The sequence below is a fragment of the Chiroxiphia lanceolata genome, chromosome Z (assembly GCF_009829145.1).
Source record: "Chiroxiphia lanceolata isolate bChiLan1 chromosome Z, bChiLan1.pri, whole genome shotgun sequence".
Taxonomy (NCBI): Eukaryota; Metazoa; Chordata; class Aves; order Passeriformes; family Pipridae; genus Chiroxiphia; species Chiroxiphia lanceolata.
In genome coordinates this window covers 16671985-17248700 of record NC_045671.1, presented here as the reverse complement: position 1 = coordinate 17248700, position 576716 = coordinate 16671985, and the positions used below count along the sequence as shown (strand labels likewise).

The following is a 576716-nucleotide window of genomic DNA, read 5'->3' as shown; positions in this document are numbered from 1 at the left end:
GACAGTAAATAACCAAAACAAAGGCAGGAGAGTGTCTGCCTATATTGAGGACTTTTTTGTTGGAATTATGTTTACAAATTCTTAATACATTTCTTGAAGAAAACCTATAAGAATTTGAATAAATGCTCAGCTGTCTCTTACAGCAGGTACGCTCTGGATGAGATGACACATGTAAGAAGAGTCCATGGCTCTGTTATTGTTGGTTTTCTGTGGTGTAGTATGGCAGAATCCACTAAGAAAATTAAAGCTCCCCATGCAGCCCCATGTACCATCAAAGTTAGGCTTCTAGTGAGCTATTTTGTCTGTAGGCTGAGAGGTTTGAAGACTACAAATGTAGACCTTTGGATCCACCTGAAGACACTCTTGCTATGTTGCTCATCATCATGTTTCCTGTACTGACCAAAAAGTCTGCTGCTGAGTTAAGGGATTGTAAAACTGGTTCTTATATTCCTTCAGGCAAAGTCAGCTGGGCAAGATTAAACACCTGATGAAGGTGGTTTGAATTATCTTAACTGGCCTGAATTTTGTGAGTGCTCCATAACCCTTCCACCCCCATCCCTTCCACTGACAAAGCCACTGATTGTGTAGATTGTGTAGATGGATGGTAAAAAACAGCTGAGGGACAGGAAATGCCTTCAGTTATGACAGATGTCTGCTAAGTTGGGTGTTGATTTATTAGGAATTATTTAACAATTCTTTAGACTAATAGTATTTCCAACATGTGCTGTGCTCACATCCAGAGGTTGTAGTGTGTAACTTATGCTAGTAAGTACCATTCATAATTCTGCTTCAAGATCCGTTTTATATTGTACAAAAATAATAAATAGACCCCAGACATTGAGAAAACAGATAATAATAGTAGGCAGTCCTTAATTCTTTCCACATTGCCTTGCACAAATTCTACTGTGTATTCATGCTTATCAACTCTCCATCAGATTGTAGTTTTGATTTTTTAAAATTATTTTTTATTTTCATGAAACTCTTTTGATCCTGTTCTGATTATTAAACTATATAACTAGGATAGTCACACTTTCAAGGAGTTTTTCCTTTGAATCCAGTCATGTTCATGTCTCTCTGAAACAAGAGCACCCCAGTTTCATACAACTCTTACTGTGTTAGGTTTTTGACACACCAAACTTGTCTGGCAGATTGTCCTACTGCTCCTGATTGTATAATCATAGAATGGTTTGGGCTGGGAAGGACCCTCAAAGGTCATCTAGTGCAGTCCTCCTGAAATAGACAGGGACATCTTCATCTAGATCAAGTTGCTCAGAGCCCCTTCTAACCTGACTTTGAATGACTCTCAAGCTTGAATTCCTTGACCCAGTGTTGGGACATCCAATATCTCTCTAGGCAACCTGTTCCACTGTTTCACTTCTCTCATCATAAAAAATTTCTTCCTTATATCTAGACTGAATGTACCCTCTTTTGTTTAAATCCATTATCCCTTGTCCTATCATAACAGGCCCCATTAAAAAGTCTGCCCCCATCTTTTTTATGGGCCCCCTTTATGTACTGGAAAGCTGCAACATGGTCTCCCTGGAGTCTTCTCTCCTCCAGACTGAGCAACCCCAGATCTCTCAGCCTTACCTCACAGAGATGCTCCAGCCCCCTGATCATTTCTGTGGCCTCCTCTGGACTTGCTCCAGCAGGTCAATGTCCTTCCTGTGCTAGGGACCCCAGAATTGAACACAGTACTCCAGGTGGGATCTCACCAGAACAGAGTAGAGGAGCAGAACCCCCTCCCTTGACCTTCTGGCCATGCTCCTTTGAATGCAGCCCAGGAGACAGTTGGCTTTCTGGGCTGGGAGAGCATGTTGTCAGCCCATGTCCAGTTTTTCCAACACCAGTACCCCAAGTCCTTTTCTGCAGGGCTGCTCTTGACCTGTTCATCCTCCAGCCTGTATTGCTAGGGGGTTGCTCTGACTCAGGTGCAGTACCTTTTGCCAGGCCTTCTTGAATCTCATGAGATTCACAGGGGCTTCCTTCTTGAACTTGTCCATGTCCCTCTGGATGGCATCCTGGCCTTCTGATGTGTCAACAGCGCCATTCAACTGGTTTCATCTGCAAATTCACTGAGGGTGTACTCAATCCCACTATGTCATTGATGAAGATTATTAAACAATAGTGGTCCCAGTATGGACCCCTGACTTGTTCTCCATCCAGACATTGAGCTAGTTCCTGCTACCCAATGGATGTGACCATCCAGCCAATTCCTCATCCACTGAATAGTCCATCCATCAAATCTGTCTGTCTTCAATTCAGAGAGAAGGATGTTGTGGGGGATCATGTCAAAGGCTTTACAGAAATCCAGATAAATGACATCCTTAGTTCTTCTCTTGTCCACTGATGTAGTCACCTCATCATAGAAGGCCACAGAACTTGCCCTTGGTTAAGCTGTGCTGGCTGTCTCGAATCACCTCCCTGTTCTCCACAAGCCTTAGCATAGCTTCTAGGAAAATCTATTCCATGATCTTCCCAGGCACGGAGGTGAGGGACGGGTCAGTAGTTCCCTGAGTCCTCCTTTCTACTCTTTTTAAAACTAGGTATAGTGTTTCCACTTGTCCAGTCACCTAAGGCTTAGTCTGACTGCCATGACTTTTCAAATATCATGTAGAAAGGTTTGGCAACTATATCAACCAATTCCCTTAAGACTCTGGGATGCAAGGATGGCTGTTAGTGTTCAGAAATGTCTTTCAAACTCAGTTAAGCAGCTTGTATGGAGTTGTCCATAACAGTTTCATCTTTGCTTTAGAAATGTGATGGAAGCTTGGGGAATATGAGGGTGAGTAGGGGAAATATTTTTAAAAAGACTTTTAATACATAAAATGTATTCCTTGGTGTAGTGTCTCTCACTGGAATGTTTGGGGTATATGTTTTGTTTGTGAATACTCTCCCTTACTAGCAAGGATTTTCTGGGACAGTCTGACAACGCTAACAACTGTAACAATTTTGCAAGGTTTTTGAGACATATTTGCAAGTAACAAGCATTTAATGCTGCCTAAATTACTAGTTAACCACATTTCTTCCTTTCTGAAGTGACAAGTAAAAAAAGATAGTGCTTGAGGGGACTAATTTCTGACAATCACTACCAGCATGAGTCAATCTCTTATCACCAGATGGAGCTGCGGTTATGCAACTCTGTGTACCCACAGCTGAATGAAGGAGCAACTAGAACTCTATTTCCCCAGGCCTCAAGGCAGGTGTCAACTTTTCTGATGCACTTGGTAGTCTTGGAAATGTTCTATCATTCTCTATCTAAGAGCCAGTTACCTGGTACAGTAGTGGCAGTATTTAAAACAAAATGTTTTTCTTCTGTATTTTTTTTAAATGGCACAATTAGAACTTGAAAAAGTTAACTAAGCCAGTTCAGAGTTCATTTTGGGGGAAGGAGGGAAACCACTTTTCTCCTCCACTCTTCTCTTCTTTAAGGAAAGGAATTTAGAAAGCTCTGGCTGTCATTTTCTGTGCTTTTAGTGCAGAGTGGGGGTGGAAGTAAACACAGCTCTTTTACAGGATAGAAAGGAATGGCCTTGCGATCTGAAGTTGGTAACTGAAATGACAAAGCATTATAATAGTGCCTGCAGCTGTTATCTTGTCATGAGGAGAAAAAAGTCCTGTTATGAACTCAGTATTTTGTGTTCAGACAGGAACAGACTGCTTCTGTATGTCTGCAGGAAGCAGGAAAAAGACATTGCACTTCTTGTTAACGTAGTAACCTTCAGGTTTTCTTGGCTCAAGTCAGAATAGTCTCTCTGCAAGTCTGATTTAGTGTGTTTAACCAAGGCTGACATTACTTGGAAAGTATTTTTTGCAAACAACTTAACTCTGAGTTTGTAAATACTATTTTTTTTTAAATGACAATTAATGGAGTAGTTGGACTGTGGTAAGAGAAAAAAAAAAGTAAGGAAAAATAAAAGGTAAATAGCTGCTATCTGAAGTGATTTGAATATCCCAGACCAAAGTTTGGATTTACTTGTATGCCATCTCAGTCTGAGTAGATCATGATACAATTTAATTTTACCAGATTGTCAGGAATCACATTTTATTGAGTGTATTCTAAGGTGGGAGTGACTGAAGACGCAGCAATAAGTAGGCAGTATTTAATATCTGAGGAGAAAGGCAGCTGGCAACAAGACCTGCATCTTTCTCTATGTGGTTTTCCAGTCATGGAGAGGAGAACTGACTAACACCAGGGTCCCTCCATCTTAGCATGTCTCTAAGCCTTCAGCATCATGGAAACACTTTACACATAATGATTCCTCTCTAGTCTCTGAAAATCTCATTAAGGGAGCAGCTGAAGCTGTGGTGGTGATTACATTATTTTGATTTTAACAGCTAGTTGTAACCTATTTACATGCTAATCTACATCTCTGATAGTATCAAAGGATATCTCCCATTTCTTTAACCTGAAACCGATGACTAAATTTGGTATGAATTCACAGATAATATTGATCCTACTAAAATTCTTGGTATTCACTGGAATTCTCTAGTCAAAGATTTCTCTTCATCATGGTCATGAAGGTCATGAATCTTAAGGTCAGAGCCTTTTTGATTGGAAGTCTTGCTATAAATGGATTTGTTTTTTCTTTCTAGTTCTTTTTTGCCTGGATTTGTTCCCTTTGGCTGTCACTGTGTTACTCAGATTTGAAAACATTCAAATTCAGGAACCTTAGACAACAGAGGAAAGTGTTTTCTACTTTGCACTGACATTTCCTTCAGAGTTCAACCAATCCTTCAAAATGTTCTTGTATCTCTGATAAGCTGGTATAAATTTCTACTTTTCATTTTTAGCTGCAAAACTATGACATACATTGGTCTTGGGTTTTGTTATGGTGTAGGTATCGTTTCACTGCTCCTCAGCTAGTAGATTCAAGAAAGAGTTGAAAATAGATATGTTAAAGGGCAGACTCTCTCATCCTCTGTAGTTATCTCCATGAAGTGTGTGTGTAGTTGTCAGTGTCTGACAGATAGTATTGTATTATCTGGATGAAGAGAAAGGAGATGTCAAAAATGCTTTCAGGTTGTGTCTATGTACCTTGCCTTACCAAGTAATTTTTATTACACTTGTTCCATATTAGAGCTATTAAACTACTTATGGTAGGAACTCGTCGCTTATTTTATTCAAAATTCGCTGAGGCTTATTAATGAACAATTCATTTCCCGAATGAATTTTAGATTTTTCAATGGAGTCTCCAGCATTAGATGTATTTTTTGCTCACTTATTACTGTGGCTAGTGGAGCAATCAGCAACAAAGCATTCTTTCAACGCTTTAACTTGGCAGAACAGGATAAAAAACCTTTACTGTGGTGTTGATTCAGTTCAGAATATGCACATTTGACAGAAAAGATGGCTCATACCATGTGAACTACAAAAATGCTTATAATTCCACAGATGGTTTTCAATGTATTTACTTTAACTTCATGTAGCAGCAGCGAAAGTGTGTAGTTTGTTGTCTTCTCTATCTGTACTTTTAGAATATACAGAACCTATAGCAATAGAACAAAAGATTACAGATTTCAGTGTTTACATTTACTTGGAAACTTTAACACACTCCAGAAATGATCTTCACAGGATGTGTGTCCCTTTGCATATAAACCTTCATTTCTGTTAGGCGGAAATTGGAATTTTGTATGAACTTCAACTGCTCTGTATTTCTTGGTTGTCTATTTTCAAGTTATCTCTTCCTTTTGGCCACCCACGAGGACTCTCCGGTGAGTTTTTTCTGGCAGTTTCCTGCTGCTCCAAGGCACTCCAGCTTGTTAGGTAGCAGACAGATACCGGGAGAGCGTGGGTGTAGAGCAGCAGATGGGTTAATCAGCTGTGTGGCCTTCGTTATGTCAGAACTGCCCCTGAACACACATCCTGCAGTGTCCTAATTCAAAAGGAATGCAGAACACTTGATGCAAGGACAAGGACGAAGGGAGCATCTGGAAACACTGCAGTAAGCAATGTACTTTTCTAAAACAGATTTCAACAAAAACCCCAAAGCCAAAACACCACCAAACAAAAAAAAAATCAAAAAACCAAACCAAAAGAAACCATGGCTAAGTAGAATCTCTTGTGACATGCAGACTCTTCTTCCAGGCCTTTCCCTTGCACCAGACAGCTAAAATATTCAGAAAGAAAATGTGACTTGTATTAACATATTGTGGTTTTTTAAGTGTGAAAGAAGAATTGTTATCAGATAATCAGCCTATACTCATATGAGAGATGTAATGAATTTGTTGTAACCTGTATAATATCGAGATGTGTGATGAAAATTCTATTCTCTTAAAGGTTTGTACTAGAGGACAGAAGCATGTATGTGAGTACTCAAAGTCCAGGACAAAGCATCAGAAGTGTATTGGTTGTGTTTCATAACTGAAGTGGCTATGTTCTTTTTTGCTCCCCATAAAGATGTGTTTTTTCAATTTACCACAACTGTGTATCTAATTTTCTACATTTTTTTCCTGTTGTATAGAAATAAAAAGAGTAATTATGGAAATTTCAGAGGAATTTCTAGTCAGTGCAATGGCTCAGAAAAAAAATGATGCAATATACTATTGCATAGAAAAGTATCAGTTACTTTAAGCTGACATAATTCAATAGCCACAGAAAATCATTGCCATCTTAGAACTACTTGCAGGCCACTTTGAAATGAGTTGATAGCTTTACATTTCTGCTTTGCAGGTCTGGGTACTGAAAGCAGCAATCTTGCAACTGTGATTTTTTTAGCTATTTAATGAAAGACTAAGGGCTGTTGTTCTGTGTGCAAAAATACACTTTTCCTTTTCACTGGTTTTGAATATAGGGCAATACTGCAGTGAGTCTGAACCTTTAATGGCATGTTTTGCATGGACTCTGAACAGGACTCTTGACAGGTTGAACACCTCCTAGGTATAATTGGCATTCTGAGAACAAGAAAGCTAATCTTGTACTGTGGTTTCTGGTACAAGAGTTTCTGGATAGACCTCAAACCACCACAAAGGTATAAAAACAAACAATGACACTGGATGCTCTGGAAAAACACAGGGTACATTTTTTGCCAAAGAAGGATGGTGTTTATCTGCTTGAAAAAACAAGACCTTCTTTCCTTCAGATGAAATAAATACGAATGGAGCTGCTGGCAGCTCCATCCACTCTCTGCTTAAGACTGTGGAGCCTTTCCCTCACTTAAAAGGCTTTTAAAGCATCTTAGGTTTATGTGCAGTCAAATTTAGCAGCATATATCATCGATGCGGACAGTGTGGTGAATGTTGCAGAAAGCTAGCAGCTGAATTGTGGCTGTTCTGCAAATGTCACACCACAGATAAATCAGAACAGCTAAGTACATACATAATAAAAAACTCTCAAACAAAACAAACAAACAAAAAACCCGCACAAAACCCCGTACACCTCTTTTTCAAAACATAAAGCAAACAATAGGACTACATAATGCAGGTTGCTAGGAGCAAATCTTCAGTGGTAGAAACTGTAGTTCGTTGCTGCAGCACAGTCACATGTACTGTGTGGAGTGGCAAATTGTGCTGACCTAGTATTTCATAGCAAATATTTATTTTTATCCTTATAATGAAAGATAAACCCATTTCACCACAGCACCCTCCAGGATAGTATTTTTGTTGATTAAAACCAAGAAACTCCTCCCATACTTCTGGAAAGTTTCTTGTTAATTGAGGTTAAAGGTGATTGCTCCTACTTAGCTGTGTCTCTGGCAACACTGGACCAACAGCATTTGACTACTGTATAAGTGATTCTACAGATTTAACTTTGAATATATTTTTGGACTGAGAGTGCAAGATTCCTGTTAGCCTATCCATCTAGGGCACTGGAGTATGTCTGGGGTCCTTTGTACATTCTGATTTATATGTAATTTATTTATCTATTCTGTTGCTGTTTCAGTCCTAAGTGTTTCAAGGCATAAAAGCATGAAATTTCTTTTGAGAAAATAATGGTGAAATAAAAGTTCAAACCTTTTATTACAGTGGCAGGTAAACAGGCAGTTTTGACTGCCACCTTTAAAATTGTGGTAGATGTTATTTATGCTGTTAGGTACTCGCAGAAAGAACCATATCTTGCAAAATACACCATCTAAGGAGTCTTTCTGCTGCGCCTTTTGCAATCGGATATGTCTGTCATGTATTGGCCTCGTAAGCCACCAGCGTGCCTGCAGCAAATGTGGATAGTGCCTTCCCAAATCTTGGTTCACAAAGCCTAGCCATGATATGATGATATGTTAGGTACTCTGCTTCATCTCTGTCTTTTCTGAGACAGTTTTATATTAGGTGGTGTTTAAGGTATTTTAGTTATAACTGCTCCCTTTCGTGCTTACACTGCTCTACTCTCTTCTGCTGCATGGTCAGATAGATTACACTGCTGGATTTTGTGCTGAAATGGAAGAGAAGCACTAAATATCTTGACCAGAGCTTGGTCTTGGTGATTAAATGTGAGATGATGTGAATCACCATCCAAAGAACAGCGTATACAGGGTGTTCAGCCTTCAAAAGGACAGCTTACTCACTTCTACGTCCTGCTCATCAGAGGGCTGGATCAAGAGCCAAGGCTGTTTGAACAATCTCTGAGTTATAGCTGATGCTTGGACTGTAACAAGGAGGCTCTAACTAAGCGTGCAAACTCAGCCTGTTCTTATGTGCCTCTGCTTAGCTGGCAGCCTGCTTGGCAGGCTTTTGGCGCATGAATTGCAATGAGTTTTTGAAAAAATAAAAGGGATACTGCATCGAATGAAGGGTTAAATGATGATTGCACGTGAACTAGAAAGTGTCTTCAGCAGTAGGCAGCGGAATAGGAAGTGAGTAAACAGAAGCACTGGAATATGCAATGCTTGGGAATTATGGGATTGTACCCAGATCATTATCTCAACAAAACTCAATTGCATCTTCACTCAACTAACATACTTAGCTGCCTCTTCACCGAAAGGGGATCATTTGGAACTTATATAACAGAAAAGTACAGACTTTAACTTCTATCTACCCTTGTGGAGGCTGAAAGAGCACATTCAATATATGCATGATTATGATGTAATAGTTAAAGATTATTGTAAAAATCGGTGTAGGAGCAGAGAGCTAGTCTATACTGTGAAAATAACCCTTACCAGGAGCAAGAAAACTATTACCACTTACTTCTGAGGACTGCACAACAAGGGTGCCTGGGCTTAGCTGAGCAGTAGGGATGGAGTCACCTGGAAGTGACAGGGTTTGGTGGACTTTTTGGGTTGGGATTGTTTCCCCCATCCTTCTGTCCTCCTCCTTTAGCGACAGATTGAAGGACTGGGATGGGGCAATCCTGGTTGTGTATATAGACTAGGGAATGAGAGGCTGGCACCACAATATAAGAAAGATATACAGCTATTAAAGAGTCTCCAAAGAAGGGCAACAAATATGGTGAAGGGCCTTGAGGGAAAGCTGTGTTAGGAGCGGCTGACATCACTTAGTCTGTTCAGCCTGGAGAAGAGGAGACTGAGGGGAGACTTCATTGCAGTCTACAACTTCCTCATGTGAGTAAGTGGACCAGCAAATACTGACCTCTTTACTCTCGCGACCAGTGACAAGACTCGAGAAAATGGCATGAAGCTGAGCCAGGGCAGGTTTAGGCTGGATATCAGGAAGAAGTTTTCACTCAGAGGGTGACTGAGCACTGGAACAGGCTCCCCAGGGACCAGAAGTACCAAGCCTGTCTCAGATCAAGAAGCATTTGAACAATGTTCTGATAATCCATGGTGTGATTCTTGGGGTGTCCTTCACAGCTCCAGGATTTGGACTTAATTATCTTGATAGATCTTTTCCAACTCAGGATATTCTATGACTCTAAGAATATACTTTTTAATTTTTAGAAAGAAACTGACATTCAGAATATGTGCATGCACTGGCTTACTGCACAAGAACATGCAGTTCTCTTCTCTGTGGTGACCAGTGACAGGAACCAAGGGAATGGCTTAAAGTTGTGTCAGGGGAGGTTTGGGTTGGATATTAGAAAAAGATTCTTCACCCAGAGTGTGGTTGGGCACTGGAAGAGGCTCCCTAGGAAAGTGGTCACAGCACCAAACCTGACAGAGTTCAAGAAGCATTTGAATGATACTCTCAGGAACATGGTGTGACTCTTGGGGATGGTCCTGTGCAGGGCCAGGAGTTGGACTTGATGATCTTAATGAGTTCCTTGCGATTCAGCATACTCCATGATTCTGTGATTCTGTGATCCTGATAGGTTTTTTTTGCATTTCAACCATAAGTATAAATTAGCAGCAGTCATTGACTGCTCTAATCTGTGCTCCTTCTGTTTCAGTTTCACTATTTGTCATTTCTGGTAATTGTTCCTGTTCGAAAGAAGAATTAATATAAAGCCTGACACACCTAGATGGGATCCATCTTAATTGGGTACCCATGGATACGCACGCATATCCTCTCCCCCAGGTCACGATGTCCACTGGTCCTGATCACTGTACTGATATTAAGTCTTTTATCATGACCAGTGGTTTGGGAGAGGATAGCATCCTGGACTCATGTTGACCCCTGTATCCACTGTAACCTGTGTCATTGCAGTTTAAAAAGTTAAAGACATATAATGCTTTCCATGGGTGTTCCTGTGGACTACGGATGGATTGCCCCTCTTTTTGTTTTTGTAACATTTAATGTGTGGTGTGCTCTCTCGACAGTAGCTTGTCCTGTGGGTGAGTGTGTAATTTGAGATACACCCCAATCTTTAAGAAATGTTTTACCTTTCAATGAGCAGTAAGCAGGACCATTATCTGTTTTTATAGTTTCTGGGACTCCCAAAACTGCGAAACAGTAAGCCAATGTCTAATTATAGCTTATTAATATAATAAGTAAATAAACCATATGGACCCAGCTAGCTTGGGGTTCCAGCAACCAAATCCCTTTATTCAAAAGAGACAACAGTAGGTTCGGATAGTAGCACGTCACACCATGTGACCTTAACAACCAATCACACCAAGGCACTTTACTGCATGTGTGACAGGGTACTTGGGAAACTACATCTCCCAGGGTGCTATTTAGCACCCTTCCTGAAACCCGACTTGTACATCTAATGACATCTCTTGCCCTCTCCCCTGTATGTGCAGTGGTATTAATATACTTAGAGTGGGTGTTTACGGTGACATGTACGTAATTTACTTGACCGAACTCAGCTGTATAAGTGACATCAGTCTGCCATATCTCATTAGCTATTGTGCCCCGGGGATTAACCTCTTCCTTAGATGTCGTTGGGGCAAAATGTTGCCAGTCAGGACATGACATGATGATGTCTCTGGCCTGGTTCATGGTGAGTTGGAATTGTTTTTTTAAAAAGCATGCATTTTGATGGAAAAAGAGGTGAGAGAGTTTAGCCTGCTTGAAAATCTTGGGAACAGCAGCTATCATAGCGGTGGCATGTGCTCTTTGATTGCCTTCCGCTATGGGTGCTAGAAGCTCTATATGAGAACGGACATGCAATACATAAATTTGGGCTTTCTATAATTGATAAGGAACCATTTACCACTCTTTTTAGGAATACAGAACACAGGAATATTCCACAGACTACAAGTTAGTATTATGTGTCCAGCACTGAGCTGTTCCTGCATGAGGCTTTGTAGGTGTACTAGCCATTCCCTTTTTAGGGGCCATTGATCGACCCCGATGGGGTCATCTGTTTTCCATTGTAGCTTTACAGTTCTGTGGAATGGCTGACCAATGACCCCTACGGAAAAGCCCGAGCATTTTTTGTTGTAATCTGCATAACTGTGCCGAATTGTCCTAAGGTATCCCGCCCCCGTAATGTAAGTGGTATGGGAGCTATAAAGGGAGCAATCTAGGCAGTCTGTCCCTCTGGCCCCATACTATTTGCAGATATGCACTTTGCCTGGGCCTCTGCATGCCATCTACTCCCAGAATGGTCAAGGCAGGGAACACTGTGGGCCAGTCAGAAGGCCATCCTGTGTCTTTAATTATGGACACGTCCGTACCGGTGTCCACTAGACCTTTAAATCTGCACCCATCAATACGACGTATTATCGTAGGCTGAGGTTGTCTTGGCCTAAAAGATCTGGGGCTCACATGTGCTTCCAAACGCCCCAGTGCATCTCTTGCCCTTGCCCGGGGGGGAAGCACCATAAAAAGGAATTAACTGAGTGAGCTGCTACCCTTTAGGAATGTGACAAGGTGGCACCGGCATCCAAGTCGTGATCTGAATCTTGCTATGAGAATCAGAATCAACCAACCTCCAGGTAGAACAAATAAACCCATCTTTGTGGTAGATGAACGGCCAATTAAGAGGGCATGGACCCCGGTCCCCAGGGGCCCCCATACCCCAGTGAGTATCAGGACCGCTGCAGTGGATGTTAAAGTCACTGGTTGGCTGGAGGCCAGGTCTAGACCTGTGCTGCCAGTGGTGGTTGTGAATAAGTATGGCCAGTCTTTGCGAACGAAGATTTGGGAAGGGTCTTTGCCCTTCGAGCCTGCGCAGTGGATTTTTTAGGTGAGACACAGTGTGCGCTGAGCTGAGCCCACCCTTTAATCCTGAGGTTCATCTGCCGGGGCCGAGCAAGCTTGGACGGTGGCAGTGAGGTCCTCAGGACGTAGGTTTGTATAGAGTGACCTTCTCTTAGATGGATGGCCTTACAGGGCTAACGAGCTCCATCTACCCGGGGGACTTTTTCTCTGACCGGGAATCGAACCCGGGCCACGGCGGTGAAAGCGCCGCATCCTAACCACTAGACCACCAGGTGGTTGTGAATAAGTCACTGGCCAATTGCTTTGAGCCATTCTTCTTTGATTGGCAGGGGCGCATGGCTTCACACCTCACCTTCAGTTTTCCTGCGGTGCAGGCTCTCCTCTATAGCTGACCCGGGATCTGCATTTGCCAACCCAGTGCTTCCCTCTACCATATCTGGGGCAAGATTTCAGAGGGATTCTTTTAGGACAGCTCTTTATAAATTGGTCAGGTGCTCCGCATTGGAAACAGCGGTTCCTCCCTTTTGCCTCTTCAGGTACTCCCAATTGGGCAGCTAAAACTGTGGCTAGTGAAGCCGTATGGTGGTCAATAGATTCCACATTTTGGCAAACCCGTACAATATCAGCAACTGTGCAATGTTCTCGCTTAGGAATAGATTGCAAAGCCTATTGGCAATCATTATTCACATTCTTGTAAGCGAGCTGTCTAAAAAACCACTCCCTTGCACCCCCATTCTCGATCTGTCTTCCTAAGGAAGGCTGTAACCAATCTAGAAACTGGGTATAAGGTTCAGTGGATTCTTGCAGAACCTTAGCAAAAGACAGACTGGTATCTCTATCACTGCTCAGGAGTTTCCGTACCGCTCTTAACACAAGCTTCGCAATAGATTTCATGGGAGTAATCTACTTGGGATCCAGGCGCTGCATACTTTCCTTCCCCTGCTAGATGGGCATAAGTCATCCCCGCTTGCTAATTGCTCTGGTCAACAGCATAAGCCGTGCAGCTTTCCTGAAAATCTGTAAGCCAGACATCATTGTCAACACCATTTTTAACAGTGCCTTCCAGTCATGAGGCGTGAACACATATGTGCTATTTAATGTCTCTAGGAAGGAAAACATATGGGGCAATGAAACACCACTCTCTTTAACTATCTGCCTCAGTTCCTTAATAACCTCATACAATAGTCTTTGGAACTGAGGGGGTTGTAGAAGGCGATAGATGACAGGGCATGCATTTACCACCTTCTGATCGCCCACATGTAATGCTTCTTCCCGGCACCTTTCCTACATGCCCATAGAAGCACCACTGCACGACCACCTATCCTCATTAGGAGGGGACATGACTGATTCCCTCCCTGCGTTTTCCATAAACTCACTGCCTACCAGATCATCATACTCTTCATATGCCTCCTCAGGCAGGGACACATGAGAACATGTTGGTAGGGGTGGAAGAGAAGCCTCCACTTCTGCCCCACAGCGGGAGCAGCATGGCTGATCCCTGCCCTCCAAGCAGCCGCCACAAACTCAACGGCTGTGAGTCAGGGGTGAACTCATGGCTCCTTAGCAGCCTCGTGGCAGGACTATAATAGCTGCCCATCTGTAACAGCTGTGCAACACGAGTGAGATAATGGTTCCTCAAAAACCGCATGCCGGTGAAAAAGTGGGACTGAGCCAGGCAGCACGCTGTTCCCCTCCACCTGTTGGCGGTGGGAAGGTGGTTCCGGGTTGGGCGGCATGCTATCTCCTTCCCATTCTGCCTTCTCCCTCGGTCCAGAGGGCCCTCCTGCACTCCCACATTTGCACCCCATCTCTGGGGGAACCCTAGGGGAAGCAGGGGTAGCAGGAGGAACAGGGGGAACAGGAACCACCGCAGCAGGACCTAGTCTCCTTCATACCGTTTTCAAAGCATCCATTATTTCCGCCCATGTGGCTACATTCCTAAATGCCTCTAAGTCTCCGAAAATAGGTTTCTCGTAAAGTCTCTTGCCAATTCTTAGCCAAACAGTCATTTGAAGGGTTACAGCCAGCGGAAATCCTCGTACAGTTATGGCAATCCATTTTAAAAGTGCCACCAGCTTGGCTTCCGTAATTTCTTTTTTCTGTCTTTTTAACAACTGGCGTAAGGCTTCAGCATTCTGTTTCATGTCTCGAGAATTACCTCCTCCCATCCCTGGTTTATCACCTCCAGATCGCTGAATGCCGAATTTTCTTCTTTTTTTCCATATCTTTATAATTCTAATTCCTATAGTCCTGTAATTCTGGAGGTACACGCAATGTCCTTGAGGAGCTCCTACTTTCCTTTGAGTTCAGCCAGGGGCTGTCACCGGTCAGATGTCCCAGCAGCTCTCTGCCCTGGTTCCTGATGTCTCTCCTAAAGTCCCTGTTCCAGGGACACCATTATGACAGTAATGCACAGACTCACCAGATTGAGTGCAAACTGGCAAATCCTTTATTAACGGTCAAGTCCATGTTTTTATACCCCTCAGTTACATAAGAGGTTACATAACCATAGAACATATGCTACTCCTCACCAGTCATTCTCAAGCTCATCCATTGGGCATGTGCAGTCGAGCACTCTCTTCAGGGGGCTGGTGCAGAGACTACATTTTGCATCCTTCTTTGCGACAATCTTCCTTTTCCCCACATGTTCAAAGATTCTCTGATTCTATGACATCTCATTATCTCGTAGATGTTACAAAGAGTCGATTCAGCTCACATGAATCAGGGTGAGACAGGATAAATTTCAATGTATTGTCCTTGAAGGCAGACCTTCACTTGCTATAATTGGGTGTTTGCACTATTTTTTTGAAAGGCTCTGCAGTTGCATGTGACTGGAAGGTGAATAAAAATAAAATCACTGTGTCTTAAGGTTGAACACTGTTCATTTCTCTGTCTGAATTTGGGCTGTAATTAATGTGTAGGGAGCTTCCATTATAGTGAGAGCTTATCTGCCCATGATCTAACTAGCTCACAGCATTATGGTGTAGTCACTGGTCTGGAAGAGAATTTGTTGGCTACTGCTTCTGTCCCATGGCACGGGTAAATATACCTATATTTCCACTCAAAATAGAAATTTTCTAGGAGTACTCCAAAGAAAGAAGCCCTATTGTTTTCATGTAATGTATCCTGTTACACTGCTTTCTGTGTTGTTAGAGTTGCTAAATCCAGCTTCTTATCTTTCTTGCTTAAATAGATGGATTCAGTTCAGTTCTCCAAAACTGGTCATAGTCTTGCAAAGAAGACATTCAGCTACCTATATTCAATTTATTTTAAACATTATTTTGTTAAATATTGAGGGAATAGTGTTCAATATACTTGTGGAACATTCACTGTTTGATTGGTGATTTCCTTTGCAAAATTTAATTATACAAAACTACAAAAGGCTTTTTTGCTTATGTCTATCAAATTTTGATGCATATGTATTTCTAATCCATAAATCAGTATTGTGAGTTTGGATGTTTGTAACTGGAATTTAGGGTCCAGATAAGCCATAAGAAAAATTATGTGTACTCTGGCTATTCCTGCTGATTAGAGGTGTTGGGTAGTGATAAATGTCCCAGATATGGTATGTAATTTAGATGATCATGGCAGTGGAACTTGCTGTTGTGGAAACCAATTTCTTTCTCTCCATTCTCTTTCTAATACCGTCTTCGTGAATCAATTCACTAATTCCACTGAAAATCAACTTGAATTTATGTATAATGAATTCATGTAGTAGCACTCACAGTTATGGACACAAAATAGTATTTTGCCAGTGGTTGTCTTCAAGAATTGTGCAAAGTTCTCAGATTTTTATTTATTTTTTTAGTTGAGTTAAATGGATTTAGTTCAGTTAAACAGATTTAGCACATTGTTGGATGCAATTTGACAGTGCCAGAGATTTAGGATGTGAATCACTATGAAATTTGTTGAGGTCCTTGACTTACTTAGTAATGAATATGGTAGGATTATGAAACAAAATTTTTGAGGTATTTGATCTCCAAATTCATAAGAGAATTAACATGCCAGCAATAGTGGAAAAATTTGACTCAGTTTTTCACTAAGGTCCCTAATTTTTGCATCTGGTTATTTTCTGTCTTGTTTTCTTTTGTTTCAGATTTTTTATTGTTGGTAAATAGTGCATTTCCCATGAAAGTAGGATCATGTCCTCTAATATATTATATTACAGTTGTATATCTTCCTTTCACTTATGGTATTTTAAGCAAAAAGTGGGTAGGTGCTTTTGCCTTTGGGGCAGGTACTCAGCATAAAGTTCACGTAGAAATTCAGTAATATGAATAAGTTGCTGGCATTTTCAGCTTTGCATGTTACCACACATGGAAGCATTTTTGATGTATGATTTTTCACTTTTATTTCCACTCTTAATGATACCTGCCTTGAAGGTGTATGTATGTGCTGCTGTTCATACTAATTCTTTGTAGATGAAGGCTGCAGAAAGAACATTATTGGCACCTCTGCATTTCATTATATTTTAAATAGCGAAGTCACTCATTACGAGTAAATATTGCTTTTACTAGACTGTGTAAATGAGAATGTTGAAAACCATCTTTCAGTTTTAGTCCGTCAGCAGATAAAATGTTAGATTGTTAAATTAGTGCTATCATGTCTATAGCATATCATATTAACCTTTAAAAGAAAATTACTTATTTAGCTAAATCAAATAAGAAAATAAAGTTAAAGTATTATCAGAACATGTTTTCTAGATAACTGTCCAATTTATATTAAGTTTATTAAATGTTTTCTGCTTCTCTGTGGTTATTGAATGCAAGTAATTTAATCTTTCTTCAAGTGTACCTGACATGGAAAAGAAAAGTAATTTCAAGAAGCACAAGTAGTTCCATTTCCAAAAATGAGGTCTACCGAATTTTTGTGCAAGTGCTACTTTGAAAACATTGGAGATTTTTTACAACGTTGTTCAAGTAAACTGTCCTGTAGATTCAGTTTTATAGTAAGGTTCAAATTTAGGTTTGAAAGAAAATATTCCTCTTAGACATTTTCTTGATCCATTTATCAAGTGGAAGAAGTGCTGCAGCATTTTTGAGATCTAATAGCATTACCAGACCTGTTTTTGTGCCTGATGCATAGAAAAGCTCAAACAATAAATAGCTTAATAAATGATCTATGATATTCTATTAATACTGAGTTATACTAAAGAAATCTGAATCTCCTCTGGACATTTGGTTCAAAATTCTGAAAATACCTTATGCCTGTTTTTCAGAAGTAACTACTACCCTAGACGACAGTTTCTTTGTCAATAGAGTCTCGCAGACCCCTACAGACCAAACTGGGCAATTCATGGACTTCAAAAAGTACTTATTCCAGCAAAACCCATTGAAATAAATGGAATACTGATGCCTTGAAATTTTTAAAGCTCTCACTAGGTAACTTTTGCAACTAGCAATTCTTTTAATATCTTTGATGTTAAAGTTTGAGTCCTTTTAGCCTGATCTGTCCTAACAAGAATCAAGGTCTGATGAAGTCTTTAGTTAATAATGGACAGATAAATTAGAAATTCAGGTAACATTTTTTTTATTAAAGGGGAACTTATTTAAGAGATGTAATAACATGAGATAGTATTAAGATTGTGGTAAAAAAAGCCGTCAGAGAATGTCTTATCTTTTGCAAATGTTTATTATACAACTGTTTAAAAACACTTTCTAAAATGTCTGTGTTCTTTAAGGTTGCTGCAGCTGCTTCCAAGTGTGGGGTCATGATTCATAGCATCTTGAATAATGATGTGTGAAAAAAGACTTTTCTTATATAAATGGAAGTAGCTGATAAAACATAGTTCTTATTTCTGGACCAATGAGTACCTGGAATGTGCTTGGTTTTTAAAACTATCAGAAGAAATAACCCTTCATCTTTATTTTTCCTAGAAAACTAACTGCACACTGGCCAAAAGTGAATAGTATTTGATACTCATTTTATGGGGCAGAGAATAGATGGGGGATAGAGCAAAATTTCAGTGCATTCCATTTGACTGGAAACCTGACAAAAACAATACTCAAAGTTTTGAGGGACTGGTGCCACTGCAGGGAGGTTAGTTCATCCCTGTTTTTAAATATAATGCAAGTTTCCTGTCTGTAAGTATAACCAATTGGGTAGTCAAAAAACACATCTCCTCTTAAATATGTCTGAAGCCCAGGTTACAAATCCAGTCTTCCTAAACACCTGGACAAGGTTAAGATGTTAACTTGAAGTTCGCAGTAGCAAAAAAGCAAATTGTGGGCTTATCTGCAACGTCCCAGCTCAGCCAGCTTTCTCCTATGCAGAAATTTGCTATCCCATCAGTTGCATAAGGAGACCAGGCTGCAAGCCATTGAACTGCAAAGATGTGGAACAAGGCAACCCTCTACAAAAACCGTGGGGTGAGAAAGGCATCTTTAGTCATTTCAGTGATCTGGTTTGAAATGGGGTTGTGATGACTGTGTTGTATTGGTATAGTTGTGATGAGACAAACCCCAGTGACACACAGCTGGAGAGGTAGGGATAGGAGAGCTTTCGAATGCCTTTCAGAAGACCAAAGTGTCTGCCACCCCTACCCTTACATTGTATGCACTGGAAGAGCTAATGGCTATATCAGTACCTCACATTGCCCAGTTATATCCCTCAGATAGATATGTGAAACAAAATGGTGTGGATACCCTCTGTACTGATTTTAAATTATAAGAATAAGCTATACTTATTAATGTAGGAAATGGAGAATTTGTAATGCAAGGTGTATTGTCCATTAATTCCTAGTCCTTGGGAAGAATATTATAGAACACCTTAAAAACAAAATAGTTCATTAGATGGAAATAATGGTGATGCATGGTGTTTCTCTTCCCCGGTTTAAAGAATGTAAGGTTTCCTTTCATTCTTTTGGTATAACTGCTATACGGTAAAATAAAGGTTTTGAAAAAGCTAAAATGAGATGTTACACATACTGACAACAGAAAATAAGTTGGGTCAGATATTGCTAATGAAAGAGAATAATTGTTTCTGCTGATAGCCAGTTTGTATTTGTTACCTTTTGGTAATTGTTTTGCACTTAAGTAAAAAGAAATTAATACAAAGGAAGATTATTTAAAAGAGAAATGATATTTTATTTTCCTATAATTCATGACTTGGAATGAAGACTGAATGCGTTTGTAGGTGAAGAACTTCTAGTCTCATTCTGACAATGTTATCATTTCAATTATGTGTCATTTTTCTAATCAAATATGAACCAGATCATGTTATCTTGTACCGTTAAGGTTAGAAAAGTGCCTGATGCAAGTTAGAAAATTTAAAAAATGCAAAATACTTGAAAAGCCTAAAGGAAAATGTAATACTTGAAATAGAATCATGTATTTGAACTCTTTAAGGTGGTGAACTATCTTTTTGAACCATAATTTGTATGATGTGCGATTAGATAAATTTGAAAACAAAATTATTTATTTGGTTGTAGACAGTCAGAAATAATTCAAGGAACTTTTTAAATCGGTTATAGTTTTGCCCAGCTATTCAACAAATGAAATATAAGGAAGTGGAGAGGGGAAGTAGGAAATACAACATTTATTTAATTATTTGTTTAACACCTTGTAGGTGTAAATCCCTGCAATATATCTCCCGTGTGCTTAAGTATATCGTCCTATTGTAACCTTTTCACCACAATTTCTGAAATTGTAGTTTAGTCATTCCAAACAAATGAGAAACCTTAAGTTTTCATTTAATTTTGGAAAATAAGCTCACCTGATGATAATAGTCCTATGAATGTCATTTAAGCAGAGAAATATATATAAATAATTATTGTAAATGATGTTGTATTTTTACATGTTACTGAAAGACTAGTAGTTCCAGAAAGAGAAACTAAGGCAGAATGCATCATAGTAACTTAGACCAGTTATAAACTTACCAAGATAGCAAGTTTATGCTTGTGCTACATGTTTACAAACTGAAGTAGAGAAAAATCTGATTGTCTGTTGCACTCCCTCTAAACCACAGAAATGTGAGGGATCTAATTCAGTTTCCTAAAGTCCAACCTTGACTCCTGCAACAAAGCTAGCTTCTTCCTAATTTTACAGTTAGAGTAGTTGCTAAGCCATGCTAAACTCATGGGCAAAGTCTGAATGCATGTAATTGATCATATAAGAAAAATCAGCACCAACATGATCAGCATTTTGTAACTTCCTCACTTGTTAATCTTCTAAAGCAGCACAATTGCATTAGAAAGGTACAATTGAGTATTTCCTTTCACTGTGTTCCTTCCTATCTCAACTAACTCCCTAGCAGAGATGTTATTTGCATGACCTAAATCAGACCTTGCTCAATATCTATATAATGGTCTGAAAGAGCAAGATATACTTTAGTAAAGGAGATGAACCTGGGGCCGTAAGTAAAAATGCTGATGTCCTAGTGAGCTGCTTGGTTGGATTATTCCTAACAGATATTCTGTTTGAGGTGTCTCTCTATCTATTCTTAAAGTTACACCTTTTCTCCTAATTTCTGCCTTCTGTTGTCCTAGAATTTTACCTGATGCAAGCCATATCCTTCTGTCTGGGCTGAGACAAGCTCTTCAACTGTCTGAAGCTCTTCAGTCTGCTACTGTTTACACATAAGAACATGTGAAGTTACATTATTGTCTTGGCAGTCAGTATGTGTACCTTTCCAGAGGAATGTTTCAGGTGGTTTCTGTTGGTTTCCTAGAACGAAATTAGAGTTTTTGGAGATACAAGTTTTGCTCAGAGCTCTTAGAGAATGGATTTCAAAATAATCATTAATTAACAAATCTCACTGCCTTTTAAAGCACACTTGCTGGACTAATGAATCTACAGAATATAAGGTTATTTATTGTGAAGGTTGGTCTGGAGTGCATAGATTACTTGCATTTACTGATAAACAGTTGCAGCTCTACAATGACATGTTCATGTCCCTAAAGGCATGAACATTATATATTTGCAATATGCATTGTATATAAACAGAATACTTTTAAAGGCTAGAAGGTATCACTAAACTCGTATAATCCGACCCTCATAGCACAACTCTAGTAATCCACAGTAAGTCTTGCACTGGAATAAAAACTTCAACTAAGACTAATCAAATGTGTCCCTTAATAAATATCCCAATGGTTACTTAACCTTCTTGTGGTTATTTCTTGTAGATTGAACCTATCTAATATTAGTTGGATCCTTCTAATTGTTAGATTCCTCAACACATCTCTCAACATGGATTCAGTAGCAACACCCTGATGTTAAGCGATTGTGATGAGAAGATGGCAGTAGGGTTAAAATATAAGTAAGAAACAAAAGAAGAAATTAGTAGTCAGCTCAGGCACATTGCATCACATCAGTGCTTTGTGCTTAAGTGGTCTGCTAAAATCTGAACACATTTTCTGGCCTTAAAAAAGTGGTGACTTGTTGATGAGTACCTATTTAGATCAGAGACTCATTTCTTTACAGTTCTCCCTAATATGACAAGATTGCTTCAGGTACCAGTTAGGTCTCCCAACAGATATTACAGCAGAGGAATGCAAATTTGCTTTGGAATATTGAGTGTACAGTGAAATGATCTAGTCGATGCATAGCTAACCTGAATAAACCTTCTTTTCACCCTTTCTGGAGCTGAAGTTGATACTCAAGATAGTGAATGCCCTCAGCTAGTGCTCTTGGAAATCATTGAGTAGGCACATCTGTGCAAACTCATAATACAAGACCGTAGTGAAATTCCTCTGTTCCTGCTGGTCCAGCCGGAGGCCCTCTTGAACAGCAAGTACAAATTGTGCTAAATAAAATGTGTGGTTGTTTTTTGATATGCACAAATGTTAATTAATGTTTAGGTTGTGGTCTATTTTACCTTTCCAAGTGTCTGGTGAATTTTGCATTATTTACTCTGAAAAATATTAATTATTGTTTACTGGCTCACAGTTAAGCATGATGCACTTGCCAGCTTGTGTAGCACAAAAAATAAAGAAGGCATTTACTATGGTTCTGCAGCTCTCCTCCCAACATATAAGGTTCAGTAACTGTAAAAATATTTTCTCTAGACAAACAGGAAGAAATTTTTTATGGTGAGGGTGGGGAAACACTGTAAGAAGTTGCCCAAAAAGTTGGTGGATGCCCCATTCCTGGCACTTATTTAAGATCAGGTTGGATGGGGCTCTGAGCTACCTGGTTTAGTTGAAGATATCCCTGGCATGGCAGAGGGGTTGAACTAGATGACCTTTAAAGGTCTCTTCCAACCCAAATTATCTTATGATTCTAAGAAGTAGCTCATAGATATATATTAATAAATGATGGAAAGTTTTAAAAACTTCAATAAATGACACAGACTGACTTAGAAAGTGGAGACTGAGCTTCAGCAAAGAGATACTGTGAAGCCTCAACAATCATTTTCTTTCTTGTTTCATGTGTGGATCATTTTTTTAAATTTTCTTTTCACTTTCATTAGAGCTGGTGCTGCTTCTGTGGTAACAGGTCCAGCCCAATACAAATGTGCTTTAATAGAAAACTGGCAAGGTGTTCAGATATTCCCAATTCATAAATAAAAGTTAAATACTTCATATAGCATTTTTCTTTTGAAATTGAGCTGTCTGCAAAGAGTATGGGTAATCACAGATGAAGACATTTCAAATGGAAAGCCTTATTACTTTACCTCAGTGCACAATAACTTTCTTTTAGAATGCTGGCCTGGAAATAGTGCTCTAATTCCAAATGTTGCCTCTTAGCTAAATTATTAACTGAAAGGCTGTCTCTCCTCCACCTTCCTGTGCTACCTATTGCTGTTTCAAGTATTCAAATTCTTTGAAGTAATATTTTTTTGGAAAGAATTTTACTCAGGTAGAAAAGGCATTAAGAGAAAGCTATTTATTAAGCAAAAAATGAATGCCTTTTTATGTCTTTATAGACTATTTGACTAATTCCCCCTTTTGGGATGCTGGGTCATATATGGGTCTTGGTTTAAAATCAGACATTTCTGTAAATGAAAGAAAGGCAGCATGGACAAACAATATAGCGGAAACCTGCCAGTTTTTCTTGGTTGCAGATGCTGTCTCATTTTCCATAGTTGCCAGCTTTTTTTTTTTTATCCCCCCGCAGTGGTTCCCTGAAAAGACCTGATTCACTGTGTTAGTATCTGGGCATTTCATTATTCCATAGACTTAAAATCTAACATGGTATATGGATTCCTGTTGTGCTTTTGAGTAGTCATGACTCTGAGCTGAAACTACCGTCTGTTCTGCAGTATTAAACAGTGCAATTAGCTTATTTACAAAGGAATTACATGCAGATTAACCATATTATCAATGTTCACACTTACGATAAAGATTTGGGAGTGAACTTGAGATTGAAGATGGTGAAATCAGGTATTAGGGTGGCCAAAGGATTTCCTCTAATTATTTTTTAAAAACTATAAAACTGTAGCTGTGTATGCTTCCCATTTACAGTGGTAGTTTAGAATGAAGACCAGCTAATGCTAGCCACATCTTGTCTGGGAGCTAAGTGTAATAAGGTTATGAGTTTATACGACCTGTTTTTTATTTTTGAAAGTTATTTATATTTTTAATGCAGAATTTCTCAAATATTATTCTTTCTCAGATTTTAATGGCAGTAACACAACCACTGTCTTTCTATTATCAAGAATACATGGTAACGCACAGTGGAGTTTTATTAATAATTAACCTACTGATTTATGTTTTTTTGGGGGACCTCTGTGATTTCAGGAAGAATTTTTAATTTATTTGGATTATGTGAAAGATTTTTTTAGCTGTGTGGTGAATATTCTCAATTAATTATCCATTAATTTCTTCTGAGAAAAGAAGAGTAATAGGCACAACATTTCATAGCCATGAGATGTAGCTCGTATAAAGGATAACTCTCTTATTTTAAGTAGTTTTGTAACCATTTTAGGTGGTACCTAAGTGGTTTAGCTATATCTGGTTGGCTCTATATAAAGTATTTTAGTGTTGTGTGGCAAGTGGTAGTCATTTTAGGAACAGTCTTAAACTAAAAAATGTTGCAGGCCTTTATTTGTCAACCTTTCAGGAGCAAGACTTAAATGGAAGGCAGAGAATGAACACCTACACTGCTGCTATTACATGTTTATTTCCAAAAATGCTTTTAAAAATCTGTCAATGCCTTAAGAATTCACATTCTGTTTAAGCTGAAGCTGTTTTTTACTTGATGTTTTGTCAGTACATTGATGCTCTTCGGGAGTCACATTTTTCTCAGCTGAAAACTCAGTTGCCTTATAGATGATTTTGTAGTTGGCATTAAATGTTCCATGAAGCAGAGCAATGAAAATGAAAGCAAGCACATCAGACTTTAATAAATGCAATGACAGTCCATGCAGTGGTCTGAGGCTTCAAAAATAAACTGTGACTAATCAGTTTGTGACCACATTGTTGTTCTCTGAAATCCCCAGCAAGATTGTTCGTGAGGTACTCTGAAATGTGTCTTCTTGGTTTCCAAAGTGTGACAATTTGTGGTTTATTTCTATATGTACATTTCTGTGCCCTGTTCTTTTACTGATGAAAGTGGTTCTAAAAATGTCAGGAAGGGCTGTGAGAAGCAGTGAAGAGAACCCCTCTCTGTGGGCCTGCGTAGAAAATTGGCAACAAGTAAGGGGAAAGGACAGTACCTTCTGTGATCCTTTCCTTTTCTCTTTATCTTTTGCCAATATATTACATTCTGGGGGAGAAAGGACATAAGCAGAAGTATGTCAGGCTTGCAGTGATAAACTAATGTGCTTCATAGTTATATTTTAAATAGTACTTTTGATTTTTAGTAAGCTGGTTTAAACTGCTCTGCAATTACATGTAAAGTCAGAGTTCCTTAGTTTCACATAAATAGAATGAAATCCTTTTCTTCTTAATAACTTATTTTCTTGCTTTTTTTTCTTGTGTATTGTGATAGTATATTGAAGAGAAATGTGAAGAGTTCAGCTGAGCAGAGCATCTTCCAAAATCATATAACCCCTAAACCGAGCGTTGCCCTTTTAAAAAGTAGAAGGATTTATGACAGATATAAAGTCTTGCTGCTTAAAACTTTCCAATAAATGGCACTTATCATGCTAGTGATGAGCTAGTCAATTTTTTGGTTTATTTGTTTGGTTGATTGGTTTTTTGTGTTTGGTTGCTTTTCCTTGGGAGGTTGTGTTTCTTGTATGGTTTGAGTCTTCCAGTTTAAGCCTGTCAAAGCTAAATTAAATCACCGAGTTGCTGAACGATCCTCCTGTAGATAATTTGCAAACCTGGCTTGTCTGTGTTTTTTACTGGAAGCTATACAAATGAAAGGAGAAGAAGCAATGCTAGCAGCAAGGAGAACAATTGCTGCTACATTTGGGTCACTGACACTGGTCTGGAAACTGCAGCCAAAGGCCACCTATTCTGGAGCACTGATCTGAGGAAGCCTCTGTCACTTTCTCTTTATCCTGACTTGACCCATGAAGCCTGTGCTGTTTCTTTCCACTTCTTGAGCTTCTATATCTTTCCGGAGAGATCTTACCATCAAACACAGTCCAGCTTTTTCTGCTGGTAGGAAACTTCCTGTATACTTAGCTTGCTGCACAAGCATGTGTTACTAATTACAGGTAATGCAAACTTGCTCTGCAGCTATATAATGAGGTAAAAGAAGATATGAAAATAGAAAGACTGAGGTTTTTGTGCTTAGCTGAAGGTCCATGATACCCATTTCTGAACGTCATGAATTTTTAAGAAGTTACTGACTTGTGTACGAAATCTAACTGCATTTCAAGTAATGTCTTTAGTCTTGTCCAAATACAAAATTATAAAAGAATACACAGCTTTTATTGCGTCAATAATCCATCACTTTTACATGACAGAAGTGTGAAACTGAGGTCCTGTTCACTTTTGATCATTCAAAATGCCATAGATCTGCTGAAACAAAACAAGGATAAAAAACTCAGTGTTCAGATCAGTACATGGAACAAGCATTTATAACAAATACTCCATTATTTAAGGTTTTTGTCTCGTAAAATACCTTAAGAATTTTCTTGATTAAAAGGCAAGATTATTTAATCTCATATGGTCTGGTTCTCAGAAGTAAGGAGACATAAACTCTCAGGTTAGGTTCCTTGCATTTATCTCTATTCCTCAAAAGAATAATGCTTTTTTCCACACCTTTGGCTCATGTACACATGGTTGCTTTGTGTAGAAGTACTTGTAGAATGACCTAGATACAAGACATATTACATTCCTGTACTGTGAGAGGTTTTTTTCCTTGAGAAGTCCAATTGAATCCAAAAAACTTGGCCCGAAAAGACTGCTCAGAGACTTTTTTTATCTTTAAGCAGCAAGGTATTTGTTTATTCAATGTTGGAGCAAGCCAGCTCACGCAGGACAAACTTTCTCAGCTTGAAAGTGTAAAAGCAAGTTGTTTTATACACTTTAGATACATGGTTACATCATTTATTATACATATTAATATGTAGGCTAGTCTCTGGGCGGAGTCTTTCCAGACATGCGCAGTCTTCTACTGTGGGGGTCTTCTCCTCAGCCTTCATCCCTCTGGTGGTCACCATGGACATCTTCCTCAATTTGACCTCTTCAATTAGGTGACTTAAATTCTTCAAGCTTGCGAAATCCTGGCTCTGGGCTTTCTAGATCTTATTCAAACGTCTAATTTACCTGATTTATCACTCTGTGTGTACTACTGCTATTCTTTCTATAATAAGGCCTTTGTCCAGTGAGCAGAACAGAACATGATATTAACCAGTGCTCCTAAAATGTTCTTCTAGCAAAACAGGTATTGGGGTTTCTTAACAGGCCAAGATATCTCAGTTAACTCTTTTAGTTAAAATCACAGCCTATTATTTTAGTAAAATTACAAACACAAAAATTAGTATCATTCACTACTTCATGACAAGTATCTATGGTAAAATTAACACAAAAGGTTCTAACACATACACATCCATTTCCTACGTAATAGACTTGTGATTGGGTTTTAGTATGGGGAAGCATCTCAAAGGTACACACGCTATCTTAAGTATCTAAGCATAAACCTTCATTTTCTACTACAGCATTTTCACAGATATATCCTAATTGTCCTTTAGGAATACATGCCTCAGTATCGACTGACTGCCACTTTTCTTGATGTGGTCGTAACTTGCCCAAACATTGTGGCCTATGGGTCTGATAATTATGTTTTGGTGTATGGCTCTGTTGTGGTTTGAAGCTGGCTCCCTGCCAAATCTCCAAAACTCACCACAAGAACTTCCCCCAGCTCCTGAACCAAGGGAAAAGAAAAAAACCAAGAGAACTGAAATGAGAGAGACAGCTAAAGCAATATATATAAATATATTTACACTTATATTACAGTTATATACAATTGAAATATATGTATACAATTTGAAAAGGGAAAGGGAAAGGGGAAGGGAAAAAAGGAACAAAACCAAAATAAAATATACACGATCAATAGCCCAAGATTTAGCAACTAAAAGAATTAGCAAAAGAATATCTTACTACTCTCCTTGGGACCACAGAAAGTCACACTGGAACGATCGCCAGCAACCTTTGTCTCCCAAGGTCGGCAAGGCCTACCAGGCCTCACTCCCCAACACGATAGACTCAACAGCAGGGAAACCTGCACCTCCAAAGCTGCAGGAAAGTAGGAAAGAGAGGCTGAAGGCCTTTTCTCCTTTCTTCTTATACCCCAGCTTACGTAAAAATACCGGATAAATCTGGGCACTTCCTTGGTTACAAAACTGGTTACCAAGGAAGGCCTAGACTAAACTGCCACAGGCTCCTAATGTAAAGATAGGAAAGATGCCTTTTCTTTGGCTGCACTGATAGTGAGTACATAAGCTTTAATTTGTTCATGTTGAGGATTGTAAGTGAAGTTTACTAACTGCCACCATGCTTAGTAATTTTTCTCAAATTGTGTAGTGGAACTGTTTCTAGCTATTATTTCTCTTATATCTTTTGGCAGTATTCCTGAAGTTCCTTCTCTTAATATTCCTGCAGCTACAGATTGTACTCATTGTTGAGTTTGGATACATGAATCGCAAGTGCAAACCTTTTATGGATGCTACCAGCACAGTCGGCAATATTGGTAAAATCTTCCGCAGTGTGGTTAGCTACTAATGTCAACAATCTGACTGCCAATGATGGTGTTTCTGCCAAAGGAGCAAAGGATGATCTTAAAGAGACTTTGAGTTTTCCCAAATCAGAAGTGATGGCACTTAGTTTTTCACTAACACTTTTTGGTCTATGATGTTTATTACACCTAATCCTGTGCCAAACCATGCATTCCAGCCCGTAAGACTTTGCTGAATATAGGGCTGACAGTCTTTTTATATGTGTGATATGTTTACTTGAATGTTTATTTGAACTCTTTTCTGTGAATATGTGGGATCTAACAGTAGCTTCTGCTCATCCAATTGTCTAATTATGCAAGGTCCAGCAAAAGTTAAATTGTGGACACTCTCACCGTGTTAAAGAAGGAGTTGTAGAGCTGGTGGTGGCCTTAGTCAATGGGGTGGTAGGATATTTGGTAGTTGGAGTACTGATGAAGCATTAATTATAAATCTGGTTATATTTCCTTCCCTGAATGTCCACTGACACATCACAGAAACTGATTTATCTAGAGTGAAGGTGTGCCAACATTGATAAGAATCACCTGCATGTCCACTAATTTACATTCCATAGTCATACGGTAGGTAAGAAATACTTTCACAAAGTCCCGTACAGTAATGTCAATTTTGGATGACCATCTAATCTGTGAAGGTGGTTTATACGCTTTGCATCCAGCAAAGTTTGTTCTCCAGTTTTTCCTATTAAAACATTTGCATTGTATGGGGTACCAGGATTTTACCAATTAGGCAGTACCCTTGTTCCTTGGAAGACTATAACAGATGCATTGTATTGGTTTCATTGGTTCATTTGGACTGGCTGAGGCAGAAGATCTGGTTGTAAATAAAATAATAGACAGAGACCCATTATAGGCCTGAGACCATAATGAGTTCTGGGCAAGGGTTTGATCTAGCACCAATGTCCTTATCAGTCCAAAGATCAGCATTGAGAAGGCTTGAGAGTAGATGATTCCTCTCCCGAGTTCCATGCTTCCTCTGGAGCCCTCTTGACTCAAGACTAGTGGATCCACGTGGGTTTCTCTTTTACCCGGATTGCTGTGAAGGTTGTCCTCAGTACGTGGTAGGGTCCATCCCACTTCTCTCGTAGTGGTTTCTCCTGAAAGATTCTTAACATATATCCAATCACCAGGGTTGAATGGATGCAATTTACTATCAGGTTGTTGGGTTGGTGTTCTAACACCACCATAGCATTTTTCTGCAATTGTTTCCCTATAGCCATAACATAATCATACACATACTGATTACTGATTTGATCTAAAGCGTCACTATTCACAGCTTGCATTTTGTAGGGTCTGCCAAATAGAATTTCAAATGGACTCGGTTTCTCTTTTGATCTCGGCTTGACCCTTAGCCTGATTAAAGCAATAGGAAAGCTTGATACAATGAAAATTTGTTTCTTGACATATTTTAGCAATTTGTTCCTTAATGAGGTGATTCATCTTTTTCTACTTGCCCGCTTGCTTGTGGGTCTGTAGGGCATATGCAGTTGCAATTGATTTTTAGTGCTTTAGTTATTGCTTGTACAATTCGTGCACAAAAGTGTGAACCTCTATCTGAGAGATACTCCTCAGGCATTCAAAACCGTGGTATAATCTTATTCAACAAGACTTTGACCACTCCTTTTGATTCATTTGTCCTACATGGGAAAGCTTCAGGCCATCCAGAAAATGTGTCAGTCCAAAACTAAGAGATAACAGAACCCCCCCCCCTTTTCTTGGGAGGCTCAGGGAATTAATTTGCCAATTTCACCTGGGAAATGCCCTTTGCTTATTGCCCATTGGGTGTATTTTTGTTCCAGTATTTCAGACAAAGTTCCATTGGGATGTGACTTGCTCTACTGTGGTAAATAAATTTGGTCCTGTTTACTCTGGTCCTTAAATGCGAATAGAGTGAGTCTAAGCCCCAATAGTTTTATCATGTTTTACTTTTACAAATTGCCACACTAATTTTTCTAATAGTATTAAATGACCTGTTTTTAGTTAACCTCACCCATTGTCTAACAGCTTACCTTGTTTTCATGTATCCACTTAAATCTGTTTCGTGATATTCTACCTGTTGATCTGTGTCTAGTTCTTCTAGCACTAAAGCTGCTACTGGTAGTTCTTTACTTCTTGCAGCAGCTAATTCAGCTTCTGCATCAGCTTTTCTGTTTCCTATTTCTGGGACAGTGTTACCTTTCAGGTGTCCTTGGCAGTGCTAAATTGCCACCTGAGAGGGGAGTTTGTACAGCTTCTAGTAATCATAGAGTTTCTTCAGCATATTTCAACAACTTTTCCTTGATGAGATAAAAGTCCTCTTTCTTTCCAAATTGCTCCATGAATATGAACTATGCCAAAGGCATATTTGAAGGTCAGTCCAGGTGTTTAATTTGTTTTTCCTTCGCCAATCCTAAGGCTCGAATAAGAGCTATCGTTCTGCTTTCTGGGCAAAGGATTTGATTTGATTACCTCAGTAGTGGTGGTCGCAGCGATACCCAGCCATCTTCAACACCTTGTATTATGAAAGCCTGCTTGCCCATGGGTAAACCAGTCTTCTGCATCCAGGGGTGTTCTTCTTTAAGGTCCAGGCAGCTGGAGTGCACCACTTCAATGGTTTCCAGGCAGCCGTGTGTGACGGTACAGCCGAGATTCTTCCTTCTAGGAATGAAGCGGGTTAACAATGTTAGTCACCTGACTGGTTATGTCATCTGATTCAGCCAGGATTACCCGATATTTCAGAAACTGGGAGAGTGACAGCCAATGATTTCCTTTCTGTTTCCAGTACCATAGATACTGTGTGGACACTAACACAGTCCTTTCTGTCCTATTGTAAATGTTCTGGCTTCTTCTATATTTATGATCATTGTTGCTACGGCCCTTAGGCAGGTGGACCATCCATTGCTTACTTCGTCCAATTGCTTGGAGAAGTAGACTACTTTCTTTTGGATGGCCCTAGTTGCTGAGTCAGGACCCCTAGAGCCATTCCTTGTCGTTCATAGCGAGAACAACCAAAAGGCTTCGTTATGTCAGGCAGTCCCACCGCTGGAGTCCTTATGAGTTCTCACCTCAGTTGTTGAAGGCTCCAGTCAATTGAATTTGAGTGTAGCCAATCATAAAACGAGTTTTTAAGACTGCCATGGAGTCTTTACTGTGACACATTTAATCAACCTTGGATGTTTCAAGAATGAATCTTCTTATTCAAAGGACAATTAAATCTGGGGTAATCATTTAGTCTGGACTATGCAGGTAATCAAGTTGATCAAAGTGATACTCAAATTTTGTATTGATGTAAACCCATTTGAATTATAAATAGAGAAAGGGGAGAATATATTGGGATGTTGTTAAAGATTTCATGTGTATAAAATTTTTTTATACTCTTCAAAAGCTTTCCAATTAACTGCATAAGCTGAAAACTGAATCAATATCGAATTGTTTATACCGTGCATTAAATCTTCTTTCAATAAAAGAATCTGTCATGCAGGTTAGAGATTTATTTTCTGCAACTTTAAGTTTGTGCAGTATTTCTGCTCTTTGAGGTAAACAAAAGCAGTTTGTTTCAGAAGTTCTTATTTGTTTGCTGACATTTAGCAAGGCTGCAAGCAGTTCAATTAAAAACATATTGAGCCATACAGGGCATCCCTATATCTCTTCTCTTCTGTGAGACATGAGTGGTTCATGTCTTTATTAACACTTAGATACTGAGTTTTTTTAAATAAAAGTGGGATTTTGGCATTTATTACTCAAAGATAGAATTTCTTATGTCGGTTATACTCAAATTTATCTGCAAACAAACAGAGTGGGATGAAGACTTGATTTAACATGCCTCATGTTAGAAAGATTATCTTTTGCACTTTTTCAATCTCAGTGCACTGTCTGGTTTGGGGTTTCAATTTGACTATTATCTTAGTAGGTTCACAAGGTACTCAACATTTTATAGACCTGCACTACAATGTTGGTCTTCTAAGACGCTAAGACATTTTTTAATGTGTGACATCTTACAGGTGTGTTTCACCCATTTTTCAGCATAACAGTTCTATTTCAACTCATTAATTTGTTCTCTTTTATTTTCTGAGTTTGATCTATCTGTTGTTACAGTTACAGTTCTAAGGAAATGTTTAACAACTCCATTATTAATTCTGAATTTTGGCTTTTTGTCACAGGCACTTGAAATGTACCAAGCTGAGAGATACAGATAGGCTTTCCCATTTGTTTTTGATAGACTCCATCAGATTAACATCTTTACAATAGGTGAATAGTGTCTCTTTTGCTATTCTCAGGGTGGCACATAGCTATTTTCTCTCTTCATTTTAATAATGAGAAAATTCTTGTAAAGAGAGAAGAGCAAACATAGATGCAGTCTCACGAAGTATTGAAAGTTTCTTCAAAGACAAATATCAAATCCTCAATGCATTCTCCTCTTCACTCTTTGAGTAAGCAGACCTCTTTTTCTAGGAAGAAAAAAACATGATATATTCCAAAAGCCTTTCAGCTGAACTGAACAAATGTAATGACTTGCCATTCCAGTATTTTCTACCTCTCTTACTCCCTCTGCTATATTACTTAGATGCTGTCTCACCAATAATCTTAGAGAGAGCATTTTTACAGTATGGTCTTTTAGATTCAAATAGCTACTGGTGTATGGCATTATTTTATCAGTCTAATTGTATAGAATGCCCCTGCAACATTTATATTAACACACACTTTTGTCTTTTAACCAGTATATTCAGTATTTCTTATGCTTCATGTTAGCTCCTAAGAAGAAATAAAAATAAATTACTTCACTTCTGTCCAAGAAATAACTTTTTATGATCATACAGGCTTACAGTTTATCCTTCACTTTTTTTTTCTAGATAGATCTTGATAGAAATGGAAAATATACTATAATTTAGCCAATACTCTGGTATGTTAAAATAAGCAGGATAATTTTGTTTTGTTTCTTCAATAGAGACAAAGCATTTGCAATTGAAATTTAGCAGTTATTTTTGTAGTCTATAAATTTAAATGTATGGCATTTATGTTTTGATTTTCTGTGCATTGTAAAGCTGTATACATTGTAGGAAGACAAAACACTTATAACTTGGAATGTAAAAAGGGACCTATTCTATTACCCATGCTTATTGTTCCTTTGAAGTGAAAATATGTGAAAAGCATGAATATATCTCTAGTTTTCTATATGATGCAGCTTATGCAGTTTACAGGCGACAATTTATGCTAAACAAATCAAAAGCATTTTAATACAAGAACATTACTTCGCTGTAATGTTGTTCCTGAACTGGAAGTTGCTGGAGTCTCAGAAATTATGCAAGGAGAACATCACCTATGCTCTCACTGTGTTCTTCTGCTCTTCCATGGGTATCTAGTGTTGTCACTGAGAAAAACAAATAGATAAGGTTATGTAGACTTTTAATCTGATAATTTTGACCACTATATTGGTTTGTTTAGTTACAGTCATAATTTAAAAACCCCCACAAACCCAAAGTGTGGATAAATAACCTTATGCAAAAGTTTTCATGCTAACTGTATTTATAATTGGCATTCATAGTTTCTTTCCCTAATAACTTCCCTTACCATAAGATGAAGGATACAGTTAAATGTCAGACTCTGGATTTCAGTGAGGCAGCATAAAGTGTTACCACCCTTTCTTACGGTTACTACAGCACTGGCTGTGTAAGGAGTTCCATAGTAACATCTCCTTCCTCCTCTCAGGACAAATAAAACAACTGGCACAACTTTCAGTGCTGACTCACAGTGATTTTACTTTGCCCCAGACTGGTAATATTATCCCTTCTTAGAGTTTTGTGAATTCACCTATCTGCTGCATCTAAAAGCTCTAGATGCAGACGAGCCTCCACTCCAAGAGTGTGTGTCTGTCCCTGCCATAAACACCCTTCCAGGAGCTTGGCTTTCTCTTCTCCTTGTCAGAACCTTTACACCCATTCTCGCATTCAGGGTAGAATGGTTGGCTGCCAACCCCCATGATGGTAGCAATCAGTAATACCTCTGTCTGTGCGTGTCCCTGAGAAAGTAATTTGACTGGCATTCCTTGACTGGTGACAGATAGGTTGCTAGATAAAGGCCTTGTGTACAAACAGAAATGAATTAATTTAATTAAGCAGGTCAGACATTTAAGCAATTCTATATAATGCTCTTGGCTCCTTAGCTTAGCTAAGCTCCTTTTCTAGATGGATGACCTTTGTAAATCTTGATTTAACTTAATCACGGGCTGACAGAGGAATTACCTGAAATAAATACTTTTGTTAATTAATGACTTAAAATGTCTTCAATAAGTCAATATGAGGACCAAAACTGGCTATTGATTGGGCACAACCCATATTTTTCTCAGTTAAGATAAAGACACAATAGTAATGTCAGACTGTCTTATACAATGAGCTATAAAGTACCCTAGGAAGATATACATCTGCATTTTCATGCAGCGTTATTTTTCTGAATGAGGACTTACATTAATAAGTATCCATCTTTAAATAATTTCTAGTCTTGCATCTTGCCCTGAACTCTGTCCATAATCCTTTGATTGTGGTGCTATAGTGTTTCTAGATCAGTTATTGATGCCCCGGGAAGCTTTTGGTATAAATTGGGGAAGCTAGCCTGATCAGAAAACTATATGGTGACAATGATCTTTATTTCAAACACAATATCTTTTTTGATGTAAAGTGAAGGAAGTATAATGTAACAGCTGAAAAAAAGGAAGTAATGAAGAAGACTAAACATTTCAGTTGTATTTTATTTTTACAGGAGCATCTTCAGGGCCAGGGGTCATTGTTTATTTTGATAGGAGGAGTGGGGGTGGTCTGCTTTTGGATGGTGTTGGATGTTTTGTAGGGATTTTTTAGACTTGTAAATCTGGAGCAGGTTACTTTTACTGCCAAATCATAGTGTCCATGCATCTTTTTAATATTTTCAGATCTGCTATCATGTTCAGATGTTTAAAGATTAGGACGTGACACAAGGAAATATTCTCAACTATAACACATGCATCTTGGGGGAGAGAAGGTCATCTGAGCCAATCCGTGGCAGAGGAGAAATAAAAGAATGAATAAAATATTTAGAGGTGCCTGAAAAAACAAAGTGAATGAATGGATCTTACTCTCTCCATCAAGATTTCTATTTTGAGCCATAACTGGTTAGTGCCCTTGATATAGCAGCTACCTTTCTATTCAGTGAGAGGAAGAGAATCATCTCTTTGTCCTATAGCCACTCAATCAGTGGAGGCCACTGCCTTACAGATCTACCTGAAGAACAGACTAATTAAAAGATGGATTGTAGAAGCTGAAAGATTACTTCAACCTGGCAAATAAATGAAGGGGCTAGTGCTTTTAGAAAAGGCAGGAGAAAGCAGCAGAGCACAGGTCTAGAAAGATATGGGTATAGCAAATAACATTTGTAGCATGATCCTGGAGTAAGCACAGAGTGCTAAATAACGAGGTGGAGAAGGTTTTCCAGCTCCTTTTTATAGTTGGGAGTTAGATCTCTAAGGAAAGGTGCTGAGTTTTACTTATTTCTGATGAGCTAAATAAGAGGATTTTCACCTCGCCCACCTGCAAGAATAGTTGGGACTGCATAAGACATAAAAACCCCTCACACTCTTATAAAGCTTTTCTTTTTTTATCAATGATATAATTTGTGAATTTTTGGGTATGAATTCCTTGCAAATGCTGTAGTTTTACTTTGCAAAGCCTGTAGTCATAGTTGCAAATAGAAAATTGGATATCTATAAAAATTGTTTGCAACATTTTTGTCATTAAATGTATCATCAAATCACTTATTAACACTTCTAAGAAGTGGCATTTTAGATAAGCATATGAGTATGCATTCAAGATGTTGTGATAGTTTTTGTGAGAGGAGGAAAGAAATAGTTTTTTCCACTTTTCCCTGATGTGTTGTTACGAAACTATTTCTAATCTTTTACCACCCCTGTTCTACCTGTAGTAAGATTTGCTGCACTTTGTATGTGATAATACTTCTAATTCCAATGCTACAAAATCTCTGAAGACCCTCTAAAAGAGGACATTGTAATAAAGAGAGGACAAATAATAAAAATGTTTTTGTTGTGTTTCTTGTTAATCACGCACTGTACACAGCAAAGCTCTGTCTTTGAATTGTTTATATATTTTTGGTTCATTTAATCTCAGCAGAGAATTGTCATGATTGACTGACTCAAACCCGTGGATCCAAGAGAAGGTGCAAAAAACCTTTTCTCTATTCACTTCTAATTTCTCAAAAATAATTAATTCATCTATATTGTTCTTCATAGCACAGATGAACATAGGTGCAAGGATAGATGTTTCTAGTGTCATCAGTCATGCTGATACAAGAACAGTGAAGAAACTTGATTTGAATGACAGCTGCTAGCTGTCATTAAAATTTAGCTGTTCTAAGAGCTTGTCCTGTTACACAGCTGTAAGTTAGATATAAAAAGTAAGCTTTGGTATGGTCCCAGACAGAAGTTTACTATGAAGCAAGTGAAATTAAACAAGTTAGTGAATACAAATGATTAAAAGTATTCAGTGCTTAAAGGAAAATTTGTGAAATCCTTACCATTGAGGTCAGGGTTCACATGTCTTATTCTTGTCTGGTTTTGCTATTATTTTTTTTCTGTGTGGGAGGAATACTACAAGATGCTAACTGTCAGTCAGATTCTTGATGATTTTGTTACAACCTTTTGGTATAAAAAGCTAAGATACAGCTCAGATGGGCAGTAAATATTGGGATTTACTGAGAAAGTGGAAATGGAGGGCAAGTCCTTGAAGCTGATGAAAAAAGGGAAAGTAAGAGAACAACAAACTCCAACCAATGAACTTGAAGAAGCCAGACTTCAGACTTCAGAGCAGATAGAAAGCTGGTAGATGAAAATTTCTTGTAACACAAATTCAGGAAAAATTAAGCTATTACAGTGTAACAAAGTGGGAAAGGCAGCAAAGACGCAAACTAATAGCAGATTTAGTGAATGGCAACATGAAAAGAAATGAAACTATTTTTATTGTCCCCAAATGTCACTCATCACATAGGAATGCTGCCAGCATAAAGTGATGTTGCAGAGGAAGGAAGATGGAACATTTAGCAGGAATGGACACATGATAATTATACACAAGAAAAGTTATTCTCTGTGCTTTAACATAAATGACAATGTTTGAAACCAATTTACTGTGAGCTTTTCTATGTAGTTTGGTTGTTTCAGTACTAGGTCAGAAATACTTATTTTTTAAGGAATGCTTTCTTGAACTAAGTATGCATATATTTTGAAACCTGTCCATAAACAACAGCAGTTAGAGAATGTTTCCTTTTGGTTGCAATCTCTTCTTTGAGGCTTTTTTCTTTTCCTTTATGTGCCTAATAGACTTGAATTAAAATTTACTGCTTTAAGTAATTTCTTGAATTACAGGACTTGTGAAGAAAATAGGACAATCTTCCCCTCAATTTCTAATTTCAAGTTGTCAAGACAGTATTAGGTTTCTAGTTTTCAATATTACCTTCCGATAGTATCTGGTGGTGCATGGTTATATGTTGAGGCGAATGAGAGAGAGAAACAAAGAGAGAAGACCTTTTCCTCTGTATAGGGGTTCATGTTTCATGTACTGCAGTTTATATACTGAAGAAGTATAATTTTTTATACCTTTTGTTTTTAACTTATTAACATGGTGACTTTATAGCCTAGGAAGAAATCAATGTGTTATAAATATTTTTGTTTCAATTGTTAAGTGAATATGCCACATAAATGGTGTGGTTTGTGACAGAAGTAGCATAATGAAAGAATTTTGAGCAATCCTTAGTTCTGAGGATTTTAAATCTAAGTATACAAAATTATCGATTCAGGAGTTCTGATCAATGCAGATTCTCTTATCTAGTTGGGAAAACATTTCTTTTGGATGAGATGGTATCAGACGCTTCTCACCTTCATGTGTTTTGCTTGAGCTGCGAATTAAATTCCTTCTGGATGTAAGTATTGCTGATTTTATGGCCTCTCTTTAAGTGCTTTGTGAAGTTATAGTCATGCAAACTATCTTAGTCATAATCTAATTAAATACTAAGAAAACTGTGTTTGCATTTCAGAATTTGGTCTCCCATTCATCATAAATATAGCCAAATGTGCTGTATTTTTGCACAGGCAAATATATGTGTGGATGTCTATATATGAAAACATGTAAAAATATGACATGCCTCACAGATTGTTCCCAGAGTGAGCTCTCAAAAAGAAAGCAGTAGGGTTCAAAACTAGCTTTTGATAAAAACTATGTATTCTAGTGGTTTACTTGGCAATCCAATTAAATAAAAATCAACTGCAGATGTTTGTTACACTGACTGGGCTAGCAATTTAATGCTAGATAATATAAAAATAAGCATGTAGAATAGTTTTGTAAGATGATGATGTTTTATTGCTGGACATGAAGACTGTTCAGAAGACAATATTACTGCCCTGTTCATGTAATAATTCCTATAACAGTGGTTTGTAACAGTCTTTGAAATAAAGGTTGATGTTTTAGGAGAAACTTAAAGAAAGAAAAAATCTTATTATTTTGATTGGTGGAAAACAAAAAATCCACCACCTAACTCCAAAACATTATTGCTTGAAAACAAAGATATTGTAGAAATTAATATGAAAACCTAAACTTACAGATTTAACGTTCAATTTTACAATTGTACCAGGATGATTTTTATGCAGTACTGAGCAGCAGACATCTGATGAATAATGTTAAATTTGTACAATTATGCTTGTTTACTTTCTAAAGACCCACTTAGGTTAGTAGAATTAGAAAACAAATGTGGGTCTGTGCTGATGTAGATGTGCTGACGTAATTCCTACTATTTTCATTTTTTCAGACATCAACTGATATAGCTTTGGCAACTTTGACCACAACTATGCTTCCATTCTTAATGTACAGTTCTGCGGTATTTCGTAATCATCCTAATTCTAAAGAAATTTACCAAGATAAACTCATGCCATTTCTTCATCTGGGAAAAATGCACGCTTCTGAAATGTCAAGGACACACTAAATGGCATGTTCTTTGTTCGCCAGACATGCAGTGCACCAGGTGGTAAAGTTCTGGCTGAGTGGGTCAGGCCTTGCAGTCTCTGTGTAATCATTCTGATTATTGCTATTAGCCACAGTTCAGACGGTAACATAATCCGTTCAAAAGAATAAAATGAAGAAATACTGGCACCATCATCTATGTGTGCATAATAATAATTATATTACATTTGTTGTAACTGCATCTCTGCTATTTGCCTTCTTTATCTCATGTTCTGTGCTTTGTTTCATTTTTCCTAATATTTTTTTTACTCTTTGCACAGATACAATTTAGCAGTATCTCTACTGTCAAATCTGAGGAAGAACTTTAGGACCTCAAACTATCCAAGGAAGAACTTTAGGACCTAGGTAAATAATAGGTCTTATACTCTTGTAATAGGGTCTATGTATAGGCCTAAAGTGCTGATCCTTAAGTCTTTTATTCCCTGCTGATATCTATGGAGGTATCTAAATTTCACAAGTGTCACTCTCTGTAAAATTGCTACTGGACTGTAAACAGGCACCAGTGAAGAATTTGTCTATTAACGCTCTTCATGACTAGATTTTCATATGGAGTATTGCTCTGGTATTTTGCCCATGGGGATTAATCTAATAATCATTCTATGATTATGGGCTGGCGAACATGTTCTTGTGCAGTAAGCTGGTGGATGTACGTATTCTGAATAGCAGTTTCTTTCTAAAAATTAAAAGCATATTCTTAGAATTGTAGAATCAGAGAATATGCTGAGTTGGAAGGGACCCATTGGGATCACCAAGTCCAATTCCTGGCCCTGTGAAGGATACTCAAGAAGTACACCATGGATTATTTGAGCATTATCCAAATGCTTCTTGATATTAGACAGGCTTGGTGCTGTGACCACTTCCACTTCCCTAGGTAGCCTGTTCCAGTGCTCAGCCACCCTCTAGGTGAAAACCTTCTCCACATATCCAGCCTAAACATCTCCTAACTCAGTTTCATGCCATTTCCTTGAGTCCTGCCACTAGAGCGAAGTACTTCCTAGAGTGAAGTACTTGCCCCTTTTCTTTGCCTTGCGAGGATGTTGGAGACTGCAATGAGGTCTCCCCTCAGTCTCCTCCGGGGCTGAACAAACCAAGTGACCTCAGCTGCTCCTCATATGGCTCCCCTTCAAACCATTCACCATCCTCATGGCTCTGTTGGATGATCTCTAATAGCTTAATGTCTTTTTTATACTGCAGTGCCCAAAATGCCCACAATATTCAAGGTGAGGCCTGCACCAGTGCAGAGCAGAGAGGGACAATCCCTCCCTCAACTGACTGGAATCCTTTGCCCAATGCCTCCCCTGGCATGGTTGGCCCTCCTGGCTGTCAGGGCCACTGCTGACACATATTCAACTTGCGTTTGACCAGGACCCCAGATCATTTTCCACAGTTACTGCTCTCCGACCTCTTGTTCTGCAGTCTGTCTGTACATCGGGGTTGCTCCACCCCAGATGCAGAATCTGGCACCCTGGCCTTGTTAAGCTTCCTACAGTTGGTGACTGCCCGTCTCTAATTTGTCAAGGTCTCTCCGCAGGGCCTCTTTGCTCTTGAAGGTCCTCCCAATTAGTGGCATTGGCAAAGTTAGTATTCCGTGAGTCCTGGGTCCAACTTTTTAATGAAGACGCTGAAGAGAATTGGGCTGAGCATGGAGCCCTCTGGAACTCTCCTGCAACTGGACACCAGCCTGATGTTACACCATTCACTGTAACTCTTTGTGCCCACCTCTGAGCCAGTTGCTCACCCACTGGGTAACACAGTTATTCAGCTGTATATTGGACATTACATCCAGCAGGATACTGTGAGAGACAGTATCAAAAGATTTACTGAAATCCAAAAAAGATTAAATCTACTGGTTTTCTCAGATGAATTGAGTGAGTTACCCTGTCACAGAAGAAAATCAGGTTCGACAAGCAGGACTTTTCCCTCATGAAGCCATGATCAATGACTCCAGGAGTAGAATCTTTTCCTGCCCTTCTTGAAAATCAGGACAACATTTGCCAGCTTCAGTCAGCTGGGACTTCGCTGGATTCCCAAGACCATTCAAAAATCATGAGAGAGGTTTTACAATGACATCAGCAGCTCTTTGAGGATTCTCAGACTAATCCCTTCAGGACCCATAGACTTGTAGGGATCCACCTGGAGCAGCAGATCCTGCGCAATTCAAGGTTGGTTGGGAGTTGATCATTCTCACAGTCATGGTCCTTTTTATTTTTTAAATAATGAAGCTAACTAGAAAAGACCACAGGCTCTTATATTTGAGAAAAATAGCAGTCTCCATGTTAATCAAAAGGTCAAGGTCCAAGGTCCAAACGTCAAAAGATCCTTAAACCAGAGGAAAGGTTTTAGTATCTAGGAGATGCACTGTCTCAATTAACTCAAGTTCTAATTTTTTTTCCCCTTGTTTAACATGATTGGCTACTTAGTTGCAGATCATATCTTCACTTTAATTGTGTTTAAGAAGTATTTTTCAATGCTGAAATTAAAAACCTTGAAGTGCTCTTGCAAATTAATGCAGCATGCATTTTGTTAATACCCTTTCCTTCTTCAATAACAAATAGGCAAGTTGTGGGCTTCTTTTAGCTTTAATTTCTGTGATGGCTTTGAGTTCTCATGACACATGTGATTATTTTGATATACCTTATACATGGAATGTTTTCACTTTCTTCCCTGAATCAAAGCTCTGAACGAAGGAATCAGGATTTTTGACTAAGAAATACAGCACAACTGAGTTCTCTCTACTTTCTCAATTGCTCTATTTCTTCTGCCAGAAGAGGGAGAAACATATGATCAAATAAAACACTTTGTAGCCTTTCTAGGGTGTGTAGAGATAAGATTTGGATTAATTTTCTGTATCTAAAATCAGATGCTTGTCCTGAAGTTTGTTGTGACCACAGAGAAATCTTATCTGCAGTACTGGAGACGATAAAAGTTCTGATTACATGAAACTAGTGCTAGCTGTATCTATGAAAGCTGCTGTCTAGCTGAAGATAAAGAGTTAGGAAATTCAAAATTCTAGACTAGACTTTGGACATAGACGTAAATTTCTTCTTGGATTTCCCATTTGCAGTTGGTTGTGGTCTAGTATTTTGTTTTGTTTTTCTCTTCCCTTTTCTTTTGCACATCATCCAAATACTTCTAATCTGATACTTTTTTTTTTAACAGCAATGTATTTTATCTATGCTGTGAAGATTCTTGTGTTTTCTGTTTCGATCATATTAACTCCTCTTCTACAAGGAAGCTGTCTTCTATGATGGACAATAAACACATTAAACAGTATATTAAATTGTTTTGTATAGTATAATAGTATATTACAATTATGTATATTTTTAAAGTATTCATCAGTAGGTAAAAGAAATTGATTTTGAAATCTAATCTCTTTCTATTAAATTCAGCCAAAGGAAGAGTGACATAAACTTGTATTTATACACCTTCTCAGTCTAATATCAGTTAATAATATAATCTTTCAAATTTAGGTCTGTCCAACTTAAGGATATCTCAGTTTTAGTCACATGAAGTAATTCCAGAGTAACCTGCTTCTTATTGCTTGTATAATTAAATAAATGACATAAAATTATCAAAAGATCGATGTGTATCTTGTTTTGTAGAAACCAATGTTTTGTCATAATTATTTATGTTTTGAGTTCACAAATCAGAGATTAGCAATTTGACCCTGACTGTCACTAGCATTTGACAGGAATAAAACCAGGAGGTTTATCTGGAGTCAACACATCCAAGATTGTGTGTAGACTACAAGGTTTCCTAACTATGTATTCCACTATTAGACAAATAGCATTAAAATCATAGCCAATGTAGTTCGTTGTTCCCTTAGTTTAGATTTGCTGGCTTGATTTTACTGCATTGTTTCTGTAGCAAATTCTGTCCAATATGAGACAGAAAATTATAATACATAAAGGTTTATTTCTAGGTTTTAGCAAATCTCTTCATCTGTTCCCAGCCCTCACCTCTATGAAGAATCTTACTTGTAAACACCTGCCTTAATGGCACAACTGTTAGCCTTGCATAGCAAGTTACAAGGGTTTGTCACTTGTATCACACACCTCTCCCTAAACAGTATGCAGTGTGTTATGTGTTTTGACACAGAGCCAGACTCTGAGTTCCAGTGCCTTGCTACTTCAGTCTGGACCTGTTTCTCTGGAAATGCCCTGAAATGATAACAGCAAAAGTCTGAGCAGCTTGAGGGTGAAGGGATTAATTTTTAACAATCTTGAACTGTAAAATATAGGAAGTATATGCTGTGGCAAATATGAACAGAAGGAGGGAAATTATGAGGGTTTTGGAAAAGCACAGAATGTGAAGGAACAACAGTGCTTTGAGGCACAGGTGAAAGTTAGTACTGCCAGTTAAAAGAAACAAAACCCTTATACAGACCCTTTATACAGACACTGAGTTACCCCATAATATCATAATGTGAATGCATGTTGTGTGTGGGCATTGGAAAACAAACAATTACTGATGCCTTATAGTAGTCAAAACCTTTTTAAAGGAGCTAACGTATGCTGATTTTTATGTACATTCATTTTTTAAGTTAAAGTATCAAAAATGAATTTTGTGTGCTAGAACTGTATAAGTAAATAAGTAGTCATATCGAAAGAAAGGTGGTTGTGTTATTTTGAAATGGTGGTTTGCTATCCTTTATTCAAATGAGTATATGAAGAGATGGGGAAAGCCTGGAACAGTTCCAGAAAAAGATTTCAAACTTGTATAAGTGATATTCCACCTCTGCAGTGGTATTCTCTCAAGTGCTTTCATATTGCATGCAAAAATGAAGAAGAAGAAGAGGGGCAACATTTCATCCTGTGGATGAGCAAATCATGCAAGAACAAGGGATTTATTCTTCTAGAACAGAACAATTCTATTTAGAGGAATAGACTTCATCTGAACCTCAAAGGGAGCAGGTAACATATCAAATCAAGAGATTGTACTACAGTTTTAAACTCTCTAAGGCTGAGTTATAACTGAGGTTTTAAATCAAGATTAAGGAAATGAAGATAATTCTGAAAGAGCACACTTCAAAATGATGCAATCTCCTAGGTAATTTTTGTATCTCTAAAGAAAAGTAGAGTTAGAAAATTTTTATCAAATAGGAAATTTGAAAGGATAGAAAAACAGTGCCACTATTATTAGATACAGTGAGGAAGAAAATGACATGGTTCTATAAAAATGATTTTTTTGTGTGTCTGTAAAACTCATAGAAGCTCAAGAAAAACATTTGAGAGGATATGGACAGTTTAGCAATTTTTTAGAAAGCTGACATGGGGAAACAGTGAGATAAAGACAGTCCTCTCAAAGACATCCTTCAAAAAGTTTGAAGTTTTGCCCAAATGAGGAAATATAAACATAGAATATGAAAATGCAGTGAGTAAGACCAAAAAGAGTAATAAAACCAAAGGTATAAAGATATAAGAATATGCTAAGAAACCTCCTCCAGATCATGAAGTCAGCTGGAGACATTGGAAGAACATAAGTAGAATAAAAGGAATATTTACAAAGGATTAATGCAGGAGATCTTGCAAAGTCTCTTATGATAGGTTTTTTCCTGTAAGAGACATCAAACCTGTCCTAGATTTAGATAATAGTGGAAGAGCTTATTAAATAAACAGGTGAAGTGCACAAGCGTCGACATAACTCTTCTAAAGGAGCCCAGGAATTAAATGGATTAATTGCAAACTCTGAAATGTGAGCTTGCCAGGAGGCAGAGCATTGTGTTATTCTATATGCTAAAATGGTTGGAAAGAAAAAAAAGTTTGGTTGATACTAAGCTGTTCATGGCATTAAAGACAACTCTGTAAAATTGCAAAACTGTAGAATATGATAAATAGCAAATGAAATCCAACATGAAATTCGAAGTGATGTACTCAATGGGAGCAGGGCAAGGTATAACTTGCACAATGGGCTCAGAAAAAATGTTGCTGTGCAGACTGGGTCTTTGGGCAAAGTAAGCAGTTGTATGAATATGTTAGCTTGATGCTCGGATGTCAAGGAGAAAGCTGAAATGTTAGGAAGCATGTGGAAACAGCAGGATGATGAAGCAGAGGACTGTTATTATATGGTACATATGTACCAGGACCACTGCATGTTGAGCTCTGTGGGACGTCCTGGTCAGACATAGTGAAGAGCACCCATTTTTGTTAAATAATGTAGTATCCATTCAGTGCTAGGAGGATAGGCACATGCTGGAGGACTTGCAGACGTATTACAGCTATTTAAGTCAGTTCCTCCATTAAATAGGAAGTATTCTTAGAACAGTCATTACCCAATAGGCAGAAACCTGGGGCTAGCAGTGCCTGACCTCAGAGTGCTGCTGTGTGGATACACATAGTGTTCTCTTGCATGTGTAACAGTCAAAGAGTTGTGAGAGAAGGTGGCTCTCTGTTAGGTTGGGATAGAGCAGGCTAGAAGAGTGATAGGGATGATTCAGGATGAGCAAGCAGTTGATGACCATGACCAATTTAAGCTATGAAAGAGACAACAGAGGGAGATGTCCTTCTTCAGTGTTCCTGGTATGTTGTGGGTGTAGTCCTTTCTGTAAGATGTCCCTGCTCCCGTGCAGATTTCCACTGAGCTTCAATTCCCTCAGAGGGGCACCCTTTGGGGCAAGTGCCTTTTTTCTCCAGTCACACCTTCAACAGCAGCACCTTCAGCCACGCTTGCAGTGGTGCTCTGACCATCTCTGACTGACTGAGCCTGGACCTGAAGGGTGATGGCCACAGCTACAGAAACTGCTGGAGCTGTCTTGGCTGGCTGGCCACCTCCTATGCAAGACAAATCTGCTGCTGCTGCTCTGGCTCCTTAAACCCTGCTCTTTCCACCAACAGGTGACATTAAAAATGTTGGTGAGTGGTGATGGTCTGAGGTAGTGAGTACTTATTTTGAGGTTAACCTTGAGTGTTTTTGATACAAGTTGGCAGGCCTTGGCAGCAGGTATGTTTGGTTCAGTTTTTCAGGCCAGACATAGACTGATGCAACCCATCATAAATGTGTGTTTCACTTCAGAATGCAAAGGACTTCCTCGGACAATGAAGATGACATTCTTTTAGTTAAAACATTATTTAAGTAGGGGTTGGCATACATTATCAAAAGTGTTGATGGTTGATATCACTCTTATTTCCATCCGCTAGAAGAGGCAGAGGACTAGAGAAAAAGTACTTGTGATTTACTTGCTCTGATATTTTCTATCTCCATTTAATCTGTCTTCAGCAAAAGAAAATACTGAAGAAAAAAAGAAGGTTCTGCTGTTCCTTGACTGTAAAGTAAAATTCTGTGTGTTAAAAAGCATGCACTTTTTTTCTTGTGGTCCCACTTGGTAGTTAGCTGTGATGACAGGCTTCATGTACTTTGATGAAAGTCTGTCTTATTTAGTTCAGTTTTGATTCAATCCCTAGGACTGAATCAGACCAAGCCCCTGGCTGTGAGTCCTCAGTGCTAACACATAGAATTGACAAATAAAATGATCTGTTGACTTATAAATGAAGTTATCAATATACAGTCATAAGAAAATACATTTAGTGGAAATACTATTACACAAAATTGCTTTCTTCATACCCCCTCCCCAGATTCAATGCCTAGCTAATTTCCTCAGCTTTCATGTCTCTCTCTATCTGTTCTAAAGCATTTTTCTGGGATAAGTGCTGGACACTTACTCTGGGATGAATGGAAGTTGCTGGAAAAAAAAAGAAAATACAGTTAGTAGATGTAAGTTTCTCTCTAGAGGTCATGCTGTATTCTCCTAAACCCACACTCCCTCTCTCAGAAACACAACAAGGCTTTATGATTTTTCCAAGGAAAGAAACAGATAATCTAGCAATACGGGTATCTTTGCATTTCTCAGTGCTTTATAATCTACTGCAGTAATTTTACTCCATTTTTTTAATTTAAAAACCCAGAGTCCTGCTGGCCAGTATTCATATCCAATACATAGCTGTCATTAATGAAATTTCTAGTAACAAGTTGTCCAAGTTGTCTGGCATCAATACTTGCATTGTATCAATACAGCAGTATGCCATCTCAGAAACTTCTGAAATAGAAGTCGTCTTCTTCTTGTGTAAACTGTGAATTTTCCCAAAAAGCTTTCCTCATAACCCGCATTTCATGCTTTTCAATTGTTGGAGAAAGTATATAGGAAAGTAATTCTCCAATGTTGCTTAATTTGTTCAATAATGTCTTGGGAATTTACACTCCAGCCCAAAAAAGGGTACAGTACTTAACAATCAAGGGTTGAGAGTAAAAATATTCAGCATTACTGTAAAGTAAATAATGATAAATACTGTTTTTACTTTGAAAAAATGAAATATGGTTCTGAAAGTGTGATTAGAGTTCATGCCTATTCTGTTGAATTGAAATGTTTATGTTACCTGTTACCCTGTTCCCATTTTCTCCACAGGAGAGATTGTTTACATATGCCAACAGGAGAGGTTTATTGTAGAACAGGAAACTGATAAAAAAACCCCACTGAAATACAAAACCACTTATTATTTAATTCAGTCTAGTTGGTGTGTTTAAATGCTATTTTTATGTACTCTTCAGAGATGTTAATATTGTATTTAGTACATTTCTCCAGGTAACTTCCTTATGGTTTTGAAGCATTGGCTTTATAGTAGTGTTTCTTAACTTTCGTGTATATAAGGAAAGTAGAAATGATACAAATAAGATTTCTCTCACCTTTTTTTTGTTAACTGATGTAACATTGACTTTTTTGGATATGACATACAAGGTTTTGTTTTCTCTGAATTTAGCCAAGTCTAAAGAATGTGGAACGTTCACACTCATGCTACTTACGGTTTTTCATAATCAGTGTAAATGCATACATACAGAGACACTATTTACTTTCTGAGTCATATTTTGACGTTCTCCATAAGTTTCACTGTTCTAAAATGAATCAATATAAAATAAATTTCAGCATCAATTTCTGGATATTTGGAGAGTCAGTCTGGTTTCATCAAAGAGAAACCAACCTGATTGCCTTGTGTTTTGGAATAATTGGCTGGATAGACAAGAAGAGAAGACTGGATATTGTCTAACTGAATTTTAGCAAGGCTCTTAACAGTGTTCTCACAACATTCCTCATAGATAAACTCAGAAACTTAGACTATATGAGTAAGGTGGATTGAGAACTGGCTGAATGGCAGATTCCAGAGGGTTGTAATCAGTTGTACAGGGTCTAGTTGGAAGCCTCTCACTAGTGGTGTCCCCCAGGGTTTGATACTGGTTCCAGTATTAACTCATTCACCAGTGATTTTGATGAAGGAAACAGATGCCTCCTCAGCAAGTTTATTCAAAGGTGGGAGGAAGTGGCCAATACCCCAGAGGGCTGTGCAGCCATTCAGAAAGACCTCAACAGGTTGGACAGATGGGCAGACAAGAACCTGTCTGAATTTCCAGAAGGGCAAGTGCAGGTCCTGCACCTTGGGAGGAATAACCCCAGGCACCAGCAGAGGCTGAGGGCTGACCATGTAGGAAGCAGCTCTGTGCAGAAGGATCTAGGGGTCTTGGTGGACAAACAGTTGTCCATGAGCCAGCAGTGTGTCCTTGTGGCCAAGGCCAGTGGTATCCTGGGGTGCAGTAGGAAGAGCACTGCCAGCAGGTCAAGGGAGGTGATCCTGCCCTTCTACTTAGCCCTGGTGAGGCCTCATTGGGGAGTGCTGTGTCAGTTCAGGGCTCCTCGGGATAAGAGAGACATGGACTTCTTGGAGTGGGTCCAGCAGAGGGCTGTGTGAAGATGATTAAAGAACAGGAGCGTGTCTGTTACAAGGAAATGCTGAAGGACCTGGACCTGTTTTAGCCTGGAGAAGATCGAGAGGAGATTCATCTATGTATGCAAGTATCTGAAGGGAAGGTGTCCAGAGGATAGTAGTCAGGCTCTTCTTGGGGGTACTGAGCAGTAAGATGAGAGGCAACAGGCAGAAATTGGTGCACAGAACGTTCCACCTGAACATGAGGAAGAACTTCTTACTGTGCAAGTATTCTGTGTGATTCTATAATTTGATATGAACATTACCTTGCATTTTATTGTTTAAATTGTGTTTTTTCTGTTCTGAAGAAATCCATTGTTTTGAAAAATGCCTACAATGAGAAGCAAATTATAAAGAAAATGTATCATAAATGTATCATAACTAATTGAAGGAGATAAAAGCTAGTCTAACTAGGTAAGTTGACTGATTTCTAGGTTATATTTTACAAGACAAATATGTTAAGCAAATAAAAGACCAGTAGCATGATAATAGGAACATATTTGGCTTTGAATATTCAGGTGCTTGTTTGTACAGTTCTCTTTAATAATAGATTTCTCATGTTTCTGTTATATCCTATCTGTACAATCTGCTTTTTCCTACTCAATCATAACTAAGAAATACAGTGTCGTGTTTAGCATAGGAGGGAGGAAAAAATTGAGCATGTACTCTGGATGCTTTTGCCTTTCTTTCACATCTGTTTCAATTGTCTGGATCTTTCACAGGCTATTGCTTTTTGAAAATTCTTCAGTGCAGGTTAACAGATTCATTGGAGTGTCTTTGGTCTTTTGTTTGGGCTTTTTTTTTTTTTTTTTTAATACTCTTGTGCTGGGGAAGCAACTCTGACTGAAATTAAACAAACCAACATTAAAGTGTTCAGAAGTGGTTTCGGACACTGGATGACTCATACACTGCAGACATAAGCTCAGGCCTCTTTTATCCTCGATTGTTGTAAAGGAGCATGCTTTACTTGCCTCTGAGATTAAAATCAGTAAACAACATGGGGTTTTTTTTGAGCAGTGGCAGTTATCTTACAGCAAATCAGAGAGACAGAGGATCATTTCAGCGCTCTCTAATCCTGTGTTTTTCCCCCATATCTATTTAACTGAAAGAAATTTGGCTACCTTATCAGCCAAACTGCTTAAAAATAGGGATATGTTGCAGATAAACAGTATGAGTTCTTCATCTCACTCATGTTAAATGGATGTTGGGTAGCAACAGGGAGTAAGCTGTACCTCAAGTCCTTGTTGCACCTTTTATAGAAAAATTTTAGGCAGTGACTAGCAAACCAAATCATTGTTGGATATCTTTCTAGATCATGAATATTTCCGAATGATTAAACTATAACATTTGTGTAGTTGTCAACAGAAAGGAGGAGAAAACCCTGAAGTCTAGTGCCATATTTTATTAAACACAGCTCTGATGCAGACACAGGTGACATTAGTGTCAGATTTAGTGAAATAAAAAGTAGTACCATAAGCTTACTAGCTGCCAGTAGTCTGCTCCCCAAAATCACTTTATTCTACATTCATGTATTGAAACGCGTTTAATCAGGTTTTAGATAATTACCTAAGATAAGCAGACTTAAACTCCTTATGTAATGGTTAGCAAGCACAATATATAGGTATAGAGAATGTTAGCTCCTGATGAAGACAATGTCTTCACCTTAGTTTCTGTTTCCTAAATTCCTGGTAGAGGGTGGATGAACAGCTGTTGCACACAAGCATTAAACTCTCAGGCTGTTCATGGTCAAGTCATAAATATTAAAACAGCATAAGAGCTTCTCAGCTAGTTCAATGTATACTTGTACAAATTTTAGGGAATATTTTTGAAACAAAATACAATTAAAGAAATGTAAGGCTATCTAACAAGCAGGAAGAGTGCAAGTCCATCAAATTGGGCAGTAACTACTATTGGCAGTGTTCTATAGCTCTGTTTAAAGAAATATGCTTCTTCTGTAAGTAGATAGACATGCATACAAAACCCCAAACAAATAAACAACAATAATATCCTAGATGTTACAGGAACTTAACTCTTGTGATTCACCCTGAAATCTTCTTCAAGCAGTCTGTTAAAATTTTTTTGCTGTTTTTTAATTTCTTCTCTTACAATATCTCTATAGTATTTTTTTCTAAACTTCTTAGTACCTGAGGTGATTGCTTCAGTATTTTGTATGAGTGTGCCACTTTGTTCAATATACATTCACATTATGAAAACATCTTGAAAGGTAGTGAAAACATAGAGTTAGGAACAGAAAATAAATGGCAAGTTATTTCTATTATTTTATCATCTCTTAATCTCCTGTTAAAAAAAATTAAAAAAAGTTTTGTAATTGATCACCAGCTCAGTAGAAATATTTACATTTTAATGTTCCCTGTATTTAAATGCTAAGCAATATCGGAAAAATTTTCAGTTTGAGTCACTAGTTTTTTTTTTTAGTCTTTGTTGTGTTTACATCTTATATATAAATAATTATAGTAAGGCTTAATGACTAAGATGATTAAATAAAAGTGTATATATATATTGTTCTGTAGTCCAGTATGAGTAACTTCAGTTTGCACATTTTCTTTGGCTAATATTTTGGTCATATCCATCATGTTCAACAGGAATAAAATCCATGGTGCTTTAATAAAAACTTGGAAAGCTTGAAAGGTCTGGATAAGGACATCTGTCTGTATGACTCATGTGCCTGTTATAATAAACTACACTAATCTGGCTCTTGGAAGTACCTCTGGGCTAGTTCAATGAGGTCTCTCTTTTGATGTCGTGAAAATCTAGGTATTACATCCACAGAAAAATAGTGATCAGGGAATGTCTTCTTGACAAGAAATTTTCTCTTCAAACTTCATCCTTGTAGTGAATAGCCTTACTTTTTCTCTCGTATTCTAAGATTTTAAGAGCTTTACTATCCTGCTTTCTGGTTGTGATATGGACTTATGTATTACAGATATTCATAAAACATGCCTGAAAGTGTTCAAGACAGAAAGTCACACAAGATGTGAAAGAATATTTGACCCCGTTTAATGTGCTACTACCGCTTTCCTGAGTTAAAACCATAAATTTGTACCTTGATTTCATACATAGTTCTAGATATTTCAGATGACTTTGTGAATTTTGCCTAAATACATTAACTAGTTTAATGAGCATGCATATATAAGTACTGTTGAAATGGATAGAGCAATGATGTATTTACTTTTGAATCTGTTTCATCTTGTAGCTATTTTAAATTGGAAAAGTAATGTTAAGATACTCTTGTGGATACTGTTTTCTATGTAGACGTGACAAGATTTGACACTGAAAATTCATTTTTTTCTTTCCACAAATCATGGCTTTTGTGGAAAAGATAAGGATGCTTATACATATGCTTATATATAAAAGTATATGGCTTTTATGTATACTTCTATATATTCAAATACAGTAATGATAGTATATGAATAATTTAGAATAAGATATTTTTCTATGAAAGCAAATTCCCTTAATGAAAGCCTCTTGTAGAGGATCACTATAACAATATCTCAGAAATTGAATAGGTTCGTGTAGGGTTTTTTTCAATGCAATCTCCACTACTCATTCCCTGTGTACTCCCAAATTTACTTTTGTGATTCTTAGATTTTTCACACAAGACTTTTTTCCATGCAAAAACAATACGTACATTGGTTTTGCTTTTTTTCAGTGGATTCCAGAGAATGCTGGAATAAGATCTTTCTCTTCCCATGCATCCCTTCAGACATTCTGTTAGTCCCAACACTTTTCCTATCTAGTTCTCAAAGCATGGATATGATGTATTTCTGTCATTGGTGTCCACAACCTGGTGTACCCTGGGCTGGCAAATCTATACTGGTAGTCAGGGTAGGTGTTGATGGCAATAAAGGAAGTTGAACTATGGCTCTTGGAGCTGAAGATTCCTCTCCCTCCCCAGTCATTGCTTTCATTGAATGTAGGTTGATGGTAACTTCCTGGAGACTTGTGGGCATCTGGCCAGACTTTCATTCTGTGTGGAAGGGCAACAAACCAACAGTCTCTGAGTCAGTGAACTCCACTCTACTCAAATCAGTCTCCCCTTCCACCAGGCTTCATCTGTGATGTTTCTGATGGCCGCTTCATCTCACAAGTCAAATTGTTTGTGCGGGCCACCAATACAAGAGTAATTTGCACTGGCTGATGCATATTGTCAATTACAATGTGAAGCTGTACATAAACCTGACAGGACTAGCCACAGGAGCTCTCAGGCTAGGCCCAGCTATGTACCCATGGGCACAGATGGTGGTAATGGTACAAGGTCAGTGCCAGAATTTGTTTTACCTTGTAAATAACTATTGAGTAGGTGGTGAAGCCAATCAATAGGGAGGAAACAATCACATCTCCATCTCACTGGGGCAGAGACTGACATAGCTACCCTGAAAGAAATCTAGCAAGACCATAAGGAGGCATAGTCCTTGCAGCTCTATTTGCAAATTAGTTCCTCTATTCGTTTGCTGTAAAACTAACAAGAATAATATTTTTTTATATGATATCTAAATAGGAAAAAATTAGCGGCTTCCTCAACATTTGGATTTGATTTCTCTATTACTGAATGTTGCTTATAAATAATTAAATACATAAGTATAAATACATATTTATTTTTTTATCTGAAAGAAGTACCATGTTTTACAAAACAAATAGAAAAATCAAGTAATGTGCTAAAGAGTTGCTCATGCAGTGATATGTGTGGTTTTCTTAGGAAGGAAACTAGACTGTTACATTTGTCCCAGGTCATTATTTCTCCTGTAGAGGTAGGAAACTACACCTGTACATGTACATGGTTCTTAATATTGTACTGAGATTTAAGGATTAATTTTCCTTTTTGGCAGAGGTGGGCTTGAGATTCTCAAAAAACTTAGTAATTTAAAACCAGTTTGTTATGCTAGTAAGGCCATGCAAGTGTGGATGATGTCTTACCTTTTGTATCCATGTGAGTTGCATCAGGTGATCTGCCTACCCATGAAGGAAATAAACCACATCTGTAATTTTGCTGATGTGATTGATTCTGTATTAGGCGATTTTACTATAGCATCTTTGTTGGTTAGAAATTGCACTTTACCTCATCTTTGGCTGACAGAGATAAGGAAAAAAATGCGTGCAGAGACTACCTGGCTCAATGAGAACAAAAATCTTGAAGCTGCTGATTTCAGAGCATATGAATTTCCCTTTACTCTTCCATGGTTTTGTCTATGCACTTAGCCAGAAGCTGATGAATGGTGCTTTTCAAAAAGGTGCAATGCCATGCCATCATCATAGCTAGAGAGTTTCCCTTAGTTAGTGTCATAATACAAAAACCAGTTTGTCGAACTCTGACAACTATATGAAAGTATCCCACTACTGGTTTAAACATCCTTAGGAACCTGGATTTGAAAATTACCATAGCTAATCTTCTTTCCCTAATTATATATCCTGGTCTGAATAGCATATAAGTTAACAGATTCCCTCAAATTGAGAAACTGGATAAAAAGATTCAATGAGGTTATTTCATTATTACAAGCAATACTGCCAATATCTTGTTAACTGTGGCAAAAGCTCTGCCTCAGAAGCCTGTAATCTTTGTAATGGTTTTGAGTTAGTATGCATTTGTTATTGACAGAAAAACATTACTTTCATGAGTATGCTTGCTGTGTGGTTTAGAGTAACATCTGCTCTAGTGGATCTTAGAATGTTTGCAGCTTTTATAAACTCATGAAGTGTCTTACACCTGAATGTTGTACAACTTGAAAGGCCTTCATGCTAATGATATAAATTAATTTCCTTTCAGTATCTCAGCTGATTAGTTGGCTGAACCAGGGATAAAAACTCTCCTTTGAAACTCGTAAAACACTCCTGATTTTGTTTGTAGAGTCAACATGAGCAAGAATACCTGTAATTCCTACGTGGGAAGAGCAGAAGTGTAAGTATGTTTTCTTTTTCTTGCTTATGTTTTTTATTATCACTGTTCTTCCATACTACTTTTGTGTTGTATTAGCCTTTCAAATGCCACTTTTCTGAGAAGGATAGAAACTATGATAAAATACTTGTTAGTTGTACCCTATTCTTGCATCTGTAGCCTAAATAAATATGTATGTGTGTGACTTGGACACATGGAAATAACATTATTGGATAGTAGTATGGTTTGGAGTGATCTTTTTTTAAATTGAGACGTTCATTTTTGCAGTGTGTTTTATGAAAAGTTTTAAAAATTAGTATTTTCTGGAGGATTCCTAGAAAGGTAAGCTTATATAATAGCTATAATGTACTCAGTTGTAAATTTATGCCACTGCATTCGTGTTGGTGCCGGGGACTGAATCTGATTTCGTAACACATTATTGAAATTTTGACTCTGAAATGTTCCAAGAGATCAATGAGAAAATGAGCTAATTATACATGCGTAGATTTGGATAAGGCTTAATTTTGTTAGTTTTCTGGTCTTTGCTGTGGTTTTTTGTCCTATGTATGTATGCCTCTGTATCCAACAGTACTACTGAAACAGAGAGGCTTGGATGTTGCTATCTTCCAGATGCTCATGTAACATGTTAATGTGTGGTATTATATATGAATGACTCTGTCTTACAGGTACAGACAAGAAGTAAATGTTTCTTTCTATATGCTAATGCTATGTTTAAACTGCTGAGTATGGCTTTTCTCCTAATAGACAAGGAAACGTCATTGAAGTGGTAATAGGAAAGAAAAGTTCTAATGTGCATCTATAAGGTCACTGCATCTACAAGGACAGAGGATAAAGTTATAGTTCCTTGTTTTGTGAGAGGCTCCCAGCTCGTATGTAAACAGAATTTTCTTGAGAAATATTCCAAGTCACTCTGTATCCAGTTTTTCTATTTTCTGAAGAGTATCTTTCACTTTATCCTGTAATGAAATTGGGACTGCTGTTTCTGCTTTTTTGCTAATGTCCGGGTGTGTCTGCTTCCTTCTGCCCTTTGCTGCCTCAGTTTTTTAGTCCAATAGGCTTGGTTGTTGGACTAAGAGGTTCATCTCATTTGACTTTATTCAGAACTGCTCAAATTCCTCCCTGTTCTCTCAGGTGCGGGAGTGGCAGTTCAGACATCTCTGACCAAGTGCAATGTAAAGCTTCCCAAATGTGCAGGCTGTACTTGCTTGAGCTCCTAACTATTGGGAGCAGTTACTTTCTTTGGTTTATTCTTAAGAATTTCTTTTTAAAAAAGAGATCTCTCTCTGTAGATGACTTTTTTTTCCTTATGATTTTACCGCATGTGCTATCAGCATGTATATGTACAGCTGCAGGGGGAAAGGGAAGGGACAAAAGTATGCTAAATTCATCATGGTAATATGGTTTGATATGTGAATAAATGAACAACCTGATATGTCTCAACAAACTGAAGATACATATTCGGACCGCTTAATAAAGCTTCACTGTTGCTATTGTCTGACATGCCGGGAATTAAAGAACGCATGAGGCCATCCATAAAATTTTTAAAAGACCTCAAAGCATATATAAAATTTTAATATTTGTTGATCTAATGGGATTTGATCAAATTTGGAGGAAAGATCACTATTGTTGCAGTCTAAGTTAACTGAATAAATTTTTATCAATTATATTAATCTGTATTAATTCAAAGGGTCTTGTATTAATAAAGCATTCAAGAAAATATTTTCTGAATTTAAATTCTAAAAGCTTAGTAAACACATCGAACATTTCAGACCCTGAATGAGATATTTTAACATTCAAAATAAACTTCCTTATTTTAGTGTTAAATCCTAGCATATGTCAACTTTATGATAATTACTTGCATCTATTTTTCTTTAAACTGGGTGCATAAAATAGTTCCTACTGTTTGTTTGTTTGTTTGTTGTTTTGAAATTGCAAAATATGTAATCCTGGGGGAATTATTTTAAACCATGTGGTGTCATGCTGTTTAAATAATTCTTTGATTACTGCTTGTAGGGGGAGAATGAAACTATTTGAAAAGTGACTTTGGAAAAGTCTCATTAGACTTGTTGAGTATAGCCAAAGATTTCATATCACACATCAAATCTTCCATCGCTCTACGTGCCTGTCAATTTGAATTTTCATTGCCAATGGTATCCATGGTCTGCCAGACCAGTCATTTCATCCAAAGAACACCTCATGAATAAGTCGAAGTGTCATCATTTGAACTGAATAATCTTAAAAGAAAGTATCAGCTTTCATTTTTATTTCAGGGGATGTTGTCACAGAGCTTTTGAAGAGGTTTTTGTGTTTCTAGGAAGCATGGCTATCAAAATTTTGGTTCAGTGGTTTCAGACATCAGTGAGCACAATTTACCTAATATAGAAGATGAACTTGCAGATATGTGTAATCATTAGGTATTTTCACCAAATATAGAAATTGTGCATTGTGAATAGCTGAATCTTAGTTTAACAGTGTAGCATAACAGAAACTACAGATAGAAAAGACATTAACATTTCCATTTTTTCTGACAATATAATATCTCTAATACTGTTAAAATAATTGCAAGTGATGTTGTAATTAAAAATATGTTGTTAATATTTTAATATTTATTGTTGTACTTTTTCCAGTAGACTTTTATTCCACTGCTTGAACTTCATGTCCTCAGACAGAAAATATGCCTAAACCTGGTAGTTCTACATTCTCTCCATCTGGTTTGCATTGTATTGCTATTCATTCTTCTTTTGGTAACCTGTGGAGTTGCATACCTATGTATGGTAGGCAAATCATATGAATGCAAAACAGACAGGGAGTACCCATAGAGATGAAGTGCAAGGGAAGCAAGAGCTATTTGAAAACAGCTGACTCACTACGTTTTCATGCAGAGTTCTTAAGGCTGGATTGTCATAACCTTTGCTTATGGTGTGGGTGAATGAAGAGGAAGTTAAAGACTTCCTTTATTCCGATGCTCATTTCTGCTTTGATTATGAGTCATAAAGAAGACATGAGCCAAGAGCTTTTTGTCTGCCACTCTTCCTGTAAGCAAATAGTGAGGGAGAGAGAATGTCATCCTGTCTACCCCAGTCAAATGCAATACACTCCTCTGCTCACCAGGTAGAATAGCTATTTAGCAACAGGATAAAAAAAAAAAGTAGAGTGATGTAGTTCCCCGGTAAGAGTGTGAAGGAACTTTTTGTTCAGCTCCAGGCCCTTTTTTGTCACAGTGCATTTCTGTCAGACAGTAATCCTTGCTTTAGGTCAATAGTTCTAAGTATCCAATTTGTCAACAGAAATGGGAGAAGCTTGCACTGTTCCAGAAGCATTTTTCATAATAAATTTGCATTATTTACAAATAAATTGATTTTTCTCTCATCGTCAGTGGTTAGGTCCATTTGTTATCTGATACGTGGATACTTAGAGGAAGATTGCTTGGACTAACCATTCCGAATTAATGGGAAGCAATTAAATTACATATTCTTTGCCTTCTTCCACTGCTCCACCTGTAATACAGTCTTTGCAAAGGAAACAAGAGAGAGAAAAGGCAAAGGTGGGGCATTGTCGAAGGGCAGATTGAACCCATGCAGTGGTGTTATTTTTCCTTTAATGTCAGTTGCTGCTGTTGACTGACAGAATGGAAATTTTAAGCAGCATGTTTCCTTACGTAAAGCAGCAGCTGATACACAGAGAATGACTGAAGAGAGAGTAAGTAATGCCTGGAGCAACTCTCACCCTTCCCACATATTTTCTAACATTTCCTTCTACAGGGGTTAGTAATCAATGTCTATGGTGAGAGTCCAGTCTGAGAAAGAAGAGCTGGACTTGGACTCTAATGAATTAGGTTTTTTGTATTAACTTACAGTATTCACCTGTGTACGTTTGATAATCCCCTTTTAGTTGTGAGATTATTTTTGGAGAGTGAGAAAGGGTCCTATAGCAGGATTATAATGGTTTATTTCTGACAAGGAATTGCACAAGTTCCTTTCCTCCCACTCATTTTGGATTTCTTCATTTCTGTCTTCCACCCTCTCCAGTCTTTCATGGATGTTCTGACTAATGTTTCCAGCCATGCTGATCAGGCCTTAAAGTCTGTTGTCCATATTTCCTTCCTTCTGTCTCTGATATTTCTGACATTAATACACATGCTTTTTTCATAAATCTCTCTTTTTTCTCTTGACTCATCTCCTGGTTCAGCTTCTGTGTACCTTCTTAATTAACTTGCAGCCTTTTTGAAGCAAGTCTTACCTCCTTATCTAAGGCTTGGGCAGTACTTAGGATTTTGTGACATAACTGAACCATTCTGGAACATGAAAACACACCCACCTATGTGTTAACAGATGTAACAATCCTAAACTAACTCAAATGTCATCCACAATTATGAAGATTTAAAAAGTAATCTGCAATGTGGGCCAATAATGCTTATTTAGTCCAATTAAATAAACAGAAAAATTCTCTTGATGGTTTGAGTGGATCATACAGAGAATTTTATAGCTCAGCTACAGTAGCAAAGCCTTGAATTATATCTGAGTCTCTACTTTTTAGAGTTCTTGCACATTTGGTCATTGTCATCCTCTATTCCAGTTCTTCCCATCAGCAAGGATAATTGTCTACCTGGGGCTTTTATCTTCCTAGCAATACAGATCACACTTATGCTTCTGAATCTTTCCACCCAGTGCTGGCTTTCAGGTTGTCTTGAAGAGGCACAGTAGGCCCTCTTTCCTGGTGACGACTGGGAGGTGTCAGCCATTTGTATCAGAATTACACCTACTTAGATGTTTTACTGAGAATAATTACCCCAAAGCAGTTCTTGTTCTCTGAAATCAGCTCTAGCCCTCTTGTTATTGCTGTTTGATGGAAGCTATCTTTCACCTTTGCAATAACTTACTACAGTGGTGAAAATAAAATTAAATGACCCTGAAAATCCCACTCTATGAGAAAATATGCTTGACTCAGAGAGTGTAATCTTAAATTAAATAGATGTGAAAACGTTAGGGAAGGGGAAAATGGATAGATAACTGAGTCCTGGAGTAGATGAATTAGGAATAAAGACAACAAAGTTCAGGACTTTACACATTGGAGTTCACACTGAAGAGAGCTGATGGCCAGGGAGGAGTAGAGGAAAGGCATGAAAGTGCTGGATAATGCAATTAAAGCAGAGCAGTATTAAAGATTAACAAGGTCTCCTTACTTTTCTTTCCCACTTATTACAGTATATTTCTAGTCTGTGACTGAGTTTCTACACATTGTTCTCTGTTCTTTAAACACGAAAGTCATCTTTCAGTCTCTTCCGTTTGCAATCACTGTGTGACTGATGCACACCATATATGGAGGGAAATGACATATTATGTAATTACTTTTTTAATGTAAATTTCTTTCCTATCTGTCTCTCACTTGTCATTTTAAATTGCAGGAAGTTATGGTCAATACCTCTGCATCTGTCAGAGTGCAATGGATGGAAAAACTGGTTTTCCAGTGTGATGAGGTTCTCAACGTATTTTTCAATATAAATATTAAATATTTTTAAAAGAAATATGCAAATGTCAGGACCTTGGAAGTCTGACAGATGTAGGGTACTAAAGAGTGGTATGTAGCAGTTAGAGGGAGAATGTTTGTAGAGGAACAAATACTGTAGTAAGGGTAGAACAATTTGCTAGATATTTTTGTTGAAATGGAAATACAAGTTATTATGGAAAAACATAGACAATCACGTGCAAGGATTACTGTTCTTTGGCTACTGACAGCAACAGAAGACATGAAGAATTTGAAATAAAAGGCGAGTAACAGTTGAGTACTAATAAAGTTAGAGTAGGTTGATAAAAGCAGTCACGGCTAGGTTTGCAAACGAAGATTTGGGGAGGCTCTACCCACGATTGTTACAAGCGGCTGGTGGCTAAAAAGGCCAATACGAGACAGGCATGTCTGGTTGCAAAAGGCACAGCAGAAAGACTCCTTAGGTGGTATATTCTGCAAGGCGCCATTCATTCTGCATTGTCTTTTCTCCTGAAGAGTGATCCGTGCTTTCTCAAAGGCATCAGCAGCGTTATAGATGGTGTGTCTCCAGACCTCCCGATTGGAGGCCAGAGTAGACCAGTTATGTTGATCAATACGGCCAAGGCTGAGATGTTGTTTCAGGGAGTCCTTGTATCTTCTCTTTGGGGCTCCTCTCATGTGGCAGCCAGTGGCAAGTTCACCATAAAGCAGGATCTTAGGGAGGTGGTGGTCCTTCATCCTTGAGACGTGCCCTGCCCAGTGCAGCTGTGTTCTCAGCAACATGGCCTCATACTTGTGACTGCTGCTTGCTCTAGAACAGACGTATTGGTCACGTAGTCTGACCAGTGGATGTTTAGGATTGTACGGAGACAGCGTAGATGGAAGCGTTCTAGGAGTCGCAGGTGGTGACGGTAGATGACCCATGATTCAGATCCATATAAGAGAGTAGACAGCACTATGGCTCTGTAAACACTGATCTTGTACTTTTCTTCAAGTGTTATTTTGCCAAACTCTTTTATGAAGCTTTCCAAAAGCACTATATGCCTTAGCTAACCTGTTGTCTTACCATCTGAAGAGATGAGGCTACCTAGGCAATTAAACTGCTGGACTGATTTGAGTTCTGATTCGCCAATGGTGATATGGGGATGATGGAAGACTTCCTGAGGTGCCAGTTGACGGAGAACTTCTGTCTTCTTTAAGCTGACTTCCAGCCCAAAGAGCTCAGCAACATAAAGCAGCTCCCGGACAAGGCGGTTTAAGGTCTTGGTGTGGGCCTTCAGTTGCCGTAGGTTGAAGAAGCTTCCATCAGGATGATATCGAATGTAGATACCATACTGATCATCGAGTTCTACCGTGACCCTTTGGAGCATCATGCTGAAAAAGACTGTGAATAGGGTTGGTGCGAGAACACAGCCTTGTTTTACACCATTGGTTATTAGAAAGGGCTCAGAAAGTGCATTGCCATATCTGACTTGGCCACGCTGATCCTCATGGGGTGAGATGATCATTTTAAGGAACTTGGGGGGACAACCTAAACGTTCCAAAATCTGCCATAGACCTTTTCTGCTCATGGTATCGAAAGCCTTGGTGAGGTCAACAAAGGTTACATAGAGGCCATTGTTCTGTTCCCTACACTTCTCTTGCAGTTGTCTGAGAACAAATACCGTGTCTGTGGTACTCCTGTTGGCTCTGAAACCACATTGGCTTTCAGGTAGAATTCCTTCTGCTGTAGCAGGTATTAGTCTGTTCAAGAGTATTCTTGCCAGGATTTTGCCAGCAATGGAGAGCAGAGTAATACCACAGTAGTTTGAGCATTCTGATTTTATTCCTTTCTTCTTATACAAAGTGATGATGACTGCATCATAAAGGTCTGATGGGAGTTCACCTAGTTCCCAACAGCGCACCACAAACTCATGAAATTTAGCATGGAGTGCAAGGCCCCCATGTTTCCAGACTTCAGGTGGAATTCCATCAACCCCAGCTGCCTTGACGATTTTCACCTGCTGTATGGCCTTGAGGGTTTCTCCTAAAGTGGGGAAGTATCCAATTCATACTTTACTGGTTGTTGTGTGATGAACTGAATAGCTGAGTCTTGGACTACACGGCTAGTAAGCAGTAAGTTGTAGAATTAAGGTTGCCCTTCAGTTTTTAGATCATGCTCTTGCTATTTGAGTTTTACAATTTCTATTTTGTTTCTTTATCAATGGCTTCAGAAACAGCTGTGACTGTATGTACAAAATGAGAGGTTTTTCTTATATGTTATACATGTTTTTCCTTGTGATATGTGCCATATATCTTTTACCTGTGTATGAATACCTGTTTGTACACATAAATGTACAGCCTAGAAATACAGAATGAAAATGTTATGTATGTACATTAGGAAGTCCTCAATGAAGAAAGAAATGATCAGCTTGCCTTGAATTAATACACAGTTACATTAAAAAAATTTCAAGTATATTTCCTGAAAAGAGCTAATATCGAACTTGCTTTTCTACAAATTATTGCTTCTTTCCCTGAGTGCACTGCATTCAGAGTAACTTGTGTTTGGTTACTTTACATGAGATCTCAAGCGGAACACCGCAGACTTTCTTCCTGCCAGCCTGTGAACAGTGAAGCTGCATGATCTGTAGCCCCTGGGCAGCTGCTTCTGGTGGCTTGAGGCTGGGAAACCTAGTATTATCTGTGAAAGAGGTAGTTAATCTTCAGATTCTTGCCTATTTCTTTCAGCACTGCAGAAAGAAATTCATCACTGGGAAAATTTATCTGTTTCTTTTCTTGATTTGTCCTTTTTTAGCCTTGTAATAATTTGTACTACAATCCAGTTAAAAAAAAAAAAAAAGAAAGAAAATGTCCAAGCCCTGGGGAAGTTCATTGGATCATTGATCATTGATCATCACAGGATCATTGATCCTATGATTCTATGTCTCAACACAGTTTGAGAACACAGTTAACAGAAAGAGACAAGTAGTATTATCCCTAGCCAAGCCTGTGCAGCAAAAGTCTCCATAAAGTGCTTCCTTCAGAACTGGGAATGGGTTCATGTAAATGTTTGGATTTTCAAAGTGGATCTTGGGGAAAAACCTGTTTCCCAGTTTTTTGATGGAATTTTTGTGTTAGTTGCAGCTGAGTATTTGGGGATAGAGCTTAAATAAGATTCCTAGAAGACCAAATGAGGCATACAAGGTGTTTGCTCCACGTCTGTGTACAGAGAGACGTCAAAGGAAAAAAAAGTTGTGCAGTTTGTACTTCTGTATTCCACTTCTGCTATTTGTAATTTTCAGATTTAAATATGAAGAATAACTAGAAATTTTCCAGTTCCTCCTTTTGTCTCTTCATAGAACAAATTACTATTGTCCCAGTCCACTCTACTAACAGTAAGTCCTACCAAAGATAGCTTTTTATTTTGAAACCTCCAAAACAGGGTTTGTGAATTACTGCTTCTGCCTTGTCAGTCCTAAGCAGGAAAAACAAAGGAGGCTCAACTCACTGTTGGGTTAGCACTCTTATCTCAGAACTATTTGATTTTTGGTTTTCAGATTGATTTTTTTTTTTTACTGCTCTGCTTCTGTTTCATTCCCCCCCCCCTTTTTTTTAATTTTTTTTTAAAATTCAGGATAACCTGCCTAGAGGCAGCTACTAATGACTTCACCTTTTCTTTATCAGAATATAATTTAGATAGACAATAAGGAAAAATTTAGTCAGATTGTTATATGTCTGCAAGCAGCTACTTCTGTCCTTGTTTTGGTTGCTTTGCTTTGGGAAATAAAAGGCTAGAGTTTTTCTTGATACCTTCAAAATTTCCTCTAGAAACAATTTTCTGTTGTTATTCTTTCCTCAGAAACCAGCTCAATGTCAAAATCTAGACAGTAAAAGATCAAGTCTCAAGGGTTTTGCTACCCTCTTTTCAAAATAAAACAATCATCTCAGTGCAAATATTCTTACTTAGCAATCCTCTCTTGACAGAGCAAATTAGGCTTTCTATGTTCATTTCTTGAAATGGCAGCTCCTCTGTCCCTGGAGGGCGTTGTTTTAGGAAAGAAAAAAGAGAAACTACATTGGAAAATGATGTGAGATAAAGCATTGAAAAATAATGTTTTGTATTGAATGTGTTTTCTAATAAGACCTGAGTGAGGAGGTGTGGGAGTGACCACACCACAATATCAGTGAGATGTTACAGCTGTACTGGGACCTTTATCCAAGCTGCGTTTTACTGGTTTTCCAACTGGTGTTCCAGTTTTACTGGTGTTTACTGGTGTTCCAACGTCTCACTCTACATGTTACCTATCACTTTTCTCTCTCTTACATCATCAAATGGTAATGCATCTTACTTACTTAGCAAAACTAAACTGATCTAAAGAAGAGACAACAAAATATCTGTCAATTATCTATTTAATTACTCTCGTAGCTCTTTTCCATCCTGTGCCTTTTGGCACCACTTCAAACTGGAAAATTTCAGTACATAGAATTATATAAAATAGCAGTCTTTAATGTTCTCTTTGCATTTTATCTCGATTGAATAAAAAATTACTATGTTACCATCTAGATTCATATTAATAGTAGTATATAAAAACAATTGGAACATTTTAACCACTACTGAATGTGGTTATAACAGCTGTCATAAATGCCTTTGTTGAAAGTACTTTGTATTTTCCAATCTGTCCTCTGATTTCATTGGTTGCACAGTACCTTGTGTAGTGATGCAGTCCCATCTAATCATTTACATTTCCTTAATCAAGCGCTGCATCGGAAGTCTGATCAGAACTGTGGGTATTTTTCACGCATCTGCTATTTTCAGGATTGTGTCTTTCTCTTCATATGCACTTCAGCATTGTCATGCTTTGAACTCCCCAAAAATCCAATTTCCAAACTCCTCACAATTTGTTTCAGTGTGAGAGAGGTCTTCAGACATAACACAGCTACTAACATGGGGGAACTATATCAAAGTTTAATACTAACACAATAAATACTATAATACACGTATATACAACAATCCTAACTATTTCCCCTATAGTAAAGCAATATATTTACATAGATCATCCCTTCTTCTCTCCATAAATGTCCAGAAGGAAAGAAGAAAAAAGTCTTTTCCACTTTCAGGGCAGCACAGTCTCTCCTTTATCTTCAATTTGTCATAGCTGGAAAATCTCTCTCTCTCTCTTCATTACAGTGCAGGGGTATTTCTCTCACCCTTCTTGGCCCTTCGGCTCCAACCAAAGGTCTCTCCTGTGAGCTGCAAAGCAGGGAAAAAACTCACCTTACCACGGTCATATCATGGGGTGCAAGACATCCCGTGAAAGTCCCTTCCCTCGGGGGTCAAGTTCCCCCGCGTCAGAACGTTTAGGGGCTCTCAGTTCAGTTTTTGCCCCAGGCATTCTAACGGAGCTCCTTTGCTCCGTCTCTGCTGCAAATGTGGTGGGGGAGGTCACTTCCCCTGCATTTCTTCATCTGACCATCCTGATCCAGCTCAAAGGAAAGCTGCGAGTTCTCAGCTCCTCTCTCTCTGTTGCTAGCTGCTGCTGCATTTGAAAGTTTGGAAGCCCAGCACTCCTTTCTAAGGAGGTCTCAGGGTTTTGGGGCAGTAATTCAGTCTTACCCCAAAACAGTCTTTGCTGACCTTTTTTTTACTCTGCTGCCAGTTCTCTCTCCCTCCATTGGACATCTCTGCGTCTCTCAACCTGGCTTGCTGCTTGCCGGTTATCTTCTTGGCTTTCAGCCACAGCTCTCCACTCAGCGCTGCCTCTGCTGCCGTCTCAGCGTCTTCTGCTGCCCATTCACAGTGGAGAAACTCCTCCAGCCTTCAGCCACGGCATCTGGTCCGGTTTTAACACTACACCAGCTCTCCTGTAGTCCTGGCCGGGGGCTGGGGGCCTTGGCCCCCAGCAGGGCTCGCTGGCCCCTCATCTCTAACATGTGGTGTCTCAAGCCATGGCTGCCTCTCCTTCCAGCTACATATCCAGATCTCCTTTTCTGGTCTGTTGTAATATGCTAATTTCACAGGGGCAGCCTGATTGGCTCAATACCAAGAACACCACCCCCTGCAGTTAACTACTTTCCAACTCCAGGGGAAAGCCTTTTTTAACCTACAACGAGCATAAAGATTTAATTAAAGTAGTTTAAATAACAGACCACAGATGTGATCTACTCAGCTACAAGTGAGCACTTTGAGATTCCTCTGTGGATGAGCATAAACTAAAACAATTAAAATTCTGTAATTTATTTCAATTACTTTGTGTACCAAGATTAGTTAATCACTATTGCCTTGCACTTTACAATAGCTAATAACATGGAATTCTTAACAGTTATCTAAAGTCTTGGCAAAAGACATTTGGAAGATATGGAATTCCTACCCTTTTCTAGTTTTCTAATAACAATGTACCCTATTATTTCTTTCATACTTGGGGTTTTTACATTACACAATCCACAACACCATGCTCTTGTATAAGTTAGCAGCAACAGAAGTAGAGACTGGAGCCTCTAAATCTTTTATATTGTCATAGCAAGTTAATCAATCTCAAGTGTTCTGCACAGTAAATGAAGTGTGACTTGCGTAATTCCCTGGGAAAGCCATGTTTTGATTGTTAGCTTGTTCTGACCATAACACCATTTGCTGAGTTACTGTCCAATGAAATTCATCATTCACCAGAATAGTCAAGATAACATGGAATGCAAATTAAGAAATAAATATATTGGATATTTGTTCCCTAATTATGACCCCTTCTGCCCCCCCAGTGTTCACAAGTACTGTGTCTGTTCATTTTTCTTTTAGTTGACTATATGCTTTTTTTTCTATTCCTCAATGTATAATAATTCCTCCTACTGTTCTAGTTTCTATTTGTCATTCCATTGAAAACTGAACCTCTCCTCTGGTTTTGTTTCTTCGCGAACAATCCCTCTAAATGGTAAATGCAAAGTAATTAAAAAAAAATAATTTCACTGTGTTGTTCTGAGGTTGAATCAATGAGTTGAGATGTAATCGAGAAGCCACAGCAAAATAAGTGAGCTGGGGACAGAATATTATTCTGGATAAAAAACCCATTGAAAACCAGCTGTGATCCATAAACTGAAAGAATAAATATGGTACAATTCATTCATCACAGCATCAGTAATGAAAAACATCAACAACAAACCAAAACAGTGCAGTAAAGTAAATATCATATGCCTGAGAAGACCAAAATACTACTTTCACAGCGACGAATTATAGTCTTTCCTCTGGAAGAGAACTACTCTCTCAGGAAAAGCACCTATTGGTGTCTTGAAGGTCTCATGAAAAAGTCTTCAGAGTTTGGCAGAATACAATTTAAAACATGTTAAAAATTGATTTATTGCTTTTGTCATGGCTCTGGTAAGGTACCTAAATTGTCACAGAAAAGAAAGGGAGCAATCTGTGGCAGAAGTACACTTTATGTGGCCTTTATGCAGCTTCTCACAGGTGTCTTTGCTGGGACTAATGAAGTTTTAGAACTAGAATTTCTTTCTGAGAGGTCAAAAATATTTCTAACTGTTGCTGTCTGGTTCGTGGCAAACAGAAGATATGCAATTGAATACCTAACTCACACTGGTAGAGTGGAGATATACTTGATGCCAAAAATGGTCTCCCTTTCACTTAGCTATAGTTGTTTAGCTTTTTTAATCACTGTGCTCTACCTAAAATGAGTTCCTGCATCCTGGCTTTTAGTCAAGGGCAGTCTCCATCAAAGTCTAAATGGTGGGACAATATGTAGCTTACTGAAAGAAAGATACAGAACAGACTACCCTGTCTAAATCTGGCCACACAATCTTATCTTTTCATCTACTAGTCCTAAATGTGAGACAATAAGAAAGTGAGAATCTTGGTGCAAGTTAAATAATAAAACTGTTGTGTGAGAGCAAAGACACAAATAAAACTGTCTCCTCAGCCAGTGACTGCAGATTTGTTAATTACACACTGACAATATTTTCATAGAATGGTTTTGGTTAGAAGGAACCTTAATTATCATCCAGTTCCAACACCCCTGACATGGGCCAGGACATCTTCCACTAGACAAGGGCTCAAAGCCTCATTCAACCCGGTCTTGCCCTGTGGATGAAGCACCTACAAATTCTCTGGGCAACAAGTTCCAGTGTTTCACCAGCCTCACAGTAAAAAATTTCTTTCTAATATCTAATCTAAATCTACCCTCTTTTAGTTTAAAAGCATTCTCCCTTGTCCTGTCATTAAAATGTCTTTGTAAGTCCCCCTCCATCCTCCTTGTAGGTTCCTTTCATGTACTGAAAGGCTTCAACTGGGTCACCGCAAAACCTTCTCTTTTCTGGGCTGAACAACCCCATTTCTTTTGGCTTTTTCTCATATGAGAGATGCTCCATCCTTCTAATCACCTTGGTGGCCTCCAACAGGTCCATGTCCTTCCTGTTCTGGGGACTTCAGAGCTGGATGCAGCACTCCAGGTGGGGTCTTGAACGTATTTTGAAGACAGTTGATAAACCAGAAAGAAAACAGTTGCATTACAAGGAGAATTAGCATCACAATCTTTGGATCTTTTTCTATCTAAAAAACTGGATGTAGATATGAAAGCTACAGATGTTGCTGGGATTGTTTCAGTTGTTTCCATATCCTCTCCTTACTTCTTGGAACAAGAACTGGGGAGAGGAAATGAAGCAATGATGGTATAATAACTTTTGAATCATCCTATAGCGAACAACAATTTGCTAAGACACACTTATTTCCAATATATTGTTGTGTACTCCAGCCTGTGTGTCAAGGATACCGGCAACTGCTTCAAGCATTAGCACTCCATTCTGCCTTTTTCTGTTCATGGCAGCATGTGAGCCTCTCCCCCAGTCAGCTCCTTCTAGGGCTTTAAAATGAACACTCCTGTTACAGAAATGTTTTCAGAGAGGAAATGATGAAGGGAAGGAATTGTGCAGTTTGCCTTAGTTGAGGTGAAGACATAAAGTTTGCAGTTACAATTCAGGTAAAAAGTTTGGGTGTTGGAAGTCAGAGGAATAGTTAATAAAAACTTACTTTCACATATCTCATCAAAATGATGTTTTGGTGCTCTTCCCTTCAAGCAGTCTATCACAGACATCCAGGATTATTAACAACAAAACCAAAATCTACTTCTGCTGTAAGAATTAATTTCTTGGTGCTATAAAATCAAAAGTTCCTTAATAACATCACACAAGCAACTCAGAAATAACATTGTAAGCATCCTATCATTAAAGGTGTGAGAAACTGAAATTAAGGACTGCGCAGTAGTGGCAGAAGATGAGTTTGAAGGTGCACGTTGTTCAGTGGTGGTCAGAGGTTAAAAGGCATGGAATGATTGTGTTGGAAAGACTCCAGTTTGTTGCCTGGGTCAAATGGGAGCAGGGAAAAACTCGAATAAGAAACTGTATTTCTAATAATTTCTCTCTATTCATGAAGCACTAAAGAGTGCAAGTTTTTCAAAGTCCAGAGTTTCGAAGTACACAGAATCTAGGAAGCTGTGCCTTCAGCAAAGCCAGAAAAGGTAAGACTTAGTATAGTATTTGATAAGTAGAAGAGTGGACAGAAATCTTTTGAAAGTTTGGATTTCTTACTGGAACATAAACGTGAAATAAACTGCCAAAAAAAGATGATTACATGAAAACAACAATCTAAATGATAAGAAATTCCTTTATGAGCTCAGACTTCCAGAGTTGAGGCTGTTGGTTGACATTTCTCTGCTGGAGTAAAAATGTGGAATGTTTCCTCTTGCTGTGTAATTTTTTTAGAGAATCTTGCCTCAAGACTTTAAATTGTACATAAATGGATAAATAAGATCTTCTAAGAGTTTAATTTCTGGAAGCTTGCATACTATTGGTAAAGAAGTTTTAAATTTTGTAAAAAGACAATATTTTTAGTTTGTATATGCCAGTTTCACAGAGGGTGAAATTTTTTTCAATATATGGAATGATTGTATGGACAGATATAAGTAATTTAGCTATCTTGGGATCTGCAATATGGCACTACAAATTTGTGTCCAGATTTTGTGCATTTTTATCTCTCGCACCTCTCCAAATGGTGAACCAGCAACCTCCTGCCCCTTTTCTCTCCACAGAATTTTTTTCTTAATAAAGTTTTTTAAAATAATTAATCTCTTGAAAAAAATAAATTTATGATGCTATTGTATGAAATGGATTCAATGGGTGTAAAATAAATTATATTTGTAAGCACATTTATTTATTGTCTGTGAGAAATTGCATGTTAGCAGTTAATTGCTAGATTCTCAGGTGAACACAGCATGCTTAGGAGATGTTCCTGCCCATGTGTTGAGTTACAGCCACTTTTTACGTCTCTACAGCACAGTACATAGTGCCAGAAATGTGCTGTCTGAAATGTGAAATGTGCTGTCACAGAAATATGATCGTCCAGTGCTCCAGGAGACTCAGAGCTCAAGCAGTAAATTTGTATTTTAAGAGCTGCCAAAAATTTTTTAAATAGACACTAAGAGTGCGGATTTGATTGGTGCTCAACAGCAGATACCTCTGTACATATGCCTACAGCTGCAATCTTTTTTTTTTCATGCTGTTACATTTCCACTATATCAGCCATAGAAGCTTATATTTTAAAAATGTAAATACTTCTGTGTTCAAAGATTTGTATATGACCAATGAGATTGGCATCATAAAGAAGAATGGAAAACAGTGAGGTGAATGTCTAGGATTTGAAGTGATTCCACAGTTGAGGTGAAGAGCCTTACAGGTTTTTTTGCACACGTAAAAAGTCGGGGGTTATGATCCCATAATTCACACCTCATTTTATTTTTTAGTTTTTTAAACAGACGAAGAATCTAGGATGATAGTGGCAACAGTATGTCTCTGATTCTGCACTCTTCAGAGAAAGTTTTCCATTTTTAAATATTTAATGTATTAGAAAGGAATCCACTGAGGAAGTTATTTGGAAATTTGTTTTTGGAGCAAGCCTTCCTTGTGTCCTGCACTTATTCAGGTCTTAGGATAAATTGCTGATATGCCATTGCCAAATTAAGCAAATGTTGTAATGCTCTCTGACTCACCAGCTTTTATTAAAGGTGACAGGTAATGCAGTCTGAAAATAATCAAGGCTTTATATCGACACAGGAGGGCACTTCAATTGTCATGCAGATGAAAGCTGTTGATGTTTAGCTGTATTTTGTTTCCCTTTGTTTCATTATTTAGTTAATATGAAGTTTGGAAGTGATTGAAAATACTATTCATCAGCTGAATCGTACAATTACAGTTGTTTATGAGAAACTGTAGCAAGAGTTAGATTTTTATGTACCCTATACTAGACTGAGTAGATGGAAATACCAATCTCTCTGCTTTCACTGATGGGATGAAAACCATCAGGATGTTATTGCTCGTGTAAGAAGCCTGAGGATACAGAAGACCCTCTGTATCTCTTGAACCTCATGTAGTTTGAGAAAGGTTACTAAAGAGAGTAGTTTAATTTGTAGTTTGATGATGACAATTTATTCACTGATGTTAAATCACCCATCAAACAGCATAGATTTAAGCCTGCCGCATGCACTGCATGTGTTGCAGTTGTTTATATATTTTTACTATAATAACTTTGTTAAACAAATAGTATTATGAAACAGCATAATTTAATATAACTATGCATTAGTTAACTCTTGAGTCTTACTCCCTTGCCTCATAAATATGAATTTGTATAGGTCTAAAGAAGGCTTTGCTAGGAAATCTTTATATTTAAAAATCTTTAAAATCTTTAAATTTAATTTAAAATCTTACATTTAAAAGTTCACTGAAATACCTTTCAATTAAAAGGTCACTTTGGAGAAGTGGCCATACTCCAATTAAAATTGTTATTATTTAACTCAGTATAAGGCTCAGACTGGCCAGTTGTATTTACTAAAATGTCTCCCTCACAGCTGTCAGAACTGAGGCCATTTTGTCCACATGAAATCTAAGCCTTGGTTTAAAACCTGACCACTTGAAATCTGTGGAGTAATATAATCTATTCTTTTGGACTGCCTTCTCCAAAGCACAATCAAGAGCTTACAAAGGATTTAGAACACCGTGAGTGACAAAAATGGAAACCACCTGTATGTAATACATTTACTATGCATATTGTTGTTGGTAAATTTATATTGCAATTTGAAAGCAAATTATATTTCAGAAATGGTTTATTCATATCAGAGAGAAACGAACTGGTTTAGAGTTGTACAGTTGTCAAAACAGATAACAAAACTTTCTACAAAACAGCATCTAAATTGAGTTCACATGGAATGCATCTATTACTAACGATGCAAATTGAATTCCTAAGGAGTTGTAATTACAAATTCTTGGCATTGAAATAAGTCTATGAACTTTCAAGTTAACCTCATATTCAAAAATCCTGGAATAGGGAAATACATAGTAGTAGCATGCAAAGAGTGCTATGATGTACTGAAAACCAGATGAAAAACAATGAAAAAGACCACATAGCCCATTTTTTAAGCAATTCAAATCTAAATTTTGTGTATGGGTCATAAAATATCAGAATCAGAAAAACGTGCTCTTATTAGTCCTTTTCTTGCAAGAAATTTATTATTATTTTATCTGAATCAGAAAATTTTAAATTATGAAGAATATTGTAAAGTAGGAAAAAACCCCATAAGATCATTTCAAATTGTGAATGAAAATATTCTTTTACAATAAAATTCTTACAGAATGATTAAAGACATTTTAAAATGTGTAAAAATGCAGAATCATACCCCTACTTTCTTATAACTTTGTTTTCTTGTCATGTCTGCCAAGTGGTTCTGCCCAATGTGTATGTGTTGTTTTTATTTTTTCCTTAAAAAAAAAAAGATAATTTTTCTTGTTGTGCCTGAAAAATTTGTCCATTATGAACTATAACTTTAAAAAGGTTATCACTCACTATTACTTAGGATGGGGGCACTATGGTATTGAAAAGTTCACTGAACATGTTTTAAAGAATAAAAAAATAAATGTGAGGTTTAAAAGAAAATAACTCTAAAATGTATCACTGCTTTGCAATGGGATACTTTGAGATAATCTCTCTCCTGAGGTGTTGTATAAGCATGAACCCTGCTCTGCACTCTGTGTGCGTAGGAGCAAAATTAAGGTTTATTACAAAACACTTTGGTTTAAATACAGCGCTTAAACATGTCACATGATCTCTTAACCAATGACAATCAAGTATTTCATTGAGCATGCATGAGAGCCCAGAAAACTACAAATCCCATAATTCCTTATTGCATTCTTCCTTATTACATTTCCCCTTTCTCTATATAATCGACAAGTTGTAATACAATACATTCCTTAAACATTCTTATCATAACTAATCTTATCTTAACCATTTATAAAAACCAGGGCCTATCGTCATAAGGCCTTTATTGAACTGTTGATAACTTTATTGATTTGTACCATATTCCAAGCAACTTTAAATTACCCAGGGTTTATAGATGTGTAAAACCTTTTATCTGAGGGTGATTTTTGTGTGATTTGGGTAAAGGCAACATCTTTATTTGAAAGGGAAATGTGTTGGGTTGTAGATGTTTTGTTTGAAGTAGTGCTGGTTGAGGCAGTGTTGTTGAATGAGTGTTTAAAGTATCTTTCCATGAAGTCTATTTGGGTTCACACACACATACATATCTCCACTCAACTTTCTCATTCACATTCCGGTGGCCACCGTTTCATTCTCTCCTCACACATGCATACTTAAAATCTTTATTGTTTCTATTTAAATCATGAAGTTTTGGTTTTGTATTGGTTACTGTTTGTGTGTTTCTTTTGGTTCTGTTGTATAATTTATTGTTTCTTTGTGATTGTTCCTGTTTTGAAGAAGTGTTAATGTAGATTTACACATATAGGGAACAGACCCATATCTCTTTCCTCCCTTTTTTGTGTATTTTTATAGCATGTTTCTTAATGTGTGGCGTGTTCTTTTTATTATTGTTGGTTATGTGAGTGAGTGCAGTATGCTGTGGAATGGAATATCTTCTAATTTGTGAGATATGTTTTAGCTTTTGTTGAATAATATACGGGATCATTGTTTGTGTTTATGGTTTTTGGAATTTCTGAAATTGCAAAACGATTAAGTTGGTATCTGGTAATATCTTTTGCTTTTTTCTAGTGGGTGTTGTTGTACTACTCTTTTTGGAATGTGTGTGAATGGATGTGTATCATGTAAAAGTTAGATTTTGTGTGACTAACAAGGAATTATGTGGTGTGTATTTTTCCAGGTAAATGAGGGTTAGTGAAATCTTGAAGGAAGGAGGCTTCGAGATGTGAAAGTAACTCTATAGCATTGCATGAATTAGTTATAACATTCATAGGCTAATTACAAAACAACTTAAATGTGCTACATACATGAGTAAATTGTAAAGCTTGTACAGAACCCTGGTCCAAGGTTTGTACCTTGTTGTTCAGATGTCCTTTTTTGTTGGTCCAGATGCAGATGGTCTTAGTGTCCCGTTTATTTATTTCTTGTAGTTGTTTTTACCTTTAAAAACAATCTTGGCAAACATGTTAATGACAGTTCAGTCCATTTCAGATGAAAAGTGGGTAGGAACAGATGTGAGGATTAGGTGAATTTGTAGGTTTTGAAGCAATAGTGGTGAGTCATTTTATGTTATAGTGTCTTTTACCTCTAAGTTGAAGGTTTTAGGGATGATCTTTCATTGTGTAGCCTTCTTTCTATCAGAGATTTTATTGTTGGGCTTGTTGAGCTTTTTCTGGAACATTTTACAGTCCTTATTTCTTAATAATATCAGTTAGAGTAACTATAACTAGTTTAATTCAGTCTCTTAGGTAGTCGTGACTTACAAGTCGCTTACAAAGACTTACAATTTTGCACTTTTGTTGACATTATGTATACTGTTTTGTGATAGCAAAATATTTTGAGAACGTTTGACTGTATTAATTAACAAAAATGGAGATGTTTAAAATTCTAAACTCGTTATTTGAATAATATTGTTACAATAATTGCATGTATGTGGATGTATTTGAGAATCTAATAATTCTAATAACTTCTAGCAGCTTTTATCTTTAACAATTCAAGTAAAGCTACTGGGAAATTAATGAAAAAAATAGGGAAAAATTTCTAAAGTTTTAGTGTTCTGGTTTTGTGGAGATAAATATTTTTAGTTAAAATGACACCAATTTACATAGTGAAAGGCAATTGCAAATGTTTTTAGGTAACAAGGAGAATTTTTCTCCCTCAGTGCTATGACTGAACAATTAATAAAGTTTCAGTTTGCTATGTTTTGTTTTCTTTTTCCCATATTATGTACAAAAGGAGATTTTGAGTGAGAGATAAGAGGGGTTTGTTTGTTGTTTCCCTCGCCAGAAGGCAAATCACCTGTTCATATAGCCAAAAAGTTAGTAGGAAAATTTTTATAGGAACAGGAATAGGGTAAGGGATGACAAAATCCAATTCCACCCAGTTGCTAAGTAGTAAATCATTGCTATTATGTTTGAGGGGTAACATATTATCTCTTTCTTTCCAAAGGTAATTATGCAAGAAGTGTTTTTTACCCTTTTCTTTAACTAAAAAGTAAGTTGTAAAATCTCGGTTTTCAAAAATTCCAGTCTTTTCCCACTCTGAGACAGGGGCAAAAGGTATGAAAATGTATCTTTAGGTTTGAGAGACTGATAGACTAGTGACAGGTCTTTTATTAATAGTAGGACTGTGCTTTTATGGTTTTCTAGTAGTGTATGTAAATGCATCAGTTTTGTTTTAAGAAAGGCCACTGTATCATGGATTTAGGGCTATCTGTTTTTTGGGCTGTTTGTGACTTCAGCTGCAATAGAGCTGTCTTTATGAAAAGCTTGCTGTTAATTGACCCTCTCCTTGACTGAAGTAGTCTCTGTTCTACAGAATGAGTGATTTCAGTGGGTCTAATGGAAACACAGTTAATGTTTGGGCGATTGCTGGTTATGATGTCTGTGTTTTGCTTTGGGGATGCTAGTTTAAGAAAATTTGTTAACCAGGTTTGGATGATTGTTACGTTTGTTTTGTTGTTAAAAATGTTTGATATTTCTGTCTTTGCCTCCCATTCTAATTGTTTAATTTGGGTAAAGGCCAATTTATGCGTGTTTACGTTTTGAATGGATTTAGGGGTGTGTATTTCTGTATGTTGTAGCTTTGCAGGGCATCTTTGGGCTTGTCTTGTATGAAGGACTAGTTCGCTTCACTTTATCAAAGCTTTTGCAGCAACTGTGTGTAAAGGGTTATGTGTTTCTGCAGTTGAAATTGTAACTGTTTTTTTCTTTGCTACTTGTTTAGGTTTGGCTTTCCATGTTGTGTATGGCATGTTGGTAAACAACATTTTAAAATAGTGAGAAGTAAATACTTGATTTAAGGGCCCTCCTAGCATTTCTGTTCTTCCCTCCAGCAACACAAAAGAACCTTTTATAATAGCAGATAATTTGTTAATTAGTAAGATTGTCTTTTTGTGACTTAGAAAGTTAAATATGATAGTTGATAGCTGTATGTCTACTGTGCTTTGTGGCGGTGAGTGATCTGTGATGTCCCAGTTGAGATTTCCATAGCACAAAACCAAGGACTGCTAGCGTTGATAGGGTAGTTAATATGTATACTGTCCATTTTAACATCAGTAGCTTTGGCTTCACTGATGGTCTTGGCTCGGGCAGGCATATGTTCCATGCTCTCTCCCAGTCTATATTCTCCTCTTCAGGTTGAAGTAGTAGCTGCTCCTCTTCTTCTGCAGGATCTAAAACTGCTTGTCTTTTTATTGGTTCTCTCGTCTTGCTGAACTCGAGTTGCCACAGCTCGGCTAGGATTTCTAGGGAGTTAAGTTCTCTTCTTCTTCCTTCATCAGGCTGTCTCTGGTGTAGAAGCTGCTCTGAGGCTGGAGGGGGCTGCGCGTTGGTTTCTTGGTGGAAGTACCATGGCGGTGCCTTCCAGTCATGGGGTGTAAACACGTGTGTGCTACTTAAGGTTTCTAAGTAGGAAAACGTGGGGTGAGGAGACACCACTCTCCCTAATTATCTGCCTTAAATCCTTAATCACATCATATGATAAGGCTTGGTATTGAGAGGCTTGCTGGGGTCGATGTATAACAGGACATGTATTTACTACTTTCCAGTCACCCACACAAGATGCTTCCTCCCGGCATTTGTCCCATAAACCTATGGAAGGATCCCTGCCTGACTCCGTAGCCGTTTTTCCTTCTGTGTCCTCTATAGACTCACCATCTATTTGCTCGTCATAGTCATTCCCACCTCCCCGCCCCGGAGAAATGCCTGAACATGGGAGTGGTGGTAGAAGCGAAAGCTTCACTTCAGCCATGTGGCAGGGGCAACATGGCAGCGCTTTTGTTGTTATTCGCTTTCCGCATGCTGATTGCGCAACCGCCATGGAGGGAGAGGCACCCCCACCTCTGCCCTGTGGCAGAAACAAGGCGGCTGTGCCCCTTCTGCTGCGTGGTTGCCCCGCAGCAGTCCCGGGGGCGGGGCTGCCGCATAACCTAACAAAACTATCATGCCTCCCCTGCCTTCATGGCAGCTGCCCGTGTGCTGCGCCCCCGTCTCCATGGTCAGCAATAGTGCACCCGGGGTCGCCAAAACAGTGGCTCCAGAGGTGCCACTTGCCGCTCCAAGTGGCACGGCCGTGGGTGGCTCCACGACAAAACCACCCGCCGGCCATGCCGCCGCTCAGGCAGTGGGCACTGCGGCCGAAGCTCCAGTTGCTGACCCCGCACTGCTCCCCTCTGAGCTCGGGGTGCAGCTGTGAGCGGCTCCATCGTGAACCCGGTCAGAGTGGCAGTGGTCCCAGTAAACATCGGCACGGCTGGCTGCACAGCCACAGCAGCCACGCTGGTAGCCCCATGCCATGTGGTGCGTGGTTCCATGGTGGCTCCGGCCGATAGCAGCCCTGCTGCCGTAGTGGCTGGGGCTGCTGTGGCTGGAAACCCACTGAGTGCAGGTGGTGGGGGGGGGGGGGGCGCTGGCAAACGCAGCACACGGCTGTGTCGTGAACCCAGCGCCATGCACCTCCGCACCACATGCCACCGCTGCATTGACCCCCCCCAGGGCTCCCCCTCCCCCCATCCCTCCTCACCAATGTACACTCTGCCAACACCATTGTTCTTGTACCATGCAGGGTTGAAGGGGGGTAAAGAGAAAGGAGTTTGGGGGGGGGGAAATCTATTGTCACGGGTGCATTTGTCTTTTTGTAATGCACATTTAAAGCTATCATAATTTCTTTCCATGTGGTTAGGTTTTTGAGAGCGTCTGTTTGTCCTTCACTGGCTTTTCAATGAGTTTTCTCCCTATTTTTCTCCAAGATGATATTTGGTAAGGTCCAGTTAGAGGTAATGCAGGTTCATGCATAGAAATCCAGTGTAATAAGTCCCACAAATTACTTTCTTCTATGTTTCTGTTCTGTTCTTTTAAAAGATGGTTGATGGCTCCAGCTTTTTGTTTAATTTCTGGAGAAACCCTCTCCTGATGTGTTAACCACCCTCCCGTATTCGCCAGAGTTTTTTGGTTACCTCTGTGTGCTGAAGCTGTGTTGTTGTTTTTCGTCCTTTTTTCTTCCTTTTTCCCCTTTTTCTCCCTTTTTACAGAGGTAACCCAGCGCGCTGAATTCTTCCTTTTTTTTTTCCTTTTGATTCTGGCGAAATGGACACCCCCTGCAGGCATCCCACAGCTTAATGCTCTTGGTAGCCAATGCCTGTTGAAGTCCCGTTACTGGCAGCCATTTGAGGCATTGTATAAGTACAAACCCCGCTCTGCACTCTGTGAGTGTAGGAGCAAGATTAAGGTTTATTACAAAACACTTTGGTTTAAATACGGCGCTTAAACATGTCACATGATGTCTCAACCAATGACAATCAAGTATTTCATTGAGCATGCATGAGAGTCCGGAATACTACAAATCCCATAATTCCTTATTACATTCTTCCTGCCACACTCTCCTAATTAATATTCTAGATAAGAAAATGCATCGACTTCCATTTAGTCAGGCTTTACTGAAACATTTGATATTATGTCCCAAATGCATTGATTAGTTAGTGTGGAGAAGACAATGATCAGTTTAAGGACTGAAAGATGGACAAAGAATTATCTACCGGACAGCCAGCAGGTTTTATTGGAGTGATATCTATGGTGCTAATGGGAGGTTACACATAGATTTCCTCTGTGGTTTGGTCAACCTGATTTAGTTCAAGTCATGAGGCATCATCTATAAATGGAAGTCTGTGATTACCTCCTGTTAGTGGCCTAGAGGACTACCTGAAATATAAAGAAATTTAATAACTTGAAAGAAAAGTCACGAACATAGGGGACTTAATTGCAAATATTTCTGCTATAAGTTGTAGGCTTATCAACTTCAAAGCACAGAAGACAAGACAGACCTCAGTCTGAGCAGAATACAGAGCATGAGGAAGCTGTGAAATAGAAAAATGAAGTTCTAGAACACATAAGGCAAGCTATTGCCACTACTGAAATGAATACTATTGTACTGTATAATGGAAAGCCATCCAGCTGGAATATAGTACACATTTCTCATTACTTGAGTTTGAGAAAGCTTTATCCATATTGAGAGAAAAATGATGTAGACTAGTAATATGATGTCACAGAAACAGAGAATCAGAGAATCACAGAATACGCTGAGTTGGAAGAGACCCATGAGTATCATAGAGTCCTACTCTTAGCCCTGCACAGGACCACCCCCAAGAATCACACCATGTGCCTGAGAGCATTGTCCAAATGTTTCTGAACTCTGTCAGGCTTGATGCTGTGATCACTTCCCTGTGGAGACTGTTCCCAACCACCCTTTGGGTGAAGAAACATTTTCTAATATCCAGCCTAAACCTCCCCTGACACAGTTTCAGACCATTTCCTAGGTTGTGTCTCTGTTCACCACAGGGAAGAGATCAATGTCTACCCCTCTTCTTCCCCCCACTAGGAAGTTGTAGACTGCAAGGAGGTCTCCCCTCAGTCTCCTCTTCTGCAGGCTGAACACACCAAGTGCCCTCAGCCACTCCTCATACAGCTTCCCCTCAAGGCCCTTCACCATCTTCATTGTCCTCCTTTGGATGCTCTCCAATAGCTTAATATCCTTATATTGTGGTGCCCAAAACTGCACACAACATTCAAGGTGAGGCCTCACCAGTGCAAACTGGGACAACCCCCTCCCTTGACTGGCTGGTGATGCTTTGCCTGATGCCCTCAGGACAGAGTTGGCTCTCCTGGCTGCTGAGGCCTCTTAGAGAGGACATTAAAAATGATAGCAATGGATAAATAAAGTTTGGGAATCAGGAAGGATTGAGATCTTGTTTAAACTGAAGGAAATATCAGTAGCAAAAAAATGAAGAGTGGAGTGGCCAGAAAGAAATTTAGATATTCAGGTACAAGGTATCAGGGAACTGAGAATTTAGAGCAGACTTTCAGCTTGGTGAGTTGGAACAACTGATTTGAATTATTTTTTGAGAGGAATTATATGGCTGTAGTGATAGTAGAAGGTTTAATATGATGACAGAGCAAGAATTATAGGATCTTTAACAGTAAAATAAAATTAAGGAGCCTTTTCTATTTTATGGTTCTGTTGGTGGATGGACAGCTAGGCCTTCCAGGTTTACAAATTACGTAGTCTTAATATAGTTTCATTTGACAACCTGACAAACTAGTTACAGTTACAGTTTCCGTTGAATTAATTTTTCTAAATGATAGAATTTTGTTTGGGGCTTCCATGAACAAATAAAGAAGAACTTTTAGGCATCAAAACAGTTTTTTGGGATACAGTCACTTTTGGGATGTGAAGAGAGTCACTGGCAGTACATACTGGATGTACTCTGTTCAGACACCCAGTATGAGAGTTTCTGTTTTCCTCTGACCAGGGAATCTCCAGGGCAACTCAGAATATCTAAGATGGGAGTGCACTCTTTTCTCTGTTGAATAGGTAAAGGATCTAGGCTCCTGACTGAATTTATGTTCCATCATTCAGACAATGGTTATCCACAAACTGACCTTCACTTCTGTGTTAGTCTGTCTTTCCTGTCAACTTTCTGACTTATCTTCTTTCCTCTTTGGGCTTTATTTTCAAGTAATTGAGAAGTTACTGGGAAGGGGAAAGATGAAGAAAAGAAATGATGATAACATAATTTTTCCTTTTTTTTGCCTACTTGAATACTTAGTTTTCCAGCAAAGTCTGTACACTCAGATTTTAAATGTTGAGAAAAGCTTATCGACCAAATATGTTTGCTTTTATATAATTCTGTACAGTTCTTCTAATACTATCAAGTCTTGGAGAGAAACTATTCTTGAAACTGGTAAAACAATGTGATGTTGTGTCCCCATTCTGAAAAAAATAATCTTCCTAATCTAGTAAATTTAAACTGAGAATACAGTTTATGAGAAAGGTAAACACACATCTACATTCTCTGGCTTTTAGGATATTAGCATTACTCCTTCTGTAATGAAATTTGGTGATTCACATTTGGGAATCTGAAGGTGATTCCTAACACATAAGTTACTTCCTCTACTGGGATGTGTTTTGTTTTATATGACAGTTCCTTTCAGTATCATTTGGTCTGAAATGATGTAATGAATGATGACTGACCTAATGAAAGAATTTCTGGAGCTCCTAGCATTGTGTGTAGCATTCAAACGTAGTTCGGACAACATCTTTGGTAAAATTAGATGATATATCTCTTCTCTGTTTCAAAAGAGAAATTTTTTACATACTTTTCAAACCAAGTGAAAACAGGACAATGTAATATAATCTTTCCCTTCAGGGAAAGAGATTTATTTCCTAGTATGTTGTTACCTCTGGCAGATTTTTCATGTTTCTGTCTGCAGAGTTATACTTCTTTCCATCAATTAAAATAAAAATTAACATAAAAGCCCCACCCTAGCCCCATTCCACCAAAAAACCCCCAGCCAAACCAAATCAAACCCCCAGGAGGTTATGCAGATACTTTATAACCTTTCACTCTGACCTGAACACTTTTTTTTCCTTTCTTTCATCTTTAAATCTTTTTCACACAAATTCAGTATATTTCCATCTTTGAAGTAATTCTTGGTCCAGGAAGTTCTAGGATTGCTTGAAGTTGATAAAAATAAAATATATTTTGGGAAGGATAATCACATCTTAATGTGAAATTCAGATAGCATTTTATGTTCATAATATTCAAAATGCCAACACTCAGCTCAGTAAATATAACCATATCCTTCACGGACTATGCACAATATACTGGTTTCTTCCCAGATACAAATGCTTTTCAAGATTTGTCTTTCCCCATGTCTGTGCTATTTTCTTACCTATTTTTTCACATTTGATTAGTTCTTCAGGATTTATTATCTGAAATTAAATAACTATTGATGGCATCCATCATAAAAGCAGACGTCACTTTTAAAACAGTTAAATACATTCATATTTTGGCTCTTTTGATAAAATATTTTAACTTAAAAATTTTAACTTCAAGATCTGTTTCTTGTTAGTAAGCCATACAAATAGCAAAATTTCTCTGAAATGGAGAATTATGGTCTTCAGTTTTGATATTTTTTTTCTGTTTTTGTTTAGGGAGTTTATCTTTGTTCCCTCCCATTTCCTCACAGATGAGTTTACAGTCTGGAGTAGGTTGATGCAAAGTATGAGACAGGACATTTGGAACAATATTTAATGATCAACAAAATATACTGTATTCAGCCTCACTCTGATGTCATCTTTAACCTTTTCCACAATATAAGTCCTGGCTGCTGATTTGTATATGCTTTGTTTTTATTATTCTTACAGTTAATCACGACTGCATTAGGAACTTTTCACCAAGATAGATTTTCTGAGGCATAGAATTTGAATGGAGTAATGAAAAAAGTTTATGAATAAGCACAACATAATCTAGGTTAGCAGGAGTTTATTTAACTATCCTTTAAAAATCAATTTGTGATTTTTATTTCTTATAAATTTAGCTCTAGCCTTTGACTATATGGACCCCTAGGGTCCTATCACCTGGCAGGCTCCTGCTGGTAATAATAATCAACTTTGTTTACCCTTAAACGGTAATTCCTAAAACAGAGCTTTTATAGAGAATGCATCTGCACATAATTGCTGTGTTAAATTAAGTTTGGAATTGTTAACATTGCCCACAGTGTGCTGTCTCAGTTTAATGAGACAGAAGTGTTTGCTAAGGAGGATGAGTTATGAAGAAGACAAAGCTCCTTCCTCTAAGCTATTGTAAATCTGAAATTAAGAGGCTCCAGTCAAGGAAATATGGAGAAAGAAAAGATAACAGCCCTTTATTAAAGGATATATCTGTATAGGCAGCACAACAAAAGAACAAAAAAACCACACACAACAATCCTGCACTGAAGATTCCCACCAAAAGAGTTTGGTACTTCTCTCCTTTCGTCGCAATTCTAACCATGATAGCAGGGGGCGCTGTTGGATCTCTGGAGGAGCAGAGGCTGTATTTGCTCCCTAATAGTTGAAATGGGGCACTGTTGGATCTGCTGACGACGGCTGGCTCTGGCTGGGATTTCCCTGCCCTTCGTCGATGGGTACAAGCTGCTAGCTGACACAGGAACAAACGGAAGAGGGGAAGGGTGGCTTCTTCCCTCAAAGGTTCCTCCACAGATGGTCCTGACTTCTCTGATGAAATCCAAGGCAGGTCCAGGCCGTGGGCAGAACAGGGCACAGGAGAACGGAGGCAGACTGGGGCCAAAGGCAGCCCGGCTGAAAAGAAAAATGAATTCCGGAGCACCCCTCACCTCCACACACACACCCCTTCCCTGATTCAGGGCAAAAGTGAAGAAGGATGCCGTTTTCTGAGAAGAAAAAACTTACCTCCCTCCACAGTCTTCTGAGACCCATTAGCTTTGAATGTAGGGCTGCTTGCTAGTTCTTTTGTCTGTGTGACTCACTCTATCCCCCTCCCTCATTCAACACCTTTCTTTCACAGTGGTGTAGGGGAAAAAAATCCAAGCTGGGTTTTTTTAGAACAAGTAAACCTATGACATGTGCCAAGGACATAGAACCTTTTCTTTTGAATAAAGAAGTGGTAAGAATACTAACAAGATCAAGTTATAGACTATTTAAAAGATATGTGCTCACTGGAAATAGATTTCTTCCTCATGAAGCAGAACTATCTGTCTTGAACATTATGAAATAAAAAAGCAGATTAAATTCCTTGCTGAAATGTTTGCAGCAGGCTGAAACCTGTGCCTGGAATCTGTGATACTGTAAATCCCCATAGCATGGAATATTACAGTGAAACTGCCCTCAAATTTTTAAATTATTCCATCAAACCAAACCGAATAAATTCATAAGATAAAATCATAAACATGCATGGATTGTTTGTCATTCCTTCTTGGCTGGAAAATCTATTTGTGAATATGATATGTCACAGGCAAAGAAGCCATGTCCCATTCCTAATACTGGGAGAATTTCTTCAAAATAAGTCCAGTGCCTAGGTCCTTTATACTGTAGTGCATGGTCATAAACTAAGCTTTTTATTAAAGCAATTCCTGAAATGTTCATGAACACTGACTCTATATGTTAGCACTTTCCTCATGTAAACAATTCCAGCAAGGTTTTAAATGAACTTGCTAGTCTAATCTCTCATACTGTTCTTCCTGAAAGAAAAAAATACAGGAACTAAGGAATTTCCAACAGCTAGGATTTTGTCTCTCTTATTTTTTGCCTTCTGCTTGCCAAACCTCAAGTGAATTCAGTTAAATTCTGAAGAATAATTAATTTGTTATTAGTATTTGGTTAAAATTCTGGCTAGGTTGAAAGGAGAGAGAACTTTTGCCATTGGCTTCAATGGGAGGACATTAAATTACATATTCCATACTGCTACACAATACATATTGGAGTTCTAGGTCTTATATTTGTTCCTCAGTGCAGAGATTTGGGAAATAATTAATTTGCTTACTGGGCTTATTCTTTAGTTATTGATTTCAAACTGGTAAATTATTTATCAGGTCATACAGTTCAGTTTTGGAGATAAGATTTACCCCTGGTGTGGTAAATAATAACAGAATTTAGCCAAAAAGGAGTTAATGTCATTTCTGACTGACCGAGAGGAAACCACCTTTCTTGTGAGCCTTGGAGAATGTAGACAGAATGAATACTAGACAAGACCCTGCAAAGACTGGCCGTGCAAAGTTTGTCCAACCACCCAACCTCACTAGAACCCATGCCATCAGAAACATACATAGGGTGTTAGCAACTGGAGGCTCCTTGATGAGGAGCACTGAAGTGCAGATTTTTCACCCAGACAATATCTCTAGAGAAATTTGCTGCCTGTCAGGAGGTTGCATCTGTGGTGTGATGGAAAGGCTGCTGAGACTGCTAAATCCCATGGTCCAATTCTTAGTATTCTAAGTAGAACTGAGTGATGCTGCAATGAAGTGACTCAGAAATATCGAGAGACTTTAAGTGCCTTGGCACTTTAAGTTCCTTGGAAGAGCCCCTTGGCTGTTGTTCTCTTCAAGCCCTCTCAGCCAGAGAAGGGGGTTTGAGAAAAAGGACATTAATTGAACAGGTGAATGGCTGTCTGTGTAGCTGGTGCCACACTCAAGGTCTCAGCCTCTATGATCTTTGCACACCTTTGAGAAATTGGACCTGTTTACAGCTGACAGGACTCAACTGACCAAGTGTGTGCAAGAATGCCCTGGACAGTAAGCTGTCTGGATTTATAAACAAAGAATTAAACTAGATTTAATGTTAGAAGAACTCGGGAAGAGCCAGGGGCTCCTGAGGCATTGGGAAGCAACAGGGAAACCCCAGCGAACTGCCTCAAGAGAATTCAGGTAAGTTCCTCTGAAAAGGAGGTGGGGCCAATAGCCCAGCTGAATGCCTCTGTACCAGCCACTCAGCACAGGAAACAAACAGGAGGAGCTGGCAGCTGCTGCTCAGGTGAAAAACTGTGAGCTGATTGCTAACACAGAAACTCATTGAAATGAATTGTGTGATTGGAGTGCTGTGATAGGTGGCTACAAAATATTCAGAAATGACAGGCAAGGAAGGAGAGATGAGGGATTTACTCTCCATGCTCAAAATGTGATTGATTGCACTAAGCTATCTCTGAACAAGAGCAATGCACAGGTTGAGAGCTTATGGATGAAATGTAGACACTAAGCCAAGAAACAAATATTTGTTTTCTATTAACAAACAGAAAAATGCAGACACTGATATAATTCTATTTTAATTATTTTGCTCCCTTTTTATAGTTTATTTATTGTAAATGTTAGGCGCATTCTTTGGGTTTTTTTTGTTTGCTTTTCCACTTCTCCCCCCTCAAGCTGTCATTAAGCAGTGCTATTCCAAGATGTGTTATAGCAGATTATGATGTTCTTCCTCCTGATTTTGCTAGAAAGAACTGAAAGGGCAGAGTGGCAATTGCTCTTCTAATTGCACATTTCCTGCTTGACAGGAGCATCTGATATTCATGAGGTCACTGCACTGCTTTGCACTGCAATACAGTTGTTCTGGCTGCAGCAGCTATTTCAGGGCTGTACTCAATTTTAGGATAAAGGCCTGTCCTGGGGTAAAAAGGGTTTTCCCCTGGAGTTGGAAAGTGGTTGAGTCCAGTGGGGTGGTGTTCTTGGTGTTGACCCAATCAGTGCCCCTGCAAAATTAAAACATATCACACCAGACGGGAAAAGAAGACAGAAGATGACGTAGCTGGAGGAGAAGTAGCCATGTTTTAGGCCACGAGGAGAGAGGGGCCAGGAGCCCTGCTGGGGGCCAAGGCCCCCCAGCCCTGGCCGGGGCTGCAGGAACTCAGAACAGTGTTCAGCAGAGCAGCAGTGAACAGAGAGCTGTGGCGGAAAGCCAAAAAAGATAACAAGCAGCAGAGATGGCATGGAACCAAGCTGAGAGACACAGAGCTGTCTGACAGAGTAGAGAGAGGGGACCAAGCTCAGTGGAGGCTGTTTGGGGGTGAGACTTGGCTTTACTTTCTCCAAACCCTTTGGAGGCCCCTTTTTTGGAAGGAGGGGGTGGACTTACACTTAAAGGGAGTCCTGAAATGCAGCAGCACCAGAGAGAGGAGCTGCGAAGTTTGGAAATGTCCTGGAGATGGACCACAGGTGGCCAGGAGGAATGCAGGAGGGGGGAAGAGACTCAGGAGGAACTTGAATCCCCTGAGGAAGGGACTTTCATGAAGATGCCTTGCACTTCATGATATGACATGGTGAGGCGAGCCTTGTCCCTGCTTTCACAGTCCACGGGAGAGAGACCTTCAGCTGGAGCCAAAGGGCCAAGGGGTGAAACAAAACCCCTATATTGTAATGGAGAGAGATGTTTTCCAGCTACGACAAATCCAGCTGCCTTGAAGAGGAGAGACACTGCTGCCCTGAAAGTGGAAAGGACCTTTTCTTCTTCCCTTCTGAACTTTTATTGGAGGGAAAGGAGGGACTTGATCTAATGTAAATATATTGCTTTGCCATAGGAGAGATAGTTAGAATTGTGTATATAATGTATTACAGTATTTATTTGTGTGAGTAATAAACTGTAATATAATTCCCTTTCCCCCATACTGAGCTGTGTTTTGTCTGAAAATCCTCTCACACTGAAACAAATTGTGGGAGGGGGGCTTGGACTTGGAAATTGGATTTTTGAGCGTCTCAAACTGCGACAAGGCCGAAAATAGGAAAAATGTGGAATATACACACATATTTTACCATTTGATTCTTCAGGCATTGTATTCTAATTCAGCACAAAATACAACTCTGAGTCATGTTTTCCTATTTGTTGTACATCCTAATGGGCACTGAGAAAAATGTGTGGTATCAATCACCTTAAACATATGAGTAGAAAGGCATAGCATTGATGCTACTGTGAACCATTCTTGATATGTAAGAACATATTTGATAGTGACTGTTAAGTAGTGTATTTTACTCCTTTGTCAAATCCTTCACCAAACTCAATGAAATTCTGTACTCCCTAGATTTATGTCAATATGATTTTTACAACTTTAGAATTCTCTCTATTCTGAGGTCAGAATCTCACCCTTGTCCTTCATTGTTACTAATTTCAACTCTACCAATAATCTAGGGTCTGCATAATGACACTTTTTAGTGATATCGCATTCACATACACTAAACCAGATGGAGTAATTTGATCACCTATTGATTTTCCTCAATACCAATTGATAATATTGTTAGATCAGAGTTCTTTAAAAACTAACCAACCAATCCAGGTTTAGTGTGCAAAAAGTTCGTAATACAATTAATCACTATTTACATATTTTGTACTTAATCTGACATATGTACTAGTTATGTAGCAGAAGGACTGTAAACAGACCAACACTGTTTCACAGAGTTTGTAGAGTAATTTAGCATGACACAGTGAATACGAGTAGGAAATAAGAAGAGGAAAGGATTCACATATAAACATGTACAAGAACTGGATTGTTTTATGTTACTCCATGGTAGCCCAAAATGGGAAAACTCAGGCTAGAATGCTGTTTTCATGCTTGATGAAGCCTGAAGGACTTCAGCTTTTCTGTCTAGTGCTGAAAGGCAGTTCAATATAGCCCTTAATACCCGGAACACAGTGAGGAGATGAGGGAATAAAGTTTTTCTTCCTTATCACCACTAAAAAAGATAGTCTTCACAGGTAAGTTCGACAATTTATTTCTTTTGCTAACATACTCTATGTGACTGGAAAGTGCTAAGACAGATCTAATAACACCTGATATTTTTGGAGAACTACTGAATACTTTCAGCTCCAGTTCACTAGTGTGTATCCAGTCAAAGTGGACTTGCAGTGTTGCCTTCTGATGAACATAAATTTCTAACCTAAGCTGAACTGATTGTTGTGGATTAGTGTCTAGTGCTCAATTTTTGTGTAGCAGAACTCAAAAATACACTGGAAAACTAACGTTGCCTCTACTTGACAAAGAAGCTAGAGGGTAATCTATAGTTTGGAGATTTAGTTGCCGTCTAGGAAGAAGAATCCAGGTCCTTTTTGAAATATATTATGCTACATAGTTCAATATGCCTTCCTTGCACATAATGGCCCTAAATCTGTATAAACAGTAACAGGTTTTATACAAGTTCCTCCAGCAATGGAGGTATGCTACTTTTTTTCCAAGCTTGGCTTAATTGCAATGTGTGTTTCACATTCATAAATAACCTATTGCAATAGTGTCCATGGTTGAGTTCACTTCTTGACCGTGAACCCATCTATATGCTGCATCTCTTCCTTGATGACCAGAGGTGTCATGAACCCTTCAAGCTATAAATAATTCATCTTATGTTGCCAATCCAGTTCCAGCTGTGCCACTTCAATCCTAGCAGCCTAATTAACCTGTTGATTGTTTCAACGTTTTTTGATGGGCCAACTCTTGTGTATATGAGCATCTATGTGATGTACCTTCACAACGAGGCTTTCCACATGGGCAGGAATTTCTTGCCACAATGAGGTCCTTTAAAAATTTATCTTTCTTACTCTCATTTCTTTAACTGCTAGAAGACTTTTCTACACAAGCAGATCTTGATTAGTTTGATATTCTTGCCAGCCACAGACTATGTCACTGTTCTGAAAGGATGATTGGTTAATACATTTTTCTTCAGTTACCCACTATGATGATATTCTACAAAATAGAAGTACTCCTGCTTATACTTCTACTAAGAAAAAAATTGATGTCCTAGAGCATGCATTTATTAATCTGCAGTCCAAATATTTTATAATGCCATGTTTTAAAAAAAAGTAAAATTGATCTGAGTCGCAAACCAGCAGAAAATTGGTGATGATAGATAAAAACTTGTCATAGGAAACACATCTTCAGAGCATACTACTTTTTTAAACTATTGCTATTAAGCTATAAAAGAGTTTTGTTCACACAAAAAAGTATAATTCTTTTATTATCATATACCTGAGTTTGCAATTTTCAGTCAATATCTTTGATGTTGTCCCTTGGCTAGAATAATATTCTAATCATAATACAGGGTTATGTAGATTGCACCACAGAAGACCTGATATTCCCTAACAAAAATAAGGAAATTTGCTGTAATCTAATTGGCAGTTATTTGTCTTGTGAACACTGACTGCAGCTTTGTTAACAAATACCTATATTCAAGTTATTTTTTTAAAATCTGATTTGAAGAAGGGCAATATGAAGTGAATTGCAAACAATTAGAGTAAAAAGTCATGACAAAGACGTAACTGAAGCATCTACTCAAATAAAATTAAATTGACTCTAGACATTAATAAGGACAAAGCTTCAATATCCTGTTGTCATGCATCTGATTTTCTGGGAAAAAGGAATGTAGGACAGTGTCAGAAAAATAGTAAATGGGTAAAGGAAAAAGGCAATTAAGGTTGTTAATATGTCATGGAACAAAGACCTATTAAAATAGTAGTATTTTAATGTGAAGTATGTGGACACAATCGCACCTCTTGTCTGAAACCGCCGTGAATGATTGCCAGGCAGATTTCGGTTCAGCCTTTTTGAATAAATAACTACCAGTTCAAAGAGACACAGTGATAGACACAGACTGCTGCTAGCTGCTACAGTGTGCTATTGACATTACTTTTCACCAGTCTGGTCAATAGTCATAAGTGCGATATGGCTGCGATAATGACTATACCAGAAACCCAGCTCAAAAGTCTAATACTGTTTAATTTAGTGACCTCCAACTCCATGAATAAACAGTGAGATGAAAGAAATGGTAACTATCAACTAAGTTAATCATAAATGTTCTTATCTGATATCTACACTGATAATGTGTAATTCTCTTCTAGAGGTAATGACTTACTAAAGAAAACTCCACTGAAGTTATCAATCTAAAGCAGCTTGAAAACAGAACTTCTTAAGAAGAGCATTAAATAGTGATGAAGGTGACCCACAGGGTTCAGATTCATAAGCAGATAAAAACTTTTTTGATAATTAAAGTAGGTTTTTATATCTACACAGAGAAAAACTAAGCACAGTTTTAAGACTTGGAAATCAAATGTGGAACCGTTTCAAAGTCTAAGCTTCAGACTAGGCTTATCTTTCAAAGCATGACTTGGAGGAGGAGCTGTTATTGTGCATTGATAAATAATGAATTATTTGAAGCTGAAATAAAAAAATAATATGCATTTCTAGCCTTACTGGATTTTCCAATGAGTTCTGAAATTCAGAACTTTAAAAATTCCCCAGACTCCGTGCAAAGCTCTTGCTAGTGCTGGACCACCCATGCAGGAAGAATTTCTCCCTTTTGCCCAATGAGTTATCCCTCAGTGAAATTTATGGTTGCTACCTTTTGACTTTTCACTGTGCACCCATGGGAAGAATCAGTCTCTCTCTTATCTGCAACCACCCTCCAGGTTGTGGAAGACTGATATGAGTTTTCCCCATGCCTGAGCCTTCTCTTCTCCAGGTCCTGTACCTCTACCCCTTTGAATATTTTGAATTATTTGAATTTGCTCCAGCATCTGACCACACTGGTGGCCCTTCCACTTCTGGACATGTTTTGTCCCTATCCCTTTTGTACTGGGTCCAGCTTATTTCAGATCCAAGGTCATGAGTGCTGAGAAGAGCTGAATAGGCATTTCCCTTGATTGCTGACTGTGCTCTTGCACCCTGGTATTTGTTGGAAGTCAACTGCAAGAAACATCCATACCTATTGAATTCATGAGGATTCTGTTGAAACAGCTCTTGTGAAATCTGGATTTCCACTAAACCTTTTATGATTGAACTGCCTTAGAAGGACATATGGGCTTGTTTTTTCAATTTTTATTTAGGCTTGATAGGCTTTGTGTGTCTTAAAAATATGGCTTATTTATGCCTTTTTTTTTTTTTTAATTAGGACACTTGCCAAATGTTTCATCTCTACTCAGATGTTTTCACAAAAATGTCAAAAATTTATATTTCAAGTACCTACAGTCTAGTCATATTTTCTTGGTACTAATCAAGAACTTTAACTTTGCAGGGTAGAAAAGAGGGGAGAGAAAAGATGTGCACAGAACCAGAGACATAGATGTATATACAGGCAGCATGATACATACTTCAATTTTTTCTTTATACATACTGATTTATTCTTAAAATTGTAGGCAACTCCACTGTAAAAGAAAACCAGAGATACTTGGAAGTTGCAGGGGAAAAATAAAAGATCATGTCTTAGTGTTTAATGGTACTTTCTCTTATGTTTCTATTTTCAGCAAGCAAAATACATATGCATTTTTTATTTTTCATTCTGAATACTCTTTTTGGCTTATTTTTCATGTTTTTTATAAGATAATGTGCACTGAAAATGTTCCGCATGGATGAAATATGGAATATAATTGCTAATGCTTACAAAAACATTGTCTTCTTTATATTGTGTATATTCAGTGTTTATTTTAGAGATGTTAGGAATGGGGAGTTCTTTGTACTATTGTAGAAAAATAAAAAATAGTAGATGGGGGGAAATCTTAGGCCTGTGTCAAAATAACATGAGGATAAACTAAATGCATCTTCAAATGATACTGATCATTTTTGCAAACATGACAAATATTTGTCCCATATCACATGAATTACCACAGTAAAGTGCAAAGTTTGCCAAAGAATATAATCCAACTAGGCAAACTAGGATATTTTTTCTGCTTTTTCAGGCTTTCTAGGACAAAAAAGGAGGTAAAGCAAAGCTTGATAGTAGTTATTCAATTTCTTTTTTTCAATTAATAACCTCTGGAATTATGCCTTTTTTGGTAATTATAAAAACCCATTTCTAGCTTTTGAAATACACTCATAGTTTTTCTTTCTTCTATAATTAATTCCTAATTTGATATTATAACATAATTTTTACTGGAAGATAGATCTTCCAGTTTTCCTTCAGTTTGAAAAGAATAGAGAAATCATTAACTTGTTAATAAAAATAACATTCTATGTATATACTTTGTTAAAAGTATACCAGAAAGGGAAAGTTATAAAGGTCTTACCTCCTTCTTTATAGGAGGGATCTGAGACTTTCAATTTATTTTTTTTTATGCTGAACTAGGGGCTTAACATTTTAGTGACTAAACCAATGTCATGGTTTTTTGTGTGCTTTTTAGAAATTTTGTGGCATAAATGAAGAGTGAAGAAGTAAGATGTTCATTAAACCCCAAATTTTTTTGGTGTCTTTGAAGTAGTGATCAGTGATCTACTTTACTTAAGTAAGCTTTACTTGTGATTATTGTTTATAGTTTTATTTGTCCTTGTTAATGTGTACTGTACAATGTAATACTAATGCTGCGATGCTTCCAGCCTGCAGCTGCTTCTATGATTAGAAAAAACCTCAGTTGCCTAAAGTTGATTAAAATAAGTTTATATCCTGACTTCTAACTAACATCATTGCCAGAAAATTGAAAGCCATCTGGTCTGTAAGGCCTGACTGGAATCTTACATTTGAATTGCCTTATTATGCTGAACAAATTAATTTTTCATTTCTTTTAAACCCTTCCTGGAGGAAATTAAAATTATAAGAAAAAGAATGCTTGCCTTCATTTCAGAATTCCTTTTTCAGTAGACAAGGAAACAACTTACTCTGTATTGCAAAAGTATCCTTCTGTGTTCCTGAAGAATGTAGTCACTTTCATGCCTGTGTAGAATGAGACAGATCTTCACATCTGTGTTAGTAGGAAACAACAGATACTTAGGATACCTATTTACACTAAAATAAAATTAACAACTTCAAAATATTAAAATTTTAACATTTACAAAAAGGAATCATAACATGCTTTGTAGTCACTATAAACACAATGCAAGTTACGACTACAAATGCTGACTGTAAACTTCTTTTGTGTTGCACATCAGTCCAATGTGTCTTCACAAAAGTTATTCAGTCTGTAATTTTGTCCACTGAGTAACTTGAAAAACACACTCTGTTCTAAGGAAATTTGTAAGAAGGAAAACCATGGAATTTCACGAAAATCTTGTTACTGTTTTTAACCCTGCTTTTTTCACACAACTTATTTCTACTAGGCCATTTGCCAACATATTCCCAGTTTCAGGATTTGAGAATGGCACTGTGCTTTTTGTGCATCAGTATCTGCAGTTTCTTCTCTGCAAGGCTGTTCTCAAATCATTCATCCATGGCTGTATTGATACTGGGGCTTACCCTGACGCAGGTGTAGGACTTGGCTTTTTGAACACTGTGAGGTTCACATGGACTCTCTTCAAGCTCATCCAGACTCCACTGGATGGCATCCAGGCCCTCAAATATATCAAATGAACCACTCAGCTTCATGTCATCTGTAAACTTGCTGAGGGCACATTTGATCCTACTATCTATGTCACTGATGAAGATATTAATCAATCCCAGTATCACTCATCACTGATCTCTATTCAGACATTGCATCATTGACAAATATCCTCTGGATGCAGCCATCCAACCAGTTCCTTGTCCATCCACGAAAATCCATCTCTCTCCAGTTTAGAGGAAGGATATTGTGGAGAACTGTGTCAAAGGCTTAACAGAATCCGGGTAAATGACGTCCATAGCCCTTCCCTTGTACCTGATATAGTTGCTCCATCATAGAAGGCCACTAGGTTGTTCAGGCAGGACTTGCCGTTGGCAAAGCCATGCTGGCTCTCTTAAATCACCTCCCTGTCCTCCATGTGCCTTAGCACAGCTCGTAGGAGGATCTGTTCCATGATCTTTCTGGGCACAGAGGTGAGGCTGAAAGGTCTATAGTTTCCAGAGTCCCTCTTTCTACCCTTTTTAAAGATGGGTACAATGTTTTCCTTTTTCTAGTCACTGGAGACTTCACCTGACTGTCATGTATTTCCAAATATCATGGAGAATGTCTTGACAACTACATCAGCCATTTCCCTCAGGAGTCTAGCATGCATCTCATCAGGTCCCATAGATTTATGTACATTCATGTTCCTTAGGTGGTCACAAACCCGATCTTCTCCTTCCTTCTGGGAAGGACTTTGCACAAGTCTCTGCCTTGAGGTTCACCAACTGGAGAGATGTGGGAAGAGAGATTGTCAGAGTGTGGCAAAAATTATTGAGTGATTCAGCCTCCTTCTCCTCTGTTTTTACTAGTTTGCTAGCCTTGTTCATTAGGAGGATATGCTTTCTTTAATCTTCCTTTTCTGACTGACATATCTGTAGAAGCCCTTTCCATTTTAATTTGTGTTGCTTGTCAAGTTCAGCTCCAGCTGCACCTTGGACTTCCTGACACCATCCCTACACAACCAGACAGTATTCCTATACTCTTTCCAGGATACCTGTTCATGTCTGAATTCTTGCCTTTCAGTTTAACCAGAAGGTCCTGACTCATCCATGTCAGTCTCTCCTTTCCTGATTTTTTACATGTGTGGATCAAAAGCTGTTGTGCTCTAAGGAAAATGTCCTTAAAGATCTGCCAGCTCTGTTCTGCTCCCTTGTCCTTAGCAGTTTCCCAGGGGTTCCTACTGACTAACTCCTTGAACAGCTGGAGTTTTCTTTTCCAAAATTTGGGGTGGGTCCTGACTTTACTCTTCACCTGTCTTACATCTCTCAGGACTGCTGATGCCACCAGTACATCTTCACTGTGGCCCTGACTCCCTCCAATCTTGACAACACCCATCAGCTCACTTCCATTGGTGACGATGAGGTCCAGTAATGCATCTCTTCTGGTAGGGCTGTCTATTGCTTGGCTTAAGAAGGTATCCTCCATGCCTTCCAGGAGTCTCCTTCATTGACTACAGTTTGCTGTGCTTCTTTTCCAACACATTTTGGGATGGTTGAAATCCTCCAGCAGGGTGAGAGCTGGTGAGTTTGATGCCTCCTGTAGCTGGAGTAAGAAGGCTTTGTCACCACTAGACAGCCTCTAGTAGACACAAGCCAACAAAGTTTTCTTTGTTGCCTCAGTCTCTGATTTTCATCCACAAGGTTATGACCTGTTTGTGGATGTTCTTCAGAGAGAGCCCTTCACAATCATTTCTTGAAGTAGAGGGCAATCCCTCTGCCCCTCCTTTCTTTTCTGTCCATTCTGAACAGCCTGTAGGCATTGATAGCTGCACTCCAGTTAAAAGATTCATCCCACGAACTTTCAGTAATGGCTACTAATTGGTAGCCTTTTAGCATAACAGTGGTTTTCAGCTCCTCTTGTTTGTTGTACACGCTGCACGCTGCACGCATTGATGTAGGGATGCTCCAGCTGAGCTGTTGGCTATGTCATCTTTTTAGAAGAACAGAGACCTTAACTCCCTTGAAGTATTTCACTGGTGTTCATCTATTGACTCTTATACCTCAGAAGCCCTCACATTTTCTGTAAGACAAATGTGCTGCATTATACCCAGCACAATGATTAGTTGTAAAGAAATTAAATTATTCATTCTAAGGAGCATCAGTTTCTAATGATCTATGGTTTAAACTTCTAAATTTTTCATAGAAGAAGCTTGTATACCAACACAAATTCCTTTCTGCTGACATGTCAGTGTTGTGAGTAGCAACCTCAGCAAACAGGATGTAAAGAGAAATAATACTTTTAACTGCTGGCAGCTATTTTTTCTTTGGATACCTACCCAAGTGTTTTTTTAAATTTTTAAGTTAGGCAACCAGCTCTATCATCCAATTTGTCACCACATTGCCTGCCTGCCTTAGCCTGAGCCTCAAGGTTTTTAGAGCAGCCACCATAAAGTCAGTATATTTTGCAAATGAGGGAAAACTGAACAAATGCCATAGCATTCTCTGGGAAGAAGTTCATTTCAGCATTTCAGATTTTGGGATGCCTTTTTTTTCTCCCTTTCTGCTTCAGATATATGTGAACTTTACTACTTGAAATGAGGAGCTCCTCGGGGAATCCCATTGATTTTAACTAACAGTGCTAAAGCCTTTGTGGTGTTAACTTTTTTTGAAAGGTTGTTCAACTGGGGATGGTTTTCAATTGATAGACTCTCATTGTGGGGAAATGATGATGGGGGCTTATGAAATATAGCAGTGGAATGAACCTATGTGTTGTGCATTGTGTTTGTCTTTAAAACTCATTATTAAATATTTTGACATTATTCTTTAATTTTTCAGGTTCTCAGATAACAAGAGATTGAATGTTGTCCCTTTTGCTAAATGTGAAATATCTTTCAGCAGCAGTTAATTGTTAATGTACAATAAAAATATATTAAACATCTTTAAAACCAGTACAAAACAATTGTTGAATAGTTCATATTGGATAAAAAATAATTTTGCCATGAGGGATATTTTTATTGCACCAAGTATATATTAAATTCATGGCATCACTTAATTATTAAAATATTTTTATCACTTAGTGGTTAGAGTACTTTTGATGCAAAGAGCTAGCTGTCATTGCAAAACCTCTCTCGATGATTTTTGAGCAGTCTTGGGAATCCAGATCACTGGAAGCTGGTGAACATTGTCCCAGTTTTCAAGAAGGGCAAGGAGGACCCTGGAAACTGCAGGCCTGTCAGTCTCACTTTAGTGTCTGGTAAAGTCTTTCTGAGAAGTATTGAAAAACAACTGAAAGACAATGCAGCCATTGATCACAGCTTCGTGAAAGTCCTGCTTATCCAACCTGATTTATGACGAGGTAACACACTCAGTTTATCAAGGAAAGCCAGTTGATGTAATCTTTTTGGATTTCAGTAAAGCTTTCAATACTGTCTCTCACAGGATCCTTCTGGACATAATGTCCAGCTCACAGCTGGATGAACACATCATGTGGTGAGTGAGCAATTGGCTCGTGGATCAAGCACAGAGGGTAATAGTGAATGGGGTGACATCAGACTGGTGAGCTGTCACTAGTGGGGTTCCACAGGGCTCCATCTTGGGCCCAGGGCTCTTTAACATCTTCATTGATGACTTGGATTGGAAGGGATACTAAGCAAATTTGCAGATGACACAAAACTGGGAGGACATGTTGACTCCCTTGAGTGCAGAAAGGCCTTGACAAATTAGAGGACCGGGCAATCACAAACCACATGAAGTTCAACAAGTGAAAGTGCCAGATTCTGCACCTGGGATGAGGTAACTCTGGATATATGGACAGATTGGGGAATAAGATGCTGGAAAGCAGTGCCGCAGAAAGGGACCTAGGGGTCCTGGCTGATGGCAAGTTGAACATGAGTCAGCAGTGCCTGGCAACCAGGAGGGTCAACTGGGTCCTGGGGAGTATCAGGCAAAGTATTGCCAGAGGGAGGGGATTGTTCCACTTTGCTCTGCACTGGAGTGGCCTCACCTTGAATATTGTGTGCAGTTTTAGGCACTACAATATAAGAAAGATATTAAGCTATTGGAGAGCGTCCAAAGGAGGGCAACAGAGATGGTGAAAGGCTTTGAGGGGAAGCCCTATGAGAAGCAGCTGAGGTCACCTGGTGTGTTCAGCCTGGAGAAGAGGAGACTGAGGGGAGACATTGCAGTCTACAACGTCCTCGTGAGGGAAAGAGGAGAGACAGACACTATCTCTTCTCTGTGGTGAGCAATGACAGAACCCAAAGGAATGGCTTGAAGTTGAGCCAGGGGAGGTTTAGGTTGAATATTAGAATATGTTTCTTCACCCAGAGGGTGGTTGGGTACTAGAACAGGCTCCACGGGGAAGTGTCACAACACCAAGGCTGTCTGAGGAGGCATCTGTCCCTTCATCCAAGTCATGGATGAACAGATTAAACAATACTGAAACCAGTATCAAACCTTGGGGGACACCATTATCTCCATTACAGCTAATTCCCTTAAGCACCCGATACCTTGTTCCATCGTGTTCCACTGTCCTTGCTGTATGTGGAGGTCCTCCTTACAAAGGTATCTCTCCCTCACGCTGGACAAGAGTCGCCGCCAGAGGCTGAGAGTTTCCTGCCTCCTTCTAATCCCCTCATCAATGACTACATCTCGAGACAGGGATCCCAGTTGTCTTGCTTCACTCCCATGTATCGTTAGCTGCGGCATCCCAGATTCGGAGCAGCCAGGTCAGAATGGACTCATTCGCCTGTTGCGTGAACTCTCTTCGGAACTCACGTAGCTCACCCAGGGATAGAGACCGAGTGATTATTTCTGACTCTGTCTCCTCCGGTGGATGTGAAGGTCCTGCCTCTTCATCATAGTTTGCTATACGGACTGATTTAGTCTTTGATTTCCTTTTCTGGACAGGGGCGACTGCTATTGGTTTGGGTTGTTCTTCTGGCTCCTCAGTGGTTTATGTGGACACGGTGCCGGTTGATTTATTTCTTTCTCCCTCTGACTCAGCTGTGGTTTGGGTGGACGTGGTGCCTGTGGATTTGCTCCTTCTCTCCTCCCCCTGTCACTGCTGTACCATGTCAAGTAGTGTCTGGTAGGCAGTGACCAGGGTCCAGCAGGTTGCTGTGAGCTGGCCATCTCTGGAGCTACCAGAGCATTTTTCCTTCACCAGTCTTATCATGCTAACAGGATCCTGCAATTGTTCAGGGGTGAATTTCCAAATCATTGGAGGAGAAAACTTCTCCAAATACTGACCGATGTCCTCCCACTTCCCGTGCCACTCAGCATTATCTGCTCCCAGGGTAGGCGTCCAAACAACCGCCCTACAAGGCCCTGTTCTGACCCTAAACATGGTGTAGACAGTACAGAACAGACAAAGAAATACTAACAATAACATTATGCTGTCTTTAACGTCAAAAGGGAACTCAATATTTTCAAAGACTGTTGTAGCAGGTCTGAAGGGGAAGAAGGAGGTGAAAGGCTGGAAACAACCATTCCCTCCTGTTCCCCCAAAGAGCTGGGTGAGATTTTTAATGAGGCTCCAGAGGTAGCAACCCAAATCAGGACAGGCAAACAGGACTGAATACACATTTACAATGAAACTCATTGCTTCTGATGTTATGGTGACATAAACATAGTATACTAATAAAGCAATTTGGAACCCTCTCCTGGTTTAATTACTATTATGCTTAGATGCTATTCCCACTAGAATTATTACATACCTGCATATATATGTTAAAATACAACATAAATTTGATTGCATTACTTAATATGGATGTTGCTAAAGAAAATTTACTAGTTATGATTCCAAGAGAGTGCATTTCAAAATCTTAGAAAAGATATTAAAACTGAAGACTTTCATCAGGAAGAGTGGATGTAAGAGGAGGAGTATTACTTTTGTTTAGCTTCTTTTTTCTAGTTCTGCAAACTGCTCATCCAATTTTCCCTCTGCACCATCAGAGATAGGAAGAGTAACTTCTCCAACTCATTACCTTACTGTATGGTGTTGCATCAGTGCATATTAGTGCATATGTTGTGTTCCTTCTGCTGGCATAGAGCATGTTCTCTGAAGGAGCAAAATTTATGATTTCTTTGGACATGTTTTAACAAAGGAAGGATAAAAAAAAAAAATAGAAAAAAGGCCTCAAAGTCTACAGAATTGATGTGACTATTGGGGAATGTGAAATCTCTCTGCCTTTCCCATCAACCAGAATTGTGAATAGGTGAGCACTTCGAAGAGAGGTCTTCTTCTATGGATTTCTTGGGAAAAGGAGCATAAATTTGCTGATTTTATCATACGTGGTACAGAATTACAGACAAGAGTTACAGAATATTCTAAGCTAGAAGGGACCCACAAGGATCATCAAGTCCAACTCTTAAGAGAATTGCTCACACAGGGAATCAAATCCACAACCTTGACAGTGTTAGTACCATTCTCTAAGCAACTGAGCTAGTCTTGTTGCGCAGCTTCAGCTGGTACTGATTCTCTCCAATAGGATTTTGCTTAGCTTGCTTTACTTCAGGGGACTGACTTTAGAGATTAATATATTTCTCTAACTGCATTACTTTATCCTTCTGTGGAATTTGAGCTCCATTTGAATTAATGGTTTATTTGGCCTACATAAAATTACAGTGCTACCTTGGACATGATTTGTCCGTTACAGTAATTTTGTTTCCACTTGCCTCTGTTCCACTGAGATTCCAGTTGTCTTGGAGTGTAGTCAGTTCTTTAAGGATTTGATGTCATACAGTAGAACTCCATTTTACAACTGCTTTGGACAGCTTTCCTCACAGTACTTTAGCATTTTGGGCTCCCCTTGATTATATGCACAATCCTAAGTATACTGGTCTAAAAACTAGTCTAGAACAGTGACTAAGACTCTGTAAATGTTACTTCTGAAATTTTTGAGATAGACAAGTATATTGTCTACTTGCACAATTATCTTCTATTGTAAGAGCATTGACTTTTTTTAAAAAATGCAGGGTTTTGGTTTGGTTTTTGTTTCTTGAGGACAATTCCTTAATATAAAGCTATTTTATTTCTAGTGTTTGTCATTGAAAAGAAGGAAATTTCAGTGTCATCTCCTCTAATGTTCAGGAAGCATAGGAAGATGAGAGGCTGTAAATATGCTTCTATAACATCAAGTCATAACAGGAGGAGCAATTAAAATAAATCACACTGAATTCAGCCTTGAGCATGCAGGATGTACGTATATATGCTCAGATGTGTTATTTTGTGGGTGGTACTATTTTGTGGGAGGGCAGAGCATATGATCTTTGTGCACAGAGGGAAAACATCTGTTGGCAACACTGGAGTCTAAGGGCATTGTGATAAGCATTACATTACAGGCTCTAGGTTGCCTGCATAATGAATTGTGGGCTTTGCTGCTAGTATTTACCATTACTGATGCGTGCAATTGCAGAGGTACAAGGACTCAGGAAAACATATACTTAGAATACTAACTGCCAGAAATGTCTGCTCTCTTGGCAAAGCACCCAAAAAAAGGAAGGTATTTACTGTGAACGCACACAACAGTCCTTTTCAATTCATGTTGTATAGAAGCCAAGGATTTGCACCTTGCTTTGTCTTCTACTAGCATTTGGCAAAGAAAATCTATACTCAGTGGAAATGAAAATAGGTAATCTTTCTGCCTTAGTCTCTATTCAATGCTTTGTGGCAACTGTCGGCTGTTTTCTTAATTACATGACTCAGAGCATGATAGAAATTTGAGCAGTAACTTTGTTTAAACTTGTGAGTGGGGGTGTTAATGTGTGTCCTTTGCACTCATTTGCTGGTATTCAAGCGTGACTTCTCCTGGGCTTTAGGCAGATCAGTGGGCCTTCTGCTCTTGAGCTGAAAGATGAAGGATTAAATGAAAAAATCAGAGCAATTATTGATGAAAGCACTGCATTTATGCTTTATAGGCAAATTGCTGTTTAATAGGTTACTTGACATGCCAGTTCTACAAGTTTTCTTTTTCTGAGAGAGATACTGAACACATATTTTACCATTAGTTGCTGAAAGCATTAAACAGGTCTCTATTTACCATATCACAAAAACAGTTTGGGGATCTAGGTTTTTTGTTTGTTTTTTTTTACTGCTGTATTTGCTATATTGTTAAATTGTTTAAACAGATGCAAATCCTCTTGTGTGATATATCATTTTAATTTCTGCCATTGCTTGTATTAAAAAAAAAATTTGTGGCCTTTTACTTTCTAATTCTTCATCAAGTAGCTATTTATAATGTTTTAGTCAGCATAGTAATATTTTTAATCGAAAACCTGATCACATTTTTAATTATTTAATGATCAAAAAAATTAATTAAAATTGTAAATGTAGCGGATTATTTTTGCTGTATTTGACAGCAATTGTGCTGGATCTACTAAAGAAAAATTGAATCAATCTGTCACTGCATCTGCTCAAACAGATTTGATTATTCATTTATCATGAATGACCTTGAAAATAGTATTTTGAAGAAGCATACATTATAAACGTTGTGATAAAAATTCTACTCTTAAGTTCTGTTTTCACCTTTAATGGATACCTTGCAAGAAGAAAAATGAATACTTGGAGTAGTAAAGTGTAAAACGGGAGGTTTAGTTTTTGTATCTAACTTGCATGCACGTACTTGCTGCAAATGTTAACACTTCAGGTTAAAAAGCCAAAATTATAAAAGTGATAATTAGCAAAAACTTAGGAAGCGGGAAAAGGGAGATGAAACATGGAAAACTTTAAAAGATGCATAAAAAAGCTTTAAGGATTGATTGACTGAGTGTCAGCAGGTTTTTTGATTGCTCCAGTGTTGGCACATGTGTAGTCTTTTTGCTAGGCTGTATATATGCATGAAAAATGCTGAAAGCATGTCCTTAGCCTGTTGCATGTCAAGCCTGTCTGAAATCCTGTTTGCAAGAATTCTTCATGTTCACATCTTCGCAATGTCCTGTAGCTGTACAAACCTAAGGCTGGCCAATAGACTCAGCTACAGTGTCTGTATCTCATTATAAGTAGAAGGAAAGTATAAAGGGAGAGATTAAAAGAGCCCAATGCTCAAATTCTTGAAGGAAAAGAGAGTAACCAGCATATACTGCAGTAAAGAACTTCTTCTCCCCTACAAGCATACACTTAAAATAATATTTTAGTCAATGGTGAAACAGTATACTTCAAAATTATAATGTAGTTCCTAGCTACGGAGTAGTATGTAGATTGTTTCTGGTTTATGTGTTATACTAAAGGAGTTGCAGCAGTTGGAAGTCAAGGGTCTAGTTTTGCCAAAAATACTAATAAAATAGTAGTAAATAAAAATTTGTATCTTTGCTCTTTTGCATTTTTACAAACATTTTCGTTTTGCACAGGATCTAAGCATAGCTCTTTCACATGTCCTTTCTAAATTATTTGGGGGGGGGGTGGTGCATAAAGTATTAATAATTTCTATCTTTTCTGTGAACTTGTAGTAAGTCCCAGAAAGTAGAGAGAGATGTTTGGAGAGGTTCAGAAAGGTTCGGAGAGGTTCGGAGGAGGAGGGGAGGGGAGGGGAGGGGAGGGGAGGGGAGGGGAGGGGAGGGGAGGGGAGAGAGGGAGAGGGAGATACCTACGATGATCATCTAGTTCAATATGCCTGACCTCTTCAGGGCTGACCAAAAACTACAGCACGTTGTTAAGGCCATTGTCCAAATGCCTTTTAAACACTGACAGGCTGGGGACAGCAACCACTGCTCTAGAAAGTCAGTTCCAGTGTTTGACCAACCTAGTAGTGAAGAAATGCTTCCCAATGTCCTGACTGAATCCCCCCCACTGTGCAACTTTGAACCATTCTCACATCCTGTCACTGGATACCTAGGAGAGCAGATCAGCACCTCCCTCTCTACTTCCCCTCCTCAGGAAGCTGCAGAGAACAATGAGGAGGTCCATCAGTCTACTTTTCTAGACAAACTGAGAATCTTGAACTGCTCCTCATAGGACATACCTTCTAGCCTTTTCACCAGCTTCAGTTCACCAGGATTGAAGAGGTGCTTGCAGCATCAGTTTTTCCTTAACAGTATACATGTTGATATATCACCTTAGGTGTTTTGACTGGCTCTAAGAACTTTTAAATATTTTTTTTCCTTGGATCACAGTATTTGAACAGCACCTTGAGATAACCCTGTGCTGATTTGAGTATCGTAGTGGGTAATTGGGTGACTGAAAGTATATGAGAGCCTTATTATCACATGCATGAATGGAGAAAAAAGAGGTTACTGTGTAAGACTTCTATGTATTGTGACCTATGCCTACACTGCAACACCTAAATTCATACTTCTCACAATACATGGAAAGTGTTATAGGCACTGTGCAGGCAAAAATTATGGTGAATTCTGTTTTCTTCCTGATACTATAAAGGTTTCTGCACAAGGCAACCGGAAACTAAGATGGGAAAATATACACAGGACAGAGATCAAACTCTGTAGCGTATGTGCACACATTACTTTGACCAAAATGATATGTTGTCTCTAATGTACACATTTTTGTCTCATAGAGCTATATATTCTCTATATATTGTGATTTTTTGCACCAAAAAACCTTTTTATTTGCAGAGATTAGCTTCCGTCAATCACTGTAACTTATGAATTATCACTAAAAAGCTTATTCTTTTTCTGTCACAAATGTAGCAAGTAAAAAACTGTAGATTATTAGGTTAAAAATAGTTTAACACTGAGAATCTATGGCAACTTTACTACTCCACACTGAGTGGAGAACAAACTGATTACACTGAGCCTTGAAAGGTAAATATTTTAGTCAGTTATTGTGCGCCCATCCAAAGTATCAAACATCAAGGTCTTGAGAGTGAAAGTGAAAACAAAAGGATAATGAACACTCTAACTTAATTCTTGCAGTTTTTAGCTCTCCTAATGACACAATTCTTTATGGGGAGGGCCTTAAAACAGAGAATGATTTGATGTGCCAAAAAAACTTTAATGCTCAGATACAAAGTGAATGTTCAGCCCGCTGGGACTTTTGCGCTTAATCCAGTCTCTTGTTTTAGCATGGCTATTATTTTCTGCATGAATTTCTATTATTTCTATAAACCTTTGATATACTAGTAGGCTGACATAGTTATTGCAAAAAAGACATTTTGTTCCAGTGCACTAATGTTGGACTACTTATTAAATGATGCAGTTAACATTAAGGGATTTCATATAGAGTTATAAACTCATGTGGACTTATCTTCACAACAAGAGTCTTCTTAGACAGAAGTATCTGATATTTTCCTAAGGCACTTTATTTTCTCTGCATTGATGCTTACTATTAAAGCCTATTTTCCTCCAGTATTTCATTAGCTTAAGTTTACTGAAGTACTTTGAGAGCTTAGAGGGCTCTAAATAATTACATGAACACCTAAGAAAAGTGATTGGGGTATTGCTGATTAACATTTTTCTCTCTTCTTATTGTGGATGACACCGGGAAATGAGTGTTCATTTATGAATGAGCGTTCCCAAAAACACTACATGGCAGTTTATGCTCAGAGTGCAGTGAGGTAAATGTTTTTTAGTGAAATAGAATCACAGAATCAGTAAGGTTAAACCATATTCCTAAGCACCACATCTACATGTTTTTTGAATGCTTCCCTGCTCAGCTTGTTCCACCACCTTTTCTGTGAAGAATTTTTTCCTAATATCCAGTCTAAACCTCCTTTAGTGCAACTTGAGGCCATTTACTCTTGTCCTATCACTTTCACCTGGGAGAAAATACAGACCCACACCTCACTGCAACCTCCTTTCAGGTAGTTGTAGAGAGCAATAAGGTGTCCCCTGAGCCTCCTTTTTTCCAGGCTAAACAACCTCAGCTCCCTCAGACATTCCTCTTAAGTCTTGTGCTCCAATAGTTTGCCAAAGGTATCAAGAGTGCAGTAAAATCATGTAAAGAACATGGTAACTCTGTCAAAAGTTCTGGAAATCTGGTAGATCAGAAGACTCTTCAGTAATTCCTTTTTGTTTGAGCTTCAGTCTAATCCAGTGAGCCAGTCTGTGTTTAAGCCATTTTTTAATAGGGTTAGGTGAGACTTCATAGGGATCAGATTTTTTTCACTCTGAAGTTTGCAATGGTTTTTCACTACATTTTTTTGTATTAGCATAGATTTCTTGAAATAAGATGACATTTGCCACGTATGTTTTCCTTTGCTTTTGTTTTCCATTTTTTCCTGTGTGCGTGTGTATGTAAGTGGCGGTCTGAAAAATAAAAGCTAGACACGATCCCAGTATGGGGGAACTGGAATAGTTTATTGAACACAAGAACACTATTTTAAAGGCATCTTGGGCTGGACATGTTAATGAAGGGGACTAGCTATGTTAATTATGGAATTACACAAGTTTTTACTGCAATTTCTAAATAGTTAATTTTTCTTCTAGTAGGATTACATGGGGGATAGAGGGATTACAGGGGTTTAGACATGGTCTGATACAATCATCTCAAGAGTCCTTTCTGATTTCTGCTGGAGCCAGGCTTAATCCATAAGGTAGAACTTTAACAGGTCTTGTGAGAAGGGTCCAGCTCCTTCAGATCATGAGGTTTTTGTCAGCCCTTGTTTTCCTTTGCTGAAAGCTGGGTTTGGGCTCCCACATATGTATATGCATGAATTATAGACAATTCATAATCACCAGTGAGGAGGAGTTTACAAATATATGGGCATCTACAGTCCAAATCTTAGGCAATGCAATAGGAAAATTGTATTTTGATGTCCCAATATTTTTCAATTAATCTTTAATAATCCCCTAACCAATGCCTCATATAAGCCTAGAAAAATACCTTACTATTATTTGAACATATACTTCCTCTTGGTATATTTCCATTCTAACAGAAATGGCTCTTGTACAGCTGCTGCTTGTGAAGACCAAAGCTATGACTGTTATCAGAGTTATGCTTCAAACTATGTTTAAAGAAGGTAGAAACATAGAATCAATTAGATTGCAAAAGACCTTAAGGATCATTGAGTCAAACTGTAAACCTAACACTGCCAAGTGCAGCACTAACCCCCATTCCCAAGCGCCACATCTATACATCTTTTAAATACCTCCATGGACGGTAATTCTACCACTTCCATGAGCAGCCTGGTCTGACAGCCTTGACAACTCCCTTCCATGAAGAAATTTTTCTTAATATCCAATCTAAACCTTCTCTGGCTCAATTTGAGACCGTTTCCTCTTGTTCCCTTGCTTGTTACTTGGGAGAAGAGACCAACACCCACCTGGCTACAACCTTCTTTCAGTTAGTTGTTGAGAGTGATAAGGTCTCCCCTGAGCCTTTTCTCCGGGTAAAAGACCCCTGCCTCCCTCAGTCACTCCTCATAATGCTTGTACTCCTGACTCTTCACCAGCTTTCTTGCCCTTCTCTGGATATACCCCACCATATCATTGTCTTTCTTGAAGTGAATGGGCCCAGAACACAGAATTGGGGGTGCAGCCTCATCAATGTCAAGGAAACAATCACTTCCCTGGTTGTACTGGCCACATTATTTCTGATACAAGCCAAGATGCCACTGATCTTCTCGGCCACCTGGGCACACTGCTGGCTCATGTTCAGCTCCTTTTGACTCCCAGGTCCTTTTCCACCAGGCAGCTTTCCAGCTACACTGCCCCAAACGTGTAGTGCTGCATGTGGTGGTGTTGTGACACAAGAGCAGGATCCAGCACTTTATCTTCTTAAAGGTAAATGCTCTTCTGTTAGTACATTTAAAACTTCAAATTTTTTTTCTCCTGTGAGTCACTGGTGCTACAGAAATGCCAGTAACAATAGTGACAGTAATAAATTATTTTGTTCTAAAGATTTTTCCTATGAGAACTTACTGCTGCTATGGTTATATAGTTATAGAGTAGATCATAACTGATTAAAGAACACACAGACAAGAAATGGCAAGGTTCGAAAAAATTTAAGGGATAAATCGGTAACCCTTGCTATTTCTTTCTCAAGAAAGACTAACATGAAAATTCGTCATGTTTCATCTTCTTCTTCATAAAATGCACCAGTAGCGTAAATGAAAACAAAAACAAGGAATGCCTGTTATACTGTGAAATTATCAATAGAGCATTTAGAGATGCTTTTGGGAGTCCCACATTGTTACAATTTGTATGGAAGCAGTCTGAAGATAAGACGTTGCAGAACAAATGAAGGCCTAAAAGGTACACTGAAATAGTTAAACAAAATTAATAATAAGACCACTCTAAACAAATTAAATAATAATTAAAAATATTTTAGTAAGGTAGAGAAAAGATTGAGACTATAAAGAATTAACATTATTGCACAGGAAAGAAGGAAAAGATTATGAAGTCTCATTCTTTTACTAGAATCAGTGTTGCAGTAGACCATTTGAAACCAAGCAAAGAACAAGCAGGAAAATTCATAAGTAATAAATTGTATAGCCTTGAAGGAGTGAAATGGGAAGAAAGAAACTTTTCACAAAAGATAATAGTGAAAAGAAACTATTTTCTGGAATGTCAGAAATTTCAAACAGTGTCAATAAGCTGTAATTTTGCTAATTTTAGGGATTCACTGGTATGTGACAAAATAATTTTGGGTGTGTAAGGCTTACTCCCACAAGAATATTTACTATGGGAACTGGGAAGAAACATCTAGCATGTCTCTCAAACTGTGTAGATGGAGAAGTGTCAAGTGGGGTCTTTATATAATAAAGAAATGGAGTCTGCTCCCCGCTGAGGTGGTGATCAGAGAGACTTTATTTCAAATCTGGAGCTCTTTTTATCCCTTAAAACCATGTGACCTTGTGACCAATGAGGTTATCAGTTCCGGCTCATGTCCCCTGGGCTTCCCTGCCCTGGGTGCTTCCCCTGCACCCCTGGACACACCTCCTACAGAGGAGGAATGCCATTGATTTTTACAGGAGACAGGGCCAAGGGCCTGAAAATATATGTGTATATTCTTTTATATATTATTAAATCAAGATCAGGAAGTGCCACTTTGTGGCATTTTGTTTGCCTATAAAAAACAACATTCAACAAGTAGACAAAATGAAAGGGACTTTTATACTGTGTACCAGTTTTAGTGCAAAACAGTTCTCCATTAAAAAAGTCAGTAGATAAACATGTATACAAAAGAAACAGAAGGATTACCTAGTGGTATAGGTATCTTGTGAGTATTCCTGCATAGTAAATGCATTCAAAACATGAATGCACGCAAGTGCTTTGTCTTTTATAAATAAGTGGTAATAACATTTGACATTAGTGATTTTATGTCGTAACTAGTGTGTGACTAAAGTATTGTAGTTTAATAATGAAAATAGAAAAAATCAATTAGAAATAATTTAAAATATGAATTAGGATTAAATGGGAGACAAAGTATGAATTTCTAATAAGAACCTCAAGATTCAATAAGTGAATAGATGACAATGACCGATAGCTGAAGGTGAGTCATCTATTATGTTGCTTCAGGATTCGGAGCATCAGCATAAGGAATAATGTGAAGAAAGACATTAAAGGTAGAGAAAAATTATACATATTTTCAACAGGGGCAGGCTGATTCATATTAGGTTCAAGGATTCTCAGAAGAAAATATGAATTAGAAACAAAAGGAGGCATGACATACACAGGGGTGCCTAAGAAGATGGGTTATTGGAATCTTTATGCAACCCCAAAGAAATGAATGGGATCATTCAGAAAATAACTATAAATGATCTTTAAAAAGCACAGTACTTTTGCCACTAGATGCAAAAGAGATACAAGAGCATTTTTGCAGTCTAATGTAAAATATTAAAGTATTATAATATAAAATACCTTGATATGACAGAGTAGCAATATTATTTAGAGTCATGTTGAGATGAGTCACTTAGTCTAATATGTAAAAGCTGAACCTTTTTTTCACTAGAGGATTCATGAGGCTCTGCTCTGATACATGCTTACATATCACATGGAGAAATACCTTCTATTCTATCTCAAAACTTTTCCATTCCTGAATGATTAGGCAATGTTCAAAGGCATTGAAGAAATGTTGGAAGTGAAGGATTCTTCACCCAGAAGTTAGACAGCCTTCATAAAATGCTGTCATCCCCAACCTGCACAAAACTCAAGCACTATTATATTGTATTTGCTACTTTTTCTTTATTTCCTTCCCCTGTTTTGGCCTGTAACAACTGCAGTATAGCAAGGTAGAGTACCTGCAAATTGCATCTGCAAATTGATGCCTGCAAATGTGTACTCTGGTCCAACTTGTTCCATCAAGTCTTGTCTGGACAGTGATGAAAGTTGCAGTTTTATTGTGACCGTACAGTGTTCTTTCTGCTGCCATAGGAGATGTAAGTGATTGGATTTGCCTGCCATAGCGATATCCAGTGAAACATTCCCTGTATCTCTGTGTTATTCCCACTTACAAATATTCTGGATGATCAGCTTCTCCAGTGCACTCCAATACGAACCAATCTTTGCGGTTTTTTAGTACTAAACTCAGTGTGTCAGAACTGCAAAGGATATCACTTTATGATAAATTAAGCAGATTATCAGAGTTACTTGCTTCTCTTAGAAAACTGATTCTGATGAACAGTAACATTCTTCCTCAAGGAATTCAACTCTAAAAACCCCCCACAAAAGAAACAAAATACCACAAACTGAACCAAACAAACCAAAAAAACCCTGAAAAAACCAAAACCAACCAAACAAAAAACCCCAAGAAATAAATTTTTTCCGTGTAGAAATTACTATTGCAGAGAGCAGCTTCTGGGTCATCATCTCTAGTGAGCCTTACTGTAGCTTCTGCTGCTGTATATAACATTTTGGAGACAATGGAAGACTTCTACTCCCTTCCTGGGTCATTGCAGCCTAGTTCAAAACTGGTTAACTTACTCTGTATCAGAGCATGTCCTGTATTATGACACTCTGTTTTATTATTGTGGACACTGATTGTATCAGCTTCTATTTTCAGTGTCCCATAACATGTATGTGGTGAGACTTTTAATTGAATTTTACCAGTAGAAAAGAAAACAATTTGTGGAGACAAACTTTCCAGACAAATGTCAGAGAGATCTGATGAGTCATTCTCTGAAGATCATCCTGGGTACAGAACTGGATTTCTCATTAAAATAATTCAATTCCTTGCTCTTCTCTCCACATGTATTGTTTTATTCTGTTTTATATTTAATTTAAAGAAGAAGTAGCCTGTAACTGGTCTATGTAGATGAAGAGCGAGTCTCTTCCCACCCACCTCAGAAGTAATTAGTTATAGGTAATGATTTGTTTCAATAGGAGAAATTGAGAAAGACCTACCCCAGCACAACTAATACTTCAGTGAAATCCTTCTGAGAGGACAGCACGGGAGTGAAGGCCTGGCCTTTTATGGCTGGAGTGCTGTGATGGATTGATACTGGCTCTTTAAGAAGGAAAGTGAGGAGAGGAGTTACTTTCATTTAAGACAGCAACTGGGAAAAAAAAAGAAAGATGCTCTGCATATGGTGATGTGGTGAGCCAGCCGAGAGCTTTTGGGTTGAGGTTAGTGGGCAGACCAACATCAGTTTGTTCTGGTAAGGCCTATCAGATGTCCTGGTCAGGAAGAGGTAGAAGACCAGAGATGAACTGGAGGAAGTCTCACATTTACAGTCCTAGTCCTGTTGAAGGACTCCACAAGACACAAACAACCCAGGAGGTTTCTGGAGTGCTTTGATACAACTGATGCAGATGATCAAGGTACCAACAAGGAGAAACTCTCAAGTGGATCTGATACTTAACAAACAAGGAAGACCTGTAGAGGACCTGAATGTGGGCAAGACTGTGAGATGTGTGGAGTTCAGCATCATGAGAGGAGGGAAAAGAGAAATAGCAGGATCATGGCTCCTGGAGAGCAGACTTTGGCCTGTTAAGGGGTCTCCTAGGAATGAGATATAGTGCTGGTAATAAGAGTGGAGCAGGAGAGCCAGTTGATTTCCAAGGATAACGTTCTCTAAGCTTAAGAACAGTGCATGCCAACAAAGGGGAAATCAAGTAGCTGTTGGAGGAGGCTTGCACAGAATGAGGAACTCCTGAACTCACGATAAAGCTCAAATACTAAAAAGAAGCATACAAGAAGTGAAGGCAGGGGCAAGTGACCCAGATAAAATACAGAAATACTGTTTGAGCATGAAAGGATAGGGTTAGGAAAGCAAAGTTCATCTGCAGTTGAATCTGGTGAGGGATGGGTAGGGCAACAAGAAAAGCAGGTACTTCAGCAGTGAAAGGAAGGTTAGAGAAAGTGTGGGTCTGCTGCTGAATATGTCAGGGGACCTGATGAAAAATGACAGGGAAAACACCGAACTAGTTGAATTATACACTGGAGGTTGCCACCTGGAAAGCAACTGGGCAGAAAAGTGCCTGGGCACCCTGGTGAAAAACAAGGTCAGCACAAACCAGTGTGGTGGGGGGAAACAGTTTTCCCCCTGAAGTTGTAAAATGGTAAAACCCCAGGGGGTGGTGACCCTTGAAGTTTTGAGCCAATGAGCGTTTCTGCAAAATATAAACATATCACAAGCAGAACGGAAGAGAAGATAATTGAAGTAGAAGTAGCCATGTTGTGAAAGCCACGAGGAGAAGCAGCAGGAGCCCCTTGGGGGCTCCAACCCTCCCCCAGCCCCCAGCTGGGGGCTACAGAGACTTGGAACAGTGTAAGACTGGGCTGAGGACCTGTAGTTAGAAAACTGGGGGATGCTTGTCCGCCATCAGCAGCAGCAGCAGCAGTGGCAGAACTGCACTGACTGAAGAAACAGTGGCAGAGAACCAGAAGAGGTAAGACCAAGCAACAACGACAGGCATGCAGCAACACAGAGAGAACTCCTGGAAGGAGAGAGAGAGAGAGAGAGCCAGCAGCAGAGAGAGAATTAGGCTCTACAGAGAGAGAGAGAAAGTTGAGGTAAGAACTGAAACAAAACCCCAAACCCCTCTGAGACCTTTGAAAGGAGGAGGATGATGAACTCTTACTTGAAAGAGTCTTAAAGTGCTACAGCACTGCAGAAAGGAGCTGAAAAGCTCCGAGAAGAATGCGGAGGGGGTGACCTTGGCCCCCCCAACTGCTTGAGACAGAGCACAGAGCTCTGCAAAGGGGACTTGAATCCCCTGAAGATACAGACCGTCACGAAGACCCCCGTGCTTCGTGGTATGACGTGGTGAAGCGACCATTGTCTGGGTGAACACAGCCCACAGAAGACAAGACCCTCGCTTGGAGACGAGTGGCTGAGGGGCTTGGATACCCCCTTGTGTGTACTGGCAGAGATCCAGCTATAGCTGCTGCATGAGAGAACCTGCTGCCTTAGAGACACTGCTGCTCTGAAAGTAGAAAGGGTCTTTTCCTTCTTCCCTCCTGGACTTTTATTTGGAGAGGAGAAGGGATTTGATCCATTCTAAATACTTTTATGTCATGGTAGAAATAGCTAAGATTGTATATAATGTATTGTAGTATTTATTTGTACAGTCATTGTAATATATTCCCTTTCCCCCATTTTGAGTCTCATGTGGTGTCTGGAAAACCCATCTCACATTGGGTTGAGATGTGGGAGGGGGTTTGGACTAGGGAATTGGATTTTGGGGCTCTCAAACCATGACAGCCAGCAATGTGTATTTGTAGCAAAAAAGGACAAAAGCATATTTAACAGCATTAGTAAAAGCACTATTATTGAAGCAAGGCAAGGTCTAGAGAGCAAATGTAACATAGCAATACGAAAATTAGAGAGTTAATTTAGAAAACAAGCCCTAAGCAAAAGCACAGAGAACTTGGTCTTAGAAACAGCAGAGGCAATAATTCATTAAGGTATGTAGAACACACTGACATGAAAGAACAGAAGCATAAGTACACGGGAAAACAGAGAGAACTAGAAATGCAAACACACATAATATTAGACATATGGAGGAAAACCAAAAGGAGATAAGGGAAAGAGAATGAGCCGAGGCCCAGGTACCCTTGCCAGATATCAGGAGCCTCTGCCAGATGCACTAGAAAATCAGTCAGATTAGAGAAGTTCACAAAGTTTATGATGATAATGGAAGAAAGGACAAGAGTTCATGAGGCCGAAGAACAGGAATGACCCCTCAAATTCTCCCCATATTGAAGACCACGCCCCTAACTCCGCCTAAACTCCACCTGTTATGAATATTAAAAATGTATGTTGCAATATTATGAATAGTCATATTGTATGATGCAATTGCTTGGCAAAAATTGTATAAAAGTCCAGCTGTGAGTTGCTAGGACGAAGCAGTTTGTCCAGGATGACCTGGCTGCTTCCCAGCGCTGTAATTAATAAAGATACCTCCTGCTTATAGACTGAAAACTTTGTCTTTGAGCAGTTTCTCCGTCCATGCCTTTTTGGGGGCATAAAAATTGACATCACTATTATGTCAAGGAGAGTTACCCTTTCCCTCTGCTCAGCCCTAGTGAAAGCATATCTGGAGTGCTGTGTCATGTCCTGGGTTCTCCACTACAAGAAAGTTGACTGAGTGCAGCAAAGAGTCATGAAAGCAATTAAGGAAATGGAGCATGTGATATACAGGGGGAGGCTGAGAGCTGGAACTGCTTAGCCTGGAGAAGAGAAGGCTCAAGAGTGATGTCATCAATCTGTATAAATGTCTCATGGGGAAATATCAGTGATGGAACCAGTTTGTTCTTAGTAGTGCCCAGTGACGTGAAAAGAAGCAATGGGCACATATTCAATATGAAAACACATGAAATTTCATCTGAATACAACAAAACACTTTTTTTTTTCTTACTGAGAGGGTGGTCAGACACTGAGCCAAGTTGTCCAGAAAGATTGTGCAGTCTCCTATTGATAGGTCCAGACCCTGACTCGACAGTGTCCTGGACAACCTACTGTGTGAGCTTGCTTGAGCAGAGTTTGAACTAGATTACCTCCAGAGATCCTTAGGATCAATGATTAGGTGATTCCTTTTGGTTCATTTGGTTTCCAGGGGGTTGTGCTGTGTTCTGGACTATATGAGGAGAAAGGGGTGAGAAAATACAGATCTCAAACTCTGCTTTTTATGAAGATATTGGAAGGTCTTTCTTTCCATATGTCACAGAATAGGAAGATTTCTGAAATTGAACAGTCAGGCAGTGTAGAAAAACATTTTCTTACTCCACTCTGATGACACAGGATTTTCTTAGAAGAAAGTGCACTTGTGCAATATTATGTAAAATGCTGGCATGATGTCCTTGTTATGGAACTGGTTTTTACTGAGATTTTAGCTTGAGTTATAATTGAATTAACTCAAGCAATAGTAGTCATGTGCAAAAGCATAAACACAGAAATGTAGCAACACTACCTGTCTCCTCCATAAGATGACGATCTTGAGTGCTATTAATCATTTGAATTTCTATCTATACCTTGGCACTTCAACTGAACTGAGTTTAAATAATTCTTCTACTCAAGTTGGATATCTTTATGTGTAGATGGAAGTGTCTTTAATTAAATAAACTGTATTTAAACTCTATCTTGATTTTAATGAAGATAAGAGTTTGTAGAGAGAAGATGGTTAAAATAATAAATTTATACTCTTGAGTTTATTCAAAAAGACATGTATTTGTGTGGTTGTTTGGCTTTCTACTCCACAGTGTGATTGACTTTAAGAATTTTTTCCTTCTCTTTCTTTCATTTTTCATTTTTCTGTCTTCTCTCTTTTGAGTATTTAGATACGAGAATGCCTTTTTAATTATCACACAAGTCTTTAGCAGAATTTTCTGCATACTTTTAGTGACACAGTAGGTTGCAAAGCTTTTTCTTTCTTTTTTTTTTTTTTTAAATGAAATCATGGCTTACAAACACAGGAGGACCATCCTGAAATTATGACTCGTGTTGTGTGCACTGTTTGTTTTATTTGCTTTTGTCAAGTTATGTTTTCTACAAATAAAGAGGTTTTCATCACTATTACTTAATAGAACATAAACATCTACCTTGAGCTGGATGGTGTTACTAGCTCATATTTCAGCAAACTGCCAGCTGAAACATCTTGTCATACTGCTGATAATTCCATAGTAAATAAATTGCAATTTTTTTCCCAGTATGTCTTCCTGCACCAACATTGCACAAAGTCTTCCCTAAGCACAACTATAGGCATTTCATTTCCCTATTGATTTGTGGACAAGAAATAAAAGATCTTCCTGGCTTTGTAGTTTCCTTCCTTTGAGAAATTAGTCTGAATTTACAGGTTCAAATGAAGATTCTTTGTCAGGGACTGGCCTCAAAAACCTGGGAAGTTTATTGATACCTATTTGCAAGTTAATGGGTTGAAAAATAAAAGCTGGTTCTTTTCCTGAAAAAAAAGATCTAAAATGCTTAGAGCTCATAATTCGACTGATTTAGTCTTAAGATGAGGCTGGATGGGAGTCTGAATAATGTGGTCTGGTTGGTTCAGACAGGATGGTTCCTTGTCTATTGCAGGGGGCTTGGAATTAGATGATCTTTAAGATCTCTTACAACTCAAATAATTCTTCTCAGATACTTCAAAAGATTCTATGCTTTACCTATCAGTATTGACAAGTACCAAAAAATGCCCATGGAAAATATGAAGTAATTGTAAGTTTGTAATAAGGGCTGTAAAGTGACCTATTTCAACTCAGAATAGAGATCATTATTATGGATATTTATTTGCAAAAATCAACTCAATGATCAGCAGTGGTTGAAAAGTCAAATAGAATGTTAGGTATTATCCAGAAGGGCATAGAGAACAGGCATCTTTTTGAAAGGCAAGGAGACTAATTTTTTGGCAGAAAATATCAAATGTAGAAATGAAAATTGCAAAATGTAAAAGGAAAACATCTAACTAGGTTCAAAAATGTGCATAAATTAATAGAATTAACTGTGAGTTTCTATTGATGCCTACTAAGTGCTACAGTCCCAATAAAACCCTGTCATAGGTTTACTTGTTCTAAAAAATCAAACAGAAATTTTTCTTTCCCCTGCCCCACTGTAAAAGAAAGATGTGGAACGGAGAAGAGTGGTTTTGCCTTGGGTGATTGATCTACACAAAAGAACTAATTGGCAGAACTGCATTCCAAGGTGATGCCCCTCTCTAAGGCTGGGGGGAGGGGGGGGGAATGATAAGGTTTTTTTCCTCCTCTCCTTGGAAACGAGGACACTTCACTTTTGCCTTGGCTCAGGGAAGGTGTGTGTTGGACAGGCTCCAGGGCTGTTTTGTTCTCGGCCTGGTCATCTGGCCATTTTCTGGCCCCACCTTGTCTGCGCCCACAATCCTAAACATCCACTGGCCAGATTATGTGACCAATACATCTGTTCTAGAACAAGCAGCAGTCACAAGTATTGAGGCCATGTTGCTGAGAACACAGCTGCACTGGGCAGGGCACGTCTCAAGGATGAAGGACCACCACCTCCCTAAGATCTTGCTTTATGGTGAACTTGCCACCGGCTGCCGCATGAGAGGAGCCCCGAAGAAAAGATACAAGGACTCCCTGAAACAACATCTCAGCCTTGGCCGTACTGATCAACATAACTGGTCTACTCTGGCCTCCAATCGGGAGGTCTGGAGACACACCATCTATAACGCTGCTGATGCCTTTGAGAAAGCATGCAGGATCACTCTTGAGGAGAAAAGACAACGCAGAAAGAATCGTGCCTTGCAGAATATACCACCTAAGGAGTCTTTCTGCTGTGCCTTTTGCAACCGGACATGCCTGTCTCGCATTGGCCTTTTTAGCCACCAACATGCTTGCAACAAACGTGGGTAGAGCCCTTCCCAAATCTTCATTCGTGAAGCCCAGCCATGATTGTCTGTGCCCTGTTCTGCCCCCAGCCCGGACCTGCTCGGACTTCATTGTAGAGGTCTGACCCATCTGCAGAGGACCTTTTTGGGGAGGACGTTGCCCTTTTTCCTCCTCTGCTCCCGTGTTTGGCAGCAGTTTGTGCTCATTGATGAAGGGAGGGGGGAATCCTGGCCACAGCCACCTGCAGACAGAGTGAGTTTCGTGGGAAGAACATGCCTCATTTCCCCCTTTCCCCTTCCCCTTGTCAGTAGAGGGGGGAAACCTGCATTTTCGGCTTCTCTCCTGAACTGGGGCCCCACACAACGACCCAGAGCCCGACAGCGCCCCCTGCCGACCATCACCGAGCACTGCAGGCTCTGCTGCTCCAGTGATCCAACAGCGCCCCCTGCTGATCACGGTTAGAATTGGGCCAAAAAAGACAGAAAGTACTGAACTGTTTCCCAGGTTTTTTTGGGTACAGGATTATTGGTTTAGTTGTTTTTGTGTTCTTTTTTTTTGGTCTGCCAATACACATATATTCTTTAATAAAGGGCTGTTATTTTTTCCTTTTTCCATACTTCCTCAATTGGAGCCTCTTAATTTTGGATTTGCAATTGCTTAGAGGGAGGAGTTTGGTCTTCCTCGTAACTCATCCTCCTTAGCAAAACACTTCAGTCTCATTAAACTGAGACAAATCCCTATGTAAGGAAATCTAGCTTTATTGAAAGAATACAGATGCTAGCAAAGTGGCAGGTGGATTACTTTTAGTCTGGCTTTTTTCTAACATAATTTCTCTAAAAATGTCCTTCAAAGTGTCATCAGAGAGGATACTAGGCTAAGTATAGAATTAATTTGAATTAATATATACATCTGTCGCCGTGTCAAACAAGGTAAGAAGCTGTTGTGCTCTCAATTTCTTTTTTTAATTGTAGAACTAAAACTGGATATATTTATTTAATCTGAATATAGCCTCAAATACTTACTTGTTCTGAAGACTTTCTTGTGTGGATTGCTTACTGTTTGTGGGTAAACAGAACACCCTAATAGAATTGAAGCCATTGCTAGTAAACAAGTAATATCTAAAAGTCTTGTTCACACAATAGTTCAAATGAGTAAACTAAAAGGATATGGCTTCTGTACCTTGGGAGTATGTTTCAAAGTTTATTATGATGAATTCAGAAGCTTTTTGACGTATTTCTTGTTAGCATGAAATGCAGAAATATCTTTATCTTGTACTGTTTCCTGCATGAGATGAACTGCATAACAATGTACACTTAAAGTAATGGTCATGGTTCCAAAATTGTTCAGAGTTAAGTTTAGTGTCGTCCTGCTGATGAAGTTGCTTAGAAACATCTTGAAATGCAAGAGGTATGTCCCAACAACAAGGATGACGTGGTTTTCCCTTTTAAACCATACGTGGACTTCTTAAAAGAAGCTCTGGCCCTTATCATAAAAAGATTATAATAAAATAATCTTGGAAAACAGCACTTGAAAAAAATACAGTTTTGATATATAGAAGCTTCTGGTTTTATATATAGTTTAGCACCTGTCATGGATTAACCGCACCCAGAAAACAAGCATCACACAGACACTTGCTCACTCCCACACCAGTGGGATGGGAAACAGAATGGGAATGATAAAACTTAAAAAACTTGTGGTTTGAGATAAAGGCAGTTTAATAGGGAAAGCAAAAGCTGCACACACAAGTAAAGTGAGGAATTAATTCACTGCTTCCCATGGGCAGGCAGGTGTTCAGCCATCTCCAGGAGAGCAGGGCCACATCACATGTGATGATTACTTGTGAATACAAACACCATCACTCCAAATGTCCCCCCTTTCTCCTTCTTCCCTCCAGCTTTATATATTGAGCACGATGTCATATGGTCTGGAATATCCCTTGGGTCAGTTGGGGTCACCTATCCTAGTTGTGTCTTCTCACAACCTCCCATACACCCCCAACTTCCTTGCCACCACAGCAGTATGAAAAGCAGAAAAGGCCTTGGCTCTGTGTAAGCACTGTTCATCAGCAACAAAAACATCTCTATTATCAACCCTGTGTTCAGCACAAATCTAAACCACAGCCCTGTACCAGCCACTGTAAAGAAGATTAACTCTACTCCAGCCAAAACCAGCAGGGTGGCTTTCAGGAATACTTGTTTAAGTACAGCAAGGAATAATTGCGTTATTATAGAGGATTATTTTCTTTTATTTTGTTTTGTGTTATTTTATTTAATTCAACTAACTCTGATAGGTTTTTCTCTAAGAAAATTAAATATTTCAAGCAAGCTAATGCTAGATATTCATCTGCTTGCCTGAAAATTGTAGTTGCTTGGTTTTTAAAGCCTGTTAAAACTTAAAAAATTCTAAAATTTTATGAAAATAAATTTTAATTCGCAAATTTCTAGAGCATCATAATAGCAAGAGTAGATATAGGTAAGCTGGATTATGTCTAGATTAGAATTTATTGTTTCTTTCTATTGGTGTAACTACGAGTCTTATTCAAAGTGGTAATTTGTTGCAAAATTTTTAAGTATTACTCTTTTCTAAAACTTTACTTTTAAAGTATAGGATATTTTATTTTGTATCAGTCCTATTTCTCTAAAATTTACTTTCCCTTCCAGTGAGGAATATTATTGCGTTATTCAGGTCCATTGTCAGAGAGAGAATAAAGAAACAGGCTATCCAGAACTCAGCCTTTGAAAAACTGTGTAGTCTCAGAACATTAAAAAAGAGCTTTTTGGAAGCATGATACTGGCGGGTTATATGTTTCTTTTCTTCAACTTAACAAAAATTTACTCAGGTAAGTCACAAAACATTTTCTAATAAAACTCACTCCCAAAAATGAATCTGTAGCTTTCTCACGTGAAACGTTCCTTTTGTCCAAGTAGCTAGGTTTCCTAAGGTTGTGTTGTGTGTAATAAATAATCAGGAACTAGCTTCATTTGTCTTTTCTTACTGGAAAGTAGAGTTTTTTACACATTTTCTTCTTCAGCCGGACTTGTCCAGAACATGCTAGTTTCGTATCCTGTTACGGAAATCTTTGCCAAAATTATTTATTAGTCATCGCACCAAAGAAGCTGGAATTCTTTCAGATGTATGCACATCCGGAAAAATTCAGTCTTGGAATTTTTATATGGAAGCAAGGATGGAAAAAAATTAAAAAAGGTAGTGTCTGCAGCAAAAGAAAAAGCAAAACTTACTTTAGTGGCATTGAGGCTAATGTGTTTTACTTTGCTTTTGTGAAAATATAAGAGTATATATAAACTTTGGCCGAGTCCCAGAAATTTGATATCATCAGCATAAGTGAAACCTGGTGATTCTCCAGCTCCTGTGATTGGAGTACCCTGTTGTATGGTTACAGGCTTTTCAGGAGAGCACAGGAGACATAGGAGTGCTATTGCATGCAAAGAAGTGTTATAATGTATGGAACTGAGAGTTGGCAATGAACAGTCGAGAGCCTCTGGGTGAGAATCAAGGAGCAAATAAATAATGAGGATGTCATTGTGGGAGTCTGCTATAGACCTCCTCGCCAGGATGATGACACCAAGAAATTATTCTTTGAGGAACTAAGGGACACTTCCAAGTCAACTGTTCTTGTCCTTATGGGGGACTTCAGTTTGCCAGAAATTAACTGGGATCACCACACAGCTGGTACAACACAGACCAGAAGATTCCTAAAAACCTGTATGACAACTTTAAGGGACATGATTCGGAAAGATGCCCTCCTTAATCAGCTGCTCGTCAACAAAATGGATCGCATGAGCAAAGTGGAGATTGGTGGTTGTCTTGGCCACAGCGAGCATAAGGTGATCGAGTTTAAAATCTCTGTTGACAGGAGGAAAAGTGCCAGCAAAACCTGACCTCTGGACATGAGGGGAGCAGACTTCGGACTGCTCAGGGAACCAGCAAGCCCCCTAGGGAAATGTTTTTGCAGGTGCTGGCGTCCATCAGTGCTGGGCACCCTTTGAACATTGCTTCCTAAGGGCGCAGGAGTAAGCAACTCCTGAATGCTGGAAGTCAAGCAGACAAGGCAGAAGGGATCTCCTCTTACAAATAAGATGAAAAATGAAGGTGTATACCCAGTGGAAGCAAGGTCAGGTGATAAGGGAAGAATACAGAGATGCTACTTGCCCCTGTAGGGAGAAAATTCGTGCAGCCAAAGTTCAGCAGGAGTTGAAGCATCTAGAAACTGGGGAAACAATAGAAAGAGTTTTTTCAAATACATTTATGGTCGTAAGCAGTGGAGAAATAACATTGGCCCATTACAGGGAGAGGATGGTCACCTCCCAAACAGGGACAGAGACAACGCAGAGGTGTTTAATGCTCTCTTTACCTCTGTCTTCAACATGGATTATGGACCAAGGGAATCTCAGTGCCCTAAGCCAGAGGACCATGACTGTGAGAATAATCAACTCCCAGTTGATCTTGAAATGGTATGGATTCTGCTGCTCCAGATGGATCCCTACAAATCTATGGGGCCATGTGGGATTCATCTGAGAAACCTCAAAGAACTAAGTGATGTCATTTCAAAGCCTCTCTCGATGATTTTTGAGTGGTCTTGGGAATCTGAGGAGGTCCCAGCTGACTGGAGTGGTCTTGGGAATCTGAGGAGGTCCCAGCTGACTGGAGGCTGGCAAATATTGTCCTGATTTTCAAGAAGGGCAAGCAGGAGGATACCAGAAACTACAGGCCTATCTGTCTCACTGCAGTGCCTGGTAAAAGAATGGAAAAGATTCTTCTGGGAAGTATTGAAAAACACCTGGAGGACAACGCAGTCAGCATGGCTTCAAGTCCCACTTGTAAAACCTGATTTCCTTTTATGACATGTAACCCACCTAGCTGATCTAGGAAAGCCTGTTGATGTAATATTTTTGGACTTGAGCAAGGCTTTTGATACTGCCTCTCGCACTATCCTTCTCGACGAAATGTCCAGCTCACAGCTGGATAACTGTGTTATGTGATTGGTGAGCAATTAGCTCAGAGGTTGGGCACAAAGAGTGATAGTGGATGAAGTGACATCAGGTTAGTGTCCAGTCACTAGTGGGGTTCTGCAGGGCTCCATCCTCAGCTCACTTCTCTTCAGCATCTTCATAAACAACTTGGATACAGAACTGGAAGGGATACTAAGTAAGTTTGCTGACAACATTAAATTGGAAGGAGCTGTTGACTCCCTTGAGGGCAGAAAGGCCCTGCAGGAAGGCCTTGACAAATTAGAGGACTGGGCAATCATGAACTACACGAAGTTCAACAAGGGAAAGTGCTGGATTCTGCACCTGGGATGGGGCAACCCCAGATGTACAGACAGACTGGGGAATGAGATGCTGGAAAGCAGTGCTGTGGAAAGGGACCTGGGGGTCCTCATCAATGGCAAGTTGAATGTGAGTCAGCAGTGCCCTGGTAGCCTGCAGGGCCAGCTGGGTCCGGAGAGGGGCATCAGTCAAAGCATCACCAGCTGGTCAAGGTAGGGGATTCTCCCACTCTGCTCTGCACTGGGGCGGCCTCAACTTGAATACTGTGTGCAGCTTTGGGCACTGCAATATAAGAAAGACATTAAGCTATCAGAGAGTGTCCAAAGGAGGACGATGAAGATGATGAAGTGCCTTGAGGGGAAGCTGTATAAGGAGCGGCTGAGGTCACTTGGTGTGTTCAGCCTGGAGGAGACTGAAGGGAGACCTCATTGTGGTCTTCAATATCCTTATGAAGGGAAGTGGAGGGCAAGTACTGATCTATTCGCTTTTGTGATCAGTGACAGGAGTCAAGGATATGGCATGAAACAATTTAGGTTGGATAACAGGAAAATTTTTTCACCCTCTGGGTTTTTGAGCACTGGAACAGGCTTCACAGGGAATAGGTCACATCACCAAGCCTGACAGAGTTCAAGAAGTGTTTGGACAATGCTCTCACGCACATGGTGTGATTCTTGAGGTCTCCTGCGCAATGTCAGGAGTTGACTCGATGATCCTGATGAGTCCCTTCTAACTCAGCATATTCTCTGACTCTATATTTAGTAATATGCTCTGTCTGATGAAAAGTAATATATTGAATCGTAGTAAGAATGCTACATTGTGCCTCCCTTACTTTCTTTTCTAACTGCCACCTTATCTGTCTTTGTTTAATTTACGTCTTTATTGTTAAAACAAAAAAGTAATAATTGATATAAAGTCTCTAATGGCGACAGTGTACTGGTATTTTTGCCCTCTGTGTCCTCTCTATGGCTGTTTATTATCTACAGAGAGGTAAAAGAGTAGTAACTTTTCACTAGCTTGAAGTAATACTTCTTCAGCAGCATCTGTGATGATCTGCAGAATGCACTGATAAAGAACAAATTGGTTGAACATTCTCACTAATTTCTGTTGCTAATTATGTTTCAGCAAAAGATTAGTATTTTATAAATTTTCTTCTAGTTTACTTAATGTTCACTGTTTGTTATGTTCAGAACAATCAGAGAAAAAATGAGAGGTTTGTGTGATATATGCATGGACCTAGTTTTAACCTTTAGTAATGGTTGTTTTACTATTTTATGTTTTTTATTCTTGAACTGGAGATATCCTCTTCTGTATTTTGTAAAAATATATTATTGTTAGCAGATTTACCAGTTCTTCAGTTTTATAAGTTATCTTCAATTGTTTATCTTTTTTATCTTCTTTTTTTTTTTTTTCCCCAAAACTAAAGATATATAAAGCTGAAGCAAAAGGAGCCATACCGGACATTTGAAAGTAATCAGGCTAGCATACTTTTTCTGCATGAGAGCTGTAATAGCTGGGTGGTTGGAAGATGGTATAATTCAGAAATCTTCATATTAAAAATTATTTAATTGTGCAAACCCTTTTTTTTATAAGCAAGGCTGTGTAAGAAATGTAAAACGCTTTATTTTCTCCAAATTAGAAAGGAAGACTCAGTCCTCTAGTTTACCAAACTGGGTAAACTCATTCCTTGAAACTGTACTAAAGATGTCTTTAAATTCTTGGATAATAGTGTGTAAGCACACAGTAAATACCTCTTCACAGTCACATAGCTATAAAGTAATAGGTTCTGAAGTGGAAGACTGTATTGGATCCTGGATCCTGAAGTTTACTAGAGAATGATGAGATTTTTCTCTGATATTCATGAAGCTGAAGTGAGTGTAGTTCTACCATACTGAAGCCCACAAACCCCAAGTCTGTATACCTACAGCTTTTTCATTATATGTGCAGCAGAGTATGCAGTATTCCTGACATAATCTCCTATATAAACAGATCTGAAATTCAAAACTATGACTTTGAATAATTTACTTTAGTTATTTTTTTCCTTGCTTTTGGCATGATGTTTTCTCATAGCTGAGCATCTCCCTGACTGCATTCTTTCAAAAAACTTGTGCTGGTAGAAAAACAGTCACTAGAGATAAAAAAAAAGACCTTCTGTGAAAATTTCTGGTTGAAGAAGTGCAGGACCAAGAAAACCTAACAAATCAGTAATCAGTAATTGGATTGAAGATGTTGGAAATGCACACACAGTTCTGAGCCTGGAGCCTTGGATTTTGGACCTCTTCTAGGGCAAGAGGAAACAGCCTCAAGATGCACTACGGAAAGTTTAGATTTCTTTACTGAAGTTATTGTCAAATATTGGATCAGATTGCCCAGGAAACATCCCTGGAGGTATTTAAAAGATGTAGATGGGTAGATGGGGTGCTTAGAGACATGGGTTGGACTTGGCAGTGCTAGTTCTTCGGTTTGATTCAATGATCTGAAAAGTCTTTCCCAACCTAAATGATTCTCTGATTCTAGAAACCTAGCTCAGGGCCAAGGAGTGTTTACTGAGTTAGAGCTCAGTTTTCTACTAAGTTAAGAAGTTCATAACCTCATGCAAATGGGTCTGGGAACCTGGAAGTCCTGTAGAAATTTCCCAGCAAATTTCTGCCTCAGAGACAGACATATAGCATTATTTTTGTCATCAGTTTCATGTTGGTGCCTTACAAAACTCTGTTGTTTGTACAACAAAAATTCCAATGGTTTGTTTGAGAAGATGTTTCCTATGAAGTCAGATGCACTGGATTATTCTTACATCCTTATAGTAGTATGATTTATTTCCATGTGTAAGGTTGGTAGGCCCATTGTCCTACTGGAATCTGGGTCATGTAGTTTGTTCTCTTAGAAGAGATGTTTTTCCAGTCCTTACAGACTTCCCTGGATTTGTCATTGTTAGAAGAGCTAAAGGACTCTTTACCAAATTTTTTAGACTTTTTATATGGAAATGTTTGTTTGTTTTTTTTTCTGAATTTAAACATTTTTTTCCCCTAGAAAAGTCTCCATATTAATGGCTTGAAAAGTATTTTCTTTTTATTTGCTTTCAGTAAATAATTTTTATCCTTCTAAATACATAACAGACATAAACATGGGTATTTTTTGCACTATTAACCATTCCACCATTTCCATATGATTAACTATATTATCACTAATACCTATTAATTTTCTAATGTACATTAGTACTTAATTTTTGCTGAGATACATAATCACATTTTAAATGGTGTAATTACTTTACAGCACTTGAAGAAAGGTACAGCAAAAAAATATTATTCTGAATGTGTGTAGAGGCTTTTTTCCCCACTAAAAATATTTGCATCATATAAAAAAAAAAAAGAGAAAGAATTGTCTGACTGAATAGAAGTTAATTTTATTTAATTATGATTTTGAGAGTATGAATCATAATTTTTTCTTTTTCCATAGTGCAAATAATGAACAGCAATAAATCTAGTTGCAGTGAAATGCATCATTGAGATGGTTTGTGAATAATATTTTCTCATTTACATTTTAATAAAAATTAGAGAATCCAAGAACAAGAACATTTACTGGTTTAATAGGTTCCTTGAGTTATATTTTCAAAGTATTAAAATGATTATTGGTGAAGAAGTGAAGAGAATGTAGGAATGCAAAGTACAAAATTACGTGAAAGAATGGTAGTGTATTTAGTTTGAATCTAAAATAGTTATGCTAATAAAAAGTGCTAGTGGATCTCAAGCACACTTATAGCTAGAATGGAATTGTATCAGTTCTTCAGGTATAGAAGCTCAGGCATGGTGATGGTGAAAGAATTGCCAGTGTAACAAATAACATTTAGAGTAAAACAGAGAAGGAAGTCCAGATGCTAATACTGAATCCTCAAAATATTCTGGTGCAAAAGAGGTTTTTTTTTTGTACAGAAGTAGTTAGAATTATTAGAGATTATTATTTTCTGACTCAAGCCAGTCTAGAGTCACGAACGGAGTCAAGAAGTTGTCCTGTAGGTGGGCTAGAAGCAACCCCATCATTCATTAGGAGAAATGGTTTGCCTCATGTCAAACCTCCAAAATTAGTTTTCCTTGTAGCCTCTGGCTCTTTGGTGCTCCTCATGCCTCTGGGTTGCAAATAAACAAATTGAGGTGATTATTTTTTACTTATTTTTCAGATACCTTATGATTCAATTGTACTATTGTGAGGACATGATGTATACCATGACACTGTAATGCAAGAACACACTCAGAGGTTAAGGGACAGTACCTTTTTCTTTCCCTGATTAGTATTCTTTTAAAAAGCACCATGGTGGCATGTCAAAGTTGTTTGCATTGCGGGTTTTTTAAGCACTTAGAAGTTTGCTTATTTATTCTTGGAAGAGAGAAAATAAACGTTAGGATATCAGTAGTCATTTGATCCTCATCACAAGACTGAACTGCAATTGAAAAGAATGGGAAGGTGTGCCAGGGTGGACTGGTTATGGATGATTCAAGAACTGACACTTCACAAGTACTTTGTTAGAGATGTACACTGTGATACTTCTTAAAAGTGTTTTTCAAAGAAACACTAAGGAAGGTGAGAAACAGATAGTCCTGTTAAGTCTCTCAAGAGGTCTCCAGAGAAAAGATGACAAAAACCAACCTGCATTTCAGCATCAGGGCTCTTTACTTTTTGACTTCTCTCAAGCTACTTTTATTTTCTAGAAAGCTTGTGATATCTGGCTGACTTTTTTCCTTGGGTTACAATCCCTTATTGTTGCACAAAAATCTATGCCTCCTAATAAGCAACTCCTGATAAGAAGTAAGAAACATGACTGCTAATTAGAAGGGTAGCAAATGATCTCTTGAGCATTAAGTTAACCAATCAGAAAAAAAATGGAATAAGGAAACAGACATTTTAAATGTACCAGCCCAGAGTCTGCTCTGGACAAAAAGATTTGAAGTAAGTTAATTGGTGTCTGAGAGGTTGTCATGTATTAGATTCAGTTAATTGGTTACAAGGCAAGGATTAACAGAGAGTCTTCCAGGCCTGTAAGGTAAAAGAAAGAAAACCTAATATGTTCCATTTAACTGATTTCATGAACAGTCACTTTACAGGAACTTTCTTTTTCTTGTGTACATTCTCAGAGGTAAGAAATGTCAGGAGCAGAACTATTTCTTGGAATCACTTTCTCTTTATTAACAATTATAATCTTGAATCATTTTATGTAGCAACTCACATCCTACCATTCCAAAGCTTGGTTGTCATTCTTGATGGTTTTGTGGTAATGACAGCAGTGGCTTTTGCCCAAAAATTTCATAATCTGATATAAATTGCTTACAATTCTTTTAGTAAACATAATGCTTCTTAAAATAATTTTCAAAAATAAGGCAAAACTAAAAAGCATGTTTTTCTTTTGTTTGGACAAGATGGATAAAATCAGTATGATGAACATTTCCTGGTTTAGATGCCTGTGTGTTCGTACCTGAGTAGGTAGCCAGTTTTTCCACAAGTGGATTTAATTTTCATGGTCACCGAAATAAACATTAGAAGTCTATTGCTTGATTCCTCCAAAGCCTGGCTTTCATATTTTTGTTGGAATTCTTCCATTTCTTTGTGGTTTTCTTCAGGTCATAATCCTCTATCTCTCTAGTTTTTGAATAGGAGTTGAAGAGGAAGCTGCCCACTGAACTCATTTTCACAGTTCAGCTATCTCATTCTGATTATCTGTGGCTGCAATTCAAAGACTTTTACAATTTTCAGAGTTTCCAAAAAAAACCCCACAAAACAACTAGTGAAATGGATCAAATTACTGCATGCGATAGATTATTTTTAGCTTTGATATCAGCTTTTTTCATTTCTTGTAGAGCTATAATTAATTTCATTATAGGTTTTAATTTTTTCAGCTGTCTTAAATATCCACTATGCACACATCAAAAATACAAACATGAAGTTAAACTTCTCCCTGGATGACAATAGCACCTTAATTCTTGTCGTATTTTCACAGTGATTGATTTTACTGCTGATTTGCTTCAGAGTATATGCATTAATACATACCATTTTATAATATTTGTTTTCTTTAACTACATTGCATCTGGATTAAGAAAAATAGCTAAATTATTAATTTAAATTCAATTATTAAAAATTGAATTAGAAATAGTTTGCTTACAGCAACTGCTCAAGGTCCGAGTGTAAATGGAGCTTATTAATGTTGCTATAGTGGGTTGACCTTGGCTGGATGCCAGGTGTCCACTAAAGCCACTCTGTACTCCCCTTCTCAACTGGGCAGGGGAAAGACGTATGATGATGGGCGTATGGGAAAAGATAAGGCCAGAAAGAGATCACTCACCACTTACCATAACAAGGAAAACAGACTTGACTTGAGGAACTTTAATATATTAACAATCAAATCAGAACAGATTAATGAGAAAAACAAAATTAAATCTTAAAACATCTTTCACCCACCCCTCTCTTCTTTCCAGACTCAACTTCACTCCAAAATTTTCTATCTCCTCCTCACCAAGTGGAGCAGGAGGATAGGGCAGTTCATCAGGTGTTGTCTCTGCTGCCCTTTCCTGAGCTGGGGGAGGACTCCTTACACTCTTCTGCTACATCTTGTTGTCCCTCCCGGAGGAGAAGGTTCTCCATGAAGGTCTCCACCCTGAGTCCTTCCCACAGGACACAGTTCTTCATTAACTGCTCCAGAGTGGGTCCCTTCCTTCAGGAACAGGCAGCCCCAGCATGGATGCACCATGATGTCACAAGTCCCAACAGCTAACCTGATCTTCATGGAGTCAGAGATCCTGCCAGGAACCTGCTCCAGTAGGAATAACAACCTTCCTTCGGGCACCCATCTGCTCAAGTGGGAGAGTGGGAGGCCCTCCATGTGCTGCAGGTGGATATTTGCTCCACTATGGTCTTCAATGGGCTGCAGAGGGACATCCTGCCTCAACATGGTCTTCACCATAGTCTGCAGAGGAATCTCTCCTCTGGCCCCTGAAGGACCTCCTCCTCCTCCTTCTTCACTGATCTTGATGACTGTGCAGCTATTGCTCTCACATATTCTCGTTCCTCTCACTGTCTGTGATTGCACAGACTTTTTTTCTCCCTTTCTGAAATAAGTTATCTCAGAGGCGCTACCACTACTGCTGATAGGCTTGGCTGTGGGTCCATCTTGCTGCTGCATGGCGTTGACTCTGTCAGACATGGGAACAATTTCTGTCATCTTCTTACAGAAGCCATCCCTGTAGCTTCCCCACTACCAGAACCTGGCTATGCAAACCCAGTAGGATTACCCATAAAAGGTGTTTCATAAACGGCTCTCCCTGGGCACACAGAATAACTACATTGCTGTGCAAGTTTTTCTTTCAGGTGCCTATCAGTCCGCAGGGAATGGGTCAAAATAGCGGCAATGTCTGCACTGTAACTGGAGGTGTGCTTGTAAATTGTGAGCATAGTCTAACTTGCTTTATTTTGTATACTATATATGCCATAATGTACATGTGGACTTTAGTTTGGCAAAGGTGAATAGTCAGCGCAGCAGTCTCAAGTATTGTGTTGGGACTATGAAGCTATGCAGACTTGACAGAGGTGTAATAATATATAGCCATATACACTATCATTCTAATTCTTCATTTAGATGTGGAAAATATTTAGACTTGGTTGGAAATTGGGTTTCTTCACAGGAAAGTATTCAAGGCAAAAGGTGCAGATAGTGGTATCTGTGCTGAGCAATTTATCAGGTAATGGTAAAAAACTTTGTATAGGACATGGAGGAAAAAAGACAATATTTTCTCATTATTGCAACAGCCTTCTCAGAATACCAGTTCTCTCAGAAAAGTAATTTTTTTGAGAATTTTCTCTCACAATGCTGAGCTGTTTCTTAAAAGTTCTAAAAACTTTCAGAACAAATTTTCTCCCCTTTAATATGATTATCAGTTGGAGTTTTCTTTGCTGAATTGTCTGTCATTCTTCCATGACCCAGAGAATGCTACTATAGCTTTAGATGATTAAATTGAAAATAATGTTTATTAATGATTAAATGTAAGATTTCATTAAGGCTTGACCTTCAGGGGTTCTAATTATTCAATGATTCTAAGCACTGCAATGGTTCTTTTAAATACTCATCTCTTACTAATAGCATGAAATTACTGTGAGCAAGAGAGAAAGAAGGGAGTTGAGACAGCTCAGAATATTTAAGGTGAATTTCATCTTGGTTTTAGTCTAGGTCTGTAGCTGCAAATCTCTGATACTAGATTTTATTATCAGTATTTGGACTCTCAGTTCTTCAAAAAGGTAGATAACTTGTAAGTAAGCATGCATATTGTGGCAAAGAAATTTGTCTAAAGCAGAGCACTTTTTTCCCCTGTAGAGGTATAAATAAATATTTTAGGTATCAATATGCTAATCTCATCATAAAAATGTTTTCTCTTTGCTTTTAGAACCCCAAATTATTTAAACCCTTGAAATGTTTTGCTGTAGTTCTTTTTCATTTTCTCAATAATTACATTAAAGTACAAATAATGTTTATAAGAAATTAGGCTATGGAAAGGAATTAGAAGAGTTATCAAATTAGCTTTATAAGTATTTTCTTATGTGGTGCCTATTTTTTTGCCTTCATCATAGGTTTCAGAAGAAGCTCTGCAACACAACACTGAGGACGAGGACTCTTCCCAAGGAATGGAGCCCTATCTTGTGCGGAGATTATTGTCCCGTAACATCCAGCTTCCCTCCCTAGCTTTCAGGCAGTTAGAACAGGCATACTGGGATAAAAACAATGATACTGAGACTATCCCAAGACCCATGACTCTTCCACTGAGGATACCTCCTCTGATTGCTGTTACAGCTGCTGAGTCCAGCAGGTAAGATACAGTAACTTGTTCTTGATTCAACATTTCCGCTGGCAGGTGCAGGACATCAGATGCTGCTTCTAGGACAGAAGTGTATTCCTTTTCTAAATCTCCTAAATGAAAAAGAAGAATAAAATGTACATAAATTTGTGCCTGACAGTTCGTAATACTGTTTGTAAACTTCTTGGTCATGTCTAGTAAAACAAACCCTAGAAAATATTTTCTCTGAACATTATTAATACTTTATATTCTGAAAGAAGGCTTCTGGAGGCATGATTAACTTGATGATGATGATGAATGTAGGAGCTTCTTTATACAAAGATTTTTCTTTTTAAATGATACAGTTTCAAAACTAGTTTCAAGGAATCCTGAGAGGATTTTGCCTGCTCTTGTATATCTAAATTATTAGTAACGTAAATGGTTTGAACTTATTTGCTTATAGTGACTTCCATTATAGTTTCTTCGTATTACATGTGACTTCTTTTATCATATATGTTTTCTCGAATAAACTTTACTGTTCTTAAATTTTCTGATAACACCCTAATTTTTGTTCTTATTTTCCAAAATGTGAACTGTTTAGTATGAAGTTGTGGCTTACAATGGTGAAGGCAGTGCAGCATTTTGGTAACCTGATAATATATAAAGAAAAGGTGAGATGAACACACTGAGAGCTGAAATGCAGTACTTAAGAAATTTTAGAAATAAGTTCAGTGAGAATACTGTATTCTGAATTATATAGTTATGTAAATAATGTAGGACTTGTAGTACATGAGGAAACCCATAAGTATTCGTTAGTGTGCATAGTCAAAAAGCTAACCAATATTAACATTGTCTAGTATCACTTCCCATATCTTATTTCCATCTAGATATCTTTATTTTTGGAATAAGGGAGACCAGTTCTTGAAAGATGCTCATAGAAACACTGACGACAACCATAAAAGCAAGTAAACATTTAGATTGTTTCTAAATGAAAATATTATTCTGAGAGGTAAATATAATGAAATTTAGTAAAGTTTTGATGATAGATTGGAATCTTGATTTTTTTTTTTTTTGTATTCATGGGTCTGGAGAGAAGAGTGCTTTGAGATATGGAAGGAAAAGAAGTGTAGGTGCAATGCTTCTAGTAACACTGATTAGGAAAAAAAAAAGTATGGTCCTGATGTGATAGAAAGTCAGAAAGCTCAGAAAGCAGAATGAGAAACATTGACTGATGATAACAGCTAAGTGATTATAAATTTCTGGAGACTGCATTATTTTCTAGGCTGGATTCAAATACACTAGAGAAAGACAGTTTGAAGGTTATTCAAATAAATAATAAATCTAAAACATGCTGGTTACTATGGGTGGCTATCTGCTATACTCTACAAGAGACTTCTCTGTGGGTAAGAATCTCTCCTCAGCATTAAGAGATATCTTTGTATCCTGTCTATACCATTTACTCCTGTGGTTGGTAGGAATGTGTTTTGAAACTGGACAAAACAAGATTTATTCTGAGAATGACAGGGAAACAGGAGACCTACAGATTGCTGAATGGAGCTGCCAGGCTCCTTAAACAAAAACCAAAACTGAACACAACAGCCCAAGTGCAATAATAATATTGATATTTCTTTGTAATATAAAATCTTAACTTTCATGATTGTTTCTCAGCTAAAGTGCAATTACAGTGTTACAGGAAGATTATTGTTCAGGAAATTAAATTTCTCTAGATGTTTAGCGCCATTTTTCGTTTGTTAACTCTCTCTCAAGCAGCTATGCATTTCCCAAATACATACTTATAATGCCAGTCAAAGAGCTGAAGAAAGTCATACTTTTATCCAGCTTCTTTTCTGCATGAAAGTACATAAACTTAGGGGTCCTATTACATCTGTGGAAATGCAGCTTATTTTCCTTACCTTTGAAATGTGAAGTTGAGAAAAGGAAATCAAAGTGTGGGCGTGAGGATTCTCCGTCTTCAGTGCATGAATAAAGGTAGAGAGCATTCAGGTTATAAAAACTCATTCTAAAGCAGAAGAATTTCACTGCTGAAAACAAATTACAAATGTTTGTTTTTGGAGGAATATGCTAAAAGATTCCAAAGATAGCATCTTATGCTGTGATTTAAATGACTGGAATGTACAAAATTAAAAACAATGGATGTAGATTTTAAAATAAAATCAGAATTCTATTCCTAAACACAGACATACGCATGCATGTGTGCACACATGCACACTCACTTTTTCACTCTCCTTTTCTCTCCCTTTTTCTCTCTATTTATATCTTTTCGATGTCACAGGATTGTTTCTAGTTGTATGTTAGCTTTGTAGAGGAATTCAAACAAAGCTTATATTTAAACCCAAACCCCCAAACAGCAGAGTAGATGAATAACTAGATGAAAAATTAGAAAGCAAATATTCAGAAATGGTTTCTTTTTACTCTTTTACGCTTTAAAAACTCTTACTCTTCTGACATTGTCTTGCCATTCCTTTAGCCCTTCTGATTTCTTTGCATGCACACAGGGAACCAGATTCTGATTTTTTTCATCCCGGCTAAACTGAGACCATAATAAAGATCATTATTAAGATGAATAATTTGGGTCTTCTATGGAAGTTTCACATGCAAAAATGTTAATGTGCTATAAACATAAGTGCTTGCAAATTGTTAGGCTGAGCCTGTGTGCTGGTTTAAAAGTTAACCAGCAGGGGAAACCAACCCAACTCAAAAGAGAGATTACAAGTCAGAATAACAATTTAATAAAATAATACAATAAGTACGACCACACAGACAAGCAACCGGCCCTAACCCACAAAGCCCAAAAGTACAACCCAGCACCCCGGGGCACAAACAAAGCAGTGCTCCCTGGCCCCCCGCTGAGTCCAAAGCAAAGGGAGAGGGGAACAAAAAACCTGCTGGTGGGAGAGCTGCTGCAGTCCGGCCGACAGTGGTGATTGCAGTCCAGCCGAGGGTGGTGGTCTCAGTCTGGTTGAGAGCGGTGAGCTGCAGTCTTCCTCTGGATCCCACAAGTGGTAAAAAGGTTCCGAAACTCCAGGTTCATATACTCTCCAGTTCAGGCAGGAATGTTCAGTCCTCCCCTCAGAGCGGGGAATTCCATAAAAGGGTGTTTAGTCCTTCCCTCAGAGCGGGGAATTCCATAAAAGGGTATGAGGATGCTCATTCCATAAAAGGGTATGAGGGTGCTCATTCCATAAAAGGGTATGAGGGTGCTCATTCCATAAAAGGGTATGAGGGTACTCAGGAACATCCCCCACCACCACCTCGCAGGCCTCTACTGACAACAGTTTCTGGGAAATGGCATGGAAGGCTGTAGAATACACAGTCCTGGGCTACACCCATCCAGTGATGAATCAGTCCCAGCTGTTCTAACTAGGACAGCCTGCAGCTGGTAGCATCCATTAAAATTATGAAATGTAGCAATTGCCAGACCTTCTATGGGATGGATTAGAAAGAGGCAGACAATTGTTTTTGATATTTTAATTCGTCCTTTATTTTTACCATTATTTAATAAGCACTATATATATCCTGTATAAATAGAATATTAAATGTGGTAAGCTAGGATAGCCTGGCTATTTGGGGTGTGGATGTGAACACATGCTTTGGCCAGTTTTCCTCAAATAACTGTAACTAAGTTTACCATCAGTTTTCATGTAGGTAAAGCTATGATGGCATTTAAGATAGGATGTGCAAACAAGAAAGGACTGGCAGCAGAATGCTTTTCTCCAAAGCAGCTGGTATTAGGATTGTGGAGGATTGTTATGTATGGAAACTTATTTGTTTGAAGAAATGTAAGGTATCTATCTTACCTCTTTTATAATAGCTGTTTCAAAGCATTGACTTAGGATAATGTACCAGGGTGAATTTATGCTGATAGTTTTGGTCTGTGCTTGGCCCAAGCCACCTGTAGTAGTTTATATTCTCCCTGCCAAGTTCACTGATAAAACAGTGAATTCGTCCTTGGAGGGAGAACTTCTGTATAAACTGTTTTAACTGGTGTTCTGTGACTGGCTAATTGTCCACCAAGGGCATTTGAAGGAGAAAGTGATGAGGAGGGGAGGAAGGCTCGACCCCCAACTCAATTAGAAAAGACCCCCAAAGCATACAGCACGTGCGTTAGGGGATCTCCGAAGTTCTCATGCATGCGCAGAAGAGATGCACTTACATAACCGGCAGGTGGGACTGAGGGCCTCAGACTAGGTGGAGATGACCACATGTGGGAGGTTGTGGTCACTCAGTTAATTGTTTAAAAGTAGATAGTGCTTTCTTGGAAGGGAGCTAGCTTTACCTCAAGGACAACATTGCCTTTTGGCAGGGCCGCCTGCCAGTTTGTGAACTTACTGACTCTCCAAGGATGCAGCTTCTGCTATGGGTAATTATAGGCATACTAGGTTGGTAAGACAACTTTATGGGCAACAGCTGGGTAACTGGGGAGGTCATGCTGGGGGCTTGTTTCTCTCCTCCTTCCTCCCTTTTGGGTTTGTTAATTTTGTTGGTCACCTCTTGGTAATAAATATTGGTTTTTGTTAAGCTTTTAATGGTGTTATGGGTTTCAGGCTTCAGTATGTTCGAACCCCTACCTAATACAGATAGTCAATGAAATCTAAGAGTGATGATGGTATTGATTTGTGGGATATTTGCAGGAAAATGGACATATTCTGAACAATCCATACTTTTGAGAAATGCTAGGCCTTGCTTGTCATAACTTTGGAGACTGCAAACTGTGTGAAAAACTCTGTGTTTATACTTACAAACTGTGTGAAACTATGCAATGTTTATACTTGTTAGCTGTGTGTTTATAGTTATAAGGTATGAGAAAATCCTGTGTTTATAGTTGAAAGTTTTGGGAAATTGGAGATAAAGGGACACGTGCAAAATCTCAGGAAAATCCCTAAAGGCGGATCAATAGGAGGGACTTTGGGTGACACGAATGATGTCAGACCACGTGGACAGAGCATCAGAACCAATGAACTGAAAGCATAGGACGCGTGCACAGCCTGAACTATCCAATCATCCTGTTGTAAGCACGTACCCAGAAAAAACTAAACTGTATAAAAGTTAACTCATTTAAATAATAAATTAAACATCGCCTGATCATATTGATCGTCTGCGTGTGTTCCGGAACTCCAACTTGTCCAAAGCTCTGTGAAATATGATGAAAGTCTCTTCAGTTACCTTTGTTCTGGAAACTCTTTCTGCATTGTCTAACTCAGAAGAAGAGATGGTTAGGAGAAGATGGGACAGGATATGACACCTGTAGAACACTGTGAAGTGTGAGGGTACATATACCTAACTCTCAGTGGTACAGCAAGGTATCAGGGACTGATGTATTTTTTGTTTTCCTTTTAATGAATAGCTTTTTCAGTGGCAAAGGACTATCTCAGTTGTTGCTGTGTAATCTGTGTCCTCTTAACACGTGACTGAATATAGTATGATGGAAAATATCATGTTCGTTGCATGTAAACTCCAGAAATATAAGAGTATATCAAATACTTCAAGACTTCATTAAAAGGGTTATTTGAAAGGAAAATGTTATGCTTAGAAAGGCTTTCAGAACAAAACATAATGTGGTGTTTCATTCAGTTATCTGTAACTTGGTGTATATATATTGTCTCTTCTTACTATTTATCCTCATCTTTGCTCAAATATCATTTGGGAGAGATTATTATAATTGTACAATATAAAATCTATTTTAAATTGCTTTTGTATTGCTTGTGTACAACTGAGAGTCTGTATATTACTGTGTTTATGAAACTCTAGGGAGCTACAAGAACAATTTACATGGCGGCTAATTTCTGAAGTATTTTTTTTGCAATGTTTCTTCTGTCCTAATTTATGTTTTTTCCTAAATTCAAATTATGTGGACCAGATAGTCACTATACTGCTTAAAACTTTTGTGTTTTATTATCCACTAAAGAATCAATCAGATAAAGACTTCATTTAAAATTATCCCCGGGCATTTAAACTTTTTAATATCTGTTTTTGAAAGGAAATATTACAAATTGTTATTAGCATCATCACTGTAAGTTTGATACTATGGCACTACAGACTGAGAATCTAGTTTCAAATTAAATATGACTTAATGCCTACCACTTGCTTGCTCATTGTCTTTTCCCTGTCCGAGTAATACCTCAAAGACTAGATTTTGTCTTCTGTAGCCAGGGCAAGAAAAGCTTTTTCATGGCTGCGAGGTGTAAACCTTGAGCCATAATTTTGCAATTATTCACCTACTATACCAATGAAGTATTTTTAAAACAACAGTTAAGATTCTAAATTTGGATTGTTTTCTTAAGGAAATGAGTGTTAGAGAGAGGTCATGAAAGCAAGGATGTTTGACCTTAGCCGAGTAACATGCAATAAAAACAAGAGCTAGGAAATGCTGCTCTTCAGGTTTATTTATTTGTAACTCAGTAGGTTAGTGTTTGTAGAGAAAATATGTGTGAACTATGGTTTACATAGTTCTGAAAGACAGAGAGAGAAAAAACAGAAAATTTGCTATTTCCTTTATTTTTAAATTCAGAATTATGATATTGGGCGTGGAAAGCTGTAACTCTTCTCAGGAAGCTTCTCATGCGTCTAGGCTCTTTTCAACAGCAGCTGTGTTTCTTGTCTCACCTGCCAGTTCAGAATAATGAAGAACAGCACAATATTCTTAGTACTTTTATTGCATATTTTTTTTAATTTTAGAAGTATTATAAACATGAGAAAATCCTCACAATACCTTTGGGAGATCAGTTAGTGAAAAAGCAGTGTTATTTTCATTTTATGCATAGGAACTCCTGCACGTAAAGGGTAATTCAACTGACCAAGGCTACAGAACAAACTGGTAATCAAATTATGAAGAGAATTCAAGAGGTTTTGACTCTTGAAGGTTTTGTGTCTACCTTATGCTACCTATTAGAAAGCTCAGGATAGATCTTTGGAAAGAAGTATGCCTTAAGTTTACCTCAACCTTTAAAACTAAACATAGTGTGTCAAGGATAATTTCTCTAATCAGGTCTTGGAAGGTTTTAAATTGTTAGTAGTAGGAGTTAAGCATTATGCATGTTATACATCCAGACTCACACTGAACCTGTGTTTCTATCTTATCAACTTAGTCACATCTGTCTGACTGCAGTATGTGTCACAAAGCAAACCATATTTAACTACTGTGGAAAGCAAAATTGAGTCAGCACTTAAGCACAGATTTCTCAGTGGGAAAAATTAGTGGGAATTTGTGAGGTTAAGTGGATACTAGAAGCCTTAGTGTTTTGTGGCATCCAAGTTGGCTTTTAAGAGAGTCTTCTGCTCTGGTGACCAGTGTCAACGATTTCTAAGCTGCTATATATATTCTGGAATCATTTTGGAGAAACAATATAAAATTAATTCTGTTGGTCAAGACTTGCATTGACTAGGTGCTGTAGAGAGGTAAGGAAGCTGTGAAAGTGACAGGCCCCATACCAGAACACTTGTATAATAGAATTTCTTAGAACTTGTGGATAACTTCAGATGTCACACTTATCTCCAACCCCTCATCTCACAAAGAAAAGGGTTTTTTTAACTTGTGTCTAGCATTAAGTGAATGATTTAGATCTGATGCACAGGAAGAGGACATAGAGGACAGCAGGTACTGTGTACACTCCAGCATTAGCTATTCTGAAATCCTTTTTAAAAATTAGAATTTTGATCAAATGCTACTGTTTTATTCAACGGTGGTAAAATTTCCAATTTTTCAATTTGACATAATTATTTACATAACATAGACTGGAAAGAGATGCTACTGTAAACTCTGGATGAATAGCATATATCTGCATGTATTTTCTAATTTAAGAAATAATGGACAACTGCTGTTTAAAATAACCATTTTGAAACAGTTACCTTCAATCAATAGATATATCTGAAAAAAATCTAAAACATGATAAAGCCCTCTTTGGCTTCAGGGTTATATAATTAGCAGATAAACTTTGAGATAAACTTTTCAAAAGCTAGCTGAAAAGGTAATAGTCTAGGCTGAGGTTTTTTTGGTTGGTTGGTTGGTTTTTGTTTGTTTGTTTCGTTTTTTTGGTTGGTATTTTTCCCCTCTCATGCCATTCCTCCAGCTTACCAAGGCCATGTGTATGGTAGCCCTCCAGAAATCATAAAGTGTTCCCACTGTTTTGGTGTCATCTACAAATTTTCTAAGGGACCTTACATCTTACTGTCCAGTTAGTTGTTGGTGGTAATCAGTCTTTGCTCCAGTATTAACTTCTAGGGAGCTCTGTTCTTACCTAACTGTGGCTTAGATTTGGAACCACTTGCCCACTATCTTTAGTCCCTGATTATCCAACCAGTTTATTGCTGGCCTTGTACTCTACTCATCTAGTCCATATCTCTCCTGCTTAACTAAAAGATTTTGGTGAAAGTCTGTCAAAACCTTGCTGCCACTGCTCTGGTCTTTTACAGAGACTGGAGCAGCTTGCAGTTCCTCAGGTCCCCTTCCTTTCCATTTTAAAGACATTTGTGCCATCAAACCATTTTAGGCCACTGGGAACCTCTTCTGATTATCACAACTTTTCAAAGACAATAAATAGAACATGACCTCACAATGACCTTGACCAGCTTTGTCAGCAGAGTTGGATATATCCTATGTGGTCCCAGGAATTTAACCTAACTGGATCTTTCCCCACAGTGGTACCTTGTACATCTCCAAATTTTCCTTCTGGACATAGTGACCTGAGAGGTGTAAGAGCAGACCTTGCCAGTAAAATTAGGCCAAGAAGGTTTGGATACTTCATGATTTTCCATATCCTTCATCACTTAGTTGTCTACTCCATCAGCAGCAGGCCCACATTTTCCTTTTTCTTCTTTTTACCTTTAAGTTACCTTTTTGTTTCCCTTCATCTCCATTGCCAGTTCATCTCCAGTTGAGCTTTGACTTCACTGATGCCATTTCTGAAAAGCCAGGGGATACTTCAGGTATTCTCCTTGGAAGTGTGTTTCTTCTTCCACCTCCTGTACTTCTTTTTTATCTCTATCAGAGGTTCCCCTTTCAGCCAGTTTGGTGTCCTACTATTTTTTCTAAGCCCTTACTCACAGTTTATCCCTCATATTATCAGAAAGTCACTCAGTGGTTGATTATGAAGTATTTTTATGATGAAAATATTATTTTAATATTCAATTTTTATTAAATTAATGTATGCATTCCAATAAAATGGAGGATTTTAAAATGTAACTACATTCTGTTCTCTGTTTTTGTATTCATGTGATTTTCTTTGTGTTAAGCAGAGTAGGGGAGACTGTTTTCTTGTTCCATAGTTTATTTGATTATAGGTTAAAGAGACTGGTCATTTGCTAAATGATCTCTTTTAATGATTTCTCCTGATGAGTCTTCTTAGTCTGTTGAACATTCATATGCTTAGACAGTTATTGGAGCCAAGGTCTACAGCTACGATGGCTCACTTTGCAAAGGGTTACTCAAAAGTAAAACACTGCTGATTTTAATTGGTGAAGTAAGAGAAGGCTTGGAATTCATTAAGATGAGCTTTACTTTCTGTACTATAAATGGCCGAGATATCTATCTATATTTTTTTAAAGATTTATACTTTTCAGGTATTGTCTGGTTTTTTTGTGTAGTTAATCAGCAAAGTAGTTATTTTGTTAAAATACTTTGGGCAATAAATCAAACCCAAACCTACACACTATTCAAAAATTGTGTGAAATTGAAAACAGTGATTCACCGATGATAGTGTAGTGTGAAAAGTACTGCATAACACAATAATATCTTAATAGATACTTTTTTACTATGTCATATTTACATCAATTTAGAAATGACAAAAGAAATCAGAAAGCTTATCCAGTCAGAGGATACATAGTGTCTTGTTCATGAGGATTTTTTCATGTTGGAAATTGTTTTTTTTTAATTAGCTCTACTACTGAAGATGTCTTGGGCTCTTTCTGATTGGCATTTCAATCATCCTCACAGCAGCAGCACATAAATACAAAAAAGAAACTGGACTGTCACAGCACATAAAGCTGAGGGAAAGTTAGGAATCACTTTGAGTGTTCCATCCAGCAACTATGGGTGAATCCAGCCTTTGGGACAATTTCATCCTAGCTGTCTTGTCCTCGGATAAGGTGGATTGTTGAAGGAGACCACAGAACAGCCCAAAGGCACCTGGTGTGGTTGTACGAACAGTGGTAATCTCTATGCAGTCAAGGCACACCTGGGAGAGAGAATCAAATTAGAAGCATATTAATTCTGAACATTTACGTGACCCAATCTTTCTACAGATCTGTGTGCCCAGTCACTATTGTATCATCTTTATTAAAACTGATTTACAGGTTTTATTTTTTCCCATGTGTTCCTTTCTCTAAATTAGCAGTGGTGACAAGGAGTTGCAGAGGCAAAAAAAGGATCTGGGCTATGTAGTGAATCAAGATGTTGTGAGTGTTCCTTACCTTTCTTACTATAGTACAATCATGTGAGGAGACAAGTATCTGATCACATAACCTAGCATTTAGTACACACAATTCATAATAAAATTGGATGCTACTTTATATCCTTATTTTATTTATAACTTTAACCTTACCTAGTTACAGCATTCCACTGAGAATGGATGGATGGATTTTTAGGAGGTTATTGAAAAGGCTTGCCTTGGTAAGTGTGTAAATTATGGCTGTCCTGTTCTTTCTTTTGTCAAGTACCTGCTTATGGACAGTACACATTACAGGATGTTGTCTAGAAGGACTCTTGGTCTGGCTAAGTGTAGCTATTCTCTCATAAAATGGATTGTAATAGTTTTTGGTTTTCTAGATCATTGCCATGTGTTGATAATACGCCTTCCTTCAACTTGATTCTGCAGAAATTTCATCCATGTTCAGACTATTAGTAACCATAACTTTACTAATGAAGTCATACTTGTACATAAGCATGTGCATAGCAAAGCCTTCATTTGTTTTATGATTTATATCTTTTTAACATATTTCCAGTAACATTTCACCTTACTAGCAAATGATGCAGTTAAAGAAGATTCCAAATCTCACTTTGGAATTTGAACATCTAGAAGATTTTAATGTTGATGTTAAAATAGTGTAAAATAAAACCTCCAAGTATGCATAGAATCTTTGAAGTAGTGGTGATAAGGCTTGTAGGATTATATATTGTTTCAATCGAAAGAACATTTTCATAATGCAAAATTTTTATCAAAATGTTATTTAATTAAATGACTTTTAAAAAATACATTTAGAGGAAAAAACCGTTTGTATTCTTACAGATGGAACTTAATTTTTCTCTTCGCAATGGAGCATTTTTTATTTGAGTAATATTATTTCTTATTAAATAGAAAGCTTAAATGGAGAAAGTCAGATTTGAATTTATTGAGTTGATGCTTTGATTCCCATTAAAAAAATAAAGTGGAAAATTCATAGAACAGACAACGAATAATATTCCAGTTTGGAACACAGGGGAATAAATGGGATTTTCTGGAAAGAAGAAGTTCTTTTCTTCACTTTTGTAATCAAAAAGATATCACTGAAATGATCAAGCACAGAAAATTATTTCCACACACATAATTTACCTTAGGTATACTCTCTGAGAAGAGTTTTTTAAGTACATTCATTCATCTATGGACTTTATTTTTCTGTTTCTAGTCTAGGCTCTAAATTATCTTCTGGTTCCTCTTTCACTTCTGACAAAGACAGGACATTAGGTCTCAGAAAAACAAGTGGATCAGATCCTCTTCAGACTTAAATATATCATAATTTATCTTTCCACAAATGGAAATTAAAAGAAAGAACTTCAAAATTATCTTGCAAAAATGTATGGACAGATAATTTTTTGTTCTTGTTACAGCAAAGAAAATAGAAGGGCCAAGCCATGGTTTCTGGTTTTAGCTCTTTCCCAGAAGTGAATCAATTTGAGGAGATGTTTTTCATAAATCTGTTGCTTGAACTTCTGAGCACAGATGATCTACTCTATGTGATAGAGTAAGATCTGGTTGACTGCTATTATTTTCAAAAAAATAAGTTTCTGTGCAATCTCGAGTAATGGCTATATAATGGTCTTGTTCTGTTCTCCCTTGTGACATCCCTTTCCAACCATAATTTTCTTTAATTCAAAGGTAACTCTTTTCTTCTGTCTGGTAGAAGTGACAGGATGATTAAATGCAGCAGTTTGATTATGAGAAAAGTGTGAGTGGGTTGCTGCAGTACTTCATAGATCTCACAATAAAAGGCTTCGTTAAAACAATCAGTGGCCTTATCAGGTCAAATAAGTCTGACGTCTGCATGTCCATAATGGAAAATACAGGTATAGTGATAAGTTAATTTTTGATAGCTATGTAAGTCCTGAAATTTATTGAACAGCAGAATTGAGACATATCAATTGAGACAAATCAGTAGTGTGGATTTTCAACTGCTTTTATCTAGTTTTACATACCAGCAATTGGATTTTTTATTGAAACTTTGTCTGAAAAGTTTGAAAGAGTTGTGTCTTACACTACAAAGTTGCTGCAGTATTTCCTTCCTTAGTTTTCTTCTGTTAATCTATTTTTATTCATATCTCTTTCTCCTCCAGATGTTTCCATGCTTACGGGTGTTTATTTTAATCTCTATCACTGTCTAAAACATCTATTAGTCATACATGTTCTACTTTTCTTGGCCTGCCACAATGTAAGATAGTTCTCTTTCATGTTGTATATCATTTTTGTGATTGTCCCTTATCTTTAACAGAAGACCTGAGTTTAATGTGTTTTGAAATTATCACCACTGGACACATGCACAATTGATAGAGTACATTGAGTAGATTGCATGCAGTAGCTTATATATAACTTTATTCAGTACCATGGTTTTTAAGACATTTTGTGTCAATGAAATTAATGAATGTTTTGTGCAATTTTGGAAAATGAATTGTCATCTTTTCATGAGTAATGTAAATTCAAATGTAAATAGCACCATTTTATACATAGAGAGAGACAACTACAGGAATATATTCAGTAAAAAGTAGCAAAACTTGATGTCATGGTAGCAATTTTTCTCAGTCAAAGGTCTAATCGGATTTTATAATTGCAAAAGTAAAATGTATGAAAAAATCCTTAGCCCTAAATGTTGCTCTTGAAATGCTTCATTTATTATGTATGCATGAACCAGTAGCAATTGCTCTTCTGCACCAAATGTGAATATATAATTGTGCTTTTTGATTCACAGATTAATTGGTATAAATTCAGAGAATAACTACACTTTTGTCATGTTTATGCTTGATGGTAAAATTTCTTGATGTAGAGTATATTTTCAAAGCCTGATTGTACTGCATGAAGAGATGGTGGCAAAATCCTGTTTAATTAAGTGGCAACAGGATGTGACCTACACAGAGGTACTAAAAAGTGTGTGTGAGATTAATGTAAAGGCATCAGTAGCCTGGGGTACCCTCTGGACATAGTTCCATAAATTTATCCTTAATTTAAAACAGAGATAAAATGATCTTAAGATTTTTCTCTGTTAAGTAAAAATTACATGCTAGGTTAAAGTGAATAGAAATTATTAAAAATGCTATATAATTTTGATATTTTTAATGTGGTAAAGGAGGCAATTACACAAAAAATTAAGGAGGTATAGAAAAAACCTTTAAAATCCCAACATTAGGACATTAAGATTACAACGTAAAACAAGCAAAGTTGGTTTCTCTGGTAGTTTCAAAATCTTTAGGCTCTTCATCAACATGCTTGTATTTCAGTTGATTGTTATTGATTTCCTGGACAAAGCAAAGGCAATATGTAGTTCATTATAGTATTTTACAGAAGGTTTACTCAAAATAAAGTAGAAGTTGCCACCCTGAAAGCCATCTTCATTACTACAAATTAATATACTTGAGAGTTAAGTTTCTATCAACATTAGTTAACATTGAATTTGTATTAGATGATCTTCGGTTCTGATGACCTATCTCTGAGAATTTCTATTCTTGCCAAATGCCTAAGTGAGTTATGGAATTGCAGGTGTCGCATTTTTTTGGATGTCCGTTACATGAATAGAACCTGAACATCCTGAATCTCAGATCAAATTTAAGTGGCATTTCAATTACAGACTGAGTTGAGGATCCATAATTGCTTTGATGCTCTTAGACAATGTGCTTGTCCTTACACAATATCTGCTGACAGATGTGAAATATGAAATTTCTGAGAAAGGTGAGGAATTGTTAGGAGTTGCTAGATGTAAGAGTTTTCCCTAGATTTGAGGCCAGTCACTTCAATATTGGGTTATTTTGCCTAACTTTGATACACCTTGAATTTTGAGAAAGGCAACAGCAGAAACCCAACAACAAAAAATTGCCAAAAATAGTAGTGAGAACACTTTACAAAAGACAAAGTAAAGATGGATAACAGATATTCTTGATCTGTGATAAAAAAAAATCCGTGAAACTGAACACTAACCTTTTCAAGTTAAGTCTTGAGTGGAAGTAGCCTGAGATAACCGGTAATGTTATAGCTGTAGTAATGCCAGAGAACATGTATTTCAAAGACAATTGAAATAAAATTGTAGATGTTGCAATTTTCTGAGAGCATTGGGGTTTCTTCTTTTTTGCTTAAATATATTCTGTTGACAGATATGTAACTAAGAATGTCAGAGAAGAGACATCCAAGCCTAAAAGTTTTCCATTTTAATTTAGACCTTTGAGTAGCTACAGTTCAATTGACAATACAACTTTGTTTTTCAGTCTTGGAGTTTCAGCATGGTCAGATAAAAAAAATCTGCAAAACCTCTGTAGAATGTTTTCCAATGAGCCTTGATGATAGTACAGGACAACAGAAGTAATATTCATGCAGCAGTAGCAATTGCTGCTCTCTTTTGCACCAATTCAGGAGATGTTATTAGCATTACAATGAGAGGAATTATTTGTGTGTTCTCTTTTGGCTTCGAATCCTATTTAGAAATCCAATAAAAAAAATGTTACTGATCATTCAAGTGATTCTAGGTGATAGGACTGGTAGCTTTAACACAGGGAATTCAGTAACTGTTAGCTGGTTCATAGTGGTGAATCGATCTAGCTGAAAAAACTCAATTATGTGCAGATACTGGTGATCACAGAGGTTTCTATGAGGCCCTGAAAACAGTATACGGGCCTACATACCAGATACAAAGCCCTCTACTCAGCACTGATGGTCAAACCCTTCTAACAGATAAAACTTTCATTCCGAATCGTTGGTCTGAACACTTTCAGAATCTTTTCAGTACCAACCGTGTAGTCCAAGACTCAGCAATTCAGTCCATCACACAACAACCAGTAAAGTACGAATTGGATACTGCCCTCACTTTAGAAGAAACCCTTAAGGCCATACAGCAGGTGAAAATCAGCAAGGCAGCTGGGGTTGATGGAATTCCACCCGAAGTCTGGAAACATGGGGGCCTTGCACTCCATGCTAAATTTCATGAGTTTGTGGTGCACTGTTGGGAACTAGGTGAACTACCATCAGACCTTCGTGATGCTGGCATCATCGCTTTGTATAAGAAGAAAGGAATTAGATCAGATTGCTCAAACTACCGTGGTATTACTCTGCTCTCCATTGCTGGCAAAATCCTGGCAAGAATACTCTTGAACAGACTAATACCCGCTATAGCACAAGGAATTCTACTTGAAAGTCAGTGTGGTTTCAGAGCCAACAGGAGTACCACAGACATGGTATTTGTTCTCAGACAACTGCAAGAGAAGTGTAGGGAACAGAACAAATATCTTTATGTAACCTTTGTCGACCTCACCAAGGCTTTTGATACTGTGAGCAGAAAAGGTCTGTGGCAGATTTTGGAACGTTTAGGTTGTCCCCCCAAGTTCCTTAAAATGATCATTTCACTCCATGAGGATCAGCACGGCCAAGTCAGATATGGCCATGAGCTTTCTGAGCCCTTTTTAATAACTAATGGTGTGAAACAAGGCTGCGTTCTCGCTCCTACCCTATTTACAGTCTTTTTCAAGCGTGATGCTCCAAAGGGCCATGGCAGACCTCAATGATCAGGACGGTATCTACATTTGATATCGTACTGATGGAAACCTATTCAACCTTAGGTGACTGAAGGCCCACACCAAGACCTTAAACCATCTTGTCCGGGAGCTACTTTATGCTGATGACGCCACCCTTGTCGCCCACACAGAATCAACCCTGCAGCATTTAACATCCTACTTTGCTTCCATCAATGCTGTCTCCGTACAATCCTAAACATCCGCTGATCAGATCTTGTGACTAATACATCTGTTCTAGAAGCAGCAGCAGTCACAAGTATTGAGGCCATGTTGCTGAGAACACAGCTGCGCTGGGCAGGACATGTCTCCAGGATGAAGGACCACCACCTCCCTAAGATCTTGCTTTATGGTGAACTCGCCAATGGCTGCCGCAAGAGAGGAACCCCGAAGAAAAGATACAAGGACTCCCTGAAACAACATCTCAGCCTTGGCCATTTGGATCTACATCACTGGTCTACTCTGGGCTCCAATCAGAAGGCTTGAAGACACACCATCTATAACGCAGCTGTCTCCTTTGAGAACACAACCAAGATCACTCTCGAGGAGAACTGTGATGAGAATTAGTAAATGATGGTTTGAAATTGCTTAAATTAGCATAATTCCTCTCTTTTATAGCATTTTCCATATGAAATATGAAGGCATGTATGATGCTTAATAGCTACATAGTTACTTAAACACAAACATATCTATTATGTGAATGTACTTAACTAAGAATTGAGAGGGTATACTGCAACCTATTGAAGAGTGCAAAAAGCTTGGAAAACAGTAGGAATATTGTTGCTACCAGTAGTGTGGTGTAAGAGAATGAAGAATATGAAATTCACTTAGAAGATATAGTTGGATTTTTTTGTCTCAGACATTTCAACTCAAATTGCCCAATCCTATCTATTTTATGACAGCATTTACTGTCATCAATTATTTCAGTAATAAAAGCAGTTAAGTGGATCATGATTTCTTACCCAGTACTATATCTCAGTCAGAGAAATCATAAGTATTGAGCTACTGGTGGTGGGTTTTTCTTCAACATTAAATGAATATTAGCTATCCATCATGAATAAGATTGAAACCCTATGATTTCATTGCCTGAGTGACAAGTGACAATTAAAGTCCCGATTCCCTGAAGTAGGACCTGTTTCCTTGTATGCAAAACCTGAAGACAGAATTTAATGCTCCATATTTTATGATACTTAACAGATTGCAAGAAAATAAACAGACACTTAATTCATTCTGTAGGTAGATATTGCAGTATTTGTTGCTTCCTACAAGGATGTAGGTTATGTGTCCTTTTTGGAAAGTATTCATGACCAACTTTGTATGTGTATGCAAAGCTGCTGTTTTGTTCATGAACACTCTCATGATACAGAATATATGAACATTTCTTTCTTTGTTTACTATTAAAAAAAAATTTGAGACTTACAACCTCCAAACCACCAGTAACAAAAATGAAAATAGAAAATCTTACAAGAGTTCCCCATTAATTTTGAGGGGTTAATGAGATTCGTACACTAGCAGCTAGGCACTGATAATTTCCAGTGTCCCTGACCTCTTCTTAGTCCCTTTTTGAGTACAAATTTTACATGTTCTTATTGCACTGGACCATGTCAGTACAAATATCATGAAGTCACACTGCTCTAAAAGAGGTAATAATTTCTAATTCTACTATTCTTGCCTCTCTTGATGAGTTAGAGGAGAAGCAGGGCAACAGCACTTCAGAGACTGCTGACCCAGGAGACACACATCTGGCAATGTTTTAGAGTTTCTCTCTTTGTGATTGCTGTCTCAGATAGTCACAATCAGGCTAGCACATCTATAGGATTTATAAACTCTGCAATATCAATATCAAGCAGAAGTTCAAGTTTCTGTTTGTTTGTTTGTTTGTTTGTTTGTTTTAAGGAAAAGTATGTTTTAATAATTCAATCTTTATTTCTCTCCACTTGAAATGCTGGTGAAAGGAAAGAGGGAGTTGAAGAGAATGATGTGGGTGATAACTGAAGTGATAAGATCAGATAAAAGCATTCCACCATTTTTGTAAAAGAAGTAATTTGAAAAACAGGGCATTTTACTGTGCAAACAGTTGCCTGTGAGATCCTTCACATTTGCCTCCGGAGGGCAGTATGTTGTGGACGACGGGATAAGAACTCTTACACGAACAGATCATGACTTATCCAACTTTATTGTGGTGTTAGCACAGCTTTATAGTGTTGTTAATTAGCCTCATACATATTACAAGCGCTAGCTCATCATTGGCTTCTAATTACCTAAGTTATATTTGCACAAATGCTGTTTCTTTCTCATTCTTATGGTTACTTATTTGCTACTGGTTCCACTTTCCCATCCGCTTTATTCTATTCTTCTGTCACGTATGCAGTTTCACAGACACAGTGACCTTCTAATAGTTTTCCCTTACCATGGGACCAGAACTATAGTATCTTTCTCATGTCCCCTTTCTATCAACCACATTTCTGTGATACTTTCCACAGCAGTACTCCTCTTATGCAAGTGATTAATTTGACAAATGGGAAAGAATTTTTAGCCAACGAATTTCATATTTTCAGAGCATAACTAAACCTGATATATTTTACAGGCTTCAGGCAAGTATTGCAATTCAAATAATGTTCGCTTGTAGCTCAAATATGAGCTGTACAGTCCAAACTTCAGTGAAGACATCAGAAAAACCTCCTAGTGGTTTTAGCTGGAGACTATCAAACCAATATGACCTAAGGTCAGAAAATAAAGCCATTAATATCACCAGGGTATTTTCAGCAAGTATGGGATGAATGAGTAACAAATGACAATTTTGAAATATAACACTTTAAACTCTTTTTTAGATCTCAAGTTAATATCCTTCAGTAAAGACCTTTACTTTGGAGAATTACCAATGAGAAATTCAAGGCTAGACTTCACAAACAAAGATTTAGGAAGGCTCTATCCACATTTGTTGCAAGCACGCTGATGGCTAATGAGACCAATATGAGATAGACATATCCAATTGCAAAAGGCACAGCAGAAAGACTCCTTAGGTGGTATATTCTGCAAGGCACGATTCTTTGTGTTGTCTTTTCTCCTCGAGAGTGATCCTGTGTGTGTTCTCAAAGGAAGCAGCAGTATGGTGTGTCTCCAGGCCTCCCAACTGGAGGCCAGAGTAGGCCAGTTATGTAGATCCAAATGGCCAAGGCTGAGATGTTGTTTCAGGGAGTCCTTGTATCTTCTCTTCGGGGCTCCTCTCTTGCGGCAGCAGGTGGCAAGTTCACCATAAAGCAAGATCTTAGGGAGGTGGTGGTCCTTCATCCTGGAGACATGTCCTGCCCAGCACAGCTGTGTTCTCAGCAACATGGTCTCAATACTTGTGACTGCCATGACGTACATGGCAATTAAGCTGTCCAGCAGCTAAAAAATATTATACGGATGAATGTAATTTTATTTTGAATGCTCTTTTGAAGAAGGAAATAAACTCTTTTATTCATTCTCCTTATAGTTGTAAAATCTACTACTTTATTTGGAAATACAAATAAAATAATAATAAAATATACTTTTTAGGAGTACTTGATTGTAATTAGCTGTGATGTATTGATGTGAACCTTTCCATTCTTTTGCCTTCTTGTTACCTAGGAACAGTCAGCCAAAATAGCTGTATTGCTCTTCCTGCAAAGTGACTATTTTAAAGCTTGTTTTAAAAGTATTTTTACTTTTCTATCTTTCTTGATAAAGTTGGAGAAAATTTTTAGAGCTGATTGAGAACTTGAAGAAATCAAGGTCTTGTAGAGGGAAAAATTTCTAATTAAAGAAGAGTTGTTTCAAGGTCAGCCCTACAAAAAATGTTGATTAAGTTGAATTAGTGGAATACCTAGTAGACTTTTATTTTTGTATCCTTAACAGAACTTAAATAGGAGAAATAGGAGATGTGAGGGATTGCTCAGTAACCCTAACTCTTATTAGACATTATGGAACTAATGAAGACAGTAAGGCTTCATATATAACTTGAGTCATATAAAGGACCCAAAGACTTATACTGCCTAGTTCTAAATAAACAACTTATCAATTTTTATTCAAAAGTTCAATCTTTACCAATTTAAATTCGAATTTTCTAGCAATTTTAACAAGAGATTGATTAAAACTCTAAATCATGCAGAACCCACCTTCCTAAGAGTTTGATTAAATGCTCCAACTCTTTTTATTGTTGTTGTTTGTTTGGATTTTTTAAATTTTTTTCCCTAGTATTTGTTATTTCAGCATGGTTTTATGCTTTTTCACTGAGAATTGAGTGAAACTAGGTTGAAATACGTTGGTTTTTCTAACTCCTAGACTTTCTTGTTTGCAGAAATGAGCGTAAAATCAAGAGGATTTCATGCTGTGCAATAATGTCTGGTAGGAATAAAATGCTCATAAACTCATGAAACCCAAAGTCACTATGTTTCATACAAGTGTACACTTGAAAAAATATCCTGGATGCCACCCATGGTCCTCTGTTTGAAGTGAACAGATCAATAATTTAATGACAGAATGGAAAAGAAACTGGAGAAGTTGTTCAAAATGGGCTAGATGCTCATGGTAGATGTGTGGCTGTAGTATTTGGGAATTACTTTGGAAACAAAGTTTCAGTGAACATAGAACTATTTCTACAAAAAAAAAGAAACTCCACAGAGCTTGTCTCAAGGTTTAAGCTTCCTTTAATCTGATGCTGTTGTACAGTGAAAAAAAGGAGGTAGTGAGAAGAGCACTAACTGCGCTAAATCCCTTCTTTCTTGCTCTTTTCCAACCAGGAATGTAATAACAGTTGCTGTTGTTTCCTATTCCAGCTGCAAATCAAGGCAGTCATGTAAATATTTTTAAGATTTGCTCCCTTTCACACTCAGTAATTACATAGTGCTAGCAAGAATCTAGCTTGTGATTTTTAGTGTGCTTCTGAAATAGACTATCTTTGCTTGTTGCTCCAAGTGGAGGTTGCATGAAATTGTGAACTTAGTGGCTGCAAAATGCCTTTCATCTCAACCAGCTCAGCTTTTCATCAATAGAGCTCTGCATCAGCCTAGGGGTGTTGAAACTCAGCTTTTAGCTGTGTCAGTCCATGTAGCTGCAGTACCAAACACATGGTTCTTACATATTGACATATTTTAAACTTCCTGGGTAAAAGGAGAAGGTTGGCCTTGTGTATCAGGATATTTCTCTTCTTTGTAGCTGGGTTGTGATAAATGTATTCCACAGGACTGAACTCAGCCCTTTGCAGAGCAAGAATACAATCTATACGTAAACTCTATGCTTTTGCAACTAAACTTTGATAAGTTCAGAAAAACATCCTTCTAGCATACATAATCTCTGTAAGAAATAGAAATTGTGTGGTCACAACAAACTGTTAGCTTTGGGTCTGTAATCAAATTTTGAAAGCCATGTATTGTTTTTTAGTTTGTATTGTAGTAAACACTTAAATGGATAGGGTTTCCATTTTACTTTATACTATAAATTAACTTTGTATATATATCACCTATTCTAAGGAGATCTTTGAATCAATTGTGACTGAACACAGGGAAAGTTAAAGAGCACTCAAAAATGTCATCTGTAGAGTAATAAAGTAAGCACTTTCACTTTGCTTATCTACAGATCTAGATTATATAGCTAATCAGATTCCAACGTTGGTTCTTTTTCAAAACTGGAAAGTATTATTCCTCACTACAAAACTGTGTCAAAAATAAATCCCCATGGAGCTACCTGCAGAAATATCTTCTGCAAACTGGAAAAACAGCCTTCCTAATAGGTGATAAGCATCAAACCTGCCTAATTATACAGTTCTAGATCAATCCCCTTTTTATCACATTAATAGTAATTTTAGTAAAATTAGATTATGCAATCATCCAGTTACAAAAGACATTCAAGAAAAAAAGTCTATTGATTGTTAATTTCCTTCTGTAATAGGATTTCAAAATACATATTAAAACAGATAGAGTGCTCTTGCTGTAACTGCCCCTTGTTTGCCATGGTAAAGAAGTTCATGTAATGTCGATACATTCTATAAGTAGATTATGTGAGACCAATAAGGGTATATTCTTGTAATATTTTCTTTTTCTATGATTTGAAGTCCTATATCTAACAACATATTCTATATTTATTCAGTTCTCATACTGATTTTTTCCTCGTTAATAATCCATGCTTTCAGTTGATTTATAGAATGATGATCTGCTGAATTCTTTTCTCATTGCTAGCAGCAGAAAAGTGTTTCTACCTCGTGAGTCAGATGTGATACAAAAATTTATATGAACAGCTAGTGACTGTTCAGTGTATCTGAAATTCAACTTTATTGAACTTAAAAGACCCCAGTGAAATGCACAATAGTACTATTTCTTAAGTACCATTGTGTTGAATTACAGCAGGACTAATATCAATGCTGTAGTCAGTAGTGAATACTACTGAAAAAAATTTATAGTTATCTAATGTATATGTTTTCCCATTGTTTCTTTTGCTGTAGAGACAATGCAAGTTATTTTCTCTTCCTTTACCACTGTTTGCAAAGTCTGTAAACTATTAAAAAAGTATTTTCTCTGACATGAAGGGGGTGGACATTGTTAGTTTCCTAATAAAAAGCTGCGTGTTTTCCTTTCTAATCCAGTTATACTTGTTATCTCCTTAATATATTGACTGTCAGTGCTATGTTTTTATCTCAATTTTGAATGTTTTCTGTTGCACTTAGAAAACATACTTGCCTTATATTCTGGCCAAAAATAAGACAGTGGTTTGGAAGGATTGCACGTCATTATTACTACAGGAAATGAAGACACAAAAATAAGGGGGTCCCCATTATTTATTGTGTATTGTGTATTACTTATCTTCAGTGGATTATTATCACATGTGGTTGTTGAGAGCTGCAGTGCCGTTCTGAAGGAGTAAGAGATCAGCAGTTTATATAGTACACTGTGAACACTACCACCATCAGCTGAAGGGAGCCTTGAAAATATCATCAAAACCTTTGTAAATAAAGCTACAAAAGCAAAGAGAATTGTTATTTTTGAGCTCTATTCTTTCTATTATTCTAAGTACTTCTTGAAAGCAAGGACATGTTTTTAAAAAGAGATTTGAAAGGTTAAGAATTCTAGCTAAATTAAGATGGCATTCTCTTGTGAGGTAATACGTTACATTTCATGCTCCTCTCTGCGTTTTGGTGTCACGTACACAGAAAGGTCTGATACTGCAAGCTACTAGGTGAGTATGGCTGGAACAGTAGTTCTTGCATTCGAGCCTCAACTCACTAGGGAGTTTCTAATCTCCTGTGAGGAGGCTCATTTTTCTAGGAAAATGGAAAGAAATGTATTTTTCTAGATCATCTTCAGTTACAAGTATCGAATGTAGAATGTTCTACTGCTATTGAGTCTTCAGCATACTTAGTACTTTTGAGGATTCTGTGTGACATAAGCTAAGCAAGTAAGAAAAAAATGTGTCTTGACTTCATATAGGAAATATTGACAAAAAGGTATCGTATGTTATTCTTGGGTTTTGTTTTTGGTTTGGTTTTGTTTTGGGTTTTTTGGGGTTTTTTTTGTTTGGGTTTTTTTGTTGTTTGTTTGGGGTTTTTTGTGTGTGTGTGTATGTGGTTTTTTGATTTTTAGATAAAGCTTCGAGGTCCCATTGATATTATAGTTTGCAGGGAAGGGCAAATATTTTGTGTAAATGTTCTGACAGTGACTTAGCAAACTTGTGTAGTAAAAACCTGGTCATGTACATGTTGTTTTAAAAATTTAAATACAAGGATTAGTAGGTGACTGAAATTAGAATCAGGTATTTAACTGTATCTGAACTTCTACCTTCATACATTGCCATTTCTTGGGCCCTGTGGTTAAGTCTTCTTTTGTGTAAAATACAGTAGCAACCTTCTATTTGTATTTTTTGGATTACATAGTTGAAAAACACTATGTAAGTGCAAAACATAACACTATTACTAAGTGTAAAATAGGTATTCAAATGGAATACATCAATGCTATTCCTAAAAAAGAGAAAACTTTTATAGAAGTCTCACTGGCATGAAGGTAAAATAAGGTTTCTGCACAAGAAAAAAATACACACACACAATATCTCCCCAAAAGAAAGATAGAAAAACACCCAAACAACAACAACAAAAAACCCAAATCAAAATTGTCTGAAAAGGATTCATGTAGTTTCTTAGATTAATTCTAATGTAGTACTTTCTTTTCTACTTGTACAAGTATTGACAGTGTAATGCAAATAAGTATGTGTATCTGCTGCAATTTCTGTGCTTCTCAGAGCTAATATTTTTTTATTTTAAAATGCTAATATGCTTTGACTATCTGTCAAATTGAACTTGGTGTCTAAAACATTAGGTGTTCTCTGAAAATATAAGATTGAATGGGGAATATCAAAAGTGTCCTTATACGTTCAAATACACAAGATGAGATAAGACTGATCCAAAGGGCAATGCCAGAGTCAATCCACAGGGCATCCATGAGGCTGCTGTTTTTCATTTGTGGAAAGTCTTGATGGTTAAGCGAAGTCCCTGACAACTGGGAAAAGGTTGATGCTACACTCATCCTTAAGAAAGGCAAAGAGAAAAATAAAAAAGTACTAGAGACTTACCAATCTCACATGATTTGGTCCAAGCACATCTCTAAATATATTTCTGGACATGCAAAAGACAGGAAAATACTCAGGACTATGCAACATTTAGATTTACCAAGGGCAAATATTTTGGGGTTAACCTAATTGTATTTCTTTATGAAAAGAGTGTTTGGAATAGAGAACAGTGGGTGTAGCACACCTTCATTTTAGTAGAGATGTTGAAATAATCCCCCCAAACATTCTCATTTGGAAATGAGAAATGTGAACTGGATGAACAGACTGAAGTGGGATTGAAGTGTAGAGAACAGTCTCTTAGAATCTAGCTGGCAGGTGGCAATGAGTACATCACCATAAAGAGTTGCTACTTGAGCCCATGTTGAAGTGCAGAGTTCAACACCCAGACAAGACAACCTGAAGCACTGGCACAAGCCAGCAAGTGACTGACCGAGTTGCAACCGTGCCGGAAAGAACCTGGGAGCTTTGGTGGACTGTAGCATGGATAACAGCTAGCACTGCACTCTTCATCAAAAATAAAACAAACTACGTGCCAAAGTGACTGTAGGTAGTGAATGAAGGGGAATGCTGGGAGTCCAGAGAAGGCTACCCAGACGGCTGAGGCCTCAAGCACATGATCAGTGATGAGCGCTTAAGGGGGCTGGGCTTGCTGAGTCTGGTGTGGAGGAGGTAAGAGAAAATCTGAAGGCATCCTGCAGCTGGGAAGATTAGTTGCAAAAGACAACAAATTTAAGTCCTTGACAGTGGTGGCATGCTGTTTAAGGAGGGGCAAGGGCCCCTGACTGGGAGGTTCAAATGTTCACATCGGGAAAATTCTCCTTAATGGGAGTATGATGAAGCACCATAGTAGGTTATCCACAGAGGCTGGTGAAATTCTGTTATTGGAGGATTTTTTGAGATTCAGAGAAAGATGTGGCTGTCTTTACAGAGAGGGTGGTCAGACATTGGAATGGGCTGCCCAGGAAAGTAGTGGATTCTTCGTCCCTGGAGATTTTTAAAAAGAGACTGGATGTGGCACTTAGTAACCACCACGGTCTAGTAACCTCAGTGGTGGTGGATGAAGGGTTGGACTTGATGATCTTGAAGGTCCCTTCCAACCCAGCTGATTCTATGATTCTATGATCTAGTATTGATGATAGCCTTGAAGTTAGGCTGGACAACCTTATGAAGGCCCTTCCAAAAGGCTCTTCTGTGACTCTGTGAAATTACGGAGAGATTGGTCACAGAAATTTTGTCTAATTTTAAGAGTAGAGAGAACTAACAATTTTAAAATACAGTCCCTGTGCAATATCGCAGTGGAAGTTAATGAGGATAGAAAGTTGTTTCTCTTCTCTGAGTTTTTAATGGGTTTGCATTCTATGTCCCACATTGCAATTAGCCCCGTTGTTGTATTTTGGATATAATTCTCTCCTCTTGTCTGACTTCATATACTTCTGATACTTTCTCATATCATCTCCCTCCAATTTTCTGTGTACTGCACACATTGTCAAAACTGTCACAGTCTTGCACAGCTGGGCAAGTGGTAGCATTTAAGACGTCTGGCTTGGAAATAGTCTTGTATGTCTGGATAAATAGCAGAAGAATCAGAACTTGATAACTGTGAGCTGAAGCTCAAACTACATTCAATGGAAGTACTACTTAGGCTCTTTTCCAGGATTTACAATATGACTTTCTATTTTCTGAAATTGTTTGCTGAAACTAACAGTTATTATGGCAGGAAAGAAAAAATGAAGAGATGGTGGATGATTACCAGGATTATCTAGGAATATACTGTTGGCTCAAAGAAACACAGACTGGGAGTTTTGCCAGACAAAAGGTTGGACGTACATGGTTAGAGGGTGAATCTTAATTTTAGGAGCACTGTGTGTATAGAAAGGAAGGCTGACTTTAAGGTGGAGAATGAAAAAAGTGGATCAACACACAAATGAGTTCACAGAGATCTGCTTTTGCATTAGTAAGAAATTAAGAAAAGAAGAAGAAGAAATCAAGTTCTAAGAGAAATTTATGAGGTTCAAAATGATTGCAGGTCGGTGATGGAAAGGGAAAAGGGATGACAAGACCAATTTTATGATTGAGGAAGTAGAAGTTGTGCATGAAGCTAATCAGAACAGTCTAATGAGTAGATGAACATTGACTGCAAGAAAATGTATGGTTTTGAAAAGGTACTGTAAGAGAGATATTTTTGCCGTGCTTTCTTGCTTAGTTCTGGTACTCTGGCAAACAGAGTAGAAGGATGGTACAAATATATATTAGTAGTTTTCAAATGAGCACTTCCTTGTATCTTTTCCATATTTTATCAGTAGTGTAGATATTAGAATTTTGCCAGGAACAAGAAGTGTTAGATTTTAGAATATTACCACACACAACAAATGTCTATTCTACTTTAAAAAAAATAATAATAAAAAAGAAACTTGATACATTGTTATTTCCTTTCATTGTGAATTATTAATTGTAAATGAGCACAAAAGAATTTGCAATATGAAACTAATTTTAAAACTCTTAGGATGAAGTTCCTGTTCTGTAAATTTTAACTTTAAATGATCTTTTCCCCGTGGCAGTTACAAAGTCCCGAAGATAGTGGAATATAATTGAAAAGCTTCTCTGTAGCAGTAGGCTCAGCATCGCTATAATTAAACCTTCTTCGCCTTGATTTACAGCCAGTCTTACTCCTTGCAGGAAGGGAGCTTACTCATTGGTGAAGATGGCAGACCAGGGAAAGGTTTCAAGTTGGGAAACAGACGATTTCTGAACCTGATGTGGCAAAGATTGGAAGCACTTTATAGGGAATAAAGGGCGTTGAGTGGAGGAGTTTAGGGAGTAAGACCCCATTTTTAACCCACCTCAAAGTTCTCGATGAACTGAGGCGTGTGTAACTTTGCTACCTGCCGTCGCTTGACAGTGAGAGTCCCCCCGGAGGGAGTCGTGTCCGGCCACCAGCCACGGCCTCGGGAGGTGAGGGGCGGGCCTCGGGAGAGGCGGGATGAGCAGTGGCAGGGAGAGCCCCTCCGCGCTCACGTCTGGTTCCGTTCCCACCCCCGAACCGTGCCGGCACCCGGGCTGTGCCCTGCCCCGCCTTCTGCACACCCCAGAGCGCCCTGTGCCCCGTCTGCGACCCGATACCAGCTCCGCTCTCCCCCGCGCTGGCTCCAGCCTGGCTTTAAATATTTCGAGCGGGAAGCCAGCCCCTCTCCTGCACCTCCTCCTCCTTCTCCCCCTCCTCTTCCTCCTCCTCCTCCACCCCTCTGCCCATTCTCCCCGCCTCCCCTCCCCAGCGGCCGTCAAGACCCAGCGGCGCGGCGGCCCCAGCCGCTCCCACACCCGGGCGAGGGGTGGCGCGGCAGGAGCTGTCCAACTTTTCAGCACAGTTTCCCCGGAGCTTCCCTCAGGGAAGGCGGTGGCCGCCGCCCCTGCCCGCCCAGCGCGGCAGCCGGCAGCATGGAGGCAGAGCACGGCAGCGGCTTGTCCGCGATGCCCAGCGGCAGCGGCAGCGACGGCAGCAGCGACGGCGGCGGGGGCAGAGGGAGTCTCAAAGCCCCCAAGCATCTGTGGCGGCACGACCAGCACTACCCGCCGCAGCTGCGGCAGCACCAGTTCCTCCAGCACCAGCAGCAGCACCCCGGGCAGCCGCCGCCGCCGACCGCATCGCGGGGCCGCTGCCTGGCGGGGGCTCGCGTCAGGCACCGCGGCTACTCCGATACGGAGCGATACCTCTACTGCCAAGCCATGGACCGCGCCTCCTACGCCATGGAGACCGGCCACCGGCCCGGCTTGAAGAAATCGCGGATGTCCTGGCCCTCCTCCTTCCAGGGACTCAGACGGTAGGAGCGGGCTTGGCCCAGCGCTCCGGCCGCGGGTGTGGGGGCGCGGCGGAGGGGCCGCTCCGGGCCACGGGGAGGCGGGAGGCGGCGGCCGCCGAGGTGTGGGCACAGCGGGATCGCCCGTCCGACCGGGCGGCGGGAAGGAGAAGGAAGGGGGACCTCGCAGTTGCGGAGGTTCCGAAAGGGAGGTGGGGTCGGGATGGGCAGCCGTGCCGGGAAGCCCGGGCTGGGACGCTGCGGGCACCCCCCGGGCAGGGCTCGCCTGGAGCGGGCGTGACCGGGGCACGGGCGGCGCCGTGTCGTCCCATACACGCCTGTCTGTGCGTGGAAAAGCGGTCACAAAACACGTGGGTGGGAGCGGGACGGCGTCTTGGCCAGCATGGAGCCGTGAGCGGGCCGGGGAGCGCGGTCCCGCTTCCCACTGCCGCCCAGCTTCGCTCCGCTGCCTCCCCGCCTGCCCGTCCTCGCTGGAGCTGCCCGAGCTCCCCGGGAACCCTCAGTGCTGGTACCGAGTGGGAAGGACGCCTATCAGTGTGATGTTCGCACAAAGTTAAAATAATGAGAGCTCAGGGAGCTGGGAGACAGTGTGGCAAATCCAGGGTTAGGGTCCTGGTAGTTTGAATGGGTTTAGTTGAGAAAATAGGCTAATGGTTTCTTAGCCAGAGGGAGGAGTCCGTCATCTACTAGTCTATTGTTCCCCGCTAAATGAGCTGTGGATTTATTTTTCAGGGTGTAGCTCACCAATGACTATTTTGCCCTTGATGGCTATCACAGGCATCTGTTTTAAAATAAAATTCTCTGTCAAAATCAGTAGGATGTCGTATCTGAATGATCAATTTATTATTCAGTCTTCATTTTAGTAGCTGTAACCAATTCCCTTTAGTGGAAAGCCACACGCTTGCACTTGAATTTTAAGCAATCAGTGTGAATAAAGGATTTCTGGAGAGAATGGTGGGCAGAGGGGCAACACTTAATACTGAGTTACTCTGTAGATTTTTGATTTTCTAGATATTTAGATTTTTATAGTGTGATATGCTTGATGAATAAATAATAGAATCCTTTCTAAATGAAGATTGCTTTGTGTGTTTCTGTGGTACACACTGCATTCTTTATTATGGAGCCTTGGCCATAAATCTGAACACGACATGCTTGAATATTCTCTGGCACTGTTAAATCTATCTCTACCTAATGTTGACTTCATTCCCACTTCAGATATAATTAGGAAATAAAGAGAGGTTTGGCAATTGTAAATTAGAACTGTATTTTCAAATCAGTAGTCTTTAAAATACGTGTTTTAATATCTTTGGTTTTCACGCAACCATTCTGTTGATACACCTTTGTATCACTTGTGTGAACTCATGCTTGTCTGAAGTTAATGATTTTAAATTTTTCACCATGTAAGATTTGAAAACAGAAATCATATGCTTCAAAAATAAACAAATGTTCAATTTAAAGCTTTTATTCAATACATTCCTCTTTCCTTTATATGAAAATCCCTCTAGGTCTCTAGGGCTTTTGACCTTTAAGACTGAATGCATTTCTGTTTTTTAAATGCAAAGGATTTAATTTTTATAAATTATAATGGTTTGTTTGATTATATACAACATTATTCCATAAGTGATTTAGTTATTGACGAGATGCTAACTCCAGGTGGGAAGGCAGAGTACACATACTGGGTTTTTTGTTAATATTTTAGGGCCATTTTAAATTTTAAATTACAATTCATATGGTGCCTATCTAAGTAAGAAATAAAAATTCAGTATGAACATAGTTTGGTTTTTTAAACTTCTATTCTTTTTGTAAGTGCAAAAATATTTTGACAAGACATGTTGCTGTAAAATTAAGAGAGGTCAGTGGATTTTATTTTATTTCTATGGGATTGGTAAATATGTCTCAGATGTGCCTCCTTTTTAGAAGCAGTAAAACAAAGCAGAGTAAAATAGCCCAACATAATTCACCATTCCATGAGTTTCTTAGAATAAAATCTCATGATGAAATGAAACAAACAGCTATAACGTGGAAACACAAAGCACACTGTAACAAATTGCTTTACAAATACGTCCAAGAAATATCAGGAAAGGCTGGTCTTTCCAGAACTTTAATTTCAACTTTTTAGTCAACTGCTGGTTTGTTTGGGATTTTCGTATAAAAAGAAAAGCAAAATATTTTCTTAGTATTCTTGTAAAAGTGATGACTTTGGCAAAAAACCCCAATATTTTTGTGAAAGGCCTCTGTCCTTTTAAGTATTTCAGTTCCCCTTTTCATATTAAGATTTCTTCATATTTCTCTCTTATTTAACCTCTTTCCAAAAAACCATTTCTGAATGGATTCCCATGGATTTATCATGGTGTAGGTGACAAGTTTGTCTTTCAGAAGACCTCAAATTGCTCTGAATATTGTGTATAGAACTGTATAGAACTGGGTAAAACTGTGTATAGAAGTATGGAAAACACATCCGGTGTTAGGGATAGTATTAAACATTAATGTCTCAAATGCGCAAAAATTATATCTATGATGTTGTTTCTGCAGAATTTTTTTTGTTTCACTCTAATAATTCTGAAAACATCAATGAAAACTATAATAGAACACTCAAGAAGCCAAATATACAGCTTTCAAATATTTTCTATTTTAAGTTTGGTAGAGAACTTAAAACTACATGACTTATATTTTTCAAAAGAAACGAGAAGAAATTACACATGTTGAACTTTAATTTAGAACTGACTAGTACAACTTTATTATTCAAACTGAAGAGACTTAACATTTAAAAGGCAAAATCAATTAACAAAGATTCTAAACAGAGCTACTTGAAAAACACAATGTGCTTGTAGTTTGTGATATTAAGTATTATTTATAATCTTTCTAATGCTTTCTCTTTGTGATCATCAGTAACTTTGTACACAACTTATTTAGTACAGTACTATATTTTCTTCAAGGAATACAGTGTTCTTTCATTATATAGAAGACTGTATCAGAATCATTGACCAATGTATTCTTCTTAAAAGTCAAGATTATTCCTGTATTTTCAAATGAGAAGGTAAGTGCTTTGAATTCATAGACATAAGAGCTATACAAAAGCCAGAGGAGTCAAGAAAATAGCTGGCACTATCTGTGATCGGCTTTTTTTGCCAGTTGTTTACTGTGTGGTCTTGTCCAAGTCAGTTAATCTCTCTCTGACAATGTTTTCTAATGTGTAAAATAAAACCAGAAATGGAGTAATTACAGGTTCATGTTAAAGATCATAGAATAAAAGGTACTATGTAATAATTAATAGTAGTAGTGGAATTAGGAAATACAACTCAAATAATTTTCCATTCAATAGTGCAAAACATTCAGTGTAATAACTGAACCTGTTCTGGTTATCTGCAAAAATTTCAGGCACCTCTATGTGCTTTGCACATTATTAGCATTATTGCATGGTCTATATACACAGTTTAGTTGTTTAAAAAAATCCCAGCATTTTTAAAGGCCATTAGTCATATGTCAATTAAATCATCCTGCCATATCGTCTTTCTGTGTTCTATTTTTCACTACTGAAATTTCAGACTGGAAAAACAGAGAACAAACAGCACCAGTCCTAATACCAATAGCTGAGGAATTTCCCAGGATGTTGTATCCTTAAAATAAATCCTTATCTCTTAGAATGTTGACTTCTTTTTATCAGGTTTCCCAGACCATTATTATTTTACAATAGGTCTTCCATAAATTTTATCTCAAGTAATGTATTGATCTAGGCTTCTTCACAAAACCAACTTTTCATCTATACTTACACACAAACCACTGCAGAACAGTGAAGAAAAATTGGTCTTTTACAATCCAGGAATCCTTGTTCTTGTTCCCTATTGCTGTCTGTTTAAAAACCTACTTTGATAAGTGACCATTAAAATTAGTTGCTGTCAAAAAAAATCTACTTGCTCTCTTTCCATTTCTTCTATGGGACTATGTCTAACCAGGTAGCATTCATTACTGCATTGCTTACAAATGGAGATTTGTGTGATTATTTTTATTGAAGTGTCAATCTTACCTTTATACCATTCAGTAATCATTAATAAACCAAAATAATATTCAAAATTGAATGCAGCATAATGTTTCAATTGTCCAGAGGCTTTTATTCTCTACTAGGAGCAGAAATGAGTTTTGTGTGTTAGTGTCTTGACTTTTTCAAGTCTGGAACATTTGTATGCCACAGTAATCATTTATATAGATAAATCCTCAGGATTTGTTTCGATATATAGAGCCCCTGAAAAAATAATGGAATCTTTGCAAATCTTGGCAAATGTCTGTTTTGTTCTCTAATAAAATGCATACATCTTTCCATCCTAAACCCCGTTTCTTCTTCCTGCTTGGTTTGGAAAGCTGTTCTTTGTCCATTATGTCCTAGCTAATTCCACACAAATTAAGGGAATGGAAGAAGAATGTTTTCCAAATTACAGGCCCATAGATAATGCTCTCAGAATTTAGTAGCAGTGTCTAACTTAGAATTTTTTGTTTACTTGGCAGTGTATTATTTTTTTGTTTACTACTGAGTAGTACTGGCACCCAAGATGTTAAGATAATTGGCATATGCTCTCTCTCCCTCAGATACAAATTAATTTTAAAGTTAGTAAACATTATTCAATTAATGTTCTTTGTGAATTGTCCATAAAGATAAATTAAATAAGAAACATATGTTGTAAAATGTTTTAAATAAGTGACTGTAAGGATATTCTTTTTGTGTTGTGAGAGACTTACATTTTTTGATTGTTACAGTTGTGTGACCTGAAAAATAGGAATAACATTATTTTCATGCTTCTAAAATTCACATAATCACATATATTTTAATATGAATATTGCTGAGAATGAATGGTTCAAATTTCTTAATTTAGTGAGTATAGATCTGGTAACTTAGCAGGACAGTCTCTTCATAATCAAACAGAGAACAATCAGGATTTAAACACTTTTTCTTTGGCATAGCCATATGAAGTTCTACCTTAAAATTATTAGCATAACTGTTTAATGTATTCCTATTTTTAAAAGAGATTTTAATATAGCAATATTATTTGAGTATTAGTAGAGTTGTCTGTTGAGCACACAGGCTCTTCGTGTCAGCTTAGTGGCTCTCATCTGATGCTCTAAACAGTGGAGACACCAGGTGTGCAGCTGAGGAGTAATTTATATGTAAATTCTGTGTAAAACAGTAAGTTCCTTAAAAATTAATCTTAAATGGAATTAAATAATTTAACTACATGGTACACTTCGCTTAGAGAAGACTTTGGAGCTAGCAGGAAAACCTTTGAGATTATGTTGATGTGTTAAACCTATAAATGTGATAGGAAGCTGGGAACATATAGGAAAGCAAGGCAATACTCTGACCACTAAATAGTTTGCCTTGGTGGACAAGTTCCAAGATTGAATTTTTTGGTACTGGAAGGCAAGAATTTAATGAAGAAAATGTGTTAGACAAACACCACTCCATGTGATTAGATAGGATGATTTGAATCATCCCGGTAGGTTGGTACTTGCCAACATGAAGAATGTCAATGTTCCTCTGCCAGTTTAGTCAGTATGAGGTATTTGACAGATCTAGAAAAGATGAGTGTTGCTACAAAGTTTATTCTCATGAACAAGAATACAGTTTATTTCTTAGAAGAAGAGTACTTTTTTGATAATGGAGTGGATCATCACCATGTCACGATCAAATCTAAAATTCTTCCAATAGTCTAGAGAAACTACATTTAGTAACGCTTGTTTGGACTGCATACTTAAAGGTGATAATAACATTTGTGAACAGGAATGAAAATGTATAGGTAAGATTTTAAATTCTGCTGTTATTTATTTGGAATGCAGCAATCCTGTTACTTGCATCTCTTCCTTGACATTTTAAGGCCTTAATTATGTCTAGCAAGGGTTACAGTAGGGGACCAGTATCTGTCAGTTGTTGGTAGCTAGGACTTGCCCCACTGGTCTTCATTCCCCAGATTCTTTTTGGTTGTTTCTCTCCTGTCTCCTGTGTCTTCCAAATGACTTAGTGTGTCCTGCTTTGAAGATGTCAAACTAACCCTTTAGCTTAAAACTGTGGCTGCTATTATGCATAAGTGCCTGGATGCTTCCAGTTATTTTAAATAGGTCTGTATTACAGTGTTACGCTACAGTATTTGCACCATAGTTTCTGGGTATCTTCAAGTACAGTAAAGAAAAATAGCTACAGACTGATAATAAATAAGACAAGTCCACATGCTCAGTTAACTCAGTACATGCAAATAAATATGAAAGGGCTAAACAGAAAATAAAGACATATAGCACTATAGAATCATGGAATCATAGAATGATTTATGTTGGAAGGGGCCTCTGGAGGTCACCTGGTCTGAACTTTGCTCAAAGCAGATCTGTTAAGAACAGATTGCTCAGGGATGTGTTCCGTTCAGCCTTGAACATGCACAGGAACAGAGGTTTTGCAGTCTCTCTGGACAAACTGTTGCAGGGTTTGACCACTTCATGGTAAAACATTTTTCTAATATCTAATCAGAATTTGCTATGTTCTGACTTGTGTAATTTGCTTCATTTTGTGAAGTACTTCCTTTGTGCACTTCCAAGAGATGGGTTGCATCTTCTTTGTATCCTCTCCCTGATCAGGGAGGTAGCATAGTTCTCTGGGTGCAAGCTCACAAGTGTGGAGTAGCAATTCCACAGGTGTACTTTAAAGTCTAGTGGTGGAAGTGTTATTTTCCAGTGCTATTTATTACCTACACAATGTTCCTTATTTAATTTGCGTAGACTATCCCCTCGCTCTCTTTCTCCTTGTGAGGGACCTGTAGTCTCTTTCAAATTTTGGGGAGAGAGTTCAGCTGTGAGGATAATCAGGGGGAATAAAAATGAGAAAATGAAATTTCTCTGATTTCCTATCAAATAATTTGTTGAGGATTTTAGTATCTCTCAGAGATGTTCCCACTCTTGCTCGTCCTACCTTGGCCAAGTTGATCTAAGGCCATACAGCTCCAGACAGGAAAAATAAGCATGGTGGGAACAGTTTCCTCCAGGGCCATCCATCCATCCCTCTAATTCAAGAAATTAAAACACCTCGAAAAAAAACCTCATTCAAAAGTCCCTGGTCCAATACTTGAATCTATGCCTCTGACAGCTGAGCCTAACTTTCTGTTATTTCTACTATTCTAAGGTTTCAGTTTTTACACAATACAATGCCATGAATATAGGAGTTTGCAAACTGGATCTTGAAACCCAATTATTTTCTTTCTTTTTGCCATTGCCATTATAACCTCTTCCAAAACATATTTCCAAATTTGGCTTCCCTGAAAAATAGGTCCATTGCTTCTGGACTGTACAATGCAGAAAAACTGCTCATAAGCTCATCTCAAACAGCAAAAGAAAGCTATAGAGGGGAAAAAAAGCACAAAAATCTACCATCTTCGCGGACTTGAAAATCCTTAGGAAATTCAAAATATATGGAATGAGAGTTTAGCTTAGTTTAGTTATTCCTCCTAGACAAAAGTCTTAGAGCATCATTCCCACAGGAAAGTAAATGTGTAAAATTAGTGCTTGGTCATATATGAGGGGGGTTAATCAAAACCACCACATTAAAAAATCTGTGAGTAAAGAGATATTTGGATGTGTATTTGAACACACATATATAATGACAACCAAAACACATTCACCCGTAGAGAAATCAGTCCAACTGTTGAATAAAGTTAAGGAGGTTCAATTAATAATATAAGTTGATATTAAATACTGAGAGCAGAGTTTCAGAAGAATATAATGTGCTGCAAAGCTGTGCTTGCAGGATCTGCGAGTTCATGAGGCAAAGGTATATTATAGTCTCTCTCTCTCTCTGTGTATATGTGTATACTCTTCTAGGATATGTTCTAACAGAGGGATGAAAATTTCCTGTCAGATTCTGAAACTGAGAAATCATTGGATGGTCATCACTCAGCTATCACTACAGTTTATCACACTTATGTTTTGACATGTGGTCATGTTCACTTGTTTACAGCAGATGATCATAAAAAGTCATGGGAGTCAGAGCAGATGCTATTCAAATAACCTTTCCTGTTTTGTAAAGGTAATTTCATATTCATCTTTCTTTTGAATTATTAGCTTTAAACTCATAATTTTAAGTAACACTCTAAATTTCCTCTATTTTTTTACTTATTTTTTCTCTCCACTTAGGAAATGACATAGCACCAATTATTTCAAGGGAAGAGTTGGATTCTCAAGAAACAGTGAAGTGACTTTTTGTAGAAGTTAAAAGAGATGCTACTAGTGAGAAAATGTGGCAGTATATGGAAGGAGGGTAAACATTCTCTTTAACACTTCTACTCGCTTTTATAATATCAAATAAAAAATATCATAAATTTAAGGCTGTGATGTTTTTTGCAGATGCAGTTGTAGGTGCTCTCTTTCTCTCTCTCTCTCTCTCAAACACATGTGATACCATTAAATAAAATATTAGTAATGTCCCATCTAATGATGGGATAATGATATAAAGGACTGCTGGATGTATATATGTGCTACAGGAACTTATGTTCATTTAATTTCCCTCAGTCCACTTATAAACCTTAGATTATCAGCAAATCCATTTCTCTATGTACCAATGTTTTAAGAATTCTTAGGCATAATCTGTGCTTGGCTGTGAGAATAAAAACTGTCTACACTTAAGATAGGTATTTTGATATACCTACATAGTATAGGGTTTTCAATATGTGAGGAGAAGAGTGCCTCTGGGACATTACAGAAATCTCACCTAAAGATCTATCTTTTCTTATCAGTTAGCAAGGAATACTGTATAGCATAAAGCCTAAATTACTCACGTATTTGCCTGTATTTCTGTTTTCTTTTGGTGTGATTTACAAAAATGCAAAAGAAATTGATAGTTTTTACCAATAGCAACACTTTGAGAACACTAAGAAAAAAAGAAAATGGAGGAGAGAGATAGAAATTGGTTTGAGGAAACAGAGCCCACCACTAAATCTTCACTAAAATTGTCTCACCACATTTTGGCCACTGCTCTGGCTTCCATCAATCTATCTCCACAGTGATTTGTTGACTTTCCTTAGGAACTAATTAAATTTACAGTCATGCTTATTGACTGTAACTAGTAGTTACAAACAGTAACAGGAAAGGTGTTCAGCTGGAAAATGTAAATTTTTCTAGTATAGCCAACACAGCAGTTTAGGTGTATGGCAGGAGTTTGTTCTAAGCAAAGTAGTTTTCCTCCCAGCTCATACTGTCAGAAATTCTACATCTTCAGGAAAATACAAAGAAGCTGGTTTCCCATGTTGGTCTTCTGAAGACTACCAGATTTCCTTAAATTAAGGAGGATTTCATATTCACAGTTAATTTTTTCTTTAGAAATATTCTGCAATATCTCAAAGTTACTTTATGTTAAAGGCATAGCAGACCTTTTATGTATATGGATTTTAAAACTGGATGGTGAAAATATCTTCTATTTATTGGCTTAGAATCATAAAGCTGGGAGAGATTTTGCAGCTAGAATAGAACCCATAGCAGAATCAGCTACAGCTGTGGCAGATCTTTTACTTATTTTTTTTTCTTTTTATATCATATTTTTAGAGTCTTAATCTGGTTGTTTCTCTCTTCTACACTCTTTCCATTTCTGATCCATACCTTTCATCACATAACATGCCCAAAACTATTCAAAACCTTCAGCTAAGGAAATGCCAGAAGTGGATAGAACAGAGGCATAGCTTAAGTGTTCTGAACAGTATGTCTCTGTATAGTTATCCTAGTTTGATGATTGATCTTTTTTTCCCAACAGCATGGCAATGGTCTATCATAATTGGCTTCCAGTGCACAGTAACCTGAAATGCTTTTCAATAGAACTGCTGCCTAATCTTGTAGTTTCCCCCACTTGTATGTTGCTGCAAATCCTGTAATGATACACAGACATCAAGCACTTCTTTGAGCTCATGAAACATGAAAAATGACTATAATTAAAACAGCTTTATTTTTATAATGTAACATGTAGTATTGAGTCTGTAGGAAAACCTGTTAGATTGTTAAAATTTTTGATGCAACAGGTAGTGTTCTATAAACAGCTAGATGAAAAGCTTGTGACTTGATAGTCCCATTGAAATAACAGGCAAACATTGATACCACAGTGGTAGAAGTGTCAGTATAGTGTAAAGTGTGGGGTAGTATAAAAATAAAATGCAGGGTTGTTTTTTTATTTTTAGCGAGAAATGCATACGAAAAGAAAACAAAGTAAGGAAGTAACATAAAGTGTCTCTTTTCCTAGGGTGAAATATGCAGCAAATAATTAACTTATTCGTTGTGAAGTTCTTATGTATATTAAACAATGAAGCAGTAAAGCATAATCTCATGAATGGAAACAACTGACTAATCCTTACCTGGATCACACTCAGAAGCAAAATTACATCAGCAAACTTTCTACTCTAAAAGTTTTCTATACCCTTGTCCAGAGTGTACATTAAATTTTTTTAGATCCATTAACTTTTAATGACCATAAATGTGGTTGAAAAATTAATGAATGGACCCAGAAAAAAATAACATTATCAAATACGGTAAATATTTTTTATATTGTTTTAGAAAACCTTGATGCCCAAAATGCAATTTACAGTATTTGATTCTACCTCTATTTAAAGAACCCCTCTTTTATTAATTTTATAGCTGCACTTAGTAAGGGTAAGGAAACTTGCAGTGTAATTTGAAACACAGGTCAGAGAAAAAAAATTGGTTTGAGCAGGCAGTAACAAAACTTAAAGAACAAGGAAATTAAACTGGTACAGAAACCTAGAGAAATGCGAAGACTAAAACACACGCAAATGTTTTCTGTCTTCAAACCACATGATATTAAATATTTTTATTGGTGCATAAGTTGGATATTAGCTGAGAAATTCACATAAGTACGTGTTGATTACACATCACAGAACTTAACCACTGAAATTCTTGCTTTAGATACATTTAGATACATTTGGTTTAAGGTTATGCATTATTACCATGTACCAGATAGTGAAAGGGAAATGTTTCTGCTTCCATGTCTTCCTCCTCTTCCAAGAGCTATGTTTAATAAAATTTGCCTTTTTAGACTTTTCAACAGGGAGGTGATAAGACCAAGAGTTCCCAGGGCGTTGCTGTCTTTACAAGCTTGTGTATTAGGAAAACGCCTCTTCTGTTAGAACTAAAAAGACTTCTGGCTTAATACGAACCCTAACATTGCAAATTCAACTTTCTGACTTGTTTGCACTTCTTATCAAAAGAAAGAATCAAGAGAGTTATGAAATATACAATTCAAATGGTCCTAACATTTTTTAGCTGTATAGTTTTATTCAGTTAAGAAAGAGAATGCTTTTTCAAGATCCTGCTTTGTGACAGCAGGGATTATGGTCATTAGCAATGTGATATGCAGAATATCAAATTCTAGTACTCATTTCCCGCCATTCTTGATACAGTTCAAATGTACTGAAGTGTGAATTTTTAAGTTTTCCACATTCTTGATTCTTCATTTGCACCCTAACTTGTAGTTCATAAAAAAGATTGTTACAATCTTTTAGTTGGAAAACATTTCCACCACTTTAAATTAAAATAATTACTGAAAATTGATAATGAATCTCAATATGAACTTCCTCAGGTTCCCAAGAGTTGAATGTATTATGAACATAGTGATTATTTAAAACCATGTGGAATTGCTCACTTGCCAAAAACAAGCTTAAAGTGAATGGCAACCTCTAGGGTAGAGCACCCTTCTGCAGTTGCATATTCAGCAGAAAAAGAAATGAAGATGCCAAGACATCCTGTGCTTTGTGTTGGTTTCCTAAGTGCAAAGAGTTCAGTAGAACAGGTGTAAATTCCTCAGTGTCTGATCCCCACATTTATATCTCTTGGCTGTAAGGAAGGTTATGCCCAGCTATATCCACTCTTACCACACATGTGAAAATGCCATAAGAATATAAAATATATATGTGATTATGTATTCCTCAGCATGAAGAAAGGATGTTTAAACACAGCCTAAGGCACTGTTGCTGTTCGGTTTTCAAAGTTCTTACCACGATATACAAGTAAAAGTGCATCTCTTGAGCAGAACTTAAACAAACACAGCTGATGGATGTTGAATAGTTTCTAAGTGTTGAATTCCACTTTCTTATCTATTATTCTAGGTAATAATGATGTTTAACCAATTATGTATTAAACATATACCATTTTCCTTGCTTCTAAGACATTGCTTTCTTCTAAGACTTACATAGCTATTTTGTTTATGACACAGATCATATTAATATTAAGGATGTTAGTAGAGAGAAAAGAATATGTTACTTTCAAAATGTTTAATTTCACTTGTGATCATATCATCACATACTTAGCATCTCTTTTTGGTAATTTATATATTATTAAATTTGATTCTCTCTAAGTTTAATTTTATGTTATGTAATTTAAGAAAATAACTTCATATTTATAATGCTGTTTTAAATTAAAAAAAAAATTTCTGAAAACTGTAGGTAAAATAACTGCTTTCTCAGTAATTTCTAAAATCCACATTAATAAAATCCAGTACACTGATTAAGTTATTTTGGTATATTTTAAAGGAACTGGATCAAAACCAGAGAATTTATAGTGTTGTGTTTTTATTATAGAATTTTTTATGTTGGAAAAAGCCCGTAAGATCCTTTAATCCAACTCCTTATAGGACTTGTGCTCAGACCCTTCTCCAGTTCCATTACCCTTCTCTGGACTCACTCCAGCGCCTCAATGTCTCTCTTGTAGTGAGGGGCCCAGAACTGGACACACTTGGCCTTGTTGTACCTCATACAACTGGCGTCAGCCCATCAATCCAGTCCATCCAGATCCCTCTGCAGAGCCTTGCTGCCCTCCAGCAGGTCAACACTCCTGCCCAGCTTGGTGTCACCTGCAAGTTGACTGCAAGCAGACTTGACCCTCTTGTCCAGATCATCAATAAAGACATTAAACTGGACTGGCCCTGATACTGAGCCCCTGGGAACACCACTGGTGACCAGCTGCCAGATAGATGTAACTCCATTCACCACCACTCTCTGGGCCAAGCCATCCAGACAGTTTTTAACCCAGTGAACAGTGCACCTGTCCAAGCTATAAACAACTGGTTTCTCTAGGAAAATGGTGTGGCAAATGGTGTTAAAGGCTTTACTAAAGGCAAGGCTGATGACATCCACAGCCTCTCCCTCACTCACTAAGTGGGTCACCTTGTCATAAAAGGAGATCAGGTTGGTTGAACGTGACCTGCCTTTCCTAAACTCATGCTGGCTCGTCCCAGTCCTCTTGGTAGTCCTGGGCATACCATATGATGGCACTCAAGATGATCTGGTCCGTGACCTTTCCTGCACCAAGATCAGTCTGCCAGGCCTGTAGTTCTCTGGAACCTCCTTCTCACCTGTCCTTTAGAGGGACATCACATTTGCCAGCCTTCAGTCAACTGGGACCTACCTGGTTGACCGGGATGGCTGGTAAATGATGTAGAGTGGCTTGGTGAGCCCCTTTGCCAGCTCCCTTGGTACCCCTGGGTGGATTCCATCTGGCCCCATAGACATGTGTGTATTTAAGTGGTCTAGTCGATGGCTGAACATTCCTTCTTGGATTATGGGGGCTTCATTCTGCTCCCCATCCTTGTCTTCCTAGTCAGAGGGCTGGAAGAACCCAAGAACAACTGGTGTTACTAGTAAAGACTGAGGCAAAGAAGGCATTAAGTGCCTCAGCCTTTTTCTCATCCTTTGTCATTTTGTTTCCCCCTGCATCCACTAAAGGATGAATATTCTCCTTGGCCTTTCTCTTGTTGCTGATGCATTTATAGAAACAATTTTTTTTTGGTCTTTTACACCAGCAGCCAGATTAAGTGCTAGCTGGGATTTGACCCTTCTAATTTTTCCCCTGCATTACCTCACAATATCATTGTAGTCCTTTAGAGTTGCCTGCCCCTTCTTCCAAAAGTGATAAGCTCTATCTTTTACTCCCAGAGTTCCAGCCAAAGGAATCAGGATAGACTATGTTTGATAAAATATATTTATCCTACATAAACAAAGATTTAATTATATTAATATAATCTTATTATATAACTTATTTGCTATATAGAACAACTAGTATAATAAACACATTGCTGGTGAAAATAATTTCATTTGGGATTTTGATTTATAAATATGTTACATAGATGGACGTTAAAATATGTAAAAATATAATTTATATCTTTCACATTATTAGATTTTGAAACTAGCACAAACTTTTCTCCATTTTCTTAGGAAAATTTCCTGATTTCTGAAATGCACGGCACCTTGTGGATATTGAATACATTTCATTTTATGTGAATAGAATGTAGCTGGCTATTCAAAGTAATTTAAGTAATTCTTTTATAAAGGCACAATATTAAATTTTAGAAGCCAGAAAATGTATATTACTTTCAAAACTGACTCAGTAGCACAAAGTGGTTATTTATGTCCTTTCAGTATGTCATTTCTGTTATCATGCTATCATTGCCTTGGTTTTGGTGGCATTGAAGCCTCAAACAGAATGATGAGTCATTCCAAAGATCAAATTATCCTGTAATAAGCCGAAGATCATAGAATTTAGCTATATGTAAGAAGATTGCAGATGCAAGGAAAAGTACTTATGGGCAACTTAGCCTAGATCAGAATTTCAAGGCATCCCAAAAAGGTTTCCTTTCATAGATGAAGTTTCTTGTCACTTCAAACTGTGGAGACAAACATCTCTGCTAGAGTGTCGTGGAATATTGGATCAGTACAGGAAATCAGTGTTTTAGTATTTACATAAAACAGTGTAGTTCTAAAATTCCAATAACTGTTGATACTGAAAAAGCATCACCTTCTGATTACGTTCGTTCTCAGAAGGGAAACATTTTTCCAAGTCATTCCATAAGCACTGTATATCTTTTAAATTACAGGAACTTCAATTTCTACTTCCACTGATTTTGTAACTGCTTCTGAGTTATATTAATTTCTGTATGATCTGTCAGCACTTCTCTCTCTTCATATAAACAGAAGGGTATCTGAGTGGGAAGAATGTGGTAGAGTCAGATAAAATCACCTTTTTTTTTTTTTTTCATTTCTTAGGAGGAACCTAATGGATCTTTGGGAAAATATTAAAACTTAACACCAGAGAAATTTGTGTGTTCTCCGAGTTGTGCAGATGCTAATTTTGGGTGGCTTTTGTTTCAAAATACTATAATATTTTTGCTGTTTCTGGTTTTTTTCATCAGGGGATGTCAGTCCTTACTTTTGATACTGAAGGATTATTTTATTACCTGTCATCTGAATAGGTTTAATGTATGGCAGAATGTGTGGTTTGCAATTAAATCTACAGTACTCGATCCCCTGTTGAATTCTTTGACTGGTCAGGCTTAATAACTTTAAGTCATGTTCATGTAGAATATTATCAATATTTTTGCAGATATCACAGGAAAGCAGCCACTCCAGTGGAGAGTAAGGGGTTAGTTTTGAAATTGCTCTATGAGGATTTCCCCCTAGCTGAAAGAAAAGAACATTTTCAGCTTATTTGAAAATTTGACACATGTTAATTGAGAGTTGGTATCCTGAGCTGATTTTGAAGTGGGAGTCATCACAGAGGAAATAAGAAGTAGATAAGGAGGGAATAAGTAATGACCAATCTTGAAAATGAAAGGAGTAGCTCCTATTTGATGCTATAGAAAGGGGAAAAAGACAGCAGGCGAATGCACCAAAGGAGACAGAGATCTTGAAGAAATTGATTAGGTAATTTTCTTTGCAGCAGCATTCTACATGAATAAAGTAGATATAATTTAATAAGACTCTGTATGTTAATGCTATCTTTGCAGATGAATAGGAAAAGTTGCATCCAAAATGGGTTTTTCTTTTCAGTGTGCACCTATTACCTTGCATAGAACACCCCTGAACAAGTATCAGTTACTGGTTGTATTCATACCCTTAAGCAGCTACACTAACTTTTCTTTAGTTCACAGAATCATAGAATGTTCTGAATTAGAAGGGACCCAAAAGGATCATTAAGTCCAGCTCCTGGCCTGCACAGGACAGCCCCAAGAATCACACCATTTGCTTGAGAACATTGTCCAAACACTTGTTGAACTATGGCAGGCTTGGTACTGTGACTACTTCCCAGAGGAACCTATTCCAGTCCCCAACCACCCTGTGGGTGAAGAACCTTTTTTTAATATCCAACTTAAACCTCTCCTCACAAAACTTCAGGCCATTCCCTTGGGTCCTGTCACTGATCACCACAGAGATGAGATCAGTGCCTGCCCCTCCACTTCCCTTTGTGAGAAAGCTGTAGAGTGCTCTGAGGTGCCACCTTAGTCTCCTCTTCTTCAGGCTGAAGCATCTTTGCACCATCTTATCTCAACCATATGCAGAGGACTTGTGCATGATATGAATTTATTTTGGGAACTCTGTAGGCTCAAAGTCATATATATGTTACTCTAGTCGTTGTTGTCTTTTATTTTCTATATATTTTTCTAAATATTTGTATTTTATAAAATATTTCAGTTGGAACATTATAGGATAATTTTAGATAAATTTGAAATGGTACTTTAACTGTTATCCATTTGTATGGGAAATATGAAAAAAAGCCCTCCCGGCATGTCTGGATTGTGCCTGTCAGCAACAGAAAAACATATCTCCAGATATTTTCATAGCATATGCTGTACTCCAGTGAAACCCCATGTTTCTTTTGTAAGGATGGTCTGTTCTTTCATCAACATGTGGGTGATGATTGTGCTCGACCGTTTGAGAATGAGACTCCTACACTGGTGTATGCAACTAAGTGAGCACTCCCACAACTCCTTAGATGGAATTGGTAAAGCGATTTTATTGTAGGGGCTGCCCCAGACAGGGCACAACTGAACAGGTTGGGAGAAAGAATTGAAAAGCCTCGAACACAAAATGGCTCCAGCCTTAAATCCCCAAGACAGGGAAGGTGCCAGAACAAGGGGAGGACTTAAGGTGGAGCATGCAAATCATAACCATATAAGGAAAAAACCATAAATATGCATAATACTGCTGCAAAATTAAACCAATCAGAACACAAGAATCAAATACACAGGGAAAAAGGTATAACATACACAAAACCATACAATGACAATAAACCAAATACAGAATTTATAATTTTCAATCCCTCAACTCGCTGTTATGTTTTTATCATATTGTGGCATGTTCTGTTCTTATTTCTTCAAAACCATCTCTTTCAGGCCTTCTTTGCTATTAATTAATGTCCTGATAATCAGAGGAATTGCACAAACTTGGTTTATCACAGGGATACCTTGAGAAGTATTAGGTATTTGTGCAACTGTTATAAACCATTTTTTATCTGTGCTTTCTTTGATTTTCTTTGCAGTCAGTGATATTCTCTGCTTTCAGTGATATAATAAATATATTTCCCCACACTTGACTGGGGAAAGAACTGCAAGTAACTCATTTACCGTGAAGTGGGGTTGCAAACCTAGATTTTCTAGCACACTCTGCAGAGGCTATAGCATGTAAAGTACTTCAATTATTCATAAAACCCTCACCAAACTCCCATTTTGAAGATTCAAAAAATTACTTGCACATGGATTGTCAGCTAAAATGGAAGAATGCACAAAATATGACTTTAGTTTTGCATAGAAATTTAAAGTTTCTTTTAGAATAAAGACAGAATAATTTCTCAGTGAGATGATAACCGAGGAAAGATTGCAACTGAAGAATAAGATACTCCAAATTTTCTACCAGGTTGGGGATGAAAACAAGTTACTATTTTGGCAAAGTGACAATATAAACCCTACATATTAGTTAATACAGTTTTATGCAATGGGTGAATAATAGACATTATGGTTTTGTATACCTAAAGGCATAGTACTGTTCATACAGGCTTTGTTCAGCACATAAAAACTGCTTCCCTTTTGCATTCATTCAAATGATAAAAAGGGTGTCAGAAATTTGGGCTGTTTGGCAATTATCTATCTTTAAGAACATTTTCAATATAGTGAGTCTTGTAATATATAACATTCAGGTAGATAGGCTTGGCAGGAAGTTTTTTTCATATATCTTATTCATCTGGTCTTATTATATTTCTGGGAATATACAATATTCATATGTGTATATATGTGTTATCTGAACACTCATGTGCATGTCTGATTCTGGTGATTTTTTGAAAGCAGATAAAAAGACCAGTAAGAGAGAGGTTGTAAAAGTAAGTTAAATGTCTATACAAACAGCTATTCCATGTTAGTATTAAGACTAATTGCACTGCTTTCATTGTCTGTGTCTCTGTGAAGCAGGGACATTCTACTGTCTCTATGTATAAACTTTAATGAAAAATAGAGATTCAGTAATACTCAATAGATAAAACACAAAATATCTTGAGACTAAGAAATGTATAATAATTATGATGTTGACACCTCAATTAAAATGGAGATTAAATATACAGATGAGAAAAAATAGCTGGAAGAAACTGAAATAAAGTAAATCAGTAGCCACTTTTTAGACAACTAGGTTTAGCAGACATACAAGTTCTACACTTTCACTAGATGAGAAATCTAGCAAAAACAATTTTTTCTTTAGGGATCAATTTTAAATTCCATATATGTAATTTAGTCTTGCAGTAACTGTATAAATAACAGCTGTAAAAGTAATTTCTTGTAAACTGCAGAAATATTGGGATTTTCTCTGTTCTCTGCTTTGATTATTTGGCATACGAAATGGTGAGCAAGAAAGAGAGAAATATTACTTTCTAAACCTGCACTGTGAATTCCTACAAGTAATGAGAAAAATGGGACATGGATCATTTTTATGTTCCAAAATTCACCTTACAGACCATGAAAGAGATCTACTCAGAGAATGGTTACGAATCACAGGTACTGTCAAGCTACCTATTATTCAATTATATATGGCTCTGCATATAAGAAAGGAAACTGTAAGTCCCAGTCCCATTTGATTATGATGTTGATAATTTCTGAAGAAACATTTCCTCAGTGTTTTTTCCCCACTTTCACTAGAAACACAGAATTCCTTTAAAAATGCATGTGAATGGCCAGTTTTGCCAAATATGAATGTGTTTTGTTTTCTCCGTTATACCTTGTTTTTTGATAGCAAGTTCTGATCACTGTTCACTTCCTTGCTACTTAATGTGGAATTGACAAACTTACCCCCCTCCCCCCAACCTGTAGCTGGGTAATCTGAAATTACCTTAGTTGAAGGATAAAATTTCTGAGATGATGAACAGTTCTAAGAGAGAGTTGCCATTTTCCAAAATCTAAGTATTTTATGATGTCCAAATGTGTATCATGTGTACTCCTTTTTTTTTTTTTTTTTTTAGTGACAGGACATATTTTCTACAAAATTATGCAGAACTAGTTATAGTTATGTGTTTTCACTGAAATCCACTACTTATGCTGTGTTACTGGTAGTGTTGCCAAATTATACTGTAATGCATACTGGGAGGTGTTCTATACAGGGAGAGGGTATGCTGTCTGAAGACTAGAGAGGAAGTACCTTACTTAGAAGAACACCTTTCATTGCTTTGCTTTTTGAAAAATCAATTTACCTACCACATTTTAAAACAAAACAAATTCTACAAATCTCCTATGAAGAACTTTCTAGGTTTCTAACTACAAAGGAGGACAGCTATGGCAGAGGTTACTTTTGTAACGAGGTGGTTTACCCTAAGTACTTACCACCTTCAAATTGAAAGGCTAATGAAAGCTCTCTGACTTATACCTAGATCTAGACATCCATAGTAGGATATAACATAAAACTGTAAAATACTGAACTGTGAAATGAGATACACTTTCCCGCCCCGCTCCCCCCCCCCCCCGGCCTTTTATAGTTTTCAACAAAATGTTACTTTGTCTGGTACAACACGTAGGTAATAGGAAATTTGTAAAATTTAATATTAAATGTCTGTGGAAGAGTGATGATACAATGTATTTGTAATTGTAGAAGTCTATAGAACACAGGATTCTAATATTTTTTGCTATAAACTCATATGTGCACCTCTGTAGAAAGCAACCTGTTGTATGACTGATATTTCCTTAAGCACTCAAGATAATGTGTTTCCCTAGAGAATGTTGTTCATTACGACATTTCATTTTTTATTGACAGTAAGTATTCTTCCAGCTCACTGAAAAACAAGTTTGGAATGCTTTACATGGAAATGATTACTTGCAGATACTGCCAAATTTTAGATATGTTTTCACATTACTAAAAAGTTTATGAGCTTCATCTGCCAGGAATAAAGACAGAGAAAAATGCTCTTACGTTAGTTTTGTATATTCCACTTTCTGTTGCTTATTGCCTTTTTTCATTATAGTGATCATTTTGCCACAGCAGTAGCTTCCAGTCTGTGAACACTGTCATATGTGGGCAATAGGAACGCCTGCCTTCGGTATTAACATTTTAGTAGTTTAAAGATTGATGATCCATGTTTATATAGGCAAGGTATCTCATCCTTATATTAAAGCTCATTTTGTAATAGAAATCTTTTTTGAAGTTATGTGTTTCTGTATGCAAATACAGAAACTCAAAAATACTATTTTTGCATTCACATATTTTCTTAATTTAAACTTCACCATCAGACAGCTGGTGAAAATTATGGCCATAGTAGTGCGAGGCAGATGGCAGATTTTTAAAGAGAAATCTTGTCTGCTTTAGGCACCCAACTGAATTGTTTCTTTTTACATCTATTCAGCTTTGCAGGACTCCCTTGACAACAATGGGAACATTGGGCATAGTAATATTTTGCATATGCAGGCTGAATAACTCTTATGCCAAATACTCTAAAAATATTTCTTACAGTTATTATTTGTCATAAAAACTATACTTGTGTAATTGTGTGTGTAAACAGCAGTTTCCTCAAGGAAACTGCTATTTAATGTCATATACAAAACAAAAAAAGTGAATGAAAGAATAGCAGGAACTTTTCAAAAAAAGGTGTTTTATCATGAAAAAAAGAAATATCCCTATTCCATATCTAAAATGGATCAAATACTAATCATTGACATAAATATAAATTGTAGTCAAATAAACAGAAGCAGATCCAAACTCAGTATCATACTATAGAAAACTGAGCAGCGAGACAGCATCTCTGTCTTCTCCTGCCAATAAATTGTTCTTATAATTTTCTGCCTTGAGTGTCTGTGTTTAAAGATGTTTTGAGTAACAAGCCTCATTTTGCAGGTCATTCCGAGAAGTAATGTCAGACTGTGAAGTGCTTTGTGTGATTTCCTTTCAGGCCAGCAAAAAGCATTAGGTTAAACAATTCTCCTGAAAGGCAATAGTAGAGAACAGAGAATATACTTTTAAATTGGGTCATGAAGTGTAACAGCTATGACAGCAGAATACTACTACTTTAGAAAGTAATAGTTGCCTCCAGTGTAAATGCTTAGAATGGAATATTTAACCAGCAAACTATTATATTTAATACAACTTTTGATCCATTCCTGAAGTTACAACTAGAGAAAACACGTGGTAAAGCCAGTTCTCAATAGAAGAGAACGCAGTCCAACATTTTCCTAGAATACTTGCACCATAAAAAATTTTATACTCCTCTATCCAGGGATTTGATAGTAATTAAGTATTTCTTCAAGAAGCACCTGAGATTTTAAGATTTAGGTTCTTAATCAACATTTCTTAATACAACTGCTGTACTCTACTATTTTTACAGTGCAGGAATGTTTCTGTTGGGATAAGTATCTCAGTTCAATATAACTATTCAAACTAAACTAAACCTGACTTGCAAAAATCAGATCTGTGATCTCACCTCTGAACTATCTGCAACATCTGCCACAGATATCCATGTTGGTTCAGAGTATATGCAAATTTAGCAACCAGTGTACCACTATTAAAATTGTGTTTTCTAAGATATAGAGATAAATACTAATAAATTCTAACGTAAGCCAATGGTACAAGTATGTCTGTAATCCTGACCACTTACCTTATTAACACCACAAACTACTCTTCTCTAGGTTTAAAAAATAAGTTTAATAGACAGTGGAACTAAGAGAACCTACTTAGCTACAGATTGGTATCTTGCATTTGATTGACTTTGCTGTCTGAAGCAGTATGTTCCCAAAATGAATGTTTTAAGTGAAGTTAGGACATCTATAAATATTTTAATCCGTGTGTGTTCTTTGGATGCAAAGTTCACACTAGCTTGCTTAGTGAAGCTGCGAATGTAATTTTTCTCCCCTACACAGCTGCCTTGCCAGAATTTATAATCAATAAATAGTGTTGTTTTGACTTTCTTTGTCTTTACAATTTCTTCCTTTAATTGGTCAATTACTTACAAAGTCTTAATGAAGAAAAACACACTGTTTCTGTAGGACATTAACATAATCAGACTCAACATAATGAGGTATCTGGTGGCATAATATTTAATCTTTTAACCTAAGACCCATTTTTTTTTTCTAGTTGAAGGTCTCTTTTTGATAATGCTAATTGAAAAAGTTTTCTTTGAAGGATATATTTAAACTTTTATTAATGAAACCATTCTTCATATCCAAATTGTAATTTATGGAAAATATTCCAAAAAAACCTCTAAACTCTCAAGTTTCCAGAATTGTCAAAAGAGGGTATACTGTTATTTAGAAACATCTAGTTGTTAAAGTTTAATCCTACATCCATGTTAGAAAACTTTTTCTTTTAAATTTAAGTTTTCAGAGAGGGATACCTGTTTAACTACACCCAAGGGCTCTCTTGAACTTTTGTTTTCATTTCAAGGCATGTTTAATAAATCTACCTTCCAGCTGCCTCTTTTACTCCAGATGATATAGAATAAAATGATTTCTGTATTTAATTCACCTGTAAATTAATTGGGAATCTGTGCAGGTTTTGGTGGGAATAATTTCAACTGACTCATCTTTCTCACTTAATTTAGCATGCAAATGATAGAGCTGATTCAAAGGAAAAGCTAAAAATATATCGTTTGAGGAGCATGGAGACCGAGTTCCAAGAGTTGATCAGCTTAATCTGCAGTGGAGTAACATTCAGAGCATCTGAGTTTTGTGTAATTTTTTTCTGTACTTTGTACCAGTACTTTTTTCTAGGAAAGAATTTTGTCTAGACCTAATTATACCAGGTTCCCACACTGCAGCAAATTAGAAATAAATCTTTTGTGAGTATCCATAATAAATATTATTCTGCTGAAGAGTTGACATCTATAGTTTATGAAAAAGTTCAGTTCCTCAGTTGTTAGATTTTTTGAAATTATTATATATAATGCAATCATTCAGCCATTTGGCTGTTGATTGTCTCCTCCTACTTCTTTTTTCTTCAATTCATTTTGTTTAGCCCTTATTGTAAATCTACAGCAAACATATATATTTTATGCTTCCAAATTCATTAGATTGCTGGGATTTTTATTGTTTGGTTTTTTTGTTTGTTTGTGGCTTTTGTTTTTGGTTGGTTTTTTTTTTTTAAATATATATTTGTAAAAAATGTTGATTATGTAAGACATGACTAATAAATACCCATATAAAAAATTAATTGATTTTGTAAGATCTTGTTGTTTCTTCAGGTTCTGAGAACTTGATATGGTGTGAACAAATCTCTTCCAAGCCTCCTTTACACTCCCTAACCACCTTGTTCACACATGCATATATATTTACTTATGAAGCTTTGTTTGTAAAATTAATTTTGTAGTTTATATAGTTTTAACTGTGTGGGTAACTGTTTAGTCTCTATTGATGTGCCTAAATCACAAGTACCAGTGTAATTTATTTGGTTTTGGTTTTGAGAACTAACTGCTGGGGCTGGTTTGGAAACGTGGCATTGTAACTGTGATACTGTATTCTGGTATGAGGATTGAAGAGAAAATCACGTGCCAGCTTTGTAGGTTGAAGAGTTATAACTTTTAGCAACCTCTCAGAAAGAGGTTGCATGTTATAAGATCAGAAAGAACAAACAGATATCCAAGAATAGTTTTTGATTGCATTGTAAAGCAAAATAGTTTTTTATATGCATAAAATGTCTTTAACTACTGCTAGTACTACCTAGCATGTTATAACTAGCATGTTATACTTAATCATTTCCTAAGAGAAGAAGTTGCTTAATGCTATATTGAAGAACTTTTTTTGGTATATTGTTAAGGTATATCACCACTGTTTGTCGTAAACTGTTTATGATGCTTTATTGGAGCTCTCAGATCACTTTTCTAAATTAACTTGAACATTGTTAAATAATCTTAGTAATAATCTTCCCCCTCCACCCCAAAAACTCCTGTGAGATTCCATTATTATAAAATATATGCTATTATAATTTGATGACAAACTCAACAAACTTAGCAAAAATTGTTAAATGTTATTATTAGGGTGATAATATACAAATCAAAAGAAGATACATATTTTGGTGGGGTTTTTTTTAATGATAAGGTTAAAGTTTGGAAATTTAAACATCCAATAGAGAAACTAGTCTTTTCACATTTTAGTATTTAAATCACACTTTGGGCAGTACATCTTTTTAAATGGTAATAGTTCGCAGGCATCTGTAGGCTTAAATTCTTGCATTTATTCTCATAGGATTGGGTTAATTAGATGGTGAATGAAACAGGACAGGTAGTAGAAAGTTGCAAACTACTTATTATGGTAGAGAAATAAAAAGATTGTTACATCAGTATGTGTAATTAAAGTGGGGGGGAAGTAAAAATGGGAAATATCAATTTTTTATTTTTTTTTTTGTGGAATGGTGATTACATTTTCAGTGAGAAGAACTGGTAAGAAGGATTTCTATGAATCCTTGATGGGATTCAACGGTCAGCTGATTTGATCATTACGGTGCCACTGAACTTATTTAAAGAGTATGGGGTTATGGTTCTATTTACTCTTAATTTTCTTGAAGTAGCTAATTAAGAACATGACTCAAAGCTGAATGAATCAATTAAAAAACTTCCTATGATTTTGCTAAGCTTTGACAGTTGTCTGTAAGGCAGTCAACATAACTTGGAGGCAGTATTTAAGACTTTTTATGTTGCATTTGATTACTTAAAAAACAAATGGATGTAATTCCTTGTCATGCTCACCTTCAGAAAAAAAAATAGTGGTGAGAGGGAATTTAAGTCTGTTGCAAGACATATTCCAAAATATACCCCAGAACTGCTTTTGGTGTTGCACCCTTTTGATTTTTTAAAGTTTGCTTTTGGAAGTAGAAATAAAAATCAACCATCAGAACAGTTCTACCCCGTGTTAACATATTCCATTGTCTTCTTAATCATGCCTTTCTCTTTGTACTGCCATCCAACACAAATATCTGTCCTGATGAAGTTCCTGTCTCCTCAGATCACAGGTTCCCACATACAGCTTTCTTAGGATACACGGTGTAATGCCTGTACAATTTCTATGCCCTCTACTGGATAGAAGATTCACATTTGTCCTGGGTACATAGTGTATTGTAATAGTCTTTCCTTCTTTTTATTGTTTTGACTTCTTCCTACACCTGTAATGTAAACAATTTAGGTAAAATTAGAATGGGTTTTCACACTAAAACAGAACTTGTTAAGAGTTAAAATAACTCTGTTATTTTTCAGTGTAGAGTAACTTTATTCGATAATACGCTTGCAACAGTTTTTTCACTTCTTCTATTTGTCTAGTAATTGGAACGGCTAAATTAGACTTTGTCGATGCCTGAAACTGATCTTTTTTCTAAGGCAGTGGGCCCCCTCTACTGTTAAACAGGAGTAAATGCTGTTCCATGGGGGTTTTTCTTAAGCGCTAGAGCAAATACGAGGATGACGACACAGGATGGTTGAAGAAAATGCAGTAATCAAGATCTCTGTGGTTTGGTTGGTTTTTTTTTTTCATTATGCAACATGGGATTATACGTAAAGATGAGGCATGGTATTTTCATTTTATGCATGTGATCACAATCTGTAGAGTTTCAGGGAAAATTAAAGGAAGCTTAAAGGACTTGGTGACTACTTGTCAGTTCTATAAGCTCCCATGTTGTGGCTGTAGAACTTTAGACCAATATTATTTTTCATCCGTACTTCCAACTGTGGGACATCATTGAGACTTCAGGAACTTTTTTTTTTTTGTGTAGAAATCTTATTTTGATGTTAAAATACTATTTTGAATAATATTCTTTTTACAATAAAAATTAACTTTTTAAAAATAAATTTGATTGTAGCACAGAGTGTCAGAGAGCCATGTTTTTACACGGATGGCTTAAAAAATATCTGGTTTTATTTTCTGGTACTGGTAAAGAAAAGAGACATATCAAGTACAGATTACTTACCTAATTACTGATGAATGATCTACAGAAATTACACTGTCAAATATGACTTTCTCTGGAACTGTTTCAGTTGTTTTAAGAGTAGTATCTTGGTGGTTTGTTGTTTTTTTTTTTTAATTAGTGAGAACATTAAAAGTTCCTTCATCAGTACTAGTAAAAGGATTTCTTAAGACATGATTTAACACCATAAAGGCAGTTTCTTATCTCTGCATGAATTTTCATATCTAGTAAAGGCAGCCTAGCTACATGAATTTAGAAGTCCTTTGAAAGACTCAGATTTTATTTAAAAAAAATAGAAAGGTATTTGTGAAAGGCAGTCTTGGTGATATGCAAAGACAAAGATTTCTCTTACCTATTTGTTGGCTCTTTCAAGTATGAAAATGTTGGAACGTCCTGATAAAAGGTTAGGAAGGAATTTTTGCTGTAGTATGTGCCCCATTAATAGAAGAAGGAAATGTAATTTTCTTAATTGTAGCCTGCAACAAACTAGCTGAATATCTGGTCCCTTTAAAACAGGAGAATGGGATTTGGATTACTATACACTTACTACAGTTAAAAATAGGAAGTACGTAAGAATCTGAGGCAATGTTGTAAGAAGTGCATTCAAGAGACTTTTATACAATATTTCTGTATTTTTTATGCAGCCCTTCATAAATACTTTTAAAGGTCAGACTTCTGCTGTGCAGTGTACTTAGGATGGCAATTCTGGGAGAGGAAAACAAATTTTTAAAATGCTTTATCTTCAACTGGTACTTTGAAAACAATAAAGCATTGTCATTAGGAATCTTTAAGAGCCTCTGGATTTCCTTAAGGATGATTGCATTACTATTATTTTTTAACCCAACTTGCATGTTTAATGGAAGTGGAGACAGAAGTGGTTTTTCCATTGACATAACTGCATTTCATATACACACAGGTCCAGATTTATTATAAAGCTACTGACAGTCCATTCAGAATTGAGGATAACTAAAAATCAGCATCTTTATAAGAAACGTGATTTGCAATAACTGCTACTGGGGAGTCATCACTATAAATTTTCATAATTTCATTATCATTTTCCAAAAATCTGTATAGACTTATATTCCTTTTACTCTCTCTTTCTTTCCTGGTACTTCAGCATATCTTGTTGTCCACTCTTGCAATAAAATTTTTTGTCAAAACTGCACTTTGAAAAGTCTTCTCTAGCTTTAAAGCATGTTTCTAAATTCCTTACTCTCACTTTCTATCCACAAGCAGACCTTATGCTTATTCTGATGTCTTCAGTTATCTATTGTTTTCTTTTGGCCAGCTCATTTTTTCCCTGCTGTAATACGCTGAACATGTCCATTCCTGTTATTCAACCTATGTTTTTCCTTTTTACCCTAACTATATTGTTGAATACAATTGCTGACTCTCTTTTTTCCACTCCACATGAAGTTAAAACTCAAATTACTCATCCTCAGATCTCTGCATTTTCCATTTCAGAAATTCTTTTCTGCTAGCTTTTCCCTCTTACATGTTATCATGGCTTTTAACTGTTAAATGGCTGAGCACTGTATGTCTCCAGTTGTTTGTGGAGACAGCAATGGTTCATCAAGGACAGAATTTCTTTTCTGACTTGCTTATTTTCTCAATAAGCAAGTTTTTAAGAGTAAGTCTTTAAGAAAAAGTGTAAGAACAGCATAAGCATATATAATGAGCCTACTTAAGACTTTCCTGTCTCCCAGCCAATTTCATCTGCAAGTCTTTCTATGCAGAATGTGGGTCCTATTGAGTTAACCACATGAAATGGATTTCTTTTCCATGAACTTGCCTAGTGTGTCCTTCAGCTCAGAAACTCTTTTTTATCTATAGCTGTTTTTCACAGAGTTCCACAGTTCAACTGTTTTGTACATAAGAAACTAAATTGTTCATCTTTGAACTTCATCCCCAGTAGCTTCATATCATGTCCATTTCTCAAATCAGAAATACGTATAACACATCCTTATACAAATCCTGTATTTGCCATTCTGGTTCTCTTATATATTTGCAGTGTGGTATCATGGGCTTAACCTAATTATGAAAATCTGTATTAATTTAAAAAAAACATTTCCTGGTCCACAATAATGAGTGATAGGACAGCATGCAGACTGATAGAGTTACATAGGTCAGAAAAGACTTTCTGAGACCTCTAGCCAGCCCCCTGCTAGAGCATGTTGCTCAGGGAATGTCCAGTTGAGTTTTGAATATCCCCATGGATAGACTTTCTACAGCCTCTCTGGGCAACACATTCCAGTGTTCGACCATCCTCATGGGAATTTTTTTTTTTGTGTATCCAATAAGAATATAACATGTTCCAACTTGTATCTACTACCGCTTGTCCTATATCTGTGCAGCTCTGCTATGAGTCTCACTCCATCTTCTCTACACCGTCCTGTAGACAGTAGTGAGATGTCTACTTAGTATTCTCTCCTTAAGGATAAACAAATCCACTTTTTTTAGCCTCATCTTTGTAGTCATTCTCTGTACTAGCTCCAGTATGTCAGTGTCTTTCTTTCACTTAGAAGCCCAAAAGAAAACCTGGTATTCGCTACGTGGTCTTAAAACAGAGAAAATCACTTCTCTCAAACTGCTGAGAGCATTTTGTTAATACAGTCCAGTATGTGGCCTTCATTGCTACAAGGGCACACTGTGGAAACTTATTAGCTTACTAATGAGTTTCTGTCCACCAGGAACCCCTGGTCTTTTCTGGGAAGCTGTTTTATGACTAGACAGAAAAATGCCTGTGCCACTGCATGGGGTTATCCACACTTTGCACTTACCATTGTTGAAATCACTGACACTCCTGTGCATCAATTTTTCCAGCCTGTTTCTGTCCAAAATAGCATCCTTGCCTTCCAGTCATCAACCGCCCCCAGTCTGCAGCCCTCTCTCTCTCTCTTGCAGATGCAGAAAACTAAGATTTAGTGGTAGACTGGAAATAGACATTAAAAACAGAAATTCAGATTTGCCAGTGCTCAAGACTAAGTGTGTCTGAACAAAGAAAGAAATCTTTTATTAATGGTTAAAAACTACTAGTGATTTCACTACTAAAAAATAGTCAAAACTGTGATGGTAAATGCAACCGAATAGCAACAAAGTGCAAAAGAGTACTTTCTTGCTAAGGTCAGTGCAAACCAAGAGTAAAAAATGGTGAAATAGACGTTGGTAATGAGCATTAGGGAGTTTTCGGGCACCTTAGTTTTTCATCCTCTCTGGATTCCTATGTACCCTACATGCTTGATTGAGTTGCTTCTGCAGTGACTTGTGTTTATTTACAGTGCTCTCAGAGGAGCTCATCTAGAAGCAGATTTTACAGTTTCAGTCTAGTGTCTGCCACTTTGCCTCTTGCATAGTTGACCTGTCATTCCTCCAATCCTCCAGTCACTTTAACACCCTGTGTACAAGAAATTACACCCTCAGTGCTTTCAATTTAATCAGTTTGAAAAAATGAAGTTCTGTGAACTGATTAGCCTCCTGCGAGGAAAAACACTGTGGGTTGAACACATTCCATGCTTCCCTGTATAGCTGATATGACAGGGCACAACATGTTTAACTTTGCTTGAAATGTACAAATTTTGCCCCTTCAGGTGGAAAGTACCGATCAAACCTTTTTTGATGACCAGTGATGATAAGCAGATGCAGTTCAATTGAGATGAAGTGTCACTGGTTGCGTTAGAGAGGTACTTGAATAAATCGCATTTGATTTAGGCTCTGCACTTTCCTTGAATTTGGGATGACCTTGCCAAGTCTTGTGTCTATTTTTATTCTCTACCAGAATTTCACTTTATCCAGTAAATGCAGGATTTTCTTCCATGCCACTCTTCTTCAAGATACATTCAGCAAAACCTGCCATTTATAATTTCTCCATTTAATACTCCATTTTAAACCCTGGATCACATTTTTAATCAAGTCCAGCCTTTCTCTTGTTGGAGACTGTAGGACTTGCAGCTGTGCCTCCCCTCATCTGTACTGCAGGTTACAATTTCTAATTGTGTCCAGTAGGCAAAAATTAAGAGGGGAAATGGCAGCTGCAGCATGGAAAATTGGAACAGCACTGTTGTGGTTTAACCACAGCTGGCAACTAAGCACCCCACAGTCTTTCACTCACTCCCCTGCCCCATCAGCAGGCGGGAGGGGAGAATTGGAAGAGTAAAGGTGGGAAAATTCATGAGTTTAATGGCACAGAAAAGGAAGTAACTAATAATGACTGTAACAATAATGATGAAAGAATTAGAATACTCGAAACAACTGATGCCCAGTGCAATTCCTCACCACTTGCCCATCAATGCTCAGCCACTTTCCAAGCAGTGGCCTCCAGCCAGCTTTCCTGCTAGTTTATATACTAAGCATGGTATCATATGGTATGACTCTTTGGCCACTTTGGGTCAGCTGACTTGGCTGCATTCCCTCATGACTTCTTGTGTGTCTCCAGACTTCTTGTTGGCTGTACATGAGAAGCTGGAAAGTCTTTGACTTAGAATGAACGCTACTTAGCAACTATTAAAATCATCAGTATGTGAGCAACATTATTCTCGTATTGAATACAAAACTCAGCACTGTACAGCTACTAGGAAGAAAATTAACTCTATCCCAGCCAAAACCAGGACAGCATTTGCCCCTTATTGTATACCATGTACATCATGTTGAGGTACTACGCTTTCCAAATAATCATCTTTCCTGTCTTCTGATAGATACACACAGATATCATTCCCTTAGTCAATGAAAACAATATAACCTCAAAAAGAATTCAGCTTTTTCTCAGTGGATTCTTTTGCCTTTGGTTTTAGAGTCACAGAATCACAGAATCACAGAATCACAGAACAGGTAAGGTTGGAAAGTACCACAGTGAATCATTTGGTCCAACCTCAAGCAGGGCTGCTCAAGGGTCATCCTAGACCTCATTGCAGAGGATTATGTCTGGTTCTTGAATATCTCCAGTGAGGGAGACTCCAGAAACCTCTCTGGTCAATCTGTTCCAGTATGTGGTCACCCATACAGTAAAGAAGCTTTTCCTTATATTCGGGTGGAACTGCCTGTGCATCAACTTCTGCCCACTGCCTCTTATTCTATTGCTTGGCACCATTAAGAAGAGCCTGGTTCCATCCTCTTGACACCCTCCCTTCAGATGTTTGTGTACATTGATGAGGTCCTTCCGAGTGGTCTCTGCTCAAGGCTGAACAGGCTCAGCTCCGTCAGACTTTCCTCCTAGGAGAGATGCTCCTGTTCTTTAATCATCTTTGTCGCTCTCTGCTGAATCCATTCCAGGAGCCCCATGTCTCTCTTGTCCTGAGGAGCCCAGAACTGGACACAGCACTGCAGGTGAGGCCTCACTAGGGCTGACTAGAGGGGCAGAATCAGCTCCCTTCACCTGTTGGTAATGCTTTTCCTAATGGACCCCAGGATACCACTGGCCTTCTTGGCCACAAGGACACACTGCTGGCTAACAGACAACTTGTTGTCCACCAGGACCCCCAGATCATTCTGCACAGAGCTGTGCTTTCCAGTTGATCAACCCCCAGCCTGTACTCATGCATGGGGTTATTGTTCCCCAGGCACAGGACATGCACTTGCCTTTGTTGAATTTCAGATGTTTCTTCTCTGCCTGCGTTGAGGTCCCACTGAAGGGCTGCACAGCAGTCCAGGATATCAGCCATTCCTCCCAACTTCGTGTCATCAGTGAACTTGCTGAAGAGACATCTGCCCCTTCATCCGAGTTATTAATAGATAAGTTAGACTTAATTAGATTCAATTAGACTTAGATTCAATACTGGAGTCAGTACTGAATCTTGGGGGACACCACTAGTAAGAGGCCTCCAACTTGACCCTGTGCCACTGATTACGACCCTCTGGGATCTGCTCTTCAGCCAGTTCTCAAGCAACTTCACTGTCCACTCATCCAATCCACACTTCGTGAGTTTGCCTATGAGGATGTTGTGAGAGACTGTGTTGAAAGCCTTGCTGAAGTTGAGGTAGACCATATCCACTGCTCTCCCCTCATCCGTCCAGGTAGTTGTTTTGTCATAAAAAGCAATCAAGTTGATCAATCATGATTTATCTCTAGTGACTCCATGTTGAGTACTCCTGATCACCTTCTTGTCATCCATGTCAATAGAGATGACCTCCAGAATGAGGTGCTCCATCCCCTTCCCAGGGATTGAGGTGAGTCTGATTGGCTGCTAGTCCCTCGGGTCCTCCTTGCCCCTTTTGAAGATTGGGATGATATTTGCTTTCTTCCACTCTTCAGGCACCTCTTCTGATCACCATGACCTTTGAAAGGTGATTGTGGGCAGCCTATGATGTGCACTTGTGATCCTCAGCACTTGTAGATGGCCCATCATGGCCCATGGACTTGTGGTTAGCAAGTTTGCTCAGGTGTTCTCTGACCTAATACTCCTCAAACAAGGGAAAGTCTTTCTTCCAACATTCCCTTACCCTGAACTCGTGGGTCAGAAAGACCCTGGTCAATACCTGAGGACTGGTATTGTCAGAGGAGATTGATGCAAAGAAGGTGTTCTGTAACTCTGCTTTCCTTGCATCCTGTTACCAGGCCTTTCCAGAAACCTCTGGGACTGCTTATACTTTGTTGTGGAGCTCCTCCAGTGGGTGTCAGGGTAATTAAAGTCCCTCACAAGAACTGTGACTTAGCAGCTGCTTCTATCCTCCTATAGAAGGCCTCATCCACTTCCTTCTCCTGATCAGGTAGCCTGTAGCAAACACTCATAACAGTTTCACCCTTACTAGTCTGCCCTTTTGCCTCGGTCCGCTGGGATAGGAGAAACTGGACCGGGCACTGCAATTAGGGTTCGGACGCAGTTGAGGTCTCGTGCTGCAATGCCAGTTTATTCAAGGGAAACAAGTGTTTAAAAAAACGCGGTTTGAGGGGTGGATTCCAAACTAGGGAGGTGCAAGAGATTGACAACTTAGGGAAAGATGTGGTAGGGGGACAGGGGAAAGATGGGTGGAACTCTCGGGTATCTGAGGGAGCTGGCTAATGGTAGCTCTCTCTGCACTGTGATAGCTACAGCTAATCAGTAACACAGGCGCGGGAAAACAGGGGAGAAGAGATAAACAGCTTTCAAAGGGGAAGCCTGAGGGAGAAATAGGGACAATATGGAGGTACAGCAGGATCTATAAATTTTGACAATAAACCGGGGTGTACAAGGGTTCATAAGCACACAACAGCAAACTGGGGAAAAACTGCTAGTCTGCTGGGTGGATTATTCAGTGAGTAAAAAGTCCATTCAGATTCCATTAATGCTTTTCCAGGCCACATATCTCTCCCATTCTGTCTTTTCATCCATCGCACCCTTTTATCCTAACCCATAAGTTCTTGACTCACTCATCATTCACCTCAAGAACAGAGCTTGATATATTCCAAGTGTTGTCTCACACACATGACAACTTCACCACTGCGTCTTCCTTGTCTGTCTTTCCTAAGCAGTGTGTAGTCCCTTTCTTTCATTATCCTAGTCTTAGAGATTGTTCCTGTTCCCATTTGAAGCCAATGGACATAGACAAAACCTCTCTATAGTAATAGTTTTGGCCAGTTTATAAGGTGATCTTAAAGGTCTGCTAATTATGTTTGCTTCCTAAATATATTAGTTTTCTTTACCTTACAGACTGTTGCAGTCCTTTAGAGTATCTGAGAGCAGCCACTACTCACTTTCAGAATTAAACATATTTTTTTCTTCTGTAATTATATTTACCATACAATATAATTCTGTAAATTATTTGGGATGTCTCTAGTTATATGCACTAAAAAAATTACCTTTGTTTCCATTGTTGTTTAAGACAGTTATCTTTTTCTACTGTGCATCTTTAGTTTCTTGCAAAAACAGATCTCCTTTTATACAAAAAAGGTATAAGCCATATGCAACCAAAAGGAGTTTTAAAGGGTTTTTTCCATGTACTTCAGAAGAAAGTAACAGTATGTAAGACTGCAGGGTGGAATTCTACAAGACAGAATTAAATTTCCATTTATATCCACAAAATATTTCCTGAAACCATTTAAGTCCTACTTAAGATGGAGAAAGGCATACTATAGAATTGACAAACACGCGAATACCTACAGTTGATTCCAGAAAGATTTATGAAAATTGTACTTTCTGGAGGAACTCTATAAAGGAAAAAAAGTTAAAGTATCACAATCACAAGCTTTTCCATGCAAGGAAGGAACTTTTTTGCCCAAAAACTTGTTCAGTGTGTCAATTCTTATTAACATTGTAGAAAAAAATTCTTTGTGTTGTTTAAATTCCAATCCTTAAAAATCTGTAAAGTGACCAGTTTATCACCTATCAAAAAGATACAGAAATTACTCTAAGTGAATTGTGTGAGTGGTTATTTTTTAAAGTCTTATTTTATTTTCTACTTAAAATTTTAGGAAGTTCAAACTTCTAAAAACCAATTTACAATAACAAGCTTGAATTGAAACATTTAGGAGTTAATCATCTAAACTCTGAAGCATCCTGTGGCCTTTTAAGTAGCTATGATTTCTCTTTTAGTATACTTATTTTTTGCCATTAAGTAGTAGCTCATCTCCAATGAATTATGTAATCTTACTGTAGACTTTCAGACTTGTTTTTCTTGTTTTTAACCTCTCCCAGTTTTATAAATATTTCTTTGAGTTCCTCTCAGATTTTAATGCATGTTCAAAGTAACAAATTACTTGAAATATAACAGATGGTCTAGATTCCTTATTAAGTAAACTTTCTGTGCATGTGTCTGACCTCACAGACATGTACTTGTTTATTTGCACATTATACTCTGGTTTAACCCCCATGTTTAGAGGACCTGGGTTAAGTCTAGTTTGGCAAAGCATATTGCCCCTGTTAGATTGAGAAATAAACTCTAAAGTTTAGGAATTTGGAATGTCGATGTACTGAGTCTGATATTCTGAAAAGTTTTTATTAGGAACTCCTCAAGAATAGAAGTGCTCTAGAATTTTAAGTGACAGGAAATAGTGGTTTAGTGGTAAAAATACCAGACCAACTCTGTGTATTCTATTCCTCTTCTTAAAATGTCCTTCTAAATATATGTCTATTTGATTATGATTTGGAAAGTTGACCTGATTTAGTCTTTTAATACCATTTTAGGTACACTTGTTTTGTTAGGATATTATTATAAATGTACTTAGATCAACTTTACAGATTGAATACAGCAGCCTAAAATTTCCTTGGAATATTTAGAGGTGCACATGTTTCCCATACCTTTGTCTACTACAGAGGTGGATGCCTGATGCCTCTATGCTAATTGCAACTAATCCCCTTTTTAGTCACCTGTTGGCAGTTCTGTGGTACCTATGGTCTTCTCAGCAGGCCATGCACATAACTGCTACAAAAACAGCCTGATGAGCACTACCCTTCACTTGGCAAATCTATGAATATCATCCCAGCTCTTTGAGAATGTAACAATAGGCAGATATTGATCTTTGCTGACACATAACATTTTACTGAGACTTTCAATCCCCTGATAATTTCTTCTTTCAACTTTTTCTTTCTCACTACTATGCTCTTCAATTCATGCATTAACCCCTCCTTCCAAATAAGAATCATATTGTCATCTAAGATTCTTATTTTCTACTTTATCTAGAATGAGAATTCTCCCCAGTCACTATTCTGTGATTTGCTCAAGGAAATTAAACCATGGTATATGCAGTCATTCTTCAAAATCACCTCTAACCTTTTCTTCTTTTCTCGCTACTTCTGCACAACTCTCAGGTGCTCTAGTACCTCAGAATGGTCTGACCTTACAGCTGGTCCTGCTTTGAGCAGGAGAGAGGACTTGATCACCTGAGGTCACTACCAATTTGAATTCTTCTATGATCCTGTGATACTGATCTGTTTGCTTTCAAAGATGTACAGAGGGTTGTTTTTCCCTTGCATTCCTGTGTGTCTGGAATTCTCTACTTGGTTCCAAGTAAAATATTTTAATGACTTCTTTTTTCATATTTTATCTAAAAAGAGGTCTTTTGCTCCTCTTGAGTAAGCAAGAATCTGAGAGTGACAGCATTTATACTATAATAAGAAAAACTCCATTCAAGGTAATTTAAAATAGACACAATCACATAATACATTTTTTATGTTGATTAGTAGTTATAATATTAAAGTAGCTCTATCATACTCTGTGTTCAAAGTAGTTGTAACAATGAAATTACTTTTAAATACTTGTTTAGTCTTCTATGTGAGATCAAATACTTGTTTAATCTTGCACAGTATTCCCTGCAGAACCAATTAACTTACTCTCTTCTGTATGCTGCAGCTCAGAAAAAGTCTATAATTAACAAAAAAAGACTTTAAGCCTACATTTTTAAAATAGAATTATCATAAGGTACATACTTCATAAGAAAGTTTATGAAAAGTACAAGAATTGAACACTTGAACTTCATTTTTTAGTATCTTTAAGCTATCACTGGAGGAGAATAAAAGTTATTGACACTTTTAGTTTTTTTTTAAAATATTGAATCTCTTTTATTAGAATATTCTAGTGAGCTTTATAATGATTTAGTTATGTGTATAGCAAGTAGAAGTAAATCTGATCTTGATAGAACTTCTAGCTATGAACTGTGACTATGCAAAACCTGCAAAATTAGATCTAACTTAATACCTTAAAATAGGACATACAACATGTACATGCTTAAAGTACTATCAGTATTAATTTTTGGAAATCAGGTTATGGTAGTTTGGTCTGGGCCTTCCTTGGTGACCAGTTTGTAACCAAGGAAGGGTCCAGATTTACCAGTATTCCCTACGATTTTTACGTAAACTGGGCTATAAGAAGAAAGGAGGAGAGGCCTTCGTTCTCTTTCCTTCTGGCAGCTTTCGAGGTGCAGGTTCCCTGCTGTTGAGTCTGTCATGTTGGGGAGCGAGGCCTGGTAAGGCCTTGTCGACCTTGGGAGGCGGAGGTTGCCAGCGATCATACCAGAGCGGCTCTCGGTTGTCCCAAGGAGAGTAGTGAGATATTTCTTTGCTAACTCTTTTAGTTGCTAGATATTGGGCTACTAATCAGGATATATATATTTTTTATTTTGGTTTTGTTCCTTCTCCCTTCCCCCTTCCCTTTCCTTTGTGAAATTGTATATATATTTCAATTGTATATAACTGTAACATAAGTGTAAATATATTTATATATATATTGCTATAGCTGTCTCTCTTGTTTCGGGTTTTTCTTGATTGTTTTTCTCCCTCTTCTCCCTGAGGTTTGGGGGCAGGGGGGGACGGGGCTTCTTGTGATAAGGTTTGGAGACTTGGCAGGGAGCCAGCTTCAAACCATATCACAGGTATATATCAGATTTCAAATATCCTTATTTCAAAAGAAGCAGTAAATATTTCTTTTGATGGAATTTCATAGACCACTTTCAGTGATTTCATTTCTCTTCCTTCGCTAGGGAAATGAAGTCTAGGGAACTAGAGAAGAGCCTAGAAAATGAACTCATTAACTCATTAGAAAAAAAATAATTTAAAAATACCTTTTTTTGTTATTTTGATTACAATCCCTAGAGCGGTTTTTGGAATTTTACCCTACGCTTTCTTAATGTGTGTGAAAAACACATACTGTGATTTTTACCTGAGGAAGTTTTTCAAACGAATAGCTGACAATGTTTTTCAGTTTTGATAATAATTTTGGTGATCTTTGTGGGAAATTTAGATATATTTTTATTAAAACATAGTCCAGTAGGGCTGTTCCTTAATTAATATTTATAGAAAAAAAAATTGTCTTTTTTTTCAGCATGTGGATAGACACATTAAATTGCAAATGCTAGTTTTTCCTCATGGAATAGTTTTCCTTCAAGGCTTTATTCTAGCCCCTGGGTAGACTACCTCATGCAACTGCCATTTCTCTTTGTCTTCTCCTGATTCCCGACTCTTAAGATAAGCATTTTCTCTAACTCGCATAGTGGTTATTTGATATTGCTGGAAGTTAGATCTCTTTATTACAGTGAAGACTGTTCATGTTTCTAGTCTATAATAAAATCAGTCCACAGGCTTTCATTTAACTTTATGAGCATGCTTGAGAGTATTCATAGCATATCTTTTTTCTTTTGAGGGGGAGGGGAAGAGGGGCAGGCATATGTCAAGATAATGTGTCTGGGGACATGAACCATCTACATTGAGAAATTTAACCTGTTAACCCAGTAAAGAAAAGCATTTCAGTTAGCTATTCATGCCAATGGTGCTACTTTATAATGACTGGGTTCACTTTTCCTGTTAAAAGGTTTATCCTCATGTTCTATATGCATTACATATTACCTCTTTGCAAGTGTAGCAGACCCACTCAATACCTGTAACGCAAGGTGTCAAGCTAATGGCCCTTGTTGACTTAATTCTAATATGTTTAAGAACAAGAGCAATAAAACTGCAGATCTGTGGACTAATGTTTTCCTCTTCCATAATAACCTTTGAAGCATAGTGTAACTTCAAACATGATCCCAGGGCCACTATAATAAATGTTAATGGTCTTACTGATGTCATTATTTCTTGATCTCCAACAGGTCAGTTTGACTAGTTTTATAAAGTCACTGCAGCTATTTGAAGGCCGTGCTTTGGAACAGACATCAGATGGCAGTATTTCATAGCATAAAAGAACATAGCTCTAGTTATACAGTCTGTATTATTTGAAAAAAAATTATTTGATTATTATGGAATTGCTATTGTTTTTTAATAAATAAAAAAAGAATAATATACTAATATAGTTTAATATAGTATACTTTTATTTTGTCTGGGTTGAAGCCCAGTGCTGTGTGTACCTCTCTTCCAATCAGAAAAGGCGTGGAAGCAGTTGTTGTGTTAGTTATGTATTAGTTATGGTTTAATCAAATTATTTTTATGTCTATGAATTAACACTTCATTTCCAGTTTAAATTTTACTTTTAATAAAACATAGCTTAAAATTTTGGTTTTGTAGTTTTAATAATATCTAGGCTTTATTCTATATTTGGTCATTGTTAATTTTTACATCGTGATAAAATTTTTAATATAAAATTTTAGAAAAATACACAAAAACATAATGCACAGTGATTTCTGCATTCTATGGTGCTGTTCAGTGTTGAGCTAAATTTGTAAGAACTTTATTATCATATTTCGCATATGACACAGTACAGTTAAAACTTGTCTACATAATGGGGCTGACACCTGATAGCAGTGTCATTCTTAATGTAAGTTGACCTTTCTGTTGCTGTTCTACTCTACTCCTGTCAGCATCACGATGTTCCCTTTATAATCCTCATCAGGAATTGTGGCTTCAGTGCTAAGTACAAAGTTGATTCCTCTCCATTGTGACAGAAGGCTGCTTTTGCAGTATTTCTGATTTTACTGCAAGACAGAAAACACTATTTGCCTTTCACACCTGGTCATACAATACCAGTCAAACACCCTTCACCCTAATGAAAGCCAGGATACTGTGTGCTTCAAAAGGAAATTGTTGTTCACAAAGGAAAACTGGATTCTAAGACAAAGTACATATGTTACAACAATGAAAATTATATGAAACCAGTGTTCTGATAGTTTTTAGTATCTCCCCCTAAACGTTGATTCTTTTTTCCTGTAGGATGAATAGGAAGTATGGTTATAACTGAAAAGATTGTTGTTGTTGTTATTGCTGTAAGTCAAAACTTTAAGCAAATATTAACCTACCACCAGTCATTACAGTTCTTTGTCCACTATGAGAGAGTTATCAAGATAGTTGAACATGCTTATAAAATTTTTGTCTTTCAGGGTAGATGAAGTGAGTTAATTAAAAATGAAAAAAAAAATGTAAAGTTCAGGTTTGATTGACAAAGGTGTCAATTGCACAATGCCATGAAAATAAATATATTTTAAAAGTGAAATTAGATAGCTGTATGCATTGACCAAATAAACGCAAGTAGTTTTGCCTTTTTATCTTTTGGAAGTTCTCTTTGAATATCTTTTGATAGTTTATCTCCCCACCAGCTGTGAATAGAAAAGAGGTATTTCCTTAGTTCAAGTAGTGGTCATAATATGATGAAATACTAAAATAAGAACATCTCCTTAAACAGATACTAGTAGCTGCATAGCCTCATTTCAGTTTATGTGCATATCTTAAATATTTGGTTTGTTTTCCTGGAAAGTACAAGGTAGCATGTATTAGACTTTCTTTAAAGCATTTAAAAACTGGTTGCAATAAACTGACTTGGGAGCATGGAGGAGAAGGAAAAACTAAACCCTTTTACACCATTTAATTGTAGCATTTCCTAGTTAGCTTAAGAGGAAAAAGTTTGGAATCCTGAATTTTTCATGGGGACTACAAAGATAAATACTGTAGATCCTTGAAAAAATAGAAGAGGTTATTCAGCAGTCCCTCTTCCTCTCCACCTCCCTGAAGGCTCAGGAATAAGCAATGGAAAGAATAACCAAACAAAAGGAGCACACATCTGGTGTTTAAGCCCTCCTCCAGCACTTTTAATGTACATAACCAGAAGTCATTCAAGCAGCTGCAGCACATTAGTTACGATAGTTTAACAGGCAGCTTTATAGCCCTGATAAAGGCTGTGCTAAAGCAATTTCCTCCTCCCGTGCTCACTTGCTATGATAGCTAATAACTGATCTTTGGCAGAAGGACTGTGAGAGGAGTGGTAATGTTTAATCGGTTTCTGTGGAGGAGTTAGCTTTCTTTTTCCTTTGTAGATCATTATCTATAAGAGAGACGTGTAGGGCAGGCAACACCATGTTGAGAACAGAATAGGCTGAACTGGAGCAGAATCTCTGAACAGTTCTTGGGAACTGATTTAGAAAGGAAACATTTTAAGCAGTTAAACCAACATTCGATTGTATTAGACTTTAATAACAAACTTACTTAGGAAACATGGCTCAGCAGACAAGTCTGGACAATTTGCCTGTTCCTGAAGTAGATAATACACATTGTCAAAATCCATGGTTAAATGAAGATCTTGTGAAGACCCTGAGGGAAAACCTGTTGCAACATGAAAAGTCCAGGACAACTCAAAAATCTTTACCTGCTTCTCCCCGGCTGTGTCCAGCTATTTCTCCTCGAAATTCTCCAAGGATTTTGCGCAGGATGTTTTTAAATAGCAACATACCGAAACAGCGGCGTTTCACTGTGGCACATACCTGGTAAGCATTGAGGGGGTTATGAAATTTCAGATTAACTTTTTTTTGTGGAACATTTATCTCCTTGATGTCAGTGCTTCTGTTTCTTGGTTTGATCTCTGCATTAATCCCTCTGGTTGAAAGAGATAGTTCTAACTCATTACTCAATTGCAGACCTGAAGTTTAAAATAGTAGTTTATGTAAAGTAAGAAAACATGTACTTCCTTGTAAGAAAGCTACCAAATTTCTCTGATTTCTTAGGTAATAATTGCTTTCTGCCTCCTTCCCTCAAAATAGAGTGTTTATCTCATTCTGTGCTGTTCAGGTCAGAGTGTGTTGAAATTTTTTTCTTTAATGTATCTTTTAAACATATTTTATTTATTTATTGACAATTTCTAACCCTCTGCCCCTAAGCAGAATAAATCAGTTTATATATCTTTTAACAGTGCTCAAATTAAGAAGGGTGTGATAAAGAAGAATGATGAGTATAGATATTGTATGTGAAACAGTGATTTTTATTAAAGCAGTTGCTAGATTAAACAGAGGAAAGATGGTAAGGGAACCCTTTGTTAAATAATTCACTAGTACTAATATTTTGGTAACTTGATCATTTCTTAGACGTGTTTGTGATCAGATCTATAAAAAACATTCAGTTTTTTGCATTGAGCTTCTGTAAAGCAGCAGTATTATTTAATTCCTTACTTTATTCTTTTTAAAAATGTTGCATATGAGATTATTGTAACTCAGTAATACATTCCTGCTTTCTTTAGTGGTCATGAGATCTTGATGTTTCTGGACTTTTTCTTTTGAGATTTTTTCCTCCCATTATTTTTCAAATAAAAATGTAATTTAAAGAAAGAAGGGCAATGAAATATGCTCAAGGAAAATAAGCCATGCATTCCGAGCAGCAAATGAATATGCTGTTCAAGTTTGTTTTCATTTGTCTGAAATTATATCCACACTATTGCTATGTGATTGGTATGTTTATTGCACATTGTATACGTGTGCCTAAATCTTTACTTTGTATAGTTAAAGTACTTCCTTCATCAAACATTTCTGCTATTGAGAAAGATAAGAAAAAATACATGTGCCTCTATACTTTTAAAAATATTTGTTTTGAAACCAATGTACATGGTCAGATATTGCATGTGTAAAATAGAAAAATGAATGGAATTAGGATATTCCATGTTTCTTTAATGATTATGCATAAATCCTAACAATATTAAGTATCTTTAACTGCTGGTTTGTGTTAGTTTATAAAACATTCTATACATAAGAATGTGCAAGATAAAAAAGTCATTCAGGCCAACATGTTTTACAATGTAAGACAAAAATGAATAAGAACTTATGAAAGTTTACAGAGGGAAATTGTCATATGTAGGCAGTTAAATGCGACAGAGAAAGAGAGAGTATGAAAAGTGACAGACATGAAGCGAACAAATATATTTGGGCAACATGACTAAGGCTTGCATAGTGTTAAAATGTGGAATTTTGTTTAAATGCACTTCTTCTGATGAACTTTGGAAAGTTTCGAGTTTGGGTAGAGTGACTTTTTTGCCATGATTTGGAGTTAGGAAACACAAGGGGTTTTTCCAAATATGTGAAATACTAGACCTGCAAAATACTGTTGAACACTTCATCGTTATTTTACAATGATTTATAAAATGGGCTTATCATAGGACTGATTTTTTTTCTGGTAAGTAGAGAAGTAGACAGTCAAGCAGCGAGTTGCAAGGAAATACCTGAGAACCTGCAAAAAAAAGTATTTCTGGAGGGCAAAGCAGTAATACACATGATCAGATTTACAGGCATATGAAGGGCCTACAAAATTAATTTGTTGCTAAATCCCATCAAGTCTGTAACTATTGATATGTCCTAGCTTTGTTATCTGTTTAGAAAACTGAAATGTTGCGTGATAGACATGGGGTTTCTGTATGTTTTGGCTACATAGGCAGTATAGTGGTTTTAATTCCATATGCATATAACCCATTTTAGGCAGTCCATAGGACAATGGTGCATTTGAAAATGGAGTAGTTGTAACCATACTCTAAAATGTACTATGGAGGATCCATTCTGGGTTTAGTTTGGCCCACCATAGTTATGATCTTCACTGTCTATTTTTCTTGTATTTCTAATGTAATCTGTTTTTTAATTTAAGAACAGTTGTTGAATTCATGTATGCGTCTTTCTTGTTTAGTCCGTTGTTCACACAGGCATAAAAAATTTTAATAACATGACCTTATTCAAGTCACCAGTAAGTTGTTAAGCCATTCTGACTTTGCAAAATGACAGTAGTTTTATAAATTTATTATTTTCTCATGTTTTTCTCATGATTAGAAGCTTCTGTATATATAGCTATCAAAGGAAATAAATGTATAACAGTAAAGATACTGCTGTGTGTTACATAATGCCAAACATAGTTACCACAGATCCAGTGTACCAAAAAAACTCATTTAGATTGTACCTAACTCCCTGATTTCAGGGTTCTGAAGCAGCATTCAGATACAGTAAAGAAGTAAGAGGGAGATTAATGAACTGTTCTGGCAATTTGGTTGTACCCCTTTTTTATTGTAATATCCATAGCTCTCCTTCTGTAATAGCCTGGGTTGTAGAACTTTTGACACCAAAATGCGTTTTCTGTATCATGTGACTATTATGCTTTCACATGAACAATTGGGTTATCATTTTTAGTCATTTTATGAGTGCTTCTCTACTTCCTTTTCTTCTTTATCCTTCCCCAGCTGTAACCCTGAATTCATTCAAGCACTTGAAAGATAAGCTACTACTTCTTGGATTTTAGAGAGGAGAAAATACGTCATCAAGAGTTGAACTAGAAAAGGTTAAGGGGTAGAGGTACATAAGGTCTTCGTTTTTGCTGGAGAATTTCTGAATATCTTACAGCTTATATCAGAGAGTGTTACAGCTAGTACTGCCTAAAACCGTGAAATTAAAACTAATTATTTTGATCTTTTAGCCTGGATTCCTCTCAGTCTGTAAAAACTATCAGTCTATACTCTATAGGAAACAATCATAGTTACTGAAAAGAAAGCATTTGAAAGTTTTGTGGCCAGAAATGCAAATAAACTCTACCCAAAATCAATTCCATTTCCACAGAAATCTGCATTATTTTGTATTACTGTAAAGGTATTCATAATGTTTTATAATCCCACCAATATAATGACACAGTAACATATATTACAGCTGGAAATGGAAAAGATCAGTTAAGTTCTCTGGTATGTACTTGACAAATTCAGTTTCTGGAATTGTCTTGGGTTGCACTTCATAAGCCTTTTCTAAGCTGCCTATTACCCCAGTGCATTTTGGCAGGAGACATCTCCAGAATGGGATCACTTGTGTGAAATTTGTGAGAAGTGAGGGCCTTTGGATCCAGGGAAAGAGACTGTCAGTTCCCAGCTGTGTTGACAGCTAGTGTGCATGATCTCTCAAACCTACACTGTCTGAAGGTCTGTGGAAGGATATTTAGAGACTTTAAATCATACACTTTTAATTAAGTCATGTGGGAAGTCAGTTTTCCTTTATTATCCATGAAAAATTCCTTTCTGTACGAAAGGGAAGAAAAGCAAGAAGCATAAATATTTGGAGTAGGATCAGTGGAACATGATTAAATTGTATCTATTTAATTGGAAGGATGAAGTCATGGCATACATGTGCTTGATTTTTTTGATCTTTGTTTCTTGCCTTAATATTTCTTAGTGAACACAAAATGATCAAATAGTTGTTTTTTCTGCATTCTATATAACCTTGGAGAGTATATTTGCTGCCTTTATGATTTATTTGTGTGTGTGTGTTCAGATACAGCACATAGTGATAGAAGACTTTTAAAAAAATTATATAAAATGGGTTTGTTATTCATGAGTCCATCATGAGTGCTCCCCTTTGATATCTGTCTGATATCTGTCCCCTCTCCAGCTCTTCCGGGGTCCATTTAGCACTTTCTGATATTTAGGGGTTTTTATGTTTGTGTACTTTAGACTTTTTTAAAAAAAAACATGTACCCCTAAACCTAACCATTTAATAGAATTGGTGACTGTAAAAATACAAGTATGTGCTCAGTTACACAGAGTACTTTCATCCGAATTTAGCCAGCCCTTGTCCCCACCCATAGTAAACATTTTACATTGACTCTGGCATTCAGATATGAAAATGATAGATACCTTAGAAATAGTTTAGATAATATGGGCAAGGTGTGCCATTTTAAGTTTCAGGAATGCAACTGACATAAGCGCACCGATAAAGTCAGGTTTGTCTTTATTTTTATTGCATAATATTTTTTCATGTACTTTTACTGCTAATTGCAAAAAATTGCAAAAACCAACAAAACCTCAAGTATTAGTTATAGGCAGATTGCAGAAGAGCAATATTTAACCTGTGATTCTACATTGCCTGGTTCAGTACATATATTCTGAACTCCGAAACTAGAATGAAGATACACCACACTGAATCTGTATATTTTTTTCTCACTACAGTTTTCTTCCAATTTTCAAAATAAATTTTCCTGGAAGATTTTAATGCCTATGTTTTCCTCTTCTTCACTACTCAGTGCTTTTGAGGGAACTAAAATAACTACAATTTGGTGTACGATAAGAATTTCAAAAGGAGGAACCATTAAAGCAGATAACTATCTGCTTCATGAGGAAGTTATATAACTAGTTCAGGAAGCCAAATGGATCCTGGGCTACATCAAAAGCAGTATGGTCATCAGGTCAAGGGAGATGATTCTGTCCCTGTACTCCACACTGTTGAACAGCTCAGCACAGGAAAGACATGGACCTGTTGGAGCAGGTCTGGAGAAGGGCCAAAAAAATGGTCAGAGGGATGGAACAGCCTGAGAGGAAAGGCTTAGAGAGTTGGGGTTCAACATCAAGTTGATGCTTACCATCAAGTTAATGATGTTACATCAAATTACATCGAATAAGATAACAAGGGAGAGTACTGGATTCTGCACCTGTGACAGGGCAACTCTGATTGTGTGTATAGACTGGGGAATGAAAGGCTGAAGACCAGCTGTGTGGAAAGGGACCTGGGGGTCCTGGTGGATGGCAAGTTGAATATGAGTCAGCAATGCCCTGGCAGCCAGGAGGGCCAGCTGGATTCGGGGGGGGCATCAGGCAAAGCATCGCCAGCCAGTTGAGGCAGGTGATTGTCCCACTCTGCTCTGCACTGGTGCGGCCTCACCTTGCACACTGTGTGAGGTTTTGGGAACCACAATATTAAAAAGACATTAAGCTATTAGAGAGCGTCCAAAGGAGGGCCATGGGTATGGTGAATGATCTGGAGGGGAAGTCCTATGAGGAGCAGCTGAGGGCACTTGGTGTGTTCAGCCTGGAGAAGAGGAGACTAAGGGGAGACCTCATTATGGTCTTCAACATCCTCGTGAGGGGAAGCAGAGGGGTAGGTACCATTCTCTTCACTCTTGTGAGCAGTGACAGGACTTGAGGAAACAGCATGAAGCCGAGTCAGAGTAGGTTTATGTTGGATATCAGGAAAAGGTTTTTCACCCAGAGGCTGACTGAACACTGCAACAGGCTTCCCAGGGAAGTGGTCACATCACCAAGGCTGATGTGTTTCACTTCTGAGTTCAAGAAGTGTTTGGACAATGCTCTCAGGCACATGGTGTGATTCTTGAGATGTCCTGCACAGGGCCATGAGTTGGACTTGAGGACTCTTTCGGCTCCCTTCCAACTCAGCATATTCTATGACTCTATGAAAATAAGATGCACATTTGCTTGTGACCTTGATTTTTCTATTTGATTAAGAAAATATCCAAGTTTCCTCTACCACTTCCTTCTTTTTCTCATGTAAGCTTTATTCACACTTTCTAAATCAGACAACCAAATATTACATAAACTTTTAGTTAAGGTAACAACTGGCATACTACAGTGGACTCTTTTCTATTGTTTTTCACACTTTTTAGAATGGGTTATCATACTCCTTTTCTGGAACACTATGTGATCCTCTTCACATAAAATGTAAAGATATTCATAACAGATGCATAAATAATTCCCAAGAAATAATTTAATTCACAGTATTGTCACAGAGACATACCACAATGTGTAAGATAACTCAATCCACATACCCACTCTTTTCTTGAAATTCTGTAATATAAGGAGAGGCGTGTTTGTGTGGATGCTTGTGTACAAATAGGCAACAGGCTTGCAAAGACAGTATGATTATTTGATGGGATCTGTGCAGACATATGCATAGGTTAGTGGGGTAGAGACAAGGAATAAACTAGGGGAACAGGATGCTGTCTGGTATTTACAGAACGGTTTGCAATAAGCTGAGGATGCTGCACGATGGTGTTAATTACTCACAAGTTAATTTACCACAGAGAAATAATACTGCTTCTGCACAGCGCAAAACTGAAGAGAGGCAGACGAGAAAAAAGTTAATCTTCCCATGAAGAAGGAGGAGGCAGAGATGCATTTTCTCAAATGAGAACTGTGTTAGAGCAGAGCTCATAGAATCAGATAGGAAATCCAAAACCACTTCAGAAAGATCAGTGAACAATCAGACTAAATCTTAAGTTTTTACTGTACAGGGACAAGTAACTGAGTAAGGAAGAACAAGTGAAGGAGAAAAAATGATAAATTTGTCTACTAGGATTGCTAGTACAGGAATTATCTTTTATAGCAATACCTATTTCATCTCTCCTTTTTTTCCAAAATAAAATATATCTCAGCCATTCCCACTGAGTTTTTCTCTCTCATGGATGACCTGTTCATCTTGTAAATTTGGTATTTCTTCATAAGTTTTAATTACTGAAGTGTTTTACCTGGATCATGCTATTTTCTTACATATTGTCTTCAATGGCATGTCCTGTGCTGGATGGAATTTTGGAGAAATTCTAAATAATTCGGCAGAAGCGAAACAGAGCTTTTATTATATCTTTCCCTAATTGTATCACAAGTTAAATGTGACTGCAAATGTCTTAACTAGTGTACCCTTTGGGTATGATAAACTACCTGTTTTCTAGAAGGTTTTGGTTTTTTGTTCTTTTGAGAACATGCAAAGTTTTTCAGTAGTTTTTGCTACATGGTTCTATCAGCTTGCTGTGTAATATCTTGCAAAGCCAGTTAGACTCAAACAGTCTTCCCCATTGCTTCTTGTTTGATCATTCTGGCTGTATTTTGCGATCTTGTTATCTTCACTTTCACTTCACATGAATATATTAGTATTTCAGTTATGGTTTCCTAAAACAGGTTATTTGTTCTTGATCCATTCTCATGCAATCCTGTCTATTTTTTCTGCAGTTTGATGCATTTTCAAAGTTATATAAAAGCTGAAATGTGTATCAAATGTTAGCTGTTTCCTCCATTTGAATCTCAGGAGTCCTCTATACATTGGCCTTAAAGATTTCATAGGTTCCATATACATAACCTTAAAGTTTCCAGTGTGTTTATTTCCCTTTCTGTTTTCTTATAGTAATTAATATCTCCTATTAGATGAATTTGGTATGGGAATAGATATTCCTACATCTTTTTTATCACAGTCTAGCAATACTGACTTTTCCTTTCGTACATTCTTGAAGAGCTGCATCTTATTTGGGATTTGTAGGATTACTCAATATTTTTTAACCGTTGTGACATTTCTTCCATATTTCATGACCTTTTTTGGTCTTTATTCTTCTGTTTCATTTAGTACCACACATGATTTTTTCCACTGGTGGTCAAGGAGAACACTGAGCTTGAAACTTGATAGAGTTCATTCCAACTATAGATAAATTAACATTTAAGTGAGAAAGAGTTCTGGGAGAGGGATCTCAGCATCTCTGTCTGTCAAGTCCTTTAAGGAGCAATTTTTGAGTGGAAACAGTAAGTTTTACTCTGTCGATGTGCACTGTCAGACTCCTGTTTTATTCACAAAAACATTGAAATATTTGCTAGCAGAAGGTGTCTTTCTGTCCTGATCTGTGGGAAAAGTCCAGTCTTAGAACTGGTCTCTAGCTGGGGCTAGTTACTTAGGCTGTGTCTGCAGTACAGTGTGGTCTCTCTGTTGTGGTGGGATGCACTGCCAGACCTGTCCTTTCATTCATTCCCAACTACTGTTTGATCTTGGTCCCTAGATATTCTTGGTAATATTGCCATCTGCCCCCACTACAGAGCTTTAGGGAGTAATCTTTTAAAACCTCTATTGCTTTATACAATGTAGTATATTATACTATATATATCAGTACACTTAAATTTATCGTGAGTTGACTTTCCATTTTCTAAACCTCAAAATTCAAAAGGCAGTCTTGTCTTCTTTGTCTGTCATCAGACAAGGCTAACACTTCATAACAGCGGAGAACTTTTTTCTGGTAGTTGTATATTCCCCGCTTAGTAAATGCTTGGTATCTTCTATCCATTATTTTCAACAGCTTACTTTTACTAAGCCTCTACATTCAGTTATTTAAAAAAAGAACATGTACAGAATTAATAAAGAAAAAAATTAAAAGTTTTCATGCATGGAGTGAAATGTAAGACATGAAGGACATACTCTGTTTCATTTATTTTTTTATAAATAAACCCCTGTAATCATGTTATAATACTTTAATTATAACCTGTTTTCTTCTTGTATTGTAGTTTTCTTAGCAATCAGATCTCTTCCATGTTCTTCAGTGTACCAAATTTATCAATACTCATTAAATATTCTTATTATAACAGACAGAACTCATCAGTTAGAATTTCACTGTGCCAAGTGCTCCACGGGTATACTCCTGATAGTGAGGTCAATTGTAGTCACAGACTTTTATTGTTCAAATAAGCTTGGAATAAGGTGCAATAAAGTGTAAGAATGAATGGCATACGATTAAATACATTGTCTTTATGGGCCAGACTATAGCTGTAATATCCAGGAGCCTTCATAGTACATACTTTGATGCACTAATTTGTCTTTGAGGTTATGTCTTGATATCACTATCTTGCTAATTAAAAAAAATAATTGTGATTGAATTAATTGAACATGTGAACTATGGATTTTGTGTATATGTGTGGGGTTCTTCTGGTGCATGTTTTATTGGGCCTCTGTGATAAATCTGCATCTGCTGAACCTGACAAATAATCTCCAGAATAAATAAGAGTGTGCTAGATAATTCATCTCAACAAGGTTTTTTAAGAATATCTGTCTATATATTAATCTTCCCTCCCTAAAATAGAATAAGGAAGCTAATAAGTTTTATTCAGAATAAATTTTATCATATTTTTTCATCTTCATCTAAAAAATATAGAATTCCATATTAAACAGATGTGAATGTGTTTTGACAAGATTTGATGTCAAGGTACACTTGACTTTTTACTGCATAGAGGACAGGGTCAGACAGAACTGTCAGGGAGGCCCTTTTTTTAGATGATCAACTTCAGAGAGGACCCTCTTGTTTTCTAAACTCCTCAGACAGGAATTCAGGTGCAGCTGGATCCAGTCCTGGTCCCAGACTTGGACAATGCTTTATGTCTGAAGGAATATATGTGCACAATGAATCCTTTGTATTACTTATGTGAGATGTCAAAGTTTAGCATGCAGTTAATCACTTACCAAGAATGTGCTGCCACAAGGAATCACTCAATCTCAAGGCATAACCCTGATAGACACTCCTGCTCAGGGAACAATCCTGGTGTGCAGCCACTGCTGTGCCTCATGGGCCCTGGAGTGTCCACTATTTATGGGGTGAGGTGACTGGTAAGTCACAGCTGTACACCTGCAAGATGTCTGGGTCACTGTTCCAGGCAGGTCTGGCCACTGTATTGCCGTCCAATCTGGATGCAGACATCACAGCTCCCACTGGTGATTATGGCTTAAGCTGGGGCTGGTGATGGGGGGAGCACACTGCCATAGGGTTGACTATATTTGTCTGCAGCGACTGTACGAGGCACATGTAACAGAGGAGTTGCTGCAACTGGAGTCACACAACAGTTCATGCTATCTGGTGGCACTAGTATAGTATACTACATAACAGCTGTGACTATGTCAAACTTTTGGCCTTTCATCAACGATAGCTTGCCAAGACAAACAATATTAAAACACATGTTGGGGGAAGGGGAACGTACTGTGAGAAAAATTAAATCCCCTCATGTGATTATTGTAAGCAATTTAAAAAGTAACATTAATGTGAAGCATGTTGAATTCAAGATTGGACTGAATCTTTCAGTGTGTAAAAAGTTGTCTCAACAGAAAAAGCAGATTTTTAAGCACGAAATTCAGGATAGGACTTGTGAGGAATTTGCTAATAAAATATGAATTTATTAATGTTTAAAAGCCTTATAAAAATATTATCAATTATTTGAATGTACACAATGAAACATCACTGTTAAAATATGTGGAGAGGTAAGGAAGGGCAGGTCACCATGGTCTTTAAAAGTTATTTGGTAATATTTTTCTTATATAATCTTGTGCTCTGAAACTGTTCAATAATTGTTGTTTCTATCCACATGTAATAGAAAGTTATGCTTTAGTTGTCATAGAGGGAGTTATACAGATGACAAAAAATAATTACTTCGAAAGAGAATCACCTAATATTATAAAGGCAGTCCTTTCTTCACCAACCAGTAGGGTGGCATATGTTAACTTATGCAAGAACTTAAGTTTGCAAAATTTAGTTGGAAAGTTCGCAAAGCCTCCACCAGAAAAGACTAGTAGTGTATATACACTTCCAGACTGTAGTGTATATAATGTGCAAGAAATATTTCAATAGAACAATGACGTAGTTACCAATGTCTTCATTTGTAAAACAAAGTAGTTACATAAAATATAATTTAATCCTTTAATCCTTTTAAGGATGTTTAAGCCCTGAACTAGGTTTAGCTCATTAAATAGATTCTGCAAAGGTAACTAATACTGAATGGCTTTTGCATATGTAAATCCATCCATATAATAATTTCATAGCAGAAGCTCATAATTTAACTGAGACTTTTGCAAAGAAGTAATCTGCTTAAAGACATTATATTTTGCAGACAATAAGCTAAAGACTTCATGAGCAACAAGTAGTCTTAGATAAGGAATTTAAGATAAACAAGTGGAAGTATCAGCCTAGCTGGTTTTGGAGTATTCGAGTGCAGAAGAAGTAGCATGGGTGAGAGTAAGGGGCAAAGCTCAACCACCTAGTAGTAGAGCCTTGTCAGAAACATTAGGATTTGAGGGTTAGTAGGACTGGAGAAAAGCAAGAGTTATAATGCTTGTGTGTATATGATAGTCATCTGATTGAAAGTCACTAAAATTGTCTGACTCACTTCTTGAAGACTGATGATGCTTCAGTATGTTGACAAACAGGTTATGATGCAGGCCACATACAGTGTTACCAATGACTATCTCATTTCAGACTACTTTAACTCCTGTGAAGCTGTTAAATATAAGCGTTGTTCAACTATTATAATCCAGTCTAATGAGTGAGAAATCATGACACTTCTGTAGCAAGGCCGCCTTCTGTGTTCTATTTGTGAAGTCTGGCAAACTAATTTCTCAGTAGTTCTCTAGAAAACTTATTAATTGCTTTCATACTCAACCTGATTGCATAGTAACATGAGGGATTTTGGTACTAATTTGAAGTTGTTTAACCTTCTCAGGAGTTTTGTTGTCCCTGAAATAATGGTACTTGAATGTCATTGCATTTTTATACAATGAATAATAAAAATAATCAGTATCATGTTTAGATTAAAATGTTATTTGATTAAAAATTAATTTTAACAGTTCAAAAAATAAAATTGCTACCACAAAATAAAAATTTCTGGGTAATTAATTTCCTTGTCTGTAACTGCAAAAAGAGAAGTCTAACTTTTCTATATAAAGACTAATACAATATTGCTTATACTGATAACTTATAACTAATTTCTCTAGGTAAAATCTTTGGATGATGACTAGGAAACATTTCTGTAAAATCTATTTCTGCTCCATTCATTTACTTGAATAGACTACTAAATCATAACACCTAATTAATTATCAAGTGCCTAAATCGTTTTGAGGAGGAAAAAAATTAAAGTGACTTGACCAACACAGTTAGGAGATGAACTTTGTGTACCTCTAGATTTTCAAGGTGAGTTGAAAAGTACAGTTTGGGAAATATTTTCTTGATTAAATGAGTAATCTATGGAGGAACAACTAAATCATTAGAAAAAAATGATAATATCTCTTTGAAATCAACATCTATGACATCATAGTGATGTCAGCATCAGATCACAAGGGAAAACAAGAAGGTAAACTGCAGTTATGCATCAATTTTGCGCTGTTGAAATAAAAGCTCTGAATATTAAATATTCATTTATAGTTTCTTGTGATGTCAACAACCCAGGTATTGCAAAAATCTAAGAACATATTATCTTTGTTTTGAACTTTTTAACTGTAGCAAAAACTAAACTAATACAAGCTTTAAGGGCTCTTGGCATGTAATTGTAAGACTACCCACTGACCTGTAGCAAAACTCCAGAGCATTAGTGTAGCTGAGCATGATAAGTACATCTGAACTTATCTACCTTGGTTGTCACTTAGCAGTTCATATGTGCCACACTAACCTTGAATATGAAGTTCAAAGCTCCATTGTGTCTGATTCACAGAAAGAGCAGTCAACGCAAAAGTCTACCAGGTTTGAAAAAGTTGTAGACATCACCTGGGCTGGAGAAAAAGTCAAACATGAGTTTACAGAAAGGTGTTTTTTTCTTAAATACAAAGCATATATTCCCTGTTTTACTCTTTACAGTTTCCAGTGTCTACAAAAACTGAGGAGCAACCGTTCAGTTTGAGGCCACTTCACCTCACTTTCTGTTTGTAAAATACATTTGCTCAGCTCACCCAAAGTATTGCTGGGCTCATGCAGAAGACAGTTGTGATCACTGCTAAAGTGCAGTTTTATGATAACGTGTGCTGTAGAAAAAGGGCAAATTATGGCTGCTTGGACAAGCAACTCTGGTATTTTTAACATTTGAGAGCTTGTCTTATGATCTTAATAACCTTCCTTGTAAGTATTTTCTGAGTGTATGTTGGTTTTGACTTGTTTGGTGTTTTTTGGTTTGTTTGTGCTTTTGTTTGGGTTTTTTGTTGGTTTAGTGTGGTTTTGGTTGATTTTTTAATGCAAAAAAAATTTATGTTATTTTATTGAGTCTCCTTTATTTCTTTTCTGAAGTCACTGAAATTGTATAAATCATTCTTTTTATACAACTCTGAAAACAATAGCAAATGGGGAAGGAGGCAAAAGAAAAGCTCCTTATTCTGACATGATTTATAATTACGCTAGAAACACAAAATATTTTTCTTCTAGAGCAAACTAGGACTATTTGTATGGTGGCAAAGAAATTGATATTAGTTAAAAAATTCAAGCTGGGAATACAAATATTATAGTACTGTGAACTAAAGAGATTGTTCAGAAGCTGAAAGAAGTGAAGAAAAAGAACAAAAGAAAAATCTGTTTTAGAAGAAAAATAATTTAAACATAACAAACTTGAATTAGATATTGGAACTTGGATGTACTTCAAAATCGCTTTGCTCTTGCACTCTTAGGAAAAAAATTAGGAGAAAATATAAAACTAATGAGATGTTGACCATATCCTTACTGTAGGTAAAATGGCATAATAGTTTTCCTAAAAGAAATTATATTAAATTAATTTTGCAAAGACTATTGTTTTGTAAATAAGCTTTTTCCAAAGAATAAGTCCAACAGAATTGTATTTTTTTTTAAATGTAGTTTAAATTTCTTTATGTTTTAAATAGAATTATCGCTGCCAATGCAGAAAGACAAGCATACAATCATAAAATGAACATATTTTGACAAAAATAATAAAAAGTCAAATCAGGAATGAAAGACAAGGGAAAATATAACAGTTAAATACATAAAAGGAGAGAGAGAAAGCACAGGTCACCCATTTACAACTTGAAGTGTAATTAAAGGGAATTGCCTTGTTCAGTTGAAGTGAATCTTAACCTGAGAGTATTTTTGTATGTATTAAAATTGCATGAATATGTTGCAAAGCTTTTATTTTTTTATTAAAATCATCCATTTAGAAACTGATCAAACAGTTATAAAAACAACTTAGTTCAAGTTTAATTCAGTATTGAATTAAGTATGATTGATTCTGACCAGCTTAGCTGTCCAATATACAAGGAGACAAATGTATGGAATTAACAGAAGCATAGCAAAATAATTGATTTCTTTGCAAACTTATTCTTCTCAGCCACCAAACAGAGAATAAATACTAGAGCTACGAGACTTTATTGTTCTTTGAACTGCACTGCCTTTGGTAGTTGGAGGCCTCAGATGCCAGAAAAAGACCAGGTCTGAACATGCAGGGTGAGGGTGTGGGTGGTACGTTGTCAGAAGCAGTCTGTTGGCTGTTTAGTTTGCTCAGGGTAGAGATCACTTTGCAGCAAAGTGGTGCTGCCTGGAGGGTTGATAACTTGTCCATGGCTCATAGCAGGTCTCCTCCCACAGCTGAGCACAGAATTATACGAGCTTGAGGAATAAATTGCCTTGATGTAATCACTGTTATCTTATAACTCATATATTTACAATACATACTATATTTATATCATATATTTATTTAGGGACATGAAATAAAAGCTCTGCTTGTTTACTTTTAACATAATTTTGTATATTAATATTCAAGCACTTACGTAGTGTTTTGAAAATTGACATAAAAGTATGTCACTACAAAAATGCAGTTTTCAGATATGTAGTGACTGAAAACAATTTTAATTGGGTTGGCAAAGTTACGTGGCTATCACAAAACCATGGAATTGCTTGAGTTGTAATGGACCTTAAAGATCATCTAATTCCAAGCCCCCTGCTATGGGTAGGGACACCTTCCACTATACCAGGTTGCTCAAAGCCCCATCCAACCTGGCCCTGAACACTTCCAGGGATGGAGCATCTGCAACTTCCCTGGGCAACTGTTTCAATACCTCACCACCCTCAGTGTAGAGAATTTCTTTCTGATACCTAATCTAAACCTATTCCCTTTCAGTTTGAAGCCCTTCCCCTTGTGCTGTCACTACATATCCTTGTAAAAAGTCCCTCCCTGTGTTCCTTGTAAGCTCCCAAGGCCGTAATTACGTCACCCTGAAGCCTTCTGCTTTCCGGGCTGCACAATCCCAATTCTCTTAGCCTTTCCTCACGGGAGAGGTGATCCCTCCCTCTGACCATCTTTGTGACCCTTCTCTGGGGTATCATTTGATTTTAATATCATTTTAGTAATAGATGTTTACTGAGGGACTTTCTTCAAGGAGTGGCTACACTGATCGTAGAGGCAGACACTATTTCAGAAAAAATACATCCTCCAAACATGACTAAAAGAGAAGGAGAAAAAAAAGGGAGAGGAAAAAGAAAGGGAAAATAAAAAGGAAATGAAAAAAAAAGGAAAAAAGAGGAGGATTGGAATACATGAGATAGAAGAATCAAATGCTTATATTTAAACTGCATGATAATTATGAGTTCTAGCACCTTTTGGAACAAAGACCAGCATGCTGCACAGCCATTACACTTTCTTGTGTTGCCTGGAAACTGAAGTGAAATGTCCCTGTTCATTTGCGGCTTGCCCTAGCTCTCCCCTTCTGTAGCATTTGATATGTCAGAGCAGAATACGTTCTGAGAAGAACACAACATTGGTAAAGCCATTAACTATGACAGGTTTTTCAAAGTGCGATTAATACTACTACATTTCAGTATAATACTGCAGAAACAATAAGAGGTAAATTTTCAGTAATGTAGGGCTGTTTCAGTTCAGTTAATCAGCAGAGTGTTTTCAATGAAAAACAGAACCAAACCAACATTCATAATTGCAATATACTGTCTCAATAACTGATAGGTTTCATGCTTGGGAAACTTCGGCATATTATGCCAATGGCTATAGCAGAAAGTAATGGTCTTTGACTGTTAACTTTTCGATATCTATAATTTAAAATATTTATTAAAAATAGTAAAATTAATAGTCTCAATGAAAGGCTAGTGAATCCTATACAGTTTAATAAAAGTTAGCTATTTTTTGTGCCAAGTATACGCCCTCAAAAAGAGAAAAAAATTATTACATTCATGATACAAAGCACAAACCCAAAGTTATTGTTATTGGTCAAGATATTTGTCAAAGACTAGATCTTCCTGTTTAAACAGCTATAGAATAGAAGCTAATGTTGTTTCATAATGCATGGTTTCTAAGAAAAGTTTTGGTTTTTAGTCAAAGGCGCTTCAGAATATTTTCATGTTTTGACAAAAAGAATAATTTTCTGAAAGTGTTATTTTTCTACCTAGAAAAATCTGTGGAATTACAGTGCTGGTGTAAGGCATTCTAGATCCCTGCATGCCTCTCTAAATAGCAAAAAATTAACTGTGTTATGCCTTAGATGTAATCAACCCCAGTATTAAAGACCAGTATTAGTATTTCTATAGTTGTGTAAAGTCTGTCACACATTGGAATCGAGTCTGTTTTGTAACACCTAAAAGCTAGTAACATACCTTCAGTTCATCAGAGCTTGTTTCAAATTTTGTGGCTTCACACAGGTAGATAATGGGATTTTTCTAGCTCACTTTATAATTTCTTTGAAAAGAACTCTGTGTTGTACATATAATATTTTGTCCATAATCTGATAAATGATTGAGAGATAGAAGAGTATTCAAAAAAGTCAAAGCAATAGCAGAAAAATAAACTAAGGTGTTTCTGCCACAGTTCAAGATAAAATAACTCAGGCTATGTTTTAAAATAAAACTTTCGTTTACAAGTGTTGAGTTTAAGGCTTGCTTCAAGCAGAGACCAATTACTACTCTAAAAAAAAAAAAAAAAGGGTAAAAGTAATAAGTTTACAGGTCCAGATGCTACTCGCTCAATATTTCTAAAATAATTCAAATAGAGAATTGTAAAACTATTACTTCTATCTACTGGTGAGATTAGTGTTATTACCAAAAGATCAGATAGTGGCAAACACGATGTTGGGCTTTTAATCCAACTGTTTGTGGAGAGAGAAGGAGAATTTATTTGTGGAGAATCCAGAGAATTGTTAGCAAGTGTGCCTTAATTCTGTACTGAACAAACTCCATAAACTTTTAAAATGAAAGTAAAACTTTTAGTGCAATGGGCTTTTATAGAAGAAAAGCATGCTTCAGAACTGGTTTGAGGATGTGGTGGGGTTTGGTTTTTTGTTTCTTGTTTTCTTGTTTTTGTTTTTGTTTTTTTTTGTCATGGGGAGATGTTGGGGTTTATGCTTTCATTTCTTTTGTGTGGTTGTTTGGGTTCTCCTTTTTTAACGAGTCAGCAAACACAAGTAAAGATGATCCAGTTATTTTTATATATATGATTTCAAAATAGCCTTTTGTATTGTATCTTTTTAAGACCTCCTAGAGACAAAGTGGTCATGCAATACTGACTCCATGCAAAGAAACATGTTGAAGGAAGTTCACTGGCAATAAATAAAAATTAATATAAGATGGAAAAAACAACTTTAGCTATGTATAACTAACAGTGGATTTTAAATAACAACCCCGAGGACAGTGTTCCAATGATCATTGTGGGTAGTCCTCTGACAATACCAACTTGGTGCTAAGAAGTAGTCTAAAATTACCAGAAAAGTGTGAAACATATAGTGAGAACAGCAAAGACTGGTCATATAGACCAAGATGCTTCAGTTTGGAAAAGGGATTGGGTTTATGAGAAAATATAGGCAATTGTGAACTGAAGAGGAAATCTGAATAAGAAGTCACTTGCTATTTCTCATGTAAGAACTAGGTCACTCTGCTGATCAGGCAGCTGGTTTCAATTTTTTATTTTTTTTTTCATGAAATGCATAGTAAAGTTGTTTATGTGGATGTCAAAGAATGCATGAGTTCAAGATATATTCAGACAAAACCCAAGACTAAAAGTTTATTGAGAGTTATTCAACACAATGATGATGTGAATTCAACCACAACTTTAGCTTTCCATATTTTGACAGGAAGTATTGAGAGAAATGTCATTCTATTCTTGAAGTTCTATTTTCACTTTTTCTGTAAGCACGTATTAGTGGCCTCTGTCAGAGAGTCAAAAATCCATCTAGGTCAACTTATGTTCCAACCCAGGTAAGTTGTGTCTATGTGTGTGTGTGTGACTAGAGAGTAGTTTGTATGTCTGTGTCCAACCAGTGCAACCTGGAACATTCCCACACAAAAAAGACATATTTTGAGAGCTTTTAATATGAATGCAGTGGTGTCATATATGGTTGAAATTATTCACCAATACTTAAGTGTGGAAACTGACTGTATCAGAGGTGAGAAATCCTTCCTTTCCTTTTAATGCTTTTTAATAATTAATAACAGTCTCTTTTGCTCACCTGAACTGACCAAGTTATTTGCATATATCCTGAATATTGTTTACCTGTCTGCTAGACAGCATTGCAGCAGGCTCAAATTCTGTTGAATTAATCTAACTGCTCATCCAAGGGAACACAGACTAATTCTACTCCTTTTGAAAGATTCTACATTTGCTTTCAATGGAAGCAACATCACATCTTACATTCTTCTAACAACACTCTGCTTAGAACAATACTGACCAAACTGAGAAGAGAAAAAGTAAAAGAAAGGTGCACATAATCTCTAACAAACCCTTACCGAGAACTCAAACAACTTGGTAAGATTTGGTTTAAATGCTTTGTTCTTCAGTAACTTGGTTGATCTGATTTATCACTTTTACTTGTATTGACTTATATTCTGAATGTGCATATATAAGTTTCTTTGTGCTTAAGACCAAGAACGTATACAGGTCTGGGGTGAGCCTAGAACTATACAACACTGATAAGGCTTACTACCAGAGGCTTGGGAGTATCTTATTCTTCTTTTATTGCTCAAACTAGCCTTTTTGATATTGCAGAAAATAAACGAAAATGCCATGCTGTCCCACTTGCCTAGGTTGATTTATCTTGTCATTAAATAATTACAGAGCAGAATTATTTCAAGATTTTTAGGAGATGGGTGTATTATGTTGCCTTTGTTAAAAATCTTTTGTTAGTTAATAGAGTAGGAGTAAGAATGTTCAAGAAGGGATTTGGTGATGTATGGACCATGCTGCCCTTTTTCAGTTTTCTTGTAGAATAATGTAAAATTCACTGCTGTTTTCCATGTTGTGTTAGCTTGGCATGTATGTAAACATGCATCAGAAATGTGTAAGGCAAAAAAGAGACTTTTTATTCTAACGATCAGCAAACAGAGAGGCAGTGGCATGCTGTCAGGTAAAAATAACTTGCCAGGAATTCCAGAGAGTACATAGTCTGATAGAATATGAGTAGAGATTTTCTGTGATTACTGTTTATTTCTTTATTATATTTATTTTATTGAAAAGCTATCACACATTTTCTCACTTTAAAAGGCATTTTGGGATACTGTTATAATGCAAGGTTTGGTCTACTGCAGAAGGCATAAAATGTGGTTAAAATTTTACTTTACAACTGACTTCACTGATTTTCTATCTGTTTTCATCTGGAAATATCTCAGATGGTTCTGTGTGTATATATATATATATTTATATATACCCTTTATTAAATTATTTAAATTTATCAATTATTTTCCCCCTTATCTGCTGATTTTTATGCATATTTGGCATTTTTTTGTAGCAAATTAAGGCTTTTCAACTGCCCATCTACAGCTGTATTAGAGTGTGGGCAAAATATGTCAAGTGGAAAAATTAAACCCGAAATTGAAATGTATCTAACTGAATTATGGATTCATAGAACTGTATCTTTATACATATGAAGAAAGTATAAGTTCACTGCAAGTCTCTTTTAATATAAAGCAAGATAAAATGGCAATAGCTGCTCCATACCCTCTTTAATCTATATTGATTATGTCAATTAGGATATTCTGGATTGAGAGATTCTGAAAAAAAGGGGCTGCATAGAAAAATTTATTGGTAGCTCAGAATGTCTGAATTAACAATTGATTAAAAATTAACAACTGATGAGGTGTTATGACCTCAGCTCTTGTTATAGTGAAGTAAATCACTGTGTGAATTTGCAGTGTGTTCCCTGCTTTCCATGTTTGTCATTGATGCACCTCATTCCAGCACTGCAGTGTCTCTTTTAAGCATAATTACACAATATAAAACTATACAGCATTTTTTAGCAACAAAACCAACATCTGTGATACCATTGTTTTGCTTTGTGCTGCCTCTTGGAAATTGTCTGTGTTTAGTGTTTCTTGGTCCTACTGTGCCACTGCTTTCCTGGCCCCCTCTGAAAGTAGCTGCTAGTACAGAACCTCTACACCAGTTTTAGGCAGAAGAACATGATAGGGGTTAGCCTCACTCTCTCCTCCTTACTCTTCAGAGAAATGCATTTGAACAGAGCAGATTTGCAGTCTTTTTGTAAGTTTGCTGAGTCCTAAGTAAGAAAAGAGCAAAAATGGGAAATCATAGTGAGGGCTAAAGGAAGACAAGAGGGTTGCAGTGATTGTTGTTGCATTTTACAAAGCAGACCCGAAGTCTTCCTGAATTATATTACATCACCCATTGGGAGTATGTTTGCAGAGGAGCAGATCAGTAAATCAGAAGGAAAGGAGGAACTTCTGGGGATGGGGGAGGGAAGGGATAGGGGGCTTTAGGGGGAGGCTGTTTTTCCTTGTTTTAAAATCAGAAATATCATAGAAGTATGATCTTTAGTAAAAGGATCTTTTCTGGGCAAGCCTAGGTATTGTTGTGTGTTTGAAAAATCACCACTCACTTTGAGTGCAGACCCTTGATTGATGTGAGAACTGACTCTTCCACTAAGAAAACAAAAACTGTATTGCATTGTTTCTTATCTATATCATAGTAAAAATAAGCATGTAAGCAAGAACCACAGAGCAATAAACTTGCAAAAACTTGTTATCCTAGGAAGATTTGTCGTGTTTCAGGAGCCTTTTAACAACCACGCTGCCTCTACTCTGCTGACCTGAGCCCTAACAAAACTATACTTTAATTTATACACTCCAGCACGCCACATACTTTGAAATTTAACATCCTAGAACTTAGCCTAGAGTTCTGAGACTGTGGATGGAAGCCTGTAACAAAGTTCAATTTGTCATTTGGGCTACCAGCACAAACAGTTCACAGTATGAAGGTTCTCAAACTTGTCAGGAAAGAAGCTACAACAGACAATTGAAACATGCATTTCAAGGGGTTCAAGTCTCTTTATGTATATAAATATATTCTCTGAAAATTATTTTCGGGCTGTAAAAGACAAGATGTTTAAAAGAGTTTATTCGTAAAGGATATTGGGCTGTGGAATGTTTGGGTTTTGGCAGTGGTAGTAATACAGTGCATTGGTAATAGTAACAGCAATAATAATAGTAACAGTAACAGTAATGGAATGTAGTGTTACAAACAGTGTAAGACAATGACTCAGTAAAACTGATAAAAGAGAGAAAAAATAATGAGTTGCTTTTTCACAATTACCTGAAAGAAGTAGGTAGGTAAGCATGACAAACTGTACAGCTTTTGGATAAAGCCCAGTTATCCATGCTTGCCTGTGAGGTCCAACTCTCCCAAAGCTGATTTACCTATGAAGTTCTCTCATGTGGCTTTCTATGAGCGCTGCTGCAAAAAGGAAATAAAATACTATAGAAAGGTAATTTCAGATTTTTTGGGCAGTGGTGTTCCAGCACTATGTTAGAAAAAGTGAGTCATGAAACAATGCAGATTATAATTACAATTTTTAAAGAAAGTTTAATTGTGACTTGGATTTCTTTGCATAGGGTAATTAGTGCCTATTATTTGCAGAACAAAGACTTGAAACAAATCCATTATTGTATATATATTTTAGGCCATTATTGTCCTTAAAGTAATCACTCTACTATAAGATTGGATGAAAGATAATGTGCCTTGCTAATGTATAATAATCATTGAACTATATATTGGCTTGAATATACTTAAAAGCAGTCTCATGCAGAAACGCTAAAACTGAAATAAGGTGATCTCCTGCTGGTCTAGACAGTAATTTAGGGCAGAGTCTGAGGCAGAATGTTTATATGTAGCAAACATACCCCAGTGTATGGAACCACACTGTGAGCTTTCTTCTTCCTACCATCCCTTGTTCTTTTGATGTTACAGGAGGCATGTTTTGACAAACATCTTATGCGTAAAAGTGTATGTTTAGGATTTATAAGTAAAGTACCTCTTAAAAACCTTTCAAACATTTAAGTGCAATTTCTTTTTAATGAAAATGTCCACAGTGATTTTGTGTTTCACAGCTGAAAAAAAAAGAGAGTGAGGGGATAACACTTTCTTTATGTAAAAGGCAGATTGTCCTTGCTTTTTCCTGTGAAATAATGGTAATAACAGTATTGTTTCAAAGTAATGCAAGAAAGCAATTGATCAGGTTATCAGTCCTTGTCAAATTTGAGATTGTTTTTCAGCTGTTATACAAATATCAGAAGGGTCACAGTGCTACTCCAGAAATGCTGAAAAGGCCACAGAGCAATTATATTCTAGAAAAAAAATTATGAAGAAGAAGATGTATAAAGCATATGATTAATGCTTAAAGTAGTCTACAGGACATAAATGAGAGAAAAATAATGATGTGATTTAAAGAAAAAATACATGATTTATAATAATTTTATGTGGTGCCTTTTCAAACAAACAAAAACTGGTTTTGAGTCACATATTTCAAATTAATATTAAAAATATATGCCAAAAATGAGAAGCTATTTATAGGTATGAGAAATTTTGTGAAAAAAGCATTTGAAAGGATAAAAGAATTTATCAACTTACTTGCACAAGAAACATGAATTAGACTTATTTGTTCAGTCCATTTTTAAATAGAATCACAGAATTGTGGAGCCTGCAAGGGGCCTCTGGAGGTCATCTGGTCCAACCCTCCTGCTCAAGCACTGCCATCTAGAGCAGGTTGTCCAGATGTCCCTCCAGAGGGCTTCTGAGTATATCCAAGCATTGAGACTGCACAACCTATCTGGGTAACCTGCACCTGTGCTCACCCTCACAGCAAAAAAATGTTTCCTGAAGTTCAAAGGGAATCACCTGTGTTTCAGTGCCCCTTGCCCCTGGTCTTGTCACTTGGCACCATTGGGAGGAACCTAGCTCCATCTTCTTTATAACCTGCCTTGAGGTATTTGTACAAACTGCTACGATAGCCCAGACCTTTCTCTTATCTTCTCTGGATTAAACAGTCCCAGCTCTACCACCATTTCTTCATATGAGAGATGCTCCAAACTCTTTATCCTGTTAGTGGTTCTTTGTTGAACTGTTTGCAGTAGCTACATATCTCTCTTGAACTGGACACTGTACTCCACATGTGGCCTCATCAGTGCTGAGCAGAGGGGAAGGATCACATCTCTCCACCTGATGGCAACTGTCCTCCTAGAGTGACCCAGAGACCATGAACCTGTGCCATAAGGGCACAACACTGGCTCACATTCAACTTCGTAATCACCAAGACCCCCAGGGCCTTCTATGGAAAGCTGCCTTCCAACTGGCTGGCCCCATCAGGTACTGTTCTATTGCTCTATTCCTTGTGGAACCACATGACATTCCTGTTAGTCCGTTTCTCCAGCCGTTTGAGGTTCCTTTGGATGGAAGAATGAACCTCTGGACAAATCAGCCACACCTTCCTGTTTTGAGTCATCAGAAAACTTCCTGAGGGTATGCTCCTCCTCATTATCCAGAACAGTAATGAAGATACTGAACAACTGGATTCAGTGTTGATCCCTAGGGTACACAGCTAGATACCGCCCTCCAACTAGGCTTCATATGACTGACTACCATCCTATGGATCCAACCTCACTGTCTACTCATCCAGCCCATGTCTCATTAGATTCTCTCTGAAGAACTTTTTAAGAGACATTCAAAAGCCTTCCTGAAGTGGAGGTAGACAATATCTTGTTATTAGACTTAGGGGAATAATCCTCTCCTGCTCATGTGACTTTGCACAGCACAAAGCATGATGATTATTTTTCATTTTGTGGTGAATGTCATACATACATAATAAGAAAAAAGGTTCAGTTCAGTTGTATTTTTCTTCCCTCTTTAGAAAAGAGAATTAGTTTGCTCATGAAAGTTCACCAAGAGGACTTCCTGTGGGCACTCAGAAATGTCCAGCCACTCTGCTCTTAAGTTCCAACTAATATATCATCTGTGATAGTGTATGATGTAGTTAATTTCTTTTGCTTTTAAGAATACACATAAGATGGATACTGTTGCCTGTAACTCCATTAGAAGAAAAAATAGCATCAGAAAGGTATCGTCAGAGTGAATGTACAAGACTTATTCTTACATAGAACCCCCCCCAACCCTGTTTTTGTATCAAAAACATTCAACAATTCTTTCCTTATAATTTACTTTAGGTAGTTGCATTCTCAGTTGTATACACTGAGAACTAAAGGGACAGTGGCAGACAGCATTCTGCACATGAGATCCTAATGTTTAAAAGAGGATAGGTAAGCAGGTGTGACAGCAGGATCATGTCTGTGGGCAGGTAAAAATTTCTCAGCTCCTGTGTATTTTACTGCAAATTCAGTAGGTAGGCAGTCAACCTCAGGCTAGTTAGAAGTCTTTATTTTATAAATAAGGAGGAAAATAAATGAATACTCTATAAAGCCCTTGATAAATTGATCTGAGACGAAAAAACTTAAGACATATAATTTTCCATCTGAATATTTGCATTATTTTTAGGACATATTTTCCGATTTTAACAATTCATAAGAAAACAAACAGCATAAGTTTAATGAGGTAGAATTAGTCCTTTAAACAGACCAAACTCATAATTCGTTTTTTGTTGTATAATATCTCATACACTGCATTAGGTTGTTGGTTTGTTGGCAGACTTTCACAATTATGTCTCTTGATGTTGTAAAGCTTAGTATGCTTTGTGAATATCTGTTTTTCTTATATTTAAGCATTAATTATAATATTTCAAAGTGAAAATTGAAAAAAACCCAAACAACTAGAACAAGCTGTGCACAAACTGATACGGATAATATGTGCTTGTGCTTTCTGGTTAATTTTGTTATGATTTCTGTTATCCTAATACAATTAAATTAAACAGTAAATGTAGTTTGCAAAGAATTTTGAAGTCCTTTTAACACCATGAAATTAATATGTATAATTTGGCTAAATTAGTTTTTTTTCTGATAATCCTTGTAGAGTCTTAATGTTACAAATCAGTTTTTGGATTATTTTTAATGTTGTCTCCTTACAGGAATAATGTAAATATTCTCAGGTTTTTGAGAAATTAGAAAAGTTACAATTCATGTTTAAGGGGGAAAAAAAGAGAAGCCAAAAAGAAAACCACAGTTGATTGGGTAACAACCAAGAACACAACACTTGGGCCGATACAAAAGGAGGATAATACTCTAATGTTTTCCATACTATCAGCCACAAGGAAAGTTTACTTACAGTTTTGAATTATTAATAATTTCAAATGCTTAGCTAACTCAATACTAAAACATACCTCAAAAATTCATATTTAAAGATCTTTGATAACGTTAGCACTGTTTTGTAAACTCACAGAACACCTTACTGGTACTCACTGCTTTGTTCTGTAGAATGATACAAAAGAGGAATGAGAGGTGACCTGTGGCTTGGAAGTGAATCTCCTTGGCATAGTTGTGGAGGTAGAATGGCCGCTCCCTGCTGACACACACTCTTGAGCTACTTCAGTTGTAATAAACTGAACTCACAAATCAACTAAACCCAACCAAAAATCCTGGAACTACACAGTATTAAAAATCATCATTGTTTTATACTTAAATTAGCAATGAAAAGGTTTCAGTGCAATTAAGAATATGAATAGTGATTTCAGGCTCATGTAAACCTATGCAGGGCTGGAACCTTCAAATTTTTTTTCAATTTCTTGAGAATTGGGACAAAGGAGAAATCATTCATTGTGTTTCTTTTATTTCTTTTTTTTTTCTTTATGATTTAAAAATATAATAACATTACTTTTGTTTTCTGTGGCTATATGCAGTAATCAGTATTGAACACTTCATATAATTTACCTGTGAACTAGATTTCCATGATAAAGGTGGAAGTTTCCACAGCTATATGCAGCAGGCACTGCAGTCTGCAAAGACTTACAGATGATACGTTGGAAAATGTTGAATAAGTTAAGAATAATCTTTCCAGAAACCTTAAAATGCTTTGGGATTTTTTTTCTATTAGAACCAGTAATGATCTGTGTAATCTCCATTTCATTATTCTTTAGCTTGATGCAACTAATTTTCAAAAATTATTACCAAGTGATAAAAAATTCATGAAATTGGTACAGACATAGATTAGGAATTTCAACTTAATATTTCTTTCATGAGGCATTATATAGGTTAGGCATGTATTTAGAAAAATAAAGGCATTTGTGACAATAGTATGATTTTTTTGGTTTAACATCTGGAGCAAGGATGTTTTGCAGACAACTACAGTGCTGGCAGCTTCCACTTGTCTTTAAAGACTTTGTTTGGATGATCCTTTCAATGGTTAACAGTTTTTCAATGGCTGAAATGTAAAATTCTGAATTCTAATGTCTTTTCCAAACCTTCTTAAATGTCTGTCAGACTTTAGGAAATAATTCCGATAGGTTTCTAATTCAAGTGTAATGACTACAATAAAAAGACTCTGTGTGAAGCAGGACTGTCTACTGTTTTGGATGAACTTAAGGTATATACATCTGCTGTTCTGAGTTTTAGTTTGGGATAAATAACATCTTTGTTGTCAACTTTGTCTGATGTGCTGTTGTTCTGGCTGTATATTATATCTGGGATGAGGAGAGTCAAAAAGACAAAGAGGTTTTTCTAAAAGTATATACACATCTTTCCAGCTTTGTTACGAACATCATGCACAGATGGGCATGTTTGCTAGAACCACAAAATTCCTAGGTTGGCAAAAGTCGAGCATTTGTGTTATAGATAAGGAAAAGAAAAAAGAAAAGCCAATTACTATTGTAACCAGGTTACTGGGTACAGCATTACAATAGCCAGTGCAGCAGCTTCACTGCTATTTCATAAATATATAATATAGCTCAGTCTGATTTAGGTCCTGACACTGTGTCTTGCTATGCAGAAGTAGCTCACAACACATAAAATATGATGCGAAACAAATTAAACAGTCTTATGTTTGCTAGTGTCATAACAGACCTTTCGTATCAAATCTCATTCTTATCTCTAGTTTGAACAGAAACCAAAACCTTTCTGTAACTAACAAATGGTCAGGTGTCTTTTTTGCTCTGAAGTACTGGAAATAACTGATTTTATTATGCCTGCAGACATGTAGGAATGGAAACATTATATGAAGCAACACAAAATTATTAAGACCATCTGTACCAGAGTATGGATCAACCCTATGTGGTAATGGCAGTACTTGGTCATAATAATTGATTTGGGGTTTTGATCTTTGGCCTTTTGTTGCTTTGGTTTTATTTGTTTGGTTTTTTGTTTACTGGGTTTTTTTGTATGCACGAGCATACACTGGTTTAGAGACAATGTTACACACTGGATCTGTTCTCTTAAACTTTGTCTAAGCACAAGCAAGAAATTCACAACTTAGAAATTAGTACGAGTCAAGAAATTTCTCCTGAGTTTTTTTTGTTTGGTTAGGTTTGGTTTTTTGTTGTTCTTGTCGTTCTTCTTTTCCCCTCTGCTCTGCAAGAACCAAAAACAAAAGAATGCCTGATACTTTAAAGAGGTAGATTAATCATGTTTATCCTCTCTCTCCCCTTTCACCCGGTTGGTTAACCACAGCCAATGGGCATCTTCTACTAATGTGGTCATACAAAGATCAAAAGACAAAGGCATACACTTGCCTCCAAAGATGCACCCAAACTCACTCTAGCATGCTGGAACATCAGAACCATGCTTGATACTGCACATAGTAGATGTCCTGAGTGTTGCTCTGCCCTAATTGCCCACGAACTATCACGTCTCAACATTGACATTGCTGCTCTCAGTGAAGTTCGTCTCCACAAGGAAGGCAGCCTCAGAGAACAGGGTGCTGGTTATACACTCTTTTGGTCAGGTAAACCCAAAACCAAAAGGCATCTCTCAGGAGTTGGCATCATGATTAAAAACTCTATTGCTCCTAAACTCAAAAATCTGCCAACAGGTCATTCTGACCGCATTATCTCCTTACATCTTCCACTTGACAACAAGCAACACGTTGTCCTCTTTAGTACATATGCCCCAACTCTCCAAGCTGACCCTGCTGAAAAAGATAAATTTTACACCGACCTGCGCCGCCTTACCCAAAAGGTGCCTGCAGAGGATAAGATCATTATCCTTGGTGATTTCAACGCCAGAGTAGGAAAGAACTTTAAAGCCTGGAAAGGAGTATTAGGCAAGCATGGTGTTGGAAACTGCAACGATAATGATCGACTTCTGCTAGAATTCTGTGAGGAGCAACAGTAAGACTATCTTTCAGCAGAAAAGTAGTCTGAAGACAACCTGGATGCATCCCAGATTTAAGCATTGGCACCTCATCAATTATGTCTTGGTGCAACGGAGAGATGTCCATGATGTCCACCATACTTGCATGATTCCTAGTGCAGAATGTCAAACAGATCATCGACTTGTGCACTGTAAACTTAACTTCAATCTTAAGTTCAAACCTAAAAGGGGCAGTATCCCAAGGAGGAGACTCCAAGTTAACAAACTCCAATCAGCCGCAGTGAGAGACAGATTCCAGGCAAATCTTCAAACTAGGCTCGAAAATCATTCCATAGATTCCATACATGCCTCTCCTGAAATACTTTGGAACCATATTAAAAGCAGCATCCAGCAGTCCTCTGAAGAATCCTTAGGGTTCTCCTTCAAGAAGAACAAGCACTGGTTTGACAAAAACAACAAAGAGATCCAGGAATTGTTGAGGAAGAAGAGAACTGCCCACCAAGCACACCTTGCACTGCCATCTTGTCATGTAAGAAAAGCAGCCTTTCGTCTTGCATGCAGCAAGCTCCAACAGAAACTCCGTGACCTCCAGATGAAGTGGTGGATCAATCTAGCTGAAAAAACTCAATTATGTGCAGATATGGGTGATCACAGAGGATTCTATGAGGCCTTGAAAACAGCATACGGGCCTACATACGAGGTCCAAAGCCCTCTACTCAGCGCAGATGGTCAAATGCTTCTGACAGATAAAACCTCCATTCTGAATTGATGGTCTGAACACTTTCAGACTCTTTTCAGTACCAACCGTGTAGTTCAAAACTCAGCTATTCAGTCCATCACACAACTACCGGTGAAGATTGAATTGGATACTGCCCTCACTCTGGGAGAAATTCTTAAGGCCATACAGCAGGTGTGTCATGGTTTGAGATAGCCCAAAATCCAATTCTCTACCTCCATTCCCCCGCCCACATCTCAGCCTAATGTGAGATGGGTTTTTCCAGACAAAACACACCAGACTCAGAATGGGAATATATTACAATGACTATACATATACAAATAAATATCATAATACATTATACACACGATCACAACTATCTCTACCATGACATATAGTATTTACAATGGATCAGATCTCTTCTCCCCTCCAAATAAAAGTCCAGGAGGGAAAGAAGGACAGATCCCTTCTTCAGAGCAGCAATGTCTCTAAGGCAGCAGTCATTTGTCCTTTTCTCATGCAGCAGCTGATGGCTGGATCTCTGCCAGCACTCACAAGGGAGGCCTCTAAGCTCCTCTCGGCCCCTTGACGCAGGCAAAGGGGTCTTCCGTGGACTTCGTAACCCCAGACAAGGTCGTTTCACCACGGTCATATCACGAAGCACAGGGGGTCTTCGTGACGGTCTGGTATCTCCAGGAGATTCAAGCTCCTTGCAGGGCCTCTGTGCCCTGTCTCAGGCTGTGAGCTTCTCTGTAGCTTGCAGCAAGGGAGGGCCCCCAAGGCCAACCTCCCACACTCCGTCCTGGCTGAGCTCTCAGGATGACCGAGCTTCTTAGCTCCTTTACCCATTTAGGACTTCTAATCAGTAAGAGTCCACCCCCTCCATTTTGGGGTGGAAGAAGAAAGTTTAGGGGAGTTTTGCAGTTCTTACCCCCAAGCTTTCTCTCTGTAGAAACCTAGTTCTGTTCTCTGCTGCCGGTTCTCTACCTTGGCTTGAGCAACTCTGAGTTTTCCTTGGCTGCATGCTGTTTCTGCTGCTTCTCTGGTTCAGGTCTTATCAGTTGGCTTTTAACCATAACCTCTGGACGCTGCCGCCACTTCTGCTCTGTCTCTGCTCACTCATGATGGAAAACATCCTCCAGCTTACAGCTACAGACACATAGTCCAGTTTAACACTGTTCCAAGTCTCTGTAGCCCCCAGGTGGGGTTGGGGGGGCAGAGGCCCCCCCAGAGGGCTCCTGCCCTCTCCTCGTGGCTTTCACAACATGGCTACTTCTTCTAACCTAAAACTACAACTCTTCTCTTCCGTTTGGTTGTGGTATGTTTACATTTCTGCAGGAGCGCTCATTGGACAGAAATTCAAAACTTCCAGGGGTTTCCACCCCTTGGGGTCTACCACTTTTCTTATCCTCTGGGGGAAAACAAAGTCCAAACCACTACAAGGTGAAAACTGGCAAGGCAGCTGGGGTTGATGGAATTCCACCCGAAGTCTGGAAACATGGGGACCAAGCACTCCATGCTAAATTTCACGAGTTTGTGGTGCGCTGTTGGGAACTAGGCAAGCTACCATCAGACCTTCGTGATGCAGTCATCATCACTTTGTATAAGAAGAAAGGAGTTAAATCAGACTGCTCAAATTACCGTGGTATTACTCTGCTCTCCATTGCTGGCAAAATCCTGGCAAGAATACTCTTGAACAGACTAATACCCGCTATAGCACAAGGAATTCTACCTGAAAGCCAATGTGGTTTCAGAGCCAACAGGAGTACCACAGACATGGTATTTGTTCTTAGACAACTGCAAGAGAAGTGTAGGGAACAGAACAACGGTCTCTATGTAACCTTTGTTGATCTCACCAAAGCTTTCGATATCATGATCAGAAGAGGTCTGTGGCAGATTTTGGAACATTTAGGATGTCCCCTCAAGTTCCTTAAAATGATCATCTCACTCCATGAGGATCAGCACGGCCAAGTCAGATATGGCAACACATTTTCTGAGCCCTTTTTAATTAAGAGTAGTGTGAAACAAGGCTGTGCTCTCGCACCAACCCTATTCACAGTCTATTTCAGAATGATGCTCCAAAGGGCCACAGCAGACCTTGATGATCAGGACAGTATCTTCATTCGATATCATACTGATGGAAGCCTATTCAACCTAAGGCGACTGAAGGCCCACACTAAGACCTTAAACCATCTTGTTCAGGAGCTGCTTTATGCTGATGACGCCGCCCTTGTTGCTCACACAGAAGTAGCTCTGCAGCGTTTAACATCCTGCTTTACAGATGCTGCTGAGCTTTTTGGGCTGGATGTCAACTTAAAGAAGACAGAAGTTCTCTATCAACTTGCACCTCAGGAAGTCTTCCATCATTCCCGTATCACCATTGGCCAATCAGAGCTCAAATCAGTTCAGCAGTTTCATTAGCAAAGGCATATAGTGCTTTCAGAAGACTCCATAAAAGAGTTTGGTGTAATAAATACCTGAAGAAAAGCACAAAGATCAGTGTTTACAGAGCCATAGTGCTGTCTACTCTCTTATACGGATTTGAATCATGGGTCACCTACCGCCACCACCTGCGTCTCCTAGAACGCTTCCATCAACGCTGCCTCCGTACAATCTTAAACATCCACTGGTCAGATTGTGTGACCAATACATCTGTTCTAGAACAAGCAGCAGTCACAGGTATTGAGGCCATGCTGCTGAAAACACAGCTGCGCTGGGCAGGACACGTCTCAAGGATGAAGGACCACTGCCTCCCTAAGATCCTGCTTTATAGTGAACTTGCCACTGGCTGCTGCACGAGAGGAGCCCTGAAGAGGAGATACAAGGACTCCTTGAAACAACATCTTAGCCTTGGCCATATTGATCATCATCTACTCTGGCCTCCAATCAGGAGGTCTGGAGACACTATCTTTAACACTGCTGCTTCTTTTGAGAAAGCACGCAGGATCACCCTTGAGGAAAAAAGACAATGCAGAAAGAATTGTGTCTTGCAGAATATACCATCTAAGGAGTCTTTCTGCTGTGCCTTTTGCAACTGGACATGTCTATCTCATATTGGCCTTTTTAGCCACCAGCACACTTGTAACAAACATGGGTAGAGCCCTTCCCAAATCTTCGTTCATGAAGCCTAGCCATGATATGTCACACGATTGCATCTTTGAGGACAAAACATTTACCTCAATTTGATTATTGACTGATTTTTTGCAAAGTTGGCCAAGTCAATTTTGTGCCATGTTGTTTTGTTTTTTTTTTTTAACTCTATCAAAGGCAGGCAACACATGGGATTGAAAAGTCAGATCAATGAATAAATAAGGCTATGTGATATTAGAAATAGTTGGAATTTCAGAGTAGCATTATCTGAAACTAAAATATATAGCCGTATTAAAGAAAAAGATAAACTCTTAATCTTTTTAATAACCTGCTTAGGAATATGCTAATTCTTCTTCTTACAACTGTTTTTATGGTATTGTTTAGTTTTGTGGCTAAAACCTTTTCCAACATATTTTTGCACTGCAACTTATTCTGCCAATTTGAATGTTATGTTGGCACCAAAATTTTGAAAATATTTTTAGACCTTAAAAGTGCTGATTTTCTGAAATTAAGTGGGAAAAATGAAAAATAAAGCTGATATGAGAATTGTTTTAGTATCTGTGACTATACATGACCAATAGTATGTAAATTGCAAATCTAGTAATATGTTTTGGCTGGAACCTTTTGCCAGTACAAAATTTGTGAGTACAATATTGCGTTCCTCTGAGATTTTTAGGATACTAAAATATACATATGTTTTTGCCCAGATATTTAATGTCTCTTTCTGTTTATTTACTTTTTAGGTAAGTACCATTTATGAAGAAGTACATAGTTTGGTGAATGCTTGCATTCTGCCTTTCTGTGAATTCATATGTCCAGTGAGTACAAAATCCTTTAATGTCTTGAGATTTTTAACTTATCAGAAATTATTGCCATGTATAATTAAGTCTCTCTGCTGTGTTCTCTGGATTTTGAATGAGATCTCTAGGAATACATCAAACAAGTATGCTCTTGTCCTCTTCTGTGACACACGCTGCTTCAGATCAGTGCAAACCCAGGCAATATTCATGAAACTTCTTTGGAACTTTTCTGTGTTTAGAACTCGAGTAAGAACACCTATAGGTGATTTAACCAGTATTTACAACTAGTGATGATATTGGCCCATTACTCTCAATTTACTGCAAATCTGAAGTCAGATGAGTTACCTTGAATGCTGCCATTCGAAAAAAAATAAGTTGCAGACCCGCATCAAGATTTACAGCAAGAAATTAGTAAATATACAATGAATTTCTATGGTCTTTCCTCCAAAGTTCTTGAAGCTCATATGCAAAGACTTTTAAGGAACATAAGTATGACAGAATAGAAACTATTTACCCCATGGTCTTACGGTGTTCAGCAAAAAAATATGGTATTCAGGACTGACTGGAATTTGCAGAAATTGGTATTCTGAGTTCTAGTGATGTGATCCAGCAAACTATAGCAAGGCCTACTTTTAAAGGAAATTGTAAACATGTTAAGAAAAATGTAACACTCAAGGCTACTCATGTCTAATTTTCATGTTTACATTTGAATTAAGAGGTATAAATTGCTTTACCCATGGATGGTTGGAAATTGCTAAATATATATAGTTTCATAATTTATATGAGTACGTGTGACTTATAGATACAATGATATCATTAAATATATCATGACCCAAATGATACACAGAAATCTTCTATAATGATGAAATTTCTGTGGTCTTTACTAACTATAATACCTGCAGACATGAGTGAAAGCTAAAACACTAAGCATACCACAAAGCAGGAGCCCTTTTACATTTCAGTAATTCTGATGAGTCATTCCCCGGACTATATGTAGGTACCATGAGCTGCTTAAACACTCATGCAAAACAATATTGTATTCTCAGAAGTTAAATTTTCACTTCAAACTAGGAGATGGAGAAAAAAATAAGACAATTTGCAAAGTGCAAGACTGAAAATAACATTTTTCATATTTATTTGCAACTGACACATATCTGGCTATGCACATCCTGCCTTAAGAAGCAAGATCACATTCAGAGACTAATAGATTTACATTAACTATACAGATATATTTGTATATGTTGAAGATGTTAATCATTGACATAGGCACTACTGCTCTTCCATGGGACAAGCTTACTTCCTTTTTTTTTTTGTACCCTCCCCAGATTCACTCTGGGCAAGGTTCCTAGACTTTTACTGAAGAGCAAGTTCCATGTTAAAAATTCATATACAGACTCATCTGTCAGGAACTCGTTTCTATGTCTGCGCCTTCAAAGCATGACCTGCTCTCCCTGGAAGTTGGGAGAAGCAGACTGTATCCACATATCTTTCAGTGTTCCAAGTTTAGTGTTAGAGGAAGACTGGAAAATTCACTTCGTCCAGCACAGGTATTAAGGACTTTTCTACTAAGAATTTGCTAGTCCCTCTGATGGTATATGATAAAACAGACATTAGTGATTTCTACAGTGCAACTTTAGACATCCTCAATATTTGTCAGGACTTTACTCAGTCCTTTATCTTTAAAGATCTCTTAGGCTGTAACTTAACAAGGTAGAGCAGGAAGGTTACTGCAGCTTCAAGCAGTCAGTACCGAGAAACCAGTGCCTACAAATGCCTGTGTTTACTTAAGATTATTTTTAGTTAGGTTCTAATGACCACAGTGCACTGGGTACATAGACCTAGTACCTACCTTCTGGTTTCATTTTCATTTGCGTATTATTTACGCTACAAGACTTCTCTGCTATGCAAGTCAAACAGATAAAGGTGGACTAGCTTCACAATGCACTCCTGAGCCAATCTAAAACACAAATATAGATGCAACCTTGAACTGTGGACATTTTAACTGATCGTTGACTTTGCTAAGCAGTGTTAAAGAGAGAGAACATGTTTTTATTCCTTAAAGAGCAGGACTATAACATGGGTTGTATTGAAGAAGAACTCTGAAATTAATGAAAAGTTGTGCTTCTTTCATAAATGTAAAATTTGGTCAAATATATATAAAAAGGGGGTTACTTGTAGGGAAACTGTTGTCACCCTGAACAACCATATGGAACAGTTAATTAAGGAAGCCATTTCATCTTTTCCAGCTACAATTACAAATTTCATATTTTATTTCTAATGTGGAAAAACAGATGGAGTTTATAGTATAATTTCTTGTAAATCCTCCTATTTGAATAAAATTTATCTCTTATTAGGAAAACTGGAGTTGCTTTTACTACTATATTATTTTATCATCATCATAAACTTCAGCTAAGTTGGTGGTCCAGATTTTCCATTGTCATTAGAAACATCAGAAACCTATTGATTTATTAATAATTAATTTTTTGTTGTTCAGGCAGGAAAAAAAAGAGCAGCTGGAGAAGTCTTTAAACTAGAAGCTATATTTTGACATGATTTATAATAGGAATTTACTGATGTAGTTGTTCTAGTTGCTTTTTCTGAAGTTCTCTGGTGCCACTCTTGGAGTCAGCATGGGATTAAAATGAAATGAGATGTATTTATCAATTCCTTTAATCACTGCAGAGATGCTCCGTTTAAAACTTGATGCAGACTTGAAAGGTAAAACATTTTTGTCCACTTCTATTAGTGGGAATAAGCATGCATATAAGTAAATCTCTTATTTCACAATTTTTAGGAATTTATATATGTAACAGTATATATATGTAATATATAAAGATATATATGTAATATCTTTATATATGTAACAGGAGAAAAATGACTTAATGTCAGCACAGAATTTGAGTACATTTTAATTTGTGTTACTATTCAGAACACATTTGCAATTATGTCTAAATTTCATAATTATCCAATAGAATTCATATATATATATATATATATGAAATAGACAATTAAATTACTGTAGCATTACTGAAATATACTTCTAGGTGAATTTTAAAGTTTATGAGGAGAAAAGAAAAGAACCATAAGATGATATTTAGGACACAATACATAATGCAGCTTCTGTGAAAATAAGAATTATAGGTTCTACAACAAGTTTCCCATAAGGACACCTAGAAAGGAGTTCAGAATGGTACAATAGGGCCACCTATGTTACAATACTGTGATGTAGTTCAGTGCCTAGTTTTGTATCATGTAAAATAGAACACGATCTGCTAAATAGTACAAATATTGTTTTACACAATGCTATGTTGTCAAGTTAGTAAAGTAAAAGTTGAAAAAGGTACATAAAATGTTGGCAACCACCAGAGGTTGGCCAGTTGGTAGGTTGATATTGGTAGACCGATATCAATGTTAAGAAGAACTGACATGCAGAAACATGAGTACAAATTTTATATCCTGGAAATTCATTCACTGCCTAGGACACCAGGAGGGAAATTATGCCTTCTGGAGAAAGAAAACCCCATCTTTCAGAAAAGATTACAAAGACTATCATTGCCTAAACTTATGTATTTTGATCTATAACTACCATAAAGTTTTTATCTTATTCATTATGATTCTTATCTTTCTTGGTGTAGCATCCATACTAGGGGCAAGGCGGAGAACATAAACAGTGCATGCAATTTTTGCTACTTTTTTACAAAAGAGTCTGTCAAGTGCAAGTTATAGTTTACTGTTTTCTGACACGTCAGTGTATCAGATCTTAAGGTAAAGTGTTGGGGACATTTATTTGCAAAATTAAAATGTTGTGCATTTAAATGCAAGGAAATCAGACAATCAAACAAATCTTGTTTGATCTATCACTTGTGCTGATTTTTAACACAAAAAGCAGTTAATGTTGATGCTGCAGTGTGTATATTGCTGCCATAAGTGTAGAGGTGAACGTGTATTTATTCAGTCCTGCATAGTGAAGACAGAGTTGTGATTTTCTGTCTTGTCACTAGGTGTCATTATTTTTCTCGAGAACATAGCTGGTAGACATTTGAAAAGTTGTCCAGTATTTCAGTGAGTATATACAATTAGGTAACACCGGTTATAAAGAGCACAGAGTTCTGTTCTTTAAAGAAGGTAAGATGTCTTGCATAATCTGCTTTGTTGGTTGTGATTTGCTGCCTATTTGTTAAAAGATCTGTGCCCAGGCAGCAGGCATGAAGGCTGCCCATTCACCTTGCTCTATCCACTTCACACTGAATAGACAAAGCTCTGGAAAGCAGACAGTTTGTACTATTGCAGAGAACAGCCAAAGATAAGTGGGACAGGGGCAAGTCTGAGAGAGAAAAAGTCAGGGAGACCACAACATTAAGAGAGTGAGGCACAAATTCTGAGTAAAGCAAAGAGTGAGATGCATGACCAGACCAGAACAATAGGAGAAAAATAGGCTTCTCCTAGGGACATGGCTGGGGATATGCTTTTGGCAGATGCTTAGGAGATTTGGGGTTTGTATTGAGAGTGAACGGTAAGGGAAGGACCCACTCCATGGTCTGGGTCAGCAGTGTTGATGAAAAGTCATCTTTACTGATTAAAAGTAATTCTGGTGTATTCGATGTGCCTGTCTCAAAGATAAAGTGCAAAGATCTCTGAAACATAGTGATGAGGTGGTCTCATCACTAGGGTATGCTATCTGACGTGAGGATGGACATCTACTTCAAATATCCCTAACACACTTTTGTTAGGGCTAAGCTTTCCTGTTTTCTGGGTTTCTTTTCTTTTTTTTCTATTCACATTCTATGTGAATGTCTTAGTCTTTTTTTCTTACTGTGTTGATAAAAGTTATAAGTAGTTACAGGTTAATGTTGTTTTCTTGCTTGCTGTACACTAAATTCATTAGGAAAGAAGTTGGTTCTGAGAGACAAATATTATTTGCCCAACACTAATATAAAGAAAGGAACTATTGCAATTTTCACAGATATAGGTATTTATATCGTATTCTTTCCTGGATAAGGACAATTTGATCACTTATAAAAGAAAATTCTTAGAACTTTTAACCATTTTTTCCACTTTCTTAAATGAGATCCAGTATATTAATTCTTATTCCTTCACTAGCTAAACCTCTCATGAAGATTTTCTGAAACTAGGTAGCTAATGCATATGTTCACAAGTTAAGGGCTAATTTTTATCTTAAGCTCTTATATTTAAAGCAACTACCATAGAGATTTTATATGCTATAATATTGGTTCTATCTTCTAAATTCTACGGGAAAAAATGTTACTTTCAACATTATTTTAAAACAGGCAGATGCAAAGGGGATCTCAGAAAGATATTTCAATAGAAACATTAACCACAAATATCATAAGTAGTTCCAATGACAAATTAGTTACTTTTAAGTTTCTATAAGGCATCCTTTCTGAATGGACTTCATGACAAAATGTGAACAACAGGTTGTTGTGCTGATTGCGTTAAATTTGTTGGACAGAAGCATTTCTAATATATTTGCAGCCATGTTTTCAAAATATTTTGAGAAATTAATCTATGCATATTTAAAAATCTTTTTTATCTTGTTTGTATGATTGTGTTTTATATATATAATATAAATATACTCTTTCACTTCTAAGTTGTTTCTTGTCTTGAATATATGTATTCTCTCTCACTTTAAATGTGTACAGTTCTGTTATATAATATAGAAATACATGTTTCCTTTAGTTTCTGTACTTATTAATTGTTGCAATGTAGACTATGAGTTTTAAGGGCTTTTTAACCTCAATATGAAAGGAATATCAAGTCTACCATGGCAAAACCAAACAGAGGTAGGATTTTCCTTCTGAAATTGAAGTGAATTTTCATAGTGAACCTCATTCATATTGTTGCAAATTAAAAGATTCAGATTTTTAACTTATCCTCAAGATCTAAGTGAATTTCTTAGTGTGATCATTTTCAATGATAGGTTGAACAGGAAAAAAAAAGGAAGAGTGTGGTTGGGAATGTGGCTTCTTAATGCAGGACTACATGGCCCAGGTCATGACTTTGACCCAACCACCAGCCTGAAGTGAATTGTCTCAGTAGAGCCCAAGAGAACTGCTAACATCTCTATAATCATTTATTCACTGTACCAGAGATACTGGTACTACTCACAGTTCCCCAACTCTCTTCTTTGCCTTCTGTTAATCATCCTTTTTACTGAGCCCAAGAGTGTTTGAAAAACTCCTTGGAATTAACTTTTGTAGTTGTGGGATACAGGCCACCATCAATAATCTCTGGTGGTTGCCATTAACATCTTTCAAAACTATCAGTAATAAGAAAGTGGGTTTGGAATATAGCCATGGCTCTTATTTTCTTTTCTTAAATTGCTGCCTTGGTTTTTGAGATGGTCCTTTTTAGTGTCCTTGATAAAACCTTCACTTGCTGGTGTCTCGAACTGAATTCCATTCCAGCACACATCCTACCTCGTTATAGTCCTTGCTATAAGTAGGAAATCTGGAACCCTGCAGGCTCAAAAATAAAGTTAAAACTACCACTTTGTTGTCATATTAATGAATAACACACCAGCATAGTTCTTACTATACTCAGGATGACCTTGGACGTTTGTCATATATCTGACATAGCTTACCTAATTATAAGCTATAGTGCTTGAAGCTGTGAAAGCCCATGGCACTGTACAAACAAAAATGAAGTTAAATTCTTAGGGATTATAAGCATGAAAATGGATTATCAGTAGGAACCTTTTTAACATAGCAATTTTCATCCTTGTTAGAATCAGAAGTTTGAAGTAATTTGTCTTTCAAAATAATTAGATTTGAATGGTTGGAGTTGAAACATCACTGTTTGTTCTTAGTATCTATATTTATTCAAAATAAAATTAGGCTGTTTGTCTATATTTTTATAAGACAGGCATTTAGTTACCTTTCACAGAAAAAAAAAGTGATCACCTCTAGTGCTGGTATCTCCTCAAGCCTGCATGTACCTTAAAAGACAAACCCTCATATAATTCTCTTAGCAAATCAACAGTGCTGTGATTTTGAGTGCCCTGTTTGCATAATAACAATCAAACATGCAAGTGTTTGGAGAGAATGAAACTTCGGTGTTTTGGAAATTAATGGGGTAAAGAGAGAGGATCCTGACTTTTGCACACCTCTGTGCATCTCTGACCTCAGTGCTAGGGAAACTCATAGAGGAGCTCATCTCAAGTGCCATCCCATCATATATATTGGACAACCATGTGGGATCAGGCCCAGCCAGTAGGGGTTTGAGAAACACAGGTCTCCTGCTTGACCAGCAAACCTCCTTCCATGACAGGGTGACACACTTAGTAGATGAGCGAATGAGTTTGGATGTTTTCTGCCTGTACTTCAGTAAAGCCTTTGACACTATCTCCTACAACATTATTCTGGAGAAACTGGCTGCTTATGGCTTGAGTGGGTGCACTGTTCACTGGATAAAAATTGTTTGGATGGCTGGGCCCAGAGAGTAGTGGTGAATTAAGTTACATCCATCTGGCAGCTGGTCACCAGCAGTGTTCCCAATGGCTCAGTATCTGGGCCAGGCCTGTCTAATATCTTAATGAATTATCTGGACAAGGGGATAAACTGCAAACTCAGTTTGCAGGAAAAATCAGGTTGGGCAGGAGAGCTGATCTTCTGGAGAGCAAGAAGGCTCTGCAAAGGGACCTGGACAGTCTGGATGGGTGGAATGAGGACAATGGTATGAAGTTCAACAAGGCTAAATGCCAGGTCCTGCACTTTGGTCACAACAATCCTGTGCAGTGCTACAGGCTGTATTGGGTTTGCATGGCCAGGTTTCTGTAGTGGTGATGGGGGCTACAGGGATGGCTTCTGTGAGAAGCTGCAAGAAACATACCCCCATATCTGAAAGAGCCAAAGTCAGCTGGCTCCAAGATAGACCCAACACAGGCCAAGGCTGAGCCAATCAGAGATGGTGCTAATGCCTCTATGATAACATATTTAAGAAGAAAAAAAGTTATTGGGCAGATGTAATAGTGCTCAGAGAAGAGAGGAGTAAGAATATGTGAGACAAACAACTATGCAGACATCAAGGTCAATGAAGAAGGAGGGGAAGGAGGTGCTCCAGAGCTGAGATTCTCTGGCAGCTCATGGGGAAGACCATGGTGTGTCAGGCTGTACCACTGCAACCCATGGAGGTTCACGGTAGAACAGAGATCCACCTGCAGTCTGTGGAGGAGACACACACTTTAACCCATATGAAGGACTTAAACTGGAGAAGTTTACAGAGAACTGTCTCTTTGGGAGTGAACTCACATTGGAGCAGGGGAAGAACTCCCTGAGCAGCTGCAGAAACAACCTGTGATGGACTGACTGTAACCCCCATTCCACATCTCCCTGCGTTGCTGGGGAAGAGAGGAGGCAGAACCCAGGAAGGAGGGAGGGGTTGGGGAAAGGTGTTTTTAAGATTTATTTTACTTCTCATTATTCTGCTCTGATTTTGACTGGTAATAAATTCAATTAATATCCCCAAGTTGAGGCTGTTTTGCCCATGATGGTAATTGGTGAGTGAGGTCTCCCTGTCCTTATCTCATAAGTCTTTCATTATTTTTCTCCCCTGTCCAGTTGTGGAGGGGAGTGATAGGTGGGTACCTGGCATCCTGTTCCACTGCACAGGCTTGGAACATAGTGGCTGGAAAAATGTGGAAGGGGACCTATGGGTGCTGATCAACAGTGTCTGAATATGATCCAGCAGTGTGCCCATGTGGCCAAGAAGGCCAATGGCATCCTGACTTAGATGTCCTGTGTTCAGTTTTGGGCCTCTCACTTCATGAAAGACATTGAGGTGCTGGAGCAGGTTCAGAGAAGGGCAACGGAGCTGGGGAAGGATCTGGAGCTCAAGTCTTATGAGGAGCGTCTGAGGGAGCTGAGTTTGTTAGGCCTGGAGAAAAGGAGGCTTGGGGGAGACCTTACTCCTCTCTACAACTACCTGAAAAGAGTTTGGAGTGAGGTGAGGGTTGGTCTCTTCTCCCAGGTAACAAGAGAGAGGATGACAGCAAATGGCTTCAAGTTGTGCCACAGAAGGCTTAGACTGGATATTAGGAAGAAATTCTTCACTGAAATGCAAACCTGTAAGTCCATGGAAGCGATGGAATCACTGTCCCTGTAAGAGCTCAAAAACGTGTGAATGTGTCACCTGGGGACATGACTTAGTGGTGGATTTGGCAATGCTGGGTTAACCATCGGACTTGATCTTAAGAGTCTTTTCCAACCTAAATGATTCTGTGATTCTGTGATTTTCAGTAATTCAATACTAGATTCATCAGTCAGCTCACTCAAGTAAGTTGACAAGCAGTGATATACAGTTCACTGGTGAGATGTACTAACATAAAAGATCTCTTGGATTTTTCAGTTTGGGGACCATGCTGAAGCAGATGTGATGCTGAGAACTCACCCTACTGAAATAAGGAAGCAGTAGACATTATCAGGGACAGCAAAAGAATTTCTACAGGAATGACGCTGAACCAAGTCCACCTCTTTCAAAAACACTAAAATGTTTACAAACCGAGAAGGTGAAAAATTTGTGGAGTTTCAACAGTGCTGGTTCAGGTGTTGAGTAGAGGTCTTCAGATAAATGTGATAGTACAAGAGTGGTGTGGGGGAGGAAGAAAGGTACTAGTTGCCTCCTAATCTGGAGTCAGGAAGTAAGGAATAGGAGGAGGTGACAGACAAAATAATGTAATAAGTCAAGAGACCACTTTATTATTATTAAGACATTCATAAAAAATTAAATTTCTCATGTCTGATTTGGACCATGGAGTGAGACATCAGAGAAAGATCAAAGGTTTTTCAATTTCTGAAAAAGGTCAAGCAGATATTTTGGTTCTAAAAACAATTTTAAACCCAAAATTTGCCTTCTCTCAGAAAGTGTGAATTTAGGATGTTAGCAATGGCAATTCACTAAACTAGGACTGAGATGGGAATTCTGTCAATCCTGTGCTTTCAAATCACCTTCTTAGTTTATTCTGAAATGTCTTTTTGTCCTAGTGATATTTTGAACAACTTGGCATATTGTCTCTTTGAGAGACTAGCACATAGATGAATTTTGCATGTGACTACAAAAACATGCTATCAAATTTGCCACTAGACTTTGTCAGATTTACCTCATTTTATATTTCCATTTTAGTGTTATGCAATATCAAACATTCTGAAAACAAACTCTGAAGCTAAGTTGAAAGTTTTTCCTGAAGGACAAAATAAATCAGTCATTTTATTCTCTCAGGATACCTTTTTGATATTGAATTTCTTAGGAACTTACTGGAAAGGCTAAGAATGAGAGAAATTTAAGCAAAATAAAATGATAAAGCGTATGGCCACTCAGTTAATTGCAACCACTATTGTAGGTTTCTGTACTGGACTGGTATCTGATCATTTGTTTTAGAAATGAGTGATTAATAGGGTATTAATATTGGAGCTTTCTATCCTAGGTTATGATTATCAGGAAGTTATCAAAATTTTACCAGGAAAGAGATAATGACAGTACATTAATGAACAGTATACAACTGAAAAGGCCATATAGGAGTTTTATGGATTACTCTTTTTGTAGTATAATGCTGGCTTCTTTGTTTAAATGTAATCCATTCTGTCAAAGTCCTCATGAACATTGCTATTACTTTCTTTCCATATAATTTGATGGCAAAGAGGATGTTTATCAGAAGTTTAACAAAATGCGATTCCCTAGAGTAAAATATTGTTCTAATTTTTCTTGTTATTTTAAGATACTGTAGATACTGAAACACATTTTTCCAATTTTTCTGAACAGGTTTAGTCATAAATTGACCAAATGAAGATGTATATAGACATATAGACATGACTATATAGATGTCTTCCTAAAGAAACTGATATAATAAATCAGTCAACATTATTTTCCAAAAGACTTAGTATAAAATACAGCATTGTACACACAGAACTGTTGATGAGCATATTTAATATTGTACTGTCCTGCAAACAGTATGTTATAGTATTGTAAGTACTGTGCATGCCTAGTAATGATATCTGATATACTCAGCAATGAGGAGAGAATTACAAGTTTGCCTAGAAAAGAGAAAAAAGAAAATGAGAAATATATGCATCTCTGTGGAGTCTAAGGGAGATACAAAAGACAATAATTGTGCTATCACTGGGCAAAAGAAGGGCCCTGAACACCCAGATCTGACTGGAATATAAGAATTGCCTTTTGGGGAGAGAACAGATTTTAATGTTTCCTTTGTATTTCTGGAACAAACCTCAACTTTGTAAATTTATAAACATAAAATCAAATGACAGTGGTCAGCTAGTCCCTCACGCTTTTCCAGCGTGGAAGTGACTAAAAAGGTATTTGTGATCTAGGAAGATCAGGTACAAGTTCTTGCTCTGCATGTGCCAGCATTGAGGCTTTAACATGCATTTCCTACAACACAGCTGACAGTGAACAGCTAGGGTTTCCCGGAATGACAACCTAAGCCTTCAGACTGCTTTAGCACCTCCTTAGTCTGTTCAGCATTTCACCATCTGAAGGGCAGTAGGTCCAATTTTCATTTTGTAGAGAATGAGGTCAAAGCAAAATATCCTCTTCTATATTCTTTAATGCTTAACATGCTTTGTCCTTGATGCCTCCCTTCTCCTCTCACCAATTTAGGCTGGATTATAATTTCAAGGATGTAGATTTGACGAAATCAAAACTCCATAGGCATTAAAATGACTAAAAAACTGCAACTCGTGTCCTGCCGTTTCTTTCCACTCTGCAGTTGAAAGCTCTTTGCATTTTCTATAGGAGAATTTCTATAAAATCTATAGGTTTCTGTTGTTGTTTTCTTCTCAATTAGCCATAGTGTTATGCAAAGAGTTACAAACAAAATAAGTTTCCGATACTCCCAATATTTGCAAAAAAAACCCCCAAGATTTCTTAAAATTAGGCAGTGTGAAAGCTCTCTGTATAGAGAAGTTCCTCTTTCTGGTGAATTCTGCTAAATTTAACCTTAATTATACTGCTTAACATACCATTTTCCTTCTGCTGACCACATTCCTCAGAAAGGTTTAGCAGCCTATCAAAACAACTAAACATGCAAACTTTCTAAAAACCAAGGTTTGCCCCATCAACAAGGCAACAGCAGCAGATTTTGTGGGCATATCTGGAAGCTGATGAGCGAGTTGTCACAACACATATAGCACTAACTCACAGTCTGACCAAAGTTTAGCAGACAGTTTCCACCAGGGGTATTATGATTTAATGCTTCCTAAGTTGTGTTCACATCCAGCTCTCAGCTCCAGAGGATGGCCACAGTAGAGGCCATCTGTTTCCAGCAGAAGGATGCCACCTCTGCGTGGCACAGGGTCCACATATGTCAAAGGAGCATGCTCTCAATACTTCCTCATATGTATGGTGTGAGTACAGAGACACTGGTGGTAACTGCCCTCCTTTGTCAGCTTCTCTGGGGACCCAGACTCAAGGGTGTTGCAGTACTCCTACTGCAGACTAAAGACATTGCTTATCAGTTTCACAGGCTCTGTAAAAGGTAGGACCACCCAGCTCCTGTTCCATTGCTACCCTGCATATCCTAGGAAAGAGATGTCCACTCTGTCATGCCACTCGGCAAGGTTTAAGGTCCTAAATAGTCTCCCTCTCTTCTGTGTTGGTAGTGAGCAGATAGAAAGATGGTTCAGATTTTCAGAAAAAGCATGACAACTAGTGTTTAATATAATAATTATGATAACAAATGTTTTTAATTATATGATATTTAGTAAGACAGAAGAAGAAGAGGAATATAGCTAGCAAGTAAACCTTGCATCCCCTCAGATGCTGGTCACCCTACATTCCTGCAGCATCAGATGGAGCCTCAGTGGATTTTCCCACAGCAAACTAAGTAGAGCAGAACACATCCTGCCCATGGAGAGAAACTCTCCCTTCTGGTTCTTGTGCTGTCATATAATTTCTTTACAAGAAAACGAGTCTGTTCCCAAAGGACATTCTCATGGCAATGCCATGCAGGTGGTATAGTCCTGGCACCAAGAGGGAGCTACCGCAGGCTCCCCTGTTGCCATTTTGCTGTCTGAGGATATCCCTGGTCATAGGGTTTTTGTAGCACAGCCCTGGTTGGCACCTGCTCAGGGAACTGCTGTGTGGGATCTCCTTCTACTAAAAATGCAGTGTCCCCTCAGTCAGCATGAATACATTCCACCCCTTGATCTGCACAAAGAGGACACTTCTCAAAGATACACAGTTACAGGTGGTAGGAGTGACACAGGGGTTTCTCAAGCCCTAAGTGCGAGGCCCAGTAGAGCAGCCAGGGCTTGTAAGGATCCCTGACACCTAGAATACGTCTTCTGCAAGGCTTCCAATACACTATCTTGATGAATGTGCACTATAACCACATCTAGTTGCATATAAATTTAAAAACATTTCTACTATTTCACTCTTCCATGAAAGGAAGATGCAGTATAAATGTATTAATTAGCGATCGGGATATAGGAAAATCAAAAAAAGACAACTTTGTGCCTGGACAGGTGGCTTTCATTCTTGCTCCCTGTATACATGTATAATAATGCAGCTTTTAATTATTTAGTCTTAATTAGTTTTTCCTTGGAACCTGTTTTGCTGGCATGCAGGATAGCAGGTTCACTGAAGAATGGCACCAGCTAAAATAATTTTATAGCAAAAGCAGCAGAGGATAAAGACAGAAAAACATTACAGACACTAATGGAAGGAAGACCACAATCTAAAACACTAAACTAATAATGAATTTATGTAATGCACTTGGGGCAAGTTTCTCTTGAGTTTTTGTTAAGCTAGTACTTTAAAAAGCTGTGGTCAAAATCCTTTTGTTTTATATTTGATTTTCTTAATAGTTGTTTTTTTCCATTTTACCTAGCTTCCCTACTAATGTCTTAACAATTCAAATTTAACTCCCAACTTTCTCATTAATAAGTCTATTTTGCTCTCTACTTGCCCCAAAAGTTTAAGAACATGTAATATTTCTTTACCTTGAATAACAGCAAAAAATCTACTCGGTTCTTTGCAAACAGGAAAGAAAACTTACCCCTTTCTTTGTAAATCCAGTATTAAATTTATTTATGGACAGTAGCAACGATGACATTACAGAAGTTAATATATTTTGTGACTGTTACTTCTATTATGATAGCAAACAAAGGTGAGCAATAGCCCACAGACATAAGAGACATAGAATTCTTGAACCAAAAGGATTAAAATACAATATTTCAAATAATATATGATTTATATCAGTATTCCCTCTGTCTCCTGATCATCAAAAAAGTACTTTGGAAACATATGAAATTTTACATCTGGAATATCAGTTTATGAAAAATATGATTGTCATCAAAATGAGTAAAATGTGGTGAAATCTGTAACTGTAAATAGAAACAAATTTTCAGCCTGCAGCATCTGAAATATTTACTAAATATACTTAGCACTACAGAGCCATCCCAGTATAAGTTAGCACTGTTGGAAGCTATATGTCTTAGGACATAAATTGAGAGTCTTTCAAATAGTCCGATAAATCAACTATTTCAGGCTCATGTTACTCCCTCCTTCTTTGCACTGTAAAAGATCTCAGAGAGACACATTTATTCACAGAATTTTTACAACACATTCCCTAGGTATAGTTTTGGATTAAAAAAATGTTGTCTTGGGGCCTTTGCTTCAGAAAACAGTATTACTATTTTTACCAGGCATTTCAAATAAGTCTGTCTCATCCCCAGGTTTAGAACCAACACAAGTTTACAAAAAATCATTTCTATATAATCCCACTGCATAAAACAGATGTAAGACTAGTAGTTGTGTTCAAACTTTGGCAACATGACATTGACATCCTGGCAGACTGATACAATGCCAAAAAAATCTTCCAAAGTTGCAAGAAACTGTATTGCAGATTATAGTAAAAAAACCCCCAAACAACCCCAAATGAAAAAAAGCCAAGAAAAACCCCATACCCCACAACATGTAGAAATAGTAGTTTCATTGCTCTTCCATTTCCTGCTGACTTGGAAAAAGTTGAAGAAAAAACTTTATAAGTATCTGTTCTTAATTGCCTCTTTAGTTTATCTTTCCTGTTGAAGATGTTGCAATTCCAGTTAAGCAGCAACAAATGATGAAAGGCTAAGGAGAACAAAACATGAACATTTAAAACAATTACATTTATGCAGGTAGAGAGTGGTCAAAGTTTCTTGGAATGAGAGGTGATTCTATACGTCTGTTGATAAATTAGATCACTGATATTTGACTGGTTCTTTTTTAAAGTTTACAGAATGCTTAACCTGACATATTAAATCTCAAGAACAAATTAGTAATTTATCATTTTATGTGTTAGTATTGTATGAATTACTGTTTTCAACATGTTTAAAGATGCATTTAAGGAATTTTAGTAAAATGTTGTGTAAAGTCTTAACTATGCAGGACTGCTTGGCAGATTTTTAATGATACAGGATTTTTCTGAGTCACTAGTTCAAAAGCTTAAAAGAGTGCTGCTGAAAATGATAATATAATGACTCTGCAGTAAGTCTCAACGCTGGGAATGTCCCTTTAACTTCTTTGAATACAGTCGAATTTTGAAACTGATAATTGTGAAACTGAAACAAAAGAGAAAATAATTAATTAAAATTTGTATTTTGACTATGAAGAGGAAGGTTTTCCTGAAAGAAGGACTGGGTAAAATGTTATGCAAAGAATACAAATACTTAAAGTGCATTATTGAGTCTTGACATGAGCCTTAAATTTTCCCTAAAGGGTTTTATTGTCACTTCTAAAAATGATGATAAATTGAAAATTAAATCTCTTGGACTACTATTTTGAAAAATTACTGTTAAAAACAGATATGTCATAGCTACTTAAAGGAAGATTTTTCCACATGTGTTCATCTGCAAAAGATGTTGTTGGGTCTGTAAGCTATCATGGAATATGTGTTATCTTATTAAATTAGTAAAGAAATATTTTATCAAAGTAGTAAATGTTATTAATGCTGATTAGTGTTTATTAATACTGCTCTGAAAAATATTATGTTAAGGAAGGAGTTAATAAGTGACCGGAAGTTATACTGTACCTACGAACTCTGATATACAGTCATCACAGTTCTGAAAAAGAGATATATGCCTTATATAGAATTACACATAATACATAATAATACGTTTTAATCTAATAATATTTTATAATTATTTTTATAATAGGGAAATATATTCTTGATTTTGCAGCTTACTGTCCAGCTTCATTAAATCTACTAGTTTTATTCAAGTAGTATACTTAAACTGTTTGTTCATTTAGATAGAAGAGGTGGCATTTAATATTTTAACATCATAAAAATAGTATGAAAAATAAATGTCTACTGAACTATGCAATTACTTAGAATATATGTAGGTATAATGTATCTTGATTAGTAAAATAAGTGTGAACTTTAAAGGAGATGAAATTTCTTTAGGTAAAAAACAGAAAAATGCAAATAAAACAAAGATTTTCTTGTTGTTGTTGTTGTAGCTCAGGATTAAATTTATTGCCTAGAGGGAACAGAAGACACTGGTGGACAAAATCAAACCCTGCACATGAAGAATACCACTGGATAATTATTAAAATAATTATTGGATATTAATTATGTGGATATTTCCATGTAATGGGAAAACTACATGAGACTAAGCAGCACTAAAATACTTAATATTTATATGCTTTCTAACCTGGCAGAGAAAACTGTGACAATCTTCTATCACTATTTATAAAGTTAGGAAGATATATAAAGATATTTAAAATGAATCACTTAGATGTGAAACAAGCTGTCCAACATTTCAAGACTTTAGACTAGCTTTCTTAAAAAAAACCCACAAAACAAAACGACCCTCCAAAACAAACAAACAAACAAAAGCAGGTAAGCAACTGAAAACTTTAAATTACATTTTACTGTGAATGGTGAAAAAATTCCTGAGCTAGACTTTGTTGACATTTGCTTTTTTTCTTAAAACAAACAAACAAACAACTGCTGCATATTGTCATCTCTCCTAGTTTTAAAGCCTAAGAACCATACTACTCTGTATATCCAGCTGGCAATTCCAGGAGACAACAATAATGACAACATAAGATTCTTTTTTTCCCCCAACTCCTCCTTTTTTTTTTTGGTAAGAATTATTTTTTTCTTTTTATTTTTGTACCCAATATAAGCTCTCTTTCCTATGAAAGGTTGGACAAGGTGATCTTCTGAGGTCCATTCCAACCTGGGCTGTTATATGCCTCCATTACTCTAAATGGCATTGCAATGATTTTGCAGTTCACCAGTATCTGCAAGGCAATTATTAATTCAGATATATGGGCGTGCAGAAATGCTGGAAACCTGACCTTCAGCTCAGTGCAAATGTTGATCAGTGAAGCATTGCTTGTCTCTCTACATTAAAAACAAACTGACCAAACAAACCACACACACACACACAAAACCTAGACAAAACAACAAAACCCAACAACAAACCAGAACTGACTGATCTTCCTAAGAATTTATTTTTCTTCAAAAGAAAGACAGCCAATTTATATTTTCCATTTTTAAAAATACGCCACAAGATGCAGCATACCATTACAGTGCATACTTACATGCTTTGTTCAGCTGTCCCAGAACCTTTCCATAGAATGGATAAGGGCTTCTACTTTTAGAGTCTGTGTGTTAATAATTTTTTGTAAACACTGAATGTTTCAGATCATTGCTTTTCATTCTTTTCATATCAATTTGTCATTATTTAAAAGTTTTATTTTCAATATGGTTGTGAGCTGTTTATCAGACACTCCAGGCATAGTTTTGAACATGATTGTACTGTAGTATTTTCACCAATTTCTGTCTATTTTTGTGCCTATAAATTGCCTACAGACCTGAAAGTTACACAGTTTTTAGTGAACATATACAGATAGACTATGTACGTCAAACTAAGTACAAAATGCTTAATCTATGTCCTCCAGATCTTGCCATGAGATTTCTACAGGAACGTTGCTTATTTGCAAAACAATTATCATATGACTGTAATTAAAACTCAAAAAGATAGAGTCTATTTTCTGGAACTTTTGAGAGTTTATAAGTAAAGATATAGAGATTTAGTGCTGGAGGGAGGAGGAAATGTTGTTCTTATATGAAAAGCAAATAATTTTGTCCCCAAAATCTGTAATTATATTGTTCTTGCATTCATGCATGAATTATATTGGATTTTATGAAAAAAGACTTTTCATGAACAATGAAAAAAAATTACAGAATTCTATGGAAAAAGTATCTTTCCTAGAAAAAAGAATGTAAAAATAGAGTCTCCATCAGCTGACTGAGCTGTAGATTCAGCTAAGATGCACATGAACAAGAGCATATTCTTAAGCCTTGTTTAAGAACATGCCTCAAATTTTATGAGGTTTGTTTACATTTTTAGACTTTTTAAAAATCCTATGTATTGATATATTTTATCATGAATATTTGCACGATTATTATTTTAGATGTGGTTGAATACCATTTGATTTTAATACTGCCACTAACTTCATAGCTAAAACATCAGTGTTGAAGGCATACTGTATCTTACAGCAGCTGTCTCTTCACTAATATAAAAAGAGGGTCTATCTACTTCATGTGGGTCAATATAATAGTATGACATGTTTCAAACATCATAATAAATTTAGAGTAGATGAAGAAGCCTGCTTCCATAAAACTTCCCTGTCCAAACTCAAATATATTTTATCAAATGAGTCTTCAACCTGAAATTAATTTGAGGTGTGTAGTATTAACTGCATGGGTAAAACAAACCCCTACCTGTTACAGGATCTTCCTTGTATACACATGAGATCCCAGTTCCTTGACTACTTTTTGAAAATGAAGAATTGCTATTCTGCTCAGTCTTCAGCTCTGTTAAGAAAGGCATTCAGAGCTGATAATTTAAAAATATTTTCAATAATAATTTTTTTCACATGAAAATCCTGATGCTTGTATATTAAGGCTTTAGTTATTAGTGAAATATTTTTTAAGCACTGATTCCTATCATATTCAAAGATATTTGTCCAGCTTTTCACATTAAATGTAGAATCATTAGAAAATTCATGAAGGGTCATGAAATGCCTTCCAGAAAGCATGACATGGTCTAAAAATAGCACACTCTACTGGCTAACGGCAACTGGCTCTCAAACTCTTTGAGCAGTACTACATGCATTGTTTGTGTATTATATTAACTAGATTAATTATATTTGGCAGTCATGGCTATGTTTACGTACTTAGAATACTTTTTTTAAAAAAAAATTAATCTTTGAAAAATTATGTAAGATAGATCTAAGACCAAAAATACTTTCTCTGGGAGGGATTTCTTTGTGTGGCACAGATCAGGTATTGCACAATACTAAAGTTAAAAACTTTTTATTGAAACTTTCTGTCATCTTTTTTTGGCAGAGCTTATGCTTAATTTTTTATAAAAACCTTAATAATGCTTTGTTATATAGTATATTAATTCTTTATCTGTAGTAGACATTTATATACTGTTGCCTATGAAACATCCCAGAATAGAATGTGTAAGAATATTTCAACCAGTGGAAACATTATGAAATGATGCTTCAATGAACTTCAATTTCTGCCTGTTACCTTTTAATACATTTTTGTAAAGTTATCTGAAACATGCTTTTGTGTCAAGATGAGTTGCACCAGTGGCTGCAACTTAAATTGTAAACGTCTTGGATTAACTATAGAAAACCTACATGCCACTTGATTTAACATCAAAAATTCCATTTGGGTCTATTACAGTGTACCAGCTCTCGATTTAGAACTTTTTTGCTTCAACTAATGAACATAAATTTACTTCTTGACAGCTGTGATAAATGTGCATTTTATGCTATACGTTTATGCTATAACTGCATGACTGACTAACTGCAAATAGTTATTGCTACAAAAGTAATTGCAGAATATGTTTGAAAATTTCCTGTGAACTTAATTGATCATGTACCTACATATGTTTTCAGGTTTTCAGATGCTTTCAAATTTTTATTCTGTATAAGAAATATTAAAAAAATAGATTCAGTTTTGAGCTTTCTAAAGAATAAACAAAAATGGGTACTTACTGCTCAAATAATGGAACTGGGAGTTTCATATTAATTTCTGACTATTGCTTTCTAAGGACTAGACTGGGAGGAGGACCAGGTGATCTTGGATTTAGTTAGTGTTCTCTTCCATACAGATGTCATGATTTTTGCCCAGATGTAATCTACAACAGCTACATAATTGTTGAAATAGCAAGTGGCTTATGTTGGGTATGATTTCTGCACTAATTTAATTTGGCATGTCCCAATTTAAAAAAAATAAAAAATAAAATCTGGGTTTCAGTGTTACAAGCATAGTGAATTAGCCTGATTTTTCAAGTACTGAGCTTTCCAAATTCCTATTCATTCAGTGGAGCTGCTCTATGTTCAGCCTTCTAGAGGGCAATTTCAGATGTTCAAATTTTAATTTAGGCAATTCTGTTATTTTCTTAATTTTGAAAAACACTGGTTTGCCCTTCAATTTTTATTTTGAGAAATCAAAACTCATATTCGTTTCTAAAAAGGAGTGTGTTGCATCATACCCTTTAAAGTGATCAAACAACAGAAATAAACCCCCAAACGTAAATTCGTCAGTTAGATTAAGTTTTACTTTTAGAGTTTAAACATTGACTTAACTGTTTTTCCAAAAATTTTTACAACTCAACATCACTTCAGAAAGTTAGAAATTTTCTGAGGTTTCTTATAACTTGTAAACTTGTGTTTGCCATAACAATAATCTATAAAATATAAAAGATTTCTGTTTGACCCCTGTCAAATGAAAGATATAAAATTCATGCATTCTTTCCTCCACGGAATATTTTATAGAGAATGGGAGTCTTCTGGATGAAGTGACAGTGAATTATAACAATAAATAATAGAAAATAGTACAGCAACATTTTTCTATTTAGTCCAGTATTGGAACATGTTTAAAATTAGTACCTGAAAAAACATTGTAAGAAGATATAAGATAGTCAGATGCTGGCATCAGGTTTCATTTGTAATGACCTATTGCAGGTTTATTTAGTTGACAACTTAAAGCAGTATTTTTTGAAGAACTCATTCAGTCATAGCTTTTCAATTTTAGCTTAGTATTGCAATAGGAAGCTCTAAGTCACATATATCATACTTCTGTCTTGTATTTAACATTCTAAATTTCATTTACACAACAAGTTATCTCCTAATCCACACAATAAATACCTTGGGCCCAGACTAGCATTTCATAGAATCACAGAATCAACTACATTGGAAAAGAGCTGAGGTCGAGTCCAATCTTTGACCTAACATCACCTTGTCAAACAGACCATAGCACTAAGTGCCACATCCAGTCTCTCCAGGTATGGTGACTCCATCACCTCCCTGGGCAGTCCATTCCAAAGCCCAATTAGTCTCTCTGTAAAGAATGTCTTCCTAATGTCTAACCTAAACCTCCTCTTGCCAGCTTAAGACTCATTTTACTTGACAGTTATTACTGAGACATTGTCTGGTTTAATATATATAGTTTTGGATAAATAGCAAAATCAATGTGGTTACAATGACCCAAGCATAGCATATAGTTCAAACGGTGCTACCTTGGCTTTCCATGGTGCTAAAAAGTTTCCATGTTTCTCACCAGTTATGTTGGCAGAACAACATAAAACCAACTTATGTCATGATGGCTTTCCAAATTTCCCAAGTGTTAATAGCTAGTAATTGGAGGGCTTGACTTTAGAGACTTAATCTTCTCACTGGGCCTGTAGATGTCTGCCTTTGTACCAGTGATAGGTTCCTGTTTTCAGTCATCAAATATCAGAAGAAAATCTAATTTACTCAATTTTAATGTCACAGAGGTAACTTATGTTTGCAATAATATTTTAACAGAGCTAGAGAGTAAATAAGTTTTCACTTTCCCTAACTAGATCTAAAATTTAGCATGTAAGTATAGGATACAGTGTAACACCCTGCTATCAGTCCCCAGGAATAATGGAGGCCTAGATGCAACTGCTCGATCAAAGACATCAAATCTATGTCTAAATTAAAGTGCATGAGTTCCATTGCATTTTGCCATCTCATCTGGCTCAAATAATTTGCCAAATGGAGGGATTTCTCTGAAGAATATTTCAGTAGCCTGAAAGAGCCCAATTTGTAGTAGGGCTGTCTAAAGGAACTGAAGATGTTGCCTGTGTCAGAGATACTCAATTTAGGAGTTTTTCTTCAAAAACTTTGGGAGCATATAGGAAAAAGAAGGTGTATTTTTATGTTTTGTGTGCTTCTTGAAAGCTCCAGTTTCTAAGTGTTATACTTCTAAAAGGCTGAGGCATATGTGGGGGAAGACTTCTACTTTTTGTATGTATATTTGAGGAATAATAGTCGAGGCTTCTCAGAGCTTCTCAGATTGTTCACAGTCACACTGTTAGTGGCTAACACCATGGATGACATTGGGTTATTCAGTGTTTTTAGTGATGTAATGCAGTAAGATTTGGACTTCAATTTTCAGAAAAAACTGCTATAATCTCATGCAAATTTGTACTTCAATCTGCAAATCAGAGAGGTTTGCTACTTAGATTGTCACATGCTTGCTCTTTATTGTACTCCTTTAAATAATAAATTAAAAAGAAACCAAGAATGGCTTTGTACACAGGGAATATTGGCCCATATTCATCTTATAAATCTCATTAAGTACTTTATAATCAGCTTATTATTCTGCTTCTGTTAAGAATGTTTTAGTCCACTTGTCTATGTAATGAATAATACTTTCCCTCAGTTTTCTACCTATTTTAGGACTGTAAACCATTTGAGACAAAGATCTTGTATTTTTTATGTTTCTTGGTTACTTTAAGCATCTCTGGTTCTGTGTAACTATAAAATACTATACTACTGCTAAGTACTTGTCCATAGCGACATCCCAGCCATGTATGCACAAATAACAAATTTTTCATCCAGCAGTATATATTAAAGCAACATCGGTATATTATTCCTGGGACAGTAGGAATCTCTTAATACTATAAAAAGTCTATTTTTTTTCCCTATCATCTGCAAGTTGGAAACAGAACTATTACCTGCATTAGCTTTCATTTGGGCACTCAGCAATTGAGTGCCAGTTTCCTTACATACTGAGACAACAGAGAAGCTTAAGGGTAATTCTTAAACATTTTTTACTGAAGAAGCAGACACTGGCTGCACTGCCTTTTCGAGTTTCAGTTCTTATACTCTAATACAACTTACAGATATATGTATTTCTGTCAGAATACAAGTGGTCACTTACTTAATGCCAGAAATTACCAGAGAGAAATATACAATTACACATTTATGTTTTGTACACATCTGATAAAAAGGAAAAAAAAAGTACTTCTGTACAAAAGGTAATTCCCGTGATAATTCCCCTCTTGCCAAATAATAAAGTATTTGTAAGTACATGTGTGTAAAGGTAGGAGGACAGCATTGTACTATTTTTGCATCAAACATGTCCTGCAGACTCCTGGGATTGTTGAACTGGTTCTAAAGACACATGTCAAAGGCAATTAGAAAATACCACAGTGTCAGCTTGCAGAAATCAGTTCTATGGGATTCCCCTCACTGACAGGAGTAGGGGGATGAACTGAAAATAATACTGGACATGAAAAGGAAGGTGTTACACAGATGCAAAAAAATTGTGTTGGGTGAATGGTACCTAAAATCAGTACCAGGAATTATGGTATTATGAGAAATTTAAACTCATGCTTGTGTCGCAAAAAAGTCTGTAAACTATGGTAAGGACTAGATAGTCTGACAAGATAAATCTCCTCAATTTCTTTATTCAATGAACCAACAGAAAACAGAAGGTGCATAAACTGTAAAAGCAGTGTAAATAAAGAAGAGCAGCAGCATAGACTTGTGCTATAGGGCTGGTTTTGGAAATACGGGAAATAGAGGAATATCTCTGTCTTAAGTGTTAATTGGGAGACCTATTTTAAGCATCAGTACAGGCATGATAGATAATAGGAACAACGGTATTTAAATCTAAATTGCTACAATTGATATGGAAGCAAATCTCACGCATTAATGCTCTTAATAAGGGGGACTGGATTATCTTTGTTCAAGAACTTTGAAAGAACTGGTACCAGAAATCTCAGTCTTTTAGTAGGGATTGTTAATAAGATTATAAAATCAGGAACAGAAAAATAGGGAACATGTTACTTGTATTCTAAGGGACCAAAGGCGATCTACACAGGTCCACTGCCTTTTTCATTTACAAAAAAACCAAACAAACAACCAAAAATCAAAACACACAAAAAACATTTTGAAGACTAAAGTTACTGGTCATCAAGACAAACAGATAATGAGTTAAAATCACATGTGTTTACTAAATTAATTTGCTCTGTGCAATCTTATTTTCCAGAAAAAATAGTAGGTGGACTCAGATAGCTGATTTTTTTTATAACCTTACTTGGGAAATGCTTTTTAAAATGGAAAACGTGTATAAGTAGAGACTTATAAAAGCAGATAAGGAGGTAATAGGAGAAGACAAAAAAAGACTATAAGAAGTTAAATATTATTTCCTAAGTAAAACGCTACTAGAGTTCCAATATTTTACTTAGTCTTTTTATTCATTAAGTGCCCTAGTAATATGACTCAGTGTTAGGAAACTATCACTATAGAGACGAATCAGGTTACAGGATCTTGCAGTAGTTCAGTAGGAGGGAATGTAAGGCTTACGTGTTTGATGTCCTGAAACATTTTGAAACTATGAAAGAAAACAGAAAGTCTATTGATGGCAACGAGCACAGGTTGACCACAACCGAAAGACAAGTTCAGTGACTACTTATATAACTTTCATAATTGCTAACCCTTTTTTGACATAATCTCAATATTGAAATGACTTGATTTTGCAAGCCCTGAAGGTTTTGACATAATGCATTTATTGGTGACTAAGTTACAAACACGCAGAATTTTTTTGCTCATAAATTAAATTAAAAGCAACAAAACCAAGGCAAATTAGGGCAAATAAAAATTTTCATTCATTAGTGTACATTACCTCTCAAATATCCAACTTCATATTCTGATATGCAAAAGAAATTATAGTAATGTGGGTCAGGTGGGGTTTTTTTGTTTGCTTGGTTTTTTTTGGCTTTTTTTCAGAACAGTTATATCAAAGGTCCTAACTTCATAGAAAGCTGGAGGATATAGACTGTTTAACATGAAAACAATATATTGCAAAATTCATTAACTTATCTGAAGAAATTTCACGAATCTTTACATAGAAAATATTTATTTTCATTTCTTAAAAGCAAAACAATTGCAGTATGTTTGTTTCCATCTCAAAAGTAACAAGAAATATTTTTGATGAATAAACATCTCCAGATAAAACAGAAATCTGCTCATTAACGATTCTGATAGGTAGTCTACAACTTAGAGCTTTAAGAAGTTTTTATGAGAATATTAATAAGATAATTTAAGTATTCTAAACCATAATTTAAATCATAAATTGAAATTTATTTCATTTCCTACCACTTCTTTAATCATGTTGATCTCTTAATCTATATAGTTTTCATAGAGAATTTATAAATAATAACGGCATCCTAATATTCAAAATATAGAAATTAATTCTAAATATGCAGAATTGTCACATCAATACATTATATTTCCATAATATTGCAGATGAATCCATATTAACATGTAAGTGACTGTTAACATTTTTCAGTTATTTCTTTCTGGTTTGGATAATTTTTTTATTTTTTTTTAATGCATGTAAAAATTCTGTATTTCCTATTTATTAACAAGAATTTTTATTTTAGCCTTCTTCCTGAAGCATGAAATTACCTGTGTGCACAGGTAATTTAGGCTGGCAACATGTGTTTTTTGCCTATACTACATATACTGGAGTTGATCTCAATGGGTACTCCTTGTCAGTGCTAGCATACTTCAGGCTCCACAGCCATTCATGTATTAGAGAGCATTTTGAAATGTTTAATACAATTATCAAGTTTGATAAGGTTTTTTATTCATACCAGTCCAGAATATACTGCTCATCTTACATAGTCTTGAAAAATCTACCACTGGTCATTATTACTATTTAGCAATAACACTGATGGAATTCTGTGTACTCATATTAGAAGTTGGCTTTTCATCATTGCTTTAAGTGTTAGCTTTACCTTCCTGGATACATGTTTTTCCCTATGTGTTATTATATTGTAAACAAAATATTTGATTCAACTAGGGTTTTTTGCCCCATTTTTGTAAAAATGAAAAGATGCAGTAAGTTAAACTGATCTCTTTAGAAAACTTGCACTCAGTTTAGCATACAAATATTAGTTCTATATGCCCCTGGTGCAGTTTGCTTCCGAACAGAAACCTATATGGTTTCTATTATATATTTTCATTATTTTTGTTGAGTTTCATATTAAAAATCTGACACTGGTAGAACAACAGTTCTTACAGCTCTTAGCACTATCATCATTTAGTAGGGTCTGCAGTGACAGGACAAGGGGTACTGGTTTTAAACTAAAAGAGATTTGATTCAGAATATAAGATACTTGCTATAATCTAATATATATATCTTAATATATTTAAGATATATAAGAAAGACATGTTTTAGAATGAGTGTGAAACACTGCAACAGGTTCTCCAGAGATGTGGTAGATGCCCCATCCCTGGAAACAAAACTCAGTTTGGACATGGCTCTAAACAACCTGATCTAGTTGAAGATGTCCCTACTCATTGCAGGGGGGCTTTTAAAGGTCCTTCCAACCCAAGCCATTCTATACAGGATAATGGCCAGAAATGAAACAAGGTAAATTCTTCCTCTGGTGTCTGTTAGCGCATTTACACCTATGAGAAGAGGCAAAGAAAATAATCTAGAAGACATCAGTTTAACAGACATAGACCTTATTCAATTCTTAAGTGAATTTTCTGATATGAGTAATAATTAAAAAGCTGAGTGCTGTACGAGGAAGACTATGTGGAAATGCAGATGCAAACAATACTCTCTTAGGTTCTCCTTCCCCCAAAGAATAGAATGGAAAGGTCTTCACAATTTTGCAATGTTAATGGGCTGATTAAAAACAAGATTTATAGGACATAGTCTTTACTTCTCCCTCTTTAGATGTTTCATTGAGCAGTTAGAAATCCAAGACTCCCAAGACTATTAACAGAGAGAAAGAGGATAGTTCCTCACTCTATAGGAGCCCAATGCAAATACTTATCTGGAATTGAGAAGTGCTTCCAGATAATCTAGTTCCTGCTACAAATATAATTTGTCCATTACCTAATTAATTTTAGTGGAAAATACTCAAGGAAATCTTGTAGAGAGGACTGGAATCTAGGATTCCTCCATCTCAGAAAAGAGTCATTATCACTTTTGTAGACTTTGTGTCTTTGTCATCCCCCTCCAGCTTCTTCATGCCTAGTCTAGATTCTGCATGAATAGGGAAGATGGACTGCACTGTCCTATAGCCTAAATTCTAATGGTCTGAGCAGTGTTCTGGTAACCAAGGAATCAAATGAAAATCTGCTTTCAATTGCTCCCCCCCCCATCTCCAAACAGAAATTGTACTTGAACCAATTTTTTAAAGAACGTGGTCTACCTTAACAGTAGATGATATACCAAAATGCTTATCCAGTCCAAACCCATGATGTCACTAAAGTTAATGTCACTAAAAGTTTTTATCTGTTGCCTTTTTTTTTTTTTTTTAATGTGAACTGATTAGCGAATTATTATTGGCTTGAACAGGAAGAATTTCAGAACTCAACCTCTACTGGAATTGTAACAAAAATTCTTTACTGGTTAAAGTCTCTAGCTTTAAGTTAATCCTGCTCTGGAAAGCCCATATATTGTGCATTCCACTCTGCTGGTGAGTCCTTTAACTGGTTTGTAATACTGTATAGTAACTTCCTACACGCCCACACTCCTTCTGCAACTCTGCTTCTGAATGAAATTAGCTGAGTCAACGGGTGCTACGATTTGTGCTGAACTTAATACCAAATAAAACCAAATAAATTGTAACACAGATGCAGGATAGATTCTTTCACAGATTTCAAATGTGGTAGGTGACACAGGTCAGTGTCGAGAAGTTCTTTCTTAAGATAGTACAAGTCGTTACGTAAGTCTAGTGTTGAAAATGGCAGTGCCCGTTAGTGACTGGGCAAGTATGCAGTGAGATAAGTGCAATATGAAATAATAATGATGGTGCAGGTTTGTGTAGCATTTGGTGCAGTTAATATTTCATAATAACCATATCTAGCTTAGAGAAAGCAATAGACAACTGGAATAGATGTGGGTTTTCTCATATTCAGATTAATGACATGATCTTTCAGCTTTCAGAGTTTTGTTTGCATGCTTTTCAAATGTCTCTGGTATAAATTCCTAAACTAATTGGGAGGGGTGGAATGGGCATGCTTTTTACATACAGCATGAACATAGCATAACAGTTATAACGGCTTACCTGTTCCCTTTAAAAGTCACACTGAATATATACTTTCATTGAACATGATTATATATTTTGTTTCGTAATCTTAGTGAAAAATGCTAGTTTTCATTCTCATTATTTGTAACTCTCAGAGTCTACTCTCTATCATGGTTGTATTTAAATGCCAAAAAAAGAAAACCCCATCTGTGTAGATTAGTAGAACATAAATGATGCTAGATCCCCTTTAAATTTTGGAATCTGTTGTACTTTTGTGCTTCAAATCTTCAAAGTACAGTAATATACAAATGCTCCCTTTTTATTACGTGATTGAAATAAATGCCATTTCACTGTCAATACACTTGACATTCAAGTACTTTAATATTTTATTTTTCTTTCAGAGTGGCATCAACTCTACTAGGGCTCATTTGGGGTACTGTAGAGTTGTGACGAACAACAGAACTGAGCTTAAGGAAATAGCATCTATATAAATGTGACATTCAATAGTTTATCATGTTACTCCCAAGTTCACCCACACTCTAATCAAATACCAAGTCTTATTATACGTTTTAATGTCATAGAAGTTGCAACTGGCTTCCATAATCCAGGATTTCCTGCTCAAAAGGACAAGGGGGTCTTTAGAAGTTTAAGAAGTCTTAGTACAGACTAAACCATTTAAAAACGACGGCAAGTGAACAATGTATACCGGGACATACTAAAGTATAAAAGCTTGTTTTACATTTCAGTAGAGACCAACAAGGTGAATTCTGCTTCTGCGCGCCTCTTTTCCTGCAGATTTTTGCACTTCCATGCAAAATCATCAGTGCTTTCTGTTCCTCGGGAGGCACAGGTCGTTCTAAGGAAGGCTCTCCTGCATCTTTTTCTCCAGTGCCCCGTCTTTCCCCTCCATCCCGGGCGGGCGGGAGCGGTAGGGCAGAATGCGCGGTGCCGGGAGAACCCACCTAGAGGGCCCCCTTGACGCCAGCACAGCTTCTGCCAGGCAGAGAGCCCTCTCCGCAGCCGAGCCCAGTCTACTGCAGGGCCAGTGCCACGCAGCCCGACACTGTCCGGGGCTGCCGCTGCTGCTGCTGGGCGGGGAGACCAGGAGCCCGAGGGGAGGCCGGAAATTCTCGTCCGGGAAGAGAGAGCCTGTTGACTCTGCATTTGCTTCAAAATAGACGCCGTCTCTGTAGCCCGGGCTTAAGAATCTTTCCGAGGATACTTACCAGACCGTAAGGAGTGATAACTACTGTCTAGGACCTGAATTGGGAAAAAAAAAAAAGGACAGCAGAGAAAGAATGCTTAGGTAACACCAGACTTATAGCTTTGCTTTCGTTTTGCGACTACAAATTGATGCACGTGGGTTTATATACAGTGTAACACCAAAACAGAACTAGATTCTGCAGTGAGACTCGATAGCTTAGTCATTTTACTTAAAGGGAGCATGCAGGCTTATTATGGGGTTAGACAGCAAAAATGAATTTGGTCACAATATGATCACATCTCTCGTTGGTATCTAACTGTAGTCCTGTCCTATGGAGTGCAAAAAGCATACTTCTTTCTATCTTAGCTAAAGAAACAAAGTCACAGTATTAAATTCAAAGAAGTTTGGGGTTGTTGTACAAGGCTATTAACATCATCCTGTTCCCTGGGCTTGTAAGAAAGGAAAACTGCATTAAATCGATCACTGATGAATATGTGTCTAAGAAAGAAGAAAAAGCAATATTCATTTCTGAACATGGCAAAGCAATCTGAAGTTACACATCTCCCCCTAAACACTGATTTGGCACAGATGGCAAGAAACTATCTTTTCACTAACCTTTTCCAACTGTCCAAAATGCTGCATATGAAGATGCTTTAATTCACAGTCAAAGCACTTGGATTTTTATCAAGGCAAACTGTTGGCATTGTCAGAACAGTTTCTGTATACTGATTAATTTAATGTTTCTTTAAAATAGCAAATGATGCATAAATGGATGGACGTGTACCTAGAAAACCCTGTGAGAAGTCTTTCATTGGATCCTGTGAATTTTTATTTTTGTGGATTACAGTAATTCTTGCAATAATCCCGGCTGTTGACTGCTCATGCAGTTGTTCTGGCATGCATCTATGAATACCATAACAGATAAATCTGGCTGACAAGGAAAACGCTAATGTTGGAAGATCTGTGAACATGATGCATGTGAATAATTTCCCCTTTAGGAGGCATTCATGGATATGGTGAGTAATCAATACACATTATAGACTGTTAGACGCAAAATGCTTCTTTGCAAAATAGTGTGGCAAATACCAGCTGCTATGTTTTTCCTTAAATTAATGTCAAAAAGGGCTAATCGAGGTATGAGAAAAATTAAAATCTTACAGAGATAGTAGTGATGAAGTAATACGAGTTTGGCACTCCTTTGCCTTTACAAAATAGGCAAGTTATAAAAACTGTATTGTTATGGTCATGTTTTCTTATATGGTAACAGTATTTTGAGCAGGGAGATGTGTTTTCTTCCTATATCAAAGGAACAGTTTTTCCCATTTATTTCTTAGCCTGACTTGAAGGAAATAGCAGAGATATTGTCCCCCTATGATATTGTTTTGTTTGTCCTGGAACTTATTTATATATATACTTTCAAGTGACCTGAAAACAGGAAAAAACGCTCATTCATATGGGGATTCAGTAATCTTTTGTAAATGCCTTTGTATGGTAGGTTCTCAAATGTGATTGCTTGAAAGGCAATCATATAGCATTAAAATCCCTTTATCATCATTAAAACATCTGGTTCCTCTTTGAATCACTGGTGTCTAGAGTTCTTCCTGACTGAAAAAAACCCTGTACTTTCCTTGCAATACAGTGCAGTTAACTTGCATATAAATGCTACCAGTAGTTGTTGCGTCATGCCTTGCTCCTGATGTTGGGAATCAATGTCTTGGTTAGTGCTTAGTGACTAATTTAACTTAGGCAAAGATATTCCCTCATAAAACTTGCCCTTTGAGTAAATATTGAGTCTTACAGAATATTAGAAGGAAAAGTTATGGAAGCTATTTTAAGAAAACAAACATCCAAGTTGAGGGGTTGGGCGCGTGTTTGTTTAGCAGGTTTTCCCTCAGTGGGCGTCAGGCTCTGCGCGTCAAGAATCTGCAGGACAGCCTGAGGACGGATTTTCCCCGGGAATGGTGCCGGCACGGCCGCGCTCTCCGGAGCGCCGGGGACACGGCGGGGCCGGGCCGAGCCGGCCCGTGACCGCGCTGCCGTCAACGCTGCCACAGCCCCGCGCGCCCAATGGCGGGGCTCGCGCGCCCCGCGTCACGCGGGGGGTGGGCGTGCCCGGCGGGCCGGACGGTGAGGGGGAGTTGCTCTCAGCCCCTCTGCTTGTTTTCCTAATTACTTTTTATAACCTTGTCCTAGGACCGTCTCAGGCTTTGTAACATCCCTTGAGGACCAACTTGAAAACATGTCCCCTAAGCAATGAACAGCGAGGTCTTGGATGTATTTAGTCTTCCTTAGCAGAGTGTGCTGGAAAGGACACTGCAGGTGTGCCCACACACCTGTCAGGGGGACTGCTTCCATTGTTTCCTAAGAATATGGCTTAACTCTCTTTTTAAGAACTTTTAGAAAAAATATTTTATGCATGTCTTAACTCTCTGGGGTTCATCTTCTGACTAAGCATTTTTCAAGCATGAGCCCTGAAGTCTGCCGAGAGAGGTTTGAACAACCTAGACGTTCTCTGTTTATCTTCTCTGAAAGCTAGTTACCTGATTTTCCTTGCCAGCCTCTTGCTGTCTGTCACATTATGTGAAGCCTTGTTTGGAGAAGACTGGCAGAAGTGTTTACTGGGAAGATGTAGGAAGATAATAATGTGTGCTATATTTGCAATTTAACTGAATGCAAACCATACCATACCTGCGTATGTGCTTACCTAATCACAGACCTTGATTTAGAATGCAGATGTTTCTAGCTGTTCATCTCAACTCTTGGAGAACTGGCAAATTTGCTTATTCATGCTACAGTAGTTCTGTAAGGAGCATTTAGAGGTGCCAGGATGTTAAGCTGCCAGTCATTGCTTTTGTTTTAATTCAGAACCTTCAAAAATCCATGCATTACCTGTAAGGTATGCCAACCTTTTCTATTGTGAATACAAATTGTCATGAAGAAAAGTTTTCTATATGAATATGATGTCCTCTCATACTACTTTCAGATGTTCTTTAAAGGATGACAATGAAGATAAAGAATATCTTTCATGGCACACAAATAATTTTGTGTTTATTCAATAGAAATACTAGTTGATTGTCTTTAATAATGTTTCCAAAATGCTGATGCAACACATCAAAGGTATTCTGTGGCCAGCCTTATATGCATCATGATATTTGTAACCTCTATGTGCATACAGAACCAAATATTTTAGAAGTAGGACTCACTATTTTCAGTATCTTAGAGATGTTGTTTTTAAAGATACTTTAGAGACGTGCAGTATGCCTTCATATGCCAGTTCTTGTTTGTCTCACGTGGAATATGGGAAGAAAGAGTGGGGGTGGGGGGGGATAAAAATATAAACCTATTTAAAATATAATGTATTATTTCAAATATTCAGGATTTAGTGTTGTGTAAGTAGTCAAGGGGTGGATGTGTCTTTTGCATTAGGCCCTGCATGTGGATTTAGGGAAAGAATGATGGCCCTGAGAGCAGAGTTTGGTTAGGAACCCATACACTTTTGGACATGTAGTGAGAATTCCAGTATCTGAACCCTCCTGGTAACCTTAGCAATAGGTAGGAACTGACTGCTGGCAAAAAGCAGCTATAAAATACTGTATGTTTCAAGCAGCTATATGTTTCAAGGCAGTATGACTGGGAGCACAACTGTATCAGACAGATAAGGGTAACTGTGATCTGAATGGAATCTAAAGGGTGTATAAAACTGAAACTGAAGTAGACAAAAAAGAGGTATTTTGTCTGAGATTGTTTCAAGGAGTTTGGATTGTAGAGAAGTAAATACAAATTATATTAAAGGGGTGCAGTGGGTGGGGCAAGTGATGTCTTGGATGACGATGAAGTTAGTCCTAGAAATACTGAGATACATTTGTGATGATAGTAGGAGGAGTGGGATTTTATAACAACTTACCGCGTTACACACCATACAACATAAATTATGTATTAACAGTGTACAGCTTACTGCCATTCACACTGACAGTTATTTTAGAAACATTTACTGCTGACTTATGTAACCTAGCTTTCCTTTCCATTACATTTTATCTGCATTTGTGATGACAAACCAAATAAAGATAAACATGGCATTCAATTTTAGCTTACTTAATTGCATAAGCAAATACTGTATGTGTCATTTAGCTTTACCATAAGGAAAATAGATGTGAGAAACCCATGTCCAAGAATAGCTGTCTTTAAACTGGCAAAGATTTAAAATTAATCCACAGGTGAATATATTGACTTCAGAATCAAAAATGTGACCTATGACTATTCATCCTTTTCTACCAGCTTTTGGCCTATTAGGATTGAATGAAATTTAGTTTGGTTACCAAGACAATGAGTAAAGAAAAAAATAATCCTTTCTTGGCTGCTTTGAAATCCCACCATATTTCCTTGACTATTATTAATCTATATATTTAATGAAAAACAATGCAAATGCATGGTTATACATGTTATTCCTTGCCTCCTATTAATTTTATTACTGACTAGTTTTTCAAGAGCATCTTAGTATCGAAATTTATCATCATTAACCATCAGTCTTAGCTAACCAGGGAGGTCCCAGATGAATAGAGTTTGGCCAATTTGACACCTATCCACAAGAAGGGCTGGAAGGAGGATCTGGGGAACTGCAGGCCCGTCAGCCTGACCTTGGTGCCCAGGAAGGTCATGGGACAGATAATCTTGAATGTGATCACGTGGCATGTACAGGACAACTAGCCAGCAGAGTTTGGGAAAGGCAGGTCCTGCCTGAGCACCTGATGTCCTTCTATGACCAGGTGACCTGCCTAAGTGGATGAGGGAAAGGCTGTGGTTGTTATCTACCTGGACTTCAGCTGGAGGTCAGGAAGGCTCTGCAGAAGGATCTGGACAGGCTGAATTGATGGGCCAAGGCCAACAGTACAAGGTTCAACAAGGCCAAGTGCTGAGTTCTGCACTTGGGTCACAACAACCTGAGGTTGTCCCCATAGGCTGGGGACAGAGTGGTGGGAAAGCTGCCTGGCGGAAAAAGACCTAGAGGTGCTGGTCCACAGTGGTTGAACATGAGGCAGTAGTGTGCCCAGTTGGCCAAGAAAGCCAATGGCATCCTGGCGTGTATCAGCAAAAGTATGGCCAGCAGGCCAGGGAAGTGCCTACACTTGCCTCTGGTGAGGCCCTACCTCGAATCCTGTGTCCAGTTTTGGGTCTCTTAGTACAAGAAGGACATTGAGGTGCTGGAGTGAGTCCAGAGAAGGGCTACAGAGCAGAGGGAGCTGGGGTTGTTTAGCTTGGACAAAAGAAGACTCAGAGGAGACCTTATCACTCTCTACAGTTATCTGAAAGGAAGTTGTAGCCCGGTGGTGTTGGTCTCTTCTTCCTGGCAACAAGAGGGAATGGCCTCAAGATGTGCCAGGGAAAGTACAGGTTGGACATCAGGAAGAATTTCTTCACTGAAGGGGTTGTTCTTCACTGAAAGTATTGGAAAGGGCTGCCCAGTGAAGTGGTGGGCACATCACTATCCCAGGAGATGTTCAGGAAATCACTGGACATGGCACTTAGTGCTGTAGTCTAGTTGACAAGGTGGTGTTCAGTCAAAGGCTGGACTCAATGATCTTGGAGGTCTTTTCCAACCTAAATGGTTCTGTGATTAGTAAATTCCTGAATTAATGCAATTAAATTGTTTATTTCTACATTTTATGGAACTCTATATGATTTTCAGCCATCCAAAATTTTGGTTTGGCTTTCCATTGTTAAGTAACTTCTTCCACTTCATAAAAATAGAATATGTAACTGTGAAGAAAACTGATGGCAGATGAAGATCTTTATGCTAATACATAAAATCAGCTTTTCTTTATGTTCTTAGGACATAATGAGTCACCTCAGCTCGCGAAGTTACGGGGAACTGAGTCTGACCAGTGCTATGCCATTCTCATGACATAACGCTTCACTTCTAACCTCAGTGTTTCATGCTGGTATTTATTCATCTGCCTGTTCTAAAAATACTTGTATTTTATAGTGGGGAAAGAAGAAAGGCTTCTTTCCTAACTACATTTGAACACATATTTAACTAGTTTTTCAGATATTTTATACTTAACATAGAAGCTGCAGAGGAATATCTCAGTGCCTCCTTTGGAAATCTGAATTTGAATCTGAATTTGGGAAAAAAAGAATCAAGACTTCTTGAACTTGTTTAAGACCAAAGAATTTTGGTCTCTGTGGCCAGTAGATTTTCACAGTACTGCTAAAAATGAAAGGTCACCTTATTCCCTGTTTTCTTATGCTCAGTGACAGGTGTAACTTGCCTTCAGGCGTTGTCAAAGTTTATTTCCCAAGTTAAAATGAGTGTAGTAAGATGTAGTAAGATACTGACTGAAACAAAGAGTTTCATTTCAAGGTATCTTAAACCTTTTCCTTTGTATTTCTAATACCTTATTTGCCCAGTAGCACCTAACCAGCATTCAGCATGATGAATATCAGGGAAGAAATGAAATAATTTCTACTGTTTGCAAAATAGGACAAGGCTTCATTTGTTTATTATTAATCTTAGCAGTCTTTTGACTGTCTGTAATGTTTGCATGTGAAAAGTTGAAAATACTCCACATGCCCTACTTAGCTAAATCTGACAGCACCCCTAGTGAGTAGGTTAGGTATATATCTGTATATGTAAATTACATCATTCACCACAGAAGTGCTCTGTGGTCTTCCATACAATAGTTATGGCACTTTTTCATGCAGAATTTCTGTGCAGGCAAGATAATTTAACTACATGAGCTAATATAAACTGTTATTGCTCAATTTGTGCAGATGAGTATCCTGTTGGGATTTTAATCTATTGTTCCAGGATGAGATCATATAACCTGCATTTTTGGATTACTACTGTACTCATATTTATATTACCGCAACTGAGTCAAACTAAACTTTTTTATTTTTGGGATGCGGATCTTGCCAAGACCTGTCTTTTGCTCTTCTGTCCTCAGCATATAATCTGTAAATGAAGTTATTTCCTACCTTGGTCCTTTTGATGCACTACAATTTTTGTTGTTTTGTATTGAAAACACTTTGAAACACTGTGTCTCATTATAAGTAGAGTACATCTTTTAACCAGTCATTTTCAGGCTAAATTAATGTTATTTCTTGAAGGATCCTGTAAACTTGCAGGAAGTCTTGCTGTTACTGTGTATAATCCTGATTATATCTTCTTGGGAAATCAAGTCACAGTAGTAGAAATTAAACTGAAGCTTCTTTTACTCATAAAAAACCCGTTGAGTGTTCATGCTGTTCCTTTCCAGTCTTTTCACTCTTACCTGTTTACAAAGAATTGTTTTCTCTTCTTTGGGAAGAGTTAATCCATAGCTGCAGTTTGACTCATCAAAAATTACCCTGCACCACTTCTTCCTAAGTATAATTTAATAATGAAGAAAAAATCTCAAAACTGTTTAAGTTATTGTTACAGTAAACATGATTGATTATATATTACTTAATTATGCTTTTTCATTTACAAAGTATTTTGTAAGTAGATCTCTGGGTGCTTATATTTTTTCTAAACATTCTGGCCTGAGTTTGGTGCATATGGTCTTTCATTCACAGAGCGGTTTACTTAAGGAATTTGTCTACTACTGGAAAAGAAATTATAGTGTTAAATATTTTGGTAAATTAACACGTTTACTTGAAATCCTTTTGTTTGGCATGCAGAGACAACCAAAGGATTGTCCCTGTCTATAAGTGGAGATTGACTGTTTTCTCTGATATTTTCAACACAGTATTTGTGGGCAGGGAGAAGAGTAGAGGGAGGGGAGAGGAGAATGACAAAAAACGTTGAAAGCTGACAAAAAATGAAGAAGGCTGGTTAAGAATTATAATTTACAGCTTATTATACTTTCATCTCATTAAAACAGAAATAGGTGTCACTGGTACACTACACTAAATGGCAATTTTTATGCTAATATTAATTCCATATTGCCTGAAACCTAAATTGAGTACATGATACTTGATATTTTTTTGTGACTCAATTAACTCTTTGATCATAGCAGAATGATTTAAGATAATTGTTATTTTAACCATTACAAAATATAAGAATATTTTCAGTAAAAACTACTTGTCAGTAGATATTAATAAACAGAATAATTTTCCCTGTGTGACTCACTCTGTGAAATTAGCAAAATGGAAGGCACAAAATTAAAGGCTTCAAAGGAGTGGATAGAACCAGGCAGAGCATCTGAAAAAAGTATGAACAGTTTTTCATAGGAAACTGATAACTATTTTTAAGTGTCCAATCCATTTATACCGGAAACATGTAAGCAGAAAGAAGGGGCATTTATTTCTCTACTTTTAACACTGGCTAACTTGATATTTCTGGATTACTGGAGAATTTATTACTGTTTTTAAAAATGTGTATGAAAAAATGGTATGAAAGTTTGTATTTTGTCTTATTTAGGCAGTAACTCTCCTGGTCTTGAGAACTAAATGAAACAATTGCCTGAATATTAAAGCTACTCAGACTCTGGAAAGCTATAGTGAAATTGAGTATACCTAAGTCTCCAATTCAGCTGTGTGAAGGAATCTGTTTCTTTTAGTTTTATTTGGCTTAGTTAATCTCTCAAAAAGATGGTCTCTAGTCTACTTAAGCCACAACTTTAAATTTTACAGAAAGGCTTTATTCAGTAACGTTGCAAAAAATGTGGAAGATTCAATTTTTTTTTTCTAAAGTGTCATGGCTTCATATTTTCATTTGTCTGAAAAATTGGTTTAGATTGCATTATTATAGTGTCATTTTAATTGGTTTACTTTGGTATAGCAGATGTCAGCTTGTTCCCTTCATGAAAACAGAGAATTCTTATAGAGGTGAAAAAAGATAACTTTTTCTATCTGCAATGAAATGTAGCTCCTTATTTTAATGATTTTTGTATAACACTGATCACATTCTTAGTTTCAGCCACTAACAAATGGTCACATATGGACACATTTTTAATGTCAGTAGCTAAGGATTAAATAATATGAATTATCATATGGATGTAACTCTAACAGAACATTGGCATGTCCTTCACAAGTTTTAGGGCTTGACACAGCAGTTATTAGATGAAATTCTAAGGTCAGTTCTATGCCTAGTTGAACAATAATATGATCTTTAGAACATTTTAAGATAAAAAGGTGTTCCTTATTATGCCATAGCATTTTATATTCCATTTCTTTTGTGTGTCTTATTCTGCATTATTAATTGATTTATTATTCTTTGCAAATTTATTCGAACAGATTTTAAAGAACAAGTTTTCAGTTTAACTTCCTTTAAACTGGAAAAATATACATCTCACTTGTAACAGATCTTGGAAATTCAGAACTGGGCAAGCCCTTCACGGTGAAATAGGCTTTCTGGTAACAGTAGAAGCATTGAGCACAGAGGCTCATAGACCCCAGTGATATGTACATATGGATACTAGGGAAGAAATGTTTCAAAAGTTGGTTTCGCTTGTTGTTGTATATGTGACGACCCACCCATCTGTATTCTCTGTAGGCAAGTAATGCCTTAAGGGAAGTGAGTAGATTTTAGTTGTCAAATGATTGATTGCAGTGTTATTTTCATTTAGTGTACAATTAAATACTTGAGACATATTAAAAATAGCAGGTTAACTGTGTTTTTGACTGCTATTTTAAATTTGATTTGGTGGATCTGAACTTTAGTTGATATTTTTTACGTTTACCAAATACTGACCAATTAAAAATCATCTTAATTCATCAAATCATAGAATCATAGAATGGTTTGGTTGGAAAGGGCCTTAAAGATTCATCTAGCTCCAACCTCCACCATGAGCAGGGAACCTTCCACTAGACAGGTTACTCAGAGCCCCATCCAGTCTTGTCTTAAACACCTCCAGGGATGGTGAGTCCACAACCTCTCTGGGTAACCTGTTCCAGTGCCTCACTACCCTCACAGTAAAGAATTTCTTCCTAGTATGTAATCTAAACCTCTACCATTTCAGTTTAAAGCCGTTCTCTCTTGTCCTATCACTACATGCCCTTGTAGAAAGTTCCTCTCCAGCTGCCTTGTAGGCCCCCTTTAGGTACTGGAAGGTGCTATAAAGCCTTCTCCAGTCTGAACAGCCTTGATTCTCTCAGCCTGTCTTCATAGGAGAGGTGCTCCATCCCTGTGATCAAATTAGTGGCTCTCCTCTGAATTCACTGCAACAGGTCAACGTCTTTGTTGTGTTGAGTGTCCTGGAGCTGGCTGCAGCACTCCAGGTGGAGTCTTACCAAAGTGAAGTAGATGGGCAGAATCCCTCCCTCGACCTGGCCATACAGCTTTTGATGCAGCCCAAGATACAAGTTGGCTTTCTGGGCTGCAAGTGCACGTTGCTGGGTCGTGTTCAGCTTTTCATGCACAAATACCTTTAAGTCTCTCTTCCCAAGGCTGCTCTCAAACCATTCTCCAAGTTGAAGATTTTGTGCATTTTGGACCATTTGTGAAATTTTGTTTTTGTGGTCTGTAATTTAAACAATGTCATCTTCCAGTGTTAATTCTTGGGATAATTTGTCTTTAATTAGTATTGTAAGTATAGTAATTGAAAAAGGAGTGAGGTATGTCATCCATACCTACCCTCAGAACTTCAGACAGAGGAACAAGTGTGCCACATGTGATATCTAGATACATTCAGATGTGTATGGAAATCAATAATCAACTAAATTAAAATGTATACAATAAGGACAAAATAAAGCAATTTTAATAGGTTGGATTTAGTGAAATAACAATGTACATGTACATGCCATCCTCTAACAGCAGATTTATTTACTAAAAAAGTACCGGTGTGAGAAGTAAATATATTTAGCTTTGCATTTGATTGCATCCATTCATCAGCTTATTTATATTTAGGCATCTAAATAATAACTTAGGCTTCCAACTTCAGATACTTTATTTAATTCTTAAACTCTGATAGAGTTATTTCATGCAATGTTTTTCAACTCATAGAAGATCTGAAAGTTCCCAGCAACCTTCTTGAAATCTGTCACTCTATTTTTTTCTTTCCCATTATAAAGTATCATTTCATGCAACGGGTCTCATGGCATAACCACCCTAACAAACATGGCCTATAACTTCTATTGGGCTCCCATGTTTTGCCTTTCCTCAATATTTTAATTTGTAAATAGTGGATGGGAACCTTTACAGACATTCCAAATTAGCCATACAATTTCATTTTCTATATTTGGCTCCATACATATTCTACTATCTGACGGTTTTTCATCTGGCATCCATAATGCCCTCTTTGTAGTGTCTTACCTTGTTGCTTCCAAATAGGACACACACCAAACAGACACAGTGAAATAAAAATTATCACTTTCCCCATAAGCCAGTTAGAGTTTTGAGGTATGAAGAAATTTATATGTGGGAGAAAAGTGGGAGATAAATTCCTCAAATGCTAGGGTAGTGTCATACAGAAAAGCCTATTTTCATGTACAGGCTGAGAGGTACCCAGCTCTACATCCACTTATTTTTTGGGGTACTTTCAGCCCTTCCACACTTACTGGTTGTCTCAGATGCTGAGAGTGTAGTTTTCTTATCTGTACTTTAACATGGAGATCTTGACATGGAGATTTGGTGAGGGCTATGAATCAACAAATACCTTTTCTTTCTCTTTTACTGTTTGGACTTTTCGCCTCAAGTGTCCTGGGAAAGCTCTTCAAGTTGAAAGTACAGCAGACACTGGGCAGTTCTCCCAGAGAGTTTTCAAGCCTTTTGAATAACTGACATAGAAAGTGTTCTTTCTTAAAGAATATCTGTAGCAGAGTAACCCGTCCCATGAAGGTAAAATAATCCTAGAAATTGCTCAGAGAAGGAGAGTACTGCTGTGTTTTGGTTTTGTATTGCCCTTTCTAATCCAACAGTATTTGGAATATCCAGCCCACAAATACTGAAATATCCTTTCCAATATTAGGCAGATTTTTTTGGGGGATTAGTTTAGGGTATTAGACATTATAGCTGGATAAAAATACAGTTAGGGTGGTATGGTGGTTATCTATATTATAAATATTTTCAAGTTTTAACTGCTGTAATGCTTAAGTCATTGAAGCAGATGTTGTTGAGATATATGCTATACAGTATCTTTAGCAAGAGTAAAATCTGTATACACGGTGTAATCCTTGCAGCCTAATAATATTTCTTTCTATAGGATTGCATTTTGAAAGGAGATGTGGTTTGTGGTGAAGTAACTACCACTGCAAATGCCACAGTCACAAAAAGGTATGCATGCTGAGCTGCAGCTGAGCTAATATATGCCTATTTATGGCAACCAAGCAGGAATCAGAGATTAAGTCATAATAAGGTAGGGATTGTACCAGCTAGAGGCTCACTTGTTTGTTCCATGTAGTAGAAGAAGGATTTTAGAGAAGATGATTTACAGCATTGCTTATCCCTTGCAAAGTGACTATGAATAGAAGTTGTAAGACTTTTTTTGCATAATGAACATTTTTTAATGCAATCTTACTATAAGATAAGATACTCAGGCCATTGTTTCATTCATTCTACAATATATGAAAACAAAAAATTCTGATTTGAAAAATTATACAACTTCCTGAAACAGAATACATGAATGTATCTGAATCTGCCTTTAAAACCTGTAAAATAGAAAAGATCTGATCAGATAAACAGTGGCATTTGTATTAAAAATAATAAATAAATAAATAAATAAATAAACCAATCACTAATAAAAACAAAGACATGAAGTAATACCTGCAAGATTTTCAGTCTTTCTCTTTGCAACTTTCATTGAAATGTTTAATTTCTGCCACCCTCTCCCCCCCTTCCAAAAAATAAAAGATTTGGTTATCTCCTTGTGTAGTACTTTTGATAAAGATTTTGATACATGGAAAATATAAAATAAGTAAGCATAATTTTGACTGTGAGTTCAAGTTCACTGCTTTCCTGAAATGCCATTTGCTTTCCATATATTCATGGTATATAGTACTGGGTATTAAACAAGTGGACAGATACAGAATGCTGGGCAGGAAGAAGTACTTTGAAATTGTAATTTATATGTAAAAGTATTTATATATGGGGTTTTTTTTCCTGATTTCTTAAAGAAATGTGGCCTACAGGATCATATGTATCTGATTCCCCCCTTTTATACCTTGGGAACCTGTTTTATGATTCCAAGCAAATTTTGGATGATAGACATTTTAAAACTTAATTTCATCTATACAACAGTGTTGATTTGATACGGTTTGAAGCTGGCTTCCTGCCAAGTCTCCAAACCTTACCACAAGAAGCCCCCCCCCCCAAAACCTCAGGGAGAAGAGGAAGAAAAACAACTAAGAAAACCCGAAACGAGAGAGAGACAGCTAAAGTTATATATATAAATATATTTACACTTATGTTACAGTTATATACAATTGAAATATATACAATTTCACAAGGGAAAGGGAAGGGGGAAGGGAAAAGGAACAAAACCAAAATAATATATATATATATCCCTATTAGTAGCCCAATATCTAGCACTAAAAGAGTTAGCAAAGAAATATCTCGCTACTCTCCTTGGGACAACCGAGAGTCTCTGGCAACCTCCATCTCCCAAGGTTGACAAGGCCTTACCAGGCCTCGCTCCCCAACACGACAGACTCAACAGCAGGGAACCCGCACCTCCAAGCCGCCGGAAGGAAAGAGAGAGTGAAGGCCTTTCCTCCTTTCTTCTTATAGTCTGGCTTACGTAAAAATCGTAGGGAATACTGGGTAAATCTGGGCATTTCCTTGGCTACAAACTGGTCACCAAGGAAGGCCCAGACCAAACTACCACAGGTCAGAAAATGCCTTCAGTTTGTGCTGAAGGAAGGACTTCTGTGACCTGACAATGCAACTCCTGACAGTGGCTGGCCTGGCAAAACCCTTGCAGAGCTTGCTGTCAGCTTAGTGCTTCTTGCCTCCTGTACCTTCAACTCGTGTTTCTGCAGGTGGAGAGGGAGATGTCTAAGCTTCGCGTTCTTCATTGCAACTCAGGTGTACTGTGAAAATGATGCCATTGAAGTCTGTTATGTACACATGGATGAGAAACAGTGGAGTCAAAACATCATCCATGCAGACATGTTCAGGACAGAAACAGAATGGAGTCTGCAGTAATGATAAATCCATATCTCTGATAGCTAGAGACTTTATCTCTAAACATCATATTCTGAATATTTTAAAAGCCCGTCATAAAGATCTTAAGTGCTTTAGCTGCCTCTGAAACCTTGAAGAAGGATGCTCTCACAGAATGGCAATCTAGTCCAGTTGTGTTACTCTTCCACATTATCAATAACATAGGTAAGAGCAAGGATTGGGAAACCACCAGAACATCTCAGAATAATGATTATATAATATTTTCCTTACTAAAAATGTGCTCAGTATTTTAACTGTCAGTTACAGAAAACACAGAATGAGGTAATTAGAAGCATATCGAAATTTTGTAAAAACCTACTCTCCTCTTCACCAGTGCTTTAAGTGCTCTAAAAATGCTGAATATTCAAGATGCTTGAGTTGTAGATTTCAGAAACCTAAGTTGAAGATATCAATACATTTGGAATGAGATTTTTCATAGCAACAGTGAGTGCTACAGGCTTTAAGAGGTGTCGTATTTCTGATACCAAAAGAGGCTTTGGCATCCTGGATAAATTTTGCACTATCGTTAGTATTTGTTAGGGAATACTTTGAAGAAAGCACAGATGTGCTTGTATGTCTTAAAAGAGTAAAGGAGTCTTTTTTTCTAGTGTTCTGAGTCTCTTGGGGGAGTACACAGAATGAAAGAATGGTTTAGGTTGGAGGGGACCTTTAAAGGTCAGCTAGTCTAATCCCCTCAGCAATGAGCACGGACATCTTCAACTAGATCATGTTCCAGCTTGACCTTAAATGTTTCCAGAAACCACCTCTCTGGGCAACTTGTTCCAATATTTCACTACCCTCACTGCAAAAAATTTCTTGTTTAGATCTAGACTGAGTCTACCCTCTTTCCTTTTAAAACCATTACCCCTTGCCCTATCACTAGAGGCTCTACTAAAAGGTCCCCACCTCTCTTATAAGCCCCCTCTAAGTACTGAAACACCACAAAAAGGTCTTCTTGGAGCCTTCTCTTCTTCAGGCTGAACAACCCCAACTCTCTCAGCCTTTCTTTGTAATAGGGGCATCCCATCCCTCTGATCATCTTCGTGGCCCTACTCTGAACTCACTGTGACAGGTCCATGTCTTTCCTGTGGTGAGGACTCCAGACCTGGACACTTGGACACCCCCAGATGGGGTCTCACCAGAGCACAGCAGAGGGACAGAATCAGCTCCTTTGAACTGCTTCCCACGCTGCTTTTGATGCAGCCCAGAACAAGGATTTCTGGGCTATGAGTGCACATTGACGGCTCATGTCCATCTTCTCATTCACCAGCACCCCCAAGTCCTCCTTGGCAGAGCTGCTCTCAATCCCTTCATCCCCCAGCCTGTATTGATGGTGGTTGTTGTCCTAATCCAGATTCAGGACCTTGCACTTGGCCTTGTTGAACCTCATTAAATTCACATGGATTTACTTTTTTAGCTCGTTGAGATCCCTCTGGATGGCATTCCATGCCTCAGGCGTGTCAACCACACCATTCATCTTGGTGTCATCTTCAAACTTGCTGAGGGTACATTCAATCCCACTGTCTGTGTCATTGATGAAGATAATAAACAGTACTGGTCGCAGTCATCACAGATCTCCATCCAAACATTAAGTGATTGTTAGCTACCCTTTGCATGAGACCATCCAGTCAATTCCTCGTCCACTGAATAGACCATTTGTGAAATCCATCTCTCTCCAATTTAGAGAGAAGGATGTTGTGAGGGATTGTGTCAAAGGCTTTACAGAAGTCCAGATAAATAAAAACCTTAGTTCTTCCCTTGTCCACTGCTGTAGTTGCTCCATCATAGAAAGCCACTACATTGATCAGGCAGAACTTGCCCTTGGTGAAGTCTTGCTGGCTGTCTTGAATCACCTCGTGGTCCCCCAAGAGCCTTAGTACAGCTTCTAGGAGAATCTGTTCCATGATTTTCCCAGGTACAGTGGTGAGGTTCACAGGTCAGTAGTTCCCAGAGTCCTCCTTTCACCATTTTTAAAAATAGGTGCAATGTTTCCCTTTTTAGGGACTTCACCTGACTGTTGTAATATTTAGGTAGCTAGAATCAAGATTTCTATGTGGGTCTTTAATGAATTGATGCAGTTTCCTTTGCAGGAAAAAAAATCTGATATAGTTGAAATATTTTTCTTTACATTAGAAGTAAGGACAGGGAAGTAAACAAGGTCTCTTCCAATCCAGCATATTCTATGACTCTGTGTGATTCTGTGAGATGTATTCAGTGATACATATTCTTACTGTACAGAGATTTTCAACTCTTGGACATCAGAATTTCTCACGCACTATGAAATTGAATGGCAAATATCAGGTAATTTTTGTATTCTAAATATGGATCTGCATATGGAGATGGCTGATGGCAGAGTCTAAGAGAATTCTTCTTAGAAAGGGCCCCCAAAATTTAAGAGAAGTTGCTCTTGATAAAGATGTGCTTGAGATATTAAAAAAAATGTCTTGCCTGTGGATCCTTTATTGTATTGGAGTTTTAAGGGCAAATTTAACCAACCTTGCTAGGCAAATTTAGCTACAGCTCTGTTGGATTTTCTAATACTTCTCTGTTATACCTATTTGGCAAAATAGAAGAAATCAATGGGGTTTAATTGGCCACTTGAACAGCCTTTGAATAGCATATTGGAGAAATGCATGGAAGTAATTGACTGTTGCATGTTAAAAATAGCTGTGAAAAGGTTTGTACGATTTGGAGCCTGTGACAACAGGCAGTGTCACCCAGAATATCTATTCTGGTGAATGATTTTTTTTTTTAATCTGCTGTATTCTTACATAATGACTAAGTAGTATTATCTGTCATTTCTGAGGCCTATACTTTGGGAGTAACAGGGACCTAGTAGAATTTAATGTTGCAACTAATATATTTCAAATAATTATTCTATTGTATCTGTAATATAAGTAATATATAAAATGTGTAAACTTAAGGTATATTTTAAATTATCTTTCACAGCCATTTGGGTTCTCTTTCTATTTTAACTATTAATATTGTTCTTTTAAAATAATGTATCAATTATTTACCTGTCTGAAAATAAATCACTAGAGGCTAGTGATTTTTTATTAAAGTTTTTTCATAAAGATTTTTTTTTCTTAAAGTTACTAAAACAAGGAAACAAAGTAGATTATTCATCTAATAATAGATCTGGGAGGAAAGTTCAAAAAGTCATTTAAATCTTTGAAAATGGGATTTATAACAGTAGAAAACTTTTGCACAAATGCATTCTTTGGAAAAGTGGTTTCAGTCAATACTAATACCACTTTTATCTTAAATTGCATGAATAGTCTTAATGTATAAAAAGGTGATTTGTAGTTCTGTGCTGGAGCAGTCTGCCAAGCTCAAATCAGAGTTTATGTTTTTGATGGTATCTTCTTCCCCCAAAATAAACCCAAGGATGCAGAGAGTTTGTTTTCTCCTGTTCCATAGACCTGTAGAATGCCCTGAATACTAGGCCACGTAATAATCTTGCATGTCTTTATTTCTGTCCTTTTTCACCAAGCCATCACATATTACACAGAATGCTCCCACAGGAGTTCTCTATCAAGGTGAATAGGGCAATCAGCAAACAGCAGAAGCAATTAAATGTAGATCCTATTGTCTCATGGCAGAGCTGTTTAATAAATTATGTTCCCCTCAACAGCAGCTTCTTATCTCAATATGTTTTTCACCTTGGTGAGAAAAACAGATTAAAAATAATTTATGAATAATCCAAATTGATTTTCAGGAGCTTTTTTTATTAGATAATGGAATAAAAAATCTATTTACTTCAGCAGTATTATTTGGAAACTTTTTTCCCTTTTCTTTGTTAGATTATTTTATAATCTTTTAATACACAGGGCTCGTACTCCATTTGAATAAAAAAACCCTAACACAACCAAGCACAACTGCTTTCTATAATTGAACATAATGGTAGCTTTCAGTTTCACTATGCTGTGTAATTAAAGTATTTTCAATCTGAAATTGTATGAAATATGTCTCCAAAATAGTCCAAATATTATAGTCTATTAAATAAAATGTAAAGTATACAATGTGCTTATTATCTATGCATCACCTATCTAATAATTCTGTTATTTTTACTGAAGAGTTTCTGTGTAAACTGTATGTACAGAAAAAATGCGTATTTTTCTGTAATTTCTGAATTCTAATGTTTTCTAATAAACTAAGAAACTGAAAGAAATATAGTAGGCTTTTTTCTCCGCTAATGTGCTACAGTTGCTACCAACTTGGATATCTTTCACTGAAAGCCCAATTTTCTCTTTTATTATTCATTAATTATTTGAGTGAAATTTTATATCACCTTAGTTCTTCTGTGCGTATTCTATCAGGAGCGTAATGTAATATCTGACATACAGTGACAGGCATATTGTGTTTTTTCTATCTCATTCAATTTTATAAATAGTTTCTGTTTTGATTTAACTTGTGCACATGGCAATACCTTACATTGTTTTTGCTTTTCTTTACTAGATACAGAAGATAGATTGATGTTTTAAAAGATGTTTTTTCAACAAGTTCCAGATAATTTTCAAACCTGTAATTCGTATAATATTTAAGAATGGTTTCTCCTTTTTTATTTCCGTAGTAATGTTTGGTACATTTGTTGCTTATTTGTGTTATATTTAACTTTTCACTGTTATTTTTAGTATTTTTATGATGATATTGTCAGTTACTTTTATTTCCGATGAAATAGTTATATCTTTTCTTCGTAAGACAACATTGGAACCTCTGATATATTTTTTCACTATAGTTCTTGCTGCATATCCTGCTGCAAGCATTATAGAACACCAATACTAAAACTATACAAGATTGAAAACATACTGACTGTTGCTGGAACCTAATAAAGAGTTTTCTCTCTATAATTTTTTTAAGAGTAGTAGATTCTTGAGAAAACATTTTCTGGAAATAATAAGCTAGCAAGCTTATCACTTTATTTACTTGGTTGTTTTTTTTTTTCCCCACTCAGTCAAGATGCAGTTTCTTCAGTAGAAGTTTCAGAATACTTACTTCACTGGTTTTTTTTTGCTCACATACCCTACTTCTGTGTATAGACTTTGACTATAAATATCAAAAAGTTTCTAGTGAATTACATTCTCATTGCTGAGCTTTTAGTACCCAATAGGGCTTTTTAGCTCCGTATGTGATTAATAGGTCAGTTCTGAGCTCTCTGAGTACTATTTCAGTGCCTCATAATCCAGCCCTGCTGTAGCTAATTTCATTGAGACGTCAGCAGCTATTATTCTCACTAATGTAACTGGTATCACTCTTAAGGACCCATGTGACTGCTCTTCTCCTCTTTCTCTAGTCCTAATGATATCTTTAACTTTGCAACAGGTCAGACGCCTGTTTCAATGTTATTAGACTTCATTTCTACTGTGTCATCATTTAGCCCCTTTACTTTGACATTCACATCTCGTTAAAAGCAGAATCGTGCAGATTTCCTAGACTAGTTTTTTGATAAAAAAGGAGCTATGTTCTCATCACAGTCGGGTAGGAGCAAACAAAAATTCAAGCCAAAGTAATTTAATGAATCTGTTTGACCGAGTAGAATTCTAATTTGAGGTGGCTAAAAGATATTGGATACTGTGGAAACCCAAAAGTTCAGGGTAGTTTTAGGGGAAAGCCTGATTAGGTTATGAAAAGAAATAGATGAGATGAGGAACTCTAGATATTCTGTAAAAGGACCAAATGCGGATAATTGGAAGATTGTATCAGTGTTAAAAAAATCAATTTGCAGAAGCACTAGAAAAATAGTTGCTGTCTCTGATAGATTTTTGTTAAGAGAAATTTTCTCAAAAGGTATATGACAAATTACTGTAATTGTAGGAGCAAAGCACCCTTCATACTTGATTTTATTTTTACTCTGTATGTAGCAATTTTTGACATAAAAAAGCTCTTTGATTTCTAATGGCATCAGTGAAAACCTTTGTCAGGGTTCTCAAATGGTGGGCTTATGTATCTTTAAAAATTGTGAAGTAATCGGTGCACTGAATTTTTTAAAGGCTTGATTCTAAAGAACCAAGACTTCACACTTTTTTGAATGAGTTTTGTTTTATAATTATAAGATTATCAAACATCATGTGTTATTAGTGTTTCCCTTTGCCCTTCTTTTTCTCCAGCAATTGCTTACAGACTTCAAATCAATTTTTAGGTTTCTTTGACATTTAATTCTTTCTCTTTAAAGTGATATATGTTGCCACTGAAAGACGCAGCTATTCCTTATCCTGAGACTTAGAAACCCATGGTCCAACCCCTTGCACTGCTGAACACAGAACAACATACTGAGGCTGATTGGGGAAAATTAAAAAGAATGGGTTTGGTTTTCCTGTGTTTGCCTACAGTCTATATTTTACCTTTGTTAACCATTTAAGAAAACATTGTTTTTACATTATTAGCCTCTTTTTCCCTGGATGTGTGGGGTGGCGTTCTCTCACTTTTTCCCTTTACTGTAATTTCTTTCTTATCTAAATCCTGATATAATGAAATCAACATATTTGAATGAAAAATCTTGGTTAAAAAGTGGGTATTTAAAATAATCCAGGTACCTATCTCACAAAATGCAACCTTACCCCTGCTTAATAGAAAATTTTTTGTTTGTTTCTTTTTAATAAACTACAATAAAAAATCACTTGCTGGTACAAGAAATTGATATTCAGAACCAGTGAAATAATCAATTTCTAATTTTAGAAAATATGGCCATGAATCAAAGAGAGCTGAGCTTGCTAAATACTTGTCAAAGTCAAGGCACTAATGTTATGTCCCAAACTCCAGGTTGTGAATTTGAAAATCGTGTCTGGATAGCTTTTCTTTAATGTGATAGTCTAGAGTTATTATACTTTTAGCTATCTCCAAAATTAGTAAGATGATTGCTTGTAGACTTTTCGATGTTACAACAAATTCCTGAGGATAAACATCTTACCTTTTAGCAGTAAGAAACAAAATATGCTGTGTCAAACAGCTTCTCCCAGGCAGCTGTCAGTCAGACAAGCGAGCATGGTCTTAAGCTCTGCCAGGGGAGGTTTAGGTTAGACATTAGGAAGAAATTCTTTACAGAGAGGGTAATCAGACATTGGAATGGGCTGCCCAGGGAAGTGGTGGATTCTCTGGAGGTTTTTAAGACCAGACTGGATGTGGCACTTAGTGCCATGGTCTAATACGGAGGTAGTGGATCAAGGGTTGGACTTGATGATCTCAGAGGTCTTTTCCAACTCAGCTATGATTGTCATAAACAGGACACTGAGTACCATTAGTGTTTCTACCTGGAAATGGCCCCCCATCTGGACATGAGCAATAGCATATTGACTGAGCTGCGGTGCTCTGAGAAATTCTCTAAAGTCTTTACCTGCCATGCTGTGCAAGGAAAAACCTAAATTCCCCCCACAGCCCAGCATTTAACTCAATCACCTATGTGTTGTAGGAGACCTGAGGCTCACACTCATCAAAGCTGCAATGCGCTTATTACTCGTGATAATGTTCTCTGTAAAAGGGTGGTAGTTCTTAGAGGTCACACTCTTTTCTGTTTAGTAACATTCTGAATAATTTTGAAACTATGCTTTCACAAGACATTAACTATCCTAAAGTTGTATGTTGTTAATAATACCCATTATAAGTGTAGAGCTAATATCAGTAACAAAATCTTTTAGCAGGGTTCTTAAAGTACATTGTCAGAGCTGATTATTAATCTTATGGATTAAATATTAATAATTGTATCATAAGGGGTGCTTTTTGTTGAGCCTATCCTGGACATGAGTAATAAGGATTAAATATTTAAATATATATATAAATTAGACACCGGCCTCTGTTTTCATACACTAATTATTCTTAATAAAGCTGTATATCCAGTGTCACTCTGTGGCTTAAGTATTTTGAGAAGATCTTTTTTACAAATCTTAGAGTTATATGCCAGTTAAAATATTTAATTTTAACTAAATCTCATCTATTAATATTCTTTAAAAATTTGTCAGTTTTTATTTCACCCAGACTTCTTTTTGAATGCAGATTTTTTTTAAGATGAGATCCAGTAAATAAGAATCCTCAGAATCCTCCAGGGTTATGTTTTAATTTAGGACATGTCAATAATAAACCAACATGCCTTATGGATCAAAATATAGTTTGAGGGAGTAATCAGATATAAGTCTCTAGATTATAGACTTCTAGGTTAAGCTTGACACTGATCATTATAAATGGTTAACTGTGCATTAAGTAGCATTTTTTTGAGAGGCAGAAATATTTTGCTTAATTTTGATGCGCCACTTTTTATTCTCTCTTAGAAATAAGGAACAGTTAAAAGAAAGATTCCATACAGATAGAGTGGATTGGAATACGTAATTTTTCTATGGTACTCATAGGAAGGCTGAAATTGTTTTGGGGGTGTAGGTAGGAAAATCTGGCTGGATTTTTTTTCCCCTGAGAAAATGGTATAGATAATTTTCTCAATTATTAGATGGCAAGAATACTTCTGCATCCAGCTCAAACAGAAAAGGTCGTATATGATATTGATAAAACACAGAAAATAGGACTTATTTTTGTTATTATTTGCTTTTGGCTTCTGGAAATTTTCAGAAAAGCAGAGAAACTTCTAGAGAAAACAAATGCTGTGCCTCATATGTCATTGCAAGGGCTTCGTACCTATCACTTTGTGTGGGAATATAATGGAAACACAGTCTTTCTCAACCAAATTTTGATAACTACCACTAAGAAATGAAACTAATTTTTCTTCAAACTCATTCTTTCCACTGTGAAGTACCTTTCTGCATCGTCTTCTTCAACAGATACAAGTGCAGTTTATTAGCAATAAAAATACATAATTGTAAAATTTGAGCAGTATAAATATCAAAGATATCAACATGCTTAAGGACACAGTTTCATCTACCATGGTTTTCTCTCACTGCTTATTTGTTGTACCACTAACTTGGAACATAAGATCTATACAAAGTGTGATTTTTGAAAGGACTAAGAAAACCCCATTATGCAATACTTGAAATTTTCACTTTTCCATGCTCTATTAAGCATCGTGTTTCTTTCTCAGTCATCAGAACACTAAAGGTGTGTCTGATTTTATTTTACACTTAAAATCATAGAATCGTAGAAGCATTAAGGCTGGAAAAGACCTCCAAATCACTGAGTTCAACCTTTGACTTAGCTGTATCTTTATTGCATTATTGGGAAAAAAAATACAAAAAAAAAAATTCTGCCAACATTCTCAAAGAATATAACATGAAAATTGAAAACCCCTCATATTTAGTTTTGAAAAAAAATAAATCACAAACTCTTGTATTGTTTTAATAGACTAAACTACCAAAAAAGCATCTTGTCCTATATAGAAATTTTGGAGGAAATAGGAAATAGTGAAATGTCTGGAATGTTAACCCAGTATCCTAATTTCGATACTTCCACTACATGCAATATAACATTTGCAGATATGAAGTAGAGCCTTATAGGGTGGCTTACAGGAAGGAGTATGTGTCAGAGGTTAATGAATACATAGAGATATGTATTCACATACTGGAAAACACAGCTTTGTTCAATTCTGCCTTCTTCCTGGCATCCTGCTTGATATGTTTGACACCAATTCTTGGATGATTCTGTTGCACAAGTCACATTAGATCTAGATTTGAGAAGGACCACAAAAGGTTGTGGGCACCAGAGTGTCTTCTGAGACAGTTCATGTGGGAAGATTGTAGATATATGTGAAATTTGAATATCCCTCAAATCACCCCTAAGGAGACTGTCAGAGGTGGAGCTAGGAAGATACAAAATACAAGACAGCTTCTAACCTAAATGCCAGAGGTATATTTTAGTTTCTATATAAACTACAGGAATTTCACCTTTTTTTCTTTTTTCTTCTGTCTTGAAAATAATAGAAGGTGTACCATTCTGTGCAGGAGTTAGAACTTGCTTTTTGGGGGTAAAAAGAAAAAAAAAGTAACATGCAACATCTTTTTCCCAGAAGCTGAAAAATAATTTTCACTTGTCTTAAGAAATCTGGAATTTGGATTTGCAGTTCTAAGGTTCCTACTGTCACTTTGTTTAATAATGACACAGTCGTATAAGGAAATCTGTTCTAGAGAGAAGTCATGAACCATCCTATTTTTAACATATTTTTATATTTGCATGAATAGCTTAATATTAGAAGTATTTCTTACATGAAAAAATTAAGATATTTTCTTATTTATTGATTTTATTTCTGTATTTTCCAGAATATTTAATTTTAACAGTAACTTATTGATTTAATATTGTGTTTCCTATGAGAACATCAAAGTGCATTTTGGAAAGGTAATTACTAACATTCCTTTCTGTTTACCAAATTTACAAAGGGATAAATAGAAACACAGAAAGCACTTTCCTCTGTAGAGTTTGGTTTTAAGAAATATCTGACTTGTTCTTTACTATTACAGTTTGTTATTACAGTAAAGATTATAACCAAGATCAAGATTTTTTTTTTATAGTGTCCATTTTTGGAATTCATAGTAAGAAGCAACCTCTGCCTCAAAGAGTTTAATCCAAATGCAGGTGCAGGGGTAAGATGGAATTCAAAGGTAGAGAGAAGTGCATGACAAGAGCAAAATGTTTGTGGGGTCCTGAAGTTTAACTTCTGCTTTTTAATTCTTTAGATCATGTTGGCTGTCGTCATGTCCAGATAAAATTGTTTTAGTTCAATCTTATGGTCAAGCTATACTGTGTAAGTGTAACAGTACTATAGGAGTGGATGTTATGGGGGAAACCAATAGTACCTCTAGGCTGGTATTCTAGCTGTAAGCAGATGTTCACAGGAGAAAGCACAATATGATACTTCCCACAACTACTCTCCCAGCCTCCACATAGTGGGACATAATGCTATTAGTCTGATTCACAGTTAAACTATCTACACTTGTAAAAGTATTATAAGTTTTTAAATACTTTTCCTGGCTGTATCAAACTAACTTTGTGCCTTCTAAATCTCAGGTGTTCAAAAAGTGTAGTGATGGGGGAGGTGGAAATAACCAGTTACCTTCTCATGAGCTTGTTATGCACATGCAAATTGATTAGTTGCAAAGAGGCTTTTTAATAGACTCTCTGTTTCCTCTCATTGAAGGTTACAGAAGGTACTGAGGAATGATTTCACATGCAGCTGTTTGAATAAATTTTGCATCATATACAAGTCACCTTTGTAGCAAAGACTGAAGCTGTGGTTTATGAGCTTACATGAAAACAAATGTAATCTTGTTAAAAACAAGAAGGTTTGAAGGAAAAAAAGTTAGGAGTTACAATTTTGGTAATTTGCACCATATGGTGACTGGAAAGTTGGCATTGCTATGTGTGCGAGTTTCTTATTCCAAACTCACAAAGTTGTACTATAGCTTCCTTATGCCTTCACTGCCCTGGCAATTGCCCCATATTTCTTGTCCAGTAGAAACCCCAGCACTTCTTTCTCAAAATAAACAATTTTAAACCTGCACCAGTTTTGAAAAGGCCCATTTCTTCATGAGATTTCCTTATTTCTTCCCATTGTGGAAGCTGTGTGCTTCACAAAGATTAACAGCACTGACAAAATATTGTTAGTTACATTCTACAGGTGGGGATTTGGAGTATGAAGAAGTGTCTGCTACTGTGGAGTAAGTAATTTGCAGTATGCAGAAACTAATTACCCAGCATTTTTAGTACTTTAATATTACAAAATGTAATCCAAATACTGTTCAAATCCAACTTTTTTTGCAACTGGCAATAATGTTTCTACTAATCTATCTTCAAAATTCAGAGCTAAGCCCTGTCAAAATTGAGTGAGATACCTATGGAGATCATCTTTGAAGGGTGTGGATGTAAATTAGATTAGGTATCCCAATATTGCACAGGAGCTCGAGATCTCATTCTACAAAACTACTGTGTCAATAATGTACAACCTTGTGATTTATACGCAACATAAAAAATTTCTGACTGGGTGAATAATTTTAGGCAAATTTATGAACAACTGAAAAATAGTATCTTAAAAGAAATATCAAGGAATGCTAACTATCAACAGTGCTGTCATTTTGTCAGAAGAACTTCCTTTGAATTGTAAATGTAGATTATGAGTGGATTCGTCCCTCCCATATACAAATAATTTGCACAAGAAAGTAGCATTTTATGCACTTACTTTTTCTTAAATGGAATTAGATAATGACCATCAAGTTAATCCTTAAATATATCTTTGTCTCTTAAGAAAACTGTTTTGCTTTTCCAAGGATTTATTTTCCTGGGCCGTTACCTGATATATAGCGATTTGTTTTGGTAATGCTTAATGATGCAGGACCCATCTGGCATTATATCAGGACATGCAGCTGGCTATTAATTATTGAAAACTCCTAAACAGCTCAAATGAAACCATCCACCAAAGATCTGATTGAGCAGATTCTTTTTTCTTCTTTATTCTATAGTGCTAATCACAAAAAAAAGAGTAAATAATTCATACTTAGTTAGTTAGTCATGGATACTAAAATTTCCAACAGCATGAATGTTGATTACATTAATGGTTTCTATTCCTGTCTTGTATTGATTTTTATTCTTGAAACAATGTAGTAGATTCTCTTTTGAATTTCCTTCAAACTTTATAGGAGAAGGTAACTTTTTTTTCTTTCTTGCCTCAAGGGTTTGCAGTGTAACAATGCATACAGTTTTGCGCATGATCTTGGATTTTGTATTTTCATACATGTCTGATAGATGTGAGGCTGCTGCAGCTCTATGCACTCTGGGTGTAACATGAGCCTTTCTTCCCAAAAGGCACACACTTGTGTGCAGTGCTGATAAGGACATGTTCATGGCCACACATACCAGCACAGATAGAAGCACTCAGCATTCAAGGCAAACTCAAACAGCTCTGTTTGCATTCTGTTTTCCCCACTGACTGATCAGCATGAAGGTCCATTAATAGGACATACACACGTTGACAGTCCATCCAGGAGGTGGACTTGTCTGAAGTCCCAGTAATTATATGATCAGTAGCTGGTCCCTGGTTTCCTCATTTACGTGAGTGTGCACGTGTGCACATGGACACCCATGCACACTTCACACTTTGGATCTCTTTGTGATCAGGCCTAGAGACCCAACCCCAATCACAGTTGGCACTGCTGCCTCCCACTCAGACACTCACATGTGCAAAGGGCCTCTTGGTCAACCTTCAGCCCCATAACCTGGACTCCCTGGTAGCTGCCTCCTCCAGGTACCTCATTCCCAGCATATGGCGCCCAGGCCACTCAGACTACTCACCAGCTAGCTTATCTTGATGCTTGTTGATGACCACACAAGGATTTTTTCTGGTTGCCTACTCCATGGACACGATTACAATCTTTCTGGCCTCAGAAACGGGCCTTTCTGGCCTCTTGCTTTGACACAGAACAGAGACCCCCTTGCCCAGGAAGAGAACAAGATGTGCAGTTTAAAAAGAGGGCAGGACAGACTGTGGGGATCTGTCACAGGGCATAATAAGATGAGGAAACCAACCACCTTCTTTTAACCCCTTCTCTCTTTATTTGTCCATGTTTGCTTCTCTGCAAGCCACCTTGATCTGCCCTTATCCCAACGTTTTCTCCTCCCCTGTCCATCCTGTGCTGAGTCTCCTCCAAGCCCAAAGTGCTCTTCTCTGGCACCCTGTAACTTGTCCCATGGTCCCTGGAAGTAGCCTTTCAGTCTGAAAGGTGCTGTGGGGAGCCTCTTCCATCAATTTACCATGGAGGGTATCACGCCCAGCTCATGGGGCCTAGGGTTCCCAGGGACAGGGGCAGGCAGGGACAACCTTTGTCTAACTCGTCTGTTGAGGTACTGGCTCTGCCATTGTGCCTCTGTGCTCCTCTGTGTCCATGAATGTGTGTAGAGATTAATTAAATTACCTATGTAGTTCTGCTGTTACTCTGAAAATGTTGGCACTTTGAGCAATTTCTTCATTGTTTTATATACCCTGACAAGTATGTAACCTCACTGTGATAAATCTTCTTTAAAAGCATATATTAAGAAAAATATAGAGGAAAGGAAGACATTTGAAAAGAGAAGGCAAAACAAAACAAAGAACATGTTCTGAAAAAATAAAAATATTTTACAGAAAAACACAGTAGTAGATAACTGAAGGATTGTCTCGTAACTGTAATGGGAAATTACTAGTAAGAAAATGCTTGCCCTGCAAGCTAGGCAATGGGAAGAGAACTGAAAAATAGTTCTTTGTGCTGAGATTTCACTAAATAGTTTTAGTAAGCATTTTATGGAAATATACTGGATGGTTTACGAGCTGTTGTGGCTGTATTATTTCTCATCTCATTAAATAAAGGGGTAAATGTCTTTCTGCCTTTGAGAGCACCCCTGAACTGGCATCAGCAGAGAGCTTGTCAAGGCAAATAGCCTCTGCAGTGCCACTTCAGACTTGTACATTTTTCTAATAAATTTTTATACACATCTACAGGTCAGACATCCAAGAATACTACAGGCTAAATGTGGTCTGACTTCACCAGTTATTTAGCTGTTGAAATGAGCTGTCCTGAATAAATAACTGAGCCTGGGAATTTGAAAAATGAGTGCACTGTGGCTAGAGTTGAAGGCTTGAAAACCTCATGCAGGATGTATGCTTGGGTTCTCTACACCTTTTATAGTCCTAGAATGAGTAAGCTGGTGCCAGGGAGGTTTCCTCATGTTGTTCTATTATTTCTCACAGACTTCTTTATTTTTAAATGAATTTGTATTTCTTTTTAAATTAGCTGGAAAAGTATTTTAAATGGTACTGTTCTCTTTCTCTGTATTTGTATTTTTCCAGCATAGTTTTGAGTTTGAACAACCTTGTTATAGTTTATTTCAGATTCTGCTATCTTTTGAAAAATAATGAATTTTATTGAAGTGTAGCATATTCATCTAATTTATACATACACAGTCTAGGAGTCTACTGAAATCATAAAGAATTACATGTAATAATCTAGATTTGAAACCATATACTTGGGAGAGAAAAAAAAAGAAACAGAAAAGAAAAACAAATACTGACAATGTGATTTAGTAAGTCATGTAAGCGCATTTCAATTTAAATGCAGTCATTCACCTCTTTGTTATGATACTTTCCAGCGCCATTACTTTTTAGACTGCCTTCATCTCATAGCTTCACCAGAATTTCTTTCATCATTTCTTTAACAAGCATTGCAAAGGTCAGATGAATATTTTAAAACAATTTTTCAGTTCTCTATTTCTACATAAAAAGAGGAAATGAAAGTATGTTTTGCTCATATTCTTGTTTTCAGTGTGTAGTTGAGTCTGTCACATCTTTGTGTTCCTTCTCTATATGACTTTTTACTCTCCTATTTGAATATATAATCATGAATTTTGAAGTGATATCCTCAAAATAATAGTTGAGACAATTGAGAGCCTATCCTGTTTGGAAAATTTAGGCCAAATCTAAAATTATCATTCAGTCTGCTACTAAAAAGTGCCAAAACACAAGAGCAATTTAAGTATCACAGAAATAAGCAATAAAGGAGAAAATGAGAGTGATAAAAGGACAAGTCTTTTCACATACAGACTGCTAACACATCTAGGATCTGTGACTGTTTTCTCAGCATAGTTTATTCTGGCCAGAGTGCTGTGCAGAACTGTTTAAGTGCCTAATGCTTATTGATTTTGATACAGGAAATTATGTACCTAAACTGGAGGGGAGAATCAAAATCTCCAGTGCCTTGCTTGGCAGTCAGTGTTTTAATTTTCCATGAGAACAGTCTGAAGAGAGTCCAGAAAAAAGGCATTAGTTTTCAGAAGCAGTCAAATGGAAATGAAAAATTAATTTACCTATCTGCTTCTCTTTTTTCTGCCTTTATGCTATGACTGCTAAATGTCAACCAAGCCTATTAAAGGTCAAAAAAGTAACTAATATTTTCTATTCATAAATGTTGCACAGGTGCTTAGTAGGTCTTTTTGCCACTCTTGGTACCACAGCATACAGAAAATTTAAACTATTGCTTGACTTCTGATATGCTATGCCTGCTCCCTACTATGCTGACCAGTACTATGTCATTGTCTTAATTTGTTTTCCTAGATGTATTAATTTATCAGGGTCTGCATATATCCAGTTCTTTTCTTTAGAGTCTAAGAACTTTGAGATAGTGATTGAATTTGTTGCTGTTCTATTCAGCAGCTAGCAGAGTAGATTTATAGTCTCTGAAGTGTGTAATAGTACAGAAAAATAATGGTGGTGATAACAAGAGGAGGCCCTTGGGGATACCGTCTAAGTATTTACCCTTCTGTAACTTCTGATTACCTACGTAATTTACTCCATATGTCATCCAATGTACAGGTGTTCCTTTAATATTTTAATATATCCATGTATTATTTATAAAGTAGCTTTTATATGGATTGCCTGAAAAATAAATTTCAAAACTGGATTGAATGGGTGTTATTTCTACCAGAACGATAGGGAGGAAGGTAACTGAAGAGGTCATTATGTAATAGTTTGATGCAGAATCACATATACTCAGAAACTTCATGAAGTTTTTAAGTAACCTAATTGACCTGTTGTGTATAATATCCAGCGAGCAGGAAAATCTGCTTCAGTTTTTGGCCATCATTATCTTTAAAAAGGCACTTAGGCCAAATTACCCTGGCTGCAAATTATTCAAGCTTCTTGTCTAAGCTCAAAGAGCATGAAGAATAATCTACAGTGTTGGAGGAGCCACCAAAATCTGTTGTCAGTTTTTTCCTGGTCTTCCAGGAAATTGTACAGGGCCTTTGCAAATGTGTTGAAATTGCACAGGGCCTTTCTTTATGGATGTTCGTAGCACCTTCGCTTGTTGGAACACTTTGTATTAAGGCCCAAAGAAAGTTATGCTAAATGGACCTTACAGAACACAGGTTTTGTATAGATCTTCCAGTCTAACGTGTGGTGGCAGACTTGTATTGCGGTACACAGATCTTTCAAATGCCAGTGATGAACCATTGGCTCTAGGTGTTTGAGGGATGTTACTGTCACTGTTCTTCACTTTTCTTAAAACATTGTGCCCCGAACTGGTAAATTATTAAATCCAGAGACTTTTTCAGTCCAGATTAAAGAATAAGATTGCTGCTCATTCCTTGTAGATAACCATTTCTACTACTATTTTGAAAATTGAGAATTTCCTGTACTGCAACACCAATTAGACTGCTGTTGGGTGAAACTGAACTGTGATCTAGCGTATCATTACATTAATTTCTTCTTTGACGTTAGTAGTTCTGATTACATTCCAAAAGTACTCAGATCTTGCTTCTTAAATGCTGTTGTTCTCAGTGTCTAGGTTATTAAGATCACTTTCATGTTATTCCGTCTCTCTTAAATTTTTTCGTCCCATTTCTACTTATAAAATCAGCTCTTTAGCTCTTAATCACTTCATGCTTTACTTCAAGTCAGAAATGGAAACGTTATAGTCTTTAGGACTTCATTCAATATGTGCTTTTACTACTTGACAGAAGTTGTTACCTGTTTTTGCTTTTGTTCATGATATCTGCTTCTGCCAAATATTGATTGAATCTAACCCAGGAATTCCTATTTCATTCCTGTGTATGTCACATAAAGCAGTATCCAAAGATTTGCTAAATTCAAGATAGATGAAACCTACAACCTCCAGTTTCAACCTATATCTGATTGGTCATTTTTTCATAGAAAGCCATAATGATCTGGCAAGATTTTAAACTATTTTGGCTGTTTATTATAATCTTTTCCTTTAGATTCTTGCAAACTGTTGAGCAATTTGCTTTTTGTATTGAAGTTAAGCTGGTTCCTTCTCCTTTTTCCATATTGGTATTATCTGCCTTCTCCAGTACTCTGTGCTCTTACAGTTATTCTGCAGCTCATGAAAAACATCACTTATTTAAGTATTATTTCAGGTAGTTCCACAAACACACTGCGTTAAATTTCATTTGCTCCTGATGATTCTCTACCAAATATTTCCAGTGTTGTTATTTGTCCACTATTTTTTAATGCTTTGATACCTGATAGTACGACAATACTTCTATTATATTTATATTAAATGGGAAAAGAGAATATCCTGTCATTATTTTGACAAATGTCAAATAGTGCTTTAAAGTTTCTCGACAGGCTTTGAAGTAGTTATTACAACTGGGAAATTAGCAAGCTTTTACTGTAACTCGGAATGATATTTTTTTGTCTGCTTGTCTTCTGGATCATAATGGCTTCAAATTATTCAGTAATGACAAACTGTAAAACTTGCAGTGCCAGCAATGCAGCGATTTCATCTATTTTATGTAATATGTATACCTGGCGTGCTGAAAATGCTAGGAGGAACTTTTAGCCTACATAACATGGCAAATACAGTATTCCCCAAACTACGATCTTCAGTTCTTGATACTATTTCCTAGGAAAACAAATCACTAAATACTGGTTTTATATGTGTGTATGAATATGCTCTTTGGCTTGGAGATAATCATGTAAGCAGTATATTGTATAGTTAACTCTGTAGGTGTTTGCATACTCCTTCTGTGATAAAGAGCAGCCAGAAAAACATTGCTTTGTTTGACTAGAAAATGTGTTTAGAGTTTTAAAATTATGAAGACTTTTAAATTATTTAGTTAGGAACTCGTACTTTTCACTGTACTGAAGCAGAATTTTTAAATATTGCTAATAATTTGTTAAACTTCTTAAGATACTAATACTTGTAAGAGAGATATATTTAAGCATTTTTTTGATCTTCAACATATATTCTCAAATATTCAGCAAATATTCTCAAAATACAGAGAAAAATTAACCAAAATTGGTTTAAACTGTGTGATGTAGATTTACCCTGAACTGTGATGAACTTAATCCATTTCTCAACACTAATTTTTAAAGATTTAGCTGTCAGGTTGAATAGATTTTAGGGTTTAGTCTGAACAGTTCTTCTATTGTAGCTTTAGGTCAGCATAAAAAAATCAATAACCTTGTATATTTAAAATAACATAGATAAATGACACAATAATAAATAATGAAACACTGTGGACCAGCTTTGGCCTTCATCTCAAAGTTATGGTCCTCTGAATCAAGGTAGCTGTAGTGTATCTCAGGCATGTTGTGGCTACACTGCTAAGTGCCAGTTTCCCCTGCAGCGTGTGGATCCTTACACTTCCCAGCAATCCCTTGTGCCAGGGGCAGCAGGCTGCAGCATATGATAGCATCTGGCAGGCTCCTGTATAAAGTAGAAGTGATCTGGAAAGGACAACTAGCTTCAGAATATATGGCATTACCTTTCTGCCACATTTAATAATTTTCATTAGAAGTACTCTTTTTGATTCTGGGGTAAGTACATGAAAATATATTTTAGGTTTGTTTCATTGGAGTGAACAAAAATAGTCAGGAAAAAGATATTTTGACTGTTCAACACAATAAATCTTAGAAAATTGAGACAAACTGCGTGAAGAAAATATAGGGAAACCTGAAAGCACCTCATATTATTCAGTTTCGTAGAATCATATTCTAAAGTGAAGTTTGAACTTAGCGTAGATCACAAAGTAAGCAATGACTGTGCATGCTCTTACTGCTCTATATTGCACTATTTACCAAAGCCACTGCATTCATTAGATGTTTAGAGCAAAGGTGTGTCGAATTTTCTAGGTGTGAAAAAATTAAAAAAAGACGGTTGTGTAAGCCTAACTATGACTGCAGTATCTGTAATGACAGAACTGAAAGAGACCAAAGATTATACAATTATTCAGTTTCCCACCCTCAACTTAGACTTCTAGCAATTTATCTGTTGATTTTATTTCCTTTTGATGGACTACCCAATGTATTAAAATGTTTTTTATCTTAGTGCCCACTTCAACCAAGTGGGTTATTGCTGATGAAAAATAGCCTAAAACTTGAAAGCAAAGGCAGTTAGGTCTAGAAGTTATCTAAGGTGCACTCTGAAACCTATTTAATGGGCATAACTTTCTTGAGCAACTGAAGATATAATTTATGTGTTTATTTTCCTTTTTATGTTTATCTTTGATGTTCTGAAAAGATGTAAATCTTTTAAGTGGTAATTTCTCTTTCTTACATGTACATTCACTCTCACACACTTGAATTTCGTAGGAACATATATATGTTGATTTTTTTTGTCTTGGCTTTCCAGGACATATTTTTCACCCATAAGGGTGGGAATAGAATTACCCAGTCATCTGATATCTTTAACTCCTTGGCTCAGCAAGCCATTACTTCCTTCTTTACTAGCTTTCAATTTCAGAATATTCTGATCTCCAGCACAGAAGTAAAGCATTTGAGTTTAAATAGCTCTTCGTTACTGTTCATGTTCTTATTCTTATGTGAAAAACTTTGAGAAATTGTTTTAGTAGCTTTAATTATATTTTATTATTTAAATAGCTAAAAATGTAAAACAATTGAACTCGTCAAATTTCCATTACTGATTCCCTTGTCTAGTTGGCAAGTTACTTTCTGTGTTTTCCCCCTTAAATTGTGGTTTTGCATATTTGTAGACAGTATTAAGTATGGTAAATCCTGTAGGAGTTACTGGAATATAAATTGTAATTTAGAAAATTAATATTGTTGATTCACCATGTTGGGGGGTTTTTACAGTATTTTTACTATATGTAGTAGATCCATCAGGGTTTGTTTCATTTTTACTGTTCAAAGCCAAATTTACTTGTCTATTTCCAATAATGAATTCATTGTCTTGAAGCTGGGATAGGGTGGTGGGAAGGAAGATAGGAGTATCCGAAGGAAATCTAATCTCTAATCCCTCTTCTGTACCAGAGTTAAACAGCGATCTGTGTCCTTTCTTCCCACTTTTAAAGTGCTCTGCAGGTCAGCTTAAGTACAGGCAGCATTTACTTTTTGTTCTTTTTTTCAAAAGCTTTTTAGTATGCTTTCTCCAGGAGGAAATACAATTATTTTGCAAATTAGGCCCATTTTGCAAATTAGGCCCATAGTTCTTGTCACGTCTCTTTTGGGCTCTGTAGTCCCTATTTTAAAAATGATAGCTTATCTCTCAGTGGCAGAAATGCTCTCTGCAGTTCATACAGCTGTAGTTTCCAGAAAGATGTATATATGTGAGAGATACATATATGTAAGACCTTGTATGATACCTGACATCGTGGTTTAGTTGCTGGATGTTCAGGCAGGAGAAATCTCCAGCAATGAAACTAAAGCCTCAACCACAAAGTTATAATTTTATATCTGGGATTTGTGCAGAATTCCTATGCAGTCTCTCAAATTTGAAAAACCATCATCACTAGAATTATGGGACCTCTCACTGCCTGTGGTTGCTAGTATGTAATTTTCAGAGTTATTAAAAAACTATAGAGGCTATAGAGAAAGAACAGAAAAGGACATTGTACAGCTTCTGATGCAAGAAAGTTATAAGAGAAATTCAGGAAACAATGTTTTAATTGGTCTGTGTGATTCACTGCTCTGGGAGATTATATATTATAGAGTCAAATGCAGTAGTGGATTTCAAATGATACCAGATATTTTTAGAAACAAGCATTAACATTTTACTGCCAGGAGATGTATAGCTAGATAGGCTTCCAAATACCAGCTGATTTACTGCGGAGTCCACATGAGGAGTTCTCTCACTCACATCCACAAAACAGTTCACAGAGTACTCTTGTCAGAAATATCTGGGACTTCAGAGCCTGTCCTGAAGGAAAACAGAATAGTGGCCATGCCCTGTTTTAACAGCTATTGAGGCTAAGAAATGACACTTTCAGGGTGAGAAAGCTTAATAAATAGATTTAGTGTCATTGCCTTCTTACACGTGTTTACAATGTCTCCTATTCACAGTTGTTGTTGCCATTCATAGATGTATCTTAAGATGTTTATTAATTTTGCTAGTTTTAATTATTTCCTTGAAGTGTAAATCATTTCCTAGTGAACGTGGGAAACAACTGTAATTAAATTTTATTGTGTCAGATTTTCTTTTGCCTTGGCTCATGAATCAAAAAGCCTTTTGTTACAATAGTTTTTCAAATTTCTGTATTTTTCATGTTGCTGTTTGGGATACTTTTTCCTCTGTAGAAGAATTGTGTGCAATATACTTTATAAAAAAAAAAAAAGAAACCAATACTGATGTAGATGAATTTTCACCAGTTGAGTACTTGCTAATTTCAAAATGTACATCGATAGCATTTTCGACATATTACTTTATTATTATTATTATTATTTGTTTATTTATATTTGCTGTTTTTAATTTATGTCTACACAGAACTTAATATTTCAAATTTTTATTAGGACACTAGAATGCATACAGTTTCTTATTAGCTGTATATTGCTTTTAGCTCTGTAGTCAGGGGTAATGGTATTGCAGTAAAACGGAGATCTGTGGCCATCATGTTCTGAAGAAGAATTTTCCATTTTCACTTATGATTTGTATAAAATACTTGGTTTCACCAGACAGATCCTAAGAACTTTATCAGATTGCACATTATCTACATAATTGTTCAAATGACTAGACATGCAGATTTATTTTCTTTGTACTATCTGACTCCAAGGCTAAGGCTAATGTGTAAGACAATAATCATGATAAAAAAAAAGGCAACAGTTTGAAAAAACTTACAATAGTGTTGAAAAGAAATCTTCAAATTATCAATTAAAAAAGTGCAAAATCAAAGTAAAGACACTAACAAAATCTAGGTAGTTTACTGAGATATAAATAATTTGTTAAGCGGAAAAATGAAGATAATTGTTCTTCAAATGCTTTTGTTGTTATTGTTGTGATAAAAAGCATTCAATGATACATTCAGAGCTTGCTTTTCTGAGACTCTTTTTTTTTTAGAGGGTCTGTCAAAATGCTTTTTATGTTTATCAGTGACTTTCCTTTAACCTCCTCCCCACCTCAGGCTATAGTTCTAAGTAGGAACTGATAGTTCCATAAAATAAGGTCCTATATTTTGCAGTATATTTTGAATTACTCTCGGTGAATTCTTTTCTGTTTGCGTCTCAAACATGTTTTGAAAATGTTTTCTGACTTTTGTTTTGTCATCAAATCCCTCTCACCTGCATTCCTTCCCACATCGCGCTTCTGACTGTGGTGCAATGTTAGATCGCACAGCCTGTCTTAGAGCTCCCCCTGCTGTAGGATGCCCCTAAGATTTCCTCTGCTTGGTTATTTAGAGCCATTAATATAGGCTTGCCATAAATTTTTTCTTTGAAATTTTATGCCCATTTTACAGATATATAACCTGAGTCAGATCAAGGAATGTGGTCTAACCACATAGAAAATAACTGATAAGAATAATTGTCTAAACGATGTTGCACTTACACTCAACGGAAATTTAAAGTGAGAATAAAGATTTCATGAAGTTGTTTTACCAGGGTGAGTTCATAAGTATTTCTAACTCTTTATGTTTTAAAATGACACGTTGTTGTTATGGAATTATAATTTAAAACCAAGTGTGATTAAAAATTGAGGTAAGAACACAATTTCTGCTTGGCTGACTTCAGGCCTGAGTCATAGAATCATAGAATCAGCCTGGTTGGAAGGGACCTCTGAGGTCATCAAGTCCAACCCCTGATCCACTACCCCGGCGGTTAGTAGACCATGGCACTAAGTGCCACATCCAGTCTCATCTTAAAAACCTCGAGGGACAGAGAATCCACCACTTCCCTGGGCAGCCCATTCCAATGTCTGATTACCCTCTCTGTAAAGAATTTCTTCCTAATTTCCAACCTAAACCTCCCCTGGCAGAGCTTAAGACCATGCTCGCTTGTCTGACTGATAGTTGCCTGGGAGAAGAGACCAACCCCCACCTGGCTACAACCTCCTTTCAGGGAGTTGTAGAGAGTGATGAGGTCTCCTCTGAGCCTCCTCTTCTCCAGGATAAACAACCCCAGCTCCTTCAGTCTCTCCTCATAGAACTTGTGCTCCAGTCCCTTCACCAGCCTCATTGCTCTTCTCAGGACCTGCTCCAGCACCTCAATATCCTTCCTGAACTGAGGGGCCCAGAACTGGACACAGTACTCCAGGGGTGGCCTCACCAGCGCTGAGTACAGGGGAAGAATCACTTCCCTGGTCCTGCTGGCCACACTGTTCCTGATCCAGGCCAGGATGCCATTGGCCTTCTTGGCCACCTGGGCACACTGCTGGCTTATGTTCAGCTTCCTGTCAATCCAAACTCCCAGCTCCCTCTCTGCCTGGCTGCTCTCCAGCCACTCTGTGCCCAACCTGTAGCGCTGCAGGGGGTTGTTGTGGCCACCTGGCACTTGGCCTTGTTGAACCTCATCCCTTGGGAATCACCCAACTCTCCAACCTGTCCAGGTCCCTCTGAAGAACCCTCCTGCCTTTCAGCTGATTGACACTTCCCCCCATCTTGCTAATGGTACCCTCAATCCCCTCATCCAGATCATCAGTGAAGATATTAAACAGAACTGGGCCCAACACTGATCCCTGGGGGACACCACTAGTGACCAGCAGCCAACTGGATGCAGCCCCGTTCACCACCACTCTCTGGGCCCGGCCCTCCAGCCAGTTCCTAACCCAGCACAGAGTGCCCCTGTCCAAGCCGTGGGCTGCCAGTTTTTCCAGGAGTATGCTGGGGGAGATGGTGTCAAAGGCTTTGCTGAAGTCCAGACAGACCACATCCACAGCCTTCTCCTCATCCACCAGGTGGGTCACCTGATCATAAAAGGAGATCAGGCTGGTCAGACAGGACCTGCCCTTCCTAAACCTGTGCTGGCTGGGTCTGATCCCTTGTCCATCCTGTAGGTGCTGTGTGATTGCACTTAGGATGATCTTCTCCATAACCTTGCCAGGCACTGAGGTCAGGCTGACAGGCCTGTAGTTTCCTGGGTCCTCTTTCTGTCTCTTTGTGGATGGGTGTGACATTCACCAACTTCCAATCATCTGGGACCTCCCCAGTGAGCCAGGACTGTTGCTAGATGATGGGGAGTGGCTTGAGGAGCTCTTCTGCCAGCTCCCTCATCACCCTTGGGTGGATCCCATCTGGTCTCCTTGTGAGGATCCAGGTGGCTCAGTAGGTCCCTAACTGTTTCCTCCTGGATTAAAGGGGGGCTATTCATTTTCTTATCTCTGTCTACAAGCTCCAGAAGCCGGCTGTCCTGAGGACAACCTGTCTTACTGTTGAAAACTGAGGTAAAGAAGGTGTTAAATACCTCAGTCTTTTCCTCATCTTTGATAACTAGGTTCCTACCCATGTCCAAAAAAGAATGGTGGTTTTCCTTGCCCCTCCTTTTGCTATTGATAATCATATATAATAATATATAATAAGTCATTTCATAGTAACTTGGATCCCTATTAATCTTACCATGATGCTTAGTCCCGTCTGTACTTTAAAACAGTGAAAGGAAAGCTTCTCTTTGAGAAATAAATCTTGAGACATGCAACTACTCTTGGTACCTAACCTAAGGATCTGGTAACAGACATGATCTGTGAGAAAGAAAAAAAATATTTCTAAAGATTAATACTTATAACAATTCAAATTATTTTCTTTTTCAAAAACCATGTGTATTTATATGCTAAATAGTTTCCTTCTCTTTCCATGATAATATTTTTTCTATAAATATTGGTATTTGAGTTGATGCTATGCACACCTACATAATGTATTTGTAAGAGGCAATCTAGAAACAAAGAAATATAATTTCCTGCTCCTCTTTCAGGAGTCTTTCCAGGAAGAAAATTAATGGAAAATCAATTCTTTATTAGGCTGGTGAACATTTTCTAGTATTGTCATAATAAAAGATATTGCTAAATGTCCTGATGAGCTCTCTTCCCCTAGGGTTTGCGAGAATTGCTCAATTTGCTATTTTGTAAAAGCATCTTTAAATATTTTTAACCCACTAGACTGAGAAATCTGGAACTGTACCAAGGAAAAAAGCTAAGTTGACAAATTTTATCTTTGAAGGGAAGAAGTATTTGTTTTGGTTATATCCTTGGTAATGCACAGAGTTGACAGGCTGAGACTATGATCCTGACTGTGTTTCAGAAAGAATTTTGTAACTTTTAAGTCCTGCAGAGTTCCTTAAGGTTAACTGATGTAGTAGAGCAAAGATTTATGCAAGAATCTGCTCTGATAAAAAAAAAAAAAAGAGGAGTAAACATTGAAATAAAAAAATTCAACTTTAAATACTGAAATAATAGTTTGTCCTTTATCAAGTATTGTCAGAGAGTTCTCTATATTTTCCTAGATTTTCAAGACTATGTAATGTCAGGAACAGGGAGACACCAGTGCCCTGAACTCCAGGGACTGAGATAAGGGAAAGGTGCAGGCTACCTTTGATCCTGAAATGTATTAAAAAACCCCCAAAAATTAAAATACTAAGAATGCCCTTGAATCATCCCCAAGGCCCTTTTAGTCATACAAAATGTTAAGAACCTGTTGACACATTCCTCTGTGCTGTAGCAATCCAGCAGTTCAAATGTGGCACAGTATGTTAAAAATATATGTCAGAGTTTATGGACACCAATGATATGAACAAAAACTACCAAAGAACAACAGGGCTCCCTTAATGCCGCAGAGTATGAGCATTGACATTTTTTGAGTTACTGCATAAGAAACAAAGAATTGTTTTAAATTATAAGAAAAAATTCTGTTGTCCTAAAAGACTAAATCATCTATTGAAGTGTTTTCAGTGGGAGTTTTGTTCATCTAGAAGCAGATAATTTGGGTCAGTGTTGTAGTTTGCAGTATACTTAGATTTATTCTTATTCTTCTCAGCTTCTCAACATCACCTGCTGGCAAGACTGGAATATGTGAGAAAGAAAGAAAAAAAAAAAAGCTTGATTACTTGGATGTGGTTATATCATTTCCTGCTGTGAACAATCTATGATGTTAACATTGTTAACTTTAAGGAAAAAAATATGCCTTTAATTGGAGGGGATAAATAGCAAGTAAATAAAATTACTGCTTGGGCATACGTATTCAGTTATTAGGAGGTTATTTTCATCATCTATTACTGTGAAAAATACTTCCAGAAAGAAGAAAAATGTTTTTTATGGAATTATAGGCTATGAGTTTGGAACTATATGAAAATATTACTTCTAGTCATAACTGTTTTCACTTGTAGAATAAATTAGATACATAACTGATAAAAAGGTAGAAATATTTAATAGAAATACTCTGGTGTGCTTATTAATTTTACTTACAACATACAGAATATTCAGTTTGTATAAACAAATTTCAAAACATATGCAGGGATTATCCACTTGATTCATTATCAGATTTGCTAGTCCATCAAATTAAATATACCATATAATGTGAAAAGGGACTCATTTTGTAAAGTACTGTTACACATATGAACATACTAGTGGAGACATGTCATTGGAGGAGATCACACAGTACACATCAGGACATCCAGTAGAGAAAATATGGTTAAGAAGCTCATCTCCATTAAATTCTGCTTGAGAAGTTGATTTTCTTCCAGACTTCTAAAATAAAATCCTGAATAAACTTGCAATTCCAAACTTCTTCCAAACTTGCAATTATTGGAATAAGTAATATTTTTGTTAGAGCATTAAGTATAGGCACAATGACTCTCTTGCAACACAAAAGAGTTAAAAATGCCATAAAAATTGGACTTCATCACAAACACTCTTGAGTTGATGATATTTAATCAACTCAATATTTCTGTCTTCATAAAATGCATTTTATAGTTCAGACTCAGGATGTGTATGAGTATGAATTAAGATTGCTATTCATTTCATATATGACCTCAGAAATAATATAAAAACACCCAAGAAAGCCAGCTCCCACCCACTGCCACTATACTTTAGCCCTTAATCTCTCCACCACCTTTTCACCCCACTTCACAGTCTGAACTGGGATTTCCCCATTAGCCAATATTTTCCATGATGCATTCACTGTCTCTGCCTGGTGCTGAAAAGGGCAAAGATGGGAAGAAAATTAGTTTCTTGCTCTAGTGGACTGCTTGTGATCTCTTGGAACTTCTTATGTACTTTTCTTAAAAGATCAGTCAACTTAAGAGTATCTCTTTAGAAGCACTTATATATAAATTGTGAGTTGGTAAGACTAATGTGAAATTTGTTCCTGGAAGCATGTGGCTTTTTAATATATTGGAGATTTCTTTCTCTAAATGTACTTGTACACTCCCCATTCAAATTTGGAGATAAAACCCCCATATTAATTTTAATTTGAACTGTTTAAACCATGGTTTACAGAGCAGGCACAAGAAAGAGGTTTCAATTTCATGCTCTTTGCAATAGTCAAAATTAATTTCAGATCTAATCAAAATAAAAATAAGCATTCTGTCAATTTTTATGACTAGCAGAGAACTTTGAAAATACATTTTTGGATTTATGTGATAGTTTTCTCCTCTCCATTATTTCAATAAGTAGAAGTACCTGTTATGGTTTTCACATCATTCTGGACCTCAGAATCTTTCTTTTTCAAAATTCATGTCAGACATTACTGTAAAATATGTTGACTTCAAAATGGCATGTTTTAACTCAAACACATTCTCTTGAAGAACAGCAAGCCTTGTAGCTTAATTTTGGCTTTACCATGTTTCCTGGAAAGACAGCGACAAATTTGTTAGTTAGTTGCAGAGATCAGTAAAGCTAACACAATCCCAGGGAGGCAAGAAACTGGAATCCTTTATTGGACTTACAAGTTCATATTTAAAGGGTTCATGGTTTACATATTCAACAGGAGGTTTACATATTCGTTCTGTTACAACTGGGGACTTTGCAGAGATGAGGTAAAGGGGAAAACCTAAATTACAAACCTTTGGGTCTTACATCACAGGAAAAACCCTACTTTATCTTGGGGGATTTTATAGGGGGGAACAGTTAACACAAAGGGAGAGATAAAACACAAAAGGTTTTCTGCACAGGTGTGATAACATCAGAGCACCATCTCCCTGTGCCTTGGCAGAGCATTCCAAACAAGTGACATCTGGTCTGGCCCTCAAACAGAGGTTTTTCCCCAGCTTCTGTGACTCAATGTTTTCTGTTTAAACCTAGCAGTTTCTTTTCTCATATCCAAAATTTGGAATCCAACAGTTAGTGCAAGATAATACGATCATTTCCATTAGAATCTTAGTAAAGTCATTAGAACTGTCTTTTTTTCAAACATAGAAATATGTATATTTTGCAATATTATGTACTTGATTTAGAGTTCAAAGTCAGACAACGGGCTTAGATAAGCCTGTGAATGTAAGTTTTACTTCCTTCAGTGATACAAGATCACAATCCAAGATACAAGTTGGAACTGTGTGCAGTGAGATACTTCAGTATGTGAAATATCTAGCTAGCTAGCTATTGTGAAGGTTCCACTGATAACTGTGAACAGAATTGTTGGAAAGTCTAACTTTTTTTTTTTTTGATTTTCAGTTAAATTAAGTGCACAGAGAACTTCACTCACACAAGGCATCACTGATCTTGTGTAAGAGAAAGCAGATATTTCTCCAGGTTTCTTGGACCTGCCTGGTCTTTATACATTCATATACTATATGTGCCTTTGTTTAGCTGCCCAGTTTGATTATTATATATTTAAGAAGTCCCTCAAAAATGAAAGTTATTTGCATTAAATGCTTATCTTAAAGGATCCACATTCTTTCAATGTAGTTTAGGAACCTCTATGACTAAAACATGTTCTTATTTGGGATATTGTCCTTTTTGAAGGTACAAAATACCTGAGCACAACATGCAGCACATCGATAAGTTACATCTGTTTTCTACTAAATTATTAATAGAATGTGCACTGTTTTGATTTGTTTTTAAACAGAGGAAACTAAAAGCTTTTGCAGAAGAGTTTTGGGAAAGCTTTCTTCATAGTAAAAGACTGTTCTCTTCCATCTCTTCCATCTCCCTGATCAGCAGTGGGGAGCAACAGAATACTTTTCTGCATTGCACATCCAGCCATTGAGGCAAATGGATCTTGCGTGCAGGAAGCACTGTGGGGGATAGGGCTGGGACTGGTGCATGGAGAGGAAGTGAGTGTGAGCAGAGCAGGCACAGCTGCTTGGTGCACCCACAGCCCTGAGAGCACTTCTGTCTCCTGTTTCCTAATGACATTCAAAACTTTGAACACATTTACGGTCTGGTTGCAATTCATGCTCTATCTGCTGGAGCCAGAAATGAAGGCAGTTATTGTTGAAGTCAGGAATAGTTAAGCTATGATTTCTCTAGGGGCAGAGTAATGATATCCATTTCTGCATCCGTTTCTGCATTTGTTTTTTATTCTGTGGCTTTATATTAATGACTAAATTGAACCTGGTCTCCTCTTTTCTTCTGTTTTTGTTTTGTACAATATTTGGGAACTAGTTTGGTTTCCCAAGAAAATGCTGTGTGATAATGATGTGCAGGTATATTCCTCTGGCTCTGGGAAATGGGGTTAAACATCTACAGATGAGGTTGTATCGCCTCTCCTTTAAGTGCTCAGACAACTAGAAGTGCGGTTATGGGAACCAAGGAGCACGTAGGAAACCCAGCATGATAAGGGTGCCGACTTTGCTTTGATCCAGATTAACTGCTTAGATTGGGATTTAAGTTTTTTGTTGTTGTTGTTACAAGTAATTGGCTACTAAATCTTGGCTGTATTGTTAAGGAAAATCTTTGTACCTGTGGCTACATCCAATTGTAATCAACTGAGTTGTTCCACTGGGCTGCAGACAGTCATGGTGAAGACCTTTTTTCTTCAGAGCATCTTCCTCTCTCTGTGTTAGAACAGGATCCACAGTCTGCATTCTACAGCTCTTAGTAGGAGTGTAATGCTTATAAATACCCTGTTATCTATTATTATTCTTTTGATTTGCTGTTTTATGGCAAACTTTTAATGAAAAGTCACAATTTATGATTTGCACTTTTGCTAACAGGTCTTCCAAATTTGTGATATTACTGGAGTATTATGCTACTTTACACAAGTATTTGAAGGTGTTATTTTTATGTTATCAGTCATGGAAACCTTTTCCTATTTGCCCTTGGTGCTGAGGCATGGGAATAAGGAGAGGGGAGGGAAGAGGAGAGAATGCAAGAGAAGAGTGTTGTTTCCTTGGCAACAGGCATTGTGCTTCTCAGGGCACAGGTGGCATCTCTCTTAAAGAATGTTAAACAAAACATGCAGGAAAATATGAAACAAAGCCTAGCATTTCTGTGGTGAGAGAAGAATTTTCTCAACCAGCCCCAAATAACTCCAAACACTTCCAAAAAAATCTTAACAATTTTGATTGTGAATTTGAATAAAAATTAATGAGAAAGTAACTTTGATGTTTATTATTAAAAAATAAAGATATTAGAAAGGAGTAGGTTCTGGTAATCACTGGTGCTGATATAACAAATTTATGATGGCCAGCTTTAAGTCAGAAATAATTTAGGGGAAATAGGACCCTCAGTGTTGTCAGGAGCTGGCTACACAAGTTAGAGCTTTTGAGGCAACCTGTCATCACTGGTACTGGGAATGCTGAAAGCAGTTTGGAAGCTGGCTTCTGTGGGTGTTCGTCTGGTGAGGAGGATGTGTGTGCTTTTAATTTTCTGCAATGTAAAGGTAGCCTGAGAGTCAGTGTAAAAAGAAGAATGTAAAATATACTCATGCAATTTTGAGTCTGTATTCTGTTCTGAATTTTCCCAGTTAGTGATTCACAAAACTCTGCTAAGGCTCTGTCCTAACTTTACTATTCTTCTTTTAGACATATGAATGAAATAAACAGGAATGAAATTCGTGTTTAACTTCTCATAAATTAAGATGAACAACATCCTTTTCTCTGAAACTATACTTTTAGGCAAAATTGTTTTCAGTTAGCTGTCTGGATACAATACTTTTGCAATGAAACTTGAATTGTGCATACGTGTTTTCAGTTATGTCTGGAATAGCAGCAGTTATGTCAAAAACATACATGGCAAAGGTGGTAGATGTAGGTAGTGTGTGTGTGCTGCGAAAATAGCCAACACCAATGAAGAGAAAATAAACAATGGCCTTGCAGACTCTATATCTACGTGAGTGCACAATACTGTTTGTTCTAAGTCTGCCTGACTTCAAACCATAAGCAGCATTTAAGGGCAGTGTTCACAGGAAAAAGTGGCGTCTCTCCAAGGAGAGAAAAGTTTTAGTGAGATTAGTTTAATGTTTCTTAAAGGTTGCAGAATTATTTAATAAAAATAATAGTATATGTGATCATACTAGAAATAAGGGCATGCTGGCTACCCATTCTTTTATTTTGCATGCTAATCTAAGATGAGATTAAGAAATAATTTGTTCCTATATTTAAATGAGAAAATTGTTGCCTAGTTCAATGCGTGAAGGAAATGCTTTTTTACCTTTCTTTGAAGTATCTTGTCATTAGTGCCCTTTCTTACATCGTCATGATGCAATTTGGAAATGCAGTTTGCAAATTAATATGACTCTACATCACTGAACTGTAAATATACCTCAAATTCTGTGTTCTAAAATTAAAAAAAAAAAAGCAACTTACGTCACTGTGTACTTATCAGTATATATATAAATTTTTGAGTATAAAGTTATAGGTATACAATTTATAGTGAAAAGAATATAAATTAATAATAAATATTGTTTTTTACTGGGTTTTCATAGAGATGTTTTGTGCTGGGCCTTTTATTGGAGTCTAAATCTCTTATACTTCTCAAAGAAATTCAGATTTAACTTTTCTTAAGCATTAGTAGCTTACATTATATCTATTCTGCTAACAATACAGAGCCTAGCTTTGTAGGTTGTTAAAACATGCATGAATGTTACTTACTTCTTTACTTGTGAGGGTAAAATCAATATTATGTTTGTCACACTGAATAAACAGCTACCAAAATTAGGAGAGTTTGCACTAGAGGATTTGCACTACCTCAGACAAATATGAAAAAGGATGATTAGGAAAAAAAAAGGGATCCAATCAATATGTTTCAGGGGTCTAGGTTTGTTTTTTATTTGTTAGCAAAAGCTTCACCTTTTACAATTTTTAACAAAAAAGGTAATTTATGGCTTTTCAAGGATAGCTATTTAAAGCAATGAGAGACAGGGCTTTCAAACGGTTTTCTTTAGACTGGCAACACAGTATATAAAGGATTAAATAAAACTTCTGTTGAAGACAGGTGATTGCTAGCTCCTGAATTTTTCTTCAGCAATTTAGGACAGAGAAAATGTGTGATCTGTTACATTTTTAATGTACATTAAAATGTAATTAACGTATATGGAGTTTGAAGCTAAATTTGCAGACAGCTTAAAACATTTATTAAAATATAGTGAAGGATGTTTCAGATTGTAAATCTTGAATGTAAATGCAGTTGTCTTCTAGATGCTTTAGTATCAAGAGACGACAAATTGCAGATGGCTTCTTTTTGGTACCCTAATTATTGGCATTTCATAGACTAGAGGTCTGTATAACTTTCAGTAATACATTTTATTTTGATAGGCAGTATTCCCATTGTTACATAATGAAATGCCAGCTGTTAGAAGCATGCTTGTCTCGGGCTCCTATGTACGAATTAAAGGGAGTGAAGGAATTTACCACAAATTATGCAAGCTCGTTGGGTAGAAACAAGAACCAAACTCAGATTTCCTGGCTTACAGTCATGGACTTCACACTTCAGAGGAGAAAATAGGTATCTGCTTTAAAAAAAAAATTCAAGTGAAGTATTAGGAGTTAGAAAATGTCACTATAAAAGAAACTATTGAAGAAACTATAGTTTCTTCAATTCACCCTGTCTTAGTGTGGGTGCTGTTTTGAAGTCTTTAATTACATGAACACTATGCTTTACATGATTCTCTCTATACTGAAAATAGCAAAGAAATGTTATTTATTTTTATTTAAAAACTATAGAGGCCAATGTGATCTAGGGCAAGTTTCATGCATCATGATGATGTAATACAATATAATATTCTGTTACCACCAGGGAAGACACATTATTGTGTAAGTACACATTATATTGTGTAATTTCATCACAAGATTTCTACAGAGCATAAAAAATATCTTAAGTATACCTGTAAAGAGGCACAATAATAGCTATTGGTAACTTTAAACTAATCATGCTAGTAATAGACATTTTCCTGTCCAAGGACATTTTTTGCTTCTTATGCCATTTTAAGAAAATTACTTAGTATTTCATAGTAGTTTAAAGTGTTTATGTATTGCAGAGCTAAGAAGTAAGTATAATGAAAATGAGTTTAATGTAGACCAGATCATTTCTAGGAAGTATAATTTTGATATGTTTTCCTACCCAGAAGTCAGTTTACAGATTTTTCCATAGTCCTAACTGATCATCTTGTAGATGCAGAACAATGCATGTTCCTCACTGAATTCAGTATTTCTAGACATAAATTTGCATCTGTTTATATTTAATGTGTGTTGCATTCAGATGCAAAATTCACCAATTATTATCTCAACCTACAGATCAGAAATTGTAATAGAACTATTATCTTATAAATCTAAGCAATATGTTTACAAGATGTTTATTATGGAAAAATGTAATATGCTTAGAAAATAAACTGTTAAAAATTTGTAACTGCAGAGTAATTGTAACTGCAGGGTAATTAGCATTACTCTGAGATATCCAAAGTGATAGTGATGAATGTCAGTTGAATTAATTAGACACGGGTACAACAGTGAATGTTTTCTTGCCAATCAGTATTGCTGCATTACTGACTTCTGCTCTGAGTAACTTTGCATCATGTAAAGCTGTATGAATTTTGGATTCTATGCAGCTGTACTTAAGATGCAAAATAATTCAAAGCAAATGAAAACAAAAAATGTAAGCCCAGAATTGAGGATCTTTTCTGCTTGTGTTTTTACATAGTTGCCCAGAAAAAACATATAGTAAGCGATACTGTAAAGATATTAAGAATAATTTATTGTGTTTCATTCATATTCACAATTATATTAAAGAATGTTTATCAGCTCTTACATGAATGACTCTTCGTAATACAGTACTCTTCAAAATGCCTATATATTTCTGGAATTTCCAACAACATGAAATCAGTGAGGTACAAATGAAAATTAGAATCATAGTATCATAGAATGGTTTGGGTTAGAAGGGACCTTAAAGGTCATCTCGTTCCAATCCCTCTGCCATGGTTAGGGATGTCACTCACTAGATCAGCTTGTTCAGGGCTCCATCCAACCTGGCCTTGACACTTCCAGAGATAGGGCATACACAACTTCTCTCAACGACCTGTTCCAGTGCCTCACTAACCTCTGAGTAAAGAATTTCTCCCTAACATCTAATCTAAACCTACCCTCTTTCAGTTTAAAGCCTTTGCTCCTTGTCCTGTCACTATCTGCCTCTATAAAAAGTCTCTTTCCCTCCTTTTTATAAGTCTCCTTAAGGTACCGGAGGGGCTGACTGGCCACAAATAGGAATACTGACTGCAGAGCTAGTGTGTTACCCATGTGTTATGACCTTATCTTTTCAAATATTTATCTGTATAACTCTTGCTAAACAGTGACCTGGTTTGCTTCATATTGTAAGGTGACTTTAAGTTATCAGTTCTTAGATTTGGTCTAGGGTGGATCATAGATGGGTTGGTTTAACTAGAACTTCTGGGAAATGTCTGTTCTGTAAGTGTCAGTTATTTCTTGCCAAATGTTTCCAGAGTTGCATTTGCCTGCTCGCCCCTTAACACATTTCTGGGAAGTGCTATCTCACCCATTATAAGCAATGCAACAGCAATTTCCCATCTAAAACTTCCTTATCCTGCCTGTGTAAATATAATTGAGAAAATGATACAGAAATTATCAATAAATAAGTAATTAATAGAAAATATGTAATCTGTGAATGAGGATGATACTAACATTATCTTATCATGCTAATATCTACCTTTCTGTTTATAGAACATTTCTACGTACTTTCCCTTGAACAAACATAAGACAGTTTTTGTTACCTTGATTATCTTTCAATGATGTCATTGACCATTTTTCATATCCTGTGTGAATAACACATTATTTTCATTGTCATAGCAACTTTTGAAATCCTTAAAATATAGTGTATCACACATTCTTTGCTTTGGAATGCAGTCCTATTGAACTGCAAAATACATCAGAAATTTCATATTGGTCACATCTTAGTGCTAGAATAGTCATATAGTTATACATGAAGTAATACAAAACCTGAAAGAAAAAGCTATCAGATTAGGCTATCAGCTACTTGTATTTCTTTTCCAGAGGTATGTTTTTCCTTGAAATTTTTGGAAACTATTGGAATTATAACTACTAAACTCACTCTCCAAGTATGAGGAAGGCTGTAAAGAGGGGAATTACAGTGGTGAAGAGAGCAGAGCAGCAGTAGGCAGAAGGCAATTAAATACTACAACTTCTCTGACATCCTTTAATTCATCTCTTTAAAACATATTTTCTACTCTAACCATCATGATTTCAGATTATGTGATTTAGAAGTCTGCATAACACTCAAGTGGGAGCACATTAAGGAATGCCCATAGTTAAGGCTCAGAAACACAGGTATGGAAATTATGTGTTCAGCAGGTCAAAATTCATCACTACTTTATCTTACCTGATGATCACAAGAAACAGGCTTTTTGAAAAGGCCTGATGTCCTTGGCATCAGAGCTATTGCAGCAAGCAGGATAATCAGATGCAGCCAGAAGTGCAACTCTCAGTCACTCCATAGAGTCACACAGGATCCCCGCAGGACTTGGCTGCAAGTGCAGTATCAACAAGGCAACCTGATGCTGCAGGAAAAGGCAGCACCTCCTGCCTTGCCTCTCCAGAGGGCTGTTACTGAGGGTGCTGTTCTGACAAGAGGGCTGCCGAGGTGCTGTTGATAGGAAATCTCCTCTAATCCCTCGCCTTTCTTGGCAATGCATCTGCAGGATCTTAATTAGTTTCTTTTTTAGGCTGAGGTAGAGATCACTTTAAAAATACTTACAGGAATGTCTGTTTTCCCATGCCTATATACCATTGCCTCGCAGTGTTGGCATTACCAGGAGCTTTGCCAGATGAGGAAGTCTGAGAGCACTTCTGCCTAAGTCCAAAATCCATTGAATTAGTGAAACTGCCTTCCAACAGTCATTGAAGTGAGTCTTTGTGTTTCAGCAGCACTCACAGATTCCATTTCACCGGCTTCCCTGCAAACAGTAATCTTTCCTGAGAGAACAGGGGTACCTTATGTAATAAAACCAAAAGTCACAAAAATTTACAAAATGTGTACGTCTTGGTCCTAAATGTTTAGGTAGCATTCCTAAGTGGACATGAAGGCAGTGTTTTTATGCAAAACTAAGGACAAAGAGGTATATGAAAGACAGGATGTGTGTGGGAGGAGTAAAAAGGGAAGAAAATAGTATTAGGTGGTAGAAATATTGTTGTAGACATCAGTTAACATTTCCTTCTTGTGATGAAAACTCCTAAAATATTAGGCCATACATGTCTCTTCTGTTGTCAGTTACTCTACCTGTTTCGTTACACTAGCATAAACTGGGAGCAGAAGGCTTGCAAAGATGACTTTCTCCGCCTGATGTGTCCCATCAGCATTTGAAAATCATTATTTTCATAGTGGGCATCTTTGATCTCTTTCACTAAGAAGGACAAAAAAAGAAAGAGAAGAAAGAGAAGCAGTGCCACATAGCATTCAGTTATCAAATATTCATTATCCAAGCATTTTTATTCTGCGGTCTAGTGGGTAGTAAATTATACTTCTTCATCTGGTTTCTACAAAAAGGCCAAGAGGATGTGAATTTGTTTGGGGGAAGGAACTAAAATTGCTCCAGATTTCTTCTTGTCTTTATAATTCTTCCTCCAGCTGTGGCTTTAATTAGATCTGCAACATCACCACTGAGAGTCCATCCATCAATGCCAACATTTGAACATTATAAATGTGCATGGTCTTGCATGTAAAAAAAATAGATTTATAAAGATGGAACTTGTTTCTAAAGTTTTATATAATTTTGGGCTTCACAAAGATGTCCACTGTAATATTTAAACTATCTGAGAATTTCATAACAGAAGCTCATCCTTTCCATTCTCCATTTGTGGTCTGCAAAACATACAAATACAGACCTGCTGAATGCTTTCAGAATATCTGTCACTCCAGTATGGCATTAGAATGCATGTCTGACTGACAAAATAAGTATAGGTACACAGACATTATGAAATAACATTTTTAGTATCTTATAATCTTAATTCAATGTAGCAATGTGTTATTGTTGTTAGTATATTTAATATTATTATAGTCTGGGTTTGTTCCTATATGTATGTTTACACACATTTTAAAATTGTCCTAGGTATTTAAAAAGTAAATCTTAAATGTGTTAGATTAGAAAATATCAAAAACAAGTATCAATTTACACACCTAAGAGTTACAACTGATAACTGATAACTCTGATAACTCTGATACACTGATAACTCTGCTTCTTAGGAAGTCTTTAATTTCTTTTCCTGAGTTTCAAAACTGTCTTATAACACGGTACTTAATGAAACTATGTGTTCTGAGCAGGCGTTTGTAGCCTAATAGAGAATTGTTTTCAGAGCATCCAGGCTGCACAAAAACTGATGGCAATACGGAAGCTGTTAATTTTAAGCAGAAAAACCAAAATTCTTTCCTCCTGTATGGAGGGCAGGGAGTGATGCCTACAGCTGTTGAATGCATGGTGTCACATCAAGGAAAGGGAAAGGTATAAAGAATGTCTTGGTCTTCTCATTTCTGTTCTCTTTCTATAACACTATATTATAATTAGTTCTAACTACAGAGTTAGAATCACTGAATCATAAAGTAATTTAGCTTGGCAAGGCTCTCTGGAAGCTATTTTATCCAATCTGCTATTGAGAGCAGGGTGACATTTTGATCAGATTTCCCAGGGTCCTCGTCAGTAAAACTTTGAGCATCTAAAAGAGTGGAGATTCCACAGAAGTTTTGAGCAGCTGGTTTCTGTTCTTAATCATCATCATTGTGAAGATTATTTTTTCTTCATGTCCATTCAAAATATTACTTTGTAGAAACTTTGACTGTTTTTTTCATCTCTATTTTCCATGAACAGCTGAGAAGAGTTCAATTTTACCTCCCTTTAAGTATCTGAGTACAGTAATAATATCTCTCTGCCCCTATCTACGCTTTACGCACCATTCCTCACCATGTCTCAGCAAGACATTCCTCCATTCAACTCTCATCAGTTTCCTAGTGTCAATGGTAAAGTTCTGTGATTGCTCCATTAATGGTCTGAAGTGCCTGAGGTAAAAGCCAGTCTGGCAGACAATCAAATAAGCCCACTGAGAAAGTGAACACATTAACCTGGGCTAATAAGCCCCACTGAGAAAGCATATACATTAACCTGGGCTTGACTCTGTCCAATACAGTTACACAGCACAGCTTTCCAGCTTCTTCCTGCACCCAGGTCAGCTAGCAGAAGCTGTGACATTGCACAGCACCCAACAGGGCATGAATTATTGCTGGTGTAGTTTAACAAGCAAAGCTACAAGTCTTTGTCAGAAGCCTGGATTTCTTTGGCAGTCTGGCTGTTTGAAAATCATGAATGTTCTGGCTTTATGCATTACAATTACAGCCTAAAACCAGTTAGAGCCTAACCCAGTTACCCTAAACCCTTTTCTGGTTGCATAACATACAGAATCTTCCTTTTCTAAGAACTGTTTTGCAGCTGTTTTATCACTGAAGCAAGTATGGAGGGAGAAGGGAATAGATTGTGCTATTTTAGTATAGTGTACAGGAATGCTCACCTTGTTTTGATCCTCTAGAGCTGAAGAAGTATCTAAAGCTATTTGCACTGCTAGTCAGAGTTAGATATACTCTACACCAGTACAGCATACATTTATATGCTGTCTTAAAGTGTCGGAACGGAAAAAGTCTTTAAAATTAAGATTTTTTGCTAGCTGTTGATTTTTTTAATCCTTAATATGAAAATATTCCTCGTGGAATTTGTCACAGGTATTTTCTTATAATCTTCTGATTTCTTCTATCCCCTAAGGGCCAAAGAATAGCTATAATGAAAGCAAAAGAGGTGTCTTAGAAACCTGTTTTGACAAAGAGTGAAAATGTAAGTCAACCTACAGATGTAAAACATGGAAGTGTCAGTTGACAGCTTCTCCTGACTATAAATATTACTAGCCTTCATGTACTGAGGACTTTAGGTAATAATATTCATTCCTTCAGCCAGTTAAGTACTTCAACCTGTTTCTGCTGAATGCTGTACCTACCTCTATAAAATATTTCCACTCCTTTTTTTTTCCCGTGAGAGTTATGTCCAATATAGAACCCAATTTTATAACAGTTCTAATTTAAGTCTAATGAAAGGCTTATTATCATACTTTTCTGCTAGGGTTGTATTATTTTTTCCATTTCTAAATAATTAAGCAAAAATATTAAGAATAGAAAAAATACGGTGTTTTAATACAATATAATCTCAGCATTTGTAGGAATGTATCATACACACACAATTGCTAATCAAGATGATTTATAGGATCTCTAGCAAATAGCTTTTCCACTCCAGTGCTCTCCCCATTTTGCACTTGTCATTGTTTAACATCTGGATTGGTCTGTGCTTAGAGTCTCATTCATTGTGTCTAGCTGACAGTACCAGGAGGAGGCAGATCATGAAGTCCAAAGAATCCAGAGGTTAGGTTTATTAACAACACCAGGGTGTGATTTTGGTATTTGCTGGGGGAGAGATCATCAAAAGCAAGCCAGAAAAATGATGAATAAACATGTATAGAGAAAAGTGGTTTACAATAACAGTGACTTCTAATGTGTGTCAATTCCATTTGTATGATCTTGTATTCCTCATGAGGCCCTTCAGTGTCACTTCTGAGCATTCAGACTTTTGTTACTAGTATTTTCTGCTGAAAGTGTAATAAATTGGAAATTCAGTAGCACTGAATAATAGGAATTTATTTTTTGATTGTGGAGGGGTTTTTAGGCCAGGAGTCTCTTTGCATAAATGACTGAGGGGACAGAATGCATGTTTTTAGACTACTGAAGATGATAATTTTTAAAACAATAATTCTTTACTGTTTACTAAAAATGAGCTAAATTTGAAGAAATTACTAGAGAGAAACACTGTACTGAGCACTGGTAAAATTCCTGGTGGTCTAGCCACATTTTAAATGCAGTGCATTCTTGTATCCTTTTACATAGTTCTTCCTATAACTCAGGTAATTTTTATAATATTTTTCTGTTGTTCCAATTTGTGACGAAGATTGTTTTGTTGGAATTAAATAGCAAAGAAACTTTAGAGGTCATAAATGCCTTCAATATTTTATTTTTAGTATATCTAAAATTCTACCTATCTATACATACAATGCAAAAGTTCTTTTTCTATGAAGATATGAGAATTCAAAATTTACTTACATGTTTTGATATCAGTAAATACAGTGATATTCAGTAATACTAAAGTAAAACTAATTTTAAACTCAACTGCACAAAAATATATGTTGGAAGCTAATAGTTGTAGCTGATAATTGAAATAAAAATTTGTGTGATATTGTCCACAGAAAAAGAGAAATATTTGATACAGAAGCTGTCAAAAATAAGTGCTGTATTAAATGGTAAGTATTATAAGAAAGAAGATTCATTAAAAAATTCAGAAATCATTTTGAATATCAAAGAAACACAGTGTCTTATTTATATATTTTTCTGCTAATTTCACAATAATGGTGCAGTAGTGTAAAAAAATAGCATTGGTACCTAAGTAGAAACAATAATTTTTCCTAGTGCTTCTGTAAATACTTTTACATGTTACTAATAGAAGTAAAAATAGTAAGCTTCCGTGTTTTAATAATTTCTTTCTTAACATTCTGTTTTCTAGGTAAGTACTCCCTGCCTTTTTCTTCCTAACATTCTTCTCTGCTTTCTTGAAGTTCAATGAAAGAGGTAAAAACCAAGACAATAAAAATGAAAGGCCATTTGGTAAGAATTCGCTTTGGTTTAACATGCTGATTAACGTTGGTTTATGTGATCATTTACTTTCTTTTTCTTTTTTTTTTTTTTTTAAATTGAAAGAATGCACCTGTTACAGAGGATTAGTTTATGTAGAATTGATAAGAGGATAGAATCTGTTTATAATAACTGTTCTGAAATGCTCATTGCACTTGCAGGCTGCCCATGTGACCTGCAGGCAGCACTGCGTCCTCTCCAGGGTCTAGGAGCATGTTATTAGTGTAAAGGCTTTTTTATTTCCTATAAGGCTGAAATAAAGCAAAACCAGAGAGTTTTCAAGGCAGAAATCTCTGCGTTTAAAAGTTATTTGGATCATAGCAAAGATGGAAGAAGCTGCCCTTTTGGGAAAGGTGTTACATAAGTTATCTGAAGTGGTAGTAATGGTCTTAGTAAAGTACGATTTGATCTTGCTTCCTTGAAGGGAAACAAGGCAAGTACAAGAAAGAGAAAAAGTGAAAAAGAGGAGAAAAGGCCTTTAGATGTGGTTCTTTGTAGTTTGTCTCACAACCATTTGATGAAGCAATAAAACAGATGGCCTTTTGAACTCCAAAATCTGGCTGTCCTGTGCTGCATTGAAGTTATTTACGATATTACTGATAGCTTCCATTGTAGTTCCAGTCACAGAAATGCAGGATGCACCCTTAGCCAGCTGTGACTGATTGCTTTTAGTCAGAAGGCCAAGGACAGGAAAAAGAGAAAGACCAGAGGAGGAGACTGAAGAAAAGATAATTACAAGGAAAATGACAGAAGTGAATATTTTTGCAGCAGAAACATGAATCTCACACTTCATTGCTTTTCAGGACCTAACCAAAGATACTTAAAGTATTGATGTCCTCTGAACTCTCCAAATGCGAGCTTTGAAAGATTAGTGGTGCTATAGGGGATTCCAGGAGTCCTGGACATGACCACTGAAGGCTGCCTTATTAGCAGAGATGGATCTCACCCATCTACCTATCCTTTGTAGTATCAGTGTCAAACTGATGAATGCCCCAGGACTCACACTGGCTTAGCAATCTCTACGTGTTTCATTGCAAAACTCAAGATCGTGTGCTTGGTAGACACTAAAGCTTTTCTGACATATGTCTGAAAAATAATTATTAACTTTAGTCTTCCATGAATTTAGTTTGCCTAATTATACACTGCCTAGATTAAATTTTCCTGTGTTTGTATCCACACACATACAGAGACACAAGCACATATGCATGTATCTCAAACAATGACAAAAAGTTAAATAAATTCTTTTTGAGCTAGTCAGTTTGGAAAATAGAAATTAAAATATCTCCATAAAAAACATTTTACCTGAAGAAAGATTCAAAGGCTTGAAAGGAGAAGACAAGACAGTACTTACTGCAATTGTAGGAATGATGGGTTAAGGACCTCAATCTTGACTAAAAGTAAAAAGAATAGGGGCAATGTTTTAGCATTTCCCTTGTTTTAAAGAATGGCTAACACTTAGTTCTACAAACTATAGATTTTCAGGCATAGAGGTATATTGCCTTAAAAAGTTACAGACTAATGAAACTACAAAATTGTCATGTCTATTTTAAATGCAGACTTCTTTCTGTATATTAGACATACTTAAATTATTTAATCCAGCTATTAAAATCAAGTATTCTTCTAATAAAAAAAATTAAATAAGTTCAAAGGAACAACAATATCAACAAATCAAAACAAAAGAACATGTGCTGTTTCTTTGCACATTTTACATGTTCTTTTGGTGGCTCTGGGTGCAGTTTTCTTTCTTGGTGAATGTACATAGCCAGTCTGTACTGAGACCTTTAAAACTTCTGTATTTGTTTTGAGAATGTTAGAGAGAACAATAATGGCTAGTATTATGATAAAGACATATTTTTAAAGCTTATCATAATAGATGTAATTGTTTAGATGTTTAGGAGATATGATGCTTCAGGCAAAAAGAATGGTTTGGTATGGACTAAATCAACCTGTAGAGGGCAATATGGAGATTTTGGCATAGCAAATGGTTGACTGAATAGGGAAAGGAGAAAATTCACTGACTTCATTTCAAGTAGTTTAAAAGTTCATACGAAATACCTACTGTTACTAGATTTTGCTGCTCAAGATACTAAAAAAGTGTATCTTGTTCTGAGTTGTCATGGAATGGAAACTGTCTTTCAAAGTGATTTTTTTACCTATAAAATATCTTTTGCTCTCCAGTTCTAGAAAGAAAAAAAGAAAAAACATTTTAATAACCATTATAGTCTTGTAAAGCTTTTGATGGCGTGAAGAAATATACTGTTCCACCATATTTTCCTTCAAAATAATGCATCACATGCAAAGGGAGAGGTTAAATGTGTATTTCAATACATATAAATACATATATAAAGCCCCTGTGACTACATGTTCATTCCCTACAACCTCAAAATTCTCATGATTTAAAACACCCCTTGAGGGAGAGGAGTGGTCCTGTGGTATGGTAAAAATGAGGTGGCATTTTTGTCAGACATGGGTCTGACAAACCTTGCAGTTTTTAGTGCAAGCACATTACATAGTGCAGAATACTTTCTTGGCAGAAAATAAGGTTGAATCTGACTTAAGTGAGTTCTTCGACAAGGAGCCTGCTAAGAATTGTCTGCTGTGATCCCTGTATTGCCATCCTCAGAGCACAAATAACCATTCAGAAAGGGAGCCCTTAAGGGAAAGGAATCAGGGCTTGGAAGGTAGAACGAGTTTCTTTTGTACGGTGCAAGCTAAAGAAACATATGTATTTCAAGTAAGCTCTTCTATTTATTTATGTGGGGGCCATTCAACTGTGCCAATTGTACTATTTAGGTAATATTGTGTGTATGCGCATAATATCTTACAGTATCTCATGCATGCACAAGTGACAGTGTTGAGAAATGGCACAAACATAATTGTATTCTCATAACCACAGACCGAGCTGAAATAAAATGCAGCCTTGCTTTGCAGTTGTTTATTTTTTGTTTGTTTGGGGTTTTTTTAACCTAATCTTTTTTGGGTTTAAATATTGGCGTTTTACGTGCAATAGCTGTAGACACTTCTACTGATGTTTTTCTAACATGTTTTGTCAAACCAATTTAATATGCGGCTGTTCTTTCTGCTAGAGAAAAACTGGATGCCAATCATGTATTTAGTAGTAGAGTCTTATTGACTTAGAAGCTTGAGTATTACAATTTATATTTTTTATGAGTCCTTTGTTGTCTCGCATACAGCAGGCTTTTACTGGGTTTTGAATGCATTTTCCTTCTCATCTCCATACTTGCTGCATTATGGTGCTGAAACAGAATTAAGCACTGAGAATGTGTTTTTCAAAAGAGCAAATAACTATCTTCTAATAGGCTTTTACAGGAATTAAACCTGTGTACTCATAGGGACAGGAGTTTAATAAATTTTAATATTGGAACAAATGTGCCAATAAAAGAGAAGCAATCGTGTAGTGTGTGTTATAGCTAATGACAGCAGAAATGGAAAGGTACCTGATTTGTGTTGTTGCAGCTGAGATAAGCTCAAAATCTATGTTCCTATCTCAGTTTGAGGCAAGTACTCTTGCATGTTTAAGATAACATCAGATGCCCATAAGGTAACATACTGCATACTTTCCATATTTGGAATGCATGTAGAATGACTAACCATACAGTATGCTCAGAGAGACTCCTGAATAATTTTACTACAAATAAATCTGCAGTATAGAGCTAGTTGACTTTGGTATTCTCTTGCATACAGAAAACACAAGACATCTAGACAGAAATTATAGAAGCTGTGTTTTTCGATTTAATTTTAGGTTTATGACTGATCTGAGGGTAGTAATCCTTTTGTAGATTTTTTAAATCACTTCGCTGAGTAAGTAATGAAAAGACAGAGGCTTTTTGGTTTTTTTCCCTGCAACACAAATGAGATTGTGGCAGTTACAGAGAGTGTGTTCTGTGCTCTCTGTAACAAATGTCTGTGGTTGTTTGATGCCATTAATAACATTTTTTTAATGTCAGTTTTTTGAAGCCAGAGAAGTAGTCTGTTTCCTGACAATTCTACAAGTTGTGGGCCTTTACTTTCTTCCGGTTTGGACTTAGAACAAACATGCACAGTCCAGCATGCTAGTCTGTATCCTGTCATCAGAGGTACACAGGAAACTTTCAGCATTGTTGGGTAATCATGGATTTCATTCTCTTTCACTCTGTTCTGTCCCTCAGGTCAACTTGCCCTATTTTATCAGCATGACTCCAATTGCCCATCTTCTCCCCTGTTCCAGCTGTCCTTTGGGCATATTCTCTATCCTCCCCAACCTTGTTTTTCAGTGGCGGCTTCCAGAAAACAAACAAACAAAACAATCTCCTCTGTCTACAAATATTTTAGTCTTCTGAAAGGTGAAAAATTGTATTTTGAGATCTTGCTTATGTAGTTGCTCACTACTATACTACATTATAATGCTATCCTGAAAAATTCAACTCTTGCCACTTCTCCATCTTAGCCTTTTTTTGCTTCAAGAGTTTGTCACTGTGAAGGAAATTACTTGCCAGATGTAAACCGTCATGGCTATGATGCTTTTAAGTTGCTGGGGTTCTCAGTAGAAAATTCCACCTTATTCTGAACCTGTATTTGGATGAGATCACACCTTGGTCTGAAATGGAACTATGATGGGCTGTGACCACATCCAGAGTAGAAATTCACTCATATGTATAGGCACCTATGTAGCTCCAAGGTCTGGTTTCACATTATTATAGTCAGATTCTTCATCCAAAAGCCATCACTGTTAAATGTGTTGTACCAAAGAATGTTTCTCTTTGTACCAATGAATCTGTTCCTTCCTCAGACTTATAATCACTTCCCTGTGATTCATGATGAGTCTCATTTTGGACTTTTTCAAACTGTTCTGCTTACACCAGTTCTTTCTGCAGAATTATTTTTCTAATGGCTGCTTCCTCAACTGGAAGTGCACAAAGGCTTTGAGCACAATAATGGCCAAATCTCCATAAAGGACTCTTCACAGCGACATTGCCTGAAATCAGTTACTAAAATGGATTCAAAATTCCACCGAAATCAAGGTATTAAGTCATTGGTAACATTTTCAAAATTATACTTTGAGCCTTGCTTTATTATATCAAAAGAACAATACTATACAGAGTCTTCTCATGCTTGCTGAAGAAAAAAAAAAGGTGACAAAATCTTTCTGAATAGATAAAAGACTGTAAGTTCTACATAATGTTTTTGAGTTCTGTCCTGCTGTGATCACAGAATGTATCCTTGAGTATCTCCTCTATCAGTTGTGAAGGCTTGATTCATCCACACTCAAGCAACACTGTCAAAGTCTATCTTGGAGACAGAGCAGTTCACAAAATACTCTTAACAAGCAACATGATGTTCAGCTGTGTCAAACATATAAAGTTAAGAGGATCATATGGCAAGTCTGAAAGTGGCATTACAGTCTTTTCTGACTGATTATACTGGCACTTCTCATTTCCAACATCCTGGGGTAAAATCTGTCAGTTGTCCACAATTAGATCTACAGTGACACTTATATAAAACAAAAGGGATTGTGACCTTTATATTTTGCCCAAATTCAACTCTGGAAATAAGTTGCCTGCTTCTCTTTCAGGGCTTGCTAGGCAATTTTCCTGAAATTTCCCTCTGGCTTTTTACCTGCTTCAGTTATACAAAGGTGGCATCATATGTCATCTGATGCTGTTCACAGTTTTAACCTCAAGCCATAGAAAACAGTCAAATGTTCACAAGGGTCACTTTAGCATTTTTAATTATAACATCCTAATTAGCATCAACACTACAGAGCAGATTTATTTCATTTTCTCCACTAGTTTAAGAAAGGAGTATGTAGTCTTTAATAGTTAATGTTTAGAAGTTTGAATGAGAAGTTTTAATAAACTTCAAATTTAAGGTGATGAAAGGAAAACCAGCCTTTGGTACAAATGTGACAATGTTTATTTGCACATTACCGTAAATGATTATGCATGAACAATTATTTACAACACAAGTGGCTTCACTTTTATTTTTCACCTCACTTTTATCTTCAATACATGCTCATCAAATTTGAGAGGAGTGTGAAGTAATATTTCCTAATACTTAGTGACAACATTGTTCTCCTTAACTCTTGCTCTTCAGCTTACTGGAGGAAGCAGTGTGACTCATTTCATACAGTGAAGCCATTTTGTAGAGATTTATTTCCTGTGAGATGGTGGTGAGTTCTGTTTATCTTGATAGAAATCAGAACTAACCCATAACAGTCATAGAATAGAGACAGGTATATCCATTACATTGGAAGAGAGGACAACTAAATACTAATTATTTTTCTACAGTTCGAAAAGAAAAAGGAAACCCCACCCAACACTTTCTGCAAGAGAAATAAAAGCATTCTTTTATTTAAAAAAGCAAATCATAATAGCATACCTATCCCAGTGTCACATACAGTAATGCAGAAGCTTTGTCCCTGTATGTGAAAGCAGAGTCTACTGATTTCAGTTGCAAATCAGCATGCAATTTTCTCTGCAGTGCCTGAAGTTAATTTCCAGCAGAGATCAGGAATTGGGATCATGATATCAAAGAAAAGAATCCAATACTCAATATAGTTGGTGCAGCACAAAGAAAAGTGTTACAGCTATCAGAGTGGAAATGCTAAACTGCATGATCTCTTACAAGTGAAAGAAAGGGTTTTGTTTCTTGTGTGCAAACTATGGTTTATGCAATATTTTCATAACTGTGAATATTGTCATCATTTTTCAGTTTGATTCATCTGCTCAACATACTTAAAATTTAGTTAAAACCCCAAAAATATGCATTAAGAAACATGTTGCAATACTTGACATTCCAACTTTGTAAAGGATTAAATTATGCTTACTGTATAAACTTAATTTTGACCATGGGCTGAGAGTATTCAGAGTATTCAGTAATTGTGAGCTTTTACAATGGACCTTAGCCCTGGCAATTCCATGAGGCAGACAGAACAGTTTCTGGTTTTATCTTCATTGTTCTTTGTGAAGAATCCCTATATTTTTTTAAGAAAAAGCAACTGAGATCTAAAGACTATAGAACATTGTGAGTCCTGACAAGTAAAAAGATTTGTACTTTCTTTTGTTCACTTTTCTGAACTGTTCAGCAGTATAATATCTGAGGCCTTGGCAAATGGTCCGTATGTTTATCTTTACAGTAACCTGAAGATAAAATGATAGCAGTGCTTCTATTGTTAGACACGGGAAGATTAATGGCAAAAATATGCATTAATTATTTTGGGTATGGAATTTAAAAAGCATCCTAATTTTTCAATTTTGTGGGTTTTTTATAGTACCTTTTTGATTACATCTCTCACCAACAATACTTGTTAATGAAAATGTTCAACATAATACCTCTCTAAGGCAGACATCACTATTGCAGACTTTACATTTGGGGATGCCCCACTAGGCACTATTAACAGAAAAACATCAGTATTCTTAGGGAATAATTTTTCTCATTCTAGAAGTTCAGATGCTTAGTGTAGGAAAACTTTACTTCTTTCTTTTCTCTTTAAGTTAATAAGTTGAATCAGTTCACTAGGGGCTGACATGAACAGCCTAACCAACACAAAAGAGAGGCTGATGCATCTCAGGTATATGTATGCATGCATACCTTTACCTTTATTCAGACTCAGCTCTGACAGGTTGCAGTGTTATAAACAAAGAACTCTGAAAAGTACTCAGAGCAAGGAGAACTCACCTTCTTAGGACCTACATCAAGCTATAAACCATAATTATGCTACATCACCCTATTTTTACAGAAAAAGTTCATCCTTTTACCTGGACAATGTAGAATTTATGACTCCTTTGTCTTTGGGAAAGGATGTCTTTCTACTCTTTTTCTCATCAGGTACACAAAGTTGAAGACACATCCTCCTGCTCTTTCTCTCAGGGGTGATTTGTGTGGAGAGTAAGAGAGCCATGTTGACAATATTACTGGGAGTTTTGTTTTATTTAGCTTTGTTTTTAAAGAAAAGTTTTAAGACAGCCTGATTATATCATGCTGGAAAGAGATAATGAATACTATTATATGTATACTGTAAATTTTCAAAACTCACAGAATGTGGAGGTTAACTTATACCTAATAGAGTTGTCTACTCCTTGCACTTTTTCTGTGGGAATCAGAAAGTCTTGATAATGTCAGTGTTAAAGAGGACAGCACAGTTCTTTGCTTTATTCATGGAGTTGTTAATAAAAGAACCAATGAAAGTTGAAAATTACCCAGAAATTATAACCTTTATAAACTGACAGTTTCTAATGGAAAATATCTTTCTTGGAAATTAATTTTCCATGGAAACTTAGTCTTTCACCTGTACATTACAAATTCTAATTTAGCCCTGATGAATAGAGTGCAAATACACAATACATGTTTTGTTTTGGCAAAACAAGATATAAATGCATGGAAGGTGATATCACATAGAAAGAAAGTAGGCGTATACCTAAGAAATGGACTAAAAAATTAGTCGATTATTAACCTGTACAGAATATACAAATTTAATCCTAAATAGACAATTTTGTAGTCAGTATGCCACAGACATAAGGCATATTAGCAGCACCTAACAGTTCTAAAATGTCTTTATTTTGCCTGTCAATAGACAACATTGGCATTACTAACTTGATATTCTAAATATAATAATGGCAGGTGATGTTTAAAATGTTCATTTGGAGAGATGAATAAACAGAATTGTTCTGCTGTTGTAACTACCACAGTAGGTTATTAATGTCTTTTAATGAGTAACATTATATACAGTGACACTACCTATAATTGCAGACTAAATTAAATAAGAACTCCTGATTTTTTAAATTGCTTCTATTTTTCAGCTCCTTTTGCTTTTAAATAATTTTTTTGTCAGAACAATGTGATTTCCTTGCAATGAAAAATTAAATCTTTAGAGCCTTTCTGGTTTTATTGTTAGGATGCCTGCCAAATAAATGGTAGGCTTCTGGGCCAGTGTTGCAAATAGGGTGCTGAGTTGAATTGACCCAGTGTGGCAATTTTAATGGCTTATTGTTATGTGAAGCAGAGAATAGAAGGTCTTCATTAAAGATTCCCTGTGTTATTCAATGAGATAAAGGGAAGCAAAATGTGTAGGAGTCAGTTTAGAAAAAAGGGGGCTTCAAAGGCAGCAGTATAAAGTCCCACATTTCAATAACAAAAGTGTGTATTGGCAGAGTTAAAGGAGCATATGTTAAAAACAGATTCATCTTTTTAAGGCAAATTTAAACATTTCAAAGTGAAAGCATATGCCATTATTGAATATTTGTCTCACTCCTTTGCACTGGGGGTCTTTTCCAGTGTGTTTGATATGCATTAAATAAAACCATTTTTGTAATCCCCATATGTAGCAGCTAGACTCACAATATGTCTATGCAGTCTGTGCAGTGGTATAAGTAAGAGCTTGTTCTTATTCACAACATTATTATATCACTCATATTATGGATTTTTGTTTATGTGTTTGTTTTGGCTGGCACTTCGTAGGACACATAGCATCCTTTCTCAGATCACTATCAATCAGAGTACATTCAGCACTTAAAAAAAACACACTAGGCAAGTTTTGGACAATTCTGGCAGTATTCTTCTTTATAAGTAAATTAGCAGTACTTTTCTCAGGAAATTCATCATCTGAAGTACGGGAAGGACAATCAAATATTCATCAATCAAGGCGATGTGTTGAAATAACACTTATATTCCTATATTTCTTTTGCCTTTAAACTAAGAGTTAAATATTACCCATACTCAGCAGTCTGTGAATGCTCAACAGCAAGATTAAAATAGACAAACAAATAAATATATATAAAGGGAAAATCTTCAGAACAATTAAGGGGAGGGGAGCTTTGTTTAATCTCAGAATAGAAAAAAGAAAGTTCTTAACTATTTCTGTATTTTGGATAGACCATATCTTCTTCAGCAAAAATTTGCCATGTGTTGCCAAACCATTTTCTTGTCATTTGCCAATTTTTGTCACTCAGGATATTTCTGGGAAGAAACTTGTCACAAGAAAAAAGATTTAGTTAGTAGATAGGAACTGACAGCATATAGATAAAAAAAATCTTTTCATATGCTTGGGTTATTAACATGAGGAACACCTTCCTTTTCTTTAAAACGTTCAGTTGTCTAGTCAAGCTGATGACATTGGCTGAGGTCATCTAGTCAAAACTGTGCAGTCTAATAGTAGTAATGAGTCAAAATCTTATGCAATTTTTCTCATACAGCAAGAGAAGATTTTGCTAATTATTCTTTAATATCTAGTTATTTCCTAGTGGTAAACACAAATCAAACTAACTTGGGAAAACTTTGCAGACATTGTCAAAATTTGATATAGACAGTAGTCATACAAATATACCGTATGCCAAAAGGAATGTAATTCCTCAAAAGACGCAATATTAGTATTCTATAGTTCACTGAGACTTGGGCACATGAATAAGGGGTAATAAAATTGTAGCTGTTTGTAAAGCTGAACATTAAAAAAAAATGTGTTGAAAAACTTTTTGTAAGACCAGTAAATGGGAAAATGTTTAACTAATACTTGAATGTTCAATTATGATTAAGTTTCATTTTTGCCAAAAGCTTTGAGATACTTAAATTAAGCTGTGTGGCAACTTAAAATATCAAAATCCTTCCACATAAGGAAATCTCGTGTGGATTAGTTTTATACTAACTTAAATGCCTTATATTGAAAGATATTTATTTCACACAAATGTTGAATTTAAAGTATTTCTTTATATTGTAAAATACACAAAACCACATCTTCATGAAAAAATTTAGATTGCTCTTATATTATCAAAATCAGGTGTTTTTAATTTTTCTGCCAAAATTCCATAAAAGTTAATCCAATCTCAAAAAGTTTTTGATATATCCTGATGCTAAACTGTTCCATGTTAATTTCCATAGTTGATAGTAATTTGATTATGGTCTAATTACCAGCACATATTATTTCAGAAACATTATGTCAAAGTAAATTCACTTATGCTGGCTGCATACTTTACAAAGGTGTTAAAGGTGAAGTTGTGTTTAGTGTATAGATTTCAAAGACTTACTCTTCACTAAGGAAAAGAAAAAGACCTCTCAGGTAAAAGACATATCTGCTATCAGTGAGACTTCAAAATTATAATAGCTCCATACTTTAAATCTACCCAAATAAGATAAAAGTAGTTGTGTCCAACGGGCTGCTCAATAGAAAGCGCTTTGCAGTTGATATGATATTCCATCCCACATGTGACCACAGACCATGAGATGGGAAGACATCATTTGCCATAAATTTAAAAGTAAATTAGATTGCCTCTAAACATGGTTAGATGACTGGGAGGAAGATTGAAGCCTCCCAGCTTGTCCAGCCCAATGCTATTGAGGGCTGGGATACAAGCATCAGCAGTGAAATGGAGAATTTACTGACACAGCACTGCTCCTGAAGTGCTGTTGTGTCCACTTTATTTCCTTCTTCAGTGAAGAATCTTCAACCCATAAATTAAATAAATTTTTGTATCTTGAACAAATATTTCTAGTTGTGCGTATGTACCCATTAAGAAATGAGAAGAAACTATTCCACTTCATTAACAAGGCAGAAACTGTTCCATATATAGCAAGAATGATTTACAGCTCTGTTTAGCTGGACTTAAAAAAACCCTAAATATAAACAAAAAAAACCCCAAACAAACCCCCAGCAAACCAACCACAACTAAGAAAAAAACCCTTTGATTTTACTTTGATCTGGTTATTCTTAAATGATTGTTAAATTTCCTTGCTTTCCTTACCTTTTTATCCATTTGTTTTTCTTTCTTAACTAAAACTAGGAGCTAAAAAGTAGGGGACTAAGGTTGCTTGCTTTTTAGTTTTTTATATCTTCATAACAGCTATATCTGCACGTTAGAGTGTGGCTTCTTGAGGCTTAGATTAGACTAATTTGTTCATTTTAGCTTTCTTTGTACAAAGCTAAAGTAATTTCTAAAGGATTCTTAGCTACTGGTATCTTATACCCTAAGGAGAATAAGATGTAGCCCTATACTAATACTGTCACATTTAAAAGACTAATGTAGGTTTCCAGCTGTTCTCACTTCAGCAATTTTCATCTTTCCAATAGTATGCACCCCTCTTTCCTTGCTAATGTAGTTTAAAGTTTACCTGAATTGAATTCAATCTTCTAATAGTTGTACATGCAAAGTTATACTCCAGTTATAAAGACAAAACAGTTTCAAAACACAAATAGAATTAAGAACAATGTAAAAAATTTATATTTTACATTTATCTGCTTGTATTAGACCCAAGGAAAGGGTGTAGTATAGCTGACTCTTCACCTTTTGCCTGGTTTTTTTAATTAGCCAGCAAAGTCCTGTGAGGACTTTTACACCTGCCAAAAGTCCAGGACAGACTGCTGTTGTTTCCAGCAAGGCACTGGAGGTGTCAGCATGCAGAGCAGCTGTATTGTGCTTGCGACCAGAGCACCAGTTTGATGTATCTGAACTTTTGAACCCCTGCTTCCAATTCATTTTAGTAGTGCCAAGGGGAGTCCTCCTGCTTCCTGTTCTGGTGGACGTCTCTGCTACCCGTGTGTCATCGTGGGCAATTTCTCACCACTTGCCCTTTATTTCCTCCTCTAGTACTCTGCAGCCTGGGAAAGGCAGATGTTGCCACCCTCTCTGAAGCCAAGCATAGAGTATTCCCCTTTTGGGAACATTCCCCCATCCATTGTTTTTGTAAGGAACCTTATCTTTCTTTTTATCTTGTTTCTTGTTAGGTTTCCACTTTGCAGCCTCCTCTGATTTAATGCCAAAAATTAAAGAGGATTAATATGAGCCAGCAGTGTGCCCAGGTGGCCAAGAAGGCCAATGGCATCCTGGCCTGTATCAGGAACAGTGTAGCCAGCAGGACCAGGGAAGTGATTCTTCCCCTGTACTCAGTGCTGGTGAGGCCACCCCTGGAGTACTGTGTCCGGTTCTGTGCCCCTCAGTTCAGGAAGGATATTGAGGTGCTGGAGCAGGTCCAGAGAAGAGCAACAAAGCTGGTGAAGGGACTTGAACACAAGTTCTATGAGGAGAGACTGAGGGAGCTGGGGTTGTTTAGCCTGGAGAAGAGGAGGCTCAGGAGAGACCTCATCCCTCTCTACAACTCCCTGAAAGGAGGTTATAGCCAGATGGGGATTGGTCTCTTTTCCCAGGCAACTATCAGTAAGACAAGAGGGCATGATCTCTGCCAGGGGAGGTTTAGGTTGGAAATTAGGAAGAAATTCTTTACAGAGAGGGTAATCAGGCATTGGAATGGGCTGCCCAGGGAAGTGGTGGATTCTCTGTCCCTGGAGGTTTTCAAGATAGACTGGATGTGGCACTTAGTAACCATGGTGGTGTTGAATCAAGGGTTGGACTTGATGATCTCAGAGGTGCTTTCCAACCCAGCTGATTCTATGATTCTATGATTTAGCTGCATATAATATTTATATATGATTTATACAAAATCCCCCAGTTTTCCTGTTCTCCACGATAAAGCTTTTTCTGTGCTGAACATAAATCTCCTTTGTATCCCTCAAATCCTCATGCTATAGTGTGAAATACACTTCATAATCTGATTGTGTGTGAAAGTAGCACTGTAGTACTACTTTTCTGTTTTTTGTCATTGGGACCTCAAAGATATTGCACAGAGGCTGAGATAGTGGAGGCCAAGTAGATGTTTTTTCATAAATAAAGGCAATTCTGTAGATAATTTTGAGTAGTTGAATGTGTAAAATGTCTTATATGATATGGGAAAACAATTTAATATATTCCTGTGGTTCACATACAGATGAGGGTCTTAGATGGGTATACATGTTTTTTTACTTTGTGTTAGTGGAGAATGCTCTGCTATACAATAAAAGACATACCACAGAATATAAAACTTCATAATATATATTGTAAATTATATGATCATCATTTTGTTTTTATATATATTATACTCTGAAATAATTTGTGGAACAAATGTAATCAGTCTGAATTCACATTGTGAATCTTAAAGGTTATTTGACTTTTTCAAATGAACCAGTGAGTAGATCCTCCTTCTCCCACAGTGATCTTTTGATATGGGCAAAAACACCTCTCATGGCCCAAGTGATGCTTCAAAGTGAATTCAGTCTGTGGCTTTTTTAGACATTGATCTTAACTGATTAAGCTGTCTGTCTCCCCCAGAGAAAAAAAAAAAGGAACAAGATTAGAGAAAAGAGTAGTGCCCATGGATGAGGGAAACTGTTCCTGAATAAGTTTCTGATTTGTCTGCTTCGTCAGTAATTGGTTGGAGTATGACTGGGTGAAAATAAGCAGCTAACTTCCTGCACCCACGAGGGTGACAACTACAGCTATGATGAGGAGCATTTGCTTTCCAGGCATAGGACTGTTTGGCTCCTTTGGAGCAGCATACTTCAATGATGTTAATTATGTAACATTATGTTTCCAGTTTTCCCAGGACGGCATCCTTTGAGCTGTTACTCTTGAACCGCTTCTTTTGGGATAAAATGAGTTTACCATCTAGCTGTGAGCACTTGACTCTGAGGAAAGTGGCTAGATTCCAGAATGCTTACATTCATGGATCTCCTTATGCTATTAACAAGACAATTGATATTAAACAGCAAAGGAGATGGTATGAGACTTTATTATTCTTCAGCAAAGTGTTTGCATTGTCTACAGCTTGCTGTCTGTAAACCTTCTGTTCTTTTGTGTGGAGAGAGGGGGAGAAGGGGCATGCTATAAAAACCATTTCACTGTGTGTATGTTCAATACTGAATCATGGAAGAGAAGGGCAGTGATAAAGGGAGAAGATACAATACCAGGTAACAGCAGTAAATATAGCTGCACAAAGTTATATTTGTAGTGTATGTGTGTGCAACTACAAATAATTAGAAAGTTTTCCGGAGATAAATGGTTACTTAATTATTAAAATACAAGTAACTAGGGTTATTGTCTCTAAATTTCAAGTAAAAAATATACTATGAATTTGATTAGTCGCAAATTAATTCTTAAATCCAGTCTTTCATATATTATGCACTACATTGAATGTTTTCTATCTTTTTATCTAGAATTTATTTGTCCTATATTTGAGCAAAATAGTGGAAACAGCCTTTTGCATGTTGTTCAGTGTGGCAGAATGTCCATTCAATTTTATCAAACTGTGATACGAAGAGAACTTTCTTTATTAATGAATTTGAAAGATTTACTGACACTTCTTGTGTGAGACAATCACTCTCCTTGATTTTGTCCTAGTGGAAAAAAACAAAGGATGTAAAGTTCCATGTCAGATCAGAGAACTACTGATATTTGCTTAGTGTTTTATCAGAGGCTTTTTTTGAGTAAAAGGTGAGATTCTAACAAAAAAAGTTGCCTTTAGAAAAAATGATCTTTTATTCCAACTGCCTGACCAGAAGTAGTTTTAAGTTAAATAAGTATCTAAAGTCCTTCATGTGCTTATATAGATCATAGTACTTTTTATTAAAATTAAAAGATTATATGTAGATTTTAAATAGCAAAAACCAAATGCTGACATGGAGAAAGAAAAAGTACTGGCATAGATTTAGAATGAGAATGTATTAAGGACATTTATTTTTTAGCCAATTTCCAATAGTAGGGTTTTCTATTTTTTTTTTTACATTAAGCAATCATTCCTTTTGGCTTTTCTTCACTAAGAGCAATGTTCTGAAATGTTCTGATATTTCCTAAATGATTTGTCTTAGGCAACAGCAAAACACACCAATGAATTACTGTAACAGGTCAATAAGTAATCGATCCCAGGTTAGGGGGTGAAAACTGGAATCTTTACTGAACGCGTGTTTCGCAATTTAAGGGTCTTGGGAACAGGACATGTTAACGAGGACGATGGATTATGCTAACTAGAGGATTACACAATTTTCTGCTACAGTTACACAATTGGTTAATATTTCCTGTAACAAGGATTACATGGGGGGAAGAGAACAAAGGGGTTTCTACATGGTCTGATAACATCATCACAAAGTCTTCCTGCAGGAGACAGGCCAATCAACATAGGCCTAAATATCAATAGGTCTTGTGAGGAAGCATCTGGTCCTCAGGTGATGGGATTTCTTTCAGCCCCTGTTGTCCATGGCCTGCTACATGATCCTTTTCTGCTGATATCTGAGTTTCGCCTTGCTACATCTCCACCTTGCTACATCTCCGCCTTCCTTATTTTTTTGTTGTAAAACAAAAACTCAAGAAAAACTTCGATGAAACATTTGCTGGGTACAGGAAAGCAAACAAGGAACAAAATGCAAAAGAATACAAAAATTCCAAACAATACCACAATAAATAACCTTTTCAACCGTAGATCAATATTAAACATGTTTAGCTAAACAAACTACCTAATCCATTCTCGTTGTTTTCTTTCAGCTGATAGGTAAGGCTTTTTAGTTTGTCGATGCTTTGATGTATCAATTCTGAATGATCACTGTTCCTTTCAGAATTTATTCTTATCTCTAAGCCATCCTTCTAAAAATCTTTATTAGAACTGATTTATAAGCAAGTGACTTTGAATCAAATGAGTAACTTTGATGACTTTAGGGTTTTTATCTTTTACCTAAAAGTGTTTTTTTAATACAGGGTTTGTTCTTGAAAACCTTTATTCAATCTAAACATCTCTGCAAATGAACAACTCCATTCAACTCAGGGTCATGTGCCTTCTGTTTTTCATCTGAGAGTGTTTATCTATATATGAGATAATGTGGCTTGTGTATTTTGTGAGCAAACCAGAACATACCAATGATTATACATTCACACATTTGCATGCTTTCACACAAACTTTCACACATGATGGCCATTACCATGCTCTCACACAAACAGACTTCTGAGTTTAATTTTACTCTGTCTTCTAGTTATGAAATGAGAAATTAGTGTTCTTGTTTCTTACCCGTAGATTAGCAATATCTAACTATGTGTTTCTTTGGTCCTTGAATTACTACTTTGGTGAGAATATAACCTGTAAAACATAAACATATTTCTGCCTCATATTCAATTTAAAATTCAAAAACATATAATTCCTTTATAAACATTCCTATAGTTCAAAGGTAATATATACACTCCCCCTATTTTCAAAGCAAATATGCATCTCCCGATGTTAACTGGCTTTGGATCTAAGGAGAACCTGTCACAGTTATTACAAAATCTAGTAAAAATTGTCACGAACACAAAAACTTCATTCTACTAAGGACTGCCATCTAGGTGAGCAATTTCAGAAAACAATTAGCAAGGTTACTCTTGAATTTGTTTACATTATTAGGCATCATCTCTTATTTAAACCAAGACTTGCTGATTGAGGTGTCTGAGCTAATTAATAAAATCTTTATTTTGTCCAGGCATTCATCTAAAAACAATTTTGGCTATTAGCTATGGAAGGGTGTCTTTGCCAGCTTCACTGCATTTCAGTTGTTTGCTTTCTTCGCCTTTTTTTTTTTATTTCCTCATTTTTCTGTCTTGGCTGGAGGCGAGGGGGGTGAGGTGGGCTGGTTTCCAGGTGTCTCCTCCGGCAGCACCCTGCCCGCCCTACACATGCAGAAAATGAAACAATCAGGTTAATTACCACATTGAACAAAGAGCTTGCAAAAGAACAAAAACTAGCCCTTAATACAGCGACCTCAGGCTGCAAAGAAAAAAGAAGGGGGAGTGCCACTTCGGTCCACCGCTCCCTGCCCAGCCCCCACTGAGGGGCTGCATACGCCATGGGCCGGCTCTGCCGTCCCTCCCACACAGCCCTGGACTCCACGTACCCCACGCACCCCGCACGCCACTCCTGCTCCGCCCGGCACCGCCTCCGCTTGTGTGGCTCCAGTGCTACCGCGACTCCCCCGGCCCCGCCACCCACTCCGCCGCCGTTGCCATCTTCACCAGGGTCTGTCCGAGCAGCGGGGCTGGGCAGGGGTAGCATCTCCATGCTCCTGTCCTGCCGTCTGCTGTTGCTGCTGCCGCCCGCCACTCAGCCACCATGTGGCCACTTTGCCGCTGGGCCACCGCCACCCTGCTCCGGTCCTCCGAGTTCTCTGAGCTGTGCCATGGCTCCGCCCACCACGGCGGTGTGGCACGCCAGTTGGAAATGCCACAGCACCAAGTTGGATATACGGTTCTCGCGTGCAGAGCCTCTGCCACTAATCTCAGTCTGCGCTCGCACCATGCCGGCAGCAGCCCACCAGCACCCTGTGGTTGCTCCCACTGCGTGGACACGACGCTGGCCACCTGTGGCTCTCTCAGTTGTCCGCCACCTGGATCCCAGCAATCCTTGTCAGGATTCCAGGCAGCAAGGGCCCTAAATACATTCAGCAGTGCTGGAGCAGAGGGATTGCCGCCACTCTGCGGACCCCCCTCGTGATGACACTGATAATAACTTGCTCAATGGCAGTCTGCGGAAAGCACCATCCTCTCTTGCCGAATTTTGCAGCAAACAGTCAAGATGGTTATCACTAGTTTTGGAGGAGTGTTTTTTAAGAGTCTCAAAGACTGTCCTCCATGGCCTGAGAATTTTTGCTGCTTGTTTATCATTCCGATTTTGGTGAGCCCACAAGGATTGTTCATCAGTCTTTGAGCCATACTGTTTAAGCAGATGCCTCATGACCAAATAAGTGTGGCATTGATCAGAAGACAGCTGCACCCCATACTGTTTAAGCAGGTGCTTCATGACCGAATAAGCGTGGCTTTGATCAGAAGACAGCTGCACCCCAATTCCCTAATTTTACATTTCAAAGTCTATTTTAAATGCCTATACCTAGTTCGTAGCTGCTCACTTGCAGTGTCATCGCAGTGTGACGAATTCTGTGCACATTCCATTTTTTCAGTTCAGCCACGCACCTCCATTGGGAGAGAAGGAGCTGCTTCTGCCAATGCCATCGGCTCTGGACTGCAAGCTTCTAACTATTAGAAGCCAGGGCTTTCGGCCGCACACACGGCACCATTTGTAGGAGGTCAATAACTAATCAATCCCAGGTTTGGGGGTGAAAACTGAAATCTTTACTGAACATGTGTTTCGCAATTTAAGGGTCTTAGGGGCAGGACATGTTAATGAGGACGATGGATTATGCTAACTAGAGGGTTACACAATTTTCTGCTACGGTTATACAATTGATTAATATTTCCTGTAACAAGGATTACATGGGGGGAAGAGAACAAAGGGGTTTCTACATGATCTGATAGCATCATCACAAAGTCTTTCCATATCTTCCTGCAGGAGACAGGCCAATCAACATAGGCCTAAATATCAATAGGTCTTGTGAGGAAGCATCTGGTCCTCAGGTGATGGGATTTCTTTCAGCCCCTGTTGTCCATGGCCTGCTACATGATCCTTTTCTGCTGATATCTGAGTTTCGAATTGCTACAAATGACGGTGGATTTATGCACATGGGGATGTGTCAGAAAATATTCTGAAACTTGAAGTCTGTCATTCTACCAGTAGGAATGTAAAATGCTATTTCATTTGAAGCAATTCCATCATAAAAGCTGCTGGTGTCATTAATATATGGTTTTAGACTGTTGACATGCATGCTTCTTAATAGCTTTAACTAGAAATGTCAAAAAAATCAGCTAAATAATTGGGTAACTTCTGTATTTTCATACAGTGAAATAAATCAAGAGAAATAATGAGGACAAACAAGACTCCATCCTTAAAGGTTGGGGGAATAGCTGGCTGATGTACAGCAGTCATCTTCATGATGCTGAGGCACAGGGCTGTGCTACCACATTTCAACTGATCTTTGGTAACAACCCTTTAGCCTGTCGCTGTTAAAGTCGGGGACGGCCAGTGTGACATAGAATCTTCTTCCAAAGCAGGGACAGGATTACAAGAAGGCTTTAATCACTTTATTGTAACAGCTTGCAAACATTTATACTTTTCACACATCACACAAGTTAACTTTCTATTGGTGCCTTCATAGATCAGGCCATACACATATCACTCTACCATTGGTACACATAGATCAGGCCATCAGGCCATCCACATGTCAACCTGCTATTGGTACTTTCATGTATACACACACTAGGATTGGTTGCAAACTAGTAAACACAGTTTTTGTCGAGTCATCCTGACTTGTAAAAAGTACAGGAAGTCCATTTCTGTCTTCCATCTTCTTCCTGTATGAAAGTTGCCCACATTCTTCTGCATGCTGTGTTCTCCTCCTTTCAGAGGTATAGTGCAATCTGGTTTATGTCCACTGCTTTGTCAATAAATGTCAGGCTGCTGACAGGCTTGCTGTCAACCCTGACATTAGCCTTTTGCAGAAAGAAGAAAAATATCTTAGCTTCAGTCTCCAATAGTGAGATTTGAGATCTTGGACAGATGTGCAGTAACACAATAAAATCGGATAACTCAAACTCTCCGTCTGTGCTCTCGGCCAGCTGTTCTGCTCCTAATATTGAAACAAATGTTGAGTCTCTTCAGGAATCAATTTCTGAACCCTGTTTCATGAAGCCATGCCTGCATTTGGCCCTGTGTATTAATTTACTGTCCAATTTAGTGAGGCAGAAGTACCTTCCGCTCTTTCTGTTCTTTAGCTGATACATTGTCTTTCAGAAATTGAAACTGAAGCATTTAGCCAGGGACTTCTGATGGCCTAAAAGTGTACACAACAACAGTCTGGCTTTGAAGAACAATGGAAACTTTTTAAGCTTAGTTGCATATTTGAACCTTAGTTTTCATGCCAAGAAGGTTAGTTAATGATTTATCACAGAATCAATTTATGTGCATCTACTAGACAATTAAGTCAAACAGAACCCTGACAGCCAGTGTGGACTAAGACAAATTATGTCCAACCAATGTGATGATGTTCTTTAGTAGGGTAAGTGTACTAGTATAAAGGAAAACTACAGAAAAGCTTATGGTGCTTATCTCAAAGAGCCTTATACGTAAACTAGTTAATGTGGTTTGGATTAAATTATTACAAACTGAGTATCTATCTGATTTAAATGTATTTTCAGAAAACAGCAAACATTTAATGTAAAGTAGGGTGAATTTTAAGTGAACTTGTGTGAGGATCTTGATTTAAGTGGTGAAGTAGGAAGTACTTGGATGACAAACTGAGGAGGAGTCAAAAGGCTTAGTGAGATAGCTGAAATCAAATCTAGATGACATTCAGTGCAGACAAGCACAAAATTTTTAGAAAGGAGGAATAGACTGTGTAAATATGTGGACAGTATGCAGGCAGCTATTAGGGGTGAACTTGTAGGTTGTGGTGAATGACAAACAATATGGTGGTGATACTCTTTCTCAAGAGTACCAACAGAAACAATCTGGAGAAGGAGTTTAGTGTGCTGATTCAGTGTGCTGAATATCTAACAAATCAGCATGTTTAAGTAAAAACACATAAATATGAGTTAAAGCATGTGGGGAAAAAAAATAGAACTTTAGAACTCCGAACTACCAAATTCCATTCAGAGACAAAATCTGTTTTAATAGCTCCCTGAAAACATTATGTCAGCACTATTTTAGCAGCCAAAGGAGAAAACTATCTTAGGAATTATGATGAATAGTTTAAAAAATGGAAAGGGAAACTTTATGCCATTATTTATAGCTGTTATGGCCATGTTTTGGGTATTAGCTGCCCTGATTTCTCTTGGTTTCAGAAACCAAGCAGTTGAAAAAGCTGAAGAAAAAGATAGCAAACATGATCAAAAGCATGAAAATCTGAACAAAGACTAGGATTTCCTGCTTAGAAAAGAAGGGCATCTGGAAAGTATGAGAAAGATTGTGAAGAATACGGCTGGGCGACGACTGCTCAGTATCTCCTTCAGAACAACGACAAAGCACTGGTCAGAAGGAGTGGGGAGCAGTTCTGTAACAGACCAAGGGAGTCATCTCTCCATGAAATGTGTAGTTAAGCTGTGGAAATGCTTGTCAAAGGATGTTGTTAACGTTGACAGTTTGCATGGGTCAAAAAAAATAAATTCCCAAACTAACTCAGGAAGTCTTCAGTCATTAAAAGGTTTATTCAAACTCATGGCTAGGCTTCGCGAACGAAGATTTGGGAAGGCTCTATCCACATTTGCTGCAGGCACGCTGGTGGCTTATGAGGCCAATATGTGACAGACATATCCGATTGCAAAAGGCGCAGCAGAAAGACTCCTTAGATGGTGTATTTTGCAAGATACGGTTCTTTCTGCGTTGCCTTTTTTCCTCGAGAGTGATCCTGCGTGAGTTCTCAAAGGAGACAGCTGCGTTATAGATGGTGTGTCTCCAGGCCTCCCAATTGGAGGCCAGAGTAGACCAGTTATGGTGATCAATATGGCCAAGGCTGAGATGTTGTTTCAGGGAGTCCTTGAATCTTTTCTTCGGGGCTCCTCTCATGTGGCAGCCAGTGGCAAGTTCACCATAGAGCAGGATCTTAGGGAGGCGGTGGTCCTTCATCCTGGAGACGTGCCCTGCCCATCGCAGCTGCGTTCTCAGTAACATGGCCTCAATACTAGTGACAGCTGCTTGCTCTAGTACAGATGTATTGGTCACATAATCTGACCAGTGGATGTTTAGGATTGTACGGAGGCAGTGCTGATGGAAGCGTTCTAGGAGACGCAGGTGGTGGCGGTAGATGACCCATGATTCGGAGCCGTATAGGAGAGTAGACAACACTATGGCTTTGTAAACATTGATCTTGGTGCTTTTCTTTAAGTGTTTATTACACCATACTCTCTTGTGGAGTTTTCCAAAAGCATTATATGCCTTAGCTAACCTGTTGTCTATCTCTCCGTCGATCTTACCATCTGAGGAGATGAGGCTACCAAGGTAGTTAAACTGTTGGACTGATTTGAGCTCTTATTGGCCAATGGTGATGTGGGGATGATGGGGGACTTCCTGAGGTGCAGGTTGATGGAGGACCTCTGTCTTCTTTAAGCTGACTTCCAGCCCAAAGAGCTCAGCAGCATCTGCAAAAGTCTTTAGCATGATGCTCCAAAGGGCCACAGCAGACCTCGATGATCAGGACGGTATCTACATTCGATACCGTACTGATGGAAGTCTACTGAAGGCCCACACCAAGACCTTAAACCATCTTGTCCGGGAGCTGCTTTATGCTGATGACGCTGCTCTTGTTTATTCAAACTATATGGAATATATATATATATATATATGTAAGTTTATTTGCAATAAAAGGATATCAGTACAAATTATTTGGAAGCTACATTGTTCAAAGTTAAATACTCTGACAAATTCTATTTAGTTGCTTTTATTTCTTTACTAAGAAAAAATATTTAGAATATTAAATCTTGGTTAATAAACAATAACACACTAGAAACTTAACCTTTCTACTTATAATCCACGGGGAAAAAAAAGCAAAACAATAATACAAGAGGCAGCATTGGAAATATACCTATTTCCTAATACACTTGTAGCTAAGTCTCCTAACAGCAACCTCATCAAGTCCAACGCCTGGCCCTGCATGTGTTTGAGGGAGAAGAGGATGAACAAGCTATCACCGTGAGCATTGGGCTGAAGTGCTGACTCAGCTTTGCCTACTATGGGGGCTATAGGAATGTGAAAGGGAAGGTGAAATATGGGATCAATGGGCAACACTAAGCATACTGAGTGACAGCAATTATCTCTCAATATGAAACTTGCTATCTAAAAGGATAGTGGTTGTGCAAGCCATGTGGATTCTGAATGTAGTCTGGAAAGAATGTGGTTTGGAAAGATTATGTTGAAACAGAAAGCAAAAGTATGAAGAAACAAAATGCATTCTATTGTTTTGTACATTCGGCAAAGCCAGCAGCTTTTTCTACAGCTTTTCTATTTTTGTGAGTGTTACAAATATGCCCACTTAAGTCACATAGCTGGACGTTATTGTATAGTAAAAAATTCCTCCTTTTTGCTTTTACTAACACAGTGCATAAGAAAAATAATTTTAAATTAATTATTGCTAACATATAATTCAGGTAGATGAGTTAATGTCATAAAAAAATTCAGAGCTTCCTGGACTTAGGGTAATTTTAGACAATTAAAATGAGGCCATCTGAATCTTCTAACATGCTGTGATAAGTTGACTGTGGCTGGATGCCAGCCAGGTCCCTTGGTGGCCAGGTGCCCACCAAGTGGCTCTACCATTCTTTTCCTCAGCAGGACAGTGGGAAGAGAAAATAAGATGGAAAGCCCTTTAGGTCAAAATGAAAGCAGTAGTAAAGCAAAAGCAAAAGTCATGTGTGGAAGCAAAGGAAAAAATATACTTTATTCCCTACTTCCCATCAGCAGGCAATGTCCAGCCACTTCTCGGAAAGCAGGGCTTCAGTAAGAATAGCGGATGCTTCGGAAGACAAATATAAATAGCAAATGCCCCTTTTCCTCCTCATTAGCTTTTATTGCAGAGCAAATATTATATGGTGTGGAATAACCCTTTGATCAGCTGTCCCAGTTGTGTCCACTTCCAAGATATTGTCCATCCCCAGCCTGATGATGCAGCGAGGAAATGTAGGAGAGACAGCATTGATGCTCTGTGAGCACTGCTCAGCAGTAGCCAAAACATTGTTGTGTTACCAACACCTTTCTAGCTGCCAGTGCAAAGCACAGCACTGTGAGGGCTGCTATGGGGAAAACTAATTCCGTCTCAGCCAGATCCAATATACGTACATCACTGAATTTCACCTCAGTTTTGTCTAAAAGATAACTAATATTTTTTCCCAGCTACTAACATTTGTGTTGGCATACGAGTCATTTAAAAGAGTAGTGTAGATGCATTAAGTTACTTTAATGTTGCTGAAATATTTTCAAAAAAATTCCAAGGAAAGTTAATTTATAAATATTTCTACTAATTAAATGAGATCAGAGTGATTCACAAATTTGCCCAATATCGTACACATTTTAATTTTCAGACTAGAGATTGGGCAAAAGCTGATGCAAGCTTTCCAAAACTGGTTGAGCTGAGTAGTAGGTTTGAGTTTGTCCTTTTATTTCCCCTTATGTTTTACAAAAACTCAGATAAGATTTTTTTAACATGTTCCAATACTCAGTTTTATAGCTGCAGCTTCCCTCACATGGAAAAGGTCTTTGTATGATGTGGTCCTAGTTTTGCTTCTCCTTTCTGCTTTTAATAATCCTAGTCTATTTTATAACTCATCTGGCAAATATCCATCATAATATTGTTCTCAAATTGTGCATTTATAATTTATATTCACTGTTAAGAAGTAAAAGTATTAGGAACCTGTCCACTGAGATTCTCAATTGACAAGAGTCTGGATAAATTATAAGATGCATGGTTTGTGTAAACATGTAGCACAATTGTGTATTTTCTTTAACCTCTCATTATATTTCAATAAAAGCAAAATCAAATAGCTGTAGGAAAAGCCTATTGGATGTCAACTAACAAATATCTTCTAAAAAGTAAATAAGAACCAGGAACAAAAGCAATGAATGTTGGCAAATAGATGAACAGAACTTCATCATTATTACTTTTTTTATTTGATAAAGGAAATGTACATTTTAATAGGTTTAAGACTGAGACAAATCAACAAAAGCCAAGAAATTTAGATGCTTACATTGTTGGGTCAAGTTCATGACTTGATAAGGGTGCATATCACCCATTAAGATTACAGGAGTTGCATACATGCAAAGCAAAATATTGGACAATACATGCATTTATTTTTCATGTACTCCTTTGAGTTTGCAAGTGGCTGGTTTCAGAGCCATAGGTGCTTGGTGTCTTACATAGAAATATTAAGACAATGTGAAGACTCCTTCAGTTATTTACTTACACTTCTATGCTCTAGAAAAAAGATTAGTTTTGCTTAGATGCCCAGGTATGGAGTTTTCATAGAATCATAGAATCATAGAATCAGGCGGGTTGGAAAGGACCTCTGAGATCATCAAGTCCAAGCCTTGATCCACTACCGCTGCAGTTGCTAGACCATGGCGCTAAGTGCCACATCCAGTCTCATCTTAAAAACCTCCAGGGACAGAGAATCCACCACTTTCCTGGGCAGCCCATTCCAATGTCTGATTACCCTCTCTGTAACAAAATTCTTTCTAATATCTAACCTAAACCTCCCCTGGCAGAGCTTAAGACCATGCTCTCTTGTCTTGCTGGTAGTTGCCTGGGAGAAGAGACCAACCCCCACCTGGCTACAACCTCCTTTCAGGTAGTTATAGAGAGTGATGAGGTCTCCTCTGAGCCTCCTCTTCTCCAGGCTGAACAGCCCCAGCTCCCTTAGCCTCTCCTCACAGGACTTAAGTACTTGAGTGCCTTCACCAGCCTCATTGCTTTTCTCTGGACCTGCTCCAGCACCTCAATATCCTTCCTGAACTGAGGGGAAAAAAAAATAACGCCACCGGATCTCCAGTCGGCATCGTTTATGGTCGGAACTACGACGGTATCTGATCGTCTTCAAACCTCCGACTTTCATGTTTCACTAATGGCTACTAAGAATTGGTAGTATTGCTAAATGCTTAGAATCGTACAATCATAGAATCAGCCAGGTTGGAAAAGGCCTCCAAGATCATGAAGTCCAACCCTTGATCCAACATTGCCATGGTTACTAGACCATGGTACTAAGTGCTTCTATTTATTCCTATATTTTTGAGGAAAGTTATTGGTGTACCTGTCATGCCATTTCAGTCTCTGTTGCTCATTCTGTCGTGGCTTTCTCTGTTCACACAGAACGATATAAAGTTCACTCTTTTGGACTTCGTGTCTCTCTTTGTTTCTTGTGTTCTTCTTTGCAATTGGCCTTATATTGCTTTGACAGTCTTGTCAGAGGAGGGGATCGAACAGATTGCTCTGATACCAATATGATCGGCAAAATGTCCATTTATTACAAAAAGGATACCCGTTATATACTGTTACTACACCCCGACACGTGATCACCTCTTCTACAGTATTGGCTACATGAAAGAAACATACCCTGTTGTCCAGTGCTCATTGGAGTATTGCAGGTGTCCATATGAGATGAGAAAACTTGTTTACCTCTCAGGACTCCTCCTTAATCTTGTCAGAGAGCCTTCTTTGTCTTGGCTTCAGAGGCTGAAGCCATGTTAACTATGCAGTATCTTTTACTGTCTGTACCCAGCTATGACAAGTCAAGGCCCTCAAAAATGCAGAAGAAATTGCTCAGTCAATCCCTCTGCTTCATCCACACAGTCTGAAGTAGTCCTACAAGAGAAATGAATTTTCTTTGGAACTCCTTACAGCCAAGGTTTTGCTAAGTAGCCTTCCAAAAAACACCCCAAATTAAAGCAGGTTGTTATTTTCAAGTGGATTTTTAATACTATGTTTTTCAGTTTCTAATTTGTATGATTACTTCTATTTACAATCATTTCTATTTAGACTGCTCTCTTCTACTGGTAGTTTTTTTCCTTTCTCGTTCATGGGTAAAGTACTACAGTTGGTTTTTCAGTGATATAATAATTTGAAGAAAAAGAGTTCTTTGTGTTTTCCTGGTCCATTATACAACTCAAATTTTATCCAGGATTTGGAACCTCACATAACAAATTTAGTCCTCTGTATTATGGCAACTGCTCACATGCATCTTTACTTTGCCCCTGCTCCAGTGCTGTTGTGATTAAGCCCTATAACAATCCCTAAACAGAATATGGCATGATGATTTAATTATCTCTTCAAACTTTTTGATGAAATATTTAGCCATCACTCAGATATATTGTTCTGGTACCTGTTAAGAGTGGCTCCTAAGTGCTACTGTTATTAGAGTGGAGCATTAATACATCTTCTTGGGCTGGTAAAGCAATTGTATCTGTATTTTATGCTTATGAGATGTTGCAGAAATAGATAATTCTGAGCTATGCTCAGTTTATTCAAGAGAGTTTAGAAGCTTTAAGATTTTCTGTTGAGTTTCAGGGGGTGCATGAAAGCACTTTATAAAAGGCTGTATTTTCCTGGGGGGAGAAAAAGAATGTAGACATACATATCAACCTTATTAAATTTAGGTAACTTTTTGCTACTGATATTGATTAATTGGCCCACTGGCATTATTTGAATGTAAGAGCCTGTCTGTGAGCAGAATATACTTGGTTCGTAGCTAGCAACCTGGAGCCTTAGTTCACTTTGAAGGCTCCTAGCTATTACAGTTACTCAGATAATAAGCAGCGATAATAACAAATACCGTTGTTGAACTTTGAGATAAGTTATTGTCTGACTGATGAGAAAATAAATGCACGGGGTAGATGTGCCTAGTACTGATGATTGCTGAAATGTGTGATATGACAGGTTTCTGAAATAAAACATCTATTGAAGAAATACTACTTATCAAAGGGAAGTTGATTCTGAGCTACCGTAAGGAGCATTTCAAGGTTGTATGGAAATAGCATTCAGCTTCACAAAATAAAATTATTAGAAATGGGGATTCTTTACCACAAAATGGCATCTCCCAGAGGAACTATCAAGCACAAGGGAATATCAGAACTGTCACTAAATATGCCATCCTAAGATGACAGCTGTAATGGGACATATTCTGCTTATTTATCACAGCAACCAGAATATGCTGTCTCAATGAGAAAGAGCAAACTTTAATCTGGCATAGGTGCATCATAAGTCTCTAGTGCTATATTAGTCTCTCCCATGATGCTGTGGCATTTTAGAGCTTGAACAGACAGACACTGTAGGCCAATTCCCCTTTCTTCCCACACCCTGCAAAGATCCCAAGCCAAACAACCCCACATTCCTAATCCCTCATTTGCAAGGCATGACTGAGAACCAGATGTACTGAGAATTTGCAAATGGGTGATAAACTGGCCAACAAGATTATTGTTTGGAAAAAGGGAAAGATAATCCTCCAACCATTGCTTAATGCGTTGAATAACAGAAAGTACTTACAGTAAGTAACACTGTGTTTCATTTTCTGTGTTGCAAGATGTGTGTAGAATACATATTCTCTAATCCTATGAACACAAAATGAAGAAAAGAATTGAAAAGTATTGTTCAAAAATTAAAAAAAAACCCACCACTGATATTCACAATTCTAAATTAACTTTTTATCCTTTTTGTGTGGTTCTCAAGTAATTCCTTGTCAAAAAATAATGTGTTTTTAAGATTAGAACCTTGAAGAAGAGGGAGTGAGATAGGAAAAGAAATTAAATTAATATATCTACATCCCAGTAGTTAATCATCTGGGTTGAGATTCAACTCTCAACCCAGTCATTTAAAAGCCAAGCCAAGTTTCTTTGTTAATATTCATCTAAATGTCTTCTGTGAGTACTGAAAAAGAAGGGCACCTCTGAAGTTTTGTTTAAAATTGACCTCTAAGGCAGGTGGAGTGGATCACTTTTTCAAGGTCTTTGTTCATTACTAAACACAGACTAGTGAAAATGTTTTGAACTAAACTAACTTAAATAACTGAAAGTAAGCGAAGCAAATTCTGTTCCTGTTGGAACAATAGTTTTTTTCAATATGAACAAATAAGGCTATCTAGAACAGTTTCTGGAGTTACCAGAAATAATATAGACCACTGGAAGAAAAGTAAAAATTGTTTTTAATAGTATGTAAAAGAATATCCCAAAATATCCATTTTATGAAATAAAGGTTTGCTGCCTTTCCTCTGTGCATGTGTAGTGCTTGCTACTAAAAGGGTCCATTTTGAGATTGTTGCTGTGATGGTGTTCCAACGCCCAAGATCCTTTTTCTAAAAGAGGAAAGACTGGAGATCCCAGAATTACCATCAAGGTAGAAGTTTCATTTTTAAGAATGAAAAAAAATTAATTATCCATGGCACAAAATGGCACATCCATAGTAAGAGTTGCTTGTTTAAACGAGCATGTGAAGTATGGGTTGCTGCCAATATATGTGTAAGTTTTTGAAGAATGAAAAAGCTTTTTATCTGACTCTACCAGTGCAAAAAAATTGATTCACTACTTGTTTAATAGTGTGATGTTCATTTGCCTTTTTTCATTCCATCTTTTAAATTCAAAATAGCACAAAATACAGCACTAAGTAATTCGTAAGTTTTAAATATTCAGCATTTTAATTCAGACTCAACTTGCTAAATAAATACTTTTTGGGAATTAAAAACTGAGATAAAATTAAGACTATACGTATTCCAGAAGAAGCATCCAGGATACATTTTGATTCATCAGGTAAAAGGGAAGTGACTAATGTGACAAATATCAGCAATTCAGGCCAGAGTGACATGAGGATTGGGCTTACCTCATGAACTTCAGTAAGGAGAAATGCACAGTTTTGGGTTAGAATAACCCAGGCAGGGAGTAAATGGCTGAGTAGTAATTCTACTAAAAAGCATCTGGAGATTTTGATGGACATCTGGTTGAATATGAGCTAATAGTGCACTTTCATCATGAGCAAAACAAGCTACATTAGGAGGCCTGTGGCCAACAGATCAATGGAAGCAGTTATTTCCCTCAGAACTTGTGAGTTACTGAAATACTTTCTGTAGTTCTGGGATTCCAATTAAAGAAGGATTTGGAGAAGCCATCTGGAATCCAGTAGGGTAGCTTGCAAGGTGAAGTGAGGAGAGGTTCAAGGAGTTGGGCTGGTTTATTCAAGTGAAAAGAGAGGAACAAAGGAAAGATCTAATAGTCTGCAGATAGTAACAGACTAATAAAAACTACTGAAGGATAGTTGCAAATATCCAAAGGGCCACAGCAGACCTCGATGATCAGGATGGTATCTACATTCGATACCGTACTGATGGAAGTCTATTCAATCTAAGGCGACTGAAGGCCCACACCAAGACCTTAAACCATCTTGTCCGGGAGCTGCTCTATGCTGATGACACCGCCCTTGTTGCCCACACAGAAGCAGCTCTGCAGCGTTTAACATCCTGCTTTGCAGATGCTGCTGAGCTCTTTAGACTGGAAGTCAGCTTGAAGAAGACAGAAGTTCTCTACCAACCAGCACCTCAGGAAGTCTTCCATCATGCCCATATCACCATTGGCGAATCAGTGCTCAAATCAGTCCAGCAGTTTAACTACCTAGGTAGCATCATCTCCTTGGATGGTAAGATTGACGGAGAGATAGACAACAGGTTAGCAAAGGCATATAGTGCTTTCGGAAAGCTTCATAAAAGAGTTTGGCAAAAAACACTTGAAGAAAAGTACAAAGATCAGTGTTTACAGAGCCATTGTGCTGTCTACTCTTATATGGATCTGAATCATGGGTCATCTACTGCCACCACCTGCAACTCCTAGAACGCTTCCATCAATGCTGCCTCTGTACAATCCTAAACGTCCACTGGTCAGATTATGTGACCAATACATCTGTTCTTTAACAAGTAGCAGTCACAAGTATTGAGACCATGCTGCTGAGAACACAGCTGTGCTGGGCAGGGCACGTCTCCAGGATGAAGGACCACTGCCTCCGTAAGATCCTGCTCTATGGTGAACTTGCCACCGGCTGCCGCATGAGAGGAGCCTCAAAGAGAAGATATAAGGACTCCCTGAAGCAACATCTCAGCCTTGGCCATATTGATCATCATAACTGGTCTACTCTGGCCTCCAATTGGGAGGCCTGGAGACACACCATCTATAATGCTGCTGCTTCCTTTGAGAAAGCACACAGGATCACTCTCGAGGAGAAAAGGCAACGTGTTTTGCAGAATACACCATCTAAGGAGTCTTTCTGCTGTGCCTTTTGCAACCGAACGTGCCTATCTCCTATCGGCCTCTTTAGCTACCAATGCGCTTGTGGGTAGAGCCCTCTCCAAATCTTCGTTTGCGAACCCTAGCCATGATGATGAATAAAAACTACTGAAGGATAGTTGCAAATAATGACATATCAAGCTCTTCTTTGTAGTGCACAGTGATCTAAACAGGGCAATGATCACAAATTATGGGTTTGGGGCTTTGAATCTGATTTCGACATATTTTTTTTCCACTGGAAGGGTAGTACAGTGCTTCAGTGTGTCACTTGGTGATGCTGTCAGATCTTCAGCCTTGGAGCTTTATCAGACGCATAGACAAAGTCACGGCTGCATTATTCAGTGCTGGTAATAGCCCATTTTCCAGCAGGAGATCAGGAGATGTGAATTTCAGAGACCCTTCCAGCTAATGTGTGATTCTGTGATTCATTGCTGCAATACTTGAGTACTGTAAAGCAGAAGCTATTTTTCTTCACAATGAGAACTGATTGATGAGGGACTAATATTACTTTCTTTTTGTAAATGGGTACTGATTATAGCAAAAGTATGGTCAAAGTTTAGCTCTTAATTTTATGTACGTGGTTGGATGCCTGAAAGACCTGTGGTAAACATCTTCACTTGTTCACGAAAAGCTTCCTTTAACTTCATCTGTATGTATAAACTCAGCACATTAGCAAAGCAAGTGCAGACAACCAGAACATGAGGAAAATATAATTGCTATGACTTTATTTTCTTCTGCATTCAATTTCCTTAATAATGTCATTCTTTCTTTTTCTCTAATTTCCCATCTTATTTACTACATAGCTTTGGGACATGTCTCTCTTATTGTCTTATCTGTCCATACTGAATTCCTCTCTGCAGCTCTGTCTTAGTGGATGACAGCTCCAGTGGGTAAAAGGTGAATGATGTCTTTTCCTTAAAGTTTGTAGCACAATGCACATATACAAGAAGGACAAATATAATTTTCATAGTAAACCTTTAGCCTGATTTTTCCTCAAGAATATATATTTAAAATAGTGGTGATCTGTGGGGTCACGGTCTTTATATGATAAAGAATGCCGTACGGTCTTCGTGAGGTGGAAATCAAAAAGCATTTATTTGAATGTCGCGCTCCCTTTTATTCCCTAAAATCACGTGACCTTCTAGCCAATGGGGTTATCTGTCCCTGTGCATGTCCCTTGGTTCCCCTCCACTTGGGACACGCCTCCTACAGTGATCATGTACCAATTGTATGTATCTATTCTAATTCTCAGTGTGTTCCTTTAACACAGGAAGGGGTATAGTCCTCTTTGCACCTTAGCTGCTTTAAATAAAGTCAGGTGAATATTTTTTAACAATTGTAATGTAGCTGAAAATATTTAACAAATGTTAACTGGCACACTAAGTAGAGAAACAGTCAGGACTGGATTAATAAAATGGCTAGTGGAAAGAAAGACTTGTGTGTAGTAACTGATAAGAGGCCTTAAAGGATGAGGAAGAATTTTGTCTGATCCAGTTCTCTTGCAAATTTTCGAACCCAAGTTTGCTGAGACAGTGCCAAGACCTGTGAGTTATTGTGGACATGGAGTAAGGGATTCTCCATCTCATGCAATACGTTTTCCGACACAGTCATCAGAACAGTACAGCACTACCACTTACTTCATTCTATCACATGATAGGCAGTTTTGCAAAGAATGAAACAGCTACATAAAACTAAGTGGCCAGTGCAATATGTGAGTATTGCTCACATACTGTTGCTGTTACGAAGTGAAAGGTGGTCTACTACAAAAAAACTACGTAATCCCAAGACACTGAAACAAAGCCATGCAAAACATTTTGAATTAAAAGGCCAGAAATTAGACTTTAAACACCAAGTGGTTGTAATGTTGTATTCCCCTCACAGAAGTCAATTCCTAACATTCCTGAGATACGGTATTGTTATGGTTTACTTTGGCAGAACACCAGGTATCCACTAGGCCTGTGCCCACGTCCCTGCAGAGAAGGGGGGGGGGGAAGTAGAGAAGAAAGAGAAAAAGAAAAACTATGAGAAACTGAAACTGCCAAGAAAGATTATTTATATTACACAAAGATAGGCACTATAGTATGTTTGCAACAAAGAACTAAAAAGGAAAATACTTCCCAAACAACCGATGCTTTCTTCCCTGAAACCATCTGTCTTGGCAACCAGAAAAGAAGGGAGCACTGGCTTCCTTTCCATTTCTATTACATCGGAGTTGACATAGCATGGTGTGGAATATCTTATTGGCAGAATGCACATTGGATGATCTAACCTACTTCCGTTTCCTTCTCAAGGAGGTTCACTAACCCATCACAATCTCCACTCCTTATTCCATACCATGTTACATCACACTCATATCCTATATTTGCCTAAATCCCACGCTTTTATAGGCCTTGTCTTCTACGGTTGTCTCATCGTTGAGCACCAGCATCAACTTAGTTTGGGTCTTCCTTGTTTAGTAACTTTTCCTGCAACATACAACTCAAAATACGAATTAGTTTTTCCTCAGAGTTAAATCTCCTTGAGGCACACACTGGGTTCCCCCATCTTCTTTCATTATCCACCAAGTATATGTGGGTCCTTGAGCAAAGACAATCCCACGAATGGGTTTGCCTTTGCTTGAGGGAGGGTTAACCCAAAGTGTTTTACCTAACGTACCTCTCAAGTGAATTACTGGGACTTTGTCTCCATCCACAGTGTGAAGGGGCTCTGATTGGGCTGGGTCATCTTGTTTGATGGAGCCTCTAGTGTAGCCTTTGCTAGGTGCTGATCCCAATTTTTGAAGGTTCCCCCACCCAATGCCTTCAGAGTAGTTTTCAACAAACCATTGCATCACTCAGCTTTTCTAGTGGCTTGGTGCATGATATGGGATGTGATATACCCATTCAATGCCATGTTCCCTTGCCCAAGTAGTAACTAAACTGTTTTTGAAATGAGTCCCGTTGTCTGACTCAATGCGCTCTGGGGTGCCGTATCACCACAGTACTTGCTTTTTGAGACCCAGAATGGTATTTCAGGCAGTTGCATGAGGCACTAAATAAGTCTCTAACCATCCAGTGGCTGCTTCCACAATGGTGAGCACATAGCATTTACCTTGGCGGGTCTGTGGCAGTATGATATAGTCAACCTGCCAGGCCTCCCCATATTTATACTTATCCCAATGTCCACCATACCATAGGGGCTTCACTGTCTTTGCTTGTTTAATGGCAGCTCATGTCTCACAATCATGGATAACTTGGAAAGTAGATTCTATAGTTAGATCCACCCCTCAGTCTCATGCTGATGTATAAGTGGCATCTCTACCCTGGTGGCCTGAAGCATCATGTGCCAATGAGCTAGGAACAACTCTCCCTTGTGCTGCCAATCTAGATGTACCTTAGACACCTTGACTTGTGCAGCTCAGTCTGCTTGTTTATTGTTGTGATGTTTCTCATTAGCTTGGTTTTTGGGTACATGAACATCTACATGGTAGACTCTCACAGTCACATTCTCAACCTGAGCGGCGATGTCTTGCCGTAAATCAGCAGCCCAGATAGGTTTTCCTGCACGCTTCCAAATAGTCTTCTTCCACCAATCCAACCAGCCCCACAGAGCATTGGCTATCATCCATGCGTCTGTGTAGAGATAAAACCTTGGTCATTTCTCTTGTTCAGCAATGTCCAGGGCCAGTTGAATGGTTTTGAGCTCTGCAAATTGACTCGATTCACCTTCTCCTTCTGTAACTTCTGCCACTTGTCGAGTCAGACTCCAGACAGCTGCTTTCCACTTCTGGTTCTTCCCTACAATACAACAAGAACCATCCGTGAAGAGGGAATAACGTGTTTCCTCTTCGAGTAACCGATTGTATGGTGGGGCTTCTTCAGCCCGATTCACTTGTCGTTTTTCCTCCTCATCGACCAGGCTAAAGTTTCTGCCTTCAGACCAATTCGTTATGATCTCTAGGATTCCAGGATGATTCAAGTTTCCAGTTCGAGCATGCTATGTAATCAAAGCAATCCACTTGCTCCATGTAGCACCAGTGGCATGATAGGTAGGGGGCACCTTTCCTTTGAATATCCAACCGGTAGTCGAGGTGCCAGGAGAAGCTGTGTTTCTGTGCCAGTCATCTCTGAGGCTGCTTGTATTCCTTCATAAGCCGCTAGGATTTCCTTCTCCATGGGAGTGTAGTTAGCTTCAGATCCTTTGTAACTTCAGCTCCAGAAACCAAGTGGTCGGCCTCGGGTCTCACCAGGCACCTTTTGCCAGAGGCTCCACCCAGCTGCAGAATAAAGCACATTTTTCACATTTGGTTCTGTTCTCACTGGTTTAAGGGCCACAGCATGTGCAATCTCCTTTTTAATCTGTTTAACAGCTTGCTGCTGTTCAGGACCTCATTGGAAATCATTCTTCTTACGGGTCATTAAGTAAAGAGGGCTCACAATTTGACTGTATTCAGGAATATGCATTCTTCAAAAACCTATGGCCCCCAGGAAAGCTTGTGTTTCTTTCTTGTTAGTTGGCGGAGTCATCGTTATGATCTTGTTGATGACTTCTGTTGGAATCTGACAATGTCCATCTTGCCATTTCACTCCTAGGAATTGAATCTCTTTAGGAGGTCCTTTAACCTTACCCTTTTGATGGCAAACCTGGCTTTGAGGAGGATTTGGATAATTTCCTTTCCTTTTTCAAAAACTTCCTCTGCTGTGTCCCCCCATACAATAATGTCATCGATGTATTGTATGTGTTCTGGAGCCTTACCCTCCTCTAGTGTAGCCTGGATCAGTCCGTGGTAAATGGCAAGATTGTGTTTCCACCCCGGGGCAGTCAGTTCCAGGTGTACTGCACGCCCCTCCACGTGAAAGCAAACTGCGGCTGGCACTCTGCTGCTAAGGAGATGGAGAAGAACACATTTGCAATATCGATGGCATACCACCTCGCTGACTTGGACTCCAGCTCGTACTGGAGCTCCAACATGTCTGGCACAGCAGCACTCAACAGTGGGGTGACTTCATTTAAACCACTATAATCTACACTCAGTCTCCATTCTCCATCAGACTTACGTACAGGCCAAATGGAGCTATTGAAGGGTGAGTGAGTTTTACTGACCACCCCTTGGCTCTCCAGCTCTCGGATCATTTTATGGATGGGGATCACAGTGTCTTGGTTTGTTTGGTATTGTCATCTGTGCACTATTGTAGTGGCCATTGGCACTTGTTGATCTTTGACTTTTAACGATCCCACAATGGAAAGATCTTCTGAGAGGCCAGGCAGGGTAGATAATTGTTTAAATTTCTCTGTAGCTACTGTGGCTACACCAAAAGCCCATCGATACCCCTTTGGATCTTTGAAGTATTTTCTACTGAGGTAATCGATGCCAAGGGTGCAAAGGGCCTCTGGACCAGTCACAATGGGGTGCTTTTCCCATTTGTCCCCTGTTAGACTTACTTCAGCCTCTAGCACTGATAATTCTTGACATCCTCCTGTCACTCCAGAAATCCAGATGAGCTCTGTGCTTTTATGTTCTGGTGGCATCAAAGTGCAATGTGCACCAGTGTCTACTAAAGCCTTATATCTCAGTCCAGTAAACCCTATCATCCCTTTCCTTCTTCTGGCCAAAGGCAGGGCCTCTCTATTGTTCTTGGTCAGAGTATTCACTATCTAATCCTTGCATTGCCCAGCCGGAGGTCCCTTCATCAGGATCACAGGAATTGATTTCAGTCTTTCTGCGTCTCCAAGGTCACTGATCTCTTTCTGGGGCCTTTGTATCAACTACGTGGACGACCTTCTTACTAGGTTTCTTCACTCTTAATTCTCATGCCCGGGCTTCAAGTTTATAGGTAGGTTCACCATCCCACTTCTTCATGTCTTCCCCTTGGTCATGCAGGAAAAACCGTAGTTCACCATGTGGCCTGCTCTTGGGGATTCCTTTCCTTCTGAGTGGAGCCGGAGGAGACCGAGACCGATTCCTCAGGCTGTCTCTGTGGCGCTTCTCACATTTGGGGCACTCATAAGGCCTCTTCATCCTTTCCTCAGTGTGGGCATGCCGGTGGCAAAGATCAGAGCTATCCCTGAAATCTAAATTGCTGGCCCATAGGAGCAAGGAGGCTTTTATACCTTCTTCTGTACTCTGTATCCAAGCAGACATCCTCTCCACAGTTGGTTCATCCATCCTTGGATGGTATATTGTTACCAGACAGTAAACATATGGTGCAGGGGCACCTTGAATTATCTTTCTCGACATGGGCTGCATGCAAAAGACCTCCTCTGGGCTGCAGATGATGTCCTCAAATGAGGGACCGTAAATAATTTCCAGTATTGCCAATTCCCACAGGCACTGGACACCTCCCTCTGCAGTAGTCCACTTTCTTGGGGGGCTCATTAGATCTTCCTTGAAAGGGTGCCTTTCTTTCACACACATAAGTAGCCAATTCCAAGGAGTGCAAACACTTTTCTCCTTTCCAATTTCTCTATCGATTTCATGATTTCTGGTAGTAGATCCTAGTTGCCGTGCTTCACAACCGTCTAACAGTTGACTATCAGCTCCGTTGTCCCAGCCTCAGAGCAGCCAGGTAAGAATTCGTTCACCAGGCTGGCGGCTGTAGCCTCTCCTCAATTCCTGAAGTTCTGATGGGCTCAGGGACCGAGTAACTTCGCTTTCCTGTCTGATTTCCTCTCCATCTGATCACCCTTCCCTTAGTGACTCCCTGGCTCTTTGTCTTGCTTCCTCTCCTTCTTCTGTTATTTCTTCTGTTACTCCTCCTCCTTGTCGCCAAGGTAGGCCTGTAGGTCCTGTAGATTTCCTTATACATGTCTTCTTTTTCACTACCAGGGCAATAGTGATTTCAGAGTTTATAGTTAGGGTCCCTGTCTCAGTCTTTTCAGAGTATTAGACAGCAGCTCGATAAGCACAGGCCCAGTACAGGGCGAGAAGTTGCTGGTTTTGATCGGGGTAGGCAAGACACCTTTCCATTAAACAACATATCAGTTTGTTAAGGTTGAATACTTGTTCTGTTGTGAAGTCCCAGGCAACAGGGGGTGTTAGATGCCCTAAGAACCTACCTAAATTCATCTGCGTCCCTTTCCACCCAGGAACTGGCCCCTTTAGAGAACATCCCAGTAAATTCTTTCTCGAAGTTGGTTTTGTTCTAACACAAGGCAACAAAAACAACACTACCTTCCCCACTCCCCATAGTGTTTTAAGAGTATGGTTATAAGCAGAAATAAAGTCAGACAACTCAGGTCACATTAGTAAGAATTGCTTTCATTACCAGGTCTTCCATGTCAAAATTAAGAAGGGGAGAAAAGATGTATCCGTCCCTCTGGTGGTTTTTCAGAGGAAAAGTCCCACAGGCCACAAAGACAGTTAGTAAAAGTAAAGGTATGAATACAAAAACCGGGCATAGAGCCATGTTTTTGTTATATGTTCCTGGGTTAGAAAAACAGATAGATAAGTGAGGCAGTTGTTTATATAAACAATTTTTCTTGGCAGTTTTCACAGCCAACGCACCAAATTTGTTATGGTTTACTTTGGCGGAACACCAGGTATCCACTAGGCCTGCACCCACGTCCCTGCGGAGAAAGGGGGGGAGGAAAGGAGAGAGGAAAGAGAAAAAAAAACCTATAAGAAACTGAAACTGCCAAGAAAGATTATTTGTATTACACGAAGATAGGCACTATAGGCAGTATGTGTGCAACAAAGACCTAAAAAGGAAAGTACTTCCCAAACAACCGACACTTTCTTCCCCAAAACCATCTCGCTTGGCGCGCACGAGAGCACTGGCTTCCTTTCTGTTTCTTTTATATCAGAGGTGACGTAGTTTCACTAACCCATCACAGGTATGAAACTTGACTCTTAAGTATTTATCAGAGTGTAATCCTGGAAAACAAAGTAATTTTTTTCTTGTCCTGGTTTTATGATTTTGTAATTAAATTGTTAAATGTAAATTATTCATCAGTGGAGACAATTATGTTAAAAAGTAATGTGTATTATTGGATCTACACAAGAAGCGTTTGCTGACAGGGACTGTCATATTTTTGTTAAAATAGAAGGCTTGATATCAGTCATAGCTACCAGATTAGAGCAGATAAACCACAGGAAAGCTTTGAATTTGAAATTCCGGGGTACTCTTATTACTCTCCTAAGAGCTCTTGAAAACAGTTTCACTAATTTATAAATTTTAAATAAGGTGATCTACTTCTGATTACAGTGTTGGAAGCATTAACTTCTTCAAAAATCATTGTAGCCCTCAAATCAAGATGAACCTTTTGCAGCATGCTGTAAGAGAAACTAGTAAGATTTTGTAGCATTACTACTTAATTGACAGTGTTTAATCTTCTCTTTAACTTTGAAGTTTGGAAGGAAAACTCAGCAGAGTTTATGGGATTAATTTCAACCAATGGTGTCTTCGGTTGCCAAGTGACTAGGTCATGATAAACTGCAGTGAGCCAGTCAGCCTTCACCTATTCTTGTGGTGACATTGTGTCTGATATCAGATGGTCAGGATACTCCATGACACCTCCAGAATACAAACAGTACTGGAAATTTTTTAGGTTTGAGATTTTTACCAGAGTAATGCACCCTATAGGCAGACCTAGCAATTCAGTTTTGGAAAGGCAGTTCTACAGACAGCAAAAGACTGTTATTTTATAAAAATCACGTTGTTCACTTGTGTCCAATATAATAGATACAATTCAACTGATTCATAAATCAAATCCATCAGAATAGTCTATGGTGGAAAATACTTAAATAGCTGGGCTTCTAATGAGGAAAAATATTAACAAAATAAGAAAATAAGAAGAAACATTAACAATCACCAAAGCCTTTTGTTACAAAGTAGATAAAATTATTAAATTATACTAAATGACCTATATTGAGTTAAAATCTGATCAGAAAGGGTAAAATGTCTTGAAGCTTTCTTACCACCATAATGGACATGAAATCAATGCACTATACAGCTGCACTTTGTTGTTTCAGCCATGACTGACTGATGACTCAGCTTCATCTGTTACAGTCAACTGTCAGTTTACAGAAATATCATTGCACTAATTTCAAAAATGTCTTTATTCATTCAACTAAATATTGTCTGTTCTTCGGAATTGTGAAGCTGATAAAAATGTTTTAGTGTACTGGCAACTAATTTTACAAATCAGCATAGTACTCAACATTTTATTCAAATGTAACCTTGCAATACAATATATAATCACAACTTCTACCTAATGTTAGAATATTGAACAACAAAAAGTGCTGACTTACACCTTGCAAATAGGGAAAAAAGGAAAAAAAATCCTGTTATGAAACCAAGTTGAAAACTGCTGCTGGGAAACTTTCAGACCTCTGTTTTCCTTTTACTTGTGTTCTTAAAAGTACTAGTAATTTTGTTCCAAATTTTATTTCTGGTATGAATAAATTTTCTGTACTAGTTAATGCTATAAAAGCCTAGCATGAATTCTCGAGGTATATAGCCAAATCACATAAAATATTCCAGGTGAATCTTGTGGAGAAGCTTGAATTTTTGTATGGGCTTTCACCAACACTGTCTTTCTTATGAGGGAAAAATAATTTTTAGATGAAAATACTGGAAATACAGAACACACCATTTCTCTCTCATGAAAATATGTGCGTGGTAATGAAGCAGTTTCTTTCATTAGTGAGAAAGCAAAAGCAAAAGAAAAAAAAATATTTTCGACAAAAAATCACTCCCTCCTCCAGAAAATTATTTGTGGATTAAAAGTTGAGGTCTCTTTAGTGATGTTTCCTCTTTCATCTCTGTGCTTCTTATAACATCTCTTGTTCCGTCTTTGTCCAGTAACTCTCATCTGTTTTTACAGTTCTGGAAGATTTCCAGCTTTCCTCAATTTCTCAGAGTTCTACAATATCCTGTGTGAAACCCTTTTCTTCTCCTTTCCTACGGCTTCAATTAAATCTTCTGCATACTCAAAAGTTCAGCTAAATGCACCTGACTCCAGGATCAGTACTATTCTCTTGGGCCTTGACTTCTCATGAAACAGCATTGCTATACCACTTCTGAACAAAGGGCTTTATTTATCTGCTTCAACACACACACTGTAATCTCTATAATTTCATGTGTGAAACTAAGGAACAAATATATTTAGTAAAGAGTCAAATTTTGCTGTACCAATAAGTAAAAGAGAGCATAAGAAAATACGATCTGTCTTTGTAACCAGAAATATAATATGAAAAAAACACTAGGTTAATAACTTATTTACAAAGGTAGATCCACTGCATCTGTCTATTCAGGGAATGTGTGCTATTTATCCCTTTTCTCATGTGTTCTCATTTATGCTTTTTCATAGTTTCTTTCTGAAATGAATTTAAAAAGTTCTGTTTGGATCCTTGTGCTGCATCTGTTCTGACTCTAACTCTGTGAGGTAGAAAGCTTTATACAACTCTGTTATTCAGACATTCGTGTTAAAGCAAATCATCACAGATGAAAAGCAGTATCTGACTTCTCTACAGGCAGTCTCTGTCTTGCAACCTCATGACATAGTGAGTGGTGATAGGTCTTGTTCTTATTTTCATTATCAAAAGGACTATTCTGAAATTTTTTGGATATAAGGTAACTGACATTTTCCTTCAATTCTGTGAGGGTATGAAAGGAAAAGAAGTTTTCACTGTCTCCATTTCAGAATCTTTTTCTAAGAATGATTTTTTGTTTAAAATTAATCTTTCATTTCTGTTCATTTTTTAGTAACAGACAGGTGAAAGAGTAGTAGTAGTGAACAGGTTTGGGGTTTAGATTTTGGGTTTCATGGTAAGTGATTTTTTTTTTTTTTTTTAAGTATATATGAAGACTTAGTTCTAGTTCATGGAATAATGGGCTGTCTTGATGGAGCTGGGAGGTGTCAGTGTGCTCCTTCCCACTGGGACAGGGATGCTGCGTGCAGGAGACATCAAGAGGCTAGTGACAAAGGCTTGCACCCTTGTGCAAAACATCAGCAAACTCTTGCCATATTTTAACTTGAAAATGTACATTTTTTGCTTTTCATGAACCCAGGATTTGATCCTTTCTTAATGGGGGCAGACTGTTACTGGTGGACAATTCTCAAGCAGCTGAATTAACTTCTAATTTATGATTCATGCTGAGGTTGTGCTTTGGGGATGGTCCCCATGGGGATTGTGCTTTGGAGATGGTCCCAATATTCTTCTTCACAATTTGAAATATTGAAGTAAGATGTAAGTAAAGTTTAGATAGTTGCTGCTTTTTATTTTTTAAAAAAAATTGTATTTCAGCCACAGCTCTGAGAAAACAAGCATAAGTCAGCTTTGGTGCTGTAATTACCTTTACTTTGAATTGACATATTTGTTACTGCCCCTACCTTACAATCACATATTTTTGAGATTGAATAATATTATATTAAGCACTTCAAGTTCTACACAGATCACATTTTTAAATGCAAGGCATATCTAAGCCCCATTTTCTGAGAGTTTTAAACCCTTAAGAATCCATGTTAGGACAACGCTGTAAATAAAGAGGTGCATGTACGAGAGGTGTCAGAGCTACTGCAGCCAGCAGGCAGCTGGTCAATACTGTCAGTGTAGCTTAAAGGTCAGCTGAGCTCACCATACAAACACAGCTAGTGATGGTTAGCTGAACAAACCGTTCCAAAGGAAGAAAATGACCTGGTTGTGGATGTGTTATTAGTTTGGATGTGATTGTTCTGAGAGTAACGTTTTCTACTGAACACCAGAGGGCATAATAGGGTGTTTTCACGGAGGGAGAAATGTTTTGCAAGCAAGTTAAAGCACTTCAGAAATCCCACCGATTTCATGATCTCAAAACCTATCAAAAAGGGATTGCTTTACACCATTATAGAATCAGTCAGGCTAGAAGGCACTTCTGGAAATGCTTTAGTAGTATTTTCAATTATTAGAACGTGAATTTCTTGTAATCGACAGCCCATTACTTTTGCTCAAGCAGAGTCACCTGGAGTAGGTGGTCCAAGACCGTGTTGCTGGTTAACTTTATGACTTTACGTGCAGTTTTGATGTGCTCTCAACACGAAGTGACCAAAACTATTACACTATAATTTTGGATCATTTTTTTATTTCTATCAAGAATTTTTCGGTAAATTCATATGAGTGAATTCTCTTCAGTCTCCTGCAACAACAGTTGGTCTAGTACTACTTTTGGATCTGTTCCCATTGCAAGGGAAACTTGCAATGCCAAACATGACCTGTTTATTTCATTCTCTTCCTAAGTTAATTCTCCTTATTTATGTTGGGAAATTTATGATAGCAAATAAAACTGTTCTGTTCATCTTATATTGTAATTCTTGTGTTAAGATTGTGCAGTTAATAAGTCACTAGAGATAAAAGAATGAATTACAAATATAATTAGTTTAATTTTCATATGCTTAAGCAGAAAATGGGGATAAATATAATGAAAATTATTAAAAATATGATATAATACTTTTCCCTACCTGCAGTATAATTCGTTGCTTGAAGATGCAGTTTATGTTATTACATTACATTATTATTTTGATTACATTAGAATAATGTGTTAAGCAAGATTCCAGTCCTAGTTCAAGTACTGTTATCCTTTTAGGTTCAGGTTAAATCAACTCAGTTCCCTACTTCCTCTGCCATTTTCATTACATGAGAAAATACTTATTTACAGATGGATGGTTTGCATTTTTATAAACTGTTGAAACACACAAAACAAAATAGATACCTAAGCATTCTTTTGAAGACTTTATTTAAACGTTCTGTTTAAATACAAAATGTATAATATGTTGGTTCATTCAATTTATTAATGAAAAACCTTAGCACTTCCTAGGAATTTTGCATTTTAAATCAAAGTTTGCTAATTCTCTAGGAAATGAGCCCTGGGCAGCCTTAATGCCTTTCCATTTAATTGTTCCTTTCTTTTGAATAAGACCTTGATGCATAACACATATGTCCCCATTTAAGAACTTATCTACAAATGTTCATCATGTTTGAAAGATGGATGAATTTGCCTATCTGAGAAGCAGATCTGTGCTTTTTAACTGTCACACAGACAAGCAGGGCTGAGTTGCAAAGACTTTTAAGACTCAGATTTCCCAAGTTTTGCTGGCAGTTAATTCTACCTTCTTGTGCTCAGGTATCTTTATTTCCATCTTTACAAAAGATTGCTTAATACTATATATGATGCAAACAGAATTTCTTATATGTGTTATTAGTAAATTCAGTAAATTTTAATGTATACTGTAAACTAAAGTTGTTTCTTTTGCTTTTCAGTACTGTCCAAAGCTGTCCCACTTTTTTGCCCTTGTCCCAAGGCACTTCTCAAATTAGCTCTGATCTAAGTGGCTCTGATGCCACTTCTGTTGCAGTCACCTAGAAGTAGAATGTGTTCTTGCCAAATAGTTCTTGAAATCCCCCTAAAAACATAGGATTGGAAGCGTTTAGGGCAAGGAATGAGACTCTAATTCTCTATCGGCTCTTTGAGGAATCAGAGAAACAACTCAAAGCCTTCCTAGGTAATTTGCTGAATGTACATTTTGCTTATCTTTGAAATCCCCTTTCAGTGAACCAGCTCCAAACATGAGTCAAAGGTGCCTGGTAATCGTTTGTACAAGCTCTTCAATTTCATTTGCACTAAAATTAGGTTCCTCAGTAGTTCTAGAGGTGCCATTTGTCCTTGAAGTTTATCAGCATCCTTTGAGAGAACAGATAAATAGAAGAGCTTTGACTTCAGCAGTGATTTAAAAAATAATGACTACAACATAACTTATTGTGTAGAATTTTTTTTTTATAAATATAGGTCATACAATTTATTGGAAAAGTATAAGGAATAACAGCATCTTTAATCTAACCTGATATTTAATCTAACTACCTTTTTTAAAACATTACTTTCAATTTTGTTTTTTACAGAATTCCGTAGTTTATAACTCTGTAAGCTCCGTATCATTTTACAGTGCTTGTGTAGTGGCCATAGATGAGCATAATATTCTGTTCCAGGACCTGTCTGCACAGGCTTCAGGAGTTGTCAGTTGATGCAGAGAAAAATCTTGCTCAGAAAAAGCTGTTTTTGCAAACTTTATGAAAACTTTATTAGACATATTTCAAGGATCTTAACATTCCTGCATGGTTTAGCACCTTCCTTATTAAAATAATTTATTTCTGACTCCAGGTCTCTCCTACTTTGGTTCTGATATTCCCTTCTTGATGCTATCTGTCACCTATAGTAGGTAGTGTCTGTATGCATGTCTAATGGGCATCTGTTTAGACTGTCACATTTTTGACATCTCCCTTCTTGCTCTCCAGTACTGGTGCTTTAATCTGTAGGAAAGAATTTCACACTGTTTTTATCTCTCATACACTTATCTAGTCATGTGGTTTGCTTCCAGCACAGACACAGTCATTTTACTTTCTGAGCAAGCACTGCTGCTTCATTGAATGACTCTAGTGGCAATGACAAGAGCACCAGACTTTCTCGCACTTTAAATTACTCACCACTGTTTAACAGAAATTTCCACACAACTGATATATGAGAGGCCACAAATAGTTCATGACTGATGACACAAAACCCTTTATAAATGCCTTTCTGACCCCATCCCTACACAACTGAACTTCATCTCTGTACTCTTCCTGGGTCACCTGTTCTCCTTCAGCTGTCTATGAATTTGCTTCCTTCTCTTCAGTTTGACCAGTAGATCCCTACTCAGCCATGCCACAATAGTAACTCTAACATCCTCTTTCTCAAAGTATAACACTGCATACAATAGAACAACACAGAGGATAGAGGCTTTGGGAAGGCTGCCCAGAGAAAGAGCATGACTGTGGAGACCCAGAATGGGAGCATGCAGGAAAGCCCCATTGCTTTCCACAACTTAAAAATAACCTCAGTATCTTTTTCTACTTCCTACATTTACTGCTACTTCACCTGTCAAAACAGGAAAGTAATACAAGTCTATAAAGATATTTATGCATATCACCAGACCTAGTTACTTGCAAGAGGTTTTACACTTACCTGAATTCAACTCACCTAAAAAAATCTTTAATTTCATGTGGGTTTGTTTGTTCATTATTAATTTAAGTTTCATGTTTTTAATTATGTGAAATATTATTTTGCTATTTATTTATATGAACCTTTTCTAAAAAAAGTAGCAACAGTTTACATAACTGGAAGAATATTAAAAGTGTTTCTAATAATTCACTTTTTGTAGATCCTGAAGCCATCAATAATGACACACTAAAGTGGTGCCACTGACCAGCTAAGAGTGTGGGGCTGATATCCTAGTATTGGTCAAAAAATATAGAGCAAAAGTTGCTATCACAGAACTCCATAGAATGTCAAAGATATTGTGCCATAATTGTTTATTATAATATTCATTTCTGTAAGAGATCTGAATTATCACTGAGTGCAATGATTGATTTTACCTCTTCTATATAAAATTATATATTTGTCTACTCACAGTATTGAGCTATTTTTACCACAAAACACTGCTGACAAATAACAACTTCATGTCAAATCATTTTATGTTCTTTTAGTGATTCTAGGAATGGGTTTGTTTGGGTTTTTTTAATCTGGAAGAAAAAAAAATGGCATGAAGAGTCTAGCAACTCCTTTGTAAAATTAAAGGTGTATTACAGGATTATTTGCTCCTTCATTTCCTTGAATGTATATAAACACTGAGCAATGTTTTAGTACAGTGATCTACTGCATGCCACTACACAGTGACAATAAGTGGTTTTGATATCAAGGTATAAATTTAGTCTTTAGTAATCTTGTAAGAAGCTTATTTCTATGACCTTATTGTGGTTGGCTTCATTAGCAAGTTTAGAGCCACAGTGAAGGAAAGGCGCCAAGGAGAAAAGAGAGCTCACAATAAACATGTTCAGTTCATTTGGTTCAGTTTTATTTATTAAAAAAAAAAAAAAAAAAAGGCAACTACTGCTGCATTAACGTGTTGTACAAAATCCTTTTTAGAAACAGAATGTGAAAAGAAAGCATACCTGGCAATATGAAAATGCATCCTGTCCCGGTTTTCTTTGCCAGAAGAGAAACATTGATCTTGCTAATGCTCACATTCAGTATTATCACTCAGGTATGTTTAAAGTGATCAATTAATCACTTGGATTCTAAAGATATTAAGATTTTGAAGAAGACTATAGCATGTGATACTTAGAAAGCACTGCCAACTACTGTTGCAATGATCAAAATTCCATTCCTTTGAAAATTAGTTGCTATATTAATTTAATTAAATAGCCTATACTTTTATCCACACCAAAAAAAAATAAAACAAAAAACCAAACCAAATCAAAACCAACCACACAACCAACCAACCAAAAACAAAACAAAAAACCCACAAAAAACAACCTAACAAACCCCTCACTTTTTGCCTTATCCAGGTTTTCACTTTTGAATTCCATATATTGAAAACTTATTTCATGGTGTCAAAACATTTGTTGTCAGTTGATTCTCTAGTGCATTTGTTAGTGTAACAGGAGAAAAATGGTTCTTCCAAACAGCAAAATATAAGCAGTTGTAGCATATTTATTATTATTCTGAAGAATGTACTTTCTCGTAATACCCTTTAGCATGAAAATAGCACATTTCATCAGACAATTGATTGATAGTCATAATGTATTCCTAGAAATTTATTTCTCTAAGCCTCTTAACTTTTCCGGTACTGCCCTGAGAAATTCTAAATTTTCATCTTTAACTTTGCTCTGGATAAATACTCAATTTCTTCTTCATCATGTTTCTTATGAATAAAAATAGTTGGGTTTACCTTGTCTCAAAGATCACTGAAAGCAGAGAATACTCTGCCCATCTGTGTTGAAAGATCATAGCCACATTCAGAGTTGTTTGCCTTTAGCTCTACTAGGGGTAGGCTGAAACAATTGCATGCAAGAGTTGAGGCTTGAATAAAAAGTAAAATATAAAACAAAAAGAAGCAAAACTCAGACAGCTAAAAAAAAAACAACAAAAAGACACTCAACTAGAATGAATCCAGGTAGGAAGGAACTGAGTTCAGTTCTCAACGTCACTGGTGGTAATTGAGCACAGGAGTGATGTCACTGAGAAAATCTGCAAAGGCGCCTAAAAATTATCTGTCAGACTGAGATGTACTTTCTTAGAGTGGCTGATCTCTTGTAGATCATTAAGCCCTCTCAGAAAAGCTGCTTAATGTTATAAATTGATTCCCTTAAGAAACTGTGAAGGTGGAAGACACACTTGAAGAGAGTTAAGAATTAAACAAAGAGGCAATTGTGGGATTTGTGATCATGTTTCTAGTAGCAGTTTTACTCTCTGTTTGCTAGCTCCTTGCTGTGCTGGGGGTACACACTGGTCACAGGCAGATTTTGGTTTGGGGTTTCTTTAGTTTGTTTGCCTTTTTTTTTTCTCTCTATGCTCTGTAGCTATCTGAACAGGTTGTTCAATTATAATCCATATTAAAAATACTTTCAAGAGACTGTTAAGAATTTGAAGGGGTTTGTCTGGGCAGCAGTGAATAATCAGAGCATTGGCTATTTCTGGTCTACCTTAGCTCCATGGTTCTGTGCTCTTTAGTGCCTGCTATAACTATCTAAGGATTTACCATAAGAGTTCTCACTTGAATAATGTGATAAGAGCCCTGAATATAGATGTTTATGCAAAGGGCAAGCCTCATGCAGCAGGAAATCCCAGTTATCCCTTTAGCCTGTGCTCTCAGCCAGCAACATCTCTGCCAAAGCATACCGTAGGAAAAGGACATTCCCTTACACAGTTACAAGTGCTTCATGATTAGTGCAGGGCACGTCCAGCACAACTGTCCTGTGTCCCCTCAAGGATATAATTATCAGACGATTTTAGAATTAGCTTTACCAATGGCCTTTCTGTGGGATCCTTTCAGAGCCTATGTGCCCTGTCCATCTCCAAGAAATAAGATGAGATTTCGCTTTCTGAAGTCCTACAGGTATCTCTTCTAGTGGCTTACGGTGTAATTGATGGTGATAATAGTTGCAACTGTGGCTCTTTTGTATTCTTCTGTAGTATTGGAGTATATAAAAATTAGGAAATGGCTTGTAATAATTGTGACTCTCTTGAGCTTGTAAAGGCATTGCTGAACATGGTATATCAGGAAAATAGGTATTGTATCTGTGTGAGTGGAAAATATTATGAACAAATGACCATGTAAGTGTATGAAACTCTACTTTTCAAGTAAATAATAACTTTGAATGCTTTTTGCGCTCCAAATTGGGGGAAAAAGTAGATTACCATTTATGTCAGTGTTCTTATGAAAATATTAATTTTAAGTATTCTCAGTACTTATTGTAATTATTTAAAAATATGACACACTGATACAGTATAACAAACCTGACTGAATATCAGTGGTTGAGAGGCTTTTGCCAGAAAATCATATTTGTTACTTTTGTGTTAAACATTTTTGAAACTAAGTATAGACAATAAGAAAAACAAACAGATTCTATTTTTCCTTAACTATTATTTTAAAATAGCAGTAGCAAAATATGCTTTCCATTATTTATTGTGTTACTTTTGGCAATTGAACCAGTATTTTTTTCCAACTTCCTTGCATTTATTTATAATAGATGTGTATACATTTTCAAGTATAAAATTCTTAAGATCCTCCCATTTGTATATAATTCATTGGAGAATTCACTGCATATCATCTTAATGGTAACTTTTTAATTTTAATTGATGCAATGTTCACATTTATTTGCACACATGTTCAATACCAAATGCGTAAGAAGCTCAATGCTTTATGTAGGATTATTGATAGCAAACATGATATAGGTGAGTAGTGTTAAAAAAACTGATTAGGTACAGTCCAACTTCTCTCAGTGTTTTCTTTTGGAAAAGCTAGGCTGTTCATATAGAGGGAGCTAGGTTTATAACAAAAATAATAATAACAGGTAAAGGTAATTGAATAGAGAATAAAACTATGGCATCCCTTCAAAGCTAGATCATATAGTTGAGATTTTCTTAAGGCAATCTTCTTATCAGGGACTTTTTGTTTAAAGAAAGCAGCTTATGTTTCTTTTACAAATTTATATCAATTGTTATATATATCAATGCTTTAAAAGCAAAAAGAAAAATGTCATGTAGCATGTTAATATAGGATCTGATTATTTTGATTATTAATTTATGTAGCTTAGCATATTGTCTAATTTTTCACTCCAACAAGGAAAATATATTCCTAAAAGTTACTAATAAAAATAAAAAGAAAGGAACCCTTATCTAAAGTCCATGAATTTTGTCTTACCATAGAGGAAGTGTTACATGTTTGTTTTTCAGGAGCTTTAAAGAATTAGGATGAGGTTGAAGATAGCTTTATAGAAAATAGGTCATAGTTGTATTATTAAATGTGAGCCATGTTTGTTGCTACAATTTAATTTAAATATAAGTTCTTACTAGAAGGAGAAATAAAAATCCTTAATATATATTGCCATGTCACTGCCATGGCTCCATTCACACTGTAGGTTATATTTAAAAATCCACTACAAAATTTTACAGTACTCAGTGCCTATGTAATTTAATAACCTTGTTTATGTCAACTGACAGTTCTGCTTACATTACTCAACCATCCGATGTCAAGACTCTTTGGTTTCTAAAATTGAGTATCTGATAGTACCATCTAGGTATTCCATGATTAACATTGTTTAGCAAACCATTTAAATTGTGAAGTTGACTGTAATTTTAATTTTTCTTTTGTTACATTTTGGAAAAAAACCAGAACATTTCTTCTGTGAGATGCTTATAATCTATTGATTTAATAGACCATCATGTTTTTATTTAAATATTTAATATCTGGGAGATTCTGTAATACATTGATACCCTCTTGTAGTCAAATAATGCATATCTCCTTATAGTCAAATAATGAATTGAGTTTCTTTGCTGATCAGCAAGTGCTGGGGGTTGCATATTTCAGAGGATGGTGAAAGACCCTGGCTAATGCTTGTTTTCCCAGTGTAGGGAAAAAAATATACCTTGAGACAAACACAATTTTTCTAGGAAGAGCTGGAATGCAATGCCGTCACTTAGAGTTCTTCTTCCTCTGTCTGTCCCATCAAATAAACTAGAGGTGAAAGCTTCAGCAAATTGTACTGAAAAAAAAGAGGAAAGTAGACCATAAAACCTGGTAGATACACTTATGATTTGCTATACTCCAGAAATGTACGTTTTCATAGCATTAGATGTAGAACTAAGGCCAAGAATAGGTATTTCACACACAAGGAAACTCAGGAGACCACCAAAACATTTCACAATTTCAGCAACTTTTTGCAGGATGGAGGTGGAGGGTTGTTTAGTTTTGTAGGGAAGTATGCCCGCCCTGCTCTCTGGAAGATGAATGTTCTGCTGCAATACAAACAAAGTATGTGTGCATCTTCATTGTGTTTCCAGAAATCACAGATAAGCTCATGTCTTTTTTTTTTTTTTCTTTCCACCACCCCCATCTTTTTTTTTTCCTTTCTTTTTAAAGCCTTGAGTCTCTCTAAACTAAACCTCCTTTCCTGAAATGCAGATAGGAATCCTGTTTCCTGCTGCATTTAGCATTGCTCAGGAAAATAGCATTAGATGTAACTGTAAAAATGAAATCCTAAGAGTAGCACTATTGCACTTTAGAGCCTCCTGGGACCTCTGAAGAACAAAAGGAGATAGAAGCCCTCTTCATGACCTCTACATCCTATCATGCACGGATGAAGAAGAACTAAAGCAGCTATAAAAATTTCTTGCACATAACTGAGATGTATGAATAAGAATGTGTTATATGACACTCAATCCTTCCAGATACTAAACACTCACACCTCCCACTGAACTAAATGACAGGACCTCAGGACCACTTAGAAGATTCTCCAGAGGGTGCAGGATCTACTCTGATTGTCTGTGTGGTCTTTAATGACTTTTTCCACAATGAAGGATTTGTAAATAACTCACAGTGGCTATCTGCTGAGTAAAACTTCTTTGTGGAGAGAATTTTGTAGAGATGGTAAGCTCCAAAGTAAAATGGGTGTTATAAGAAATGACACTGGCAATAACATGCATTAAATTGAAGGATCAAATAATTAATGTTTGCCAGATTATTGCAGTATCAGAACTACATCTTCGTTTGCTTAGCTACGAAGATATGCTTCTTGAAACAGTGATCATTACACTTATACCTTCATGGGGAAAAGAAAGAAAGGTTCTTTGTTGGGTTATATGAGTTTCTTTTGTTCCTTCCTCTGCTTTCTTTCTGTTTCTCTTCTTTCGCTGCCATCTGGCACATTTCCCTGGACTAGAGGAACAGTCATGTGGCTGAAGCTACTGCCAGTACCACTTCTGCAGCCAGCTGCTCACAGCATTCGTACATAAGAAGGCAGATTCTCTTCTGCCAGATAATTGTACTCCAAGCCACTAAACTCTTGGGAATTGGGCTGGAAAGTGTAATATCTCTCTTAAACAGCAGTTTTCAGGAATCCCTTCTCTAAGGGGATTTCTTAATTATGTCAAAGCTCTTCTAGTGAGCAGAGTAGGATATTCTAACTTTTTTGTTATTACAAGACTAGTAATGAAATGGAAATAGAAACCAGATTAAAGTTTATTATTTTATTTATTAGGGATTACAGTCCCAGCACACTGGAACTGTCTTGCTTCTTTTTGACCAGTCATTCAAAATTTTCTGGGAAATGAAATATTTGAATGTATAAATGCAGACTTTTCTAGTGAATGCAATGAGTCACACATTTGATTTCATATTCAGCTAAGAAATTCTGTAATGCATAGAATGCCATATCACCACTAAAAGGATGTTTTGAACCTCACTTAGATTTATTTTAGACAAATTTGCATGCTAGAATATCATCATAACCAATTCAGACATTTGGTAGTGTTGATTTGAAATCTTGGGAAAAGTGGCAAAATAGCAAGGCGTAAGATTAAGTAGCAATAGGACAGCAGCTGCAAGTGAATCCTGCTTGACTCTTGGTGTTGCTGCAGACCTACCTCCTTGTCAAAACTGCCTAAGCGTCCCTGATAAGGAATAAATATGAACAGTCTCAACACCATTTCCTAGCAGCTCAGAAAGTCAAGATCCAGTATATAGGTCCCAAGCATCAGGAAAAAAAATGCGGAGAACTAACATGTTTAAAAGTTTCAGCTTTTGCTTTAAATTTCTCTGGCATAGTTGATCCTCATACAGATAGGTTGAGTGAGGCTATCACAGTGGTACAGGTTGAGTCTGTCAGTGTTTCTTATGCTGCTTTGGTTTAGTGTTACCTGAGAGCTTATTCAGTGGGATTTTGTGGTTCTTGCTGCAGCCTTGGAAGTGATTTAGTTAGTGTGAAATAAACAGAAAACTGAAGTATATCTACAGGTTTTATCAACAAGATTTTTTTCCAAATTTATGCTTAAATAAGTTCAGCCAAAGCCAGAACCTCTATGAATAACCACAGGAAACATTCCTTTATACACAGTGAAGTAAATTATGGCAACTAGTGTTGCTACAGTTTACAATAAATAAATGGCTGGGCTTTGCTGTTTGTGGCTGAAACAATCCCCACAAAAACTCAGCTTTCCAGATTAGGCTAGGAGCAGACACTAGCATCTCTTGGGATGAAGAAAAGGATTACACTAACCATAAACACCAAGAAATACTCAGTTTTATTTTAAAATTGTAGATGTCCATGGAGATTTATATTAATGTCAGAAGTATCTGACTTTCAATTCCCTGATGTATCACAAATTCTAGGAGCACTATAGATAGATCTATCATTCAATACCAAATACATCCGGAACAAGCTGACACAAGTTCAGCATGTACCATGTCCAAATGTTGTAATTAATTTCTAGATACTTCACTGAATAAGAAGAAAAGTAATACAAGGATAACATATTAATGTTTATTTTATGGCACTCTAGAATTTGCTTATTTCAGTTGTGGATCTGAATAGATTTTTTTTTTTTAATAGAAAACCCAATGTTTCTTACTGGAACTAGTAAATACAATTTATTTCTGTGCACTAGAAACCACTAATAATCTACAGGTCATTTTGTGTTAATTGTTGGGAGTGTTACTTGAAAACTTCTGCGATATGCTAAAAGGTAATTAAATGCTCTAATGCACCTTTCTTCATGAGGCAATAAGGGAAATTAAGAAAAAAAAAAAAAGACACTCCTGCCCGCCTAGAAGGGTCTGGCACACACACCAGTCTGGTGTCCTTCGCAGTACGGGCACTGTTTTACTTCATCACATGGGTAGTCCATGCAAACTAATCCAGCTCTTGGTCTCCACCAGCAGTGAGCACCAAATCTTTGAGTGAGAACAGTAAGAAACTTGGTGGTTGCAGTATAGTTTTCCTTTAGGGACAGTCTCCTCAACATCTTCAGTAGCTCCCTATGTATGAGTACACCAGAACTCTCCCAGCTGTGGGTATTGCTTACTCTAGCAAGTATGGATATTTTATTTATTCACACCAAATGTTGATCATTTTTCATTTAAAAAAAATGCTGAATTTTTGTCTTCAACAGTACTTTTTGACACTCACTACCATAGGAGACTTCCATGTGATACGCAAGATTTCCTTCATTCTGTTGTCCATTTTTGCCTTGAAATATTTTAAGTAGTATTGTGACCTTATGTTGCTAAAGGTTTGTTGTTGTTTTATATATTTGTGGACCATTCTTTTTTCATCAGCTTTCTAACTCATCTTTTCAAATGAAAAAATTTTGTGTCCATATCATTCATGTTGCTGATCTCTTTCTAATGCAAATCCAGAGCTTCTGATGAGGACACATGGTCTAGATGAATTCCTATTCTCATGGAAAAATAATAACATTTCTATTATGAGATTTCTTATATTACACTCTATATCATTTCTGATGTATTTTAACAGATTTGCTGATTAATTGATTTTGAGTCATAAAAAATAACCTCATATTCCATTAAATACCTGGTGGTGTCTGTACTGACCAAACTAGATATTTAGTGATTTTAACCCTGTGGGCATAGTCTTACTTCCATTATTATGTACTTTTTCTCTTCATCTCTCCCTATTCTCTTTCTGCTGAGAGAAGTTTACAAGGACACAGTATTGAGTAAAGGCAACAGGGATCATTTCAGGAGGTAGAATTTCAACCTCACTGGAAAGTTTGCATTTTTAAAAGAGAAAAACAAAACAAAGCAAAACAAAACCCCTCAGTGATGAATAGCCAGTTTTATACATCTTTCTATGGAAAGAACATTTTTTTTAAAACAATGAAATATGTTATTTATTCTTTTTTATAGCCTCAATTTTAAGGAAGAGACTGTTTCTGACTTGTTAGGAGGTTAGGAAGTCCTTCAGGAAATCTGCCAGAATTTGTGCAGCTGCAGAAATTGGGGGTCTCAGCAGTAGGAGACAGATGCTTCCCATCAACGTACCCAAGCAGTCATTATATATGTGTATACTATATAAACAGTATGCACTGATACACACACGTGTGTGTGTGCATTCTACATTGAAATGTACAAACTATCAGAAGTTTTCCAGGAAGAAGCTGAATACACAGCACTTACTTTATCATTTGTTCACATGAACTTGGCTTTCCTTTATTTATTTTACTTTTGCAACATTTCCAGTCAATACTTGGCTCTTCAGAGGCTTAGCTTTCATAAGCTTTGGTACAAATATCTGTTGAAGTTGTAAAAGTAAATGACTCAGTCAAACAAATACCAGGGTCGGATAAACTCCTGTTAACACTAGCTGAAGTTATTTAGCTAGTGGTGAAACCTAAAATGGAAAAAACCCAAAACTATTTAAATGGGATATAATTGCCTCCACATGGAGAATGGGAAGCCTTTTTGTTTATTTGTTTTTTGTTTGTTTTAACAAAGGTAGGTGAAGGAAAGAGACAAATATAACAAATAAATAAATGTATTACTCTGGCTTAAGCTACATATGCATTAATCTAATAGATTCTATGAGTTACTCTGTGAATCCAACTTAATCGGCAGCTGCTGGGAAGTGAGCCATACCAGACATTTCAGTGTCCTCATGATGCTTTATCTGGAAGCACCTTTTCCTTCACCAAGCTCTTTTCCAGACACAACTATGCACCTGCAGGTCTTGTTGCAAGGGCCGCAGAAGTATTAGTACCAAACAAAAGCACCTGAACAGGTTGACTCTTTAATGACTTTCTTTACACTTGCTGTGTCAGGAACTATATTTAGCCCACATCAGATCTGTGAGAAGCTTGCTCACCTGCAGAGAAGATATGGGAAGTTCACACTCAAAGGGAAATTTGCCAGTTTCTTAAATGGTAAATTATCTGCTTTTATATATGATCCTTTTATGTGTGCAGAGCACTAGGAAGATGGCTGGCACGCTGAAGCTTTCAAGCCTTCCAAAGTGGAATGCACACCTAGGTAACAGTACAGGAGGGTTGGTTGTTTTGTGGTTAGTTATAGGGTTATTTCCAAATTAGAAATACTTCAATAACTTCTGTTCAATTTAAAGCTCAGATAATGTGGCAATATGTGCCAATACAAGGGACTCACAATTGCCTATTCAAATATTGCAGATGGAGCAGAATCTGCTTTTCAGACAGCTCTAGTGTAAGGCAGTAGTATCATGTGGCACTGTGAAATTGATGTTTTTTTTACCTTAATTCATATGGTATTGAATTTACTTGGTTTTCCTAAGTATGTGAAACCTATTTAAACTTTTTGGTAACCACCCAATTGCATAATCTTTCCATGCTTTTTGCTCTTCTTCCTTGTGACATAAAAAGAAAACATAAATATGGTCATGCAAACATTAAATGAGAAACTCAGAGAAGTCGGCTGTTTTAAGCAACAAAGTTCGTCTGTTTTATATCATGCACTGGAAGCCAAGCCAAGGGTTTCAACATCATTTACACTCCATTGAATCAGGGACTGAACAGTCAGCAAATTGGTAATTTGGAAACTGGAATATGTCTCTAAAGCAGAAGTAAAAGCCACTGAGTTAGGCTTCTACTGGTGTCAAAGGATAAAATTAAGTTTCTTTTAAGCATTGTGTAAGGAAAACACTGCCATGAATTTGCCATGCAATGTCTACAGGTGATGGGTTCCTGAACAGAAATGTCATTGGTACCTGAGAATCAGGAAGAAGTTTACATTGCGCTAGCTTGTGTGGTTATTCATGTCAGCCTTCTGAAACAAAATGCCAATTTTTGTAGATAGAGGGAGGGGAAAAAAGGAAACGAAAAAAAAGAGGAAAAAAAAAAAAGGGCAATGTAATTTCTTAACATTAATCCTGGCATCTAGATGAGTCCCTCAATGAGGGAATCATGCAGTCTTAATGAACGTATAAGTGCCAAACTATATTTGTTCCATGTTTCCTCTTGGCCACAGTCTTTGTTTAAGCTCTCTCCCACATGACACATGACAGTGTAAATTGGAACGTGAAACGTGACATATTTTGAGGCTTATCCAAATTTGGCATAAAAATACATGTAGTTCTGTTTTCTGATAAACTCTGCTCAGGATCACAGAAAACAGAAGGAATTTTAGACGGGGTGATTTTACATATAAATGCAAGCATACATTAATGCCAAAAAGTACTTCTTGTTTACAGATAAGAATATAAATTATATAGAACAGTTGGTATACTAATTTATAGATGAGGCCAATACCAAAATGTAGTGTGTCATTAAAAATCTGTTTCAAGATACTGACAAAATTTTGTTCTTATACACAGAGAAACAGATACCTCTGTGATCCACAAAAGACTTAAATTTTGATCTAACAGTTCTCCCTGCTTGGCTATCCCTATTATAATATGATTAGAAGACATAAAATTTTAATGATACTGTGCATAATTTTCAGTCTGGACTTCTAAATATATTACCTTACAAATCCATGTAAAACTTAAATAGAAATATGTAGTAATCCAAGTAATGTCTGTTAAACATATAATCATACAATGATATGATTGTCTTATCAATGCTGAACATCAAAAACCAGTATGTTTCTGTAAATATGTGATGTGAAATCTTTTTGATGTAGATTGATGCTATTTAAAAGTGCTAGCTGGTCTGGTTTTAGTGAGTACCATGTGAGGGCCCTGATTTTTTCTTGGTCTTATCTACAGTGTGAATAAAACAGCCCAGGAATCTTTCCAGCTGGTGAACTATGACTAGCTGACATGACAACGTTAGCGCTAGTAACATTAACCTCTCCTCCTCCCTGGAGCAGAATGTGAGGGACCAAAATGCTCTTCTGGAAAGGTCTTTGCTCCAGGGATCAGGTGGTCCACAGTAGTATTCAAACCAAGAAGGGTTTACTCAATTTTTGCTCCATTAAAATAGATTGATCACAGTTTTCTGCAGGACTATATTATTTTCTGCTTGATTGTATAACAGTATGATTAATGCCAACTGTTTTTAATTATGCAAATGTCTTGAAGAATCATAAGAGTTTGTTTTAAAAGACTTTTTAAAATCTTTCTTTCATCCTTTGTCCTCAAGTGATTAAATCTAAAAGGGTTTACCAAAGCCAGAAAAGCTAGGAGCTTTCTTAAGATGCAGTTGACATTTTAAGCTAAAACCTGGAATTCAGGAGCCTTAAGGGAAACGCTTTCTCTGTGAAACTGGAAATAACATTTCAGAGGTTAGCAGGGCAGGATAGCATGACTCTGACAATCACACCCTGAAAACTTTAGTTATCTAAAATTCTACTTTTCACTGTACAGGCTGGAAGTGTGACCCAGAGTGCTTCATGAAAGAGCTCCTCTTTTGGAATTCGAAGTAGAAAGTTGTTATGTGTCAGTATAAGGGATTCACCTAGACTAATGTTACCATGCAAACCTCACCAGCCTCTTCTTCAGTTACATTCTTTCAGGCTGGAGATTTCCCCGCTGTATAATGCAGATGTTTTAAGATGTAAGGAAAGCAGCAGACAGTCCTGGAAAAGCTGTGCTCACTTTTTTTCACTGAGAGAAAGATTTGCTGGATTTTCACTCTCTTCACCCTTTCAAAGAAACATTTGAACTTTGACCAAGAAAATACTTCATAATTTGGACCATTCATTTTGAATTAATATGTTGTTTTGATCAGAGTTTATAATGGTTAATATAAGTTTAAATAAAAGAGGATAAAAAGTAGTCAGAGGATGTCAGTGAAATTTATTTATTGCAGTGTAGAACTGTCTAATGCAGCTGCAGTTTGCCAGCTTTTTAACTTTGATAAAGAGAAATAAATTGATTATATTAGGAATTTATTGTAAATATTTTCTCATATCATGCTTCTAAATGGTTTAGATAACATTTCCTTTTGGTACAATGTATTTATTTGATCCTGGAACATTTAATTCACCGTTAAATCTCATACACTCTGTTACTATAAAAGGATAAAACTGCTTCCAAGTACACGTTGTTTCAGTAAGACATGAGCTTGTTCATGCCAGCTCTTCTGGTTTACAGATAAAAGTCACTTCCCTCAAAATAGCGGCTTTAGGAGTTATGGTAATAATGTAAAACAATGTGAAGTAGTTTATGGTAAAAATGTGAAGCATTCTTTGGCATCTGCATTCAAAGTCCTACGGTGTTTATCCTAACTTCAATGCAGCAGCATCATTTTTGTATTTATACCAGATACTTTGGGAAAGTGAAGTATGAGTATGATGTTAGAAAGACGTTATGGTTCTACACTCTTAGGGAAAGGGATTTTTACATTTCAATAATTTTTACATCGTTAGTTCATCTGTATTCAATATTTTTACTTATAACCTAAATATTTGTTTTTCATTATAGCTGTTATCGAATCCTATTACTTTTTTAAGTCATTGCAGGATTTCTGCCATGTTTTGGGAATTTATTTCGGGCTAAAAATTGCCTATTTTAGTTACCTTCTTCATGTTTGTCACTAAGAATATGAACTAACCCTATGATTTGATTTACCATTAGTAGATTAACACTTTGTTCATAGGACATTATAGAAAAAAAATCTTTTCTTTTCATACTTGGCAGGAAAATAAAGAAAATGTCTTTATTTTCTGTATTTCTAATAATTTAGGTTAAGCCTAGGTTTTCCTAGGCTTTGTCAGTACCTCTTTAAGTTAAAATTTGAAAGTCTGATATTTTTCATCTACAAAATGGTTAACTACAGAAAATTCAAAGGAGTCACAGAATAAACTTCTACAGATTAGATATACAGGTTTTATTTGACAACATAACAAGAAAACATAGCCCAAAGAGCAGAAAGAAAGAAGAAGGAACTGTTAAGGGGAGACAAGTATGCAGATGAAAGAGACAGTGTACGACAGTGATGTACAACCACTGTCTATTCACTCAGTAGCAAAAGCTACATCATAATATTGCAGCTCAATTTTTTCATTTCTCCCTTTTGCAGGGCTGAAATTGTTTCCCAGCTGCCTAGAGCCTTTTGATCTAGAGTGTCTGTCTTTAGCAAAACAAGGTTTGCAGCTCCTTAGAAACAGAAGTTCCTGGAGGTGACAGTCTGCCCAGCTGAGTTACCTTCATGGATACACCTCACTGAGTTCAAGAGATCAAGATATGCATTCCCCTTCCTAATTAATATAAATAACTGATTATAAGTATTCACATAATAAACAACCAATAATTTGTGTAACAGCCAGACATAGGTCAGAGCCATCTCACGTTGCCAGTAACAAATAGCACCTTGGTGCAGATGTAGATTAGTGTCATATAAAAGCTTCATTACAGTTTTCAAGGCAAAATTTTATGCTAAATCCCTGAAATAGACAAACGTGGCAGACCAGTTGTGTTGCCATGCAAAAAGTTCCAGCCTCAGACCATATTCCTAAAATTTTTACATTGGTTTTGTTTATCGGTCCTATGTCTTTCACAGCCACTGTAATTTCAGAAGCATTTACTTTATTTTTGAAAGCAACTCTACCATAGTGAATTAAGTATCACTATAAAAGATTTTGTTTGTTCTTGTTGCCAAATATTCAGAATTTTGTAAACTACATGTTGATGCCTCTGTCAATTAAATTTAATCAAAAATATGGCAAAAAATTAAAGGGTCTCTAAAGAACTTTTTAATGAAGGAAATACCATTTAAGCAATGCTACTGGTAAGTTAGTTTACAAACTTAGCTGCCTTGCTATCCAGGTCACCAAAGTGGCCTGTAAGTGCTGACATTTGGACCAAAAAAACAGTCCTGCTCCACATGCACTCTTAGGTCTGTACTCTTTAGAGCAGTGAACACTTTAAACCAGTACTCCTTGAGCTCCTCCCTCTTTGAACTTCTGCAAAGTGAACTCATCAATGCTATAAAATTTAGTTGATGTAAAACATCACCTTGAAATTTTGCATTTAATCTTCAGTCCTTCTGATATGGTACAAAGAGTTAGTGTTTGCTGATGAGGAAGATGTTCTTTTCCGTTTTTACTTTAAATACAAACTTTGCATTTTTTCCTCTCCAAAAAAACCAAAAAATTTTTAAAGGCCTGGTTAAACTAGACAGTGTAGTGCAGCTGGAGGACACTCTTCAATGTTAAATATTCCTGATAAGAAACCAAATACACTATAGAAACAACAATACATTTTACCCATAATTTGGTGTGCACTCAAATTTATGAACAGTCTTCTGTAGCACACTGCAATTACTGTCCACTGGTGCGTTAGACAGACAAAAGTAAAGAAAAATAATCTCTGGAACTGGCTCTTTGACATCTATTCCATTTGATTCAACTTTGAGACTTGCATATTTTGTGAGATATTTTTATATATAAAGAAGTAAAAAATACAAAATAGTGGCCAGGGAAAAAAATTCTGATTTATTCAGCTTCGTGCTAATTATACCAGTAAATTTACATGGAAAAATGCTTTCCAAGATCCACGTGAAACTAAGTTAACTGAAACAGTCTTGCTGAGATGATTGTCCAGATAGTGGCATACCACAAAAAATAGTCCGGATTGATTAAAACCAAGGAAAATACCAGAACTGCAAGAGGTTTTGAGAATCATTTAGCATGAAATTCAAATGGATAATACTGGACTATAGATATATTTGCTTTTCTATCTTTTATATATTGAGAGAGATAAGTGACAGTGGAGCACACATGAACAAAGATACAGCTCTGAGGATGTGAAGAGCATCTCTAGTTGTTCATTCAAATACAAACCTGGTTAATTATGATGCAAATGCTTTGGAACGTTCTTCATTATTTAGTTTACATTTTGATGTTGATAGTTATATGTATTTTAAGCTAAAAACATAGGACCATGTTTGTTCAGTGTGGTTTATTCAGTGAGGTTTGTTCAGTGAGGTTTTTATCTTATTCATTCTCAAACTGACATTAAAAAAAAGTATCATAATATATTATTGATGGTGCTTTTTTTTCTCTAACAATGTAAATAAATCCCAGTTTTCTGAGTGGTTAAAGATTGTGTTTGCCGACATTATAATGCAAAATGAGGCAGGAAAGTGTTATTAGCAATCATCAACTTCAATTTATAAATCAGTTGCAACAGAGTAAAAATCAGTGTGCGTACCTTAAATTCAGTCATGTAAGCTAAATATATCAAGCAGTTAAATACCACTTTGTGTACTTAATAGCCATGTCTGCTGTAGCAAGGCTTAGTCGCTTAGGAATCATGGCCCATCCGCTGAGCCTGAAAGAGATCCCAGACTGATTTCAGACATGAATAAGAAAACAAACAATAGGGGCAGAACTGAGATCTGAAGTCTAAATTGAACTAAAGCAAGTAAAGTACTATTGGAACATGGTTTTTTTAAACTACTTTTTGTGTAGTAGTAGTGGTATTAGTAGTATGTTTTTGTAATATGTGTCATATTTCCCACTTAAGGGAAAACACATTACTTTTTTGAGTGTTACAGCTACCAAGGGAAGAACAACAGATTATATTACTGCTGCTCTGCCTGTTAAAAGAGCTGAAGTGGGATAACTTTGAATGTGGTGGTCTCATGCATATTCGGATTTAAACCACAGAGTCATGTCAATGACACAAATTGGAATTACTGAAGTTCTATCAGTTCCATATATCCATATATGAAGATATATATATATATATCCTATATATATATATATATATATATATATATATATATCCAATTTATCCGTGGATAAATTCCTGCAGGAGAGAATGACTTAAGTTGTTAATTTCATTTTAAATACTACATACTGAAAGAGACAAAAGTTCAAATAAGTTTTATGTTCAAACTAAAACTACACAAAAGCCAGGATATTTAAAGGATGAAAGGATGACTGTATTATAGGAGAGGCCTATTAGAGGCCTATTTAGAAAAGTGATTTAACTATTCTGATGTTCAGTGGGTTTTCTTCATTAGGATTTTGGTTGCTGATAAGAGTTGAAGAGAACTTTGTGTCAGGGAAATAACTCATGTTATTCTAAAGCTCCAATCGATTTTTTTTTATTCATTTCTCTAATGCACTGTTAACCCCTTAGACATCCTACTATACTAATTTGAAGGAGACCTATCTTAAACAGCATTCTCTGAAAACAAAGCAAAACCACACCAGAAGGATTTGACAGGGCTTAAAAGCAAAAGTCTTAGATCCACAAAAAGAGTTCTTAAGTTTTCATATATTAAGAATTCCAATTTCATCTCCAAAGCTACCTCAACCAATATATTTTTTGTTTTTTAAATCAAAATCCATGAATTCTCATCACTGTAATATACTTTATCCCATGCACTGTATGTCATCATAGAAACAATGTGAGTCAAAATAGACAAGTTCTGTGATCTAGAATAATCTTTCTGAAGGAAGGTCAAAACCAATAGGAGCCTTGTTGTATCTCATCCCTCAGTGTGACATGCAAAGGACATCTAGGAATATCTTTAGAAGGCAAACCTGGGAACTGAAAGTTGTCACAGAGGCATTGTCATTTTCAATCTTACATTTTCCTCACTGTCCCACTGCTCACCTTCTATTCTATAGACACAGTTTCTCTCTTTTTGCACAGATTCTTTATTTTTTTTTTCCAACATCTTTTTCTTCTTCTTAGGTACTGTTTTGTTTTGTTTTTCTTTAGGTCTAATTAATGAAAAGAGTTAGATTAAACTGAAACACTTTTGGTTCTAATTCATATTAGGTTTTTTGTTACTGATCTACATGAAAGGATTGCATACACAACTTTTGTTTCTTTTTTCCAGTACTATCAAATCACTTTTTGAAAGAGATCTTTTTCTGCAAATCTGACTTCTCTATAAATATCTTTCATTGATTATGAATTTGGAAAATTAACATATTTGAACTCTGTTTTATTTGGGTATTACAGGTTTAATTGTCAGTATTTACATTTATGAAAACTTGGATTCAGTTACACTTTGAAAACAAAACCAATCCTGCTCTGACATCTGTTTTCTTTTAGAAGTTAAGAATAGGCATTGTTTTGGTACAAACAGGTACTGGCCTACAGTTCAGAAATAAGTGTTCATCTCTATCAAGATTGCAGATGAGTAGATCTGAAGGTACTTTGCATTCCTGAGAGCTCAGCCTCCTCCTGGAGACCTCTGAGCCACCAGTGATGTGCAGCCTGACTCAAGTCTGTGTCAGGCAAGGCAGCCACAGATCTTACTGCTTCATTTGGGACTGGGCATGCAGAGGGTCCTGTATTAAAAAACACACATGGATATCCTCAGACAAGAGGATATGAATCCTTAAGGAACTGCAAAACTGAGAAATGTGATCATAATTCTAGTAACCATGGCTTTTAAATGGGTTTCTCTTTTACTTGAGTTAAAATAATGCTTTTCTGTTTCTCTAAGTAGTTGAAAAGTCATTAACTATTAGAAAGATTCTTGAGTCCTTATTTGGCTTAGGTACCTTTCTCAGAAAGAATATTGGCAGAATTAGTGGTTGCTGTAATCTTCTGTGTAAACTTTTTCAGAATAAAGATTTCTGCCCTGAGCTTTCTCTAAAATTATGAGCTTTTTGGACCATGTGGCCAAGGGTCATAAAGAAAGTAAGCAACAGAGCAGTTGAGTAGGAAAGCTGTCATGCTAGAAGGAAAAGCACAGTGCAGATGCAAACCTGGTGTTAGAAGAACTTCTAATGCACTGTTTGGAGGACTTTCTTTGGACAAGAGAGAAGGGGATAACTAGGCTTCAAATGTTCATAAAATTATAAAATTCATCAACACTATTATTTACAATTTAAAATAAACATTGAAGAAGTCATAGGTTTGCCCCTGCAGTCAGTAAAATATGTATTAGATTGAGAACTTTTAGGCAAAACAACTTAGTAGCTCATTCCTATCTTTACAAGAGATCGTAACTGAGGAAGGTTTTATATGCCTTTTATATGCCATTTTTTCAGTTCTAAACAGCAAAAGTGAATCATTGATTTATGTTCTTGTCCAAAGTAACAGAACATAATGGAGAGAAACAAAAGGGGAAAAAAATCTCAGCCAGTTCTTCTCTTCTTAAATGTCATTTTATCTAGATATTGATCAGTTGGACTTGACTTTACTGGACTGAGTTTATTTACATATATAGAAATTGCTTAAACAGCAAAAATAAATTACAGCATTTTATAACTTCATATTCCAGAGACAGCAATGTGCCTCTTTCTGTGATCTGTAAAACTGCCAGTGTATTCAGAATGCTAGTTCAACTTCAGTAGTAGTTATGAAATATGTACCTATGAACATGGAAATTTTAAAAAAATATATTATTACAACCAACTTTTAATCTGAGTGGTAGTCTTTAAAAATATTTGCATCATAAAATATAACAGTTTTCTGAATTGTTAAATTGTGAATAGAAAAGAAAAAAGTTCGCTTTTGCAATATTTGTAGATCTAGATTTTTCTGAATTTTTCTATAAATGAATTAATTATTTTCATGTACATGTAACATATTCTTAGGAAATATTCTTTTGTTGCAGTACTCTCATAGGTAATTTCAGGTGGGAATTAAAATGAAATAATAATTCAAAATTATCTTTGCAACCCAGTCTGTTTTATTTTTTAACCTTCCCTTAAATACGTAAGAGAAACCAAACACACTGCCCTTCAAAGTTATATGTTAAATGCTGACAGTAGAATGAAAAGGCTGACTCTAGTATTTCTAGGTTTCATACAAACACACTGAAATACAGCCCAGATGGTCTCAACCAGTAGTGAACACAATGTCTTAGATATGCTGCATAAATTAGGTAGTTTCAAATAATAACTCCTGTAGTTTAGATTTAGTTTTACTGTAAATTTTTTTAAAATCATTAAATATACTTTTCCATTGCAGCATACTATAAATCTCTATTGGAAAAAGGATACTATTTACGCAAAGCAAACTATCAAGCATCATTTAATACATTTTCTTTAATTTTACATTTTATCTGTGACCAGCTTTAACCCAGACTTAAAAAAATTAAAAATTAGTTTAGTTCTTGCATAACTCCTTCTTAACTTCTTGAATATTGTCAAGTTTCAGGTATGTGTGAAGCAGATTCAAGGTATGGAATAGACATACTCATGATTTTTTTGAGAAATATGACACAGTAGTTGTCATGGGTTTACTTCTTCTAAAAAAACAAATGGGAATTTTCTTTCCTCTGCTGCAGTGTGGGGGAGGGATATTGAATGGGGAGGACAGTTTTCTGCACTGGGTGATTGACCTACACAAAGGAGCTGGCTGGCAGAACTATATTCCAGGCTTATAGCCCTCTCTAAGGCTGGGGGGGGAGTTTTTCTCCCCTCCTCTCCTTGGAAAGGGGGACTTCACTTTTTGCCTTAACGGGGGCAAGGTGTGCACTGGAAAAGTTCTGAGGCCGTTTTGCTCTTGACCTGGTCATCTGGCTGTTCTCTGGCCTCGTCTTGCTCTGTCACCAGCTACGGTCTGCTCTGTCACCAGCCGGACCTGCTTAGGTTTCATCAGAGAGTTTGTGCTTGGTGAGGAAAGGGGGGAGTCCCGACCACAGCCAGCCACAGACATTGTGAGTTTCGTGGGAAAGAAACTGCCCTCCTTTCCCCTTTTTCCCCTTCCCCTCCTTGGTGGGGGGCGGAATCTCCATTGTCAGCTTCTCCCATTTGCTGGGGCCTCACGCAGCAACCGTCAGAGCCGAACAGCGCCATGTGCCAGCCATCACAGAGCACTGCAGGCTCTGCTCCTCCAGTGATCCAACAGCTCCCCCCGCCCACCGTGATTAGAATCGCACTAGAGGACAGAGAAGTATCAAACTGTTTCCTTTTTGAAGGGGACTTTTGGGTACAGGATTATTGTTAGTTGTTTTTGTGTTCTTTTGCTGTTTTTGCCAATATACATATATTCTTTAATAAAGGGTTGTTATTTCTTCCTTTTTCCATACTTCCTCGATTGGAGCCTCTTAATTTCGGATTTACAGTTGCTTAGAGAGAAGAATTTGGTCTTGCTCATAAGTCATCCTCCTTAGCAAAACACTTCAGTCTAATTAAACCAAGACAGTAGTAAAAAGGCTACTTGAACAGGTGTGTTTGGAGAAGAAGTAGTTAGCCTAAAAAAATGTAGACAAATGTGAATCTGGATCTACTGAAGTAGAAAAATTTCCATGTCCACAACAAGTTTAGGATTTTACTCAAGATTATATAAATAGAAGGATAAATTGTTGTTCTCTAGCTGTTGTCAGACAGGGCCATTTTTCTGACCATCCTAGGAAGAGCATGTTTTGAGAAGTAATTTAAAATAGAAGGTTGAGGGCACATGAAAGTTGATTGGGTCTTTTTCCCTGCATACAGGGTCAGGATGAAAACCAGAAAATGCTTGAGGAAGAAGCAAAACATTGGTGATTGAAGCAGTCTTTATTATCAGACTAAAGTAAACTGTTTGAAAAAATAATAGATACAGCGGAGATGAAAATGTCTTAGAGGAAAGAGAATTGAATTTATGTAGAAAATATAAATTTCATACAAGGAGGGGCCATACATGGGGACATACAAATGGAATTAGACAGTTGAAGTAGTGAGCCAGAAAGATGTCACAGTCTTTCTGCCTAGGAAGTGATTATTCCAACTAAGTCCAGTGAGAAATATTATGCTAGAGGAAGCAATGCTATAACTCAGCTATAGCAAGGTTGCGTTGTCCAACATGAAGTACCAAGGCTGAAAACATATTAGGATAGCATGAATAAGTGATAGTGCTACTGTTGTGACTGAAAAACCTGTGCGATAATGCTACTTCAAAGCTCAGTTCTAACATTTTGTATGGAAACATCTAACATTTGTATGGGAATATCAGAAAATTTTATGAGAAGCATGGTTAGGTAAAATGAGGTAAGATTTTAACAGAGAAGGTGACATAATGGCTCGTCAACATAAATGGTGTTTAAAACTACTCAAGAATAGCTTTAAGGTAGTGCATAAGAAATAAGATTCCAAAACCAGAGGGCTACCAAATTAGCTTTGTAGAAGATGCAGGATAAAACTTAGAGAAGCAAATAAGGTTTCAATTGGGCAGTGGAGTGGAAATATGAGAAGAGAGTATGCTTAGTGTGAAAGAATGTTTAGAGTCGGGGAGTAGTATTTGGCTTCAAAATATATCAGAGCTCAAGAAGAATAAAAGGAAGGTTTGTCCAGGAGGACAGTTGAAGCATTGAATGATATGTGAGCAAATTATTACTGAATTTTATTATAAGAGCAAAATAATCTGTGAGGTTTAGACCTATCCTTGTAGCTATTTAGAGGACAAAACTCATAATCAGTGTAACATTTTTTAACTTTTGTGCTTTACAACTGAGACATAATGTATTTTATAGCAGGTAACAGTCACAACCATGTAGACCTTCTTATGAAAAATGTATAAATCTGACTTGTCTAAAAAGCTACCATGACAAAGGTAATAATATTTGAAAAAGCATATTCCTCTAAAGGAAAACTTATTAGAGGAACTATTACTTTCAAGTAGTTGTTTGATTTATAAAATAGAGAAAACAGTTTCTTATTTCTCTAAAGAAGTGACAGTTTAATATTTAGGTTTCATTGTGTTGAGAGGTACCTGGTTATTATTTTGTAGGTGCTCTTTTTTAAGAAAAGAAGGGAGTTAAGTTCAGGCCTCTTAATTTGGACTGCTCTTTGTTGTAATTGAAAAATATCTGAAGTAGTACATCAGTGATAGACTTGCAGACATATAATTCTCAGAAGGGAAATGAACAGATAGGGCTTGCCATTGCAATTGTACAGACTCAGGTCAGTACAAACCAGTAAGCCTCATTTCTGTGCCTGGGAAGATCATAAAACAGATCCTCATGGAAGCAATGTTAAGATACATACAAGAGAAAGAGGTGATACAAGACAACCAGTATGGCTTCACTAAGGCCAAATTGATCCTGGCCAGTTTTGGAGCCCTTCTGTGGTGGACTGCAATGCTCAACAAGGGAAGACCAGCAGTGTCATCTACCTGGACTTCTGTAGGGCTTTTGATACAGTCCCATGTAGTATCATTAACTCCAAACTTGAGAAACTTGGATTTTAAGGGTGGACTATTTAGTGGATAAGGAACTGGCTGTATGGATGCAGACAGAGAGTTGTGATTAATGACTCCATGTCCAGGTAGAGGCTGTTGACGAATGGTGTCCCTTAAGGCTCTGTCTTGAGACTGGGGCTCTTTAATATCTTTATCAATGACACAGACAGTGGGATTGAGTGCCCCCTTAGCAAGTTTGCAGATGACATAAAGCTGAGTGGTACGCAGTCAACACAACAGAATGATGGGATGACATCCAGGGGGATCTGAACAAGCTTGAGAACTGAGTCCATGAGAACCTCCGGAAGTTCAAGAAGTCCAAGTGCAAGGTACTGCACCTGTGTCAGAGCAATCCCAGACATGAGTACAGACTGGGAGAAGAACTCATTGAGAGAAGCCCTGCCAAGAACAACTTTGGGGTTCTCATGGATGAAAAGCTGGACATGAGTCTGGAGTGCACACTTATAGCCCAGAAAGCCAATTGTGTCCTGGACTGCATCAAAACCAGCATGTCCAGGAGGTTGAGGGAGGTGATTCTGCCCCTCTGCTCAGCCCTTATAAGACCCCACCTGAATTACTGTGTCCAGTTCTGGGGTCCTCAGCAGAGGAAAGATGTGGACCTGTTGGACTGAGTCCAGAGGAGAGCCATCAAGATGATTAGGGGGCTGGAGCATCTCCAGTTTGAAGACAGGTTGAAAGAGTTGGGATTGTTCAGCCTGGAGAAGAGAAGGCTCTGGGAAGAGCACATTGCAGCCTTCTAGTGCCAAAAGGGAATTAGAAAAAAAGAGGGAGAGTAACTTTTTACAGTGGCAGATAGTGATATAACAAGGGGGAATGGTTTTAAGCTAAAGAAGGGAGAAATTTAGATTAGATGTTAGGAAGAAATTCTTTATTCAGAGGGTGGCGAGACACTGGAATAGGTTGCACAGAGAAGTTTAGATGCCTCCATTCCTGGCTTTGTTCAAGGACAGGTTGGATGCAGCTCTGAGTAGCTTGGTCCAGTGGAAGGTGTCCCTGACAATGACAGGCGAGTTGAAACTAGATGGTATTTCAGGCCTTTTCTAACCCAAGCCATTCTGTATTTCTGTTATTATTTTTCTTTAAGGAAATATGTTGTAAAGTGGATGAACACCCTTTAATTAAAAAAAGAACACCGTAAGTCAGGAAAGACTTGATGTCTTTCTTCTTACTTTAATTAAAGTAAGATTTTCTGTTCTGCATTTAACATGGCAGCAGACATCTAGAACAAAGTTAGCTGGATTGAATTCACTGTTAAAAATAGAGGTGGTTTTGCTAATCAAGTACTGAAGGAGAGCATCAAGAAAAAAAGAACAGATTGATTTGTTATATTAGAAGGCTATCATTAGAGTATGTGAAAGTAAAACAGTAGCTAACTATAAAAAGAACTTTGCTACTTTCAGAATTGCTGTCCTACATATAAACATGCCTCTATGGAGATCCATATAATAGGCTAAACTGTGACATGTTAGATGACACACAAAGTATCTTTCATTCATAGAATGGCAAAGAGGAAAGATGCACAATGTCCATGTCCAATGTGGCACTGCATTGGCAATAATGAAATGCTTGCATCCAATTTATGCAATTTATACTTCCACAACAATATGAAGTTTCTGGCTACTGTCATCTCTGCCAGTATGTACAGTCAGTGTCACTGTGACTTTCTTTAGGATATATACCGCAACATGTTTTTCTCATGTCTGGTACCTTGTTTAATAAAAGAAAATTCAAACATATAAATATGGAATAAAGAGTTCAGACAGAACTAATAAATTAGTCCTAAACTGGGAAGCAATTTAGAATCAATTAGTATCTCTGCCTCCAGTTGTCTGAGTAAATCAGGAGAAGTAGGTCTTACCTGAGTTTTCAGTGGTAGTCGATGTACTATATATATTCATATTCCTTTTTATGACTTTGCTTGTCCCCCTTCGGGGGAGAAAGATGTGAGAGTTAAGAGGTGTAGCTTTTTTGAACCACAGTAATTATTAGATTAGATGTGGACTGAGGCTGTGAAATCTTGGCATTGTTCATCTCTCACAGAATCCAAATATGATAAGACGTGAGGCCAAACAGGAAATATCTGAAATTTACATTTCTATGAAAAGAAAATTTTTAATCCTATCTACATTCAGTTCAACTGCTACAAGTAAGAGAGTGAAGTGGCAAAAAAACCCCAACCTCCATGTTATATAAACTTACAGGTTTTATGCTGGTACCATAGCATTTATCAAGTACATTTGAATCGCCCAAAATCTAGGTTTATAATGTAATATAGGCAGGGAGTCATAGTCCACAGAGAGATAAGACAGACAGCTGAGAGGAGCAGTTCTGTCTGTCTTAAAATAGATGTCTGAATCATGGAAACAGACTACCCCAGCGAGTGCCTATCAGAATTGTCTATAGCAGGAGAGTAGCTGACCAGTTTAAATCAGCAAGCAGCCCTCTGACACCTCAAGACTAGTGAGAAGACTTCTTTCTTAATGTACCTTGATAAACTCTGTGAATAATTCATGACAAGTTTAACCTTCATTTGTTCTCATAGAATGCTCTCCAGTAACTTGCCACGTTTTTAAATACATAGCTTTTTTTATCCTTTAATTACAGTTTTGAGGTTGGCAGTTTCATGTTAAAAATCAAACACATTTTGTACTTCTGAGTGTTCGTATGAAGTGCTTGTTTTTTTCTTTCTTCTCCCTGTACCAGTCACATTAAACCTTTGGAGTTTTCCATATCTCAAAAACAAATAGGAGTGGAAGAAGAATAGCAAATTTTATAACAATTTTTGAAACAAAAATGTTATAGAGGTGTAGTTCCTCTTCAATAAAGGCTTTGTAGCATAATGAATAATTTAGATTTAATTGTAGTTCCTGACATTTTTCTGAAGGACTTAGAAGTATGCCATTCTACCAAACAAGAGTCTTATCCGCGTCTGACTCATGGTCCCATACCTGTGGATGCCAAGTTTCCAATGAAGAACATGGAGAAATACACTCTTCTGTTTTGTGGAGAACTGTGCTCTTACACTAATGTAAATGTCCCACCTCAGATTTGCTTTCAGGAAGACTTTCTGATAGTGAATGTTGATTGCTTCACTACTTCCAAAAAGACAAAATGTCACAAAAACATTCAGTTTAGAGTATGGGAATGCTGTTTTGCTGATAATGTTAGAGTTTTGTTCTATACAAGAAAAGGTTAGGAAAAAAAAGAACTTTAGTATAAAAGATTAGCTAACATAATTAAAATTTAAGCCTGTGTTAAAATTTTCAGGTTGAACATACAACTTTTATCTTCTTGAACTGGTGATCTATTTTGCATTCTTGAAATAAACAAGTAGTCTTGGAATGGTGGTATTCCTGAGTGTGTTCCAGCCTTCTCTCCTTAATCAGAGATTGATAGTCAGCAGAACTGTCCAATTCTTCTGAACAAGATGATGATGGAAGAGGGTACATCTTACAAAATATCATTGTTCTCAATTGGTGTTCCTGACACTTAACAGTAATTTTGTCCAGAACCAGCTCTAATTATGAAATATTTGTAAAAGGAATACAGCTCTCTCTTGCTTTTCCTAGCAGCCACTGCTTCATTAACAAAAGGGAAAAAAGGTTACTGTTTACCTTTCTTTTAGTCTAAAAGACTGACATATTACTCTTAGAAAACATAGCTACTGCTTAACTCCCCACTAAGTTAAGTATGAGCCACAATATTTATTCTTTAAGCAACTATTTAGCTAAGAAATTGCAGTTCAAGTTTGTGGGGAGTTAATAGTTGAAAAACAGAAGGTCTGATGGAAACATTGATAGATTTTCCTTTTAACCGTGTAATTAGTGCTGTAATTATTGCAGTATGCCCATTAGAGATGACAAAAAAACCATGTTTTTATAATGCAAACCATATTTTTGTATATCTATGTGTTCATATATATACACATATATATATATATGCACACACACACATACATATATATATATAGGTACACCCATGGTTGAGTATCTGGGGGGATTTTTTACTTTTATTTTAAAAAAAGAGAAACACAGCCTGACACACTAGGCAGTCTTAGCTCAGCTCAAGTTCAACATCTTCCAGAGGGCTAGTAATTTTAGGCTATTCACTGTTATGCAGTATTAATCCAACATTAGTTGGCATCATTTATTCTAACGTTAATCATAGATGTAACTATAGACCACAGCCATAGCTGATAGCATGAGTTTACAGTTTGCCTAGAATATAGTGTTTGTCAGAAAAAAAAGTTGTGGGGTTTTTTTTCTTTTGTGTCTCTAGCAATGAAGTTTTACACAGATACTATCTTTATTTCTGCGTCCGAGTCTATGTGGACCAGCAATGATCAGTTAATATTGAGACTGCTAATATTAATAAAAAAACCGATTACATCAAATGAGAATTAGGCTGGAATAAAGGCAGAAGGACATGTTTTCAGCCTGGCATATATCAAGAACTTAACTATGTCAGGGAGTGAGGCACCATATAAGGCCTATCTCTGAGACATGTCTCCTCTACTGCTTATGGTACAGCTCAGGCAGCAACACCTGACAGTTTCAAAGATCAAGCATTTTCAGACCAGGCATCATGTTAGAATAGAGTATTCTCACAGTGGGCTCTCTTTGTTATTCCACCTGTGAGGAGTTTTGCACATTTGATTCTGGGTAAAGCCTTTGTAGAGCACATAGTAACTTTATTTACACTGCAACCACTGAGCAAATAAACCATATTTATTCTTAAATTGGGTAGCTCAATCCATGTAGCTAAGTAGATATAGAAAGGAAACACTAGTGACATATGTTGCAATTCTTCTGTGCCTTTTGGTTTGCCTTTTTCCATTCTAAAGAATTCTGTGCTGTAGTTATTATTACATTTTGTAATTCTTTTACTTATGCAGTTATGTATACCTTTTCCCTCCTGTTACCTAGTTGTGAATGGCAGAGTTTATTTCTCTGGAATTACAACCCTACCAAAGGACACTTTTAAAATAATTTGCTATGTTGAGCAATGGTAAAATCTTCAGGTGGGTCAAAAATTTACTTCTCTAATTCTCTGATTTAATGCTTGTTTTTGAAAGACATCTTCTGACCCTACACATCCATTACTACTTCTCAGACCCACCCATGCAGGTAATACAAGAGCATCTTGTTAATCTTTTCTGTCCTTCCTTTTGTTCTGCAGTACAGGACATAAGAGCATAATCTAGTGCTATCAATGAACTAGAATGAGCTGTGCAACTCACAGTTTCCAAAACCAACTGCTATGGTTCTTAGTTTGTGAGAAAATGTTTCCTACTGTGGAATATGTGCTCCTAGAGATTAGAAAGGTTGGGTTCAGGTTTCAGTGCATATTCTTTATATGTTGAAAAGTATACTTCCATTACTGTGTAAGCTGGAAAGTATATATGAAGAAAAGAAAGATGCAGACTGTGAATGAGCAGATGCAATAGTAGCTAAACAATAACAGGGACAGTCCTGAGTGAATGAGCCCAGCTCCAAATTTTTAAAAATATTTTAGTAATCCTACCTGAAAAAGATCATAATGAAACTAAGATTGCATATCAAAAGGCAGCAGATTTTTTATAGCTTTCATTTTCTAATGTGTATTCCAAACAACACACTTAGGAGCCCATTCCTTATTTACATCTGAAGGCTTGAGACTGTGAATCCATTTCTTCAGCTTGTGCACAACAACAGCAATAATAACCTGCCACCTATTGCATGTTTTCAGTTCTTTGATATCCAAGTGCTTTTCAAGCAGCAGGGTATGGGTTATCCCTGTTTTACAAACAAGGAAGACAAAACTCAACGTTTAAGCAAATTTTCCATACCCTCAAGACAAAGATGTTCCCAGCCATGGAACAGAACAGGCAGTCCTGTGCCTCATTCCCTAAGCCATGCTTTTTGCAATTCATTTTAATTTTCAATTTTGTGCAATGTAACACTGGTTTAATTCAATTAGTTACTAATTTGAAGATAAATAACTAGTATGTAAGCATCCTCAAAGTTGAATCCTGCACACTTTTTAGTATTGGTGTTATAATTATTTTTGTATCTTTTTTTCCTTAGACAGTTTAAGTATACAGTCAAATCCTCATTCCAGTGACAATATATGCAGATAAAGAATAGTGTAGCTTTTCTTGCTGCTTTTATAATAGTGTATTTAACAGTACCAAATAGCTTCATCTTTTAGTATTTTCATTAATTTAAAATCTTTTCTTGCTTTTTTTTCATTATACAGTCAGCTTTTGCCTTAACTGTGAAGGCAATCCAAAAAGACCTCCACTCCAAAGCCTTTTTCCTGCCACCATAAAAAATAAATTGTTTTTGTTCAACTTACAGAATTACATGTACAAATCAACTATTTAAACAATGGCTATTCCTCTGTTTATTCTCTTAATTTCCCTTAATTTTTCTCTCTCTTAATTCCTCAAATTATGAGAAATTGAGAGTTTTTATAATTGTCCCCATATCAAACACTAAAATAAATCCTGCATCATCTTCTATAAGCACAATGGACTAATATGCTCTTATATTTATTTAAAACTTAAGACAAAACTGCTATTGATGTTCATGTTAGCACAAGAGGTTTTAGGTATGAATTAGAAGCTATTGTTAACTGCCAAAGTTGGCCGAATGGGTTCTCTAGAAACTTCTTTGGACAAAAGGTTCCCTTTCTCATACTGACTATTAAGAGATTTTTTTGATTGACTTTTTTTTTTTTTTATCTTCACCAAAGTCAATTTATGAATTTCAGATAAAACTAACATTCCCTGGAAGGCTACGAGCTCTCCTTCCTAGTGATAGACTCCTTTTTTTTTGTAGGAAGCCTATGCTTCTAAGGTTGCTACCTGAGGACAGGCTCTGAATTGGCCGCTTGGAGTGTATCTGCTTAATATACATTTCAAAATAGTTGAAGTTAGTAAGCACTTGGATGGCAGGAGTTTATTTTTAAGGAGCTGAGGATGGAGACTAAAAAAGAAAGCGTGTTCACAATAGGTGTTAGTATTTACTTAGTGAGATGGAGATCTGCAACTCCATGAGAACCTTTTTCTGAATCTGCATTTAAAAACACTGCCTTAATTATTTAAGTACTTGAAATTAGAGTGTATTCCTATTGTATAGTAATATTTAGTATCTAAATATGCTACAGTATAGTTCTACCTAAATATCTGTTAACTAGGAGTAAAAGGCATCATCTTGACTGTTATGCTGTTGAGAACAAATCATCCTGAGATATTTACTTTGTGGCACAGCAGAAATAGTTTTTGAATATTCCATTACAGTATGGTATTTTGAAATCACTTAAGCAAAAGGTTTGTTTTCCTTCATTTTGTATTCCTTCATTGGTGTAGGAAAAATGTTTATATTTATAAATAATAAATAATCAGATAAACTTAAAAAAATCAGCTTTAAAATGGCCAGCTATTTTGTAATAGCCCAGCACCTCTATTTTATCTGATTTTTTGGGGTTTGGCTTTTCTTCATAACCTATTCAATCTGTTAAAGGATTAAAAAATTTCACGACACGGTGCCTGATTTATGTGTACTTCTATAGATGTGTGACCGGCACAGTAACAGACCCAACTGTTACTAAAGGTCTCATGACTGTATGACCCTTTGAGCTAAATTTATCACAGATGCTTTTTCCACTCTTTGAAGTTAACATTTTGATTCCATGAGACTCTTACAAAAGGTCCTGTGCTAGTCACTAGGTAATATTTGAGAGATAGGTGCCAGAAAACATGAAGAACAGAATGCTTAGCAATAAAGCTTATTAACATTCCTTCTGCTGTTGTGGAACACTTTATATGCAGATCACTGGCAAAAGCCTCCAGAGCAGTTAGGATCTTTCCTGGTGATATACAGTGTAGTTGCTAATGTATTTTATTGTACTGTTATAAAATAAAGTGCAAGGGTTATAGAGAGCCTTACACACTTTACGCACATTCCTATTTGATGAATTGTTTGATATTTTGATGTGTAGCCTGTTTATCGTATTTTCCATTTGCCAAGTCTATTTAAATTTTATAAATACAATTTTTAGTGCTTGCTTTCATTATTAACCTAGCTGCACTACCTTCAAAACTAACACACTGCAACACTTGTAGAGACTGTACAAAGGAATGGCTGTTACGCATGTAACCGCTTGTTCAGCAATAAATTTGCTCTTTCAGTTTAAAACCAACATAGTTCAGAGCAAATTCAAAATGTATAAATTAAACATTATATTCCCTGTCTAGTTCTCTGCATTTTTCCTCTTCTAATGCTGAACCTGCCAAATATGCTAACATAGGAATTAACTCCCAAAACATTTATGTTTAAGTTTTTTAGCTAGAAATTATAATTACAAGGGTTTTTTGTAAAGCATAATCAATTAATTTACTTATTGTAACAGGAAAAGATCTCTTTCTGCAGTACAGTAGAGAGGACATCCTATTATGGTTCTTAAATTAAGGTCCTTCAGTGATTTATAACAATCACTGTATGTGTGTTTGACTTTAACAGTCAACAAGGAATTTCATTTTTGCTTAACTTTCCCCAAGTGTTCTCAATGTTTTTCAGACAGGGAATACTTTCTGTTTTGTAAAGTTAGAAAATAGTACTTATTCACAGTATCCAGGCAAGTGTTAGGAGAAAAAGAAAAGGAAGAATTACATTTCTGCATAAGGCTTTTAGTTAATTTGGAATGAAGAAATCTTTGGTCCTTTCTTTACTCCACAGAGACTAATTTACCTAGCATGTCTCTAATTGGAATTTCCCTGCAAACTCACAAATGTTACTGTAACTGACATTCATATTTTCCTTTTATTTATTATCCATCAATATTGTGGGTTTGTTTTTTCTTTTAAATGTTATTGACCTTTAAACCTGTTGTTATCAAACTGCAAGGAAGAGATAGAGACTTTTTTCAGCTGCCTTCACTCCCATGTGACCTGCAGGGAGAACAGATTCAAAATAGAGTAGTTCCTCCCAGGGCAATACAAGACAGAAGAGAAAAGCAGTGTCATTTCCGAAGAGCACAGTGCTAGAGTAAACTCAGCATGAAAAAGGAAGGAGTTGCAGTGTGTTAGAATTCTTCCTTCACATCCTGGGTTTTTACAGGAGACGGATTTGAAGGGCTTTAAAAAGAAGAGGATTTTTAAAAATGCTTTGAAATGGAGTACTTTGAGAATAAGCTTTTTAAGGACAACTGAAGTTTGACTGCTAGAAATACTGAAGGAATTTTTCAAAATGAGCATTGTTATGAAGCCAAGATCTCGATCTACCAGCTCCTTAAGGACTGCCGACACAATGTGGTAATGTGTTTGGTTTGTTTCTTTCAGGCTCTCCCTCCTATTATGACACACAGATATGTCCCAAGAAAGTCACAGGCTTTAATTTTGACTTGATAGATTTTGCATGGTTATTGAAGATGTTCAGCTGCTGAATTTCACAGTTATTAGTAAGGAGTAAAATTAGGTAGCTTTTTATTTTATAATACACTATATATAATTTTTAAGCAGAGAACCCATTACATACTTTTTTTAAACACATTGCTTATATTTTTTTCCCATTCAGTATTAAGGTTTAGTCCTTTCACTTACAAGTACCTTCTAAAAATCTTCACTAGACTTTTTTAAGGAAGCAAAATTATAATATAAAGCTTGCATTTCTGGAGGCTGGAGAGTAAAATGAAACTAAAGTTTTTGTGAGCTATTTTGGGATACTTACATGTAGTTTTGCTGCATAAATAGACTGACTGGTAGAGATGTGCCCTGGGAAGAAACAGACTTTGCAGCAGCATGCGTAAGACTGTGCTGTTTTATGCTTCATGTGTTTCTCCTCCTCTCTGTGGCTCAGAGGAGTAGAAGCAGCATGTAATACTGATCAATCTGTATGATTTTCTTGCAGATTTTTTTCAGTTAGCAATCAACAAAGTTCTGGTTTTTGGATACTTATTCTTTGCTTTTTAAAGCTTAATAGGCACTGACAGGACAGGTTGCTATTCAGTATGTGAAATAAATTCCCTTTACCCTTTTAATGTCTCCTACAATTTTTCCGTCTCTCTGTGTTTTTAATAAAGCCACCATCATTTTAATAAACACATAATAGACTAACTCTTCAGAGCTATATTTAACTGCTATAAAATGATGTAGTTTAAAACATAGCTTTGGTTTAGAAATCAATGGCATATATGTTGCTGTGTGATAAGAAAATAAGTACACTACTCAAGCTAAAGAAGGATCCTAGTTATTCTCAGAAACTGCTAAGGCAGAGTTTGGCTGAAATAACTGCAGTAAGTAGTGGCTTTATATTAAAATGCAATACCCTGTTGGTGAACTATGTATTGGTAAAGTTATATTCTGCAGGGTGTCTCCAAGGAAGTAAGCTAAAACATACATACCTTAGCTATTACGTACAATTGTGCAAATAAATCAGTACCTTTGATTAATTCTTCTGCCTTTCAATTATTTCTTTGTTGACTGCTTCCCTTAATTCTTGCAGGAAAAAAAAGAAAAAAAAAATCAAAGAAAAAAATCGTTGGAATTGATACTTGCAGGTTGATTTGTCCACCGAGTATTGTGTCTGAAGTCTCTGCCTGCCTCCCTTTTGTTGTTGTTGCCTTAGGGTATAATGCTAATCTGGTAGCTGAGAATACCTGTTCTGCTAGTTGTAAACTGGGAGTCCTTTGCTACTCTGCTGTTTGGGAACACTGTCTGAGCTCAGAGGTGGCTCTCAGGGTGATCCTTGGAGGCTGACTGGACAAGGTACATGCTGTTCCCTGGTGGTGTGGAGCAGAGCCAGGCAAGCCCTGCCCCAAGCAGAGGGAAAATGGAGTGCAGAGGAAGGAGAGAATGGGAGGGAGCCGCTGGCCGCCCACACTGAGCTCAACTCCTGGCTGCTGCTGGGAAGGTGGCGGTTCTAGGCCAGCCCACCCCACCCAACCCAACCCAACCCAACCTTTGAGGTGGGCCTGAGCAGACCAGTTTCCAAATCACCAGCATGACTTTGCTTGGTGTGCTTAATCATCAGAGTCTGTGGGTTTCTACCCATAGATCAGTACCACTTCCTGCAGTTCTCTGGGACAGAATAACAACACTGTAGTTTCACTACAGTATTAACGCTCAGGGACAAGTAACATGATTAAATGAGGAGCACTGATAGATGTTCAGGCCAGGAGATAGTGAAAGCTGTACCACAGACTTCTCCTTTCGGTGTCTGTTAACATAGTGATCCTCCTGTGTGTTAGAGTAGCAGGGGTGCAGGAAGGAAAAAATGGGAGAATGTGAGAAGATGACCTGGGAATTTGTGGGTCTCAAGACACAGGGACTATAGTGACAGGACTGTTTTAAAGTATAGATACGCCTCTTCCAAGGGTTTGAGGAAAATTATCCCAGGATAACTTTCCACTATAGTTTCCCATGTGAACAAACTTCCCATAAAGAGCAGAAACACACAGAGACTCCCAACACATAGAGATAAGTGAGAGGACAGGAAAGACGTAAAGAAAAGACAGTTGTTCTAGTTGCCTTGAAATCACACTCAATCTCTGTCCAAAAGATACAGTCAGTTCAGGGTATGTAGTAAAAGCATGATATTCTTTTTAGTATCAATATTGCAAAGCATCCAAAGGGTATCTCCACTGCTGATGTGCTGTGATGGGCACACCAGGTGGCTTTGAGCAGATGCAGGTGAGCCCAGGCTGTGCTGATGCATCCCTTTGTAAAGTTGGCTGGGTTTAGGATGGCTGCTGTTTAGCATGACAGTAGAGTCTGTAGGCAAACCTTCTCTTTCTGAGGTACCTTGGAAAATTGATCCTAATGTTATATTCCTCACTTCAGGAGTGATTGCGAAGTGTGGTTTTAAATTAGAACATTTCTGGAAAATAGTCCAGGACGGATAAATGATGGTGCAAACTTTTCAACTCAGACAATTGATACATCTTTTTATTCCAGAGAAGAAATAACAAGGAAGTAAGGAAACTCATGGTAAGGTAAAACTTTGGCTGAGACAGGAGTACATTAATTGAAATGAGAATAAGATTCCACTTAACAATTTGCCAGTGAAGAGTAGAGCAGCAGTGTTCTACAGAAAATGTCGTAATTCTCTGGTGATTTTTTTTCCTATTTGGATAAAGAAAATTTTGAACTTAAAAAAGATACTATTCTAGTTATTCTATTATTATTCTGAATTAAAATTTTAGAAGTTGAAATTATTAACTGCTGGCAGGTCAAGCAAGCAGATAAGGGTTTCTGGTTGTTGGACAGCATCTTACTGGCTAGAAGTGAGGCAGCTGATCAGATATTAGAACTTCTTTTGTTTTTCATGATACATATAACTAGCCCAAAAAGTTTGTAAGCCTCAGGAATATTGTCAGCTTTTCTGCATGGTGTGTCTAGAGTTACCTGTTTACTTTGTAGGTTGGTATTATTGGGTTTTATTTATTTTTTTTAATGTCTGCCAATTCAAGCTTTTCCGGTTTTTGGAACATAGGATTGGTTGATCTGCAAAGGGCACATCCCAGCCTCTCCAGTGCCCCTGAGAGCAAAGGTGTTAAATGATTGAGGCTATGGTATTATGTAGAACACTGCCTCTGTCCTTATTTACCTCCAGAAGTGGGTGATATTGCTCGTCTGCTGTATCATGAAGTTCAGTATATTGGAAATTACTGAAGGATGTTGTCCAGTATGAATTTCTCAGTCTATAACACATTTATAGATGAGTGGAACAAAACTGATCTATGGCATGAACTTTTTATGACTGTACCCTTAATATGTGGATCACAAGAGTGATGCTAAATAGAAGTCTTGTTGAATGGAGACAATAAAATACTTTTGGCTTGACATCAGTTTCTGGAGCAGAAGTGTTAGGACAGAATTGTAGACATCAGCTGTGCTGACCTGAGGTAGCTGCACTGGCTTCCTGACTTAAAAGTATCATTAAGTGGAACTCTGCCATGACTGTGACCCAGTCTTTTGGTACTCATGTGTGACAGTAAAAAGCTATGGCCACATCACACTGCCATAGCACTGACCATCCCAAAACCATTCATCTCCTCAGTTAATACCTTGGTGCTAGCAAGCCTATTGCCAGTATAAAGATGACAAATATATACAATAAATGATACTGAATGAAGCGTATACCTCTATGTTATTGTTATTAGACCTATATTTGAAGTTAACTGCTGCCTTTCAGACTGGGAATCTGAGTGCTGAGGAGATCAAGAGCAAAACCTGGGTATTCCTTGAAGGAGTCTTTGTCTAGAGGGCACAGAATGTAAATGTTTGTAATTATAACTGTGAACAGTATTAACACCAATCATATCACTTGGCTGTTAAAAAGAGTTAAGCTTTTTTATTCCTTTATTGAGTCAATCTTTTTTCCTGTTCAGTATTATGATTTTTTGTGTGAGCCAAGTGCCTGTTGTCATTGTTGGCGATATTACTTGTCCCCTTGCCATATCTTAAACAAAACAGGTTCACAACCTCACATACTATCTAATCACACTTTTAGTAGTTGAATGTGTTGAATACAGTCCACTGGGATAGTTCAATGCAAGCCACACAGCACACAAACTCATGGGTGGGGATTGAAGTACCAAATATCACATGCAGAATTGTGGGATTTCTGATGCTAAGGAAAACTGGCAAGCTACAGATGACCTTTCCTACATGAAGTCTGACTTTGATGGAATTTGTAGGTGACTTCATTAAGGAAAATAGGCTTTCGTAAGCAGTATGGGCCTCAAATCATGACAACTACAGAAACTCAAGGTGATGCATATGCTGTTAATTATTGTGTCGGTGATAATGAGGAAGCCTGCATAGTGTGATATGTTAAACAGTGTTATTTTTACAAAGTGAAAGGGGAACAAATGCTATTTTGTCAGTGAATTAAGGGTAGAGTTTGATGTGATCAACTAGTCTATTTTCTAACAATATGAGGCATGTCCTACTGGGCTTGACCAATAGCCTTCTCAACCTGTTATTCTGTTGTCTCATGCAGCAACAGGGAAACATGAGTGCCTGTCCAATTTCAACAATCCATTCCCATCATATTGCCCACCGTCTACTAGTGTTGCATTAGGGATGTTATAGGGCTCATCCTTGGCTGTTCTCTTTTTTGTATTATCTATGTACCTGTTTGCCCATGGATTTGCTTGATATCTTTTCAAAATCTGCTGGTAAACCATCTTCCCATAACCTTTCTGCCTGTGTAAGAAAGGACTTTATTTACTGTGCTTTAAAATTAGTTCTGTCGTTGTGGCAATTGGTGAAAGAGTCTGCATTCACTTATCCACCAGCTTCATGATTTTGTTAAGCTCAGTTGTAACCTTCTCAGCCTTTTCCTGTAGAAACTGAAGAACTGTAGCCTTCTTGTATTTCTCTAAAAAGGGTACTGCCCCTCCCTTGATCATTTTAGTTTCCATTCATTGTATTTCCTCAAACACCACTGTGTCCTTGAAATACAGACACCAGATGGCAGGCATTACCCAAGATGTGAACACACCAAAGTTCTTACACAGTGGTAAAACATGCTTGCTTTTTTTCTCAGCACCTTGGTTGATGATGTCCAGCATGCTGTTAGCTTTTAACTGCCATTTCAAGTTGAGTCAGTGATTTTAAATAATTTTTAGTGTTTTTTCTTGGCCATACAATCTTTTGGTACATTCCTATCTCTGTGTGTTTGTTTTAGAGCTGAAGTATTAGACTTGCCAACAGAAAATCCAATTACTTTAACATTTTGATAAGAACTGCTGTCTTGAAATAACAAGTGTTTGTTTTTTAAAAAATTAATATTGCAAATCATGCCAAACTGAACAAAGTTTGACTCCAGCAAAGAGAAGGCACTTCTTCAGAGACACTTTCTTTCAAGTTACATCCAGATAAACATACATAATATTCTTTCCCTACCATGTGAAAGATGTACAGTGTAGTTGTTGCCATTCACTTTAGTGTACTAACAATTCACTTTCAGTTTTCCTGAAAATATAATTGTCTTTACAGCACAGTTCATTCTCACAACTTCTTCCTGAGCACATCTGTAAGTTATCAGCTTGTGGACATAGTTCTGTAACTGGACCACAAGGCCAGCGGAGAGGAGGCACTTCAGTGTCTGTCTCTAGTGTAGTGTAAGAGAAAGAGCAGCTGGTTTCCTAGGGAGTTCACTTGACAGCTCAATGTAAATGAACAAATCCCACTTACAGCTGGTTCAACTGACGAAAGAAGGTAGTCCAAACCTAGATCAATGTTGAGATGCCTTGATGGAATCCTCTGCCTTTTATTGCCTTCCGTTACATCATGTAAATAGTTGGTGGTATTTTGTTTCACAATGAGGGGTTACTTTCTTCCTACTGTCTCTTCTGAGAAGCACAATTACAGTGTAAGGCATAACAGATGGGATCCACCTCACATAAAGACAGATGTTTGTCATACCTGAACTAGTAACCTCAGTTACTTCTCTCCAGGAAGAGCTTCTCTCCAGCTCTTCCTGGAGAGAAGTACCTGTTTTCAGATATGATTTACATCACATATTTTAGATGTCTCCTCAGAGGAAGATGTGCTCTTGATGTTATTGATTTTATCAGCCTAAGCTTCCCTCAACATAAATAATATATATAAATGAAATCTAACTTGTATATGGGCACCTACAGTGTGCACATTTAACCAGATTAATTCTTTCTAATGCAACTAGCATGCTGAATATATGCTTTAATATTTAGTAGTTTTAGCATTATTTTATAATATAAATAGAGTATTCATATAAAACAAGGCAAGTCCAGTACAGAATAAAAAGTATTAGAACACAACAACAAGAATAAACCAGCTATTTAGGCTAAATGTAATACTGAAAGAACTCAGCACTTCAAATCCATGAAGTCACTAAGCAGTGACATCATCATTCTAATGGCATCACAAATGTCTCAACCTCATTACTGTGATTCCCATCAGATTTCAGCTACAGTGGATTTTAAGTCAGATTTATATGCACTAGAGCATGTATCTTAAGTCACATTATAAAACTTAGAAGTACATTTCTGCGTTCCTTTATTTGTTAATATTGATGACACTGTGAAGATGTGTGCATGCATGACTTAAATAGGTGCATACTATGATATGACCTTTTAAATATTTTTTTCTTTCATCAAAAATCATGAAACCTTTGCAAACTTCTATTAAAAGACAGAACAGTGCAGAGTTTTAGAAGCTAAAGGGCAGAAAGAGGTTTTTGTTCATCTGACCTCATTTTTGAGGAATTAAGAAGCGCAGAGAAGAACTCATGACTTAAATGTGTTTCTTCTCCATTTCATTCGCTAGTTTTATAACAGCACCTAATGGTGATGTTATAAATGCAATCAAATACTAATACACTCAAAACTTCAAGCACTAAGTCAAAAAGAGTTTTCTCTATAGATATTTAAAAAATAGTTTTCCCCTTCTATGAAAGTGCTAAGCATTAAGAAAAGGAAGAAGATTGTTTCAGAACCATTCATAACTTTTTCTTTGTCAGAGATCTCAAATTCAGCAGAGATCAATTAAAAATTTCATTTTAGTAGTTTCATTATGCTTTATTTCAATTCAGTAATTTAAAATCATTATTCAAATTAACTATTTGAATAAAAATTCATGTCAGACTAGAAAGAAAAGAGTTTATTTTTATGGAAAAACTTTAAGTAATCCTGAAATTAAATTCCTTTTAATAATCATAATTTATTTTTGTGGTTTTGAAAAGTTTCCATTGGGGGCAATTATATTGGTTGGTTATCTAAATTTTGAAGGAATTCCCATATTGAATTATATAAGACTCTACTAACAGAATGTACCCACAACATGATTCAAAGAAAGGACACAGATGCTACATACCTACAGGACAAGACAAGACTTGCATGTTGGTGTTTGCTGTACTGCCCTGGGAGCCAGTAGGATGATGCTGTATCAAGGCCAATTAACCCTCTGACACAGTGATAGGCTGCTTTTTGAACCCCAATGATTAATTTCACTTGGTGTCATACTACATCTCATAGCTGCTGTCAACTTCCACCCACACACACATCAGAGTGGATTACAGCAAGCACTTTTCAGAAATTCTTTCCAAGAGGTATATATTGAGAAATAAACAGCCAGTCACTATGATCCTTGGTTGCCGCTGCCCTGAAGCATCCCCTACATGAGATCAATTCTGTAAGATCATCTTCATTCTCAGAGCTTTATATTCATAATCATCTTTATTGTCTCAGACATTTCCATATTTAGTGATTTAAAGCTTGTGAGTAGAGCTCTCATTTGATACGGGATCTCTCCTTGACTTTGCCAAAATCTATTTTTCTTTTGTCCTAAGCCTATAGATTTGCCTTATTATTGGGTTCCAACTCTATAGCTAGTTTTACTTTTAGTTCCCTCATTTGCATGTTTGCTATCCTTTTTTGCATTTAAATCTTCCTTTCCAACAGAGTTTGGGATAGCCTTCTTCTATTGAATGTCATTAAAATTTGCCTTTGAGAGACTGCAACAAAACATTTTCATAATGTTAACTTTATTTCACAAAAAAAATACTCACTTGGTTTCAGTTTTTGCCTGCAAAACTTCCAGATATATAATAGACATCTTTATGCCTGAAACGGAGTAATTGCATTATTGTGTTACTGCAGCTTTCATCCTTCCTTGTTCAACATCTTCTATATTATTTGATGCCATTATTGCTATATCAAAAATACAGCAAATCATGGCTGGGCTTCGTGAACAAAGATTTGGAAAGGGCTCTACCCACGTTTGTTATAAGCACGTTGGTGGCTAAAAAGGCCAATACGAGACAGGCACGTCCGATTGCAAAAGGCACAGCAGAAAGATTTCTTAGGTGGTATATTCTGCAAGGCACGATTCTTTCTGTGTTGTCTTTTCTCCTCAAGAGTGATCCTGCGTGTGTTCTCAAAAGCATCCACAGCGTTATAGATGGTGTGTCTCCAGGCCTCCCGACTGGAGGCCAGAGTAGACCAGTTATGGTGATCAATATGGCCAAGGCTGAGATGTTGTTTCAGGGAGTCCTTGTATCTTCTCTTTGGGGCTCCTCTCATGCGGCAGCCAGAGGCAAGTTCACCATAAAGCAAGATCTTAGGGAGGCGGTGGTCCTTCATCCTGGAGACATGCCCTGCCCAGCGCAGCTGTGTTCTCATCAGCATGGCCTCTACACTTGTGACTGCTGCTTGTTCTAGAACAGATGTATTGGTCACATAATCTGACCAGTGGATGTTTAGGATTGTGTGGAGACAGCGTTGATGGAAGCTTTCTAGGAGTTGCAGGTGGTGGCAGTAGATGACCCATGATTCAGGTCCACATAAAAGAGTAGACAGTACAATGGCTCTGTAAACATGATCTTGGTACTTTTCTTCAGGTGTTTATTTCGCCAAGCTCTTTTATGGAGTTTTCCGAAAGCTCTATATGCCTTTGCTAACCTGTTGTCTATCTCTCCATCAATCTTACCCTCTGAGGAGATGATGGTAATTAAACTGCTGGACTGATTTGAGAACTGATTTGCCAATGGCAAATGAAGGTGTTCTAATCAGCTTAATCCTTTTAGTGTACTTGCAGTTTAGATGTGTGATGCCCATAAACTTGATCAAAAGTGCTTTTGTGGAAATGTATGTATCTATTTAAAATGTGGAAATGTATGTATCTATTTAAAATGTATCATATCATACACTATAACTTGAAGATTCCTCATTTGTATCTGTGTATTTTCCAAGTGTGTCCAGTGGACTAAAATTTTGATTTAGGTCTCAGAAATTATATTTCTTCATATTTAGTGTGAGAAGCTACAGTGTGAACCTGTACTCTTTATGTTCTGTATGACCATATGAAGTTCATCACATTTCCATAAGTGAACCCCTTTGTCATAACATTTTGTAGTCTTTCTGCTATCATTGCATGCCATCCTAAGGTGTGTCTAAACTAAACTGTATGCATAAATACTGTTTTCCCCATCCTCACTTTTGTTCCAGGCAAGTATTTTTCATACATAAAAATATATCTGCTTCTATTATTTTCCCCTTGGCGTAGCTTGAGCAATTTTTATATAAACCCAGATCAGATAGTCATGTGACATTCTCAGCTCTCACATGTAAAATTAAAGATCTAATGATTACACAAAAATGTGTGTAAATTTCAAAAATTAAAAGGTGAGAAAAAGATACATTACTTGTTTTTAAAATGTCACCATTTTAAAACAATCACAGCATCCATGCTTGTATAGTCAATAGACAAATTGGTGTAAGTCTAGAGGGCTGTTCAGATAATCAGGAGTGACATCCTAACACAGGCAGGTGCTCCCAGCTTTATTTTGAGCTTTCCCCAAAGGGACCACTGGGGAGCCTGGCCTCCAAGTTGAGACATCTCTGCAAATCTGTGCTGTTATTCTTCCCTGTGTGGTCTGTAAACAAATGTTTTTTCATGTTTTGAAACTGTGATGTTAGCAACTTATTTTTTAGAACAACTTTTTTTTTGTGCATTTAATTCTTATTCTTGATTCATGTGTATATTTATTTTGCATGCTTTGCATAAAGATGGTATGATAATGCTTTTATCTGCTGGTGTTGAAATGTACAAAAAATAGGAACTACAGAGAAAGGACATTCAACAGAGTGAAATGCTGTTGCACAGATAATGGATAGATTTTGTCCAATTTCTGTGTACAGTTATCATTATTGTTAGTCTGTTAAGTCTGAAACTACATAAAAAATTTGTCAGCAGGAATAGCCCCAGATTGTGGAGGGAAATATGATGAAATAAAGATGAACATTTAAAAGTTAGCAGGCCTGCACTTGCAGTAGGAGTGTAGGAGTACTATTTAAGCTAGCTCTGACTTACTCAATAACAGTAAAATGGAACATGTTCACTTATGACAAATGAAAAGGTCAGGTCGCAAAAGAACAGCACTAACATCAGTACCTCTGAGGGTAGATGTTCTGGGTATACTCATCAGCAGATGCTTTTTCAGTAGTAGAGGCCATATTAGTCCCTTGTTGCTATCCCTGCATACTTTTTTGGCTACCAAAACACAGAGTTACTCTGAGAAGGTCATCAATGGAAAGGGGAAAAAATCACCATAGTTCTTTCAGACTGGAAATGGAAGTAAAGGCCTGAAGGAATCCCTTGCTGATGCTGGAGAACTACATTTCTTTTTCCACCCACTTCCATTTTGAACATAAGTTTTCTTCAAAGCATGTTCAGTGATGTGAAAGCAATTAAAGAAGGACCGCTGCATTTGAGCATGCCTCTGTAAAGCATAGCTTGGAAGTAGTTTGTAGTAGGCAGCTAGACTGAAAGGCACATTTAGAGAGATGCTATTAGTGCTTCCAAATGAGTTTCAGGTTTTCTTCATGTCTCCTTCAATTTTACATTACTTCAGCCTTAAAATAGTACTGAATTCTGAAATTGGAGTATCGTATAATTCTATAATAGTTTTATTTCCTACCATTCACTTCATCCCTTGCCAGTCATTCAACCACCTGGGCATTGAACAATTCATGCAACACGGGTTGCACTTTCGAGCAGACTCTGCTCAAGCCATTCCTGGCATCTTGTTTATTTGTTCACTTATATGGGAAAAGAGATCTACACTATAAATTAAGTAAATGCTTATTTGCAGCAGCATACAGTTGGGGGTTTATAGCTTTTCATTCCCGAATTATATTCTGGCTTTTGTTCCTTTTTCTCTAAATTTAAGTTTATTTACCCTTTAATACTCACTGTTTCACAATTTAATTTTTCAGAGATTCTGAAAAAGTCAAACTAGACTTGACTGTGTTCTTTCTAAGAACAGGACTGAAAAGAGAAATTGGGTGTGTATCAGGAACTATTGTGATTTGTTTCTCTCCAGATTGGATAACAGTGATGCTTCCCTGACTTCTATCTTTATTCTGCAGTATAAACCTCTGCATGAATAAGATAATGATGTAGTACATGTGTGCCTTTCCTGTGACAAGGGAAAAAACATTCTTCTTAAGTCACTCTGGCTGCTCTTTGGTTTTTATATTGGATAGTGAACATTTTGGCTATTTTGTCCACAAGGTATTCAGTACTGTAGATACACCTTTATTTCACCTTTCATAATATTCAGTTCTTTTCTTTAGCAAACAGGCTTTTAAAATTTGAAATGTAATGTTTCCCTCCTCGGCAGCTTGTGATCACTTTAAGTATCCCCAAACCCCCAGAGTTTCAGTATTACTGCTCATTGTTCAGTGTCCATTTTGACAGCTAGTATACTAACTCTGGAAGATAGTCAGTGTCCAGATAGGTGATTATATTGTTACCTTCTCCCTCTCTTTATTATATTTAAGTCCTACTTTGATAGTTTTGTCTGCCTTAAGTTGCTGACAGTTCAAAACATACTTACCAGAGCTTCACAAAAAAATGTAATCTGTGATTTAGAACCCAAGGACAGTAAAATTGATTACCAGGCTGTTATAGCTGCTACCTGTTTTCACAAGAAATCCTGGTGATAATAATCTTTCATTTGTACCCACCCATAGAGGAAATCTGACAAGAATCAATTCCCCCTCTAGACACAGAGGGGGGAAGAAATTACAACATTTGAGGGGAAATGCACAAAGCATAAGGGATCTTTTAAAAGTTAGAATATTTATGGAAGGCATGATAAGAGAATACATGGATCAAAGCCAATGGGACCCATGGTTCAAAGCTTGCTAATGATCAGTGATAGGCACTACAGTTGCATAATTAATTACTTTAAAAAAGTTCAACCTATTCTATGTCAGTTCTCAAGCAAACTGTTCAGATGCCCTTCATTTAATGAGCTGGAAAATGATGCTGGCTGGCTCAGTGATATTGAAGCTGTGCCCTTTCCACTCTAGTCTGCAGAAGTTTATTTTTTGATTTATCCTCTTGGGTACATTGACCAAGCTAATTTCTGTTTTGATCTTTGTTTTAACGTCCCTCTTGACATTAGTAAAGACATTACAGTCACCTCAGTGCCATCTGCTCTGAATTCTATGCTGTTAAGGAAAGATCCATGATTGCCTAGGTCTCAGTATGACCAAAATGATGGTTTAGATTTGATGCCATGTAAGGTCAAGGACATTTGAGAAAACATATAAAGTCAGTTGATATTGGCACAGGCATTGTTTTTATGCTTGGTAACACTATGATCAGTGACTTAATTTCTGACATATGTTTTTCATTCTTTAAGGGTCAGAGACGTGAGCTGGAGAAATGTTAGGAGTCATTCTTTGAATCTTCATAAAGTCTTAACATTTGTGGCAACTCAAATGCCACAATCGCCTATTAAAAGGTTTTGTTCTCTCACCACTATAATCCTCTTAGTATATGTCAGTTTGTAACTGATGTGCTCATTGTGACATATGCACACAGGTAGCCCTTCCAAATGAATCTGGATTTCAGCCCTAGAGGTCTATGTCCCCTCCTAAGGCCATAGTATCTTAGAATGGTTTGGGTTGGAAGGACCTTAAAGATCATCTATCTCCAACCTCTCTGCCATGGGCAGAGACACCTTCCTTCCACTAGACCAGACTACTGAAAGCTCCGTTCAACTCAGCCCTGAAGACTTCCAGGGATGGGGTGAACATGCAAGGGTTAGGGCCTTACTCATATTTATCAGCAGTGCCATAATTTGTCTTTGATTCACAGATAGTAATTACATTTGCATTTTTGGCAAGCAGGATGTTCACAGCTGTGAAGCAATGTATTTTTCTCCTTGGAATATCCATTCTCAAAAAAGACTGGAAATGAATAACTAGGAAATGACATTTTGTAAAGCCATCACAGCTTTTCATCTTGTCCAAACAGCTTTTTCACCACAGAAATGCCTTTCCTTCCCCTGCACCCCACCCCCGGCTCCCCCATGTCAGTAAGATGACTGTATGACTTTGCTACTTGATATTGTGCATTTGCAACTTTCTTACAAGTATTTATTTCAACATTAAAATAAAGGTATGTATTTATGCCACCAGTATCATTACATGGTTTTAGATGGATGGGAAGCATGCATTTTTCAGTTTCCAGTAGGTCTTCAGAACATTTTGCTTCATCACCTAAAATTGATTGATTTCCTAACCAGCAGTTATGTTCTGGATGATTAATTATAATTGAAAGCAAAACATTGTAATTCTTTTAAAATTCAGACAGGCCAGCTGTCCCCTCTGCTGTCTCCCTTTTTTTTTTTTCCTATTTCAGATACTGATCATGGTATTATTTGGGCTTTTTCTTCAAAATAAGATTGTATTTTAGTTTAAATATTCATTGGCAATTAGGAACCCATATCCTGGTGAATAACAATTTTAAGAGCAGCTTGAACCTCTTTGACACTGCTGTACTATCTCGGTGTGGCTCAGAACCAGTATCTGGTTCCAGAGTTACCTCCTAGTTCTTTTGATGTTAAATTAGCCTCAAACACTGTATTCATTGGAGCAAAAGAAAAGGACCCATTTCCTGAAACTTAGCGTTGCAGATTCAGCTCTTGTGAAATATTCTTTATTGCAGCTGCTTGGAAAAAAATTAAATCCAGCTTTCCATAAAGGACAAACTATAAAGACAATCACAAATATTACTGCATAACATAATTGTTCATGAAGATTTAAATGACAGAGATATTCCCACTACTGGTTATTTCACTTTCTCAGGTGTCCGGGAATTGTATGAACTTTAATATTTGATGTATAAACAGAGATTCTCTTTCTTCCTTCTCTACTTTAAGTACTCCCTGAGGAGTTTATTTAGTTTTAATCAAACATTTCATGTCTCAAGCATGTGTTTAGAAATATCTGAAATTGTACAAACCCATGAATATTCTGAAAACTTATGCTTATTAAATTGCACTTATATGTTGACACCTAAGTTTGTTAGCAAGACCTGCCTGAGTATTTCACTCAGTGCTACTTTAGTCATGCACTAAAGAAATCAGATATAAATGAATTCCTGTTTTCATTACTTAACTTTTAACTATCACTGAAAAAAATTCAGAGAGGAAAACAGTACACTTTCCCCCCATGGTGTGGGGCGGCCCAGTTCTAGTTCCATTTCCATCTGAGGAACCATTCCGACGTCTTGAAGGATAGGGAAAGGGAACTCCAGCATCAGGGATTTCTTCAGGTCCTGAGCCTGGAGGGGAGAGGTGCCCTCCCCTCCTTCCACCACGTGGTTCCATGGCCGGCACAGAGACAGCACACCAGCGTGGAGAGGATGCAAGAGGGAGTTTATTGTTGGGGGTGTTACATTTATAGCTTAGGAGGATTCACAGAGTAACCAATTACAGGTTGCAGGAAGGGTTAACAACCAATAGGAAGGGGTTAAAAGGGGCCAATGAGAACACCTCAGGATATCTTCTCAGGACATTCTTGCATGGGATAACACTTGTCGTGGGGGGTGTTGGGAAGAAGAAGCATGTGTTTGCAAAGAGACCACCAAAAGCCATTTTAAGACATGTTTAAACAACAGTTTTCCCATATAATGCAGATTTACTGCCACAGTACACAAGCCTTCTTAATTGGTTATCTTTTTTAATAGCGTGTGTTTTCATGGATAGGCATGTTCTCCTCTGTTGGCAAACAGCCATGGCTGGAGGGAGTAAAAAGCAACAGTATATGAAAATATGTACTCTCAAGGTTTCCTTTAGGCAAAACTACCCGATTCCCAGGAGGAGATGCTTGCCCATCTGCTGGCCTGGCAGGGCTGTATAGTAGGGTATTTGGCCCCTGCCAGGTTTTTCTCCTTTACACCTCAGTAATGTTTCATTTGGTGCATTAAATACTCCTTAATCTTTTTTTTTTTTAATTCTTTAGTCCTTTTTGTTGTGTTCTGAAAAAAAAAAATAATTCTATCTGAAAGGAAAATTCATGATTTTCTGTCTCTTATAGAAGTACAGCATGGTGTGAACAAAAAAATAATGCCATATTTTAAAAAAAAGTTAATCTAATCAGGGTATGGGCCCTGGCAGCCCCTGGTCGCTTCACAGCGGTGCGGGCCCGGGCGCATGTGTGGTGGCCCAGCCCTGGGTGCTGGGGCCCAACCCCGGGCGTGGAAAGGAGAGAGAGAATGGGAGCTTCACCTGTGCGGACAGTGCCATCGTGGGAGATGAGAGGGGAGCCCCGGAACACACAGGAGAGAAGGACAACTCTAAACCCGGGCAGACGGAGCTTGCTCAGCCCTGTAAGGCCATCCGTCTAAGTGAAGGACACTCTAAGCACACCTACGTCCTGAGGACCTCGCTGCCACCGTCCAAGCTCGCTTGGCCCCGGTAGATGAACCTTAGGATTAAAGGGTGTACTCAGTTCAGCACACACTGTGTCTCACCTAAAAAATCCATTGTGCAGGCTCAAAGGCCTTACTCGCATTTGCAAAGCCCTGTATCACCAGCGCACTTGTGACAAATGTGGGTAGAGACCTTTCCCAAATCTTCGTTCACGAAGACTGGCCATGATGATGATAATGATGAATCTAATCAACTTCTCACCTGAAGTAAAAAAGATTTTCTTCTTTATTTTCTAAACTTTTTTTCATAAAATTTCTTATAACAAATTTTTGGTGACTTTTTTTTTCCTGGTAATTTGTTTTATTGTCTTTTTTTTCCTTGTGTGGTTTTTTCCCCCTCCATTATTCCTTTCTTTTGCTTTCAAATGTTACAGAAATACCTGGTCCAATGTCTTCTTCCACTCTGTTTTTATGGAGGTCTTGAAAAGTACATGTACCAAAATTAGTAAATAAGCAGGTCTTTCTTCTTATTCCTTTACATGTTTCCTATGAGGAAAAAAGAGTGAATTTTCTAAATTTCTCCTTATCTCACCCAAATCTGCTTTTGATACATTTTTTAAAAACAGTGTTTCTGATAGTTCCACTGCCCTTCTTATTACTTCCAGTAATGTTAGTTTTAGGTTGTACGAGGGTTTTTTTTTGGTTGGTTGGTTGGTTGGTTGGTTGGGTTTTTTGTTTGTTTTTAAGGACCAGAGCTCTTGGCACTTTACGAAGTTCCCATTTTGCAGGTAGGGAAGTGGAAGCACAGAAGGGGATAAAATGATTCATTCAGGATGACTCATCCAGTGAAAGAACAGGTTTTCCTATGGTCTTATCCTACTTCATTTCCACAAAAGAAACAAATGAAACAAAGGATTTCCTGATAGTTTGACGCTCCCTCAGCTGCATGGGGGGACCCATGTCTGCTTAAGATTTCTCTTTGACAGCCAAAGACTTTGACCATGAATTCTACACTGGAATTGTACGTTAGACATGGTGAATGGTGCATCTACAGTGGTGCCAGCTGGGAAGGCACATCATGACACAACTATGTGTGTGGTCAGCTTGGCAGTGCCTTGCTTGTGTAGGCTGAGTTTTGCTGAAAAGAACTGCTTGAAAAGTAGGTTTTATCTGGCAAAATTGTTGGTTCTCCTGGGAATGCTTCATAGGATGAAATAACCAGACATCATGGAAAATATCTGAAGACAAAGCTTGTTCCAAAAGCAACAATGTTACAGTGAAATTTTTTTCAGTTGTCAGGACTGATGCGAGATGCTGGGCTTTCTCCTTTTTGGTCTCTTAGATTGCACATTTTGTAATGTTTCCAGAGTGACATAATCCCTCCTTAGTGCCAGCAATTATGGCATGTCCTGTCCCAGTTTTACTGATGACACAGGGATCAAGAAAATAGACTTTTGGAATCAAGTTGCCCAACAAGTCTTTTTTTGCACAAAGTCAAACAAAGCATACACAGCTTTCCTGATAACAGGAAAGTACTCTATACAAAAGATGCCCTTATGCATTTGATTTTTTTTTTAATTTGTAAGCAAATGTCATTTTAATAATTTTGTTCAGATTTTATGATTTGGCCAGACTTCGCAATGCTTTTGTTAGTTTAAACATGTATTACTTTGGTGTTAGTGGGAGGGCTTGTGGAAGGGATGAGGAAAGGCAGCACATTTTGCCTGATGGAGAATGGCAGCAGAAGAGTGGTTACGGCAGGGAGGCTGGTTGATGGATGAGCACTGCAGTAAGTAATCAGTCATCTCCGCTCCAAAATTCTTAGTGCAAACTGGAGCACAAAGTTCATTCTGTGGAATTGGCTTTAACTTGCAGATAACTCTGTAATGGATGAGAGAAGTTTGAGCTGACCTTGATAGATCTATAAATATATATTTCTGCATGTGGCAAGGCTGAGTTGTAAATTTTAGTAGAATGCTTTGCTCTTGCTCTGTGAGAAGAATGTTTGACTTTGTTTTGCAATACACAGTGATTTTTAACAGCTTTGGCTCACCAGATCACTTACATTTATATTAAAAAGTGTGTTTTTTTCAGCTCCTGTTTCAACCCACTACATCAAATCTGCTTCTAAGTTTGTTTAACACTGGAAAAAAACTGCCTTGTTACAAGCAGAGTGTAAACTGGTATTTCTGTTACTGCATTCCTTCACAGAGAAAGACTAATTTCTTTGCTGAGGCATGCTTAGCTTAGCTCTGTATGTGGCATTTAAAGACTGTAGCAGATAGTGCTTTGGTTGTTTTTCGTGTTTCTAGTTAATTTGTGAATAGTCCTTGAGAAGTTGTAGACTTCTGCTTATTTAGGTAATTTACCAAATAAGAGTTGCATAATATGTGTAGTAATTTTACACCATAATACTTTCTTTATTTTGTAAATAGTTAAAACACTGTAATTTATAGCTTTCTAGGTTTTGCTTTGTTGCTTTTGCTTTCACAGTCCAACAGTCAATAGGAATCTTAAAGTGACTAGCAGAAACAAATATAGGAACACAAGAAATGGTAGTAAGAACATGCTTATATTACAATAGTAATTAATCATCATGAAACTGTGAATGAAGTGTTCCAATTATCTTGAAGTCTGCAGAAGATGATGTTAATCAAACACACACTATAACCAAACTGCAGTGTGCACTTGTTCATCTGTATACTAACCATTAGAAGGCAACTCTTCAACACTGCGTTTGAAGTCTGAGATTGTTGATAGTGCTACAGTAGGCTGAACAAGAAAACTGGAGATAAACAACAGCAAATGCCAGAGTTTAGAGATTAGGCCATCTCTCCAACATGTGCACAAATGTGTACACAATAAACTGATATTCACGTTATTAGGCTTGAAAAGTCAAGCACAAATGTCAACATTACAGTTGACTTAGGAACCTTGGTCCTGGGCGTAAATAATTTTATACTTTACCTATATGGTTATATATTGTTTTTAAGTCATTCAATGCACAAAACAAATGCAACCCTATTAATGAGATATTTAGTATTCTGTTATTTTCTTGCTGCTTGTTATATGGTCACATGGTTTATTGATAATCTGCTGTTCACATCTATTGGAAAAGCAGTTATAATGCTTTTCTATGGTGCTCATCACTATGACAACTTGCTGCGTCTCACAGATGATTAAATTAATTTTCTTATCATCCTTATGATAGAAGGAATGATTATCATCCTTGCTTAACGTATAGGAGAATTAAAACACAGAGATTAAAGTGAAAGTATTCCCTAACTTGAATGTTCAAAATGAGATGTCTAGGACTTTGTCTTTTTGATCTCCTTGTCATGGAATGACTTGTATTCAGACCATAGTTTTATATAAAAGGGCGAGAAAATGAGGGGTTGGGATACAACAGGAAGGTAGCACTTCTGTTTGCTTCTTCTTACCCTTTTCCATTGGCTTTCACTTTTGGCCATTATGAGAGAGAGAATGGACCTTGACATCCAGCAGCTGCTCAGATGTTCTGAGTTAATCAGTGTTTGTGAGTGCTGATGCCCACATGGATTAAGCAATAGCCTTTCAGAGTGGATACCCCAAGTATGAAAAACACTTAATTAGTGACATATGATAAAGTTGGTATAAGTGACTCGTTCATTATCAGGTGCTTTGCAGCTTGGGCAAATATTATTTCCAGTTCCTGATGTTAAAGGCACTCATACTTCTCTGTAGTCCTTTGATTCAGTACCTACTTTCTGCCATGATGAGACAAATATCCCACCAACAAGGGCTTCCTCCTCAGATTCCTCTTAGACTCTGAGCAAGACAGGAGGTTTTAAAAGAATAATAGAATATCACTTCATATTTTTTCAATAATGTAGATACTCAGGGCGAATGACTTAAGGTTGGCCTAAGCTTATAAATTATTGAAATTTATGACATTGTTCACAGAATCAGAAAAAAAAAAAAGGCATTTTGCAGACACTTGGCTAAATTCTACCTTGTGCTGCAAAATATGGGTCACTAGAATATCTCACTAAACAGCTTCCAGAATGTTGTTTTAAATATGAAAAAATATTATTTTCTCTGCCACTTTCTATCAACAGTTGACCCACTTTCCCTCTAAAAACTCTTGGAAAGAAAATTGTAGCACCACTGGACAGAATTTAGTAATGGCAAAAAGAAAACTAAGTCTTATAGTGTGGAACATCAGGCAGCTCTCTTAAGTAATGTTATTAGGCATTGTAATAATATATATAGCATTAAAATCGTGTCCTGAAAATCGGGAAAAATAAGACCCAAATGATCTTATTATAATTATAATCTCGTAGATTATAATTTCCTTTGGACTAGTGACATGAATTATCTTTCTTGATGTACCAGGTACTCAGTGAATGTGCTCAGGGTCTAACATGAGTGCACAGACTTAAGACATTCCAGTCTCAGCATTCTTCCAAGGCTAGCTCCTGACGTTGTTTCCCTTTAAAGGTTGTTGCTTGGATGTGGCAAAAGACTTCCAGAACCCAAATCACTATGTGCACCTTGATACATTTAGTAGAAGTCTAGGGAAGTGGAAGCAACAACAAACCTAACACATTTTGTAAACTCAACAAAAAAAATGCAATATAAAATAAAAAATAATTCAATATAAAAAATACAAATACAAAAAAAGCCCCATAAATCAAGTGGAAAGGATGAAATAATTTGAAAAAAAAAGATAGAAAAAATTTATAATTCTGAAGGTCTTAATAGCTTGAGCTTTCATCCTTTGCAAAATACATATTTTGCTTTCAGTGATAATTACTGTTAGCATATCTCAACACAAATTCTTGTGGAAGTAGAATTTGTATGTGATTTATTGCTATTAATTACTTATTGCAGTTAGAACAATGTTACAACAGTGTGAGAAAATAAATTTTTTCTTGTCAAATTATGTCTCCTTTATGTAGAGCTTTCATTGTCATAGGCAATCTAGAACAATACCTAAAGAGACAACTGCAGTTTCTTATCCAGCTGCCTCCTGTCCACTCTTCTCTGAAGCTGGCCTTGCTTTTTTTTTGACATCTATATGTGCACATTGTATTTGTGAAACCAACCATGTGCAGAGTTCTTATAGCTTTGGCTTTGAGTTTCTTCTCTTTGGGCTTTTCTGTCCACAGCTCTTATTAATTTTCTGTGAGACATATTTTTTGGTTTGCCTAAGGTCAGTTGTGCAAAAGACTTAATAAATATGAGCTGAATGGTGCTGAGGGTTGCAAGATTCTCTTGTGATGACCACACCTTCTGGCTCACTGGACCTCCTCCTAAGAAGAACATGGGCCTGTTAGAATAAGACCAGAGGAGCACCACGAAGATGATCAGACAGCTGGAGCACCTCTACTGTAAGGACAGGCTGAGAGAGCTGGCCTTGTTCAGCCTGGAAAAGAGAAAGCCCAAGGGAGACCTTATAGCACCTTCCAGTACCTGAAGAGCACCTGGAGGAAGGCTGGATAGAGACTTTTTACAAAGGACATGTAGTAACAGGACAAGAGGTAATGGCTTTAAGCTGAAGGAGCATAGGTTTAGATTAGATGTTAGACAGAAGTTCTTTACTGTGAGGGTGGTGAGGCACTGGAACAGGTTGCCTAGAGAAGTTGTGGATGCTCCACCCCTGGAATTGTTTAAGGCCAGGCTGGATGGGTCTTTGAGCATCCTGGTCTGGTGGAAGGTATTTCTGCCCACAGCAGGGGGGTTTGAATTAGATGATCTCTTGGGTCCCTTCCAACCCAAACCATTCTGTGATTCTATGCTGTATTCTCTGCGACAGGAGGTTAACATGGAGCAACCACAAATGCTTAGTCCTTCCACCTACTGTCTTGGGCATTCTTTGCCAAAGATCTTTGCCACTAAGCACAGTGTAAGTGTAACCTTATCTTCTGTGACCGTGCCAAGTTTTTATCGCCATTGGGGCTATATATGATGATGCTTCAGAAAGGTATGTTTGCCAGGAAGCTTCCTAATGCGTATTAGCGTTAGCCATGGAGAGTATTTATACCTATTTTCTGGATTCTTTTCACCAGTACTGTAGGGTATCGATTTAAATATTACAGGTCTGAGAAATTATCTCTTTTCCTACATGTTTGCTTTGTCACATGGATTCATAAGGATTATATAAGCATTTTGATCACTTTTGATAATGGCATCTGACTGAATTCACAGGAAGAGGAGGGTGAACTCTTTCAGTGTATTGGCTTTCCTTCTCTGGCACGTTTGCTTTTCAACCATGTTCGTACATTCATTTCTAGACATTACGTTTTCCTGAAGGAAAGGTGCTCTGCTAATATCTTATGATGGCTGCATATTAATTAGGATTAGTCAATATGCTTGACGAATGGCGTGCATGTTTTTATAAATTGATAAATAAACATTTTTATATGCTTTGAGGTTTTATACCAATACATTTTAAATAAGAGAAAATTAATATCACTGGGATTACAGTAGATTCATGCCAAATGTTCACACTCAGTGTGAGTTGGTTTTGTATCCCAGCATCAAACTACTACTCAAAAAGTAGTGCTGCAGAAAAAGAAGTAAGTATAGTTGGATCAGAACTCACCCTTGAGAGAAAAACAGTATTGTTCTCAAATTTCTTGAAGAAATTAGGTAAAGTGATTTTTTAAAAAAGAGTTTGAAGGTGGTTCAGTATTTATGACATCCAGAGGGACCTGGACAAGCTGGAGAAGGACTTGGGAGTGCTGGTGGATGCAAGGCTGGACATGACCAAGCAATGGGCACTGGCAGCCCAGAAAGCCGGTTGTGTCCTGAGCTGCATCAGAAGAGCATGGCAGCAGAGCAAGGGAAGTGATTCTGCCCCTCTACTCCACTCTCATGAGATCCCACCTGGAGTGCTGCATCCAGCTCTGGGGTCTTCAAGAAGGAGATTGACCTACTGGAGTGCGTCCAAAGGAGGGCCACTAATATGATTAGAGAGATGGAGTACCTCTCCTATGAGGAAAGGCTGAGAGAATTGTGATTGTTCAGCCTGGAAAAGAGAAGGCTTCAGGGTGACCTAATTGCGATCTCCCAGTACCCAAAGAGAACTTACAGGAAAGATGGGGCAAGACTATTTACAAGAGCATGTAAAGGGTGAATATGTTGAAATTGAAAGATAGTAGGTTTAGATTAGATATTGGGAAAAAATTGTTTACTGTTAGGGTGGTGAGGCACTGGAACAGGTTGCCCAGGGAAGCTGTGAATGCCTCATCCCTGGAGGTCAAAGAATCATAGAATCATAGAATTATGGCATGATTTAAGTGAAGGGTAACAGACCGAGTGTCCTAGTTAGAACAACTGGGACCAGTTCATCACTGGATGGGTGTAACCCGAAACTGTGTATTCTATAGCCTTCCATGCCATTTCCCAGAAACTGTTATCAATGAACCATTTACACCATCTGCACATAGAGCCTGACTCCTCAGGCTATAAACCAGGTGTTATGAGAGGCCTGCAAGATAGGAGGTTGCTTTTGTCCTCACACCCATTAAGGAACCCCCCGCCCTGAGGGAAGTACTGCCTGAACTGGAGGATATATAATCTTGGAGTCTTGGGACTTTTTTAACCACTCATGGGATCCAGAGGAAGACTGCAGACCACCGCTCTCAACCAGACTGCAACCACCACTCTCAACTGGACTGCAACCACCACTCTTGACCAGACTGCAACAACACTCTCACCAACAGGTTTTTCCCCTCTCCTTTTACTTTGGACTCAAGGAGGCCAAAGAACACCACTCTGTTCATGCCCCAGGGTGCTGGGTTATATATTTGGGGTTTGTGGGTTAAACCCAATTGTTTGTCTGTATAATCGTACTTATTGTATTATTTTATTAAATTGTTATTCTGACTTATAATCTCTTCTTTGAGTTGAGTTCATTTCCCCTGCTGGTTTACCTTTAAACCAGCACACCAAGGAATGCGGAAATCTGCAGAAAATATTTTCTGCAGATTTTCTCATTCAGACCTCAAGCTGCCAGAGATTTTACCAGAAGCATTGGAGAAACAATTAATGTCTCAATGGCTTTTTGTTGTCTAAAAATAGGGATACTAGTCCCATTGGGGTTATTAGATCAGAAGAACCATAGAAAGTGACTTAAATCTAGTATAAGCATGAAAACAAATTACCACATTTCTTGGAAATTATTTTGCATTTAATTTCTCTTGTGGTTTTTTGTTTGAATTTTTATTACACTGCAATAAGACAACTATTTCAGCTTCAAAGAAACATCAAAACATCAAATCCATGGGATAGGACCTGGAATCTTACATTCTATCTGAACATCACATTAGTAGGGAGATGTTCACTTACAATAGTCAAGTTTAGAGAGTACAAATTGCCAAGTGAGGGATGATATCCTCTCTGAGGAAAAAATAAAAAGAATCACAAAGGGAATCCCAGTGTGGCTGAGCACAACAGGCAGTTTGATTTAATAGGTGCCTAAGAAAGGCTTTCATGGTGAATGGATACACTGCTGAGGTATAATTAAGAATAATGAGGTGACATTATGGAAAGTACGTCTTCATTTTAGTACAAGAAGACTGTTCAAAGCAAAAGTACCAAAGAAATGGAATAGTCATCACAGGAGACTCCTTGCTTGGAAACTTCATAACAGAACATGAATCAGTTTGTTTTGAGAGATTGGCTGTGTTTCCTGAGATGCTTACTAGCAAATCATGAGACAGAGGATAAATAGATAGGTAAAGTACATTTGTTAACATGTTTGAGTAGACAAATTTTTACAAACCTGTCTGCTTCATTGTATTTTTTTGTCCTACACATCTTCCAATTGTTTGTTATTTGGGCTTTTAATATTGAGCCTTGTAATATTATACTTAATTAATATTCAGCCTTCTACACCCAAATGTTTCCAAAAATAGTTTTGCAAGAGCAAAAGCTGAGTTCTGCTGCTAAAAAAAATTACATGAAATGTCACATTTTATTCTTTTGCTTGGAATTTTGATATGGAAAATCTATCCACACCACTTCTAAATGTGGAGTTAATCATAGGGCTTGCTTTTTGAATCGCTTGACTGGAAACTCAAAGCCACAAGCAGATAGCTGGCTTGAATTCCACAGTGGTACATGAAAATTCAGATTTAGATCATATGTTCCTTTTAATATCATTTGATTACAAATGACTGGAAATATTTTTAAGCAATGGAAGGCAAAATTTTTGTTAACTATGCTACAAAGAAAATAAAAACATCAGCTCACATATAAACAATTTTTTTCTTCAAGCATAGTTATATTCCTTCTAAAATATCAGTATAAATATTTATCTTTTTCTCCCCTTATTTTACTGAGGTTTTTAGGTTTTACTGAGGTTTTTAGGTTTTACTAGTCTTGGGGGAAAAGACAGACAGGAAAGAGAAAATCAGATATGGTCTCTTCTATATCACTGGGTAGACACTGTCAGAAAGGAAACATTATGAAAGGCCCCAAGCATAGAACTAATGCAAAAAATAAATTTTAGGCCTGCTATTCAATTATATAAATCCATTGGTTTATTTTTATTTTTTTTTTTCTGCTGTTGCATGTTAACCTACTCACCATCTAAAATCTACTGTGAACCTATGGCAGGGGTGATAAGTGACAATTTGTTTCTTTCTGATAAAGAAAATTTTAGATTTTCATCTTTCATCTAGGAATAGCTAGACCTGGCAAAAAAATGGGACACCCAAGTCAGCTGTTAGCTCAGTTTAATGTTTAGTTTAATAATAAGGAATAAAAAAGTTCAAGCAAAGTTATCAAGACCTACCAAATGCTCTTAGAGGCAGGCACGCAGTGGCCTTTCTCTACAATCCTCCACATCCACAGTGTGCCACCAGCTGCTTTTTTTAATTCCAAGCATTCCAAGTAATAAATTCAGATTCTACTTTTGAAGGCATCATCCAATCCTTCCCTTTCTCCAGCTGCTACAGGTGGCCTCCCCTAGTGGTGGGTTCCTGTCCTGGGGCACAAGCGATCAATAACTTACCTTTTCCTCAGAACCATATATTACCTTGTTTTAACTCTAAATGAGATCCTGCCTAAACGCAGTTGCTTCAGGGCAGGTCTGTGATAATTTCTGTGAATTACAGGGGTTGTGCAAAAATCTGCCATTCAGCGTTACCAGGTGAAAAACAGGACGGGACTTCTTGGAAGTAAGGACATTGAGATGTATATGTAGGTCACAGCACAGATGGCTGGAGAGATTGCTTGACACTAGGACAATGGACTCCTTTTATGGGAGACAAAACTTGCTCCTCTAAAACTTGCTTGTTCCTCTATTTAAAGATGGCCTTAAAAGATAAGATGTCCTCAGAGGATCAATTAATTTGGCTCTCCCTCCCTTCATCAAGATAAGATGAAGGTGGGGAGACACTTAAGGGGGAATATCAGGACTGCAATTTGTATTCTTAAAAAGTCTAGTAAATTCTTAATTTTAGGGCGAAATTTATTTCCTTCTCTCTTCTACTATTGCTTACTTCTCTAAAAATAAAACCCACACAAATCAAAAGAAAAAAAAACAAACAAAATGTATCAGGATAAGTCTCAGTAATAAGGAAGACCAATACAAAAATTTTCTCTGCAGCCTTAATTACAAAGTCTTGTGTAGTTATTATGATGTCATTATTCCTATTTTATACACAGGCCTCCCCATTTTTTCTTTTAGCTATCTTGCAGAGTAGGAAAGCATTTTTTAAGCACTCAAAAGGAAGTGCACAGAGGATTTCTTTTAACGTGCAAAGAAGCTGTGCTGTCATTAACAATGAAGCAGTGCTGCTGAGATCCAGGATTGAGAACATTTCCTGTGCTTGCCACAGAGTCATACTATTGTCTAAAACAAATCACTAATAATCTTCCTAAAGTTTGCTTATGATGTTATTACTTCTCGTCCTGTTAGGGGCACAGGGAAGGTCAGCCATGAAGTCAGTCAAGATAGCTAACCACCTTTGTCCCCATCTCAGTACAGAGCCTGGATGACAGATGGTGGGCAAGACGTGCAAACATGGAAAAAAAGTCTGAATTTAATCTCATGTCATCTTCGTCATCATCGAATGCTGAACAAGGCAGGCTCTAAAGATAAACAGTATCCACTAATGCCCTAAAATATTTTGTCAAAGTGCAGACACAGAAGTTGTTGAATTATCATTGGCTTTTCATACTTCTGGCATCTCCAGAGTTGCAGCAAAGCTCTTTGAACATATAAAATTCTGTGATGTGCTGTGCCAAATGCTCCTGTCACTAAAGTCAGCTTCAGTTTGCATGCATTGTGCAAAGTGTCTGAAGCTGGCTGCAGAGCAATGGAAAATTCTGTCTTCAAATGGCCACTTTCTGCTTGTGAAATGAAAGCAAAACGGTTCCTGTGCTCCTTACTAACAACTGCAGTGAAGATGTTGTTCAGTTTCTCTGTTCTTTCTAATTCACAGCATATTCTTGCTGTGGCTTAAAACTTAACAGGAGTGGAAAGATAAGTATGAAGCAACCACAGCTGACTTTTTGCACTTACTGGCAAATTAAAGGATCTATCCTATTTTGTATGTTAAACTTTTAATTTTTTCAGTGTATGCTGCAAGAAAGAGCAAAGAAATGGTGTGAAAGTCTTCAATTCCCCATTCTAATTCTCTATTCTTTTGCTGCACTGTAATCAGCAGCACAGTTTCTTACAAATAAGACGTGATTCAGACAAGTAAACAATTTATCTGATTTTCAGTGTAGTAACACTTGTTTTGATTTAGAGTTCTACAGGCTTTTGTATCTGAAAGTGTTGGTAAACGTCCCAGAAAGACCCAAACAAGACACTTAACTGCTTTAGCATTTTAGAAACTTTTTAATATAAACATGTTTCTGAAAAAACAGTGTTACATTCACATTCCCCTCTGACCATAGAACTGAACTTTTTTCTTGATACATATTTTCACAAAAGACATTTTCTTTGAACACACGAAGCAAATCCAGCTGATATATTTGGATCCTGTTCCTTACTTTTGACAGCCATCTAGTGGACACCACGCAGTGCAACAGAACAAAATTTCTGTCACAACAGCAATGTCTTTGTGGTTATCTGATGGTGCAAACCACAGGGCCTCTCCCAGCTGGTGAAACTGCAATTCTAGTTAACGGACTTCTAAATTCTAAAAATTCACTATTTTATAATCTAACAGTGAAATAATTCGTAGAAGTCTGCCTTAGTTTCTGACTGGAAGAAATGATTGGTAATATAATACTCGTATCATATCCACAAAAGGTGGGTGAAGAAAATAAATCTGAAAAGAGAACCATATATTCCTCTAACCCACTTAAATACTTTTGAATCAGTTGAATATTTAAGGCCACTGTTAGAAAAGTCAATTTAGTAGTCACTCTTTATTCAAAGTTTTTCTGCTGTGAGACATTTATATTCATTTATTTCTATCCAACTTTTAACTTTTGCTTTAAAGTTCTCAGACAAGCTTATATATATATGTATATTTCAAATTATGTTGCCGTTGCAGAAATTAGTCTTATTAGCAAAGGAGTAAACAGTCATCTTCTGTTTTACCTCAAATTGCAGGAATGATTTGCCCTCCTGCCTTCAATAGAACAACAAAAATAGAAAACTGTATTGTTTAGGAATCTATGTGTTGTTGCAGTTCCTTAAAGGAAAAAAAAAATTAGGCAATGAGACAGAAATGTTAGGAAATTTGGGTATAATGAGCCAAATCCTTCATTAGTATTGTAATTATTTTGTGCTCCTGGAATATTTAGGAATTCAAACTCAAAAAAATATTGATTGAGAGTAGTCATGCTAGTAACAAGGGTAATAGAGTTATGAATTTATGGCAGTACAAGCTGCAAATGACATTTTACAGTAGGAGTCATGCTATCTTGACCTTTCCAATACATTTTTAGATACTTTTGTGAGCAGATCTCACAGTGATCACAAAGATGCAACAAATAGGGAAAATGAAAGGCAAAGAGGAGCTTTGCACTGTTCAAGATCAACTAGCAGGATAGTGACAGAACTCTCATTTGATGTGTCATGGTTTAATCTTAGTTTGAGATTGATAAAGTATAGCACATTTGAGTACACAGAAAAAGTTACATAACCAAATTAAATTTTGGAAGAAGTGTATGTGTTCTGATTTACAGCAGTGAATTGTTCTGAAAACTACAGAGAAAAGAGAATTAAATTACTAAAATTTCTTGACATTTTTAATACTACTTTCTGTATTTTTTTTTTAAAAAAAGAAACATTGCCAGGCAATGAGCATCTCTGTCAAAACAGGCAATATATGTTTCTCTGATCAGTTCATTTAACAAAGCTGAAGCAGGCCACAGGAATGTTGTCATTTCAGTAAAGCACTGAAGTGGCAACCTCATTGAAACCTCAAGTCAATGGCATATAAAACAAGCTAGTGTAGAGAGCAGCATGTACCTTCTGTGACACCTGTGCTAGGCTGAAGTCTAATCAACAACTCACCTGTACTGCATCTTTTCTCTTCGACTGTCATTAGATGTAACTGAATACCAGTGGGTGTTCTTCAAATGAGTTTCAAATTGAGTACTTTATAGGGGTTCAGTACAAATACATATTATGGTGCTAACACTTATCTATGTTTAAAAAATCATATGAAAGATCCTTTGTTCATCCCTCATTCTCCTACATACTTTAGCAGTACTATTTAAGTTCCCAATAGTATGGCAAATGAGCCTAGAGACCTAGTCTTGTTAATCCACACATTTGTAACCTCTGAGATTATGTACCACAACACATTAAGTCTAAAAATGAATCCACATGCTCCAGAAAGAGTCCATATAGTACCAAATGGGCTGCCAAGCAACACAGGTTGCCATAAGCACATACTCTCAGGATCACCCACCCTGTGCAAGTGTCTAGTTGTTTGCAGACTCCTGTTCAAGGTCTTTCCACTGATTTTGAAAACCCTTTGTGGAAATATCACAGTCTCTGTGAAACAGCATCTACTCTCTCTCCCCTTGACCTTCAGCCTCTTGGGACAATTGTGTTCCCTAGGAAAGATAAGCCATTCTTCATACCAAATACAACAAGCAGAAGTGCTGGATCTAAACTGTCGTTCAAAGACACAAATGGCTACAGAAGTTGTGCTGCTTGGTGGTGAACAAAGAACTCATTGCTTCAATCTGGTTGCAAAATAGCAAATCTAATGCAGTCAGATGTGCCCAAGCACACACATATGCCTTAAAGCTACCCCAGCACTTTGTTTATTGGGATAAGAAGAAATACATTCTTGAAATATTTTTGTAGTAATAAAATATTGTGATTGGTTACTTGATAACAAAAGAGCCCTCAACTGCCTTAACAATGGGAGACAGGATAATGAGGGTCCAGCTCAGGAGAGATAGGGCCTGAAGAAAAGAACAATGAAACATCATGTTTCCTCCGGTATAGAGCTCACGGATACTCTCCATGCAGAGGAGCATAAAGCTTCCTCTATCCTAATAGTGGGTTTTTTTCCTCTACCAAATTTCTTTTCCTTCAGACTTGTTTGTTTTGTTTATCAGTAATTTTAAAGTATTTCTCTTGTGTGCCTTGTGTTTTTGCTCAGCAGTGGACATGACCAGGTCTTTATTTCCCCATCGCTATCAAGAAGCAATTAGCTATGCTAATTTTGTCAGAAGAGTGTTTATTAATTTCAACATTCTTAAGTCAGTGGCATAAATATTTTTCTCTTCTTTTTGCAGTTTCGATGTAGACAATGGTACATCATCGGGGCGAAGTCCCTTGGATCCCATGACAAGCCCTGGATCAGGGCTAATTCTTCAGGCAAATTTTGTCCACAGTCAACGTAGGGAGTCTTTCCTTTACCGGTCAGACAGTGACTATGACTTGTCTCCAAAGTCCATGTCCAGGAACTCTTCCATTGCCAGTGATATGTAAGTACATTATAAAATACGTCTAGTCTGTAATTTGTCCACTGTCTTAAGATTTTTCCAGCCACAAGAAATTTTTTTTGAAAATCAGAGACAGTAATCACTTATGATACTGAAGTAATGGAAAATTGTTTGCTTATTTCTTTAGTGAAGATTATACTTTTTCTGCAGCTTTCTGGAGGTAAGGATATCATGAGAGTGTACTTGACATGTGTATGCACTCTATTATCTTTGACAGAATAATGCTGACAGTCAATACAGGTGTACTAAAACACTAAAGAAAACTCCTATTTTCTGGATATTAAGATATTTTCAAGACAAACAATACCAACTCAATCTTTCCTTCTTCATATTCTTAAGAAATAGATTCCATTTATTTGCACCAGCGATTTACTACCTGGCAGAAAAAAACTTCAAGAGACAAAAATTATTTCAAATACCCTTTTAACTAAAAGGCAAATTTTTAACAGAAGACCTTCAGAAAGTTATTCTGCTCTCTCTCACTGTTCTTCTGTGATGTGTGCATTTTCTGCTAGTGAGTCATACTTTTCAAGTGTGTGTAAACCCCAGGGTGGCATGTGTAGTGGAAGTTGGCTGTAAATCTCTGCTTATTTGTAAGACAGTAAAAACATTCAAATGCCCTATCTTCTAGTCACTTCTAAGTAGGAGAAATTAATAACTCTTTTTTTATATACACTTCTTTGCCTTATCTGCTCAAATTTCATGTGAAGTAGGTGTATATGGTTCAAGTATATATCACTGAAATAAAGGACCAGGCCTGTAAGAGTCTCTTAGTGAATGAAGAAGTCTAAAGCATTAAAAATCCAACATTAATATAGATGCTGGTTTTAGTGAAGCAAAACCCAATCAATATACTCTTTAAAAAAAATAAGAGTAGGCATAAAAAAGGAAAAAGATTTTCAAAACACATCTGATATTTAACTTGCAGTCAGTATAAATGAACGCTCCTATTTTCAGCATTTTTAGAACTGTTGTTAGTTCACTTAATTATAGCTCCTTTTCTATGTAGAGTATTAAGGTAAGAAAAAATCCTGCCTTTATAGAGGGTTAATATAAGGTACATGTCTCAGTTAAGCCCTGTGGCTTACTCAGTAAGATTTGTGCCCAGTGTGACCAATTGTGGTTTAGACAAAATGGGTAAGAACAAGACCAAGTCATCTTGCTTTGTTATAAGGAAAAATGCTTTTTTCTTGGAAATAATGCCTCCCTTCCAGCAAATGCTCCTCTGACAGATAACCTTTCTTTTAGATGGAGAAGAGTCAAGCTTTCAGTGTGGCACCTGTGCCAGGATACATTTATGAAGATTTTTACATTCAGGAGGGCAGTCCAGGTCACTGCATTGCTTAGATGAGTCATTTCAATGAAGAATTCAATTAGTACTCCATCCCTGAACTCATGATCCACTTCATTTCCTAGAATTTTGGGTAATATTTCAGCACATGGCAGTAAATTGGATAAACAATTGAATTACTGAAACACCAAGCACATTTTTTCCTTTTTTTCCTGTCTATTCTTCCTTTCAAAACTTTCTTCAAACACATTTAGATATAAAATCTATTGGACCTCACATCTTGATAGATTTTCACAGTCTCCTGTCACAGATGAGCTGTTGTATAAAGAGCGTAAATATTCCTGCAACTGTTTAAGTATGGGACCACATTACAAAATGTAAAAGGCAAGTTGTTTTAAGTATGGAATATTAATCATATATCAGTAAGTCTAATTGTAATAAGCTTGGTTGTATCAGAGAAATGAAGTGAAAGAAAACCAAGGAATGAAAGAGGGGAAAGTTTAAAAAGATGAAATAGAGAGGGAAGGAAATAAAAATCACAGAGGTCTTTATATATGGATTCAACAAGAAACTGGACGTGCTCATGAAAGGGAAACCAAAATAGAGAAACAACTCTGGCTCAGGACATTGCTAAATGAGGTGGAGGATGGAAGACTAGTCAAGGGAAGTATCATACAACTTTTAGGTTACTCCCTTTTGCATCTGTATGCATGCTTAAATATTGCATGTTTCTTAAGCATGAGAAAAATATATTACAAAATATACACATCATTCAAGTAATTCAAGTGGATTAATTGTACTTAACAGTTTAATCTAGATCCCCTAGTTCTTCAATACTTGAGCTACCAACCTCAATATTTCAAAAGACATGCATCTTGTATTTGACAGTAATAGAACATAAAGAATTTGGGCATTTCTATTACTCTCAAATACTGTGCTTACAGTAATACATTTAAGTCAGTAGCAACAAAAACAAAACTTCAAGATTTTAGTCAAGTATGGAAAGTCACGATAAGACAGACAGTGGATGGCAGTGCTAAAGTGCTGAATTCATCATTCTGTCATTATTTATTATGTGCACAGCTCCAGCCGAGGAGGAGAACACATTGTGCTCAGTTGTTTGCAAACCCAAAATGAAAAGATGGGCTCTACTACAAACAACTTAAAGTCAAAGCACAAGGTGACTAATACAGTCAGATAGTATCCCCAGAAGAAAGTACAATGCAAGTCATTATTACCTCACAGAGCAAGCAAAGGGAATTTCATTCAGGAAGTGGAGGTGGAAAGTAACAGAAACAAGGTCACAGAAGAAAGAGGGAAAGTTTCTTAAGATCAGAGAGACTAAAGTACATTTTGAAGTGAGGAGCTGGATTAGCTATGGAAAAGAATAAAAGGACAAGTGCAAGGCTGCTCTGATGAGAGAAGGTTAGTGGGACAAATGTGGGTGCAGTTAAGAGAGGCAGAAAAGACCATTGTATGTAAGAAAGGAAAAGAAAATAAAATGGAGTGGGAGTCAGTAACATATTCTTTCAATTATCCCTTGGAAGAAATTGCATGGTCCTTGAGAAGAATAAAAGCAGGACATGGAGATGACATGAGGAGGTTAGAAAAAGCTGTTCAAGGGTGTGAACTGGAGATGCAGGTAGGCTAGACACGAAGATGCAAGGTCCAAGGCAGAAGAGCACTGATGTGTTGTGAAGCCCTGCTGTGGGATTTTCAGCAAAGAGATGAGGATGTGCAAGAGAAAAAGTAACTGAGCAAAGCAGTGAGGGGTATTGAGCCAATATGAGAAATTATAGGACAGGATCTGTGATGGGAGATGGGGCAGGGGGGGAGAATAGAGGATGGAAAACAAACAAACAAACAAGTCCCCAGCAGTAGTGTTGCAACATAGAGGAAAAAGAGAACCTAGCTGAAAGATGAGCAAAATGATCAGTGTTGTTGTGGAAGAATTGCCAGGTTTATATTTGAAGACATCAGTAAAGCAGAGTGCTTTGCGTATGTCTTGCCCAGGTGGCCTGATTACTTAATACTGACCTGTCTGAACTGCTGTGGCTGCCCAGAACTTGCAAAGGCAGGCAGAAGCAGAAGTGGTAATACTTTTTATTCCCTTCTTGCTAAGGGATCACTGCCCTGGTTAATGGAGCAAGAGATCAAATTAGTAGAGAATTTTCATTTTAGCAAAACCCAGGTCCCTAGCCACGTTAAAAAAGGGATTCCTAAGAAAAAAGCCAACAACCAGTCCACTGGCTGCATCATAGCCTATGTTTTACTGCCACTCTAAAGGGAGAAAACATATAATTCCCCCATGATCCTGAAGAAGCATAGTAGGGGGTAGCAGACTAGACCAGAACACCAAAACATTCTCAGTAGACAAGTCTGCCTGAGCTCCAATAGATCTTCTGAGTGTACCTCCCCTAAGTCTATCCTTCTCCCATTTCCACAAGATCATAGAACATAGCTCAGATGCAACATTCTGGTCCTCTCATAACTTGGACAACTGAACCTCACTCACTAAAAAAGTAACTGGTATGGGGAGTTTTACTCCTTCTTTAAATCACAGAATTATAGAATAGAATAGAATCAACCAGGTTGGAAGGAAAAGAGATCATCAAGTCCAAGCCTTGATCCACTACTGCTGTGGTTAGTAGACCATGGCACTAAGTGCCACATCCAGTCTCATCTTAAAAACCCCCAGAGTCAGTGAATCCACCACCTCCCTGGGCAGCCCACTCCAATGTCTGATTACTCTCTCGGTAAAAAATTTCTTCCAACCTAAATTTCCCCTGGCAGAGCTTAAGATTGTGCCCTCTTGTCCTACTGCTGGTTACCTGGGAGAAGAGACCAACCCCCACCTGGCTACAACCTCCTTTCAGGGAGTTGTAGAGAGTGATGAGGTCTCCCCTCAGCCTCCTCTTCTCCAGGCTCCTTCAGCCTCTCCTCATGGGACTTGTGCTCCAGTCCCTTCACCAGCCTAGTTGCTTTTCTCAGGACCTGTTCCAGCACCTCAATATCCTTCCTGAACTGAGGGGCCCAGAACTGGACACAGTACTCAAGGTGTGGCCTCACCAGCACTGAGTACAGGGCAAGAATCACTTCCCTGCTCCTGCTGGCCACACTGTTCCTGACACAGGCCAGGATGCCACTGGCATTTTTGGCCACCTGGGCACACTGCTGGTTCATGTTCAGCTTCCTGTCAATCCAAACTCCCAGCTCCCTCTCTGCCTGGCTGCTCTCCAGCCACTCTGTGCCCAGCCTGTAGCTCTGCATGGGGTTGTTGTGGTCAAAGTGCAGGACCCAGCACTTGGCCTTGTTGAACCTCATCCTGTTGGAATCAGAGCATCTCTCCAGCTTGTCCAAGTCCCTCTGCAGAGCCCTCCTGCCTTCCAGCTGATCAACACTCCCCTCCAGCTTGGTGTCATCTGCAAATTTGCTAATGGTATACTTGCTCCCCTCATCTAAATCATGGATAAAGATACTAAACAGAACTGGGCCCAACACTGATCCCTGGGGGACACCACTAGTGACCGGCTGCCAACTGGATGCAGCACCGTTCACCACCACTCTCTGGCAGAGAGTGCACCTGTGTCATAGCTTTGAAAAGAGATGTTGGAATTTTTTCCCAATGTCTAAAGCTCACCACCCCCAATCGGTTTCTTCCGGAATGGGCGGGGGGGAACGGAGCAAAGCCGCACACACCGGGCAGCGCAGGAGCGGGGGGAGGGCGAGCTCTCTCGGGAAACGCAGTTGCCGCGGGGACGGCTGGGAAGTCTTTGGTTCGGGAGTTTTTCGGTTTGGTCCGCGGACCGGACAGAGCGGGAAGCTCTGGTTTCGGCCACCTCCTTTTTCTTTTCCTGAGAGGAAGTGGGTTTTTTTTCCCCACGGGACACTTCGAGGAGGACGACTGAGAGAGAGAGACCGACCCATCTCAAGCTTTCGGTATTCTGCTGTCAGGACTGCCTGTGGGAAGAAGGACTCCTTCCTTGCCGGCTGTGAAGCCATTGGCCGCTGGCTGCTGCGGGCACACGTAGCTGCGAGCAGCTGCTGAACTGCTGGGACAGTTCTGCCTTCCCCCCTCCCTTCTGTCCCCCCCTGCCCCGGGTTGCTGCGGGTTTCTTCCCCCCCACCACCTGGGGGATTGGGACTTTGTTTTTGTTTCTTCTGACAGTTTTTGATTACACCATTTGTTGTTTATTCAGATTTTGTTAATAAAAAGCTGTTCTTTTCCGCATTTCCACCTGAAGTTTCTTAATTTCTAAATTGTAATCTTGTTAAACTAAGACAACCTGTCCAAGCAGCTAGCTTTTTCAGGAATGTGCTATGGGAGATGGCTCATCACTTAGAGCAGCTCATCACTGTTTTCTTGATCAGCTTATAATAAGATAGTAAAATCTTATAATTAGATAAACTCTAATTAGTATTATTACGCAGAATTTGCTAATTTCTATTAACACTTGCTTCTGTCTTTTAAAGACTCAGAACTCAGCCAAGGAACACTGACTGGGGAACTGCAGGGTCATTGGTCAGATGATCTGCTGAATGGCCACCAGCACACCCATTACCTGAACTGGATAAACTAATGCTATTTTGCCTCAGTAATTTCTGTAGATAGCAGCATCCCTCTGCTGCTGTCTGTGATAAAAGAAATATCAAGAGGATGTAATTTACTCCAGGACCTTTTCCTTATAATGACAGTTACAGAGGATATATTTTCTCATCCAGAATAGGAAGGCAAAGTACAAGTGATACAGCTTTTTATTCTGTTTCTGAGCCAAGAAGGTCTGGTTTTATTAATAAAATGTTGTATGAATCTGAAGTTACAGAGGAAAAAACTCATCTTTTTCCTGAAAGGTACTTACGAAGACTCTGGGACAACAGACAAGACATGCAGTTACTGAGCAGAGTAATTGCACCTCAGTTTAACAAATTAGAAATAATTGTCTTTCTTTCCAGATAAATTACTGCTGAAATTCCGTATGATGTATCATATTCTATTCTTGGAATCTCTGATATTACTATATCATGGATATTATTGGCTGAAAAGAGCCAGTTAAACTTCCAAGTCCAGCCTGCTTTAAAAATATCTTAATGCATTTTTCACGTGTGGTTCAGTGTAGAAAAAAAACTAGGGAAAAATACATTAAATTGCTTGTGAGACTTATTTGTTCAAGGAAAGAAATGTGCTTACATGACTTAAGAAAAACAGGCAATATTTTGCTTCATTGGGTTTTGCTTTTTTTTCTTAAGATCCTTAAATTAAGTTCCAGATTGCAGCCTAAATTAACCTAAGTAGTTTATCAGTCATTTACAATCCCTTTTTGAGCTATAAACGAAAACAATATGGAAAAAAAAGATGACTGTGTCCTTTCCAGTTGTTTGGCACATTTTACAAATGGAATCCAAAACAAGGAACTCAGTTTAGAACCCAGCTTTCTTAAAATTAAATAATAAATTTGTGTCAAATTCATTTGTTGATCAGGAAATCAGTTATGTTGTAAAACAAAAAGAGTATTTTTGCATTAAGAAGGCTTCTTTTTATCTACATTTTAATTCAGGAGAGAATTTTGTTGATAAAATTCGAATTCAGTTTATTTACATTCAGACAATACAGCATCATTATTGGATTTACGTCTGAGTGCTAAAACCTTATAACCATAACCTTATAAACATAACTCTCAGTTGTTAACTTATCACTTACCCCTTAAACACTTTTAAGCTGTTAGATTCACCCCCATACCCCCCATTCTGGAAATGATAGATGTTTGAATGAAAAGGACAAGTTACTGCTCCTGTGCTAAACAAAGCAGACTGAATTCCTAAATCTCTTCAGTCAAAAGTGGCATGTTATTAAAAACACAGTACCAAAAAATTCTTAGTTGGTATTTCAGCTCCATCACAAAACCACTGTTCCCTGGGCTTGCAAAACTGATCTGCAGTGGAGGGGGAGGTAGGATGTGTGCATTTTGTCTGCCTGCAATACCGAAGTATGGGAGCAGTGTAGAGAAAGGGAACTTCATAAAAAGGGATTCGAGTGTTATGTGGCGATCTCTCTTAGACTGTTTTTCAAGCTCAGTGATTGCTCATACACAGGTCAAATTTATTTCACAACCCAGAACAACAACAGTTGGCATTTCACCCCTCAGGGCACAAACAGTACTCTGTATTCTTTCAATGGCACTAATGGTGTGTTAGCTATAGAGTTCATTCCCTGAAAATGGACAGTCTGAAATTCTTGTGGGTTTGCCTTGTTTTCCTTGAAGTCTTCTTGTTTCTTCTTGTATATATCCATTTAGGGACCTTTGAATTTAGGCAGGAGACCATTTCTTTCTAAACCTTGAAGTTAAGACTATCTTTCTGTGGCTGGCTGATAGCAAGCTTGCTCAGGCTGAGAAGTTGCATTGCATAGGTGCTGTTCTCAGCAGCTCTGCTCTCATTTGTTTTAATGAGGAAATCTTTCAGCCTTATCAGTGGGAGGTTCACATGGAAAGTGTTCAGTTTTAAACACCTGGGCTTGTAGGGCAGGGGCAAGCAAGCAACCAAATGTGTGATGCTTAAAAGCAGTCCAGGGTAACACATTTTACTTTATTAGTTATTGCAATAAACTAAGAGTTTATGTATGTCAGTCAACATTATGTATGCCACTCATCAAGTAGCAATAACTTGATTGCTTTCAGTCACTAATTTTCTCTAATCCGAGCAGAAAACAAACCTACCCGTTAGTCACTGATGCCTGTGACATGTTATTAAAAACATGATATCAAAACCAATTCTTAGCTGGTATTTCAGCTACATCACAACACCTCTAGGTTTTTTCCAGTCTTACTTATAGATAAATGATGATTTCGGTTGTATGAACAGTCCAACAATGGCAGTGCTGAATTGGCCTGAATTCTGATTGAGTTCAGCATTTTTCTGATTCGAAGTCCTACATCCTCTGGCTTAATCCAGCCTCTCCTTCAACACACAAAACAAAGCCTCACACTGGTAGCTTCTTTTCCTTTACCATGGCTCCAGTGACCCCCAGGCAGACTACCTTCTGATTTTAGTGGGAAAACCACTTACACCAGTGAGACACATTGGCAAACCCATGCTCTGTTTCTCTTCAGGATTGTGTAATTCTGTCAGACTTAATAGAGACCAGTTGCTCAGAGTTGTCCACTGTTCTCCTATAATCTAAATGGCCTGCTATATTATGATAGCATTAAAGCATTGAAGCTTGGTGGGTGGCTGAACCAATAAGATACAGATGATTTCTTGAGCTGTGTTTCCATATCTTGTACATCATGCTGGTGCCCTTCTGTGAGGGCCCACTGTATCACTATCGACTTGATTGCCTCAGGCAGACTACACAAGTTGAATGTGTGAGTGCAGTCTCTTTGGAAAAGGTTTAAGCTTCCTAAGCAAAGCAGCTGGGTCTGGCATAAGAGGTTCTGATTGTCCTCAAACTCTTCCAAAGGTACTAGGAGTTTCATGGGAGATAGAAGAAGCCTAGCAGTGTTCCTACAGCTTATTATACAGAATGGGGAAAAATAGTAATACTTCCCATTCTTTGAGTTAGTCAACTAATTGTGATTCCAGCTTATCCAGCAATCCTGAATGAAGCTTATGGATTTGATGGGTCACAGAAACTTACTTAGTTGCCCTTGTCAGCCAGCAAAATCTCTTTTTTCTAGGCTGCTTAAAAGGCAGTGTGAAAGGGTGCTGTGGGCTACACAATAGTACTTCCTGGTAGTCCCTGGATGAAATCTCAAAATACTGATTTAGAATTGGTAGCACTGTTCCTTTCCAGTTTCTTAATCTGTAATTTTTTCTTTCCAAGTCTTGAGAGATCTTCTCACCTTGGGTGCTAATGCAGTTCAACTTGAAGATTGCAGTTTGGGTAACCTAACACTGATGACTTCAGTAGACTAGTTTCCAAGTATTCAAAGGCTTCTTCACTAAAAAGGTGACATGAAACATTGAAGTACTTTCTTGTATAAAATATAATTGTATCTAGAAAGCTGCAGGTATATTAGTACATAGCATATCTTGGTATTAGGCATATGTAACAACCCACATTTGTTTTAAGTTGTCTTTTGGATCTCTGATCATAAGGCAGCCAAGTATTGTTTTCTTCATTAACATGTCATGGTGGAGTAACTTGATTTGTGCTCCCTATGAAGTTAATCAGGGTCTTTGGAAATACATCTGAAGTTTTTGCTAGTGAGATTTATACTGGAGAAATGTTTTTTCTCTTTGGTGTGTCTTTCTAAGTCTCACTTTATTAGGTAGTTAGTCCAAGGAGAACTACTGTAACCAGCTTTGTTTTGACTTGCTTAATGGTCTTCTCAGGGACTGTGGCTTTTCTGAGTCAATCCTCTTGCATCTGGTTAAGCTCAATTAAATTTAGTATATTGAACTCCCAATATTACAGCAATACTTTTTACTAATTAGGGCAAGCTGTGCTGTTGAATTATACAGAAGTGTCAGGAGGACATAACTGTAAGTGTTATAGAAAATTGTGGTGTTCCGGAACACTCAGATGGTAGTTGATGAGAGTCTGCTTCATTCAGGGTCTAATTTCTGTGTACTGTGAGAGAGAACAAGTGGTTTCAAGCAGCTCTTTGTAACAATCCTTTAAGAGACTTGTTCCCAGAAATAAAGAAATGGTTTGGGAAAAACAAACCCCTCCCCTTTAGCTCATGGTTCCAACAACAATTTTCATTGCTTGCTCTCTCATCCATAAATCTCAACCTTCCTACAGTGTTGTAGTCTCTAGTCCCTGCCTTAAATGCCTGATCATCCCCCAAATAGAGCTTAGCCTTTCAAAGAAATGCAATTCACTAACAAACCACTGGCTTTCTGGGAAAAGCTGTAACCCAGTTTCTGCCACACATCATAATGTGGGCACAATATTCAGAGCTGCCACTTATCCCATCCAGTCTTGGATAGGATGGGATATTGGTCATATTAGAGCTAGAAAATTGTTTCCAAAGTCTTTCAAGATAGAGATGACATGACTAAAGCATTATTCCTGCAGAATAAGCTGACTTGAAACACTGTGATTTCTGATTCCACAAAAACAGCCCATCTGGATTCTCCAAATGCAGATGATAACAAAGTTCAAGCTGCATGGAGCAGCCAGCCACCCTTCCCACTCACTGTCCTTAAATACAGCTTCTGATGACTGGTACCATTACATGATGTTTCCCCACTGCTCTATCAGGGTGCAATCTAGAATCAGTTTTCATTGCTGCTAAAATCTGAATCTAATCAGTGTGAATATTTCAGCACACCTAGTTCATATGTTTTGTGTGAGTGTATTTGGCTTCATCTATAAAATGTTATTGGGGCAGAAAAAAAAATCCTAGCAGTTAGGGTACACTATCACATTACTCTCTGTCCTTCATTTGTGGTTTTCCTCATGGTATATTTGTGTTCCAACATATATGTGAACAAAACACAAATGTCTCATGTAAGATGCATTTATAGCATGCCATTGGACAGTAAGTCTGAATCAGTCTTGTATACAGGGATGAGTAGATGTCATGTTTAATCCAAATTTAGATGTTTAGACTGAAAAATGAGACTGCAATATATTTTCTGGTTCAAACAGAAGACTACTTTCATGTTCATCCTTTTTCTTATTTAGTACATTGTATGGATTTTCCCATACTTTTCTGTTTTCTGTGTTCTTATATTTAAAAAAAAAAAAAGTTACAAATGCCCAAATACAATTCTGTAAAAATTAAGTAAATTCTTGTGACATTGTGATGAAAGTTCTTGCTCTCACAGTTCTTGCTGCAGAGCATAGTTCAAGGATTCCAGACAGCCACTGTCCCCTTGGGCTTTTCAAAACTCAGTAGGCAGCTTTATTCTCTCAAATAGGCTATGTCCCAAGTCTGTAGCCAGAGGATCCAACACAGTGTGCCAGTTGGATTTAAAGCCTGACTGGCATCCTCAGCCATTCTTTATCCTGGGGAGATAAGTGAGTTTTTTATTCAAATGGAGGACTGTGGCAAACCAGTAAGATCATACTTTAAATTGGTACAAAGCATCAAGATTCTTTCTACTAGTATTATAATTTATGCTATAAAAATTCTATCAAGATTAACCAGGAATTTATTGTAACTTTATCTTGTCCATGAGAAGTTTATGTGTCAAACTGGTGCATTTCCCCCCCACTATTTAAATAGGACAGAACTCTTATTTACCCTGTTTATATCTCCCAATAATCTCTTCAATATATGTCCTCAAGATCACTCAGCTGATATTCTTTATGTGTATGCAGAAAGTCTTAATCTATGTTTACTAATAGCCTTTGCAAAGGCAAACCTTGAGGACCTTCCAGAATGAAGCTCCACACTGGCAAGTGCAGACTCACACTCCTAGTGGTCTACAGTGTCTAGGATTCACTTCTTCTTAATGGTTATCTTGAGTTTTTTCTGACCACATTAAAAAAACACCCTCTCTTTCTTAACTGTATCCTGACAGGTCTGCAGAATATCTCTCTAGTTGCTCCTCTTATTAGGTCTTACATTAAATTATCCCAGTTTAATTACAAAATAAAGATTATGCAGTCACCCTGTCTACCCTTGTGTTAATCTTCCTGCCTGCTTCTCTCTCTGTCCATGCATGCATCTCTAAGTTCCTTATTAGTGAGGGCAAAGTTAATTACTGTTCTGTAATTGGTATAGAAGAGACAAATTGATGCCAATCTTGAGGAAAAGAAGCAGAGTTTTTGGACTTTTTATTCGTCAACAGTCAGCTGGACGTATTCAACCAACTTCTAACTTAGTATAGCATTTTCATCTCCAGGGTAGGGAATAGCATAGGTTATATGAGTTCAAGTATAGTCATACAGGAAATGTTAGGAAGCAAAAGACAAAAAATTTGCAGAAGGCTAGGCTTCATTACTTCACTGTGGCAAATAACATGCAATGTGATATACAATCTTTGGTCTGCTAATGGAAATTTGACCTGTGTTTTATGTAGCAGTGATTCATCTCATGTGGATTGTTGTGTGCTTTATCAGTGTTCTTTGGTAGTGGGGAATTGATCATTTTAACTTTTGGGGCTATGTGAACATTATTCTGCTTTCAAACCTGTCTTTCCTTTGAAAAATGAAGATGTGAACAACTATGCCAGGCATTCTAGTTAACAGAGTCCAACACTGATATGAACAATTTCTTCTAACCTTAAAGGCTAACATCTCTCTTTATATTTAGAAGCTTGTGGCATATTGCAGGATTTACACTCCCTCTTGCTGCTACTGTGTGGCACTGTCGGGCCCAGAATCCAGAAAGAATCCCCTATCACCTTCATATCATCTGTATGAGGATGATATTGTAGTAAACACATTGTAGTGTTTACTGCACTGTAGTACACTGTGGATCAGTGGCATTTTGAGTCATACGTTCTTGCTCTTCTGTACAGAAATAACAGCTTCTTTAGACGTGTCTACTCCATTTTTGAATACTCACTTTGTCCAGATTTTCTGACCCAGTGTGGATTAAAAATTACTCACCACATTATACAATTGCTTTTCAATTCAAGTGGGTCTGGTGCGTGCTAAACTATTTGGTGACAGCTGTGGATACCTGTAATTCCTGTATCATGCTTTCACCAAAATAATGATAATTTCTGGAATTGTTGCTTTTGACACAAGGAGCATTTGAAAAGTGAAAATTAAATTCTGGCTTGATTTCAGTACATTAAATTGTTACTTAATAATGCCTCTTCTAAAAAATAAGAAGTTGCAGTATGATATCGGTGTTGTCCAACAAAATGCAATCCAGAAAGAGCTCAAGTAGAATAAAGTTTGAAAATGAGAGGAGTGGAATCATGCTATTTTATGTAAAAGAAAAAAAAACCTCCAGGGCAGAAAGCTCAGGAATGTGTACTTGTTGCCTTTTGTAAGTCCCTCAGAATTTAAGGCTGGCAAACAGGGGCACTGAATGGCAAGAAATGAAGAGCAAGAAAATGCCACTGCTACTAAGGAAGTCCACAAGAGATATTGAGATGGAGGACAATCTTATTTTCATATTTTTTGCCAATCTGCACTTTGACACTTAACAACTATATTGTAGCAGGATGTTAAGGCATGGATGAATAGTTTGTGTATTTGTGTCATGTATTAGGCATTCAGAAGAGTGTTTGCCATTGACAGATGCTAGAAAGAACTATCTCTACACTATCTGCCTTATTTACAGGTAGAAAACATTTAATATTTTTGGTCTTTGTCCAGTGCTACTGCTACCTGTAAACATTTTCATCTTCAGAATGCTACCCCTTCATAATTTCCAAATGTGGGAAATTGACTGGATCAGTAAAAAATGGGTTTTGTGTTTTGAGCTGTGCCTCTTTTACGTGTCAAAACAGAAGTGAAAATGGAGTGGCTATATGCAAACAGCAAAAATATTCTTTATAAAAGGTAAGAAATTAACAGACATTACTGAGAGACAGCTAAGCCAGTTGTCATATATCAGATAATGTCATTTCACAGAACTTGAAGACAAAGAGTATAATTTTTCTGGAAGTGAGGTAGTGTAGTCGCACTGTGGCTGTTTCAGTGGAGAATAGGAAAGAAAAAGACAAGAGGAATTTGGCTTATCTTCTGCTAAAGCCTTTGTGTAATTCATTAAGCAATCCTAATCCAAAATGATAGTCTAGGGCATTTGCTAATGTTTTCATGACCCAGTGAAAACATAAAGAGGTACTAATGCAGCTGCTCATTTACTCCCCTGTTAATGCCCTGGGTTGATTCATGTTGTCTATAATACCCAACTGGATTTGGCTTCATTGAGTTATTAAAGCCGCTGAGCATTCCTCCCATGGTGACATATTTCTCTCAGTTTTGCTTACATGCTTTCCAGCCAGTCTGGGACTGTGGTTTCACTTGAAGCAACACCCTATTCTAACCACTCCTGCAAAGACTGTATTAAAACTGCAGACTTCTTCCACAGAGTCCATAAAAATCCACTCCTCTATTACAAAAGGAATAAAAAAGATGTGAATAAAAATGGTTACACAGATATTAAGTATTCTGATAATTTTTAATATTGGGGAGTTTTGTCCTTACAGACTCATTGTACAGAGGTACAGATTGCATGTACTGCTTTTTTATTGGGTTTTTGCAATACTTGTGAGCAATTTTTGTCTTGTGGACAGTATATAAATTATAAGAATGATGTTGTAGCATCTCAGACACAAATCATATTTCTCCTTTTATCAGCCTTTTTTCTGATTAGCTTTTCAAGGACTTGAAATCCATTGTTAAATACTCATATAGTATGCTTAAACTTAAATAATATTAAAACAGCACCAAAGGAATGGTAGTTTCTGTGAGAAGCTGCAACTTGTAATTCATCATGATAAATTCACCACAGAAAAGAATAGGAAAAATTAAAAACAGAATCATATTGGATTTTTGTCTTTGGAAAATTTATTTTCACCTCAACTGCTGTCATATACTGGATAAGATAACTGAAACCTGCAAGTTGTCCCTGTCCCCATGTTTCGACTCTATATCCTCAATGCTACAGATGCTACTCTTAAGCCCTTCAGTCTACTTGTATTTAGAGTACTATATCTTTTTGAAACCGTTTCAGGTGGCAGGTTTCGGCACTGAAGAGAAGGAACTCCGCTTTCGCTTTCTCCCTTTTCCCCTACAATGCGTCATCCTGGCACCTTGCCCAGATGTCAGCCCTGGTGTAGGTGAGGTTGCCACAGCAACAGCACACACTTGGTCACACCCCCTATAGCTACAGAAGTCTCAATCAGTTTGAAAGTTTTACTAGGTTTTCATTCATCTGCAACGCACTGCCCAGCCATCTGCGTTTAGTCACCCATCCAGTGCTCACAAGCCTGCTGGTAAATGGAGTAATTTTTGGAACTTTCACCTCCATCTTTTGGGATGAAATCTCTCAAGATTAGTCCTGGGTGGTCAGTCAGCTGCCCAACCTGCAGTGAAGAAACCAGCTGGTCTGTCAGCCATCCCATAGACATGCCAGGCAGTTGGGCAATAACAAAGTTCATATTTAATTTTCATAGAATGTGTAAAAAGCAATAGTACTGTGTAATTGCAGAAGAATAAAACTGGAGTTACCGACAGAGCATTTTAAAAGCTGATTTTCTTCCTGTTGAAGCAGCAGGATAAGTTTTTGGTAATACCTAACTCACAATTCTGCTTATTTTTTCAGACATGGAGATGACTTGATTGTGACACCGTTTGCTCAGGTAGGCACAATTTTGCTATATTTCTCACATGATCTTGTAATTTAAAGACTAAATGGCCAAACTAGTTGTTTTCTATCATTATTATTGTATAAGATATGTTTGCTTGAAATGAGAAAAAATGTCTAAACAGAAAGGCATAAACTTCCCACTCTTGTTATCTACACCTCTCTTTCTTAAAGCTTTTTGATTATCTGAAAATTGAAGTGCAACAGCACAATAAACACCTTTGATCTCTTTTCAAATACTGTAACAGGCAGTCATAATGAAGACAAATCTCTGCTTTCTGTTATTCTATTACTTTTTATAATTACAATTTCTTCATTTGGTCATATTTTATGCATTAAATAAAATGTGATTTCTAGACATGAGATAAGTTTTACCTAGAATACTTATGTTCTTTTGCAAAACCATGTTTGGTTTTTCTATTCAGAGTCTGTTTTATAAAATATCACCTCAAAATTCTTTATAATTCAGATCAAGACTTCACAATTTTTCACAATAGAGCTGTCTTATCATGTATGAAAAGTTAATATTGATATTCCTTGAACTCATGATGATAGGTTTTACTCTGAAATAGATAGGAATGAAAATCAATTCAGTGTAATTACAAAGTCATATGTGATTGAAGGTGAATGGAAAAAGAAAGGTTGAGTCACATAGCAGTCTCAAATAAGAATAAAATGTGCAACTTTAGTCTCAATATGCAGGTTGCTCTGGTCTAATAATAAGCTGTTAAAAGAATATTTATTTATTAGTTTATTAGATATTTAATTATATTGTAAGCAGATACAGTGTTTATAAAACTGGGAGCAAGTTCTTAATATGAATAATACCATCATCTTTTATTAGCAGAGAAAACATTAAGCAAGGGCATTTTATAAAAATACTCTGAAGTCTCTCAAATATTAAATATACTCAAACAATAATGGAAGAGAAGAAATTACAGAAAAAAAAATTAAAAAAAAGTCAAACCACTTCTGGTTTTATTTCCTCAGGAAACAGAAAACCTAACTCTTAAGCACAGAAAAAAATATAAATGTTATGATGCTCAAGCAATCCAGTAATATTTACTATCGTTCCTGTTCACTGTAATCTGATTTTTGTTTACAAATTGTGCCACATATTTTCCCTTGAACATAGTTTTCCTAGTTTCTAGCTTCCCTAGAAAACAGCAAATAGTACACCTCATTTATGGATATCCTTTTCCTGGGACAAAACACCCTTTCTTTTAAGGGCAGTTCTGTATTCTTGTTGGCATTAATGGATGTGCTTCAGCAAATAGAGTAAAAGCAGTTGAATGCTATGGCTACTTGCACCAAGGTACTGTAATTGATTAATTGTGAACTTTTCCAGTGCAAAACCCTGTTAGCAGTGGTTTAAGTCAACCTGTTTTTATTTCTGTGGAACAAGAGAAAAAGCACTTACAGGGTGAATGATCATGTCACATTCCCTGACACAGGAGAAACTGAGATGCAGTTGAGAGAGTGTGCCTAATAGAGGGGAAGTGACATCTGATTAGACTCTTAGGAAAAACATCACCCTTATCTAAAAAGTATAGAATATGCAAAATCTCATCTCCAAGCTGACAGACAAAGCACTGAGCCCATCCCTCTCAGTTACATTAGCAGTGTTAGGACCTCACTCAGGACTTCAGAAACTGGATGCCATCTCCCAGTACAGTGTCCACACATCATAAAAACTACCACTTTAATGTCTTCCTAAAGCAATATTTTAACATGTAAGTGCATTTTTTGTGTGCATCACAGCATGAGGAACACATGTTCGAGTTATTTCAAACCATCTGTATTTTCTTCACTTGATCGGGAAGCTTATTTCATTTGATCATGAGCCACCTGGTGGTAATAATACTAGTTTAGCATTTCAGTTTCTTTTCAGCATATCACCATGGTAATGCAGCTGCATTTTCTATGTGGAGGCAGGGTGGCATACTGTGTCCCCCACATAGAAGCTGGTCCCAGGACGTGATAATTTACTATATTTACTAGAATGGAATTTTTTAAGCAAAAGTTAAAAAAAAAATTATCACAAGGATATTATCAGTTGCATTTCCTTATATTCCTATATACAGCAACTGCTGTAATTTAATTATTCATAGAATTTCACTTTACAAAATAATTTGAGGGATTTGAAACTTAAGGAAAAAAATCTGTAGGTTTTTAATTACCAAAAAAAGGTTCAATATTTAAAATTTGTTTGCAACTGTTTATATATAACTTGATTTTGAAAATATGAATATTTACTTAGAGATTAAGCCTAAAGCAGTTTGCACGTGATGGGTTGCTTTATGCCCACAAATGAAACTCACGAAATACTAAGCAGAAGTAGAACCTCTGTGGGCAGCGTTAACTGTCACTTAAAGAAAATTGTAGTGGAAAATTGAAATATTATTTTATGCGCTTCTAAGACAATACACTTATAAATATTAATATCTTTATACAAGAAATCAAGTTGTTTAGATCCCTTGTAGCCAATAACCAAACTTTTTGTTTTCACTTATACATTTATTGCAATGTATGTGGGGATGACTTGTACTTACAGAAACTGTCAATATATGTGCATTTATAATCATAGAATCATAGAATTGTTTATGTTGGAAAGGATGTCCAAGATCATCAAGTACAACCATTAACCTAAAACTGCCAGGTCCACCAAACCATGTCCCCTAGCACCACATCTACATGTTTTTTGAATGCTTCCAAGGATGGTGATTCCACCACTTCCCTGGGCAGCCTGTTCCAATGCAGACCAACCTTTCAGTGAATAAATTTTTCATAACATCCAATCTAAACTTCCTTTGGTGGAACTTGAGGCCATTTCATCTCAGTCATGGGAGACTTCAACCTGCCATATGTCTGCTGGAAACTCCACATACATAAAGGAGGCAGTCTAGGATGTTCCTGGAGTGTGTGGAAAATAACTTCCTGTTGCAGCTGGTAAGTGAGCCTACCAGGGGCGGTGCCTTGCTAGACCTGCTGTTTACAAACACAGAAGAGATGATAGGAGATGTGGTGGTCAGAGGCTGTCTGGGGCACAGTGACCATGATATAATAGAGTTTTCAGTACTCAGTGAATAAAGGAGTGGTGTCAACAAAACCTCTACCCTGGACACTGGTTCAGAGAGTCCCTTGGGAATCAGCCCTTAAAAACACAGGGGCCCAGGAAGACTGAACATACTTTAAGAAAGAATTCTTAAAGGCATAGGAGCAGACTGTCCCTTTGTCTCAAAAGACAAGTCATCAGGGAAGACGATTGGCCTTGGCTGAGCAGGGAGATTTTGCAGGAACTCATGGAAAAAAAGAGGATGTCTCATCTTTGGAAAAAGGGACAGGCAGCTCAGGAAGTGTTTAAGGATGTCATTAGTTCATCTAGAAAGAAAATCAAAAAGGCAAAAGCTCAGTTAGAACTTATTCTGGCCACTTCTGCAAAGGATAATAAAAAGTGCTTTTATAAATACATTAATAACAAAAGGAGGGTCAAGGAAAACCTCCATTCTTTATTGTAAGTGATGGGGAATATTGTCACCAAAGATGAGGTACTTAAATGACACCTTTGCCTCAGTCTTCAGTGGTAAGACAAGTGATCCTCAGGGCAACCGGCCCCCTGAGAAGGTGGATGGGGACAGGGAGCAGAGTAGACCCTCCGTAATCCAGGAGGAAGCAGTTAGTGACCTACTGTGCCACTGAGACACTCACAAGTGGGATCAAATGGGATCCATCCAAGGGTGATGAGGGAGCTGGCAGAAGAGCTCGCCAAGCCGCTCTCCATCATTTATCATCAGTCCTGGCTGAGCAGAGAGATCTCAGATGAGTGGAGGGTGGTCAATGTGACGGCCATCCAAAAGAAGAGTTGGAAGGAGGATCCAGGGAACTATACGCTTGTCATCCTGACCTTAATGTCTGGAAAGGTTATGGAGTAGATTATTGAGTGCCATCATGTGCCATGTATGGGACAACCAGGAGATCAGACCCAGCTGTAAGGGCTTAGGAAAGGCAGGTCCTGCCTGACAAACTTGATCTCCTTTGATGACCAGGTGACCCACCTAGTGGATGGAAAGAAAGGCTGTGGATGTTGTCTACCTGGATTTCAGCAAAGCGTTTGACACCCAGCAGCATTCTCTTGGAAAAGCTGGCATCGCATGGCTTGGACAGGGCACTCTTCCGTGGGTTAAGGATTGTTGGGATGGCTGGGCCCAGAGAGTGATGGTGAATACAGGTACATCCAGTTGGCAGCTGGTCACTAGTGGTGTCCCCCAGGGATCAGTGTTGGGTCTAGTTCTATTCAATATCTTTACTGATGATTTGGGTGAAGGCATCAAGTCTATCCTTAGTAAATACATGGATGACACCAAGTTGGGTGGGAGTGTTTATCTGCTGAAGGGCAGGAAGGCTCTGCAGAGGCATCTGGACAGGCTGGATCAATGGACCAAGGCCAATGGTATGAGGTTCAACAAGGCCAGGTGCTGAGTTCTACATTTGGGTCACAATAACCCCAGGCAGCACTGCAAGCTAGGGGCAGAGTGGCTGGAAAGTAAAAGCAAAAAAGGACCTGAGGGTACTGGTAAACATGAGCCAATAGTGTGCCCAGGTGGCCAAGAAAGCCAATGGCATCCTGATTTTTGCCCTATACTGGCACTGGTGAGGCTACACCTTGAGTACTGTGTCCAGTTCTGGACCGCTCAATACAGGAAGGATGTTGAGGCGCTGGAGGAGGTCCAGAGAAGGGCAAGGGAGCTGGTGAAGGGTCTGGAGCACAAGTCCTATGAGGAAAGGCTGAGGGAGCTGGGGTTATTTATCCTGGAGAAGAGGAGGCTCAGGGGTGACCTTATCACTCTCTAGAACTACCTGAAAGGAGGTTGTGGCCGGGGATGTTGGCCTCTTTTCCCATGCAACTAGCGATGGATGAGAGGACATAGTCTTAAGCTGCACCAGGGGAGGCTTAGGTTGGACATTAGGTGGAATTTCTTCATGGAAAGGGTGATTAGACATTGGAATGGACTGCCCAGGGAAGTGGTGCAGGTGTCCTTTCAGGTGTTTAAGAGAAGACTGGACATGGCAATTAGTTGCATGCTCTAGTTGACAAGGTGGTGATCAGTCAAAGGTTGGACTTGATGATCTCAAAGGTCTTTTCAAACCTAATTAATTTTGTGAGTCTGTGATTCTGTGATTCTGTGATCTTGTTCTATCACTTGTTACCTGGGAGAAAAGACTGACCTGCACCTGTCTACAACTCCTTTCAGGTAGTTGTAGAGAGTGATAATTTTTTAATGTCACTGTTCCCTGGGAATGCAAATCTGATGGCATATATTTTTATTCCTTGCTGAATGTAAAATATGTAACTGTGCCTCCTTTTCTCCAGACTAAAAACTCCAGCTCCCTCAGCCTCTCCTTGTAAGACTTGTGTTCCATTAATGCTAAAAGCATCTAGGATGCTGGGCAGGTACTGGACATTTCACTCCTGGACCTGAAGAATAAAGAGGACATACAAAACAACAGTCAAGACTCTGCTTTCTGAAAAAAGGACAGATTCATATTATTTCAGACACTAGAAAATTCTGGTTATGTGAATAGTGGTGTACACATAGAGAGACACCCTTGCAGCCTGTCTGGGACCTGAGCATGGGTCCAGCAAGCCTCGTTAGCCTCCACTCATAATTGCCCTTGAGCAACCTTGCAGCTCTGAACACTTCTTTTCTCGGCACCCCTGCTGTTTAATGTCCTCTTATTTCAGATCCGAAGCATACCTAAGCTAGCTTCATGTTTTCAGATGGCAACGTGTCTAGCCTACTAACCTGTCTGAAACTGTGCTCTGTGCCATTCAGAACAAGCAGATCTGAGAAGCATGCCTATACCTGAGGTCACTCTCTGAGGAGTCACTTCATTACCTTAATTATGTGCTTCCAGTTCTCAGTGCACCTGCAAATGCAGCCAGTTTGAGTTCAACAGGGTTTATTGAGTAGGAGCTTGAAGCTGGGAAAACTGACAATATTTTTTCATGCCCTGGAACAGCTCTGGAAGCCACATAGATACCTTTCTCTGAAAATACTAGGACACACAAACTATCTCAGCATCCTGATACATGTAAACTGAACCCAGGCAGATTGACAAAAGAGAAGTAAAAAATGGATTGCAGTCACTAAAATGAGCCTCTTAATAGGTCAAACTTCTTCTTTATGCTTTCCTTTTCCTTCTACCTTCAACTCATACTTTCCTTTTACAATATTTTCATGCTTCAGCACTTTTTCACTGTATTTGAAGTATTCATTTTTGGATCTCTGAACTCCAAGATCATCTTTCACCTGCTCAGTTCATGCCTGATTTCCATCTGTCTACATGCAACATCTAAATACAATATTTTTTAGTGTCACTGTTTCCTGGGAATGCAAATCTGATGGCATATATTTTTATTCCTTGCTGAATGTAAAATATGTAACTGTGCCTCCTGATCTTTGGAAAGAAAAACATAATGAAATGAATACCGTTTAGTTAGACAAATTTATTTTTATTATCTTATCTCATTTGGTGATTACTTACGATAGCTTGAACACTGCCAGTTATTATTAACTTCTGAATATTTTCTGTTACAGGCTTTCATTAATTTATTCTTTTCAGTCCCCCGTCTCCTTCCTATCTCCTATATAAATTTAAGGTGCTATGAAAAGAGGGCTGTGTCCTCCTCAAATCAGACCTCTAAAACCCAAATTCCCATTCCTGCTTTCATTATCCCTCTGGTGAGTTCACCAGCCCAGTCTGGGCTGGGAAACAAAAATGGGCAACTTCTGCAGGCACACCAGTGGTTAGTGTGTCTGCTTCCTCCCAGTTCCAGCCTGGTTCCAAAGAACTCATGGTTGCTGTCTGACATCAACTGAACTAGCTCTCTCTTGTTAGAGAGGTTCATCTTATTATGCTTATGCGGTACAAAATTTATTGCATTTATCCATCAGCCCTCAGAAGAGAGTGCCTGTGCCACTTATAACAAGAAGACACTCCTCTACTGCATCTACTATATGATATCTTGCATGAAATTAAGTCAGAAAGGAAGTAGTTTTTCTCTTCCCAATGTGTAAAGTTTGTAAGAACCTGCAACCATTTTCCCTCTTCTGAGGTGATACCTTCCTCTTTTTCTGGTCTTCTGCACTAAGTCCCCAAATCAACTGTGCATCTTAAAGGAGACACATATTTTTTTCCTGGCAGTCTAGACAACCTTATTCCCTCTGGAGTTTGTGGGGACTGAATGGCAAATGGAAGATTCTCTAATTATTTCTTATGCATGAAGTATGAGGCTTGAAAGGGCTAATATCTTCCAAACTCAAACACTTTTATGGTAATTTTAAAGAAATAAGTAGTATTCTAAAGTGAAAAACTTTCCTCCTTCTCAAGTAAGCTTGCCTTTATCAAACAATGAGTTGTTTATGGGAAAAAAAAAAAGAAATAAACTATGCTCTCCTATTACAGACACGTTATTGTTAAATAATGGTCAAAGGCTGCAGACTAACCAACCCTGGAAACCTTTTACAGTTGTTTTGCAATGCCCTTTCCTTTTTCGTTCAGCACAGTGGAGCAGAGATAAATCAGTCTCACTTGTGCAGACATTTATACTGAAACCACTTTGTCTGTTCCAGGTGCTGGCCAGCCTGCGTACTGTACGGAATAACTTTGCTGCATTAACCAATTTACAAGATCGGGCACCCAGCAAGTGAGTGTCATTTTTTGGCCACTGAAATTTTTGTAGTGATACTTTTTAATGTAAACTGAAAATGACAATTAGATGTTACAGATTTCAGCCTGTGCCACTGAACCTGCATAAAACGTGCATGAGTAATAGCTATTAATCCCCTGAAGATGTTATTCTTGGTAGCTGAGACAACAGCCCCCTTGCCTTCTAACTGATCTTGCGTTGCTGTCCTCACATAAACTTGGAGTGGTTTTGTGCAACTATATGATTTTCAATAAATTGGTCATATGTCAAAGATCATTCAAAGATGATTCAGGCACAGTCTGAGTCTTGCAAATGATCCTGAGTAAGCAGACAGCTGCAGTCAGTGAGAGCTGCTTGCATGATCTGAACCTAGAACTCTGCCTAACTCATCCAAGATACTGACATCCCACTCATGCAGAGTAGTTCACAATTATAAATGAGGCATTATAAATATGATCTTTCTCCAATCATTTTACAGCATCACAGTGAACATTAATGTTACCTACACTGGCAAATTCCGTAGTGCAGTCATTTCCCTCACCCAAAATGTGCATCTCTAGAGCTTAGAAGTAATTAGCATTCCAAAGACAGTTGCCTACCATTGCATATGCAATGCTACCAGAAGGTATTTCCATGTCTCTTCGTTGGAATATGCAGACCTTACGTGTTCCCTGCTTTCACTCATCCACAACTCACATCCCTATGCAGCTGTGTCAGTCCAATATCTTATAGCGTTCTTCAGTGGGCAAAACATTCCACTGAACTGTTTGCCTTAAAGCTTTTTGTGAAAGGTAGATGCAAAATAACGTGTGAAATGTACATAAAAAAATAATAGAGTGAAAAATAATTAAAATAAAAATTTCAAGTCAGAGAACATGGGAAGCACAAGACTTGTTAGAATAATGCTAACTATGTATATAAATCATATTTTAAACTAGGTAGAAGCTCTATGTATGATTCGGCAGGCTTTTAATAAACTTCTAAGTTCCTAAAATATTCCTGTCTTAGAGTTCCCAATCTGCAGAGAGGTTTCAGAGAGGTCAGTTAGGAATTCTCTTCTACACCAGAAAGAAATATCTGCTGTAAATGAACTTTGGCAATGGCAGCGTAGTCCATTCCAAAATAATTTCCCAAGGTTTTTTTTCCCAGTATTTTATTTCCCAATATTTTCTATTATATTGTTCAAGGACTTAGTCATCTGTGAGTTTATCAGGCTTAGACCTTTTTTATTTTCTTTTCAATAGACGATCACCAATGTGTAACCAACCATCTATTAACAAAGCAACTATAACAGGTAAGAAGACTTTATTTATAAAACCATCTCACTGAACACTGCATTTTATAATAATAACCTTATATTGTTTCCTTATATACCTCCTTATATCTGTTTTATTAAAGAGGTTTTGAGTCATGTCATGACTCAAATTGGTGACTTTTAGTGTTCTATCATGTTAGCTTTTGATTTCTGTCTTATTAACCTGGTTTTAATTAAGTTCTTTCCCAATTCTTTTTTCTTATATAACAGTGTGTGACTGTTTCATGATTACATTCATTAGTACCTTCTTGTAATGAAACCTAGTAGAAAAAACTGGTATGGGGAATGTATCGATCTTTCTTTTTGGGATATAGAGTTCTGTAGCTATAAAGGGGCAAAGTCTTTGCATTACAAGCACTTAGGCAATGAGAAGAAATTATCAAAACTGACTTTTCTGATTTAGGATGGTAAATTCTATTTCTATAACATTTGTAGGTAAGACAAAAAAGTAATTTCCTTTTAAAAGACAGTATTATTTCTAAGGAAACATTAACTAGCACTGTAAATTATGTGAATACTTCGGAAAATTCTACCCTACAGCACTTTTGGTTATTTTTGTGGCAACTTGGTCTTGGTCATCTTTATGGGAATACAGTTTATTTGACCCCATATTTTTTGCATCATGTTAGTTCACATGTTCTTACACTTAGTAATTTTCCAGGTAGTTACTTTCTCTATCATGTTCTGTCAGAGTGAAAGAGCATTTGCTTTGCCTCTTGATGGAAGTATAAAGACAGTTACTAAACAGGCAAATTATCATTTAAACCAAAACCAGAAACATAATTTTCCATAATCTTCAAAATACCTTTTGCCTTTTTAATTATATGATATGATAGCTTTGTAACTCAAGGAAGAAATGCTACTTCAGCAATTTTGAGAAGTGTGCCTTTATAACGTTCAATAGTTTCTGTCTTTAGGCTCTGAAGTATGTTAAAATTGATGGTGTTTTTCAGCTAACCTCCCACAATATCCATGTTTACCTCAAAAGAACACTGTTGTGGCAGTTCTGTACAGCTTTATTCTCCTAGGAACTAATCATGCAACATGACCATTTGTGTATAGGGCTTAACAGGAAACAGAAGGTTAAGTCTTCAAATCTATAAACAGAAAGGCATCCTTATTTAAGAATGTTCTGCAATCACACTTAAATTCATGTAAATTAAATAAATAAATAGAAAGAAGATAGAGATATATAAATAAATTATAATCACAATCCTTTGTTAATATATTCCTGTAAGAGGTAATTGGTTTCAAATTGCTCTCCATAAGCCATTACTTGAAAATACTCCATACTCGAAATAGGACTCTTTCTTTGGTTTCAAGGGACTAACTGTAGAAAGCCCATTACACAGTAAAATTTGTGACAATAAATAAATACAATATCCACAAGAGCAGATGTGCATACATGTGAACACACAGAGGGCCTACCTTACGTGCTCTCCCACAGTCACTTGCCTGAGGTCAGCTTCTTTTCTCTAGCAGGAGAAGCTGCTCAGACAGCAAGACCCAGGATAGTCTCTATTGGAAGATGCTGTTGCTCTTTTTAAATTCTCCCTGATCTGAAGGTTTCCACTCAGTTAATCCTTAGAGGATATTTACATATCATCCAAAATGTTAATGTTTAGAAGGAAGGTGGTACAGTAAGGGCTGCAATTAGAAAATGTTTCTTTGCCAATAAATTCAAAGGAAGCAAGAAAAGGCAAAGAATACTAAGGATAATTTAATCTTATTTAGTTTTATCTGATTTCTCAGAGATGCTGCTGGAATTGCTGTGTCCAAATTATGCATTGGACTGGATGAGCTGGGGCTTCTGTGCATTGGATATAAGTGGTTGAAAGACTTTAATGATAAAGAAAAAATATTAAGCCAGTATAAAGCATGAAAATGGCTACAATTCATTCTGGAGACTGAGGCTGGATACTATTTTGCATGAATGGGTTTGCCTACTCTTAGTTACAGCCTGGTTTTGGTATTTCCATGGCAACCAAGTTCATGGCATAGGCACAGAAGTATGCATAGGTATGTCCTTGGGGCATACAAAATCCTAGTAAAACACCTTGCATTAGAGCACCGTGTTAAGTATGAAGATATATTATAAACACTTTTCCTGCTCTTCACAGAATATTTGAATACCCTTTCAGATGCTACTAAGCTTTTTGAATGGGGAATGTTCGAAATGTAGCTTGTGCAGATCCTTCCTGCTGAGAAATCGTCCTGGTTGTGCTGTTCTCAGAGTTTGTGTCATGGAAAACCCAGAACAATACACCAGACAGGTAGAGCCTTAATCACATCATCCAGACAGCTCAGCTAGCAATCTCATTGGGAACAAACTAGGTAACTGGAAGGCACAGAGTCACTAAACTACATAAATCATAAACCAGAAAACAGACACTTAAGATGGAGATTTTATGTTGCTAAGCTTCCTGGAAGACATGTCTTTGGGAATACTCTATCTGAGGAAACAGATAATCACAGGAGGGAACTACTGCAGAAGATATGGGGGAAACAACAAGAGAAAGATGAAAAGGAATTTGGTAAAGCTAAGTGACTAAAATAGTAAGAGCAAAATTCCTATTTTAAGAATTCACCCAGAAGCACAAATTTGTTGACAAAATACCTTAGCAAAAAAGGAAGAAACTGTCAAATTGAGAAGTCAGGCAGCACAGGAATCATATGTTCAAATTCTTAGGAGCAACAGCAACCATGGTGGCCTTAAAATTTACAGTGATTTTTTAATGTAAATATGTAGAAGTTGATGATCAAAATAAAATCTATTCAATATATCCACATGAATGCATTTTTTAGCTTTATTGATAGAAGCTAATGAATATCAGTGACATACCTGAAATTCAGTATCAGCCAACTGTGCTATACCATGCTGAGTACTCCTTTTGCAGACAGATTGGGGGTGAGATGGGAGCTTTTTCTGTAACAACAGACCTTTTAGATTGTACTTTTCATACTTGCTTTAGACTCTAGGCTGTAAATATCTATTTTAGCTATAGTCAGTGTGAATTAAGAGCACATGAAAACTTACTTCTGTTAGATGTCGTCTTCAAAGGGAGATGAATTCCTCCCTAAAAGTGCCATCTCTCTCCCATGACTGAGACCAGCCTGGGATAACTCTGTTTGCTATACAGTACTTCCATGTTTGGTGTTCTGTACTTCCACTGGAAGAGAGGTTCCTCTCACTATGAATCATATTTTCCGGGCCGTGACCAAGAGGTCACTTCTGTTTCATTTCAAGTGGACATAATTCTCTTAACACAACTAGTGAAATATAAATGTTTTGTTTTCAAAAAAAATGAAACTATCTGTGACTCAAGGATTGAACTTGCAGGTTTTATACTACAGTTCTGTCCTCTCATCCAGATCACACTTTCTGAGTTTGCCTTTGTGATTGTGAGAGACAGTGTTGAAAGACTTGCTGAAGCTGAGTTAGAAAATATTCACTGCTCTCTCCTCATCCATTCAGGTAGTTGTTTCATTGTAGATTGCAATTGGGTTGGTCAAGAATGATTTACCTTTAGTCAATCCACGCTGACTACTCCTGATCACCTTCTTGTCACCCATGTGGCTAGATGGCTTCTAGAAGGAGTAGCTCCATCTTTTCCAGGGATTGAGGTGAGGCTGACTGGCTGGTAGTTCCCTCAGTCCTCCTTCTTACCCTGTTTGCAGATAGGGGTGATATTTGCTTTCTTCCCATCCTCAGGCACCTCTCCTGATTGCCATGACCTTTCAAAAGTGATCATGAGCAGCTTCACTATGGTTTCCAACAGCACTCATGGATGCATCCTGTCAGGGCATATGGACTTGTGGATGTCAAATTTGCCTAGGTGTTCTCCAACCCAATCCTCCTTGGCCAAGAGAGGATTCTTTTGCCCAGATCTTCTGGGTTAGAGATGCCTGAGGGCCGGTATTGTCAGTGAAGACTGATGCAAAGAAGGCATTCAGTAATTCTGTCTTCTCTGCATTGTCTGTTACCAGGGCCCCCCTCCATTTAGTACCAAAGTAGCCTTTGTTTTCATTTTGTTATTGATGTATTTGAAAAAGCCATGTTTGGGATCCTGCCATAGCAAAACAAGGAATAAAATAAACATGAGAACAGGAGTGGACAAAAAAATCAAAACCATACCAAACCAACAAATAAACAAACAAGAAAACCCCAAACAAAACCAAAACCAAACAAAACAAAATGTCCAACAACAACAACAGCAACAACAAAAGGATTTCTATGGTAAACTGCAATGTCAAACTTTTTTGGCAGAGGTGATGTAAAATGCTCTGAAATCCTCATTCAAGTTTATTGATTGAAGGGTGCTTTCCTGAAGCACTGGAGAAACCTGACAGCCTATTTTGAAAGAGAGATTTGTTTGATAAATTGGCCTTTGTTCTTTGTGTAGTATGTTGAGTGATATGAAAATGTTCTGTTCCTTGTACTTTTGCTTATACCCATACACCTATGGATATTTTGAATGCATTTAACTCGCTTCAGTCAATTTTTTTTATTTCACTGTAAATAGCACAGACACATTCTCAAGTGTGAATGTGATTTGTAGCATTTTCACCTAATTCAGACGGTGGTAAATGCCATCTGTTATTTGAGAAGTTAGCACATATGTATCTGCAGACTCACAGCAGGTTAACAGTATACATCACCAGTGATTGAATTCAAAATTTGCAAGTGCTTATATGCACAGAAATCACTGGCACACACATGCCAGTACACTTCAGTTTACTTCCTAGGGGACTTTGTGCAATACTCACATTTAGGACCAGAATTCTCACTAAGAGTCAGTTAAATGTGCCCTTTTAACTTCTCTGAATGCTTTTAAAATTCCCTTTCTTTGTAAATTGCATGAAGACATCAATATTCATTACAACTGTTTCCTCAAATGGACCCAAACATAACATTCTTTTGTTTAGTGTGGATTTTAATATGTGAAGAGTAGTAGAACAAGAGAGAAGAATTGACAAACTGGATAAAACTATATTCATGTTAAGTCCTGAAAATGTGGTTTTTTGGAAGACACTCACAGCACATATACATGTTAAGTGCTGCTTGTCACTGTCAGTCAGATAAATAAATATGTCTCATTTTATTACTTCTATCCAACTCAATTCCTTCCTGGATGAAAAACTGAATATAAGCTAACAATGTGTGCTTACAGCGAGTTACAAAAAGCTAATCACACCCGGTCTGCATCAGAAAAGTATGTCCAGCAGACATGTTTTCACGTACCTCACCTGGGGAACTGCATCTAGATCTGGGGCCCCCAGCATAAGAAAGACTCATACCTTCTCGAGCCAGTCCAAAGAAGGACAGGAAGATGATCAGAGAGGGCTGGAGCACCTCTTCTGTGAAGAAAGGCTGAGAGAGTTGTTCTGTATGGGGAACCAGAGGAGGCTCCCAGGGTGACATTACTGCAGGCTTCCAGTACCTAGAGGGGCCTATAAGAAAGCTAAAGAGGGACTATTTCGTATAGGAAAGCTGAAGAGGGACTATTTACAAGGATGTGTAGTGATAGGACAAGGGGGAATGGCTTTAAGCTGAAGGAGGGCAGGTTTAAATTAGATATTAGGAAGAAATCCTTTGCTGTGAGGGTGGTGAGGCACTGTGAGGTGGAACAGGTTGCTCAGATGCTGTAGATGCCCCATCCCTGGAAGTGTTCCAGGCCAGGTTGCATGAAGGTTGGAGCAACCTGGTCTAGTGGAAAATCTTGGATCTAGATGATCTAGATGATCTTTAAAGTCTCTTCCAACTCAAACCATTTAATGTTTCTATGAATTCTAATAGTAGATTAAAAAAAACAGATTTATATTTTGGAGTCCAGAGCATACATAGATTTAGCTTCCATTGAAATCCCTCCAGCTGGTCCATGTAGTTCAGTAGCCAGTTAGGAATGCAGATGTCCCTTGTTTTAGCTAGTTTCAGCGATTTCATTTTTGCAAAATAAGCTCACAATTTGCTAACAAATGTATGGAATACAGGATTGACAATCATCAGTTTTAGTGGAGTTGAACAAATTCTAGAGGAGTTGCACCAATTCCCCATCATTACAGTACAAAACACTTTAAGTAACCTGTATATTGTTTTCTTAAACAATGAATAATATTTTGCAGATTTGGAAAACAGCGACATTTACATCATCTACTCCTTTCAGTTAATCATTAAAGCCGTTACCTAGAACATGATAACTAAACAGAGAGTTATCTAACTAACAGTTAACTAACAGAAAGTTATAGCTTTGTTAGCCACAATAAAAACAAAATCATATAGCTTTGTGAGATACAGGACACAAATTACATTCAGACTGAAATTCATTCATACATCTCCTGACCATAGTAAGCAAGGTACACAGCTGACAGGTAAGGAATTGGAGAGACAGGAGTCTGCTCCCCCCCTCCCAGTCTTTCACAGTCACTTTATCATCTTTGGGGATGAACTACCAGCTTTATCCCTTGCACATGCAGAGTTTGTGAGCATTTGATATTAATAAATGGAGGCTATATTTGCTTACATTCAGAAAAAAATAGCTCTCTGTGTCACAGTTGATGTAGCACTTTCATGTGCTATAATAAAAAAAAAATCTGCACAAAATGGGTAATTTAAAAACATAACTATTGAACTGTTTTTTCTTTCAAAGGTAACAGTATTTTTGCTTCCAGTTCAGCCCCTTCAGTTTAGGGAAAAGGTTGTTAATTGACAGGATGCAACTGTAAAGGCTTACTGAATGCTGTCTCCATCTTCACAGAATCATAGAGTCATAGACTCATAGAATAAGCCAGGTTGGAAGGGACCTCTGAGATCATCAAGTCCAAGCCTTGATCCACTACCACTGTGGTTAGTAGACCATGGCACTAAGTGCCACATCAGTCTCATCTTAAAAACCTCCAGGGATGGAGAATCTACCACTCCCCTGGGCAGCCCATTCCAGTGTCTGATTACTCTCTGTATAAAGAATTTCTTCCTAATATCTAACCTAAACCTCCCTGGCACAGCTTAAGACCGTGCCCTCTTGTCTTACTGATAGTTGCCTGGGAGAAGAGACCAACCCCCACCTGGCTACAACCTCCTTTCAGGGAGTTGTAGAGAGTGATGAGGTCTCCCCTCAGCTTCCTCTTCTCCAGGCTGAACAACCCCAGCCTCTCCTCATAGGACTTGTGCTCCAGTCCCTTCACCAGCCTAGTTGCTTTTCTCAGGACCTGTTCCAGCACCTCAATATCCTTCCTGAACTGAGGGGCCCAGAACTGGACACAGTACTCAAGGTGTGGCCTCACCAGTGCTGAGTACAGGGCAAGAATCACTTCCCTGCTCCTGCTGGCCACACTGTTCCTGATACGAGCCAGGATGCCACTGGCATTTTTGGCCACCTGGGCACACTGCTGGCTCATGTTCAGCTTCCTGTCAATCCAAACTCCCAGCTCCCTCTCTGCCTGGCTGCTCTCCAGCCACTCTGTGCCCAGCCTGTAGCGCTGCATGGGGTTGTTGTGGCCAAAGTACAGGACCCAGCACTTGGCACTTGGCCTCATCCCATTGGAATCAACCCAACTTTCCAGCCTGTCCAGGTCCCTCTGCAGAGCCCTCCTGCCTTCCAGCAGATCAACACTCCCCCCAGCTTAGTGTCATCTGCAAATTTGCTGATGGTGGACTCAATCCCCTCATCTAAATCATCAATGAAGATATTAAAGAAGACTGGGACCAACACTGATCCCTGGGGGACACCACTAGTGACCAGCTGCCAACTGGATGCAGCCCCGTTCACCAGCACTCTCTGGGCCCGGCCCTCCAGCCAGTTCCTAACCCAGCACAGAGTGCCCCTGTCCAAGCCGTGGGCTGCCAGCTTTTTTAGGCGTATGCTGTGGGAGATGGTGTCAAAGGCTTTGCTGAAGTCCAGACAGACCACATCCACAGCCTTCCCCTCATCCGCCAGGTGGGTCACCTGATCATAAAAGGAGATCAGGCTGGTCAGGCATCTGGGACCTCCCCAGTGAGCCAGGACTGTTGCTAAATGATGGAGAGCAGCTTGGTGAGCTCTTCCACCAGCTGCCTCATCACCCTTGGGTGGATCCCATCTGGTCCCATAGACTTGTGAGGATCTAAGTGGCTCAGTAGGTCCCTAACTGTTTCCTCCTGGATTACAGGGGGGCTATTCAGTTTCTTATCTCTTTCTACAATCTCCAGAAGCCAGCTGTCCTCAGGACAACCTGTCCTACTGCTGAAAACTGAGGTAAAGGTGTTAAATACCTCAGCCTTTTCCTCATCTTAGATAACTGTATTCCTGCCCATGTCCAATAAAGATTGAAGGATTTCCTTGCCCCTCCTTTTGCTATTGATGTATCTGTAGATGGACTTCTTGTTATCCTTCACAGCAGTGGCAAGATTAGGTTCAAGTTGTGCCTTCATCTCTCTAATTTTCTTTCTACATGACCTAACTATATTCCTAAACTCTTCCTGAGTAGCCAGCCCTATTTTCCATAATCAGTAGGCTCTCTTTTTTACCCTAATTTCCTTCAAAATCTCTAAAACTTTTCTAACTGAAAGACTTAAAATTAAATCTATATGTAGTACTCCTTTAGGCTCAGTGGGTTTGTTAAACCTTACCTGAGGCAGAACAACAGTAAGAAGACTGACAAGGTTTTGAACCACATAAGCTGTTTATGTATCATCTCACATTCAAGGAAGTGAATAAAATCAGGGTACAAAATAGCTCTTTATTTGAATACTGCCCTTCCATGCTGATACCTGATAGACAAATGTACAAGCTTTCGTAAAATAACAAGTTAAACAGAGAAGTACAGTCATAGTTTACAACATTCCTGGCAAGGATGTCTATGTAATTGAAGCTAACCACCCATGAATCAAAAATTAGAAAATAACAGTAGTTGTTTTCAAGTGTGTAAACAACAACACTTGGCTCTTATGTATGACTTTAAATTTTTCAAGTTTGTTTCAGTAGAAATGTGTGGGGTTATCAAAGTGGATAGAAACTAGAATGCATCATAGGGCTGACCTCTACTTGTTATCTTCACCCAGCATTTCAGGTTAGTTTTCCTTCAGACTGCAATGTAGTACAGCCGTGATTGACTCACACATTTTGGAGTTAGAATAGGGATTAATTTAAAAATAAAACAAGGGGCATAGTCAATCTCCACATCAATAATCTGATATGCAACCCAACATAGATCTTTGTTTCTTACATTTAAACTGGTCTTATATTTTGCTGCATCAGTAGAAGTCCTTATATCACCATTTGACCCAAACTGCCTATTTCACTGGTGAGACAGAGAGGGTGACAAGCTTCATGTGCTTCTTGTCCTTTCAGCCTGTGTCACAGGCACTGGTAATTGAGAATTGTACATGAACCTGTGCTGTATTTACTGACTGTGCTGGTTTAAAGGTAAACTGGCAGGGGAAATGAAGCCAACTCAAAAGAGAGATTATAAGTCAGAATAACAATTTAATAAAATAATACAATAAGTATGATTATACAGACAAACAATTGGGTTTAACACACAAAACCCAAATGTATAACCCAGCACCCTGGGGCATGAACAGAGTGGTGTTCGTTGGGCCCCCTGAGTCCAAAAGAAAAGGAGAAGGAAAAACCTGTTGGTGGGAGTGCTGTTGCAGTCTGGTCAAGAGTGGTGACAGCAGTCCAGTCGAGGGTGGTGGTTGCAGTCTGGTTGAAAAGTGGTGGTTGCAGTCCAGTTGAGAGTGGTGGTTGCAGTCTGGTTGAGAGTGGTGGTCACAGTCCTTCTCTGGATCCCACAAGTGGTTAAAAAAGTCCCAAGACTCCAAGATTATATAGATACTCAGGTTCAGGCCAGTACCTCCCTCAGGGCGGGGAGTTCCACAATGGGTGTGAGGACAGCAGCATTCTCCTGTCTCACAGGCCTCTTAACACCCAGTTTATAGCCTGAGGAGTCAGGCTGCTCTGGGCAGATGGTGTAAATGGTCTATTGATAACAGTTTCTGGGAAATGGCATGGAAGGCTATAGAATACACAGTTTTGGGTTACACCCATCCAGTGATGAACTGGTCCCAGCTGTTGTAACTAGGAAACTGAGTGATAACAACAGCAGAACAACTGAAAAGAATGAAAGGTGGTTTGGCTTGTACGACCAACTTGAGAAGAATCAGCAAAAATAGGACTCTCGCCTGTGTCATTTTTCTCATTCCCGTTACAAATGGGATGATGAATATAGAGAATAAAACTGGGCAGATGTGGCTTCAGGTATGACCATTGGATGTATGTTGGAGTGCACCTTCATTTCACACTTCATTCAGCTTCTGACTTTTCTGATCAAGGAAACATTATCCTCTGTCCAATTGAAAAGATGGATTTGAAAGTAGATCTCTGTTCCATTAGTAGATTATTGAGAAATTGACCTATTCAAGCCTATTCACTTTCCTGAGTATCCATTTAAAAATTAAGGGCTTCTGCATTGAGATCAGATCACCCATTGAAGTGCGTAAGTTCTGCTTTTATGATATGCAAGTTCCTGAGTAAGGAGCCCAAACACAGCAGTGGATCAGAGCAGCCAGCAGCCATGGTCAGGCAACCCTGGAGACAAGTTACAACAACAAAGCCTCCTTTTTGCTTGTTCTCCCTCTGACCTAATGTGTTTTTCACCACATTCTGCAAAGTGACTCATCTTTAGATGAAAGGTGTAATTCCAGGTCTCCTGGTAGGAAAATCAACTTGTGACTTCTTTCTCAGGAACTAGGATTAAAAAATTCAAGAATAAGCAATGCCTAAAACAGTCTTCTGCTCTCAGGCTAGAAGTTAGAACATATTCTTGCAAAAAGACTTCTTTTCCCGATGTTAGGTAACTCACCTCAGAAGACGTGGTGGCTGGAACTGGGAAGCATGGAAGTAATTGGTCAGCAACCAATTGGCACAGTCATGTAATCAGACATGCCCCTGTTTTCATGCTTCCAGTTGGCTGGCTCATTATCAGATGCCCCTGAACAACCAAAGACATTCCTTATAGCCAGGGGAGGCAAGCAGATGTCTCAGGCAATCCACATGCTCTGCAGAGGCCCTAACCCCCCACACTGCCTGGACAAAATCTTCAGAGTCATCCAATAAACATCACCTTGGTGTCGATATTCATAAAAGATACACCAGCAGTGGGCATCCTAACATAGTCCCAAATATTCTAAAGTATTTTCTAGCAGAAACCTGCCAGGGAAAAGCTGCAGCAGGAATTTTACCAAACTTGCTTTTGGGACTTTGGAGGAAGAAGAGCTAATAGTTCTTACTAGAGAGTTTTCACTTGAAATCTTAAAAGTGCCGAGGTATGACTTTAGAGTTTCTTAATCAAACACAAGTCATAGTACTCAGCCAAGTTTGCATAGCTTTATGACTCTTACTTTCTGTTAACAGAATTGGAAAATTTGTGTGTTTTTATCATGATGCTTAATCAGCTCATAGTTAAGAAGAAGATTCATCTGTCTTGTATAGTGGCAAACCTTTTTTTGTACCAGGAATGTCTTGGTTTTATCCCCATCATAATGAGATTCTGAATTAATGAAGCAGCTATGGCCATATGCATAAAGTTTTAGTTGTTACTAAATACTAAAAATTACTCCCAAATATTTACATTAAAATGCTGGCATAAAATTGCCAATCCAATTAATTATTCTGTCCCCATGCAATATTGTAAATTAATTTATGCAACTGATATCTATATTTGAAAGTGTAAGTTAGATAAGAAGCTAAATGAATGCTAAGCCAAAAATGAAGATGACAGACATTAATTTAAGGGAGTCGCTCCTAAATTATACGATAATATCATAGAAATAAAAGGTTTCTTTCCTTAATAATAATGAACAAGGTAGGATTATATCCAGTAAGTGAATTTTAACACTAGGTAACTTACTTTTGTGCTAAAAAAACATGAATTAAATTAGGAGTATATTACAGAAGTGACTAGTGGATTAGCCAGCTTTTAAAAATTCCCCTTGCATGAAGTAAGTTGTATGCTAATACCTTACTTTGTGGATGCGCTGTAAGAACTATTGACTAATTAGTCTTTAATTGAAGGAGTGCAAAGATGTGCAGAATAAAAAGCCCAGGAAGAAGACCGTGCCAAAGAAAAGAAGGAGAGAAATCAAAAACCAGTTTGACATAGCCTCACTACCTGAGCTAAGTAAATGTCATCAGTGGGATTCAGAAAGGTCCAACAGATGATGGTAGGCAGCTAGTGGGAAAGAAACCAATATATGCTTGGGGAAGAACACTTAATACTCTTATTTTTATTATTATTATTGTAGATGTGGCTGTTATTTTTGCTGTTAATATGACTGAATTTGAATCTCACTTCTCAAAGGGGAAAAGCAAGATCAGAATTTTGGGAAGGTTTCATGCTTTTTAATTGGAGTGCAACAAATAGAAGCAGTAGCAGTGGCAAATGAAACCCGCCTCCTAAACTGCATATCAGATAAAGAGGCTGTTTGTTTGAACCTTGTCATTCCTCATTCAGTCTTCAATTCCAAAAATCTGTCAGACACAGGAGATGGGCAGAGGAGGGTTATTCCTACAACAGTCTATGTTTTTGCAGTGCAAGGCAGAGAAAGACCAAGCAGCTGATACTATCTGACATAGATACGATGCATATGACTTTCATACAGGAAAGCAATTTTGGGGGGTCCTGGTTAAACCACTTAGTTCTCATGTGCTTCTGTTAAACCACTTAGTTCTCATGTGCTTCTGTTACTTGGAAACGTGTGTAAGCATATTACTGATCAGTCATAGATATTTGCTGTATGATACTGTGAAACCAAATGTGATTTCCTTGCTTTTGCTGATTCTCATAATGAAGTCTGCAAGCCTTTGTTTTCCTGAGTAAAACCTGAAACTGCAACGCCAATGAATCTTTTACAGTGCTCTTCTTTGGTCTAGTGCAGTTCTATCCTCCTTGCAGATTTATACTCCCTTAAGTTCCACATCTCATAACCTTCCCAGTTTGTCTTATTTCTTCTTTAGCAGGAAGGGGTGACTGTATTATATGATGTGGTGAAAAGCCATAGTATGGGAAGGCAGTAGGAAGGATAGGGTCCTTGTAGCCTCAGCACACATTCCAAAATAGAAGGGCACAATTCTGTTTCACAAATACTATTGTCTAAACATACCCACTGGAACACAGAGTTGATGCTCAAAGGAGTAAATGTTGTTTCAACAAATAATATGTTTGTGATAAGACCCGGTGTGCTGAAATACTTGCCAGTTTTAAAGAGTTTGAAATCTCTTTTCTCCTATAAAACACAGGCTATAAATATTGCACAGATTTTCCAATAATCTATTGAAGACTGGTTGTTAAAATGAATAGGTATTTGTACTTCATAGTATACATAGGCTTACTTATAAACATTGACTTTTGGAAACTGAATGCTTTGATGGTTCTGTGAGAGGCAGTACTGTAGGCATTACTTCTGAGCACAGCTAAATCCTGTAGAGCTGAATTATAAAACATCTACTATAGCCATGTTTCCTTTGCAAAATAAAAAATGTTTACATCAGTATTCTAAAGACTAAAATTCCATAGAAAAAAAGTCAAAATATAGTAAAATTTTTCACAGTAACTATAGCACTGTGACTGAAAATAACAACTCTATTGGCCAAAAATACACCATAAAAAACCCCGCATTTCTCCCAAGAAGATGCTAGATGCTGCCTTCCAGAGGCAGTATTTCAATATGCTGGCTGCTACTGATGGAATAAATGTCTCAGTTTTAAAAAGGGGGATGAAAATTGATCATATGAAGATACAGGAATCCCATTTTAAAGCCAACTTTTGTAGTTATGTCTGTAGAAGTGTTCCTAAAACTAGACTTAGATAATTTCCTTTGGAGTCACCTGTGGCATGAAAGAGCAATGAGTTAAAGCCTTATTTAAAAGTAGTCAGGCATACCATCTAAGGTCTGTAATGCATATTAGATAATACAGTCACCTGAAAGAAGCATATACAGTATCTGTACTTTATATTTCTCAGGAGCCTTTTCTTTTCTGAAAATTTACGGATTTTCCATCTACACTTCCTGTAGAAGTGTTGGCAACAAGTGGGAATTTTTCTTTTATAGCTTCGAACTCAAGCAAAGAAGGCTACTTGACTTTCTCATGTTCTGCATGATTTCTCCAGGACTGCTTCTCACACTGATACATGGACTCATTCTGCTTCATTTTAAAATACTCAGTTGAGAGACACCCTCAAATTTCAATTAAATTGGTTTAAAAATCAACCGTTCTTCTTTTTAATTGTCTATGATTTAGACAACTACTTTAAGCCTTGTTTCAGAAAACCTGAGGCATGTATTTAGGTCCCATAGGTTTAAATGGGACACAGACTGTGGTTCAACTTGTATTTTTCAGCAAAAGGATCAGTTTATGTAATTCCCGAACCCCATCGCTTATTTCTTACTTCTTGCTACTCCTTGCAATATGCTATCAAATTGTCTGTACCAACAGAGGGTGAAATAATAATCAAGGAACCCAAAAGACCAAAAAATAACCTGCATTATTTTTCCTTTTTTTTTTTTTCAGTATGCAAGTTTTCCAGTTGATTCACCTCACAGCTAGTCAAATAATTCTCTGAAAACAAATGAATAGGCTGATGCAAAGATAATTTGAGCAGCAAATGGTGGGGTAGCCTGGCAATTTGAATGTAGCTTAAGCAATACTACTGCAAAAAACTAGTAGTGGGTTTATGCAGGTTTCTGAAGATATGGATGTTTTAAGTGTTGCCTTAAGATCATTAGCTGCCATTGAAACCCTTAGCAGGCACAAGACATTCTGCATTCCAGGTCTGGAAAGTTTCCATAAACATAAACCCATTATTTGACTGGCAGAAAGATGGCTCAGATCACACCAAACATTTCTGTATGATGCTGAAGTAATTTAATCCTATTAAAAATTTATGCAAATTAAGAAATTTTTCAACAGCCATATTTGCAAAATAAATTAAGGAATTGTGTAGAAGCATATGAGCCCATGAGCTTGCTTTTCATCATACTGTTGTCATTTAATCCCTACAAAGTGGCAATAAGAATTGCTGAAAATGAAACTATAGGTTAAAAACATGGCAGTAGGGTTCATACAGCAAAACTAATTTTACTGGAATTTCAGTTAAACAGAGAAATCATGTTTGGGCTTTAGAGTATTTCAAAAATATTTAGAAAAAATCAAAATTACACAAAATGTCACACAGATCTGCATATCTTTCATCTGAGTAACATTTGAAATGCAAAAACACACATTCAGCTTTCATGTCTTTAAAATGTCTTTTTTACTTTCTTTTAACTTTTTTGTCCAAAGCAGATTTCTTTCTGAAACAACAGCAATTTAATTTAAAGATTTAGCTGCCCTCTTCTCAGGTATGTGAAAAAGTCTTGCACATCAAAGTGCAGGAGATCACTGTCCAGATGTGACATTCAGACATGAAACTCAAATGCAGAGCACAGCAAGCACGTCTCTGAGAAAGGAAGAAAACAAAACAATCCCCCACCACCTCTTAAAGCAGATTGTCACTAAGACATAATTTTGAGACAGGTCCAAAGTAAGATTTAACTCTACAGACTTTACTGTACAGTGAATCAAGAACTGAAGTGAACAACAATGTCGTCACCCAAAATGCTTAACTAAGAGAGCAGTTTGCTGAGGTAAATAGTTTCATCTTCCTTTTTTAAGTATCCATGTCTTGTTAAAAATTATCTTAGTGACGATTAACAGTGCTTATTACCTATATTTCAAAATGTAAATAAATACAGTAACTAGATTTTATCATGCAGATTATTTTCCACTTTAGACATAGTGGTTTAAAACTGTTTTGGAAAGTTTTCAGTCTTCTCATTAGGAAAAAGATGCAAGATGCAGAGTGACAGTTCCAACAATATAAAACAGTCAAGGGACTTGAAAGACCTCTTCATGTGTTGCAGCTTTCAGGCTGACCACTGAGGAAATCTTAGACAATTTAGTCAAAACAGCAGCAACCTGAACGTAGAGCTTGGTGTGTAGCTGGGAGTTCTGGAGCCTGAGCAGGATTCCATGGTTCTGAAACTGGGCCATAATTGTACAACAGAGATTGTTTATGGCCAGCAGCACAGGCCGCCTGCAGAAGCTGGCTGCATGGACACAGCACTGCACTCAGACTCACACCTGGAATGAGTTCTAAGTGTTCTTTTATGGTCATGCACACACTTGTGGCTTCCTCTCTTGTCCTGCCTACCTTATCATGAGGAGAAATCCATTAATGTCTGAGAGATACTGTGACAACTGGTGATCAGCCGTTTAAAAATCTTACTGCAGAGAGAGACAGAGAGAGTAAGTCTATATGATGTGATAATACAGAAATACTGTGAGGAAGGCAAGAAGTCTGAAAATGTCTTGAAGCAGTCCGATGGGTGTATTACAGATTTATTGTAATTTTTTTAGCATTTGTTCAGCAAGTTGCAGAGGGTGGAGAAGGATTCTGTTAAAGCAGAAAATCTTGCTACGTTGACCGTTTGCTCTTTTTTAATTACGAAATATTATTTGCTTCATTTTATTCCCTTAAAAGAAAGAAAAGCCCTATTTTACTCTCTTTTCCTTATGCCTATTTTTATTTCATTCAGATTTTTCTTCTATCCCTCTTATGACTTAATTTAAAATCTGACATGTTTTCTTCTATTTAAATGCATTCATGATTTTCCTTAAATGCCATGTGTTTATATCTTTATGATCTATTATCTTTATTGTATTTATTTTCTCTGGATCCCTTTCCCCACCCACGACGTGGGGCGGCCCAGTTCTAGTTCCATTTCCATCTGAAGAACCATTCCAACGTCTTGAAGGATGGGGAAAGGGAACTCCAGGGGTTTCTTCAGAGGTTTCTTCTGGCCCTGAGGCTGGAGGGGAGAGGTGCCCTCCCCTCCCCCCATGCACGTGGCTCCATGGCAGGCACAGAGACAGCACACCGAGCGCGGAGAGGAGGCAAGAGAGAGTTTATTGTTGGGGATGCTACATTTATAGGGTTTAGGAGGATTCACAGAGTAATAAATTAGAAGTCTCAAGGGGCTTACAGGAACACCCAATCACAGGAAGGGGTTAACAAAGGCCAATGGGAAACACCTCAGGACACCTTCCCAGGACATTCCTGAGATAACATTACCATGGGGGGTGTTGGGAAGAAGAAGCATGTGTTTGCAAAGAGACCACCAAAAGCCATTTTAAGACATGTTTAAACAACAGATTCCCCATATAATGCAGGTTTAGTGCTACAATTTTCCTTCAAATCCTCTTTGCAAAACAACAGCAAATGCCGCCAAAAAGAAAGAACAAATATTAAAATATCAGATGCAGAGGCTTTGATAGAGTAGAATATTTCTAGAACTACATGGAAAATTGTGACAAAACAGATCGAGTATAAGCATTTATAAAGCAGAACTGGACTTGAACATCTTTACACCTTTACTTATAATACTGGATTCCGTTATGTTTCAATACTTTTTAATCTATTATATAACAATGGTTTTCAAATCAATATTTATTACTCCAGACTTTTTAACTCCTTCAGAACTGTTTATCAAGGAATACCTCTATCTGTTGGCTAACAAGCTCAATTAGAGCATTCTCTTTGTTTGCCTTGTTTGCAGTTTACACCAATAGTTTCACCATTCCTAAATACAACATGATTAATATTAAAAGCCTTATAAACTTTATTTTAGGAAAAATAATGAATTTGTTAACACTAGCTCAAACATTCCCCATGTCAAAGCCCAGTATTTCAGCAGATTGCTATTTTACTGAATTACTGATTAGCTCATCATTTGGCAGTGCTCAGACAAGGTTATTTGGAAGCTAGTGTTAATATTTCAGAGCAGGGAAAGAGCTTTCCCAATGCATTCTAGGGCAGCATTGCGAACAAGAAGGACTGCAAGACGTATAAATACACCTCAGCTCACTATATGTAGTGAGCATGTACCAACAGAAATGAAGTAGTAAAGAGCAACTTTCATCCACCAGAGTAAGATCCCAGTGTTAGTAAAGCTCCAGGCTAAAGCCCACAGTCTCACAGCTTCATGGCTATCAGATTAAAGGTAGCTATGATCGCATCCCTGGCTGCAGTAGCAAATTGCTTTAAATAAAGTTTGCGACGTGTAAAGTCCAAACTAGCCAGTTTCCTGTTACACAAGAGTGCTTCTAGCAGTTCTCAAACTTGGTGGGTTATGTGTTGTGTTGCTAGAGGATGGACTGTTACCAGATGGCAGACAGGGTCATTCAAAAAGGCTTTAGTCTACGTAACTGGCATAGTAAACTGAAGCATGAACTATTTCATAGAAAAGAAAGACAGCTCCATGCATCTAATCAGTCATTTAACCTGTAAAGTTGTTTAGCAGAGGAAGAGAACGCAGAAGATAGTGTTCTTAAGTTTGTTCTCTTCATAGAGTCTGTTCTGTTAGCTGAGGCTGGAAACAGAAATTGTTCTTTAAAGGTGAGGGAGGAGAGGAGGAAAGAGGTTCTGCTTACTGTATTCTTTTGTAAAGGCTTTCTCCATGAAGACAACTTACATGGTCACTATGTCTATCTGTGTTACTAATACTTTGGAAACGTGTAGCTAAGAATAAGTGTCAGGCTCTCCTACAAAGTGGAAATGTTAGCACTACAGGCTGTAGTCCATCTCAACTGTAAATGGGAATGGAATTTCTAGGCTACTCGTCAGGCAAAGAGCATCAGTGGTTGCCAATGTGCATAAGTTGGATGTATCAGCAATAGTCAGCCAAAAAGTAAACTTGAGGAAATAAATATCCTCTGGCTACTAATCCTGGGGGGGGGGAAAATATAACCTGGCTTCTAATTTTAAAATTAAATTTAATTTTTAATATATTAATATCCCCTCCTGACACAGTGTGTATAGTTACTTTTGTATGTGTAGTTATCTGCCAGTTCAATGATCTACTGTGTTTGTATTAGACTCAGAAAATCATTACAAGTCTGTTTTTTAAAATAGGCTAGTAAGAAGGGTCAATTTTATAATTTTATTTACTCTTGCAAGTGCACAGACAAAGCACTTGGTGTAAAAACTATTTTCTGACAGGCTTTGTTGCTATACTGATCATCTTAAAATGGACTGACTCTTAAATGGACACCTAGACAAACAGAACTCTTTTCCCATTTAAAAGAATTACAGAATCAAAATCGGGTTTTTTAAGCTTAGACTCAGAAATCCATCAATAACTTTTGAATTTCATTCAACAACTATATCCAAACAAAGAGCAAAATATTATTTTCCTAGTACCAGTGACTCTGAGTTCTTCATAGGCTGTAGAAGTGGACTTATGCCATAAAACTCCCATCCAAAGCTGTCAGTTCCACAAAACTACTGCATTCAACAAAAACAGAATTCAGGCAAAACTGTCTTCCAAAATTCTGTCATTGGCCATTATGCATAAATCCTACCCATTTTTTAAAAGTCTGTTTTAATGAGTAGAAATCAGGGTTTCATTTTACTCACATCTCAGTTACTCTTCTTCATTTGACTGTCCAGTGTGGGATTGAAACAACCTCAGTGAGCGTAATTTGATTAAGCTTTTTCAGGCCTAGCCCAGATTTGACTTACTTTCTCAGTATTGCTTTCTCTCGATTTTTATCTTGCCCTATAGGTGACATGAACGAAGCAGTCCTCTCACAACATGTCACTTGGTGCATAGCAGTTGCTTACATTAAAAAATGTGATATCTCGTCTGTATTTGCCCTTTATTGTTCTGTCTGGAAGAGTGATAACAACAGGCCATTTCTAAAAATTAAGGAATTTAGCCATGGTTTTAAGGAGCTCTCAGGAACTGGATTCACGCTGGTTGCTACAAACCATTTTTGACACAGTTTTTTTGGTCATTTTTAAGCAAAGGTCAACTGTGGCTTAATCATGTTGATGCAGCAGGACATATTTATAACACATCTGACCTTCTGAAGAAGAATCACTATTTTGAGTAATGTAGACATAGGGCAGATTCTATTTTTCTATTTTATTCCTTCCATTTTCATTCAGTCCTGCAAGAGACCATGACCAGGAATAATAGATTATTATCAGATTAAGAAAATGCTGCTAAATTTCTACTAATTTCTCTTATAGTTCAACCTGTTTAAGTCCTTTTGCCTTCTGTGGAAATTACTCACTTCCTGTAATTGAAAAAAAAGACATCTGAAATAAGTGATGTGCTTACTGAGCAGAAAAGGAGCATGTATCATTTTTCAGTTTCACTACCTGTGCATAGCCATCCACTGGAGAAAAGTAACAACAATATTTGTTAAGTACAGATATTACAATGAAACAATGCAAAAACCTCAGCAGCAGCAGGTGCATCTGCAGCTCTCAAGTCTGTCATGCTTTGCCTCTGCACGTCCATCAAGGTGTCACTTCCTACTTTGTGGGCCAAAGTCATACACAGGGCCAACAGCTGTCATTATCTTGAGAAGTAATTGAATTTCAAGCGGTTTTTTTCTAGCACTGAACGCAATTTAGCTCTCACTGCTTGGGTGGCTGGGACTGTTGATGCTTCATGTCATGTATAGTAACAGTGCATAGGTTGCAAGCACTGTGTTAGCATATGTCTGACTGTAAGAAAAAAGAAACAATCCTGGGATTGGGGTTGGTATGTAAAAAAACTCGGGCTTAAATAATGCTAATATATTTCATTCAAAGAGGAATTTTGCTTTGGAGACAAGGACATAAACTGTGGTAATTTTATAAAATTTAATTTGTTGGATTTTATACATATGCATATATATAGAATAGGTTGGGGGCTGTGAATATGTATAGAAAACATATAAAGGCATGGATATTTAGCAGAGGTTCGTGTAAGAGAGGAGGGCTTGTACAAACAGACATTTTGGGACATTTACAGTAACAGCTGGTAATCAGCTGAGCCATATGTTGCAAGCTGCAAATCAGACTACACATGATATGGATGCTGCAGATTTCAATGTAAATCCCATCAGACTTGCCATCATCAAACCAGTCTGACAAACTAATCGCTGTCATCCTCTCCCACAGCTTTCGCACCAGCTCAGGCTGAAATGTATTTTCTCTCGTAAAATCTTCGAAGGTTTTGTCCTTTTTTTGTCTTCTACAACACAGTGTCTGCAGTTTGATGCAATATCCTGCCTGCGTATCAGTGGCCTTGAACTCCCTGCTGCCACAGGCACTTCTAAATGCCTGTTCTTTCTGCAGTTTTCCCAGTGTCACGTTGAACGTCCAAGCGTCCAGAAATGCTCTCAAACTCCACCACCTATAGTGCCAAAATAACCATAGGGCGCCAGGAATGGGTGAGAAGCACCCTCTTGCTGCCGTAATTACCGTAATTACTCTGGAAAACAGGTGGTAGGGGTGTCATGAAACAGTCATGGAAGGGGAAGGGACTTGACCCCTCGGGGCTTAATTTTTAGGCACTTCGGCTGGAAGGCGCATTTTTCAGACCGTCAGTGCGTTTAGGAAAACAACTTTTCCCCGGCTCCGTTTAGGAAAACAACTTTTCCCCGGCTCACGACTGCGTACCCGTGGGCAGCAGGCAGAAGGCTCCTCAGTCCCTGCTCCGACGGCACAGGCTCAGCGCCGGCTACGAGACCCGGCGGCGGGCCGTGAGCATGTGTGAAAGACACGCAAGCTGTCCTGAGGACAGGCGCTGCCGGGAAGCTGGGACACGGCTGGACGCCGGGAGGAGGGCAGTCGCCTCCCGGCCCGGGAAGCGGGAGGCGCAGTCGCCCTCTCCGGCTCCGCTTCGAGGGCTGGGGCGGCCCTGGGGCCGGCGGTGAGATAAGCGATGCCACTGCCGTGAGCAGGAGCGGGGGGCCCGGCCGGGGCCGAGGGGGAGCTCCGGACGGCCATCCTGCTCCTGTGCCTCTCCTGGAGCGGGCGGTGCCCGGGGACGCTCTGGGCCGGGAGTGCACGGGGAGTGTCTGAAATCTGTGTAGTCACGTTGGTGGACTGTTTTTAATGGAACCGTAGAATAGTTTTGGTTGGAAGCGATCTGAAGGACCATCTAGTTCCCCCCCCCTCCCTTGTCTTGAGCAGGTAGACCTTCCACTAGACGAGGTTACTCAGAGCCTCGTCCAGCTCGGCCTTGAACGCACTTCCAGGAGTGGGGCAGACACAGCTTCTTTGAGCAACCTGTGCCAGAGCCTTCCCCACCCTCACAGTAAAGAGTTGCTTCCTAACGTCTGACGTAAACCTCTCTCCGTTTTGTTTAAAGCCTTTCTTGCCCATATAAAATGCCCCTCTTCAGTTCTCTTGTAAGCTGTCTTTATGTACTGAAAGGCTGCAATAAAGTCACCCTGGAGCCTTTTCTTCTCCAGATTGAACAATGCCTTACTTGAATCTCTGAAAGAGAGAGGGATTAGACACTCCTGTAAATATGTGTTTCTGGTGGGGAAGAAAGCAAAGTCTATTAACTGGAGTCACTGTAAAAATAGGCTGTAGTAGTAACATGCACTTCCACACACTGTAGAAATAATTTTTTATTTCCCTGAATTTTTACGATTGAATCTTCCCTAACTTATCAGTATCCCTGTAGAGTCATCAGAGTCATCAGCGATTTCTGTATGAAGTGTCAAATCAAAATCAGATGTACTTTTCAATTTGCAATTAAATCTCAATATCTCTGATTTAACCTCATCAAATTTGTCGCCATTCCATTTAATCTTATTTGTATCTTTATCACTTTTTTGATGTTGGATAATTGTAGTGTCCCTATCACTCAATATGTGCTTAAAACAGGTTTAAAAAGATATAGCATCAGTAGGATGACACTTTCTGTCTTTTAGGCTGTGGTCATCTACTGCATTTAAGGCATATAGAAGTGTTGTACATTTCTAAAGATCTTGTGGGACTGTGTAATGAGTGAGAATTCATTAAGTCCACCTTAAGAGCCATTTAAGTCCACCTGAGAGCCATTAATTAGGGTGTTATACAGCAATAATGTCAGGAAAGAGGCAAATTTCCGTTACCTAGAACATCAACACATGATCAAAAAAAACCTTCCTCCTATGCCTAGGAGACAACAATCTGGTTAAAGGATCTTTTAAGTCCAGGTGCCTTTCCCTCTGTTGACTTTGGATGTGTCTCTGTGACCTCTGAAAATCCTTGTGTTTTAAAAGTAGACACTTTATGAGATAGTCTAGAAAATGTAGCTAAAAGAAACAATCTGTGCCTGGTCTAGCTGTGGCAACCTATAACTGCATTATAACTGAATACTGCTTAAATTGGCTAAGTTTCCCATAGCCTTATGGATGTGGAGGTGAATTCACTTAAATGAAACACTTTTAAACTAATTTCTCAGAGGGCAGTGGTTGCCCTGAAATTAGAATGCCCCTATTTGCTAAGTACACATGATCCACTGTAAAATATTCTGAGCTTACTTAGCTCCTATTTAATTTTCCTAGTTACTTTTATAGTTTTCTTCAGCCTAACTTTATACTTCATGTATCTGATACTGCATGAATATCACACCTATTTGCTCAGTAATCCATAAAATCTCTCAGAAATAAGATAGATAATAAACAGCTATACTTTCTGTTTTTCACCAAAGGAATTTTCCAAATCCCTTTAGTGATAAATTTCCTGCGTATAGATACTCTGCTCTATGAAATAACTGGGCTAAGTACAAGGCAAGTGGTATTATGCATAGTACTTTATTTGGTGCGAGACCTGATTTTATTTACCATGTAAAATCCTTGGACTGTATCAGAACTATTTCAATGTACATTATTTGTTACAGTAGCTTTATTGTAATTGAGCTGTCCTTGAAATAAGTTGTGACTCTGCCTTGAATTGTAAGTTTTACTTAAAGATTAACATTTATCATGAAAGTTTTACCTTTTTTTTTTTTAAGTATCCTGTAAAAAAAATATTGTTGATATAGTCAGCTTTGGCAATTAATGAGCACAATATAATTTCTGTACGTTGTTCCCTCCACCAGTCCTGCCCTGTGCAGACTGTTAATTCTAGAACATGGTTAACACTCAGAAAAGTGTGCTAGAAAATTTAGATTTAAATCTGGATGTTGAATATTTTCCTCTGTTACACAATGAGAGGTAGGAAGGCAGTAATAGAGGCAATGAGGTTATGTGGACCTTCTGTGTAAACATGTCAAAATAGTAAACTTAAGCTGATGTATTTTTGTCACTTGATTATAATTTGCATGGTCAGGACTAACTCATGCTGACTAAAGTCTGCAAAAAGTAAATATTTTAGTATTGGAAGAATTTATGAGTTGCAGCTTAAGCAACTTTTTAAAATGGGATTTTTCAGTATTGCTGAAGATGTTTGAGTCTGCACTCTGATGTTTTTGAGTGTTGTCATCACTGATTTAATAACAAGAAAGAGAAGCCTCATTTTCTGGGTTAAGGATGATGAGCTAATCCAAACATTTCCAAATGTAAGGAAAATGGCAGCATTTCAGTGTCAGTACCACTTTCCCAGTAAGGAGTTTCAGGCCTAGGCTAAGGCTTGTTCTCATAAGCTATAGCTGCTAGTCTGTGTCTCAAAGAGGTTTTTATTTCTACTGTAAAGGCAGAAGGCTAGAGATGCGTAGATTCAGAAGAAGGAAAACAAATATTAACAATATTATTTGGTATGAGAAACAACGGACCCAGCACAGCAGCAGTCTTCATTTTTAGCAAGGTTTTAAATGCATCACAATGGGGCATAATTTCAATAAAAATGAGGTAGCTTTGCTAACATATAGACGAGATCCTCTGGACGTGTGAAAGTAAGATAGAGGAACTGCAGATGTTTCAGTTAAAAGGTGTAGTGCTGATCAGTGAGGGAAAACAATCTCAGGGCTGAATCAGGAATGAGATCAGGAGGAGAAAGCTTGTAAAGTACTTAAACCCTAATGCAAACTTATGGCACACTGGAAAAGAAGCAGCCAGAAGAGAGGTGTCATGAATAATGTGAACATACAGAGAGTGAATGAGTAGTTCCTGTTTTCATGGAGTTTTACATCAACTGTGTTGTCTGTTGTCTTGATGGAAGTCACGACTTGGGTCATGCTTATTGCCAGATCCTACTGCCATGAAGCACCTGCTCTTTCTCAAACTCTGAAATTGTTTCTAAGAAGCACCTAATAGGCATGTTTCTTTGTACTTTAATGATGCTTTTGTTACTTTTACTGAATTGCATTGATGTCTCTCCTACTGATTGAAGGCCAAGTAGGCAAGTTATATGCCATAGATGTTCCCTGATTAGGTTAACACAGGTAATAGCTCATTACAGCAGCTATTTATTTTCTAGATTTGTCTGTGAAAGCCTGAACTATTAGGTTCTGCAAATCAATGCTAACAACATGAGAAGCAAAAACAAAGGGTTTTAAAGCATGAAGTAAGTTACACTTAATCAATATAAACAATAAAATCCCATAGGGGTTTTGGCAATATCTTGAGAAAAATTAGAAAGCCCATGCCTCATCATTAGCCAGTTGTACAATTGAAGGTTCTTTGGTGACTTTGTTTAAAGACTAATAATGAATGGGGCTGTGTGCTGTTATTAAATGGTGCTTATCTTGAATTCAAGGAAACTGTGAGAATAAAACTGCATGTTTGATGTTTATTTGTGACTTCTGATAGTGAAATAATACAGGGATTCCTTATAAATCATTCTGAGTTTTGCATAATTTCTAGTAAGGGAAACAATAGCAAAACCGGGTATGAAATAAAAACATAGTATACAGGTTTTGTAAGTGTTTACAGTAAGAAAATGAAAAAGCTCAGAAAATGTTCAACAATAAAAAAGGTTAGGCATCCACTGAAGTTGTTATGGAGAGTTTCTTAAATGCTACACTTGTGTTTATCTTGCTGATAAAAGAATAACCCCCTTTTTTTCTGGATGCTCTATCTGAACATCAAAACTGCAACTGGAAAGAAACCATAAAATCAATAACATCATTTCTTTCACAATATGTGCCTGGAACTGGACTGTAACTGTTGCATTAACTATAACAAAAATGTCCCTTTTGTATCAGTGAGTTCCAATAGACGAAGAACAAAAAAAATTGGATACACTGCCACTTACAGAGTAATAGCTTTTTTAAAAAAAGTAATAGGCATTTTTCATGGGAAAATACAGCTTTTCTTGTGGACTTCGGACAAATGTGCTTCACTCTGCTGCCTGTACCTTGTTTTCTTCAGGCCTGACATTAGACTGCCAGATGACATCACTGCAAACCACTAATTTATATTTTATTACTAGTTCTTTACCTTTGTTTACATTTGAATTTGGCACTGTCTTTGAAGTCTATTGGCATCTATTATCCCTTACTCTTTCAACCTTCTTGCCAGAGGATGTTGGCTGACATTATTTTTTACCTCATTAGTGTTGTAATAGTTGTTGTGGGATTTTAAATTTTAATTATATTGTAGTATGCACTGCTCTGTTAGGAATCGTTTGTTCAAGGAAGGAGGTACCATGTGGAATCAGAAAAGTGTATTTGTTCTATATTTACCAAATTGTTACCTTTGTTAGCACAAAGTCTCCCACGAGTGTATCATATTCCTTCTGAATGCTATAGAGATTGCATTTCTTCTCACATTCTCTTCCATCATGAATACTTTCTTCCGTCTAACGGTTTTGCTAATGGTAAAATTTTTCTTATGATAAGCAATCAGATCCTTATTTTTTTGTTTGATTCCCTGGAAGACTCAAATGGAAAGTTCCTGTACTCTTACGGCAGCAGATACAAATGGAACACTTGCCCCCTTCCCGACATTTTGCTCTTTAGGGTACACTGAAGACTGTATCACAGCCCTTGGTGGTGCAATGTTATGGAACACCTGAGTTAGATGTCTTTTATTTTCTCTGAGAGCTTGTTGTCACTACTCTATTAACTTGAACTGCAAGTCAAATTTTGCCCCAAAATGATTCTTGTTTCATGAAGAAAAATAGAAGATTTTGAAAATAACAGGGTACTTTCATTTTTACTGGTAAGTGTGATTCCTAGGTGGAATCCTGGTCTGAATTTCAGAGATATGCCTTCTAGTCACAGTTGCGGAGAAACAAGGTATGTGGTATAGACTTGACTACTAATTTTCACCCTGTGACTCTCTATCTGTTGGAATACAGATACTTTGGTTCATGGACTGTCTCAGTGCAATGTTCTGCAGTAAGCAGCTATAAAGGCTTGAAGTTCAGTTTTTAATTTCTTTATAATTATTACAGTGTGTATAATTAATCCATATTGCACCAACTAGTGACCAAAGTTCTATAGAAATGTACAAGTCCATAAAAAGAAGGATATTTATTTTATTTTTTCATGTAATTCATTGCCTTGCTTTATTCTTCTGTAGTGTAACAAAAAGTCATTAGACTGATAAGCATCGTAAGTTTATCTAAATTGAATTTTTAGCTATTTTTCTTTCCTGCAAAGAGCTATACTGATAACACTTGTGAGCAGATGAATGCTACTCTATTTAAAATCTTACTCCCAAAGGTTGAATATTTTTTCCACTTGATCTTTATCTGTAAGGAATTATAGAATTTATGTCTGGGTTCTTTTCATGTGGCACTACTCCACATGTTAATGATAGGGAGCTGGAAAGCATGATGAGGATGGTTGCCAAGAATAATTGGCTTCTGCATTGTGGAGCAGCTCAAATACTGTATTACAGTGTGTAATCTGGGTGTGTATATTGCCTGCAGTTCAAAGCATTTCATTAGTCTGCAGTGGCAAGCTGAGCTCCCTTTTGGCTGGCTCCTTACGTGTTTATACAGAAAGGTACATGCAGCACTTGAGAAAGAGACTGTCATTTCCAGCTACAGGCAGGGCTTTCTTTGGAATAGATAGAAAATAATCTGAGTAATTTTTCTATGCATTTTTTTCTGTGCATTCTAATGACTGTCATATTCTACCAATCATGTCTGTGGCTTTCTGTTAAATCTAGAAGCCTCTGTGCGAGCACATGGATGTTAACAGCAAGAGTAGTTGTGGTGCTCTGTGTGGATTGCTAAAAGAATTGTTAGATCCTGATATACATTCTATTTATTAAACTTTCTCAAAAGCAGTTCAGATTTGTCCTCTGTAACATGTAGAGACATTAGAGTTCTTTGGTCAGTTGAATCTGTCTTTTTTTCTTGTCTTCAAATACTTTTTATGTGCTTCTTCAACTCTTAATCTATACATATTCTTTTAGATTGTGCTCTGATATTTTTCTCCTTCAACTTGGAGACACGGAAGAGATTGAGAGTGTAGTTCTCCTAGTCCTCAAGAAAGAGCTCAAAGGCTTCAAACTACTTAGATTTTTACCTATCCGCAGTCAAGGCAGAGATCACCTGGATCACAAAAGAAGTTGAGAGCTGTACCCAGAGTTCTACAGGACAGAATTTCTGTAGGAAAAATTCAGGTTGGTCAGGACTCTGAGCAACCTGATCTAATTGAAGATATCTCTGTTCATTGTAAGGGGCTTGTACTACATGACCTTTAAAAGGTCCCTTCCAACTCAAACTGTTCCACAGAATTCTACATCTATGAATCTATGAAACAGCTCTGGCAGGAAGTAAAAAATGCACAACTCTGATGACTGAAAGTGATCTGACTTCACTGAACAGGACCAGAGAAGGAAATTAGATTTTGTTCCCAGGACACACCTTCCTACTGTGAGCTCTCCAGCACAGAATACACCACCACAGTCTCATCCTGTGACTGTAGATGTTAGGGGCACCGGAGCAGCCCAACCTGCACTTCACTGCCCACCTGCACCTGGCAAGCAGGGCCATGAATGCTGAACCGAGGTCAGGGATTCTGACAAGCTGGTGGCAGAATTCCCATCTGTCCTTCCCAATTATATATCTGGACATGCCAAAAATAAGGTGCAAGGATGTGGTTTTTGTGTGCCCCAGCATGCTGGATGTACTCTTCTCACAGGAAGAATCAGTGCATAATCCATTGCAAGGCTTTTCAGACAGCAGGAAGATAGAATCTTTACAATACCTAAAGTGTTAAAGCTTGATGTACACAAGATTTACTCTTTTTTTCTTTTCTTTTCTTTTTTTTTTTTAATTTTAAAGTTGCAGTCTTATTTAAGCTGGAATAAGTTGGTGCCTCTAGCACTCAGACATTGAGCAGTCTGCTTTAGAGAACTGATTCCCTTGCTCTGATTAGTTTGGTGGATTTTATTTAAAAAAAGAAAAAAAAAAGAAAAAATAGAACTAAATTTTGTAGGATTAAACTATTTCTTAAGGAAATAATACAATTTGAAAAAGTATATTATGATTCCCATTAAAAAACCCAAAATTCTGTAACTTCTCTTTGTGAAACCAATTCTGTGTTGACAATAAACTGTTTTAAGGCTTGTGCTATTATGAGATAACTTTGTAGGTTATGTGAAATACTCATTTTTGCCTTTCACATTTCATTACCTTGACCACTTGTCTAATCTCATGGGAACAAATGGCTTATCCTGTTTACTTGACTAATTTTATGTATTTATCTTCTTACTCATGAGTTTGAATTCATTTGTGTAAACAAATGCAAGCTATGGGCCACATTCTCAGCTGCAGTAAATCAGTATGCCACTATTAAAATCACTGATGTCTACCTCCTGGCTAAGCTATAGCTCTTTATTTTTCTATACTTACTATTGCAGAGATGTAGTGTGTTTTAGAGAATAAGGTGTTAAAACTGTACCTCTGATGACAACACTCTGCTTGCCTTAAAAAAAACAGTGACCTTCTTTACACTAGACCAAATAGAATTCAAAGCAGAGCACTCTTCCATATTTAAGGTTAAAACAGGTTATGAAACCCCTTAAGATAAAGATGCAATTTAGAGTACAACCTTAGTTATGCCACAGAGATTAAGAGAGTTAGCCTTATCATCAAAGCCTGATTTAGTGCTCCTTATGGCAGAAGGTTCAGCTACTTTCCTTGTACTAGCTTGCTATGAGTTTGTTCCTAATGAGTAAATGTTCATTTTAAAATAATCAATTTTGAATTGATTGTTGTCACTAGTGGTGCTCCCCAGGACTCAGTATTGGTCTCAGTCCTGTTCAATATATTTACTGATGATGCGAATGAGGGGATCTAGTGTACCCTAAGTAAGTTTGTGGACCCTATTAAGTTGGGTGGGAGTGTTGATCTGCTGGAGAGTGGGAAGGCTCTGCAAAGGGATTTGGATAGGCTGGATCAATGGCTGAGGCCACTGATCATTGGCTGAGGCCAATTTTATGAAGTTCAACAAGGTGAAGTGCCAGATCTCGCACTTGAGTCACAACAACCCCCTGTAGCACTACAGGCTTGGAGCACAGTGGCTGGAAAGCTGCCTGGTGGAAAAGGACCTGGGAGTGCTGGTCAACAGCCCAAGGTGGCCCAGAAGGCCAGCAGCATCCTGGCTTATATCAGAAAGGGTGGCAAGGACTAGGGCAGTGATTGTTTCTTTGTACTTGGCATTGGTGAAGCTGCAGCTCAAGTCCTGTGGCCAGTTCTGGGCCCCTCACTACAAGTGAGACATTGAGGTGCTGGAGTGCGTCCAGACAAGGGCAACTGATCTGGTGAAGAGTCTAGAGTGTAAGTCCTACGAGGAGCAGCTGAGGGAACTGGAGTTGTTTAGCCTGGAGAAAAGAAGGCCTAGGGGAGACCCTGTCACTCTCTACAACTCCATGAAAAGAAGTTGTAGCCAGGTGGGTGTTGCCCTCTTCTCGCAGGCAGCTAGTGACAGGAAAAGAGGAAATGGCCTCAAGCTGCACCAGGGGAGGTTCAGATGGAACATCAGAAAGAATTTCTTCACTGAAAGGGTTGTTCAACATTGGAGTGGACTGCCCAGGGAGGTGGTAGAGTCACCTTGAATACCCTGTAGGTATTCAAAGAATGACTGGACGTTATTCATGTGATCTATTTGACAAGGTGGTGATTAGTCAAAGATTGGACTAGTGATATTAGAGGTCTTTTTCAAGCTAAATGATTCTGTGATTCTGTGAATGTCGTAAGTCCGAAAGTCCTCCACAAGAGGTATAATGTGCAATTTTTCAAATGGTAGAAAAAGCAGCTCTGCACACTAATGGGCACTGTACACTGTATTTCTCATGGGAAATTTTCCAAAAGGAGCAGTAATATTTCAGTATTTTTTAAGACAAAAAATGTTGTAGTCAACTAGAGCTAACAGCAGTTGCCTGTTGGATAGCAATTGTTGGAAACTCTTAGTTAAAAATAGGTCATTTGAGGTATAAACAAATTATCATATAGTAGCTGTTTATTTTTTAAATCCTTAAAAGAAAGAAAACACAATCACCACTGTCATTTTATGACCCCTTTTCATCACTCCTGCCGTCACTCCAGACAACTCTGTGGAATGGCTCTTCAGTGAAATTCTGGTCTGTTACAGTCAGTGGGACTTTTGCACAAGAAATTGTTGGAGCTGGGGCTTTAATTACTGCTTTTTTCCTACTGAAAGGTTTTATGATCTAATGGCAATTTTCCAGTTTGAAACTTTTTCCCTTTTGGAAAATTCATTGTCTCATTCTGGAGTCTGACCAAGTTGAGTATCTCTTCTTGTTTTATAGCTAATCTTATTCTTTTTCAATCAGCTCATATATTCTTCATTGAATTTCATTAGCTACAATGACTTTGAAAACCATCAGAGAAAATCTTCTTCATATACTATATTTGGTATTTTTTAACTCCTCATGTGGGGGGCTTGCTTCCAGCTTGATGTGTATGCTGCTGGACAGCAGGTGCCCACCAAAGCTGTTCTATCACTCCCCTTCTCAACTGGACAGAGGAGAGAAAATATAACAAAAGGTTCATGGGTTGAGATAAGGACAGGGAAAGATCACTCACAGGTTACCATCACAGGCAAAATAGCTCTTGTAACTGCTTGGAAAGGCACAGAGGGGCTAGTGCTTCCTCTTTGCCTTTCATAACTGTTTTGAAAATTACAAATGCTTTTTGTCAAGTTACTCTACTTTCTTTGTCCTATGAGAACATACTTTAGAAACTCCGGTCATATCTTCAATATGGATTTGAATTAGGTATTTGAGTTTGGTTTTGACTGGTTCTTGACTTCTCAGCACTAATAGCACAAAAATGGGTGAGGTGGTCGGTTTTGTAGAGAAAGTACAACCAAGTCCGGCATTTTCTTATGTATTACTTTAAAGAATTGAGTTATGTCATAATTGCACATCTCCAACACTAAATGCATTAGTACTTGGATAAAATACCTTATCTGCTTTGGAATTACTTTCCTCATGGAAATAGAAATGCTGGTGCTTTGTCCTATATTTTCTCACATTGGTCTTTACCATATTTTAACAGCTTGTAAATAAAAAGATTACCTATCCTCCAAACTGGTTTTCCTCTCTTGTGAGGGAAGTCTCTGTGAGAGCTCAGAGTAAAGCTGGGTACCTTCTATGTGTGTATCACCACCATGTTCAGTATTATCACAGAACCTTATCCAAGCAGAACACTGAAACTATTTCATAAGGGGAAGAAAGTAAAAGTTTATTCAAGACTCTTATTGATTTCATTCAGGAAAAATAAAAAACTATCCAAAATTCTTATTATGACATTGAAAAAACTCCAATGACCACATGAAGTGATAGAATAAAAAAACCCAACTTTACTCACACTTTTAAAAGAAAACAGATAGTTCTGCAAGGAGCAGGCTTAGCAATGCTTGGTTTGCTATGGATTTATTTCTATTGGATTCCTTTATTCTAACAGATACAAATTCCAGGGGAAGTTTTCCCTGCCAATGCATAACCCTCTTTCCATTGTAGCTTTCCATTCTGTATTCTCTACAGATACAGTGAGCACACTCTACATTTCTTCACTCAGCAAAGACATTTATGAAGATATTCCCTTTAGTTGGTTACTTATTTTCAAGAAACTTGACAGAATCTAGTATGTTTGAAATCTCTACGCTGTTAGCTTTGGTTGAAGTTGACCAAAAGATTGAAGCGTAGGCAGACATCCAAATCCAAAAGTATTTTGTGAATTGCTTTCACACATCTATGCTAACACAATATTTGTCTTTGCATGCAGCCAAAGTTCTGGTGAATAGATGAGTTCTCAGAAAGTTTAATTTCCTGGTTTTTACATTTTTTTTAATACCTTTTTTTTTTTTCCCCTGAATCATAGGGATGGTTTGTGAAACAAAAAAAAAAAAAACTGGTCTGAATTTTAAAGGTAATTCTGGTGAAAAGGTAAAAGGTGTTCACTCTTTTTGTATTATTCTCAGATGCAACCAAGAGTTTTTCTATTAATATAGATGAACTATGAAAAAGAGAACATGTTTTTACTAGTTTCTGTATAAATATCTCTGCAATAAAGAATATTTTATAAGGTTGCAGGAACAACTTTGTAGTAAAGCTACCAATGTTCATTGTGTCAGCTTGTAAGAAGTAACTACTTTTCAGTTGAATAGACAGAGCAACAAGCATAATTGTTCTCAAGCTGAAGTCTTAACACTTGAGAATTTGAGAACTGAAGATACCATAGGTGTTACACTTGAGAACCGAGGAGCACTACAGGTGTTACTTTTTTTTATTTTTAGCTTTTAGGAAAGTAATATTAAAATGTAAAGCTATAGGAGACATCCTTTTTCAGGTTCTTGTCACAGAGGTAACTACTACAGGCTGCTAAAACTTCCTGGTCAAATTTTTTTCACAGTAAAGCAATTTCTGTGTGTGCTTCCTAGTATGCTCCAGACAAAATTGGCTAATTTAGCTCAGATTAGCAATTTGAGAAGTTTGAGCTGCCTTAGCTCTTCCAGTTTCAAGCATATTAGCTCTCTTAAGCCTTGCATACCAGCAATATAGTAACCTTAGTAATTTACAGCAAGGAACTATTACTGTGAAGATTTAGGGTGGAAGAACACATGGCCCATATTTGAGTACAGTTAATTTGAAACGTGTTTTGGAAGGACAGAGGTGCTCAGGTGCATAAAATGTTTATCACACATGATAGAGGTCTATGAAAGTATGAGTAGCACAGAAAACCCTAATTATTCATATGAATATCTATAAAAAATTTAAAAATGCTAATGAAAAAATATTTAAAAATACAAAAATTACCAGTGAAGGTGTAATAAATGTAGGTTTGTGAGAACCTGTTAAGCAATGACTGACACTGCTTACTCGTGAGAGCTGTCTGCTGTGCTGCCTCTTTTTTGAGGCTTTTTCCTGTTGTTTATAAATGTCTTTTTTTCCTAAGCAAGAATTAAAGAAAGTGAGCTGTAGTAAGACTTCCTGTGACCTGAACATCATGTCATAGCAAATTTTCCATGACGTGGAAAGCGCACTACGAAACTCGTAACAAAAAACCATCAACCGCAGCTGCCTTGCCAGTTTTCACCTGCTGTATGGCCTTGAGAGTTTCTCCCAAAGTGGGGGCAATATCCAATTCAATCTTCACCGGTAGTTGTGTGATGGACTGAATTGCTGAGTCTTGAAATACACGGCTAGTACTGAAAAGAGTCTGAAAGTGTTCAGACCATCGATTCAGAATGGAGGTTTTATCTGTCAGAAGCATTTGACCATCTGCGCTGAGTAGAGGGCTTTGGACCTGGTATGTAGGCCCGTATGCTGTTTTCAGGGCCTCATAGAATCCTCTGTGATCACCCATATCTACGCATAATTGAGTTTTTTCAGCTAGATTGATCCACCACTTGTTCTGGATGTCACAGAGTTTCTGTTGGAGCCTGCTGCATGCAAGACAAAATGCTGCTTTTCTTACATGACAGGATGGCAGTGCAAGGTGTGCTTGGTGGGTGGTTCTCTTCTTCCTCAACAATTCCTGGATCTCTTGGATTGTTTTCATCAAACTAGTCCTTGTTTTTCTTGAAGGAGAACCCTAAGGATTCTTCAGAGGACTGCAGGATGCTATTTTTCATATGTTGCCAAAGTGTTTCAGGAGGGGGATCTATGGAATGATTTTCGAGCCTAGTTTGAAGGTTTACCTGGAAGCTGTCTCTCACTGTAGTTGTTTGAAGATTGTTAACTTGGAGTTTCCTCCTTGGAATACCGCCCCTTTTAGGCTGAAGTTAAGTTTACAGCACACAAGCCGATGGTCTGTTTGGCATTCTGCACTAGGCATCATGCAGCTTGCCCTGAGCAATGATGTTTTGAAATTGGGACACGTAGCCAACTGGGTAAAGATAACCTCACAAAATAACTAACAAACCTTGTCTTTCAGAGGTGGGGGGAGGAGGAAAAAAAAAAAGGAAGATAACTTGTGGATGTGTTGAAATAATTTCTTTGCATAGATGAGTGTTCTAAGATTAAAGACAATGAGTTTTTAATGATGAATTTAGTTGTGAAATACAGATTTTTTTCCATAGTTCTCTTTCTTGCAGTTAGGAAACCAAACATTTGAGAAACAAGTTTTTGATTCCTTACTGTGCCAAGTTTCCTTTTGCAGTGCTGATGAGAAAACTCTAGTGAGCTTCTCAAAGCTCCATCATTCTCAGGGTAAATTTGGTAAAAATGAGCCCCAGGTAGCACTATGAAACCTATAGCAAGTGCCTCTGCTTAGCTGCCAGGCTGACTACCAAATGTAGGTGATTATCTTCATAGGTTCAGAAATCTTAGTTTTATTTTTCACTAGCAAATAACAATTCAAATCCTAAAACCTTTTGCGGAATTGTACTAGTATTGCTGAAGTGTAGCCTGGGAAAAAATTCTGAGCTCCCTTAGAGCATGACATAGTTTCCATCCTCGCAATAATAAGGAAGAGGAGAAATCTCGAACAATGCAGTTGTGGTGCCCATCTCAGCATCTTCTCTTGGACCTGCTGCACTTTATATAAATAATTAAAGAGTTGAACCACAGATATGCTGATCAGTTGCAGGGCTAGAGGGAGAGAACCTTTCTTTTTATTATTTATCCATATCAGAAGAACTTGAGTAGGAGAAAAAAAAAAAGTAACAGATCTACCTCAAAAATGGTCAAATACCAGCATTCAGGATGCTCACACAGGATGTGGGAAACTAGTACAAAATTTTGAAACCTCTCTGTTCCAGGAGAGCTGCATAATAATCAGGCTATTTTAGGGTAAGATTTTCTTTTGTTGCATTTCAAGATAAAAAACAGCAACACCAAAAAATTTTAATTAGTTCGTTGCTACCCTTCTGTAGTGTAGGATATGTTTATGTTATGATTTTTTTTCTTTTTAAATCTCAAAAACCTTTCTGAATGGAAAAAAGTTTCCTATCAGTTCTAATATGGACCTAAAAGTACATGCAAAACAAACTTCTTAAAAAAAAAAAAAAGCTGCAGAATGAGGTGGAGTAATCATTACTGTTATGTACCTCATCTAGACCTTTTTGTTCTTACAGTACTTTTGATCCTTATTTCCTCTACCTAAAAATTAGGAGCAAGTCATCAGTTAATATGAATGAGTGTGGCACCACATAAATCAATGCTGAGTGTTTGGCATGGGGCTTCTAAAAAAAAAATATGGTAAAAAAATCCTTCTGTGGGTTTCAGGGAAATGAACTGTTAATGAATACTGTGAAAGAGATGAAATTTGCAGTAAGGGAAAGACTGACACGGTGTTGAGTTTTCAACTCGACATGTGGAGGAGACCGTTGAGCTGTCTTGTGGTTGTGCTGGGTGTTGTTTGTCCAAAACAACAAAACAAACTTGCATCCTGGCCTTTTCACAGCCACAGAAACAGTGACTGATTCTTAGAAGATCAGCTCAAGTGTTAGTATTTCTCGAGGCAATATGACACAGAAATAATGCAGCATAAATAATGACTGAGTCATTGTCCAGTGTGAAGAAATTGTATGACTAACACAGTTCATTCAGTTTAAACTGTTTTTTGTGTATGACATAAATCCAATAACACTGAGGTGTATCTGACTTCCAAGGAATATTTATGTTCTGCTGCAAAAGCCAAAAATCAAACCCGTGGTAGCATTATTATCTTAAAACCAGAATAAACAGGTGAGATTGTGTTTAAAAAATTAGAGGAGAAGACCCACAGTTTTGATGCGTTTGTGCCATCTATTATTTAATCAGATCTAATCCTGAATGGGTCTCTTGAGCATACTACAATAAAGTTTTGAATATATTAATAAGCAATTACACTAAACCAAAGGAGATTATAAAAATACTTTGATAATACTAAAAGTTATGTAAGAATTACCTTACTAAACCCAAAAAAAGTTTATCCACCTCCTTAGTCTTCTAACTTGTAGGCAAAAAGATTATTCACTTCTTTAGCAATGTCAGAGAGAAGTATAGAATTTTACAGGAGATGAAGGAGATGATCTGTACATTTTGTAGAGTGAGGGTCTGATTCATCGCATACTCACTGGGAATAATCCATCAAGAGTATGCATTCAGGCAAGAACTTCACATTTTTCCAGTATCTTTGGTAGGGCATGAGAGTCCAGAGATAAGGAGCGTGCTGCTAACCTAAAGGCTGATTAAAACATCACTTGATCTGAGAAAAAAGCATTAAAAAAATAAATAAATATTGAAGCTAAAATAAATGTTTTTACTGGCTGTCTCTGTTCTTACCTTAGGGAAGAATGCAAAAGTGTAGCCCATCTGTGCCATGTAAAAACAACCCAGCTGATTGTGTGTGAAACAAAGAACAGTTTCAGAAAAGGAAAGAAGGAAATTTCATTCATGCTACTGCCCTTTCTGCTGCTTTCAGGAATGAAGATGATTGAAGTTGTGTGTTGTATTTCTTCTTTTGCTTTGTTGGAAAGAGAGCAGGCTGCCTGCTACACAGCTTGGGCAAGGCCGAAAAGTTTCCTCTCTGTCTCGGGGCACTTTCCAAGGTCCCAAGATAAAGCCTGTCCCAGTTGCTTGCTCTTGTCATCAGTTAATTTAGTTTATCTTATCAATATCACACAAATCCACTTCAAATCAGAATTACTGCCAAAAACATTTGCACATTTTTAGAATGCTTTCCTTTGGAAATAGATGTGTATAACCAACAGCCATCTATTAACTTTAGAAATCATTGACCACTGTTAGCTAAATCTGCTAGTGAGGTAGTGATTTATTAAATTTATTAAGTATAAACTACGCAAAAATGGGTAACTTTATAGAGAAGCCTATTAACAGTGTCTTTTTAAAAAAAACCCACCACGTTCCTTTTTAGACACTAGAGGATTTATATTGAGAACAGCCAATACGAACACCTCAACTCTTATGCAGCTTTCATTTGGCTTTCCCACTTTATCAGACACCAGGAATTCTGCTGAGGATTCTGTAGTAAAGATAGCTGAACCTTTTTCTAAACTTGGGCATTTATAATTTTTTTTAAATATTGTGAGCTCAGTCTGAACCATTGGATGTCCTGAAGTTCAGCAGTCAAGTCAACCACACAAAGACACAAAAGCTTAAGGAAACAGACTTTGTTTGCTTTGATACTTAAAGATAACTTTATTCTTATTTTATTCTGCAGTGATTTCTGAATATGCATTTGTAAAGTTTCTGAAGAACTTTCAAAACCAAAGAGGGATCATTAAATCCTTTCCCAGGATGGGACTCCAATTTTTCACATTTCAGCTTGATCTAGGCAAGTTCTAGTTGGTAATAAAGACTTTGTGACAGAACAGAGTTTCTGGGTCTTGGAGCTGTGGACATCTCAGACAAAACCAGCAGTAATCTGCTTAAAAGTGAAGTTGATGGTTTCTAATGAATATTTTTTGACAAAAACTTCAGCTATTCTTTTATGTTCTGATCATATGTTCTAAGAAGGTAGGAAAACAAAATTGTTAATAGGTCTTTTTTTTAACAGTGAAGTTTTACATATGTACATTTAGTGATTTGTACTTCTTGTTTTCATCATTATGTCCAGAATAATATATGTGATTGAGCTCTTCAGCAAAATCCTGAGGGAGACAGTGTAATATCCTTTGATCCCTCCTAGTAGGGTCAAAGACTATTACATAGAACTGCAAACATGACAGCATGGCTATTTGAGCCACCTACTTTTTGCTAAAATGGTTGTTGTTTTTCCAATTGCTGATTTAATCACAGATTCACAGAATGGTTGAAGATGGAAGGGACTTCTGGAGGCCACATAGTCCAATCCCCCCTGTTCAGGCAGTGCCATCTAGAGCAGGTTGTCCAGAACCACATCCTGATGGCTTTTGAAGATTTCCGAGCATGGAGACTTCACAGAACAACCTGTGCTACTGCTCAATCACCCTTGCAGTAAAAAGTGTTTCCTAATATTCAGAGGGAATGCCCTGTGTTTTAGTTTGTGCCCACTGCCTTTAATTTTGTTCGACTTTGAAAATCTCTCACTTTTCTCATTAATGTTGGATCAACAGCAGTATCCTCCTCAGAAACAAATGGTTTTACAGCTACTAGGGGAACTGATCTTAAGAATACACACTCTCACCTCGAAGAAATATTCTTTGTACGATACAGGAAATAGGATATGAAAACAGCTTAAGCAATGAAAGCATTATTAAACTCCTTGTCCACACATCTCAGAGTACAGAATTGACACAATTACAACTGTTGGGAGAAAAAGAGATTTAAAAAAGAAACAGACCTTTTCTCAAAATGCAGTTTGTTCATGAAAAGAAAGCAATAAAAATACATAAAAAGGACATTGTGCTATTTGAAAATCAAGAGATTCCCTCTTTTTCTTTATTTTGAGAAAGGCTGATTGGTTGATGGAAGGGCTTACTTCTTTTCACCAGTGAGTGAGTGACAGTGGTCCTTCTGGCACATTCTTACAGGCAGTGGAGTAAGGAATGTATTAGTACTTTGTCAAATTGGTAAAAGGGGAAGGGAGCACTGGCTAGGGATGTATGGTAACAGAAGAACATTCATTTGGTCTTGTGTGATATTTGATGACAGCAAAGAGTGGATTTAAGCACTCACACTGCAAAATTTTAATGTGCTCCATCACTAAAGCAGTGAATTATTTAAATCTCTACTGAATGTGGGTTTTCCTTCTTGGCTTCAAGAGAGATACTTTTCAGTAGTCTGATTTACTACTATGGCATCTCAAGACTGTTAGGATGAATTTGCAAAGCCCTAATACAGAAATTCTTCTAGACTTTGGGATTATATCTGTATGAGTAACTTCATTCTAAAGCTTTTTTCCAAGAAGTACATAAAATGATTAACGGAAAAAAAGAGGAAGCCAGCACAGGTTATCATCCCCTTTCCTACAGAGACAAACTGAAATACATAGTGAAAGCCTAATGATACAGTTCTTCTATGTTTATAAGAATCAAAAGTGTTTTATTTACTCTCAACTAACTGTAATAGGCCTGTTCCAAGAGCCTGATAACTTTTTCTTAGATATCTGCAGTGTTCCTGTTACCTGGTTTTGTAAGAATATATTCTTCATACTTTTGCCCTTGACATAAACTATTAGGGCATTGAGATATTGTTACATGGGAGAAATAAAAAATATTTCAGGAAAAAAACCCCCAACACTTTTTTTCCTAGATTCTTATTGAATGTTTTGTTCGTGCATCTCTTTATGCACTCCTTTTTTATCATATAACTATAATCAAGTATTTATACAAGTTGTGCATAACTTGACTTTTTAATTTTGCTCCTATCATTTCCTGGAGGTTACTCCATTCAAGGAATCAAGGCAGTTTCCATAGCCTAAGGCTAGATCTACTTGTATAAAGCAGTATGTGCTGGTCATTTGGACACAGTCTGCCTATGCATAATGCTACTAACTGGTACAAAGAATTTTCCTTTACTACAGGGAAAACTTGGAGAGATTCCTGGCATGGAAGAAAATGAGTGTTCTGAGTGGGATCATAAAAAGACTTTCTGAGAAGCCTGCTGCAACTGAGTAGTTTTCCCAGATGCTCATTCCAAAATCTGTTCAAGAGTACATTGTTTTACTTGTGATTGTGGAGAGACGTCCACAAATTTTTATATGTTAAAAAAAAGTTTTATAATTACATTTTATCAACAGTAAGACATATGAACACTCCACAAAGATAGACTTTTAAGTCACAATGTATAGGATTTTCTCAGTAAAATACAAAAAAATTATTTTTAAAAGGGTAAGAAAGCATGTTATTTGTATGCTGAATAAGTGTTAACGTCTATATTTAATAGAAAGTCTCAATATTGACTAAAATATCAGTCACTTCAATTTTAGGCTCTCAGTTAAGGCTTTAAGTACAAACATCCTCATTTACAGAAAAGTTTTTAATTTGAAACTCTAAGGACTTTTTTGAAATGCTATAGGCTAGTTGTAAGAGAAACTGAAATGCTTGGCCCTGCAATTCTGTTGCTCCAAACTCAACTTACACTAGGTTGAAGAGCAAAAAGATTATCAGAAAATTCATGGAAGATTTCCAGGGTCTGAGTCTCACAGTATCATCGAATCACAAAAATGGTTTATGTTGGAAGATCATCTATTTCCTACCCCCCTGAAATGGTCAGGGACACCTTTCACTAGACCAGGCTGCTCAGACCCCCATCCAACCTGGCCTTGAACACTTCCAGGGGCAGGGTATCCAGAACTCTGGGCAACCTGTTCCAGTGCCTCACCACCCTCACAGTAAAGAACCTACTCCTAATATCTAATCTAAACCTACTTTCTTTTAGTTTGAATGCATTCCTCCTTGTCCTGTCACTACATGCTCTGGTAAAAAGTCTCTTTCCATCTTCCTTGTAGGCTCTCTTCAGGTACTAGAAAGGCTGCAATTAGGTTCAGTCCAGGTCCACTTCTCTTTTCCAGTCTGAAAAAACACAACTCTCTCAGCCTTTCCTCGTATGAGAGGTGCTCCATTCCTCTAATCATTTTGGCAGCCCTCCTCTGGAGTCGCTCTAACAGTTGCATGTCCTTCCTGTGGACCCCCTTCCTGTGGGGACCCCAGAGCTGGATGCAGCACTCCAAGTGGGTCTCACCGAGCAGAGTAGAGAGGCAGAATAACATCCCTTGACTTCCTGGTCATGCTTCTTTTGATGCAGTCCCAAGTACAAGTGGCTTTCTGGGCTGTGAACACACACTGCTGGGTCACATCCAGCCTCTCATCCATCAACACTCCCAAGTCCTTCTCATCAGGGCTGCTCTTGATCTGTTCATCCCCCAGCATGTATTGACACTAGGGGTTGCCCCATCCCAGGTACAGCACCTTGCAATTAGTCTTATTAAACCTCATGAGAATCACATGGATCTACTTTCCAGATTGTCTAGGTCCTTCCGGATGGAATTTGGTCCTTCAGGTACGTTAACTGCACCACTCAGCTTGTGGTCATCAGCAAATTTGCTGAGGGTGCCCTTGATCCCTTCATCTGGTCCCAGTATTGACCCCTGAGGGACACCACTTGTCACTGATGTCCATTGGGACACTGAACCATTGACCAGTACCCTCTAGATGCAACTTTCTTATCCATCTAAAAGTCCACTCATCAAGTCCATCAAATCCAATTTAGAGAGAAAGGTGTTGTGGGCTTTACAGAAGTCCAGATAAATGCCATCTGTAGACCCTTCCTTGTCCAGTAGTTGCTCCATCATAGAGGGCCATTGGATGGGTCAGACAGGACTTCCCTTGCTGAAGCCATGCTGGCTGTCTTGAATCACCTCTGCATCCTCGATGTGCCTTAGCACAGCTTCTGGGAAGATCTATTCCATGATCTTCCCAGGCACAGTGGTGAGGCTGACAGCTCAGTAGTTCCCAGGGTCCCCCCTTCTACCCTTTTTAAAGATGGGTACAGTGTTTCCCCATTTCCAGTCACCTGGGACTTCTTCTGACTGCCATGACTTTTCAAATATCCTGGAGAGTCACCTGACAGCTACATCAGCCAATTCCCTCAGGAATCTGGGATGCATCTCATCAAGTTAAGGTCACAAACCTGATCTTCTTTTAAAGTGGAAGGGACTTTTCTCTCCTAGTCCCCGTCCTGCTGTCCATCTACTCAAGAGGTGTGGAAAGAGAGGTTACTAATGAAAAAAAAAGTTGAGTACGTCAGTTTTCTCTCCATCTGTTGTTAGCAATTAACTAGCATTGTTTAGCAGGGGGTATACACCTTCTTTGACCTTCCTTTTCTGGTTATACCTTCAGCTCATCCTCATTTAGTATAGCCTGGAGGTTTTCAGAGCTTCCAGCTACCTGCAGGTCCAGAAAACAATACACATGCAAAGACTATCTGGATCACACCACTGCTCAGCAGTGTCCTTTTCTTGCCTTGAACACACTCCCATCTTAAGGCAACACAGTGGTCAAAGCCCTTGGATGTGTGCTTGCTGAGCCAACTTCTTTCCAGCCTCTTTGCATCACTCAGTTGACTTCAACTGATCAGACAATGAAGAATCTGTACTCACCTTTTCCTTCCTCTGTTCTAAAATTCATTAAATTACTAGAAAGGTTAGTACAAATACAGTTGAGCACTAGTAGGAAAGTCTAGTATTGCTTTTTGTTCTTCAGGTATAGTAGAACAACTTACATGAAAATTATGAAGAACCATTAAGTAAAGTGGACAGTCTACTTAAGTGTTGCCATATAGTAATTTTTTCCCTTTGAAAATTTTGAAGAGAAATTGTTCCCGAATAATGACGTGAATACAAGTGCGGCTATCTCTGGTGGTGTGTCAGAGCTGTGCTAAGAATCAAGTCTTTATAAAACCATACAATAGAACACCCTGAAAAAGAATCAACTGTGCAGGGCTAAGTGATTATTGCTGAGCTTTTTCTTTCTGCTAGCCTTTCATTAGGTTTGGTTTCTTTTTTTTTCAGTGTACCATACTAAAAGCTACACATAGTGGAATTGCTTGTAATCTGTGAATTGAAAAGAGAACACTTGCTGTCACTTCCTTTTTTCTAAAAGCATTTACCAAATAACATGCAAATTCTTAATGCATTTGGTGTTCAACTGTACTTCTCTCCCTCATATGAAAGCCTAATGAGACATAAAAATAACTTTTGAAATTTCAAGATGCCTCTCATCCACAGAAGTTAATCTGTTTTAGGACTTCATGGTCTGTGTGGGGAAACTTGATTATGTGTCTATTCCAAAAAACCTGATTAGTAGATCAGTCCTGGATGGGAATAATTTCAGGGTGATATCTTAGAAGTAACACAGAAGTCAGAAACAGTGTTGTGAGGCTCTCAAAGCTGCACAGCTGATAATTATTCTTTTATTCTTAGCTTAGTGGTACTGAGGTGTTATACTTGAAAAGCTGTTAAAGACTACATTTTCCACCACATTGTGTATCAACAATAGCGTGGGCCAAATTTAGAGCTTTAGCAGCATTCAGAAAAAAGATTTCCTGTGGTTGTTCTGCCCGTCAGAACTGCAGGTGTGCTTGTTTAGAAAGTACTTTATGATCATTTAGGAAATCTTTTATTTCCATTTAAGATATCAGGACTGGCTTGACAGCTCTGAGATCTGATAACTGTCAGAAGGTGCTGAGTTCAGCAAGTCTTTAGCCTAGCGTTGTCCATCAAAATTTTACTTACTCTGATTGGTCAGTCAGGTCCCAACACCAGTCACAAACTCTTGAAGTGTGGCAGCCTGAAATGAGAGGTCATGAGATGGGGTGATGGGACTTCCTTGTGAGTGATGGATTCTGCTTTCTAATGTGCTTTGAGATATACTGGGAAGGTGAGTTGTAGATAAAGAATCCTGAATGTAAGGTACTGTTGGTGATATATATTATTGCATAACAAACTGAGCGTTTTATTACTTTTACCTAAATATTTCATCCCTTCGGTTTATGCTGTTGTTCTCATACTTCTTGGAAAAACGTTACCTGCATACTCTCTGAAGCATTAGAAGGGATAATCTTGTTAAGAAAAACATGGTTCCTAGTATTTGATTTTCAAGAACCGCTGATGGGCAGGCCACAGGCTAGCAGCAAAGTATCATCACACAAATTCATTTTACCTCACTTCATTGTCCATTGAATCCTCAAGGCAATCATTGTATGAGGTCATCAGATAACTTTGCATATGTTAACAAAATCTCTGCTTCCTCAAAAGCATTTAATCCAGTACACTTACAAACATGTTATAAACAAAGCTATTTCTATTTTCAGTAGCAATCTTGCTGAAATCTACACTGTGAGATCAGTAAAACAGTCGTGTTCAAGAAGTAGCTAGCTGTGATGTCTGTTGTATTTGACAGATAAACAGGCTGGAAAATCCTGACTTTATTTGCATGAGAATTCCTTAAGATCAGATAGCATTTATAGTAATATACATCTGAAAGACAGTGTCTACAATTTAATAGGAATTTTTGCTGAGTGTTGGTTAATGTGTTTACTGAGGTGATTACACGGCAAAATTTTCTTTAAATGGTTCTGTCAGTTAATCTCAATTCAAACAATTTCTCTTGCATTACTTTTTTTGGAGATAAATAGACGTTATTCAGAATTGTGGAGTGTTTGTGCAATAGCCACATATATGTGAGTTTAACAACTATGAAGGAGCCTGAAGTTTTTGAGCATGTGCTCAAAACTGTAAAAAAATATGACTCTAGTATCCAAGATGTCGAACAGTAATGCACTAATGAGCTATTTGGCTCACCCCATGCTGGGGTGTTTTATTTGAAAAAGAGTTTTAGTTAGCTTGTTTGCCTGATTTTTTTGTCTGACTTTTTGAAAATAAGGTAAATTTGATGTGAAATAGGTTAAGGGAGACATTATAGATGGCAATAACAAGCCCACCGCATAAACATTTCTCTACCTTGGAGTCATGTTTGCATGTAGTTTATTCAAACACGTGTGCCAGCTGTTTCAAAACTTGATGTTTCAGGTACACAGCTTGCAAGACAGACAGCATGCCTGGCCTAAAACTCACTCAGCTCCGACTTCAGTGTGGAGAAGCACTCTCCCCCTAAGATCTACATTGAAAAAAAATAGCCAGGCTTTGTAGGTGAGGCTTGCACCCTACATATAGGGTTCTTTTTCTGACATTATTTGCATACTAACAGATCTCCTGTTGTTGGGGAGTTATTGAAGAAGGGAACATCTTCTTGTATGTAACTGAAACTTCCACAAGACAATTAGTTCCAATAGAACATTCAATAATTTTGGTTAAACCATGGTTTTCCATAGTGTTATGGGGTCCATTTCCCGTACTGTATTGCTGGGTCCAGTTCCAAGACTTGTCCATCAGTCCTTTCTTTGCTTACAGACAACATGTGGTACTTTGTGCATGCAAACACCCCCCCCACCCCCCGTAGAGAGGCTTCAGGTCAGAGCAAAGAAGACTGCAGTCATTTGAGCACTCCCACACACAAATACATACAGGTCAGCGCAAACACGATTGCAGTTATTTGAGCGCTCCTCTGAACAGCTGGTGCTTCGGCGGCTCGTCATTGTTCGGAGCGCTTACACGTGCTCTTACTTCCTCCCTGCCCTTCAGTCAATACCAACTGGTTAATTTCTGATGGTGCCCCGGTGGATAGGTGAGAGCGGACGGGGAGGGTGGCTCGGCGCGGCTCGCGGCGGTGTAGGGCGATGTGTATGGAGGGGACACCGGCGGGTCCCATCGCCGCCGCGGTGCCGCGCCGCGCCGCGCCCGCCGAGCTCGATACCGGCCGCGAGGGGGCGGATCCGCGGTTGGCCGCGGCTCCGGGGCGGGCGGCAGAGCCGGGGCGAGCGAGCAGCCCGGCCGGACTGAAGTTTTTGGCTGCTCGCCGCCCCGGTGGCCCGCAGAGAAGCGCTGCCCTGCGGAGGGGCAGAGCTGCGGCGGCTGCTGCCCGCGCTGGCACTATGAGGGAGCAGCACCCATGCTTGGGCACCGTGCAGGGCAGCAGGATGGGCGTGTTGGAGCTCGCCGGTAGCCCTGTGAAACGCTTGCGAACTGAGCGCGCCTTTCCCTGTCTCTTCGCAGAGGAGGCCTATCAAAAACTGGCTAGCGAGACCATGGAGGAGCTGGACTGGTGCCTGGACCAGCTGGAGACCCTGCAGACCAGGCACTCCGTCAGCGAAATGGCCTCGAACAAGGTAGGAGCCCGTGGTCTCGGCACCGTCGCCCCGCTCTCCCTTCGCGCGGGGGTCGCCGCAGCCAGGGCGGCCGGAGGGTCCAGGGGGCTGGAGCGGCGCCCCGGCCGGAGGAACTTGCCGTAGGCGAGCGGTCTCTGTACGCGGGTTTGGGTGCGGGAGCGGCTTCTGTTGTGGTTTTTGTACACCGTTTCCTGAAATTCCAGGGTAAGTTGCGACAGTGATGCAGGTCTTGGAAAGCTACGCTACTTCTCTGTGTATCTGCTTAAAAACAAAAAGAGATTGTTTAGACGTTCTGGCGATAATCCCTTCGGTTGCTCTTTCTTTTCACAGCATCACGTACAGAACTAGGGATCTTTCCTGGAGATGGTGTATAAAGTAGCATGAAAAGGTGATAAAGGTAGTTCTTGATCCCGAGGGAGCTGTATGCTGGATTCTGTTTGTAAACAGTAATGCTGACAGCTCTCATAACGCTGTTTGTTATGAAAGAACATGCTCGGAACCGAGGTACCATCACAATAGACACTACCTCTCGAGGTGTGTTTCTGAGACAGAGTGCACACTTCCTTCCCATCCTGGAAGCTGAGGACGCACATTATCTGAGAACTGTGTGCTGGGATCTGCTGTGGTCTGTATGTGCATTTTTTTTGCAATTTGAAATCGAGTTTCCATGTTCCCTATTCATAAATGCACTTTCTTCCTTAATTTTAGTTTGCAAAGAATATGTAGTTAGATTTCTGGAGTTAATTTTTACAGACTAATTAATAAGTCTGCTGTCTTGCTTCAAAATTTATTTTTATATTTGTCATTATCTGAATATTTGGCCAGCTACATATACAATTAGAAATAGGAAAGAAGCTTTAATTTGAAGAGTCTTCCATCTCTTATGTCTTCAAAAGCAGCTGATAGATATTTTACCACCTTCTAATGATTTTGGTTGCAATTAGTAATTTTTTTTTAATTCAGAAAATAGTTGTTTTGACTCGGCTTATGCTTTCCTAAAATTATACTGTCTTGCTCTGGATGCCCTTACCAAGTATCTGCTGTTTGTTATTGGCTGTTTTTAAGTCCCTCTTCAACTCTGCTGCATGTCCGGTGTGAAGCATTAGGCCCACAATGTCATGTGCTTTTCTTGGCTTTAGAAACTCGTAGCATGAATTTTATTTCTTTTTAAAAGTTATCTGCCTGGCACTTTGCTATTCTCAGAACTTCATTTCAATTTTATTGCCATTTGAAAGATTTTGTTACTGAGTACGTATTGTGTATGTATCCACAAATTACAAAGTCAAGAGTTTTGGAGAACCTGTTGGTAACTAGTTTTAACACCTATCAGTTTCCTGACTTGTGATGTCTGTATAGCCACGCTTTCATGAGATGCTCGACTTTCTTTGAGTATTTATTTATTACATCCCTATAATAGATCAGATATGCAAACGTAATTTATGAACAATAAGGGCAAACTGTTTTTAAGATAAAACTGAAAATCAATGTGTCTTTAAGTTTTGCCTAGTATATACAAATTTTTACTGAAGAACAGTTTTAAAATAAAATTTGACAATTGCTTTGCATTTATAAGTAGACACAGACATGCTACATTTGATACTATGTTCTGTTTGTATTTGTTTGAATTAGTAAGCTTTGTCATTCTTTTTGGGGAAGTCTTGTATAGAAATTTGCATAGAAATTTGTGTCACCTTTCAGTGTTTGTTCTGTTTGTTAAGAAACTTTTAAAAAGTAAATCTATGCCACTAACTATAAAGTGAACAGTTTTGAATATAAAAGAGCAAGCCCATAAAATAGTTTGAGAAAATTTAGTGCAGAAGGATTTTAATTTCAGGTGTATATCAGGTTGTTCTAAAGAATCATTTTACTTTTGATTACTACGACACGTCCAGCATTTATACAATAACTCCTATTGTAATATAACTGCAAACTGTGACATCTCAGTGAAGCATACTAGTGAATTATACTATTTTAGGTTATGGAGAAACTGAAGTAGAAAAGCTTTGCTCAAGGCTGAGGACAGACTTTAGTACAGCAGTGAATATCCAAGAGTACCCTGTTCTCTGTCTGAAATGTAGGTACTGTAAAATCAGAAGAGAAAAGCAGAAAAGGAAATGTCATTGGTACAGAACATGGTTTCTCACTGTGTTTATCTCTTCTTTTCTCTGGGTTTCTCTATAAACCAACCCAAAAGATTGATTGATTGTTGGTGGTTGTGTGTCGTTTCCCCCTCCCCACCCCCCGGCATCCTTTATTTTCTCTTTATTTTGCATATAACAGCATTTTCACCAGTGCTAGTTTTCCTTATTTATGGGAACACGTGAGACGTAAGGGGTCTGTAAGAATTGAGCCCTGCACCAGGTAAGGGCTTTTGCACATTGTGGAAAGGCTGCCATAGTAAAGGAAAAAAATCCAGGGTGGAACCAGTATTAGTATCCTGAATACTTGAATTAGGCCAGGGAGTAAGTCTTACCTTTAAGTCCCTCTCTATGCAGTGAGTTGGCAGTCTGAACTGTTGGTTGCATCTGTTTGGAATCCCTTTACCATCATAATGCTTGCATAGGACTCCCATTAGCACATCCCAGTCCAGTGGTATTTATTCTGTCTGATTGCCCCTCATGCTCAGTTAGCAGTAGTCTATGAGGTGCCAGCTGACAGCTTCGGATGACTGAAAGTGGAATGACGTAGATACATAAGAAGATCCTTCTTCTCCCTGCTTAAAATTGCTTGAAGCAGTAGTCACGGGGTGCTGTGTGCGATCTCTAGATGAGCCCTTGCATCATATGGGATTAAGTGTTACCCAGAAGACTTAGAAAATGTGCCACAGGTCTATTCTGTAGGAAGCTAGCCATGCTTGGCTGCCCAAGTTACACCAGTATGATTGTAATATCCAGATGATGTCTCATTTCTCAGCCATCCTTCTGATAAGCAGATTTCCAAGTGCCTGCAGGCATTGCGCATGAAGTAACTGATCGATACATCCATGATGCACCATAGGCATAATTTGTAAATAAATGTGATTTCAGAAGGACACAGTATTTAGATGTATTGTCAATTGTCATTATGTTGTTATGAATCTTACACTTGGTGTTTTCTTAAATTTCTAGCTTCTGAAATTAGGTGCTAGCAAGACAAAGCCAGTTTTTAAAAGCATAAGAAGTTTATCATTGTTGTCTTTTAGAAGCCCTTTGAAGTTTTCAAAGGTGAGAAAACATAGAGCGGCACCTTAAATTTAGAAAATTGACTAAAATGTCTTGCATTTTTGGAGAACTATTGCTGATTTTCTATACTCTTTAATATTACCTAGCATCAGTGGACTGTGGTTGTATTGTTGTGTTTTCCTGCATCATGCTTTCTTGAACAGATCTAAATTAATTTTAGGAAATAGTTTACAAATCTGGATCATAAAGATAGGATCCTAAAGCATAATTAGATGTTGCTGTCTGATTTCCAAAGATCCTAACCCATATTAGTTTCTGCTAAGCCAAATTGAGAGTAATATCTCTTGAAAAATGTAGTTTCTAGGAGGCTACCAGCTTGATGATTGTGATTTCTAACTTTACACTGTACACTTTACACTTTACAACTGTACTTTTATACATATGTACAAGCCAATAATAGTTTTAAAAATTTCCAGGTAGCAGTGATTTTTTCTTTTTTAATTATTTTTTAAAAATAATTAGGTGTTTGTTTGGGGGTTTTTTGATGAGTAATGCCTTGTTCTTTTTCTCTGCCAAACAATACTAAAGCAAGATTTAATAGGTTTTAAGTTCTCTGGGAGAAGAACTATCCTCTTTCAGCACACAGTTTGGCAGTACCTAGAGTAAAGTCCTGATTCTGGATCTGAGAGTTATTCTGTGATAGACAGTAAACAAATTAAGAATTCCAGTAATAAAGATGGAGCAACCACTTTGTTAGACAGTATTATTTGTAGATTAGTCAAATGTGAAGGAATACCTATAATGAAACTTGTATGCAAAAGCATATTTTCGTTTTTGCACTCATGATTTTGCAAACATCTCATGCTTGTTCCTTTTGTGTGTCTGAGCTTATGAATTGAGACATGGAAAAGGTTTCAATTCATGTCAGTTTTGTTTCAGTTTTAAGCCTTCCGCTGATGTTTTTTGCAGGATTTGCTAACGGTAATGATCAAGAGTCTGGAAAATGTCATTCGTGGGGAACTTCTTTCCCTCTACAGTCTAAGGTGTCAAAGTTGAGAAGATTTAGGTTTCATTTGGTTGGACCATGTTAACTACTATATAATTTTAAAGTATAGACTACTTTACAGTTTTCTAGCTGGTATACCAGTATGTGCAAATGCTTACAGATTAGAACTCTGTTTACAGTGCTAGTTACTATTAAAAAAAATACTTTACAAGATTTATTTTTTTTTGAGTGCTTTGAAGATTCCCGAAGCATCAATGTTATCAACCAGCTAACACTGAAAAACTACCTTAGTATAACACAATGTGATATAGCACAAAGATTAGTGGGATTTTAGTTTATGTTTATAGCTGTGCACTTGACACCCACTATGTACACTCAAACAGTAATCTTAATGATACTTTATTTTAAAATATTGTCTACCTGCAAATATTTAATGTAAACCAAAATTATACTTGAAGGAAACAAAGACAACTTGAAATTTGTTCAGTTACCTTCCCTCCTGAAGTTCCCTGCCAATTTGAGCTGGTTTATAATCACATTTTCTTGCTACTAAAATGTATTTTTCCTTTCATGTTTTCAGCACAAAAAAGCTCACACAGGCAACGGGGAGCTGACTAATATAATATCTGGGGAAGGACTGAGGCTAAACTTATTACTTAGGTCAAATAAAGGCCCGTGTGTAAGCCCTAAAATGGTTCAAACAGTGCTGTGTTACCTTCATTGTGTTTTCCCAGAAGAGCCCTGTTGCCTGCATTCTGGCATGGCTGGGGTGAAAAGAGCAGGGCCAGAAAGTGCCTCTAGCCTCTTGGCAGCACTTCACTTTTGTGAGTGATGCCCACTGGATGGAGAAGCATCACTGTGATTTAGGTTGACAGCAGCTCTCTGGGTTTACCTATGCCTGGAATATATGGAGCTGATGACAGACAGACTGTGACTCCAGATTTAATCAATTAATCAGTTTTATCTTTGTCTTATTTTGTGGAAAAGCTCAAGTGCTGGGGTGATCAGTACTGTTGTATGGTCCTAGATAGGCTTTGTTGAGAACTAATAAACATGGATCAGTTGTTCATTAAGGGGCTAGCTTTTAGCGTTGTCTTTTTTGGATTCTTGCTGCCAGCTTTGCCAGGTTCATGGCACCGTTAGGAGTTTGTCTTCAGAAATTACCTCTCGTTTGTGCGAGTATAATTTTTTTGCAATCGTTTTTTCAAATGTGGAAGCTCAACCAGAGTAAAATTGTAATCTCTTCTGTCACAGCCGCAGTTTAGAGTGACCTGTTTCCAGCTGAGGGACAGGATAATTTGCCACATCCACTTAAGAGGATTTAAGCATCAATCATGCTCTTGGGTTTCAAATATTGCACATGAAAAATTGGTGCTGGAAACGTAACAGTAGAAAAGAAATCTGTTGTTGTCATGACTAAATATGGGGTTTGTTATGTGACAGTCCTCTTATATAATGTCTGCAATGCCATTGCGCTTGGCTGACCGACATGATAGCTTAATTGGGTCTTATGTGCTCAGATCCTTCTAGGAAATCTGAGGATTTGGTTAGCTCTTTAGAATGCTGCTTGTGATACAGATTACGATTAAGGGGCAGCTCTTAGCAGGAAAATGCTTGTTGAGTACACCGTCAGGAAGTCTTTTATTCATTAAGGATTTCAGTTTGTACAGTGACAGAATAAAGAGATACTGATAAGGTAGTAAGCCTGAATTTTAATTAATGCATATTTGTGCAGCTTGTCCAATTTCGTTGTACTTTATAACAAGAGAAAAGGGCAAGAGTATTGTGGAGGTAAGGAAGGACTGCTTTTCTGGGAACACTCCTCCTTTTCTGTGAACTGAAGCCAGCCTGAAAGGATTTTATGACCTCTGGGCTGTAGTGCAGTTCCCTGTTCACAACCTTATTTGTAATCGTGTAAGACCACTCCTGCTTCTGTAACTGCAGTGATGAGTGATGTGTCTGTGTGTATACAGATAGAAAAGGAGACTTTGCTGTCTGTATTGGACAAGGATTTGCTGCAGCAAAATAAATATTGGAACCTGCTTTCATGAAGCTGGCTTTCACCAGACCCTCCTTATAATTTATGAACACTTCCACCTTCTCAGAAACAAGTGGATGGAGTAGTGGCACCATTCAGCTATGGCTGAATCTCTTCTGTGCAAATCCATGCTGTTTGCATGAGGGCTATTGGGTTGCTGCCAGATGAGAAAGATCATGAAATATAGCTTTTTCTGCTAGGATAGTTAAGTGGGGGCTTTGGTAGAGTGATAGAGCTGTAGGTCTTTTGCTGAGAAAGAAACAAATGTGGTGGGTTAAGCTCAAAGTAACTGAGTTGTGAGCAGCCCTTACTCCTTGTGTGGGTGCATGATGGCAAACACTGGCCTCCTTATGCCATGACGAGCAGGCATTTGTGATTTTGAAACATCTTATTTGTGTGCTGGGGTGAGCCCCTTCTGCCGTTTTTTAAGACTCTTCTCAAGCAGAAACACCTAGCACAGGATATTGTTTTCTGTGCCAGTGGAAAGGAGCCTAGAGGTGACCCATAACAGCTGATAGAACACTGGCATTTCAAGGCTCAAAAACAAGTAAGAAACCCTTAATGTCACAGATTCAGTCTGTATTTTAAATTTTAGAAAAAAATAGATTTCTGCATCTCTCATTCAGTGCTCTTTGAAAGGTCTTGGATGACAGAGCTGCATTCTAAGAATTATTCCTCTCCAAGGGTTGCTATTATTTAACACTTTCCAGCTTTTTAGCTGCTTCTAGGGTTGCTGAGCTTTCCGGTCCCTAGTAACTTGACCATTTTTTCATAAATATAAGCAAATAGTCTATGCCAGCATACAAACAATTCTATTTTGTAGCCTCTTCAATTACAGGAAATGCCACAGTATGAAAGATTCTTCCCTTTAAGCATAATGGGACAGAATAATACAAACAAAATGTTATGAAGTAAATAACTAGAATTGATGTGGGAAAATAATGTTATTTTCAACTACCATAATAAAGGATTTTAAAATTAGAAACTTTTTCCAGGAGTTGAATTATTTAAAGTTAAAATGTCAATGTGGCTTTTTGTGACATTTACAAAAAATACCTTTTTTTTTTGAAGGTCTTCTTGGAAAGGTTCTTCACAGGAAAGAGTATTTAATAACTTCTTGCTTAGTAATAAGGTGATATTTGTGACAACTGAAAGGTATGATAAGTATCTAAATACTTGTGGCTCCTTATGACAGTATTTAGAGCCAAGGACTCCTGCATTGTATTTGTGTTAGTGTGCTGCTTTGGTCAAGTTTAGACTAAGATATGAAGCATTTTGGAAAGCAGTGACCATTCTTTTTTTTTGTTTTTCCTTTTTAATAAACTTTGGGTTTCCAATAAGAGGCAGCTTCTGCTATTATATGAAGTTTTGTTATAATAAATGTGGTGTTTGCTGAAATATCAGTTCAAAGAAACTGCACTAAGAAAGTGTTCTGTTGTTTCAGTTACGTTAGTAGGGGTTTTGGTATCATCTGCCAAAACTTTCCATGTTTAGGAGGCTTACCACGGAATTAAGTGTGTTGTGGATGAATATTTTTTGGTCTGCATTTTTTGGTTGGTTGGTTTTTGGTTTTGTTTTTTTTAATAGAGCGAATTTCAGTAGAACTTGATCCCGGTTCTGGTTAACTTGCAACTTGCTCCTTTGTAGCAAGGAGCTGCAAAACTGAATCTAGGCAAGATAAGGTATGATGGAAAGTCATGCTCATACTGCCTTGAAACCATGTGAGCAGGGTGATGGTGAGCACCTCTTGAGCTGTGTTTAACTCTGAGCAGTTCAGCTGCAGCTTCCCTGTGGCTGCCATGTTATGTGCCTGGTGGCAGTGATGTGCTGTGATGGGGACTACTGCTTCATCTGTATCTCCAGCCAAGGGAGACACTGCTGTGCTAGTGAAAGTTCTGCCTGTTGTCTCTGCTTGCTTGCTCCAGGTGTTGAAATGGAGCTGCTTAGGCAATAGTACCATCTGTTGTAAACCACCAGCAACGCTGAATCAAGCTAACGTATAGGACTTGTTTACAAGATTATCTGCAAATAAAATTTAAACAGCTTGCTACTTTTATTAATTAAGTTGTAGCCCACTAATATATGATCAGACAATGAAAGAGAGCTAGCTGAATACTTCTGTAAGATCCCACAGCAAGACAGTACTGTCAACTAAACACTGCTCATAATTGCTATAGGAAAGGCTGCTGGTTTATGCATTTTTGCTATTGGTTTTATTTGGGAATGGAAAGCAAGAGGACAAAGGAAAGTTAAACTGGAAGCAGACTTTCCAGATAAATTTGATTGGTTTTGCTTTTTTATTATAATAAGAAATATCAGACTTGCAAATAATACATGTATGTAGTTTTGCTTAGTAATAGGCCACCTTTCCTGGTCAAGGATAGTTTCTAATTTGTACAGAAAGTATGGAAACAGTTTATGAATCTATGTAAAGCCGTCTACAGTATAAAACACCACTATCTGAGCTAGCTTTTTACCTGTGAAACAACATGGATCTTTAAGGTCCTTTTGTCCTCTACTTGTACAGGAAGTTATGTTTAAAAAAAAAACAAGCCTGTACTATGCTGCACATAGTGATACACAATGACATTCACATCACTTGATATACAGATCAAAAATATTTCTGTTCTGCAGATTGGGCAGCTGAGGCTGAGTGGTTACAATGTGTTTGTGGCAGTCCAAGACTTGAAGTACTTCAGAGGATCTTGCTTTGACATGTTCAGGTGTGCTGTCCAGTCAGTGTCTGCATGGCACAGCCCAGTGGCAAGGCTCCCTGTGCTCCCTGCTGCATTCACATTGAAGTTAGGTTTTTCATCTAGGAAGGTCAGTAGGAGGTTTCACAAACATCAGACTGTAATCCCCTCTCATCAACACTAGACATGGACAAAACGTTAATGGGGCAGCAATTATGTTGATGTACACTAGTCCAGGCTGGTTTTCACCTCTTCTGTAATTCACCATCACTAGTTTAACATGTGTTAATGGTTTTGCTTGCTTGTGTTTGTAAGCACCATAGGCTAACCAGTGACATTTTCTTATTACCTGGTTTGTCTTCTTGAATAAATTTACAAACAGGTTTTTCAAAGTCATATAAAGCATTTGAAACAAAGTCAATGTTCATTTTATTCTGGAATAAACAGCCTTACCTTACAGGAAATGTATTTGGTTAACTGCAGCCTCTTAACCTTTGCACTAGGAGTATTGTTTGATGGATATAATGATGTGTGCTTTTTAATTGAATTAGTTTACGTGATTGAAGGGAGCTGTAAAAGCAGGTGTTAATATGACCTTCTTGTGGTCAAGGTTGACTGTACAGACTTAATGCAATGATTTTACCTAGAATTACAGACAACCTCACACTGCCAGATGAGATGCTAACATTTTTGCAAACTTGATTTTTGTGATTCAGAATTAACAGTTGTAACAAAGATATCTTTTCTAATGTCCAGGAAAGAGCAAGATGAGTAACAATACTGATACTTTACTGAAAATCATCTTCTAAGAAAAGGACCCCAAAGTCAATCGGTAGAATTCTGTAATGAAATGGCTGCACGCTGGATGTGTGGAGCTGCGTGGCCCCCGGACGCACGGGATCGCCTCTGGCGGGGGAAAGGAGAGGGGGAGCTTTACTGGTGGGGACTGCGCCTTCGTGGGAGAGGAGGGGGGAGCCTAGGAGCACACAGAGGTTTGCAGGTCCGGTTTAGGGGAGGGGGGAGGTGTCGGGCAGGCTGTGGGGGTCCTTGGACTGGTGGGAGAGCAGGCAGGGCAGTCCTGTATGGAGTGTTGCAGGTGAGCAATGCGTGGGAAGATCTGTGGTAACACGGTGCAGGGAGGATAAGTTAAGGGTGGATAATGGGTTCTTCTGGGGAGTTGGGGGGGGGTCTTGGCCGGGCAGGGGCCTTTGGAGGTACCCAAGTCCTGGGTGGGTGCGGGGGCTGGAACAATTTGGTTTTGGCTCACCTGCGGCTACTGCCCCGGTTCGGTATGTTTTGGTTATATTTATTGCAACCTGAAAGGGTGATCAGGACAAAGGAATGTTCCTAGGTATCTCCCTGGGATTGAGTATAGATGGGCGGCAGAAAAGTAGGGAGTAAAAGGCTTGCCCTAACTGTTTTAGCGGGAAAGAAGCCTGTGTATCCCTATGCAGTTGCAAGCTGTGCTGATGATGGTTCATGCCTTCGGCAGGGTCTCCCATGCCAGACAGGTCAGATATAATATGTCCATGGGCAGGATGAGCTCGTTAGCCTTCTGGCAGTCATCCTGAGAGAAGGACAACTCTTATTCCAAACCCGGGCAGATGGAACTCGCTTAGTCCTGTAAGGCCATCCAAGAGAAAGATACTCTTACTAAATCTACATCCTGAGGACCTCGCTGCCACCGTCCAAGCTCGCTCGACCCTGGCAGATGAATCTTAGGATTAAAGGGTGGGTGCAGTTCTGTGCATACTGTGTCTCACCTAAAAAATCCACGGCACAGGCTTGAAGGTTTTACCCACATCTGCAAAGCCTTGTAGCGACGGGCGAGGGTCGAAACGGCAGGTGAAAGGTGCACTGGGAGCCGCAGACCCAACCCTGCATGCAGGCGGTTCAGGACGTTGGTTGCCTGAGACTGACCCTGGAGATGACAGTCTCTTTTGGCAGCACCCTGAAGGACCAAGCAGCCTTTCTCAAGGACAGCACTGCTTGCTCCACTCAGAGGGGGGCCTAGAAAAGGTGGCTGAACCAAAGCTCATCTCCATCCTTCACCTGGTTGGTTAACTGCAGCCAACGGGCATCTTCTAATGCGGTCACACAAAGATCAAGAGACAAAGGCATACACCTGTCTTCAAAGGTGTACCCAAATTGAGACTCGCATGCTGGAACATCAGAACCATGCTTGATACTGCGGATAGTGGACGTCCTGAGCGCCGTTCTGCCCTAATTGTCCATGAACTGTCATGTCTCAACATCAACATTACTGCTCTCAGTGAAGTTCGTCTCCACGAGGAAGGCAGCCTTAGAGAACTTGGTGCCGGTCACACACTCTTTTGGTCAGGTAAACCCAGAACCAAAAGGCATCTCTCAGGAGTTCGCTTTATGATTAAAACCTCCATTGTTCCTAACCTTGAAAATCTGATGACAGGTCACTCTGACCGCATTATCTCCTTACACCTTCCATTACACAACAAGCAACATGTTGTCCTCTTTAGTACATATACCCCAACTCTCCAAGCTGACCCTGCTGAAAAAGATAAATTTTACGCTGACCTGTACCACCTTACCCAGAAGATTGCTGCAGATGATAAGATCATTATCCTTGGTGATTTCAATGCCAGAGTAGGAAAGAACTTTGAAGCCTGGAAAGGAGTTTTAGGGAGGCATGGTGTTGGAAACTGCAATGATAATGGTCACCTTCTGCTAGAATTCTGTGCAGAGCAGCAGCTCACCATCACTAATACTATCTTTCAGCAGAAAAATAGTCTGAAGACAACCTGGATGCATCCTAGATCTAAACACTTGCATCTCATTGGTGATGTTTTGGTGTGACAGAGAGATGCTTGCGATGTCCATCAAAGCTGCGTGATGCCCAGTGCAGAATGCCAAACAGACCATCGACTTGTGCGCTGTAAACTTAACTTCAGCCTTACGTTCAAACCTAAAAGGGGTGGTATTCCAAGGAGGAAACTCCAAGTTAACAATCTTCAAACAACTACAGTGAGACAGCTTCCAGGCAAATCTTTAAACTAGGCTCGAAAATCACTTTATAGATTCTATAGATCCCTCTCCTGAAACACTTTGGCAACATATTAAAAAACAGCATCCTGCAGTCCTTACGGTTCTCCTTCAAGAAGAACAAGGACTGGTTTGATGAAAACAATCAAGAGATCCAGGAATTGTTGAGGAAGAAGAGAACCACCCACCAATCACACCTTACACAGCCATCCTATCATGTAAGAAAAGCAACATTTCATCTTGCATGTAGCAAGCTCCAACAGAAACTCCGCAATATCCAGTACAAGTGGTGGATCAGTCTAGCTGAAAAAACTCAATTCTGTGTAGATATGGGTGATCACAGAGGATTCTATGAGGCCCTGAAAACAGCAAATGGGCCTACATACCAGGTCCAAAGCCCTCTACTCAGCGCAGATGGTCAAATGCTTCTAACAGATAAAACCTCCATTCTGAATTGCTGGTCTGAATACTTTCAGATTCTTTTCAGTACTAGCCGTGTAGTCCAAGACTCAGCAATTCAGTCCATCTCACAACAACTGGTGAAATACGAATTGGATACTGCCCCCACTTTAGGAGAAACTCTTAAGGCCATACAGCAGGTGAAAACTGGCAAGGCAGCTGGAGTTGATGGAATTCCACCCGAAGTCTGGAAACATGGGGGCCAAGCACTCCAAGCTAAATTTCACGAGTCTGTGGTATGCTGTTGGGATCTAGGCGATCTACCATCAGACCTTCGTGACGCAGTCATCATCACTTTGTATAAGAAGAAAGGAGATAAATCAGACTGTTCAAGTTACTGTGGTATTACTCTGCTCTCCGTTGCTGGCAGAATCCTGGCAAGAATACTTTTGAACAGACTAATACCCACTATAGCAGAAGAACTTCTACCTGAAAGCCAATGTGGTTTCAGAGCCAACAGGAGTACCATAGACATGGTATTTGTTCTCAGACAACTGCAAGAGAAGTGTAGGGAACAGAATAAAGGTCTCTGTGCAACCTTTGTTGATCTCACCGAGACTTTTGATACTGTGAGCAGAAAAGGTCTATGGCAGATTTTGGAACGTTTAGGATGTCCCCCCAAGTTCCTTAAAATTATCATCTCACTTCCTGAGGATCAGCATGGCCAAGTCAGATATGGCAATGCACTTTCTGAGCCCTTTCTAATAACCAATGGTGTGAAACAAGGCTGCGTTCTCGCACCAACCTTATTCACAATCTTTTTCAGCGTGATGCTCCAAAGGGCCACAGCAGACCTCAATGATGAAGATGGTATCTGCATTCTATATCATATTGATGGAAGCCTTTTCAACCTAAGGTGACTGAAGGCCCATTAAACCCCCTTAAACCATCTTGTTCAGGAGCTGCTTTATGCTGATGACGCCGCCCCTGTTGCCCACACAGAAGTAGCTCTGCAGCATTTAACATCCTGCTCTGCAGATGCTGCTGAGCTTTTTAGGCTGGAAGTCAGCTTAAAGAAGACAGAAGTTCTCTATCAGCCTGCACCTCAGGAAGTCTTCCATCATCCCCATATCACCATTGGCCAATCAGAGTTCACATCAGTCCAGCAGTTTAATTACCTAGGTAGCCTCATCTCACTGGACGGTAAGATTGATGGAGAGATAGACAACAGGTTAGCAAAGGCATTTAGTGCTTTCGGAAAACTCCATAAAAGAGTATGGCTTAATAAACACTTGAAGAAAAGTACCAAGATCAGTGTTTACAAAACCATAGTGCTGTCTACTCTTTTATATGGATCTGAATCATGGGTCATCTACCGCCACCACCTGCAACTGTTAGAATGCTTCCATCAAGGCTGCCTCCGTATAATCCACTGGTCAGATTATGTGACTAATACGTCTGTTCTAGAACAAGCAGCAGTCACAAGTATTGAGACCATGTTGCTGAGAACACAGCTGCATTGGGCAGGACAGATCTCAAGGATGAAGGACCACCACCTCCCTAAGATCTTTCTTTATGGTGAACTTGCCACCGGCTGCCGCAAGAAAGGAGCCCCAAAGAGAAGATACAAGGACTTCCTGAAACAACATCTCAGCCTTGGCCATATTGATCACCATAACTGGTCTACTCTGGCCTCCAATTGGGAGGTCTGGAGCCACACCATCTATAACGCTGCTGCTTCCTTTGAGAATGCACGCAGGATCACTCTTGAGGAGAAAAGACAATGCAGAAGGAATCGTGTCTTGCAGAATATACCACCTAAAGAGTCTTCCTGCTGTGCCTTTTGCAACTGGACTTGTCTATCTCCTATCGGCCTCTTTAGCCATCAGCGTGCTTGTAACAAATGTTGGTAGAGCCCTTCCCAAATCTTCATTCGCGAAGCCTAGCCATGATGATGATGATAATGAAATATGGTTCTCTTGTTGTATACTGATACCAGTCGATATATTCAGGAAGGCACCACTGCACTGGTTGATACTGAAAAAGTTATTTTAGTTGCAGAGACTAGATGAAAAGATACTATATATTTTTTCCTCTTCTTCTCAGGGTATCAGTTTATAATCAGCATTGTAAAATACAAAATGAAGGGTACCTCATCCTGAAGGATTATTTTGTGTAGAAACAATGATTTTTCATAATATTATCAACCCCCCTTTGTCGATTCAAAGGATGGTCCAAATGAAGAGCAATTTAGTGAGGATATGATTTCATGTGTACTTACTGACACAAGGAAGCAGTTATTAGTTTTCAGAGCTGATCAGAACACAGAAAGGATAAACACCTTAGGCTGTTGTTGGCTTTATGACCATAATAGCGGCATTGGTGACTTCGTTATCTAATGTAAAATGAGTAAGCCCTGATACATCAGAAGTGTGATGCATGAGTAGTGTGAGAGTTGACAAAGTTTTGGTTTTGGCCATCTTTTCCCTATGCACAAAGAAACCTCCTCTACAGGAAGATATGAAACAATATTTTCGGTTTGGTAGCTGACATGAATGAAACAAACTATAAAATACTGGAATCACATTTGAAAGTTAATGATGAGCAGATTTTTTCAAATGCTCACTTCTTTGGAGCTCCATAGAAGCATCTCAGAAACAGGTAGACAAACAGGTACTTGAGATCTTGCAAAATGAAGTATTTATTTTGCTTTCTAAACTTGTAGCTCCCTGGGATTCTTCTTTCTTAGCATACCCATGTTCTGCTTTTGCTGTTACAGAATACTAGAGTTAAAAGTACTGCTGCAGCCAAATCCAGATGCGTTTTTTGCATGACTTGTCAGGTGTCTGGAAGCAGCCTTTGCGTGTGGTGTTGCAGGGAGCGTGTTTGGATTCCTCAGCATCTCTACCCTCTGCTGCATGCTGATCACCTCGGCAGATGGTGCCAGCTCAAGCCCCTGCTGCTGATGGGAATGCCCACCCTGCTGATCCAGGCACTCTACTAGGAGGTGTCTAGGCCTGTCTTAAACAAACAGGTCCTGGGGGAAAAAGGGAAGTCTGACATATGGTGTGGCCATGGCAACAAGCAGAGATGAGGGTGCCATTTTGGAGTAAATGCAGGCTATTGTGGCTCAGAAAGAAGGCAGAAATTATCTTTGCTAAATTTGCAAAGTTATTCTCTATGGTATGTTGGAGATTTTTTGAAAGACACCACTTGTAATAAGACAGCTTACAAAAAACCCAAAATCTGAAATTAAGTACGTAAGGGTGTCTTTAAATGAATTATTTTTCCACTTGCAATGGAAACTTTAGCTGGAAAATTCATAAGCACGTTTACTCCTGAGAAATATTAGTGTGATGAATTATTTGACCAATCATAGAATATATCTTTGGCTGCTTAAAGTCCAACACCTAGATTTCTCAGTAAAATGAATGTATTTTTCCTATACTATGGAGCATGGCCAGAGTTTTGTATGTCTGAATATTGGACCCAGATAATATTGCATTTCATAATTTGGTAGTTATTTTTTACCCATTTCTTAGCATCAGTAAAAACAAATATGTATATTTTCTAGCTGGGAGGGATTTTGTGAAGCTAATTTTGGTTGCTGAAAAGGTTTCAGAGGCTTTATTACAGGAAAACTCTTTTAAGCTCATCACTGTGAAGATGATGCAGTTGTTTGATGCATAGTTAGAGCTTGGCATTTCTAGCAGAACTTTCAGCACATACTTTGATTTTTAAAATGGAACAGATAAATTTTAAATGCAAGATGACAAAATGCTCTGAAAAACTTGTGCAGAAACAAATCTTGACATTTGGGGGCTAAAATAAATATTTTTCTTTTATTTTTGGTGGTCAGGAATATACATTTATATTCTGATCTTTGTTTCGCAGGGCTGTGAAAGATAGATAGGTTATAGGAATGATAACAACACAAAATAAAACTATACTGTTGGGATAAAGTGGAACTGCATGCTTCTGTTTATACCACATCTATACATTTTGTCTTTCCAGGTAGATATTGTGTTCTTATGTGTCTTTTAGATTGTATAGATGTGGTATAAATAATAGCATGCTGATGTACATAGACAGTTTAAGTTTGTTCTCGAAATCATTTTCAGAGCTTGAAAAATGTTCTGGTTGTAGAAAACTAAAGCTGCCTGACTGATCAGAGGCAGGATGATAGGACAGGTGTTGGGTCTTAAATCTTATTACACTCAGTCATTTGAATAGTGTGCCTAAGTATGAAATGGTGCCTTAATTATTCTTCAGGGAGGAGCTGTATGGCATTTGTTTTTGTTTTCTTTCTTCGTTTCCTTCTACAGTGTCTTGGCTATTGTGAAATAGCACACTTCACACAAATCTGTTGCACCCCGTGTCCTGCCCAGCAGTGATGCACAAAATGCCTTTGCTGATGCACAAAATGTTATGGAATGGCAGGAGTCACACCGACCTCTGCTGTATCTGCTGAGTGCCTTGCTGATGGACTCATAGGCCACAGCACTGGAAGTGATAAGATCCATTTTGACTTATACTTTTTGACTACCAGGAGACTTCAGGGAGTCTGTTAGCAGACGTGGACAAATACCTTTGTTTTGCTTCATAATTCCTTTTCCTCTCAGGAAATTTTCTAATCAAGACCTGAGACTTTGTGGATTTATACTGATATTTTGATATGAAGTGATTAATATAGTGATACACTGGATAACAGACAAGGCAAATGCTTGTTCTAAGTCATTTGTTGTGCTTACACTGAACTGGGAAATATTGGGAAGTCTTACCACTTAATACAAGCTGAGAAAACAATCTGAAAATCAGAAACACATTTGGTTTTTAAAAGCCAGGAATATGCTTTTTATACTTGTGGCAGTAAATGAAGCAGTAATTAACAGAATAGGTATATCAATCTCATGAAATGAGTATGAAATTAACTTTAATACTCACTGAAATTATCAAGTGTTACATCGTATTTTGAATGGAATTTGCCTTAGACAAGATGTAAACTCCCTAGTTAACTATACAGTCCTATACAGCTGAACTGCACTTTTAACACCCTTTCAGTTTTATTCTCTGGTTTGTAGTTTGAACAAAAGTATGGCATTGGACTTGGGGGATGGGGCTGGAAAGGGGAGACCTGGAAGGTGGTACTAGAGCATCATTCCTGTTGCCTGGGGCATTTGAGCAGTTTATGTGAATTCAGCTAGCTGGAGCTAGTGAGAATCTTCAAATTTATTCTATCAGGCTATGGATGGAGCCCAAAGCTGCTTTTATTTGTCATTGTTGTCGCTTTGATAAAGAGTTGATAGAATCAGCTGTTAAGCAAGAGCTTCTTTGGAAGGCTGGAGGAAGTTTAATTAGTTGCAGACTGAAGCTGTTTTTACATTTCTGTCCTTGTCATGGCAAAAATGGACTTGTGCATGTGTGCCCACGTAAATGAATAGGCTGATGTCCTTCTGCATCTGCTGAGGTCTTACCAGTGTTTCACGAGCTGCTGAGAGCTTTTCCAGCAGCTAAATTTTGCCAGCTTTTTTTTTCTTTTTGATTATTAAAGATGTAATCTAAAGATGATGATGCCATATCTGTTTAGACCTTATTGCATTTGTTTGATTTTAAGATTTTTACCAAACCAGGGATGATTTTTATAGAGACTTAAAAGTATCTATTTAAGAGGACTGAAATATGAAAAATACCTTGTTCCTTGATAAAATACCTACTAATAATGAAATGTTAATAGATAATCTTTTACTTGAATAATGTATTTTGTATCCATATTGCAAGTTCATCAGAGAATATACCTCAATCTAATGATGTACTTCTGTTAGGGGAACCTAATCCATTTGCAGTATGTGATACTGCTTTCATGTTTTTAATCTACCTTTCGTTTCAAATTTTGTATGAATGGTGAGATTCATTATAGATTAATGTTCAGAAAAATGATAGTGAATTATCATTGATTGAAAAGAAGTTTTACATTTCAAATGAAATTTTCTTTAAGGCTTTGACGTGCTATGTAAGTTCGTAAGTGAACTAAATTATCAATGCTAAAGTATATTAATTTATGATTTTAGTTTTAACCATTATTAAATACAAAATATTAACTGGTTATAAGCCATGGCTAAAAGCAGTGTTTGCAAAAGGGGATTACTGTACAGTGTTACAGTACATACTAGAAATTGCTAAATACAAACCATATTTGAGTATTTTCAAAGAAAATATTGATTTAGCAATAAAATTGTTTACTTGTAAATATGAATTTATTGATGCTCTGTCAGACTGTAATTGATCAGGAGCAACATTTATTCTTTTAGAAAACTTAGCATAAAAGTGTTTTCAACATTTGAAACATTTTCAGTTGTGAAAATGGATTTTGAATAATGCAAAAATGTTGAAAAAAAACTAACCCTGGAGAATGACTGAAAGGGTGCTTCTCGCATGAAATCCACTTCTACAGTGGTAATGAGAAATGCATAAGTTTATACTCATATGTATGTGTGATTTGAGATAACCTTGGTGCTTGCTTTATTGTTAATTTCGTTTTATAAAAAGAAGTGAAATTCACCCAGGTGAGAGGGCTCCTACAAAGTTATTTCAACTTTTGTGATGATTGTATTGGAGACTAATAGATGTAGCAGTTGTGTGATTTGTAGCTATCTTAAGTAAAAACTAGTGCAAAACTGTCTCTGTAGCTCTGTAGTGGGGTCTGAGCTGGCAAGCTGTGGGCCTTGTAGCACAAGAGTGGTTCTAGGTTGATGCCCCTGTCTCATAGCCCACGCTGTGGAGTAGGAAGGAGCAAAACACTCACAGAATAGAGTGACGCTGCAAGTCTGCACTCGTGGAAGAACCAGGCATCCAGCTGCATCTCCTGACCTTCAGTTGTTGTTCTCTCTTGAGCCAGTCTGATCCTTTGTATGCTCCTTCCTGTCTGTATTACAGGTGGTGAGCTACGTGGAAACATTAGTAGCTAAAAATGGAGAATGCTAGCAGTCCATTTCTTCAACTACCCCTCAGCTATTGGTTGCTGCTCAGCTGAGACTGAGCACTCACTGCTCGGCTCCAGCACAAGGTTAAACAAGGTTGCCAAACCCGAAGGAACTCTTCTGCTCTGATGGATAGTGAGGCATGGATGTGTCACTTGTCCTTATCAGCATTTGGCCAACACCTCCCAATATAGGCTGGTCTGACCCTGCTAACCGCTGGCTGGGTAGTGCAGTCATCCACAGCTGACAAACCCAGCACAAGCAATGGAGTAGAGCTCAGACCAGGTCTGCGTGATCTGAATGCAGCAGCACCCCACTATAAGCTGTCACCAACACACAAGAAGACAGAGCCCAGAAAGGTGCTCAGATTTCATGTGTAGAATGAGAAGCAAATTACTGGTATCGATAGACAAGGAGTAAGGAAACATGGATATAACATGAGATTCCTCATGCAAATACTTAGTCTTCTTGTAAGAGGAATTTAAATCGTGCTGGTAATAAGTATGCTATTCAGGAAACTACAGAGCTGCCTTTGGCCTCATTATGTTATCTTGTCTCCGTCTCTCTCATGTGTACGTGTAAACCCAGCCTCACAGTACACCTGACTGTGGGACTGAAAACCACTTGGGTTTTGTGCTTGTTTGCTTAATTTGACCTAGAGGCATTCAGGTGAAGTGCTCAGACAAAAAAAAAGCATGACATTTTTGTTTGTTTCCCTGTATGCATGAGACAAGCATGTAATGGGTGAGATTAGTTGTTTCTCCTCTTCCAGATGAATAGATCTTTATTATTTTGTGTATCTGCATAGATGCAGAGCATGTTTAGAGCATCTAAATAAATAATCAAATGAAAGGTAGGAAGGACACATTGCAATGAGTATTAGTGAATAATCTTCCTTGAAAGAAAAATGATACTATCACGTGCACTTTAGTAAGAAGTACAACAGCCATGGTTTAGTAAGATCTGTAGCCTTAACCAACAAAATTGCATGAAACAACTGGCAGTCTGCATTCTAAATGTTGGTCTCTACAGTGTGTATACTGAGCTTTTTGCCATGTTAGTACATACTTCACAGTCCACAATTCTCTGCTTTTGTCTGCAGAATCATTGCTGTTTTTCATAACTGCAGAAAGACAGTTGAAAGACTCATTTCTTTTAGTATGGAATTACAGCCATTCAACAATATTTCTGATGAACTGTTAAAGCTTGACTTTGGTGAGGTCTGCACTAGGATTGCTTTATTAAAATAAGAACGTCATGTTACAGGAGAAGAAAGAATTATCTAGTAATACCTATGAAACTGTCCTTACACAGCAAACCAGGTTTCTGTGTGAAAATGGGAATACCCTTAGTTTTTACTGGCATAGCTGTATTAGTCTTAGGATGAGCATCACACCCATTTGCACGTTTGCTAGATATAGCTGTCTGGAAAAATGCATAATATGGGTATAAACTTTTTTTTGTGAGCATGCTATGGTAGGTATTTATGGGGGGCATATTTACTTGAAGGGTGCATATACATATAAAAATAGAAGTAAGTTATTCAGATGATTCTGAATTTTATATTCCTTTTATTACATATCTATGTCTTAGGCAAAACTATATGAGGTGGGAAAAGGAGAAAAAAAACCTGTCAGACATGTTTACAGCCATATCTTTTCCACTTGGTAGAAAGGAAACTGTCAGGATTTCCTATAGATGAGTTTTAGGGAAAAAATCAAACATTTCTCTCTTCACAATATTTAAATGATCAAGTACTCTTTTGTAGGGGAGAATTTTGATATTAGAATAAATCACCTTTGTTGTTTCTCTTGTGTGGATACCTTTATGTATTTAGTACAGGGAGTCTTAGAAAAGTTTTAAGCTACACTGTGTTCTCCCAAAATACAAGTATCCTTATATGATGCTGACTTTGATGTAGCTTATAAATCTTATTTATGCAAATAAGCTGTCGAAAGTCATTCTCAGTAGGTAAGGTAGCAGGTTCAAGTTGCTGAAATTTCTGTGCTGCAGGACATTGGTGTTTGGCTGCAGCTGTGAGAGGCACAATATATATCTTTCTGTGGTTGATATAAATTATATATATGATATATATATTATATATCTCTATGGCACAATATATTTATTAACAGCTGCATTCCTTCAGCCTTGGTATAGCATAATTTTGGATGCATTATTGAAGTGTAAGGTCATTGCAGTACCTCTGTTAAGTTTACTCTTTTTCTCTTAAATGCCTGTGGACTAAAAGTCCCTGGACAGCTGAACTCAGCTAGGCATAGCCATGCAGAGGAGGTACATATAGGAGGATCACACTGATCTTTTGAGTTAGATTATTTTTACTTACTTGTTTTCTGTAGAGCACGTGCAAGTGTGTATTAAGGAAAGGGGCTTACTGCTGAGGAACATAGGAGTAGCCCTGAGACTCCACTTAGAGCAAAACTTGCTAATTTTATATATTAGTTGCCCTGGCAAAACATCCTCGGCTAGGGCTACGCTTTGGGAACTGGGGAGTGGGTATCAATAGATTGTTTGGAAAATGTCCGTACTCAGAGTATGGCAAAGTGGCAACTCAGTGAAACATAGAATAGGATATAAGCCAAACTGTGCAGCTGTATTTGAGACTGAGATTTCCACCCAGGTTCCTTGCTTCACTTTGCCTGGAGAATAGAAGGTGGAGAAGCAGGATGCATTTTTCCTTGTGGAAAAATGTGGTGGTTTGAACCACCACAAGGATAAGGGGAAAGAGTGAAGCATTACTTTTTCTGTTTAGTTGTCATTGCTCCCAAGTTGTTTCATAGCTTATTTGGTTGTGATGCAACCATATTGTATGTTTATATCAATATATTGACACATGTTTAAAGACATGATACATAATGGGGTTTTGTGATGTGAGATTATATATCTATGTATATCCATGTAAAGGGTTTTTTTAACATTGTTTTTAGGGCAAAACTTGAAAATACTTCTGTTTATGTCAGATACCGGTCACAGTAGTAGTTTCATGGACAAAATAATATGGTTGTGGTTATGCATTTGATTCTGTCAGCTGCCAATATTTAGCTAAATATTTTTTGAAATTAAATTCCATTTACTGCAGGGTGGTTTTTAGAGGCTATGATATACATATGTACTCCATCGTTATGTGGAAAACTTTCAAGAAAATGATTGGTATATATTGTGTTTTAAAGCATTGACCCCAAAGGGTTGAAATAGGGAGTAATTTGTTGGTTGTGCAATTGCTCAGGAGTGTCTATTGAAAATACTGCAGTTGTAGAGAATGCCTTTAAAGACACTGCTCTGGTACGGCTGAAAATCTCACATTGTGAGATTTATGGTCTGAAAAAAACTTAGTATCATCTTGTATATTCATGCTAATGCTTTTGTTATCACTAGAGGGCAGTAAATACAAACAATGAATTATGTATTTACCAGAAAGTCTTTTTCTTTTTTTAATTTATTTAAAATTATAAAGAAGCTTTATTAAATAACTCGGCTCTTGAGTTTTACTACATATTTACCCTAAAATAGTTCAGAAGAACATTTTTATCTCAATCTGTTTAGCAACAGAAAATTCTCATATTTCATCCATCAGAATTATATATTCCCTAATAAAATGATCTGTAAAATAAAAACGATACAGCATAGGCTATTCCATAATTTTTAATAAATGTAATTCTAACAGGCAGGAGCCTGCCAAGGAAGTCTTTTTAAAGCAGTATAATTGTGCTACGTTAGCATCCTTAAAACTGAGACTCCTTCTGAAGAATTGGGGATTCGTTCCAATTACAGGTGTCGGTTCTCAGCCACCAGTTCAAGCCTTCTTGATATCAGCACAAGACCCAGCTTTGTCTCCACCCCTGCTGCTCACTTGGTGTGTGGCAGCTGATTCCTGCATCTGGAACAATTTACTTATATTCATAAAATTCCTGATTGTTTGTTTGGGATTTTTTACTTAAATTCTACATTTTTTCTTCTAGTCACGGAGTCTTATGCAGAGAAGTTTGGTGAGGCTGGCTAATTCAGTGGAGTTTTCTTGTCCAGCTGTCCTGCTGCTTTCTCCAGACCAACTCTGGTTTTTGGCTTAATTGAGTCCATCCACATGCCCTTGCTTGCTGGAGGAAAGGATCATTCTTTTCTGCTTTGATCTTCCATCACTGAGTAGACTTTCCATTTTGTGCAGAGACTTTCTGCTGTGCCAGCATAAGGCCCGATGGAGCTCGCTAATGCTGTGAAAACAGTGCAGTATTTGTGACAAGTAGGAGTTGAATTTGCCATGGGTAATTATCACTGTTCCTTGGTATCTGGAGGTCAGCCTAAAAATTGTAGAAATGTAGAAAGGTTTGGGTTGGAAGGGCCCTTAAAGATTATCTAGTTTTAACACCCTGGCACGGGCATTGTATTTTAATATTTTTAGACAGGCTCTTCGTTGGGTTTATGAGATTTCTTCAGGCTATCTGTTCTTGTTTGTAATGCATACAACTTTGAAAACTAAAACTGGTTATACCCTTAGCTGTCTTCCTTTTTGCTTTACTTTTTGTTGCTTGCTAGACAATATGCACTACATCCAGCACACTTGTATTCAGGACTGATGCTCAGGCATGTCTCTGAAGGTTCCTAGTGCAACTTCATAGTCAGTCCAGGGGGTTGCAGTGAAGAGCTGCAACAAGCCTCCAAGCTAAGTATGTTTCTACTGGAGTTCCTGTATTACCCATCACTGACCCATAGAAGGAAAGACCCAGATGGTAATTTTCCCATGGGACAGTTAGAAAGGTACTGCAACTGAATCACCCAATCACAGAATGGGTCAGATTGGAAGCGACAACAGTGGGTCATTCGTCCCATCTCCCTACTCAAGCAGTGTCATCCCAGAGCACATTGCACAGGGTTGTGTCCAGGTGGTTCTTGAATATCTCCAGTGAGGGAGAATCCATCACCTCTCTGGGCAGTCTGTTCCAGTGCATGGTCACCTCCACAGTAAAGAGGTTCTTCCTCATAATCAGGTGGAACTTCCATGCATCAGTTTCTGCCCATTGCCTCTTTTCCTGTTGCTTGGCAGCAACAAGAAGAACCTGGTTCCGTCCTCTTGATACTCTCCCTTCAGATATCGATATATGCTGATGAGGTCCCCTCTCAGCTGTCTCTTCTTGAGGCTGAACAGGCCCAGCTCCCTCAACCTTTTCTTGTAAAAGAGGTGCTTCAGTCTCTTAATCATCTTTGTTGCACCCTGCTGAACCTGCTCCTGGACAGGAGCTCACTCTCTCTCTCTTGTCTTGAGGAGCCCAAAACTGGACACAGCACTCCAGCTGAGGCCACAGGAGGGCTGAGTAGAGGGGCAGGATATTTCCCTTGACCTGCTGGCAGTGCTCTTTCTTATGCACCCCAAGATATCATTAGCCTTCCCTATGTCTTGTGCGTATCATGAGTTGGTTTCAGCTCAGTAAGTTTTAGGCAGTTTCAGCTGTCTTCCATTGCTTCTTGTTGCTTCCTCAGTGCTAGTGAAACAGGTCTGTTGTGCTATGTTTTCTCATTGTCGTAATTCTACACATTAGATGTGGGGTTTTAGGTTAAACAGTCTGAGGTTTTTCTTTTATTACAAAAAAAATTTCTCTGTCCCCTGAATAATATTTGTAAATTTTTTTCCTACACAATGTACATGACAGCAGTTAAGAAAACAGAGACACTAGAGCTTTTTGCACTGTTCCATCACTAGTGTTGGCAGAATGGGAGATTTAGAGTATCTGTCTTTTATTTAGTATCCTAGAAGATTCAGATTTCTGGGAGTGACAGTATCACTATGAAATGTCCTGTTGAGACTCTATGAAGTCTTCAGGGTTTCTGCTTTCTTCAGTGTAGTTCACCATTTTGTACTCATGGACCACTCTCCTTATTGCTGGTATCTTTGCAGTTAAATTCTTTGAACTGTGGTTTACATGAATGGTGTGAACATTTTGGTTCATCCCATCAACCACCCCTCCCCCCCAGTTTTTCTGTTCTCTGGAAGTTTTCATGGCAGTGGCTTAGTTTCAGACACCAGCAAAGAAATTGAGTATCATAAAATAGTTTCAAGTCTTGTAGAACCTCATTTAAAGCAGTCCCATTAAATGAAGTCAGCCTGTTTATGATCATTAGATATGGGTCTATAATCACAGTGTTAACCTATTTAATGTGTCCTCTCTCAATTCTGAGAGAGTTGTTGCAGAATATTTTACAGTCACAAATCAAATGCCCTACAACAGTACAAGAATATTACACATTCAAATACATACATGATATTGACAGGCATTAATTACACTCCTGTGTCTTGGTTCTTTATCAAGCAAATACGTAGAATATGTGTATTTTAGCTTTTCTGTTATTATATTCAGGACTGGTGTTTTGTGAAGTTGCCTGAAGTTACCCATCCATCCTGCTTGCAAATTTTAAATGGCACAACTTAAAATTTTTGCAGTCTTTAAAAGTGTGCTATGGTTCAACATCACAGCTCCTGGGATCTCTGCCACCTCTTTTTGTGACTCTTTTGGAGAAAGTTGTCCAGGATCGTTGATTAAATAATAAATAGCTAACATTTGCTGAAGGTATTAAGTGACTTCATAATCTTTCTGCATTTCAAGGTCATTGTCTTAATTATTTCAAAACACACCACCATGCTCATTAAAAGCTTCCCCTTTTTTTCTGAATTATTTTATTACTCACTTAATGTAATTTCAAATTATACGTTTCTCATTTTCTTATTCTTTGCTTGATTCGAAGCATTGTAGAAAATGTCATTATGCCCTTCTTCCCTATGCATTATCTTCACAGCTGTATGTTTGTATAAAAACAAGAATCTCTTGACTTTTGTTTTTCTTAACTTGAATTCCTCTCAGTATTTAGCTTGTGGAAGCTATTTGCTGTGCACTCAGCTATTCACCATAACCTCCTCCAAAGCTAATTATTCACTCTTTGCAGTCTGGGAATTGAGCATGAAAATCAGCCAAAATGATTCCTGTAAATCAGTGCTGGTGTGACTTTCCCAAGTACAAATGTCCAAGGTCCTACTTCTACATGTAGCCAAAGTCAGAGTGCATGCTTTCTGAGACAGTGAAGTCATAAAATTAAATTATATTACAGCAGTTGGTAGTTTTATAAGGTTGAGACTGCGATTCTTGAAAAAATCATACAAATTAGTAGTGAGCAGCCAATATCAGGTGTAACTTCCTAATATTAGTATAATTAATATGCAGCTAGAATAAATTGTTGTAACATATATGTACACTGGAGGAAAATGTTTTTTCATGTTTTTACATCAAAAGGATCTAAGTATATAACGTCATACTTCAGTAAATTCAGTAAGCTGTTTCTCTTGCAGATGTACCTTTGTTTCATACATTTGTGACGGATAAAAAAATTGAAGATGTTTTAATACTTGCTAAACAGCTAATGTAATTTACATGCCAGCCATTTTAAATATTCCCCATCTGAATCAAGTTCTGCACTATTGGGAACAGTTGTTAATATTTAAGGAGGAAATAGCCGTTAAAGTAGCAAAGTAAGAGAAAATAATTTAAAACTTGGCTTTCCGATGTCTGTTAATACTGCCTATTGCAACCAAACTTTCATAGTTCATGCTTCGTTCCTAAAGCAGCCAAAAGGGTAGTGGCTATTATTTTACCATTTTCTAAGTCATGCTTGAAATTTCCTTCTGAAGAAAGGCAGCATATTTTCAGTTCTCAGTGTTGATGCTGGGCAGGTGGCAGCAGTGCTCTCTTCTGGGTGATCAGAAGATAATGCTACAGAGACACAGACAGGATTTATATGCAGTGTTACAAAGCTGAGCTGGAAGAATCAGGATAAATATTTTCCAGAAGTACCTTTTGACTTCTTTAATGTCATGCTGAGTCTCTAGTAACTCCAGTTTTAATTTCAAAACTTAATTTACATCTTAATATACATCTGGCTGCATAGATCCGGAACAAGTGTAACTGTGCATTTTAAATAGAAAATGTGTCAGAAATGTTTTAGGTTATCTATTTTAAGGAAAACAGTATGCTTTCCACATGAAAATACATTAAGTGCTGATGATCTGTTGATTGTATTCAGTTGCTATAGATTTCTCTCCTGTAAGGATGAAATTTGTCTATGTCATACTTTGCCCTATTGATTTTTACAAGTTCAGTTCTTTTTCAAACACTTAGTGTCACTGACTATTTCAGCCAAAACCTGTCCTACGACCGTTCTCAGCATCTCCCAGTGAATCAGCAGTATGGAGTTAGGCTGAACGCTGAACCTCATTCAGTTTGTCCTTAGGCTTTGCGCGTTGTCATATTGGGAAACTCTTCCTTCTTTTGATGCAAGAAAGACTAAGAAACTTGCTGCAGTTGTGCATGTGTGTTGCACAGAATGGTGCAAGATAATCATAGAATCATAGAATGGCTTGGGTTGGAAGGGACTTTAAAGATCATCTAGTTCCGACACTCCTGCTGTGGGCAGAATGTATTCCTCCTCTCAAGTTTTGGTCTCTTGAGTGGCAGATGGTGGGATATTTTGTTTAATACCTGAGTCAGCTCACTGACACACTCCTCTTTCAGTTAATCCTTTTTTTTTTTTTTTTATCTGTGATGTATAGCTGTCATTGATTATAATAATCTGCTGAGGCAGAGCAAAAGTTGAAGAAATACAGTGAGAATTTGAGGACTCTTATTAACTCACTTCTTACATCTCCATGGAAGCTTAATACTCATTGGGAGTTGTAGGACATGTGACTTACTTAGCTTAATAAGAACTGCTTTTATCTCTTAAAATAAAAAAACAGTAGCAGCTAGAAGCCTGGCTCAGTAGTCTGAGCTGGATCAGTTTTTAATCTAGATGGCATAAAAACCAAAAAAAATTTCATCACAGACTGCTCAAGAAACCAGATAGCTCTATTGATTTTGTTTTGGGAATTTTTTCCCCCTTAAGAAACCCTCAAAATATAATTTTCTTCCATATGAAAAATTAAAACCACTAGGCAATCCACATGGATATACACAGTGCTCATTTTAACTGCTTGGATGGTGCATCCACTGAAGAGAGTGTTAAATGCTGCTGAACTGACAAGACTTTAGTCCGATTATTTTTGAATGGCATGTGAATGCTGCAGGCAGGGATGCTATTAATAAAGGGCATTTGCTGTTAAAAAAAAAAAAAACAAAAAAACCAACAACGTATCCTGTGCCCAGGAGAGTCCCCAGCGTTGGTTGATGAGAAATTACCATACATCATGACACCAGCCCTACGGATTTATATCTTTTAGGGTGACATACTATTGGCTGCTAGTTAGCCTCTATGGGAGGGATCGCTGCCACTGTCTGTGGCTTCCTCTTTAGGTCCTTATTTGGTAGCTGTTGATAGAGCAAGTCTTTGAGCAGCCGAGCATCTTGACATACATTATTCATTAAGTCCTGGTGTTCAGGAAATATGCATATCCCTAGCTCTTCAGAAATTTCTTCAGCTTGTGCAATATGTGTCTTCAATGTTGCCTCTGAATGCTTGGAGTTTCACAAATGGCATTTCTACAATCGGAAGACCACACGTTTGGATTTCATTTCAGAATGCCTCCTGTGCACACAGTTGCTGAGAACCTGAAGATCAGCAGAAAGAATTAGGAAAGAAGGAGTCTTTATTCTTGGAAGTCTTTTGCAGTGTCAGATAAAAAAGAACTGATTACCTTAGATTGGTAGCATAGGAAAAAAATACCAAAAATGCCTGAGGCAAACTATTTACTCTCAGTTTCTTGGGGCTACATAAAGGTAGGATTTTCTTTTACCTTTTAAGAACCTTTATTTGTGGCATGTCATTGCATGATCACTGGATAACATGGTAATTTGTGGGTGATATGTTTATGAGCACTAGGAACATAAAGTAAAAAATGAGATAACAAGCCTTTGTTTAGCAAGAAGAATGAACTGCACAGTATACAGTCTCTTAGAACTGTGCTGGGACTTTTAAAATAACATTCCTTCAGTGAATGATCAGACTGAGTCTAAAGCCAAAGAAATTCAGAAGAATTTTTTTTCTTTCAGATAAAGGTTGATACAAAACTATATTTCCAGACATTAAAAGATTTAAAAAATACCCCCTCAAAACTGTGATACCATTACAATGGGAGAGGGTATGAGTAAAGAAACTGAGGATACTGGGTGGATGCATGACTCATACTGGTTTTAATAGCTGAAGAAAGATGAAATTTTGAACAGTGTGTTTCAACAGCATTTTGTGGTAGCCTATGTGTGTGTGACATCTTATTGATTAAAACACTGGAAATTGCCAACTTCTAATACTGATTTACATTTTATGTAGGGCAGCTTTGAACTAGCTTGAAACTATTGTACTGCTAGAAAATGAAATTAAATAAGATTTTATCTCTTTTTATGGAAAAGTTTAACACCAAGGAATCAAATCAATATGCCTGTCAACACACAGAACTGAAATCCACATAATAGAAAACTACACTTGACCTTTGTTATGGCCGTAAAAAATTATGTTTGTGCTTAAAAAAATTATACTGCTCTTATAATCATTATCAAGTTGTAAAACAAAAAAAAAAAAGAAACATCATCCTGTGTTTGACATACAATAACTGTACCAAATCATCTGGTTTTAAAGAAAATTCTGATTTCTTCTGGAGTAAATAATGCAAGTATTGAATTAAATTAGTGAAAATAACACAAACATTATATTCACACATGACTGAATCTCTTAAAGCTTTCTTGTATCAATAGCTAGTTTTATGATAGATATATATTTCTTAATGTGGAAATGCAAAACCCTCATTAGGTGATTATGTCCAATTGTGAGCATTGTCAGTTACTGCTGACTTGTTACAATATATTTGCAAGGATTTTGGTCAGTCATCTGTGAAAAAAAATTAATACCATTATGCTAGCTAGGTGGATTTCTTTCTTGTTTACCAAAATAATAAGATGAAATCACTTTGCATTAAGCAAAAGGTGAGGTATTTATTCTAATTTACTAGATAGTCTTTCCTGCATTTCCAAACAGCTGCTGTCACATTTATCCTTGCTAAATTGGAAAAATTCAATCACTGATTTAAATGTTCACTCTTAACTGTTTAGTCTTTAAATTGAGAGACTTTTTTTGCTAATTGATGTTCAAGAGAGAGCATGGTAGCTGTAATTGAGTACACAGGTGACAAAAAAATATTCTTTGTATAGGCAGTGTCCTGTACTGTCTACAGACAATGATTTTAGTTAAGAAACTAAGCTTTAGTTAAGAAGCATATATTTTTATATGCTTCAGGCTGTACTTTATCTCTTGTGAATTTTATTTCAGATAATGGTTGTCATGTGGAGTATTTATCCTCTGTTTTTGTTGAGTATTTTTTCTTGATAGTGATATTATCCCAGTGCTAGCCTCTCATAGCTTATGTATAAAAACTAGTGTCTGACCTTCATATTAGTTAAACACATAAAGTGCTTTAATGCCAATCTGTAGCTATTAAGAATTTTGTTTATGTATTAGGAATACTGCTAAAATCCAAGATGATTTTGCATTGATAAGCAATATAGACAGAAGCCTTAGATTAATTGGTAAGGCTGACCTATTTTGAATTCCTTGTTTGTTTTATTGTGGAATACAAGACTTTTTAAGTCCAGTAAAATAGTATAGTTTATTCTTTTTTGAGTTAAACGTCTTTTAAAAAAATTTTTGTTTCAGAAACAAAACACAGTCATGTAAGTTTAATGTGCCAAGTATTGAATGAATGTTTCATGGATGTATTCTATTCATGTAAGCTTTTACAAATGTTACCTAGAAAAGAGGCAGCCAGAAAGGTTGAAACTGGGATCTGTTGCCATGTGGGTTTGGGAACCAGTGCAGTGAAAGTCTTTAGTTGCCCTTGACCGTTTTTGTTTCAGCCTTCACTGGAGTTGGAGCTTGATTAATGCTCAGACTGAAGGACAAGATGGAGCTTTTTGGTCCATGGACTGCCTAGTTAGCCCTAGCTTCACCTTCAGTACTGGTGCTGTAGGCTGTGGTGGTGACAGCCTCTTACAGTCCTTCGTATGGTGCAGGTTTCTGTTGAGGAACAGAACGCCTGCATGGAAAAGACAATACCAGAACAGGGTATCTGCCCTGAGAGTGGTTCTTTGTGCTTCCTTTCTCAATACAGCTGGCTGATTGTTTGACTTAAGCTTTTTGTTATTGAGTCAAGAACTTTATACAAAATTTGTAAAATGTTCTTATGTGTAAACAATAACCCCTATATATATTAAGCATGCAGCCCAAACTCTTTCATGTCATGTATTGACTCTAGTTAGATCTTGGAATTGGTAATTTCTTTATACTATACATGCAAAGTCTTCCCAAAAATGTATCAGTGCTCTTGCTGCCATATGGGAAAATGGTTACTGCAAATATTTGTCTTTTTTTTTTTCTGCATGTCTTTGCTGCCATCAGAAAAGTACCTTATTTTTTCCAAAAAACATATATTTATCCTAGGTTGACAGCAGTAATATATATAAGCAGAGATATGCACACACTGGGCTTCAGCTCAGAAGGACCTAAGCTACAAACCTGTTCTTAGGAGGTTAACACTGTTTGGGATATTGCTCTCAGTTCATTATCATCAAATGTGTGCACTTCTATTCTCATGTATTAGTTTTCACTCCAACAGACTTCCTAGGTTTTTAAATGGAGATAAAATTGCATATGTACTTTTGTCACTTTGGAGAGACTTGTAAAGTTATTTGAATGCTCTGTCTGTATTTGTGTTGAGGGTTCTGCACATTCTTATCCTCTCTCCCCCACCACACACCTCAGCTGAGATAAAAATCACTAAAATCAATAGAAACAAATGAAATTTTACAAATTCTGCTTAAGAGAATATTTTTAGGATATTTTTAGACAATTTTTTATGGCTTTGTTGCTGTGATATCAGTATTCAGCAGTGCAGAACTGTATATTAATGCACGTTTTATATCTGCATATCTCCATTTCTAGGGGGAATTAGTAAGACTATAGTCAAGGAGTGGGGTATTCCAAAAGGATGTCATTTTTCCAATCTAACAATGCCTAGTCTTAATGTGGGAAAATCTCTCTGTCTGAGGAAGAATACAATATATGCATAGATCAGTCAAAAACCTCTGCTTCCTCCCCATGCTGAGCTGACAATATTATAATTGAAGTGCATGGTGTAAATGTTTATTCATAACAAGAGCTTTGATCACTCTGATTTATTTTCATCAACTGGGAAAGTATATGGCATTCAGATATTTAAAATTCTTATTTAAGATATTATCCTTAAGATTTACTACTATTAGGGACAAGATGGTTTCATGTCTTGTTTGAATTGTTTTGAATAACATACAAAGTGTTGTTTCCAGGAAGACAAATTATGAGTATGAAGTGCTTTTTTCAAGCACCTAGAGGTGTCTGCTGGATGACTGAAAAAGTGTTGGCTCATGGATGTAACAAACTTCTCTGACTGGCAATAGGATCTTGTGGGAACCATGTCAGAGGCAGAATTTTATTATAAAGTAATTGTGCAGGGCTGTATAAATATGTGGATTGTTGAAGGAGCAACTATGTATGGGTGCACTTGGGCCCAATGAAATCTTTGAGAAATAGGTAAAATCAGGAAAAAGTGGGAGATTTGGTTTTGGGTGTTTTTTTCTTAGGAAGAGCATTTTTTTTTTTCCTAAAAGGCAAGTTATTAATCAGAGGATTAAGTAGCATACAGATATACTGAAACAGGGTATAACGAATAAAAATGCCTGAATATCTTGATCACTGTTTATCTCTTATGGTTTTGGTTTGGTTTTCTGGTTTTGTTATGTTCTCAAAGACCCGTTGTTGTTCTGCATCAGGAACTGTGGTCTGCATATGGTCTTCAACTTTTTCTGATCCAGTGGTGATGAGGGTTGTAAGGCTTTGTCATATAATGAGAAAATCAGAACAGTTCTCTAAACTTTTGCTTAGTCCAGAAGATTGCAAAAAAATGTCAAAGTTTTTTTGCTGTGGTGTCAGTAATATATGAAAGACTATGAGGAAATCACGCAGCTACAGCTCTTCAAAGCCAAAGGCTTCTCCAATTGAATTTGCTCTTAGCAGGAGGGCCTTGCAGAAGCTGAGGGACTTATTTTACTGTACACCCGTGTTCAGCAGTAACATAGACTGTTCTGCAGTTCTCATGCAAATGGTTGAGCTTTTATGTTCTACTGACTTGTGGGGTCATGGAAGGTGGGAAGATGAGGGTTTGTGTCAAACTAATGGGGAACACAGCATTAGAAAAGACTGTTACGTACCTTCCAGTTGCTGTGGACATCTGTACAAGAAATACTGAAGCTGCAGTTTCTGAATACCATTTGGAGACAAGCTAATCCATGAGATCTTCAGGTTTTGCCTCAATTCCATTTCTCACCTTTATGAGAACAGAAGATAAAGTGTGCAAGCATGACTTCAGTGTGTTAAAAGTTTAAAGATCATCATGGCTCGGCTTTGCAAATGAAGATTTGGGAATTGGGGAAAGTTTAAAGATAGACTTTTAAATATGGTCTTAGGATTTTTGGACCAGTCATTTTACTGCTTGGCAAACTTGGCTTCTTTTTTCAACTTTTGACATTGGTGACAAACATTAAACATTGCTAAAGAGGCTGACACTGTTTTTGTCCAGAATAGGTCTGTAGCTCACAGTGTGTGTAGCTGTATTTGCAGTATGGTCCTAATTTTCAGACATGTGTTGAGCACTTGCTAGCACACAACTGTATCTGAGATCAAAGCTGAGCCTTTGGCTTGTGACTAAAGTAGGATTCAGTCTTTGTGGCTCTGGAACTTCCTGAGCTGATGGCATGTCAAGATGGCAGGAAAATGCAGTGGCTAATGGTTAGAGTGTTATATTAAAGGTAATTTTTATTTCATACAGTGTGAGCAATACAGTAATTGGTGACTTACAAAGATATTTTGAAGAAAATAACACCTTTCACTATGCAAGGCCTCTTTGAAGAGAGGGCTTTGATAATTCCAGTAGAATGGAAAGGCAGTGGTTGATGTTTACTCCAGTGGTTTATCTGCTTTGAAGAAGAATAAATTATAAATTACCAGTTTTCAACAGAGATGAATGTTTTAAGGTATGTATACTAAGGATAGTTATTGCTTGATGTAATAAATATTCATAACTGGCTGAACAAGGTGAAAGATTATTCCGAAAATGGCACAAGTCATTTGGCTTTGTTAAGAAAAAAGATGACCAAGAAATCTAACAACAAAATGAAAGGGTGGCACAATCGGAGGCAAAATTTAGCAGTGACAGATGCATGCTAATTTGCACTGGCAAGAGTTGTTGCAATTTTTAATAGTATTGCTGAGTTCTCTTTGTTGGCTATATCAGCACAGAGCTATAGTCAGTGAAAATGCATCTAAGATAGCAAGAGCTGTATTATGCTATTAAGCTGTCAAGCATAATGACACAGTATATCATTTCACCCTGGAGTCTAAAAGGAATCAAGAGAGGCTCAGTGATGAGTACTTAATCAATTATACATTTCCTGGAATATTAGTGTCCACTTCTACCCTATGAAGTGCCTAGAGTGAATTGCTAACTTAGAGGGAAGGGGAAGGTGTTTCCACAGGTGGGTGTTTTCTACGCCATTGTTTCATAGAGATGAATACAGTTTTCTGAAATCAAATCATTAGGGTGATCAGGTATAATAATTTTAGGTCAGAGACAACATAACCTATATCTATTCATATTGGCTTGTAGGAAATCAGTATGATATTTTGGTTGTTTTGAGCAATGCTGTCAAATACATTTGAGTAGATTAATGAGGAGAGGTAAGATAAAACTGAAATATTACCACATGAATTGCAAAAAAATGCAAAAATAGATTAATTTACAAATATGATGAGAAAGCTGGTAGCGAACAGGTCCTACATAAATACCTTTGTATTTAGTTTTGAAATGAAAATAAAAAAATTGGAAAGACAATAACATTATTTGTGTGTATACATATGTCTTAGAGTTTTCAGTTACTAGTAGGACATTGAATCCCTGTGGTGTATTTTAGGAGGTTCAGAATGATGACTGATGTTGTCCAACCCATGAATAAGTTGGAAGGTATAGCGACGTTACATGGATTTCTACCTTCAGAGTTATCTTACTGTAGTATATATTCATAACATCATGTCCTTTCCCCAGTTATAAATTGATTGCATTTTCTTGTCCTAACCTACATCTTAATCACTGACTTTATGCTTTTTTTTGTTTTGTTTTCCAGTTTAAAAGAATGCTCAACCGGGAGCTAACCCACCTATCTGAAATGAGCAGGTCAGGCAATCAGGTCTCAGAATATATATCAAACACATTCTTAGGTAAGACTATGAAGAGTTAACTTTTTTGCCTTGTGGATGTTTTTTATATCTCTCCAGGCTGTTTTAGAGCTTAAAAGCAAGTGGCCTTCCATATTAATTTCTGCTTTCAGAAACTCTGCATTTAGCATCTCATTGTTCAGTGTTTGTGCAGAGAAATCAGTTTAGATCCATTTCCTCACAGCTCAGTTAGTGTGTGTATGTAATTTCCCTGTCTATGTAATTACAGATAAATATTCATATATATATATTTTCCTGTAACATTACAACTACTACATTGCTACTGTATTAAGAAAGTATTACATAGTGAACTAATTATATGTTAAAAAGAAGTCTTCCCCTATATTTTCCTTACAGGAATTGCAGCAGAGGTTTCAGTGTGCTAGAAGCATGCAAGAACAAATAACCTCACAAAACCTCATAGCATGCAGTTAAGATACTTTGGTATTCCCTGCCTGCACGTGTGTGGGTAGATGAATAACTAAGTCAGCATCTAAACAAACTTTTGCCAGGAAAATTTGTGCAGCTGAAGAGCCTGATCTGGTGAGATGTGAGCATTAACAAAAGCCCAGCGCAATAGTACAGAGTGTGGTTCCTCCTCTATGGTTTTTTTTTTTCTTTCCTAAAATTCATGAAAATCAATAAAACTTCATTCCATAGTGTTGATTTTCGATATGAAGATAAAGATACTACACCAATCTCAAACATGCTGTGAGCAAAATACCATTTATTCATAAAGGCTGTGCATATAAGGAGAGGCACAGCTGAATATATCTCAATTAGGATAACAAGTCCTTTACAAAGTGCCAGTCCTATATGTTAAGATCCATCTTGTTCTGTGTGAGATACAATAGCTGATGCTTTTCATGTGTTTTTTTTTTTTTTTTAAGAAGCAGAGTTTTTTAAAGTACATTTTATCCTCTCACCATGTCCTAAATTAATTGCTTAGTGTCTGTTCAGTTGGCCTACAGTTGCAGGAGTGGCCGAGAGCTGCGGCACAGCAGGGTTACAGATAGTGAGAAGGGGATGAGCCTTTGTCATGGAGAAGAGGCAATACTGCCCAGCTTCAGAAGACCTGAAAGTCACATTGTACAGTTGCCTGAGAGGATGACCCACTTAGGTTGAAAAGACTGAGATGCCAGCTTCTGCTTGCTTTTACTTGAAAACTTAAGACTTACTTTGACAGGGTAAGGAAATGCATCTGGCAGCCTTTCGCATGAGCTCGTGAGCAGCAAGAGGGCTGGAAAGGCAATCACTTCTAAGTTACTGAGCCATGGGTACTGTTTTGCATCTTCATGAAAAACTTGGATACTTAAAATTGTAGACCTAAGAGTAGTGGTCGAAACACCTCATTTACAGGTGTATTGCTTAAATAGAGTATTTTCAGAATATGTAGTCTAAGTTTATAGGTTGTGAGCAACTATGTGAAGAGGAAAAACATTCTCTCCATAGAAAAATTTAATCATTCTAGTTATTAGATGCATTAAATACAGACTAGTAACTCTACTTATTAGTTATTGTCTAATTTAATTTTTTTAATATATAATCTATTTCCTGAACATCTACAGACTTTCTCACATTTGTAAGTTAGGAACGTGTCATGAGAAAACAGTGTTTTCTGTTCTTCTTATACTTTAAAAAAAAAAAAAAAAGTCTGTTTCCCATAGGGCTATATGACGTGTGAAGCTATTTATAATGGCAACAAATACATTCTATGTGTAAGAATTAAGGCTCCTACATTGCTTATAATAATATGTGAGGTTTTTCTTTTGCAGCATCATTAACCTGTTTTCTGTGAATGGAAAATGTTTGAGAACCTGTCATTGAGCATATCACAAACAGGGTCAAAATGGCAAACTGTCTTCTCTGGATGTTCAGATGGGCACAGCCCCATGTGCTCACAGTTACAAAAGCAAAAGTCCTGTCTAATTTCTCTGGAGATCTGAAGTCATTCAGACAGACACTTCCTTCCACTTGAGTTAGTCTGACAGCTCAGCTTACGAACCTTTCTTAGATGGGTCTAAACTTTGTGCATATGACCAAAACCATAAACATCAAAGCACAAACACGAGTCACTGCTCCTCATCTGTTGTTAGTTTGCACCAGACAAAGGCTGCAGTGCTCCACCTCCCCTTTTCTCCATATGAGGAGAACGGTGAAGAATCGGGGCAATCAGGTAACTTGGAGCTGCAAGCTAAAACTTGGTGACATTTCTGTGAGATGTCTATTAAATGTGGCTGCTAAAGGGTAATTAAAAAAAAAGAGGAAGAAAAGTGAAGAAGAAAACACTTAACAAGCTGGTAACCAGAAATGGACTTGCTGACCTCATCTGGTTTCAAACTCTATAGTGAAAATGAATATTGCAGGAAAAAAAAAAACAGACGTATTTTAAAAAGCCCAAATTTTCTTATTTTCATTTTTAAAATTTAAGGTTTTTTTAAATTTGTTTTGGCTCACCTCCTGTGTTAAAAACATCTTTTCTGGATTTTCTTGGTTTTACTGGTATGTTCCTTAAGGGCTAGAATAGGTGGAGGTACATTTCAGCAAAGAAGAGATAATTTAAAGGGAATAATTAAAAGTCTACATTGAAATACAGTATGAATAAAAGGAACAAAAAATAATGGAAGTTCCTAACTGTTTTGGCAAGAGAGTGCTTTGTTGAACTAACTTGGGTTTTCTCAGGGACCACAGATGTCTTCAATGCTCCACGACCCCATACTTTTTCTACAGCAATCATCTTGCAGTTGCCTAAATATACTTTACTCTCAGTTTAATCCTCGTCTAAAGTTTTGCTGGCACATATGTTGATGAGTTATATGAAGAGATGCTACTGATACTGCTATAGAGGCAAAAGCCCACCAAAAAAATCAGGGTTTTAGCAAAGCTTTTGTTTTGTTGTCGTTATTGACTCTGGTTTGGAGGTACAGAAACACACTGTGTTGCTGACATGAACTGCCTCTACAAAGTGCAATAGATGTGGCTGACAAAAGGCTTTCCAAGTTATTAAGTCCTGTGGTCCTTAGTAGACAGGACCAGTCCCCAACTATTAGATCCTTTGAATCCTGAAAAAGTTTTTAGAGATTTGCATGAAGACACTGGTTGGATTGTTTTTGAAATACAATTTCAGAGAGTATTTTTCCTGGAAAAGAAAAAAAAAATTAAATTTTCTTGCAAAATTGATTCCTGTTGAGTATAACACTTTTAAAACTAAAAGATTGACCCTTTTTACAGCACAAGGGGTGTGGGAGAAGTTGTAATCAGACAGAGACAAGTTGCTTTTAAAGCCAGTCCAGAAATAATAAGGCAATTTGAGTAATAGAGATCTGCTTCTAATGAAGTATAGGTCTATGTTTATCTTTTCATGTTTTCACCACTCTTGATATAAAGTATCTGTTGCAAAATCTTCTAACATTAAAAAGGTTTTGTAAAGAGTTACAATATCCATACAATGCAACTCAGCAGTGAATTTTATAATAATTGTAATTCTTTTAATAATTATCTTTTTATTAATTCTTTTGAAGACAAACAACATGAAGTTGAAATCCCTTCTCCAACACAGAAAGAGAAAGAGAAAAAGAAGAGGCCGATGTCCCAGATCAGTGGAGTCAAAAAACTCATGCACAGCTCTAGCCTAACTAATTCCAGTATTCCCAGATTTGGAGTTAAAACAGACCAAGAAGATGTCCTTGCCAAGGTAGAGAATATGTAAATTCTTGAATCTAAACCATTGAATTAAAGGAGAGCATGGACTTGTCAGTCTTATTCCATCCTCTGCTTATAAACATTGATTTCAAGCTGTAGCACCAAGTGCTGGTCTCACTTGAAATAATCCAAATTTGCTGAAGTGGAAGAATAGCAAGTAAAATTAGAATCAAGCCATAAGGGTTAATTTCAGCATGAACAGGATTTCATCTGGAGATGGAATGTAAATTAGCATTTGTGTATGCATTAATAAAGCTGCTTTTTTGTAAGTAGTATCTGAAAAATGAAAAGCAAATATACCATGTGCTGTCACAGGAATGAAAATATATAACAGCCCTAATTTTTAAATATGCACAACTGGTATATAGCACTAGAGCTATCCTTCCTATTTTTAGTTGTATCATTTTATGTACCTCCTTAGTGTTTTGTTTTTTTTTTAGTGAAATTTCCTATTATGTTTTTTCATGAGCAGCTAACTACTTGGCAATAATAGAAAATTGGTATGAAGGCATTTTTTATTGAGTTTTGCATTTTAAAATACGCCTATCCTTACATTTTCAGGAATCTTATTTGAAGAGTGTTTCTGAGGAGAGAGCAGCAGAATTGTGGCGTCTCTGGAGGTTTTCTCCTCACTGAACTTTGTTGTCAGTGGGCAATGAGATAGCGAAGTGTGTTAGTTAAACTCATTCAAGATACTGTAGTATGTTTTGCTCTGGAGCAATCCACTTAAAAGGCACTCTTTCCTACTTAGGGAATTAAAATCTGAGAAGTTGCTAGATACAAATTCCAGTTTCAAGATTAGTAGCAGCACCAGAGTTTAGCCATTCCAAAGTTTAGCATGTAACTTTCTCAGTGGAAGGTTTGAATCTTCATGAATACTGTTTGCAGTTGTTTCAGTTAAAAATTGCTGGAATTTGTGTGTTAGGTTTTGACCTGTTTATTGCTTGATTCTACTCTAGGAACTAGAAGATGTGAACAAGTGGGGCCTTCAGGTTTTCAGAGTAGCAGAGTTATCTGGAAACAGACCTTTGACTGTCATCATGCACACTATTTTTCAGGCAAGTAGGAGCAGCCATGAGGGTTTTTGCTTGTCTTGGAGATTTTTCTGTGCTTTGTAATCTAATTGTTTTTCTTTTGCTTTTAAAGGAACGGGACTTGTTAAAAACTTTTAAGATTCCAGTAGATACTTTAATAACTTACTTGATGACCCTTGAAGACCATTACCATGCAGATGTGGCATATCACAATAACATACATGCTGCAGATGTTGTTCAGTCAACCCATGTGCTACTATCAACCCCAGCGTTAGAGGTAAACTACACTGAGGAGGAAAAGTGGTAGTCATGAGAGAAGAGGACATGCTGAGAGTCTTCTAAACTAAATCTTAGTTTTGGCCATATTTTTAAAAGAAATCTTAACATTTCTTTCATGAGTATCTTTTTTTTTAAAAAAATACTTTGTGAGGATCAAAGTTTATTTACATGTAAATATTGGTCAAAAAAATCACATATTTTTCTTTTAAATCATGCAGATTTGTGCTGTCATAACCTTTTTCATTGTAACACAATGCATATCTTGTTTCCACCATCACATTATTAATACTGCATCCTGTTCTATCGTTATTGCCCATGTGGGATTCTCACTAACCACAGTGAGTGGAATTGCTTAGGAAAGATAGTGATAAAATAGGGTTTCCTCAGTAGGGCCTTTTGGGGTTTTTTTGTATATTTTTCAGGGTATTTTTTACTTTTGTGTATTTATTCTGGTCCTAAAAGACTAATTTTTTATTTGTTTCTAAGGCAGATTGGAACATGTACTAAATTTTCACTAGACTATCTCTTTTTTTTCTTTCCTTAAATATTTTTAAGTTGTTTATAAAAAAATCATATGTTCTTCTCATAGTAATTCTCTTGTTGAAAGTTCTTAAATCTCTGAAGTAGGACAGAAGGGAGATTTTCCCTTTTTTAAGTACAGTTCAGATCTTACTATAGCAAACATCGATATGTTCCAGTATACTGTTGAGAAAAGGCAGGTAAAGCAAGCTGTTGAGATTTTAGTAATTCAAAAAGATTTGCCTTCATTTTCTAGAAGGTCTGTGTTTTGTCTGGTTTTCATAATGACCAGTCTTTCATGTTACTGATACATCTACTTTCTTCTTAAAAAGAGGGTTCTAAATGGACATTAAGACTGTTGGAAGGTTTTGATCCTCAGAGACTTGGGAATTTTCTTGCTCATGAGAAGAAAGATAGATAATGTTCTTAAAACACCACTGGCTTCACCAAACAGCTGGACTAGTCATTAGTAACATTTTTGGTGTTTTTTTCTACATCAGGTTTTTTTCCTCATGGCCTTTTTTTCAGCAGAGCTTTAGCTGGTAAAATGGCAATGTCTGCCCAGTGCCACTGCTGCTCTACACACTCCTGAGCTGTTCTTGATCATTTATGAAAGCAGTTATATCATGTGGGTGCTTCTGACAACAGGAGACTGGGCTCACTGACATTCCAAGTCCATTTCAGTGCTCTCTTCCTATCTTCCTAATAATCTCATGCAAATGGAAAAATCACTAACTGTTAAGTAAGATGTCTTGTAGGCTGTCACAATTTTCTTTAGCATCATGTAGGAGATGTGCATGTTTCAAGTACAGGACAATACATAGGAGTCAAGCTGAAATATTTAACTTCAATTTGTTCTGTAAGTTAGAAAACTGTCCTTAATTGTCTAATAAAAGTGGATTTATTTACAGACTGAAGCTGGAAATACTTCAGTTGTGACAGAATTTAGTGATGCTTTCAGAATGAAACACAGATCACTTTACTTTGGTGAAACTCAAAATATTTATGAGATTGTACATATTTGATGATTTTACAAAAGGTTGTGATAGCGTATGTATAAAGTCTCTAGAGGTTGTATGTATTTCAGATTTTTTTTGCTTGTTCTGATGTAGATTCAAAGTAGGGTCCTTCTTATTGAAAACCCTTTCTCACTGATTAGTGATTGTCATTTCTGTTTCGTGATTTTCTAGGCAGTGTTCACTGATTTGGAAATTCTTGCAGCAATTTTTGCCAGTGCCATACATGATGTAGATCATCCTGGGGTTTCAAACCAGTTTCTTATCAACACAAGTAAGTCTGATGTTCAGTGGTTTTTTCAAAAATTTGCTGCAAGATCTGCACATAGCACCTGAAAAATACACAGTTCGTTCCTTGTTTGCTTCTATCTGTAACTTTTCTCAGTAAATAGACAGGTATTTGTATTTTAAACTGGATGTTATTTTGCATTTCTTGTAACTTTAGAAATACTTTACGTAGTACCCTCTAGCAAGACTTACTAAGAACTATAAACCTGGCATTCTTTCAATTTATTGGTTGTGGTCTCTCCCAGAAAATAGCTGATTTACATTAAATGAATAAACTTGTAGGAGAAAAATGAAGGAAGATTAAATAAAAAAAATTAAAAAGGAAGATAATAGTTTACTTGTTTTTATTGGAAGCATATCATATGACTGATGATAGAAATTCAGCAAACAAGTTTCTTTTTTGCAAACTAACTGTCAGGCCTATATCTCTCTCTCTGCTTGGATGCTGTACTTGGATTTTCACCTCTCATGCATAGTGGACTGAATTTTCTCAGCCTGTTCCTGAAGACTCTGGCAAATCTGTTTGTTCTTTTTTTGACCCTAATGTAATCTACAAATTTGAAACCCAGTGTACTTGTTCTGCATTTCTCAAGGCTGTTGTCTGCAGCATTGTTGAACCTCTCTCCACTTTTTAGTCTTTTACTGAAAGACACTGTTAGCTTCATTGAACCTGATTGTGACACATTTACTGAACAACTTGTTGCCCCAGTGTAACCTGCTTTGATTTCATTGGCATATGTCACTATCATCAGTGTGTAGTACTTCATAGGTCAGTACATCATGCTGTTATTTCTTCTGCTGTCTGACTTCTTTTATGATAACTGACCCAGAAGTTTAGAGTTGAAATAATGATAACAGTCCAAACATAGAAGAAGAAAAAGCAACAGAAATGGAAACATACCTAGGGTTGTGTCTTTTACCCATTTGGTTGCACATCTATAGATATTTTGTACATGGGTGTATATATATATATTGCACTGGTGCTAAAATAGAATGACCCCAAATCAGCAGTAGAGTTTTAAGAAGGGAGCTCCTCCTCTGGCTCATTGCTGCTGTATATTCAAAGATGTTCATTCCAGTTTAGTCTTCAACCAGTTTTGTTTGTATTAATGACCTGAGGGCCACCCTATAATGAAATCGAATTTGATGACTCATCTGCATGGAGGAGGATTGAGATTGACTCTTGATTTTTTTTTTTTTTTTTTTTGGTGCTTTATTGGTAACTAGTACAGTTCAGCAGTATAGGATAGGCAGAGAGTGAATCAAACTTTCGGCACAAAACAGCGTATAATACCTGAATTTTTAAGAGTGGGCATATGTAAGTAAAGTTTTTCTTTGCTTGCTTAATCTGATATTGAGTATCAGGATATATTAGTGTCTCTGAGGTTTTATGAGGAAATAACAGAGTTGTTCAGGTTTAAGTGGGATGACTGGCTAGTTGAAGGGAGAGTGGTGGTACATAAGGCTTTCACTCTCAGGCAGACGGTTAAAATTCAGCTAAGATAGTCATTCTGATGCTGATACTTAGAAGAAATATCTTGTTTTTCTCAGTTCAGGTTTTGATATAGGAGGCTCCTTTGTCAGTCAGCTAACCTAATTAATTGGAACAGCTGTTGCCAAGCTGGAAGAAACAAAGGGATTTTGTCCCTTTTAAATTTTTCTGTGTACAGGGAATAAACTGTAGAGACAGAGACAGAAAAAGACCATCTAATGTAGGTCTCTCAAATCCAAAATTTTCCTAACCTCTAGGGTTTTTTTCCAGTGAACCTTAAAATGTATTAAGATTTCACTAAGAAGTATAAGAATACATTTAAAAAAACCCCATAATAGACTTATTTAAAATATGTACATATTTGCCATATTTTTGGCTTATTCTTTATAATTAGTATCATGATTTTTCTGCATGTTATTTTCCTATTTAAAGTCTGTTACAGAATTGTCAACGAAACTGACCCTCTTGAATGCTGTTAAAGAATAAAAAAAAAATGAATTGCATTAGCATCAGCAGAGATGCTTATTTGATGACTGTAACTCTGTCTTTCCAGAAAAATATTCTTGAAGTTTATAATGTGTTACAGAGGTTACCAAGGGGGAACTTTCTTTCATTTTCACATCTGTTTCAAAGCTGAGTACATTTGAGCTCTGTGTGTAGCTCCAGCACATCCAAAGTATTTTGACAATGTCTAGTGTTTTGCAGTTGTGGTTCATCAGAAGGCTTTGAAAGGAAAGTCACCTTTGTAACAAAAATAAGTAGGCAAGCTTTGTATGTGTTGTGTGAAAGATGAGAGATCATTTTACAAACTTGCTTTCTTTCTACTTCTGCTGTTATAGTTTTGCTGCCATTGGGATAAGGAAAGATAGAGGAAGAGTTTCCTGATTCAACAGATCGATTTATTCAAGACAGGAGAGGAAGATAGCAAGAGAATAGATAATGAGATCAGTGAAATCTGAAGATCCAGAGCTTTTAGAGGCCTCCCATTGAGCCAGAGACATTTTAAAACATAGCTGTCTTAAAAGAAATAAAGAGGAAAAAAGTAGAATAGACTGATGTGTGGTTAGACTTAGGATAGAACAGCTGTAATAAATAGTTAATATTAAGTTAATATTGCACATGACAAGTATGATTGCATAAAAAGTATTAGGGATTTTTATGACACATTTATTTACAAGTCTTAAAGCATATGCAAGCTGACTGCATGGTATTCCTGGGTAGAAGCTAAAGCTGTGCAGTAACTGCTTTTGTCAGAGCTGTCTGTTCAGCAGATCTGAGCAGACAAATGTAGACTTTATCTGTGTGCCTTAGCACAGGCATGGCTGTGCAGCTGTACATTATTCTCACAGCCGTATGGGGTGACAGAGTTAACAATACTTCTGTTGGCAAAGGCAGCATTACAACCAGCATCAGGCACTGACCATGCCTCGAGTATGAGGCTGCAGGCAAGGCCACTGCATGGATTTTCCAGCCACATGATGTTACAAGACCAGAAGCATAGCTGTTACCATCCTAACGAACCTCCTCTCAACATACCCAGTTGTCATGGACTAATGACTGTAGGCCTAGTTTGGTAGGCATCTGAGTGTCTTAGCTAACTGCAGAAAGAAATTATTTGAAAACCAAGATGTGTGCTAGCTGCAGCAGACCAGCAACAAAGCCTCAGCTGTGTATTTCCAGGTCTGAGTGCTGGAAAGCTGAAACTTGACTAACAATAGAATTTTAGTTGTCGTGTTGGATGGAGGCATGAGAATGCATCAGAGTGTGTTTTAGTTGAGGTGTGGTTATGCATATATCATGCATGTAATATTTTCCAAGTGACCACATGCAGATATGAAAAGGTATTCTGAAAATTACTTTCTTGGGGTTTTTTTCTAGCTTGCAACTCAAGGCACATGTACATGCATCACTGCAAAGCATTTTCTTTGTTTTTCTCAATGTGCTTTGCCTCGACCTGTTAAGATGTTCAGTCATTAATCTGTAACTTTTGATACAGTGTGAACTACAGGAAGGCTATTTCTAAAAGATTATCTGTAAATCTTACTATGAATGAAAATGAATTTAAAAAAAAATCTTAAGGGATTTTGTAGAAGCATAGGCTTTGGTAACGTTCTGGCCGGCAATTGTTATTGCAGATTCTGAACTTGCGTTGATGTACAATGACTCATCAGTACTGGAGAATCATCACTTAGCTGTGGGTTTCAAGCTGCTGCAAGAAGAAAATTGTGACATTTTCCAGAATTTGACCAAAAAACAAAGGCAGTCATTGAGGAAAATGGTCATTGATATTGTGAGTTCTGCTTGAGATTCCATCTTCCATAGAGCTAGTAAATTGAATAATAAAGTGCAGAAGCATATTATGATAAATTAAGCATGTAAACAATGAAGTAAAAGTTTGAATTTTTATCATGTGATATCCAAACATGAATAGTGGGTTCCTTTAAGTTTCAGTAATCATCGAATAATATTTTTAGAAGGTATACAATTCTGTTTCAGTCTGGTTTTGTACTGACATGTATGTCATTCCACCATCACAATAAGAAATTTGATACTGAATTGATGGTGAATCTAGGCTGACCAGATCATTTTGAACAATTCTGAACAATCATTTTATCATACTCTTAAAATAATTAAAAGGAAAACTTACTATTATAGACACTAGTGACTTACATGGCTCAGCCTTTTAGCTTGTATTCAGACACAGAAGTTATGGGTTCCTCCAAAAACTGTTTGTTTAAATATTCAAAGGTGGGGTTTTTTTAGAAAAAAAAAAAAACCAACAAAAAACACAGTAGAATAATTTACACAGTGTTCATTTTTTGTTTGTTATTTTCAAGGTCCTTGCAACAGATATGTCTAAGCATATGAATCTACTGGCCGATCTAAAAACTATGGTTGAAACTAAAAAAGTGACCAGTTCTGGTGTTCTGCTTCTTGATAACTATTCAGACAGGATTCAGGTAAGAAAATTCATCTGCAATTGGTCATTTGTATTAATTTACATACTTAATAACACTGGTTTCCCCATTCTCCAGCATGAATTAGATAAGCTATGTGCTCTCACACCATGACTCACTACTTCCCTCTGTTTCCTAACTATGACATGGTCTGAGTGACTCTCTCAGAGAATAATGAAGTGCTAGAGTGGTTCTGGACTAAATGAGATTTTGGCCTTCCCTTCAAATTATCAGCATGTGATTGTCTTTCTCAGAAAGACATCTTGGCCTTTATACAGGCAGAAGCAGCAGAAGCAAGGTAATTCATGGCTATTACTGCAATTGTGGAAAACACCCAAGCACATAAGGTTTTGCTGTTTAGAATAAATCTTTTACTACATTTTCAAGGTGGTTTCAAAGTCACCAGAAGTGTAGATGGAAAGGGAGCTGCTGTTCTGCAGTGTAATAACACCACAATGTATTCAATCTATTTTAGGTTCTTCAGAATATGGTGCACTGTGCAGATCTTAGCAATCCAACCAAGCCGCTCCATCTCTACCGCCAATGGACAGACAGAATAATGGAGGAATTTTTCCGTCAGGGAGATCGGGAAAGAGAGAGGGGAATGGAGATAAGTCCCATGTGTGATAAGCACAATGCATCTGTAGAAAAATCACAGGTAATTGATTTGAGTAGGCACATAAACATTTTGACAGAAAAGGATGGTACACAGCCATGTTTTGAATAATTTCTGAATGCACTATTTCCTTTTTTCTACTGAGTTAATTCAGCTCCTGAGTAGTAAGTGCGGGGAACTGAGATTTTTACTGTGAAAACATAGTGCATCTCTGTTTTTGCTGAAGGGATTCCATCAGTGTCATGACTTGCAGTGCAGCATACGCATCAAAAGAGATTATTGTACAGCTGCTCATTAGGGTTTCCTTCAAGATGGGAATTATGTATAAAGCAGCTGTTTGGCTGACTAGATGCAGTACAGTTATTTGGATTGAACAGTTCACTTGAAAACAAATCCTTTCCAAGCTCTTATCCAATATCCTGAATGAGACTTTTGAAATGTAAAAGACTTTATTTACTACATAAACTGGTATGGTTTCCTGTCAGCCAACTTTAAGGGTGATGCATATGGTGTCTCTTAATAGCATTCTATTTCTCATACTTCGCATGACTTATAAGCATAATTATTTATGAATAATTATAATTTTTTATTATTTGAAACAGGTGGGTTTTATAGACTACATTGTTCATCCTTTGTGGGAGACGTGGGCAGATCTTGTTCACCCAGATGCCCAGGATATCCTAGATACACTGGAGGACAATCGAGAATGGTACCAGAGCACAATCCCTCGAAGTCCCTCTCCTGCACCTGATGACCAGGAAGAGGGAAGGCAGGGTCAAACTGAAAAATTCCAGTTTGAACTAACACTGGAGGAAGATGGTGAGTCAGACACTGAAAAGGACAGTGGAAGTCAAGTAGAAGAAGACACCAGCTTCAGTGACTCCAAGACTCTTTGCACCCAGGATTCAGAATCCACTGAAATTCCTCTTGATGAGCAAGTAGGGGAAGAAGTAGAAGAGGAGGAGAACCAAACAGAACCCTGTATGGTCGAAGATCATTCTCCTGACACGTAACAATGAAAATGCAGTCTCTTTCTCTCTTATACTCTCTCCCTTTCTTTTCCTCTTTCTCTCTGAGTTTTTTTGTTTTGTTTTGGATATTTTTTTTTTTTAATTTAGGTAATGGTTTCCAAAGTGTGTGTCATATACTACAACCATGGTCACAACTTGCTGTCATCTGCCAGGACAATTGTTGATCAAAACTGACATTGATGACTCAGTTTGGCACTCAGGAATATTGTAACCAGAATTTTCACCTCAATGGCATCAGAAAGCAGGGGGGAGAACATCCATAAACTACATTTTAATAAGCTCTGCATTTGGCAGATTCAGTTAAATAAAGCAAATATTTTCAGAGGAGTACCACCTGCCAACCAAATGCTGATGTGCTTTGATAGTTTTTGAATTCATTGTATTTTGCAAGCAAAGCATTGCATAATGTTCATCTTGAGAGGAAACAGACAGAAAACAAATTGAGGTTCCTACTGGAAAACAAATTCATGTAAATGATGGGACACAACATGATTGTTACCAACAGGAAGATGAGCTGTGAAAATTGCATAATTTTCTAATTTCAAGTCTTCCTGAGACATGACTGAAAAAAGTGTGACCCAGTGGGTTGCACTAACCTCTCCATTTTGTATAATATGTGAGAGATCTTTTGTAGAGCTTACTTTTATTAAATGTACCAAGGTATTATATTAAAAAAACCACTTTCGTCTGCCAATGGTTATTTTTTTTCCAAAGAGGAACTTGCAAGTTTTCAATATAGATCTGTGCTACACTGGATAATACTTCTAGGGTTTTTTTTTGCTTGGGTTTTTTTGTTTGTTTGTTTGTTGTTTGGTTTTGTGGTTTTTGTTTGTTTGGGGGTTTGGTTGGTTGTTTTTTTGTTCTTTTTTTGTTTTGTTTTGGGTTTTTTTGTTTGGCTGGTTGGTTTGGTTTTGTTGGTTTTTTTACTCTTTAGAATCTTGTGGTATTATTGAATTGTAAAAGTCTATTTTATATATTAGTGAGTTCCAGGAATATCCTTTGTGTTACATTTTTTTGTATAATAGCTTTTTTTTGTTTGTTTATTTGTTTTTCATCACAATTTTCCCAAATGTATTAGTGGACTTACATAGTGCTATTGCCCTCATAGTGGCCTGATCCTGCCAGTTCTGTCTTACCACAAGAAGTGGTCCTGTTGATACCAACTACAGCCAGTAACGTTAAGATTTACAGAACCTGAGCCTGTAAAAAGAGTAATGAATTGTCATCAGTACAAAAGCAGCTCTCTTGCTATACTGATAAATTTTTTCCCCTGAAACATGGGGTTTCAGACTATTTTTAGCTGGGAAAGACAGACTGCTAAATCAGAACAGGCTATTACAATGTATGGAATATTTGTTCTGGTGAAAAAAGCATTAGCGTAATATTTCAAATTTTGACTTAGTAACTTAATCTGGGTAGCTGTCTAGTTAAATCATTTGCTAATCTGAGATGTGTAAACATAAAAATAATAATTAATATTTATTTTGTCATGTCTTTGTTGCAAAAAGAGCCATGCCAGTCTTGTCTTTTTATATTTTAAGTCAATGAGCAATGCATCATCAGAGTTGTAGTTTATGCCGTATTATTTCAATCTTAAATATTTTCAACCTTTATCCAGCTTGTGCTAAGGGAATCCTGCTTTTCAGTTTGATTGGTACTAAAAGCTTTCATAACTTGGAAAGCTAAAGGGAGGTAGGAGTTTGTATTTGTCATTTTCCAGTCCTGTTGCTTCTTCACATAAAAGAAGAAAAAAATTTATTTCCTACACTTTACTCTTGGTTAAAATCGTAGTTTTGAGTGTAGAAGATGGGAAATAGTTGCACAGGGAGGCAAGCAAACTCCAACACTGTAAAATTCTGTTAAAATGACGCTATCAAGATAATCTCTTAACAAAAGATGATAGTAACAGCCATTATTTTTCCCTTTGGATTCATTTTGTAGCAAATTTGCAGATATGAATACAGGGGGTTTAAGGTGTCAGAGATCTAGAATAAAAGCCTCTTTCAAAATACTAATAATTCAGCTGTTAAATGCATTTTGCATTCTTCTATGTCCAGGTCATAGTTTTCTCTACCATTAGCCCTCACAGGGCCTTAGCACAGAAGATGCTGAAGGAGGAAAAAGAATGAAGATAATTCATGGGGCTTCTTTCATGCTTTGGCTTTTGGGGTTTTTTTAAATCTTTTTTCTTTGTTATTTCTTCCTGAACCTGATCCATCTAAAACTCCTTTCAGTCCCCTAGAGTGCCTGGAACCTCAGTAATGCAAAAGCAATATAAATTCCAGAATAACCCGTAGGACCTGGAAGGTTTTGTAACTGCACTAATTGAAAGTAAATAGACATAAGACCGTATTGTGAAATATACACCTGTACATGTGGACAATCAAATCATAGAAAATTATATAATTTCTTAGAGTTGGGGATATAATGCACTGTACAATCTTTTTTTTTTCTCTTTTGCCAAAGTGTGTTTTAGCATTGTACACTGCTTTTAAACAATACAATTTACGAGTGGCTTTACGTGTTGTGAATATTTTGCCATAAGAAAATGCTGTGGGTGAGTAATGAGTGGGAGGAAAAAAGAAAAATCACCTTGTTTATAACAGTACACTTTAGCTTGCAAGTTGCTGTACTCAGTAATGCTGTATTTAAATTCTTAAATTGTTTTGTGTCATTAAAAATGATAATGAAAGAATATCAATAGAACAAATAGCATTCAGAAGTTTAAAAAACTTGAATGAGATAGATTTTATAGAAAGCTTTGAGAGTTCTTTCAAATGCATTATTTATTTTCTGTGCCATGCATTTTTCTCACCAAATGACCTTACCTGTAATACAGTCTTGTTTGTCTCTGTTTACAACCATGTATTTATTGTAATGTACATACTGTAATGTTAATTGTAAATTATCAGTTCTTATTATAACATCATCCGTGTCAGGGTGGTGTTGCTGTATTTGGAAACTCTTGGTGAGAGAATGATTATTGTGTATACATATTCCTTGTACATTTTTTTTCTCCTGTAAAATATTCAGTGTCACCATAGAGCTCATTTATGGAAGATTCACGAAAAGTATAAAATACGTAAAGATATATAAATTTAAAAAGCTTCAGGTCTTTGGTCCCAGGGCTGTGCCTTAACTTTAAACAATATTTTCTTGTTTTGCTGCATTTGAAAGTAAGGTAGCCTTGGGGCTAGGGCTGGGCATTTCTACCATATTTTTAGTTGCTAACTGATGGGGGATACTCTTATGAGCTAATATATGTGATACTACAATAAACATTCATTCTTGACCCTGCTGGAAGTTCGAGCTTTTCCAGACTTCTGGTAATGTAATTGTATTGTCTCTCTTATTATCTTTTTACAGCCTGTCATTGGGGATTATTGCAGACGTTTTTTGTTCCTAAAAAAATAAACGATGCTGCATTTCAGTACTGGGTTGCACTGAAACAGCTTTGGAAAGCATCTCTGATAAGAATTTGATTTCAATGCATATTGGGAAATGGAATAATGAGAATTAAAAGGGTATAACTCATTCACTTTTACAATTGTCTGTAATGTCTCTTCTTTAGTAGCACAAATTATCACTGTATAAGCAGAGTCCATAAAGTAGCACAAAAGACAGTTTCAGTCTTAGAAATGCTTTCCAACTCCAATATTAGTGTTACTAGTAGCCAAAGTTTTATTTTATATAGGTGTAGCTAAGGCTTTGTACAGGTGTGTATAGCATAATGCACTAGCTCTGCAGAAGAGCGGTAAACAGTTAGATGTTTTAATAACACTACTATTAGATTTGCAGGTTGGACTGAGCATCTCTTGCTGTTTGACTTGTCACATTGCTCCAGGCTATTTAGAGCTGGTATCACTGAATTTGCCAGAGTAAGGTAAATACCTCTCCTCCATTCCAGTGATGCGCAGCCCTCATAACTTGTGACTTCTTCATGAAAGGAGATATTTCTTTTCAAGGAAAAACAAAATCTCCTTTTTGACACAAACTGTAGATTTTAGCAGCCCTGGCCCAAAGGAAATCGAATGCTTTTGTTTTATATGGTATAAAAGGGACACTATAACAACAGAAATCTTGAACAATTTGTTGTTACTGTTTTAATTCAATATTTTCTTTGGGGATGTCTTGAGAGTGGCAACTTGTGTGAACATTGCACATAGCTATTCTTTCACTGGTTTCTTAGCCTCTCTTTACAGCCTATGGGATAGTACTGTACATCGATACCTTCATATGAAATTTTATATGCAATGGAAATAAAAGCATGTGTTGATTCTGCCTAGTTACTGTATTTGATTTTTTTTTTTGCAAGTTAACTTTGTTTACATATATCCCATAGTTTTGACATCTTAAGAGAAAATCTATTTCCAGAATAATTTCATTACCACATTTTTGTCACAATATTGTTTTGCACAGATAATACAAAATAAACGTGAGCAAATTGTAAAAGTCAGTCAAATATGGTATTTCATACAGGAGTCTAATCCACAAAGGTGTGACATACAGTTATATTGGAAAGGCGTTCTATTGGTTTTCAGGAAGTTTTACCACTGGCTTCAATGTCTTTAAAGAAACTACAAGTCTAGAGATTGTCTAGAGGAGCAATATGCTGGGATACCACAAAGAGTAAAAAAAAAAAGGTATCAGTTAAATATTGTCACAATCTCTGCCCCAAGTGGATGATAAAAAGAAATTGCTCTTAAAAATAAAATTCATAAATTGCAGCTTTTTTCTCGAGGAAGAAATATGGTCTTAATGGAGGTTCAACTTCTGAACTGGCTTTCATGATAGTGTCAGTCTCCGTTGTTCTGTGGGGTTGTTTACATAACTGAAAACAGTTTCTGGTTGAATGCAAAAGAAGTCTGTGTTCACTTTTTTCTTAAGTCCTTAGATCCTTCTTTGGGTTTGGGGGGTTAGTTTGCAAGGAGAACCAATTCCTTAGGATTCCTTTTCAGTCACACTTCTGTGGCAGAAAAGCCTGACAAGGGCTGTGTTGGGAGGATGAAGGATGCTGCACTGAGCAGTGGGCAAATAAAACTGTCACTCCTGTCAGCATCCTCCTCACATGCTCCCAGCAGCCTTAATGAGAAATGCATACATCATGGCTATTACAATAAGGAAGAAGGAGTCCCAAATTATCATTGGCACTACTAAAACCTTTTCAGTAAGCAGGTCAGGTACCACAGCCATGCACGTGGTAAGCATGAAGCTGGCAGCATTAGCCCACTGCTTCCTGCATCCTCTGTCAGCACTTTGTCACTCTGTGCATGGAAATTATGAATCAGAATAGGCAAGTTTCAGAGCAAAAGCAAAATGTATCCTATGTTTCACTGCAGACAGCTGCTGCTGTAGAAGTTCAATGTATTTTTGAACAAATGACTGTTCTCTTTCCTAATGAGACAAACAGTCTGAATAGCTGCAGCTTTGTTTGCTTAATCTCTCTGCTGCTTGGAAAATGAAAGTTACAGCTACTATCACATGTACTGTTTACTGGAATGATCAGTCCAATTTCTCTACCCGGTGTGATTGATTTTGCTTAGTTTTTCCAGGGGAAAAAAGCACAGAAGTTCAAAGATGAACTAACCCTTTAGTTAGTTCAATTTAGTTTATCCTACAAGATAAAGATAGTATCTAGCTTCTTTCTGTCAAACTGGTTGAGAAATCTGCAAAAGTAATAAAGGGGGATAGGTCCAAATAGAAATCAGAGTGACAAATTGGGAGCAAAACTTGGGCAGGAAGGAATACCCTCCAACTAAAATAATCCCATCCTGTCAAAGACATCCCATAGCTTGAATATGGACATTAGGAAAACTGAGTTTGATTTTTGTCTCAGTTCCCTGGGTGCAAAGCTGTATTTTTTGCCTTCTTGCAAAGCAAATATTTTGAGGTCCTTGGGCTTTTTGTGGTGGTGGTAAGAACTATATCTCTAGTTAAGATGTACATTTAAAAAGTAAAAAATTGTTTGATACAATGCAGAGTTTAGCTCAGCTTTAAAGACTAAAAAAGGTAGGATGACTGCCTCAAATAAACAAGCCTTTAACACAGAATCATAGAATCAACTGGGTTAGGAAAGACCTCTGAGATCATCAAGTCCAACTCTTGATCCAACACCACTGTGGTTACTACACCATGGCAGTAAAAGTGCCATATCCCGTCTCATCTTAAAACCCTCCAGGGACGGTGAATCCACCACCTCCCTGGGCAGCCCATTCCAATGGCTGATTACCCGCTCTGTAAAAAATTTCTTCCTAAATCCAACCGAACATGGGAGACATCATACCTGAGTAAGCAGCCCTTAGTGAGAGCAAGGAGAAGATACAGGAGACCAGATAGCATTAATTGTCTAATGCTGATGAGCTGTGGAGACAGCAAATGAAGATCAGAGACTCATCAGTCATGTTGCACACTTACCTCCAGCCTGCCCTCCTCCAATATCCGTTGAGTTCAGATGCCTACAGTATCAGCATCTCAAATACGCAGTAGAGACCATTGTTTTTTTAATCTGAAGAAGTCTGGAAAATAAAATACAGGTTGTGCAGCATTGAGTAGTCAAAGTACAGTGGGCACGTGCATTGTACATCTGTAGGACGTGGCTTGTAACGAATGCCTGTAAGCCATCGTTACATGGGGCTAGGCAGAGACAGAAGTGGCTTAAAAACTACAGTATCTTCAGATGGTTGAAACTCCACAAAACTGATAGCCAAATCTCTTAAGAACTTAAATCTTCAGAACCTTGACTGCAGCACTGATCAAACTAAGACCTGTGCACAGACAGCCCTTTGCACTCTCAGACTCTGGTTTGTGGTTTATGTTGTCTGTCCTGACTGCAGCCGGGATTGGGCCTCTTAAACCATGGTCTTGGTTGAAGTCTGATACAAAGTCTACTTCATAGAAGGGATCGTTTGAGTGCAGACATGCTGAGCAGTGCCCTTCCTTGCCATGGTCCGGGGGAGAGGGGAGTGGGACCGCGACACTGCACAAAGAGTCTGAGTCGAGGTTGAAGGTCGGGTGCAATGGCGGTTTATGGAGGGCGTGTGGGTGGGGGTTTATATAAGCTCTGGCTTGGAAAGGGCCAGAAAATGGGGTGAAGCATGAGACAGACAACCAGGAGAACGAATAGGAGCAAGGACTCAGGGGAAGAGGGAGGAACTGGGAGGAACTGGGAAAGGACAGGACCAATGGTAGCTCTCTCCTCACTGCAGCTTTTTCAGCCAATCAGAGGGAGAAGCAGGGAAAGCAGGGAACAGACAACTCGAGGCATGCCTGGACATGCCTAGGCTGTACAAGTGTAGGGGTAACATACAATGCACATATTTGAAACCACATAAGAACTGTAAAATCCATATAATAAAGTCCTTTTTCAATTGTTGTATATCTTTTTCCACGCCTGGAACCATTCCCACTCTGATTCCTGCTCCTCCACACTTCCTCTACTGAGACAAGCAGGACCAGCTGATGTAGAGCTTCGTTTATAATCCAGATGCCTGTGGACCCCCTCTGGCACCTGGGTTTGTTACAGGGTCCCACATATAGCAGTTCTTGGATTAGGCTTCTTGCCATGGCATGGAAAGAGATCAGAAGTGCTCTGTGGAATTATAAAATTGTGTTTATTTATTGCATGTACCACAAAGACAAAGCTTGTGGCAAACAAAGAAGTACCCCTAGCCCTGCTTGAAAGACTCTTGCTTGCTATTTCATTTTCTCTCTCATTCCCTCCCATAAGCAGGGGTAGTATGTCCATGATAACCACATGCATCTGGGAATAAAGACTGTGGGACACATTTGTCAGAAGAGAGACTACCAGAGAATCAGTCATACAGCCTGTGTGCAATGCTGCTGTGCTGATGGCAGCTACAGGGAAATGTTCCTTATAAAGCTCTGTGGGTAAAAGGTCTAAAAGAATGCTTGAGAAGCAGTAAATGGGAGACTGAACACCTTTTGTCCAAGTGCTTCTCGAATTCTGTCAGTCTTGGTGCTGTGACCATTTCTCTGGGGAACTAAAAGTCTCCCAGGTGCTGCCAACAGCAGCCACGGTGGAGCGAAAACTGCTGTGCTCCTGTGGGTTGCCATGGAGCATTGCTGCCACCACTGCCTCCTCACTTGGAGCCAACCAGCACTGGCTGGAGCAGTCTGTAAATTTAAAAGATCTTTAAATCCTGTTTCCCAAAATGAGTGTGTCTGGAGTGAACTACAGCCTCTGATCTGCAACACTCAACTGCACAGCAAAGTTGGGGAAGATATGATGCCACAGGCAGTGTGCCCAGAAGGGCCAAAAGCTGCTTCCTAGTGCCCTCCTCCACAGTCAGTAATTAGTAATAATGAACACCATTACTATTCAATTTATCCATTAGATTGTCCAAATTGAAAAAGGCTTCAGCGGCATGACTTGCAACTGAGCTGGTCCTGGTTTGGTTTCTTTTCCCTGCAGGTAAGCAAAGTAACTCTCAAGTTCATGCTTTATTAGAAATATTTGATATCATTGTCCATTTTTTCCCAACAAGAATTCCCTTCATAAATATTAATACCCACTGGTGCTTCTCACTAGTCTGTATCTGTCCAATAGACACTAGTGGTGACTCCCTTTTAAAATATGTTGTTGCAGAACCATTCGGCCCTTGTGTTTGATTAAGGTGGCTTCAAGCCTCAGATCCTCCAATCTGCTGGGTTTTCTTGTTCCAGTGCTCTGCCAGCCAGGAATGGTGGGAAGTGCCAGCACCATTCTCTCATGGGATGGCTTGGCAGCAGTCCTTGCTGCAGATGGACTGTTTGCACAAGCTTCCGGGTGGGAGGAAGCATGGCTAGTGGTGCGGGATGTTTCTCTGGCAGGTTTGATATGCTGACAAATCCTCAGGCTTTGTGCTTGGAGACTGGTGAAAATCACAACTGAGTGCAATGGTACTGTTTTGTGGGGATGAGTGGGAGGTGACATGGCAAGTTGTGTTTTGGGATACCTGTACTGTTATTTAACCCCAACCAACCTTAAAAGCTTGGAGGGCTTTTTTTTTTTAAGTAGATTTGAACAACTTTCTGCTGTATCTGCTTTCTGCAAAATCCTGCAGCCCTCCTTGGCATTACTAATGATGCTTGGGGAACAAGCACCATTAGTATTGAATTTGGCTCCTTTTAGCAAAAGGTATCCTCATGGTGGTACCCATGCTTTCTTCTGGTGCACTGGATTCAGGGAACATGGAGATGAAATCCCTTACCCTTTCAGTGTCTCCCTTCCCCCTGCCCTGTAGCAGGCAATGCATTCCCACTGCTTTCTGGGGACAGGACATTCCCTCGCAGGGACTCGCGATGGAGGGGTGCTGCCAGCTGTGCTGCAACCCTGGGCTGCACAACCTGGTGCTGTGCTGCTGGCATGGCACTGCAAAGGAGCAGCTGGGCCAGCTGCTGGCTGACATGATGGGATTTTTTGTGTTCATGGCAGAAGGAAAACGCTGCTTTAGGCACATGCTACTATCTACACATTCAGTGCAGTACAGAACATATTACTGTGAAAAATAGATCAGAAAGCCCTTTGAAGTAGGTTTCATATCCAAGACCCCATCTTGCTTTTCAGGTATTGCTATTGGACTGTTTTGTACATGACCTGATGATGTCATATACAGACCAGTCTGCCTCTAATAAACTGAAATTTCATCTAGCAGGGTAGAGCTTTGTACCTGATCTAGGAAAATAAAAAGGGGGGGATTTAATTGTGGGTCACTGCAAATCCAGCGAATCTGAAAGCATTAGCAAGAGTGGGAATTAATCACTCCTTTCTCCTTTCTGCTGCTTCAGATGAACTGCTCTTATGTTCAGCTTCATTAATACAGTGGAGAAGTGGGTCTCAGCCACATTGTCTTCTGTCACAGCCAAAGCAGAGAGAGAGAGGATGTCTGCAGATCCGCACAGCTGCTCTTACATCAAGGTTCTGGAAAGGACAGCTGAGTGTGTAAGAGAAGTGAACAAAAATCTGTGCCTCTTGCTGTAGCTAACAGTGGCAGGTGACAAAAGGTGAACGAAGCATACAAAGTGAAGTGAACATTCCCCAGGGGGAGAAAACAAGCACACAATAGAAAACACAACCTTGACATCTGCAGCATAGTTCACACAGCAGCACAACCTGTTAAAGGAGAGTGAAGCACAAGACCTCTGAGAATCTCTTAATTAACAGCTAAAAAAGCCTGATTTTGTTCATGAGGCAGGTTGCAGCAGGGTAAGGGCTGCCCAGCCTTTGGTGCCTCCCAGCCTCTTGAACCCACTCTGCAAAGGTGCCTAGCTCTGCTGCTTGCCTGGCCCCAAACTCCCACCTGGGTATCTCTCAGGGAGGGTTGGTGCAGGGAAGTAAAGGGGAGCATAATTCTTGCTGAGGAATTATTTCATAGTGCACATCTGAGCACAGAGGGGGATGGTGGATAAAAGGATGCTGAGAGCACCTTTAGGGTAGTGGTCAAGCTCCACATCCAGCAAGTGCAGAGACAGAGAGGCCACAGCTTATTTACAAGGTGAGGGAGGGACCTCCTGCTTTCACTGTCCTGCAGTGTGGAGGTGGGGGGGAAAAGTCCTTGGAGGAATGTCTAAAGGATAGTTCGTGTGGAGTAAGTCAGGCCCTGGAAAACAGCATTGGTGAACAGCTTAACCATGGGCATGGCAGATTAGGATCCTATTCTAGTCTCTCTACACATTAGTTTATCATCTTTTCTCACCAAGAATAAAGTAGCAACTTCCTCTGATACAGAGGGAAATTATTGTCTGATTACTTTGAGCTATTGTCCATATCAAGATGGTGCGTTAGTGTTTGACATGAGTTAACAAGCTTTAGTTCAGCACAGAGTTGGTTGCATATCTGCAAGTTAAGGCCTTCCAAAAAGCTTTTGTGGTATAAAAATCACTATTATTTAAGTGAGCTTTTGAAACTGGTACCTTTGGAAAGGTTATTATGTTTCTATCGTGAAAGACATATGAAATAATTTATGTTTGGTGTGATAAAGCATATATATATATATATATGCTCTTTTTGTCCTGCCAATCTTATGCTATGAGAAGAGGGCAGAGGGCTGTCACTGTGACTGTGTTAGCTTCTGCTCCTCTCCCATTCCCAGACATGTTACATCCTTTTTCTGTCAGGCACCAGAAGAGGAATCAAAAATCTTCTCATCTTCCAGTAGTTAGGCTGCAACAAAACCGCTTCTCAAAGCAGTGCTCACCCTCTGGGAGGAGGGAAGGACCTAGAAGTGGGTGCAGAGTTAGAGGAGGGGGCTATAGCCTCAGTCTGACCTCCCTCCAAACCCACTTCTTTCACAGCTCTGCAGAACTAAATCACTTGTCCATTGTATTTTAACTGCAGTTCATCATATTCACCACATTTTGTTATCACTGCTCACATCTTTCAGTAACTCTCTGTATTCTCTAAATTTTGCTACATGCATAGGTTGTTTCCCTTTAGGCTGGGTCATTCAGTCACCATTGCTTTGTCTGGTCCCACAAGATTTCTTTCTTTGTACTTTGTATGTCATCATCTCGAGATTCTCAGACCTTCAAATTCCTTGGTTAGGCAGTGTGAAGGTTATTGTTCTGCTCTCTTTGCTATTGCTAGGATGGGACAGCTCACCTCTACCATATTATGTTGTTTGGAATGGATACCTATAGTAAGTGATACTGGTAAATAGGTACATAACGGACAAGCATTTTTCTCATGTCTCTGAGTCTCTTGGAAACAACCTCCTCTGATGTTCCTGCCTAGTAAACATCATTCAACAATAAATTTTTTCAACCACGAAGTGTATCTTTGATGCTGAGTTACAAATGAACCCTTATAGTATTTATTCAAAAGGATTTTGGCTCTGTTCTCTCATCAAAGCATAAGCTGTCTCATTCCAGCTACCAGCAGGTGCGAGATTTCCTCTGGTGACTCTGGATGAAGTACACACAGAGCATGTGGGATCTCTGACCTGTCTCCTATACCCTTGGGAAAGGTACTTCTCCCACAGCACAGTCACCCATAGGGAACATCGCCCATGACTCAACCATTACCACACAAAGCCCAAGCATCACTGATTACACTGCTACCGAATGTGGAGTTGTGCAAAGACATGGAAATGCGCACTGAAGCAACTAATGTTTGGGTGCCTGTTCCCTTACTGTGTCTTTGCAAAGGAAATGCGCAGGCAGCTCCTCAAACAGTGGAGATGACACTCATCAGACAGTGTAGCAGTCAGCCTAGTGTTGATGTCATGCTGTCAACACACACTTCTGCCCACGCAGACAGGAGTATCTGTGTTCACAGTGATGCCATCCACATCTTTCTACAGCACGGACTGGGACAGGTCACTGCATGCACACAGCCTCTCTGCTGCTCACTGAGCAGAAGGCTGTGGTCCATCAGTACAAGGATGACATCTTGCACTGAAGCACTCAGTAGCCTTCTCTGCCTGGAGAATTGTGACAAGAATGAAAAAAAATGAAGGTAAAAAGCTGAGCTTGGCAGACATCAGCATAATAGAAAGGTAAAACCAAACAAACAAAGAAAAAATTGAAAAGAAAAGGAAAATATAAGTTGAGTGGGTATAACTGTGGGGTGGATGAAGGAAGCCCAGTAGTGTAAAAACTTGTAAAGCCTAGATCTCAGTGCAGAAAAGCTGGTGATCCACTTAGAAAGGGATGAAACCTGGGCTAAAGTTCATATTCTGAGCTGCATCGGTTTGGTGGGGGATCATCTTCTGCCTGCACTGAAGCTGTTTGCCTATGTCTCGAAGAGGGCATGTCTGGAAGACATGGCAAGGCAGAGCCTCGGCCAGGCAGAAGTTTACCACTAACTGCAAGGGTACTTGTTGAATCTAAGGTTGTATGACTCAGACCATGCTACAAAGCCCTGCTTGCTTCTACCTCTCATACTGCATTTGGAGAGATAGCTACAACCAGAAATGGAGATGAATGGAAAAGGAGGAGGTGTTGGTGCCCACACCATGCCTTACTGTGGGCTCTCTAGTTAAGAGTGCTATGCCTGGACCCCCCAGAACCAGGTATGTAGTTGGAGACTAAGGCAGGTCACTTGGTGTCCTTTTAGGGGGAAGGTGTTGTATACAAGCAGCCAATCCCAGGTGCACCCTGGCACAATGGTCCATTGACTGGGTCTGAGGAAGGGATTTCATGTGGTCACCAAGATAAAATGTGGATAGGGCCAGCTGACTAACTGCAGAGAGCACTCCACAGGAATGCTTCAAGCAGAGAACAGGGTCTGAGGGCAGTGGTTGGCCTGGACATAGGGCATCAGGCTCTAAGAGCCCCTGTCTGTGTTCCAAGGGGAGAAGTCCTACAAGGCTCTAGAAAAGTGAAAGAGAATGAAGGGCAGTGCTATGCACCCTGGCTTCCTCTGGCTCCTGGAAACAGACCAGGGCTTTGCCCTATCCCATGGAGGGATGTCCCAGCCAAAGGAAGTTCCTCTGAAGCCTAGATACCACCTGGAGCATGGGGAAATGTGGTAGTAGCCGTATTGTGGCTGGGTGCCTTAGTGCTAGTCCTGGTCACCCTCACAGTATTTAATTAGAGACAGTAATGAAAATAGCATGCTGTTCTCTGCTGCTATGAACAGAGCCAGCAGAGCCAGCCAAGCCAGCAAAGATCATGCCACGAGATCCCCAGGACACTCATAACTCACTCACACCTGACATCACTCCTTGGGAAATGCCATCTGTCTCTGAAAGGATTCCATCTGCCACACTGGAGAAAAAAGCAGAAGAGATAGGGGGCAGGGGAGAGAAAAGATGCTCATAAGACCCATTTTCCTTTAGGGATTAAGAAAAACTGCAAGGCAGTTTTTCCCACAGCCTCTGCCAGCTACCACTGTAATAAGCAAGTTTGATGACCTAGATCAGAGTCCATGTATTAAGATGGGAACTATGCAGCACGGGCCATTGAACAAGCTCTTTGAGGATATGTGTATGTGTGCAGTGAGCACCTATGCAGGCACGGGTGCTCCTCCTGGGATGATGCACACTGTGCCCTTCTGTGTCATGGATGTAGCCGTTCAGAACTGCAAGTAGGATACGTGCCATAGGGACCCACCATTTCAGGGAGCTGCACCACCAGGAGCCTTTCTGCTCTGACAGCCAACCCCAGGTGCATTCAGCCTTGACAAATCCCCCATTTCACTTGCATGACACATAAAATCCAATGAATAAATATGCTACCTGAACCAGGGATGTACACAAGCACAGACACACTGCCTGTGAGTCACCTACTATTCCTTTGTTGAACACCCTGACACATTGGTGACATGCTAATGCCAAACCATTTGAAGTGACAACTGATATCTCCCACTCTCTTTTCTTGCCTCTGTCTTCTGAATAGGTATATGTAACTTGCCAAGAAATGGGGGAATGAAGCGAAGATAACCAACTGATGAGTTTTTATAGGTAGGAAAAACAAGGTAGTTTTCCATTTTCTGCTTTCTCATTGTGACATCTGATGATTCCAGGTACCTGTATAGAAGCAGCAGTGGCAGGTCAAGGCAAACATGCATAACTTTGTTAGCCTGAACCAGGTCTCAGGTGCAGGGCTTTCGTGAATGTGTGCAATGCCCATTAAAGTAGTGAGAGCTGTGCCAACCTGTCCAAGGCAAAATTACATTACCTCCTTTCCCCATTTTTCTGCAGCATCAGTTTGACCATGGCAGAGCTTTACCTTGGGCTGGTCGTGTCCAGCTCATGCTGATGGCCAGACCCAGCTTCCTTGTGCTTTGGGGAAAAGCTTTTTGCCAAGGTCCCTCTGGACTGATATCCATTACCCAACTTTCCAAATTGTTTTTCCATGACAGCCTCAGACTTCACTTCCCATAGCAGTATTGCATCTTAACTCAGGCTTTTAATTCAGACACACAGAAGATACCCTGGTATAAAAGCAAAAAATTGTGCCAGGAGAAGTTTTATTTACAATGTACTCTTAGAGTACTTGGAAGGCCAGCACAAAGCAATCAGTCCCTGCTCCCTTCATGATTTAATGTTGTGAACAAGCATAAGGAAGCAGATATTTTGGCTCGATGTGTCCATTTTTCCCAATACCCTGCAGAAGCTTGAGGTCTAGCTTGGCCAGCACCCTGTCCTCCCAGCAATTTGGGACGTTTGAAACAGAACACAGAGCTGAGAATAACATCTTTGCCTGAGGAGGTCATGGTTAGGTCTGAATCTGTGTTGTGACCTGGCAGAACCATTGTAAACCACGATGCGTGCAGTGGCTTCACTTCTGATATCAAAAATGGATGGGATTCTTTACAAGAATCACTACAAACCAGTAAGCTGTTCAAAACACTGCTTAAAAGTGAGGCGTAAGTGGAGCACTCATTTTCCTGGATCTCCTGAGTAGGTGTAAATTTCACCTAGCTGTCTTGTAACTAGAGCCATAAATGTACCTTGGAAATTCAGGCTCCTAATGAGCACAACAGGAACTAGAGAGTGCGTTTTATAATTTAACTCATTGTCTCTATGGAATCACCTTCAACACAACCAGCATCATATGTTGCATTTAGGAATGGCACTGTCACCTGATCATAATGTAATTCAGTCAACTGAAAGTAAAAACCTCACGGGGCACACAGAAAGAGTTACATACCTAAAGGATGTTTTTTTCTTCATCTGAAGCTATGCAGGCTTAGAAATATGGAGAATTTTAAATGCCTGCCATGGAAAACTGATTAAAGCTTACTTTCAGGAAGCTGACAGCAGTAAATTAATTCATGAAATTATTTTCTCTAAGTACTGAAAATGCATGCTCTAATATGTCACCATGTGAAAATAAGCTGAAAGCCAAAAGTATGCACATTTATAGGCACGTGAGGTTTTTTCAACCTTCCTTTTTTTTTTGTTTTTCTCTGATATTTCCAGCTTTTAGCAGCTCCTGCAGTAGGAAAACATGAGAGGCTTCCCAGCCCAGCAGGCAGCACAGGGAAGCTGGGCATGTTGCCCTGAGATTTGATTTGTGCTTCCAGAGGTACTGGTCAAAGCTGTCATCCTGAGGAATATAAAATGGCCCTGACCTATGTTCAGATGTGCTTGCTGTGATAAAACCAGGCTGCACTGCTCCAGGAACATGCAGCATTTTCAGAGTGCTTGAGAAAGACGCAGTCAGGGAAAATGATTCAAGGTTTTAAGAGTGTTTCTTTCATGCCCTTATGTATTCAAAGGGTGGTTTTTTGACAGCATGGCTGAATAGCAAGTGACTCATAAATGCCTGTTTTAAAGATGCTCTCTAGTTAGCATGTCCTATACAAACCAGGCAACATGTGAATTCACTGGTGAAAGCCATGACATGATCTGGTGTGGAAGAAACTGTCAATCCTGGCGATGGAAACACCACAGATACTGAAAGTGGAGGCAGGAATTCTTTGCAGCTTTGACTTTGGTGTGATTAAGCTAAGAAGAGTCAAAATCCCCAGCTCCCCCCTCATTTACTTATACATAGTTATTCAAAGGAGTGTTTGACTAAAAAAAAGGAAGTATTCCAGTATTATGTTCAAGTAGCTGGAATACTTTTCTTTTAAGCTCTTATTACAAAGTGCTTTATCTTTCTTTTGGAGAAACTACTTCTTCTGAAGAGACTTCCTTCTCTTATAAAGAGACTTCTTTATCTAGAGGGTAATTTTTGTCAGAGCAGGACTGACAGGCTTCCCAGCTGCACTATGATTCATTCTTTTACTAATCATTATCTTCAAAAGTGAAATTCGCTTACATGCTGAAGCTTTGTCTGAGCTGGCAAGACAGCCCCTTGATGTCTGAGCAAGGGCACAAGGATGTTACTGAGGACTAGGAAGTCCCACTTCAAGTCTCTGCATTACACATTGTCCAAGTTTCCATGCTGACTGAGGAATCAGTCAGTGCAGCTGTCACAGTGCTGCTGAGCAGTGCGTGATTAGAGCATGATTTGTTTGTATAAAATGTATATGAGCATGGTCAACACCCTGCCTAAATCTGACAGAGCATCTTTGTGGGGGAAAGAGAGGGATCTCTGAGAACCCTACAGTACGTAATGGTACTGAGACAATGTAAATTCCTAGAAAGCCTCATTGGAGTGCGAAAAGGGACACGGCAAAGCATGTACAAGTAATGCTTTGGTGCAAATGGTCTTGTAGAAAGAAGGATGTGGATAGTGCAGGTATCCTGATCCTATGCTATATAAGAAGGAGAGCTGATACACCAAGCAGGCCTTTGAAAAATAATACCAATGTGGTTGTTTCTGTCTGACCAGAGAGATAACATGAGACCACCAATAGCTTCAGCTTTTTATGAAATTATCACACATGGACACCTGTCTGGATAGCTGCAGACCTGATACCAATGTCTTTGTCAAGGCAGGAGTAGCTGAAGACTGAATAGGTACAGGAGTATGAAGTATACAAATTACTTCTCGCAGTGATTCCTGACTATTACTGAAGTCTCCCTTCCTCTCAAAACCAAGTCAAAATTAATCTGATTATTTAAATGAATAAGGATGTCTCAGTTTGAAGAGACTGGAATGTTTGCTAAAGAGGATGAGTTATGAGACAGACCAAACTCCTCTCTCTCAGCAACTGTAAATTCAAAATTAAGGGGCTTTAATCGAGGAAGTGCGGAAAAACCAGAAGAAATAACAACCCTTTATTAAAAGATACATGTATGTTGGCAAGAACACTAACAGAACACACAAAAAAACTAGACAATAGTCCTGTACCCAAAAAGTCCCCTTCAAACAAAAGAAAGGGTCTGAACACTTCTCTGTCCTTTAGCACAGTCCTAATCGTGGCCAGCAGGGGGCGCTGTTGGGTCACTGGGGGTGCAGAGCCTGCAGTACCCTGTGTGACCTGCAGGGGGCGCTGTTGGGCTCTGTCGGTCACCACACAGGGAGGGGTCTGGGGGTTGGTCTCGGGTCGTGGGAGAAGCCGAAAAGAAGATGAGGGACCCTTCCCCAAAGGAAGAAGGGGGAAAGGAAAGCAGTCCACCCCCACGGAACTCACTGTTGTCCTTACATGACGGTGTCTCGCACAAAAACTCTCCAGTGAAAACGCATCAGGTCCAAGCTGGAGATAAAGACAGCTACGTCTCCGTCCCAGAGAGAGAACCCAGCAAACTGCCTCTCCCTTCCAAGAAGAGCCAGCCCTCTCCTCCCCCAAAACTCCTCCCCTCTCCCCCCAGCCTCTGACGGGCCACCCGTTAGGAATGCGGTTCAGCCAGCTAGGTTTTTTTGTAAAGGTAATCGCCCCCCCTTTCCATTCAAACTCCGTCTCTCCTACGGTGGGGGCAAGGGGAAGAAAAATTCCCCCTCTCGGATTTTTAACCTATAACAAAGGATTTTGTGGTTAGGCATTATATCACTACCATATCCTAAAGCAAGTAACACACCTACACCCTGTATTTCATTCTATATGCAACAGCACTAAAATGCCCTTTTTGAAAATAAAACACTCTGAACTGGTAATGTTGCAGTAGCTGATTTTTTCAAGTTATATTGAGAAACTCATGTTTAACATTGTTTAAAAGGTGAATCAGATTTCACACATTTACTATGCACTCGTGTTCTATGCTGTGTTAATTACGATTGTCTTGTGTTGAACACCTCTATTTATACATGCTTCTGTTTTTCCTTTCTTTCTGTGTAAATTCTGACCTTTTTGTAGGAGCAAGGTGACCTTTGTTAGCACATAACAGCAGACTTCAATTTTTGTTTTCCTGTCAATGCAAAACTATTTTTAAAAACACAAAAAACTGAACAAAAAAGTCATGTAGCAATGTAAAAACTTTGGGAAGTGCTTGTCTTCATTTAGTTGGATTACATGAAAAATTGCATTTTTCTGGAGACTTCTATTTCCCCCATGACCCTATGAAAAGTTTGATGAGCTAGAGGAGCATAGCATAGAGGAGGCTGACCCTCCAAGGAGGTTCTTTTGCTTTGCTGAAAGGAGAAAATGTTACACACTGTGAACTCGATCCAGAGAAAGTCATCACAATGACAGACCTTCTCAGCTCTGCTGTGAGACCTCACCAGTCATCTTAGTTTAAGCAGAGAAATTGAAAGAGGGTGGAAACTGCATGCGAGGCAAGAACCAGGATGGTGCTGGGAGTAGGGATGAGCTCTCCCAGGTTGCTCTTGCCCCACTAGGAAAGTACGATTCTTACAACACAGCTCCGTCTCCTAGAGACACTATTCAGAGACAAAGCCTTTGCCTTCAAAGCAAGCAACTGATGGCCAAGACAAAGCAGGGGCAGCAGAGGGGCATGGCAAGTCCCTTGGCAGGTCATAGCAGCCCTCTCCAGAAAAAGCCAGTGCACAGCGAACTCCTGCCTCAAATGAGTTGCTCAGTCTCAGCATCACATCAGGGTTTTTATTTTCCTGGTTTTAATGCTTTATGCTCTTGTGGGCAATGATCACTGCCATTGCTATATAAATTACACCTGAACTATTTCTCCTAATTGCTTTCTGCAGGCACATTAAGTAAGAATACCGTGATCTGAGAACACAGCCCCAGCACAGAAGAGCTGTTTGAAGCTGTGAGCTGGGCCAGGATGCCTCCCCTGGGGAAAAAAGGGATTATAGAAGGAGTCACATGTGTAAATGAGAAGTGATGGGGAAGACTGGGAGGTGGAAAACCACAGCTTTAGTAGATTTTACATGGAACATAAATCCTGCCCTCCCTCCCTGCTCAGTGAGCACATTTTTGGGTAGCAGCATTGGCAGTGGCCTTTCCCTCAGCTATCCTTCTTGTGCATTTTGGTATACAAGGGGCAAGAGCACATGTTTCTCCCCCCAGAGCCTTCAAAAATCAGACTGGCATCCTTTCCAGACTCTGGAAAGCAGCACTGGGATTCACAACTTGTGGGAAGCCCTGATGAAAAATATTTTGGTGTTGTATGCAATAGAGGTTAAGAAGTCACAGCACCAGGCACTGCATGAAGCCTTTGTGTTCTCAGCCGCCTGCCCTGCTGACACCATGAGGCTGGGGTCAGGAAACCTGTATGGCTCCCTGGTGAGGACAGGAGTGTTGTGCATCATCTGTCTCAGCTGAGTGTCTTCTTACCCTGCCTTGTGGTTGGCTGGGGACAGATCAGTAGGTTGTGGTATGTCTCAGTTTGAAGAGATTGGAATGTTTGTTAAAAAGGAGGAGTTATGAGACAAACCAAACTCCTCTCTCTCAGCAATTGTAAATTCAAAAATTAAGGGGCTTTAATCGAGGAAGTGTGGAAAAAAACAGAAAAAATAACAACCCTTGATTAAAAGATATATGTATATTGGCAAGAACACTAACAGAACATAAAAACAGCTAAACAATAGTCCTGTACCCAGAAGTTCCCTTCAAACAAAAGAAAAAACTCTGGATACTTCTCTGTCCTTTAGCACAGTCCTAATCGTGGCCTGCAGGGGGCGCTGTTGGGTCACTGGAGGTGCAGAGCCTGCAGTACCCTGTGTGACCTGCAGGGGGCGCTGTTGGGCTCTGTCGGTCACCACGCGGGCAGAGGGGTCGGGGGGTTGGTCTCGGATCACGGGAGAAGCCGAAAAGAAAATGGGGACCCTTCCCCCAATGGAAGGAAGGGGAAAGGAGAGCAGTTCACCCCCAACAGGACTCACTGTTCTTCTCAGTTGATGGCGTCTCAAAAGCTCCTCCTTTTCTCCCAGCAAGCACAGAGACTCTCCGATGAAAATGCAGCAAGTCCGGGCTGGAGACAAAAGACAGCTCGCAGGCAAGTTGAGGCCAGCAGTCAGGGCTGACCAGGACGGAATGTCAGACAAAGAGGCCTCCAGGCCTTCTCTCCAAATGCACTGAACACAGACCCTGTCCCCGTCCTCCAAAGAGAACCCAGCAGTCTGAATCTCTCCCCTCCGAGCAGAGCCAGCCACCCCCTCCCAAAACTCCTCCCCTCTCCCCCCAGCTCTGATGGGCCATCCGCGAGGAATGTGGCCTGGCTAGCTAGTTCTTTTGTAAGGTTAATTAACTCCCTTCTCCCTTTCCATTCAAACTCTGTCTCTCCTACAGTGGGGGAGCAGGGGGAAGAAAAATTCTCCTGAATTTCTAACCTATAACAGATATTTTATGTGTGAGCAGAGAAGCAGTCACTTCTCCCATACAGGGATGAGGCAGGGTCTCCGGATATTTTAGGAGGAGGTTCGTTGAGAATTTGAAGCCAGCTCTGCTCTCTCTCAAAGCTATAGTATAGTGTGGCCAGTCTTCGCGAACGAAGATTTGGGAAAGGTCTTTACCCTTCGAGCCTGCGCAGTGGATTTTTTAGGTGAGACACAGTGTGCGCTGAGCTGAGCCCACCCTTTAATCCTAAGGTTCATCTGCCGGGGCCGAGCAAGCTTGGACGGTGGCAGTGAGGTCCTCAGGACGTAGGTTTGTTTCGAGTGACCTTCTCTTAGATGGATGGCCTTACAGGGCTGACGAGCTCCATCTGCCCGGGGGACTCCTCTGACCGGGAATCGAACCCGGGCCGCGGCGGTGAAAGCGCCGCATCCTAACCACTAGACCACCAGGGGGCCCCCCTCAAAGCTATAAAACTCCCGTTAATGTAAATGCCTACCCAAGGCTTCCAAACCTGGTGGCCCTCATATCTGGGGTTGACAAAAGGATGAGGAGGTCTGAGATACACAGTCTCTACCCAGTGAAGAGTAGGACCAGCCTATCCCTGATCCCTCCACATCCCATGCAGAGTACTGCCCAGGTGGAAGAGCACAAGTAAGCAGTAGGCCCACTTCTACTGGGCAATGAGTTAATAAGAAACACATTCAGTGTTCCTGTCCTTTCACTAGTGAGTCTGTCTGGTAACCTTTAAAATTGTGGTTTGAAAATTTACCTGTATAATAAGTGTTTTGGAAAATGTCAGCATTTTTCTGAGCATTCTGAGGAGTTAGTATTAGAGTTAGGATTTTAAGATAAATCCTGGAAAGGGTGTGAACTCCAATAATATCATGGGAACTAGCAGTGGAATACACCATATTTGCAGACTGTAGCCTCATGTATCACATGCCAACCACATGGGAAAGCGAACGTAGAAGGGGATCATTCATAGCGTGCTAAAGGGTGTTTTGCCTATACACTGAGTAAAATTTCCTTGCTTTGCTCTCTTGGCAAAACCTCTTCCCATGACATGTCAGGATACTTTTTCTGCTGGAAAATGGGATGCATTAGGTTGCAAAGAAGGGGGAAAGGTGTTTCCTATTCTGCGCCTGAAACAGCTATGTCCTACTCCTATCCATAGGGTCAGAAGATGGAGGCAATAAATGGTAGAGAAATGGAGAGATATGAAACCTCTGCTCACACAAATAGTACGTTGTGCATCATAGGGCCTGCATTAAAGCTGTGTGTTTCCCCCTCTCTGCAGCTGCTGTGGGTGGGAAGCTCTGACTGTCTGCCAGCCTCCTGCCCAGGCCACTGCAGGCTATGGGTCCTGTGCAGCAGCAACTCCTGCTTCTGGCTGAATTGCAGGGCCTAAACTGGAGAGTGTGTTTGGGTGACCCTGTGAACCCACCTGGAACTGTTTGCAAATGCACAACTATCCTTGCTACCTGAAAAAAAAAAAAAAAATGCTGAAGTTTGGGTAAGCCTCCAAGCTTGTAAATCCTGAGTTTTTTCTGGCTGTGGAACTATAATTTCTCGTCTTGGAGCTGGTAGGAAATGATTAAAGAGTCTCTTGGCATTAGTTCTCCAGGGAATTTCTGGCCCTTGGTGCTTGGAGAAAGGCTCATTGTGGGAGGTGTCACAAGCAGATGGAGCACTGCAGTGCTGAGCTTAAATGGGGAGGTGGAAGCCCACAAAGGACGGTGTGAAACCATCTTTGGTCATTTTTCTTCAGAGCTTTTTTTTTCCTTTTCTTGAGAGCTGACAGCATGAAATGTTTTTCCTTCTTGCGCTTTCTGTCCTTCACCTAAGCAGAAACTCTTAATACACTAAACACACAACCCAGACACACTTAAGAGTATGGACAAGAAACCCTATGCACCAGACAACAGAAGGGATGAAGCCAATATGTTATATGGGAAATTAGAAGAACATTATTGAATTGACATTATTGAAGTCTTTAATTAAGGACAGAGTTGAAAAGTGTTAGCAGCTGCTGCCAAAATATGTGCTGTGGGCAGAGCAGGATGGGGTTCATGTGGGAATAAAAATGAAAGGGCTGGAGTGGAGAAGAAATCTTTCTCACGCTTAGATCCGTGCAGGTAAAGGTAGCAGATAAGGGCATCTGCCAGGAATCCATGAGAAAGCACCGAGCTAAAAAAAAGGCCATGCCGCCACAGTGTGGCCAAGCGAGGCCGCTCATTTCTGGCGTGGAGAAAACAGCCCTGCTCCCGCTCTTTCTGAGCAGGAGAATGGGGAAAGCTTTGTGCACACACATAAAGGCAAGCTGCAGGGAGCGACCCACGAAGATGCTGGCAAAGTATGAAAGGGGCACAGCAACCCCAGGTGCGTGCCGATAGGGGGGCAGTGGGGGGAGGGAGGAGATGGCGGCTGAGGCGCGCTGCGCGGCTCCGCTGCTCCCTCTGCCGCCGCTTCTGCTCCCGGTGAGAGTTATGCCCTGCCTTGCTGCACTCGGGAGGGGAACCACCTGGGAAGGGTTTGAACAAAACGCACGTTCATCAGGTGTGGTGGTTTTAGACCTGGTTTTAGAGCTGCCCTGTTAAGAGAATATAGTGATGCTCGTCTGTACAGTTTGTCCTCCAGCACACAGCTATGGGGGTAAGGTGGAGGAACTGCAGAATAGAGTCATGGAATCATTAGGTTTGAAAAGACTCCTAAAACCATTAAGGCTAACCATTAACCCAGCACTGCAAAATCCACCACTAAACTTTGTCCTCAAGTGCCATATCCACATGTTCTTTGAAGACTTCCAGGGATGGTGTTTCCACCACTTCCCTGAGCAGCCTGTTGCAATGCCTGACCATCCTTTCAGTGAAGAAATCTTTCTTAATAGCCAGTCTAAACCTCCCTTGGCTCAGCTTGAGGCTTCTTCCTCTTGTCCTGTTGCATGCGTGTTACTTTGGAGAAGAGGGTGATCCCCACCTCGCTACATCCTCCTTTCAAGTAGTTGTAGAGAGTGATAAGGTCTCCCCTGAGCCTCCTCTGCTCCAGGCTGAACACTCTGAGGTCCTTCAGCCACTCGTCATAAGACTTGTGCTCCAGACACTTCATCAGCTTTGTTGCCCTTCTCTGGTCTTGCTCTAGCACTTCAATGTCTTTCTTGTAGTGAAGGGCCCAGAACTTAACACAGGATTTGAGGTGTGGCCTCACTGGTGTAGAGAGATGATCACTTCCCTAGTCCTGCTGACCACGCTGTTTCTGATTTAAGCCAGGAGGCCACTGGCCTTCTTGGCCCCGTGGGCACACTGCTGACTCATGTTCAGCCACTGTCAACCAGGATTGGGAAGGTGGTCAAAGTGCCTGTACATGGTGCAGCAGTGTGCATTGCAAGCTCATTGAGCACTCACTTTAGTGTTGAGTGAGTGTGTTAAAAGTGGAAACTTTTTCCCATGAAAGCTGAAAACTGCTCCCAAGGCAAAGTGCTCTAAAAAAAAATAATTAAAAAAAAATTTGCTTTTCAGAGAAAGGGATTTCCTTACTGAACAAAAGAAGTTCAGATTGTTTATTGCCCAGATCTGGCCTTTGTAAATGATCACAGTATTTTGATTTGTTTTATCCTCATTTTTAATTCAAACAAAAAATTGTCATGACTTAATCAAAGTATTTTATACACATTTGCTGAACCAAATTGGATAAGCCATTCCAGCCCCTATGAACATCTCAGCGTGACATTCAGCTTCAGATCCACTGGTAGCAGCACAGGTGTACTCAGCAGCTCTGCAGTGAGACATCACTCTTGCTTCCCATTAGCAGGGTGTTCTGCCAGCTCCTCCATCTCTTTCCTACTCTTCATAGTCCTCGGATTGCTTAGTTTCTCCCTCTTCATCAAGTATTTCCTGAAGTCCATATTCTTCTGTCCCTCTGTCTACCAGCTCTCCTCATACCTCTACATGCCCGTGCTATCTCCCCTGATGCTGCCCAGCTCCAGCTATATACCCTAAAGCTGCCTCCCTGCATTCTCCCTCTTGACTGTGCCCAGGGTACATCGTGGTGCCCATCTTGCTCCATGCATTGCATCAGCCTCTGCCCTGTCCCCTGATTTCTCCCAGTATGGATATCTGTGGTGTTTCTAAAAACCCCAGCTTTGAAGGCTGAAGTTGCTGCTGTGACTCTCAGCCTGCAGATGTATTCAGGAAAGTCCCCTCTCTTACAGATTCTTCCTTTCTTAGGCAATTTATTACAAAAAGGTTAATTTTTCCCCTCTTGTGTCTCCCCTTGCTTTTTGGCAGGTGACAGCAGACAGGACAAGTCCCTCCCAAGCAGCTGAGAGCAGCTGCACTGCATAGCGCAGTGCGGTTGTGGCACACACACATTAGAGGGCTATCTAATGCAACCATAAACTGCACAGAGAGAGACATCCACTGCTCTTTCCTGAAGGGCCAGGAGAAAAAGGGACTGGGAGGGAGCCAGGGTAAATTTTGGTCCATAGGATCTGTATGAGCTGTTGGCAGGTTCTTGCTGTGAGACCAGAAATGACAGTGAGCTAACAGACATTTCTGGCATCTGATTTTCATTTCAATGAAAAAAAAGGAAAAAGAAAGAAAAAAGTAAAATTTTTAGATAAGCCCATTAACACCAGGCAGTTCAATGTTATGCTGAAATAACACAATTAATTTGAGGACTGGTAGCATGGGGCTACAGCATGCTGTTCTGTTGACCAACCACGGCATCTCTCTATTTAGGTGTGCATAGCCTGGGGTGTAAGACCCATGGCAAGCTTTACCAAGTGCTCATATCAGGGCTCTGACTTGCCAAATGCCCTGGGAGCTCTAAAATGGACAAAAGGACTAGGTAATTCCTGATTTACCAACTTTACTCCTATTCCTGAAGAATATTGCCTTTACACCAAGATTTTGTGCAACTCTCATAGATGTACCTTCCTTTTTCCCTTTTCTCATACCTTCTTTTAGCACTATGAGATGAGGCCATTATATCAGCTCTGTGATACCCCACTGTTGGGCTGAAGCAGCACCTTCTGAGCAAATGTAGAGCTCAGAAACCTCGTGGCTGGATTATGAAGAGTGGTTGAAGGCAAACAGACAACCAGGAAAGTGGCTACCCACAAGATCATAGTTTCCATTGCTCATAGTTGGAAATGGCCTTGAACAGTATTTGTGGTCATCAAAACCATCCAGGCTCCTTTTCCCTGTTATCATCACCATGCCTGTATGTCATGGTTTATTATTTGAGTGCCGCATTTATTCACATCTTTCCTGGTAAAGTGAATGGTTCTTCTGGTTATGAGACCTCATTTTCAAAGAAAAAAAAAAATTCATTTCCCAGAATCCCAGCACTAAAAGGTCACAGTTTCTCTTTGGAATATAAGTGGTGAATGGAGGAGAAAGCATCTAT

The 576716-nt window shown here is 37.8% G+C and overlaps 2 protein-coding genes and 1 long non-coding RNA gene across 10 annotated transcripts; 2 read left to right on the top strand and 1 right to left on the bottom strand.

Moving 5' to 3' along the window:
- Window positions 1-28087: 28087 nt before the first annotated feature.
- On the top strand, window positions 28088-133421 carry LOC116780156 (cAMP-specific 3',5'-cyclic phosphodiesterase 4D-like). 3 transcript variants are annotated; one of them, XM_032674710.1, is made up of 4 exons: window positions 121165-121206; window positions 132257-132492; window positions 133061-133130; window positions 133347-133421. In XM_032674710.1, the coding sequence occupies exons 2-4, from the start codon at window positions 132311-132313 to the stop codon at window positions 133365-133367; spliced, it is 273 nt and encodes a 90-aa protein (XP_032530601.1). In that variant the 5' UTR covers window positions 121165-121206; window positions 132257-132310; the 3' UTR covers window positions 133368-133421. The 3 variants fall into 3 exon arrangements, 2 of the variants coding, with proteins under 2 accessions (XP_032530601.1, XP_032530603.1); XM_032674712.1 differs by lacking the exon at window positions 121165-121206 and adding an exon at window positions 129062-129120; XR_004354355.1 differs by lacking the exons at window positions 121165-121206; window positions 133061-133130; window positions 133347-133421 and adding exons at window positions 28088-28206; window positions 55061-55192 and having other exon boundaries at window positions 132257-132600.
- LOC116780157 lies at window positions 107883-123399 on the bottom strand. Its single transcript, XR_004354356.1, has 3 exons — window positions 123316-123399; window positions 116641-116646; window positions 107883-107894 (listed from the first exon to the last, which is right to left on the bottom strand). It is a non-coding gene; the product is annotated as an uncharacterized LOC116780157 (long non-coding RNA).
- A 27008-nt stretch (window positions 133422-160429) lies between the features above and the next one.
- Window positions 160430-554564, top strand: LOC116780155 (cAMP-specific 3',5'-cyclic phosphodiesterase 4D). 6 transcript variants are annotated; one of them, XM_032674708.1, is made up of 16 exons: window positions 264392-264628; window positions 265281-265542; window positions 430093-430284; window positions 445774-445810; window positions 453450-453523; window positions 454771-454820; window positions 501600-501712; window positions 537255-537348; window positions 540867-541039; window positions 542007-542105; window positions 542194-542358; window positions 544070-544169; window positions 547811-547965; window positions 548513-548635; window positions 549108-549290; window positions 549851-554564. In XM_032674708.1, the coding sequence occupies exons 2-16, from the start codon at window positions 265496-265498 to the stop codon at window positions 550259-550261; spliced, it is 2016 nt and encodes a 671-aa protein (XP_032530599.1). In that variant the 5' UTR covers window positions 264392-264628; window positions 265281-265495; the 3' UTR covers window positions 550262-554564. The 6 variants fall into 6 exon arrangements, with proteins under 6 accessions (XP_032530595.1, XP_032530596.1, XP_032530599.1 ...); XM_032674704.1 differs by lacking the exons at window positions 264392-264628; window positions 265281-265542 and adding an exon at window positions 160430-160821; XM_032674705.1 differs by lacking the exons at window positions 264392-264628; window positions 265281-265542 and adding an exon at window positions 201815-202098.
- The last annotated feature ends 22152 nt before the right edge of the window (window positions 554565-576716 follow it).

Coding starts and splice junctions, on each gene's coding strand:
- LOC116780156 (XM_032674710.1), top strand. CDS start 132,311: ATGGAGCCCTATCTTGTGCGGAGATTATTGTCCCGTAACATCCAGCTT. Junction 132,493..133,060: donor ACAGCTGCTGAGTCCAGCAG/GTAAGATACAGT, acceptor TGAACTGTTTAG/TATGAAGTTGTGGCTTACAA. Junction 133,131..133,346: donor TGATAATATATAAAGAAAAG/GTGAGATGAACA, acceptor ATTTCCATCTAG/ATATCTTTATTTTTGGAATA.
- LOC116780155 (XM_032674704.1), top strand. CDS start 160,439: ATGGAGGCAGAGCACGGCAGCGGCTTGTCCGCGATGCCCAGCGGCAGC. Junction 445,811..453,449: donor TTGTGACACCGTTTGCTCAG/GTAGGCACAATT, acceptor TGTCTGTTCCAG/GTGCTGGCCAGCCTGCGTAC. Junction 453,524..454,770: donor CAAGATCGGGCACCCAGCAA/GTGAGTGTCATT, acceptor TCTTTTCAATAG/ACGATCACCAATGTGTAACC.